The sequence below is a fragment of the Apodemus sylvaticus genome, chromosome 11 (assembly GCF_947179515.1).
Source record: "Apodemus sylvaticus chromosome 11, mApoSyl1.1, whole genome shotgun sequence".
NCBI lineage: Eukaryota > Metazoa > Chordata > Mammalia > Rodentia > Muridae > Apodemus > Apodemus sylvaticus.
In genome coordinates this window covers 4,539,013-5,059,349 of record NC_067482.1, presented here as the reverse complement: position 1 = coordinate 5,059,349, position 520,337 = coordinate 4,539,013, and the positions used below count along the sequence as shown (strand labels likewise).

At 40.8% G+C, this 520,337-nt stretch overlaps 7 protein-coding genes, 1 long non-coding RNA gene and 2 pseudogenes across 24 annotated transcripts; 3 read left to right on the top strand and 7 right to left on the bottom strand.

Moving 5' to 3' along the window:
* Positions 1-23,412: 23,412 nt before the first annotated feature.
* LOC127696255 (uncharacterized) lies at positions 23,413-27,456 on the top strand (annotated as a pseudogene).
* Positions 27,457-106,103: 78,647 nt separating this feature from the next.
* LOC127696628 (zinc finger protein 431-like) lies at positions 106,104-335,854 on the bottom strand. 2 transcript variants are annotated; one of them, XR_007980284.1, is made up of 5 exons: positions 335,732-335,854; positions 301,084-301,210; positions 300,787-300,847; positions 294,292-298,389; positions 106,104-107,146 (listed from the first exon to the last, which is right to left on the bottom strand). XR_007980284.1 is itself a non-coding variant. In XM_052199480.1 (4 exons), exons 1-4 carry the CDS (start codon positions 335,759-335,761, stop codon positions 297,033-297,035), a joined length of 1,575 nt encoding a protein of 524 aa, XP_052055440.1. In that variant the 5' UTR covers positions 335,762-335,854; the 3' UTR covers positions 292,900-297,032. The 2 variants fall into 2 exon arrangements, 1 of the variants encoding a protein (XP_052055440.1); XM_052199480.1 differs by lacking the exon at positions 106,104-107,146 and having other exon boundaries at positions 292,900-298,389.
* LOC127696627 (zinc finger protein 431-like) lies at positions 107,202-209,098 on the bottom strand. 12 transcript variants are annotated; one of them, XM_052199470.1, is made up of 5 exons: positions 145,820-145,945; positions 127,681-127,874; positions 112,823-112,949; positions 112,517-112,577; positions 107,202-111,353 (listed from the first exon to the last, which is right to left on the bottom strand). In XM_052199470.1, exons 3-5 carry the CDS (start codon positions 112,854-112,856, stop codon positions 109,757-109,759), a joined length of 1,692 nt encoding a protein of 563 aa, XP_052055430.1. In that variant the 5' UTR covers positions 112,857-112,949; positions 127,681-127,874; positions 145,820-145,945; the 3' UTR covers positions 107,202-109,756. The 12 variants fall into 12 exon arrangements, with proteins under 12 accessions (XP_052055430.1, XP_052055434.1, XP_052055429.1 ...); XM_052199474.1 differs by lacking the exon at positions 145,820-145,945 and adding an exon at positions 129,623-130,936; XM_052199469.1 differs by lacking the exons at positions 112,517-112,577; positions 112,823-112,949; positions 127,681-127,874; positions 145,820-145,945 and adding exons at positions 183,724-183,784; positions 184,031-184,157; positions 208,975-209,098.
* LOC127696252 (zinc finger and SCAN domain containing protein 4C-like) lies at positions 231,327-234,487 on the bottom strand. Its single transcript, XM_052198819.1, has 3 exons — positions 234,092-234,487; positions 232,388-232,547; positions 231,327-232,303 (listed from the first exon to the last, which is right to left on the bottom strand). The coding sequence occupies exons 1-3, from the start codon at positions 234,485-234,487 to the stop codon at positions 231,327-231,329; spliced, it is 1,533 nt and encodes a 510-aa protein (XP_052054779.1).
* On the bottom strand, positions 249,889-458,838 carry LOC127696630 (guanylate-binding protein 6-like). The gene is made up of 3 exons (XM_052199481.1): positions 458,439-458,838; positions 251,960-252,167; positions 249,889-250,401 (listed from the first exon to the last, which is right to left on the bottom strand). Exons 1-3 carry the CDS (start codon positions 458,457-458,459, stop codon positions 250,265-250,267), a joined length of 366 nt encoding a protein of 121 aa, XP_052055441.1. The 5' UTR covers positions 458,460-458,838; the 3' UTR covers positions 249,889-250,264.
* On the top strand, positions 286,474-287,313 carry LOC127696629 (proliferating cell nuclear antigen-like; annotated as a pseudogene).
* On the bottom strand, positions 343,886-392,362 carry LOC127696623 (ATP-binding cassette sub-family G member 3). 2 transcript variants are annotated; one of them, XM_052199459.1, is made up of 17 exons: positions 392,201-392,362; positions 382,450-382,670; positions 380,359-380,418; positions 379,618-379,732; positions 379,304-379,360; positions 378,976-379,128; positions 374,941-375,077; positions 373,710-373,861; positions 373,463-373,564; positions 370,983-371,230; positions 368,212-368,294; positions 360,697-360,786; positions 359,086-359,210; positions 355,607-355,761; positions 347,281-347,370; positions 346,370-346,455; positions 343,886-344,723 (listed from the first exon to the last, which is right to left on the bottom strand). In XM_052199459.1, exons 2-17 carry the CDS (start codon positions 382,650-382,652, stop codon positions 344,534-344,536), a joined length of 2,046 nt encoding a protein of 681 aa, XP_052055419.1. In that variant the 5' UTR covers positions 382,653-382,670; positions 392,201-392,362; the 3' UTR covers positions 343,886-344,533. The 2 variants fall into 2 exon arrangements, with proteins under 2 accessions (XP_052055419.1, XP_052055420.1); XM_052199460.1 differs by lacking the exon at positions 379,304-379,360 and having other exon boundaries at positions 343,887-344,723.
* On the top strand, positions 374,274-379,042 carry LOC127696631 (uncharacterized). Its single transcript, XR_007980285.1, has 3 exons — positions 374,274-374,521; positions 376,097-376,274; positions 376,913-379,042. It is a non-coding gene; the product is annotated as an uncharacterized LOC127696631 (long non-coding RNA).
* LOC127696625 (guanylate-binding protein 6-like) lies at positions 415,544-492,419 on the bottom strand. 3 transcript variants are annotated; one of them, XM_052199465.1, is made up of 12 exons: positions 438,912-439,010; positions 438,224-438,391; positions 432,582-432,789; positions 430,897-431,024; positions 423,735-423,844; positions 423,355-423,551; positions 420,896-421,141; positions 419,803-420,083; positions 418,929-419,135; positions 417,952-418,054; positions 417,431-417,624; positions 415,544-416,530 (listed from the first exon to the last, which is right to left on the bottom strand). In XM_052199465.1, exons 3-12 carry the CDS (start codon positions 432,763-432,765, stop codon positions 416,318-416,320), a joined length of 1,863 nt encoding a protein of 620 aa, XP_052055425.1. In that variant the 5' UTR covers positions 432,766-432,789; positions 438,224-438,391; positions 438,912-439,010; the 3' UTR covers positions 415,544-416,317. The 3 variants fall into 3 exon arrangements, with proteins under 3 accessions (XP_052055425.1, XP_052055424.1, XP_052055423.1); XM_052199464.1 differs by lacking the exons at positions 438,224-438,391; positions 438,912-439,010 and adding an exon at positions 492,332-492,419; XM_052199463.1 differs by lacking the exon at positions 438,224-438,391 and having other exon boundaries at positions 438,912-439,027.
* LOC127696624 (guanylate-binding protein 6-like) lies at positions 470,754-492,426 on the bottom strand. Of its 2 annotated transcripts, none has more exons than XM_052199462.1 (11): positions 492,332-492,426; positions 489,702-489,909; positions 487,990-488,117; positions 481,936-482,045; positions 481,553-481,749; positions 478,830-479,075; positions 477,114-477,394; positions 476,248-476,454; positions 475,242-475,344; positions 474,722-474,915; positions 470,754-473,821 (listed from the first exon to the last, which is right to left on the bottom strand). In XM_052199462.1, exons 2-11 carry the CDS (start codon positions 489,883-489,885, stop codon positions 473,624-473,626), a joined length of 1,848 nt encoding a protein of 615 aa, XP_052055422.1. In that variant the 5' UTR covers positions 489,886-489,909; positions 492,332-492,426; the 3' UTR covers positions 470,754-473,623. The 2 variants fall into 2 exon arrangements, with proteins under 2 accessions (XP_052055422.1, XP_052055421.1); XM_052199461.1 differs by lacking the exon at positions 492,332-492,426 and adding an exon at positions 492,184-492,256.
* Positions 492,427-520,337: the final 27,911 nt, after the last annotated feature.

The window sequence follows — 520,337 nt, the reverse complement described above, 5'->3', positions numbered from 1 at the left end:
TATTCCTTGTTTACAGTCCAAATGATTTCCCCTTTCCCAGATCCCCCCTCCCCATATGTTCCATAAACCTTCTTCTCTCCATCCATTCTCCAATTACCTCCCTCCTTTTTCTCTGTCCTTATATTCTCCTCCAATTCCAGATCAATCCTTTCCAGGATCAGGACCCTCTCCATATTTCTTCATGGGAGTCATTTGTTATGCGATTTGTGCCTTGGGTATTCCGAGCTTCTGGGCTAATTAATATCCACTTATCATTGATTGCATTCCATGTGTATTCTTTTGTGATTGGGTTACCTCACTTAGGATGATATTTTCTAGATCAAACCATTTGCCTAAAAATTTTGTGAATTCATTGTTTCTAATTGCTGAGTAGTATTCCATTGTGTAAATATACCACATTTTCTGTATTCATTCCTCCTTTGAGGGGCATCTGGGTTCTTTCCAGCTTCTGGCTATTATAAATAAGGCTGCTATGAACATAATGGAGCATGTGTCTTTATTGCATGCCAGGGAATCCTTTGGGTATATGCCCAGGAGAGGTATAGCAGGGTCCTCCGGAAGTGTCATGTCCAGTTTTCTGAGGAACCGCCAGACTGATTTCCAAAGTGGTTGTACCTTCTTACAGCCCCACCAGCAGTGGAGAAGTGTCCCTCTTTCTCCACATCTTCACCATACCTGCTGTCTCCTGAGTTTTTGACCTTAGCCAATCTGACTGGTGTAAGGTGAAATATCAGGGTTGTTTTGATCTGCATTTCCCTAATGACTAATGATGTTGAGCACTTCCTAAGGTGCCTCTCAGCCATCCGAATTTCTTCAGGTAAAAATTCTTTGTTTAGATCTGTACCCCATTTTTAATAGGGTTATTTGGTTCCCTGGGGTTTAACTTCTTGAATTCTTTGTATATATTGGATATTAGCCCTCTATCAGATGTTTGGTTGGTGAATATCCTTTCCCAATTTGATGGTTGTCGTTTTGTCCTTTTAACAGTGTCTTTTGCCTTACAGAAACTTTGTAATTTTATGAGGTCCCATTTGTCAATTCTTGATCTTAGAGCATAAGCTATTGGTGATCTGTTGAGGAACTTTCCCCCTGTGCCCATGTCCTCCTCAAGGGTCTTCCCCAGTTTCTTTTCTATTAGTTTCAGTGTGTCTGGTTTTACATGGAGGTCCTTGATCCATTTGGAGTGAAGTTTAGTACATGGAGATAAGAATGGATCAATTTGCATTCTTCTGCATGCTGACCTCCAATTGAACCAGCACCATTTGTTGAAAAGGCTATCTCTTTTCCACTGGATGTTTTCGGCTCCTTTGTCGAAGATCAGAGGTTTTCCGGTCACTTAAGTAGACTATCAATGTCATCTGCAAAGAGTGATAATTTGACTTCTTCCTTTCCAATTTGTATCCCCTTGACCGCCTTATGTTGTCTAATTGCTCTAGCTAGAACTTCAAGTACTATATTGAAATGATATGGAGAGAGAGGACAGCCTTGTCTAGTCCCTGATTTTAGTGGGATTGCTTCAAGTTTCTCTCCGTTTAGTTTTATGTTGGCTACCAGTTTGCTGTATATTGCTTTAACGATGTTTAGGTATGGGCCTTGAATTCATATTCTTTCCAAGACTTTTAGCATGAAAGGATGCTGAATTTTGTCAAATGCTTTTTCTGCATCTAATGAGATGATCATATGGTTTTTTTCTTTGAGTTTGTTTATGTAGTGGATTGCACTTCTTTAGGTATTTCTCAGCTATTTGAAATTCCTCAGTTGAGAATTTTCTGATTTGCTCTGTACCCCATTTTTAATGGTGTTATTTGGTTTCCTGAAGTTTAATTTCTTGAGTCCATTGCACATATTGGACATTAGCCCTCTATTTGTAGGTTTGGTAAAGATCTTTTCCCAGTCTGGTAAATGGTGGTGCACACCTTTAATCCCAGCACTAAGGAGGCAGAGGCCAGCGGATTTCTGAGTTCCAGGTTAGCCTGGTCTACTGAGTGAGTTCCAGGACAGCCAGGCCTATACAGAAAACCCTGCCTCGAAAAACAAACAAGAAAAAAATCTTTTCACAATTTGTAAGTTGCCCTTTTGTCTTATTAATAGTTTTCATTGCCTTATAGAAACTTTTCAATTTTATGAGATCCCATTTGTCAATAGTTGATCTTAGAGCCTGAGCCACTGGTGTTCAGAAAATTTTCCCCTGTGCCAATGTGTTCAAGGTTCTTTCCCAATTTCTCTTGTGTTAGATTCAGAGTATCTGGTTGTATATGGATGCGCTTGATCCACACTTGGTGTTGTGCTTTGTACAGGGAGATAAGAATGGATCAATTTGCACTCTTCTACCTGCTGACCACAGGTGAACTATTTGATGAAATGCTGTCTTTTTCCTACTAAATTGTTTTGGCTTCTTTTTCATCAAATATCAAGGGCCCATACTTGTGTGCACTGTATATGAACCAATTCCAAACTTTTTTTTTTTTAATCACTATACCTCTGTAGTACACCTTGAGGTCAGGGATAGTGATTCCCAAAGAACGTCTTTTATTATTTTTATAAAGATTTATTTATTTATTTATTATATGTAACTAAACTGTAGCTGTCTTCAGACACTCCTAAAGAGGGTATCAGATCTTTTTATGGGTGTTTGTGAGCTACCATATGGTTGCTGGGATTGGAACTCAAGACCTTCAGAAGAGCAGTCAAGTGCTCTTAACTGCTGAGCCATCTCTCCAAACCCTGAGTTCTTTCATTCTTGAAACTAGTTTTTCACTATTCTGTTTGTTTGTTATTTCAGATGAATAGAGAATTGGTCTTTCTAGCTCTGTGAAGAATTGAGTTAGAATTTTGGTGGGGATTTCATTAATTGCTTTTGGTAAAATGGCAATTTCACTATGTTCATCCTACCAAATCATGATCATTCAGTATCTTTCCTTCTTCCCAGGTCTTCTTCAATTTCTTTCTTCAGAGACTTGAAGCTTTTGTAATAAACATCTTTCTCTTGCTTGGTGAGAGTCACATGAAGAATTTTTATATAATTTGTGACTTTTATAAAGGGTATTGTTTCCATAATTTCTTTCTCAGCCCATTTATCCTTTGTGTATAGGAAGGCTACACATCTGTCTGAGTTAATTTTTTATCTAGCCACTTTATGAAGTTGATTATAAGCTACAGAAGTTCACTGAAATTGTTCATCAGCTGTAGGAGTTCTTTGGTTGAATTTTGGGGTCACTTATATATGCTGTCATGTCGTCAGCAAATAGTGATCTCTTCAATTCTCCCTTTCCATTTTGCATCCCCTTGACCTCCTGTTGTTGTCTAATTGTTCTGGCCAGAAATTGAAGAACTATATTTAATAAATAGGAAGAGAGTGGGCAGTCTTGTCTTGTCCCTGATTTTAATGAGATTCCTTCAAAGTTCTCCCTATTTAGATTGATGTGGGCTATTGGTGTACTGTCTATCTATTGCTTTTATTATGTTTAGGTATGGGCCTTGAATTTCTGATCATTCCTAGACTTTTAACATGAAAGGTTGTTGTATTTTGTCAAAGGCATTTTCATGATCTAATGACATAATCATGTGTTTTGGGGTTTTCGTGTATTGAACTATACTTGCATTCCTGGTGCAGCCTATTGATCATAGCAAATGATTGTTTTCATGTGTTCTTGGATTCAGTTTGCAAGAATATTTTAGTCTTTTTGCATCAATATTTATAAGGGAAATTGTTCTGAAGTACTCTTTCTTTGTTGGATCTTTGTGTGGTTCACATATCACCAAAACTGTGTCTTCAAAGAACAACAAATTAGGAATTACTCCTACTGTTTCTGTTTTGTGAAAGAGATTGAGAAGTACTGGTATTAGATATTTTTTGAAAGTCTGATAGAACTGTACACTAAAACAATCAGGTTCTGGGCTTTTTTTGGTTAGGAGACTTTTAATGATTGCTTCTACATCCTTAAGGTTTATGGGACTGTGTGGGTGGTTTATCTGATCCTAATTTAAATGGTACCTGGTATCTGTCTAGAAAATCGTACATTTTATCTAGATTTTTTAGTTTTGTTGGGTATAGGCTTTTGTAGTAGGATCTGATGATTGTTTGCATTTCAGTTTCTGTTGTTATGTCTCCCTTTTCATTTTTAATTTTGTTAATTTGGATATTGACCAAGCCAGTTCAGTCAGTCAACAAGTTCTACAGGGAAAGAGTGCATATTCAAAAGTAAAAAGACAATTAGACAACATTGCAGCATGATCCCAGTTGGATCTGACACGGAGGCAGTTTTATTTTTTCCCAATCTGCTTTTTTTTTTTTTTTTTTAATTTTTTTGGTTTTTAAAGACAGGGTTTCTCTCTATAGCCCTGGCTGTCCTGTAATTCACTTGGTAGACCAGGCTTGTCTCAAACACAGAAATCTGCCTGCCTCTGACTCCCAAGTTCTGGGATTAAAAGTGTGTGCCACCACTGCCCAGGTCAATCTGCTTTTACATAATTTTAATTACAATGCAAGTGATAAGGTCAGTTCTAAGTTAAGGAACAAGTAAGACAATAAACACAAATAGTCAAGGAACAAGTAAGACAATAAACAAAGTCCCTTGATCACTGTTTCTAAAGGTTTATCAGGATGACCAAGACATCTGAGCCTACATCTCTGTCCTAGCCCCAGATCAGACTCTTTCCTGAAGTCTACTTCTTTGTTCTAGCCTAAAATCAGAGTCCTGCCTGAGCTTATTTCCCTATCCTGGCCCCATGTCAAGTTCCTGCCAAATTTCTAGACATGGCCCCAAAAGCTCTACACAGGATACTGTCTCATCGCTCTCTGGTTAATCTGGTTAAGGATTTATCTATCTTGTTGGTTTTCTGAAAGAACCAGCTTCTGGTTTTGCCAATTCTTTATATAGTTGTCTTTTTTTCTACTTGGTAAATTTCAGTCCTGAGTTTGTTTAGTTCCTGCCATCTACTCCTCATTTATGTATTTGCCTCTTCCTGGTCCAAACCTTACAGATGTGCTGGTAAGCTGCTAGTGTATGCTCTCTCCAATTTCTCTATCAAGGCACTCTGATAGTGAAGGCACTCTGAGTTTTCCTCTTAGCACTGCTTTCATTGTATCTCCTAAGTTTATATATATTGTAACTTTATTTCATTAAATTCTAAAATGTCTTTAAAGTCTTTATTTCTTCCCTGACCAAGTTATCATCGAGTAGAAAGTTGTTCATCTTCCACATGTATGTGGCCTTTCTATTGTTTTTGTTGTTATTGAAGACTATCCTTAGTCCATGGTGATCTGATAGGATGAAAGGGATTATTTTAAACTTCTTGTATTGGTTGAGGCTCATTTTTTTGTCTGATTATGTGGTCAATTTTGGAGAAGGTGCCATGAGGCACTGATAATAAGGTATATTCTTTTGTTTTCAGGTGAAATGTACTGTAGATATCTGTTAAATCCATTTGTTTCATAAGTTCTGTTAGTTTTGCTGTGTCTCTGGCTAATCTGGCTACTTTGTAGTCTAAATAGTACTGATACTTACATTTTAGCACAGATCTGAATCTCTAGGCTAGAGGTGTTTCTCCTGATGCCTCCTTCAACTCTCTCCATAATGAATCCCCACTCCCATTTTCCTTCCTCATCCATGGCTGGGAGGGAGTTCTCCACAATTCTCTAACCAACTCAGTCATTTAATTTTGTAAATATGCATTCATTTTTAGTAAAATATTTCAAAATGTTATAACTTAAACTGTGTCACCCCAGATTACTTGAAGATGAATATAGAAATGGGGTAAATTTATAATTCTTTTTAAGGCTTACAATTAATACTGGGCCACCTCAGGATTCTGGAAGATGAATATGAAGTTGGGTGAATGTATAATTCTTTTAAGTACATAAGCAATAATCTCTGGTCCCTTCTTCTTTGTTGTTTTTTTTTTTTTGTCTTTAATTTTTGCACAGGATATGAGGTCTTTTTTTTTTTTTTTTTTTTTTTTTTTTTTTTTTTTTGGTTTATTTGAGACAGGGTTTCTCTGTATAGCCCTGGCTGTCCTGTAACTTACTCTGTAGACCAGGCTGGCCTCGAATTCTGAAATCCACCTGCATCTGCCTCCCTGAGTGCTGGGATTACAGGTGTGTGCTGCCACTACCCGGCTAGGATATGAGGTCTTAATATATATCTTTGTCTGTCCTAGAAGAGATTGCATAGACAAGGCTGGCATACAACTCAATGAGACTTTTCCTTTGTCTACCTATTCCTGGGATTAAGTGCATGAGCCAATCTAATCAGTTTGCTTATTGCTTGTTTTGTTTTTGTTTTGTTTTGTTTCACTTGAATTATGCATTTTTAAACTTACTACATCCTACTTTCTGCCACTTCCATAACGCTTCCTCTAAATCCATGTCCTCTAAACAGGTAGGAATCCCCTGGGTATTTCCCTTGCTTCCCACTCCCCAGCACTTAAAGTCTCTGCTAGGCTTCACATTTCCTCTTTCACTGAGGCTAGTCAAAGCACGCCAAGTAGAGGAAACTATCCCATCTACTGCTAGCGGCTTTAGAGATAGCCACTGTTTCATTTGTACAGCAGCCACATGAAGGCCCAGCTGCACAGCTTTTACATATGAGCAGGGAATCTTAGGTCCAACCCTTGTATGACTTTTGGTCTGTTCTTCAAAATCCGAGACCCCAAGGGGTCCAGGTCATTTGACTCTATTGGTCTTCCCTGTGAGGTCCACAATACTTCATCCTAATCTTTAATAACTGTACCCAAGTTTCACATCCTGATTTGCTGTGGATGTGTGTGTTGTCTGAGTAAGCTACTTGCTGAAGTCTCTCAGAGAACAATATTCTTTTGTCTGTATGCATAAGAGAGTATCATTAAAAGTGTTAAGGATTGGGACTTGCCCATGCAATGGGTCTCAATTTGATGTGGTTATTGGTTGGTATTTCCTCAGTCTCCCCTTCAATCCCCATGCATTCATTTGTTGTAAGCGGGATAAATTTTGAGTTGAAATTTTTGTGGGTAGATTACTGTTTCTATTGCTCCACTGGTGTGTCTGCCTGGCTTCAGGAGTTATATTCATTTCTTCACTGTAGTAAGTCACAGCTAAGGTCTCTGCTAACGGTTCTTGGTTGCATTCCTTATCCCACGTGTTTGTCTCTTCTTGGAGATGCCCTGCACCTACTCACCCCCATCAGTTGTAGATTTCCATTCATTTTCATGGCCTTTTAACTCTCTCTTCTCTCCATTCACACTAGACCCTGAAGTCCCCATTCCCTCTCCATCCCTGGTTCCTCCTCTCTTTGCTTCTTATGACTATTTAATTCCCCATTCTAAGAGAAATTCAAAGTTCCTCACTCAGGCCTTCTTTGTTTAGTTTCTTTAGGTCTGTGGAGTATAGCATGGTACTTATATTTTATGACTAATATTTACTTATAAGTGAGTTTATACCATGGATGTCTTTTTTGGACTGTGTTAACTGTATTACCATCACATAGACTGATATTCTTAAGTTCCATCTATTAGCCAGGAAAATTTATGATGTCTTTGTTTTTAATAGCTGAACAGTACACAATTTTGTATATATACTGTATTTTCTTTTCCATTCTTCAGTCAAGGGACATCTAGGTTGTTTTCAGTTTGTAGCTATACAAATAAAACTGCTAGAAACATAGTTCAAGAACGTTCTTTGTGGACTGTTGTAGCATCTTTTGGGTATCTGTCCAGGAGTGGTACACCTAGGTCTTGTATTAGAACTCTTCACAGATTTCTTAGGAATAATCAAATTGATTTTCACAATGGTTGTACATGTTTGTATTCCCACTAGGAATAAGGAGGTGGGCCAGGTTCTCCACTTCCTCTTGAGAATGTGCTATCTGTTAAGATTTTAAACTTAGTAATTTTGACAACATTAAGGTGAAACTAAGAATGGTTTTGCTTAGACACTTAAAAAGCCTTTGATAAAATCTGACACCCCAACATATTAAATGTATTAGAGAAATCAGAGATATATGGCATATACCTAAACATAATCAAAGAATTATAAATCAACCAACCAATATCAAGCTAAATGGAAAAAAGCTTAATTCAATTTCACTAAAATCATGAACAAGACAAAGCTGCCCACTATCTCCCTATTTAGTCAACATAGTATTTGAAAGTCTAGCTAGAGCAATAATTAACTCAAGAAAATATTAGCCCTTCCTTATACAAATGAAAACTGGTCAGGGAAAGTAATAAGGCAAACAACACCCTTTATAATACTCAATAATAATTTAAAAATATCTTGGTGTTACTCTAACAAGCAAGTGACAAGAACTTTAAACCTCTGAAGAAAAAAATTGAAGAAGATTTCCAAAGATGAAAAGGTCTTTCATGCTCATGGATAGAGAGGATCGTCACGGCAAAAATGGCCATATTTCCAAAAGGTCATTGTTTTCGTAGTTAGTAATTATTTCATACAATATCTATGATGTTTGCTTTTTATTGTTCATCTTTTTCCTTGTCACTTTATGTCTGTTAATTGGAATTTCTCTTGCAAGGGCATATCCTATTCCAAAGGTAAAGAAATGATAGATGTGAACCTTATTGTTCAGTTTCTTTTTAAAATAACTTCATGATTATATTATACCTTTTTGCCTGGAAATAAGTAGGGGAGACACCAAGATAATTTGCATATATTTGTGAATGAAATATACATGCCCAACATGTGAGCACAGGCTTTCTTTTATGCACATGTGTGGTATATTTTATCAGTCAGTGACATATAATGAAATACATGTGAACTTCACTCGAGAAGAATGGGCTTTGCTGGATCCTTCCCAGAAGAGTCTCTACACTGGAGCCCTACAGGTACCTTGCTGCTATAGGTAAGACTGTGAATGCTGTTTCCCTTTTTAAATAAGGTGTCAACTTTTTTCTGTTTGTTTCTTTGCTTGCTTGCTTCTTTTGTGTTTGTTGATATACTTCTATAATTTTCATTTAAAAACAGGAAGAATGAGATGAATGAATCAGGCATGGTTCTAAGGTTCACAGATGATAGTACCTTATGCTTTGCCTAAATCTGAAAAATATATCATATATTCTCTGGTAGTGTGTTTTATGCTATTATTGGGAAGACCACAAAAGTGAAGAAAATTATCAAAATCTTAGAAGACATTGAAGGTAATTTTTATGTGCATGCTGACCCAAATATGCCTCTGAAGATATCTTAAAGTTTTCCTGAAATTTTTGTTAAAAGCATAAGTGCAAATAAGCAGAGATTTAAGGATATTGAGCATTACATTCTCACAAATGCATGTACTTCAGTGTCAGGTATTCAATTTGTGTTTTCACGGCATTACATTAAGATAGAATATATGGAAGCAATGCCTTAACAAGTAGTCCCATTTATATTACAGCCCCATTAGCCCTATAGTGAAAACTGCCAGCCTGTTTAGTCTTATACCTCTGAGATATTACAGAAAGTACAGACTTTGAACTTGTCATGTGTTTAAATGTAAAACTCTCTATAAAGAAGTAGTGAATAATAAAGCAGATTTTGCTCATATACTTTCAGTAAGGTTGCTCAGTTTAATGAGAGGATACATTCATAATGGTTAAAAAGGTTTTAGGGAAATTTTAATGCCAATACCACATATCTATGAAGAAAAAAAAAGTCATACTGTATGAATACATTTTACTTTTTATTCATCCTTTCACAGGTGTATTATAAGGGACACAGATTTATATATTTCTTTATCAATGTATTTCTAGCTACCATTTATGCATCTATAATATATCTACTTCTCTGTCTGTCTGTCTGTCTCTCTCATATAGACATATCCCAATGTGTTCTTGATATTTTAGTTAAAGCAATCATTTAAATAAGCAGAGCTTTATGGATAGTGAATATCAAATTATCACAAATGTATATACCTCTGTGTGAGGTAATTGAAAGGTAATTTTGTGTTTGAAAGGCATTGCATTAAGATAGAATACATAGAAACAATGCCTTAACAAGTTGTACCATTTCAAGCACAGCCCCATTAGACCTATACTGCAGAGTTGCCAGTATTTTTATTCCCTCTATGCCTAAGGAATATTGATAGAAATACTGTACCTTCTCTATCCAAGGACAACTAAAGGATATATAGTTATCCTCACTTGGAGTGGATTGGTAGAACCTGATACAAATATACAGATGATTTTCCCACTTCATTGGGAATACATCAACAAACTGGACCTGAAGAAAATAGTTATGAGCATAAGTAATATGAAAATTTTCTGTTTTTTCTGGTTCACTTTGAAAATGTTGTATGGATCACACTATAAGAAAATTAATGAATTCAGACTTGTGGTAAAGCTTTGAGTCCTTGTGAATTTTGTTAAATATATAAAAAAAAATCCCACATAGGAAAATTATACTATGAATGTGATCCAGGTAATAAATGCTTGTACCATCATCGGTAGGCTTAGAGATGTAAAGTGACCCATAATGAAGGAGAACAACATAGGTGTAAACAAAGTGATAAACACTTATCATATAATATTACTCTACATGTAGAAAACACTGTGAGATCAATTCATAACAGTAAAAAGATTCATTAGTGTACTGAGTCAGGTAAGACTTTCACATGTACCAGCTACATACACGGACATGAAAGAATTCGTGCTGCTGAGAAATTCTGAATATATGCAATGACATAAAAATTTTTTATGTCACAGGCAGCTTCAAAGGGACAAAAATCCATCACACAGGAGAAAAACCTTCTGGATATATGTAATATAATGAAATGTTTTCAAGTTATACATGAAAGAACAGTTACAGGAGACTTTGTATATTATAGTGGTCTTCAAATATATAAAAGAAACATACAGTAGAGAAACCCTATGATTGTAACCATAGTGGTAAAGCTTTTGCATGCCATGGCCATCTGAACATCCATAAAACAATACATACTGGACAGAAGCCCTATGAATGTAACCAATGTGGTAAAGCCTTTGCCTATCACAGTGATCTTCAAAGTCATAAAAGGGATACAAATTGGAAAGGAATAAGTCAAACTATCACTATTTGCAGATGATATGATAGTCTACTTAAGCAACCCAAAACTCCACCAGAGAACTCCTACAACTGATAAACAACTTCAGCAAAGTGGCTGGTGATAAAATCAACTCAAGCAAATCAGTAGCCTTCCTATACTCAAAGGATAAGCAGACTGAGAAAGAAGTTAGGGAAATGACACCCTTCACAATAGCCACAAATAATATAAAATATCTTGGCCTGACTCTGACCAAACAAGTAAAAGATCTGTATGACAAGAACTTCAGGTCTCTGAAGAAGGAAATCCAAGAAGACCTCAGAAAATGGAAAAATCTTCCATGCTCGTGGATCGGCAGGATTAATATAGTTAAAATGGCCATTTTGCCAAAAGCAGTCTACAAAGTCAATGCAATCCCCATCAAAATCCCAACTCAGTTCTTCATAGAGCTAGAAAGAGCAATTCTCATATTCATCTAGAATAACAAAAAACTAGGATACCTAAAACTATTCTCAACAGTAAAAGAACTTCTGGGGGAATCAGTATCCCAGATCTCAAACATTACTACAGAGCAATAGTGATTAAAAAAAAAAAAAAAAAAAAACCAGAAACTGCATGGTATTGGTACAATGTCAGGCAAGCGGATCAGTGGAATAGGATTGAAGACCCAGAAATGAACCCACACACCTATGGCCACTTGATCCTTGACAAAGGGGCTGAAAACATCCAATGGAAAAAGATAGCCTTTTCAACAAATGGTGCTGGTTCAACTGGAGGTCAGCATGCAGAAGAATGTGAATTGATCCATCCTTATCTCCTTAGTTGTACTAAGTTCAACTCCAAATAGATCAAGGACCTCCACATAAGGCCAGACACTCTTAAGCTAATAGAAAAGAAACTGGAGAAGACCCTTGAGGGCATTAGTACAGGGGGAAAGTTCCTGAACAGATCACCAATAGCGTATGTTCTAAGATCAAGAATAGACAAATGGGACCTCATAAAATTACAAAGTTTCTGTAAGGCAAAGGACACCATCAAAAGGACAATAGCTAAAACTATTTTCAACAACAAAAGAAATTCTGGGGGAATCAGTATCCCTGACCTCAAGCAATATTACCGAGCAATAGTGTTAAAAACTGCATGGTGTTGGTACAGTGACAGGCAGGCAGATCAAAGGAACAGGATTGAAGATCCAGAAATGAACCCATACACCTATGGCCACTTGATCCTGGACAAAGGGGCTGAAAACATCCAATGGAAAAAAGATAGCCTTTTCAACAAATGGTGCTGGTTCAACTGGAGGGCAGCATGCAGAAGAATGCGAATTGATCCATCCTTGTCTCCTTGTACTAAGCTCAACTCCAAATGGATCAAGGACCTCCATATAAAGCCAGACACTCTGAAGCTAATAGAAAAGAAACTGGGGAGGACCCTTGAGGACATCGGTACAGGGGGAAAGTTCCTGAACAGAACACCAATAGCTTATGCTCTAAGATCAAGAATTGACAAATGGGACCTCATAAAATTACAAAGTTTCTGTAAAGCAAAGGACACCATCAAAAAGACAAATCGGCAACCAACAAATTGGGAAAAAATCTTCACCAACCCTACATCAGATAGAGGGCTAATATCCAATATATACAAAGAACTCAAGAAGTTATACCCCAGAAAACCAAATAACCCTATTAAAAATGGGGTACAGAGATAAACAAAGAATTCTCACCTGAAGAAATTCAGATGGTGGAGAAACATCTTAAAAAATGCTCAACTTCACTAGTCATCAGGGAAATGCAAATCAAAACAACCCTGAGATTTCACCTTACACCAGTCAGAATGGCTAAGATTAAAAACTCAGGAGACAGCAGATATTGGCGAGGATATGGAGAAAGAAGAACACTCCTCCACTGCTGGTGGGGTTGCAAATTAGTACAACCACTCTGGAAATCAGTCTGGCAGTCCCTCAGAAAACTGGGCATGTCACTTCCGAAGGATCCTGCTATACCACTCCTGGGCATATACCCAGAGGATTCTCCACCATGTAATAAGGATATGTTTCACTATGTTCATAGCAGCCCTATTTATAATAGCCAGAAGCTGGAAAGAACACAGGTATCCCTCAACAGAAGAATGGATGCAAAAAATGTGGTATATCTACACAATGGAGTACTATTCAGCCATTAGAAACAATGAATTCATGAAATTCTTAGGCAAATGGATGGAGCTGGAGAACATCACACTAAGTGAGGTAACCCAGTCTCAAAAGATCAATCATGGTATGCACTCACTAATAAGCGGATATTAGCTTGGAAAACTGGAATATTCAAAACATAATCCACACTTCAAATGAGGTACAAGAAGAATGGAGGAGTGGCCCCTAGTTCTGGAAAGACCCAGTGTAGCAGTATAAGGCAAAACCAGAACAGGGAAGTGGGAAGGGATGGCTGGGAGAACAGAGGGAGGGAAGGGGGCTTATGTGACTTTCGGGGAGTGGGGAACCAGAAAAGGGGAAATCATTTGAAATGTAAATAAAAAATATATCGAATAAAAAAAAAAAAAAGAACAAATTGGCGACCAACAAATTGGGAAAGATCTTCACCAACCCTACATCAGATAGAGGGCTAATATCCAATATATACAAAGAACTCAAGAAGTTAGACCCCAGAAAGCCAAATAACCCTATTAAAAATGGGGTACAGAGCTAAACAAAGAATTTTCACCCAAAGATCTTCGGATGGCTGAGAAGCATCTTAAAAAATGCTCAACTTCATTAGTCTTTAGGGAAATGAAATCAAAACAATCCTGAGATTTCACCTTACACTAGTCAGAATGGCTAAGATTAAAAATTCAGGAGACAGCAGGTGTTGGCGATGATGTGGAGAAAGAGGAACACTCCTCCACTGCTGGTGGGGTTGCAAATTGGTACAACCACTCTGGAAATCAGTCTGGCGGTTCCTCAGAAAACTGGGCACGTCACTTCTGGAGGATCCTGCTATACCACTCCTGGGCATATACTCAGAGGATTCCCCAGCATGTAATAAGGATATATGTTCCACTATGTTCATAGCAGCCCTATTTATAATAGCCAGAACCTGGAAAGAACCCAGGTATCCCTCAATGGAAGAATGGATGCAAAAAAATGTGGTATATATACACAATGGAGTACTATTCAGCCATTAGAAACAATGAATTCATGAAATTCTTAGACAAATGGATGGAGCTGGAGAACATCATACTAAGTGAGGTAACCCAGTCTCAAAAGATGAATCATGGTATGCACTCACTAATAAGTGGATATTCGCCTGGAAAACTGGAATACCCAAAACATAATCCACACATCAATAGAGGTACAAGAAGAACAGAGAAGTGGCCCCTGGTTCTGGAAATACTCAGTGTAGCAGTATAGGGCAAAACCAGAACAGGGAAGTGGGAAGGGGTGGGTGGGAGAACAGGGGGAAGGAAGAGGGCTTATGTGACTTTCGGGGAGTGGGGGACCAGAAAAGGGAAATCATTTGAAATGTAAATAAAAATATATCAAATAAAAAAAATAACCTCGAGAGAGAGAAAAAAACACATACTGGAGAGAACCCCCATGAATGTAGCAAATGTGGTAAAGCCTTTGCTAATTGTGGTTGTCTACAAAGTCATTAAAAAAACACACATTTGAGGGAACCCCTATGAATGTAATCAACTTAATTAAACCTTTGCATAACATAGTCACCTTGTGATGCATAAAAGGAATTATACTGGAGAGATATAGTAGTGTGTGTGTGTGTGTGTGTGTGTGTGTGTGTGTGTGTGTGTGTGTGTGTGAATGTGTATATGTCTGAGTCTTTGGTCTGATCTAGTCATCCTTCTCCTACTTAATGTACATGCATAACTTTTGTATGAGCAGTTGGGCCTATTGTTATCATCACATGTTATGGCCTATTCAGTTGATATCCCCAAGAGTTCTGTTCTGCTTTGTAGGGGAGTGGATCTGGGGAGGGGGGATTGATCAAACATTCAGAAGGTCTTGCATGAGTGGGAGTGGAACTTAACCCAAGAATAAACATGTTCCAGTATGCCTTCCTTGAAAGATTTTTGGGTGCAATTGTAGCACAGAACTTGTGCTGGACAAATATCGACTAGTTTAATTGTAGGTCCATGAGAAAAGGAGAAGTTTTTATCTCACACTGCCTAGTGGGCCAGAAACAAGAAGCAAGATACACCAGAGTCATCATTTAGAACCACACTTAAATACTCCCCCCAAAGCCCTCCCCCAAAAGATAAAACAACCTCCCTAATGATGTTCTGCTCTATGGTTTTTTTTTGCCTATTCCAAGTAAACTAGAAAAACTGCCTTCAGCAGGTGAATATTAAAAATGGCCACACCTAAACACTAGGCAGAGAGAACCCTGGTTTGTACACTTTTGCCTTCCTCATCTAGGAGATGAGGAAACCCCAGGGAAGAGGGACAGTAGGAATTGTGGAAACCAGAGGTGTCAGAGACACAAGGAGAGCACAGCCAAAAGAATGTTCTGAATTGACCTTGTGACTTTTCCTAGATGCTGAACCATGAACCTGAAGCCTGTATGGGTCTACAATAGGTACTCTGCATCTCTGCTATGGTTGTTGGCTGATGGTTTTCTTTGTGGGGATGGTTGAGGTACACTGACAGTGGAAGCAGTGTTGACATAGACACTTGTCTGCTCTTCAGACTCTTGCTCTCCTATTTGATGTCCTCTCCAAGTCTTGATATGAGAGGTGCCTGTTCTTGCTGTATCGATTGTTAATTTTCCTTAAATTCTCTGTTATACCTATTCTTTTCTGGGGAAGATGTAAGATATTAGTGTTTGGTGAGAGGTGAGTAAAGAAGGAACTGGAAGGCAAAGAGGGAGAGATGCCTCTAGTCAGAATGCATTTTGTTAGATAAAAATAAATAAGCAGAAAAAGACTGAAAAGTGACAAAACCTTAGAGAGAGGTTTCAAAATATAGAAAGGAGAAAGTTTAGATCTAAGAGATTTTTTTGTTGTTCTTGTTCATAGTTTTGTTTTTGCTTTGTTTTTCAAGACAGAGTTTCTTTGTATATCCCTGACTATCCTGGAACTCACTATGGAGACCAGGCTGGCCTTAAACTTAGAAATCTGCCTACCTCTGCCTCCTAAGTACTGGGATTAACGTCGTGCACCACCACTACCTGGCTTAGATCTAAGAGATTTGAGCATCATTTATTTAGGCATTTGTAGGATTGGATTCCATATGATAGAATTTAAAATCTTTTCTGGCAATCTTTGGGTGTTAATTGACTTGTAATTTGTCCATATATTTTGAAGGAACAATGAAGTTTTATGATGACCTGATTCCAAGTAGAAAGGGAGTGCCCTATCATGGCCCATAAGGACATAAAATGGGAGACACATAATTCAGCTGTGAGAAGTAGGTGAAGAAAGGATGGACATAAAAGTTCGGAATGATGTAAAGAATCTCTGAAGTTTTTACAAGGGAGATGAGAGGGAACAGGGTAGAAAAGTAAAGTACCTCCACCACAGGGAGGATTCCCACATCACAGAAGCCCAAGAGGACATTGAGAATTTGTAGCATGTAGCAGGCAATTGATAGTAACAGATTTGGAAGATAGGGTTGCAATAGTTCCATGAGCAAATGAAGATACATCAGGTAGCTCTTAGAGGAAGGAGGAGGGAAGAAAAGGGGCACTTCCCTAAGAGCTCAGAAGGAAGCTAAAGACTGCAGATCCCTGAAGGAACTATGAAAAGGTTCAGAAGGTGCTGAGGAAAAGGTGTCACAAAATAAATGTCAAGATGTCTACAATTTGTATCTGGGACAACCAAAGAAGAATAAGAGTCTTGTAAGAGAAGTCTCAGAGGAGAGTCATCTCTATTCCTGTAAAATGTGCAGGACTACAGGGGATGCTGGACCATCATTTTGGCCTTTGTAATACTTGTAGGTACAGTAGGAAGTTCCAAATTGACACTTAACACTAGAGGAGGAGGGGGTAGCAGTCAGAGAAGGTAGAGGAGAAATCTCTTGTAAAGATGGACTGGAAGGAGCTTCTATGAAAGAAGAGATTACCAACATATGGTGACAAGTAACTAATGGTCTTAGTTGTCCCTTTGTTGTTGCCCCCAGAGATTGTAGCAGGATCTAGAAGCCAGAAGACTCAGTTGCTCCATATGTTCCTGAGTGGTTGAGCTATGCAACCTACATAGCTACAGGTATGCAGAATACACTTGGTCTGTAGTTTAGGGATGGAGGAGTTAGAGATAATAGAAGAAAGAGAGAGAGAAGAGTATACATGGGAACTCAGATCCATGGTAACATGTATGTTTTACAGGAGCAGAGAAGCTGGGGATCCAGAAGAAAATCTCACTGGCCAAAAAAGTTTCCAGAAGTGGTGGGCAGGAGAAGTGCTCAGAAGAGCCAAGATTTTACTACAGGTACTAACAGCATCTGCTTCTGATATGTTAAGTTAGCCAGTTGTCCTGAGTTTCCTTGAGATTTCACAACATAGAAATTCTGAACAAGTGTTTGTGAACCATTGTGGTCTACTTCATGATATGCAAGTTAACCAACTCTATGGATTTTCCTCTGTAATTGCTTAAATGATTTCGTTGCTTTTAGTGACAATGATGTGCTTTTTTGGAAAATAAACAGAGTATTCTACTATATAGCATGAACCTAATTTATCACTGATATTATCATTTTATATATTACTTCTCCGCTCTTTTTCTCTAATTATTTCTTTATTTGTATTTTATTGTCTATTGATATTTTGCTTCCACGCAAGTACATCTGTGAACTCTATGACAGAGGAGATTGCAGATCAACTAGAACTAGTGTTGAAGAATGTCATGAGCTACCCTGTGAGTACAGTAACTGAGGCAGTGTCCTCTGCAGAAGTGGTCATTAGGATTAATCTCTGATCTATCACTTTGCTTAATAGAACATACATAGCATAGAAGAAGAAATCCCTTGAATAATGGGTCAGATCAATATTTTTAGATATGTGACCAAAAATTGCTTAGATTCACACTGTGCTCTGAGCCTTTGAAAGGTTTTTATTTTGTTATGAATTCTGGGTGAATGAGTACTCTCCAAATTCCTCATAGGCTTAAAAATCTCATTCAGGAGTTTGTTTTCATGATTTTTTTGGAAAAAGTGTCTTTTATTCATAAATAATGTAACTGTTTATGGCTTTTTCTTCAAGGAACAGTACTTATGTATGCTGTTCCCGACATACCTTTGGTAGAAATTTTAAAATAAGTCATTTGAGTATAGATTTCTTCTTGCAATACATCCATTATGTTAATAATGGCAACATTTCTCTCAATATTTGTTTTTCAATTGATTTCTCATTGTTTTTGTTGGTAACCTCATTAGTATACTTTAAAACTATTTATATCAGGATCAACTTTCTCATGCAGAACATGATTCTTGTTTTCTCCTGTTTACTTAACTTACTCTACAGGTCTATATTTTCTAAAGTTGTAAAGTCTACAGTACATTCATTTTTTTCAGTGCATTCTTTATTTTTTACATTTCATGCTTTCTTATAGTTTTTTTCTGTGCATTGTTCCAGTGTCTGTATACTGCAACATGTATAATTATACATATAATTTTGCTTATTGTGTGAGATTGCATGTTGCTATCGTGTGTGTGTGTGTGTGTGTGTGTGTGTGTGTGTGTGTGAAATATGATGTAGGAACTCTCTTTAACTTTCTAGAGGAGAAATATTTTCATTTAATTGTAAAGTTGTTGTCTTCTCAATGCTTTGATGAGAAGGGGAGCAATTTACAGTGTCATACATTCATGTATCAGTTTTTTTAGGCATACATACTGTTGTAAAGTCGTTCTTAGCCTGTGACATATAGGAAATTGTTTTTAAAGTATGAAATATTTGTGTTTTCTGAAGCTGGTCATGTAGAAGAACTAGCATACATCTAATACAAAAATCACATATATCCAAATTAAATATGTGATCACAGTGTATTATCAATCAGAATGTGTTAATAATGTTTTATGTTGCAATTATACACTTTGTAAACAATAAATTATTTAGAAACTCCCAGAGGACAAGGAAGCAAGAGTCTTCTAGGAGCCAACAGGGATGACATTAGCTAAAATACCCAACATGGGGGGAGAGAGACCCTGTAGAGACCATATCTAGAAGTTAGGAATAGCCCCTGTTAAGGGATGAGGCCACCCAACCTTTTCAAAAATTTTGACCAAGAATTGTTCCTATCTAAAGGAAATACAGGGACCAAGAGTGGAGCAGAGACTGAAGGAAAGGCCATTCAGAGACTGGCCGACGTGGGGATCCACCGCATATGCAGCCACCAGACCCAGTCACTATTGCCGATGCCAAGAAATGCTTGCTGACAGGAGCCTGATATGGATGTCTCCTGAGAGGCTCTGACAGAAACTTACCAACACAGATGAGGATACTTACAGCCAACTATCAGACTGAGCAGAGGGACCCCAATGGAGGAGTTAGGGGAAGAACTGAAGTAGCTGAATAGGTTTGCAATCCAGTTGGAAGAACACCAACAATATGAACCAACAGATGTCCGAGAGCTCCTAGAGATTGAATCACAAACCAAAGAATACACATGGAGAAACCCATGGCTTGAGTTCCATACGTAGTAGAGGTTGACCTTATATGGCATGAATGGAATGGGAGCCCATTGGTCCTGGGACGGCATTATGCCCCAGTGTGGGAGAATACTAGAATAGTGAGGCAGGAGTGGGTCAGTGGGTGGCGAAAACCTCATAGGGAGGGGGTTGGATATGGGGTTTGTGAAGGAGAAACTGGGAAGGGAAATAACATTTCAAATGTAAATATATAAAATAACCAGTAAGATTTTATTAAAAAATTTAGAAAGCATCTATTATAAATGTGGATTTCTTAAAAAGTATGAAGGTTGGGGAGAATAGAATTTCACAACATATTACACACATAACATACAACATGACAGAAGGTCACTAATCCCATAAATGTTTATAATTATGGCTCTTTTTTCTCTTCCCTTCCTACACACTAAATGTCACTGGACCTCAGAGTCTCAAATTTCAGAAACTTACTGGATCACTTAAATAATTTTGATACAGTGTTTCTCTACTTACTCCTCCTATACTGGCACTGAACTGATGTACTACTCATGCTCAGTCCTGACCTGCTATGAACATCCATGTGTTCAGATATTCCTGGTTCATTCAGCATTCATATTTCATAAAAAGCTCATAAGTCATATTTTGTAATTCTAGGAAATACTGGACTAAAGTAAGACCAAAATACATTTGCACAAACTCTAAGGTCTGCCTACTCATGTCTGATGTCAAAGGGCTACGCAAGTCTCCAAATCCTTTCTGCTTTGTTCAGTGTAGCACAATTCTCTCTAAATGGTAGGTTCTACTCTTTGATAACAGTGTGCCTCAACAGGTTTCTGATGACTCTGGATTCTCAAGTATCTTGGGGTCTCCAAAGTATTGTTAACGTTACAGCTTCTTGTTTAATATTTGGGAACCATGTGCTTGGCTCAGGGAATGACATTATTTGCAGGTGTGTCTGTTTTAGCAGCTGTATCACTGTGGGTGTGGGCTTGAAGATCCTCATTCTAGCTGCCTGGAAGTCAATTTTCTGCAAGTAGCCTTCACATGAAGAGATAGAACTCTAAGCTCCTCCTGCACTATGCCTGCCTGGATGTTCATGTTCCTGTCTTGATGATAATTGAGTGAACCTCTGAACCTATAAGCCAGACTGTTCACAGCTGTAAAACCCTTACTAAGACTGAACTTGGTACCAGGGACTGGGGTATTGTTGTTATAGATGCGACCATGCTTCTGCTTGGAAGCATCTGGAGACTTTGGTTATAGAAAGCAGTGGAATGTTTTAAATGGGGTTAATGGGCTATCCAACTATGAATATGAAAGGATATGCTACCGAGAGTTATTTGAATTGTGAAGACCTACTCCAAGAGATTTCAGTGGAGAAGAATTTCAGAATATGGCCTAGAAAGTGTTTTTGTGGTATTTTGGTAAAAATGTGAATAGTTTGGTCCTTGTCTGAAGAGTCTACTTGAGTTTAAGCTAAACAGATTTATGTTAATTGCATTGGCAAAGGAAGTTCCCCCCCCCCAAAAAAAAGAAAAACCCAGAAGAGACTTTGTTCTCTGGTTAATCTCATGAATAAGCATAGCCAGCTTAGAAAGGACAAATATATAATGTGTGGTTCAAGTATTAAAAGGGCACCAGGAAGTAAAATAGAACTGAATCCTACATTCTTGGAGATAACAGATTAAGAGATTTTTGGGCAAAATCCTACCTAAAATTTTAGATCCAGGCATGGTGGTATGCACTTTAATCCCAGGACACAAATCTAAATAGATCTAAGCTCAAGGCCAGCCTGAGACATATCAGGTTCTAGGTGAAGAAAAGCTTAAATCTAGACATATTGGTATACAACTTTAATCCCAGTATGACAGGAGCCATGAATATCTATGAATTTAAGGTCAATTTATAGAGCAAGTTCCCAGAAATCCAAGCTTAGGCAGAAAAGAGAAAGCTGTTAAGAGAATGAGTGGGGACCATGTTCCAGCTCCAGAAATCAGCAGAACATGACAGCTTCAGCCATGTGGCTGTTGCTTTAGAGTGAAAAAAGGGTCTTCTGGGACAATTAAAGCTGGTTAGCTGGAGCTAAAAAATTAATGGTGATTATGAAGAGACTACATCACTGAGGTAAAATCTGGGAAGTGTTTTCTGAGAGCACAAAGCTCTCTTCTGATGTGTCTGAAGACAGCTACATTGACTTACTCATAAAATATAAACAGAGAGAGAGAGAGAGAGAGAGAGAGAGAGAGAGAGAGAGAGAGAGAGAGAGAGAGAGAGAGAGAGAGAGAGAATTGGGCAAGCCCCATCCAAAACTAAAAGCAGAGAAACAATTGAATTATACAACATATTACACATAACACACAACATAACACAAGGTCACTAATCCCATAAAGCTTGTACATTTTGCTGCAGCTGTACTTGCTAATATGTAAGAGTTACCCAGGTGGTACTGATTTTGAAGGCATGAAGGTGTCATGTAAAGCAGCTGAGGCTTGACATTGTAAGAGGCCATGGGGAGGCCATTGGGGAAGGTACAGCCTCAGTTTCAGTTGATAGCCCAGAAAGGAAGGGGTCGTGCAAAGGATCTGAGGCTTAGCACCATGAAGAGTTCATATGAGAGGCTACTGGGGAAGCCTAGTTGCATCAGAAGAACTCATATTTTAGATGGCAGTATTTTTGGGTGATCACCAAGAAGAGCAACAGCAGTGGAATGGATCAACCTGAGGTTAGTTTGCTACAGAGGGGCGAGCTGATGAAGTGACATTGAAGGGACTTGGGACTTTTCAGAATCCATAGTTGAGGCAGCAAGCAGACTTATAGAAGGGTACAGAACTGTACAAGCCCGGGCATGCCATACAAGCTTGAAGCAAGGTTGTGGTTGAGTCATTCCACAAACAGACTGGCCATAAAGATAAGGGGCATGCCTGGGTAATCTCCTCTGGGTCTGTAGTAATCTCCTCTGGATAATCTCCTCTGGTAGTCTCCCTGTCTACCAGATGCAGTTTAATAATGTCAAAGTGACCTTCCTACTAACAAAAATAAACTGCCCTCCTACATTGCTGATGGCCCGATCTGCACGTATGCCAAAAAATGCCCACCTTTCGCACCAGAATTCCCCCACCAAAGTTCGAATCAGCAAATCAAAAAAATTTGGTTTTTGCGTGCCAAAACCCCCTGACTTTTCTTATATAAACCCCTAGCTTTTGCGCCTCAGGGTTGACTCTTCTGTCTCCTGTGTGAGATACATGTCGACCCGGAGCTCCGATAATAAACTGCATCTTGTGTTTGCACCAAGTCGGTCTCTTGCATTTCCTTGGGTGTACGCTATCCCAAGAGCCAAGTGGGGGTCTCCCCAAAAGGAGGTCCTACATTTGGTGGCCCGTACGGGGAATTGGTGGCACCCAGGAACCTCGAAGACCCCTTGGAGGTAAGTCTGTGTGAGTCTTGAGTGTCTGAGTGCGGTGCCGCTGTGTATGTGTCTTGGTTTCGGTTTGTTAACAGAAAGAAGTGGAAGCGGAATCCCACTCTGCAATTTGTTTGCAGCTTCTGCTGCTGGCCATAAGGACCCAGTGGCTGTGGAAGGAGATGTCCTAGGGCTGCAGGCTGCAACCCTGGAAGACGATCCAAGGGTGAGAGACAGTCAGGGGGACCTGACTGTGGTTTTTCGGAACGAAGGAGACGGAGTGCTCCTTCTACCTAGAAGGGAGTGGAAACGGTATCCCACCCCGTCAGAGGTCGCGTTTGGCTGTTTGTTTAAGTCCCGCTGCAGGGACAAGGAGTCGACAGGGAGCAACCCCCGAAGGACTGGCTGACTCCACTATGGCGCTTCCCCTTAGGGCTGTCGGGCCACCTCCAAATCCAGATGACCAGGATGGCTTACAACTTTTACAGTACTGGCCTTTCTCTTCCTCTGATCTTTATAACTGGAAAGCTAATCACCCTCCCTTTTCAGAAAACCCTGCAGGGCTTACAGGTCTAATAGAGTCCCTGATGTTCTCGAATCAGCCTACCTGGGATGACTGCTAACAACTTTTACAAACCTTGTTCACCACCGAGGAGAAAAAACGAATTCTCCTCGAAGCTCAGAAGAATGTCTGGGACAATGTCGGACGTCCTGTCCAGACCCCAGCTGGGATAGATGAAGGATTCCCCTTGACGCATCCTCAATGGGACTATAACACGGCACAAGGTAGGGAACAGCTGTCCAATTACCATCAGGCTCTAGTGGCGGGTCTCAGGGGTGCCACACAAAGGCCCATGAATCTGGCTAAGGTAAGAGAGGTCATGCAAGGGGCGACTGAAGCCCCTTCAGTCTTTCTGGAGAGGCTCCTGGAGGCTTACAGAAGGTACACCTCTTTTGACCCCACGTCTGAAGGACAGCGAGCCTCTGTAATTATGGCCTTTATTGGGCAGTCAGCTCCTGACATGAGAAAGAAATTGCAGCAGATTGAGGGATTGCAAGACTATACTATAAGGGATGTGGTTAGAGAGGCTGAGAAAGTGTACCACAAGAGGGAGACAGAGGAAGAGAAACAAGAAAGAGAAAAGAGAGAGAGGAGAGAAGACGAGGATAGGAGAGACAAGAAGCAAGAAAAGACTCTGACTAGAATACTGGCTGCAGTAGTAGAGAGAGATAAAAGAGACAGGATTAGGCAGCTAGGGGACCTGGGAGACGGAAAGTGGCAGGGGCCAAGGAGACCCAGAAGAGATAGACTGCACTTGCACACTGTAAAGGCAAAGGGCACTGGGCTCGCGAGTGCCCCAAGAAGAAGCAAGGGACAAAGGTGCTGTCCCTCTAGGATGATGAAGACTAGGGGAGAAGGAGCTCGGCTCCCCTCCCTGAGCCTAGGGTAACATTACAAGTCGAGGGGACCCCCATAAGCTTCTTGGTCGATACGGGTACAGAATACTCGGTGCTTAAAACTCCTTTGGGTAAGATAAGAAATTAAAAGATGGGCTGGAGAGATGGCTCAGTGGTTAAGAGCACTGACTGCTCTTCTGAATGTCATGAGTTCAAATCCCAGCAACCACATGGTGGCTCACAACCATCCATAAAGAGATCTGGTGCCCTCTTCTGGTGTCTGAAGACCACTACAGTGTACTTACATATAATAAATAAATAAAATAAATCTTAAAAAAAAAAAAGAAGAAGAAGAAGAAGTAGAAGCAGCTAGATTCTGGCTGTATTTAAAAAAAAAAAGAAAAGAAAAAAAATTAAAAGATGCTAGTGATTGGGGCCACAGGCAGAAGTCCTACCCATGGACCACTTCTCGGATGGTGGACCTCGGGTAGAACCTAGTAACTCACTCATTTTTGGTTATCCCAGAGTGCCCTATGCCTCTACTTGGAAGAGACTTATTAACCAAGTTAAAGGCACAATAATTTTCTACCCCCTTGAACCAGAACTGTCCTGGAGGACTGCGCCACCTCAGACCTTAGGGTTGTATTTACAGCTAGGAGAAGAATATTGGATTTACCAAAAAGAAATAACACCCCCTGAGGGGCTATAGGACTGGCTCACTCGATTTCCTCAGGCTGAGACAGGGGGGATGGGAATGGCGAAACAAGTTCCCCCAGTGGTGATTGAGCTTAAGTCTGGGGCCACTCCCATTAGGGTCCGACAGTACCCTATGGGCAGAGAAGCACAGGAAGGCATATGCCCTCACATCCTCAGACTGCTCCGAGAAGGGAATAGCCCCTCCTCCCGGTAAAGAAACCGGGAACAAATGACTATCACCCCGTACAAGACCTTAGAGAAGTCAATAAGAGAGTACAAGACAAACACCCCACTGTGCCAAATCCTTATACTCTGTTTAGCACGTTGCCACCTGAACGAGTTTGGTACACAGTGTTAGATCTTAAAGATGCCTTCTTTTGCCTGAGGCTACATCCCAACAGCCAGCCCTTGTTCGCCTTCTAATGGCAAGACCCTGAAAATGGGAGAACCGGACAGCTTACCTGGACTAGGTTGCCTCAATGATTCAAATATTAACCCACTCTGTTTGATGAGGCTCTACACCAAGATTTAGTCCCCTTTCGAGTCAATAATCCACAGGTGACCCTTCTACAGTATGTAAATGACCTTCTTGTATCCACAGAGACACTCGAGGAATCTGAGTGTGGGACTCAAAATCTCCTGGTTGAGTTAGGTGAGTTGGGGTACCGGGTCTCAGCTAAGAAGGCACAGCTATGCTGGACTGAAGTGACTTATCTGGGATATACCCTGAAGAATGGGCAATGATGGCTCACAGAAGCTAGGAAATGGACAGTGACATAGATGCCGACCCTAACCACCCCTCGCCAGGTAAAAGAATTCCTGGGGACGGCAGGATTCTGCAGACTCTGGATACCAGGGTATGCCACCTTGGCAGCCCCCTTATATCCTCTAACAAAAGAGAAAGGGGAATTCATTTGGACTAAAGAACACCAATTGGCTTTTGAGACTCTCAAAAAGGCGCTGCTACAGGCCCCAGCCCTAGCACTGCCTGACCTAAAAAAAACCTTTTACCCTATACATTTATGAGAGAAATGGAGTGGCCAGGGGGGTCCTCACTCAAACTTTAGGACCCTGGAGGCACCCTGTGGCCTACCTGTCAAAGATACTGGATCCTGTGGCCAGTGGATGGCCCTCCTGTCTCCGGGCAATAGCAGCTACTGCTGTGTTGGTGAAGGATGCTGACAAATTGACTATGAGCCAGAATGTGACCATGGTGGCCCCACATCCCCTTGAGAGTGTCATTCGACAGCCCCCAGACCGCCGGATGACTAATGCTCGAATGACCCACTACCAGAGTTTGTTATTGACTGAGCGGGTGGCCTTCGCTCCACCCACCCTTCTTAACCCTGCCACCTTATTGCCTGAAGCTGATGAAACCCCGTACATCACTGTGAAGAGATACTGGCAGAAGAAACTGGGACCAGCCAGACTAGACTGACCAACTTTGGCCCGGGGTGATAACCTGGTTCACTGACGGAAGCAGCTTCATGGTAGAAGGTAAGACCAGAGCCAGGGCAGTGGTAGTGGACGGGAAGTCTGTCATATGGGCCAGCAGCCTGCCTGAAGGGACATCAGCCCAGAAAGCAGAGCTAATTGCCCTAACTCAAGCTTTGAGACTAGCAAAAGGAAAGGCTGTTAATATTTATACTGACAGCCGGTATGCCTTTGCAACAGCTCATGTCCATGGCGCTATATACTGACAATGTGGACTACTGACTTCCCCTGGGAAAGATATCAAAAATAAAGAAGAAATCCTTAGCTTGCTAGAAGCTGTTCATTTGCCCCGCAAGATGGCGATCATCCATTGTCCAGGATGGGATCTGGACCAATAGAAAGGGATCTGGACCAATAGAAAGTGGAAATCAGATGGCAGACCAGGTGGCTAAAGAGGCAGCACAAGGGCCACTGACTTTGGTAATTAAATCCACACCCCAGCCAGTCAAAGAGATGCCAGAAAAACAGATTCTCACAAAAGAAGAGGAGCTGGAATACTTGACTAATATACACTGCCTCACTCACCTGGGAACTAAAAAGATGATAAAACTGGTCAATAGATCCCCTTACTATATTCCTCAACTACAGAAGGCAGTGGAGGACCTGGTAAAGAACTGTTAAGCATGTGCGCTCTCCAATGCCGGGTCCAACAAGACTCATGGTGGAAGACGTTTGCGAGGAGATAGACCAGGGACTTATTGGGAAGTTGACTTTACTGAGGTCAAGCCAGCCAGATATGGAAATAAATACCTTCTAGTTTTTGTAGATACCTTCTCAGGGTGGGCTGAAGCATTCCCTACTAAGAGAGAAATGGCTAAAGTGGTGACCAAGAAGATACTTGAAGAAATTTTTCCCTGTTTTGGGATACCTAAGATAATTGGATCAGACAACAGAACCTGCTTTCGTCGCCCAGGTAAGGGATTGGCCAGACAGTTGGGGATAAATTGGAAATTACATTGTGCCTATAGACCTCAGAGTTCAGGACAGGTAGAGAGGATGAATAGAACTCTAAAAGAGACCTTGACTAAATTGACCTTAGAGACCAGCGGGAATGATTGGACAGTCCTTCTCCCTTATGCCCTATTCCAGGTCCAAAATATCCCCAGAGCCTCGGGTCTAACTCCCCTTGAACTAATATTTGGGGTGCTCCCGAGCATCTATGTGACTGTAGAAAGTAAAACCTGTCCTGTTTTCCCCTCGCCCATTCCCCCATCTTGCCTCCTAGCTCGGCTGAAGGCGCTTGAGATGGTGAGGAAAGAAATCTGGGAACAGTTAAAAGAAACCTACATCACTGGTGACTTGATGGTACCACATCAGTTTGAAGTGGGAGACACAGTCCTGGTGAGAAGGCACCGAGCAGGGAATCTTGAACTACGGTGGAAAGTACCCTACCTGGTGCTGTTGACTACACCCACCGCTGTAAAGGTAGAGGGAATCTCCACCTGGGTTCATGCTTCACACGTCAAGAAGGTTCCCCCAGGGACTGATCTAGATGAATGGATTTTGGAAAAGACTGACAATCCTCTTAAACTGTGCCTGCATCACAAGGACAGCTCTGAACAGCGACTTCAACCCTCATACTCTGATTCAACAAACTTGGGAAATGCTCAATGAGGAGGGGAACATTGATTGGTCAACTACCGCAGCACACCGCCCTTGGACTTGGTGGCCTGACCTCAGGCCTGATATTTGTAACTTAGCAGCGGGATCACTTTCCTGGGATATCCCTGACCACACTGACCTCCTTAACCCACCATCTGAAAAGCAGTGTGTCTCGAGTGGGATTGGGAGCACATATGGGTGCTCAGGGCAATTTTACTGGGCCAATCTTCGAGCCGCAGAGTTTTACATTTGTCCTGCCCAAGGCCAGGTTAGAAAAAAGTGTGGAGGGATAACTGATTTCTATTGTGCTGTATGGGGTTGTGAAACCGCGGGAGAGATCTATTGGAACCCATCCTCTGTTTGGGACCTGATCACAGTAAAGAGGAATGGTAGCTATGATAAACCAAACCCGGGTGAGAGAAATAGTTATAAATATCTTGATAGCTGGTGTGCTTGGGGGCTCAATAGCCCCAGTGGAGTTTGCAAAGGAAAATACTGCAACCCGATACTTATAAAATTCACTAACAAAGGGAGGCAAGAGCTTCAGAGTTGGTTTCGGTGAAACAGTTGGGGATTGTGAGTGTATGCCTCGGGAAAAGACCCTGGATTGATTTTCAAAATCAAACTGACAGTAGAGAACCTACCCACCGTGCCCATCGGACCCAACCAGATCCTCCCAGAACAGGGTCCTCCTGCCAAGCCCAAGCCTCCAGCCCCTATAACTGTTCCATCTGTCCCTGTAAAATCCCTCAACACCATCATTCCTCACAGACCCTCGACTGTTATCCCTACATAATCCTATCCCTCGACAGGACAGAGATTATTCAACCTGGTTAGAGGAGCTTTCTATGCCCTTAACAGCACTGATCCAGGTGCTACTACTGACTGCTGGTTATGCTTATCCTCTGACACCCCCCTCCATTATGAAGGGGGGATTTATTATAATGGGGATTTTAATAAAACCAGCAATCATGCTTCCTGCTCGTGGGGTGCGGGGAAGAAATTAACTTTAACTGACGTAACAGAGTGAGGGGAGAGCCCCAGCCTTTGCATAGGGACCCCTCCCTCTTCCCACCGTCATCTATGCGGCCGGACTCACTCCATGAGCAGGACAGATACTGGCTACTACCTTGTGCCAACGCCAGTAGGATGGTGGGCCTGTAACACAGGGCTCACTCCCTGCATATCAACTAGTGTCTTTGACCCCTCTCATGATTTCTGTGTCATGGTTCAGCTTCTACCACAAGTGTATTATCACCCTGCTTCATGCCTAGAAGAGGAATACAACAGTAAGAGGTTAAAAAGAGAACCAGTTTCCCTAACTCTAGCTATGTTGTTGGGAGCCGGACTTGCAGTAGGAGTAGGAACGGGAGTAATAGCCCTAGTCTGAGGTAGACAGGGAGCTCAGTCTTTTCATTCTCTGAAGGATGCTATAAATGAAGAGTTAGAGATGCTAGAAAAGTCCACTGATGCTTTAGAAAAATCTTTGACCTCCTTATCTGAAGTAGTGTTGCAGAATAGAAGAGGTTTAGATTTGTTATTTTTGAAAGAAGGAGGGCTGTGTGCAGCATCAAAGGAAGAGTGCTGTTTTTATGCAGACCACACAGGAGTACTCAGAGACTATACAGAAATTAAGAGAGAGACTTGAAAAGAGAAAGCAAGAGTGAGGGGAACAACAGGGATGGTTCCAGTCACGGTACTCCAGGTCTCCATGGATGACCACTTTATTTTCACCTTTGCAGGACCTATTCTTATTATATGTTTGGTTTTAATCTTTGGCCCTTGCTTAATAAATAAAGGACTTGCTTTTGTTAAAAGTAGGTTAAATGCAGTGCAACTTACGGTTCTCCAATACCATCTGGTCCTGTGCTTTTTTTGATTGGATGACTTTCTATGACCCCTTCTACTTCTTTAGGGGATATGGGAGTGTTTAGATGATCTATTTGGTCCTGATTTAATTTTGGTATTTGGTATCTGTCTAGGAAATTATCCATTTCCTCCAGATTCCCCAGTTGTGTTGAGTATAGGCTTTTACAGTAGGATCTAATGATTTTTTGAATTTCCTCAGTTTCTGTTGTTATATCCCCCCTTTTCATTTCTAAATTTGTTAATCTGGATACTTTCTCTGTACCCTTTGGTCAGTCTGGCTAAAGGTTTATCTATCTTGTTGATTTTCTCAAAGAACCAGCTCCTGGTTTTGTTGATTCTTTGTATGGTTCTCTTTGTTTCCACTTGATTGATTTCAGCCCTGAGTTTGATGATTTCCTATCTTCTACTCCTCCTGGGGGAATTGGCTTCTTTTTGTTCCAGGGCTTTCAGGTGTGTGTCGTTAAGCTGCTAGTGTATACTCTCTCCATTTTCTTTTTTGGAGGCACTCAGGGCTATGAGTTTTCCTCTTAGCACTGCTTTCATTGTGTCCCAAAGATTTGGGTATGTTGTGCCTTCATTTTCATTAAATTCTAAAGGTCTCTGATTTCTTTCCTTATTTGTTCTTTGGCCAAGGTGTCATTGAGTAGAGTATTGTTCAGCCTCCATGTGTATGTGGGCTTTCTGTTGTTTTTGTTGCTATTGAAAATCACTCTTACACCATAGTGATCTGATAGGAGGCATGGGGTTAGTTCGATCTTCTTATATTTGTTGAGATCTGTCTTGTGACCAATTATATGGTCGATTTTGGAGAAGGTACCATGAGGTGCTGAGAAAAAGATATATTCTTTTGCTTTGGGATATATATATATGTTAAATCCAATTGGTCCAAAGCTTCAATTAGTTTTACTGTCTCCATGTTTAGTTTCTGTTTTCCTGATCAGTCCATTGAGGAGAGTGGAGTGTTGAAGTCACCCACGATTATTGTGTTAGGTGCAATGTGTGCTTTAAAACAAGAAGCTGACTTGGAGACCAAAATATTTTCCAGATTTGAAAGCCATAGTATATTTCCTGAGGAAGGCTGCTATCAGCGAGTGAAGGCAGTCCAGGAAAAGAAGTTTGTTGCAGTCAGCAAACACAAAAAGGGGGTCGGAGATCTGAAAACTCCTTGCGGATCTGAAAACTACTCGGCCCTGTAGGTGAAGGCTTCTTCATGGTTCCCCATGGTGGATCTTGAAAAAAAGAGATAGTCCCTGGTTCTAAACAGTTTATGGTCATGGTTTTTAGCATTTTGTCTAAGCTCTAACACAGAGTTACCTGACAATGGCCAGGTGTACCTGACTCACTGCAGTGGGGGTTGCCTGCCCCTGCCAGCTTGTTCTTCCATTCTTGCCCCCACTCCCCAGTCCCTTCCCAGCTCTGTCTTTCCAGGTGCTCATGGCCAGAATCTTCTCTCTCTCTCTCTCTCTCTCTCTCTCTCTCTCTCTCTCTCTCTCTCTCTCTCTCTCTCTCTCTCCACTTCTCAACTTTCCTCCCCATGCCCTGAATAAACTCTATTCTATAACATCATGTGACTGGTCCCTCAGGAAGAAAGGATGCCTCAGCATGGGCCCTTCAAAGCCCCAACCCTCACCAGAACATCCTCAGAGAGCTGGACCTTGACATAGGAGTGCAAAAATCTCACCCCACACATAGCCAGGTACAGTATTCGGAAGAGTAGCAGCTGAAATGTTGCAGAAGTTAGGGTTGAGCTGGTCTCAAGGGTATGAGCATGGGAGAGCTAGCTCTGCCACTCATCTTCTATGCAGTGGTGTAGATTAGGGAGAGCTACCCTCTGCTCCACTTGCCCCTCACCACTTGAGCAGGTGGGAGACCTGGCTCTGGTGCATTGGAGCAGGAGTGCTGCTTGTGCCCCTCAACCTGCAGCAGCAGTCAGGAGAGCTATGCACAGGTCCTGTGCTTATTTGGGGTAGCACCCTAGAGCTGACCCTGGTAGTAGGGACAGGTTAGCCTTCCCCCAGGGTGTGAGCATGTGAGCTCTGCAATTTGTGTAATATGTGGTGGCACAGATGAGGGAGACACGCCCCCTCCCTTCCCTGGCTCCAGGTCATGAGAGTGGGAGAACTACACCTGACCCTCACCAGATACAGCAGGTAGGACAGCAGATCATGTACCTCCCCTGAGCAGCAGTGTAGAGCTGGCCCTGGTTTCAGGGAAGGCTTTGTCAGTGAGCTGCTCCTGCAGACCTGAGAGCCAATGGGCTAACCCCATATCCAATGCTTCTCAGGCCCAGATCCAGGGCTTTGAATTGGTCCACAACAACATCTACTCCATCTATGATCTGTGGGAGTGCCAAAAGAGGCCAGTTCTAGCCAAAAATGCAGGATCCCTGTTACACAAAAATAGGGGAAAAGCAATATATCCAATGTGTATCCAAGTGAGGTTCTAGTGCTGATAGTGTAGCAGAACCCGGAGGCTTTGTACCAGACCTTGTACCAGTCTTCACAATGGCCATTTGCAAGCAATGTGGACCGAAGAGTATACTGTGGGACACATTTATGACATACTACCATTTCCATAATAAGATTTGTTATTCTGCTTGAGGGGCAGTTTGCAAATGTGGAAGACGAGTATGAAGGGAGGAGGCGGTGAGTGGAATTGCGTTGCATGTTGTGAAATTTATAGAGAAACAATAATAGTTTTCTATTGTTTTTAGGGGCATGCTAATTACATCACAGGAATGACATTAGAGAAATAGTTAAAAAGTCCAAGAGGAAAGACAAAACCACAAGCAATTTTATCATGACTTCAATTCCCAAATACTAATTTATCAAGCAGGTTACATGTCCAAGAATAAACACAAGGAAAATGTTTCTCTTAGAGAAACACAGTTTACACTCACCAGCATGAACATAAAGTCGATACTTATGAGTGTTGTTGGCAGAGCAGCTGTATACTTTCTGGCTTCTATAGACAGTGACAGGAACTGACAGAACTGGACAACATTATCACAGTAAATACTATAGTGAAGAAAGTCTTAACACCTGTTTTCATTCCTTAAAAAGAAAAAAGTGGGTCGGTTTAGCTACCTAAATGCAGACAATTTTGTATTTTTTTGCATCAAATTGTACATTTGACTGCTCATAGAAACTAATCAGAGTTTTACAGTTACATGGCTACTCTGGGTCTCCAATTTTATTGTTTTTTTCCATGTGACTACATAAATTTGTCACAATTTTTTATAAAGTTTTATTCAATTTTTATTTATGTATTTGTGTTTCTGTGTGAACATATGCCATACATGTAAAGTTGCTTTGGAAGCCAGAAGAGACCATCAGAGCTCCTACAGCTGTACTTGCAGGCAGCTGGATGATGATTAATGATGTGTGTGCTAGGGACCAAATATGGGGAACTTGGAAGAGCAACAACTGTGCTTAACCAATGAGCTATCTATGTCTCCAGTCCCATCATTTTGCTTTACTTGTAAGCTTGCCAGAAAGTAACTTTTCACATAATAGTTGTCTGTGTTTATACATCACTAAGAACAATTTATGAGATTCTGACCTGGAGAGCCACAGGTAACACAAGTAGCCAAAATTCTACTGCCTTTTCTCACGGGAGAGCACCAATAGAAAATGTGCCTGTACACATTCCTTTCTGTTAATCTTACTTGCATTAATAAAGAAATTGGGATCAGGATTGTGCTGGTTTGTTTTCATCAATTTAATGCAAGCTGAGGCAATAAATGAAGAGGGAACCTCATTAATAAAATTCTCAGATTAGATTGGCCTGTGGGAGCATTGCCTTGATGAATCACTAATGTGGGAGGTTTTAGACAACTGTGGATTTGATGACACCTCTGGGCAGTTGGTATTGAGTTCCATAAGAAAGAAGGCTGAGCAAGCCTTTAGGAGCAAGACAGGAAGCAGCACTCCCCTATGACCCCTGCTTCAGTTCCGACCTCCATTTTCCTGCTTGAGTTACTGCCCTGAATTCCTTGTTTGACATGCATTGAACAAGGATATGAGATAAACCCTTTTCTCCCGAGATGGTCCTGATCATGGCAAGCAATACAGAAATAGAAACCTAATGAAGGCCCAGATTAAACAAGCCTGCTGTTGTTTTAATATAAAGAGAAGGGAGCTGCTTCCAACTTGTTTTGTGTGTTTGTTTGGTTGGTTGTTTTTGTTGTTGTTGTTGTTTGGATTTGGTTTTTTCAAGACAGGGTTTCTCTGTATAGCCCTAGCTGTCTGGGAACTCACTCTGTAGACCAGGCTGGCCTTGAACTCAAAAATCTGCCTGCCTCTGCCTCCCAGAGTGCTGGGATTACAGGCATGTGCCACCACTGCCCGGCCCAACTAGATTTTTAACTAGGAACTCATGCAACAGCCATGGAGGAGGGCAACAAGCTTGTAAGCTGATTCAAAATTTTATGGATCTGATGCAGGAGTCATATATAGTCTTGTGCACACAATAGACATTTGTTGTGCCTTATACAGACTGAGAAATCCCCACACCCATCCTCTTGATGAGCCCAGAAGACATTACACCAATGGAGTCAAGTTAGCCAGAACAAACAAGAACCTCATCAGAACAACAACAAACCACAAATACTTTATACCTCGAATTCAGGATCCTACATTAGACATATTCAAAGGCAGAGAATACAATGGTGGTGGCCAGGAATTGGGAGTGATTCATATAGGTGGGGAGGTGTTCTCCCAGTGCTCTGGGACTCCATTTAAGAAGGTAAAAAATTGCCCAAAGTTTTGATTGTGGTGATAATCTGTATCAATGAAGCTGTTCCACACTCAGAAATCAATGAAAATGTGAGCTGAGTGGTGTGTATAGTTTCATTGTATCCTCACACAAACAAGTGAAAAGGTGAGTGCTTCTGCTCAGCTTTCCATGTACATCACACTTGATTGCGTTTGCTCTGTTCTTGTCATGAATTCCAGCTGTTATTGGATTTATGTATACTTAAACATTATGACAGTGTTTTCTCATTTGCTTACCTCATCTTGATTTTGGTACATATATTTTGTAGGAGACAGATACTGGTACCCATAACCATCACCAGAATAACTGTGATAACTGCTTTACAAAATATAAAATAACAGTGAAAAATGAAAATTTCTTGTAGGAGAAACTAGCATTTTCTACATTGTTCATTATATTATGATATGTGGTTTTCCAAGCAATATCTGCAGTAATATAAATACTAAATTTGGGTAGAGACCATGAAAGAACATAAACCCTCATTTTAGTAGACTGCTAGTATGTTAAATTAAATATTGAAGGCCCTGCCCTCTGAGGCCCTAACAGTATAAATCCTGAAAAGCTAAAATTACTCCCTGTATCCCTGTAGTAATGGCCAGTGAAAGTCCAATAATAAAATAAAATCCACAACTGATGCAGATCCTAAGAGTGGATTTGTGTTCTGAGAGGGGGTAAGCTTGTCCTCACCCCTGCAACATCTGGGACATCTGAGCTTGTGCAACAGAGAGCATTACTGTTGGCACCAAGTATTCACAAGGCTTGCTCTGTAGCACCAAGTGCTCCCATTATTCATCCCCTCTCTCAGTGCTGTTCAATCACCTCAGCAGAGGGGTCTGTGCTCAACAAGTCTCACCCAACTCTTCCGGACTCTCACCTTCCCATCTGCTCTGTGCAAACAGCTCACAAGGAGGCTGATCATCTTTGGTCTTAGAGTTAAATGGCTTAAAAACTAGCTTCACTTAGCTAAGGAGTAAGGTGACATGATGCTATGACTCACTTGAGATATTTATTCTGCTATTCATCTGCTTACTTTTTAAAAACATGATAATGAAAATGGTGGGGCTTAGAGAAATGGCTTAGCAGTTAGGAACATTTGCTGCTTTTTGCAGAGGACTGGGCTTAAGTGTCCTGCATCCAAAGGACCTCTCACAACCACCTGATACTCACATTCTGCAAGATCTGATGCCTTCTCACCTCCATTGCAATGCAAATGATACACAATTATACATGCAAAGAAAAACGCCATGCTTAAAAAGTGAGTCAATACAAATTTACAAATTTAGTCCTCAATTCCTACCATGTGTACACACTCGCACACTCACACACACACACACCAAACCAGAAATTAATCCCAGGGAACTATTGGTCAAATTCTCTATGGGATGCCACCTATACATACTATAAAAAAAAATTGGATGTATGATTTACTGTAAGAAAATATCTGACTTAAGATGAGTATATTATTTTATTCTACCAAAATGGAAATAGAAAACATGAAATTCTGCAGAAACAGCACTTCCATCATAGAGAGTATATTTCCTGTATATTAGCAGTTCTGTAGCTCATGATTCTAGAAATAAAAACAGATTGAGCCCATTATAGTAGGAACAAAGAAAAAAGGAATTACTGGCCGGGGCTGATACAGACATGTCCTGGCAATCACTGTAGGTACAATGCTAGTACATAAGGTCAGCACCTGAGTACAACCTTCAGAGTCTTCTTACACTGAACAAGTAATAATATACTAATGGGAAGTCATATGCCTCCCTGATACAACCTTTCTAATGAAACTTGAATAGGTACCAAACCATTAATCAGAACATCTTTAGGGAGATTGGTATTTTCCCCATAAGTTCTGTGCTACCCTTGCCCAAGCACAACAGATAATGAAGGCATGGTCTGTCATTATCAGGTATAGATCAATTCTTCTAATTTTGTTTTAAATGTGTATAGTATAAAATACAGTATAAAAACCCATGTTATTTATATTGTTAAAAATGAACAATGAATTTACTCTTATGGTGAAATCTTAATAGTGTTACTTGTGGGAGATGGGAAGATCAGGAAGTCAGATACATCCTCAGCTACATAGTATGCTTGAGGCTACCCTTGGCACAAAAGACACTGTTGGTTTAGATTCTTTTAAACCTAATTTTAATAAGGATTTACATACTCTTTGACCCTCCCTTCAAGTCAACCATTCAAAGGTAGGGAAGAAAAGACAGTAAATAAGACAATGGGAAGTAGACCTGTTGAGAAGTATTCCTTTGAGGTGAGAGAGGCAATCTCTATTTGTCAGAATACCAGGGTCTATTTCTATGGTGTCTGGATAGCAAAGCTGAATCAGCAGCAGTGGCATGGCCTAGCAGAAACCACCAGGCCATTGTAGAATGTGTATGATTCATCAAAGGTAACCAAGAGCACCAGGGATACCAGGAGAAGCTCTCTGCTCTGCCTCCCTCCCCAAAGTGAAGATCAGTGAAGATGAAAGCAGGAGACCAAGGAAGCATTGCAGAGCTAAAAGTGTGCTGTCATTGTTCATTGAGTTCCATTTGTACTCTCTCCAAACACTATGTGACCTTCTCCAGGTCCTGCTTGTGAGATGGCCTCACCATGTGAGTCTCTAGCAGTGTAACACCAGGAGTCTGTGTCACCTGACATATCTGGAAACGTCCACTTTAAGACTCAACCTCAAAAAAAAAAAAAAAAAAAGGAGTCACCATAAAAATGTCTTTCATCCCATTAGAGATGGTTGTGTGCCATCATGTGGTTGCTGGGAACCGAACTCGGGACCTCTGAAAGAACAGTCAGTGCTCTTAACCACTGAGCCATCTCTCCAGTGCCCTCCACCCCCAGAAAAAAAGTCTTCCATGAACTCACTAGGACAATAGGATTTATGAACAAGTTATCTGTGGTGATGTAAAAGTTTAGAGTCTTGACTGGGGTTTCTGGCTATAGCTGCAGTAAGAAGACAGGGTTCTTGTGATATGAAGAGGCTCTTGTGACATTGCAGGATAAACTGTGAATGTGAAAAGTCACGTCACCACCAGGATAACTCAGTGGTAGAGAATTTTACATGAGCCACTCCTGAGGAATGTTCCTGACAGGCAGGTGTTCAGCCTCTGCCTTACACCCTACCTTTTGGAATAATTGCTCATTTCCAGATCTGCTAGTTCCCTAGATTCTTTGTAGCCCTAGCGATTATAGGCTATAATTTACTAGCTGCTATATCTGCATCTGCCCAGGTTTTCCCCCTTGTATTTCTACAATTCATTTTCATAAATTCTTTCCTTTCCTTGTTTCTTATGGTTTTATTTAATTTTATTTGAGTGGAGAGCAGCTTTATTTATTTATACCAGAAACACCAGGGTAGAACATGAAAGCAGTCCCCCACTGGCACAAATTATACAGTTTCCCACTTTTGGGGTGTCAGGATACCCCAAGTTCAATGGGTGAACCTTGCCCTTGGAAAGCCACCTTGCTTTCATGGTATCTCCCCTGAAAAATAAGTATCACTTTATTAAGTTACATTTAAAATGATATAACTCTCCCTGGTTTCTCCTCTGTAACCCCATCCATCTTCTTTCCAGTTTGCCTCTATGAGGTTGTTTCTCCACCCACTTATCCACTCACACCTCACTGCTCTAGCATTCCCCTGTGCTGCAGCAACAAGCCTCCAAGGACCAAGGGCCTCCCCACCCACTGATGATAGATAAGACCATCCTCTACTATATACATTAAGCCATAGCCATTGATCCCTCCATCTATACTCTTTGATAGTTTAGTACCTGGGAGCTCTAGGTGCACAAGTTAGTTGATTTTGTGGTGCAGTCCCCTTCAGCTCCTTCAGTCCTTCCACTAGCTTATCCATTGGGGTCCCTAGGCTCAGTCCAATTGTTGGCTGTGAGTATCTGCATCTACATTGGTCCTGTACTGGTAGAATCTCTCAGGGGAAAGCCATATCATGCTCCTGTCAGCAAGTGCTTTATGGCATCAGCAATAGTGTTGGGGTTTGATGTCTGCAGACGGGATGGATGCTAAGGTGTGCAGGCCTCTGGATGATCTTTCCTTCAGTCTCTGCTTGATTATTTGCCTCTAAATTTATTTTAAGCAGGAACAAAACTGGGTTAAAAAATTTGATATGTGTGGATGGCACCATCCCTGAATTTGAGGCCTTGCCTATCTACTAGAGATGGACTCTACAGATTATATCTCTCCTTTGTTGGGTATTTCAGCTAATATCATCCCTGTTGAGTCCTGAAAGCCTCTCACTTCCCTGGCTTCTAAGATTTTCTAGATTCCCATTTCCACTGCCACATATGTATATTCAATTTCTGGACCTTCTGAACTTCTCTACTGTTCCTTTATATTCCTGATCCTGCACTTTTTCCCTTCCCTTCCTCTCTCCCTCTAAGATTCCCCCCTCTCTCTACCTCCTAGGATTATCTTGTTCTCTCCTTTTTGTAGGATTGAAGAACCCACACTTATATCTTTCTTTTTCTAAAGCTTCATGCACTTTGTGGGCTCTATCGTGAGTATTCTGAGCTTTGGGGCTAATATCCGCTTATCGATAAGTATATATTATGTGTGTCCTTTTGCATCTGCATTATCTCACTCAAGATGATATTTTCAAGTTCCATCCATTTGCCTGCCATTTCCATGAACTCATGGTCTTTGATAGCTGTTTAGTACCCAATTGTGTGAATATACCATATTTTCTGTAACCACTCTTCTATTGAGGGACATCTGGGATGTGTCAAGCTTCTGGCTATTTTAAGTGAAGCTACTGTCAACATAGTGGAGCATGCAAATACTCAATAAAATTGTTGCAAACCAAACCCAAGAACACATGAAATGGTCATTCACGATGATTAAGTAGACTTCATTCCAAGTATGCAGCAGTGGTTTCAATATATAGAAATACATCAAGTAATTCACTATATAAACTCAAAGAAAATAAAGCACATGATCATCTTTATGTATGCAAAAAAATCTTTGACAAAATACAATACCCCTTCATGTTAAAAGTCTAGGAAAGATTAGGAATTCAAGGCCCATACCTAAGCATAACAAAAGAAATATATAGGAAATCAATAGCCAACATCAAACTAAATGGAGAGAAACCTGAAGCAATCCCACTAAAATCAGGGACAACACAGGGTTGCCTACTTCTTCACTATTTATCCAATATCGTACTCAAATTCTAGACAGAGCAATTAGACAACAAAAGGAGATCAAAGAGATACAAATTAGAAAGGAAAATTCAAGATATCACAATTTGCAGACGATATGACTGTATATATAAGTGACCACAAAAATTCCACCAAAGAACTCCTACAACTGGCAAACAACTTCAGCAAAGTTTGTAGATATACAATTAACTCAAAAAAATTAGTGGTCTTTCTATAATCAAAGGATAAATGGGCTGACAAAGAACTTATGGAAATAACACTCTTCTCAGTAGTCACAAATAATATAAAATATATTGGTGTGACTCAAACCAAGGAAGTAAAAGATCTGTATGACAGGAACTTCAAGTCTCTGAAGAAAGAACTCAAAGAAGAACTCAGAAAATGGAAAGATCTCAAATGCTCATGGAATGGCAGGATTAACATAGTAAAAATGACCATCGTACCCAAAGCAAACTATAGATTCAATGCAATCCCTATCAAAATCCCAACTTGATTCTTCACAGAGCTAGACAGAGCAATTCTCAAATTCATCTGGAATGAAAAAGGACATAGGATAGTGAAAACTATTCTCAACAATAAAAAAAAATTTCTGGGGGAATCACCATCCTTGACCTCAAGGTGTACTACAGAGGAGTAGTGATAAAACCCACATGGTATTGGTACAGAGACAGGCAGATACATCAATGGAATAGAACTGATGACCCAGAAATAAGCACACACACACACACATCTCTGTCCACAGGATCTTGGACAAAGAAATCAAAACTATCCAGTTGAAAAAAGACAGCATTTTCAACAAATGGTGCTAATTCAACTGGTGAAGGGCTTGTAGAAGAGTGCAAACTGAGCCATACTTACCTGTAAAGCTCAAGTCTAAGTGGAACAAGGACCTCCACATCAAACCAGATATACTGAAACTAATAGAAGAGAAGGTGAGAGAACAGTGGCTGCTCTGCAGCAATTTTTCAATTTCATACTGGATTATGTCATTGTAATAATTTGCTGAATATGTAGTGAATATCATGGTGTCTTCATTGGGTTTTCTTTTTTACATTATTTTTATTTTTTATATATTGCTTCTTTTTATTTAATATTGTTTTAACCTCCAGATTTTATTCACCTCCCGGTACATCCTCTGACCTTTCCACATCCCATACCTCTTCCCCACACCCGTGTCTCCGTGATGATGTGTCCACCCCACTCTTACCCCACCAGAACTCTCCACTCCCTAGGGCTTCCAGCCCCTTGAGGGTTAGTTGCATCTTCTCTGACTGAACCCAGACCTGGCAGGCCTTTGCTATATATGTGTTCGGGGCCTCATATCAGATGGTGTATGTTACCTGGTTGGTTGTCTGAAGTCTGAGAGACCTCTAGGATCCAGGGTAATTGAGACTACTGATCCTTGTTTTGGGGAACTCTCCTCCTCACTTTCATTGAGCTATTCTCTAATTCAACCACAGGGATCAGCATCTTCTGTCCATTGGTTGGGTGCAATTATCTGCATGTGACTCTTTCAGCTACTTGCTGGCTGTTTTGGAGGGCAGTCATGATAAGTCCCTTTTAGTGAGTGCTCCATAGCCTCAGTAATATTGTCAGGCCTTGGGCCCTCCCCTTGAGCTGGATTCCACTTTAGGCCCTTTGCTGAACCTTCTTTTCTTTAGTCTCCTCTCCATTTTAATCCCTGTAGTTTTTTCAGACAGGACAACTATGGGTCAGAGTTTTGACTCCACAGTGTCAACCCCATTCCTGTCTTTCTCTTGGAGGTGGGCTCTACAAGATCTGTCTGCTCACTGTAGGGCATTTCATCCAAGGTCTCTCCCTTTGAATCCTGAGAGTCTCTCACCTCCTAGGTCTCTGGTATATTCCGGAGGGTTCCTCCAAACTCCTACCTCCTGAGGTTGCCTGTTTCCATTCAATCTGTTGACCCTCAAGTCTTCAGTCTTTTTTGACCACCCAATACCAGATCATGTTCCCCTCTTCTCCTCCAATCTACTTCCCTCCTTCAGGTCCTTCACTCCCTCCCAACATTTCTTCTGCCTCCTGAGTGGGTCTGAAGTGTCCATACTTGGGCCCTTCAGCATGTTGACCTTTTTGAGTTCTATGGGTATCCTGTAGTTTCTTTGGCTAATATCCACTTATTTAGTGAGTACCTGCCATGCACGTCCTTTTGGGTCTGAGTTACCTCACTCAGGATATTTTCTAGTTATGTCCATTTGACTGCAAAACTCAGGATGGCCTCATTCTTAATAGCTGAGTAGTATTCTATTGTGCAAATGAACCACGTTTTCTCTATCCATTTTTCTGTTCTGGGACATCTGGGTTGTCTCCAGATGCTAGTTATTACAAACAAGGGCACTTGGAACATAATGGAACATCTGTTTCCTATTTTACTGGGGAACCTACACATTGATTTCCAGAGTGGTTGTACAAGTTTGCAATCCTGCCAGCAGTATGAGTATTCTGATTTCTTCTATGTTCATAAAAACCACAATCCAAACCATTTTGGGGAAGGAAGGGTTCATTTCATATTAAAGCCAGTAAGTAGACTGTCATCCATATATGTCATGGCATGGACTCAAGGCAGCAACCTAGAAGTAGTAACTGATGTGTAAGCTATAATGGAATACTGCTTATTGGCTTGCACAGTCTTCTGTCTTAAAGTGCCCAGGGCCAACAGGTGTGCATTGGCTACCACACTGCTGGCATCTGTGGGTTCAGTTTCCAGCATAAACTGAGCATAGTGATACATGCCTACTACTTGAAAGCAGGTTTCAAAAAACAAATCAAGTTAAAACCAGAGAAAGGAAGAAACCATTATAGCTTTATTCTGCCTTGTATTTTGAATAGGTATTTTTGACCCTTGAAGGGCAGATAGCAGCCATATTTCTTAATCTGTTCATAGGCAGTGATATCAATATTATATTTTTCTACTAATTTCTAATGATTCCATATACTCTGGAAAATTACTGAAGACATCAGCCTAGGCATCAAAAGCATGCTATGACAAGTGAATATACATTAAACTGAAATATACAAAATATATAATAGTGCATTACATTACATTATAATATTATGAGTGGGTGATTGTTCTCAACTGTTCTATACCTTATTTCTTGAGTCAGGATCTCATGTTAAACTTGAAGCTGTATGATTCAGCCAGGTTGGCTTCCCACTGAGTTTCAAGGATCCTTCTTTGTCCCTCTACCATTACGAAAATGTGCCACCGTGCTGGATTTTATGTGGGTGCTAGGGAAAGTATAACAATGCTGTAGACATCATTGTACTGTATGAATATACAACTATAGTGTAAGTGAAGTAAACAGGAGAAAAATAGAAATCTCCACAATGAGAAAGATGACACTAATCAAAAAAACAACAAAAAACCAAAACCAAACAAAAATAAAAAATAATAATAAAAAACCCTGTGATATTCTGCTAATGAGATTTACCAACAAAAACCATGAGAAGCCTTTTGAAAAACAAATATTTGGAGAAATAATGCCATTATTAACATAATGAAAGTATTGCAAAAGGAAATCTATGTGAAAAGGGCTTATTTCAAGATTCATAGCAAAGGTATACTGATAACAATGCTTTAAAAACACTTTAAAAGTTAAAAAGTTTTAAAAGAACAAGGGATTAATAGTTTCATCATTTTCAAATGAAAGATCATTTTTCCAACTAAGTTATTAAGTACAAACAAACATACAAAACTCCAGCTTACCTTAAATTACTAATCCTTCACTGAAGTAATAGCAGTAATTTACACAGTGTTCATCACAAAATCGGAACATTGGAAGGCACAGAGTACTGTGTGAATCTGGGAAATTTTGGGATATGCATCTAAAAATTTTGACATTCTACATTGTTTTAAGGATATTCTTCTGTTCAACATATGATCTACTTTTCTGAAGTGGGAGCTCAGAGATTAAAAATAATGGCTGCTTCGATAAAGGACACTACTTCAGTTCTATTACTCTCATGGTGGCTCATGACAGTCTACAACAGGAGTTCTAGTTGATCTGTAATCTCCTCTGTCATGAACCTCACAGATCTATGTTCAAACAAAATACTCATAGACACAAAATACAAATAAATAATTTGAGACAAAATAGCTGAGAAATAGAATATCAGAAGGTAATATCTGTGATAAATTGGGGGCATATGTTATATTAGAGTCCTCTTATGATTTTCCTAAGAAACCCAGAACTGTCATTAAAAGAAGAGAAATTGGGGAACCAAGGAACAGCTACAGACAGGATCTTATGGGTTTTCATTAGCACCCTGTAGCTGACACAGTGACACAGCTCTCCACATCAAAATTCTTCCTGGAGAGAACTTCTCTCCCAAGAGAACAGACACACAGGCCTGCAGGAGATACAAGTCATAGTCAGAATCAGTAAGACCAGCTAACACCAGAGATAACCAGATGGTAAGGCAAGGGCAAGAAAATAAGCAACTTAAACCAAGTCTACTTGGCATCACCAGAATGCAGCTCTCCCACCACAGCAAGCCCTGGATACCCCAAAACACCACAAAAGAAAAACTCTGATTTAAAATCATATCATATGATAATGATAGAAGAGATTAAGAAGGACATAAATAACTCCCTTAAAGAAATAGAGGAGAACACAGGTAAACAGCTAGAAGCCCTTAAAAAGGACACACAAAAATCCATTAAAGAATTACAGGAAAACACAACCAAACAGGTGAAAGAATTGAACAAAAGCATCCAGGATCTAAAAATGGAAATATAGACAATAAAGAAATCACAAGGGGAGACTGGAGATAGAAAACCTAGGAAAGACATCAGGAGTCATAGATGTAAGCATTACCAACACAATACAAGAGGTAGAAGAGAGAATCTCATGTGCAGAAGATACCATAGAAAACACTGACACAACATTCCAAAAAATATAAAATGCAAATTGTCTTGACTTAAAACATCCAGAAAATTCAGGACACAATGAGAAGACCAAACCTAAGAATAATTGGTATGGAAAAGCTTGAAGATTTCCAACTTAAAGGGCCAGCAAAAATCATCAACAAAATTATGGAAGGAAACTTTCCTATCCTAATAAAAAAAACAGATGCCCATAAACATACAAGAAGCCTACAGGACTGCAAACAGAATGGACCAGAAATGAAATTCTTCCCATCCCATAATAGTCAAAACACCAAATGCACAAAACAAATATTAAAAGTGGTCTGGGGAAAAGGTCAAAGAACATATAAAGGCAGACCTATCAGAATTACACCAGACTTCTCACCAGAGACTATGAAAGTTAGAAGATCCTAGGAAGATGTTATACACACCCTAAGGGAACACAAATGCCAGCCCAGGCTGCTATTCCCAGCAAAACTCTCAATTACCATAGATGGAGAAACCAAGATATTTCATGACAAAAACAATTTTACACAATTTCTCTCCACAAATGCAGACTTACAAAGGACAAAAGTTGAAACACCAACAAAAGCAGGGAAACTAAACCCTAGAAAAAGCAAGAAAGTAATCTTTTTTCAACAAACCCAAAGGAAGATAGCCACACAAACATAAAACTAACATAAAAATAACAACAAGCAAGAATATCTATTCCTTAATACCTCTTAACATAAATGGAATAAATTCTCCAATAAAAAGACAGACTAACAGACTGGATACATAAACAGAATCCAGCGTTTTGCTGAATATAGGAAATGTACATCATTGTCAAAGCCAGACTCTACCTCATAGTAAATGGCTGGAAAACAATTTTCCATGCAAAACGTCACAAGAGAGAAGCAGGTGTGGCCATTCTAATATCGAATAAAGTCAACTTTCAAACAAAAGTTATCAAAGAGAATGAGGAAGGACTCTTCTTACTCATCAAAGGAAAAAATTACCAAGAACTCTCAATTCTGAACATCTAGGCTCCAAATGCAAGGGCACTCACATTCATAAAAGAAACTATTGAAGCTCAAAGAACACATTGCACCTCACACAATAATAGTGAGAGACTTCAACACCCCACCCTTATTAATGGACAGATCATGGAAACAGAAACTAAATAGAGACACATTGAAACTAACAGAGGTTATGGATCAAATGGATTTAACAGATATTTATAGAACAATTGATCCTAAAACAAAATATTATACTTTCTTACCAGAACCACATTGTATCCTCTCCAAAATTGACCATATGATATGTCACAAAACAGGCCTCAAGAGATATGAGAAGATTGAAATCATACCAGTGAGATTTATCAGTTATAGACTCCTTCTTCTACCATGGGCCTCAAATTAAACCATTCTATAGGAAGAAACTCCCAAAATGTTTGTGGTATCATTACCTCTGCATATCTTTCAAGTAGGAAAGATTATAGGCTAAAAGTTTTGTTCCTGAATAGATTATCCCTCTGTTCACTTCTCTATGACTCTCCCAAGATATCATCACCCCTAGATCCATTCCTCTGCCACTTTCTTTAAAAAAAAATGGGGCTCTTGGGGATATCAAGTGAACAACACATCACATGTGACAATAAGAATAGGAATAAATCCTCATATCAAAGTTAGGCAAAGTAATTAATTAGTTAGAAAAGCATTGCAAGACTAGGAAAATTGTCAGACATACCCACCCACTATATATTTGTTATATTCATAGGGCTTCTCTCCAGTATGTGTTCTTCTATGCCTTTGAAGATGGCTGTAACAGGCAAAGGTTTTGTCACATTGAATAAAATCATAGGGCTTCTCCACAGTATGTATTCTTTTATGCCTTTGGAGATTGCTGTGACAGGCACAGGCTTTACCACATTGGTTACATTCATAGGGCTTCTCTCCAGTATGTGTTCTTTTATGCCTTTGAAGATCACTGTAACATACAAATGTTTTACTACATTGGGTACATTCATAGGGCTTCTCTCCAGGATGTGTTCTTTTATGCCTTTGACGATGACTGTAACAGGCAAAGGCTTTACCACATTGGTCATATGCATAGTGTTTCTCTCCAGTGTGAAATCTCTTATAGCATTGCAGATGACTGTGGTATGCAAAGGCTTTACTACAGCAGTTACTATTATAAGGTTTCTCTCCTGTTTGTGTTCCTATATGTATTTCAAGACCACTATAGTATACAAAGTCTCCAGTAAGTGTTCTTCTGAAGATGGTTGTGTCTTGGAAATTCTTCATTATATTGCATCCCTTTGTAGGGTCTCTCTCCAGCATAAATGCTTTTATCCCAGTGAAGATGCCTGTGATATATAAAATGTTTGTCACTTTGCATACATTCAGAGTTTCTCTACACTATGAATTCTTTCATAGTTGTGTATGAAACTGACATATATGTATGCTTTCCTCCATTCAGTATACTAATGTATACTTTTGTCTGTATGAATTGATTTTACAGTGTTTCCTAAAAGAAAAGAAGAATCAGATATAATCAGAGTTTATAACTTTCTTTATATCCATGGCGTTCTCCTTCATTATTTTTCACTTTGTATCTTACCTGTGATGGTGAGAGCATTGATTACATGCCTCATACTTATAGCATTCTTTTCCTATGTGGGGTTTCACATGTTTGACAAAACTGCAAGAACTCAGAGTTTTACCACAAGATTGCATTCATAAATTCTCCTATAGTATGGGTTATTTCACATTTGCAACATGAAGCAGGATGCACAGAAAATTTTTACACTACTAATACTCATAGGTATATTCTGCAAGGTGAGGTTGTTGATATATTCATTGTGAAGCTGGAAAATCAATTAACTATAGTATGTTTTGTTCAACAAATCTATCCTAAGTGGGCAAACCTCTATATCTTCTAAATCTCCTGGGACAGAAAGAGGTAAAGTGTTTCTGTAAATACTGCTTAGGCCTATGAATATATATACATACATAGATAGACAGATATAGATAAAGGGCTGATAAATAGACAAAAAGATCTATATATAAATAAGTGGATAAATACATAGATTGATGGATAGATAAAAGACATAGAGATTGATTTACCTTGGTAAAGATATAGATATATCTCTCCCTTATAATACAACTATGAGGGATGGGAAAATGGCTCAGCAGTTAAGAGAACTGACTGTTCTTCCAAAGGTCCTGAGTTGAAATCCCAACAAACACATGGTGGCTCACAACCATCCAGAATGAGATCTGACACCCTCTTCTAGTGTGTCAGACAGCTACGGTGTACTTAGATAAAATAATAAATTGTTAGGTCAGAGAGAACAGGGTTAGAGTGACCAGAGGTCCTGATTTCAATGTGCAGCAACCACATAATGGCTCACAACAATCTGTACAGCTACAGTATACTCATATACATGAAATAAATGAATACATCTTTAAAAGAAATAATACACCTTTGAAAAAAAGAATAACAAATAAAATGTGTGCACTTTGCATTCACATATTTTGAGGTTTTGTTCTTCATAGGCATGTGGTATGTGGATTAAGTTTTCCTCACAACTTCTTAACTGTCTTAACCTCCCCTCTCATTAAAGTTAACCACCTTACTATGAGTATATGAGTATATGAGTAACATCTGCTTTACTATGTGCTATATGCTTATTCAAAGATTTTGGATATACATGTGCATCACATGTTCAAACTGTATTCTTTTATTGTATCTCAGGGATATAATACTAAACAGGCTTGCAATTCTGCAGATTAGCACTAATGGGGTTATGCTTGAAATAGTACTACCCTTTAAGGCATTCTGTTCATGTATTCTATCTGAATGGAATATCTTGCAAGCACAAATCCAATACCTGACACAGAGATACATACATTTAAAAGAATTTAATACTCGTAGGAGGATGGTTCAGACAGGGGGCTTTGAAAGGGAAACCTAGAAATGGCAAAACATTTGAAATGTAAATAAAGAAAATATCCAAACAACAAAAAAAGAAAATGATTTTTAAAAATGAAAATAAATAAATAAATAAATAAATAGAATTTAATACCCAATATCTTTAAATCTCTGCTGATTTGCACTGATGCTTTTAATGAAAACTTCAGAAAACATTAAGATTTCTTGTGAGGCATATTTGAATCAGCATATGCATAAAAATTACCTTCTATGTTTTTGAGAATTTGGACAATTTTCTTCAATACTGTGGCCTTCCCAGTAATAGCCTAAAAGACAGGACCATATTATATATTACCATATTACTATACCATAGCAACATATTATTAGAATTTAGAGAAAATTTAAGGCACTATCCTAAGTGAACCTCAGAACCAAGCCTGATGCATGCAACTCATTCTCCCACTTTCTCAAGTGAAATCATAGAAGAACATCAATAACAAAATTAAAAGCAATGAAGCAGACAAACAAAAACAGTTGCCCTCCTATTTTAAAAATGGAAACAACAGTCATACCTATAAGTGTGAGGTTCCTGTAGGTCTCCAGCATCACATCATTATAGAGACACTTCTGGGAAGGATCCAGCAAAGCCCATTCTTCCCAAGTAAAGTTCACATCCACATCATCATATGTAACTGCCTTCTTAAATATCACATTCATGTGTACAAAAGAAAGAATGGTGCACACATATTGAACATGTATATTCATTGACAATATAGTCACATTATTTTGGTGTTTCCCCCCACTTATTTACTGACACAGAGAAATAATAATGTAATCACTAAGTCATTGTAGAAGAAAACTGAATAATAAGGTTCAAATCTCTCATTTCTTCATCTTTAAAAAGATATACCCTTGCAAGAGAAGTGCCAACTAAAGGTCATAAAGAGACAAGTAAGAGAATAAACTATACTAAGCACATATCATAGATGTTGTATTAATAATTACTAGCTAGAGAAGCAATGAACGTTTGGTCAGATGGCCATTTATACTTTGAGTCCTATTGATTCACTGGCAAAGAAAATCTTTCCATCACTTGAAAGCTTCCTTAATTTCTCCAGTGACTTGAAGTTCTTGTCATATAGATCTTTCACTTGAGTGGTTGATCTAATACCCTCTTCTAGTGTATCTAAAGACAGCTACAGTATCCTTGTATATAATAAATTAATAAATCTTTAAAAACGGGCTTATCCTAGATTGCTTGGATAAGACTCCTTAAGTCAAAGTCACAAGATATTTGTGTTCCAGGCATATTATAAGCCTTACATATGAACAATTGGCCATACAATCATATTCTTTACATATTAAAATAGTAATGGCTTGAGAATAATTTTATATTTTTAGAAAATGTGCACATCAAATTGTAAAGAATTGTTCTTGGTGTCCTCAATTTCTACCTGTACCACATAATGGTGTTAATTTTAGAGGATTTAATCAATTGTTATAAATAAATGGTACTCCTAGTTCTCATTTTAGAAAATTAAAATATGTGCATGTGACTAATGATATGTTTTCAAGCTTTCTAGTTGCAACTGCTCTAACAGGAAAATCAACTAAAAATGCTACATTTATTTCCTATGCTTGCATAAGTCATTGCCTACATTGCTGTCTATGCTTGGTGTTCCAACTTAGATTAAAACAGATAATGGATCTGGCTATTTATTACAGTCAACCAACATTTGAGATGTCTTTGACATCAATTTAACAACAATTTAATTCTTTATAATCCTCAAGATGAGATAATATGGAAATTTTAAAACAATATCTTCTTAAAACCAAAAAGGAGAAAATTATATCCCCATGCAAATTATTTAAATTATGCTTGTATATTTTTAAGAAAAATTTAAAATTAGGACGCAAGAAACTCCTTGCTGAGTATCTATAGCATCCTATAACTAGACATGCTCATTCCTAGGTGAGATGGAAGGATCCACTTATTGGCATATGGCATGATCCTGATCAGGTATATAATATGGGGGAAAAGGCATGTTTGTGTCTTTTCCACAGAATTCTGCAGAAGCATGCTAGCTGCCAGAATGATTGGTGTGGCATGCTGAAGATAATGCTGACCTGGCTTGCTGAGTCCCCTGACAATGGTAACAGGAAATCTGTATTGGGTATATGTTCTTGACCCACCTTTACTTGTCAATATCCCAGATTAGATAAATTGCCTTGCTTCAACATTTTAGACCTTGTAGGACAGAACATGGAGACTGTTAAACTAACATAGAAAAAATAATCTAAAAGACTAGTTATAATGATTCCACTCTTTTCTTTAATGTGATCAGTTGACTCAATCATGGAGTGTTCTCGAATTAAATCCAATATTGGTGATTCCAATTATGAAGATAGCTAATAATCTTTTTCAGCCAGCTGAGTTAATATAAAATATAGTCTCTCTTCTTGCTGATATGTAACAGCTTATCTGTTGATTCATAAAGCTACATTCCCCACCCCAGAGGCTAGCTTTTGTGTCTGATAGCTGCTAATTTGCAAGTGATTCTCAAAGCCTCTTCCTCCATACTGGGAAGTCAGGCTTGGTGTCTGGAAGTTGTTAATTTGCAACTGAATTAGATACCTTGGGCCATCCAAAGACAAGTTAATTCTGTTTTACTTCTAACTCTTGACCTTCTATTTTAAGCAGACTGGTTGCTTCCACCCAGGTTCACCTGGATTGAAAATTGCCATGTCTGTTAAAGACACTTGTAGAGTGTTTGGCACAAATCAATTCTCTGGCATCAAAACCTTTACAAGTGGATCTTTCAGGAGCCACATAGAACTCAGATCTTTGTGTGTCTGCTTTCAAGCCAACATGGGCACCAGTGAGAGGTGCAAGCCAAAGCACTGCAAGGAGAGGACCATGTTTTCGGTCTGAGTCCCTTGTGAAGCAAACCTGATTACATAGAGGTTGGTATTAAGAGACACTCCTTAAAAAAAACAGCAAGGAAGCATAAAATCTCTCCTCTGTAAAAAGATATCTTAAAGTATACAGAAGGATCTGGTCAATAGTTCCACTCCCTGGTTAAGGCCCACTGTCTTTTGAAGGATGACTATCCACTTGGTTGTTAAAATTAATAAAAAGGGAGGAATTGTGCCCTCCCCCCCCCTCAGCCTTTTTGAGCTGGAGTTTCAAAATTCTGCTAGCCACTGCTTCCCACTTAAGGTGGAGCACTCAGACCAAGGTGAAGCCCACTGTTCTTCAAGGACACTAGCTGCCACCTGACACCAGCCTCCTGAGGAACAAGCAGAACCAGTTCTGCATATCTGTTTCCACCCTTTGTGGGAAGGTCTTCCCTCACCATATATATTTGGAGACCTCCATTAAACATTGGGCCTTGAGCAGGAAATCTTGTCTTAGTTCCATGTTTCTCATGTTACCCTGTTTTCATCCCTAGCTTTCCTTCCAGGGAATGCAGTAACCTGATCGAATGAAGCCACTGGCAGCTACAGATAGCCATGCAGGAACCCCAGTGTTGCAATAGAGACTAACCAATCCACAACAATGTCTACCCAAAATGTACCCTGTCTACAACAAATGCATGCATGGGAAATGGAGGAGAGACTCAGGGAATGGCCAAACAATAACCAGCCTAACATGAGACTCATCCCATTGACACACATCAAACCCTCACACAATTAATGACACTCTTCTATGCTTGCAAACAGGAGTGAGCATGTTGTCCTTCAAGTAGTTCAACCAAGCACCTGACTCAGACAGATACAGATACCTACAACCAAACAGTTCTTGGATCTTGGGGGCTCATATAGAAGGATAGGAAGGAGGATTGTAGGTCTCTTGGGGGAGAGGAACTCCACAGGAAGACCAATGGAATCAACCAACCTTGACCCGAGGGGTTTGCAGAGTTTTTACCAACAAGCAAAAAATATACACTGGCTGGACCTGTACCTTCTTGTTCCTATGTAGAAGATATGCAGCTGTGTCTTAATCATATTGCCTATATATGGGATGCGGATTTTTTAGCTGTGCTGCTTTGTCTACCCTCAGTGCTAGAGAAAGTGTCTACTCTAGCATGTAATTAATGTGACAGGGTGAGGGGTAATCCCAAAGAGGGGCTTCACACTCAGAAGAGAAGGACAAAGTAAGGGATAAGGGAAAGATTGTGGGAGGGGGGGTCAAAGAGAGGGCATTAAGTGGGATGAAAAGTGAATAAATTTAAAAAGTCATGTAATAAAAATAAGTAAGCTATGAACAAGCTGATTAGATAGGCTCATGCAATTAATCCCAACACTAGGTAGACAGAGGAAAATAGTCTAATTGAGGTAGATCTTAAAATGTCAAAATATTCAGAATATAGATGAGATTTTGTACTTCAAAAGCTATAATGAAACTAAAATTCCCACAGTACTGAACTCTCTGGGTGCAGTTAATTCCATATGTAGTCAACTTGACTCTCAAAAGAAACAATCAAACCAGTCTGTCTGGGCCAGGGCCCTGTGCAGACCTTTGGTGCAAACTCTGCAGCCAGTCCCACAAAACCCAGAGGAAGCTTCACTCTACTCTCAGGGGCTTTTACACACCCAGGATCACAGGATATAATGGTCCCAGAGGCAGCTCAACTCCCAGGAGCTTGGACACACCCAGGATCCCTGAATCACAGGATCACAGAGCCAGCCCTACTCTGAGTAGTACTCACACAGAGATATAGCAAGTACAGGTAGAACTAGAGATAACCAGATGGCAAGGGAAGCATGAGAACATAAGTTCAGAAACCAAGGTTATTTGGCACCATCAGAATGCAGTTCTTCCAACATAGTAAATCCTAGATACACCATCACACTGGAAAAGCAAGATTCAGCTATAAAATCACTTCTCAAGATGATGGTGAAGGACTTCAAGAAGGACATAAATAACTCCCTTAAAGAAATACAGGAGAACACAGGTAAACAGCTAGAAGCCCTTAAAGAGGAAACACACACACACACACACACACACACACACACACACAATATCCCTTAGAGGAGTATAGGAAAGCACAAACAGGCAACGGAAATGAACAAATCCATATAGGATCTAAAAATGGAAATAGAGCCAATAGAGAAATCACAAAGGGAGACAACACTGGACCTAGAAAACCTAGGAAAGAGATCAGGAGTCATAGTTGAAAGCATCACCAACAAAATACAAGAGATAGAAGAGAGAATCTAAGGTATAGAAGATACCATGGAATTCATTGGCATGATAGTCAAAGAAAATGCAAAAAGCAAAAGGCTCCTATCCTGGAAATACAGGGCACAATGATATCTAAGGATAACAGATATAGAAGAGATTGAAGATTCTCAACTTAAAGGGCCAGTAAATATCTTCAACAAAATTATAAAAGAAAACTTCCCTAACCCAAAGAAAGGGATGCCTATGATCATAGAAGAAGCCTACAGAATTTCAAATAAACTGGACCAGAAAAAATTCCTCTCATCACATAATAATCAAAACACCAAATGCACTAAACAAATAAAGAATATTAAAAGCTGTAAGGGGAAAAGGTCAAGGAACATATAAAGGCAGACCTATCAGAATTGCACCAGACTTCTCTCCAGAGACTTTGAAAGCTAGAAGATCCTGGGAAGATCTCATACAGACCTTAAGAGAACACAAATACCAGCCCACACTACTATACCCTGCAAAACTCTCAATTACCATAGATGGAGAAATCATAACAAAACCAAATTTACACAATATCTTTCCACATATACAGTCCTACAAATGGATAATGGATGGAAAACACAAACATAATTCCACATCTAACAGCAAAAATAACAGGAAATAACAGTCACTTTTTCTTTATATCTAATACAAAAATCAATATTACCAACATATCTAAGCGATTGAAATTCAGAAATATGAAGAAGCAGAAATTTGTTGGCTGTCCCCCAGTGGTCTCTCTAATTTGGTAATTGGAGAAATATGTCCAATATTGTCCAATCCATATATACTTTCTGTGTGTTTGTAAGTAACAGTATTTTGCATTGTACCACATAAGGCTATTGAAATCACGCTTCCCCCAGCTCAGCCTCTCTATAAGTAGGATTGTCTATTTGATGATTTTCCTTATATTATGCTTTTCAGAACTGCTTATGTATTTCAAAATTATTTATTCAGCCAAAATATATGTACACAAATAATTTGGGAGGTGACTTTTAAGAGAAAAAACAAAGAGTGAGTCTAAATGTTTTCCTTGATATTTAATAAGATGTCTATCTTTTTATGATTGGTATAAAAATATATACTATGCTGAATACAATAAAAATAAAAATTAAAAAGATCTGAAAGTCATGGATGTGAAAGGCTAAAAAATCTCGAAATGAAACAATCATTAAAGTCGCCGACTCATAGAAACAAAATACTTGACAATTTGTTTAAACAAAATTTCTGACAACAATCAGAAACTGGTAGATTATTTTAGCTCATGAGTTTAGAAGGGGTGAGGTCCATCATGGCATAGAAGTCATGTCTGTGAGCATGTGAAGCACATGGCTCATTATATCTGCAGCCAAGGGGCAAGGACAGAGAAAGTCAAACTCTGGTGCTCATAGTACTTTCTCTTTACTCCTTTTATGCATGCTGGAACAGTAGGCCATGGAAAGGTGCAATCCACATTCAGGATGGGTCTTCTGTCTTCAATTAAACCTCACTGGGAACAAGCATCCTCATAAACAAATTAAAATTGAATATCAGAATTTCTATGTTTTATTTAATAAATGTTTAAGATTTTAAGGTCTAGCCAATAATGTACTATTGATTTTATAATATTATTAACTTACTGTATTAAAATTGTTTATTAATGTATTTATGATTTTCTGTATTCCTAAATATCCACTGAACTAAATGGTTATAATAGTTTACTAAGTGTTAAACCATATTCTCCAATTAAAAACAAAACAACAACAAAACATCAAAACAGGTAGCAGAAAAGGGTTACCTGCTCCAACAAATGATTTTATCAACTAAAGAAAGCAATGACATTTTAAATAGGGATTCTGGTTATGTTCACCTAAAGGGTTGCTTCCTACTAGTCCTTGTCTGAACATGATCATGGTATAAAAGCAGAGATAAGGGCATTTTAGCTCAACATAATACAGATACATATTTAAATCATAAAAATGAAGGGCAGAAATGACCAAGGAATTTTCATCTTGTATCATAGTATGTTAACTGAAAATAAAGTAAATGATACAGAGAATGTAGATTGCTCACCAGGTGTCTTAGTTAGGGTTCTATTCCTGTACAAAAACATCATGACCAAGAAGCACATTGGGGAGGAAAGAGTTTATTCAACTTACTGTTTCCACATTGTTGTTCATGATCAAAGGTGGTCAGGACTGGAATTCAAGCAGGTCAGGAAGCAGGAGCTAATGCAGAGGCCATGGAGGTTTGTTACTTACTGGCTTGCTTCCCCTGACTTGTTCACCTTTAGAGCCCAAGACTACCAGCCCAAGGATGGCACCACCCACAATGGGCCCTCCCACCCTTGATAAGTAATTGAAAAGTGACTTACAGCTGGATCTCATAGAGACATTTCCTCAAGGGAGGCTCCTTTCTCTGTGATAACTCCAGCTTGAGTCAAACTGATACACAAAACAAGCCAATACACCAGACAATGATACATGATCATAAGTAAGATCTAACAGATGTATCATTGCAACAATTCTCATATAAGTACAGAGAACCAAAGTCAGACAACATCAAGGAAAAGTCACCTATCAGCACAGTGAACACTGTTCCTAGAGAAACAGCTTTGCTATGCTATTCTAACGTCAGAATAATGAGGCTTTTCCTCTGAGCAGGCTGGCTCAAAGGAGGGCCTTCACTGCTTCCATTCAGGACCCAAAATATTTCAGTTTAACTAGACTTGATGGCTGTCTGTCTCAGAAATTTGACATCCCTATACACAAATCAATTTCTTTTAAGGTTTCAAGGTTTACATTCACACACACACACACACACACACATGTATATACATATGTATGTATATTATATAAATATAAATGTTTCCCTGTGTGGGGCTGTGTGAATTAACAACAGAAGCCAGAAGGATGCAGCAGATGATGGGAATCCAGCTACAGCAAATATTTAAATAATATGTGATTTCTGAGGATGGAAACTGTGTCCTCTGTACCAAAAAAATTTAGTAACTTTTTATTTATTTTCAATTATATATTTTATTGTTTGGTAATTACACACTTTATTTAAAATATGTTAGGCCAGTTTTCCTGTTAGTCTTCTCTATATCCCTTCTAAAACTTTTTCCAACAGATTTGTTCCTAGTTGACTATGTTTGATTACGTATGCACAAATATATGAATAAAACGTATTCTGAGTACATTCTGTTGTGTGCCTGTATGACTTTAGGACTCGCCACGTTGAACTAAATTGTCAAATACAGAGGCCTATCAGCACAGTGAACTCAGACTAATTCTTCCAGTTGCTGGAAAGTTTCAATCCTTAATGAGCAACAGGATATTGGGGCAAACTTCTTTGTACCCACAGTCCACTAAGGAATCCAGGAATAATTAACACACATAGAAATGTTCTCAACAAAGAAAATAAAATACACTAATTCAATCCAAAAACCTCAGAGTGTATTTTTTCAATAGCCTGGTGAGATCTTTGATAGTTGAAGGACAAACTTACCTACCTTTAGCTCTAGAAGCAGATGTTGGCATAATTCTGCAGCAAAATTATCCCTCACTCTCTCTTCCCAGGCCTGTTTACCATCATTAGTGGAAAAGTCCCACTATGTTGTTTCCCTAAACTTTACTGGATTTTAAATATGTAGGCAAAAATTTGGCTGGCATTAGACTCTCCCATGTCTCTACCAGGATGACATAATCAATCTGCACCGGGTTTTCACTGTCATCTTTTAGCATGGTTTGCTTCCCTATTTGAAACATGAAAGTACCTCATGAACACAAGTTTTTGATTTGCAAGTGACATAGAATGCCTTGCACTGAAAACATCTGATATAGAAAATTTGAGGTGGAAAATATCTCAAAAGATAAGAAGAAAGAAGTTTCTTCAAGAGCATTCAGGTCTCATCCCCAGAACATAAAGCAGCTCACTATTTGTAACTCAAGATTCAGGAGTTTTAACACAACCTCCTCACCTTTCTGCCCCACAGGCATGAACAAGGTACAAATACATTAATATGAGAAAACATTTGCACAATCACCACAATAATTATAATTCTTTCAGTAGGAGAAAGATAGAGGAAGAGAGAGGGGCAGGAGAAAGAAAGAGAGGGAGGGGGAGGAACAGAGAGAGAGACAGAGACAGAGAGAAAACAAATGAAGTAGCATCATAAAACTTAGTGTTCAAGCTGGGAATCTTCATGTGTTTCCTCAATCCCAGCACTCAGAACAAAAAGAGAGTAAGATCACTGGAAATCTGAGGAAAAGGTTTCAGGATACAAGTGATATGAAGAAACATAATAAAGAAAATTTGCTATAAGCCTATACTTAAAGGGAGATGTATTCAAAAGAATTCCTTAAAATGAGGAACAAGGCAAGGTTGACCAGTCTCTCTATATTTATTCAACATACGGTGTGAAGTTCTACCTACAGCAATGAGATAATTAAAAATATCAAGGAGATATAATTTGGAGAGTAAGTAATCAAAATATCCTAATCGTTAAATGCGATGACAGTATATACTAGTGACTCTAAAATTCTATTACTAAATTTCAACACCTTATGAACACTTTCAAGAAAGTGGCAGGATATAAGATTAACTGAAAAACAAAAAACAAATCCATAAAGCTTCCAATATACCTCCTATATCAAAATGAGAAGTAGACTAAAAAAAAAAAAATAAGAGAAAGTAATATGAAACAAATAAAATAAAATAATAAATAAATTAGAAAAACTTTTTAAAAGGAAGTAAAAGACTCATATAATAAAAAATGGAATTATTGGGGTCTGAAGTGTTGGCTCAGTGACTAAGAGTACTACTGACTGCTCCTCTGAAGGTCCTGAGTTCAAATCCCAGCAACCACATGGTGGTTCACAACCATAATGAGTTCTGATGCCATCTTCTGGTGTGTCTGAAGACAGGTACAGTGTACTTATATACAATAAATAAGTAAATCTTTAAAAATTTGGAATTATTTGAAGAAATTGAATAGATATAAGAACATGGTAAAATCTTTCATCCTCATGGTTTGGTAGGACTAATATACTAATAATAACCATCATCCAAAAAGTAATCTACATATTCAGCACAATCCTCATCAATATTCCTAAGGAAGAGTTTACAGACCTTGAAAGGCCAAAACCCTGGGGAGCTAAACCAATCTGGAACAATAAAATAACTCCATGGTATTGGTGTACAAACACAGTTTGATCAATAGAATAGAGTTCAAGATTCAGGATAATTCAAACCACACATGGTCACCTGATGATTTGTAGTAACCCACACACTGGGAGGAAGGATGGCTCTGATTCCTTTGCTTCATTTTGATGCTCTTTTCTTTGGATTTGCTTGCCATGTCCAGGTTAAAATTGATGACTTTCAACATGACTTTTGTTTTTATTGGATATTTTCTTTATGTTTCAAATGCTATCCCCTTTCCTGTTTTCCCACCATGAGAATCCCTATCCCACCCCATCCCCCTGCTTCTATGAGGGGTTTTTTCCACCCACCCACCCACTCCCACCTCCCTGCCCTGTCATTCCTCTGTACTGGGGCATTGAGCCTTCACAGAACCAAGGACATTTCCTCCCATTGATGCCACACAAGGCTGTCCCTTCTACATATTCAGCTGGAGCAATGGTTTTCCTCCATGTGTACTCTTTGGTTGGTGGTTTAGTTCCTGGGAACTCTGGGTGTGTGGTTGGTTGATATTGTTGTTCTTTCTAAGGGCCTGAAAACCCCTTCATCACATTCAGTCCTTTCTCTAATTCCTCCATTCAGGATCCCGTGCTTAGTTCAATGACTGGCTATGAGGACTCAACTCTGTATTTGTCTGCAATACAGACAACCTCTAGCAGAGCCTCTCAGGAGACAACAATATCAGGCTCCTGTCCGTTACATAAAAACAGACATACTGAAACTGATAGAAAAGAAAGTGGGGAAGAGCCTAGAGCACATGGGCAAAGGGGAGAATTTCCTGAAAAGAACACCAATAGCTTAAAGAATAAGAATTGACAAATGGGAACTCATAAAATTACAAAGTTTCTGTGAGGCAAAGAACACTGTCAATGGGACAAAACAGCAACCAACAAATTGGGAAAAGATCTTTACCAACCCTACATCCTACAGAGGGCTAATGTGCAATATATACAAAGACCTAAAGAAGATAGACTCCAGAGAACCAAATAACCCTTTTAGAAATGGGTTACAGAGATAAATAAGAATTGTTAACTGAGGAATACCAAATAACTCAGAAGCCCCTAATGAAATGTTCAACATCCTTAGTCATCAGGGAAATGCAAATCAAAACAATCCTGAGATTCTACCTCACACCAGTCAGAATGGCTATGATTAAAAACTCAGGAGACAGCAGGTGTTGGCTAGGTTGTGGAGAAAGAGGAACACTCTTCCACTGCTGGTGGCAATGCAAGCTGGAACAATCACTCTGGAAATCAGTTTGATAGTTCCTCAGAAAATTGGACATAATACTAATACTATCGGGGAGCCTAACTATACCACTCCTGCACATATACCCAGAAGATTCTCCAACATGTAATAAGGACACATGCTCTGCTATGTTCATAGCACCCTTGTTTATAATAGTCAGATGCTGGAAAGTACCCAGATGTCCCTCAATAGAGGAATGGATACAGAAACTGTGGTACATTTACACAATGGAATACTACTCAGCTATTAAAAACAATGAATTCACAAAATCTTTAAGCAAATGGTTGAACTAGAAAATAACATCCTGAGTGAGGTTCCAATAACAAAAGAACACATATGGTATGAACTCACTGATAAGTGGATATTTGCCCAAAAGTTTGGAATACTCAAGATACTATTCACAGACAAGTTGAAGCTTAAGAAGAAAGAAGACCAAAGTATGGGTACTTTGGTCCTTCTTAGAAGGGGAAACAAAACAGCCATGGGAGGAGATATACAAAATGCCTTTTTATTTTCTTGTTCTGGTTGGCTCTCCTCTCTGAAACCTGTTCTCTTCTAAAGAGAAAAGAGAGGAGGTTGGAATCTTGGGGGAAGAAAATATGAGAGGAGGAGAGGTAAGTGGAAGGAATGGAGAGAGTAGAAACAGTGGTCCTGATATATCGTATGAGAGAAGAATCTACTTTCAATAAAAAAATTAATGCAATATTTCTTGAATGAAAATGCAAAGAGGTGAAAATAATGAAGAAAGAAAAGCAAAATAGTGAAGAAAAGGAATGCAAAATTTTGACAGATACAGTTCTCATGCTGCTTCTGAAGAGGGTAACCATCACAGAAGAGCTCATGCCAAGCTCAGTCCTAGGCCCAATGTAGATCTCTGAAATCAAAAATTTAACTCTCAGCAAGGTATTTATGAAAGTGTTACCATCTACATATGGTTATTTACTAAGAAGAAACGAAAGAGATGAGTTACTTGTCAAAAGCCATTACATTTTTCCAGTATACTGTTGTAGCCATTGATTCTCATTGATCTGACAACTCTGGGTAGAAAAAGCTTGATATTTACATTGTTTTCTCCACAAACCAACTAAGAGAACATTAAAACATCCCATTGAAAGTGAATGCTTCAGCTAGATTCTGCATTTTCTCACTCATTTTCTTTTGTTTTGGTTTTTTTTTTTGGTATAGTATTTTTTTTTATTTGATATATTTTTTATTTACATTTCAAATGATTTCCCCTTGTTTTGGTTTTTTGAGACAGGATTTCTCTGTGTGGCTTTGGCTGTCCTGGAACTCAATGTGTAGACCAGGCTGGCCTCAAACTCAAAAATCAGCCTGCTTCTGCCTCCCAAGTGCTGGGATTAAAGGCATGCACCACCACTGCCAGGTTTTTTTAAATAATTATTTATTTTATATATGTGAGTACACTGTTGATTATATTAAGACACACCAGAAGTGGGCATTAGATCTCATTACAGATAGTTATGAGCCACTCTGTGGTTGCTGGGAATTAAACTCAGGACCTCTGGCAGAGCAGGCAGTATTCTTAACCACTGAGTCATCTTTCCAGCCCCCACTCATTTTCTAATTAAACCTGTAATTTAGACAAGAGGGCTGAAGCTCTTACATCCATGTGACAAATGGCAGTGCAATTTGAGATTTAAATCAGATGGGAGAGTCAGCCTGACACTATGTAAGCTCTCATCTTGTGCTGTTTAATCAATAACAGGGCACTGACTGTAGGGATCCTTTGTAAGGGTATATAGTCCCTTAAATGTGAACTTGACCATGGTTACCTAACAGTGCATGTGTACAGAAATTTAAAACACACACACACAATGACACCATCTTCAGAATGCCTACAAAAATAACTAAAAGTTGATTTTAACTGTTATATTTCTCATTGTTAATCTACTACTGATGTTTCTTTTAAACAGTGAAGCCCCAGGCTCTACAGGTCTCTGTGAATGGAGGTGATCAGAATGGTGCCTATGGCTCTGCAGTCCCTCATGACTCTTTGTGACTTCAGGAAACCTATGTCCTCTGAAGCCCACACAGAAAACAATGTTGAAGAACATTTTAATGTCTGCTTTTTCCTAAGCATCATGAACACCTGAAAAATCTCTGAAACTCAGAACTCTTGCACCCTGGAAATTATTTTCAGTGATGCATGGGACTGTGGCTGGTGGTAGTAGAAATGTAAAGGATTCTGATAAAATACTGTGGAAGGATGATCCCCATTACCTTCTAACAGTTTCCAAATTCTTAGTAAAATTTATCACACAAAACTGAATATGGAATGCAATGTTAACCAGATACTCAATTTTCAATTCTGTCTTCTACTGCACATGAAATGTAATGTCTGTTATGTACAATGGACAGTTATATATGCACAATGGACAGTTGTATTATAAGCAGCAGTTTCCTATGGCCATAGTTGTAGACTTTCCTCCTCCCCACATTCTCAAAATAGAGTGAGTTTCAAAGGCCAAGGGCCTCTGCCCAGGCTATCACACACATACCAACAGAACAAGAGTCTGGCTAATAGTCCATTCCATTCATAGTAAATTGGACACTGATACCTTAGCCAACATGTTCTTCACATTGATTCACAGATCCCTCCCCCCACACACACCATGGCACAGCTTTAGGCCTCCCTCACACCTTCCTGGAATTGCATCAGAAGAGAATCCAAGAAAGAACCTGCCAGTCACCTCCCACTGGTGTTCCTAATTTGTAGGCCTGCCCAGACACCTCATTACTCTGACCAGCTTGTACACAAGATAGTATCAACTGCCCTACTGGAAGAATGCAGTGAAAATTAGTCAGACAGAGCAGGTCTTCCTTGACCTGCTGCTCCACACTATGGGGAGACAGAGCCCTAGTCTTTTAAATTTTTATTTTCATAGACTCTTTCACATTCTTGGGGCGACTGTGCATCATCCAAGTCGCAGGGTCCTTTGCATCTACATTTACTTACATACTCAATGTGCACTGCAGCATCTCTGCCTCATATCTTTGGATGCCCAGCAGCCAAACTTCAGTCAAATTAAAAAAGTAACAATAATTGAAGCAAGAAGTGGGCATGAATGTGAAAGCAAGGAGTTAATAGGAGGTGAATGGAAAAGAAAGAAAAAGGAAGGGACATGGATGCTCTTTGATATGGTGGAATTGAAAATTTATTTTGGATACAACAGAGAAGAGTTAAAGACATAGACATCTGAGAGAGTGCAGAGTGGACATGAACCTGAGGCATGTGAAGAGATGATGGAGAGGAGTGAAATGACAGAACGATAAATGATGTGGGTGAATAATAGATGAGAAAGACTGTGTAAAAAAATTGGGTGGAAGAAGGGCGGCCCGCCCACTGGGCTCCAGGACGGTTTTGCTAGTCATACCTGTAACAGGTACAGACTGAGGGATTCTGGGAGAACCTGAGAGCCAGGCCTGCTGTGATCTGTTACATAGGGAGTTCAGTCATTTATCCCAACGTTTGGGATTGAAAGGTAAGAAGAAAGTATAAGATTAAATGATTTAATTATAATCTTTGGAATTATTTTAAAAGGTGAAATAGGCTTTGTGGACAAAAATTCTCCATCTACTAGACAAATGTACTAAAACAAACCATATGAACTGAAACAAAACTCCCAAATTTTCTCTTGGGTTGTACACTTTAAAATTGTAATATTAAAATTCCTATTAGACACAGCCACACCAATTTGTCAAGACCTTTTTTTGTTGGTTGAGCTTGTATAAGTATGGAAATTTGGTTTCTAAAAAAATAGTTCATTTCTTTATTTAGATGCTTGATCACCTTGTTCTGTGAACCCCTAAGTTTTCCAGTTTGAACATTTATTAATCATTTAGTGTTAATAACATTTCTACCTAGTGATAATACAAACAATCGTCAAAGCAAGAAAGCTCTCTCACTGCTGCTCCCACCTCCCTTTCTTTGCTGTGACTATACCAGCTTCCATGTTGAACAGTCAACTCAATTCTTGCACAAGTCTCATCATATTTATATTTCCCATTCAAGTAAGGGAGGTAGGAGGACAGTCATTTTCATTCTCTCTCTCTCTCTCTCTCTCTCTCTCTCTCTCTCTCTCTCTCTCTGTCTCTCTCTCTCTCTTCTTTTCTCACGGACTATTCAGAGATCACTCTGAAAGAATTTCCAAGACTCTCTGCAGGCACTTGGCAGCAGAGGCAGGAATAAGTCTTCAAAGATATCACACAGTAAGAGGGGAACATCAGCTATAGAGGAAATTCCTGTAAAGAGAAACAAATAATCAAAGCACTTGGGAAAAAGGAATAAAAGTCTTAATTCTGAAGATACATTGGAGAATAGAAACAAACTGGTGAGCATAGCAGTGATGCTTTAAGAAAATGAAATTTAAGCCAGGCAGTGGTGGCACATGCTTTTAAATGCAGCACTTGGGTGGCAGAGGCAGGCCAATTTCTGAGTTTGAGACCAGTCTGGTCTAAACAGTCAGTTCCAGGAAAGCCCTGTCTCGAAAAACCAAAAAAGAAAAAAAGAAGAAGAAAATAAAATTTTAAAAGTGTTACTAACAACTCACTTCATAAAAAGATAGATAAACTGGGAACAATTCGTAGTTATAGCGACTTTCAAGAAGAGCAGGCTGTTCCTTGCTAGGGGAAAGGGACTCAGTAAGGTAACATAGGATCTTATCTTTATGTGTATATTAGCTGCTGAAATTTGTAATGACACACACAGCTATACCCAATAGCCTCTGATTAAAATTTTCCTGAGTGGATTTATCTAAATCAACAACATTTGGTTCAACAGTGCCTTCCCAAGTTGAATAAGCACCAATCTGGACACATTTTAGTCACATGTATGCAGTGAAAAGGTTGAGCAATTGCAAAAACCACTCGCTTTGCTTCATCAGGTCCTCCTTCCAAATCGGAACCCCTGACTCTTTAAACTTCAGTTTGTGAACTAGCTCTTGTCTACATTATTTCTCCCTACAGCACATACAGTAAACTGTTCCTCCTTATCTGGTCTGAAGAAAGAAGCCATGCTTTACATGCAAGCATTTTTTTTCTCTGCAAAGGCAAGTTCATTACATGACTGAGATGAATAATTTTAAAACTCTCTTGTGGTATAGGACTTTAGCTAAAGAATTTAGGAAGTTTCATAAAAAGGAAAGCAGGGTCATTGCTCTGGGGAGCAAGAGACTGGCATCCAGACGAAAATATAGTTTCAGTCAGAAACATTTTTGTATTTTTTTTTTTGATTTTTGTTTTTTTTTCGAGACAGGGTTTCTCTGTATAGCCCTGGCTGTCCTGGAACTCACTTGGTAGACCAGGCTGGCCTCGAACTCAGAAATCCGCCTGCCTCTGCCTCCCAGAGTGCTGGGATTACAGGTGTGCGCCACCACCGCCTGGCTCATTTTTGTATTCTTGTTCTGTTGGTCTCCTGCCTTCCCACTCTGTCCCATTGCCCCTTCACCCGTCTCACCCATTCCCTTCCCCCATTCTCTCCAAGTACTCATGACCTGCCTCTGCTCCCATACTTCTGTACTCTCTTTCTCTCCCTCTACTACCCTCTTTACTCCCTTCGCCATGCCTTTAAAAAATCTCTATTCTATACTAAAGCAACAACAGCAAAGACAAAAACAAACAAAAAAAAATCATTTTTTTCTAACAGGTGCTAAAGATGCACCTATTGTAAAATTACTTCACCTGTTTTGTCTTGTTAAAGAACAAGAAATATTGAAATAACATACTTTCAGTCACTCAACAACCTGGAGAAAATTAATTCAAAATGAATCGCAACTGAAATGTTAAATGGAAGAGAACAGCTTGTAGACTCTCCTAGAGAAACCAAGCCTGTCTGCCACTGGCATCCTGTCAAGGGGATTTCTATATAAAAGCCCCTGTTTCAAATGCTTTGGGCAGACTCAGCACAGATAGTGGAGTTGATACAGGTACCACTGCTGAGTCCAGAAGTGAATAATAGCACGAGGGACATTACAGATGGCTGCGTCTAAATTCTGGTTCCCACCCAGTCTTGGGTAGGACCCAGTATAACAGCTCTCACTCCTTACCATTGTGGAAAGTGACCTATAGAAACTTCAGTTTCTCTGAGCTTTCCTCACAGTGCCCAGAAGCAACATTCAGAGCAGGACACCCCAGAATCACTTAAGCAGACTTTGTTGCAGGGAACCTGAAGCTTGAATCCTGGAAGGACCCTTGCCCTCTTCTGTTACAGACCATGGGTCTGCTGCAGGATAACCAGGATTCTTTGGTCCAGGAAGACATAGGTCCAGCGGGAATTACAAACTGACATGACTACAGAGGTGGTTTGAAATCTGAATGTATTTTCGGGTATCTCCCAAAGTCCAGTCAAGTTAACATCTCGAATTAAGCATCATATACATCTGTAAAAGGCTAGCTAGGCTTTTTCAGGCAATACAGGGTGTTTACTCAAAGTCCAGGATGCATGTGGCTAAACTGCTTCTTCATCTTGGTCTCCATGTCGCACCGGCCGGAAGCTGAAGAAGGATGGTTCTCGTGCCTAGCCTCCTGGTGAAAATGGCGACATTGTAGAGCTTGGGAAGCCGCCTGGCTCACGCTGTCTTCAAGAGTACTTTTGCCTAGTCTGTCGGTTGCATTTTTCTCTGTGCCATGCCTGGGACCATCATAGGCCCAGGGCCATAGTAGGCCCCAGGCCATGAGCTCCAATGATTAGCTGCAGTAGCAGCCTCTAGCCTCTAGCCTGATAAAACTAATTGTCTGCAGCTTTTTGGGCCAGCCTGGTAAATTAACCGGCTGTTAGCCCTTAGGCCCAGCCTGAAATTAACTAACTCATTCTTCCTCTGAGTATCTCTCTGAGTAGAAAAACATCTATTGCCTCTCTGAGTAAAAAGTATCTATTATCTCTCTCTGAGTCTAAATTGAGTCTTCCTGAGTTTTTTTTTTTTTTTTTTTTTGGATTTGTTTTTTTTCCAGACAGGGTTTCTCTGTGTAGCCCTGGCTGTCCTGGAACTCACTCTGTAGACCAGGCTGGCCTTGAACTCAGAAACCCGCCTGCCTCTGCCTCCCAGAGTGCTGGAATTACAGGCATGAGCCACCACCCCCTGGCTTTTCTTTCTTTCTTTCTTTCTTTCTTTCTTTCTTTCTTTCTTTCTTTCTTTCTTTCTTTCTTTCTTTCTTTCTTTCTTTTTTTTTTTTTTGTTGTTGTTTTTGTTTGTTTGTTTTTTGGGTTTTGGTTTTTTTTTTTTTTTGGATTTGATTTTTTTCGAGACAGGGTTTCTCTGTATAGCCCTGGCTGTCCTGGAAATCACTCTGTAGACCAGGCTGGCCTCAAACTCAGAAATCCACCTGCCTCTGCCTCCCAGAGTGCTGGGATTACAGGCATGAGCCACCACCCCCTGGCTTTTCTTTCTTTCTTTCTTTCTTTCTTTCTTCTTCTTTTTTTTTTTTTTTGTTGTTGTTGTTTTTGTTTGTTTGTTTTTTGGGTTTTGGTTTTTTTTTTTTGGATTTGATTTTTTTCGAGACAGGGTTTCTCTGTATAGCCCTGGCTGTCCTGGAAATCACTCTGTAGACCAGGCTGGCCTCAAACTCAGAAATCCACCTGCCTCTGCCTCCCAGAGTGCTGGGATTACAGGCATGAGCCACCACCCCCTGGCTTTTCTTTCTTTCTTTCTTTCTTTCTTTTCTTTTTTTTTTTTTTTTTTTTTTTTTGTTGTTGTTGTTTTTGTTTGTTTGTTTTTTGGGTTTTGGTTTTTTTTTTTTGGATTTGATTTTTTTCGAGACAGGGTTTCTCTGTATAGCCCTGGCTGTCCTGGAAATCACTCTGTAGACCAGGCTGGCCTCAAACTCAGAAATCCACCTGCCTCTGCCTCCCAGAGTGCTGGGATTACAGGCATGAGCCACCACCCCCTGGCTTTTCTTTCTTTCTTTCTTTCTTTCTTTCTTTCTTTCTTTCTTTCTTTCTTTCTTTCTTTCTTTCTTTCTTTCTTTCTTTCTTTTTTTTTGTTGTTGTTTTTGTTTGTTTGTTTTTTGGGTTTTGGTTTTTTTTTTTTTTTGGATTTGATTTTTTTCGAGACAGGGTTTCTCTGTATAGCCCTGGCTGACCTGGAAATCACTCTGTAGACCAGGCTGGCCTCAAACTCAGAAATCCACCTGCCTCTGCCTCCCAGAGTGCTGGGATTACAGGCATGAGCCACCACCCCCTGGCTTTTCTTTCTTTCTTTCTTTCTTTCTTTCTTTCTTTCTTTCTTTCTTTCTTTCTTTCTTTCTTTCTTTCTTTTTTTTTTTTTTTGTTGTTGTTGTTTTTGTTTGTTTGTTTTTTGGGTTTTGGTTTTTTTTTTTTTTGGATTTGATTTTTTTCGAGACAGGGTTTCTCTGTATAGCCCTGGCTGTCCTGGAAATCACTCTGTAGACCAGGCTGGCCTCAAACTCAGAAATCCACCTGCCTCTGCCTCCCAGAGTGCTGGGATTACAGGCGTGCACCACCACCGCCCAACTCTTCCTGAGTATTAAGTATATATTGTATCCTGAATCACATTTGGATAAGCTAAGAAGGGTTGTTTTTTTCAAGGACTTCCTGTGTGAGGCCTGTAACACAAAAGGCCAGTTCCTCATAAACTTCCCTTGCTATTCAGGTGGGCCTGAGATAGCCTGTCTGCCATAAAAATCAAGAGTTAAAGGCAGAACTGGATTAACTTGTGGGGGAAGGTAGCTAGGGAACCAACTCAAATATAAATTCTTTCTACCTTGCCCAATACTCACTAGTATTGAGAGGTTCTTTAGATGTAAATCTCCTTAGTCTGGCCTATTGTTTGGAACCCACCTGGCCCTGAAAGGAAATGACTAAAAAGCAGAAAAGAACCTGTGACTAGAGTTTCTGGAATGCCTTTTTTTTTACATAACATAAATGGTTGGAGCAAAGGCTGGCCTTGAACTCAGAAATCCACCTGCCTCTGCCTCCCAAGTGCTGTGATTAAAGGCATGTGCCACCACTGCCTGGCAACACAAGACTTCTTATTGCAGTATTTTCTCCTCCATTATATGGTGACTCTATTTGAACTCCTTTCATGTAAGTATAAAATGTAGGGTGATACTATCCCAATGACTCTGGATATGTCTTTTCAAATGGAATTTTGAGGTTTGGAGTTTGGGGACTTTTTACTTGTTTGCTTGTGTGGTGGTTTGTTTGCTTGTGTGTGTCTGTGTGTGTGTCTGTATGCATGTAATCCCAACACTTGGGAGGCAGAGGCAGGCAGATTTCTTAGTTCGAGGCCAGCCTGGTCTACAGAGTGAGTTCCAGGACAGCCAGGGCTATACAGAGAAACCCTGTCTCGGAAAAACAAAAACAAAAACAAACAAATCCAAAAAACAAAAAAAAAAAAAAAAGAAAGGAAAAGAAAACAAATGAAAGGTGGTGAGTCTGTCACCTTCTCTCAGATGTCCTCAAGCCCTACCTGCTATATTCTACGATTGGCAAATCACCCAGGAGCCCAGGTGACAGGCTGAACTTCCCCCCAGCTGCCCTTCCTTAGGGGATCCACCAAAACATCCTACATGAGTTTTTTCATCTTTCACTTACCCACTTCTCTGTTAAACTCAGCACCCTGTGTTTTAACTGAAATATTTGAATTTAGAGCATCTAGTTTGAAATGGTCTCTCTCTATTTTACCTATATTACCAGTCTATCAGATGTGACTATGGTAAAAATACTTTTCTCTTTCCATTGGCTGCATATTTGTCCAATTCACTGAACTTTTTCCTTACAGAATTACTGCTTCATGAAGTCCGATTTATGAGTTGTTGCTCTTAGCGACTGCACGCTTAGTGTTCTGTTCTGAAGGCTGCCTCCTGTGACAGTGAATACAGTGAGCTTCTCCCCTTACCCTCCTGTCAGGTTCATGATGTCTGGTTTTATTGAATGCTATTAATCAACTTGGATATGAGTTTTGTGCAGGGTAAAGAATACAGGTCTATTTGCATTCTTTTCTGTATAGAGCTACAGTTTAACAAGCACCACTTTGCTAAGCTAAGTGGGACCCTGCCTGGTGGGGACAGAGTGATAAATTCCCTCTCCCTGAGAAAGGGCACTGTTGTGAGCCTCCAGGAATGTTGATGGCTGCTATGGCCATGAGCAAGGCTTGTTTGTATAATAATGTTAATACATTTCCTGACCCAATAGCACTGGAGGACTGTTTTCTGCAGAGGAATGTCCTCCCTGTTAATATTAAAGATTCCATGAGGTTTAAAAACAGCAGGAGTCCAGTAGGTAAGGTTGAGGCTATGTCCCAGCAAAAGGGTAATCACTGGGATCTTCAGACAGTCCTTAAGGCTATGGAAAGAATCTCTAAATACAGAAGTTTGAAAATATATAATTTCTCAACTATGTAAACAATAAGACTGCTATGTGAATTATATGAGGGGTTTCTTCAGGATTCTAAAAAACAAAGGCAGCTACACATGAGGCAGCTTGGGTGCAAGATACAAAGGCAGGGAATTGAAAGTCAGGCTCATTCCTGAGTTCAAGGTGACCCTGTGACACAGCAGGTCCAAGACCAGGAGAAGTTAAAATGGTAATTTCAAGGCAGGGTTTCATTCAACCAGCTTAGCAAGTAAGCTTAACAAAGACAGACAGAGCTCAGAATTCTTTTGCAATGTATGCTTGCTGTCACCTGTCACATAAGAATCTGAGGGCTTGGGTCAAGGGATGCTCAAATACTCAGAAGAAATCCTGAAGCAAATGTTAGAGGAAAAGAGAGAAAGCAGAGTATGGGCAGATCTCTTACAACAACAAGAAAGCAGGACTTGGACACAGAGATATTTTAGATTGGCAAGCAAGCAGAATATAAACAGAGATCTCTAGGGAGAAAGCAGAACACATAGAGCATCAGTCTGGAAAGGCTGTATCCAGCAGAACAAACTTCATTAACTTGAATTCCCAATTTGACTAAGGCATTCTCTTCATTGTTCCCAAGCACCCCCTTATCTCAAAAAGTCGCTGAGAGCCAAGGCTTTTTCTTAGCACCCCTTGTTTAAGGTGCTGTGTTTTTCTCAGTGTGACTAGATGGATTCCTTAGCAAACTCCAGGTGTCCCTATCTGTTTGGATGGATCTCTGAGTCTTCAACTCTATTCCATTGATCAACCTGTGTGTTTGTATTCCAATACCATTGAATTATTTTACTTATCCAGATTGGTTTAGTTCTCCCAGTTTTTTGTTCTGGGAGCTGGCAATTCTCCTTTCAAGGTTAATAAACTCTATCCCCTAAGGCTTTAACTAAATTCACAGTGGCCTTCCTCCCTTTGTGTTCTGAGTGCTGGGATTGAAATCAAATGCACTAAGATGTCTAGCTTGAACACTAACTTTGTTTTTAAAGATTTATTTATTTATTTTTTGTGCATGAGTACACTGTAGCTCTACTGATGTTTGCTCGCTCTGGTCTAAAGACTTATTTATAATTATTTCTAAGTAAACTGTAGCTGTCTTCAGATACACAACAAGAGGGAGTCAGAACTCATTAAAGATGGCTCAGTGGTTAAGAGCACCTACTCATCTTCTGAAGGACCTGGGTTCAAATCCCAGCAACCACATTGTAGCTCACAACCATCCATAGAGAGATCTTATGCCCTCTTCTGGTGTCTGAAGACAGCTACAGTGTACTTATATAAAATAACAAATCTTTAAAAAAAAAAAAAAGGAGTGAAACTCTGAAGTAATTGAAGAATTAGCCTGAGGGAAAATGCCTTCCCTATTTAACTCTTTACTCATCATGGCCAGTCCTGAATTCACTATACAAGTACACAACAAAAAGTACTCAGTGAAGGGGGATTAAAAAGGGGAGGATTGGGGGTTAAGGAGTGTGGCATGCTGGCGTGGGGGAGGGGGTGCCCAGACAGGCCCTTGCCTGGGCACCTCTGCCCCCTGAGGGACCACACACACAGGCATGGAATAGAATAGAGTTTATTCAGAGTAGGGGATGGGAGATAGTGATACAAAAAGGGAGAGAGAGAGTAGAGAAGTAGAGTGGAGGCCGGCCATGACCACATGGAGAGGGGGCAGAGAGCCCAAGGGGCAGAGAGGTGAGAGAGTGTGGGAGAGTGGAGAGCAATGAGAGAGAGGAGGAGCAAGCAGCCCCTCTTATAGTGGGCCAGATCTCTGGGGCGGGGCATACCTGGCTATTGCCAGGTAGGTGTGGGGTGGAGCTTAGACAGAACCCCAACACTCAGAACATTTTATTTATGATCAGAATAGTGGCTATGGCTCTGCAGTCCCTCATGCCTCTTTGTGACTTCAGGAAAACCCATGTCCCCTGAAGCCCACACAGAAAACAAAGTTGAAGAGCAATTCAATGTCTGCTTCCTGCCAAGCAACATCAACACCTGAAAAACCTCTGAAACTCAAAAGTACTTTTGAATCTGTCACCTGACACACACAGAGCTTCTGAGCTGCCCTAACTGGATCAAGTGTGATTCAACAGTACCTCCCCAACTTGCATACCCACCAATCTAGACAATTTCTATTCATATGCATGAACTAATAAATGCTGAGGAATTAAAAAAAAAACACTCACTTTGCCCTATCAGGGCATCTTTCATAATGACCCCAGCAAGAGACTCCTTATAAGAACATCAGTCTGTGAGCTAGCTCTTGTCTACATTGTTTCACCCTGCAGGGACCACAGACCTTTTCTGGTCTGAAGGCAGAGGCCATGCTCCACATGCAAGCTCTTTTCCTTTAACAGCAAAGAACAGTTCATTACATGACTGAGATGAGTAATTTTAAAATGCTCTTATCGTACATACTTTGTCAAATTTAAAAAGTTTATTAAAAAAGGAAAGCAGTTTCCTTTCCCTGGGAAGCATGAGACCAGGATCCAGGTGACAACATAGCTTGTCTCAGAAAAAGATTTCGATAAGGCTAAAGCTGCAGCTATAGAAAAGTTAATGCATCTATTTTTTGCTTCTTTAAAATACAGAAAAATATTGAAAAAAATGTGCTTTCAGTCACTCAGCACGTGAGATGCCTTTTACAATCTAGACAAAATTAACTCCAAATGAATCATAACCAAATGTTACATGGAAGAGAAGAGCTTTTAGACTCTAGAGAATGTACCAGAGAAGACTAAACCTGTCTTCCACTCGCTTCCTGTCAAATACATTTTTATACAGAAGACCCTGCTCCAAATGCTTCCTGCTGATTCAGCCCAGAGACTGAAGTTATTCAGATGCCACTGATAGGTATAGGAATGGCTAATACTAAGGAGGATCTCATGTGTGGATGCATCAAGATGCTGGTTCCCACCAATCCCTGAGTAGGACCCACCACAACAGCTTCTGTTCCTCACCTTTGTAGGCAGTGAGCATAAGGTCTCCATGTTGCAACTCAAGATCTTGCCTAAGCTACCCTCAGTACTCACCAGTGAGGTTAAAGAACAACACACCAAATCTCTGAAACTTGGTCAGTTGCACGGAACTTGCAATGTGATTTCCTGAAGAACCCTCCTCCTCTTGGCAGGCCCATATGGAGGCCCTGATTGGACAGTTATTCTGTCAATCTTTAACTGCACTTCAGCTGGGCACAGCACCTTGGAGCTTGGATCCTGGGAATATCCTGACTGTGTTTTCCCTTGCTGCTGCCTGGCTGGCACTGAGCTTCAGGGGAATATGAAGACACTGATCAGGGATGGGGAATGCAGTCAGAGATGAGGAGCGAGGCCAGAGCTGGTTGGGGAGTTCCTGGGTTACCACAAGGCACGGACCTGGGCTGGTGGGTGGGGGTGAGGTTGTGACTTGGACATCCAGGCACAGCTGGGTGTCCTGGAAGAACCAGGAACAGAGTGAAGTCCATTGGGGCACATAGCTGTGTCATATGATTTTAAATTATGTAATCATTATTGTATTGACAATATTTTAGCTTCTTAAAGAATAAAGACTGTTTTCAACCTCAAATCTATACTTTTTGGTCTCTGTACAAATAAATGTATTTTAATGCCTCTGATAATTTCTTGCTACCTTACCATAGTGAAGGTCTGTATTATATGAGGATGACATTGTAATGTTTATGTATTCCAATGAATGACCGTGCTAATTAAATGCATATCGAAAATACCAAACTGAATTGTATTAGAAAATTCCTATGGGCACCCATAGGATTTTATAAAACAATTCAGTCTAGTATTTTAGTTTTAGTATTTATCAAAGTGCCAATATAACTCAAAAAAGAAAACTGTATGTTGAATATTTAAAATAAATATGTTCCTATATTTCATTAAAGGCAAAAATTGTCAATGTTTCAGTATTAATAAGTTCCATAGTAGATTCAACACATTATAATATTTGAGAAAGAAAACAACATGAGAAAACATTGGCAAGATATAACTTATTATTATAGTCTTTTTTTATTTATTCGATATATTTTTTATTTACACTTCAAATAATTTCCCCTTTTCTGGCTTCCCACTCCCCAAAAGTCCCATAAGCCCTCTCCCCTCCGCCTATTCCACCATCCACCCCTTCCCACTTCCCTGTTCTGGCTTTCCCCTACACTGCTACACTGAGTCTTTCCAGAACCAGGGGCCACTCCTCCGTCCTTGTTGGACATCATTTGATATGTGGATTATGTTTTGGGTATTACAGTTTTCTAGGCTAATATCCACTTATCAGTGAGTGCATGCTATGATTAATCTTTTGAGACTGGGTTACCTCACTTAGTATGATGTTCTCCAGCTCCATCCATTTGTCTAAGAATTTCATGAATTCGTTGTTTCTAATGACTGAATAGTACTCCATTGTGTAAATATACCACATTTTTTGTATCCATTCCTCCATTGAGGGACACCTGGGTTCTTTCCAGCTTCTGGCTATTACAAATAGGGCTGCTATGAACATAGTGGAGCATGTGTCCTTATTGCATGCTGGGGAATCCTCTGGGTATATGCCCAGGAGTGGTATAGCAGGGTCCTACAGAAGAGTCATGCCCAGATTTCTGAGGAACCGCCAGACTGATTTCCAAAGTGGTTGTACCATCTTGCAATCCCACCAGCAGTGGAAGAGTGTTTCTCTTTCTCCACATCCTTGACAACACCTGCTGTCTCCTGAGTTTTCAACCTTAGCCATTCTGACTGGTGTAAGGTGAAATCTCAGGGTTGTTTTGATTTGCATTTCCCTAATGATTAATGATATTGAACATTTCTTAAGGTGCTTCTCAGTCATCCAAAGTTCTTCATGTGAAAATTCTTTGTTTAGCTCTGTACCCCACATTTTAATAGGGTTATTTGGTTCTCTGGGCTCTACCTTCTTGAGTTCTTTGTATATATTAGATATTAGCCCTCTGTCAGATTAGGGTTGGTGAAGATGCTTTCCCAATCTGTTGGTTGACGATTTGTCCTTTTGACAGTGTCCTTTGCCTTACAGAAACTTTGTAGTTTTATGAGGTCCCATTTTTCAATTCTTGATCTTAGAGCATAAGCTATTGGTGTTCTGTTCAGGAACTTTTCTCCTGTGCCCATGTGCTCAAGGGTCTTCCCCAGTTTCTTTTCTATTAGTTTCAGTGTGTCAGGTTTTATGTGGAGGTCCTTGATCCACTTGGAGTTGAGCTTAGTACAAGGAGATAAGAATGGATCATTTTGAATTCTTCTGCATGCTGACCCCCAGTTGAACCAGCACCATTTGTTGAAAAGGCTATCTTTTTTCCACTGGATGCTTTCAGCTCCTTTGTCAAAGATCAAATGACTATAGGTGTGTGGGCTCATTTCTGGGTCTTCAATCCTATTCCATTGATCTGCTTGCCTGACATTGTACCAACACCATGCAGTTTTTATCACTATTGCTCTGTAGTAATATTTGAGGTCTGGGATACTGATTCCCCCAAAAGTTCTTTTACTGTTGAGAATAGTTTTAGGTATCCTGGTTTTTTGGGTTTTTTTTTTGTTGTTGTTGTTGTTGTTGTTATTCCAGATGAATATGAGAATTGGTCTTTCTACCTCTATGAAGAACTGAGTTGGGATTTTGATGGGGATTGCATTGAATCTATAGACTGCTTTTGGCAAAATGGCCATTTTAACAATATTAATCCTGCCAATCCACGAGCATGGAAGATTTTTCCATTTTCTGAGGTCTTCTTCGATTTCCTTTTTCAGAGATCTAAAGTTGTTGTCATGTAGGTCTTTCACTTGTTTAGTTAGAGACACCCCAAGATACTTTATGCTGTTTGTGGCTATTGTGAAGGGTGTCATTTCCCTAATTTCTTTCTCAGTCTGCTTATCCTTTGAGTGTAGAAAGGCTACTGATTTGCTTGAGTTGATTTTGTAACCAGCTACTTTGCTGAAGTTGTTTATCAGCTGTAGGTGTTCTCTGGTAGAGTTTTTTTGGGGGGTCACTTAAGTATACTATCATATCATCTCCAAATAGTGATAGTTTAACTTCTTCCTTTCCGATTTGTATCCCTTTGACCTCCTTATATTGTCTAATTGATCTAGCTAGGACTTCAAGAACTATATTGAAAAGATATGGAGAGAGGGGGCAGCCTTGTCTAGTCCCTGATTTTAGTGGGATTGCTTCAAGTTTCTCTCCATTTAGTTTGATGTTGGCTACTGGTTTGCTGTATATTGCTTTTACTATGTTTAGATATGGGCCTTGAATTCCTGTCCTTTCCAAGACTTTTAGCATGAAAGGATGCTGAATTTTGTTGAATACATTTTCAGCATCTATTGAAATGATCATGTGGTTTTTTTCTTTGAGTTTGTTTATGTAGTGGATAGCATTGATGGATTTCTGTATATTGAACCATCCCTGCATCCCTGGGATAAAGCCTCCTTGATTGATCATGGTCGATGATCGTTTTGATGTGTTCTTGGATTCAGTGGGCAAGAATTTTATTGAGTATTTTTGCATTGATATTCATAAGGAATATTGGCCTGAAATTCTTTGTTGGTTCTTTGTGTGGTTTTGGTATCAGTGTAACTGTGGCTTTATAGAACGAGTTGGGTAGTGTTCCCTCTGTTTCTATTTGGTGGAATAATTTGAAGAGTATTGCTGTTAAGTCTTCTTTGAATGTCTGATAGAATTCTGCACTAAAACCATCTGGTCCTGTGCTTTTTTTGGTTGGAAGGCTTTCTATGACCCCTTCTATTTCTTTAGGGGTTATGGGTCTCTTTAGATAATGTATTTGATCCTGATTTAAATTTGGTATTTGGTATCTGTCTAAGAAATTGTCCATTTCCTCCAGATTCTCCAGTTGTGTTGAGTATAGGCTTTTGTAGTAGTATCTGATAATTTTTTTCAATTTCCTCAGTTTCTGTTGTTATATCTCCCTTTTCATTTCTAATTTTGTTAATTTGGATGCTGTCTCTGTGTCCTTTGGTTAGTCTGGCTAAGGGTTTATCTATCTTGTTGATTTTTTCAAAGAACCAGCTCCTGGTTTTGTTGGTTCTTTGTATGGTTCTCTTAGCTTCTACTTGATTGATTTCAGCCATGAGTTTGGTGATTTCCTGTCTTCTCCTCCTGGGTGAATTAGCTTCTATTTGTTCCAGGAGTTTCAATTGTGCCATTAAGCTTCTAGTGTATGCTCTCTCCAATTTCTTTTTGGAGGCACTCAAAGCTATGAGTTTTCCTCTTAGCACTGCTTTCATTGCGTCCCATAAATTTTGGTATGTTGTGCCTTCATCTTCATTAAATTCTAAAAAGTCTTTGATTTCTTTTCTTTATTTCTTCCTTGACCAAGGTATTATTGAGTAGAGTATTATTCATTTTCCATGTTCTGTTGTTTTTGTTGTTATTAAAGACCACTTTTACTCCATAGTGATCTGATAGGAGGCAGTGGATTAGTTCAATCTTATATTTGTTGAGGTCTGTCTTGAGACCAATTATATGATCGATTTTGGAGAAGGTACCATGAGGTGCTAAGAAAAAGGTATATTCTTTTGCTTTAGGATGAAACGTTCTATATATATCTGTTAAATACAATTGGTCCAAAGCTTCAATTAGTTTCACTGTCTCCCTGTTTAGCTTCTGTTTTCCTGATCGGGCCATTGAGGAGAGTGGGGTGTTGAAGACACCCACAATTATTGTGTTAGGTGCAATGTGTGCTTTGAGCTTTAGTAAAGTTTATTTTATGAATGAGGGTGCCCTTGCATTTGGAGCATCGATGTTCAGGACTGAGAGTTCTTCTTGGTGGATTTTTCCTTTGACCAGCAAGAAGTATCTTTCCGTGTCTCTTTTGATGACATTAGGTTGAAAGTCAATTTATCTGATATTAGAATGGCAACTCTGGCTTGTTTCCTGAGACCATTTGCTTGTAGAATTGTCTTCCAGCCTTTTACTCTAAGGTAGTTTTTGTCTTTGACACTGAAGTATGTTTCCTGTATGCAGCAAAATGTAGGGTCCTGTTTACATATCCAGTCTGTTAGTATATGTCTTTTTATTTGGGAATTGAGTCCATTGATGTTAAGAGATATTAAGGAGTAGTAGTTATTGCTTCCTATCATTTTTGATGTTAATTTTATACTTGTGTGTTTATCTTCTTTTGGGTTTGATGAAAGAAGCAGGTTATTATCCTGCTTTTTCCAGGGTATAGTTTCCCTCCTTGTATTTGTGTTTTCCCCCTATTATCCTTTGTAGGGCTGGGTTTGTGGAAAGATATTGTGTAAATTTGGTTTTGTCATGGAATATCTTGGTTTCTCCATCTATAGTGATTGAGAGTTTCACTGGGTATAGTAGTCTTGGCTGACATTTGTGTTCTCTTAGAGTCTGCATGAGATCTTCCCAGGGTCTTCTAGCTTTCATGGTCTCTGATGAGAAGTCTGGTATAATTCTGATAGGTCTTCCTTTATATGTTACTTGCCCTTTTTCTCTTACTGCCTTTAGGATTCTTTCTTTGTTTAGTACATTTGGGGTTTTGATTATTATGTGACGGGAGGTATTTCTGTTCTGGTTCAATCTGTATGGAGTTCTGTAGGCTTCTTGTATATTCATGAGCATCTCTCTCTTTAGGTTACAGAAGTTTTCTTCCATAATTTTGTTGAAGGTTTTTGCTGGCCCTTTAAGCTGTAAATCTTCACTCTCATCAATGCCTATAATCCTTAAGTTTGGTTTTCTCATTGTGTCCTGGATTTCCTGGATGTTTTAGGTTACAAGCTTTTTGCATTTTGCATTTTCTTTGACTGTTGAGTCCATGGTTTCTATGGTATCTTCGGCATCTGAGATTTTTTTCTTCTATCTCTTATATTCTGTTGTTGATATTTGCACCTAAGGCCCCTGATTTCTTCCCAAGGTTTTCTATCTCCAAAGTTGTCTCCCTTTGTGTTTTCTTAGTTTTTTTCTACTTGCTTTTAGATCCTCGATATTTTTCTCAGTTCCTTCACTTGCTTGTTTGTGTTTTCCTGTAATTCTTTGAAAGATTTTTGTGTCTCCTCTTTCATGACTTCTGCCTGTTGATCAAATTTCCCCTGTATTTCTTTAAGTGATGTTTGCATTTCCTCCTTATTTGCTACTGTCTTTTGACCCATATTCTCCTGAATTTCTTTTAGTGATTTTTGTGTTTCCCTTGTAAGGGCTCCTAACTTTTGATCATTTTTCTCCTGAATTTCTTTAAGATATTTATTTATGTCCTTCATGTTTTCCTTTAACAGCATCATGACAGTGATTTTAAATCCAACTCTTGTTTTTCTGGTGTGTTGGGGTATCCAGGACTTGCTGTTGTTGGAGAATTGGGTTCAGATGCTGCCATAATGCCTTGGTTACTGTTTGTAATATTCCTACATTTGCCTTTAGCCATCTAGTTCTCACTGGTGTCAGATGGTCTTATTGTCACTGGCTGGTGCTTCAACCTCCTGTGGACCTTTAAGGCTATTTCCAAGACACTGGATGTCTGGGTTTCCTCTGGCCCAGATTGCTGGTGTGCTGCCTTCTTGTTTTGTGCCCTTGGAACCCTGCTGAGTTTTGCCCCAAGCAATGTTATATTTGAGTTGTCTCAGTGAACCAGGTGTTCCCCAACTGCTCTGTCATGGAGCGAAGATAGCAGAGGAGAGTCACTCCCTGTGCTGATCCCCACATAGGACACAGGCCCCACGACAAGCTGGCTAGTAGAAGAACCGCCTATGTGCTCAGGTCCTGGGCACAGGCAGACCCCTGGCAGTTTGTGCCCCCAGAGATCTGAACCTCTGGATATCTCAGTACCTGGTGCTGCTTTTCTGCCCCAGCAGGCAGGGAAGATGGCAGCAGGGAGTCACCCCCCTCTGCTGATCTCCACGTAGGACACAGGCCCCATGACAGGCCTGGTGGCAGATGAACTGCCTATGTGCTCAGGTCCTGGGCACAGGCAGACCCCTGGTGGTTTGCGCCCCAAGAGATCTTAAACTCAGGATGTCTCAGTACCTGGGGATACTTTTATGCCCCAGCCCATTACAGACTTATAACACTGGGAAATGAATTTCAACAAATATGCCAGACAAGGTATAATTTGAGTAAATGAGTCTTCAATGTTATTAAAATGACACATTAGGCAACGTGGAAAATAATTTTTTTCTATTCTTACAAATTGCTTTATCCAAGTAAATGTAAATTTAATGTGTTTCTCTGCTCCAGGGAAATTTAATTTTTTGGAATCAATAAAAATTCATTATTCTTGATGTTGGAAGGTAAAACTATATATAACAGAAGGATCATTGATGTTATTTAACTCTCCTAGCTGTTATGTTTCTCACTGTCAATATACACATGAAGTATTGTGCTAGAAGTAGCCTTTCTGCAAAGCACAACGACTTTGTAAATAAAAATAAATAAATAAATAAATAAATAAATAAATAAATAAATAAAAAGGAATGCTACATAGGACAGAATGCTGATTTAAAGACAACTTCAGACAATTAAGTGTATGGGAGGATCTGTGTTTGTGTGCATGTATTAATTTTATGGCATGAGATAAAGAAATATGGAAGCAAATTATATAAATGGCTGAGAGATTGTCAGATCAACTACGAGGAAGAAAGGCTCATTTGGCCCACATGACTGGCAGTACTCTCCAAGGCGTGTTAGCTCCATTGCTATAGGTCTGCCTCAGTTCACAATTTTTGATTTTAGGTGCAGCAGTGGAGAGAGAAACTCAACCAATTGCTGAGCCTTCCTTTTCTTGGAAAGACTGACTGACACTTAGCTAGCTAACTCTAGTCCTTTGATTCAAATATTATAGAAGGATAATTGGATCTGGGAGGTTCCAACTCCTAAAGTTATATTGCCCTTGCTGCCTCTTCTGTGAGAGCACACAACCCACACAAAGCTCAACCCTGTTGATTATTGGCTAGCTGTAATCAAAGTAAAAACTGGATAGCCTAGGAGTGCATTAGGACTGAGTTCTATGCAGCTGGGCTGGCATCTAGTCTCTTAGAGACTGCATCATATCTGCCCAATTCTTTTTAAAGTCTCTGTTGAGAAGTAAGGTGTAATTCTGATAGATTTGCTTTTCCTCTAAGATTTTTTTTATTTATTTGAGTTATATGAGTACACTGTAGCTGTAGAGATGCTTGTGAGCCATCATGTGGCCACTGGGAATTGAACTTAGGACCTTCAGGAGAGCAGCCAGTGCTCTTACCTGCTGAGCCATCTCACTAGCCCAGATATATCTGCCTTTATATATCATTTGACATTTTCCCCTTGTTGGTTTTAATATTTTAATTAAATTTTAATTCAATATATTTCTCTGTTTTCTATACTTAGTGTTTTGATTATTATGTGGTGGGAGAATTTTCTTTTCTGGTTGAATTTACTTGATGTTGTGAAACCTTTTATATTTATAGGCATTTCTGTGTTTAAGTTAGAGAAATTACTTCTACAATTTTGTAGAAAATATTTTGGACCTATGTGCAGGGAACCTTCCTCTTCTATGCCTATTGCTCTGAAATTTTTTGTTTTCATTATATTCCATATTTCATGGATGTTTTGTGTTAGGAAATTTTTGGATTTAACATTTTCTTTGACATATACATATATGGAATGGTAATTTTTCAATAAAATTTTTTCAACAAAAAGAAGAGCATCCCTAACTGACCTGTCTACTGAGATGTTTCCATAAATAAAGCAAATGGAATGGCCCTCCCTTCTAGACTCTAATTTGTTATTGGTTATTTCATTTACTTATATTTCAAATGTTATCCCCTTTCCCAATTTTCCCTCTACAATTGCCCTATTCCCCTTCCCTTCACCCTGCTTCTATGAGGGTACTCTATCACCCGCCCACTCAATTCTGCCTCAGCACCCTGGCATTCCCATTCACTGGGTTATCAAGCCACCACATGACCAAGGAATTCTGCTCCCACTAGTGCTAGATAAGGCAATCCTCTGCGACATATTCAGATGGAGCCGTGGGTTTCTCCATGTGTACTCTTTGGTTGGTGGTTTAATCCCTGGGAGTTTTGAGGGATTTGGTTGGTTGATATTGTTTGTTGTTCTTCCTAAGGGGTTGGAAATCCCTTCAGCTCCTTCAGTTCTTGCCCTAACCCTTGCATTGGGGTCTCCTTGCTCAGTCCAATGTTTAGCCAAAAATTAGATTCTAATTTTTAACAAAAGCTTCTTTCCCATATAAATCTATACTTCTTAAAACAAAGGTCTGGTCCTTGCTTTATGTCACATTCAAAAGTATCAATTGCAAAATTTCATATATTTGAAATGTTATAAACAAAGCCAGGCATAGTGACACATTCCTGTAATACATGTCCTTGGGAACTAAGGTAGAAAGAGCACAGATGCAAGGTCACCCTGGCTACCTATGACAACCTTATCTGAAACAATACAAGAATAATATGACTAGCAATGAGTATATTTACTTTCTAACAGAAATTTCTATTACTACTTACAATATCATATAAGTGTTCTTTCATAAATTAAATGAAAAACAGCAATCACTGACAAATAGCAAAGTCGATCAGCTAATTTTAGATCACTCAATTAACATAAAATTGATATTCTAATGAACCATTTTTCTGCTTAAATAATGAGTTCAGCAAAAAATGTGTGAATCTAGAAGACACATATACGTTCTTGGTCATCTTCCTTTGAGTCAGAGAAGCCTCCATTAATGACATCTAGGAGGAAGTCTTCAGGATTGTTGTGGAACTCAAATTTGTAACTTACAAAGAATATAGCCCATTTAGAGTAATGTGAGGACAGTCTCTCAAAGAGTCGGGGAGAGGAAGGAAGACACATTCTAACTTCTTCCTCTTCTTGCTACTTCCCTTTAGTAATTTACCCTTTCCTTTTCTATCCACTCTTAATATTTCAGCAATCTCCGTTGCCAAGCCTGAACTGTTGTATGTGTTTATGCTGATACTATCTATACATATACACATATACAATAAATAGAAATAGACTAGATATAGACATACAATAGATGTAGACATGATTCAGACATGCGAACTCTTCCTGGGAAACAAACATTTGAACTCAGCCTAAATTTTTACTGGACTCCATAGATTCAACAAGATTGCACATTTTAAATGGCAATGAATAATCACTAACCAATAAAGAGTGCTGGAAACCAAAGAGTTAAGTCTATATTTGGAGTCAGAGAATTCTCCATAACAGTACCTGTATATTTCTAAAAGATGAAGCTGACTGCATGAAATTATGAAAAGCACAAATTATAAAATCTGGCTTTGAAAAAACCAGGCATACCAAAAATATAGCCCACAAGCAAGGACTGAATCTGAAATTAGAAAATACTCATAAATTATGTAACATCTCCACAACATCTTAGAGTCAGATCATATACTAGGAGAAAACTGAAAATCTTCTATTTGGTCTTTTCCCAAGATGTTTAAATGATGGGTAAGTGGGCCTTAAGTCAGCATGTTAACTAAGAGTGTCACCACAACTGGGAAGCACAACAAGGGTTTCAGTAATAATGCTAAAACATGGGCTGGAGAGAAGCCTCAGCAGTTAAGAACACTGACTGCTTTTCTGGAGGTCCTGTGTTCAAATACCAGCAACCCGATGGTGGCTCACAACCATCTGTAATGGGATCAGATGCCCTCTTCTGCGGTGTCTAAAGACAGGCAGAGTGTACTCAAATATTATACATAAAGAAATTAAAAAAAAACAAAAAACAAAAAACAGATGACTGAAACACAAGCATGAATGCAGGACAAGGAAACAAAAAGAAAACTTGAATAACAAACCAGTACTTTTTCTTTGGATTTGATTTTTTCAATACAGTGTTTCTTTGTATAGCCCTGGCTGTCCTGTAACTCACTCTGTAGACCAGGCTAGCCTCAAACTCAGAAATCTGCCTGTCTCTGCCTCCCAGAGTGCTGGGATTACAGGCATGTACCACCACAAACCAGTACTTTTAAAGAACCAAAATCCTACCATAAAATTAAAGACCAGTATTTAAAGTGGAGAAACTCACACAAGAGTCAAACAGCATCCCCCATATCCCCTGTCCCTTTTGCAGATCTTATGAATGAAGGAGCTCTCATAGCAATAGACAGCCATACCTGCAGATTTGAAGTACTCCAAAGCATCCTGTGCAGGTCCAGTAAACATAACTTTTCCTGAAGTCACTCAGGTGAGGCTATCAAGATGGAGTACTGAGGCTGATTGATGGAGAAGACAACCATCTTTGACATACTAACTTTAGAGGGGAAGACATGCTAAGTCGCTGGGCACTGGAACCTTGAATTCTCCACTGAACATTTGACTCCTGAAGGTATACTCTTTGCACCGATTTCAGGTTTTCCTTATAAACAACTCATCTCCCATGTGTTTTACACTTGAGAGGCAAACAAAGATCTATGCTTCTTTTTAAAAGTCTACAACTTCATAATGTAGTCTACAATATTCATATGTAGAATATTAGGTGTTGGCAGTCAATCAGAGTTTTATTGACACTGTAGAGCCCCAGGCAGTGTAGATATGGGACACTGAATTGGATCACTAACAGGCATACTAGTGATCTGTAGATTCATCAGAAATTGAGAGCTAGTGATATGGCAGCTATTATGTTTATGAGAGTAAACACAGTCCCTTTGATCACATACAGTTACAGACTGTTCAGTAATTGGTTTTTATTGTTCTAAAAATATGATCATGTTGCTAACCCCTTGCTCACTCAGCTACATGCTTCAGTGATAACCTCATTTCAATTTCAAAAATAGTGATAAAATAATAATATTAATGTACTTTTCCCATTTTGAGGAAAAGCATTAAAAGGCCAAGAACAGGTTAATGGAACACAGTTAGTGAGGAGCAAAGCTGGGGTTTGGTCATTGGGTCAATTCCATGACAGGGAAAAAATAAGCTGAACTACCATGTCACAGAGTTGTATCTTCTGGTAGGAAAAACAATAACCAAAATAGTGATTAAAACATTTCATAAAATCTGATTATGGTGGCATATCTGTATAATTCCAGCAACTAGGAAGTGCTCAGGAGTCCAATACCAGTTTAGAGTACATAAGAATCCAATTCAAAAAGACAGACACACAGTCACAGGAGAGGAATAGAGAGAAGAAAGAAAAGGAGCGAGGGATATAGGAAAGGATGGAGGGAGAGAGGGGGAAAGGGAAAGGAGAGTGGGAGAGCTGCTGTTGGCAGTGCGCACCTTGATTCCCAGCATTCTGAAGGTGGAGGCACAGAAGTTTGTTCAGCCTGACCCACACTGTAAAATAATGAAAACAGAAAATGTCCAGAAAAGCATCTTGTACACGTTGCTCAGGTGGTAATGGATCCAAAGAAGGAACACCTCCCTTCTATGATAAGCTGGAACATGAGGCAGATGGTGGCAGAGAGGTGCTTAAGACTCAAATCAAAGAGTAGATGTGACCAGATCCTTCCTCAACCATAAGCTAATCACTTTACCATTTCCTATTTATAACACAGACCTACAGGCTGTTGGTACTTTGTGGAAAATAAGAACACATTCCCCCTTGCACATCATCCACAGCACATAGGACCAGACTAGCTGTGATAACAACACTGAAATAACACCCATAAAGGTGACTGGATTTAAAGCACATGAACCAGGTGAGAAGGGCTTACGTATGCTTTCTGTAATACTCACAAAGATCTGCTCCCATCTTGACGTCCCATAATGGCATTGAGGCCAGGTTTCATGATCCCACTCTAAACACAAAATTACACTGGTATATTTTTTTTCTATTTTGCAGAAGTTATGTTAGCTTAGGGTCTACACTGAAAATGCTCATTGAATTTGGATGAAATTGTAGACAGAATATATGCACAAATGCATAAAATTAAATGTTAATAAAGGTCTTTTATTTATGAAAGATGTCGACTACAAGCTGGAACTTATGAGAGAAATGCCTCAGATATGACAAAATCCTTTTTTGTTTATTATTGAAGCTACTTGTCTGTTTTGAAAAGCAGTATATCTAAGTTTAGTGTTTAGAGGTCCTTGTTCTGTTGATAGGTATGGTAACATGATTACAGCTAGCTCTCCCCTAAGAATCAGCACTTTAAACAAATTCCAAATTCTTAAACTTGCTTCTTAGTAAGTCTTTGTAAGTCAGATTATTATTATTATTATTACTATTGTTTTTTTCTACACAGGGATTCTATGTATAGCCCTGGCTGTCCTGGAACTCACTCTGTAGACAAGGCTGGCCTCATACTCAGAAATTTCCCTGCCTCTTCCTCCCAAGTGCTAGAATTACAGGTATGCTCCACCACTGCTGTCTGTTAGATTATTTTTAATGGGATACATATGCATTGGTAGCAATTTTTAAAAAACATATGTATTTTGGACAATTATGTATGTAATGCTTTCACAATAAGATAAAAACATTTTATATGCAACAATATATTTGTTATAGGGTAAAAGTCCAGAAACACAAAAGATTGAAAGTTCTTTTTTTTAAGTCAAAGGAAAATAACTATTGATTTGTCTCCAAAGTGCTAAAATCATGAATTACTCATTTTTGCACCTAAACATTTTTTTATTTATTAAAAGATGGTTTAAAGATCCAAGAATGAAAATAAATTAGGGAGAATAATGTTCAAATCATAACAGTTTCATACTGTATTAAAGACTGCCAGGAGCCATCCTCACTTAGAACTCAATGCCAAGAACTCTCCCTACCAGGAGCCATCCCCACCTGGCTCTCAATGCCAGGAGACCTCGACACCAGGAGTCATTCTCACTTATATCTCCATGCCAGGAACTATTCCTACGTAAATCTTAAAACCCCCTCCTTTTGAAGTTCATTTGTAGATAGGTTACTATAGCAACCCCTTTCCACTTCACCGCCTCATGACCCCCCTTTTATCATGCCAGAATTCTAACAGCAATAACTAGCTTTACCAGAAATTATGAGAAACTGTTTCTTAGAAATTATGTCACCCCCCCCCCCGAGATTGCCCCCCCTTTACCCCTCCCAAACCTTGTATGCTTCCCTTTATATTGACTTGTGTGAAAATTAAAGTTTGACAGCTTGATCAGAACTAGACAGGCTATCCGGCCTCTCTCTTTTCTTGTCACCCCATCGCCTTTCTTCTAGGTGGCCTAAGGAACCCTGTTGACTGTCCTGCGGGTCAGGAAAAAAGACTTAGCTAAATGTTTATGTGTCCTGATATGATGTGTCAAGGGTGTACCGGTTAGATTGTTATAGTGTAACTAGTACTTTAAACTATTACCAAGACATTTATTGAAAGATAACTTATTTAAACCCAAAGTGTCAGCCATAAGATATTTATCTCTTTACAGTTTTATCTCACATAGTGATAGCACCTGGCATATGTTGGCATTTTACTTCTTATAAGGAAAATAATTGAGATAAAAAAATCAAAGCCCTAATCACTACAGTAAGTGATCTGTTTAATTTTAAGAACTGAGAGGCCCAAAGCTAGCATGATGAAATGAAGGCATACAGTGGTTGATCCAGTGACAGTGCTACATTGTTCTGTTGTCAATCATGATATCCAAAGTTCTGAAAGGCACTGACCACTGTTACTTTAGGCTCATTGACTTGAACATATATGAAACAAATGATAAGTTTGGAGCTTGGTGTTTAGAATTTCTTAAACATGTGAATATTTTCTGGGTAACACTGAAGACAGGATTACTGAAAACTATTGCACTGGATTGTTTAAGACTTCAATTTTTCTTTAATGATTAGTTGATTCAGGTTGTCAATTCCAAAATGTTTTTTCTCTGATCACAAAGAACAAATGTATCTCTTATGTTAGTGGGAAAAATGGAGTTAATTAATGCAAATAAACTTTTCACAGTATTTAAAAAAGATAAAGAAAAAGAAAAACAATACATCTAAATGTAGCATTTCTTGACGTGAGTAGCCAGTTCTCATGAAGACTCCATTGCACACACAGCCTTTCTGTGTCACATATGTAACACCTTCCTGGTAATGTGTGATCAGTGTCTTCATGACCCTGTTTGTTACTTAGTGAACCTCTTCATGAGAAATCAATGATTTATAGGGCATCAGAAGTTCAGTCATGGCTATTAAAATGGAATAGAACTGAAATTAATATACCTTCACTAGAAATCCAAGGAGTAGAAAGAAGCACTCCATAGGACAGGAAAACTTTGCCAGGAACAACACTCAAGAAAAACACTTGAATCAAAATAGGGAACAAAAATATACGTACCAAAAAAAAATGGTTTCCTTCACACATACATAAATTAGAATATGCTCAGTTTAGAATCAAAACACCTTACTCAGAGCAGGGACATTTTTTATTGATGTATAAATACAGCACAGAGTTCCCACCACATCTCACTTTAACTCTCCCATATGTCCAGTGCAGAAAACAGATGGATCATGGAGGATGACCCTTGACTATTGAAAATTAAATCAGGTAGTAACTCCAATTGCAGCTACAGTACCAGATGTAGTTTCGTTATTTGAGCAAATTAACATATCTCCTGGAACCTGGTATGCAGCTATTGAACTGGCAAATGCCTTCTTCTCAGTACCTGTCCATAAGGACAACCAGAAGCAATTTGCTTTCAGTTGGCAAGGCCAGCAGTATACCTTTACAGTTTTGCCTCAAGGATATATTAACTTGTCATGACCCCCCTCTTGACCAGCAAGAGATAACGCGACACCAGAGAGTTTTCTTCCCCAAGCAGTTTATTCGGGAACCTTGAACAAAGCTTCTTCTTCCGGGGAGTGCCCACCAACCCTTTTTATGCTGTCCCAAGATCAAATCAGGTTAAGCTCCATGGGACCTGCTGGTAGGCTGTCTCTATGCGGAAGGGGCAAGAAGCAGCAGGCTTTCTAAATAATGTGTTGTTCATCTCAGGGGCCTTCTGCCAGCAAGGGGGCAGAAGGCAGAAACTTTTAAGGTGCAGCACTTAGCAGCTTCCTACAGTTCCCCCCCTTTTTATTGTAAACACGCTATCAGGCAAGAGTAGAGGTCTGACCCCTGATGTTCTCAGCCCATCGAGTGGACTCAAGGACTTTGTTTCAACGCCCTTTTGAGCCACTGGCCCAATGGATTTCGTAAAACCCATCCGGTACCTTTTGCTCAGGGACGGGTTCTGGGGTACCAACCCGTATGCAGTCAAACGTGCTCCCCTCAAGGGCTCATCAATCATGGTCCCCTGAGTGCAGTGCTTAGCCTCACATCCTGAGCGTGGAAATTGTCTTATTAGGCCTTTAAGGCTGCCAGCCAGGCCTGGGGTTATAAATAAGATATCTAGCTCTTCCTTCAGAAGAGCCATCTATGAAAATCAAGAGTATTTTTATGCAGAGGCTATAAAGATCATATTATGAAATACAACCTCAGGCATATCTAAGAAACATTATTAATCTATCTTGAGGACAACAGCAATGCCAATAAGTGGATTCTTCCATCTCATCTAGGCATTGGCATGCCTAGTGATAGGAAGCCATATATATTTAGCAAGGCTTTCCTTGGCATCTAAATTTTAAAAATTTTAAATTTTCTTAAAAATATATATGCCTTAAAGATATAAATATAAAAATATATATGCATAATTTAAATTATATGCATGGGAATATCATTTCCCCTCTGTTTTTCTTTTTTAAGAAGATATTGTTTTGTTTTGTAAAAATGTTTTATATTACCTCATCTTTGAGGATAACAAAGAATCAAATTGTTAAAAATATCTCAAATGAATAGCCTTTATTTATTAAATGGCCAGTTTTATTGTTTGTTCCAATCTAAGTTGGAACACCAAGTATATATCATAACATATGCAATAACTATGTAACTATAGAAAATAAACATAGCATTCTCAGTTGCCCTTTGCTAGAGCGGTTGCAACTATAATGCCCCCAAATGAATCATAGTTATATGTACATATTTTGATTTTTTTAAATTAGAAATATGAGTATCAATTATCTGTAAAAGTTAATTAAGTCCTCTAGAATCAGCATCATTATGTGGTAGAAGTAGAAATTGAGGACATCAAGAACAAATCTTTATAATTTGATGTACATAAAAATATAAAATTATTTTTAAGGCATTACCTTTTTGATGATATAAATAATAAATATGCTTGTATATCTGAATGTTTCTATATACCCTCTTTGGGAATACAAACTTTATGTGCCTTGTCCCAAAGGGTCCTATCCAGGCACCTTTTTAAAGATTAAATTATAAATAAGTATATTGTAGTTGTCTTCAGACACACCAGAAGAGGGCGTTAGATCTCATCATAAGTGGTTGTGAGCCACCATGAGGTCATTGGGATAATAATAGTTTTCATAAATGTTAATAATATCATAATGTTTATATACATATGTTTTCATTTTGTATTGACAAGAACCCTGCATGCAAAGTGGCTTCAACACCTGTTCTTATCCTGTTTTGAAATGGAAAAACTGAGATTCACATCTTATAGAAATCTAGAAAGTGGGAGCACAACAGCTGAAGGTAACTCACATCCTGATGGATGCTTTGTAAGAAGGAGTTGGTGGAGTGCTTCTACCTAAGGTCTTTGCTCCACTTTGTTGTGGTGCTCCCTGTCGCGATATTGGTAGCCTCCTGTTCAGTAGCAGATTCCAGGACAAAAGCCCTCCACTCTAGATACTGTCCAGGAGATAAACAGGCTCGAACAAGCGAGTTCCAATCTCCAGGAGTTAAACACGGCCTTGCAAGCGATTCAACCTAAGCCACCATAAAGGCAGCGGAGGTCCCATAGTTTCTGACCGATTCAGCTACAGATTTGATAAATTTAAAATCTAGGGCTTCATAAACCCTCTCGCCCTGTGGATCCTGGAGCACTGGATAAGCCAAAGAGAGCTCCGTGCGCACCTGCCCCCAGACTTCCAGACAAAATGAACGCCCAGAAAGTACAGGGGTGGGGGGTGGGGTGGGGCGAGCACCAATGAAGAGCCCTCCTGATAAGAAGGTGGGGCTGACAGAGCAGAGTGGCAATCCGACACCCTACAGGGTGTCTGTCCTTTGTTCTTTTGTTTCTTTTTTCCTTTTAATGACCGCCCTCTCTAACTGACTCACGAGAGCCTGAAGCTCCCCTTCGCTATCAGAATCTTCCGATTCCGTTTCTCCTAAATCTCGGAGGCTAGGATATAGGGATGACCGTCCCCTATTCCCCTTTTCACTTTCAGCTTTATCTGACCTTTCTTCTTTGAGCATTTCTAGAGCACTTTGGCTGTTCTCGAGGGCCTTGCAACATCTTTGATCTTCTAAGCAACCTCTCACAAGCTTCCAGACAGGCTTCACCCCCAGTTTCAGGGTGCCTTGTTCCCAGGCAAAATCCAAGTCCCTGCCTAATTTATCCCAGCAGGCTACCATGAAGTTTCCTGACACAGCAAACCAAGGAGCCACCGTATCACATTCATTCAGGAATCTCTCCAGGGTGGATTTCTTAAGTTTTAAGTTTTTGGATAATAATAGCTCTTGAAGAGCCAAAAAAAATTGGATGCGACTGAGAAGTCCCCATCCTAATAAGTTTCTTTTATCACTGCTGTGCATATTGGTAGCAGAACCCAAAACTACTCCCCCAAAACCACACAGGCGAGCAGAAAGCACACTGCTATGAGAGCAGGGTTCATGAACTTTCTTTTATTTCCCACGGTTCTTTAACTCCCAGAGTTTACTTTCAGTTCATTACTGTGCAAATCCCCTTTCCTTTTGTTTCACCGTGAACTTCCCTCTCCTTTAATCTACAGGGCGGAGCTAACTAGCCGCACTCTCAGCAGTTTTTATTGTTCCACCTTATCTTGGGAACTAGTATGGCTCCAGACCGGAGACTTTATGGCCTCTTTACCAAGGACTTTTTCCTCTTTACCTGGGAACTTTATTGTCTCTTAATACTGAGAACTTTACCTCATCCCACTTACCCGGGAACTTACCAGTGTGCTACCCCGACTGCAGGAGGTTCTGAAAACGTATCCCCTGGTACAGGCCACCAATTGTCGCGACCCCCCTCTTGACCAGCAAGAGATAACGCGATACCAGAGAGCTTTCTTCCCCAAGCAGTTTATTCGGGAACCTTGAACAAAGCTTCTTCTTCCGGGGAGTGCCCACCAACCCTTTTTATGCTGTCCCGAGATCAAATCAGGTTAAGCCCCGTGGGACCTGCTGGTAGGCTGTCTCTATGCAGAAGGGGCAAGAAGCAGCAGGGTTTCTAAATAATGTGTTGTTCATCTCAGGGGCCTTCTGCCAGCGAGGGGACAGAAGGCGGAAACTTTAAGGTGCAGCACTTAGCAGCTTCCTACATTAGCTCTCCTGCCCTGTGTCATAACTTAGTTAGAAGGGACCTTGATCATTTGTCTCTTCCACAAAATATCACATTGGTGCACTATATTGATGATATTATGCTGATTGGTACCAGTGTAGTGGGGTATTCCTGTGACAACCTGACTATGTTTTGGGGAGGACTGTGGAAGGACTTTGGAACTTTGAGCGAGAAAAGCCATTAGAATATTAAGAGCTCGGTGGAAAGTTCTGTAGGAGCTTAGAAGACAATGTTAAGAACAGTGCAAAAGATGGAGGCCTGGTTTGTGAAATTTCAGAGGGAAGATTAAAGACTCTTACAGTGACCATGTTTTGATTGTGAAGATTCTGTGGTTTTGGTTAGCTGGGGCTGAAGAATCAGCTGTAAGTAACAAGATACCAGAACCACTAAAGCAAACCTTTGTGTTATTGGGACTATTGATGCTGGTTAGCTGGAGCTAAGAAATTAGCAGTGATTAAGAAGAGACCAGCATCACTGAGATGAAATCTTCTTGGAAGTGTTTTCTGAGAGCACAGAGAGTGTGTTCCAGTGATAGCCACAATTGTGTTTTGTGCTGTGGCTGGACTTGGTACTGTGTAAGAGTCACCCAGATGGTACTGGTTTTGAAGGCATGAAGGGGTCATGAAGAGCAGCTGAGGCTCTTGGCACAGTGAGAGGCCACAGAAGGCCATTGGTGAAGGTGCAGCCTCAATTGCAATTGATGGCCTAGGACTTGCATAGGAGGAGAGGCTTGTCACCATGAAGAGAACCTATGAGAGGCTATTGGTGAAGCCTAATTACAGTAGAAGTCAGCAGTGTTTTGGAGATGCCAGTGCCATGAGATGACCACCAAGAACAGCAGCAGCAGTGGAGTACAGGCAGCTGGAGCCTAGAAGACAAGCTGTGTGCTACAAAGGGCAGAGCTGGAGAAGTGACCCAAGCCCTTGGAGGAGCACGGAAGTTTGTGAGTTGGATTCCAGACATTGAACCATTGGAGTTTGAGGTTTGCTTTTGGCTGTGACTGTGCCCTGATATGTTTCCCTCTTGAAAGAAGAAAGTATTTTAGTGGAGCCCACAGTTAAAAGACTGAATTTTTAAAAGACTGAATTTTAAAGATATTGGACATTTTAAGGTGATTAAATTTTTAATATGTAAAGACTGTGGGACTTTTAAAGTAATTTATATCTTGGGGATGAATAAGAAAGTAAGGGTTGAGGCTTAATAGTGATGTGTTTGTATGTCAAGTTGACAAGGGGTCAATTGTACTGGCTAGTTTTGTGTGTCAACTTGACAGGCTGGAGTTATCACAGAGAAAGGAGCTTCAGTTGGGGAAATGCCTCCATGAGATCCAGCTGTGGGTCATTTTCTCAATTAGTGATCAAGTGGGGAGGGCCCCTTATGGGTGGTACCACCTTTGGTCTGGTGCTCTTGGGTTCTATAAGAGAGCAGGCTGAGCAAGCCAGGGGAAGCAAGCCAGTACGAAACATCCCTCCATGGCCTCTGCATCAGCTCCTGCTTCCTGACCTGCTTGAGTTCCAGTCCTGACTTCCTTTAGTGATGAACTGCAACATGGAAGTGTAAGCTGAATAAAGCCTGTCCTTCCCAACTTGCTTCTTGGTCATGATGTTTGGGTAGGAAGAGAAACCCTGACTAAGACACACTCCAGAGGACAGGAAAATTTTGCCAGGAACAACACTCAAGAAAAACACTTGAATCAAAAGAGGAAACAAAAATATACGTATCCCCCCCCCAAAAAAAAGGTGGTTTCCTTCACACATACATAAATTAGAATATGCTCAGTTTAGAATCAAAATGCCTTACTCAGAGCAGGGGCACTTTTATTGATGTATAAATACAGCACAGATTTGAATCAGTCTCAGAAAACTGATTGAATGCTTCAGAGTAGTGAACATTCAGACTGAAAGTATTCTTCATATTCTTATAGAAGCTGAGTTATCTTCTCATTCATCATTGCACATTCACATAACATGCCCATGCCCTTCTTAGTAAAAAATGGTGGAAGTTGTAGGTAGAGGAGCAGAAATGACGAGTGCCAAGAACAGAAGAAAGGGTTGGGCTTGGGAAAGAGTGAGTGTTCAGACTGAGCTGGGGAAATCTTGGTATGTGTGCTGTCCTTAGGATTTGTTGAGGCTATAGACAATGGGTGACTGCCAGGGGATGGGAAGTCAGTTTTCTTCAGGAGAGTGGTCCTTGGTGTGTTGACTACCCAGGGGAGGTTTTTTACACCAATGAGTGTATTGGCAGTGCAGACTGGACTCCATGAGTTATGAAAAGGGAGAAGAGAGGGAGAGGGATAATAGGGATGGACTGAGGAGTGAGAGTAAAAGGAGAAAATTGAAGCTAGGTGGCGACTCTGAGGGGAATCCTGTTGGAAGGCAGCAGCTAAGGCTGAGTGAGGCTGACTGTGATTAAAATCTATAAATCTTATGTATGAAATTCTCAAAGATAAACATTTTACAAATAAATGCTTTGTTAAAGTTACCTTTCATTGGAGTGCACTTACACACAAAGAAAGGAGAGGCCCAGCAGTGGACTGACTGCATAAGCCTGAGGTCCTGTGTTTACATCCACACTCCAGGGGAAAGCCTGATGATGGCAAGGGGGAGGCAGGAGGGTCCCTGGGGTTTGCTGGCCAGCATTCTGGCTGAGTAGGAGAAGCTCAGTTCATTCCTCAGGTTCAGTGAGGGAGCAAGGGAAACACCATTGTTGACTGCACAATGTGCACAGGACTGCAGATACACACACAGACATGCACCTACATACTAAGAGTATAGAAAATTTAAGAGCTTGAGGTATGTTTATAACGTGATACATTTGTAATCACGTTTTTATTTGTTTTGTTTTTTGTTAACAGAACATTAAGAACTTCAGAAGGGAGAGCAAAAATACCCACCTATAACCTCAAGACTCATAGCTTGAGGCCCAAGGATCCCAAGTTGAAGGACAGCCTCTGCTATACAGGAAGTTGTAGCCTGGGCTACAAAGTAAGACTGAGTGCAGTCTACTTGGAATCTAGAATTTAAGTTTCTAAGACATACTCTTATGAATTTCTGAGCTTTATTGGTATCTGTTGCAATAGCTCCTCTTTGTCTCTAATTATATTTGTGTGTGCTTTTCTTTGTTTAGGTTGCTAACAGTTCATTGATCTGGATTATGTTTTCAAACAACTCTTCATTTTATTGTTTGACTTTGTCATTGTATATTTTTCTGTTTCCCTTTCATTAAATTCTACCCTGTTCTTAGTTCTTCACTTCTGTTGCTGTTTGGTTTGACATGTTCTTGTGTTCCCATGGTAATGAGGTATATCATTTAACATTACTTTATAAACAAAGAGAGAGGGAAAAGTAAGGGAAGACAAAAGAGACTCAAAGTGTAGACTAGATGTCATGTCTGCAACATCTAATCATGGCTCTCATGGTTATCACGCAATAAATTACTATTAGGAGGTGTGGGCTTGTTGGAGTAGGTATGTCACTGTGGGTTGGGGTATTAAGACCTTCATCCTAGCTGCCTAGAATTCAGTATTCTGCTACAAGCCTTCAGATGAAGAAACATGACTCTCAATCCCTCTTATATCATGCCTGCTTGGATGCTGCCACGTTCATGCCTTGAACATATTGGACTGAACCTCTGCACCTGTAAGGCACCCCAATTAAATGTTGGCCTTATGAGATTAGCCTTGGCCTCTCTTCATAGCAGAAAAATCCTAGTAAGACAAATATATAAAGTATTTCATCCATTCCCTCTCCATCCTATGCCTCATCTCCCTTACAATCTCTTCAAATACTTTCTTTAAAAGTCTGGTTCTCACATTTACATTTTTTTGGGCTTATCTTGTGACCCAGTGCAGTTAAACAAGGCTGTCTGTGAGAACCTGGGTTTCAAGCTTTCCACTTGAAGCAAAATCAACGTTGGCCTCTCTTCCATGCTCTGCTAGTAGCCAAAAGTTCAATAGAATGGGGGATGAGCTCACTGAGTTCCTCTCTGTTCCTTCCTGAGCTGATGAGGAGTCCACTCTTGTGCTGTAGCTGTAGAGTTGGGAGACAGACCATGATGGCCTTGGCTGTGCATGAGTACAATATTGCGTTTCCATTGCTTCTTCTCAGCTGATGTGTCCTGCACTATTTCTTCCCATAATCCACAGTGCTCCGGGCTGTATAGGGGGTTCTATAAGTTGCCTGTTTGGAATGAAGAACGCGTGTGTTCCTTAGCCTTATACTGTGAGCATACTCTGTATTCATAGCCTTCCACAGCATAGGGAACCTCTCTGGCTAATGTCGGCTGAAGAATTTGTTCATGACAATAATTACAAATATTGAGAAGATAGTATAGAATCATATCTTTTGAAACAACTTTCAAAAATTCCTCCCCAGGAACTAAGAACCTCTTACATCTTAAGATATAATAACTGCACATACATAATCATTAAGAGGATAATCCTTATACAAGCTAAAGAAAGGTGACTCTCCCAGAAGCCTCACAATGAGAGAGTCCAATGACCTGGAAGGTCAAGAACTTTTGACCAGGGATGGAGAGATGGCTCAGCAGTTAAGAGCACTGACTACCCTTCCAAAGTTACTGAGTTAAAATCCCCACAACCACATACAGGCTCACAAGTATATGTAATGGTGCCGATGGCCTCTTTTGGTGCATCTGAAAACAACTACAGTGTATTCATACATAACATGAATAATTCTAGAACAATAATTAAAGAAAAAAACAGTACATCACTGTTTCAATAGACACAAAGCTTATGCCAAAATTTTTTCTTTTTTTTTTTAAGTTGAATTTGAAATGTTTTTTTTATTTTTATATAATTTATTTACATTTCAAACGATTTCCCCTTTTCTAGCCCCCCCACTCCCCGAAAGTCCCATAAGCCCCCTTCTCTTCCCCTGTCCTCCCTCCCACCCCTTCCCAGTTCCCCGTTCTGGTTTTGCCGGATACTGTTTCACTGAGTCTTTCCAGAACCAGGGACCACTCCTCCTTTCTTCTTGTATCTCATTTGATGTGTGGATTATGTTTTGGGTATTCCAGTTTTCTGGGTTAATAACCACTTATTAGTGAGTGCATACCATGATTCACCTTTTGAGTCTGGGTTACCTCACTTAGTATGATGTTCTCTAGCTCCATCCATTTGCCTAAGAATTTCATGAATTCATTGTTTCTAATGGCTGAATAGTACTCCATTGTGTAGATATACCACATTTTTTGCATCCACTCTTCTGTTGAGGGATACCTGGGTTCTTTCCAGCATCTGGCAATTATAAATAGGGCTGCTATGAACATAGTAGAGCATGTATCCTTATTACATGGTGGGGAATCCTCTGGATATATGCCCAGGAGTGGTATAGCAGGATCTTCTGGAAGTGAGGTGCCCAGTTTTCGGAGGAACCGCCAGACTGATTTCCAGAGTGGTTGTACCAATTTGCAACCCCACCAGCAGTGGAGGAGTGTTCCTCTTTCTCCACACCCTCTCCAACACCTGCTGTCTCCTGAATTTTTAATCTTAGCCATTCTGACTGGTGTAAGATGAAATCTTAGGGTTGTTTTGATTTGCATTTCCCTAATGACTAATGAAGTTGAGCATTTTTTAAGATGCTTCTCCGCCATCCGAAGTTCTTCAGGTGAGAATTCTTTGTTTAACTCTGTACCCCATTTTTTAATAGGGTTGTTCGGTTTTCTGGAGTCTAACTTCTTGAGTTCTTTATATATATTGGATATTAGCCCTCTATCTGATGTAGGATTGGTGAAGATCTTTTCCCAATTTGTTGGTTGCCGAGCTGTCCTCTTGATGGTGTCCTTTGCCTTACAGAAACTCTGTAACCTTATGAGGTCCCATTTGTCAATTCTTGCTCTTAGAGCATACACTATTGGTGTTCTGTTCAGAAACTTTCTCCCTGTACCGATGTCCTCGAGGGTCTTCCCCCGTTTCTTTTCTATTAGCTTCAGAGTGTCTGGCTTTATGTGGAGGTCCTTGATCCATTTGGATTTGAGCTTAGTACAAGGAGACAAGGATGAATCAATTCGCATTCTTCTGCATGCTGACCTCCAGTTGAACCAGCACCATTTATTGAAAAGGCTATCTTTTTTCCATTGGATGTTTTTAGCCTCTTTGTCGAAGATCAAGTGGCCATAGGTGTGTGGGTTCATTTCTGGATCTTCAATCCTGTTCCATTGATCCTCCTGCCTGTCACTGTACCAATACCATGCAGTTTTTAACACTATTGCTCTGTAGTATTGCTTGAGGTCAGGGATACTGATTCCCCCAGATTTTCTTTTGTTACTGAGAATAGTTTTAGCTATCATGGGTTTTTTGTTGTTCCACATGAATTTGAGAATTGCTCTTTCTAACTCTGTGAAGAATTGAGTTGGGATTTTGATGGGTATTGCATTGAATCTGTATATTGCTTTTGGCAAAATGGCCATTTTAACTATATTAATCCTGCCGATCCATGAGCATGGGAGGTTTTCCCATTTTTTGAGGTCTTCTTCCATTTCCTTCTTCAGAGTCTTGAAGTTCTTGTCATACAGATCTTTCACATGTTTGGTAAGAGTCACCCCAAGATACTTTATACTGTTTGTGGCTATTGTGAAGGGGGTCATTTCCCTAATTTCTTTCTCAGCCTGCTTATCCTTTGAGTATAGGAAGGCCACTGATTTGCTGGAGTTGATTTTATAACCTGCCACTTTGCTGAAGTTGTTTATCAGCTGTAGGAGCTCTCTAGTGGAGTTTTTTGGGTCACTTAGGTAGACTATCATGTCGTCTGCAAATAATGATAGTTTGACTTCCTCCTTTCCAATTTGTATCCCTTTGACCTCCTTATGTTGTCGAATTGCCCGAGCTAGTATCTCAAGTAGAATATTGAAAAGATAAGGAGAAAGGGGGCAGCCTTGTCTGGTCCCTGATTTCAGTGGGATTGCTTCAAGTTTCTCTCCATTTAGTTTGATGCTGGCTACCGGTTTGCTGTATATTGCTTTTACTATGTTTAGGTATGGGCCTTGAATTCCTGTTCTCTCCAAGACTTTAAGCATGAAAGGATGCTGAATTTTGTCAAATGCTTTTTCAGCATCCAATGAAATGACCATGTGGTTTTGTTCTTTGAGTTTGTTTATGTAGTGGATTGTATTGATGGATTTCCGTATATTGAACCAACCCTGCATTCCCGGGATAAAGCCTACTTGATCATGGTGGATGATCGTTTTGATGTGTTCTTGGATTCGGTTGGCAAGAATTTTATTGAGTATTTTTGCATCGATGTTCATAAGGGAAATTGGTCTGAAGTTCTCTTTCTTTGTTGGATCTTTGTGTGGCTTTGGTATCAGCGTAATTGTGGCTTCGTAGAAGGAATTGGGTAGTGTTCCTTCTGTTTCTATTTTGTGGAATAGTTTGAAGAGTATTGGTGTTAACTCTTCTTTGAAGGTCTGGTAGAATTCTGCACTGAAACCATCTGGTCCTGTGCTTTTTTTGGTTGGAAGACTTTCTATGACTCCTTCTATTTCTTTAGGCTTTATGGGACTGTTTAGATGGTCTAGTTGGTCCTGATTTAATTTTGGTATTTGGTATCTGTCAAGGAAATTGTCCATTTCCTCCAGATTCTCCAGTTGTGTTGAGTACAGGCTCTTGTAGTAGGATCTGATGATTTTTTGGATTTCCTCAGTTTCCGTTGTTATATCTCCCTTTTCATCTCTAAGTTTGTTAATTTGGATACTTTCTCTGTGCCCTTTGGTCAGTCTGGCTAAGGGTTTATCTATCTTGTTGATTTTCTCAAAGAACCAGCTCCTGGTTTTGTTGATTTTTTGTATGGTTCTCTTTGTTTCTACTTGATTGATTTCGGCCCTGAGTTTGATGATTTCCTGCCTTCTACTCCTCCTGGGTGAAATAGCTTCTTTTTGTTCTAGGGCTTTCAGGTGTGTCATTAAGCTGGTAATGTATGCTCTCTCCATTTTCTTTTTGGAGGCACTCAGGGCTATGAGTTTTCCTCTTAGCACTGCTTTCATTGTGTCCCATAGATTTGGGTATGTTGTGTTTTCATTTTCATTGTGTTCTAAAAAGTCTTTAATTTCTTTCTTTATTTCTTCCTTGACCAAGGTATCATTGAGTAGAGTATTGTTCAATTTCCACGTGTATGTGGGTTTTCTATTGTTTCTGTTGCTATTGAAGACCACTTTTACTCCATAGTGATCAGATAGGAGGCATGGGATTAGTTCTATCTTCTTATATTTGTTGAGGCCTGTCTTGTGACCAATTATATGGTCGATTTTGGAGAAGGTACCATGAGGTGCTGAAAAAAAGGTATATTCTTTTGTTTTAGGATAGAATGTTCTATATATATCTGTTAAATCTAATTGGTCCAAAGGTTCAATTAGTTTCATTGTGTCCTTGTTTAGTTTCTGTTTTCCTGATCGGTCCATTGAAGAAAGTGCAGTGTTGAAGTCACCCACAATTATTGTGTTAGGTGCAATGTGTGCTTTGAGTTTTAATAAAGTTTCTTTTATGAAAGAGGGTGCCCTTGCATTTGGAGCATAGATGTTCAGGATTGAGAGTTCTTCTTGCTGTATTTTTCCTTTGACCAGCAAGAAGTGTCCCTCAGAGTCTCTTTTGATGACTTTGGGTTGAAAGTCAATTTTATCTGATATTAAAATGGCTACTCCAGCTTGTTTCCTGAGACCATTTGCTTGTAAAATTGTCTTCCAGCCTTTTACTCTAAGGTAGTGTTTGTCTTTGACCCTGAGGTGTGTTTCCTGTAAGCAGCAAAATGTAGGGTCCTGTTTACGTATCCAGTCAGTTAGTCTGTGTCTTTTTATTGGGGCATTAAGTCCGTTGATGTTAAGAGATATTAAGGAATAGTGATTGTTACTTCCTATCATTTTTGACGTTATTTTTTAAATTTGATTGCTTAACTTCTTTTGGGTTTGATGAAAGGTTTCTATCTTGCTTTTTCCAGGGTGAAGTTTCCCTCCTTGTATTGGTGTGTCCTCCTATTATCCTTTTTAGGGCTGGGTTTGTGGATAGATATTGGGTAAACTTGGTTTTGTCGTGAAATATCTTAATTTCTCCATCTATGGTGATTGAGAGTTTTGCTGGATATAGTAGTTTTGGTTGGCATTTGTGTTCTCTTAGAGTCTGCATGAGATCTGCCCAGGACCTTCTAGCCTTCATAGTCTCAGGTGAAAAGTCTGCTGTGGTTCTGATAGGTCTTCCTTTATATGTTACTTGGCCTTTTTCTCTTACTGCCTTTAATATTCTTTCTTTGTTTAGAACATTTGGTGTTTTGATTATTATGTGACGGGAAGTATTTCTGTTCTGGTCCAGTCTGTTTGGAGTTCTGTAGGCTTCTTGTATATTCATGGGCATCTCTCTCTTTAGGTTAGGGAAGTTTTCTTCCATAATTTTATTGAAGATATTTGCTGGCCCTTTAAGTTGTAAATCTTCACTCTCATCTATTCCTATAATCCTTAGGTTTGGTCTTCTCATTGTGTCCTGGATTTCCTGGATATTTTGGGTTACAAGCTTTTTGCATTTTGCATTTTCTTTAACTGTTGAGTCCATGGTTTCTATGGAATCTTCAGCATCTGAGATTCTTTCTTCTATTTCTTGTATTCTGTTGTTGATATTTGCATCTCTGTCCCCTGATTTCTTCCCAAGGCTTTCTATCTCCAAAGTTGTCTCCTTTTGAGTTTTCTTAGTTGTTTCTACTTCTGATTTTAGATCCTGGATGGTTTTGCTTAGCTCCTTCACTTGCTTGTTTGTGCTTTCCTGTAATTCTTTAAGAGATTTTTGTGTTTTCTCTTTCATGACCTCAGCCTGTTGACCAAAGTTCTCCTGTATTTCTTTAATTGTTTTTTTCATTTCCTCCTTGTTGGCTTTTGTATTCTCCTGGATTTCTTTCAATGATTTTTGTGTTTCCCTTGCAAGGGCTTCTAACTTTTGATCCATTTTCTCCTGAATTTCTTTAAGTATGTCCTTCATGTGTTCCTGTACCAGCATCATGACCAGTGATTTTAAATCCAGATCTTGTTTTACTGGTGTGATGGGGTATCCAGGACATGCTGGTAGAGGAGAATTGGGTTCAGATGTTGCCATATTGCCTTGATTTCTGTTAGTGACGTTCTTGCGTTTGCCTTTTGCCATCTAGCTCTCACTGGTGTTACTTGGTCTTGTCAGTGCTGGACTCACCAGTGCAAGCTGCCCCTTCCCCGTTGGCCTCTGGTGCACAGCTTACACCCTGCACTGCCTGTAGACAGGGCGCTGCTGTCCAGGCTGTTTAGATCCTGAAGCAGGCACCTGAAGGCTCCTGCTGGGGCCCGCTGGATTCACTGGAGCACACTGACTTCTCCCAGCTGGCTGCCCGGAAGCCCCCGCTAGCCTCTTGAGGGACCTGGAGATGTGGTGTGGCCGCCCAGGCTGATCTTAAGCGGAGAGAGTTGAGCTGAGGGCTTCTGCCTGAGGCCTTGCCCCAGATTGTGTCTGTGGACCAGATGGGGCCCGTGTGCACCCCCAGGGAGCGCCGAAGGTATAGGCTGCTGTGACCTCCCCTGTATTCTGCTCACTCTGCTAGGCAGCCGATTCCCCAACCGGGCTGGCGCACACAAGGTTAGCCTGGTCGCCCAGGCCCTGAGTCCAGGCAAAAGCCTGGGAGGCCACGGTCCGAGCAAAGTTCCCCTAGGTCTATGACTGTTAATTGGGTCCGCCAGGTGACCCGGATGGCCGGCGTGCGCGTCCGCGCTCCCCGAAAGCACCGGGAGAGTCTGTTGTGCTAGCAACCTCCTGGGCGGGTTGACACACAGATGGCCCACCAAGCCGCCCAGTTCTTGGGGACAATCCTGTGCCTTTTGGGGCCTAGACCCCCATTTTGTTAGCCTCAGGCTACGCTTGTTAGCTGTCTCTGCCCTCCCGAGCACTCTGGGTCCTGTAGGCAAAATGGTGGCGCGTGCGCCAGCCAGGGCAAAAAAACCTCCTGGCTGGGTTGGCACCCCGATGGTCACCCGAACAGCCCAGGGCCTGGGTGCAGGCCAACGCCCGTCGGGCTCAGACCCCTGCGGTGTTGGCCTCAGATTATGTTTGTGTACCTCAGTCTGTCAGATCTCTGGAGTCCGCAATCAAGATGGAGGTGAGTCTCTCCTGACTGGCGGGAAGCCGAGTTCTGAAGTGGCTTCCGTGCAGCGAAAGGCTCCGCAGAACCGCAGCTGTTTGCCGCCCGGCTGGTCAGCGAAGGTCAGTGGTCGTGGGCGCAGGGCCTAACTGGACCCTGTGTCGCCTTGGTTCCACCGCTGATGGCCCTTCAGCTGGACCAGCCACTGCTGCCGCTGCCGCCGCCGCCGCCCCCCAAAATTTTTTTCTTTATGTACTGTTTCTTTCCATTTAAAACTCATAATTTCAACACATCATTAAAATTTTATTTTTATTTAAATCACGTGCTTTCAATTTTTTATATGTTCTACCAGTCAATTGAAAATATTTGAGTCTGGCACCTTAGCTAATATCAAAAGTGTTCCAGAGTTCTGAAGCTAGCACATCCACTTAAAAGCATACAGGATGAAGGTCTAATCAACTTGGAGAGTTTTCAGAGTCACACTATGATCCAACTCTGTAAACCTCATGGGATCATGCCTTTTTAAATCTATAATGCTGCTCTCTTTAAAAGGTAAAATTATAAATCAAGGATTGCTATTTCTAAAGTAGAAATCCCAGCTTCCAAATGACACACAGGTATTCCAAGGAGATAAATGTTTTGACAGCGTTTGCTGATGCAAAATGAGACAAGTGATGCACAAGACAGAAGAAACATGGAATTCTAGACCTGGGACCAGAGGAGATCAAGAGTTTCAGGAATCGGGCAGTGGTGGTGCACGCCTGTAATCCCAGCACTCTGGGAGGCAGAGGCAGGTGGATTTCTGAGTCCAAGGCCAGCCTGGTCTACAGAGTGAGTTCCAGGACAGCCAGGGCTATACAAAGAAACCCTGTCTTAAAAAAACCAAAAATCAAGAAAAACAAAACAAAACAAAATAAGTTTCAGGAAGGAGTCAGTGAATTCCTGTCTTTATCCTGTACTAAGACTGAAGAGATAGCCACAGAGGCTTAGGTACAGGACATCCGCAGCAGCACTGGTGACACACTGAGCCTGTGGTAGCAGTGGACTTGACACATGCTAAGACAGGAGCTGCTGCTAGAATTCTGCCTGAGCTATAATTAATTGCTGCCCTTGTCTCTTCATCCCTGTCACTCTCCATTCCTTTGTATCTCTTAAGATTTAGCAGTTCTTAAATCCACTGAAAGAGAAGATTTCTTGTTCTTGACGGGACAATCTGTGAGGAAGTCTGTGGATGGCCTTTCTCTTTACCATCCATGTCCTCCTGACCAGAAACTGGTAAGGAAGTCATCTAAGAGGGTATGTCACACCAAGAGAGAGAAGTACTCTCTCTCCATCCATGTTTTCTTATCAGTAATTCAAAGTAAAAACTTACATCATTATCATCATCATCATTATTATTATTTATATTTTTCTGAATATCCATAAAATATTTAACATATCAGCATATTTTCTTTTAAGATATACATCAAAATCATAACAATGAGCAGTAGTAGAAAGTGAAGGTATTGTAAGATTAAATCAATACACATTAATTTTATTAAAAATTGTGTTTTCACTAAAAAAGCATTAGACTAAAGGGAGATTTATTAAACATGATGGAATATGTTTCTTTCCTGGAAGAGCATATATCCTGATAGGACATTTTATACACACACACACACACACACACACACACACACATGAATACTTCTCATGGGTACTGTCTGCCTTCACTCAAATAATGATTTAATTATGTTCAAGTATAATTGGGAGAATCAATAGAAGAGTTAATTTGCAAAATGTAAAAAAATGTATTTCCATAATAAAGAAATCTGATACACAGGATGTTTTAATTTTCAATGAGTAGCAAAATGTACTGCAACTGTAAAAGAGATTATTTTATTTTCATGAAGATACACGGAGACCCTAATTTAACAGGTAAAAAAAGGAATACTTCCAATGGGAAAGTTGAACCCAATAAAAATAATTTGAAAACCAGATAATGAGGTTCACCAATCAAAACAATAAGACATCTTTTGACAAAAAATATTGAGAGAAATTGATGTTATTAACATAAAGAAAGTACTGCAAGAAATCTAAGTGCAAATGACTTACGCCAAAATTGATACCAAAGGCATATTAGTAACAGTATATTCAAGCACTGTTTCCTGAAGTACAAGAGATAAACAGTTTCCTCATTTATGAATGACAGATAATTTTTCCAACTAAATTATAAAAACAAACCTAGTAAGACTTTTAAGTCTGCAAAAATTTAATAGTACTCATTTACCTAGTCTTTATCACAAAATAAACAACTCTGGAGAGCCCAGAGCACAATGTGAATGTAGTCAATGTTAGGACATATGTCCACAAATCTCAATATTCTACATCATTTTAAGGGAATTCATCTTTGATCCAATGCATTTTCTATTTTTCTGGAGTTGTGGTACACAGATTAACAGCAATTACTGCTTCTCCAGAGAACACTGGCTCAGTTGCAGTACTTACTCAAAGCTCATAGGGTGGCTCATGATTCTGCAACACTAGTTCAAGTTGATCTGCAACCTCCTGTGTTCACAGATCTACAAGTAAGCAAAATTCCCATAGATACAAAATACACATAAATAAATGATGTAAGACAAAAGAATTGAGAGTAGTGTATAAGTAGGTAATATCATTGATTAGTTAGGTTCATACTATATACGCAAGGACTCTGATGATTTCACAAACAAGCCAAAAAAAGCAGAGAAATCATTTAAGCAATTACAGAGAAAGAAAGCATAGGGCTGATTAACAAACATAATGAAATAATACTCAGACACTCGTTTATTTGTATGTTGTGAAATGTCAAAATAAAGTAAGGACAGATGCCTAAGTTATTTAACATATAAAAGGCAGGAGCTGGCTGCTAACACCTATAATAAATTCCTGACTCTTCTCAGTACTTGTCATGCTCACCACTTCCCTAAATTTTTCTTTGGCAGTGAGTCTCTCTGGCTTCTGGCTCTTGCTACACTCTATACAGGCAGGAACAAAGGGACAACTGAGACAGTTAACTTGTCTCCCTGTGTTGGAAACCACTTCTTTCAAAAAAGCTTCTTCCAGTCCATCATTTTAATAGAGTTCTCTCACTGTTCTGACTGCTAGTGTCTCCTCCTCTAATGTTAAGTGTCAATTCAGAACTTCCTATTTTCCTAACTAGTATAACAAAAGCAACACATGTGTACCAGGACCCCTTGTAGTCCTTCCCATATAACATGAATACAGATGATTATCCTCTGTGACTTGTGACACTTCTCTCATACAAATCTCTTATTCTTCTGGGGAGCTGCCCTAAATAAAGTTTCTAGACATCATGGCACTGATATTTCTAAAATCTTTCTGTCAGATAATTCATGGGCTTTTGATTTACTTATTTTTAGGTGCTGCACTTCTAGCTCTTTCTTCTGCCCCCTTGGAAAAGTGAACATTCCCTTGCATCATTCTCAGAGCTACCTGATCTATCTTCATTAGCACCTCGGCCTAAGTATTATAGCCTTGTACTCCTCATCTCTTGTTACAAGAGATGCTTCTAGGATAAGGGAATTATCACTGCATGGGAGGTCTTTTGTTCTTCTACTCTGTTCATTCTAAGATCCATTCACAAGTCTCAGAGATTCCTTATATCATCCTCAACTTTTACTTTTACCCTTAACTCATGAACATCTCTCTGGTGTATTCTTTGTCTCTTCCTTTATTCCCTTGTGGACTTGGTATGACTATCTCAGATTCCTTGGGTTAAGAAGATCCTAAAACCTCACTTTTTCCCTACAAATCACTTGGCCGACTCACAGATCAATTAAAGGCTAAAGACACACACATACTAGATTTTCAAATTATCTCATACTGAAGCTAATCCTGTAACTGGACAAACAAATGATCCTCAAATATCTTATATCTAAATTTATCTGCTCAAAAATTTAAAGCATTTCATCTCTAAGGTTTTTACTATTTCCATTTTTGTATTATTATTTATTCCTATCTACTACATTCTAATCCAACTGGAGCTATCACTCATTCTAGCACTCCCAATTCCTCCCCAACTCACCTCTTCCCAAGCATGACTGTCTTATGTCTACCCCATGAAAAAGTAGGCCTACCAGACACATTAATGAAAGACAGGGTTACATAAAACTAGAACAGGCACAAACCCTTGTTTCAAGACTTAGAGAGGTCAACCAATAGGAGGGCATCAGTCCTTCACACCAACTCTCAGTATTCTTCAACACGCCACACAATAAACTACCAGCCAGGAACTGTAGCATATTTGCAGTGTACCTAGAGTAGGACTATACAGGCACCAAGAGTGTACTTCAACATCCGGGAAAATCCAGGAAGCCAGCTCAGAGAATTATGCTGCCTGTGATCTCCTCGTGACTTTGACACCTATGGTTTCCAGAAGTTTTTCTGTCCTTTTCTGAGGTTTACCTAGATCATAGGTAAAGAAAAAAAATAGAGACTGGAAACCTGGCTTCTCTATACCTTGTGTTTAGGTGTGGGTCATTCATACTACTCCATGCCCTGCTGAAGTAGTCTTTAGACTTTAATGACAGTTGGAATAGTCACCAAACTATGAACAGAACATCATTATGGATTTGTTGTTGTTGCTGCTGTTGTGAAAGGGGGTGGTTATGTTTGGTTCTAAGGTATGATTCTGGGTTATCTTGCTTCTATTTTCTGGTCACCCCGTCAGTGTCAGTTACAAGCTCCTTCTTTTATGTGCCTGCAATTAAATCACTGAATATTTGGCTACCACCACAATATTGCTCAGATTGACCAAGCACATTTTGCAATCAGGAAACATTATAGGCTGAAGGTTTTATTCCTGGGTTGTTTTCCCTTCCCTACACTTCTCCATGACTTTCCAACGCTACATGGCTCCAAGATCCAGTCCTTTCCTATCACCTTCAAAAAATAGCATGCCTCTTTTGGATATCAACTGAACAAGGCACAATAAAAATGGGAACAAATCCTCATATCAAACCTAGGCAAGGTAATTTAGTAGGAGGAAAAGCATGGCAAGATTAGCCAAAAGAAACACAGACACATGTGTGCGTGCACACACAAACACACACACACATACACACACACACAACCATATCCTCCAGTTTGATTCCTTTCATGCATTAGTAGGTGCCTCTAATATGCGAAGGTTTAATCAAGTTGATTGCATTCATAGAAGTTCACGCAAATTTATGCCTTTGGATACTACTGTACATCTCAAAGATTTACCATATTAGTCATATTCATAGTGTTTTCTAGAGTATGTGATTTTTATGCCTTTGAAGATTACAGTAGTATGCAAAGTCTTCCCAGCATTGGTGATCTTGCTAAAGGTTTCTCTACACTATGTCTTCTTCTATAACACTTAAGATTATTACTATGTGTAAATGCATTACTGTACTGGGATTCCCTCCAGTATGTGTTCAATCATGTCTCTGAAATGTACCATTTAGTGCAAAGACTTTATCACAGTGGTTACATGCCTAAGGTGTCTCTCCAGTATGTGTCCTTTTATGTTTTTGAAGATGGATGTTCTGTACAAAGCGTTTACCACATTGGTTACATTCATAGGGTTTTTCTCCAGTATGTGTCCTTTTATGTTTTTTAAGATTGCTGTGACTTGAAAAGGCTTTACTACATTGGTTACATTCATAGGGTCTCTCTCCAGTATGTGTTTTTTTATGGTTTTGAAGATGGCTATTCTGTACAAAGCGTTTACCACATTGGTTACATTCATAGGGTTTCTCACCAGTATGTGTTCTTTTATGTCTATAAAGTTTGCTGTGACATGCAAAGGCTTTACCACATTGGTTACACTCATAGGGTTTCTTTCCACTATGTGTCCTTTTATGGTTTTGAAGACATTTGTGACAAGCACAGCTGTTACCACATTGGTTACATTCATAGGGTTTTTCTCCAGTATGTGTCTTTTTATGGTTTTGAAGATGGCTGTTCCAAACAAAGTCTTTACCAGACTGGTTACATTCATAGGCTTTCTCTCCAGTATGTGTCTTTTTATGGTTTTGAAGATGGCTGTTCTGTACAAAGCCTTTACCACATTGGTTACACTCATAGGGTTTTTCTCCAGTATGTGTCCATTTATGGCTTTGAAGATGACTGTGAAGAGCAAAGGCTTTACCACATTGGTTACATGCATAGAGTTTCTCGACAGTATGTATCCACTTATGTCTTTGAAGATAGCTATTATATACAAATGCTTTGCCACATTGGTTACATTCATGGGACTTCTCTCCAGTATGTGTCCTTTTATGGTTTTGAAGATAGAGGTAACATGCAAAGGCTTTACCACATTGGTTACATTCATAGGGTTTCTCTCCAGTATGTGTCCTTTTATGTCTATGAAGTTTACTCTGAAGAGCAAAGGCTTTACCACATTGCTTACATTCATAGGGTTTCTTTCCAGTATGTGTCCTTTTATGGTTTTGAAAATCACTGTGACTTGCAAAGCCTTTACCACATTCGTTACATTCATAGGGCTTCTCTCCAGTATGTGTCGATATATGTCTTTGAAGATAGCTGTTATATGCAAAGGCTTTGCCACATTGGTTACATTCATGGGATTTCTCTCCATTATGTGTCCTTTTATGGTTTTTAAGATAGCTGTGACATGCAAAGGCTTTACCACATTGGTTACATTCATAGGGTTTCTCTCCAGTATGTGTTCTTTTATGGTTTTTAAGATAGCGGTGACATGCAAAGGCTTTACCACATTGGTTACATTCATAGGGTTTCTCTCCAGTATGTGTCCTTTTATGGTTTTTAAGATAACTGTGACATGCAAAGGCTTTACCACATTGGTTACATTCATAGGGTTTCTCTCCATTATGTGTTCTTTTATGTTTTTGAAGATGGCTGTTATGGGCAAAGGCTTTACCACAGTGATCATATTCACAGGGTTTCTCTACAGGATGTGTTCTTTTATAACTCCAATATACAAAGGCGCCAGTAAGAATTCTTTTATGTATCTGAGGATGACTGTGACTTGAAAACACCTCATTATGTTCCACAAATTCATGGTTTTTCTCTCCAGGGTAAATGATTTCTTCCCATTGCAGATGCCTGTGACATACAAAAATCTTTATTATTTTGTGTATATTAAGATATTTTCTCTACCATACAAAATCTTTCATGCCTGTGGATGCAATTTGCACTTCTGAATGGTTTAACCCCTGCATTATACTAATGAGTCTTTATATGTGCTTGAATTACTACTAAAACACTGTTTTATAAATGTAATGAGAAATCAGATATATTAAGGTTTCATCGCCTTGTTTATATCCATGGTGTTCTCCTTCATTAGCAGTTCAATTACATTATTAGAGAAACCTGCAGGTGTAAAAACTCCAATACAGTAAGCCATATAAAATTTGCAAAGTAATATAAAAATATAAAAAACAAAGGTAAATTTTGACATTACTTATATTAACAAGAACTTTATGCATTGTGAGTAGGATGATTTATTCCCAATGAAGCTGGAAACTGAATTAACCATAAAATTATATCAAGTTCAACAAAACAAAGTGGGGAAAACATAACAACATATCTTCTAAATTTCTTGGGAGAGTGTGAAGTACAATGTATCTGTCAGTATCTTTAGTAATTGATGCCTAAAGCTACTATATAGGATATAGATAGAGAGAGATAAAAATATAGATATAGATAGATATAAAAACATGCCTGTGCTATATAACTATGAAAGGTAAAATAACAAAGAAAATGTATCCAAATTGCATTCACACAGTTTGAATTTTTGTTTTCCAGATACATGTGTGATATTTTCATAAAGTTTCGATTCAAGTTTCTCAAACGTTATGAACATCCACTATGACGAAACTTAACCACCTTACTATAAGTACACAAGTAACATCTGATTTATTGTGAACTATTTGCTTATTAGTAAGTTTTAGATGCATATTCATTATATGTTCAAAGTGTATACTTTTTGTAATAACTCAGATGTATAAGATGCAGTGGCAGATCTGAATTTTAGTGCCAATAGTCCTGTGCTTGAAATAGTACTATTAGTTATGGAATTGTTTCTATGTATTCTATATTAAAGAATGCCCTGAAAACAGAAACAGAGGTGTAGGCATTGGTGGGAATTTAATACTCAATATCCTTAAAGCTCTACTTAATTACACTGTTGCTTTTAAAGAAATCTTTGAGAACACATGAAGATTTCTTCAGAAGAATATCTGGATCAGCATGTAAATAAAAATTACCTTCCATGTCTTCTAGAATTTTGAGAATGTTCTTCATCATTGTAGTCTTCCCAATAATAGCCTAAAACACAGTACCAGAAAATGTATATCATTGGAGTTTAGCCAAAATTTAAGGTACAATCTTCAGTGAACCTTAGAACAATGTCTGATTCATTCACCTAATTCTTCTTCTTTTTCAATAGAAATTATAGAAGAGCATCAACAAGAAAAAAAGAAGCAAGCAAAAAGACAAACAAACAAACATACAAATCAAACAAAATGGTTACCCTCTTATCTTAAAAAGGAAAACAATATTAGGAGTCTTACGTATAGCAGTGAGGTTGCTGTAGGTCTCCTGCATCACATCTTCATAGAGACTCTTCTGGGAGGGATCCAGCAAAGCCCATTCTTCCCGAGAAAAATTTACACGCACATCCTCATAGGTCACTGCATTCTAAAACATCCCATAAATGTGTGTAAAAGAAAGCATGGTGATCACATATTGAAGATATATTTCATTCACAGTGTATTCAAATTATTGCCCATTTTCATCCCCACATCCAACAGAGGGCTAATTTCTAAAATATATAAAGAACTCAAGAAACTAATCATCAAAAAAACCAAACGACCCAATCAAAAAATGGGGTACAGAACTAAACTAAGATTTCGCAACTGAGAACTCTCGAATGGCTGAGACACACCTAAAGCAATGATCAAAGTCCTTAGTGATCAGAGAACTGCAAACCAAAACAACCCTGAGATTCCACCTTACACCAATTAGAATGGCTAAGATCAAATCCTCAGGTGACAACACATGTTGGAGAGGATGGGGAGAAAGAGGACCACTCCTCCATTGCTGGGGAGATTGCAAACTCACAGAACCACTCTGGAAATCAATCTGGAGGATCCTCAGAAAATTGGAAATAGATCTACCTGAACACCCTTCTATATCACTCTTGGGTATATACCCAGAAGATGCCCCCACCATGGCACAGGAGCATGTATTCCACTATGTTCACAGTGGCCTTATTTGTGATAGCCAGAAGCTGGAAACAACCAAGATGTCCCATGACAGAAGAATGGATACAGCAAATGTGTATCCATTTACACAATGTATTCCATTTACACAATGGAATACTACTAGATTATTAAGAACGAGGACATCCTGAGTTTTGCAAACAAATGGATGGAACTAGAAAATATCCTAAGTGAGGTAACTAAGAAGAAAAAGGGACATTCAAGGTATGCTTTAACTAATAAGTAGATGCTGGCCAAAAAGAAAAAAAAAGTACAGAGTACCCAAAATACAGTCCATAGAACTCAAAAACGTAAACAAGTTTAAGTGCCCAAGTGAACATACCTCAGTCCCACTCTGGAGGGAGAAGAAAACAGGCACGAGAAGGGAGATAGAGAGGTGGCTGGGAAAGAAAATGGATGGGGAAAGAAATGGGAAGGGAGTGTGAGGGGAGAGGGAAACCTGATCTGGTGTTGAGTGAGTGAAAAGGACAGAAGCACTGACGGCCAGATGCAAGAATGTAAAGAGGCAACCTCGGGAGGTAGGAGGTTGGGGGGAACCTCCAGAATGCCTCCAGGTTAGGACCTTAAACCTAAACCTAACCCTAACCCAAAGACCTGGGACATGAGAGACTCTCAGGACTCAAAGGGAGGGACCTTGGATGAAATACCTAACAGTAGGGAGAGGACAGTTATAGAGACCACCTCCAACAGGAAGACAGGGCATAAACGAGGGAGAGGGGGGGCCATCCCGCAGTCAGAACTCTGACCCATAATTTTTCCTGTCTGAAAGAATTACAGGAAGGGAAATAGAGAGGAACCTGGGGCAAAGAAGGTTCAGTGACAGGCCCAAAGTGGGATACAGCTCAATGGGAGGTCCCAAGGCCGACACTATAACTGAGATTATGGAGAGCTCACAGAAAGGGACCAAGCATGACCATACCCTGGAAGACCCAACAAGCAGCTGAAAGAGTCAGATGCAGATATTCGCACCCAACCAATGGACAGGAGCATCTGAGCCATGTTGCTGAATTAGGGAAGGCTGAAAGAAGCTGAGGAGAAGAGCAATCTTGTAGGAGGACCAAGAGTCTCAATTAATAGGGAACCCCAAGATCTCTAAAACACAGGAACACCAAACAGGCAGCATTCACCAGCTGATGTGAGGCAGCCAACACACATAGAGGACCGCCTGGTCTGTGTCCATTGTTCATTCAGTGATGTACTTAACCCTCAAGAGACTGGAAGTCCCAGAGAGATTGTAGGTCAGGTTGGGTGGGGGCGGGGGTGGGGACATCCATGTGGAGTCTGGAGAGTGAGGAGGAGTATGGGATGTGGAATAGTAGGAGGGTGCAGGTGGGGATAAAATATGGAGTGGAAAAATTAATTAATACAAAAGGAAAAATATAAAAGAGACCAGCAAACAGATTAACAAAACAAAGCACAAACTGTAGATATACTATGGATGATTACTAACTACAAAAAGCAATGAACAAATGATAAGATGGCCATTTTTGCTATGGGAATCCAATCTAGACATGAGCTTCTTTTTAAATCTTCAATTTCTTTCTTCTGGATTTCAAGTTCGTTTCATAAAAATCTTAAACTTGCTTGGTTAGAGTCATACCAAGATATATTATATAGCCGGGCTATTGAAAAGGGTGTTGTTTCCCTTAATACATTCTCAGCCCAATTATCATTTGTATGAAGGAGGACTACTGACTTCTTTGAGTCATATTTATATTCAACCACTTGTCTGAAGGTTTATATCAATTACAGGAATTCTCTGGTACAAATTTGGAGTCACTTATTTATAGTCTCTTACCATTAAAAATAGTGATACTTTGACATCCTCCTTTCAAATTTGTATCCTCTTGATTTCCTTTAGTTGTTTTATTACTCTGGTTAGAATTTAAATGTCTATATTGAATACACAGGGAGAGGTGGGAAGCATTGTCTTGTCCCTGATTTTAGGAGAATTGCTTTAACGCTCATTTAGCTTGATGAGGAATATTGGCTTGCTTTATATTGCACTGATTTTGTTTAGGTTTTTGCCCTTTATCTCTGATTTCTCTAATATGCTTAACATGAAGGCATTTTGGATTATATCAAATGTTCTTACAGTATATAATACGATAAACAAGATAAACAAAACAATTCTGAGATTCCATTTTATACCAGCCAGAATGGGTAAGTTCATAAGCTAAAGAAATAGCACATTCTGGCAAGGAAGTGGAGAAACTGGACCAACTCTTGTATTCTGTAGCTGCCTGCAGCTCCTGTGAGCTGGGTTCCTGGAAGAGAAGCTGAAGGATGGATGGGGACAGAAGGAGGATGGAAACGGATGAGGGATGGAAGGAGGCCAGGATGATAGTTTACTGATAGAGGCATAAACTTTAAAGGTGGCCAGACCATTTAACAGTTTGGGAAAGCCCCTTCCTCGGACTCAGGGCTGAGTTCCAGGGAAGTCCTCAGGCGTCCTTGGCTTCACTGTTCAGGCAGTTGGGTGGGTCACCTGCTTAAATCAGGATTTCATAGTCCTGGAGGAGCAACGAACTTCACCTTCATTCTGAGCACTCACTCCACCCTAGGTGGAGCAGCATCCTGACTAGCAAGGGAATCTGTGCTCAACAAAGGCTGGGAGAAGTTCACCTTGACCAATGTACTCCTACCAAGTTCCAACAATATGGCTCTGTACACAAATCTTCATTGTTGGTTGGAATGCAAACTTAGAAAATCACTGTGAAAATCAATTTGTCACCTTCGTAGAAAACTGAGAAGAATACTACCTCAAGACCCAGCAATATTACTCTTTGGTACATATGGCAAAGATGCTCCAACATCCCACTAAGACCCTTGGAGAACTATGTTCATAGCAACTTTAAACATAAAAGCTAGGAACTGGAAACAACCCATATGTTCCTTGAGTGAATAATGAATAAAGGAAACATCTACAAAATGGAATACTATTTAGGTATGGAAAACAAAGATATCATGAGTTTTGCAGGCAAATGGGTGGAACTTGATAATATCTTCCTTAGGGAGACTACCCAGTCTCAAATTGCTGTGCATGGTACATACACATTTATAAGTAAATATTAGCCTAAAATAGATACCATATACTCCACAGATCCAAAAAGTTAATAACCAGAAAGAAGATCCAAGTGAGGATGTTTGAATCTCACCAAGAAGGGGAAATATAGTAGTCATAACAGCCAGATGGAGGTGAAAGGATAGAAAATAATACAGCCTAACTCTAATGACCCCAAGAAGTCAGAAGTTTAAAATGCTATCTTGCTTTGTTAGAAGCTAGATAAAAGGTCACATTCCAGAGCCCACCCTTTGTTTAGAGCTAGCAGAAAGGCCTTGAATAGGTGATCCTGGCTCTATAAGGTAACTGGAAATGTGCTAAGCTTATCTTGCTTCTGTAAACTTACGCCATTACCCCTATGCAGGAGCTCACACAGCTATAGACATTCAAGAAAATAGGAAACTAATTGGTCCACTGAGCGCAGGCTCTGATAATTTAAACTGATTGGCCTAAAAACTATGGAGTGGTACAAATCAATTGGCTCGCATTTCGCGGGCTCTCCATGCTAAGAAATGATTGGCTTGTGATTCGCGGGCTTTGTCATAAACTTATAAAAGCTGTAGCAATTCGGCACTTGGGGTCCACAGTCCTCCAGCCCTGTGCGGTGTACGGCTGTGGAACCCAGAATTCTCGAATAAAGAAACCCTCATGTTACTGCATCGAGACCGATTGTTGCGAGTGATTTGGGTGTCGCCTTCCAGAGCATGGGTTGCTGGGGCACCCTCGGTTTTTGGGGTCTTACATTTTTTTGGTGCATGGGCTGGGAAGTGTGACTTTCCTTCACATGCAAGAACCAACTCGGAGGTAAAGGGGATCCCCTCTGGAATATGTGTGTGCCAGCTGATGTCTGTGTCCTGAGTGTCTGTAATGCTCTGTTTTCTGTATCTGAGGAGACGCGCATTTTCAGTGGACAGCAGCTGTCCTCTTGGGTTCGTAAGAACCAGAGGACTGTGGTGAGGAGACGTGCTCTGTACCACAGGCTGCGACTCGGGGAGACGTTCCCGGGTGTTTTGGGGGAACTCCACAAACCCTGGAAGATTCCCGACTGTATGTCAGAAAGGACACGGTAGTTCTACTGAATTGGAGAACTTATATGCCCTCCCGGCCGTCTGGTTTTCTGATCTGGGTCTGTCCATCTCAGTGGAGGTGAATACTTGTCAGTTTTGTGTGTCTTTCTCTACAGTTTGACCACTAGACAGGTGCTGCGGTTTGTTTTCTGTCTGTCTTACTGTGTGTCAAAGTCTAAGCCTATAAGCCTTTCTGAAAATTTCAGTTTTGCTTGCAAGCTTCTGGTGTGGTACGTTCGACTGGCAGCTGCTAGAGTCAAGACCGTGAGGGTCTGGAGGAAGCTTGAGACCCGGGAGAGAGCTGAATAAGGCTCTCTTCCATCTGTAAACAGCAAGTCAGTAATGGTGGAAGCCATGCTTTGCTGAAATCTGTTTTACCTGATCCCTGCTATGTGTGCAGGGACGCCTGGTGTCGGAAACTAAGCCCCTCTAGGGGCAAATTGTGTGATTTTCCTAGCTCTGTGTTCTTGAATCTAGAGGTCTGAGGGTGGCAGGGTCAGGCTGTCTATGTGGTGTTGTTCTGTATTGTGTTTTGTGTTCTTGGACTTAGAAGGATGATATTATTTTGACTTTGACTAAAAAGCAACTCTGTGACACCAAAATCAGGTCACATGACATTCAATGTGGCAGGTGCGAGAATTTACCGATGGTTTATTTCTTTTATATTAAATTGTTTAAATTATTATAATCAATGTGATGTTAAACTTTGTGACTATATTGTTCCTCTGTGAGAGAGGGCAAAACAAGGGAGACCTCCAGAAGACTGGATTTTATAATATTAAATGAAAAATCTGTCTTTGTGATACTAAAATCCTGTTTTGAGATTTATATTACAGAAAATACCACTCCCGTTCATATCTCAACATCCATATTTAGCTTGAAGAAATTGTCTTTCTAGAGAACATAAAATGGTCAGATTTAAAATGGGGAGAAAATAAAATTAATTATATAGCGATAATTTCATTTGATAAAAATCTTTATAATTGTTATTAAGTTCAATGCATAAATTCTTATTTGATACAGATTTTATTTTGATACAAAATCAAGGTTTTCATTGGTATAAATACTAAAAATTTGACTGGATTTACACCCAGTTCTTTGCTGTTATTATTATAGATCTGAAATGTTTAAGCCTGTGAGTTTAGGGCCAAATAGAAATATAAGTCTCTGAGTTTATTGTTAGGGTGTTTTCTAGGTTTTAATCAGAAAGAGCTGAAGATAGTTTAACAGACAACAGTCCACATTACTTTACATAGATAGTTGGTTTTCAAAAACGTCAAAACCCCATGGAATATGATGTTTAAGTCTTAGAAGCTGTGTTAAGCTTTCTATATATTTTCAGTTAATAGTGGTCACTCTTAGATTTCTGATGGGGTTGAAGATTGGTAGTCTCATAGACAGCCCAAGCTGTTTAATCTTGAGAAAGCTGATATAGACATAAATAAATAATTTTCAGGTGACATAAAGTTTAAATCCAAGACATGAGTCAATTCTTCCAATGTTAATTCTGAAGTGTTAATTCTGACAGTCTTTTAAGATAATACAGATGAAAAGGTTCTGTTTAATTAACAGGGATGATAAACTAGGTGTTATGTCTATCTTATAGTTTATAATTTACAAAATGGTAATAATTATGCTCAATTGATATTTAGAAAGGACCACAGAGTGGAGCAGGAAAGGACCTGAGACCACCTATCCTGATACCATGGTAGCTCTCTCATTAAGGGCATATTTCCCAAGAGACTGATCAATCTCTTTGAAACTGTTTTATTTGTAATACAGGAAGCCAAAAAGAATACCCCCTCAGACAAAAGGTAAGAGGCACCTGAAGGACCAACACCAGACTCCACTGGCAGGTCTCAAGGGCATGGCAGCCCACAAATTTGACCAAGGTATGTAAGGTTAAGCAGGGACCAGATGAGTCACCTGCAGCTTTTCTAGAGCAGCTCATAGAGGCATTCTGCCAATATACATGCTATGAATCCAGGGGCTCAGAATATAAAGCTACTATGACAATGGCTCTTATAGACAGGGCTAGTAGAGATATCAGGAAAAAGCTTCAGAGGCTAGAGGGATTTGGTGCAGGTTGCTGAGAAGGTCTATAGAAAGATTTAATAGTGTAGGTTATTGAGAAAGTCTGTAGAGAGATTTAGTACAGTTTGCTAACACAGGGAGACAGAGGAGGAGAAGAAATGGAGAAAAAGAAAGAAAATGACAGAGAAGGAAGGAAGCTGCAGAGAATCCTGGCTATAATAGTTAGAAAAAGCAGAAAAGGGAGACAGAAAAGGACCAGTGTGCATACTATAAAGAAAGAGGCCACTGAGCCAGAGTGTGTCCTAAGAAATAGAAGCCGGGAGCAGGAATTCCCAGGTCTTGGGAAAAGTGCCCCCAAATGACAAACCCAGGTGTTAGCCCTGGGTGAAGACAGTGACTAGGGGAGATGGGTTTTCTGACCACCTCCCCGAACCCAAGATAACTATGGGAGTGAAAGAGAAACCCACTCAGTTCTTGGTAGACACAGGGGCTCAACACTTGGTCTTCTAAGCCAATGGCGCTGTTTCCAAGAAAAGATCTTGGATCCAAGAAGCCCCTGGCACCAAACTGTATTCATGGACTACCCGAAGAACAGCAGACCTAGGGATGGGATGAGTAGCCCATTCATTTAGGGTCACCCCAGACTGTTCCTACTCTCTGTTGGAGTAAGACATACTCTCCAAAATGGGAGGGGGCAGATATGCTTCCTGCCCAACGGGCTGCAGCTTACTGACCCAAAAAGAGAGACTGGCCCCTGCTGAAAGTTGCTACAGACTGGAGCAGTTTTCTCCATGATGGAAGCAGGTGCTGTTATGGTGGACGGCACAAATGTCATCTGGGTAGAAGAATCTTTACCTCCTGGCATGTCAACACAGAAAGTAGAGCTTGTTGCCCTCCCCAAGACCTTGAAACTTGGAACCAGCAAGAAAATCAACATCTACACGGATAACAGGTATGCCTTTGCCACAGCCCATGACCACAGGGATATATGCCAAGAGGACTGCTCACATCAGAGGAAACCAACAGGAAATCTTGGACCTCTTAGATGTCCTAATGAAGTCAGCCACTATGAGTATTCATTCCCCAGGATGTGCAAAGGGAAAAGACTCAATGGGCAATAGCCAGGCAGAGCAAGTGGCTCCAGGAAGGGATATGCAGGAGCCTATACTGATTATGGGTCTATAAGAGACACCCATTGGGAAATGGGACAAAATTAAGGAACAGCCTCACTTAAAAAAAGGACTGAGATTGCTAGCCTACCAACTATTACCAAGAGAGGGTGCACACAAGAAGGGAGAACTATACTCCCCAGAAAGTAAGTCAAGGACTCACTAGGCCAAATGCACAGATGGACTCATTTAGGGGACTTAAAAAAAACTGTCCAGGCAGATAAGGGACCAAACATATATTTATGACTCAGGTTTTAGGCTAGAGAGATAATTAATAGAACAGTGTAAGATATGCCAGCAAGTAAATGCATATGCAGTAAAGGGTAAACAGGGCAAAAGACCTAGAAGAAAACAGCCTAGAGTATATTAAGAGATTTTATAAAAGCTACGGCAGGAGAATATGGTTATAAAATATCTTATAGCATTTATAGATACTTTTATCTAGATGAGTTGAAGCAGGAAAAAGCTGCCAAGGTTAGAAGAAATTTTTCCAAGTTTCAAAGTGCCCAAGGTAATTAGATCAGACAATGGTTCTGTTTTTGTTTCTAAGGTAAGTCAAAAATTGACAGATATATTGGGGACTAATTGGAAACATTACTGGATGTACTGTCCCCAGGGCTCAAGGCAGGTAGAGAGAATAAACAAAACGCTATGAGAGACCTTAACTAAACTGACCTTGGAGACTGGCTCAAGCTGGGTGGTGCCTCTCCCCTTGTTTCTGAACAGCCCCTACCATTTTAACCTGACTCCCTAGAGATGCTCTTTGATACCCCAACCCCTTTGGTGTCCACTGGGCCCTCCCAGGAGGTGTCCCACAATATGAGATTTGCCTTAAATGCTCCAGGCATGCCAGAGACTCCTCACTGCTTCCAGATAGGTGACTGGATCTGTATAATCTGTACCCAAATTGACCACAGAGACTGGTGTTAATGATTAGATAGCTCTCCTCCCCTTTGTGCTCTTCAGGCTTTTGTTCTCTAGGCTCAAGGCCCTCAAGTGGGTGAGGCAGCAAGTGTAGAAGCAGCACCGGGAGGCCTACTCAAGAAAAAGAGACTTGTAAGTCCCACATCACTTCCAATTTGAAGATTCCGTCTATGTTAGATGCCACTGCGCAGACCCTTACCTTGTACTCTTGACCACCCTGCTTTCTGCTTTGATGAGACCCTTTGTAATTTTACTCCTTTTGCTTACAATTGGAACCTGTGTGATTAACGGGTTAATAGTTTTTATTAGGGAACGAATAAGTACTGTGCAGATTCTTATGCTATGCCAACAATATCAGAGATTTAGGGCAGGACAATCCAGAATAGATAGAGTCAGAGATTTAGCTCTATAGTTCTAAGATTAGAACTATTAACAAGAGAAGAACCGGGGAATGAAAGGATAGAAAATAATACAGCCTAAATCTAATGACCCCAAGAAGTCAGAGACTTAGAAAACAGCTCTAGCCTAGAGACATAGATCAGTACTAAAATGCAAGCATCAGTAGGATTTTCACAAGGAAATAGCCAAATTAGCTACTATATATTAATAGACAATGGAAATAAAGGAATACTGCTCAGTTGTTGTGGACTTATGCTTTGATAAATAAAAATAATAGTCCATCCAAGCACTCTGGGAGGCAGTGGCAGGCAGCTTTCTGAGTTCGAGGCCATCCTGGTCTACAGAGTGAGTTCCAGGACAGCCAGGGCTATAGTCTTGGAAAAAAACAAATCCAAACAACAACAACAAAAATCCAGTTTCATTTATTTAGAAGATAGCTATATTGAGGAAAAATACAACATTACTAAAAAATCAATAACATTTAGCATACCAATCAGTGGCAAGAACCTCCTTTAAATACCAACTTAGAAAGAAGCACTTAATGAGTAAGTTTCTCAGGCAGGAGCTTCTGGCTCCTTAAATAGACAGACCTTCAGAGGTTCAGCTAATCCAAAACCAACTGTAGAAGAAAGAAAAGAAAAGAAAGAAAAGAAAAGAAAAGAGAGAGAGAGAAGGAAAGAAAAAAAGAAAAGAAAAGAAAGAAAGAAAGAAGAGAAGAGAAGAGAAAAGAAAAGAAAAAAGAAAAGAAAAGAAATGAAGACAAAAAGAGAGGAAAAGCAGGGTCAGTTCTTTGAAGAAATCCCTGCTGCATCAAAAAGTGGCCCTTCAACACAAGCCAGATTCCCAGACTAGACATAGTTTCCTAGCTAGGCATGGGGATAAATTCTTTGGAGAAGGTGCTCAGGCTGGCCTAACTCATACTGGACAGAAAAGCAAATATCTGTGACACCAACAACTTCCCAGAGAATAGCAGGGTCAACATCTCTTGTAGCATCTAAGGGTTATACATCAAGGTGATGAAATGTAAAACAATATTCCATTGAAGTGAACCTTAATAAACAAGTTGATATGGCTATTTTACTATCTAGAAAAATAGACATCAAGTAAAAATTAATTAAAAGCAATGCAATTCATCAGGAAAAAACAAATCCAAAAGAAACGTATTTCAATATTTACAATACAACACCTCATGAATGATTCTCCAAAACTGATCAAATAATTGAACACATTTTCAGCCTATCTTTATAAAAGCAGCACATCAACAACAACAACAAAAAAAAACAACCAGTTTCCATCTCTGCCCAAAGTGGATCCTGTGCCAGAGTGCTATACAGACAAATACCACCAGGAGAGAGCTGGTCTCCCTGAAGTGACAACACACCTCTGAGCACAGGTAAGACCATTACTTCTGTTCAAATTCCTGGCCCAAGAGAAACCCTTCCAGAGCCATCAGGACACAGGAACCAAGGAGCAGCCAGGCACAGGATCCTTCTGGTTTCTGTCTACACCCCAGAGCTGACAATGTGCACATCTCTCCATATCAAATTCCTTCCTGAACAAACTGGTCTCCCAGGAGTACTCACACAGGCTGGAAGGAGGGACCAGCCATAGTTAGAGACAGAAAGACCAGCTAAGACCAGAGATAAAAGCAGATGGCAAAAGACAAGGGCAAGAACAGACACAACAGAAACCAAGGTAACTTGGCATCATCAGAACTCAGTTATCCCACTACAGTAAACACTGGATAGCCCAACACACCAGAAAAGCAAGGCTCTGACATCTCATGATGATGATAGAGGACTTTAAGAAGGACATAAATAACTCACTTAAAGAAATAAAGGAGAACAGAGACAAATGGATAGAAGCAATTAAAGAGGAAAAACAAAAATCCCTTAAAGAACCCAAGAAAAACACAAACAAACAGGTGAAGGAATTGAACAATGACATCCAGCATCTAAAAATGGAAACAGAAACAATAAAGAAAAAACAGAGAGACAACACTGAAGATAGAAGACCTAGGAAAGAGATCAGGAGTCATAGATACAAGAATCACCAACAGAATACAAGAGATAGAAGAGAGAATCTCAGGTGCAGAAGATAACCGTAGAAAACATAGACACAACAGTCTAAGAAAATGCAAAATATAAAAAGCTCACAAACCAAAACATGCAGGAAATCCAGAACACAATGAGAGGACCAAAACTAAGGATTATATGTAGAGAAGGGAGTGAAGATTCCCAAATTAAAGGGCCAGTGAGTATCTTCAACAAAATGATAAAAGAAAATTTCCTGAACCTAATGAAAAAGATGCCCATAAAAATACCAGAAGCCTACAAATCTCCAAATAGACTGCCAGAAAAGAAATTCCTCCTGACCCATAATAATAATTTAAAAAATTCACAAACTGAAGAGAGAATATTAAAAGGAGTAAGGGAAAATGGTCAAACACCACATAAAGGCAGGCCAATCACAATTACACCAGACTTCTCCAAAGACAGTAGGAAAGCTAGAAGATCCTGGGAAGATCTCTTACAGACTTTAGGAAAACACAAATGCCAGCTAAGACTATTACACCCAGTAAAACTCTCAATTACCCTAGATGGAGAAACCAAGATTGTCCATGACAAAATCAAATTTACACAGTATCTTTCCATAAATCCAGCCCTACACAGGATAATAGATGGAAAACACAAACAGAAGGAGGGAAACTACACCCTAGAAAAAGCAAGAAATTTTCTTTCAACAAACCAGAATAAAGAGAGCCACACACACTGAAAAAGAACAACAACAACAAAATAACAGGAAGCAACAATCCCTATTTCTTAATATCTCTTAGCAGCAATGGCCCCAATTCCAAAATAAAAAAACATAAAATAAGAGACTGGATTTGTACACAGGACCCAGGATTTTGTTGCATGCAGGAAACACACCTCAGTGTCAAAGATAAACAGTACCTACAGTAAAGGAGTGGAAAACAATTTTCAAAGCAAGTGGTCTCAAGAAACAAGCTGGTGTCACCATTTTAACATCGGATAAAATCGAATTTCAACCACCAGTTAACTAAAAGGATAAGGAAGGATGCATCATACTGATCAAAAGAAAAATCTGCCAAGAAGCACTCTGAATTCTAAACATATATGCTCCAAATGCAAGGGCAACAACATTCACAAAAGAAACTTTACTAAAGCTCAAAGCACACATTATACCTCACACAATAATAGTGGGAGACTTCAACATCCCACTCTACTAAACACAAATGCAGTTAGTGAAACAAAGAAAAGTTATAGACAGAATGGATTTAACAGATATCTGTAGAACATTCCATCCTAAATCAAAAGAATATACCTTCTTCTCAGCACCTCAAGGTACCTTCTCCAAAATTGATAACATAGTCACAAATCAGACCTCAACAGATATAAGAAGACTGAAATGATCCCAGGCACTCTATCAGATCTTGAAGGTTTAAGGCTGGTCGTCAATAGCAACAAAAACAACAGAAAGCCCATATACACATGAAAGCTAAACAATGCTCTACTCAATGATAACTGGGTCAAAGTAAAAAATAAAGAAATAAAAGACTATTTTAGAATTTAATGACAATGACAGTACAACATTCCCAAACTTATAGGACCAAATAGAAGTAGTACTTAGAGGAAAACCCATAGAGCTGAGTGTCTCCAAAAAGAAACCGGAGCAAGCATACATTAGCAGCTAAAAACTCTAGAACAAAAGAAAGCAAATACACCCAAGGGGAGTAGATGATGGGAAATAGTCAATCTCACAGCTGAAATCAGCCAAGTAGAAATAAAAAGAACCATACAAAGAATCAACAAAACCAGGAGCTTGTTCTTTGAGAAAATAAACCAGATAGATATAACTTTAGCCAGACAAACCCCTGGGAAACACACACAGAAATGAAAGGAATATATAACACCATAAACTGAGGAAATCAAAAAAAATCATATCTTAATACAAAGGCCTATGCTCAACAAAACTGGAAAAACTGGATGAAATAGACAATTTTCTAGACAGATACCAAACATCAAAGTTAAATGAGGATCAGATGAACCATCTAAACAGTCCCCAAACCCCTAAAGAAATGGAAACAGTCATTAAAAGTCTCCCAGGACTAGGTAAGTTTAGCGCAGAATTCTATCAGACCTTCAAAGAAGAACTAATACCAATACTCTTCAAACTACTCCACAAGAGAGAAACAGAAGGAACACTATTCAATTTGTTCTATGATCACAGTTGTACTTATACCAAAACCATGCAACCCTCCCTCCACCCACCACCCACCCACCCCACCCCCCCACCCCCCCACCCCCGCAAAAAAAAGAAATAGAACTTCAGACCAATTTCATGTATGGATATTGATGGAAAAATACTCAATATAATTCTCACAAACTAAATCCAAGAACACATCAAAAAGATCATTTACCATGATCAAGCAAAGGAATGCAGGGATGGTTCAATATATAGAAATCTATCAACATAATCCACTACATAAACAAAATCAAGGAGGGCGGGGACATGATCATTGCATTAGATTCAATCAGCTGAAAAAGCATTTGAGAAAATTCAGCATCACTTCATATTAAAAGTCTTGGAAAGATCAGAAATTCAAGGTCCATAAGTAAATATAGTAAAAGCAATATAGAGCAAACCAGTAGCCAACATCAAACTAAATGGAAAGAAACTTGAAGCATTCCCACTAAAATCAGGGACTAGACTAGGCTGTCCTCTATCTCTCTATCTATTCAATATAGTACTTGAAGTTCTAGCCAGAACAATTAGACAACAAAGGGGGGTTAAAGGGATACAAATTGTTAAGGAAGAAGTCAAAAATATCACCATTTGCAGAAGATATAATAGTATAATTAAGTGGCCCCAAAAACTCCACCAGAGAACTACAGCTGATAAATACCTTCAGTAAAGTGGCCAGACATAAAATTAAAACAATCAAACAAATCAGTAGCCTTACTCTACTCAAAGCATAAACAGGCTGAGAAAGAAATTAGGGAAACGGCACCCTTCACAATAGTGACAAACTGTATAAAATATGTTGGTGTGACTCTAACCAAACAAGTAAAAGATCTGTATGACAAGAAAGTTAAATCTCTAAAGAAAGAAACCAAAGAAGAACTCTAAAGATGGAAACATCTCCCAGGCTCGGGGACTGGCAGGATTAATATAGTAAAAATGGCCAGCTTGCTGAAAGCAATCTATAGATTCAATGCAATCCCCATCAAAATTCCAAATCAATTTATCATAGAGACAGAAAGAGCAATTTTCAAATTCATTTAGAATAAGAAAAAACCCAGGATACCAAAAACTATTCTCAACAATGGAAGAATTTTTGGGGGAAGCAGTATTCCTGATCTCAACCTGTACTACAGAAGAAGTGATGAAAATTGCATATTATTGATAAGGTGACAGGCATGTAGATCAATAGAATAGAATTGAAGACCCAGGACTGATCCCACATACCTATGGTCACTTGATCTTTGACAAAGGAGCTAAAACCATCCAGTAGAAAAAAATACAGCATTTTCAGCCAATGGAGCTGGTTCAACTGGCAGTCAACTTGTAGAGGAATGAAAACGGATCCATTCTTCTCTCCTTACTCAAAGCTCAAGACCAAGTGGATCAAGGACCTCCACATAAAACCAGATGCACTGAATCTAATAAAAGAGAGAGAATGGGGGAAAGTCTCAAGCACATGGGCACAGGGGAAAAGTTCCTAAACAAAACACCAATGGCTTATGCTCTAAGATCAAGAATGAACAAATGGGACCTCATTAATTGCAAAGCTTCCTTAAGGTGAAGGACACTGTCAATAGGACAAAATGGCAACAAACAGATTGGGAAAAGATCAATACCAATCTCACATCTGATAGAGGCCTAATATCCAATATATACAAAAAACTCAAGAAGGTGGACCGAAGAGAAACAAATAACCCTATTAAAAATGGTGTTCAGAGCTAAACAGAGAATTCTCAATTGAGGAAACTCAAGGGCTGAGAAGCACCTAAAGAAATGTTCAACATCCTTAGACATCAAGGAAATGCAAATGAAAACAACCCTGAGATTCCACCTCACACCAGTCAGAATGGCTAAAATAAAATACTCAGTTGACCGTAGATGCTGGTGATGATGTGGAGAATATGGAATACTCCTCCACTGCTGGTGGAATTGCAAGCAGATACAACTCCTCTGGAAATAAGTCTTCAGAAAATTGGACATAGTACTTCCTCAGGACCCAGCTATCCATCATGGAAATATACCCAGAAGATACTTTAACATGTAATAAGTACACAGGCTCCACTATGTTCATAGCCACCATATTTATAATAGCCAGAAGCTGGAACCAACCAAGATGTCCCTCAACAGAGGAAGGGATCCAGAAAATGTGATACATTTCCACAATGGAATACTACTCAGCTATTAAAAATAATGCCTTTATGAAACTCACAGGCACAAATGGGTGGAAATGAAAAATATCCTAAGTGAAGTAACCCAGTCATAAAAGAACACACATGGTATGCACTCACTGATAAGTGGATATTGGCTTAGAAGCTTGGAATATCCAAGACATAATTCACATATCAAATGATGCTCAAGAAGAAGGACGAACAAAATATGGATACTCTGGGCCTTCATAGGAGGGGGAATAAAATACTCATAGGAGGAAATATGAAGAAAAAGTGTGGAACAGAGACTGAAGGAAAGGCCATCTAGAGACTGGCCCACCTGGGGGAGTGGGAGGGTGGGTGGTGGAGCACCCTCATAGATGCAGGGTGAACAGGGATAGGATAGCAGTTTTCTGAAGAGAAGAACTGGAAAGGGGAAAACATTTGAAATGTAAATAAATAAAGTATACAAAAAGAAAAACATGAAAACAACAACAACAAAAAAGGAATAGAAACAAATGAAGGCTTATGGACCCTGTGAAACTGAACAACTGTCTACTATAAATAAGTCAATATAGAAATAAAGAAATTAAAAACTTTCTACAATTCAATCAAATAGAATGCATAGCACACAAGCTTACATGACAGAAGTCACAAGTGGTGATAAGAGGATAGTTTATTCCAGTAACTGTCATATTAAAAAGGACAAAAAAAAAAAAATGAAATCTCATGCTAGAATAACAGCACACCTAAACGTGCTAGAAGAAAAAGGACTAAGCACAGAAAAAGGACAAGACAGCAAGAAACTATCCAAGTGAAAGGAGAGAGACAGAGACAGGAACAAAAAGCTGTTCTTTCAGAAAAATCAAGCCCTAAAGACATGGAAAGATTATCTAAAATAATCAACTCAAAGTGAGAAAGGACACGTAACAAAAAGCAAATGGAAAAATCCCCAAAACCAGAAAGACATGATTAAAATCCTGTACTCCGAGTTAGGCCCTGCGCCCACGACCACTGACCTTCGCTGACCAGCCGGGTGGCAAGCAGCTGCAGTTGTGCTGCGCCTTTCCTGCACGGAGGCCACTTCAGAACTCGGCCTCCCACCAGTCAGGAGAGGTGCATCCATCTTGGTTCCGAACTCCGGGGATCGGACAGACTGAGGTACACAAACATAATCCGAGGCCAACACCGCGGTGGTCTGAGCCCGACGGGCGTTGGCCTGCACCCAGGCCCTGGGCGGGTCGGGGGGCCATCGGGGTGCCAACCCAGCCAGGGGGTTTTTTTTTTTTTGGCCAGGCCTGCGCGCGCGCCGCCGCCATTTTGCCTGCAGGACGACAGAGAGCTCTGGCGGGCAGACCTGTAACAGGCATAGCCTGAGGCTAACAAAGCGAGGGTCTAGGCCCCAAAAGGCACAGGACTGACCCCAAGGACTGGGCGGCTTGGTGGGCCATCTGTGAGTCAACCAGCCCAGGGGATTGTTAGCACAGCAGACTCTCCCGGCGCTTTCAGGGAGCGCGGGCACGCACGCCCGCCATCCTAGTCACCTGGCAGACCCAATTAACAGTCATAGCCCTAGGGGAACTTTGCTCGGACCTTGGCCTCCCAGGCTTTTGCCTGGACTCAGGGACTGGGTGGCCAGGCTAACCTTGTATGCGACAGCCCGGTTGGCGGATCGGCTGCCCAGCGGAGTGAGCGGAACACAGGGGAGATCACAGCAGCATACACCATCGGCACTCCCTGGGGGTGCACACAGGCTCCATCTGGTCCACAGACACAATCTGGGGCAAGGCCTCAGGCGGAAGCCCTCAGCCCTACTCCCTCCGCTTCCGGATCCAGATCAGCCTGGGCGGCAGCACCACATCCCCAAGTCCTGCAAGTGGCTAGCTGGGCTTCCGGGAAGCCAGCTGGGAGAAGTCAGTGTGCTCCAGTGAATCCAGCGGGCCCCAGCGGGAGCCTTCGGGGGCCTGCTTTGGGATCTGAACAGCCTGGGCAGCAGCACCCTGTCTACAAGCAGTGCAGGAGGTAAGCTGTGCACCAGAGGCCAACTGGGAAGGGGCAGCTTACACTGGTGAGTCCAGCACTGACAAGACAAACTAACACCAGTGAGAACTAGATGGCAAAAGGCAAACGGAGGAACGTCACTAACAGAAATCAAGGCAATATGGCAACATCTGAACCCAATTCTCCTCTACCAACATGTCCTGGATACCCCATCACACCAGTAAAACAAGATCTGGATTTAAAATCACTGGTCATGATGCTGGTACAGGAACACATGAAGGACATACTTAAAGAAATTCAGGAGAAAATGGATCAAAAGTTAGAAGCCCTTGCAAGGGAAACACAAAAATCATTGAAAGAAATCCAGGAGAATACAAAAGCCAACAAGGAGGAAATGCAAAAAACACTTAAAGAAATACAGGAGAACTTTGGTCAACAGGCTGGGGTCATGAAAGACGAAACACAAAAATCTCTTAAAGAAATACAGGAGAACTTTGGTCAACAGGCTGAGGTCATGAAAAAGAAAACACAAAAATCTCTTAAAGAATTCCAGGAAAACACAAACATGCAAGTGAAGGAGCTAAGCAAAACCATCCAGGATCTAAAATCAGAAGTAGAAACAACTAAGAAAACTCAAAGGGAGACAACTTTGGAGATAGAAAGCCTTGGGAAGAAATCAGGGGACAGAGATGCAAATATCAACAACAGAATACAAGAGATAGAAGAAAGAATCTCAGATGCTGAAGATTCCATAGAAACCATGGACTCAACAGTTAAAGAAAATGCAAAATGCAAAAAGCTTGTAACCCAAAATATCCAGGAAATCCAGGACACAATGAGAAGACCAAACCTAAGGATTATAGGCATAGATGAGAGTGAAGATTTACAACTTAAAGGGCCAGCAAATATCTTCAATAAAATTATGGAAGAAAACTTCCCTAACCTAAAGAAAGAGATGCCCATGAATATACAAGAAGCCTACAGAACTCCAAACAGACTGGACCAGAACAGAAATACTTCCCGTCACATAATAATCAAAACACCAAATGTTCTAAACAAAGAAAGAATACTAAAGGCAGTAAGAGAAAAAGGCCAAGTAACATATAAAGGAAGACCTATCAGAATCACAGCAGACTTTTCACCTGAGACTATGAAGGCTAGAAGGTCCTGGGCAGATCTCATGCAGACTCTAAGAGAACACAAATGCCAACCAAAACTACTATATCCAGCAAAACTCTCAATCACCATAGATGGAGAAATTAAGATATTTCATGACAAAACCAAGTTTACCCAATATCTATCCACAAACCCGGCCCTAAAAAGGATAATAGGAGGACAACACCAATACAAGGAGGGAAACTTCACCCTGGAAAAAGGAAGATAGTAACCTTTCATCAAACCCAAAAGAAGATAAGCATTCAAATTTAAAAAATAACGTCAAAAATGATAGGAAGTAACAATCACTATTCCTTAATATCTCTTAACATCAATGGACTTAATGCCCCAATAAAAAGACACAGACTAACTGACTGGATACGTAAACAGGACCCTACATTTTGCTGCTTACAGGAAACACACCTCAGGGTCAAAGACAAACACCACCTTAGAGTAAAAGGCTGGAAGACAATTTTACAAGCAAATGGTCTCAGGAAACAAGCTGGAGTAGCCATTTTAATATCAGATAAAATTGACTTTCAACCCAAAGTCATCAAAAGGGACCCTGAGGGACACTTCTTGCTGGTCAAAGGAAAAATACAAAAAGAAGAACTGTCAATCCTGAACATCTATGCCCCAAATGCAAGGGCACCCTCTTTCGTAAAAGAAACTTTATTAAAACTAAAAGCACACATTGCACCTAACACAATAATTGTGGGTGACTTCAACACTGCACTTTCCTCAATGGACCGATCAGGAAAACAGAAACTAAACAGGGACACAATGAAACTAATTGAAGCTTTGGACCAATTAGATTTAACAGATATATATAGAACATTCTATCCTAAGACAAAAGAATATACCTTTTTCTCAGCACCTCATGGTACCTTCTCCAAAATCGACCATATAATTGGTCACAAGACAGACCTCAACAAATATAAGAAGATAGAACTAATCCCATGCCTCCTATCTGATCACTATGGAGTAAAAGTGGTCTTCAATAGCAACAGAAACAACAGAAAACCCACATACACGTGGAAACTGAACAATACTCTGCTCAATGATACCTTGGTCAAGGAAGAAATAAAGAAAGAAATTAAAGACTTTTTAGAACATAATGAAAATGAAAACACAATATACCCAAATCTATGGGACACAATGAAAGCAGTGCTAAGAGGAAAACTCATAGCCCTGAGTGCCTCCAAAAAGAAAATGGAGAGAGCATACATTACCAGCTTAATGACACACCTGAAAGCCCTAGAACAAAAAGAAGCTATTTCGCCCAGGAGGAGTAGAAGACAGGAAATCATCAAACTCAGGGCCGAAATCAATCAAGTAGAAACAAAGAAAACCATACAAAAAAATCAACAAAACCAGGAGCTGGTTCTTTGAGAAAATCAACAAGATAGATAAACCCTTAGCCAGACTGACCAAAGGGCACAGAGAAAGTATCCAAATTAACAAACTTAGAAATGAAAAGGGAGATATAACAACGGAAACTGAGGAAATCCAAAAAATCATCAGATCCTACTACAAGAGCCTGTACTCAACACAACTGGAGAATCTGGAGGAAATGGACAATTTCCTTGACAGATACCAAATACCAAAATTAAATCAGGACCAACTAGACCATCTAAACAGTCCCATAATGCCTAAAGAAATAGAAGGAGTCATAGAAAGTCTTCCAACCAAAAAAAGCACAGGACCAGATGGCTTCAGTGCAGAATTCTACCAGACCTTCAAAGAAGAGTTAACACCAATACTCCTCAAACTATTCCACAAAATAGAACCAGAAGGAACACTACCCAAATCCTTCTACGAAGCCACAATTATGCTGATACCAAAGCCACAAAAAGATCCAACAAAGAAAGAGAACTGCAGACCAATTTCCCTTATGAACATAGATGCAAAAATATTCAATAAAATTCTTGCCAACCGAATCCAAGAACACATCAAAACGATCATCCACCATGATCAAGTAGGCTTTATCCCGGGAATGCAGGGTTGGTTCAATATACGGAAATCCATCAATACAATCCACTACATAAACAAACTCAAAGAACAAAACCACATGGTCATTTCATTGGATGCTGAAAAAGCATTTGACAAAATTCAGCATCTCTTCATGATTAAAGTCTTGGAGAGAACAGGAATTCAAGGCCAATACCTAAACATAGTAAGAGCAATATACAGCAAACCGGTAGCCAGCATCAAACTAAATGGAAAGAAACTTGAAGCAATCCCACTGAAATCAGGGACCAGACAAGGCTGCCCCCTTTCTCCTTATCTTTTCAATATTGTACCTGAGGTACTAGCTCGGGCAATTCGACAACATAAAGAGGTCAAAGGGATACAAATTGGAAAGGAAGAAGTCAAACTATCATTATTTGCAGACGACATGATCGTCTACCTAAGTGACCCAAAGAACTCCACTAGAGAGCTCCTACAGCTGATAAACAACTTCAGCAAAGTGGCAGGTTATAAAATTAACTCCAGCAAATCAGTGGCCTTCCTATACTCAAAGGATAAGCAGGCTGAGAAAGAAATTAGGGAAATGACCCCCTTCACAATAGCCACAAACAGTATAAAGTATCTTGGGGTGACTCTTACCAAACATGTGAACGATCTGTATGACAAGAACTTCAAGACTCTGAAGAAGGAAATGGAAGAAGACCTCAAAAAATGGGAAAACCTCCCATGCTCATGGATCGGTAGAATCAATATAGTTAAAATGGCCATTTTGCCTAAAGCACTATACAGATTCAATGCAATACCCATCAAAATCCCAACTCAATTCTTCACAGAGTTAGAAAGAGCAATTATCAAATTCATCTGGAACAACAAAAAACCCAGGATAGCTAAAACTATTCTCAGCAACAAAAGAAAATCTGGGGGAATCAGTATCCCTGACCTCAAGCAATACTACAGAGCAATAGTGTTAAAAACTGCATGGTATTGGTACAGTGACAGGCAGGAGGATCAATGGAACAGGATTGAAGATCCAGAAATGAACCCACACACCTATGGCCACTTGATCCTTGACAAAGAGGCTGAAAACATCCAATGGAAAAAAGATAGCCTTTTCAACAAATGGTGCTGGTTCAACTGGAGGTCAGCATGCAGAAGAATGCGAATTGATCCATCCTTGTCTCCTTGTACTAAGCTCAAATCCAAATGGATCAAGGACCTCCACATAAAGCCAGACACTCTGAAGCTAATAGAAAAGAAACTGGGGAAGACCCTTGAGGACATCGGTACAGGGAGAAAGTTTCTGAACAGAACACCAATAGCGTATGCTCTAAGAGCAAGAATTGACAAATGGGACCTCATAAGGTTACAGAGTTTCTGTAAGGCAAAGGACACCATCAAGAGGACAGATCGGCAACCAACAAATTGGGAAAAGATCTTCACCAACCCTACATCAGATAGAGGGCTAATATCCAATATATATAAAGAACTCAAGAAGTTAGACTCCAGAAAACCGAACAACCCTATTAAAAAATGGGGTACAGAGTTAAACAAAGAATTCTCACTTGAAGAACTTCGGATGGCAGAGAAGCATCTTAAAAAATGCTCAACTTCATTAGTCATTAGGGAAATGCAAATCAAAACAACCCTAAGATTTCATCTTACACCAGTCAGAATGGCTAAGATTAAAAATTCAGGAGACAGCAGGTGTTGGAGAGGGTGTGGAGAAAGAGGAACACTCCTCCACTGCTGGTGGGGTTGCAAATTGGTACAACCACTCTGGAAATCAGTCTGGCGGTTCCTCTGAAAACTGGGCACCTCACTTCCAGAAGATCCTGCTATACCACTCCTGGGCATATATCCAGAGGATTCCCCACCATGTAATAAGGATACATGCTCTACTATGTTCATAGCAGCCCTATTTATAATTGCCAGATGCTGGAAAGAACCCAGGTATCCCTCAACAGAAGAGTGGGTGCAAAAAATGTGGTATATCTACACAATGGAGTACTATTCAGCCATTAGAAACAATGAATTCATGAAATTCTTAGGCAAATGGATGGAGCTAGAGAACATCATACTAAGTGAGGTAACCCAGACTCAAAAGGTGAATCATGGTATGCGCTCACTAATAAGTGGTTATTAACCTAGAAAACTGGAATACCCAAAACATAATTCACACATCAAATGAGATACAAGAAGAAAGGAGGAGTGGCCCCTGGTTCTGGAAAGACTCAGTGAAACAGTATTCGGCAAAACCAGAACGGGGAAGTGGGAAGGGGTGGGAGGGAGGACAGGGGAAGAGAAGGGGGCTTACGGGACTATCGGGGAGTGGGGGGGGCTAGAAAAGGGGAAATCATTTGAAATGTAAATAAATTATATCGAATTAAAAAAAATAAAAAATAAAAATTAAAAAAAATAATCCTGTACTCCATCAAATCTGAAAAGAGAAAGAAATAAATGGAATGATGAAATATTTGTTTCAATCAGATTCATTATTATATATTAAATTGACACAATATACACAGTTTAATTAGCAAAATAACTCTAGTAAAACAGAAGCTATCATTACAGAATTTGAACTAAAAATGACACAGCTGGAGAGCTGAGTTGGCAGAAGTCAACAGGATTTTAAAAGGAGATTTAAGGCCAATACTTAACAGTAGTCTACAAAGGAGAAACAGGAGGAATATTATTCAATTCCTTTTATGAAACCACAGTTACGCTTACACCAAAGCATATACAGACTCAAGAAGGAAAGACCAAATCCTTCATGAACAAATATGCAAAATATTTGATAAAATACTTGCAAACAGCCATCATGAACACATCAATAATACCATGCACCCTGATCAACTAGGATTCATCCAGAGATGCAGTGATGACTCAACACAGGAAAATCAGGAAATGTGATCCACCATAGAAAGAAACTCACAGAAAGAAACCACAGCACCATCTCACTGGACAACAAACAAGTCCTCCAAAATACAAAACCACTTCATGAAGAGGCTTGGGTAGATTAGGGATAAAACTGACGTACTGCAATATAACACAGGGAGTTTATGGAAATTCTACAGCCAACATCAAATTAAATGAGCAGAAGCTAAAAGAAATACCACTGGTTCTACAACCAAAACAAGGCTGTCTACTTTCTGCATATCTATTAATATAGAACTTGAAATTGTACTGAGAAACACGATAACAGAAGAACAAGAGTATATAATTTGGAAATGAAAAATTCAAAGTATACAAACTGGCTGATTATAGGATAGTGTATATAAGTGAACTGAAAAATTCCATAAGAAAACTTTTTTAGCTCATAAACACATTCAAGACAACGACTGGATCTTAGACTATATCAAACAAAACTGATAGCCCTCTTACATTCCTCTTATATGAAAAGGCAAACGGTGTGAGAAAGAGATCAGAGAAACAACACCCTTTCTAATAACCATAAATAATATGAAATATGTTAGAAGGGTTTGAGGTGTGGCTAAGATTCTTAGACTAACCAAACCTCTGACCTGGCTGTAATTACAAAATAGTAGAACAAGCTAATACGGAACAAAAGAAAACCCAGTAAAGTAAGAATGTCCTACACCGTCCAGGCAAGCCTGGGTAGTCTGGTCTGACTGGAGTGTGCATGGCCAGCAGCCAGTGGTGCTGTTTGTTGCCTTACACCTCTCTATTCTAGACTCGTATGGTGACACTATCTCCATCCATGGCAGCCTTCCATTTCACACGGGAAGAGTTTGAACTCAGACACACAGAGGGTATTCAGGTATTTGAGAGGAGAGGCTGGATGTGATCATGGGCCTGGGCCTCCAGCAGGCCGCCCTGGGCTGTACAGTGACACCCTGTCTAACAGGTAAACAAACATAACAACAGGTGGGAGCAACACATTGGTAATTCAAATGAGGAACAGGAAAAGGCTGACTTGTTTCTATATCTGTGCTCCATAGGAGGCTTGAAGTTCTACCTAGAAGAATTAGACAATTCTTGCCAAGAGATCAAGGGGATATAATTTGGAGAATAAAAATTCAAATTACACTAAATAGGAGGTGATATGACCTTAGTGACCAAAAAAATTCTACTACCAAGTTTCTAACTCTTTCAGGAAAGTGGCTAGATGCAAGATTAACTGAAAACTGTAAAATGAATCTATAGCCCTCCTGTATGCCACCTATATCAAGATGAGAAATGGACTGAGAAAAAACTCAGAGCAACAACATAATAACAAATGAAAGATGTCAGAGTAACATTTAAAAAGTAAGTCACGTTAAAAAAGCAAATGAAAGATTTGCATGAGAAGTTCAATTATTTAAAGAAATTTAAGTAGATATAAGAAGATGGAAATTTTCTCATGCTCTTGAATTGGTAGGCTTAAAGCCATAAAAATATGAATCTTCACAAACTAATCTGCAAATTCAACACAATCCCTGACAAATGCCAAAGAAAACGTTAAAATCCTCGAAAGGGCAAGTTCCAGGTCCATGACAAAACCAAGGAGAGCTACAACAATCTGGAACAGGAAAATAACTACATGGTACTGGTATATGAACACACAGCTTGATCCATCGACTAGGGTTGAAGATCCAGAGACAATTCACATATGGACACCTGGAGTTTTTTTTAAGGAATCCACCTAGAAACACTGAGAAAAACAGCACCTTAAACAAGGGGTTCCAATGACAAGCCTTGGCTCTGAGCGGGATTCAAAGACAAGGGATGCCTGAGAACAGCAAAGCAAAGCAAAGCAAAACAAAACAAAACAAAACAAAACAAAACAAAACAAAACAAAACAAAACAAAATTAAACAAAAAGACTAGAAGCCAAACTGTGGGTTCTAGCTGATGTCCCTAGTTCTGCTTGAGAAAGATTTCCAGTTTGCTGCCCTCTATGCTCAGCTTCTTGACTGTTCATGTCCTGCTTTCTTGTTTCTCTAAGAGATATCTGTCCATGCTATGCTTTGTATATGTGTGTGTGTGCACATGTGAGTGCTTACACATATGACAGAGAGACAGAGACAGAGAGAGACAGAGAGAGAGGCGGGGGAGAGGCGGGGGGGGGGGGGGGGGGAGGGGAGAGTTTTCTCCAAGCAGTTCTCTCTCTTTATCCTAAAAAAATGTCTCGACAGGTTGCTCTGGTGGGTCGGCACCACAGAGCTTAGGTTCCATTCCTGAGGCCTCTGGCTGGAGCCTTCAGATCTCTGCTTTGGGATCCAGAACAGCCTGGGGTACAACACCACATCTCCAGGTCCTGCAAGAGGCCAGCTGGGAGGAGTCAGTGTGCTCTGGTGAGTCCAGCAGGCCCCAGCGGGAGCCTTCAGGTTTCTGCTTCGGGATCTGAACAGCCTGGGCCACAGCACTTGGTCTCCAGTAAGTGCAAGAGGCCTGGTGTACACCCAGGGGCAGACTGGGAACACACAGCTTGCTCTGGAGGGTCTGAACCCTGGAATGTGCCTGCATTTGCATCTTTCTCACTTGCTGGCTCCAAGAGTAGCTGCCTTGCTTCCTTTAGATTCCTTAAGGAGCCTTCAAATATGTCATATGGCATCCTTATTTTCAAACTCATGTATTAGGAGCTTTTTCCCATAACCTTAAAGGCCGTCCAGAAATCCCACTTTGCCACTTTGCTATGACATAGCCACACCCTCAACTCCAGGATGCCTGCAGTTTCTAAGCAAATGGAGTCGTTAACATTCACAAGGAAGATATTCTCTGAAGGAAAGAGTTGTCCTGGGCAAGTGGGTCCAGAAACTATGTACATGATTACACAAACAAGAGATCAACACTCTGGAAGGCTCACACCAGTGCCCTGTCCCAGGGTCAGGAAACATGCCAACCTGTCCCCACTGGGGCCACATGTGGTTAGCAAAATGGTGCTTCTTACACTGTAGCTCTACAGGGAGATGTATGCAAAGAGATCTATATTCTTTACCCTGCAGAAAACTCACTTCCGAATAGATTAAAGAATTAAAATAAAACCAAACACATTGAGCCTGACAGAAGAGCAAGGAGAGAACTTTCCTGAATCCACTGTCACAGGAGGCAGCCTTCTGAACAGAAAATGGAATATGACAGGCAACTGAAATCAACATTTCATACATCGGAACTCATGAAATAGTGATGTTTTCTGTAAGGAAAAAGGACAGGCAATTGGACAAACAGACAGTCTAAGGAATGAGAAAAGTATTTGTACCATATCCACATCTGATAAAGTTGAACTGTACAAAAAATATAGATACACCTCACAAAACTAGATGGTCCAAAATCAAAAACTACAGATAAAAAATAGGGTACAGATCTAAACCAGGAATTCTCAACAGGCAATCTCAAATGGCTGAGAAACTCTTAAAGAAATGTTCACCATCCTTAGTCATTATGGAATGGCATATGAAAACTATTTTGTGATTCTATATGACAAATGTCAGAATGCTTAAGATCAATAATACAAGAGACTTTTCAAACTAGTGAAAATATAGAGCAAGTGTGTCACTTTCTACTGCTTGTAGGAGTGCAAACAAATATAGCAAATATGGAAATCACTGTCATGATTCCTCAGGAAACTGGGAATCCATCTACCTCAAGACGCAGCTATGTCAGTCTTGGGCATATATGAAAAATGTACTCCATCCAGCAACCCAGGACACATGGTCACCTATGTACACAGCAGGTTTATTTGTATAAGCAAGAAGATAAAAACAACATAGATGGCCCACAGCTGAAAAATGGATAAACAAAATGTTGTATGTTTGCACAATGGAGTATCACTCAGCTACTAAAAATATGACAACATATTAAATGCATGACAATAGGATGATGATTGCAACTACAGTAAAATCAGCATACATGAGGTAACCAAGACCTAGAATGATAGAAACTATATACATTCCCTGATAAGTGGATATTAGCTCTTGGGTAAACTTTAATGAAGCTATCCTCCTCAGACCCAGAGAGATTACGTAAAGAGAAGAGATGTAGAGAGGACACAGACACCTTTGTGCAAAGCAGAAATAGAATAGACACTCTGGGTAGACTGAGGGAAATGGGCAAAAAATGGTAGAGATCATTTGGGGGAGGATGTTGGGAGAGAGAGCTGGAATTAGGGTGCATTTGTTGATTAGTAAAGGAGCAAAGTGCCCTGGAAATTTTCAGGGAACTCTGAAGGTGAAAAAAGTGACCACTCCTACTAATGGAGGGCAGAGTCTTAACTGGCCATCCTTTATAGACAGCATGGATTCAGGGTTTGGGACAGGTTACATTTTATTGAGTTGTTAGCTAAGGAAGTCCCAAAATATTGTTCTGATTCCATGAAAAAACACATTTCTCTCTGCAAACTTACCACAGTGCCACATTGTTTTGGATATCTTCCACACAACTCACTAAATGGGAAAATCAAGTTTGTACTGGTTTTGAGCCTTTATCCCTATGTTCTAGTCTCTATGTGGAGAAAAGGTAGTCCACAGGACACAGAAAAAAAAATCTTGAAAACAATACAAGGTATAAAATCTCCATGTAAACATTCCGGTCTGTGAAGTGTGCTGAGGTAAACAGATCATGAACCTTTTTGAGTGGCCAAACAATATTTGGTTTAACTTGAAGAGCTGGACATCAGAGGAAACCCAATTCTTACATGGCCAGGGGTTTCAGAAACCCCACAGAGAATTAAATAGCAAAGATGGGAATTGCATGGTCTCAGCCAGGTCCTCTGGTTATGCCTTATGGGGATTAGCTTGGGGATTTGTAGAAACCCTGACACAAGGAGGAAGGATGGGGAATCCTTTGCTTTATCTTGAAACTCTTTTGTTTCGATGGGCTTGCCCTGTACAGCAGCCTCAAAATGAGGGCTTTGAACATGCCTTTTCTGTCTCCTTTTGTTCCACTTGGCTCTCCTCTCTTTGCAACCTGCTCTCTTCCAAAGAAAAACAGAATGAGAGGGAACGTGTGGGAAAGGAGGATAGAAGAGATGGCAGGGTAACTGGAAGGAGTGAAGGGAGGAGAAAGTGTAGTCCTGATCTACTGTACAAGAGAGGAATCTAGTTCCAATGAAAACTTAATTCAATATTCCTAGAATGAAAATGTAAAGAAGGGAATCAATAACGAAGAAAGAAAAGCAAAATAGTGAAGACAAGGAAAGCATGATTTTGAAACATACAGTTCTCATGCTGTTTCTGAAGAGGTTGATCATCACTGAAGAAATCATGCCGAGACAACTCCTAGGCACTGTGCAGACCTCTAAGATATGATTTTCACTCCATAACGTGAAATACTCCCCCTCAGTTTCTTTCTCTTTTTTTGGTTTTGGTTTTGGTTTTTTCAAGACAGGTTTTTTTCTCTGTGTAGCCCTGACTGTCCTGGAACACTCTGTAGACCAGGCTGGCCTCGAACTCAGAAATCCGCCTGCCTCTGCCTTCCAAATGCCGGGCGTGCACCACCATGCCCGGCTATTATTTATTTATTTATTTATTTATTTATTTATTTATTTATTTTGGTATCCCCTCAGTTTCTATTTCAACCTGTAATAAAGACAAGATGGCTGAAGCTCTCACATGCATCTGACAAATGACAGTGTTATAAGAGATTAAAAGCAGATGGGAGAAAGAGTCAGCCAGACATTGCTTAAGCTGTCATTGGGTGCTGTTTCATGACATATAGGGCACTGACTGTAGGAATCCTTTATAAGTGTATAGTCCCTTAATTGTAATCTTTAACAATGTAACCTATGAGCACATGTGTAAAAATTAAAGCATACACACACACACACACACACACACACACACTCATACAAACTTTAGGACTGCCAGAAAATTAACTCAAAGTGACCTTCAACTGTTATATCTCTTACTGTCAATCTCCTACTGTCTTTCTTCCAAATCCAGAGGCCCGTGCTCTACTGATCTCTCTGCATGGAGATAATCAGAATAGGGGCTATGACTCTGAAGTCCCTCATGCCTCTTTGTGACTTCAGGAAAACCCATGTCCCCTGAAGCCCACACAAAAAACAATGTTGAAGAACAATTTAATGTCTGCTTCCTGCCAAGCACCATGAACACCTGAAAATCCACTGAAACTCAAAACTGCTTTTGAACCCTGGAATTAACGTCCATGAAACATGCATTGTGGTTGGCAGGAGTAGACCAAGGGAACGATGCATAACTACAGTGACTTTCAAGACGAGCAGGCCATTCCCTGCTGGGGAAAGGACATCAAGGAGATGATGTATGATTTTGTCATTATGTGTAATATTACCTGCTGACATATGTCAGCCGACACAGACACAGGTGATATACTAGATCAACAAAGTTTGATTCAACAGTTTGTATACCCACAATTTGTATACCCACAAATCTGGACAATTTCTATTCACATCCATGACTTAACAAAGGCTGAGGAATTAAAAAAAAAAAAATCACTCAGTTTGCCCCATCAGGTCCTCCTTCCCAATGGTGACCCCTGCAGATGACTACTTAAACTTTAGTCTGTGAACTAGCTATTGCCTCATTATTTTACCCTACAGTGTACACAGCAAACTGTTCCTCCTGTTCTGGTCTGAAGAAAGAAGCCATGCTTCACATGAAAGCACTTTTCCTTTCACTGCAAAGGAAAGTTCATTACATGACTGACATGAGTAATTTTAAAACGCTCTTGTTTTACATGCTTTTAATTATTGAATTTAGGAAGTTTAATAAAAAGAAAAGCAGAGTCATTGACATGGGGAGCATGAGACTGGGATTCAGGTAACTAAATAGCTTTTCTCAAAAACTTTTTTAAAAAGAGTACAGGTACAGCTGTACAAAAAAGTCATGGACCTATTTTTTGATTCTGTAAAAACCATAAATATTGAAAGAATGTGCTTTCAGTCACCCAACACGTGAGATGCGTTTTACAACCTACACAAAATGAACCCAAAATGAATCACAACGAAAAGGTAAAATGGAAGAGTTTGTAGACTGTACCAGAAAAACCAAGCCTGTCTTCTATTGGCATCCAGCCAAAGGTGTTTCTATACACAAGAGAGAGGGAGGGATGCAGAAAGAGAGACACACACACGCATAGATAGAGAGAGAGAGACAGAGACAGAGAGGGAGAGAGAGAGACAGAGAAGCACCATAAAACTTAGAGGGGGGGGTCAGGATGGGCATGTTAGTGCATTTCTTCAGTCCCAGCACTCAGGACACAAAGAGAAGAAGACCACTGTAAATTTGAAAAAAGCTTTAGAAATACAGAAATATGAAAAAAACATACTAAGGAACATCAACTGTCAAAATACAGTCAACATCAAATTAAATGAAGATAAACTCAGAATTCCTTGAAATGAAAAACAAGAAAGTGCTGACCTGTCTCTATATCTGACCTAAATATGTGGCTTGAAGTTCTACCTACAAGAACAGGACAATTGAAAGAGATCAAGGGGAAATAAACTGGACAGTAAAAATTCAAATTATACTAATTAGCAGATGACATGATTTTAGTGACCCAAAAATTCTACCAACTTTCTATTGCTTATAAACACTTTCAGGACAGTGGCTGGATACAAGATTAACTGAAAACTGTAAAATAAATCTATAGCCATCCTGTATGCTGCCTATATCAAAATGAGAAATGGACTTAGAATAAAATCAGACAAATGACAGTGTTATAAGAGATTAAAAGCAGATGGGAGAAAGAGTCAGCAGGACACTGCTTAAGCTGTCATTGTGTGCTGTTTCATGACCAACAGTGCACTGACTGTGGGGATCCTTTGTAAGTGTATAGACCCTTAATGTGAACTTGAACAATGTAACCTATGAGCACATGTGTATAGATTAAAACACACACACACACATACACACACACACACTCAAACTTCAGAACTCCCACAAAAATAACTCAAAGTGACTTTCAACTGTTATATTTCTCAGTCAATCTCTTACTGATCTTTCTTCCAAATCAGGAAGCCCTGTGCTCTACTGATTTTTCTGCATGGAGATGATCAGAATGGTGGTTATGGCTCTGCAGTGTCTCATGCCTCTTTGTGACTTCAGGAAAACCCATGTCCTCTGAAGCCCACACAGAAAACAAAGTTGAAGAGCAATTCAATGTCTGCTTCCTGCCAAGCACCATCAACACCTGAAAAACCTCTTAAACTCAAAAGTACTTTTGAATCTGTCATCCGACACACACAGAGCTTCTGAGCTGCCCTAACTGGATCAAGTGTGATTCAACAGTACCTCCCCAACTTGCATACCCACCAATCTGGACAATTTCCATTCATATGCATGAATTAATAAATGCTCAGGAATCAAAAAAAACAAAAAAAACAAACAAAAAAAAAAACCACTCACTTTGCCCTATCAGGGCCTCTTTCATAATGACCCAGCAAGAGACTCCTTATAAGAACGTCAGTCTGTGAGCTAGCTCTTGTCTACATTGTTTCACCCTGCAGGGACCACAGACAAGTGTTCCTCCTTTTCTGCTCTCAAGGCAGAGGCCATGCTCCACATGCAAGCTCTTTTCCTTTAACAGCAAAGAACAGTTCATTACATGACTGAGATGAGTAATTTTAAGACGCTCCTGTACATCCTTTAACTATCAAATTTAGGAAGTTTAATCCAAAGGAAAGCAGGTTCACTTCCCTGGAGAGCACGAGACCAGGATCCAGGTGACAACATAGCTTGTCTCAGAAACAGTTTTTTATACGGCTAAAGGTGCAGCTGTACAAAATTAATGCATCTATTTTTTGCTTCTTTAAAAAACAGAGAAATATTGAAGGAATGTTCTTTCAGTCACTCAGCACTTGAGATGCGTTTTACAACCTAGACAAAATTAACTCGAAATGAATCACAACAAAAATGTTAAATGGAATAGAAGAGTTTGTAGCAGAGAAACTAAGCCTGTCTTACATTCGCATCCTGTCAAGGATGTTTGTATACAGAAGCCTCTGCTCCAAATGCTTCGTGCAGATTCAGCCCAGAGAGTGGAGTTATTCAGATGCCACTGACGGTTCCGGGAATGGCTAATACTAAGAGGGACCTCACGCGTGCCTGCATCAAGCTGCTGGTTCCCACCCAGCCCTGAGTCGGACCCGACACAACAGCTCCCGCTCCTCACCGTCGTATGCGGTGTGCATATCCGCGCCATGTCGCACCTTAAGATTTGGCCTAAGCTTCCCTCAGTACTCAGCAGTGAGGTCAGAACGCAACACACCAAGTCTCTGAAACTTCCTCAGTCGCAGGGAACTTGCACTGTGATTTCCGGAAGAACCCGCCCCCTCTTCTGACTGGCAGTCCTTTTGTAGCCCCTGATTGGACAGCGAATCTGTCAATCTAAACCGCACTTCTGCTGGGCTCAGCCCCTTGGAGCTTGGATCCTGGGAATATCCGGACTGAGTTTTCCCTTGCTGCTGCCTGGCTGGTGCTGGGCTGCAGGGGAATGGAAGACACTGATCAGGGATGAGGAGCGAGGCCAGAGCTGGTTGGGGAGTTCCTGGGCGGCCACAAGGCACGGACCTGGGCTCGAGGGTGGAAGTACAGTAGGGTGACCTGGAAGAACCAAGAACAGAGTCTGGTCCCTTTGGGCACACAGATGTGTCATATGATTTTCAATTACGTAACCATTATTGAATTGACAACATTTTAGCTTCGTAAAGAGTAAATGCTAAAGACTGTTTACAGCCTAGAGTCCATTCTTTTTGGACTCTGTCCAACTAAATGTATTTTAATGCCTCTGTACATTTCTTGGTACCTTCCCATAGTGAATGAAGGTCTGTTTTATATAAGGATGGCATTATAATGTTTATGTATTCCAATGAATGACCATGCTAATTAAATGCATATCGACTATACTAAACTGAATTGTTTTATAAAAGTCCTATGGGACAGCCTGGCATGGTGGTGCACGCCTGTAATCCCAGCATTTGGGAGGCAGACGCAGGCAGATTTCTGAGTTCGAGGCCAGCCTGGTCTACAGAGTGAGTTCCAAGACAGCCAGGACCACACAGAGAAACCTTGTCTCAAAAAACCAAAACAAAACAAAGTTCTACGGGTGCCCACAGCTTTAGTATTTATCAAAAAGTCAATATAACTCAAGCAAGAAAACTGTACTTTGAATATTTGAAGTAAATTATGTTCCTATGTTTCCTTAAAGGTAAAAATTGGCAGTGTTTAAGTATTAATAAATTCCACAGTAGATCTCCCTCAATATAATATTTTAGAAAGAAACAACACGAGAAAACATCAGCAAGATGTAACTTATTGTTGGAATCTTAGAACACTGGGAAATGAATTTCAATATATTCACCTGACAGGTTATAACTTTGAGTAAATGAGTCTTCAATGCTGTTAAAACGACACATTAGGCAACCTGGAAAATACATTTTTTTTTCTGTTCTTAAAAACTGTTTTATCCAACTAAATGTTGTTTTATCCAATGTAATATGTTTCACTGTTCCAGGGAAATTAAATTTGTTGAAATCAATAAAAATTCATTATTCTTAATGTTAGAAGGTAAAACTATATATAACAACAGGATTATTAATATTTTTTAATTCTCTCAACTGTTATATTTCTCACTGTAAATATGCATGTGAAGTAGTGTGCTAGAAGTAGGATTTCTGCTAATGACAATGATTTTGTAATTCAAAAGGGAATGCTACATAATACAAAATGCTGATTTAAAGACTTCAGACAATTACGTGTATGGGGGGATCTGTGTTTGTGTCCATGTGTTTTTTTATAGCATGAGATAAACCTGGAAGCAAATCATAAAAATGGCTGAGAGGCTGTCAGATCAGCTACAAGGAAGAAAGGCTCATTGGTGCTCATGACTGGCAGTACTCTCCAAGGCACGTTCGCTCCATTGCTATAGGTCTGCTTGGTTCACCAAATTGTTGATTTTAGGTGCAGCAGTGGAGAGAGAAGCTCGACCAATTGCTAAGCCTTCGTTTTCTTGGAAAGACTGAGTGACACTGAACTAGCAACTCTAGGCCTTTGATTCAAATATTATAGAAGGTTAATTGGAGCTGGGAGGTTCCAACTCCTAAAGTTATATTGCCCTTGTGCCTCTACTGTGAGAGCACACAACCCACACGAAGCTCAACCCTGTTGATTATTGGCTAGCTATAATCAAAGTAAAAACTGCGTGGCCCAGGAGTGCATTAGGACTGAGTTCTATGCAGCGGGGCTGGCATCTAGTCTCTTAGAGACTGCATCATATCTGCCCAAAGCCTTTAGAGTCTCTGTTGAGAAGTAAGGTGTAGTTCTGATAGATGTGCTTTTTTTAAAATTATGTTTTATCTATTTTATGTATATGATTACACTGCAGCTGTACAGATGATCATGAGTCATCATGTGGCCACTGGGAATTGAACTCAGGACCTTGAGAGCAGTCAGTGCTCTTACCTGCCGAGTCATTTTGCTAGCCCGGATCTGCTTTTATATACTATTTGACATTTTCCCCTTGTACGTTTTAATATATTAGTTGAAATTTAATTCAATATTTTCCTCTGTTTTCTATACTTAGTGTTTTGAATATTATGTGGTGGAAGAATTTTCTTTTCTGGTTGAATTTACTTGATGTTCTGAAAGCTTCTATATTTATACGAATTTTCTTTGTTTAAGTTAGAGAAATTTTCTTCTATCATTTTGTAGAAAATATTTTTGGGCTTATGTGGAGGAATCTAACTCTTCTATTCCCATTGTTCTGAGATTTTTTTGTTTTGTTTTATTTTCATACTGTTCCAGATTTCCTGGATATTTTGTGTCAGGAAATTTTTGGACTTAACATTTTCTTTGACATATACACATATGAAATGGTAATTTATTTCAATAAAATTTTTTCAATATACAGAAGAGCATCCCTAACTGACCTGTCCGCTGTGATGTTTCCATGGATAAAGGAAACGGAATGGCCTTCCATTCTAGACTCTAACTCTTTTTTAATTCGTTACTTTATTTATATTTCAAATGTTCTACTCTTTCCCAATTTTCCCTCTACAAACCCCCTATTCTCCCTCACCCCACCCTGCTTCTATGAGTGTGCTCTCCCTCCCGCCCACCCACATTGGCCTCAGCACCCTGGCATTCCCCTTCACTGGGTTAACAAGCCAAGACATGACCAAGGAGTTCTGCTCCCATTGGGGCTAGATAAAGATCCTCTGCTACATATTCAGATGGAGCCATGGGTTCCTCCACATTTACTCTTTGGTTGGTGGTTTAATCCCTGGGAGTTGTAGGGGGGTCTGTTTGGTTGTCAGAGTTAGCTCTAACACTAGGAGAAAACTGAAAATCACTGTCTGCAACTTGGGCTCTTCCCAAGATGTACAAATGAAGGATACGTGGGCCTGAAGCCAGTGTGTTAGCTAAGAGTGTCACCACAACTGGGAAGCAGAACAAGGGGTTCAGTAAGAATGCTCAAACATGAGCTGCAGAGATGGCTCACAAGTTAAGAGCACTGACTGCTTGTCCCGAGGATTGAGTTCAAATACCAGCAAACACTTGGTGGCTCACAACCATCTGTAATGGGATTGGATCCTCTCTTTGGGGGGTGTAATAATACAGCTTCAGTGTACTTTAATATAATAAATTAAAAAAATCTTAAAAAATAAAAAAAGAAAGAAAGAAGACTCAAACATAAGCATGCATGCAGGACAAGAAAAAGAAGAAAACCTGAATAACAAACCAGTACTTTTAAAGAACCAAAATCCTGCCATCAAATTAACCACCAGTATTTAAAATGGAGAAACCCAAACAGGAAGATTACAGGAGAGTCAAACAGCATCCGTGATATCCCCTGTTCTCTTTGCAGATCCTATAAATGAATGAGCTATCATGGCAACAGACAAACATACCTGCAGATTTGAAGTACTCCAAAGCATCCTGTGCAGGTCCATTAAACATAACTTTTCCTAAAGCCACTCAGGTGAGGCTATCAAGAAATCTGAAGATGGAGTACTGAGGTTGACTGATGGAGAAGATGACCATCTGTCCCCTCTTTGACATCCTAACTTTAGAAAGGAAGACATGCTAAGTCGCTGGACACTGGAACCTTGAATTCTCCACAGAATAGTTCACTCCTGAAGGTATACTCTTCGCACCTATTTCAGATTGAATTTTCCTTATAAACAACTCATCTCCCTTGTGTTTTACATCTGAGAGGCAAAACAAGATCTATGCTTCTTTTTTAAAGTCTACAACTTGTTAACATGTGGAATATCAGGTGTTGACTGTCTACCAGAGTTTTGTTGACACTGTAGATCCCCAGGCAGTGTAGATATGGGACACTGAATTGGATCACTAACAGGCATACTAGGTGATCCGTAGATTCATCAGAGATTGAGAACTAGTGATATGGCAGCTATTACGTTTATGAGAGTAAACACAGTCCCTTTGATCACATACAGTTACAGACTCTTCAGTAATCGTTTTCAGTGTTGTAAAAATATGATTCAGATTGCTAACTACTTGCTTACTTAGCTACATGCTTCAGTGACAACATCATTTTAATTATGATAAAACTGTCATAATATTAATTTTAATGTACAATTTCCATTCTGAGGAAAGCGGCCAAGTAACAGGTTAATGGAACACAGTTAGTGAGGAGCAAAGCTGGGGTTTGGTCATTGGTTTAATTCCATGACAGGGAAAAAGGAACCTGAACTACCATGTCACAGAGTTGTATCTTCTGGTAGGAAAAACAATAGCCAAGATAGTGATTAAAACATTTCATAAAATCTGGGTATAGTGGCATATTAGTATAATTCCAGCAACTGGGATGTGCTTGAGAGTCCAATACTAGCTTAGATTACATAAGAATCCAATTCAAAAAGATAGAGAGACAGATGAAGGAAAGAAAGAGAGAGAAGAGAAAAAGGAGGGAGGGAGATAGGAAAGGAGGGAGAGAGGGAGGGGCAGAGGGAGAGAGGGGGAAGGGAAAGGAGAGTGGGAGAGCTGCTGTTGGCACTGAATTCCCAGCATTCTGTAGGTAGATGCACAGAAGTTTGTTCAGCCTGACCCACACTGTAAAATAATGAAAACAGAAAATTTCCAGGAAAGCATCTTATACACGTTGCTTGGGTGATGAAGCATCCAAAGGAAGAACACCTCCCATCTGTCATAAGCTGAAACAGGAGGCAGATGGTGGCAGAGAGGTGGGAAAGACTCAAATCAAAGAGCAGATGTGACCAGATCCTTCCACAAACTAAGTTCATGATTCAGGCTTTAGCAGCATCAGCAGCTCTTCAGATAGCCCAGTTAGGAATCCTGTCCCTGCCACACAATAAAGGGAAAGGTGATTTTATTTTATTTTATTTTATTTTATTTTATTTTATTTTATTTTATTTTATTTTATTTTAATTTTGGCCTTATGTGTATTACTGCTTTGCCTGAATGCCTGTGAGCACATGTGTCCCTGGATCATATGAGAAGTAAGGACAGAACCCTTGCCACACAAAAAGCCTGTGAAGTAATTAAAGCAAGTGGGAAGTTACAAGTTCACAGGGTGACTGGTTGGCAGAGACCAGATAAAGTGCAGAGTAATGGAAAAACAGGAGACTGTCTGACCTGACAGACTATTAATAAATCACAAAAGGAACAAATGTAATTCATATCATAGAATCTAGCAACCACAGGCATGATTAGATGAGAAAGATTCATATAGGAAAGCAAGATGCCTCAATGGATAAGGCACATGCTGCCGAGTATGAAGATCCTGAACCAAGTCACAGAACCCTCGAGGTAGCCAGAGAAAAACAGCTTCCTTGAGTGGTCCCATAACCTCTATGCATATGTTACACACATTCAGACAGAGACATGTACATCTACATGCGCACAAAACTACACTGGTGTATTTTTCTATTTTGAAGAAGTTATGTTAGCTTAGGGTCTACACTGAAAATGCTCATTGAATTTGGATGAAATTGTAGACAGAATGTATGCACAAATGCATAAAAATTTTTAAATGTTAATAAAGGTTTTTTATTTATGAAAGATGTCAACTACAAGTTGGAACTTATCAGAGAAATGCCTCAGATATGACAAAATCCTTTTTGTTTATTATTGAAGCTATTTGTATGTTTTGAAAAGCGGTGCATCTAAGTTTAGTGTTTAGAGGTCCTTGTTCTGTTGATAGGTATGGTAACATGATTACAGCTAGCCCTCCCCTAAGGATCAGCACTTTGCACAAATTCCAAATTTTTAAACTTGCTTCTTAGTGAGTGCACGTAAGTTAGATTTATTATTATTATTATTATTATTATTATTAATTTTTTTCTAGACAGGGTTTCTCAGTATAGCTCTGGTTATCCTGGAACTCACTATGTAGATCAGGTTGGCCTCATACTCAGAAATTCACCTGCCTCTTCCTCCCAAGTGCTGGGATTACAGGGGTGCACTACCACTGCCTGTCAGACAGATCATTTTTAATGTGATATGTATGGATTGGTACCAATTTCTTAAAACCATATGTATTTTGAACAATTATGAATATTATGTTTCCAAAATAAGATATAAACATCTTATATGCAGCAGTATATTTGTTAAAGGTTAAAAGTCCAGAAACACAAAAGATCGAAAGTTCTTTTTTTTAAGTCAAAGGAAAATAACTATTGATTTGTCTTCAGAGTGCTAAAATCGTGCAGTACTCATTTTTGCACCTTAACATTTTTATATTTATTAAAAGACATTTTCAAGACCCAAGAATGAAAATAAATTAGGGAGAATAATATTCAAATCATAACAGTTTCATGTTGTATTAAAGATTTAGCTAAATGTTTATGTGTCCTGATATGATGTGTCAAGGGTGCACCAGTCAGATTGTTATAGCGTGACTAGTACTTTAAACTACTACCAAGACATTTATTGAAAAATAACTTATTTAAAAATCCAAAGTGTCAGCCATAAGATAGTTATCTCTTTACAGTTGTATCTCACATAGTGATAGCACCTGGCATGTGTTGGCATTTTACTTCTTGTAAGAAAAATAATTGAGATAAAAAAATTAAAGCCCTAATCACTCCATTAAGTGATCTGTTTGATTTTAAGAAATTAGAAGCCCAAGCTAGCAAGATGAAATGAAGGCAGACAGTGGCTGATCAGTGACACAGCTACCTAGTTCTGTTGTCAATCATGATATCCAAAGTTCTGAAAGGCACTGACCACTGTTACTTTAGACTCGTTGGCTTGAACATATAGGAAACAAATTATAAATTTGCAGCTTGGGATTTAGAATTCCTTAAACATGTGAATATTTTTCTTGGTAACACTGAAGACAGGACTATTGAAAATTGTTGCACTGGACTGTACTACTGAAATTTGTTGCACTGGATTGTTTTAAGACTTCAATTTTTCTTTAATGATTAGTAGAATCAGATTGCCCATTCCAAAATGTTTTTTCTCTGATCACAAAGAACAAGCGTATCTCTTCTGATAGTGGAAAAATGGAGTTAATTAATGCAAATACACTTTTCACAATATTAAGAAAAAGGAAAAGAAAAAACAGAAAAGCAATGCATCTCAGTTCCTTAAAGTGAGTAGTCAGTTCTCGTGAAGACTCCATTGCACAGACAGCCTTTCTGTGTCACGTGTTTAACACATTCCTGGTATTGTGTGATCAGTGTCTTCATAATCCTGTTTGCTACTTAGTGAACAACTACATGAGAAACCAATAATTCACAGGGTATCAGAAGCTCTGTCATGGCTATTAAAATGGAATAGAACTGAAATTAATATACCTTCAATAGAAATCCAAAGACTAGAAAGAAGCACTCTAGAGGACAGGAAAGCTTTGCCAGAATCAACATTCAAGAAAAACACTTGAATCAAAATAGGGAACAAAGCTGGGCGGTGGTGGCACGTGACTACAATCTCAGCACTTTGCGAGGCAGAGGTAGTTGGATTTCTGAGTTTGAAGCAAGGCTGGTCTGCAGAGTCAGTTCCAGAACTGCCAGGGCTATACAGAGAAATCCTGTCTCGGAAAAAGAAAAAAAAAATTCAAAAAAAAAAAAAATCCAAAAAGAAACAAACAAAAATATACATACTAAAAAAGGATGGTTTCCTTCACACAAACATAAATTAGGATATGCTCAGTTTAGAATCAAAACACCTTACTCAGAGCAGGGACATTCCTTATTGATGTACAAATACAGCACAGAGTTGAATCAGTCTCAGAAAATCGATTGAATGCTTCAGAGTAGTGAACATTCAGACTGAAAGGCACATATTCTTATAGATGCCGAGTCATCTTCCCATTCTCATTTCACATTCAGATAACGTGTCAACTCTTTGCCCTGCCCATGCCCTTCTTAGTAAGAAATGGTGGAAGTTGTAGTTAGAGGAGCAGAACTGACCAGTGCCAAGAACAGAGCAAACGGTTGGGCTTGAGAGAGAGCGAGTGTTTAGACTGAGCTGGGGAAATCTTGGTACCTCTGCTCTCCTTAGGATTTGTTGAGGCCTTCTCTCTCTACTTTGTGGAAAACTGTGTTTACACATTGCTTTCACTCTGTTTAGCTATCAATGAACCTTGAGCAGATACACCAGACTCTGACTGTCTGCTGTTGAGACTTTCCTCATTGCCCCCATCTCATCCCCTGTGATTTACCCACGTTGTCAAGTTGGTTTCTATTTCCAAAGAAACAGCTTTTTCTGTCATTAATCCATTTCTGTTGCTTCTTGGTCTCTGCATCTTTAATTTCACTGTGATCATGAACCTATCTGGAGGTAGAGCAAGGTGAGGTTGGATGGATAGAGAAGCACTCGATGGGGAAGGACCTAAATTAACCCCCAGAACTAATAGAAAGTTGGGTGCAGTAGTGGGCATCTCTAACTCTAGTCCTCTGTTCACAGAGGAGACAGACACAGAAGCATCCCCAGAATCTTGCAAGCTGCTTGCCTCACATTCACAGAAGTGAAGAATCAGAGACTCTGTCTCCAAAAAGGTAAAGATGAAGACCAGTGAACATGGTTTTCATCTGAGAGCCTTAGGTCAGGCATGTGATAGCATCTATACATTTGTACATGTGTGCATGCACATACACTTACATACACATATACATCTACACATGCATAGACATACATTTATACACATACATAAACACACAAAACACACAAAGTTATACCCACACACTTGCACATACATACACAAACACAGACACATACCTTATATCTAAAAAGAAAGTCTGATTTTTTAAAAAGTTATTCATTACAATGTTGTCTTTACCTCTTGGACATGCTCAACATTCGATGGTCTTTCTATTACATGTGTCTTATATGAAGTGGAAAGTCACTCTCCACTGTTTCTCTGTAGCTGATGTGAAAACTTAACACAGCATCTTCAGTCTGTTGCATCTGGTCACTGGTGTTTGTTTCTGGAACGTCACAACGATGTTTTCTATCATTGGATTATAGCAAGGTTGTTATTGGAAGCCATCTAGAGAGAGAAGTTCCTCCTTCCTGTGGAAGGAAAAGCAACAGGAAGTTGAAGATCCAGACAAACACAGCGATAACACAGATCATCACAATCACAGATGGTTTTAAACAGGGCTGCCACAGGTAGACTCCTTCCCAATGAACAGAACATGTCTCTGTGATCACCTGAGGATGTAAAGTAGAAACAGACTTGACAGGGTACAGAGACCCTTTAGACACCACACTCCTAAGACACTAATGAGCACATTGAGGATAAATTTTACCTGTAATTAATAAAGAAAGGGACAGTTGAAGGAACAGATTTGTCGTAGTCAAAAGCATATTAAGATGCATTACAAGTTTATAGGAAGAATACATGACGGTCCTTACCACATCTTCTGTCTGTCGGTCTGTCTCTGTGTGTATGTGTGTGTGTGTGTGTGTGTGTGTGTGTGTCTGTCTGTCTGTCTGGGTGTGTGTGTGAGTGTGTGTGTGTGTGTGTGTGTGTGTATGTATGTATGTGTATGTTTAATTTGACATAATCAGTGGAATTAAACAGCTATTAAGAAAAGTTTTGTAACAAATTGACCTCTGGTCAATAGTATTCTATAGCCAGCCAAGAAGATAAACTGCAAAGCTGCAGACGACGGGGAGTGAACTTATGGAACAGTTGAATGCCCACGCCCTTCATTAAAGCTGGTCTTCCTTTCTAAAAGCTGATGTTGTAGGTGCTGAACTCCCTGCATGTGATGGACCAGCCTCTCAGGCAAGCCTCCTCCAAGAGCAGCCTTAGAGCACACAGGGTGGGAAGCAGCTGCATGAAGAACTCTGACAGCAACACCCAAAGCAGCCAGGGCCTGAGAAGCAGAGGAGAAGCCAACCCTGCCCTTCAGCCTGCTACATACACAAAGAACCACATAAGCTCCAGAAAAGGCAAGAAAACATAACCTGCTGAGCACATCTTCCAAGGGCTCTGTTATTTCTGAGAAAGACTATTAGCAGTCTGTCAACAGGCAAAAGTGGAACCACATAACTGTGGCATGCTCTGAAAACCCCAGTTCTGACAAGGCAAACTAAGGTGCTAAGCCTCTGCCACACCCTGTGCTCTCCTCAGACACTGAGGGAAGAATGATGAACCATGCCCGCTCAAGAAAATGTCATCCACAATTTCAATTATACTTTTCTAGGCATATCAGTAAATGTGGTCGAATATTCCAACACTGACAACATAGATGTCGATGAGTAATAAAGATCCTGGTTAGCAATCAATAATATGGCAATTGATAGCCATATGCAAAGAAAGAAAACACAAATTTCTTATCACAATAAAAACTTATTTTGAAAACAATCATGAAGAAGATTTCAATTTAGCAACCATTGAAACATTGATAAATTAAGAGGAAGAAATGGAGAATCATAGGACTGATACTGAACTCCATCCTGAGTGGGAATTATCTTACGAAAATGAAGCTTCATGTTGAAAAGAAAAGGCAGTTCACAGGAGCATAAGAAGTGTGCAGGGCTTGACAAAAGGCTCTGTAGCTCCTGCACAAGAAAGACCATGAAGGGGAAATGCAACACACAGCTAAACCACAGGGAAACTGTGACCTGGGCCTGAGAGCATAGGATAGTGGACTAGGGTGGCTTTAGCATGTGTGAGGCCAGGGCTGCAACTCCAGGGTAAAACAGGTTGCCCTGGTGACATCAGGCTGGCAGGAGACACTGTCAGGAAGTCTCCTGAGCCTTCAGTCTGCATGTCAGAGCAGTACTGAAAATAGCTCATGGAGTCAATCACTGTCCGTACATGGATACACTTACTTCACTCCACAGGTCAGAATTATTGGAGAGCAGTACATTCATAAGATGTATCAATTTTATTTCCGTTAACTTTCCAGGAACTCTACCTTTCTCTGAGGCCTGTAGCTTTGGCAAATAAAAAAAAATGTAAAATTTTTATTTCAACCCTAATTACCAACATTGTCTCTCAGACCAGAAACTGCATTTAACACAGTAGCAAACAGTATGCCCAAGAAAGTGTTACAGTGATACAAAGTTCAAAGCAGATTATGGAAGGCAAAGGCAGAGCTGATTCACAGGCAGAGATCTGTTCTGGAACAAGGAGGACAATAAATCCACAATGGGTCCAAGGCACAGTTTCTGTTCACGGTTCAGAATGGTTCAAAGCACAAATTGATTCAAAGCACAGAGCTAAAGCAGAGGTTAAGCCTGACACCAGGCCTAAGGGGTCTGAACATAAGGGAGCTCACGTGGGCCATTTCAAGTGGGGCTGATTGTGGTCAGAGAAATCCTGAGGATGGATTTGAGAGTGTGGTGCCTGTGTATGTGGAGATGCACACCTCAGGAAGCCTGGTAATGTGTCAGTGGGGACCCAAGAGAGAGCATTGCAGCACTCTAGGCTCTGGCGATTTGGATAAGGGAACAAGCTCTGACAAGCCCTTCAAACATCCATGTGTTTAGGTGTTCTGGACTTGATGTGTTAACAGGTAGGAAGAGGTAACATATGTTTGTATTAATAAGTTATTTATCAATCAATTTTTTGCTGTGTTCAAGACTTGCACATATAAGACACAGACACAGCTTGCCTTAGTTTCCAAAATAAAGCAAACCACTGCTTTACAAACCGGAGTCACTCATGGCAAGGCTTACTCTGATAATTACTGTCACATACAATACAAGGAAACACAGAGATGGGCAGAGGCTGAGTTCTACACTCTCTGTTTCTCAGATGTCTAGAATGAGGAGCTTTTTTTTTTTTTTAATTTTTTTATTCGATATAATTTATTTACATTTCAAATGATTTCCCCTTTTCTAGCCCCCCCACTCCCCGAAAGTCCCGTAAGCCCCCTTCTCTTCCCCTGTCCTCCCACCCACCCCTTCCCACTTCCCCGTTCTGGTTTTGCTGAATACTGTTTCACTGAGTCTTTCCAGAACCAGGGGCCACTCGAATGAGGAGCTTTTAGGTTCTGAGTTTAACTGTGGAGGGGATCCAAAATCATCCAGCAGAAGTCAGGGTGCCCTGGATACACTGGAGGGTAGGCGGCCATGAGTGACAGTAGCAGAAGTGGGGATCACTGACAGACACCCTGGTGGCTCAGGCTGTGCAGGAATGAGGACAGGCAGCCCTGCCTCCTGCAATCAGGAACAGCATAGCTCCTGTGGATGACTGCTGAACCTGAGAGGTCTGAGCAGGAGGCTGGCAGACCCTGGCTTTCTGAAACTGCCTCACACTGCATGTTGTGTGTGACAGACAGTGGTTAAGAGCTCTGACCCCTGTCAATGATTACTCGGTTTCCACAGCTTCGTCCTCACTGTGTGTAGTTAGCTGCTGCATAGGATCTGAAAATCTTAAGCAGGCTGAGAGCACAGGTCCCAGGATTCCTCCTCCTCTTTGTAGAGCTCCAAGCTCTCTTTCCCATCTCCACTTCCACAAAGTGTCTGTGAGACACTGCTTTGTTTAGACAAGAAGTTTCCACATAGACCACAGGCCACAGAGACCTCTGGGCAGAAGGAAAGTGGTACGCAAAGGAGGGAAGTCGGCAAGGTGAACAATGCTGTTATTCTAGCACGTGAGTACTATGTACAGCACCTGAGGACTGTGTGCAGCACCTGAGTACTATGTACAGCACCTGACTACTGTGTGCAGCACCTGAGGACTGTGTGCAGCACCTGAGGACTGTGTGCAGCACCTGAGAACTGTGTACTGCACTAACCTGTAAGATGGCAACACAGAGCAAGAAGGCACACCAACTGTGATTCTGATGCCCCCAGTCCTGGAAAATTCTCTGAGAGGAACAAGAGAGAAACTCTTATAGTTCCCTGCCTCCCAGATATTAAAAACGTTGTGTTATTTTTATATGTTACATTATTTTTAATGTTTTTATAAAAATATTTTTAATATTGAAAATCGATGTTCCTGTTTACTTAATCTTGATGCTGTTAAAGTTGAGACATGTTCTCCTTGGATGGCTCAGACTTGCCTCAAACTTGCAATCCTCCTCCCTCAACTTCCAAGTGTCTAGATACAGGCCTGGAATTTATCTGTTTTATTTACAGTTTAATCTACTATAAATATAATATTTTTAATCCCTTGTTCTTTTCCTTTCCTCTCCTATTTTCTAATATTTCTATGTACTTTTATTTAATCACTTTATTTCTATTTTTTACCTTTATCGATTTCTAGCTTTCTGTGTTCTTCGAAATTACATTTGCCCAGTACTTTGTTGTTATACTTGTTTGGTGGGTGTGATTTGTTAGTTTTGAGACAAGGTTTCTCTTTCTTGACCTGGTTGTCCTGGAACTCACTGTGTAGACTCAGATTGGCCCCCTTATGCATCCCAAATGCTGGGATTAAAGGTGTGAGTCCACTTATGCCCATTCTGAATGATGTGGAGAAGTAGGCTCAGGTACTGTTGTTACTGTGGTTTATTTTTTCCACTCTGAGGAGGGCTGGGAATTAAGTGTTCAGGACAAGGATGCTTGATTTAGAAATCCACACATCAGTGTGTAAAACACATTCACACTAACAATTGCACAAAACACAATAAAGAAACAAAAGAATGGGTGTAAACAAGGTAATACAACTTCCCCAAGAGGTCATAATGTGTCAGCAACTAAATATAAACATATTTACTTAAGTAAGATACTGCACAAATCATTCAAGAATTTAAGGGAAAGTGGATTTCAATTTACAAAAGATAAACAAGTGAAGGCAATAAGCCAAAGATAACAACCTATAGTATATGGGTAAGAAAAATAGATTTTTTCCAAGATAGACAATTTACAAAAGATTGCACACAACTTTTTAGAAATTCAGGAGAAAGCAATCACAAAAGTCTAAATGAACTGAAATGTAAAATACCAGGCCTTCAAATTCAAGTTGCTGAGATATTGCTCTCAGAGAAGAATCAAAAAATTTATGATGACCTCATCTTGCATGACCCCTAGGATATGACTGAGAGATCAAAGAGGAATGATTTTATTAGAATAGAATGCTGAAATACAGACTAAAGACATAGAAAACCTATTCAGTCAGACATTATCACAAAGTGTCCTGCATCTATTCAAAGATGAGGTCATCCATATTCAGAAATAATTTCTATCACATTGAAATGACCATGAAATAACCTTGTCTTATCATATTCTTGGCAAAACTCTGAGCTTGTAAGCCACACAAAGAACGCTGAAGGTTACTACAGAAAGGAGCCTAGTTACTTACAAAGCACCTGACTGGCAAAGCAGTCAGAACAACTGCAAATTGCTTATAGAAATCCCCAAGACCACAGCATGGAATGATGCACTTAGAGCACTCAGAAAATAACTGACAGTCAACATGACTAAACACAAAAGTGTCCTTTATATAAACCTTCAGGATGAGATTAACTAATGTAGTGTATGACTACTTGGCAAGCACTGAAGAAGATAGTTACAGGAAAATTCTAAACACAAGGAAGAAGACACAAAGCTACAACCAAGAGCATAGAAGAAATAAATCCTGTAGTTCTAAAAAATCAAAAGTATTAACTCTTTAAGTGCTGGTTATCTTTTTATCAACTTGGCAAGTGCTGGAGTCACCTGGGAAAAAGGAACCTCAGCTGAGCAACTGCCCCCATCATGTTGGCAAGTCTGCTGGGGCATTTCTCATGGATGATTGAGTGGGAAGGTCTAGCCCACTCAGGATTCTTGGATGTTTAAGAACCAGGCTGTGCAAGCCATGAGGAGCAGCTAGTAAGTAATGTTTTTCCATGGTCTCTGATTCAGTTCCTGCCTGAGTTTCTGCCTTTGCTTCTTTCAGTGATGGATTGTGATGTGGAAGTGTTAAGCCAAATAAATTTTCTCTTCCCCAGAATGCTTTTAATCAGGATGTTTTATCACAGCAATAGAAAACAAACTGACATTGAGACAGCAACTTCCAAGATGAGAGAAGAAAAAAAAAAAAAAAAACAATAGCAACTGAAGTCAAGGCAGAGAATCCAAGGAAGCCCCATCTATTTATAGGATTTTATTCATTCCACACATTTTATCCCTGACTCAAACATCAACTGAATTCAAAAGCAAAAATCAGTGACCAGGTGTTTACTGCAGCAGGAACTCACTGAGCTGGCAAAGACATATCAAGACTGAGTGAAAGGTGGAAATGGGAGTTTTAAGAAATCAGCATCAGAAAGAAAGCAGGAGAAGCTAGGGTCATGCCCACCATAGCTGATATCCAGCCAGAGCTAGGAGAAACACAGGTGACTACATATTAATAATGAGAACACTTCATCTGTACTGGCTGGTTTTATGTATCAATTTGACACAGGCTGGAGTTATCACAGAGAAAGGTGCCACCTTTTAAAGAAATACCTCCATGAGATGAAGCTGTAAGACATTTTCTCAATTAGTGATCAAGTGGGAAGGGCCCATTTTGGGTGGTACCATCCCAAGGCTGGTAGTATTGTGTTCTATAAGAAAGCAAGTTAACAAGGCAGTGGAAGCAAGCCAATAAGGAACATCCCTCCATGGCCTCTGCATCACCTCCTGCATCCTGACCTGCTTTGTAAATGAGAGGCTAAGACAGGAGGATTGGGTTTGCATGCCCTGGCTGTATATTCAACTCTTATCTCCCAGAAAACAAAAGTGGGCTGAGTGATTACACATGGACTGTTAACCTGGGTCAGATGGTGCTGTGTGTACAGCAATGGATGCATCATACACCACTTAACGTTAAAAGTTGAAGAAAATATTTCATGCCTCAACCAGTTTTGACATTCTAGCATGGATTTGGGAGGGACACACAAGTCACCCCTGCCCTAAATTCCACACAGTCTTCCCCTCCTCAGCAACACACACGCATAGCTGAGGAGCTATAGACAATGGGTGACTGCCAGGGGATGGGAAGTCAGTTTTCGTCAGGAGAGTGATCCTTGCTGTGTTGACTACCCAGGGGAGGTTTTTACACCCATGAGTGTATTGGCAGTGCAGACTGGACTCCATGAGTTATGAAAAGACAGAAGAAAGGGGGAGGGGCAATAGGGACGGAGGGAGAGAGGAAGGAGAGAGAAACAGGAGAAAGTTGAAGCTAGGTGGCAACTCTGAGGGGAATCCTGTTGGAAGGCAGCAGCTAAGACTGAGTGAGGCTGACTGTGATTAAAATCTATAAATCTTATGTATGAAATTCTCAAAGATAAACATTTTATAAATAAATGCTTTGTTAAAGTTACCTTTCATTGGAGTGCACTTACACACAAAGAAAGGAGAGGCCCAGCAGTGGACTGACTGCATAAGCCTGAGGTCCTGTGTTTACATCCACACTCCAGGGGAAAGCCTGATGATGGCAAGGGGGAGGCAGGAGGGTCCCTGGGGTTTGCTGGCCAGCATTCTGGCTGAGTCAGAGAAGCTCAGTTCATTCCTCAGGTTCAGTGAGGGAGCAAGGGAAACGCCATTGTTGACTGCACAATGTGCACAGGACTGCAGATACACACACAGACATGCACCTACATACTAAGAATATAGAAAATTTAATAGCTTGAGGTACGTTTATAACGGGATACATTTGTAATACTGAAACTAAGAGTTTTTATTTGTTTTGTTTTGTTTTTTGTTAACAGAACATTAACAGAACTTCAGAAGGGAGAGGACAAATACCCACCTATAATCTCAAGGCTCATAGCTTGAGGCTTAAGGATTCCAAGTTGAAGGACAGCCTCTGCTATACAGGAAGTTGTAGCCTGGGCTACAAAGTAAGACTGAGTGCAGTCTACTTGGAATCTAGAATTTAAGTTTGTAAGACATACTCGTATGAATTTCTGAGCTTTATTGGCATCTGTTGCAATAGCTCCTCTTTGTCTCTAATTATATTTGTGTGTACTTTTCTTTGTTTAGGTTGCTAACAGTTCATTGATCTGGATTATGTTTTCAAACAACTCTTCATTTTATTGTTTGACTTTGTCATTGTATATTTTTTCTGTTTCCCTTTCATTAAATTCTACCCTGTTCTTAGTTCTTCACTTCGGTTGCTGTTTGGCTTGGCATGTTCTTGTGTTCCCATGGTAATGAGGTATATCATTAAACATTACTTTATAAACAAAGAGAGCAGGAAATGTATGGGAAGACAAAAGAGACTCAAAGTGTAGACTAAATGTCATGTCTGCAACATCTAATCATGGCTCTCATGGTTATCATGCAATAAATTCCCCACCCCCCAAAAAAACAAAGGCATTTTTCAAAATATTTGCATTTCTTCATAACTGGGAGAATTATGATCAACTCTGACATAAGATTCAGCTGTGTTTTCCCAGTTCTTGAGCTTAACAGCTATGAGTGCAAAAAAAAATCACATTTTATTAAATAGACATTAATACAGAAAAAATGAATGACAATCTACGGCATTCTCAGTGACATTTTCTACTGATGCCAGGGAGGAGTGGAAGGGAATAGTAGCAGGCAGGGAACCCTTAACACACACGCACACATGGGTAGAGCTTCTGGAGTGTGTCTTCCACTTCCTGCACTGGCTGTAAGGAGAAAAGCTATCAAGGAGTTTACTCCATTTCTTTATTCTGTGGTAATGGACTCTGGGAGTGATGGACAAGGTCAGGACTGCAAAAGGCCTCAGAGTCAGGACCTGAAACACAGTGACCACTTCTGTTCCTTCTGAGTTCATGCTGAGGCTGTGGGAAGGGTCTGTTTCAGTGTGGCTTTCCTGGGGTTTGGCTCTCTCACAACACCTGGACTAAGCATTGCTCCAGGAAAACAGACCAGGATCTGTGAGGACAGAGTGGGGGGCTAGAGAGAGAGAGAGGACAGAGAGAGAGAGAGAGAGAGGAGAGAGAGAGAGAAAGAGAGAGATTCAGTCAGTGCAGTGTTTGCTGAACATGCATGTTCACCTACTCATCACCAACATGCAGACAGCCACACTGTAACTGCAATGCAGTGATGGGGCAGACTCCTGGAACTCAGTGTTCTATCATCCTGGACAACCACTGAGTACAAGCCAAGAGAGGGTCTTGGTCTCACAAATAGTTACATGTTCTTAGTTAAGGCTTTACTGCTATATAGAGCCACTATGACCTAGAACTCGTAAGAGGACAAACTCTTAAGAGGACAATAAGAGGCTTACAGGTTCACAAGCTCAGTCCATTATCAATTAGCAGGAGCATGGCAGAGTCCAGGCAGACATGGCTCAGGAGGAGCTGAAAGTTGTAAGTCTTGATCTGAAGTCTGCTAAAAGAAATCTGGCTCTTCTGCACTGAGCAGAAATTCAAAGACCACCTGAACAATGATGCGCATCCTCCAACAAGGCCACACCTCCTAATACTGCAACTCCCTGTCTCAACCATATTCAAACCACAACATTCTTCCTAAAATTTCTAAATACACAATTTTTTTGAATGTGAAGCCAAATGTAGTGGTATCCTGGTTTAACTCCAGTGGGTTGGGAGGCAGTCAGGAGAACATGGATTTCAGGCAAGTTTTTCCCAAAGGAATATGATCCTATCCCACTAAATGAGGACCAGATAATCTGAGAAGTTGTTGGGAATAAGGCCCAGATATAGAATATACTTATGTGGCAGGAATGAGATAGGACATCTCTGTATCATTGCCCAAAGCATGAATCCCTAGGAAGTGGAGAATAGGATTGGGGCTAGAGCGGCTCCTGTGGGCAGGAAGCAGCAGGACTGAAGGTGGGTTTAGAAAGACCAAAATGGAAGAGAGGAAGGAGGATGAAAGTTACCTAGCTGAGTGCTCGCCTACTGTGGCAGCTGTGGGTCCCTGCTACATAGAGATCCTGTGATCAGCAGAGTCACAAAGGACTGGGGAGTGGTTAGAAGGAATGACTGAACAGGGACAACAGGAAGAGCTATGGGGAAACTGAGTCTGTACCAAGAATATTTTGTTACATTTCTTATCAATGTTTAACTTGTTTTAAAACACTCATATCCTTAATAAGTACATCCCTTTTGTGGAAAAAGATTTAATGAATTAGTTTGGACAAGAACATGTAGAAACTCAAAGGGCAGACCTGCGAAGGTACAGATACAGCGGCTAGGAACCAGCAGCCTGTAATCCCTAGTGCTACAAAGGATCTTGGGAACTAGCAGATCTGGGAGTGGGCAATTGTTCCAAGAAGTAGTTTGTACAGATAAAACTGTACAAGACAAAGCACAAACATCTTTGTCTCAGCAATGTTCCCTCAGGAGAGCCTCTTGGCAAATTCTATATCACTGAGTTAATGCTGGAGGTGACGTGACTTTTCACATCCAGAGTTTACCCTGAAATGTCCCAAGAGCCATTTCACATCACAATAACCCTGCCTTTTTATTGTAACTGTAGCCAAAGCCCCAAGCTAAGACTCCAGACCCATCACCAGAGACCCATCATCCCACTGTCCTGGCTAGTTTTATGGTAACTAGATACAATGGAGGGTCATCAGAAAAGAAGGAACCTCATTTGAGAAAATGCCTCCATAAAATAGCTGCAGGGCACTTTCTAACTAGTGGTTGATGTGGAGGTCCCAGCTCATTGTGGTGGTGCCATCCCTGAGCTGTGGTCCTGGCCTCTGTTAGAAAGCAGGCTGAGAAAAACCACATGAAGCAAGCGAGCATCTAGCACCCTCCATGGCCTTCCCATCAGATGCTGCCCCAGGTACCTCCCCTGCATTAGATCTGTCCTGACTTCCGTATGTGATGAACAGAGCAATGCTTAAGTGTGATCCCAATAAACCATTTTCTTCCCTAAATTGCCTTTTGTTCATGGATTTTGTTCAATCATCAGAAACTCTTGAGACACTCTTGAGACCCACCCAGCCAACAGAGCAGCAGAGCCAACACCCAACCAGTTCCATGAACACACCCTGGAATTTGGGGGAAGGGTTTTCCCTACACCTTTATATTTGAAATCCCAATACACTTCCAGGCTTGATCAGAAAACTTGTCTTGGCTCCTTTTTCTCTCTCGCAAACCCATTCAATTTCATCCCCAGCTTTGCTTGCAGGTACCCTGTTTAATGTAACTGTGGGCAGTTACAGATTGGTGCCTGAATATGGGACTTGGAAACAGAGAGACCAACTCAGGGAAGGTGTCTTGGGTGGAGCTTCATAGGAAAGGAAAGGGTTATGTATCTGGCTGTCATGCCCACCCCCGCCGGAAAGGAAGATGCAACACCAGGGAGTTTCTTCCTTCTTAAGGTTTACTTCGGGAACCTTGAATTAAGCTTATTTCTTCTTTTGGTGGCCCCCAACTCTCTCCCTGCCTGACCTTATATAGCCTAGTCAGCCCCATCTGCCAAGAGAGATAGCCAGCCGCTTCCTCATTGGTGAACTAAGTGAGTTCTTCATTAGCATGTAAGTGTGATAATGAATACAGCACACTGTGCATGTACTAAAGTAATTTACTGTCAGGGAGCTGCATTTGGCCAGTGCCATCTTGTAATGGGGATGAACAAAAGGTGGCTTACTACAACTGGCAAGGTAAGCAATAGAGAGCATTAAAGTTAGAGCTACAAATGTCATTTATTGAAGGCTGTTGTTGCCGGGCTGCAAAGGGGATACAGGCTAGACTGAATTAGTATAGCCCTGACACTGAGATCAACTAGGGTGAGACAGCAAATTGGGACAGTGAATTTTATTAGGCAAATTGCCTGCAGTCAAGTACTGCATCAGATGAGCTGAAGAGGGCATAAAATAAGTAAAATGAGTAAAAACCAAAAAACAAACAAAAAAAAAGATTTGAGAAACATGAGAGAAAAAGAGAAAGACAGAAGGAATATGGATTTCAGAACACTCCAAGGGATAAGGAGAAATCTGGAGAGGTCCTGTTTCTTCTATGGACCCTGCTGGAGATATACTTAGTTCTATACAAGTAAGTGCTCTTCCCTCTCTGTCTTGTTTGTCTTTGGTGCACCAATTTGACCATGTGTCAATTTGTGTCTATCTTTGTTTTGTTGTTTCAATGACTGTTGTCCTTTGTTTCATGTTGAAAAGAAAAATAAAAATCAGGAAAAACTTTTATCTGTGGTGGTCCATCTCTTAATCCAGTCTAATTTACACAATTGATTAACGGTTACCCTAAGCTAAATTGAGACCAGCATCACCGAGGAGAAATCTTCTGGGTAGTATTTTCTGAGAGCACAAAGAAACTGTGTTCCAGAGATTGCCAAGGTTGTACCATGTGCTGCCAAGCACAAACAAACTTGCTAATGTGTAAGAGTCACCCATGTGGTACTGCTTTGTAAGGCTTGAAGGCATCATGAAGAACAACTGAGGCTTAGTACTGTGGAAGGCCATGGAAGGTCATTGGGGAAAAGTGCAGCCTCAGTTGTACTTGATAGCCCAGGACTGAAGGGGTCATGCAAAGGAGTTGAGGCTTGCCACCATGAAGAGAGGCTATAGGTGAAGCCAAGTTATAGCAGAAGATCCCAGTGTACCATGAAGATGATTAGGAAGATCAGAAGCAGCAGTGGGTCAACCTGAGTTTAGAGGGCTACAGAGGGCACCTATGGTGATGGGATGCCAGCCCCCTGGAGGAACCTAGAAAATCATCTCTAGGTCTCAGATACTAGAACATGAAGTTGAGAACTTGAAGGTGTCTTGGAGGCCCAAAGTTGTTAAAAATGTCATAGCAATGGGATGCCAGCCAAGGAAACCTGCTAACAGGGAGTAGGACCAGCCCAGGAGAAAGAAGTTTCTTATAGTCAACAGAGAAAAAAATAGTGTTGGAAATATGAATATAGCTTTGACATCAGACATGGAGATGCAGAGTATATACTTTGTCCAACTCATTTCCTGTCTTGCTTTGGAAATTACAGTTAAGTGATTGGATAACTCTCAGAAGAGTCCTTGAAATATAAACATTGTTGATATTACCATGTCGATACAATATAGTTAAGATCTGGGGGCTTTGGAAGTTGGACTAAATGTATATTTTTATTATGTTATGTGTAGGTATGGCCCACATGGACTCATATGTTTGAAAAAGCCTATGGGAGTCAGGAAATGGAATGTGATGGTTGTGTATGCTTGGTCCAGTGATTGGCACTATTAGGAGGTATGGGCTTGTTGGAGTAGGTCACTGTGGGTTGGGGTATTAATACCTTCATCCTAGCTGCCTAGAATTCAGTATTCTGCTACCAGCCTTCAGATGAAGAAATGACTCTCAACCCCTCTTCTATCATGCCTGCTTGGATGCTGCCACGTTCCTGCCTTGAACATATAGGCTGCCCTGTAAGCCACCACTATTAAATGTTGGCCTTATGAGATTAGCCTTGGCCTCTCTTCATAGCAGTAAAATTCTAGTAAGACAAATATATAATGTATTTTAGCTATTCCCTCTCCATCCTATGCCTCATCTCCCTTACAATCTCTACAAATACTTTTTTAAAAGTCTGGTTCTCACATTCACATTTTGGGGGGCTTATCTTGTGACCCAGTGTAGTTAAACAAGGCTGTCTGTGGGAACCTGGGTTTCAAGCTTTCCACTGGAGCAAAATCAACGTTGGCCTCTCTTCCGTGCTCTGCTAGTAGCCAAAAGTTCAATAGAATGGGGGATGAGCTCACAGAGTTCCCCTCTGTTCCTTCCTGAGCTGATGAGGAGTCCACTCTTGTGCTGTAACTGTAGAGTTGGGAGACAGACCATGATGGCCTTGGCTGTGCATGAGTACAATATTGCGTTTCCATTGCTTCTTCTCAGCTGATGTGTCTTGCACTATTTCTTCCCACAGCCCACAATGCTCGGGGCTGTATAGGGGATTCCAAAAGTTTCCTCTCTGGAATTAAGAACGCGTGTGTTCCTTAGCCTTATATTGTGAGCTTACTCTGTATTCGTGGCCTTCCACAGCATAGGGAACTTCTCTGGCTAATGCTGGCTGAACAATTTGTTCATGACAATAACTACAAACATTGAGAAGATAGTTTAGAATTATAATTTTTTAAACAACTTTCAAAAATTCCTCCCCAGGAACTAAGAACCTCTTATATCTTAAGATATAATAACTGCACATACATAATCCTTAAGAGGATAATCCTTATATAAGCTAAAGAAAGGTGAATCTCACAGAAGCCTCACAATGAGAGTCCAATGATGTGGAAGGTCAAGAACTTTTTGCCAGGGATGGAGAGATGACTCGGCACTTAAGAGCACTGACTATTCTTCCAAAGATAATGACTTAAAATCCCCACAACCACATAGAGGCTCACAACTAAATGTAAAGATACCAATGGCCTCTTTTGGTGGGTCTGAAAACAACTACAGTATATTTATACATAACAAATAATTCTAGAACAATAATTAAAGAAAAAAACAGTACATCACTGTTTCTTTTTTTAATTCGAAATATTTTTTATTTACATTTCAAAAGATTTCCCCTTTTCTAGCCCCCCACTCCCCGATAGTCCCGCAAGCCCTCTTCTCTCCCCCTGTCCTCCCACCCAGCCCTTCCCACTTCCCCGTTCTGATTTTGCCGAATACTGCTTCACTGAGTCTTTCCAGAACAAGGGGCCACTCTTCCTTTCTTCTTGTACCTCATTTGATGTGTGGATTATGTTTTGGGTATTCCAGTTTTCTAGGTTAATATCCACTTATTAGTGAGTGCATACCATGAGTCACCTTTCGAGTCAGGGTTACCTCACTTAGTATGATGTTCTCTAGCTCCATCCATTTGCCTAAGAATTTCATGAATTCATTGCTTCTAATGGCAGAATAGTACACCATTGTGTAGATATACCACATTTTTTGCATCCACTCTTCTGTTGAGGGATACCTGGGTTCTTTCCAGCATCTGACTATTATAAATAGGGCCGCTATGAACATAGTAGAGCATGTATCCTTATTACATGGTGGGGAATCCTCTGGGTATATGCCCAGGAGTGGTATAGCAGGATCTTCTGGAAGTGAGGTGCCCAGTTTTCGGAGGAACCGCCAGACTGATTTCCAGAGTGGTTGTAGCAATTTGCAACCCCACCAGCAGTGGAGGAGTGTTCCTCTTTCTCCACACCCTCTCCAACACCTGCTGTCTCCTGAATTTTTAATCTTAGCCATTCTGACTGGTGTAAGGTGAAATCTCAGGGTTGTTTTGATTTGCATTTCCCTAATGACTAATAAAGTTGAGCATTTTTTAAGATGCTTCTCCTCCATCCGAAGTTCTTCAGTGGAGAATTCTTTGTTTAACTCTGTACCCCATTTTTTAATAGGGTTGTTTGGTTTTCTGGAGTCTAACTTCTTGAGTTCTTTATATATATTGGATATTAGCCCTCTATCTGATGTAGGATTGGTGAAGATCCTTTCCCAATTTGTTGGCTGCCGATTTGTCCTCTTGTTGGTGTCCTTTGCCTTACAGAAACTTTGTAATTTTATGAGGTCCCATTTGTCAATTCTTGATCTTAGAGCATACGCTATTGGTGTTCTGTTAAGAAACTTTCTCCCTGTACCGATGTCCTCAACGGTCTTCCCCAGTTTCTTTTCTATTAGCTTCAGAGTGTCTGGCTTTATGTGGAGGTCCTTGATCCATTTGGATTTGAGCTTAGTACAGGGAGACAAGGATGGATCAATTTGCATTCTTCTGCAGGCTGACCTCCAGTTGAACCAGCACCATTTGTTGAAAAGGCTATCTTTTTTCCATTGCATGATTTCAGCCTCTTTGTCAAGGATCAAGTGGCCATAGGTGTGTGGGTTCATTTCTGGATCTTCAATCCTGTTCCATTGATCCTCCTGCCTGTCACTGTACCAATACCATGCAGTTTTTAACACTATTGCTCTGTAGTATTGCTTGAGGTCAGGGATACTGATTCCCCCAGACTTTCTTTTGTTGCTGAGAATAGTTTTAGCTATCCTGGGTTTTTTGCTATTCCAGATGAATTTGATAATTGCTCTTTCTAACTCTGTGAAGAATTGAGTTGGGATTTTGATGGGTATTGCATTGAATCTGTATATTGCTATTGGCAAAATGGCCATTTTAACTATATTGATTCTACCGATCCATGAGCATGGGAGGTTTTCCCATTTTTTGAGGTCTTCTTCCATTTCCTTCTTCAGAGTCTTGAAGTTCTTGTCATACAGATCTTTCACATGTTTGGTAAGAGTCACCCCAAGATACTTTATGCTGTTTGTGGCTATTGTGAAGGGGGTCATTTCCCTAATTTCTTTCTCAGCCTGCTTATCCTTTGAGTATAGGAAGGCCACTGATTTGCTTGAGTTGATTTTATAACCTGCCACTTTGCTGAAGTTGTTTATCAGCTGTAGGAGTTCTCTAGTGGAGTTTTTTGGGTCACTTAGGTAGACTATCATGTCATCTGCAAATAATGATAGTTTGACTTCTTCCTTTCCAATTTGTATCCCTTTGACCTCCTTATGTTGTCGAATTGCCCGAGCTAGTACCTCAAGTACAATATTGAAAAGATAAGGAGAAAGGGGGCAGCCCTGTCTAGTCCCTGATTTTAGTGGGATTGCTTCAAGTTTCTCTCCATTTAGTTTGATGCTGGCTACAGGTTTGCTGTATATTGCTTTTACTATGTTTAGGTATGGGCCTTGAATTCCTGTTCTCTCCAAGACTTTAAGCATGAAAGGATGCTGAATTTTGTCAAATGCTTTTTCAGCATCCAATGAAATGACCATGTGGTTTTTTTTTTCTTTGAGTTTGTTTATGTACTGGATTGCATTGATGGATTTCCGTATATTGAACCAACCCTGCATTCCCGGGATAAAGCCTACTTGATCATGGTGGATGATCATTTTGATGTGTTCTTGGATTTGGTTGGCAAGAATTTTATTGAGTATTTTTGCATCGATCTTCATAAGGGAAATTGGTCTGAAGTTCTCTTTCTTTGTTGGATCTTTGCGTGGTTTTGGTATCAGCGTAATTGTGGATTCGTAGAAGAAATTGGGTAGGGTTCCTTCTGTTTCTATTTTGTGGAATAGTTTGAAGAGTATTGGTGTTAATTCTTCTTTGAAGGTCTGATAGAATTCTGCACTGAAACCATCTGCTCCTGTGCTTTTTTTGGTTGGAAGACTTTCTATGACTCCTTCTATTTCTTTAGGCATTATGGGACTGTTTAGATGATCTATTTGGTCCTGATTTAATTTTGGTATTTGGTATCTGTCAAGGAAATTGTCCATTTCCTCCAGATTCTCCAGTTGTGTTGAGTACAGGCTCTTGTAGTAGGATCTGATGATTTTTTGGATTTCCTCAGTTTCCATTGCTATATCTCCCTTTTCATTTCTAAGTTTGTTACTTTGGATACATTCTCTGTGCCCTTTGGTCAGTCTGGCTAAGGGTTTATCTATCTTGTTGATTTTCTCAAAGAACCAGCTCCAGGTTTTGTTGATTCTTTGTATGGTTCTCTTTGTTTCTACTTGATTGATTTCGGCCCTGAGTTTGATGATTTCCTGCCTTCTACTCCTCCTGGGCGAAATAGCTTCTTTTTGTTCCAGGGCTTTCAGGTGTGTCATTAAGCTGGTAATGTATGCTCTCTCCATTTTCTTTTTGGAGGCACTCCAGGGCTATGAGTTTTCCTCTTAGCACTGCTTTCATTGTGTCCCATAGATTTGGGTATGTTGTGTCTTCATTTTCATTGTGTTCTAAAAAGTCTTTAATTTCTCTCTTTATTTCTTCCTTGACCAAGGTATCATTGAGTAGAATATTGTTCAGTTTCCACGTGTATGTGGGTTTTCTGTTGTTTTTGTTGCTATTGAAGACCACTTTTACTCCATAGTGATCAGATAGGAGGCATGGGATTAGTTCGATCTTCTTATATTTGTTGAGGTCTGTCTTGTGACCAATTATATGGTCGATTTTGGAGAAGGTACCATGAGGTGCTGAGAAAAAGGTATATTCTTTTGCTTTAGGATAGAATGCTCTATATATATCTGTTAAATCTAATTGGTCCAAAGCTTCAATTAGTTTCATTGTGTCCCTGTTTACTTTCTGTTTTCCTGATCGGTCCATTGAGGAAAGTGCAGTGTTGAAGTCACCCACAATTATTGTGTTAGGTGCAATGTGTGCTTTGAGTTTTAATAATGTTTCTTTTACAAAACATGGTACCCTTGCATTTGGAGCATAGATGTTCAGGATTGAGAGTTCTTCTTGTTGTATTTTTCCTTTGATCAGCAAGAAGTGTCCCTCGGAGTCTCCTTTGATGACTTTGGGTTGAAAGTCAATTTTATCTGATATTAAAATGGCTAGCTACTCCAGCTTGTTTCCTGAGACCATTTGCTTGTAAAATTGTCTTCCAGTCTTTTACTCTAAGGTAGTGTTTGTCTTTGACCCTTAGGTGTGTTTCCTGTAAGCAGCAAAATGTAGGGTCCTGTTTACGTATCCAGTCAGTTAGTCTATGTCTTTTTATTGGGGCATTGAGTCCATTGATGTTGAGATATTAAGGAATAGTGATTGTTACTTCCTGTCATTTTTGACGTTATTTTTTAAATTTGATTGTTTAACTTCTTTTGGGTTTGATGAAAGGTTACTATCTTGCTTTTTCCAGGGTGAAGTTTCCCTCCTTGTATTGGTGTTTTCCTCCTATTATCATTTGTAGGGCTGGGTTTGTGGATAGATATTGGGCAAACTTGGTTTTGTCATGGAATATCTTAGTTTCTCCATCTATGGTGATTGAGAGTTTTGCTGGATATAGTAGTTTCGGCTGGCATTTGTGTTCTCTTAGAGTCTGCATTAGATCTGCCCAGGATCTCCTAGCCTTCATAGTCTCAGGTGAAAAGTCTGCTGTGATTCCGATATGTCTTCCTTTATATGTTACTTGGCCTTTTTCTCTTACTGCCTTTAATATTCTTTCTTTGTTTAGTACATTTGGTGTTTTGATTATTATGTCACGGGAAGTATTTCTGTTCTGGTCCAGTCTGTTTGGAGTTTTGTAGGCTTCTTGTATATTCATGGGCATCTCTCTCTTTAGGTTAGGGAAGTTTTCTTCCATAATTTTATTAAAGATGTTTGCTGGCCCTTTAAGTTGTAAATCTTCACTCTCATCTATGCCTATAATCCTTAGGTTTGGTCTTCTCATTGTGTCCTGGATTTCCTGGATATTTTGGGTTACAAGCTTTTTGCATTTTCCACTTTCTTTAACTGTTGAGTCCATGGTTTCTATGGTATCTTCAGCATCTGAGATTCTTTCTTCTATCTCTTGTATTCTGTTGTTGATATTTGCATCTATGTCCCCTGATTTCTTCCCAAGGCTTTCTATCTCCAAAGTTGTCTCCCATTGAGTTTTTCTAGTTGTTTCTACTTCTGATTTTAGATCCTGGATGGTTTTGCTTAGCTCCTTCACTTGATTGTTTGTGCTTTCCTGTAATTCTTTAAGAGATTTTTGTGTTTCCTCTTTCATGACCTCAGCCTGTTGACCAAAGTTCTCCTGTATTTCTTTAAGTGTTTTTTGCGTTTCCTCATTATTGGCTTTTGTATTCTCCTGGATTTCTTTCAATGATTTTTGTGTTTCCCTTGCAAGGGCTTCTAACTTTTGATCCATTTTCTCCTGAATTTCTTTAAGTATGTCCTTCATGTGTTCCTGTACCAGCATCATGACCAGTGATTTTAAATCCAAATCTTGTTTTACTGGTGTGATGGGGTATCCAGGACATGCTGGTAAAGGAGAATTGGGTTCAGATGTTACCATATTGCCTTGATTTCTGTTAGTGAGGTTCCTGCGTTTGCCTTTTGCCATCTAGTTCTCTCTGTTGTTAGTTGGTCTTGTCAATGCTGGACTCACCAGTGCAAGCTGCCCCTTCCCAGGTGGCCTCTGGTGCACAGCTTACCTCCTGCACTGCCTGGAGACAGGGTGTTGTTGCCCAGGCTGTTCAGATCCCGAAGCAGGCACCTGAAGGCTTCTGCTGGGGTCCGCTGGATTCACTGGAGCACACTGACTTCTCCCCGCTGGCCGCCCGGAAGCCCCTCTTGCCTCTTGCAGGACCTGGAGATGTGGTGCTGCCGCCCAGGCTGATCTGGATCTGGAAGCAGAGAGGTCTGCAGGCTACCGCCAGAGGCCTCCAGACTGGAGCCTAAGCTCTGTGCCACAGGAGCAAGCTGTGCTGTGAGCTCCCAGACTGCCTCTGGGTGCACACCAGGTCTCCCGCACTTCCTGGAGACCAAGTGCTGTGGCCCAGGCTGTTCAGATCCCAAAGCAGGCACCTGAAGGCCCCTGCTGGGGCCCGCTGGAATCACCGGAGCACACCGACTTCTCCCCGCTGGCCACCCAGAAGCCCCTCTTGCCTCTTGCAGGACCTGGAGATGTGGTGTTGCCGCCCAGGCTGATCGGGATCCGGAAGTGGAGAGATCTGAGGGCTACCTCCAGAGGCCTCCGGACTGGAGCCGAAGCTCTGTGCCACAGGAGCAAGCTGTGCTGTGAGTTCCCAGACTGCCTCCGGATGCACACCAGGTTTCCCGCACTTCCTGGAGAGCTAGTGCTGTGGCCCAGGCTGTTCAGATCCCAAAGCAGGCACCTGAAGGCTCCTGCTAGGGCCCGCTGGACTCACCAGAGCACACTGACTTCTCCCCGCTGGCTGCCCGGAAGACCCCTTGCCTCTTGCAGGACCTGGAGATGTGGTGTTGCCGCCCAGGCTTACATCACTGTTTCAATAGACACAAAACTCATGCCAAAGTTTTTTTGTTTATGTACTGTTTCTTCCCATTTAAAACTCATAATTTCAACACATCATTAAAATTTTATTTTTATTTAAATGACAGTGTTCATAATGTGCTTTCAATATTTTATATGTTCTACCAGTCAACTGAAAATATTTGAGTCTGGCACCTTAGCTAATATCAAAAGCGTTCCAGAGTTCTGAAGCCAGCATATTCACTTAAAAGCATACAGGATGAAGGCCTAATAAACTTGGAGAGTTTACAGAGTCACACTATGATCCAAGTCTGTAAACCTCATGGTATCATGCCTTTTTAAATCTATAATGCTGCTCTCTTTAAAAGGTAAAAGCATAAATCAAGGATTGTTATTTCTAAAGTAGAAATCTCAACTTCCAAATGACACACTCCAAGGACATAAAAGTTTTGACAGTGTTTGCTGATGCAAAATGAGACAAGTGATGCACAAGAACAGAAGAAACATGGAATTCTAGACCTGGGAACAAGAGATTAAGAGTTTCAGGAAGCTGGGCAGTGGTGGTGCACACCTGTAATCCCAGAACTCTGGAAGGCAGAGGCAGGTGGATTTCTGAGTCCAAGGACAGCCTGGTCTACAGAGTGAGTTCCAGGACAGCCAGGGCTATACAGAGAAACCCTGTGTTGAAAAAAACCAAAAATCAAGAAAAACAAAAAACAAAAAAAGAGTTTCAGGAAGGAGTCAGTGAATTCCTGTCTTTATCCTGTACTAAGACTGAAGAGATAGCCACAGTGGCTTAGCTACAGGACATCCCCAGCAGCACTGGTGACACACTGAGCCTGTGGTAGCAGTGGACTTGACACATGCTAAGACAGGAGCTGCTGCTAGAATTCTGCCTGAGCTATAATTAATTGCTGCCCTTGTCGCTTCATCCCCGTGACTCTCCATTCCTTGGTATCTCTTAAGATTTTGCAGTAGGTAAAACCATTGAAAGAGAAGATTTCTTGTTCTTGACGGGACAATCTGTGAGGAAATCTGTGGATGGCCTCCTCTGCTTTCCCTTTACCATCCATGTCCTCCTGACCAGAAACTGGTAAGGAAGTCGTTTAAGAGGGTATGTCACACCAAGAGAGAGAAGTACTCTCTCTCTATGCAGGTTTTCTTAGAAGCAATTCAAAGTAAAAACTTATGTTATTATTATTCATTTATATTTTTCTGAATATCCATAAAATATTTAATGTATCAGCATATTTTCTTCTAAGATATACGTCAAAGTCATAACAATGAAAACAGTAGTAGAAAGTGAAATTATTGTAAGATTAAATCAATACACATTAATTTTATTAAAAATTGTGTTTTAATTAAAAAAGCATTAGACTAAAGGTAGATTTATTAAACATGATGGAATATGTGTTTCTTTCCTGGAAGGGCATATATCCTGATAGGACATTTTATACACACACACATACACACACACACACACACACACACACCACCCCCAAAAAATACTTCTCATGGACACTGTCTGCCTTCAATCAAATAGTGATTTAATTATGTTCCAGTATAATTGGGAAGAATCAATAGAAGAGTTAAAATGTAAAACATGTATTTCCATAGTCAAGAAATCTGATACATGGGCTGTTTTAATTTCCAATGAATGGCAAAATATACTACAATTGTAAAAGAGATCATTTTATTTTCCTGAAGATACATGGAGACACTAATTTAACAGGAAAAAAAAAAAGGAATACTCCCAATGGGAAAGTTAAATCTAATAAAAATAATTTGAAAATGAGCTAATGAGGTTCACCAACAAAAACAATAAGACATCTTTTAACAAAAAATATTGAGAGAAATTGATATTAACATAATAAAAGTACTCCAAGAAGAAATCTACGTGTAAATTACTTATGTCAAACTTGATACCAAAGGCATGTTAGTAACAGTGTATTTAAGCACTGTTTCCTGAAGTACAAGAGATAAACAGTTTCATCATTCATGAATGACAGATAATTTTTCCATCTAAATTATCAAAACAAACCTAGAAAGATTTCTAAGTCTGCAACAATTTAATAGGACTCATTTACCTAGTCTTTATCACAAAATAAACAACTCTGGAGGGCCCAGAGCAAACTTGGAATGTAGTCAATGTTGGGCCATGTGTCCACAAATCTCAATATTCTACATCATTTTAAGGGAATTCGTCTTTGATCCAATGCATTTTCTATTTTTCTGGAGTTGTGGTACACAGATTAACAGTAATTACTGCTTCTCCAGAGAACACTGGCTCAGTTGCAGTACTTACTCAAAGCTCATAGGGTGGCTCATGTCATTCTGCAACACTAGTTCAAGTTGATCTGCAACCTCCTGTGTTCACAGATCTACAAGTAAGCAAAATTCCCATAGATACAAAATACACATAAATAAATTATTTAAGACGAAAGAATTGAGAGTAGTGTATAAGTAGGTAATATCATTGATTAGTTAGGTTCATACTATATACGCAAGGGCTCTGATGATTTCATAAACAAGCCACAAGAAGCAGAGAAATCATTTAAGCAATTACAGAGAAAACAAGCATAGGGCTGGTTAACATACATATAACAAAATAATACTCAGACACTCGTTTATTTGTATGTTGTGAAGTGTCAAAAAAAAAAGTAAGGACAGATGCCTAAGTTATTTAACATATAAAAGGCAGGAGCTGGCTGCTAACACCTATAATAAATTCCTGACTCTTCTCAGCACTTGTCATGCTCACCACTTCCCTAAATTTTTTTTTTGGCAGTGAGTCTCTCTGGCTTCTGGCTCTTGGTACACTCTATACAGGCAGAAACAAAGGGACAACTGAGACAGTTAACTTGTCTCCCTGTGTTGGAAACCTCTTCTTTCACAAAAGCTTCTTCCAGTCCATCATTTTAATAGAGTTCTCCTCTCACTGTTCTGACTGCTAGTGTCTCCTCCTCTAGTGTTAAGTGTCAATTCAGAACTTCCTATTTTCCTAACTAGTATAAGAAAAGCAATACATGTGTACCAGGACCACTTGTAGTCCATCCCATATAACATGAATACAGATGATTATCCTCTGTGACTTGTGACACTTCTGACAAGTTTCTTATTGTTCTGGGGAGCTGCCCTAAATATAGATTCTAGACATCATGGCACTTATATTTCTGAAAACTTTCTCTCAGATAATTCATAGGCTTTTGACTTAATTATTTTTAGGTGCTGCAGGTCTAGTTTATTCTTCTGCCCCCTTGGAAAAGTGAACATTCCCTTGCATCATTCTCAGAGCTACCTGATCTATCTTCATTAGCACCTGGGCCTAAGTATTATAGCCTTGTGTTCCTCATCTCTTGTTACAAGATATGCTTTTAGGATAAGGGAATGATCGCTGCATGGGAGGTCTTTTGTTCTTCTATTCTGTTCATTCTAAGATCCATTCACAAGTCTCAGAGATTCCTTATATCATCCTCAACTTTTACTTTTACCCTTACCTCATGTACTTCTCTCTGGTGTATTCTTTGTCTCTTCCTTCATTCCCTTGTGGACTTGGTATGACTATCTCAGCCTCCTTGGGTTCAGAAGATCCTAAAACCTCACTTTATTCCTACAAATCACTTGGCTGACTCACAGATCAATTAAAGGCAAAAGACACATACACTCTAGATTTTCAAATTATCTCATACTGAAGCTAATCCTGTAACTGGACAAACAAATGATCCTCAAATATCTTATAACTAAATTTTATCTGCTCCAAATTTTAAAGCCTTTCATCTGTAAGGTTTTGCCTATTTCCATTTTTGTATTATTATTTATTCCTATCTACTACATTTGATTCCAACTGGAGCTATCACTCATTCTAGCACTCCCAATTCCTCCCCAACTTACCTCTTCCCAAGCATGACTGCATTATGTCTACCCCAAGAAAAAGTAGGCCTACCAGACACATTAATGAAACACAAGGTTACATAAAACTAGAACAGGCTCAAACCCTTGTTTCAAGACTTAGAGAGGTCAACCAATAGGAGGGCATCAGCCCTTCACACCAACTCTCAGTATTCTTCAACACACCCCACAATAAACCATCAGCCAGGAACCATAGATTATTTGCAGTATACCTAGAGTAGGACTATACAGGCTCCAAGAGTGTACTTTAATATCTGGGAAAATCCAGGAATCCTCCTCAGATAATTATGCTGCCTGTGGTCCCCTTGTGTCTTTGACACCTATGGTTTCCAGAATTCTTTCTGTCCCTCTTCTCTGGGGTTCTCCAAGGTCATAGGTAAAGAAAAAAATAGAGACTGGAAACTGGCTTCTCTATACCTTGTGTTTAGGTGTGGGTCATTCATATTATTCTCATACCCTGCTGAAGGCAGACTTTAATGACAGTTGGAATAGTCACCAAACTATGAACAGAACATCATTATGGTTTTTCTTGTTGTTGTTGTTGGGAAAGGGGGCAGTTATGTTTGGTTCTAAGGTATGATTCTCGGTTATCTTGCTTCTATTTTCTGATCACCCTGTCAGTATCAGTTACAAGTTCCTTCTTTTATGTCCCTGCAATTAAACCAGTCAATATTTGGCTACCACCACAATATTGGTAATATTGACCAAGCACATCTTGCAAACAGGAAACATTATAGGCTTAAGGTTTTATTCCTGGGTTGTTTTCCCTTCACTACACTTCTCCATGATTTTCCAAAGCTACCATGGCTCCAAGATCCAGTCCTTTCCTAACACCTTCAAAAAATAGCAGGCCTCTTTTATATGTCAAATGAACAAGGCATAATGTGACAATAAAAACAAGAACAAAACCCCATGTTAAACCTAGGCAAGGTACTTTAGTAGGAGGAAAGCATGGGAAGATTAGCCAAAGGAAACACAGACATGTGCACACACACTCACACCAGATCCTACAGTTTGATACCTTTCATGCATTAGTTGGTGCCTCTAATATGTGAAGGTTTAATCAAGTTGACTACATTCATAAGCGTTCACTCAAATTTATCCCTTTGGATACCACTGCACATCTCAAAGATTTACCATATTTGTTATATTCATAGCATTTTTTCGAGTTTGTGATTTGTATGCCTTTGAAGATGACAGTAGTATGCAAAGTCTGCCCAGCATTGGTGATCTTGCTAAAGGTTTCTCAGCAGTATGTGTTCTTTTATAGCACTGAAGATTATTACTATGTGTAAATGCATCACTGTACTGGGATTCCCTCCAGTATGTGTTCAATCATGTCTCTGAAATGTACCATTTGATGCAAAGACTTTATCACAGTGGTTACATGCCTAAGGTTTCTCTCCAGTATGTGTCCTTTTATGTTTTTTAAGATGGGTGTTCTGTACAAAGCATTTACCACATTGGTTACATTCATAGGGTCTCTCTCCTGTATGCGTTCTTTTATGGTTTTGAAGATGGCTGTTCTGTACAAAGCTTTTACCACATTGGTTACATTCATAGGATTTCTCACCAGTATGTGTTCTTCTATGTGTATAAAGCTTGCTGGGACATGCAAAGGCTTTACCACACTGATTACATTCATAGGGTTTCTTTCCACTATGTGTCCTTTTATGGTTTTGAAGATAGCTGTGATGAGCAAAGCTGTTATCACATTGGTTACATTCATAGGGTTTTTCTCCATTATGTTTCTTTTTATGGTTTTGAAGATACCTGTTCTGTATAAAGCCTTTACCACATTGGTTACATTCATAGGGTTTCTCTCTAGTATGTGTATTTTTATGGTTTTGAAGATGGCTGTTCTGTATAAAGCCTTTACCACATTGGTTACATACATAGAGTCTCTCTCCTGTATGTGTTCTTTTATGTCTATAAAGATTGCTGGGACATGTAAAGGCTTTACCACATTGATTACATTCATAGGGTTTCTTTCCACTATGCATCCTTTTATGGTTTTGAAGATAGCTGTGACGAACAAAGCCTTTACCACATTGGTTACATTCATAGGGTTTCTCTCCAGTATGTGTCTTTTTATGGGTTTGAAGATGGCTGTTCCTTACAAAGCCTTTACCACATTGGTTACATTCATAGGGTTTCTCTCCAATATGTGTCTTTTTATGGCTTAGAAGATGACCTTGAAGAGCAAAGGCTTTACCACATTGGTTACATTCATAGAGTTTCTCCACAGTATGTATCCATTTATGTCTTTGAAGATAGCAGTTATAATCAAAGGCTTTGCCACACTGGTTACATTCATAGGGTTTCTCTACAGTATGTGTCCTTTTATGGTTTTGAAGATATCGGTGACATGCAAAGGCTTTACCACATTGGTTACATTCATAGCGTTTCTCTCCAGTATGTGTACTTTTATGTCTATGAAGTTTACTGTGAGATGCAAAGGCTTTACCACATTGGTTACATTTATAGGGTTTCTTTCCAGTATGTGCCCTTTTATGGTTTTGAAAATCGATGTGATTTGCAAAGCCTTTACCACATTGGTTACAATCATAGGGTTTTTCTCCAGTATGTGTCGATTAATGTCTTTGAAGATGGCTGTTACATGCAAAGGCTTTGCCACACTGGTTACATTCATGGCGTTTCTCTCCAGTATGTGCTCTTTTATGTCTTTGAAGATGGCTGATATGGGCAAAGACTTTACCACAGTGATCATATTCACAGGGCTTCTCTACAGGATGTGTTCTTTTATGACTCCAATATACAAAGGCTCCAGTAAGAATTCTTTTATGTATCTGAGGATGATTGTGACTTGAAAACACTTCATTATGTTGCAAAAATTCATGGTTTTTCTCTCCAGTGTAAATACTTTCTTCCCATTGAAGAGGCCTGTGACATACAAAAATCTTTATTATTTTGTATATAATAGGATATTTTCTCTACTGTACAAATTCTTTCATGCCTGTGGATGCAATTTGCATTTTTGAACGGCTTAACCCCTGCATTATACTAATGAGTCTTTATATGTGCTTGAATTACATTTACACTGTTTTATAAATGTAACAAGAAATCAGATATATTAAGGTTTCATCACTTTGTTTATATCCATGGTGCTCTCCTTCATTAGCGGTTCAATTACATTTTTAGAGAAACCTTCAGTTGTAAAAACATTTATTTCACAGGATACACTCATCACACTCTTTTCATATATGGGGATTTTTTTCACTTATTTAATAAATCTTGAAATAACTCAGTTTTACTACAACACCTGCCTATACTGTAAGCCATATAACATTTGCAAAAGGAACAAAAACAAAGAGAAATTTTGACATTACTTATATTAACAAGAAATTTATGCAGTGTGAGTAGGTTGATTTATTCCCAAAGAAGTTGGAAAATGAATTAACTGTAAAATAATAACAAAGTGGGAATAACATAGCAACATATCTTCTAAATTTCCTGGGAGAGAGTGAAGTACAGTATTCTGACAGTATCTTTAGTAATTGAAGCCTAAAACCACTATATACAATATAGATAGAGATAAAAATATAGATATAGATAGATATATAGATAGAAACAAAAACCTGCCTGTACTGTATAACTATGAAAGGTAAAATAGCAAAGGAAATGTATCCAAATTGCATTCAAACATTTTGAATTTTTATTTTCCAGATACATGTGTGATATTTTCATAAAGATTCCATTCAAGTTTCCCAAACATTATGAACATCCACTATGACTAAACTTAACAACCTTACGACAAGTACACAAGTAACATCTAATTTATTGTGAACTATATACTTATTAGTAGGTTTTGGATGCATATGCATTATATGTTCAAAGTGTATACTTTTTGTAAAATCTCAAAGGTATAAGACAGAGGACAGATCTGAATTTTAGTGCCAATAGGCCTGTGATTGAAACAGTACTAATAGTTATGGAATTTTTTTATGTATTCTATATTAAAGAATGCCCGGAAAACAGAAATTGAGTATCTGAAACAGAGGTGTAGGCATTGGTGAGAATTTAATACTCAATATCCTTAAAGCTCTACTTAACTACACTGTTGCTTTTAACCAAATCTTCAAGAACACATGAAGATTTCTTCAGAAGAATATCTGGATCAGCATGTAAATAAAAATTACCTTCCATGTCTTCTAGAATTTTGAGAATGTTCTTCATTATTGTGATCTTCCCAATAGTAGCCTAAAACACAGTACCAGAAACTATATATCATTGGAGTTTAGCCAAAATTTAAGGTACTATCTTCAGTGAACCTTAGAACAATGTCTGATTCATTTTCCTCATTCTTCTTCTTTCTCAATAGAAATTATAGAAGAACATCAACAACAAAAAAGGAAGCAAGAAGAAAAAGACAAGCAAACAAACATACAAATCAAAAAAGTAATTACCCTCTTATCGTAAAAAGGAAAACAATATTAGGAGTTTTACCAAGAGTAATGAGGTTGCTGTAGGTCTCCTGCATTACATCTTCATAGAGACTCTTCTGGGAGGGATCCAGCAAAGCCCATTCTTCCCGAGAAAAGTTTACATGCACATCCTCATAGGTCACTGCATTCTAAATAATCCCATACAAGTGTGTAAAAGAGAGCATACGGATCATATATTGAACATATAGTTCATTGACAGTGAATTCAAATTATTCCCCCTTTTCCTCCCCATATCCAACAGAGGGCTAATATCCAAAATATACAAAGAAATCAAGAAACTTATCATCAAAAAACTAAAAAACCCAATTAAAAAATGGGGTACAGAACTAAACTGATTTCAAAACTGAGGACTCTCGAATGGCTGACACGCACCTAAAGCAATGTTCAAAGTCCTTAGTGATCTGAGAACTGCAAGTCAAAATGACCCTGAGATTCCACCTTACACCAATTAGAATGTTTATGAGCAAATCCTCGGGTGACAACCCATGTTGGAGAGGATGGGGAGAATGAGGACCACTCCTCCATTGCTGAGGAGATTGCAAACTCACAGATCCACTCTGGAAATCAATCTGGAGAATCCACAGAAAATTAGAAATAGATCTACCTGAACACCCTCCTATACCACTTTTGGGTATATACCCAAAAGAAGACCCTAACATGGCACAGGAGCATGTGTTCCACTATGTTCACAGTGGCCTTATTTGTGGTAGCCTGAAGCTGGAAACAACCAAGATGTCCCATGACAGAAGAATGGATACAGCAAATGTGGTTCATTTACAAAATGGAATATTACTAGATTATTAGGAACAAGGACATCCTGAGTTTTGCAAAAAAAAAAAAAATGGATGGAACTAGAAACTATCCTAAGTGAGATAACTAAGAAGAAAAAAGGACATTAAAGGTATGCATTAACTAATAAGTAGTTGCTGGCCAAAAAGAAAAAAAAAAAGGACAGAGTACCGAAGAAACAGTCCATAGAACTCAAAAACAAAAACAAGTTCAAGTGCCCAAGTGAGCACACCTCACATCCACTCAGGAGGGAGAACAAAACAGGCACAAGAAGGGAGATAGAGAGGTTGCTGGGAAAGAAAGTGGATGGGGAAAGAAATGGGAAGGGAGTGTGAGGGGGAGAGGGAAACCTGATCTGGTGTTGAGTGAGTGAAGAGGACAGAAGCACTGATGGCCAGATGCAAGAATGTAAAGAGACAACCTCGGGAGATAGGAGGTTGGGGGGAACCTCCAGAATGCCTCCAGGTTAGGACCCTAAACCTAAACCTAACCCTAACCCAAAGACCTGGGACATGAGAGACTCTCAGGACTCAAAGGGAGGGACCTTGGATGAAATTCCTAACAGTAGGGACAGGATAGTTATAGAGAGCACCTCCAACAGGAAGACAGGGCATAAAGGAGGGAGGGGGGCCATTCCCCAGTCAGAACTCTGATCCATAATTTTTCCTGTCTGAAAGAATTACAGGAAGGGAAATGGAGAGGAACCTGGGGCAAAGAAGATTCAGTGACAGGCCCAAAGTGGGATACAGCTTAATGGGAGGTCCCAAGCATGACCATACTCTGGAAGACCCAACAAGCAGCTGAAAGAGTCAGATGCAGATATTTGCACTCAACCAATGGACAGGAGCAGCTGACCCCTGTTGTTGAATTAGGGAAGGATGAAAGAAGCTGAGGAGAAGAGCAATCTTGTAGGAGGACCAAGAGTCTCAATTAATAGGGAACCCCAAGATCTCTAAAACACAGGAACACCAAACAGGCAGCATATACCAGCTGATTTGAGGCAGCCAACACACATAGAGAACCTCCTGGTCTGTGTCCATTGTTCATTCAGTGATGATGCACTTAACCCTCAAGAGACTGGAAGTCCCAGAGAGATTAGAGTTCACGTTGGGTGGGGGCGGGGGTGGGGACATCCATGTGGAGTCTGAGGAGTGGGGAGGAGTATGGGATATGGAACAGTAGGAGGGTGCAGGTGGGGATAAAATATGGAGTGGAAAAAATTAAATAATACAAAAGAAAAATATAAAAGACAAAAGCAAACAGATTAACAAGACAAAGCACAAATTGTAGATATAGTAAGAATAATTACTAACTACAAAAAGCAATGAACAAATGGTAAGATGGCCATTTTTGCTATGGGAATCCTATCTAGACATGAGCACCTTTTTAAATCTTCAATTTCTTTCTTCTGGATTTGAAGTTCTTTTCATACAAATCCCAAACTTGCTTGGTTAGAGTCATACCAAGATATATTACATAGTGTGGCTATAGAAAAGGGTGTGGTTTCCCTTATTATATTCTCAGCACAATTATCATTTGTATGAAGGAGGACTACTGATTTCTTTGAGTCATATTTTTATAAAGCCACTTGTCTGAAGGTTTATATTAATTACAGGAATTCTCTGGTAGAAATTTGGAGTTACTTCTTTATATCTCTTATCATCAAAAATAGTGATACTTTGACATCCTCCTTTCCAATTTGTATCCTCTTCATCTCCTTTAGTTGTTTTACTATTCTGGCTAGAATTTAAATGTCTATACTGAATACACAGGGAGAGGTGGGAAGCATTGTCTTGTCCCTGATTTTAGGAGAATTGCTTTAACGTTCATTTAGCTTGATGAGGAATATTGGCTTGCTTTATATTGCACTGATTTTGTTTAGGTTTTTGCCCTTTATCTCTGATTTCTCTAATACCTTTAACATGAAGGCATGTTGGATTATATCAAATGTTCTTACTGTATATACGATAAACAAAACAATTCTGAGATTCCATTTTATACCAGCCAGAATGGGTAAGTTCATAAGCTAAAGAAATAGCACATGGTAGCAAGGAAGTGGAGAAACTGGACCAACTCTGTTGTATTCTGTAGGTGCCTGCAGCTCCTGTGAACTGGGTTCCTGGAAGAGTAGCTGAGGGATGGATGGGGAAGGGGCAAAAAGGAGGCCAGGAAGATAATTTACTGATCAAGGCCGAAACTTTAATGGCAGCCAGACCATTTAACAGTTTGGGAAAGCCCCTTCCTCAGACTCCAGGCTGAGTTCCAGGGAAGTCCTCAGGTGTCCTTGGCTTCACTGTTCAGGCAGCTGGGTGGGTCACCTGCTTAAATCAGGATTTCATAAACCTGCAGGAACAATGAACTTCACCTTCACTCTGAGCTCTCACTCTACCCTAGGTGAAGCAGGATCCTGACTAGCAGGGGAATCCCTACTCAACAAAGGCTGGGAGAAGTTCACCTTGACCAATGTCAAGTACACTCAGAGCACTCTACCCTAGGATAAAAATTCCTGCAGTAACCTACTTCCCTATCATGCTCTAATGTCAGATTTCTGCCTAAAACCCTTGTCTTTGGCCAATGTCAAGTTCCTACCATGTGGCATGACACCCCAATATGGCTCTGTACACAACTCTTCATTGTTGGTTGGAATGCAAACTTAGAAAACCACTGTGAAAAATCAATTTGTCACCTTCGTAGAAAACCGAGAAGAGTACTAGCAATACCACTTTTTGGTATATATGCAAAAGATGCTCCAACATCCCTTGGAGAACTATGTTCATAGCAACTTTAACCGTAAAAGCTAGGAACTGGAAACAACCCATATGTTCCTTGAGTGAATAATGAATAAAGGAAATGTGGTACAGCTACAAAATGGAATACTATTTAGCTATGGAAAGCAAAGATATCATGAGTTTCGCAGGCAAATGTATGAAATTTGAGAATATCCCTAGGGAGATAACCCAGTCTCAAATTGCCATGCATGGTACATACACATTTATAAGTAAATATTAGCCGAAAATAGTTACCATATACTCCACAGCTCCAAAAAGTTATTAACCAGAAAGAACACCCAAATGAGGATGTTTGAATCTCACTTAGAAGGGGGAATATAGTAGTCATAACAACCAGATGGAGGGAAGGACATTGGATAGACAGAGGATGAAAAGGGAACTGTCTGTACAGGATCAGGTTTGGGGAAGGACAGCAGAGAATGGCCAGATGGCCATGACTATGAACAGAAATCTGTAACTGATAGGGCTGATGAAGTTGAGGGTGGTTATTTCCAGCAAGAGAAAAAACGGGGTGTTAGAGAAGCTCTCAAGATTCAATGGGGATGACCTTAGCTGTGACTCACTACAATGGGGATACTGATCCTTAGAGGACACCTGCTGCTGCCAGGCAGGAACTCCAGTGGAGCAGTAGAGGCACCAACCAACCCACAAAAATTTCAACCCAAAAATTTACCATCTCTACAACAAAAGTATGCGGAGGAATAGAGGAGAGCCTGAGGGAATAGCTTAACAATTACTGGCCCAAATTGAAACCTACCCCACGGCCAACCACCAGTTCCTAAGACTGTTAATAGTGCTCTGTTATGCATACACACAGAAGCATGCTGTCCTATGAGAGGCTCCACTCAGGGGTTGACTCATACAGATAGCCACAACCAAACAGTGGATGGAATTTGGGGATTCTGTTGGAGGAATAGGAGCCAGTATTGTGGTCCTACCAGGGGATAGGAACTCTACGGGAAGACCAACAAAAGCAACTAACTTGGACTCTTACATTTCTAAGGGTCTGATCCCCCAACTAAAAAATGTTGACATCTCGATTAGAACACTGTCTTGCTGTTCCTGTCTTGCGTCTCTTGTCTCTAGCCTTTTTCTAGGTGTTCCGGGGACCCTGTTGACTGTCCTGTGGGTCGGGACATCTATATTCATAAACCAGAAACCTGAAGCTGTCCAGTTTTAATTATAGTACTCTAAAAGAATTACACATTCACCCTATTTCTATATTCAACCTCAGAAAACCTGAGGTGACACGGTTTTAGTTATAACATTGATATTTAACTAAAAGTGAATTCATGTTTACAGAATTAAAAATATTAGTAATGGGAATGTTGATCATAAATAAATGACATAGGCTGAAGAGCTGGCACAGCACAGTAGAGCACTTTATGTTCTGGCCAATAAGTGTCCCGAAATGCCAGTACATACATGTTGGCTCATAAATGTCCATTACTCTAAGTTCAAAAGTTCAAAGGCCATTTTCTCACTTCTTTCTGAGAGGACCAGGCACACATGAGATTCATATTCATGCATAAAGGCAAATTACTCACAATTATTCCAACATGAATTCTAAACCAACACAACAGATAGGAAGAATGCCATGCACCTATAATCTAATGACTCAGAAGGCTTTGGCAGTAACAATGCCATCAATACATGACACTCTCTGACATATTTAAAATTTGAAGATATGGGTGAATCTCGGCATAACAGCATATGCTTGACATATACAAAAACTTATAGGCCATCAGTACATAATATAAAATCAACAACAGCAACAACAACCAAAAAGTAAAAAGTCAGGGAAGTTGGTTTACACGTAATATTACATCTTTGGAGCCAGACTCGGATGGATCTCTAATTTGGAGGCTTGTTGGTATCCACCCTATTTGTAGGACAGTCGAAGCCACTTTTAAAGCAAACACAAAAAGGCAAAAACTAAAAACAGAAAATAAAATTAACTAGCAAAATTTTAGCCATAATTTTATTGTACTCTGTGCTAAGGTTGCCATTGTGTTATTCAAACACTGATTTCTGTGCTTCCATTTCAGGTTGTCATCATTAAGTATCTCCTGCCTCAATGGTTCATAAGCATTGCTCCCTATTTATTCTCTAACTTATCAATTAAAGCTAATACGCCACTGACTGAATAGTTGAGAGGATAAGGCAGAACTCCCTACCAGAATAGGGATGGGGAAAGATAATTAGAGTGGGGATTCAGTATAAAGAGTGTTCATGAGCCCTAGAAAACAGTTCTAGCCTAGAGACTTAGATCAGTACTAAAATACAAGCATCAGTAGGATTTTCACAAGGAAGTAGCCAAATTAGCTACTACAGATTAATAGAAAATAGAAATAAAGGAATACTGCTCAGTTGTTGTGGACTTATTCCTTGATAAATAAAAATAATATTCCATCCCAGCAATCTGGGAGGCAGATGCAGGCTGCTTTCTCAGTTCGAGGCCACCCTGGTCTACCGAGTGAGTTCCAGGACAGCTAGGGCTATAGTCTCGGGACAAAAACAAATCCAAAAAACAACAACAACAAAAATCCAGTTTCATTTATTTAGGAGATAGCTGTATTGAGGAAAAAATACAGCATTACTAAAAAGTAAATAACATTTGGCATACCAATCAGTGGCAAGAACCTCCTTTGAATACCAACTTAGAAACAAGCAATTAATGAGTAAGTTTCTCAGGCAGGAGCTCCTAGCTCCTTAAATAGACAGACATTTACAGGTTCAGCTAATCAAAAACCAGCTGCAGTAAAAAACAAAAACAAAAACAAAAAAAAAAAAAACAAAACAAAAAAAAAACCCAGAAAGACAGAAACGAAATGAAGAGAAAAAGAGAAGAAATACAGGGTCAGTTCTTTTAAGATATCCTTGCTGCATCAAAAAGTGGCCCGTCAACACAAGCCAGATCCCCAGACTGGACACAGTTTCCTAGCTAGGCATGGGGATAAATTCTTTGGAGAAGGTTCTCAGGCTGGCCTAACTCACACTGGACAGAAAAATCAAATACCTGTGACACCAACAACTTCCGAGAGAACAGCAGGGTCAGAATCTCTTGTAGCATCTAAGGGTTATACATCAAGGTGAAATGCAAAACAATATTTCATTGAAGCGAACATTAATAAACAAGTTGATATGGCTATTTTCCTATCCAGAAAAATAGACATGAAGTAAAAATTAATTAAAAGCAATGCAGGACATCACATGTTCATCAGGAAACAAAAAAATCCAAAAGAAACGTGTTTCAATACAACACAACACCTTATGAATGATTCTCCAAAACTGATCAAATAATTGAACACAAAGGCTCAACAGATACAGGAAAATCTAAATAAATACCTTGCATATCAGGGTGCTTGTTTCTAAGTTTCTAAGTTGTTTCAGCCTATCTTTATAAAACCAGCACATCAACAAAAGAAACAACCAGTTTCCATCTGATCCCAGAGTGGATCCTGTGCTAGAGTGCTACAGAGCCAAATACCACCAGGAGAGAGCTGGTCTCCCAGAAGTGAAAACACACCTCTGAGCACAGGTAAGACCACCACTTGTCTTCAAATTGCTGGCCCATGAGAAACCCTTCCAGAGCCATCAGGACACAGAAACTAAGGAGCAGCCAGGCACAGGATCCTTCTGGTTTCTGTCTATACCCCAGACCTGACACTGTGCCACATCTCTCCATATCAAATTCCTTCCTGAAAGAACTGGTCTCCCAGGAGTATGCACACAGACTGGAAGGAGGGACCAGTCACAGTTAGAGACAGGAAGACCAGCTAACACCAGAGATAAGCAGACGGCAAAAGACAAGGGCAAGAACAGATGCAACAGAAACAAAGGCAACTTGGCATCATCAGAACTCAGTTCTCCCACCACAGCAAACCCTGGATACCCCGACACACCAGAAAAGCAAGGCTCTGATTTAAAATCACATCTCATGATGATTATAGAGGACTTTAAGAAGGACATAGATAACTCACTTAAAGAAATACAGGAGAATACAGACAAATGGATAGAAGCCATTAAAGAGGAAAAACAAAAATCTCTTAAAGAATTCCAGGAAAACACAACCAAACAGGTGAAGGACCTGAACAATGACATCCAATGTCTAAAAATGAAAATAGAAATAATAAAGAAAAAAACAAAGAGAGACAACACTGAAGATAGAAAACCTAGGAAAGAGATCAGGAGTCATAGATACAAGAATCACCAACAGAATACAAGAGATAGAAGAGAGAATCTCAGGTGCAGTAGATACCATAGAAAAGAATGACACAACAGTCAAACAAAATGCAAAATATTAAAAGCTCACAAAACAAAACATGCAGGAAACTCAGAACACAATGAGAGGACCAAAACTAAGGATTATATGTAGAGAAGAGAGTGAAGATTCCCAAATTAAAGGGTCAGTGAGTATCTTTGACAAAATGATAAAAGAAAATTTCCTGAAACTAATGAAAAAGATGCCCATAAAAATACCAGAAGCCGGGCGGCGGCAGTGCAGCAGTAGCTGGTCCAGCTGAAGGGCCATCAGCAGTGGAACCAAGGCAACACAGGGACCAGTTAGGCCCTGCGCCCACGACCACTGACCTTCGCTGACCAGCCGGGCGGCAAGCAACTGCAGTTGTGCGGCACCTTTCCTGCACGGAAGCCACTTCAGAACTCGGCCTCCCACCAGTCAGGAGAGGTGCATCCATCTTGGTTCCGTACTCCAGGGATCGGACAGACTGAGATCAGCCTGGGCTGCAGCACCACATCTCCAAGTCCTGCAACTGGCCAGCTGGGCTTCCGGGCGGCCAGCGGGGAGAAGTCAGTGTGCTCCAGTGAATCCAGCGGGCCCCAGCGGGAGCCTTCGGGTGCCTGCTTTGGGATCTGAACAGCCTGGGCAGCAGCACCCTGTCTACAAGCAGTGCAGGAGGTAAGCTGTGCACCAGAGGCCAACTGGGAAGGGGCAGCTTGCACTGGTGAGTCCAGCACTGACAAGACAAACTAACACCAGTGAGAACTAGATGGCAAAAGGCAAACGCAGGAACGTCACTAACAGAAATCAAGGCAATATGGAAACATCTGAACCCAATTCCCCTCTACCAACATGTCCTGAATACCCCATCACACCAGTAAAACAAGATTTGGATTTAAAATCACTGGTCATGATGCTGGTACAGGAACACATGAAAGACATACTTAAAGAAATTCAGGAGAAAATGGATCAAAAGTTAGAAGCCCTTGCAAGGGAAACACAAAAATCATTGAAAGAAATCCAGGAGAATACAAAAGCCAACAAGGAGGAAATGCAAAAAACACTTAAAGAAATACAGGAGAACTTTGGTCAACAGGCTGAGGTCATGAAAGACGAAACACAAAAATCTCTTAAAGAAATACAAGAGAACTTTGGTCAACAGGCTGAGGTCATGAAAGAGGAAACACAAAAATCTCTTAAAGAATTACAGGAAAACACAAACATGCAAGTGAAGGAGCTAAGCAAAACCATCCAGGATCTAAAATCAGAAGTAGAAACAACTAAGAAAACTCAAAGGGAGACAACTTTGGAGATAGAAAGCCTTGGGAAGAAATCAGGGGACAGAGATGCAAATATCAACAACAGAATACAAGAGATAGAAGAAAGAATCTCAGATGCTGAAGATTCCATAGAAACCATGGACTCAACAGTTAAAGAAAATGCAATATCCAGGAAATCCAGGACACAATGAGAAGACCAAACCTAAGGATTATAGGCATAGATGAGAGTGAAGATTTACAACTTAAAGGGCCAGCAAACATCTTTAATAAAATTATGGAAGAAAACTTCCCTAACCTAAAGAGAGAGATGCCCATGAATGTACAAGAAGCCTACAGAACTCCAAACAGACTGGACCAGAACAGAAATACTTCCCGTCACATAATAATCAAAACACCAAATGTTCTAAACAAAGAAAGAATACTAAAGGCAGTAAGAGAAAAAGGCCAAGTAACATATAAAGGAAGACCTATCAGAATCACAGCAGACTTTTCACCTGAGACTATGAAGGCTAGAAGGTCCTGGGCAGATCTCATGCGGACTCTAAGAGAACACAAATGCCAACCAAAACTACTATATCCAGCAAAACTCTCAATCACCATAGATGGAGAAACTAAGATATTTCATGACAAAACCAAGTTTACCCAATATCCACAAACCCGGCCCTAAAAAGGATAATAGGAGGACAACACCAATACAAGGAGGGAAACCTCACCCTGGAAAAAGCAAGATAGTAACCTTTCATCAAACCCAAAAGAAGATAAGCATTCAAATTTAAAAAATAACGTCAAAAATGATAGGAAGTAACAATCACTATTCCTTAATATCTCTTAACATCAATGGACTTAATGCCCCAATAAAAAGACACAGACTAACTGAATGGATACGTAAACAGGACCCTACATTTTGCTGCTTACAGGAAACACACCTCAGGGTCAAAGACAAAAACTACCTTAGAGTAAAAGGCTGGAAGACTATTTTACAAGCAAATGGTCTCAGGAAACAAGCTGGAGTAGCCATTTTAATATCAGATAAAATTGACTTTCAACCCAAAGTCATCAAAAGAGACCCTGAGGGACACTTCTTGCTGGTCAAAGGAAAAATACAAAAAGAAGACCTGTCAATCCTGAACATCTATGCCCCAAATGCAAGGGCACTCTCTTTCGTAAAAGAAACTTTATTAAAACTCAAAGCACACATTGCACCTAACACAATAATTGTGGGTGACTTCAACACTGCACTTTCCTCAATGGACCGATCAGGAAAACAGAAACTAAACAGGGACACAATGAAACTAATTGAAGCTTTGGACCAATTAGATTTAACAGACATATATAGAACATTCTATCCTAAAACAAAAGAATATACCTTTTTCTCAGCACCGCATGGTACCTTCTCCAAAATCGACCATATAATTGGTCACAAGACAGACCTCAACAAATATAAGAAGATAGAACTAATCCCATGCCTCCTATCTGATCACTATGGAGTAAAAGTGGTCTTCAATAGCAACAAAAACAACAGAAAACCCACATACACGTGGAAATTGAACAATACTCTACTCAATGATACCTTGGTCAAGGAAGAAATAAAGAAAGAAATTAAAGACTTTTTAGAACACAATGAAAATGAAAACACAACATACCCAAATCTATGGGACACAATGAAAGCAGTGCTAAGAGGAAAACTCATAGCCCTGAGTGCCTCCAAAAAGAAAATGGAGAGAGCATACATTACCAGCTTAATGACACACCTGAAAGCCCTAGAACAAAAAGAAGCTATTTCGCCCAGGAGGAGTAGAAGGCAGGAAATCATCAAACTCAGGGCCGAAATCAATCAAGTAGAAACAAAGAGAACCATACAAAAAATCAACAAAACCAGGAGCTGGTTCTTTGAGAAAATCAACAAGATAGATAAACCCTTAGCCAGACTGACCAAAGGGCACAGAGAAAGTATCCAAATTAACAAACTTAGAAATGAAAAGGGAGATATAACAACGGAAACTGAGGAAATCCAAAAAATCATCAGATCCTACTACAAGAGCCTGTACTCAACACAACTGGAGAATCTGGAGGAAATGGACAATTTCCTTGACAGATACCAAATACCAAAATTAAATCAGGACCAACTAGACCATCTAAACAGTCCCATAATGCCTAAAGAAATAGAAGGAGTCATAGAAAGTCTTCCAACCAAAAAAAGCACAGGACCAGATGGCTTCAGTGCAGAATTCTACCAGACCTTCAAAGAAGAGTTAACACCAATACTCTTCAAACTATTCCACAAAATAGAAACAGAAGGAACACTACCCAATTCCTTCTACGAAGCCACAATTACGCTGATACCAAAGCCACAAAAAGATCCAACAAAGAAAGAGAACTTCAGACCAATTTCCCTTATGAACATCGATGCAAAAATACTCAATAAAATTCTTGCCAACCGAATCCAAGAACACATCAAAACGATCATCCACCACGATCAAGTAGGCTTTATCCCGGGAATGCAGGGTTGGTTCAATATACGGAAATTCATCAATACAATCCACTACATAAACAAACTCAAAGAACAAAACCACATGGTCATTTCATTGGATGCTGAAAAAGCATTTGACAAAATTCAGCATCCTTTCATGCTTAAAGTCTTGGAGAGAACAGGAATTCAAGGCCCATACCTAAACATAGTAAAAGCAATATACAGCAAACCGGTAGCCAGCATCAAACTAAATGGAGAGAAACTAGAAGCAATCCCACTGAAATCAGGGACCAGACAAGGCTGCCCCCTTTCTCCTTATCTTTTCAATATTGTACTTGAGGTACTAGCTCGGGCAATTCGACAACATAAGGAGGTCAAAGGGATACAAATTGGAAAGGAAGAAATCAAACTATCATTCTTTGCAGACGACATGATCGTCTACCTAAGTGACCCAAAGAACTCCACTAGAGAGCTCCTACAGCTGATAAACAACTTCAGCAAAGTGGCAGGTTATAAAATCAACTCAAGCAAATCAGTGGCCTTCCTATACTCAAAGGATAAGCAGGCTGAGAAAGAAATTAGGGAAATGACCCCCTTCACAATAGCCACAAACAGTATAAAGTATCTTGGGGTGACTCTTACCAAACATGTGAAAGATCTGTATGACAAGAACTTCAAGACTCTGAAGAAGGAAATGGAAGAATACCTCAAAAAATGGGAAAACCTCCCATGCTCATGGATCGGTAGAATCAATATAGTTAAAATGGCCATTTTGCCTAAAGCACTATACAGATTCAATGCAATACCCATCAAAATCCCAACCCAATTCTTCACAGAGTTAGAAAGAGCAATTATCAAATTCATCTGGAATAGCAAAAAACCCAGGATAGCTAAAACTATTCTCAGCAACAAAAGAAAATCTGGGGGAATCAGTATCCCTGACCTCAAGCAATACTACAGAGAAATAGTGTTAAAAACTGCATGGTATTGGTACAGTGACAGGCAGGAGGATCAATGGAACAGGATTGAAGATCCAGAAATGAACCCACACACCTATGGCCACTTGATCCTCGACAAAGAGGCTGAAAACATCCAATGGAAAAAAGATAGCCTTTTCAACAAATGGTGCTGGTTCAACTGGAGGGCAGCATGCAGAAGAATGCGAATTGATCCATCCTTGTCTCCTTGTACTAAGCTCAAATCCAAATGGATCAAGGACCTCCACATAAAGCCAGACACTCTGAAGCTAATAGAAAAGAAACTGGGGAAGACCCTTGAGGACATCGGTACAGGGAGAAAGTTTCTGAACAGAACACCAATAGCGTATGCTCTAAGAGCAAGAATTGACAAATGGGACCTCATAAAATTACAAAGTTTCTGTAAGGCAAAGGACACCATCAAGAGGACAAATCAGCAACCAAAAAATTGGGAAAAGATCTTCACCAATCCTACATCAGATAGAGGGCTAATATCCAATATATATAAAGAACTCAAGAAGTTAGACTCCAGAAAACCAAACAACCCTATTAAAAAATGGGGTACAGAGTTAAACAAAGAATTCTCACCTGAAGAACTTCGGATGGCGGAGAAGCATCTTAAAAAATGCTCAACTTCATTAGTCATTAGGGAAATGCAAATCAAAACAACCCTAAGATTTCATCTTACACCAGTCAGAATGGCTAAGATTAAAAATTCAGGAGACAGCAGGTGTTGGAGAGGGTATGGGGAAAGAGGAACACTCCTCCACTGCTGGTGGGGTTGCAAATTGGTACAACCACTCTGGAAATCAGTCTGGCGGTTCCTCCGAAAACTGGGCACCTCACTTCCAGAAGATCCTGCTATACCACTCCTGGGCATATACCCAGAAGACTCCCCACCATGTAATAAGGATACATGTTCTACTATGTTCATAGCAGCCCTATTTATAATTGCCAGATGCTGGAAAGAACCCAGGTATCCCTCAACAGAAGAGTGGATGCAAAAAATGTGGTATATCTACACAATGGAGTACTATGCAGCCATTAGAAACAATGAATTCATGAAATTCTTAGGCAAATGGATGGAGCTAGAGAATATCATACTAAGTGAGGTAACCCAGACTCAAAAGGTGAATCATGGTATGCACTCACTAATAAGTGGATATTAACCTAGAAAACTGGAATACCCAAAACATAATCCACACATCAAATGAGGTACAAGAAGAAAGGAGGAGTGGCCCCTGGTTCTGGAAAAACTCAGTGAAACAGTATTCAGCAAAACCAGAACGGGGAAGTGGGAAGGGGTGGGTGGGAGGACAGGGGAAGAGAAGGGGGCTTACGGGACTTTCGGGGAGTGGGGGGGCTAGAAAAGGGGAAATCATTTGAAATGTAAATAAATTATATCGAATAAAAAAAAAATACCAGAAGCATACAAGTCTCCAAATAGATTGCCAGAAAAGAAATTACTCCTGACCCATTTTAAAAATAATAATTTTTAAAATGCACAAAATGAAGAAAGAATATTAAAAGGAGTAAGGGGGAAAGGCCAAATACCACATAAAAGCAGGGCAATCACAATTACACCAGACTTCTCCACAGAGAGTAGGAAAGCTAGAAGATCCTGGGCAGATCTCTTACAGACTCTAGGAAAACACAAATGCCAGCTAAGACTACTAGACCCAGTAAAACTCTCAATTACCATAGATGGAGAAACCAAGATAGTTCATGACAAAATCAAATTTACACAGTATCTTTCCATAAATCCAGCCATACACAGGATAATAGATGTAAAACACAAACAGAAGAAGGGAAACTACACCTTAGGAAAAGGAAGAAATTTTCTTTCAACAAACCAAAATAAAGATAGTCACACACAGTGAAAATGAACAACAGAAATAACAGGAAGCAACAATCCCTATTTCTTAATCTCTTAAGAGCAATGGCCCCAATTCCAAAATAAAAAGACATAAAATAATGGACTGGATTTGTACACAGGACCCAGAATTTTGTTGCATGCAGGAAACACACCTCAGTGTCAAAGACAAACAGTATCTACAGTAAAGGACTGGAAAACAATTTTCAAAGCAAGTAGTCCCAAGAAACAAGCTGGAGTCACCATTCTAACATCGGATAAAATCTAATTTCAACCACAAGTTATCAAAAAGGATAAGGAAGGATGCATCATACTGATCAAAGGAAAAATCTGCCAAGATACACTCTGAATTCTAAACATATATGCTCGGGCACCAACATTCACAAAAGAAACTTTACTAAAGCTCAAAGCACACATTGTACCTCACACAATAATAGTGGGAGATTTCAACATCCCACTCTCAGTAATGGACACATCATAGAAACACAAACTAAACACAAATGCAGTGAAACAAAGAGAAGTTATGGGCCAAATAGATTTAACAGATATCTACAGAACATTCCATCCTAAATCAAAAGAATATACCTTCTTTTCAGCACCTCAAGGTACCTTCTCCAAAATTGACAACATAGTCACAAATCAGACCTCAACAGATATAAGAAGATTGAAATGATTCCAGGCACTCTATCAGATCTTGAAGGTTTAAGGCTGGTCGTCAATGGCAACAAAAACAACAGAAAGCCCACATACACATGAAAGCTGAACAATGCTCTACTCAATGATAACTGGGTCAAAGTAAAAAATAAAGAAATAAAAGACTATTTTAGAATTTAATGACAATGACAGTACAACATACCCAAACTTATAGGACAAAATAAAAGTAGTACTTAGAGGAAAACCCATAGAGCCAAGTATCTCCAAAAAGAAACCAGAGCTAGCATACAATAGCAGCTAAAAACTCTAGAACAAAAGAAAGCAAATACACCCAAGGAGAGTAGATGAAGGGAAATAGTCAATCTCACAACTGAAATCAGCCAAGTAGAAATAAAAAGAACCATACAAAGAATCAACAAAACCAGGAGCTTGTTCTTCGAGAAAATAAACCAGATAGATATAGTTTTAGCCAGACAAATCCCTGGGAACACACACAGAAATGAAAGGAAGATATAAACAACATAAACTGAGGAAATTAAAAAAAATCATATCCTACTACAAAGGCCTATGCTCAACAAAACTGGAAAAACTGGATGAAATAGACAATTTTCTAGACAGATACCAAACATCAAAGTTAAATGAGGATCAGATGAACCATCTAAACAGTCCCCAAACCCCTAAAGAAATGGAAGCAGTCATTAAAAGTCTCCCAGGACTAGATAGGTTTAGTGCAGAATTCTATCAGACCTTCAAAGAAGACCTAATACCAATACTCTTCAAACTACTCCACAAGACAGAAACAGAAGGAACACTACTCAATTTGTTCTATGATCAGAGTTGTACTTATACCAAAACCATGCAAAGAGCCAAAAAAAGAAATAGAACTTCAGACCAATTACATATATGGATATTGATGGAAAAATACTCAATAAAATTCTCACAAACCAAATCCAAGAACACATCCAAAAGATCATTTACCATGATCAAGTAGGCTTCAGCAAAGGAATGCGGGGATGGTTCAATATACAGAAATCTATCAACATAATCCACTACATAAACAAAACCGCTGGCAGGGAGAGGGGAACATGATCATTTCATTAGGTGCTGAAAAAGCTTTTGAGAAAATTCAGCATCACTTCCTATTAAAAGTCTTGGAAAGATCAGAAATTCAAGGTCCATAAGTAAATATAGTAAAAGCAATATACAGCAAACCAGTAGCCAACATCAAACTAAATGGAAAGAAACTTGAAGCAACCCCACTAAAATCAGGGACTAGACTAGGCTGTCCTCTATCTCTCTATCTATTCAATATAGTACTTGACGTTCTAGCCAGAGCAATTAGACAACAAAAGGGGGTTAAAGGGATACAAATTGTTAAGGAAGAAGTCAAAAATATCACTATTTTTCAGAAGATATAATAGTATAATTAAGTAGCCCCAAAAACTCCACCAGAGTTCTACAGCTGATAAATACCTTCAGTAAAGTGGCCAGACATAAAATTAAAACAATCAAACAAATCAGTAGCCTTACTCTACTCAAAGCATAAACAGGCTGAGAAAGAAATTAGGGAAACGGCACCCTTCACAATAGTGACAAACTGTATAAAATATGTTGGTGTGACTCTAACCAAACAAGTAAAAGATCTGTATGACAAGAAAGTTAAATCTCTAAAGAAAGAAACCAAAGAAGACCTCTGAAGACGGAAACATCTCCCAGGCTCGGGGACTGGCAGGATTAATATAGTAAAAATGACCAGCTTGCTGAAAGCAATCTATAGATTCAATGGAATCCCCATCAAATGTCCAAATCAATTTATCATAGAGATAGAAAGAGCAATTTTCAAATTCATTTGGAATAAGAAAAAACCCAGGATACCAAAAACTATTCTCAACAATGGAAGAAATTCTGGGGGAAGCAGCATTCCTGATCTCAACCTGTACTACAGAAGAAGTGATAAAAATTGCATATTATTGATAAGGTGACAGGCGTGTAGATCAATAGAATAGAACTGAAGACCCACGAATGATCCTACATACCTATGGTCACTTGATCTTTGACAAAGGAGCTAAAACCATCCAGTGGAAAAAAGATAGCATTTTCAGCCAATGGAGCTGGTTCAACTGGCAGTCAACCTGTAGAGGAATGAAAACTGATCCATTCTTCTCTCCTTACTCAAAGCTCAAGACCAAGTGGATCAAAGACCTCTACATAAAACCAGATGCACTGAATCTAATAAAAGAGAGAGAATAGGGAAAAGTCTCAAGCACATGGGCACAGGGGAAAAATTCCTAAACAAAACACCAATGGCTTATGCTCTAAGATCAAGAATGAACAAATGGGACCTCATAAATTGCAAAGCTTCCTTAAGGCGGAAGGGCACTGTCAATAGGACAAAATGGCAACCAACGGATTGGGAAAAGATCTATACCAATCTCACATTAGATAGAGGACTAAAATTCCAATAAATACAAAGAACTCAAGAAGGTGGACCGAAGAGAAACAAATAACTCTATTAAAAAATGGTTTTCAAAGCTAAGCAGAGAATTCTCAATTGAGGAAACTCAAGGGCTGAGAAATACCTAAACAAATGTTCAACATCCTTGGTCATCAAGGAAATGCAAATGAAAACAACCCTGAGATTTCACCTCTCACCAGTCAAAATGACTAAAATCAAAAACTCAGGTGACAGCAGATGCTGGTGAGGATGCAGAGAACGTGGAACACTCCTCCACTGCTGGAATTGCAAGCAGATACAACTCCTCTGGAAATAAGTCTTCAGAAAATTGGACATAGTACTCCCTGAGGACCTAGCTATCCAGTCATGGAAATATGCCCAGAAGATACTTCAACATGTAATAAGTACACAGGCTCTACTATGTTCATAGCCACCATATTTATAATAGCCAGAACTGGAACCAACCAAGATGTCCCTCAACAGAGGAAGGGATCCAGAAAATGTGATAGATTTCCACAATGGAATACTACTCAGCTATTAAAAGTCATGCCTTTATGGAATTCACAGGCAAATTGGTGGAACTGAAAAATACCATCCAAAATGAGGTAACCCAATCATAAAAGAACACACATGGTATGCACTCACTGATAATTAGATATTGGCTCAGAAGCTTGGAATATCCAAGGCATAATTCAAAAAAATCAAGCCTTAAAGACATGGAAAGATTATCTAAAATAATCAACTCAATTGAGAAAAGACATGTAACAAAAAGCAAATGGAAAAATCCCCAAAACCAGAAAGACATGATTAAAATCCTGTACTCCATCAAATCTGAAAAGAGAAAAAAATAAATTGAAAGATGAAATATGTGTTTCAATCAGATTCATTATTAAATAATAAATCAAGACAATATACACAGTTTAATTAGCGAAATAATTCTAATAAAACAGAAGCTATCATTACAGAATTTAAACTAAACATGATACAGCTGGAGAGCTGAGTTGGCAGAAGTCAACAGGATTTTGAAAGGAGATTTAACGCCAATACTTAACAGTAGTCTACAAAAGAGAAACAGGAGGAATATTATTCAATTCCTTTTATGAAGCCACAGTTACGCTTACACCAAAGCATATACAGACTCAAGAAAGGAAGACCAATATCCTTCATGAACAAATATGCAAAAATATTTGATAAAATACTTGCAAACAGCCTTCACAAACACATCAATAATACCATGCACACTGATCAACTAGGATTCATCCAGAGATGCAGTGATGACTCAACACAGGAAAACCAGGAAATGTAATCCACCATAGAAAGAAACTCACAAAAAGAAACCACAGCACCATCTCACTGGACAACAAACAAGTCCTCCAAAATACAAAACCACTTCATGAAGAGGCTTGGGTAGATTAGGGATAAAACTGACGTACTTCATTCAGTATAACATAGAAAGTTTACGGAAATTCTACAGCCAACATCAAATTAAATGAGCAGAAACTAAAAGAAATACCACTGCATCTACAACCAAAACAAGGCTGTCTACTTTCTCCATATCTATTAATATAGAACTTGAAATCGTACTGAGAAACACGATAACAGAAGAAGAACAAGAGGATATAATTTGGAAATGAAAAATTCAAAGTATACAAACTGGCTGATTATATGATAGTGTATATAAGTGAACTGAAAAATACCATAAGAAAACTTTTTTAGCTCATAAACACATTCAAGATAGCGGCTGGATCTTAGACTATATCAAACAAAATTGATAGCCCTGTTATATTCCTCTTATATGAAAGGGCAAATGGTGTGAGAAAGAGATCAGAGAAACAACACCCTTTGTATTAACCACAAATAATATGAAATATGTTAGAAGAGTTTGAGGTGTGGCTAAGATTCTTAGACTAACTAAACCTCTGACCTGGCTGTAATTACAAAATAGTGGAACAAGCTAATACGGAACAAAAGAAAACCCAGTAAAGTAAGAATGTCCTACACCATCCAGGCAAGCCTGGGTAGTCTGGTCGGACTGGAGTGTGCATGGCCAGCAGCCAGTGGTGCTGTTTGTTGCCTTACACCTCTCTATTTTAGACTTGTATGGTGACAATATCTCCATCCATGGCAGCCTTCCATTTCACACTGGAAGAGTTTGTGAAAAGATAGAAAATAATACAGCCTAACTTTAATGAACCCAAGAAATCAGGAGTTTAAAATGCTATCTCGCTTTGTTAGAAACTAGGTAAAAGATCACATTCCAGAGCCCGCCCTTCGTTTAGACCTAGCAGACAGGCCTTGAATAGGTGATTCTGGCCCCAAAAGATAACTGGAAATGGGCTAAGATTATCTTGCTTCTGTAAACTGAACGCCATTACCCCTATTCAGGAGTTCATGCAGCTGTAGACATTATAGGAAACTAATTGGTCCACTGAGCACAGGCTCCAATAATTTAAACTGATTGGCCTAAAAACTATGGAGTGGTACAAATCAATTGGCTCACATTTCACAGGCTCTCCATACTAAGAAATAATTGGTTTGTGATTTGCGGGCTCTGTCGTAAACTTATAAAAGCTGTGCCCCAGCACCCCACGCCTTGGAAGGTGACACTCAAATCACTCGGGAGAAAAGGTCTCGATGCAATAACATGAGGATTTCTTTATTCCAGAATTCTGGGTTCCATAGCCGTACACCTCGCAGGGCTAGAGGACTGTGGACCACAAGTTTGTACTGGTTTTGAGCCTTTACCCCTATGTTCTAGTCTCTATGTGGAGAAAAGGTAGTCCACAGGACACAGAAAAAAAAATCTTGAAAACAATACAAGGTATAAAATCTCCATGTAAACATTCTGGTCTGTAAAGTGTGCTGAGGTAAACTGATCATGAACCTTTTTGGGTGGCCAAACAATATTTGGTTTAACTTGAAGAGCTGGACATCAGAGGGAACCCAATCATTACATGGCCAGGGGTTTCAGAAACCCCACAGAGAATTAAATAGCAAAGATGGGAATTGCATGGTCTCAGCCAGGTCCTCTGGTTATGTGTTATGGGCATTAGCTTGGGGATTTGTAGAAAGCCTGACACTAGGAGGAAGTATTGCTTGATCTTGAAACTCTTGTTTCGATGGGCCTCAAAATGAGGGCTTTGAACATGCCTTTTCTGTCTCGTTTTGTTCCACTTGGCTCTCCTCTCTTTGCAACCTGCTCTCTTCTAAAGGAAAAACAGAATGAGAGGGAACGTGTGGGAGAAGATAGAAGAGATGGCAGGGTAACTGGAAGGAGTGGAGGGAGGAGAAAGTGTAGTCCTGATCTACTGTACAAGAGAGGAATCTAGTTCCAATGAAAACTTAATTCAATATTCCTAGAATGAAAATGTAAAGAAGGGAATCAATAACGAAGAAAGAAAAGCAAAATAGTGAAGACAAGGAAAGCATGATTTTGAAACATACAGTTCTCATGCTGTTTCTGAAGAGGTTGACCATCACTGAAGAAATCATGCCAAGCCAACTCCTAGGCACTGTGTAGACCTCTAAGATACTATTTTTACTCCACAACATGAAATACTCCCCCTCAGTTTCTTTCTTTCCTTTTTTTTTTTGTTTTTGTTTTTGTTTTTGTTTTTGTTTTTTTGAAACAGGGTTTCTCTGTGTAGCCTTGGCTGTCCTGGAACGCACTCTGTAGACCAGGCTGGTCTTAACTCAGAAATCCGCCTGCCTCTGCCTCCCAAGTGCTGTGCATGTGCCACCATGCCCAGCTATTTTTTTTTTTTTGGTATCCCCCTCAGTTTCTATTTCAACCTGTAATAAAGACAAGATGGCTGAAGCTCTCACATGCATCTGACAAATGACAGTGTTATAAGAGATTAAAAGCAGATGGAAGAAAGAGTCAGCAGGACATTGCTTAAGCTGTCATTGGGTGCTGTTTCATGACATATAGGGCACTGACAGTAGGAATCCTTAATAAGTGTATAATCCCTTAAATGTAAACTTTAACAATGTGACCTGTGAGCACATGTGTAAAATTTAACACACACACACACACACACACACACACACACACACAAACTTCAGGACTGCCAGAAAATTAACTCAAAGTGACCTTCAACTGTTACATCTCTTACTGTCAATCTCCTACTGATCTTTCTTCCAAGCTCTGTGCTCTACAGATCTCTCTGCATGGAGATGATCAGAATGGGGGTGATGGCTCTGAGGTCCCTCATGCCTCTTTGTGACTTCAGGAAAACCCATGTTCTCTGAAGCCCAGACAGAAAACAATGTTGAAGAACAATTTAATGTCTGCTTCCTGCCAAGCACTATGAACACCTGAGAATCCTCTGAAACTCAAAAGTAGATGTGAACCCTGGAATTATTGTCCATGAAACACGCATTGTGACTGGTGGTGGCAGAGCAAGGGAACGATGCATAACTACAGTGACTTTCAAGGAGAGCAGGCCATTCCCTGTGGGGAAAGGACATCAAGGAGATGATGTATGATTTTGTCATTATGTGTAATATTAGCTGCTGACATATGTCAACTGACACAGACACACAGCTGATATACTAGATCAACAAAGTTTGATTCAACAGTTTGTATACCCACAATTTGTATACCCACAAATCTGGACAATTTCTATTCACATCCATGAATTAACAAAGGCTGAAAAATTAAAAAAAAAAAATCACTCAGTTTGCCCCATCAGGTCCTCCTTCCCAATCGTGACCCCTGCAGATGACTCCTTAAACTTTAGTCTGTGAACTAGCTATTGTCTCATTATTTTACCCTACAGTGTACACAGCAAACTGTTCCTCCTGTTCTGGTCTGAAGAAAGAAGCCATGCTTCACATGGAAGCACTTTTCCTTTCACTGCAAAGGAAAGTTCATTACATGACTGACAGGAGTAATTTTAAAACACTCTTGTTTCACATGCTTTTAATTATTGAATTTAGGAAGTTTTATAAAAAGAAAAGCACAGTCATTGATCTGGGGAGCATGAAACTTGGATTCAGGTAACTGAATAGCTATTCTCAAAAACTTTTTAAAAGAGAGTTCAGGTAGAGCTGTACAAAAATTAATCCATCCATTTCTTTAATTCTGTAAAAAACAGAAATATTGAAAGAATGTGCTTTCAGTCAACCAACGCGTGAGATACTTTTTACAACCTACACAAAATGAACCCTACATAAATCACAATGAAAACGTTAAATTGAAGAGCTTGTAGACTGTACCAGAGAAACTAAGCCTGTCATCTATTGGGATCCAGCCAAGGATATTTCTATACACAAGAGAGAGGGAGGGATGCAGAAAGAGAGAGTCACACACACACATACACATACACACACTCACACACACACACACACAGAGAGAGAGAGACAGAGACAGAGAGACAGAGAGAGAGAGAGAGAGAGAGAGAGAGAAAGAAGCACCATAAAACTTAGAGGGTGGTCAAGATGGGCATGTTAGTGCATTTCTTCAGTCCCAGCACTCAGGACACAAAGAGAAGACCACTGTAATTTGAAAAAAGCTTTAGAAATACAGAAATATGAAAAAAACATACTAAGGAACATCAACTGTCAAAATACAGTCAACATCAAATTAAATGAAGATAAACTCAGAAGAATTCCTTGAAATGAAAAAGAAGAAAGTGCTGACCTGTCTCTATATCTGACCTAAATATGTGGCTTGAAGTTCTACCTACAAGAATAAGACAATTGAAAGAGATCAAGGGGATATAAATTGGACAGTAAAAATTCAAACTATACTAATTAGGAGATGATATGATTTTAGTGACCCAAAAAATTCTACTACCAACTTTCTATTGCTTATAAACACTTTCAGGACAGTGGCTAGCTACAAGATTAACTGAAAACTGGAAAATAAATCTATAGCCCTCCTGTATGCCGCCTATATCAAAATGAGAAATGGACTTAGAAAAAAAAAATCAGACAAATGACAGTGTTATAAGAGATTAAAATCAGATGGGAGAAAGAGTCAGCAGGACACTGCTTAAGCTGTCATTGTGTGCTGTTTCATGACCAACAGTGCACTGACTGTGGGGATCCTTTGTAAGTGTATAGACCCTTAATGTGAACTTAAACAATGTAACCTATGAGCACATGTGTATACATTAAAACACACACACACACACACACACACACACACACACTTCAGAACTCCCACAAAAATAACTCAAAGCGACTTTCAACTGTTATATTTCTCACTGTCAATCTCTTACTGATCTTTCTTCCAAACCAGGAGGCCCTGTGCTCTACTGATCTTTCTGCATGGAGATGATCAGAATGGTGGTTATGGCTCTGCAGTGTCTCATGCCTCTTTGTGACTTCAGGAAAACCCATGTCCTCTGAAGTCCACACAGAAAACAATGTTGAAGAACAATTCAATGTCTGCTTCCAGCCAAGCACCATCAACACCTGAAAAACCTCTAAACTCAAAAGTACTTTTGAATCTGTCACCTGATACACACACACACACACACACACACACACACACACACACAGAGCTTCTGAGCTGCCCTAACTGGATCAAGTGTGATTCAACAGTACCTCCCCAACTTGCATACCCACCAATCTGGACAATTTCTATTCATATGCATGAATTAATACATGCTGAGGAATTTAAAAAAAAAAAACACTCACTTTGCCCTATCAGGGCCTCTTTCATAATGACCCCAGCAAGAGACTCCTTATAAGAACGTCAGTCTGTGAGCTAGCTCTTGTCTACATTGTTTCACCCTGCAGGGACCACAGACAACTGTTCCTCCTTTTCTGCTCTGAAGGCAGAGGCCATGCTCCACATGCAAGCTCTTTTCCTTTAACAGCAAAGAACAGTTCACTACATGACTGAGATGAGTAATTTTAAGACGCTCCTGTACATCCTTTAACTATCAAATTTAGGAAGTTTAATCCAAAGGAAAGCAGGTTCACTTTCCTGGAAAGCACGAGACCAGGATCCAGGTGACAACATAGCTTGTCTCAGAAACAGTTTTCGATAAGGCTAAAGGTGCAGCTGTACAAAATTAATGCATCTATTTTTTGCTTCTTTAAAAAACAGTGAAATATTGAAAGAATGTTCTTTCAGTCACTCAGCACTTGAGATGCGTTTTATAACCTAGACAAAATTAACTCGAAATGAATCACAACAAAAATGTTAAATGGAATAGAAGAGTTTGTACCAGAGAAACTAAGCCTGTCTTACATTCGCATCCTGTCAAGGATGTTTGTATACAGAAGCCTCTGCTCCAAATGCTTCGTGCAGATTCAGCCCAGAGAGTGGAGTTATTCAGATGCCACTGATGGTTCCGGGAATGGCTAATACTAAGAGGGACCTCACGCGTGCCTGCATCAAGCTGCTGGTTCCCACCCAGCCCTGAGTCGGACCCGACACAACAGCTCCCGCTCCTCACCTTCGTATGCGGTGTGCATATCCGCGCCATGTCGCACCTTAAGATTTGGCCTAAGCTTCCCTCAGTACTCAGCAGTGAGGTCAGAACGCAACACACCAAGTCTCTGAAACTTCCTCAGTTGCACGGAATTTGCACTGTGATTTCCGGAAGAACCTAACTCTGCTTCTGATTGACAGGCCCTTATCTAGACCCTGATTGGACAGTGAATCTGTCAATCTAAACCGCACTTCTGCTGGGCTCAGCCCCTTGGAGCTTGGATCCTGGGAATATCCAGACTGAGTTTTCCCTTGCTGCTGCCTGGCTGGTGCTGGGCTGCAGGGGAATGGAAGACACTGATCAGGGATAAGGAGCCAGGCCAGAGCTACTTGGGGAGTTCCTGGGCGGCCACAAGGCACGGACCTGGGCTGGAGGGTGGGGGTGAGGTTGTGACTTGGACATCCAGGCACAGCTGGGTGTCCTGGAAGAACCAAGAACAGAGTCAGGGCCATTGGGGCACATCGCTGTGTCATAGGATTTTAAATTACATAATCATTATTGTATTGACAATATTTTAGCTTCTTAAAGAGTAAATGCTAAAGACTGTTTTCAACCTCAAATCAATTCTTTTTCAACCTCAAGTCTATTCTTTTTGGTCTCTGTCCAAATAAATGTAATTTAATGCCTCTGTAAATTTCTTGCTACCTTCCCGTAGTGAAGGTCTGTATTAAATGAGGATGGCATTATAATGTTTATGTATTCCAATGAATGACAGTGCTAATTAAATGCATATCGAAAGTACTAAACTGAATTGTTTTATAAAAGTCCTATGGGTGCCCATAGTTTTAGTATTTATTAAAACATAAATATAACTCAAACAAGAAAACTGTACTTTGAATATTTGAAGTAAGTTGTGTTCCTATATTTCATTAAAGGTAAAAATTGGCTGGGTCAAGCAGAGACAAACCACCATAGCAATCCTCCTAAAATTTCTACATACATAGAATTTTTGGACCGTGAAGCCCAATGTAGTGGTATCCGGGTTTAACTCCAGTGGCTTGGGAGGCAGTCAGGAAAACATGGATTTCAGGCAAGTGTGCCCTGAGGGAATAAGATCCTATCCCAGTCAATTAAGAAAAGACAAACTGACTGAGAAATGGGTGGGAATAAGGCCTAGATAGAGAATATACTTAGGCGGCAGGAATGAGCTAAGATATCTCTGTTTCATAGCCCGAAACCTGAGTTCCTAGGAAGTAGAGAATAGGACTGGAGGTGGGCAGTTTCAGTGGGCAGGCAGCAACAGGACTGAGGTAGGTCTAGATAGACAGAAATGGAGAGGAGGAAGGAGGAGGAAGGTTCCCTAGCTGAATACTAGCCTACTGTGGCAGCTGTGAGTCCCTGCTAGATAGAGATCCTGTGGTCAACAGAGTCACAAAGGACTGGAGAGGGGCTAGAAGGAATGACTGAACAGGGCAACAGGAATAACTATGGGGAAACTGAGTCTGTACCAAGAGCCAAGCTGCATATTTCGTTACATTATTCATCAATGTTTAAGATGTTTAAAAACATTCCTATTACTGATGAGTACTTTCCTTTAATGGGAAAAGATTGACTGGAGAAGTTATGACATTAAATTATAGAAACACAAGGGGCAGACATGTGAAGGTACAGATACAGCAGTTATTAAACAATAGCCTGTAATATCTAGTGCTACACAGTATCTTGGGAACTAGCAGATCTGGGAGTGGGCAATTGTTCCAAGAGACAGTTTGTTCAGATAATAATGTACAAGACAAAGCCCAAACATCTTTATCCCTGCAATGTCCCTCAGGAGAGCCTCTTGCCAAAGTCTATACCACTGAGTTAATGCTGGAGGTGACATAACTTTTCACATCCAGAGTTTATACTGAAATATCACAAGAGCCATTTCATATCGCAAGAACCCTGTCTTTTTATTGTAACTAAGCCAAAGACCCCCCCCTGTTAATACTCCTGGCCCATTACATCACCACAGATAAGTATCCCTCTGTATTGGTTAGTTTTATGACAACTTGACACAAGCTAGGGTCATCAGAGAGGAAGGAACCTCAATTAAGAAAATGCCTTCATAAAATAGCTGTAGGGCATTTCCTTAACTAGTGATTGATGGAGGAGGTCCCAGCTCATGGTGGTGGTGCTATCCCTGGGCTGTGGTCCTGAGTTCTGTTAGAAAGCAGGATGAGAAGGCCTGGTGAAGCAAGCCAGCATGCAGCACCCTCTATGGCCTCATCACCAGATGCTGCCGCCAGGTTCCTGCCCTGCAGTAGAAGCTGTTCTGACTTACTTATGTGATGAGCACCAATGCAGAAATATAGTATGAGTAAACCCTTTCCTCCTCAACCTGCTTTTTGGTCATGGTCTTTTGTTGCAGCAATGGAAACTTTGAGACACTTTCCATAAATCTTACCTACATAATGAGCTGAACAAGGATGTTTTTATAGTCACTCATTATGTATGGGGTTTTGTTTCTTTGTTTTTCTTTTGAGATATTGTCTTCTGAAGCCCAGGTTAACCTCAAACATAGTGTCTGCTGAGAATGATCTTGAACCTAATCTTCCCACCACAATTCATGGATTCATTAGCTATTACATGTGGAGGATGATTCTTTATGCTCACACTGTAAAGATGACGAAACTGATACCAAGGAATGTAAGATTTTCCAGGACAAATTCTCCTTTTCTGGGTAAAAATATTTTGATTAATTATCTTTCATGATTATTATGGATGAGATGAACTAGCATGCACTACTTAATAACACTAGTTTGGGGCTTGGACTCTACAATTTAGTTTGTTGTTATTTTGTGATTTTTTTTTAAGAAAAATCATGGCTGATTTATAGTATGACAGATACCAAATACAATAAAAAACTTCATTACTTTCCAAAAAAGTTTCTGATTCACATTTATAATTTTTATTTTTAAAAATATACAATTCTGAGTGAGACTGGGCAGCGGCGACAGTGGCAGCAGCGGCTGCAGCAGTGGCTGGTCCAGCTGAAGGGCCATCTGCAGTGGAACCAAGGTGACAGGGTCCAGGCAGGCCCTGTGCCCATGACCACTGACCTTCGCTGGCCAACCGGGCTGCAAGCAGTGGCAGATTTATGGTGCCTTTCACCACACAGAAGCCACTTCAGAACTCTGACTCCAGTCACGAGAGACTTGCCTCCATCTTGGTTCTCAGACTCCAGAGAGATCAGACAGACTGAGGTACACAAACATAACCCGAGGCCAACCTCTCAGGGGTCCAAGCCCAAGGGGCGTTGGCCTGCACCCAGGTCCTGGGCTGTTGGGGGGGGTCATCGGGGTGCCAACCCAGCCAGGAGTTTTTTTGCCCGGGCCCAGCGCATGCGCTGCCATTTTGCCTACAGGACGCCAGACAGCTCTAGCAGGCAAAGCCTGCTAACAGGCATAGCCCAAGGGTAACATAGCGGGGGGTGGGGGGGATGGATCTAGGCCCCAACAGGCCCTGGACTGACCCCAAGAACTGGGGGGCTTGGTGGGCCATCTGTGTGTCAACCCAGCCAGGAAGTTGTTAGCCCAGCAGATTCTCCCAGCAATTTCAGGGAGTACTCACACACGCCCGCCATCCTAGCCACCTGACAGACCCGATTAACAGTCATAGCCCGAGAGGAACTTTGCTCAGACCTTGGCCTCCCATGCTTTTGCCTAGATTCAGGGCCTGAGCAGCTAGGCTAGCCTTGTGTGCACCAACCTGGTTGGGAGATCGGCGGCCCATCAGAGTGATCAGCAAGCAGAAAAGGTCCTCGCAGCATACATGCTTCAGCACTCCCTGAAGGAGCAAACGGGCACCATCTGGTTCACAGACACAATCTGGGGCAAAGCACACTAGGGCTGCAAGGGTTCCCAAGAGGAGGACAGACCTATCAGAATCACACCAGACTTCTCACCAGAGACCATGAAAGCTAGAAGATCCTGGGCAGATCTCATGCAGACTCTAAGCAAACACAAATGTCAGCCAAGACTACTATACCCAGCAAAACTCTCAATCACAATAGATGAAGAAACCAAGACATTCCATAACAAAACCAAATTTACACAATATCTTTCCACAAACCCAGCTCTGCAAAGAATAATAGGAGGAAAATTCCAATACAAGGAGGGAAACTACACCCTGGAAAAAGCAAGATACTAACCTTCCTTCATCAAACCCAAAAGAAGATAACCACTCAAATATAAAAATAACATCAAAAATGACAGGAAGTATCTGTCTAAGAAAATGTCCATTTCCTCCAGGTTCTCCAGTTGTGTTGAGTACAGGTTTTTGTAGTAGGATCTGATGACTTTTTGAATTTCCTCGGTTTCTGTTGTGATATCTCCATTTTCATTCCTAATTTTGTTAATTTGGATACTTTCTCTGTGCCCTTTGGTTAGTCTGGCTAAGGGTTTATCTATCTTGTTGATTTTTTCAAAGAACCAGCTTTTGGTCTTGTTGATTCTTTGCATGGTTCTCTTGGTTTCTACTTGATTGATTTCAGCCCTGAGTTTGATGATTTCCTGTCTTCTCCTCCTCCTGGGTGAATTAGCTTCTTCTTGTTCCAGGGTTTTCAGTTGTTCCGTTAATCTTCTAGTGTAAGCTCTCTCGAATTTCTTTTTGAAGGCACTCAAAGCTATGAGTTTTCCTCTTAGCACTGATTTCAATGTGTCCCATAGATTTGTGTATGTTGTGCCTTCATTTTCATTAAATTCTAAGAAATCTTTGATTTCTTTCTTTATTTCTTCCATGACCAAGGTATCATTGAGTAGAGTATTATTCAGTTTCCATGTGTATGTGGGCTTTCTGTTGTTTTTACTGTTACTAAAGACCACTTTTACTCCATAGTGATCTGATAGGAGGCATGGGATTACATCAATCTTCTTATATTTGTTGAGGTCTGTCTTGTGACCAACTATATGATCTATTTTGGAGAAGGTACCATGAGGTGCTGAGAAAAAGGTATATTCTTTTGCTTTGGGATAAAAAGTTCTATATATATCTGTTAACTCCAATTGGTTCAAAGCTTCAATTAGTTTCATTGTCTCCCTGTTTAGTTTCTGTTTTCCTGATCGGTCCATTGGTGAAAGTGGAGTGTTGAAGTCACCCACAATTATTGTGTTAGGTGCAATGTGTACTTTGAGCTTTAGTAAAGTTTCTTTTATGAATGAGGACGCCCTTGTATTTGGGGCATAGATGTTCAGGATTGAGAGTTCTTCTTGTTGGATTTTTCCTTTGACCAGCAAGTAGTGACCTTCCATGTCTCTTTTGATGACTGTAGGTTGAAAGTCAATTTTATCTGAAATTAGAATGGCAACTCCGGCTTGTTTCCTGGGACCATTTGCTTGTAGAATTGTCTTCCAGCCTTTTACTCTAAGGTAGATTTTGTCTTTGACATTGAGGTGTGTTTCCTGTAAGCAGCAAAATGTAGGGTACTGTTTACGTAACCAGTCTGTTAGTCTATGTCTTTTTATTGGGGAATTGAGTCCATTGATGTTAAGAGATATTAAGGAATAGTGATTATTACTTCCTGTCATTTTTGACGTTATTTTTTAAATTTGATTGGTTACCTTCTTTTGGGTTTGATGAAAGAAGCTTAATATCCTGCTCCTGCCAGGGTATAGTTTCCCTCGTTGTACTGGTGCTTTCCCCCTATTAACCTTTGTAGGGCTGGGTTTGTAGAAAGATATTGTGTAAATTTGGTTTTGTCGTGGAATATCTTGGTTTCTCCATCTATAGTGATTGAGAGTTTCGCTGGGTATAGTAGTCTTGGCTGGCATTTGTGTTCTCTTAGAGTCTGCATGAGCTCCTCCCAGGATCTTCTAGCTTTCATGGTCTCTGGTGAGAAATCTGGTGTAATTCTGATAGGTCTTCCTTTATATGTTACTTGCCCTTTTTCTCTTACTGCCCTAAGTATTCTTTCTTTGTTTAGTACATTTGGGGTTTTGATTATTATGTGACGGGAGGTATTTCTGTTCTGGTCCAGTCTGTTTGGAGTTCTGTAGGCTTCTTGTATATTCATGGGCATCTCTCTCTTTAGGTTAGGGAAGTTTTCTTCCATAATTTTGTTGAAGATATTTGCTGGCCCTTTAAGTTGTAAATCTTCACTCTCATCAATACCTATGATCCTTAGATTTGGCTTTCTCATTGTGTCCTGGATTTCCTGGATATTTTGGGTTGCAAGTTTTTTGCATTTTGCATTTTCTTTAACTGTTGAGTCCATGGTTTCTATGGTATCTTCGACATCTGAGATTCTTTCTTCTATCTCTTGCATTCTGTTGTTGATATTTGCATCTATGGTCCCTGATTTCTTCCCAAGGTTTTCTATCTCCAAAGTTGTCTCCCTTTGTGCTTTCTTAGTTGTTTCTACTTCTGTTTTTAGATCCTGAAAATTTTTGCTCAGTTCTGTCATTTGCTTGTTTGTGTTTTCCTCTAATTCTTTAAGCGATTTTTGTGTTTCCTCTTTCATGACTTCTGCCTGTTGATCAAGGTTCTCCTGTATTTCTTTAAGTGATTTTTGCGTTTCCTCCTTATTGGCTTTTGTATTCTCCTGAATTTCTTTCAATGATTTTTGTGTTTCCCTTGTAAGGGCTTCTAATTTTTGATCCATTTTCTCCTGAATTTCTTTAAGTATGTCCTTCATGTGTTCCTGTACTAGCATCATGACCAGTGATTTTAAATCCAAATCTTGTTTTTCTGGTGTGTTGGGGGTATCCAGGACTTGCTAATATTGGAGAATTGGGTTCAGATGCTGCCATAATGCCTTGGTTTCTGTTAGTAAAGTTCCTACGTTTGCCTTTAGCCATCTGGTTCTCCCAGGAGTTAGATGGTCTTATTGTCACTGGCTGGAGCTTCAACCTACTGTGGATCTTTAAGGTTATTTCGGCAAAACTGGATGACTGGGTTTCTTCTGTTGCAGATTACTGATATGCTGGCTTCCTCTTTTGTGCCTTTGGAGCCCTTCTCTGTCTTGCCTCAAGCAATGCTATACTTAGGTTGTCAAGGTCAACCAGGTGTTCTCTGTCTGCTCTATTATGGAGGGAAGAAGTTGTGGTGGGGGTCACTCCCTCTGTTGATTTTCACATAGGACACAGGTGCTACGATGGACTGGCTTGCAGATGAACCGCCTATGTGCTCAGTTCCTGAGGGCAGGCAGACCCCTGGTGGTTTGCACCACCAAAAATCTAAAGCTCAGGGTGTTACAGTACCTAGTGAACCTTTTGTGTCCCTGCAGACAGAGAGTTTGGCCGCAGGGCTTCTCTCCTTCCACAGCTTCCTGGGCGGGACACTGGCCCTGAGCCCGGTGGGCTGGCAGACAAAAGCCACCTAGGTGCTCAGTTCCTGAGTGCAGGCAGACCCCTGGCGGTTTGCACCACCAGAAATCTAAGGCTCAGGGTGTTACAGTACCTAGTGATCCTTTTGTGTCCCTGCAGACAGCAAATATGGCTGCGGGGCTTCTCTCCTTCCACAGCTTTCCGAGCCCGGCCGCCCTTGGTTAGTCTTAAGTGGACCAGACATCCACCCGCTAAGTTGGAATAGGGTTGGTAAAGAAATTAACAAGATGTTAAGAATGGGCGAGCCTGTGTCCGACGCATTTTTCAGCTATTGGGGCCTTATACGAGATATAATAAAAGATGCTGAAAATGAAGGAGAAAGTGCCCATCTACTGGCCATTGCCAGTGACTTTCTCCTAGCCTCGAGACCGCCGTCGGTTAGGAGTGGCAGTGAAACCCCCAGACCGCCTTCGGTTAGGAGTGGCAGTAGCGATGCCCGCCCGTGCTCTCCGTGTCACTCTGTAATTGTTGACATGCCCGCAGACATGGAGGACCCTCATCCGAAAATTATACAGTCCCTAGAGGACCCCAAGATTCCTAAGAGTATATACCCGTCTCTTAAGGATTTTTCAAAAAACCACAATGAACCTAATAACAGGCATGGCCCGCACCACTCTTTAGATTTAAAATTAGACCTAGCTTCTGAGGCTGAACTGGAGGAGGAGGCTGATGGGTACGAGGAAGGGAGGTATGGTCATGGACTCAGAGAATCCCGAATCTTCTTTACTCAAAGGCCCGGATTCACTAGGCCCCCACCGTACTTACCTCCAATGCCGGTGGCCCGCTCTGCGCCTCTACCAACGTCAGTAATAGAAGGACTAACCCAAACAAAAGCCGCACTTCAAGCGCAAATCACCGGGCTTAAACAGGTCTTACATTTGCAACATGAATTAGGAGACCTTTCCCTAGAGATTCAGAACTTACAGGAAACTATGAGAAAGGGACAAAGTCCCCCCAACAAAAGATCGTTCGGCTCCTTACAGAAACACTAGCCTAAGCTAACTTTCCCAGTCATGACCAGGCCGCACACTAGGCGAGTCAGAAATGAATCCGAACCAGACAGCACTAGTCCTGATCAACAGGAAGATAGCGATGAGGACCAAGAAACTGAGGGAGAACAAGATTATAATGAGGTCGCTGAGGACTCTGAGGGAGAAGGGTATGATCAAGGAGACCATGAGGCCTCACACCCCGTGTATAAAAAACTCAAATTTAAGAGCATTAAAGAATTACATTCAGCAGTGAAAAACTATGGTATGAATGCTCCCTTTACTCAGTCCATCTTAGAGGGGCTCGCGGGGTCCAGATATTTAATACCTGGAGAATGGATTAAAGTAGTGCAATCTGTCCTTAACAGAGGACAGTATTTAACTTGGAAATCAGAATTCATTGACAGAGCAGAAAGTCTTGCCTCCAGAAACAGGAAAAACCCTTTGAGTAAAACTGCCTCCTGGACAGCAGATAAGCTGTGTGGAAGGGGTGCATTCACCTCCGAGGAAAAGCAAAGGGGACTATCCCCTGGTATCCTCGCTCAGACAGTGCAAGCCGCTTTGTCTGCTTGGAGAGCGGTCCATGCTGCAGGGGCAGTCACCAACCCCTTGACCAAAATAATTCAGGGAGCCCAAGAGCCCTATGCTCAATTTGTAGGAAGACTGCAAGAAGCAGCAGAAAGGATCCTAGGTCAAAATGAGAGTGAGGAGCTTCTGTTTAAGCAGCTCGCCCTTGAGAATGCCAACTCAGCATGCAGAGCTGCGCTATGGGGCAAAACTAAAGACCTAGATATCTCTGGGATGATTAAACTCTGTAATGAAGTGGACCCTTTTACACAGCAGGTATCTAAATCCATTAGTTTGGCTATTAGGGCAGTCTTTCAAAAAGCAGGAGACCCCAATCGCCCCAAGAGCAAGACTTGCTATTGATGTAGACAGCCCAGTCATTTTGCAAGACAATGCAGCGCTCCTAGGCAGACACCCAATACTGCTCTAGGTCAGGGGACCATAAAACCAGCCCCGCCGGGAACCTGTACCCACTGTAAAAGAGGCAGGCACTGGGCTAATGAATGCCGTTCTAGGACCAATGTCCATGGGCAAGCCCTTACTGCGGTCCTGGGAAACGGGCCGAGGGCCCCATATCGGGGCCCTTACTCTCAGGCCACAGCACACCTCCAAGTGCAGGAGCAGACACCAGTGCCAATGCCTTATCTAAGGCAACAGCAGGGAGCGTGGGACTCGACCTGTGTTCCTCTGCCACCCGAATATTAACCCCAGAGGAAGGGACTGTTATTATAGAATCTGGGAAGTTTGGGCCTCCTCCTCCTGGTATGTTTTTCTTGATAATTGGGTGAGCCTCCATCTCCCCCCAGGACCACTTGCTCTCTTCAAAAATATTTGAGGGGGAGATGTGGGAAACCTAATTATACTCCCCTCTATAATAGATGCTGACTATTCAGGGGAGATCAATTTCCTTGCCACTGCCACCAGGGGCCCACTGAAACTCCGGGCCGCAAAGCATTTCACAAGCCTTGCCTATTCCTTTGATAGGACACTTCCCCCATGCGAGGAAAGGATGCGGCTCCTCCTCCCCTGGTTCTTCTGACATCTACTGGGTTCAGAAACTGAATGATGAGAGACCCATGATGACATTATGGCTAGATGGCAAGCAGTTTCAGGGCCTATTAGATACTGGGACTGACGCAACGGTGCTTTCCTTCAAGCACTGGCCCCCAGCCTGGCCTCTTGAGGCCACAGCTACACATTTAAAGGGAATAGGACAATCACAGGATACATTACAAAGTTCAAAGCTTCTAATTTGGAAAGATAAGGAAAATAACACAGGAACAGTCAGGCCGTTTGTAGTGCCTGGACTCCCTGTCAACCTGTGGGGGAGAGATATTCTATCCCAAATGGGGATGATGATGTGCAGCCCTAATGAGACTGTTACTAATCAAATGCTGAAGACAGGGTTTCTCCCTGGAAAAGGATTGGGTAAATATGAACAAGGAATAGTGAAACCTTTGGCTCCCACCCCTAATACGGATAGGAAGGGCTTGGGTGCGGACCTTTTTTCTAAGGACTGCTGATCCCCCTGCACTCCAGGCTGATAAAATATCTTGGAAATCAAATGACCCAGTCTGGATTGATCAGTGGTCCATGCCTAAAGAAAAGGTTCAGGCTGCCCTAAGGTTGGTGCAGGAACAATTATCACTGGGGCACCTTGAACCCTCCACCTCCCCGTGGAATACTCCCATATTCGCTATAAAAAAGAAAAATGGCAACTGGAGGTTATTACAAGACCTCCGAGAGGTCAACAAAACTATGAACCCCATGGGGGCGCTACAACCTGGGCTGCCCTCCCCAATAGCTATCCCAAAAGATTTTCATAAAATAGTGATTGATATAAAAGTCTGCTTTTTCTCCATCCCCCTTCATCCTGAGGATTGCGCTCGTTTTGCCTTTTCTATCCCTATTACTAATCATGCAGGTCCCAATCCCCGCTTTCAATGGTGTGTATTACCACAAGGGATGGCTAACAGTCCTACCTTGTGCCAACGTTATGTGGCACAGACTATAGATCCAGTAAGGGTACGCCATCCAAAGGCCTATGTTATTCATTTTATGGATGACGTACTGATTTCATCAGCTAATCTATCAGAAACCCAGCAGATAGCCCAAGAATTGGTTTTTGCCTTACAACAGAGGGGCTTTGTTATAGCTCCCGAGAAAATTCAAACACAGTTTCCCTTCTTGTTTCTGGGATTTCAATTGGGACCAACCTCTGTCCGCTCTCAAAAGCTAACAATTAGAAGATAGCAATTACAGACCTTAAATGATTTTCAAAAACTTTTGGGCGATATTAATTGGCTCAGACCTTACCTAAAATTGACCACTGGTGATCTTAAACCCCTCTTTGATATCCTAAAAGGCAGTGCTGATCCCTCCTCCCCTAGAGCTTTGACCTCAGAGGCTGAAAGTTCCTTGCAATTAGTAGAACAGGCCATTGGTCAACAATTTATAGGATATTTTGACCCATCCAAAAATCTTTTTTTAATCATCTTTGCAACAAGGTTTACACCAACAGGCCTTTTATGGCAAAATGGGCAGCCACTTATGTGGGTGCACCTATCAGCCACCCACCCTAAGATACTCCCTACCTATCCTTCCCTAGTTTGCCAAGCCATAACTCTTGGACTCAAAACAGCTATCCGCTATTTTGGCCATGATCAAGAGATAATTATCTCACCCTATTCACAAGAGCAGCTTGCCTGGCTACAACAGAGAGATGATGACTGGACTGTTCTATTATCCGGCTATCAGGGGAAGTTTGATACCCACCTACCAGGAGACAAACTAATACAATTTCTTCATAACACCCCTTTTGTCTTCCTGAAAGTTACGCGATTAAAACCTATAAGAGATGCCCTAACTGTCTTTATAGATGGGTCCAAAAATGGAAGGGCTTCCTTTGTCATTGGAAATCAGGCCTCTTATATTAACACTCCCTATGCCTCTGCTCAATTAGTGGAATTGCAAGGCACCCTTGAGGTATTTAAAACTATCGATGAGAGTTTTAATCTTTATTCGGATAGCCATTATGTAGTCAGAGCCCTCCAAGTTCTGGAAGTTGTCCCCACCATACAGCCTTCATCACCAGCCTTTTCATTGTTCCTCGAGATACAACAGTATATAAGGACTAGAACGAGCCCATTCTTTGTAGGGCACATAAGGGCCCATACAAACCTACCTGGTCCGCTGGCTAAGGGAAATGATTTGGCTGATAAAGCCACACGCTTAGTAGCAGCAGCCTCCCTCACAGATCCGCTTCAGGAGGCTCAGATGGCTCATTCCCTTCATCACCTAAATGCTCATACATTAAGACTTAGATATAAAATAACTCGGGAACAGGCTAGGCAAATTGTAAAAGGCTGTAGAAACTGTCTGACATTACTTCCTGAGCCACATCTGGGAGTCAATCCCAGGGGCCTTGTCCCTGGAGAACTTTGGCAAATGGATGTTACTCATGTCCCCTCTTTTGGAAAACTTAAATTTGTGCATGTGACTGTTGATACTTTTAGTGGATTTTTATGTGCCTCTGCACAGACGGGAGAGGCCACAAAGAATGTTATTTCCCATATGTTGCTTACCTTCTCTGTGATGGGCCAACCCAAAATACTTAAAACAGACAATGGGCCTGGATATACCAGTCAAACCTTTAAACAATTTTGCTCTCAAATGCAGATAAAACATAATTCGGGTATCCCCTACAACCCTCAGGGTCAAGGGATTGTTGAACGTGCCAACCAAACGCTTAAAAATACCCTTTTAAAACTCATGGCTCAAGAAACCCTTTATTCCTTTAAAGGCAATGCTAAGCTCCTATTATCCCATGCCCTGTTCATTTTAAATTTCCTAACTCTAGATAAACAAGGGCGCTCTGCCACTGATCGCCTATGGCATCCCACAACAAACATGGATTATGCCCAAGCCCTTTGGAAAGACCCCCTATCCGGGAAATGGCAAGGGCCAGACTCTGTTATCATCTGGGGAAAAGGGTCTGCCTGCATTTATAATTCTAAAGAAGGGGGAGCCAGATGGCTCCCTGAAAGGTTGATAAAGCCTTATAACAAATTCCAGGGTGGCGCCTGAGAAAGGCTATGTCTTCCCTTTCAGAATGATGCTGAGACACTCCTTCCTCCTGCTCATGGTGATCCTCGGAAGGGTGAGCCCCCAATTGAGCACCTATCGAGCCTTTAATTACACATGGCTCATCATAAATCAGGCTGGGGATATTGCTAATTCCACCTCCAAGGTTGCAGCCCAAATACCCTGGATCCCGTTAGAGGTAGACCTTTGCAAATTGGCCCTCGGAGCCCACCCTGATTGGGGGGTGCCTAGCCACTATTTACCAGAGGCTGAACCGCCAAATACAGATGATAGAACCCGGGGCCAAAATCCTGCATGCCTCAATGCAGTTACCCGCTCATGGCTACAATATGCCCCTATTTATGTATGCCCTGGGGCTACTCATAGAGATCGTTCTCTGGGCGATAAATGTGGCTATGATGAGTCTTATTTTTGTGCAAACTGGGGCTGTGAGACCACAGGCGATACTTACTGGAAGCCCTCCTCCTCTTGGGACCTTATTACAGTAAAAAGGAAAAACCCTCCTCAGGGAGAGTAAGATTCTGGCCCTAAGCCTTTCAACAAGAATTGTCAAAACTGGTGCAATACCATCGTAATATCTTTCACAACCCCTGGGAAAATTATGATTGGCAACATTCTCGTGGGGCCGAATGGGGATTGCACCTTTTTAAGAGTGGGGAAGATATTGGATTGACCTTCACAATAAAACTGACAAAGAATATCCCCAATATACATCGAGCTTCCATAGGACCTAACCCTCAATTACATGATCTGGCCCCTCTGCCACCTAAGGAAGCCTCAAGGCCTAAGAGTCTCTCAGCCACACAAGCCCCAGTAAAGGCCCCGTCAATTACCTTGTTTCAGCCCACCATACCCTGGGCCCTATGCCCACTTCCAAGCTGATTCTTTCCCTCCTTAATGCCTCTGCCTCTGCTCTGCTTCTTAAGGAACAAGAGCTTAACTCGACCAGATATACAGAATGCTGGATGTGTTTTTCAGCCTCCCCACCCTTTTATGAGGTTATCGCCCTCTTTGGAAATTTTACCTATAGCAATGACTCAAAGGAGCTCATTGGCACCCCTCTAGAGATTACTCTTACCGAAGTTTTGGGGATTGGAAGCTGTGTAATAGGAAAGAGCATGATTCCACCTCGGCAATTGTTAGAAATCTGCAACCACACACTTGCCATTGACGAACATTCTGATTACCTATTAGCCCCAAATTATACTCATCTGGCCTGTTCCACTGGCCTGACTACCTTTCTTGTTACCTCTCAGTTTATAAGCAAAAGAGACTATTGTGTGTTATATTGGGTACAATTAGTACCCAAATTTAGCATTCATGAACCAGAAGATCTTTTGAAATTTTGGGAACGGGGAAGCGAGACACCCCATAGAGCCAAGAGAGAGCCTATATCAGCTATCACCCTTGCCGTCATTCTAGGGATAGGGGCAGCTGGGACAGGCACAGGCATTGCCTCCCTTGTTCTCAACACAATCGACAGCACTATCACACGCTCAGTGCTGCCATTGATAAGGATCTGGCCGAACTCAGAGATGGCTTAGCCAACTTAAAAGATTCTGTGGCCTCCTTGTCAGAGGTAGTTTTACAGAATAGAAGGGGTCTTGATCTGCTCTTCCTTCAACAGGGAGGTCTCTGCGCAGCCCTCAGAGAAGAATGCTGTGTTTATGTTGATAAAACAGGACTGGTAGATGACAGTCTGAGGAGAGTAAAAGAAAGTTTAGAAAAACGCAAAAAGGAACAGGAACAACATGAGTCCTGGTATAAGAACTGGTTCTCCACGTCCCCGTGGCTCTCCATCCTATTACCCTCTACCTTGGGCCTTTTATAGGCCTAATACTATTGGTTTCCTTTGGCCCCTGGGCCTTTCAACGACTAAGCCACTTCATTAAATCACAAATAGATTCTACCCTGCCTAAGAATTATCTTTCAGTACAATACCATCGGCTGGAGACTGGAGAGGCCGGGGATCCGAAGGCACCGAGCTACCAGAAAGAAGTCTCCTCTACCCCGACCTCAGAGAGGCTCGATTTTCATAATCTTCTAAAATAAGCATTCTTTCATCCCTGGACTTGCCTGGAGGTCAGTTGATTCCACCCAAGGTAGCCTTCTCAAAGACCGGCCACTTCCTCTGTCCCCTGACCAACCTAAGACATGGAGCCTTGAGGATGACAAGGTAACTCTATGACGGGTAAGGCTGGGGACCTAGAGGTTGATCGTAAGACGGAGTGGGATACATATTTACGGCCAGGACACCCTCCGCCCAGCCATCTCCCCCCAGGACCACTTGGTCTCTTAAAAAAGATTTGAGGGGGAGATGTGGGAAACCGTTGCGAGTTATTCGGGCTTATGCTTACTCACAGCCCTAAGGTGATGGCTGCCAATAAGGAAGAGCAATTAACTAGAGCCTCTCCATGAGCGATCGGTGTGAAAAGTTTCCGAGAATACCACAAGATGTTCCTGCCCTAACCACGCAATGTACCTGCCGGCGTTAACTCCGGGTGTCCTCTCCAGATGACCAGATGACCTCCTCGCTTGCTTCCTGCTTCAACCCCTAGGGGTGTCTCTGCCCCTCCCTCCTTTGTCTGGTGTGAAGGTTATTTCCTTCTCTGTAAACCTTAAAACCCACTTACCTCCCCGACATTAAACGAAGCCTTGACATAACCCAGACTGACTTGTCTTTCTTTGGGTGCTTGGCCTCCTTCCTTCTCTCCCCTCCTTTTGACCCTCAGGTAGTGCCTCTTCGGGACCCTGGAATAACTGGACCTGCTGGACGGGTCAATTTCCCACTTTTCAGTCTATGAAATTTAATGTATCCATTTTTATCTTCTGGTACTTGATCCATTAGGACTTGAGCTCTGTGCAGGGTGAGGAATAGGGATCTATTTTCATTCCTCTATGTGTAGACATCCAGTAAATACATTCTGTGAAGATGCTTTCTTCCCTCCCCCCCACCCCCCAGTATATAGTTTTGGATTCTTTGTCAAAAAATCAAGTGTCCATAGGTGTATGAGTTTATTTATGGGATTTTTATTTGATTCCCTTGATCAAAGTGTGTGCTTCTATACAAATACAATGCGGTTTTTTTTTAAAAAGATTTATTTATTTATTATATGTAATACACTGTAGCTGCGTTCAGACACCCCAGAAGAGGGCATCCGATCTCATTACAGATGGTTGAGAGCCACCATGTGGTTGCTGGGATTTGAACTCAGGACCTGTAGAAGAGCAGGCAAGTGCTCTTACCCACTGAGCCACCTCTCCAGCCCTACAATGCAGTTTTATAAAATCACTATTGCTATGTAGTGCAGCTTGAGGTCAGGGATGGTGTGTGTGGGTTCTGAGGCCTCCTATGCCCCACCTGGCTGCAGAAGACAGTCTTCTTCTCACTTCCTGTGAATTAAGATGTAGAACTCTTGGCTCCTCCACCACCATGTCTGCCTGGACACTACCTTGCTTCCCCCATGGTGATAATCGACTGAAGTTCTGAAAGTGTGAGGCAGCTCCTATTAAACCTTGTTCTTTTAAAAAGATTGCATTCACCATTGTGTCTCTTCACAGCAATGGAAACCATAACTAAGACATTTCTACCCAGATCAACATCAATTTACTTCTAGGCTCTCTGTCCTGTAGAAGATTGTCACAGTGTGAATGATGCTCCAAAGGCACAGGATTAATTCAATATGTGTTATACATTTTAGTGTACTTAATAGATCAAGGAAATCTAGAGCTCTCAAGGAGACCCAATAAAGGGAATTATAGATGTTAAGGGCTAGGTGACACTTTTTATGTCTTTTCCTGTTAAAACTATTAAACTTCTGTCTATCCATAGATAGTTCCCTATGGCGTTTTTCATTTCTTGTGTTCCAAGTTAAAAGTCAACCATAATAGACTTGTTCATTCTCAGTAATCTTGTGATTTACACATCATACTTTCTCGCCACTGTTTCATGGTATGTTCTGTAAACTGGTTGATAGTTAACTCAATTATTAAATGCAAAAATGTCTGTTTTTGTAATCATTTGCTCCGTACTTCAGTCTTGAGTTAGAATATAAACAGGCTCCCCTGCATTTAATCAGGAATATTTCTTCATTCTAATTCAGAAGAGACTGAAAGTTTGGCCAGGTTGTAAAATAAAATTTGATAGTATACTTCAATGGTTGCTCCTGGTTTTAGGTACTGGAACAATATTTACTTAAATAACTTAATTCCATTTGAGATGGATTTGTACTATGGAAGGGACTATGTAGGCCAGCATGGCCTCAAATTCAAGGATATGAATTTGCTTCCAAAGTCCTGGAATTAATAGCATGTGCTACCATCCTTAGCAATATTCATTTTTGAAATTGATTTCATGGGCATGGATGGCAAACACATGAAATGACCTTTAGATGGAATGTGTAGTTGCATTTCTTCAATGCTCCTTTTTTTTTCTATGTGGTTTACATTTGTTCTTCTTTCCATAGTGTGTGTGTGTGTGTGTCTGTGTGTGTGTGTGTGTGTGTGTTTGTGTGTGTGTACTATGGAACACCTTTCTCAAACTCACAGTTATCTTTCTGCCTCTTGGCCCTCAGTGCTGGGATTATAGAAATACTCTACCAAACCCAGTTTGAGAAATAAGTTTTATGGTGTAAGTTGTCTATATATTTTTTTTACAAAAATAAATTTACTTATTATATTTTGTGTATGAGTGTTTGCCTACATGGGTGTCTTTGTACTCCACTCATGACTGTTGGCCAGGAAGACCAGGCGATGTTGTAAGAATTCCTGAAGCTGGAGCTACACATAGTAATATGTGGCCTTATATACTGGGAATGAAGAAACCTGGGTGCTCTAGAAGAAATTTCAATTCTCTAAACCTTTGAGGTATTTTCCACCACAAGTTTTCTCTTCTTGATAATGTTTCTCATCCAAGGTGCTCTAGGTCACCGGGGCCAGAGTTGGGTTAAGTAGGCCCTGCAGATATGAGACAGGAAAGTGAACCACACTAAGACATGAGAATGAAATGTAGGTGCAGACTGACTTTGTCAACCTGGATCAGAATTCAAGGAGTGAAATATCACGTGGTTCATTGTCAGCATATTTAGAACATAATACAATTTGGAAAAAAGTACTATGGCAAAACTCAGTTCAATCAGTTCAATTCCAAAACCACAATAAAGCTTAATATGTGGCTATATAGAAACCCTTTTACAAAGTACATGAATACATGTGACTATGATGGTAGGTTCTGTAGATAAAATGCCTGGAATCTAATGTGGTTTCTGACTAATACCAGAGATGTCAGCAGGCCATAAAGGACATGTGACATCTCCCCTAATGATTGGTAACAGTTTAGGGAGGAAAGAGTTTTAAGACAGTCATTTTGGAGAATTTGGGTAAGGTATGCCTCTGTCGCAAAAGTTATGTGAGGTCTGACTACACAGAGAACAAAAAGGTCACTGGGTCATTAAGAAAATCCTCTTCGAGCCTTTTAGGTTGAATGCAGGTATTTTACTTTCTTCATTGAGTGCAGGCCTCTGTACATACAAGCGTCCTAGTTTCCCCGGTGATCTGAGGGTGCAAGGACCTTTGTGCCCCAACATCCTTTTCCTCATTAAAAGAGTGAAGCTCTCTTGCAAATGGGAGAAGTAGCTGAAGAGCCCAAGTGTGGATGCCTCAATCCCACTAGGGAGGGAAAAGAAAGCAATCATGGTGGGGGAGGGGTCGGAGGGAAGGAGTGACCTGTGTGGGAGAGGGGACAAGGAGGGAAAGTAGAGCACATGATCAGGTATGGGGGGAGGGGAAACAGGACTGAAGTACTGAGGACCACTAGATGGTGCTGGCCTAAGTGGCAGTCTGTATGTAGAAAAATGAAAATAGATCCGTATTTATTTCTTACATTGCACAAAGCTCAAGTCCAAGTGGATCAATGACCACTATATAAAACCAGATACACTGAATCGAATAGAAGAGAAAGTGAGAAAGAGCCTCAAATTTGTTGGCACAGAGGGGAATTTCCTAAACAGAAGTCCAATGACTCATGCTCCAAGATCAAGAATTGATAAATGAAACCTGACGAAACTGGAAAAAGGACACAGTTAGTAGGACAAACCAGCAATCTACAGATTGGGAGAAAATCTTCACTACCCCCACATCTGGTAGAAGGCTACTATCCAAAATATGTAAATAACTCAAGGAGCTAGACACCAAAGAATCAAACAAGCCAATCAAAAAACTGGACTATAGAACTAAACAGAAAATTCACAACAGAGGAATCTCAAATGGCCAAGAAGCACTTAAAAAAATATTCATAGTCCTTAGTAATCAGGGAAATGCAAACTAAAAAAACCCTGAGATTCGATCTTTCACCAGTCAGAATGGCTAAGATGAAAACCTCAGGTGACAGCACATGCTGGCAAGGATGTAGAGAAAGAGGAACACTACGCTATTGCTGGTGGGATTGCAAACTGGTACAACCACTCTGGAAATCAATCTGGAGTTTCCACAGAAAATTGGAAAATCTATATGAAGACCCATCTATACCACCCTTGGGCTTATACCCAAAAGATGCCCCACCATACAACAGGGAGGGACACATGTTCCACTGTATTCATGGTGGTCTTATTTCTGATAGCCAGAAACTGGAATCAACCCAAATGACCCACAAGGGAAGAATGGATACAGAAAATGTGGTTCATTTATATAATGAAATACTACTCAGCTGTTAAGAATGAAGAGGACATCATGGGTTTTGCAGGCAAATGGATGGAACTAGAAAATATCATCCAGATGAGGTAACTCATATCCAAAAGGACATGCATGGTATGTTCTCACTAATAAGTGGATATTAGCCAAACATGCAGAGTTCCCAGAATACAACCCACAGGACTCAGGAAGATTAACAAGCTTAAGGACCCAAGTGTGGATGCCTCAAACCCACATGGGAGGGAAAAGAACACAATCATGGGGTCAGAGGGAGGGAGGGACCTAGTTGGGAGAGGGCACAGTGAGGGCAAGTGGGGCATGGGATTAGATATTTGGGGGAGGGGAAACAGAAAGAAGGGAAAAAAGCAACCCCAGGAGTTAGGGGGACCCTCTAGGATGTACTGGAGATGTGGGAGTTGAAAGACTCTCCAGATTCAAATGGAGGGACCTTGAATAAAGTACTCTACAGTGGGGAGGGGGAACTTGTAGAGTCCATCTTCAGTGGAGGGGCAGGACATCAGGTGGAAGGATGGGGTTGCCATCCCACAGTCAAAAGAAAAGCTATATCTTCCATCCAAATTATTAAAATAATAAGACTTGACCATGGAAGATCCCCAGAAGAACTTAGCTACAAACAAAAAGAGGAGATTGGCAAGTAAAAAAGCAGGTAACATAGGTGCTGATCCTTTAACATGCAAACAACTCTCAGAGTGGATAAGACATTAAAATACATGTGTTTGCATAGGCAATAGTTTGTTGGCTACAATATCATCAAGACTTTTAATGCCACTCTTTTAGGTCCTATAAATAAAAATTGATATTATAATCTGAAATACTTCACACTTAGTTTACAAGAAAGTAAACACCTTTCATCTGTTCAGACCAAAAGTATAAAATCACAGTTAATTGATCTGTGCATGTGGCATATTTCATGCAAATGTCTTATAGAATTATGTACTTCATGGAAGGTTTGTACAGTGCAGAATTGAGGACTAGCAAGCCATTCCTGACAGGGGTCACCCTTGAGGATGCTGGGAGGACCTGCTCTTCCAGCTCCCTGCCTGATCATTCCTATTTGATCCTGGCTCCAGAGACTAGCTTCAAAAACAACTTCAGAAATGGATGATAATTCCTAGTGACATTGGTTCATATAGAATCTCAGAAGGAAAAAAAAAAACCACTGTTAAATGTTCTCTTAATGCAACATGAACATCATGACTGAAGAGTTCAGTCAAGACTTTAGTTATGTATTGTCACATCAAATTCCTTTTTTTTTTTTGGTAACACCAAATTCTACATGCAAAGGCATAACCTGCCAGTGACTTCTCATGTTTACAAACTTTTGCTGTGCAAATCTTGCTCCCTAATTTAAAACTATTGGTTAAATAAAATTGGCTAGAACCTATTACTAGGGGGATTAGAGGTAGGTAGGTTTGGAGTGACCTGGTTGGAGGAAGAGAAATCAGAGGGAGAAGAAGGAAGAAGAATGAGAGAGGAGGCATCAGTGAGGGGAGAAGAACCATAAGCATGGGGTCAGGAGAAACAGCGAGTTACTGGCTTACAACACCTGAGAAGTAGCAAACCCAGCAGCTAAAAGAATAGGTTAAGGGTTACCCTCAATGATTGTCAATGTCAAATAAACTAGCCGTAGCCTGAGTGTCATTTATTTGTAAGATAGTCTCAGATAAGCTTGCATTGCATGTATTACAGTGTGTGTACACTTGCACTGTGGTATGCATGTTGCATTAAGAGGACACCTCACAGGGGTCTATTGTCTCCTTCCTCTATGTGAGTTCCAGAGATTAGACCCAGGTAGCCAAGTTCAGCTGCAAGTGCCTTCACTGCAACTCATCTGGGTTTAAAAATATCTCTGTATGTGCTATTGTGTGAATGTAAATATGCAAAATTAACAAGTGCAATAATCAGAAAAAAAGAAAATGTAGTTTGAAGAATGTATGATGCCCATAGAAAGAACTCAGGTCATGAGGTTTAGAAACAATACTATTTCACCACTAACACAATTCTCTACCATTCATTTGTAGTTCTGAGGAAGGGTTAGGAACAAATGTTTGGTGCTCAGAATAAATTAACATAATCCAAAAGTGAAAATATAATTGTAGTGTTTCATTTTCAAATTTATTATTTAAGTTGTTCGTACTTCCTCTATCCTTGCATGAAAATATGCTTACAATCTGAAAAACAGACAATAGTTAACGTATGTAATGTGTCAACTAATATTTTTAACAGCATTGATATAGCACAGTGTGATATGCTGTTATGTGCAAGATCGATAACCTGACCTTGATTAAAATACAATGATGACCAAATGTGATCCAGCAAAGTTGTCCTCTGGTTTCCATGAATGTGCAATGCTTATGAATCCAAAATCCTCATTAAGTACTCTCCCTCTCTCTCTCTCTCTCTCTCTCTCTCTGTCAAACACACACACACACACACACACAAACACACACACACACACACATACAGAGAGAGAGAGAGAGAGAGAGAGAAAGTAACTAAAAACAAATATAAAAAGTGACAATCCACAAGTTGCATGTTGTATCTTCATTGGGTAAGTACAATTTAGTTGCTCTATTCTTTTCTGTTTGCAGATGACACACTGAGGCTGAACCCCTACCAGTCTCTGTTGAGGATATTATATAGTTCAGTCAGATTTGTGGTAATTTCTCATGTGACGGTGGTATGTGGATGATTGGCGGAAGCTACGGCTACAAAGGGAACAGGCATAAGGCTTTTCTCCTGTGTGAATCCTCTCATGAGCCTTCAGGTTCGTCTTGTGGCTGAAGGACCTTTTGCATGTGCTGCATATGAAAGGCTTCTCTGGCTTGTGTATGACCTCATGAATTCGGAGGTCAGAGACTCGTTTGAATATTTTCCCACAGATGTCACAGGACAATGCCCTCTTATTCAGGTGAGTTCTCTGGTGGGATGAAAGGTAACAGGCATATTTGAAACTTCTAGGACATTCTTTACACTTGTAGGGTTTGCAATCTCTATGGTATATCTCTTGATGACTTCCACATGGTGAGTTTGGCTCATGATTCTGAGAAAGGACAGGCTCTGAGGTAGGAGACTCTGGTCTGGAGAGGAACCCAGGTAAGTCCCTAGGACCTTCTTCAGGAAAAGATTCTCCAAGTGACTCTTGCAGGCATGTGGAGTTTCCTTGATTTGTTCTTGTATAATCCTGAATTACCTCACAAGAAGCATCTCCTATATCAGGCTCAGAAGGATAAACTCTTTGGTTACTGAAAAAGGAGTCCATCTTGTTCCTGGGAATATTATCGCCATTATTTTCTTGGCTAGCATTACTGGAAGTATTATTCCAATCTTTCCTGTCTACAGAGTTGGCTGTTCTGAATAAATCCATTGATTCTGGCTCCATGGAGACATCAACAGTAGTAGGAGCACCCAGGAACGTTACATGATGACTGGAGTTGCCTTGACTTGCTCTTCCTCTACCCTGAGAGAATTGTAAAAACACACATCTCTCTTCCTGCTCAGGGTCCTGTTCTTTCTGGATAATAAGAAGGGAGTTCATCTCACTTCCAGTACAGTTATCACCAGTGTTTACTTCAGGAAAATTCCAAGAAGAATCACATTCATTTTCACTGCTTTCTTGTCCTTTGGAGAGAAGACAATCTCTGAAAATATAAAGAAAAACCGATCCCCCAGACCATTCCTCTTCTGTCCAGTTCACCTACTAACCTCTGGTCAACAATATATCTTGTGTAATGTCAACTGGCATCCTTGCATTACTTGGTGTTGGCCTTGTGGCTGATTGCTGCTGTTTTAAAAGCTTGATGACTTCTTTTAATGACACGTTTTCAGAAAAGAGGGCTTCCTGTCCTTGCATGGAGACATGGACCTGTAAAGAAAACCAGGTTCCCTTATCCATGATTTTGTGGATTGCAGACCTTTACCCACAACCTGCTAGTACAGGAAGACTGGGCTAACAATCAGCTCATTTGCCTTCCCCTTATGTCTAATGATGCTTTCTTGGCACTCACAAATTCTGATTTCTAAAGTCAGTATAGATACTGTCTTTTCAAATGTTGAGTCACTGTCCTTAGAGAAACACAAAGATATGTTCCTGTGAGCTCGGCCCATCTTTAACAGGTCAACACATTGAAGGAGGATAAGCCTTCCTTAAAGCATCCGTCAGTGTTTCCAGATTGCACTAACTTTTACTTGAGCTTTTTTAAGTGTTTTATCTCAAAGAGGCACAAACACATGCTCTCAGGAACATGACTGGATATTATGGGAGCAGTGTACTTGGTATTTTCAATCATGAAATTGTAAACTTAGAATAAAACTCAAAGGGTAAATACAGTATAATTATTAACTTGCAAGATGTGGTCAAAATGTTTAACACAGTGCTTGAGAAACAGATGGAGGGTAATTCCTCTGCTTCCAAGACCAAGGAGGATTACATAAGGAAAGCACTGCAAATCACAAATACAGGCAAGCAAGTAACAAAGAAATGAACCAAACAGCTAAACCAATAGAAATCTAAACAGCATACATAATTAAATCTCTAGTAAGTCTATCCAAATTTGAATAATTGGACTGAAGCACCCTTATTAATTGAGGAAAAATTTTTTTGCCTTTTTTCTTCTGATTTTTTTTGAGACAGGGTTTCTCTGTGTCGCATTGGGGGTCTTGGAACTCATTCTGTAGACCAGGCTAGCCTCAAACACATAAATCCACCTGTCTCTGTCTCAAAAGTACTGAGATTAAAGGCATGTCTCCCAATTACTGGGATTAAAGGCATGACTCCCAATAACTGGGATTAAAGGCATGTCCTCCACGTGCTGGGATTAAAGGCTCACCATTGCCCAGCTCATGGAGGAAATTCTTCTGGGTATCATATTGTTCTGTATATATGTAACAGCTATATGTAAATATTATACCTTTGCCATTTTGAAAACTCAGTTATCTAGACAGAGTATTGTTTGATACACAGTAGCCAATTTGGGAATCCATCTAGTCAAGTTGATTCCAAGGTTTGACACTGTTCCAGGGACTACAGACTAGTGCCGTAAATGTTCTTTTAAGTGTGGGGGACAGAATCAAACACAATCCTCATGAATACAAAGTAAGTACCTCCACGAACAAGGTGTGTCTTACACAATTTATCTCCTCTACATCGGTAATGTCTTCCCCAGGTCAATTCTTTAGTCTGTCTGCTCACATGTAAATAGACTAGATTTAATTATGCCCATCAAACCTGATTGATAGACTCCTTTCTGCTGTACTCATGGTAATTTGTGGCAATAATATTTCTTCAGTGTATTTTTGTTTGGGAATATTATCTCATTTGTAAAAACAAGACAAACCAAAAACACCTCGTTTTCACCAAACCCTAATGATACTGTCTTTCCTTCCCAGCTAAGCCACCCAGAAGCTCACCATGACAGGAGGTTTCAAGCACTCATCAGTCAGACTCTCCATGAATTGTCTCATGTCTCTGCCACTGGATTTCCACTTCTCTGCCAAAGAAAACTTGTCCTTACAAAGCCCAGTAAGGAGAAACTGCTTCAAGACCAGTTGAGAAATCATCTGCTCCTTGCTCTGCTTTTCTGGCTGCAGCCATGAGGTGAACATCTCCCAGAGACATTGTAGCTCCTGCTTTGCCCAGCAGTAATTGTTGTTTGGGGAAATGTTGAGTGGAGCACTTGGTGAGTTATAGATGTCTTCAGCCCACTGCACACCAGAACTATGAGTTGGAATAAACTCTAAATTGTCTGTCTGAAGGTCCTTTGCTGGTGTCCCATGCTGAGAGGGTCCTCCCAACAGTGAAGCCATTGTGGTGAAAATGATCAGAAAAGTTCAACTATGGCATGTCCTGCGCTTTCGTCTCGCCAGCAAGAACACACACAGGACACTAGGATCCTTCTGCAGCCAAGCTTTTATTGAAGCTTTTCGTGGAGGAAGACCCCGAGCCCAAAAATGGACGTCGTTATATACCCCTTGGTGTGGCGTGTACATACTTAATTGGCTGTTCACTCATCACCCCATATCTACGTCACGGGATGGGCAGAGACTAGGCGTGATTTATACTCTAGCACATGCGTACCTAACTTGTTTACCAAGAATGCTGAGCTGGCACAACGGAAGCCAGCGCCATCTTGTAATGGCGAATACTGTCACGGCTTTCCACAATGGCAGTGTAGTATCTGCTGTGTGACTTTAGAAATAATGCTAACAGTCGATGGATATAGTGTAAAAGCTCTGAATTTAAAAAAAAATGAAGAAAGAAACAATTAATGTTAAGAATAAAAAACAATACCAGTTGAGATTTTTGTCACAGATGGTTTTATCAGTTCCAGACAGTAAATATTTCATTATACTCCTGCAAACATGCTGGCTGTAAAGAGGAAATGGACAAAATGGATTTGGATTTAAAATCACTGGTCATGATGCTAGTACAGGAACACATGAAGGACACACTTAAAGACATTCAGGAGAAAATGGATCAAAAATTAGAAGCCCTTACAAGGGAAACACAAAAATCATTGAAAGAAATTCAGGAGAACACAAAAGCCAATAAGGAGGAAATGCAAAAATCACTTAAAGAAATACAGGAGAACCTTGATCAACAGGCAGAAGTCATGAAAGAGGAAACACAAAAATCGCTTAAAGAATTAGAGGAAAACACAAACAAGCAAATGACAGAACTGATCAAAAATCTTCAGGATCTGATAACTGAAGTAGAAACAACTAAGAAAGCACAAAGGGAGACAACTTTGGAGATAGAAAGCCTTGGGAAGAAATCAGGGACCGTAGATGCAAATATCAACAACAGAATACAAGAGATAGAAGAAAGAATCTCAGATGCCGAAGATACCATAGAAACCATGGACTCAACAGTTAAAGAAAATGCAAAATGCAAAAAACTTGTAACCCAAAATATCCAGGAAATCCAGGACACAATGAGAAAGCCAAATCTAAGGATCATAGGTATTGATAAGAGTGAAGATTTACAACTTAAAGGGCCAGCAAATATCTTCAACAAAATTATGGAAGAAAACTTCCCTAACCTAAAGGGAGAGATACCCATGAATATACAAGAAGCCTACAGAACTCCAAACAGACTGGACCAGAACAGAAATACCTCCCGTCACATAATAATCAAAGCCCCAAATGTAGTAAACAAAGAAAGAATACTTAGGGCAGTAAGAGAAAAAGGGCAAGTAACATATAAAGGAAGACCTATCAGAATTACACCAGATTTCTCACCAGAGACCGTGAAAGCTAGAAGATCCTGGGCAGAGCTCATGCAGACTCTAAGAGAACACAAATGCCAGCCAAGACTACTATACCCAGCGAAACTCTCAATTACTATAGATGGAGAAACCAAGATATTCCACGACAAAACCAAATTTACACAATATCTTTCTACAAACCCAGCCCTACAAAGGTTAATAGGGGGAAAGCACCAGTACAATGAGGGAAACTATACCCTGGCAAGAGCAGGATATTAAGCTTCTTTCAACAAACCCAAAGAGGATAACCACACACATATAAAATTAAAATAAAAAATGTTAGGAAGCAATAACCACTACTCATTGATATCTGTTAACATCAATGGACTCAATTCCCCAATAAAAAGACATAGACTAACAGACTGGTTACGTAAACAGGACCCTACATTTTGCTGCTTACAGGAAACACACCTCAATGTCAAAGACAAAAACTACCTTAGAGTAAAAGGCTGGAAGACAATTCTACAAGCAAATGGTCCTAGGAAACAAACCGGAGTTGCCATTCTAATTTCAGATAAAATTGACTTTCAACCTAAAGTCATCAAAAGAGACATGGAAGATCACTACTTGCTGGTCAAAGGAAAAATCCAACAAGAAGAACTCTCAATCCTGAACATCTATGCCCCAAATACAAGGGCACCCTCATTCATAAAAGAAACTTTACTAAAGCTCAAAGTACACATTGCACCTAACACAATAACTGTGGGTGACTTCAACACTCCACTTTCACCAATGTACCGATCAGGAAAACAGAAACTAAACAGGGAGACAATGAAACTAATTGAAGCTTTGAACCAATTGGAGTTAACAGATATATATAGAACTTTTTATCCCAAAGCAAAGGAATATACCTTTTTCTCAGCACCTCATGGGACCTTCTCCAAAATAGATCATATAGTTGGTCAGAAGACAGACCTCAGCAAATAAAAGAAGATTGAAGTAATCCCATGCCTCCTATCAGATCACTATGGAGTAAAAGTGGTCTTTAGTAACAGTAAAAACAACAGAAAGCCCACATACACATGGAAACTGAATAATACTCTACTCAATGATACCTTGGTCAAGGAAGAAATAAAGAAAGAAATCAAAGATTTCTTAGAATTTAATGAAAATGAAGGCACAACATACACAAATCTATGGGACACATTGAAAGCAGTGCTAAGAGGAAAACTCATAGCTTTGAGTGCCTTCAAAAAGAAATTCGAGAGAGCTTACACTAGAAGATTAACGGAACAACTGAAAACCCTGGAACAAGAAGAAGCTAATTCACCCAGGAGGAGAAGACAGGAAATCATCAAACTCAGGGCTGAAATCAATCAAGTAGAAACCAAGAGAACCATACAAAGAATCAACAAGACCAAAAGCTGGTTCTTTGAAAAAATCAACAAGACAGATAAACCCTTAGCCAGACTAATCAAAGGGCACAGAGAAAGTATCCAAATTAACAAAATTAGAAATGAAAATGGAGATATCACAACAATAACCGAGGAAATTCAAAAAATCATCAAATCCTACTACAAAAACCTGTACTCAACACAACTGGAGAATCTGGAGGAAATGGACATTTTCTTAGACAGATACCAATTACCAAAATTAAATCAGGATCAAATAGACCATCTAAACAGACCTATAACCCCTAAAGAAATAGAATGGGTCATAGATAGGCTTCCAACCAAAAAAAAACACAGGACCAGATGGTTTCAGTGCAGAATTCTATCAGACCTTCAAAGAAGACTTAACACCAATACTCTTCAAACTCTTCCACCAAATAGAAACAGAAGGAACACTACCCAACTCCTTCTTCGAAGCCACTATTACGCTGATACCAAAACCACACAAAGACCCAACTAAGAAAGAGAATTTCCCTTATGAATATAGATGCAAAAAATACTAATAAAATTCTTGCCCACCGAATCCAAGAACACATCAAAACGATCATCCACCATGATCAAGTAGGCTTCATCCCAGGGATGCAGGGATAGTTCAATATACGGAAATCCATAAATGCTATCCACTACATAAACAAACTCAAAGAAAAAACCACATGATCATTTCATTAGATGCTGAAAAAGCAATTGACAAAATTCAGCATCCTTTCATGCTAAAAGTCTTGGAAGGACAGGAATTCAAGGCCCATATCTAAACATAGTAAAAGCAATATACAGCAAACCGGTAGCCAACATCAAACTAAATGGAGAGAAACTTGAAGCAATCCCACTAAAATCAGGGACTAGACAAGGCTGCCCCCTCTCTCCATATCTTTTCAATATAGTTCTTGAAGTCCTAGCTAGAGCAATTAGACAACAGAAGGAAGTCAAAGGGATTCAAATTGGAAAGGAAGAAGTCAAATTATCACTATTTGCAGATGATATGATCGTATACTTAAGTGACCCTAAAAACTCTACTAGAGAACTCCTACAGCTGATAAACAACTTCAGCAAAGTGGCTGGCTACAAAATCAACGCAAGCAAATCAGTAGCCTTTATATATTCAAAGGATAAGCAGACTGAGAAAGAAATTAGGGAAATGACCCCCTTCACAATAGCTACAAACAACATAAAGTATCTTGGGGTGACTCTAACCAAACAAGTGAAAGACCTATATGACAAGAACTTCAGATCTCTGAAGAAGGAAATCGAAGAAGATCTCAGAAAATGGAAAAACCTTCCATGCTCGTGGATTGGCAGGATTAATATAGTTAAAATGGCCATCTTGCCAAAGGCAATCTACAGATTCAGTGCTATTCCCATAAAAATCCCAACCCAGTTCTTCATAGAGCTAGAAAGAGCAATTCTCAAATTCATCTGGAATAACAAAAAACCCAGGATAGCGAAAACTATTCTCAACAGTAAAAGAACTTCAGGGGGATTCAATATCCCAGACTTTAAACTCTACTACAGAGCAATAGTGATAAAAACTGTATGGTATTGGTACAATATCAGGCAAGCAGATCAATGGAATAGGATTGAAGACCCAGAAATGAACCAATACACCTATGGTCACTTGGTCTTTGACAAAGGGGCTGAAAGCATCCAGTGGAAAAAAGATAGTCTTTTCAACAAATGGTGCTGGTTCAATTGGAGGTCAGCATGCAGAAGAATGCGCATCGATCCATTCTTATCTCCTTGTACCAAGCTCAACTCCAAATGGATCAAGGACCTCCACATAAAACCTGACACACTGAAACTAATTGAAAAAAAAACTGGGGAAGACCCTGGAGGACATGGGCACAGGGGAAAAGTTCCTGAATAGAACACCAATAGCTTATGCTCTAAGATCAAGAATTGACAAATGGGACCTCATAAAACTACAAAGTTTCTGTAAAGCAAAGGACACCGTCAAAAGGACAAAACGTCAACCAACAGACTGGGAAAGAATCTTCACCAACCCTAAATCCGACAGAGGGCTAATATCTAATATATACAAAGAACTCAAGAAAGTAGAACCCAGAGATCCAAATAACCCCATTAAAAAGTGGGCTACGAGATAAACAAAGAATTTTCACATGAAGAACTTCGGAGAGCTGAGAAACACCTTAAGAAATGTTCAACATCATTAATCATTAGGGAAATGCAAATCAAAACAACCCTGAGATTTCACCTCACACCAGTCAGAATGGCTAAGGTCAAAAAATCAGGAGACAGCAGGTGTTGGCGAGGATGTGGAGAAAGAGGAGCACTCCTCCACTGCTGGTGGGATTGCAAGATGGTGCAACCACTTTGGAAATCAGTCTGGCGGTTCCTCAGAAAACTGGGCATGTCACTTCCTGAGGACCCTGTTATACCACTACTGGGCATATATCCAGAGGATTCTTCAGCATGCAATAAGGACACATGCTCCACTATGTTCATAGCAGCCCTATTTGTAGTAGCCAGAAGCTGGAAAGAACCTAGATGTCCTTCAACGGAGGAATGGATACAAAAAATGTGGTATACTTATACAATGGAGTACTATTCAGCCATTAGAAACAATGAATTCATGAAATTCTTAGACAAATGGATGGAGCTGGAGAACATCATACTAAGTGAGGTAACCCAGTCTCAAAAGATCAATCATGGTATGCACTCACTGATAAGTGGATATTAGCCTAGAAACTTTGAATACCCAGAACATAATCCACAAATTAAATGATGTCCAAAAAGAATGGAGGAGTGGGCCCTGGTTCTGGAAAGACTCAGTGCAAGAGTATAGGGGAATTCCAGAACAGGGAAGTGGGAAGGGGTGGCTGGAAGAACAGGGGGACAGAAGAGGGCTTATGGGACTTGCGGGGAGTGGGGACCCAGAAAAGGGGAAATCATTTGCAATGTAAATAAAAATAAATTAAATAAAAAAAATGGCAAAAAAAATGACAGGAAGTAATAATCACTATTCCTTAATATCTCTTAATATCAATGGACTCAATTCCCCAATAAAAAGTCATAGACTAACAGACTGGATAAGGAAACAGGACCCTACATTTTGCTGCATACAGGAAACACACCTAAATGTCAAAGATAAAAACTACCTTAGAGTAAAAGGCTGGAAGACAATTTTACAAGCCAATGGTCTCGGTAAATGACCGGTCTAGCCATTCTAATATCAGATAAAATTGACTTTCAACCTAAAGTCATCAAAAGAGACACTGAGGGACACTTCTTGCTGGTCAAAGGAAAAATCCACCAAGAAGAACTTTCAATTCTGAACATCTATGCGCTAAATGCAAGGGCACCCTCATTCGTAAAAGAAACTTTACTAAAGCTCAAAGCACACATTTCACCTAACACAATAATTGTGGGGGACTTCAACACTCCACTCTCCTCAATAGACCGATCAGGAAAACAGAAACTAAACAGGGACACAGTAAAACTAATTGAAGATTTGGACCAATTGGATTTGACTGATATTTATAGAACATTTCACCCTAAAGCAAAAGAATATACCTTTTTCTCAGCACCTCATGGTTCCTTCTCCAAAATCGACCATATAATTGGTCACAAGACAGACCTCAACAAATATAAGAAGATCGAACTAATCCCATGCCTCCTATCAGATCACTATGGAGTAAGGATGGTTTACAATAGCAACAAAAAACAACAGAAAGCCCACATACACATGGAGGCTGAACAATACTCTACTCAATGATACCTTGGCCAAAGAAGAAATAAAGAAAGAAATCAGAGGCTTTTTAGAATTTAATGAAAATGAAGGCACGACATACCCAAATCTTTGGGACACAATGAAAGCAGTGCTAAGAGGAAAACTCATAGCCCTGAGTGCCTCCAAAAAGAAAATGGAGAGAGCATACACTAGCAGCTTAATGACACACCTGAATGCCCTGGAACAAAAAGAAGCCAATTCCCCCAGGAGGAGTAGAAGACAGGAAATCATCAAACTCAGGGCTGAAATCAATCAAGTGGAAATAAAGAGAACCATACAAAGAATCAATGAATCCAGGAGCTGGTTCTTTGAGAAAATCAACAAGATACATAAACCCTTAGCCAGACTGACCAAAGGGCACAGAGAAAGTATCCAAATTAACAAAATTAGAAATGAAAAGGGGGATATAACAACATAAACTGAGGAAATTTAAAAAAATCATCAGATCCTACTACAAAAGCCTATACTCAACACAACTGGAGAATCTGGAGGAAATGGACAATTTCCTTGACAGGTACCAAATACCAAAATTGAATCAGGACCAAATAAATCATCTAAACAGTCCCATAACCCCTAAAGAAATAGAAGGGGTCATAGAAAGTCTTCCAACCAAAAAAAGCACAGGACCAGATGGTTTCAGTGCAGAATTTTATTAGACCTTCAAAGAAGACCTAACACCAATACTATTCAAACGATTCCACAAAATAGAAACAGAAGGAACACTACCCAATTCCTTCTACGAAGCCACAATTACACTGATACCAAAACCATAAAAAGATCCAACAAAGAAAGAGAACTTCAGACCAATTTCCGTTATGAACATCAATGCAAAAATACTCAATAAAATTCTTGCCAATCAAATAGAAGAACACATCAAAACGATCATCCACCATGATCAAGTAGGCTTTATCCCAGGGATACAGGGTTGGTTCAATATATGGAAATCCATCAATGCAATCCACTACATAAACAAACTCAAAGAAAAAAATCACATGGTCATTTCATTGGATGCTGAAAAAGCATTTGACAAAATTCAGCATCCTTTCATGCTTCAAGTCTTGGAAAGAACAGGAATTCAAGGCCCATACCTAAACATAGTAAAAGCAATATACAGCAAACCGGTAGCCAGAATCAAACTAAATGGAGAGAAACTTGAAGCAATCCCACTAAAATCAAGGACTAGACAGGGCTGCCCCCTTTCTCCTTATTTTTTCAATATTGTACTTGAGGTACTAGCTTGAGCAATTCGACAACATAAGGAGGTCAAAGGGATACAAATTGGAAAGGAAGAAGTCAAACTATCATTATTTGCAGATGATATGATAGTCTAACTAAGTGACCCAAAAAACTCCACTAGAGAACTCCTACAGCTGATAAACAACTTTAGCAATGTGGCAGGTTATAAAATCAACTCAAGCAATTCAGTAGCCTTCCTATACTCAAAGGATAAGCAGGCTGAGAAAGAAATTAGGGAAATGACTCCCTTCACAACAGCCACAAACAGTATAAAGTACCTTGGGGTGACTCTTACCAAACATGTGAAAGATCTGTATGATAAGAACTTCAAGACTATGAAGAAGGAAATGGAAGAAGACCTCAAAAAATGGAAAAACCTCCCATGCTCATGGATCTGCAGGATTAATATAGTTAAACTGGCCATTTTGCCAAAAGCAATATACAGATTCAATGGAATACCCATCAAAATCCCAACTCAATTCTTCACAGAGTTAGAAAGAGCAATCCTCAAATTCATCTGGAATAACAAAAAACCCAGGATAGCTAAAACTATTCTCAAAAATAAAAGAAATTCTGGGGGTATCAGTATCCCTGACCTCAAGCAAAACTACAGAGCAATAGTGTTAAAAACTGCATGGTATTGGTACAGTGACTGGCAGGCAGATCAATGGAACAGGATTGAAGATCCAGAAATGAACCCACACACCTATGGCCACTTGATCCTTGACAAAGGGGCTAAAAACATCCAATGGAAAAAAGATAGCCTTTTCAACAAATGGTGCTGGTTCAACATGCAGAAGAATGGGAATTGATCCATCCTTGTCTCCTTGTACTAAGCTCAACTCCAAATGGATCAAGGACCTCCACATAAAGCCAGACACTCTGAAGCTAATAGAAAAGGAACTGGGGAAGACCCTTGAGGACATCGGTACAGGGGGAAAGTTCCTGAACAGAACACCAATAGCTTATGCTCTAAGATCAAGAATTGACAAATGGGACCTCATAACATTACAAAGTTTCTGTAAGGCAAAGGACACCATCAAAGGGCAAATCGGCAACCAACAAATTGGGAAAAGATCTTCACCAACCCTACATCAGATAGAGGGCTAATATCCAATATATATAAAGAACTCAAGAAGTTAGACTCCAGAAAACCAAATAACCCTATTAAAAAATGGGGTACAGAGTTAAACAAAGACTTTTCACCTGAAGAACTTCGGATGGCAGAAAAGCATCTTAAAAAATGCTCAACTTCATTAGTCATTAGGGAAATGCAAATCAAAACAACCCTGAGATTTCACCTTACACCAGCCAGAATGGCTAAGATTAAAAATTCAGGAGACAGCAGATGTTGGCGAGGATGTGGAGAAAGAGGAACTCTCCTCCACTGCTGGTGGGGTTGCAAATTGGTACAACCACTCTGGAAATCAGTCTGGCGGTTCCTCAGAAAACTAGGCACCTCACTTCAAGAAGATCCTACTATACAACTCCTGGGCATATTCCCAGAAGATTCCCCAGCATGTAATAAGGATACATGTTCCACTATGTTCATAGCAGCCCTATTTATAATTGCCAGAAGCTGGAAAGAACCCAGGTATCCCTCAACAGAAGAGTGGATGCAAAAAATGTGGTATATATACACAATAGAGTACTATTCAGCCATTAGAAACAATGAATTCATGAAATTCTTAGGCAAATGGATGGCGCTGGAGAACATCATACTAAGTGAGGTAACCCAGACTCAAAAGATGAATCATGGTATGCACTCACTAATAAGTGGATATTAACCTAGACAACTGGAATACCAAAAACATAATCCACACATCAAACGAGGTACAAGCAGAACAGAGGAGTGGCCCCTTGTTCTGGAAAGACACAGTGAAGCAGTATAGGGCAAAACCAGAACAAAGAAGTGGGAAGGATTCGGTGGGAAAACAGGGGGAAGGAAGGAGGCTGATGGGACTTTCGGGAGTGGGGCCATCAATTTCCCTGAGCACTGTTATGTGTGATGTGTTCCCCTCCATACCTTTCTGAACGGTGGTTTCAGTTCACATCTCTGGAAAGGGGCCCTCCCAGGTCAGTTTCACTTGTTTCTGTTTTGTTCTGTTTATTGGTGTTTTGTCCCCAAGGAGGAAATGATGGGCTGGCAATGTTTAGCAGAGGAGTCTGGGTGAAACTGTAACCTAAGAAGAGCATTGGGGAGGAGAGATCCAGGACATCATTTATGAGAAACCAATTGTCGTTTTCCTGGGGGAGGCCTGTAGATCTGCTGAGATGCAGGAGGCCATGTAACTAACATTCATCTGGAGAGAGGACCCCTCTACTCGAGAGCTATTTTACCCTTAATTAAATCTGTTTAGTCATGAGTTACTCTAAGACCCTTCATCCTACTAGCAGCAGCAGTGGAGGGAAGGGTGGAGGCCTGTGTCCATCCAAGGAGGCGGCACATCCTATCAGGACACAGTTATGCTTGTCTGTTGATTTGTTCCCTTGATATCTGTGAAAGTCCATCTGGATACCTCCATAGAATTTCAGTTCAGATCTCACATGTGTTTGTAATTATCTCTAGCCCTCTTTTTCTGTTTTGGCAAGTTACAAATCATTAACATGAACACTTGGCAAACACCTGTGTAGACTCTTACCTAAGTCTGGTTTGTGTTGATTCTTACCTAAGTTTGTTTTCTATTGCTGTAAAAAAAAAGTCATCATGAGCAAAATTATGTGGAAAAGAGGTTTATTTAGCTGACCATTCTGACCATATTCTATCATTAACAGCAGCTAAGATAGAAACTCACAGGAGGAAGGAACTTGGAGGCAGGAGCTGAAGCAGAGACCATGAAGGATGCTGGTCACTGGCAAACACCCAGGACTTCCTCAGTCTACTTTTTATATAACCCAGGATGACCTTCCCAGAATGGTACTGTCCACAGTGGGCTGGGCCGTCCCACATCAATTAATCGGGAAACTACCTTCAAAGGTTTGTCTATAAGTAAATCTGGTGGAATCATTTTCTCAATGCTGGTACTGAGGCTGGTTCTCTCTCTCTCTCTCTCTCTCTCTCTCTCTCTCTCTTTCTCTCTCTCTCTCTCTCTCTCTGTCTCTCTCTCTCTGGGGAACCGTCCCGAGCTATTTGGACTTATACTTACTCACATCCCTAAGGTGGTGGCTGCTAAAATATGAGAACAATTAACTACAGCCTTCCCCTTGAGCTGTGGGTGCCAGATTATGAGAAAAACCACAGAATGGCCCTGCCAGCAGGTGTCTCTGCCAGATGACCTTTTCGCTTCCTGCCAGCAGTCGTCAAAAATTTCCCTACCCTTCCCCTTTTCTTGACTGTGTAAAGGTCACTTCCTTCTCTGGAAGCCTTAAAACTGTTTCCCTCCCGGACATTAAATAAAACCTTGACACAACCCAGACTGACTTTGTCTTTCTTAGCATGCTTGGCCTCCTTTCTCTCTTCCCCCCATTTTTGACCCTCAGGTAGTGCCACTTCGGGACCCTGGAATAACTGGACCTGCTGGACGGGTCATATCTCTCTCTCTCTCTCTCTCTCTCTCTCTCTCTCTCTCTCTTTCCTTTGTGTGTCCCTGATTGTTCAGAACTTACTATGTAAAACTTGGGCAAGCCCCACAACTTTTTGACAATGTTTCCTCTTCAAAATGACCAGAGCTTCTTTTAAGTTGACAAAAGAACCAATCAGCAAACCCCCCACACATTGGAACCCCTGTATCGCATCACTCATAGCTTGGGGTCCCCGGTAGATTTATTGTAAGATGTAGGCTAGTTAGAGTTTGGTTTCTCAGCACTCCATGGCCTCTCTGAAACAGACCATTTACCAGAGGGGTCTCATTGTCCTGCATCCTGTCTGACCTAAGAAGACAATCACCAAAATACTGCATGTCCTGTCTGACCACCATTATTTCCTTGGCGGTAGCTTTCAAGATTTGTTGAAAATAGAACAGATTTCCCAGCCTTGTCACTTTAACTCTGTGCACCATGTAGCTAAATCTCAGACAGTTGAAAATGAATTTGGTTTTATCTTGTCAAGTAGTTAAGTCACAAGTAACCATGTTGATTACATGTAATTTTGTTTTGTATCTGTGATAATTGAAATTGGTTGTGTAAAGCTTTAGAAGTCAGTTTTTATAACTGTTACCATGGGTTGGTAACACTTATATCAACTCTGTTGATCTAAGTAAAGGTTTTGACATCAATGTACTTACCATTCACTTACAAATTGAAATACCCTGTCTATCATCTCTAAGGTTTATTGCTTACATATCGTAAATAACTAACTTGTTTGGTAGCAACCTACATAAACTTTTTCTTTCTGTTCTAGAAATATTTAGTTTAATCTTCATACATAAATTGTTCTTTATTAAAAATCTACCTTTACCGCTTCCTCCTCTTCCACCCTTCTTCTTTTTATTTGTTTGTTTTTCATTCTTTTGAGACAGAGTCTTTCTGTTTAGCCTGCTGCCCTGAATCCATTCTATAGACTAGGCTGCTCCTCAGACTCACAAAGATTTACCTGCCTCTGCTTCCCAAGTGCTTGGATTAAAGGCATGTTCCAACATAAAAGAATCATTTTTACGTTCTTATTACATTTTGTAAACTGACGTTTAAAAAAAATCCATGGGACATGGGTGTTTGACTGTCTACACTATACATTTAAAAAGCAACTATATATTTTTCATCAGTATACAGAAGAGTAAAACACAATCATTGAAAACAATAACAATATGGTATTTTAAAGTTTGTCTTTGTTGTTGCTGTTGAAATCTACAGCTGAGTTTCACTATCCTAGTAAAAAGCCTGTCAGCTTCAGCAGGGTGTCCATATTTGTTCACATCTGAAACATGTTAGGGGTAGAGTGGAAACATAAAGGTTCTTTGGAAAGTCAGTTGTGTTGGAAAGTGTTTTGCTGGGGCAAGCACATGAGGGAGCGTTTTCCTCAAGTGGACACAGGTGAAGGACTAAGGCACACCCGTGAAGGAATGATTTGTTAAAGGGGGGTTACAGCACAGAGGATATTCTGCTAAAGCAAGCAAGTGAAGGACATGTGATGAAGGATGCTTTGCTGACCACATGCACATATTGGTCTGCCTTACAATGAGTAGTTGAGCTGCATTTGTCAGGACTCCACAGAGAGAAACACACCAAAAAACTTCTGGTGGTGTGCTCCCAACAGGAGCACACAAGTATGTTACAGGCTTTTAGCTCTAAGAACCAAAATGCCAAGGCTCCTTTATAGACACTTGTTGATTGGCAGGCCAGCAGGCTAGGTAGGCAGAGTACTGTGAGTCCAAGTCCTGATGTAATTAATGGGAAGAATGTTTCATTACTTTGTCTTTCTCTCCTGTGTGTGGTGACTTAACATTTTGATTGGGTGATGTAAATTATGAGCAGTGATCCAAAAGTGCTGAAATCTGGGGGGGGGGGGGGGGGGTTCCAGGAGACATCTGGTGAAATTGGAAGTACGCTCAAGGACAGTGACCCTTCTGCCTGCCTCTTTTCTGCTTCTCTTTCCCTTGGATGAAAAGAAAACACATGGGGGACAGTGGACAGACTACTACAATGGCAGTAACCAAGCACTCATTGTCTGATTGCATTATGGCCTGTTCTACAAGATACAAAATCAGTGACACTGTGGAAAGTGAGGCCATAATTATCAGGGGAGACTCTGCTATTATTCTTTTAAATGGATATGGTATTAAACTGACTTCTAATGAGTTACCCATAGATTAGTACATCTCAGAGATTAATTCAGAGCAGTTTATTTTTGCAGCTGATGGTGATAGAGATCTATGACCTCAGTAGATGGTGAATGAAAAAGACCACAATGTCAGTAGATGGTGATTGACAGAGACCCAAAACTTCAGTAGATGGTGGTTAACAGAGACCCACAACTTCAGTAGATGGTGATTGACAGAGACCCACAATGTCAGTAGATGGTGATTGACAGAGACACACAACTTCAGTGGTGGTGACTGTCAGTGATCCATAACATCAGAAGATGGTAATTGACAGAGACCCACAACCTCAGTAGATGGTGAATGACAAAGACCCACAACATTCAGAGAGAAGAGACTGCAAAGGATCCAGCCCTGAACAAAGTCTGTATTACACCTCTCCCTGCAAGGCTCAAGGATTGTGATGAAACAGGTTAGAAAAATGTGTAAAAGCCAGAAGCAGTGGGTAACTACAGTGAAGCAGTGTCACCCAGTCACAATTTTACAGTGACAGATATGAATGTAAAACAGTGTGACAACATGAGAAACACTTGAACAAGATTAAGTCATACACATGTCAGCATGGAGGAGAGAGGTGGAGCTGAAGTCCCACCCTTAGCTGAGGTGCTATTGGCAGCTGCTGGGAATGTGGCACTGGGTTTCTTTAAGGATGGAGCCTCTGAAAGCCAGCCTTTGCTCCAGGATATGACCCTATACACAGGCACAGGCAAACAGTCTAAGACATCCAGTGTGCTTATAAAAAGTGAAGCAAAACTTGAGGTAGGATGGGAGGACTAGTGAGTGAAACACAACAGGTAGCAGCTACTTCTCAGATGCTCATATAGCGCCATGGCCAAGGTAACTTGTAGAAGAGAGAGTTTGTTCAGCCTTCAGGTTCCAGAGTGATGAGTCCATCTTGGCAGGGGTCATGTCAGCAGGCAGCAGGCATGGATGTGTGGTCAGGAAGCTGGATGCTCACAGGTTCTCTTGAATTCACAAAGCAGGGAGGGAACAGCAAGTGGGGAGGACCACAACCACTCAGAACCTGCCCCCAGAGACAGACTTGCCCCATCACGTCTCTACCTCACATGCCCAAGTTATTCCACTAGTTAGGACTTAGTAACAGGGGAATTTCCTTAGAATAGATCATTGGAGCCTGGTGCAAAATGGAGGACTTCTTTTTCCAGCAGGGCTTCCTCTTCTCTCATATTGTCTGGTGATCCCTACTCCCCACACCCTCTACCTGAGGAAGGCTAAGTAGACCTTAGAAGACGTACTAAATTTCTCCCCCAAACTCCCATTAGAACCCTCCCAGCAAGCACCTTGGATTCCTGGGATGCATCTCCATGCAAATTGGGTACTCAAAGAACTTTAAACCCTAACCAATGATTTTCATTTGTTCTAAAAACTCCTTCTCACTCTCCAAGGTCCATATATATGCCTGGTTCATCCTGACTAAAGTGTATGCTTTCAAACCCATCCCCAACTCCAAATAAAGGTATGTGTTCAAGCTGAAATTGCCTAAGAGGTATTTCATCCAAAATCATCACAGAAGGCCTTCACCCAAAAGAGCTGTAACACTAAGATCCTTGGAGAACTTCACACCCCCTCACTCCCAGTTAGACCAGAGTCCTGCAGAACCCCACCCATTCTTGACTCCCCTTGATTTTTCCAGTCTAGTGTGCAGGTGTGGACACCATGAGGACAAGGAGCAATTGGAGGATGTGGAACCAAAGCTGGTGCCCTAGAACACACACCACATTTAGCAAAATTAAGCTTTACCATGTACAGCTACACACATCATGATTTAAAATAAATTAGTAATAAATAATAAAATAAATCAGGCTCTAGTAATCAGAACAGCATGGTTTAAATGAAAACCTTTTTCAAAGTGCTATTAACAGGTAATACAAGAGGAGCAAATGGAGATTGCAGTGGACACTGTCTGTCTTGGAATATCATGGTGACTCCCATTCACTTATACAATTAACATGTATCAATGAGTATTCTTAAAGTATGATCACAACAAAAACAAGGTTATACACTAATGGGGCAGAATAGGAGGCCCCAATGTTTTGCCTATTAGGATACATGTAACCTTCTCAGACTGAAGTCTAAACAGAGCACTCTTTATCTCAGCTGTTGCAGTTCAGTGAGAATTCACAGATGGATCATAGGTAGATGACAAGGCGTCAGAAGGGCTAGCCTGAGCCTCATCCAACCTTTTCCACATCCCCCAGGCCCTCAGTGTCCAGGAGGACCAGGGTATGCTCTGGCTTGGTGGGGTGTGGCACACACCACATCCTGATGCCCTTGGTCTGAGACTGCACAGTGGAGCCCAGAGGGAAGCCTGAAGGGAAGAGAAGAGGATTAAAGTCAGGATGTGAATGTCTTGCTCAGGTAGCCTTGTGTGCTCAACCCTCAGTGCCCAGCTGCCAGCATTACTGTGAGGGATTCTGAAGGCCTTGGGAGTTGAAGCCTAGTGGAGGATGCAGGTAAATAGAGTTGGGTTTTGAAAGTTATAACTTGGCCTCCAGTCCCTTCCTCAGTCTCTGCATCCCTCTTCCATGCAGCCGGTCCCAAGATCAATGAACCCAGAACTGTGGAGTAAAATCTAAGTCAAGATAACTTCTTCCTCATTAAGGTTTCTTCTAGGGTGTTTTGGTCATAGCCTTGGATAAGTACAGAGAGGGGCTATGCTGGTTAAGAGCTGATGTAAGCTGCGGAATGGACAGAGTGTTGTGAGTCCCTCAGCAAACCAGAAATGGTGCCCATCTCCCCATAGAAGGTCTTCTCTTATAGGTCATCCATTTCAAGCTCTAGGGAACATTTAATACAAGAACAAACCCACACAAGGGCTCCAGATGGAAACAAAGAGGCGTCCACAAGGTAGAAAACATAGTGCTCTCTGGAATGGCACTGAGAGCATTTGGAGCAGCCATGGTTGTGCACACTTGCAACCACTATAGGCAGCAGACACACACGGGAGGATTGCCAGTTTGAGAGCCACTAGGACCCCATAGCTAGAACCAGGCCAACCAACAAGACAGTCTCAAACAAACAAACAATACAAAAAAACAGTAACAAAAAAAGAAAATAAAACACACACACAAACAAACAAACAACAACAACCACAAAGGCATTTTTTGCAAAATGGTGGGGAATGGCATGGGCTCCAAACAGAGACACATGAAAACAAGAAAATGAAAAACGAAATAGTTAAGATACTTTTTAAAATCACAATGATTAAAGATAGAAGTGTGCAGATATAAAAGGATATAACATCCTCTTTAAATTTTATCAAGACTTATTTATTTCTAAATAAACAATTCTTGATTTACATATTTCTTTTTGTGAATATGAGAATTCTGCCTGCATGGATGTAAGCACACTGTGTGCATGCCTGGTGTCCACTGAAGCCAAAATATGAGCATCAGATCCTCTCAGGCTTGAGTTACTACAAAGTTTCGCTCATCATGTGGGTGTGCAGACCAAAACCTTGCCTGCATGACCAACCAGAACTCTTACCCACTGGACTGTCTCTCTAGCTTTACCTATCACAGATTTTTAAAGTTTTAAGTATTCGAAGTCTTTTCTATCCTGATAGAAATATATCGAGAAAAGAGAACCTGCTATATGAGACAGGGGAATGAGGCACAAGGATTCCATTGCTTAGGGCATCACAAAAGGCCCCATCTTGAGCACTCATGGGAGACTTTCCTTAACAGAATGGAAGGGAAGAACGCAGGAAAGATTATTGGAGAGCAGTAATTAAGGGGTGCAATTTAGCGTGAGAGAGCAGCTTTGCTGAAAGGAGTTTCATTGTCCTTTGTCATAATTGGGAATAAGAATTAAAGAAATGTGACAGATACAGTCAAATGTTTGGCTGGTAACCAGGTGTCACTCACCACAATTCTGTCCCGCCAGACAGTTCATCAAATAGGACTTCCCTGTACGGTACAATCCAACAATAGCCACAACCACCACTGGCTGAGAAATCCTGTCCAGAATCTCTATGGCTTTCTGGTTCACTGTCAGCTGTTCATTGTGGTTTTCCACAAGACAAATGGGAACCGTTTGTGGTTGGGTCATTGCAACCTGCCAACCTAGGCGAATCTACAAAAAGAGAAAGAGTGTGAAGTCATTCTCTGCCTCACAGACACCCAACAGCTCAGTGGCTAGGACTGGTCGGTGACCTTTCTAGGTTTCCTGTTGGCAGTGTGTAGCCTCATCTGGCAGGGTATAACCTCGCAGCTACAGTATAGAGGGCCTCCTTCTCTTCATTATTCTTCAAAGTTCTAAAGAAGCTTTGCTAGCACATGAGCTGCTCTCATGTATAAAGTTTTAATTCAATGAAATAAAATTCATATACTGACCTTAATCAAGGTCACTACATGCTCTATGCTAAGGCTTGTGATGAACATCTTTAGTATATGACCTTCAAAAATCTGGAAGTACTTACACGTTACAGATCATTGCACCCATGCTGCAAATGAGAAAAGAAAGTTTACAAAGCCATAACAACCCACCAAAATGGCAGACTAGTGGGCTCTAAGCCCTTGGTCTCTCCATGAAGAGATTTTAAAATGGGTCAGTGCCCTGAGCAGACCTTGGCCACAAACTCCGCAGCCAGTCCCACAACACCCAGAGGAAGCTCCACTTCCAGGATTCAAACACACCCAGGATCACAGAATCAGAGGTGAAGAGGACACAACATCGGTCCCAGCACTGGGAGTTACTGAGACCAGCAGGAACCAGGCAGGCAGGAACTCCACCAGACCAGTGGCATGGATTCCTTCCTGTCTGCGGCGGTGCCCTGAGGAGACCTTGGGCACAAATTCCACAGCCAGACACACAACATCCAGAAGAAGCCCCACTCACAGGTGCTCTAACATGCCCAGAGTCAAAGGATCCCAGGATCCCAGGAGCTTGGTCACACCAGGATCTCACAGTTCTAGATTCCCAGGAGCTCAGATACACCTTGGATCTCAGGATCACAGGATCATAGGATCATAGGATCACAGAAACTGAGTGGAGTTCTGACACCAACAGGATCACAGGAAGGGCAGGGTCCAGTCAGATAGAGTGAGGGCAGGAAGCACTAGAGATAACCAGATGGCAGGAGTCAAGCATAAAAACATAAGCAATAAAAACCTAGGTTATATAGTATCATCAGAAACCAATTCTCCCACCATAGCAAGTCATGGATACACCATCACACTGGAAAAGCAAGATTCATATCTAAAAATCACTTCTCATGATGATGATAGAGGACTTTAAGAAGGACATAAATAACTCCCTTAAAGAAATATAGGAGAACACAAGTATACATCTAGAAGTCCTTAAAGAGGAAACACAAAAATCCCCTTAAGAATTACAAGAAAACACAATCAAACAGATGAAGGAAATGAACAAAACTATCCAAGATCTAAAATTGGAACTAGTAACAATAACGAAATCACAAAGGGTTACAATCCGGGTGTTAGAAAACCTACGAAAGAGATCAGGAGTCACAGAGGCAAGTATCACCAACAGAATACAAGAGATAGAGGAGAGAATCTCAGGTGCAGAAGATACCATAGAAAACAATGACCCACTGTCAAAGAAAAAGCAAAAATCTCCTAACTCAAAACACCCAGGAAACCTAGGACATAATGAGAAGTCCAAACCTAAGGATAAGAGGTATAGAAGAGAGTGAAGATTCCCAACTTAAAGGGCCAGTAAATATCTTCAACAAAATTATAGAAGAAAACTTCCTTAACCTAAAGAAAGAGATGTCCATGAACATACAAGAAGCCTACAAAACTCCAAATAGAATGGGCCAGCACAGAAATTCCTCCCATCACATAACAATCAAAACACCAAATGCACTAGACAAAGATAAAATTTTAAAAGCAGTAAGGGAAAATGATCAAGTAACATATAGAGAACCTCTCAGAATCACAGCAGACTTCTCTCTAGAGACTGTGAAAGCTAGATCCTGGGCAAGGCTGTGAGGGAATAATTTTAGGAAATATTCCTGCTATTAATATGCTTTCCTGTTATTGTTAAACATATATAATAATCAATAAGTAATAACACTCTCCTTTGGAGCAGATCTCTGCAGATCCACGAAGATGTACTATCTTATAGTGATGCTATGTAGACAAATAGATGACTTAAGTTTTAATGATTATCCTATAAGAATTCCTATAATTACAAGAGTATTACAAGTGTGCTCTCTCAGGAGAAATTCCTGGTACTTCCTGAGCAATGAGCTTTAATGTTTTAAATATGTATTTTCTAAAACAGGAACCATCAGTGCTAGCATTTCTTCTGGGCTCTGCCCTGTGGGGAGCAGGCACTGCAGCCAGTCTACAATGGTGCCTGGGCTGGTTGCCAAGTCACATCACTTAGCAACGCCCCCCCACATTCCCCTTTAAGAGTCATGTACACACTGGAGAAGGGCACATGTGCCCTTTGACATGATATTAGGCCACACCTGAGCCATTGTCTCGATCCTATCATGAGCCTCCACGTGGCGGTCACTGATTGGTGCAGGCTGGGATATATAACTGGGCCAACAGGCTAGGATCGGAGGCTTCCAGAAGTAACGTTCCTGAATAAACTGTGTCGAGAAGAGTCTCCCATGTAGTCTCCCTTATTCTGCTGGACGGATTTGGTAGCTACACTGCCACACAGTTACCTGGCAACAGCCATGTATGCCACACTCACTATATAAAAGGGGCTGCTTGCCCCTCCTCTTTCCCTCTATCTTCCTGAGATTCTCTCTCTCTTCCTTTCTTGCCCTCTCTCTTCTCTGTCCCTCCTCCCTCTCACCCCCCCCCCCGTCTCTCTCTGTCTCTCTGTCTCCCTTTCTCTGTCTCTACTCTCCCCTCAACTCCCCTCCCCATGTCTTAAATAAACTCTATACAATTGTGTGGCTGGGACCTAAGGAAGACAGGAGGCCTCAGCAGGACCCACAGAGGCGCCCCTTCCACCTCACCACACCACAACTCCACCAAACATAGCCCTGGCTTCCTTTTTTCATTTTATAAAACACAATAGTCCATCTAAAAACTGTTTTTAAAAGAAGTAATTAGAGAGTAGTAAGTAGGAGTTGCGTTCAGAGTGGAAGCTAAGAAAACCCACTTCAGATATGGAAGCTGAAAAATGAAAGCTTTATTTTCTGAGCGCTTAGCGGGAAGGCCAGTTTGGGATCTGAACTTTGTCCCCCATGGGAGGTTAAACAACATTTGTAAAGGACGAAACACAAAGTGAGGGGGGAGCTGCAGTGTTATCCACTGTGTTTGACATGAAGGATTAAGCACAGGAGTGAGTGCCCACTGCAGACTGGGCCATATCCAGGCACCTGCCTTCAAGGCCTTTAATTCATTCTCCTAGAGCTTAGGTCCTGAGCTCAGAATGATAAGGGGACAAAGGAGCTGGTCAGCTGCATGTGGTTAATTAGGGCATAACAGACAATTGGCTATATAGTTTTTACAGCTTATGTGTGTTGGCTCAGATAGGAAATTTCTATAGTCTTTACCAGTTACAAACAATTAAGAAAACGTTTGGAGAAGTTCCTAGGCCTGGGAACATGAACCTGTTTGACCCTGCCAGCAAGATGGAGAAGCTGTCTCTGAGATGGCTAGATTCAGACAACTGTTTCCAACAGAAGTTGTTCAGTTAAATACTTGTTTTCTAAAACAGGATCCATCAATGTTAGCATTTCTTCTAACTCCCCAGCTAACCCTAGGGCTTGAGACCTTGAGTTTAGTTTCTCTCTTTGAAGAAATGGGGTCTGATAACAAAATGGTATTTCTTAGAATAAGTTTCCTTTGCTTGTTCCCGACATGGGGTCAGTGAGGCAGCTCAGTGGGGAGATGCTTTAGAGGCTCCAAGTGCACAAACCTGGGCCCCCAGCTGCATCTCCTGAACCCACACAAATGTGGAGGATACAAATGACTCTACAGTTGTCTCCCCAACTCCACATGGTTGTCCTGGCATGTGGACACACAATAATAAATACATTTAAAAAAAAGAGAGAAAGAGAGAGAGAAAAAATGGAGCTGGATGGTGACTGCACGTGCCTCTAATCCCAGCACTGGGGAGGTAGGTGGATCTCTGTAGGTAAGGCGTTCCTAGAAACAGTGTTTTTTCTAGAGAAAATCTAAAAAAGAAGGCCTCATCCTTCTAGAATATGCAGGTGTGACAAAGTCTGGCACTGGACTAGTGAATGTAGATCAACAGGAGACAGACAAGGTAACCCCTTCTCAAGAAATGGCCCAAGGAGCCCCAACATCAAATTCAAATCAGCCATCTCAAGTCAATGGTGGAAAAAGTCATTCTCAGATATAGAGATAGATACATACATAGATATGTAGATATGCAGACAGACAGACAGACAGACAGACAGAAAGGCTGCTTCCACAAACCAGCATATAAAAAGGTATCTCTGTGTTGTCGTGGCTTAGAAAGCTTTGAGGTTTATACCTAAGAAAACAGCTGGCTGCTATCCAATAGTCTTGCTATCTGTTTTTCAGGAACCTCTCTGCTGATTCCTATAGTTACTGACTAGAGGAGTCCACTCAGTGTACACGCACTCCCCTGTGCCCATCAGCCACATTTACTGCTGCTTGTTTTCATCACCAGGCCTTCATTCTGTCACCACCGGCTCACTGCTGCAGTCACTGCTGTCATCATCTAGGTTGACACAGTATTCTGAAAACATCTCTGACAGCCAGAGTTAATAACATACACTGGCATCACTTAATACTGCTGTCCTACTGTGAACTCAGTCAGGGGTTCTGTCACTGTGATGAAACAATATGACCAAAGCAACGTGGGGAGGAAAGAGTTCACTTGGCTTCTGCTTCCCCATCACTATTCATTGCTGAAGGAAGTCAGAACAGGAACTCTAACAGGGCAGGAGCCTGTAGGCAGGAGTGGGTGCAGAGGTCATGGAGGGGCGCTGCTTACTGACTTGCTCACCATGCCTTCCTCAACCTCCTTTCTTGTGGTTCCAGGGACCACCAGCTCAGGGAGGGCACCACCCACAATGAACTGGGCTCTCCCCCATCAATCACTAATAAAAAAAATACCCTACAGGCTTGCCTGCAGCCCAATCCTATGGAGACAGATTTTTTTTTTTTTTTTGGTGCTCCCTCCTTTGGATCTTGTGTCAAGTTGTATCAAATTGATATAAAACCAGTGTTTTAACAGAGCAGTGTAACGACCAGCCTAACTTGCCTTGGATTTCCCATGGAATCAACTCCACCTAACCTAACACACACCTGCAGTCTTACCTCGCTCTTCCATGCCCCTGACCCAGAGGAATGCATACGACTCACTTGTTGAAAGTAGCCAATACAGAAGTGGAAAGCAACTTCCTAAAACCTACCATAAAGGTTGAAAGCATCTACTTATGTATACTGATTGATAAACAGTGATGTTTGCTATCTGGGTCAGGTGGAGCCAGTGACCTAATAATCCCTTGTAAAGATGTTCAAGTTTTCAAAACATAATCCACACATCAAATGAGGTACAAGAAGAAAGGAGGAGTGGCCCCTGGTTCTGGAAAGACTCAGTGAAACAGTATTCGGCAAAACCAGAATGGGGAAGTGGGAAGGGGTGGGTGGGAGGACAGGGGAAGAGAAGGGGACTTACTGGACTTTCGGGAAGTGGGGGGGGCTAGAAAAGGGGAAATCATTTGAAATGTAAATAAATTATATCGAATAAAAAAAAAAGAAAGAAGGATTTCTGAAAATAAGACAAAACTAAATAAAATAGTGACAAAGACAAAATTAATGGAGCCAGCAAGGCCTGAACCATCATTGATCACACTGACAGCCACAATAGAGAAACTTCAAAAGGACAGTGGGGACCAGGGAAATCCATGCTCTATATTTCTTTTTAAAGATGGAAAGCAGGCTGTACCATAGCCAGGAGATAGAGATAAGTTCTTCCCAGTATAGTAACCTGTAGAGATGACTAAAGATGATATCACGTTCCTGAAGGTAATTTTTTTCATGACTATTTTCTTGCATATGAAAACAAAATCCTATGGGCTGGAGATATGGCTCAGTGTTTAAGAGCACTGACATTCTTCCAGAGGTCCTGAGTTCAATTCCCAGCAACTACATGGTGGCTCACAATCATCTGTAATGGGATCTGATGCCTTATTCTGAAGTGTCTGAAGACAGCGACAATGTACTCACATACATAAAATAAATAAATAAATCTTGAAAATGCAGTCCTTCTAGAATATCTGCCCTATTGACGTAGCTAAAAATCCAGCAAATGAAGAGAAACACAGCAAGCGTACAGTGGGCTCCAGAATATCACATCTCAGTGACTGTCCAGCAGGGCTCTCCCTGTTGCTGGCCTTAAAGGATGGATCACATTCTTGCAGGCAGAGCCATCCTTGCAACTTCATAGTGACAAACTCTTCATTTGTTCACATTGCTTCTGTTTCTGGTTTTCCTCTCAGGAAGCCAATTACTCCATTCCCATTGCAGCCTCCTCTCCAGCCCTGGTTTGGGCATGAACGAACCCTTGAAGGCATAGCTTGGATGGTACCTTACACTTAGCACACACTATTATTCAACCATAATCATCTTGGCATTGTTATGTTTGCTGATTTGCCCCTAAATGCTCTGAAAATTAGTATCTAGTATGTTAATGCTTTAATGATTTTTAAATCTCTTTTTTAATTTGCCAAGCAGAAATATTTTGTTTTTAAAGCCAACTCACTGGTATTAAAATCTTAATTTTTCCCCTTAGAAAACAGAGCAGAGAGGGATGAGAAGGTAAATGGGGAAATTGCTAAATCATGCAGGTATTATGAAGCCATCAGCATACTAATCCTGAGGATTACCCATGTATCAAGAAATGGCTTCGGTGTGAGACTATGAAGAAAGCTTTGAATTAAAAAGCAGAGAGACGCGAATGCAATAAGGTACTCGTGTAGCAATAAGGTAGGTCCTGCCTTCTAATTGCTGCCAAAAGAAATATCCCTTTAAGTAAGAAGACAGGAATGAAAAATTGTTTTAATTTAAACCTAAGAATTAAGCACAGACTACAAAGATGCAACACTATAACCACTCACTGAATTATTAGCCCAGAAAGTAAGAAAAGTGGGTGGGAAGTCACTTGGGTTATTTTTGTTGTTGTTGTTGTTGTTGTTGTTGTTGTTGTTTTAACTCTCCTGATAAACCAAAGAAACTCCAGGCTTCTGCTTTTCTTTTGCATGTGTGTATACATTTATGGCATGTTTGTCTGGATGGACAAGTGTGGAAGCCAGCAGATAAGGTCAAGTGTCTCCCTCCATCACTGTCTTATTTTTTTGGACAGTGATATTCTAGCTCACCAATTTGGCTAGACTGGCTGACTCACAAGCCCAGCAATATTCCTGTCTCTTCCTTCCTGACTCTGGGGTCCCAGACTCTCACTACCATTTCAAGTTTAGCTGCAATGCTGAGATTTGAACTCATGTCTTCATACTTGTGAAATAAACACTGGATGACTGAAAAAAAAAAAGATGTTCAAGTTTTCTTTAAATTAACTCTTTCATTCCTCTAGGTGATACGTTATATCAATAAAGACAAAGCAAAGTCCTTTGCTAGAGACAGACACAACCACACACACACACACACACACACACACACACACACCTCATACAACAGAAACAGAGAGCAGACAGAGACCGGCACACACAGTGACAGACACAGGGACAAACAGATTCACATGACAGCCTTCAGGTAGGCACAAATTCAGACTCACACCACAGACATCCAAAGGCAGATGGGATAGCCAGGAAACACCTTGAATCATTTATATTCATTCTGAATGCAGTTAGCTTTACAAACAACAGGGTAAACCAATCTAAATCATTTTCCTGCACAAAAGTTTTATTTCCTGTTGTGGTAAGAATAAAGTCCTTATTGTGTCTCCGATCACACAAAGGCTCAGCGTGCAAGCCTGCCTCCTCATCTCACTTTATCTCAGCATCAACACTTAATCCCTCCCAATAAACAGCAAAAACATCAAACTTGCTCCAAACAAAAGTGCCACATAGCAATTGGTGGGATGGTTCAGTGGATAAAGTCCCTTGTCACCAAGCCTGACCACCTGAGTCCTATGCCTGGGAGGAAAGAGCCAGTTCCCAAATGTTTCCTCAGTCCTCCAAATGTGTGGAAGAAGAAAACAACTATTAAAAAAATGCAGCCTGGCATGGTGGTGCATGCCTGTAATTCCAGCACTTGGAAGGCAGAGACAGGCAGATTTCTGAGTTCGAGGCCAGCCTGGTCTACAGAGTGTGTTCCAGGATGGCCAGGGCTACACAGAGAAACCCTGTCTTGAAAAAACAAAAAACAAACAAACAAAAAACAAAAAAAAAACAAAAACCTACATTTTATATTCTGAGGGTTATTACACAATGTTCACACTTGAAATTCCTAACTACAGTCCTAAGCCTGTAGTCATGATGCTACTAAACAGTGTATAAACAGTCTAAAAATAATGCTTTGTTTTGTACGTTTGAAAATTTGCCACCTTGATTTACCCAGCAACTGGAGAGTGTTTTTGTTGTGTCTTTGTTTTGTTTGGTTGGTTGGTTGGTGGGTTTTGCTTTTTTGTTCTTTGTTGTTTAGGATTTTAACCCTTAAATTAAAGACTTGTTACAAACTGGATTTGACCTTTAGCTAAGGTGCATTGCTAAGATCTAGTGAGTGCCTGTGCTACTCAAGACTCCTCACCTGTATGACATATTTTAGCTAAAGCTCAGGTCCAGTGTTTACCACAGTCTGGTTTGAGGGGTAGGATCCAGGGGAGACTCTCCAGATACAGGGAAGATCAAGGTGTGGGTCTCTCCAGATGTGCAGAGAAGATGTGTCATGGGGCTCTAGATAGGCCTGTGTCTGGAACAGTTCTGTGTGATATCACTGAGTTCTGGCTGTCAGGTGCAGCCTTGAGTATAGTAGGGATCCTGACTAAGCTATTTTCACATGTCTAAAAGGCATGTTTTTCTACACTCATTGCAAGAAGATAGATACACGTAGTTAGTATAACCAGATATATTTTATTATGGTAAGAATTATTACAGTTTTTATACTTTAAATTTTTAACTACAAAACTAAGTCTATCTCTTCAAGGCTGCTTGCCTATCTGTGCAGTACATCTTACCTAAAGGACAAATACAGTTTTTACCAAAAGACTTTAAGGTTTAAAATCCAAAAACAAAACAAAAGAAAATTAAAAACAAAAATAAAATCTCCGAAGTTGCAGGGTAAATCAAAAAGGGATCTTTTCAAATGTGCAAAGCAAAGCATTGTTTCAGTCTCTGTTTATATACTGACCAGTAGGAGTCATGGGGTTCTGTCTGGTTACCTTCAGTAAGGAATTGCCAGAAGGGGTGTGGGGGAGCGGGAGGGGGAGGGGGAGAGGGAGTGTGGGGGAGGGGTCATCCCTGGTCCTGGGAAGGCCCTGCAGAGGAGGTAAGGACTTGGCTAAGGAGGAGTGAGTCAGGCATGGTGGTCAGGGGAAGCCTGCAGCCCAACTGACTGGCAGTCAGCATGCTTCCTTTATTTATTAAAAAACCTCAGTTGACAGGGATAGAGTCATGTTGCTTCAAAACACGGATCTTATTATTTTTGTCCCAGGACACACATTTTTACTTCCTCTTGGTCATAAATTTAGTCGTCATTGGTAAACTATGACAGAACAGAATTATCTTTCACAATCATTTTCCCTCATCAAACCCATGACCCAACATTTAAGAATCTTGCACTTCCAAGGGCACTACACAGAAAGAAACTCTCCAAGCCAACCTGGGCAGACTTGCAAGCATTGTACTATATTATTAACTCTTGTGGTCAAAGTGCTAATTGTCATTGAACCCAAGAAAAATGTTCAGGCCAAAGCTGCCACAGTTCTTATTCAATTTCTGCCATAACATTTTTTTTTATATCTTTGTAGGATTTCTTCCTGTGTCGAATCTTGGTAATCTTTTGATACTTGGTCATATGTCACAGCAGTGGGCCTGCACAAGCTAACTTTTCTAAGGGAAGGACTTAATAATTCATTCTTTTGTCCATTCTTTTGATACTTGGTCACATGTCACAGCAGTGGGCCTTCACAACCTAACTTTTCTAAGGGAAGGACTTAATACTTCATTCTTTTGTCAATTATCCACTCCATTCCTTCTCTATCAATATAAGCCCCTCTGCAGAGCAGAGATAACTTTGGCCAATGTAATTTTATTGCTATATATTTTCCTTGAGGTGCATACCATAAAAGCCCCCAATCTTACAGGCCACATAATCACCCAATCATATAATGGGAAGAGACTTTTTATTTAATCTGCTACCTACTCCTCTAACCCACTGCGTCTTATTGACCTTTGTAAGTTGACTTTGTTCTGATTATCTTGTTCCTGAGTAAGAACAGGGGTCCAAGAGTATCTTGGAGTCAGCCTCAAAAGGAGACCTCTGCTGTCTTTGAGTCACAACCTTCAGGACACAAGGAAGACCTTCAGGTAGAGCCAGAGAAGGATTACTCCCCTAAAAGTAGGAATGGTAATATACTCAGGACTTTCCTGGGGAAGCTCAGAAGCTGTACTCCTGGGAGAAGGCATAAATGATTCCTAATAAATTTCCCATCGGCCCAATATCTCCAATTGGTCTGAATATTGTCCCCCAAACTCGCAACACATGGAGATGGAGAGCAGCATCCCTGGGCTCAGCTTGGCTGGATCTTTGTCAAGCATCTGTGCTGGCTTTATAACTTTTGCTGTCCCCATTAGATATGGCGGGGCCAAGAAACGCCACTAAGTTCTGGTTCTCAGGTGCAGCCTTGGGTGTAGAAGTCCTAGAACTTAGCTATTTTTACATGTCTAAAAGGCTTTCTTTTTTAACCAGGCTCTTCACCCTGTGACTCTTCTCTCTGTCACCTTAGGGCATCAAATCAAGTCTAAATTGCTTGTTAAATGAATGTGTGGTCCCGCAGGTCCAAGTGCAGTTCTCAGCTGCCTGGTTCTCATCCCTGTTCTTGCTCATTCTCCTCCATCTGCTCTTTGCCCTCCTTTTATATAAACTGATTGGGCCCCCAAATCATGCACTGCAGCAAAATTGAAGCAAAATCATCTAAATGCTGTTAACAACGCAGTGTGATGATTCCATAACCTTCCTGCCTGTTGAAGAGTCTTCCTCGCACATCCCCATATCAGGTTAGAGTTTCCTAGACACACAAGACAAGTAGAAATCCATGCACAGGCCGAGAGTTAACACTATAACAAGAATCTTTTCCTGAGTGGAAATGCCTGAAGGTTTCCTTTGTGAAGAGCTTTGAGTATTTTGAATGTGTGTTTTCTAAAACATGAGAAGATTCATCAAGAAAACATTTGTAAATAAAATAATCAGATCTGGGAGTGGATGCATACACCTTTAGTCTAAGTGCTCTGGAAGCAGAGCAGGAAGAGAACCAAAGGCATATAATAGCCCCTGGCTAAAGAAAACAAACCAACAACAGGGTATTTACCAATAGTTCCCCAGACTGAGAACTGCCTGGTGTTGGGGGGTGGTCTGTAAATGTGTCTTGCTTTCAGGCCGGGGATGTTAAGATGGCCACGCTGTCACAATTTGTAGAGAAGTCTGACCAAGAAGAGGAGAGTGCTCTAGGCACACATGGCAAGTCATGGAACCCAGCATCAACTTGACATCTCTGTACAGTGGTTAGAGAACAGAGACAGTTCTTCACAGTGGTTAGAGAACGGAGGAGAGTGGTGGTATCAGGGACAGCACGCAAGCCGGAAGCCTGTGAGCAAGAAGCTGAGCGCTGGGAAATGGACCCAAGAATCTGTTCAGAGTGAAGGGTCTGCCCTACAGGCCCACTTGGAGCCAGCCCTGCTGTCTACGGGATTTATTAAGTACAATGGGTGACTCCTGGTATGCAGAGTGTGGCCTCATTTAGGAGATGTTGATTCTCAGGTTGTCCTAGTTGAAGTGCGAGGCATCTAACATCTCTCTTTAAATTGTATGTCAAAGAAAGAATGCAGAAAGTGTCAGGTCCGAAAGATATTCACTTGGCTAACTGTGGTGCCTATTAGCAGACAGTGTGCCCTGGCTTCCAGACCCACTCAGCACCTGTGCCTCTTCTCACCTCACAATCCAAACGTCTCCAGCTCACAGTGTCTCCCAGTTTCAATGGTGGATCCAACAGGATTAGCCACCCCCCCCCCCCCCGCTGCAGATTTAGATTTATATGGCTTACAAGATTAGCATTCTAGTTGTTGCACTCGGAGATTGAGTTTCCACTGTTTCTGAACTAAGTTCATGTAGTGTTTTCCCTCATGAGGCAGTTTCACTGGGTTCCAGAGAGAAAGGTACTGCACCAAGCGTGGGTTTGCCAAATGTGCACCACAAAAGGCTGTGGAGGTTTTGAAGTATGGAGCTGGTGTGGTAGCGATCCACCAGTGGGAACGTAGTGAACTGGGTGAACAGCATGTAATAAGACACATGCTCCACTATGTTCATAGTAGCCTTATTTATAATGGCCAGAAGCTGGAAAGAACCCAGATATCCCTCAACAGAGGAATGGATACAGAAAATGTGGTCTATTTACACAATGGAATACTACTCAGCTATTAAAAACAATGAATTCATGAAATTCTTAGACAAATGGGTAGAACTGGAAAATATCATACTAAGTGAGGTAACCCTATCACAAAAGAATGCACATGGTATATACTCACTAATAAGTGGATATTAGCCCAGAAGCTCGGAATACCCAAGATACAATTCACATATCAAGTGATGTCCAAGAAGAAGGAAGGAGAGGCCTGTAGTCCTGCAAAGGCTTGATGCAGCAGTGTAGGGGAATACCAGGACAGGGAAGCGGGAGGGGATTGATTGGGGAACAGAGGGAGGGGAGAGAGCTTATGGGACTTTCAGGGAGGGGGGAACCAGAAAAGGGGAAATCATTTGAAATGTAAATTAAAATAAAAATAATAAAAATAAAAATAAAAATAAAGCGAGCTGGGAGATTTTAGAGACTGAGTCAGAGAGTCTCTGTGAAATAAGAACATGCCGGCCATTGCCTGCCAGTACATAGCCGGACAGCCTGCCAAGACTGATGGTAGCTGGGGGTAGCCCAGTGACTTGCTACTTAGTTTAATATTTCATGCAACAAGACAGGCTTCCTTCTCCTGGTTCTTATTCCTGTATAACCTGCTGTTTCAGCCATGTGCCCCCTCTTGTCTTCCCCTCCTCTCTTCCTCTCTAGCTCTCTCCCTCTCCCTCTCTCATGGACCAGTTCAGTCTGGCTATAGTCAGTGCACTGCTTTCTCTCCCTGCTCTGGAATCTTCCAGATGCTTCTGACAATGCTCTCCCTCATCTCTACAATGAAACCCTCCTCAACCACACCTGGAGCAGTCATGTCCTCACTTCATACAGGAAGTAAGCATTTGCCACACAGACATAGATATACACATAGATTTTGATATAGATATATTAGACAGATATAAATATGTATGTAAACACATATGCATATGTGTGTGTGTGTGTGTCTGTATTTTCTCTACATTTCTGTGTGTTAAAAGAATTTTTATTTAAGATGTAGAGAAGTAGCCGGGCGGTGGTGGTGCACGCCTGTAATCCCAACACTCTGGGAGGCAGAGGCAGGCGGATTTCTGAATTCAAGGTCAGCCTGGTCTACAGAGTGAGTTCCAGGACAGCCAGGGATATACAGAGAAACCCTGTCTCCAAAAAACCAAATCCAAAAAACCAAAAAAAAAAAAAAAAAAAAAAAAAAAGATGTAGAGAAGGTAAAGAACTCTTCAAGTATGCAAAACCCTTTTATGTAATGGTGTTAAAAATAGGAAATGGCCAGGCCTGGTTGTACTTGCCTTTATTCCCAGCACTGGGGATGCAGAGGCCAATTTTATGAGTTTGAGGTCAGCCTGGTCTACATAGTGAGATCTAGGCATGGCTACAGAGTAAAACTGTCGAAGAAGGAGGAGGAGGAGGAGGAAGAAGAGGAGGAGGAGGGGGGGGGAGGAGGAGAAGGAGGGAAGAAAGGAAGGAAGGATGAAAGAAAGAAAAAAAGAAAGAAGGAAAGAAAGGAAGGAAGAAAGGAAGGAAGGAAGGAAGGAAGGAAGCAAGCAAGCAAGCAAGCAAGCAAGCATGGAGTTGACTGCCTGTATAGGGAGATTCAGCTCTTCAGCGCTTTCATGGTAGGTTGCCCCGCCCTAGTGGATGGCTTTAATCTCACAACTCAGGAGTCAGAGGCAGATGGATTTCTGTGAGTTTAAGTCCAGCCTAGTCTACAGAGAATGTTCCAAGATAGCCAGAACAACACAGTGAAATCCTGTCTAGAAAAACAAAAATAAATAAATCTTAAATATATATGTATATATACACATACATATATCTACATGTATGGGTAAACATATGTGTATGCATGTGTGTATACATATATAAGTGTGTGTGTGTGTGTGTGTGTGTATGTGTGTGTGTGTGTGTGTGACAAGTAAGAGTTTAATACATAATCATTTGAACAGTTGGTACATAAGCTAAGTCATGAATGAATCCAGTCAACAATTAGGCAACTGTCTATATCAAATTCTATTCCAAACCTTCAAGGGTAGCATGGCAAAGATGAGAAAGCACCAAAGATTTGGGCTCTGGAGATCTTTTTAGAGAAGAGCCAAAAGCAAACAAAACAATGAAGATTAATTTGAGAGAGTCACTTGAGGCATGACAGAAATGACAAACAGCAGTATCCTTTGGATTGAGGGGTTGTGGACACCAATCTCAACATGACGTCGTGTCAGACATGGCTAAAAACAGTCTCCGAGGGAAGGACTCTTGAATCTCCATGTCCTCAGAGGGACACCAGAGAGCAAAGGTCCTAAGGGAGCCACACAGCAAAAAAGGATATCGTAAGTTAAACATTGTAGTCAGAGAAAGCTTCCACATGTGCAGGTGTGTGAAGCTGGTACCCAACTCCTCTTCTGGGGACACAGATCTAGATGGAATGATGTCATGGAAACCATTACCTATGTGACTTCATGCCAAGGTGCCCACATGGCTTCCTTGTCCTTCACCACTTGCTTCTCTGACAGAATCTCTAAAGAAGATTATTTATTTATTTATTTATTTATTTATTTATTTATTTATTTTTACTGATGCCACCCAACTTGGGGCATAGAATCCAAACTTACTTAAGTCCCTGTTTAGAGGCAGTGCTGTTATATTTGGCACTGAGAGTCACACAAGAACTTAGTCAGAAATCCAAACTTGAACAGAGCAAACAAGGCTTCTAAGTTTCAGAGCATCTCCTATTCCTGTTCCTTTAAACAGGTGCTTAGCAATGGAGGCCACCTGCAGGAGTAGAGGGAAAAAATGGCACTTTCAAAAAAGAATAGAAAACTGGTGCTTTTAAGAAGCCTTTACTGAGTAGAAAGAGAACCAGTAAGCACTTTGCAAAGCTGTTTCCTCATCAGGTGGGAGGGTAAGAGAGAAGGAAGGAGGACTGAGCTGAGGGGTTGGTGCTGGCCTGACACCTGCTGGCTTGTCACAGCTGGAGCCTGAGGAGCCCTGTGGAGGATCCAAGACAGCATCCCAGGGGGAGGGGAGGAGTGGAACCAGGGAAAACCACTCCCAGTGAATGAAGACAAAGGGGCAGGCCAGTGACCACAGGAGGTGTGAACTAAACAAAGAGACACAGAGAGATCCCAACTGAATGAAGTCATGGAAACCATTAACCTTTGTGTTGGGGTAAAGAATATGTTTTTGTTTCCACAAGAAAAGAAAAAAACTATGAATTCCATACAATTTAATAAATATCAGATTTGACAGGGGAAGACCCCATGAAGATCTTAGCTATAGAAAGGAAGGAAGGAAGGAAAGGAAGGAAGGAAGGAAGGAAGGAAGGAAGGAAGGAAGGAAGGAAGGAAGGAAGGAAGGAAGGAAGGAAGGAAGATATGAGAACCCTGTCAGTAACAGCAGGCCAGCTCCCCATGACCAAGGATAGGGGTCACAGTTGGACTGAAACTTTCCATTCCGCCCAGGACTGCCTGGGAGAGGACAGGAAAAGAAATGGCCTAAACAGAGAACCACCCTGCCTAGGGTGAGGACAAAGAGAGTCCTCACTCAACAAAAAGACAATGCTAGAAAATACCACAAGGTGGGCAGGACAGGGCCAAATGGCAGAGACAACCTCCCCATTTAAGTTGACCAATAATTTTAAATGTTGCTCAGGGTAACCAATCACAGTCGTCCAACTCAGGTGACCGCTGACTCCCTGCCAAAATGTTCATAAAAAGGGTATGCTTTGTGAGCACAGGGTCTCCTCTTGCCTGCGTGCTGGGGGGCCCTAAAGTGCAACAACAATCTTCTTGCAGATTGCAGTGATTCCAGTCTCTGTGGCCTTATTGAGTGGGGGGAGGGGGGTCTCCCGACAGACTCAATAGGAAGGAGAGGAGGAACAAAAAGATAAAGTACACACTGACCCCTACATGAGAATAGCTTTGAGACTGCCTGAGACATGAAAACATCTCCAGTCCAGAACTTCAGCTATGCGTAGCCAACAAGTCTTGTTGGCTACAGAATCCTCAAGACTTACATTGCTATCCTTTCAATTGACATAAATAGAAATTTATGTTACAGTTCAGTTATATAATCCAAACTATCTTGTAAAGAAAGATGCCTTACCTGTTCAGACAGAGAACAGAAAGTCATCTTTAGCTCAATTGTGCACGCTGCATTCCATACATATGGTAACACAGAATGTGTATTACCTCTGAAAGCTTGTGTGTGTGTGTGTGTGTGTGTGTGTGTGTGTGTGTGTGTGAGTGAGTGAGAGAGAGAGAGAGAGACAGAGACAGAGACAGAGACAGACAGAGAAAGACAGAGAAAGACAGAGACAGAGACCCAGATAAGCAGCTCTGACAAGATTCACCCTTGGGATGCTGAGACGCTGAGACATATTCTTCCAGCGTCCTGCCTAATGCTACTCAGACTGCCTTAATAGCTGTTTCATAAGAACTTGCTTCCAGGACAGCTTCAAAGAAAGCTGCTGACCTTAGACAGCCTTCATCTGTCCAGTTTTTACAGACTGACCCAGTCAGGACTCGACTTAAGCCTGAACTTTCTCAGCGTTCAGAGACTGAACAATAACTGTTACAGCTAGCTTTCTTAACACTTGACCTTTTATATTATTTTATTTCATTTTATTTTGGTTTTTTCAAGACAGGGTTTCCCTGTGTAGCCCTGGCTGTCCTGGAACTCACTCTGTAGACCAGGCTGGCCTCGAACTCAGAAATCCACCTGACTCTGCCTCCCAAGTGTTGGGATTAAATGTGTGTGCCACCACCACACAGCTATTTTCCCAATTTTTAGGGCCCCCAACAAAGAAAAATGTTGCCCCAAATCAGCAGGAAACAATTTTAAGAGGACTCTGCCCCATTCCTCAGAGGTGAGGTGGATGGTTTTTAGGTTATTCTATGGATGTTGAATGTTTGTAGTCACTTAAGAGGGTGGTAAAAATTGTAACAGTCTTGAATCATAAAGGAAACAAAGTAAAGGAAGTTAGACTCAGGGATTTCTCTCTTTCTTTTTCTTTCCTCTGTCCTTCTCTCTCTCTCATATCTAATGTTAGGGAGAAAGCAGGGAGAAGAGATGAAAAGAATATGGGAAGATATAGGGGTAATATAGAAAAATAGGAAAAAAAGAGTATATCACTAAATCTACTCTTACACCAAAGAGTATTAACAAGCCCAAAGTCTTACACTAGATTTTTGTATATTGATATAAAAATAAGGTTATATTTGGCTACAACACACTAAATACTAGGTCTGTTTAAGGTATTGTACCTATGCAGTTCCTAAAAATGCAGTGTTAAGTTCTATTCCATTTAAAATCTGCTATCACCAACTGTTGAGGATAAATAAGAAATGAAGGGCTGGAGAGATGACTCAGTGCTTAAGAGCACTGACTGCTCTTCCAACGGTCCTGAGTTCAAATCCCAGCAACCACATGGTGGCTCACACCCATCTGTAATGAGATCTGATGCCCTCTTCTGGTGTGTCTGAAGACAGCTACAGTGTACTTACATATAATAATTAAATAAATCTTAAAAATAAAAAAGAAATGAAAGTTAGCAGTCAGACAATCAAACTCATGATCATATTAGATACTAGTCTAGGATTTTTTTTTACTAGACATAGTAATATGTTTTGAAATGTGTAATATGAAAACAGACATATGTTTCAAAGTTGAGCAGATAGTAAATAGCTAAAAATAAACAATTCATATGTATTATAGATAGACAGCCTCAGAGATCCACAGAATATGGCACTTAGAGATGCTTTATCATTAAAAGCCCTTTTGGACAAGAGACAGAGCTGTTCCTGGCAGTACCCAGGTTCTACAACAAAGAAGATGGTAAGCATCTGAGGCTTCTGCCGTAGTAGTGGTGGTGCTGGTGGTGGTGCTGGTGGTGGTGGTGGTGGTGGTGGTTTGGTTGTGGGTTTTGTCGTTTCTTCTTTGGTTGGAGGTTCTATTCGTTTGGTTTGGTTTTGAAGCAGAGTCTCATTATGTAGCCCTGACTGGCCTGGAACTCACTCTATAGACCAGGATAACCTTGAATTCACAGAGCTCCATCTGCATCTGCCTCCTGAGTGCTGGGATTAAAGGTGTGTGCTACCCTAACTTTTTTTTTTTAATTCGAGAAGGAATAAGCTCAAATTCTAATGCTATAGAATGTACCGTATCCTAGAAAAGTTCTGTATCTCAGAAGAGCAATGGTAATTAAAGTTTCTCATACAGTCATAATCCTCCAGTCATATCAGATGTTTTGATAAGCATTGACAAGAAAACACGCCTAGGTATTAAGAAGCATGCAGGTTCTCAGGGGCTAGAGAAATGGTTTGGTGGTCAAGAGTACGTGCTGCTCTTGCAGAGAACTCAAGTACAATCCCCAGCCCCAGCATTAGGCAATGCACAATGGGCTGTGACTGCAACTCTAGGGCATCAGACAGGAAACCACAAGTCAGGACGCCTAGGCAGCTAGGAGATTTACACTGCAAGGATATTGCCAGAGGTGTTTCAAACACACCAGCATTGCTGTTTTGCAAGTAGTCGTTACTCAAAACCCACTGGAATTTAGACCTTAGCGGATAGACTGGAAACTGATTTGGATCCGTCAGCATCTGCAGAAGGAAGGCCGTATTCCAGCCATAAGGGAGAGATATGAGCCGTAGTGTGGGCCTGTTCTAAGGCTTTCAGTGGGAAGTCTCTCACTGGTTTCATCACTAACTGTGTCTGTATTCTAAACAGCCTTTTGTCTGGGATCAAAATGGGTAAATTGGGAAATTTTCCAATTATTGACATTTTTCCCCTATTGGTTGACTCTAATCAATAAATTGTGGGACTCATAGTTTTAACCTACAAAGAATCCAGCCCAAGTACTGGAATGTGAGAGCAGTCTCCCAGAGAGTGGTGGAGAGGAAGGAAGACATTCTAACTTCTTTTCTTGCTCCTTATCTTTCTATTTCACTTCACTAACTTACCCTTCCCTTTTGTATCCACTCTTTATAGTTCAGCAATCTCAGTTCCCAAGCCTGAACTGTGTATTTGCTTATGCTAATACTATCAACACATATTCACATATACAATAAATAGAAATAGACTAGACACAAAAATAGATGTGGACTTGATACAAACATGTGAACATTTCCCGGGAAACAAACATTTGAACTCAGCCTAAATTTTTATTGGACTCCATAGATTCAACAAGATTGCATATTTGAAATGTCAATGACTATCACTAACTATCATAGAGTGCTGGAAAACAAAGAGTCAAGCCAATATTTGGAGTCAGAAAATTCTCTATAATAGTGCTGTACTTCTAAAAGATGAAGCTGGCTGCATGAACTTATGAAAAATATACAATCTGACTCTAAACAAACCAGGCATACAAAAAATATAGTCAGACTTAAGTCTGTGAAGCCCTAAGCAAGGCCTGAACCTAAAATTAAAAAAATACTCATAAATTAAGTAACATCTCCACAAGAGCTTAGAGTTAGCTCTAACACTAGGAGAAAACTGAAAATCACGGTCTGCTACTTGGGTTCTTTCCAAGCTGTACAATTGAGGGATAATTGGGCCTGAAGCCAGTGTGTTAGCTAAGAGTGTCACCACAACTGGGAAGCAGAACAAGGGGTTCAGTAAGAATGCTCAAACATGGGCTGCAGAGATGGCTCACAAGTTAAGAGCACTGACTGCTTGTCCCAAGGATTGAGTTCAAATACCAGCAAACACATGGTGGCTCACAACCATCTGTAATGGGATAGGATCCCGTCTTTGGGAGTGTCCTAAGACAGCTTCAGTGTACATATATAATAAATAGAAAAATCTTAAAAAATGAAAAAAAGAAAGAAAGAAGACTCAAACATAAGCATGCATGCAGGACAAGAAAAAGAAGAAAACCTGAATAGCAAACCAGTACTTTTAAAGAACCAAAATCCTGCCATCAAATTAACCACCAGTATTTAAAGTAGAGAAACCCAAATGGGAAGATTACAGGAGAGTCAAACAGCATCTGTGATATCCCCTGTTCTCTTTGCAGATCCTATAAATGAATGAGCTGTCATGGCAACAGACAAACATTCCTGCAGATTTGAAGTACTCCAAAGCATCCCGTGCAGGTCCATGAAACATAACTTTTCCTGAAGCCACTCAGGTGAGGCTATCAAGAAATCTGAAGATGGAGTACTGAGGTTGACTGATGGAGAAGATGACCATCTGTCCCCTCTTTGACATCCTAACTTTAGAGAGGAAGACATGCACACTGACTCATTCACACAGAAAGCAGCCATCTTTGACCAAGCAAACTACAAGAAAGAGCTTGTGAAGGGTCCTGTCATCCACACACATACGTCTCTCAGAGTCTGACTCAATCATGTTCCTGTCCCTTCCATTTCCTTTCCAAGAAGAGGACAGGAATTTTGGTGACTGCTGCCTGCAATTATTTGCAGAAGACATTGCCTAAGGAGACAGATGCAGGAAGGACAAAGGTGAACAGTGCTCCATTGTAGAATTAAGTCACAGCTGAAATTACTAATACTGTGCCACAGGTGACAGACTAGGTTAATGAGTGACTATGAATGTTGGCATAGAAAAAGTGGGAACTATGAGTGTGTCATATAGTTAAGTGGAAAGACACAAGTCTACAAACTGAGTATCTGTCCCACAAAAGCAAAGCAAATTTAAAATACAACCCTCTAACATGTACCTGTGGGACATAACCAGACGTGTACATTTGAAATTAGCAAGTTGAGGCTTAACATTTATCAAAATATCTCCTGGTAATTCACATGGAACACTCCTTAGAGCTAAGACATCTAATAACCTACAAAGTGTTAATTATATTGTATAGTTTATTTTTTCCCTTCAAAGAAAACTATCAGCTGTAGCTACTCACTGCAAATAATTTTACAATTAAATTAAACAGAAACATAATGTAGTGAATAAATCAACTGTTTAACTGAAATCACACACACATGCACTAACACATATACCCAAGCACACACATACTCACACATGCACACACACACACAGTTCTCTGTGTTTGTCATGTGCTTTAAAACAGCCCAGAATTATGAACGTGTGACATGAGCTACATAAAAGCTCCTCCCTGTTATCTCACCTTGGGGACCCAAACCAGGTAATGTGCTGCTGTATTTGGAGAATTAGGCCTGCTGCTGCTTTCTTACCCTCAGAAAATTTCTGCTACTTCTTCCTATTTCAATATTATCTCCCTACTTCATTAAATAATAATAATATGCTTCAATACCATATGCCAATCACTTTACCATTTCCTATTCATAACACAGACCTAGAGACTTTCTGTACCTTGTGGAAAATGAGAACACATCCCTCCTGCACATCATCCACAGCACATAGGACCAGACTAGCTGTGATAACAACACTGAAATAACACCCATAAAGGTGACTGGATTTAAAGCACATAAACCAGGTGAGAAGGGCTTACGTATGCTTTCTGTAAAGAAAGATCACAAAGATCTGCTCCCATCTTGACGTCCCATAATGGCATTGAGGCCAGGTTTCATGATCCCACTGTAAACACAAAACTACACTGGTGTATTTTTCTATTTTGAAGAACTTAGGTTATCTTAGAGTCTACACTGAAAATGCTCATTGAATTTGGATGAAATTGTAGACAGAATATATGCACAAATACATAAAAAATTTTAAATGTAAATAAAGGTCTTTTATTTATGAAAGATGTCAACTACAAGTTGGAACTTATCAGAGAAATGTCTCAGATATGACAAAATCCTTTTTGTTTATTATTGAAGCTATTTGTATGTTTTGAAAAGCGGTGCATCTAAGTTTAGTGTTTAGAGGTCCTTGTTCTGCTGATAGGTATGGTAACATGATTACAGCTAGCCCTCCCCTAAGGATCAGCACTTTACACAAATTCCACATTTTTAAACTTGCCTCTTAGTAAGTGCATGTAAGTCAAATTATCATTATTATTTTTTAATTTTTTTTCTAGACAGGGTTTCTCTGAATAGCCTTGGCTGTCCTGGAACTCACTCTGTAGATGAGGTTGCCCTCATACTCAGAAATTCGCATGCCTCTCCCTCCCAAATGCTGGGATTTCAGGTGTGTACCACCACTGCCTGTCAGACAAATTATTTTTAATGGCATATGTATGCATTGGTACCAATTTCTTACAAACATAGGTATTTTGGACAATTATGTATAAAATGCTTTCAAAATAAGATAAAAATATTTTATATGCAACAATATATTTGTTATAGGGTAAAAGTCTAGAAACACAAAAGATCGAAAGTTCTTTTCTTTAAAGTCAACAGAAAATAACTATTGATTTGTCTCCAAAGTGCTAAAATCATGCATTACTCATTTTTTCACCTTAACATTTTCATATTTATTAAAAGATGATTTATAGATCCAAGAATGAAAATAAATTAGGGAGAATAATGTTCAAATCATAACAGTTTCATGTTGTATTAAAGACATAGCTAAATGTTTATGTATCCTGATATGATGTGCCAAGGGTGCACCAGTCAGATTGTAATAGCGTGACTAGTACTTTAAACTATTACCAAGACATTTATTGAAAGATAACTTATTTAAAAATCCAAAGTGTCAGCCATAAGATAGTTCTCTCTTTACAGTTGCATCTAACATAGTGACAGCACCTGGCATATGTTGGCATTTTACTTCTTATAAGAAAAATAATTGAGATTAAAAAAAAATCATATCCCTAATCACTCCAGTAAGTGATCTGTTTGATCAGAATGGTTCAAAGCACAAATTGATTCAAAGCAAAGAGCTGACACCAGGCTTAAGGAGTCTGAACCTAAGGGAGCTCACGTGGGCCATTTCAAGTGGGGCTGATTGTGGTCAGAGAAATCCTGAGGATGGATTTGAGAGTGTGGTGCCTGTGTATGTGGTGATGCACACCTCAGGAAGCCTGGTGATGTGTCAGTGGGGACCCAAGAGAGAGCATTGCAGCGCTCATGGTGCTGGCAATTTGGATAAGGGAACAAGCTCTGACAAGCCCTTCAAACATCCATGTGTTTAGGTGTTCTGGACTTGATGTGTTAACAGGTAGGAAGAGGTAACATATGTTTGTATTAATAAGTTATTTACCAATCAATTTTTTGCTGTGTTCAACACTTGCACATATAAGACACAGACACAGCTTGCCTTAGTTTCCAAAATAAAGCAAACCACTGCTTTATAAACCGGAGTCACTCATGGCAAGGCTTACTCTGATAATTACTGTCACATACAATACAAGGAAACACAGAGATGGGCAGAGGCTGAGTTCTACACTCCCCGTTCCTCAGATGTCTAGAATGAGGAGCTTTTAGGTTCTGAGTTTAACTGTGGAGGGGATCCAAAATCATCCAGCAGAAGTCAGGGTGCCCTGGATACACTGGAGGGTAGGCAGCCATGAGGGACAGTAGCAGAAGTGGGGGTGACTGACAGACACCCTGGTGGCTCAGGCTGTGCAGGAATGAGGACAGGCAGCCCTGCCTCCTGCAATCAGGAACAGCATGGCTCCTGTGGATGACTGCTGAGCCTGAGAGGTCTGAGCAGGAGGCTGGCAGACCCTGGCTTTCTGAAACTGCTTCACACTGCATGTTGCGTGTGACAGACAGGGGCTGAGAGCTCTGATGCCTGGTTGCAAGGATGACTCAGTCTCCACGGTTTCCTCCTCACTGTGTGTAGTTAGCTGCTGCATAGGATCTGAAAATCTTAAGCCGTCTGAGAGCACAGGTCCCAGGATTCCTCCTCCTCTTTGTAGAGCTCCAAGCTCTCTTTCCCATCTCCACTTCCACAAAGTGTCTGTGAGACACTGCTTTGTTTAGACAAGAAGTTTCCACAAAGACCACAAGCCACAGAGACCTCTGGACAGAAGGAAAGTGGTACGCAAAGGAGGGAAGTTGGCAATGTGAACAATGCTGTTATTCTAGCACCTGAGTACTATGTACAGCACCTGAGTACTATGTACAGCACCTGAGGACTGTGTGCAGCACCTGAGGACTGTGTGCAGCATCTGAGGACTGTGTGCAACACCTGAGTAATATGTACAGCACCTGAGGACTGTGTGCAGCACCTAAGGACTGTGTGCAGCACCTGAGGACTGTGTGCAGCACCTGAGTACTGTGTACAGCACCTGAGTACTGTATGCAGCACCTGAGTACTATGTACAGCACCTGAGTACTGTGTGCAGCACCTGAGGACTGTGTGCAGCACCTGAGGACTGTGTACAGCACCTGAGGACTGTGTGCAGCACCTGAGGACTGTATACAGCACCTGAGGACTGTGTGCAGCACCTGAAGACTGTGTGCAGCACCCGAGGACTGTGTGCAGCACCTGAGGACTGTGTGCTGCAGTAACCTGTAAGATGGCAACACAGAGCAAGAAGGCACACCAACTGTGATTCTGATGCCCCCAGTCCTGGAAAATTCTCTGAGAGGAACAAGAGAGAAACTCTTATAGTTCCCTGCCTCCCAGATATTAAAAACTTTGTGTTATTTTTATATGTTACATTATTTTTAATATTTTTATAAAAATATCTTTAATATTGAAAATCAATGTTCCTGTTTACTTAATCTTGATGCTGTTAAAGTTGAGACAGGTTCTCCTTGGATGGCTCAGACTTGCCTCAAACTTGCAATCCTCCTCCCTCAACTTCCAAGTGTCTAGATACAGGCCTGGAATTTATCTGTTTTACTTACAGTTCAATCTTCTGTAAATATAATATTTTTAATCTCTTGTTCTTTTCCCTTCCTCTCCTATTTTCTAATATTTCTATGTACTTTTATTTAATCACTTTATTATTGTTTTTTACCTTTATCAATTTCTAGCTTTCTGTGTTCTTCTAAATTACATTTGCCCAGAACTTTGTTATTATACTTGTTTGGTGGGTTTGGTTTGTTTCTTTTGAGACAAGGTTTCTCTTTCTTGACCTGGTTGTCCTGGAACTCACTGTGTAGACTCAGATTGGCCCACTGATGCATCCCAAATGCTGGGATTAAAGGTGTGAGTCCACTTATGCCCATCCTGAATGATGTGTGGAAGTAGGCTCTGGTACTGTTGTTACTGTGGTTTATTTTCTCCACTCTGAGGAGGACTGGGAATTAAGTGTTCAGGACAAGGATGCTTGATTTAGAAATCCACACATCAGTGTGTAAAACACATTCACACTAACAATTGCACAAAACACAATAAAGAAACAAAAGAATGGGTGCAAACAAGGTAATACAACTTCCCCAAGAGGTCATAGTATGTCAGCAACTAAATATAAACATATTTAGTTAGGGAAAATACTGAACAAATCATTCAAGAATTTAAGGGAAAGTGGATTGCAATTTATAAAACATAAACAAGTGAAAGCAATAAGCCAAAGATAACAGCCTATAGTATATGAGTAATAAAAACAGATTTTCCAAGATAGACATTTTAGAAAAGATTGCACACAACTTTTTAGAAATTCAGAAGAAAGCAATCACAAAAGTCTAAATGAACTGAAATGTAAAATACCAGGCCTTCTAATTCAAGTTGCTGAGATATTGCTCTCAGAGAAGAATCAAAAAATTTATGATGCCCTCATCTTGCATGACCCCTAGGATATGACTGACAGATCAAATAGGAATGTTTTTATTAGAATATAATGCTGAAATACAGACTAAAGTCATAGAAAACCTATTCACTCAGACAATATCACAAAGTGTCCTGCATCTATTCAAAGATGAGGCCATCCATATTCAGAAATAATTTCTATCACATTGAAATGACCACGAAATAACCTTGTCTTATCACATTCTTGGCAAAATCCTGAGCTTGCAAGCCACACAAAGAACGCTGAAGGTTACTACAGAAAGGAGCCTAGTTACTTACAAAGCACCTGACTGACAAAGTAGTCAGAACAACAGCATAGTGCTTATAAAAATCCCCAAGACCACAGCATAGAATGATGCACTTAGAGCACTCAGAAAATAACTGACAGTCAACATGACTACACAAAAAATTGTACTTTATATAAACCTTCAGGATGAGATTAACTAATGTAGTGTATGACTACTTGGCAAGCACTGAAGAAGATAGTTACAGGAAAATTCTAAACACAAGGAAGAAGACACAAAGCTACAACCAAGAGCATAGAAGAAATAAATCCTGTAGTTCTAAGGAATCAAAAGTATTAACTCTTTAAGTGCTGGTTATCTTTTCATCAACTTGGCAAGTGCTGGAGTCACCTGGGAAAAAGGAACCTCAGCTGAGCAACTGCCCCCATCATGTTGGCAAGTCTATTGGGGCATACCAAACATGTGAAAGATCTGTATGACAAGAACTTCAAGACTCTGAAGAAGGAAATGGAAGAAGACCTCAAAAAATAGGAAAACCTCCCATGCTCATGGATCGGTAGAATCAATATAGTTAAAATGGCCATTTTGCCAAAAGCATTATACAGATTCAATGCAATACCCATCAAAATCCCAACTCAATTCTTCACAGAGTTAGAAAGAGCAATTATCAAATTCATCTGGAACAACAAAAAACCCAGGATAGCTAAAACTATTCTCAGCAACAAAAGAAAATATGGGGGAATCAGTATCCCTGACCTCAAGCAATACTACAGAGCAATAGTGTTAAAAACTGCATGGTATTGGTACAGTGACAGGCAGGAGGATCAATGGAACAGGATTGAAGATCCAGAAATGAACCCACACACCTATGGCCACTTGATCCTCGACAAAGAGGCTGAAAACATCCAATGGAAAAAAGATAGCCTTTTCAACAAATGGTGCTGGTTCAACTGGAGGTCAGCATGCAGAAAAATGTGAATTGATCCATCCTTGTCTCCTTGTACTAAGCTCAAATCCAAATGGATCAAGGACCTCCACATAAAGCCAGACACTCTGAAGCTAATAGAAAAGAAACTGCGGAAGACCCTTGAGGACATCGGTACAGGGAGAAAGTTTCTGAACAGAACACCAATAGCATATGTTCTAAGAGCAAGAATTGACAAATGGGACCTCATAAAATTACAAAGTTTCTGTAAGGCAAAGGACACCATCAAGAGGACAAATCAGCAACCAACAAATTGGGAAAAGATCTTCACCAATCCTACATCAGCTAGAGGGCTAATATCCAATATATATAAAGAACTCAAGAAGTTAGACTCCAGAAAACCGAACAACCCTATTAAAAAATGGGGTACAGAGTTAAACAAAGAATTCTCACCTGAAGAACTTCGGATGGCGGAGAAGCATCTTAAAAAATGCTCAACTTCATTAGTAATTAGGGGAATGCAAATCAAAACAACCCTAAGATTTCATCTTACACCAGTCAGAATGGCTAAGATTAAAAATTCAGGAGACAGCAGGTGTTGGAGAGGGTGTGGAGAAAGAGGAACACTCCTCCACTGCTGGTGGGGTTGTAAATTGGTACAACTACTCTGGAAATCGTCTGGCGGTTCCTCCGAAAACTGGGCACCTCACTTCCAGAAGATCCTGCTATACCACTCCTGGGCATATATCCAGAGGATTCCCCACCATGTAATAAGGTTACATGTTCTACTATGTTCATAGCAGCCCTATTTATAATTGCCAGATGCTGGAAAGAACCCAGGTATCCCTCAACAGAAGAGTGGATGCAAAAAATGTGGTATATCTACACAATGGAGTACTATTCAGCCATTAGAAACAATGAATTCATGAAATTCTTAGGTAAATGGATGGAGCTAGAGAACATCATACTAAGTGAGGTAACCCAGACTCAAAAGGTGAATTATGGTATGCACTCACTAATAAGTGGTTATTAACCTAGAAAACTGGAATACCCAAAACATAATCCACACATCAAATGAGGTACAAGAAGAAAGGAGGAGTGGCCCCTGGTTCTGGAAAGACTCAGTGAAACAGTATTCGGCAAAACCAGAACGGGGAAGTGGGAAGGGGTGGGTGGGAGGACAGGGGAAGAGAAGGGGACTTACGGGACTTTCGGGGAGTGGGGGGCTAGAAAAGGGGAAATCATTTGAAATGTAAATAAATTATATCAAATAAAAAAATTAAAAAGAAAAAAGAAAAGAAAGCAGGCTGTGCAAGCCATGAGGAGCAGCTAGTAAGTAATGTTTTTCCATGGTCTCTGATTCAGTTCCTGCCTGAGTTTCTGCCTTTGCTTCTTTCAGTGATGGATTGTGATATGGAACTGTTGAGCCAAATAAATTTTCTCCTCCCCAAGATCCTTTTAATCAGGATGTTTTATCACAGCAATAGAAAACAAACTGACATTGAGACAGCAACTTCCAAGATGAGAGAAGAAAAAAAAAAAAAAAACCAATAGCAACTGAAGTCAAGGCAGAGAATCCAAGGAAGCCCCATCTATTTATAGGATTTTATTCATTCCACACATTTTATCCCTGACTCAAACATCAACTGAATTCAAAAGCAAAAATCAGTGACCAGGTGTTTCCAGCTCAGCAGGAACTCACTGAGCTGGCAAAGACATATCAAGACTGAGTGAAAGGTGGAAATGGGAGTTTTAAGCATTCAGCATCAGAAAGAAAGCAGGAGAAGCTAGGGTCATGCCCAACATAGCTGATATCCAGCCAGAGCTAGGAGAAACACAGGTGACTACATATTAATAATGTGAACACTTCATCTAGGTGGCTGGTTTTATGTATCAATTTGACACAGGCTGGAGTTATCAGAGAGAAAGGTGCCACCTTTTAAGGAAATGCCTCCATGAGATGAAGCTGTAAGACATTTTCTCAATTAGTGATCAAGTGGGAAGGGCCCATTTTGGGTGGTACCATCCCAAGGCTGGTAGTATTGTGTTCTATAAGAAAGCAAGTTAACAAGGCAGTGGAAGCAAGCCCAGAAGGAACATCCCTCCATGGCCTCTGCATCACCTCCTGCATCCTGACCTGCTTTAGTTCCAGTCCTTGTAAATGAGAGACCAAGACAGGAGGATTGGGTTTGGATGTCCTGGCTATGTATTCAACTCTTATCTCCCAGAAAACAAAAGTGGGCTGAGTGATTGCACATGGCCTGTTAACCTGGATCAGATGGTGCTGTGTGTACAGCAATGGACACATCATACACCACTTAAAGTTAAAAGTTGAAGAAAATATTTCATGCCTCAACCAGTTTTGACATTCTAGCATGGATTAGTGAGGGGCACACAAGTCACCCCTGCCCTAAATTCCACACAGTCTTCCCCTCCTCAGCAACACACACGCATAGCTGAGGAGCTATAGACAATGGGTGACTGCCAGGGGATGGGAAGTCAGTTTTTTCAGGAGAGTGATCCTTGCTGTGTTGACTACCCAGGGGAGGTTTTTACACCCATGAGTGTATTGGCAGTGCAGACTGGACTCCATGAGTTATGAAAAGGGAGAGAAAGGGGTAATAGGGAAGGAGGAGTGAGAGAAACAGGAGAAAGTTGAAGCTAGGTGGTGGTGGAGACTCTGAGGGGAATCCTGTTGGAAGGCAGCAGCTAAGGGTGAGTGAGGCTGACTGCGATTAAAATCTATAAATCTTATGTATGAAATTCTCAAAGAATAAACATTTTATAAATAAATGTTTTGTAATTGGAGTGCACACACACACAAAGAAAGGAGAGGCCCAGCAGTGGACTGACTGCATAAGCCTGAGGTCCTGTGTTTACATCCACACTCCAGGGGAAAGCCTGATGATGGCAAGGGGGAGGCAGGAGGGTATCATTGCACAAAGCATGAATCCCTAGGAAGTGGAGAATAGAATTGGAGCTGGACCGGCTCCTATGGGCTGGCAGCAGCAGGATTACTTTTTGTTAACAGAACATTAACAGAACTTTAGAAGGGAGATGACAAATACCCACCTATAATCTCAAGGCTCATAGCTTGAGGCCCAAGGATTCCAAGTTGAAGGACAGCCTCTGCTATACAGGAAGTTGTAGCCTGGGCTACAAAGTAAGACTGAGTGCAGTCTACTTGGAATCTAGAATTTAAGTTTGTAAGACATACTCTTATGAATTTCTGAACTTTATTGGCATCTGTTGCAATAGCTCCTCTTTGTCTCTAATTATATTTGTGTGTACTTTTCTTTGTTTAGGTTGCTAACAGTTCATTGATCTGGATTATGTTTTCAAACAACTCTTCATTTTATTGTTTGATTTTGTCATTGTATATTTTTTCTGTTTCCCTTTCATTAAATTCTACCCTGTTCTTAGTTCTTCACTTCAGTTGCTGTTTGGCTTGGAATGTTCTTGTGTTCCCATGGTAATGAGGTATATCATTTAACATTACTTTATAAACAAAGAGAGAGGGAAAAGTAAGGGAAGACAAAAGAGACTCAAAGTGTAGACTAGATGTCATGTCTGCAACATCTAATCATGGCTCTCATGGTTATCATGCAATAAATTCCGCTCCCCCCAAAAAAACAAAGGCATTTTTCAAAATATTTGCATTTCTTCATAATTGGGAGAATTATGATCAACTCTGACATAAGATTCAGCTGTGTTTTCCCAGTTCTTGTACTTAACAGCTATGAGTGTAAAAAAAAAAAATCACATTTTATAAAATAGACATTAATACAGAAAAAAATGAATGACAATCTACTGCATTCTCAGAGACATTTTCTACTGATGCAGGGAGGAGTGGAAGGGAATAGTAGCAGGCAAGGAACACTAAACACACACGCACACATGGGTAGAGCTTCTGGAGTGTGTCTTCCACTTCCTGCACTGGCTGTAAGGAGAAAAGCTATCAAGGTGATTACTCCATTTCTTTATTCTGTGGTAATGGACTCTGGGAGTGATGGACAAGGTCGGGACTGCAAAAGGCCTCAGAGTCAGGACCTGAAACACAGTGACCACTTCTGTTCCTTCTGAGTTCATGCTGAGGCTGTGGGAAGGGTTTGTTTCAGTGTGGCTTTCCTGGGGTTTGACTCTCTCACAACACCTGGACTAAGCATTGCTCCAGGAAAACAGACCAGGATCTGTGAGGACAGAGTGGGGGGCTAGAGAGAGAGAGAGAGAGAGAGAGAGAGAGAGAGAGAGAGAGAGGAGACAGAGAGAGAAAGAGAGAGATTCAGTCAGTGCAGTGTTTGCTGAACATGCATGTTCACCTACTCATCACCAACATGCAGGCAGCCACACTGTAACTGCAATGCAGTGATGGGGCAGACTCCTGGAACTCAGTGTTCTATCATCCTGGACAACCACTGAGTACAAGCCAAGAAAGGGTCTTGGTCTCACAAATAGTTACATGTTCTTTGTTAAAGTTTTACTGCTATATAGAGCCACTATGACCTAGAACTCGTAAGAGGACAAACTCTTAAGAGGACAATAAGAGGCTTACAGGTTCACAAGCTCAGTCCATTATCAATTAACAGGAGCATGGCAGAGTCCAGGCAGACATGGCTCAGGAGGAGCTGAAAGTTGTAAGTCTTGATCTGAAGTCTGCTAAAAGAAATCTGGCTCTTCTGCACTGAGCAGAAATTCAAAGACCACCTGAACAATGATGTGCATCCTCCAACAAGGCCACACCTCCTAATGCTGCAACTCCCTCTCTCAACCATATTCAAGCCACACCATTCTTCCTAATATTTCTAAATACACAATTTTTTTGAATGTGAAGCCAAATGTAGTGGTATCCTGGTTTAACTCCAGTGGGTTGGGAGGCAGTCAGGAGAACATGGATTTCAGGCAAGTTTTTCCCAAAGGAATATGATCCTATCCCACTAAATGAGGACCAGATAATCTGAGAAGTGGTTGGGATTAAGGTCCAGATATAGAATATACTTATGTGGCAGGAACGAGATAGGACATCTCTGTATCATTGCCCAAAGCATGAATCCCTAGGAAGTGGAGAATAGGATTGGGGCTAGAGCGGCTCCTGTGGGCAGGCAGCAGCAGGACTGAAGGTGGGTTTAGAAAGACCAAAATGGAAGAGAAGAAGGAGGATGAAAGTTCCCTAGCTGAGTGCTCGCCTACTGTGGCAGCTGTGGGTCCCTGCTACATAGAGATCCTGTGATCAGCAGAGTCACAAAGGACTGGGGAGTGGTTAGAAGGAATGACTGAACAGGGACAACAGGAAGAGCTATGGGGAAACTGAGTCTGTACCAAGAGCCAAACTGGTTATATTGTTACATTTCTTATCAATGTTTAACTTGTTTAAAAACACTCATATCATTAATAAGTACGTCCCTTTTGTGGAAAAAGATTTAATGAATTAGTTTGGACAAGAACATGTAGAAACACAAGGGGCAGACCTGCGAAGGTACAGATACAGCGGCTAGGAACCAGCAGCCTGTAATCCCTAGTGCTACAAAGGATCTTGGGAACTAGCAGATCTGGGAGTGGGCAATTGTTCCAAGAAGTAGTTTGTACAGATAAAACTGTACAAGACAAAACACAAACATCTTTGTCTCAGCAATGTTCCCTCAGGAGAGCCTCGTGGCAAATTCTATACCACTGAGTTAATGCTGGAGGTGACGTGACTTTTCACATCCAGAGTTTACCCTGAAATGTCCCAAGAGCCATTTCACATCACAATAACCCTGCCTTTTTATTGTAACTGTAGCCAAAGCCCCAAGCTAAGACTCCAGACCCATCACCAGAGACCCATCATCCCACTATCCTGGCTAGTTTTATGGCAACTAGATACAATGGAGGGTCATCAGAAAAGAAGGAACCTCATTTGAGAAAATGCCTCCATAAAATAGCTGCAGGGCACTTTCTAACTAGTGGTTGATGTGGAGGTCCCAGCTCATTGTGGTGGTGCCAACCCTGAGCTGTGGTCCTGGCTTCTGTTAGAAAGCAGGCTGAGAAAAACCACATGAAGCAAGCGAGCAACTAGCACCCTCCATGGCCTTCCCATCAGATGCTGCCCCAGGTACCTCCCCTGCATTAGATCTGTCCTGACTTCCTTATGTGATGAACAGAGCAATGCTTAAGTGTGATCCCAATAAGCCATTTTCTTCCCTAAATTGCTTTTTGTTCATGGATTTTGCTCAATCATCAAAAACTCTTGAGACCCTCTCCATAAATCCTACTCACTTAAGGAGCTGATTGAGGATGTTTTTATAGACGACTATTATGTATGTGATTTGGGTTGCTTTTGTTTTGACATAGTGCCTTTCATAGCCCAGGTTAGCCTCAAACATAGTATCTAGGGGAGAATGACTTTAAATCTGATCTTCTCAACACCAGTCAAGGATGTTAACTAGTGTATTCATTTGGAGCATGATGGTTAATCTTCTCACTGTAATGATGAAGAAATTGATACCAATGAATGTAAGATTTTCTAGGATAAATTCTATTTTCACTGGCCCAAAAATGGATTAATTTTCTTTTCTCATTATTATGGATGAGATGAACTAACATGCAATACTTGCTAACTTTAGTTTGTGGCTTGGTATCTATAATACAGCTTGTTGAACCTTTATACCTGTAAGCCAGCTCCAAATAAACATTGGCTTTATTAGAGGGGCCTTGGTCATGGTATACGTTCACAGAAGCAAAACCCTAAGACAGACATTGGTAACAGGGACTAGTGTATTGCTGTGATAGGCTGGACCATGCTTTCATCTGGAAGAATATGGATCTGGGGACTTTGTGTTTGTATAGTAGCAGAAAGCTTTAGATTTGGATTAATGGGCTATCCTCATTAGAATATGAATGATTTTGTTGCTGGTTATCCTTTGAAATGTTCAAAGCTGACCCAAGATCCCATTCATCCAAATTAAGATCCAGGCATGGGATTAGACGGTTGCGGGCACATGGGGCTGGTAGTGGTTGCTCTGGGCCTTCGCTGCCACTGCTTCTGCACCATGAATAGGGGAAGCTTGGCAGCCAGACCTTGTTCCTCTGACATTAGCTCTCGTCTAGTTGTTGCAACTCCGCCACCATGTTTGTGGCTTGCTTCATCCGAGGCTGGATCCTGAAGAAGGTGCTGGAGGCTCTCAAAGACCTTATCAATGAGGCCTGCTGGGACATCAGCTCGGGCGGCGAGAACCTACAGAGCATGGACTCATCTCATGTCTCCTTGGCGCAGCTTTCTCTGCAGTCCGAAGGCTTCGACACATACTGCTGTGATTGCAACCTGGTCATGGGCATGAACCTCACCAGCATGTCCAAAATTCTAAAATGTTCTGGTAATGAAGATATCATTACATTAAGGGCTGAAGATAATGCTGATACCTTCACACTAGTATTTGAAGCACCAAATCAAAAGAAAGTTTCAGACTATGAAATGAAGTTAATGGACTTAGATGTTGAGCAACTTGGAATCCCGAACAGGAGTACACCTGTGTAATAAAGATGCCATCTGGTGAATTTGCACGTATATGCCGAGACCTTAGCCATATTGGAGATGCTGTTGTGATATCCTGTGCAAAGGTTGGGGTGAAGTTTTCTGCAAGAGGAGAACTTGGCAATGGGAACATTAAGTTGTCACAGACGAGTAATGTTGGCAAAGAAGAGGAAGTGCTAACCATAGAGACGAGCCAGTTCAGCTAACTTTTGCTCTGAGGTACCTGAACTTTTTCACAAAAGCCACCCCACTGTCTCCTACATTAAGACTCAGTATGTCTGCAGATGTGCCTCTTGTTGTAGAGTATAAAATTGCTGACATGGGACACTTAAAGTATTATTTGGCTCCCACGATCGAAGATGAAGAAGGATCTTAGGCATTGCTAGAAATTGAGAAAACTAAACCTTTGAAGATTGCTTCTGAGATGTCAGTGTGTTCTGAGGTCTTTACTGTCACCAAGGGTGTACCTGAGTATTCTTAAATATCAAAAAAAGAATATGTAGATATCTTCTGTAAATAACCTGCTTTTTTTCCTCTCCATTCTCTACAATTTGCTTAAAGTATAAGCTCCAAAGTAAAAACTAGTTTTGTTAATGTGAATATTTCTGTCTTATAAATACTGGTGATTTTCACCAATGATCTTGACGCTAAATGCAATTGTAAGAAATACTTTTCAATTTAAATAAAGTTAACAATTTGAAAAGTCAAAAAAAAAAAAAAAAAAGATCTAGGCATGTTGGTACACTATGCCCTTCCCCCAGTCTTTGGGTAGGAATTCCTGTTTTAGCCATAATCCCCTCCACCTAGGGTGTAGTGCTCAGACCAAGGTGAAGTTCCTCATTCTTCCAGATCTACAAATTCCTGAATTAAGCAGGTGACCCACCCAGCCAACACAGCAGTGTAGCCAACACCCAGGGATCAGTGAGACCAGTTCCATGAACACACCCTGAAATTTGGGGGAAGGGTTCTCCCTACACCTTTATATTTGAAGTCCCCCCCCAATAAACTTTGAGCCTTGATCAGAAAACTTGTCTTGGCTCCTTATTCTCTCTCGCAAGCCCATTCAATTCCATCCCCAGCTTTACTTCCAGGTACACTGTTTAATGTAACTGTGGGCAGTTACAGATTGGTGCCCGAATATGGGACTTGGAAACAGAGAGATCAACTGAGGGAAGCTGTCTTGGGTAGAGGTCCACAGGAAAGAAAAGGGTTAGGTATCTGGCAAGGTAAGAAATATAGAGCATTAAAGTTAGAGCTATAAATGTCATTTTTTGAAGGCTGTTGTTGCAGGGCTGCAAAAGGGATACAGGCTAGACTGAATCAGTGTAGACCTGACGCTGAGATCAACTAGGGGAGACAGCAAATTGGGACAGTGAATTTTATTAGGCAAATTGCCTGCATTCAAGTACTGCATCAGATGAGCTGAAGAGGGCATAAAATAAAATAAAATAAAATAAAATAAAATAAAATAAAATAAAATAAAATAAAATGAGTAAAAAAGAAAAAAAACAAAAAACAGATTTGAGAAACATGAGAGAAAAAGAAAAACACAGAAGAAAAATGGATTTCAAAACACTCCTAGGGACAAGAAGAAATCTGGAGAGGTCCTGTTTCTTCTATGGACCCTACTGGAGATATACTTAGTTCTATACAAGTAAGTGCTCTTCCCTCTCTATGTCTTGTGTGTCTTTGGTGCACCAATTTGTCCATGTGTCAATTTGTGTCTATCTTTGTTTTGTTGTTTCAATGACTGTTGTCCTGTTTCATATTAAAAAGAAAAACTGGTAAAAACTTTATCTGCTGGTGGTGCATCTCTTAATCCAGTCTAGTTTACACAATTGATTGTGGTTACCTAGAGCTAAATTGAGACCAGCATCACCCAGGAGAAATCTTCTGGGTAGTATTTTCTGAGAGCACAAAGAAACTGTGTTCCAGAGATTGCCAAGGTTGTACCATGTGCTGCCAAGCATAAACAAACTTGGTAATGTGTAAGAGTCACCCATGTGGTACTGCTCTGTAAGGCTTGAAGGCATCATGAAGAACAACTGAGGCTTAGCACCGTGGAAGGCCATGGAAGGTCATTGGGGAAAAGTGCAGCCTCAGTTGCACTTGATAGCCCAGGACTGAAGGGGTCATGCAAAGGAGTTGAGGCTTGCCACCATGAAGAGAGGCTATAGGTGAAGCCAAGTTATAGCAGAAGATCCCAGTGTATTGGCGATGCCAGTACCGTGGAGATGATCACCAAGATCAGCAGCAGCAGTGGGTCAACCTGAGATTAGAGGGCTACAGAGGGCACCTATGGAGATGGGATGCCAGCCCCCTGAAGGAACCTAGAAAATCATCTCTAGGTCTCAGATACTGGAACATGAAGTTGAGAACTTGAAGGTGCCTTAGAGGCCCAACGATGTTAAAAGCAATGTCATAGCAATGGGATGCCAGCCAAGGAAATCTGCTAACAGGGAGTAAAACTGAAAGGATAGAAAATAATACAGCCTAACTCTAATGACCCCAAGAAGTCAGAAGTTTAAAATGTTATTTCACTTTGTTAGAAAGTAGGAAAAAGGTCACATTCCAGAGCCTGCCCTTTGTTTAGACCTAGCAGAAAGGCCTTGAATAGGTGATCCTGGCCCCACAAGGTAACTGGAAATGGGCTAAGCTTATCTTGCTTCTGTAAACTGCTTATGCCATTACCCCTATGCAGAAGTTCACGCAGCTATAGACATTCAAGAAACTAGGAAACTAATTGGTCCACTGAGCGCAGGCTCTGAGAATTTAAACTGATTGGCCTAAAAACTATGGAGTGGTACAAATCAATTGGCTCGCATTTGGCGGGCTCTCCATGCTAAGAAATGGTTGGTTTGTGAGTCGTGGACTTTGTGGTAAACTTATAAAAGCTGTCGCGACTGGCTTGCATTTCACGGGCTCTCCATGCTGAGAAATGATTGTGAATTTGTGATTCACAGGCTTTGTCGTAAACTTTTAAAAGCTGTGGCAATTTGGTACTCTTGGTCCTCAGTCCTCGACCCCTGCACGGTGTATGACTGTGGAACCCAGAATTCTGGAATAAAGAAATCCTCATGTTATTGCATTGAGACTGTTTCTTGTGAGTGATTTGGGTGTCGCCTTCTGGGGTGTGGGGTGCTGGGGCACTGTCGGTTTTTGGGGGTCTTACAGAACCAGCCCAGGAGAAAGAAGTTTTAGTCAAGAAAGAAAAATTAGTATTGGAGATATGAATATAGCTTTGACATCAGACATGGAGATGCAGAGTATATACTTTGTCCAACTCATTTCCTATATTTCTCTGGAAATTACAGTCAAGTGATTGGATAAATCTCAGAAGAGACCTTGAACTTTAAACATTGTTGATACTATCTTGTTGATAAAACATAGTTAAGATTTGGGGGCTTTGGAAGTTGGACTAAATGTATATTTTTATTATGTTCTGTGTAAGTATGGCCCACATGGACTCATGTGTTTGAAAAAGCCTATGGGAATCAGGAAATGGAATGTGATGGTTTGTGTATGCTTGGTCCAGTGATTGGCACTATTAGGAGGTATGGGCTTGTTGGAATAGGTCACTGTGGGTTGGGGTATTAATACCTTCATCCTAGCTGCCTAGAATTCAGTATTCTGCTACCAGCCTTCAGATGAAGAAATGACTCTCAACCCCTCTTATATCATGCCTGCTTGGATGCTGCCACGTTCCTGCCTTGAACATATTGGACTGAACCTCTGCCCCGGTAAGCCACCACTATTAAATGTTGGCCTTATGAGATTAGCCTTGGCCTCTCTTCATAGCAGTAAAATCCTAGTAAGACAAATATATAATGTATTTTAGCCATTCCCTCTCCATCCTATGCCTCATCTCCCTTACAATCTCTACAAATACTTTTTTAAAAGTCTGGTTCTCACATTCACATTTTTGGGGCTTATCTTGTGACCCAGAGTAGTTAAGCAAGGCTGTCTGTGGGATCCTGGGTTTCAAGCTTTCCACTGGAGCAAAATCAACGCTGGCCTCTCTTCCGTGCTCTGCTAGTAGCCAAAAGTTCAATAGAATGGGGGATGAGCTCACTGAGTTCCCCTCTGTTCCTTCCTGAGCTGATGAGGAGTCCACTCTTGTGCTGTAGCTGTAGAGTTGGGAGACAGACCATGATGGCCTTGGCTGTGCATGAGTACAATATTGCATTTCTTCTCAGCTGATGTGTCTTGCACTATTTCTCCCCATATTCCACAAAGTTCGGGGATGTATGGGGGTTCTATAAGTTTCCTGTTTGGAATTAAGAACGCAGGTGTTCCTTAGTCTTATACTGTAAGCATACCTGAGTCTCTGTATTCATGGCCTTCCAAAGCATAGGGAACCTCTCTGGCTAATGCTGGCTGGCTGCAGAATTTGTTCATGACAATAATTACAAACATTGAGAGGATAGTTTAGAATCACATCTTTTTAAACAACTTTCAAAAATTCCTCCCCAGGAAATAAGAACCTCTTATATCTTAGGATATAATAACTGCACATACATAACCATTAAGAGGATAATCCTTATACAAGCTAAAGAAAGGTGACTCTCCCAGAAGCCTCACAATGAGAGTCCTATGACCTGGAAGGTCAAGAATTTTTGACCAGGGCTGGAGAGATGGCTCAGCAGTTAAGAGCACTGACTACTCTTCTAAAGGTCATGAGTTAAAATCCCCGCAACCACATAGAGGCTCACAACTAACTGTAATGGTACCGATGGCCTCTTTTGGGGTGTCTGAAAACAACTACAGTGTATTTATACATAAGATAAATAACTCGAGAACAATAATTAAAGAAAAATAACAGTACATCACTATTTCAATGGACACAAAGCTTATGCCAAACTCTTTTTGTTTATGTACTGTTTCTTTCCATTTAAAACTCATAATTTCAACACATCATTAAAATTTTATTTTTGACAGCGTTTGCTGATGCAAAATGAGACAAGTGATGCACAAGAACAGAAGAAACATGGAATTCTAGACCTGGGACCAGAGGAGATCAAGAGTTTCAGGAAGCCGGGCAGTGGTGGCATACGCCTGTAATCCCAGCACTCTGGAACGCAGAGGCAGGCGGATTTCTGAGTCCAAGGACAGCCTGGTCTACAGAGTGAGTTTCAGGACAGCCAGGGCTATACAGAGAAACCTTGTCTTGAAAAAACCAAAAATCAAGAAAAACAAAAAACAAAAAACAAAAAAAGAGTTTCAGGAAGGAGTCAGTGAATTTCTGTCTTTATCCTGTACTAAGACTGAAGAGATAGCCACAGTGGCTTAGCTACAGGACATCCCCAGCAACACTGGTGACACACTGAGCCTGTGGTAGCACTGGACTTGACACATGCTAAGATAGGAGCTGCTGCTAGAATTCTGCCTGAGCTATAATTAATTGCTGCCCTTGTCTCTTCATCCCTGTGACTCTCCATTCCTTTGTATCTCTTAAGATTTTGCAGTTCTTTTATTTATTTGTTTGTTTGTTTAGGTTTTTGGATTTGGTTTTTAGCCCTGGCTGTCCTGGAACTCACTCGGTAGACCAGGCTGGCCTTGAACACAGAAATCTGCCTGCCTTTGCCTCCCAGAGTGTTGGGATTACAGGCGTGCACCACCACTGCCCAGCAGATTTTACAGTAGTTAAATCCATTGAAAGAGCAGATTTCTTGTTCTTGACAGGACAATCTGTGAGGAAGTCTGTGGATGGCCTCCTCTGCTTTCCCTTTACCATCCATGTCCTCCTGACCAGAAACTGGTAAGGAAGTCGTCTAAGAGGGTATGTCACACCAAGAGAGAGAAGTACTCTCTCTCCATGCATGTTTTCTTAGCAGCAATTCAAAATAAAAACTTACATTATTATTATTAATCATTTATATTTTTCTGAATATCCATAAAATATTTAACATATCAGCATATTTTCTTCTAAGATATACGTCAAAATCATAACAATGAAAACAGTAGTATAAAGTGAAGTTATTGTAAGATTAAATCAACACACATTAATTTTATTAAAAATTGTGTTTTAATTAAAAAAGCATTAGACTAAAGAGAGATTTATTAAACATGATGGAATATGTGTTTCTTTCCTGGAAGGGCATATATCCTGATAGGACATTTTACACACACACACAAACACACACACACACACACATACACACACGCCAAAAAATACTTCTCATGGGTACTGTCTACCTTCATTCAAATAGTGATTTAATTATGTTCCAGTATAATTGGGAGAATCAATAGAAGAGTTAATTTGCAAAATATAAAACATGTATTTCAATGGTAAAGGAATTTGATAAACGGGCTGTTTTAATTTTCAATGAATGGCAAATTGTACTACAATTGTAAAAGAGATTATTTTATTTTCATGAAGATATGTGGAGATACTAATTTAACAGGAAAAAAAGTAATACTTCCAATGGGAAAGCTGAACCTAATAAAAATAATTTGAAAACCAGCTAATGAGGTTCACCAGCAAAAACAATAAGACATCTTTTGACAAAACAATATTGAGAGAAATTGATATTATTAACATAATGAAAGTACTGCAAGAAATCTACGTGCAAATGACTTATGCCAAACTTGATACCAAAGGCATATTAGTAACAGTATATTCAAGCACAGTTTCCTGAAGTACAAGAGATAAACAGTTTCCTCATTTATGAATGACATATAATTTTTCCAACTAAATTATAAAAACAAACCTAGTAAGACTTTTAAGTCTGCAAAAATTTAAAAGTACTCATTTACCTAGTCTTTATCACAAAATAAACAACTCTGGAGGGCCCAGAGCACAATGTGAATGTAGTCAATGTTGGGCCATGTGTCCACAAATCTCAATATTCTACATCATTTTAAGGGAATTCGTCTTTGATCCAATGCATTTTCTATTTTTCTGGAGTTGTGGTACACAGATTAACAGCAATTACTGCTTCTCCAGAGAACACTGGCTCAGTTGCAGTACTTACTCAAGGCTCATAGGGTGGCTCATGTCATTCTGCAACACTAGTTCAAGTTGATCTGCAACCTCCTGTGTTCACAGATCTACAAGTAAGCAAAATTCCCATAGATACAAAATACATATAAATGAATGATTTAAGACGAAAGAATTGAGAGTAGTGTATAAGTAGGTAATATCATTGATTAGTTAGGTTCATACTATATACTCAAGGGCTCTGATGATTTCACAAACAAGCCACAAAAAAAAAAAAAAAAAAAAAGCAGAAAAATCATTGAAGCAATTACAGAGAAAACAAGCATAGGGCTGGTTAACAAACATAACGAACTAATACTCAGACACTCATTTATTTGTATGTTGTGAAGTGTCAAAAAAAGTAAGGACAGATGCCTAAGTTATTTAACATATAAAAGGCAGGAGCTGGCTGCTAATACCTATAATAAATTCCTGACTCTTCTCAGCACTTGTCATGCTCACCACTTCCCTAAATGTTTTTTTGGCAGCGAGACTCTGGCTTCTGGCTCTTGGTACACTCTATACAGGCAGAAACAAAGGGACAACTGAGACAGTTAACTTGTCTCCCTGTGTTGGAAACCTCTTCTTTCACAAAAGCTTCTTCTAGTCCATCATTTTAATAGAGTTCTCCTCTACTAGTTCTGACTGTTAGTGTCTCCTCCTCCAGTGTTAAGTGTTAAATCAGAACTTCCTATTTTCCTAACTACTATAACAAAAGCAACACATGTGTACCAGGACCCCTTATAGTCCTTCCCATTTAACATGAATACAGATGATTATCCTCTGTGACCTGTGACGCTTCTCTCATATAAATCTCTTATTATTCTGGGGAGCTGCCCTAAATATAGATTCTAGACATCATGGCACTCATATTTCTGAAATCTTTCTCTCAGATAATTCATGGGCATTTGGGTTGCTTATTTTTAGGTGCTACAGGTCTAGCTCTTTCTTCTGCCCCCTTGGAAAAGTGTACATTCCCTTGCATAATTCTCAGAGCTACCTGATCTATCTTCATTAGCACCTGGGCCTAAGTATTTTAGCCTTGTGCTCCTCATCTCTAGCTATAAGAGATGCTTCTAGGATAAGGGAATTATGACTGCATGGGAGGTCTTTTTTTCCACTCTGTTCATTCTAAGATCCATTCACAAGACTCAGAGATTCCTTATATCATCCTCAACTTTTACTTTTACCCTTACCTCATGAACATCTCTCTGGTGTATTTTTGTCTCTTCCTTCATTCCCTTGTGGACTTGGTATGACTATCTCATCCTCATTGGGTTCAGAAGATCCTAAAACCTCACTTTCTTCCTACAAATCACTTGGCCGACTCACAGATCAATTAAAGGATAAAGACACACACTCTAGATTTTCAAATTATCTCATACTGAAGCTAATCCTGTAACTTAACAAACAAATGATGCTCAAATATCTTATATGTAAATTTTATCCACTGCAAATTTTAAAGCCTTTCATCTCTAAGGTTTTGCATATTTCCATTTTTTATTATTATTTATTCTTATCTACTACATTCGATTCCAACTGGAGCTATCACTCATTCTACCACTTCCAATTCTTCCCCCAACTCACCTCTTCCCAAGCATAACTGTCTTATGTCTACCCAAGAAAAAGTAGGCCTACCAGACACCTTAATGAAACACAAGGTTACATAAAACTAGAAGAGGCAAAAACCCTTGTTTCAAGACTTAGAGAAGTCAACCAATAGGAGGGCATCAGTCCTTCACACCAACTCTCAGTATTCCACACACCACACAATAATCCACCAGCCAGGAACCATAGTATATTTGCAGTTTACCTAGTGTAGGACTATACAGGCTCCAAGAGTGTACTGCAACATCTGGGAAAATCCAGGAATCCAGCTCAGATAATTATGCTGCCTGTGGTCTCCTTATGTCTTTTACACCTATGGTTTCCAGAATTCTTTCTGTCTCTCTTCTCTGGGGTTCGCTAAGCTCATAGTTAAGAAAAAATAGAGACTGGAAACCTGGCTTCTCTATACCTTGTGTTTAGGTGTGGGTCATTCATACTACTCCATGCCCTGCTGAAGTAGTCTTTAGACTTTAATGACAGTTGGAATAGTCACCAAACTATGAACAGAACATCATTATGGTTTTTGTTGTTGTTGTGAAAGGGGGTGGTTATATTTGGTTCTAAGGTATGATGCTGGGTTATCTTGCTTCTATTTTCTGGTCATCCAGTCAGTGTCAGTTACAAGCACCTTCTTTTATGTTCCTGAAATTAAACCAGTCAATATTTGGCTACCACCACAATATTGGTAGCATTGACCAAGCACATCTTGCAAGCAGAAAACATTATAGCCTGAAGGTTTTATTCCTGGGTTGTTTTCCCTTCCCTACACTTCTCCATGACTTTCCAAAGCTACCATGGCTCCAAGATCCAGTCCTTTCCTATCACCTTCAAAAAATAGCAGGCCTCTTTTGGATATCAACTGAACAAGGCATAATGTGACAATAAAAACGGGAACAAATCCTCATATCAAACCTAGGCAAGGTAATTTAGTAGGAGGAAAAGCATGGCAAGATTAGCCAAAAGAAAGACATACATGTGCACACACAAACACACACAAACACACTGACATACACATACACCATATCCTCCAGATTGATTCCTCTCATGCATTAGAAGGTGCCTCTAATATGCAAAGGTTTAATCAAGTTGACTACATTCATAGCAGTTCACTCAAATTGATACCACTCTACATCTAAAGGATTTACCATATTAGGTACATTCAGTGTTTTCCCCAGTATGTGATTGTTATGCCTTTGAAGATGACAGTAGTATGCAAAGTCTTCCCAGCATTGGTGATATTGCTAAAGGTTTCTCTCCAGTATGTGTTCTTTTATACCACTTAAGATTATTAATATGTGTAAATGTATTACTGTACTGGGATTCCCTCCTGTATGTGTTCAATCATGTCTCTGAAATGTACCATTCTGTGCAAAGACTTTATCACAGTGGTTACGTGCCTAAGGTTTCTCCCCAGTATCTGCCCTTTTATGGTTTTGAAGATTGCTGTGACTTGCAAAGCCTTTATCACATTGGTTACATTCATAGGGTTTCTCTCCAGTATGTGTCCTTTACGGTTGTTAAGATTGCTGTGACTTGAAAAGGCTTTACCACACTAGTTACATTCATAGGGTCTCTCTCTAGTATGTGTTCTTTCATGGTTTTGAAGATTGCTGTGACTTGCAAAGCCTTTACCACATTGGTTACATTCATAGGGTCTCTCTCCAGTATGTGTTTTTTTATGGTTTTGAAGATGGCTGTTCTGTACAAAGCCTTTACCACATTGGTTACATTCATAGGGTTTCTCACCAGTATGTGTTCTTTTATGTCTATAAAGATAGCTGTGACATGCAAAGGCTTTACCACATTGGTTACATTCATAGGGTTTCTTTCCACTGTGTGTCCTTTTATGCTTTTGAAGATAGCTGTGGCGAGCAAAGCCGTTACCACATTGGTTACATTCATATGGTTTTTCTCCAGTATGTATTGTTTTATGGTTTTGAAGATTGCTGTTCCTTACAAAGCCTTTACCACATTGATTACATTCATAGGGTTTCTCTCCAGTATGTGTCCTTTTATGGTTTTGAAGATTGCTGTTCTGTACAAAGCTCTTACCACATTGGTTACATTCATAGGGTTTCTCTCCAGTATGTGTCCTTTTATGTCTATGAAGTTTACTGTGACATGCAAAAGCTTTACCACAGTGGTTACATTCATAGGGTTTCTTCCCACTATGTGTCCATTTATGGTTTTGAAGATCGTTGTGACTTGCAAAGCCTTTACCACATTGGTTACATTCATAGGGTTTCTCTCCAGTATGTGTCTTTCTATGCTTTTGAAGATTGCTATTCTGCACAAAGCCTTTACCACATTGGTTACATACATAGGGTTTTTCTCCAGTATGTGTCCATTTATGCTTTTGAAGATAGCTGTTCTGTACAAAGCCTTTACCACATTGGTTACACTCATAAGGTTTTTCTTCAGTATGTGTCCATTTATGGCTTTGAAGATGACCGAGAAGAGCAAAGGCTTTATCACATTGGTTACATACATAGGGTTTCTCTCCAGTATGTGTCGATTTATGTCTTTGAAGATAGCTGTTATATACAAAGGCTTTGCCACATTGGTTACATTCATAGGGTTTCTTTCCAGTATGTGTCCTTTTATGGTTTTTAAGATAGCGGTGACATGCAAAGGCTTTATCACATTGGTTACATTCATAGGGTTTCTCTCCAGTATATGTTTTTTTATGTCTTTGAAGACGGGTGTTATGGGCAAAGGCGTTACCACAGTGATCATATTCACAGGACTTCTCTACAGGATGTGTTCTTTTATGGCTCCAATATACAAAGGCTCCAGTAAGAATTCTTTTATGTATCTGAGAATGATTGTGACTTGAAAACACTTCATTATGTTGCACTAATTCATGGTTTTTCTCTCCAGTGTAAATGATTTCTTCCCATTGAAGATGCCTGAGACATACAAAAATCTTTATTATTTTGTGTATATTAAGATATTTTCTCTACCATACAAATTATTTCATGCCTGTGGATGCAAATTGCATTTTTGAACGGTTTAACCCCTGCATTATACAAATGAGTCTTTATATGTGCTTGAATTACTACTTTTACACTGTTTTATAAATGTATCAAGAAACCAGATATATTAAGTTTAGACTCCAGGGAACCAAATAACTCTATTTAAAAATGGGGTACAGAGTTAAACAAAGAAATTTCACCTGAAGAACTTCGGATGGCAGAGAAGCAACTTAAAAAATGCTCAACTTCATTAGTCATTACGGAAATGCAAATCAAAACAACCCTGAGATTTCACCTTTCACTAGTGAGGATGGCTAAGATTAAAATCTCAGGAGACTGCAGGTGCTGGCAAGGATGTGGAGAAAGAAGAACACTCCTCCACTGCTGGTGGAGTTGCAAATTGGTACAACCACTCTGGAAATCAGTCTGAAGGTTCCTCAGAAAAGTGGGCACATCACTTCTGGAAGATCCGGCTATACCACTCCTGGGCATATACCCAGAGGATTCCCCAGCAGGTAATAAGGATATGTGCTCCACTATGTACAGAGCAGTCCTATTTATAATAGCCAGAAGCTGGAAAGAACCCAGGTATCCCTCAACAGAAGAATGGATGCAAAAAATGTGGTATATATACACAATGGAGTACTATTCAGCCATTAGAAACAATCAATTCATGAAATTCTTAGGCAAATGGATGGAGCTGGAGAACATCATACTAAGTGAGGTAACCCAGTCGCAAAAGATCAATCATGGTATGCACTCACTAATAAGTGGATATTAACCTAGAAAACTGGAATACCCAAAACATAATCCACACATCAAATTATATACAAGAAGAACAGAGGAGTGGCCCCTTGTTCTGGAAACACTCAGCGTATTGGTATAGGGCAAAACCAGAACAGGGAAATGGGAAGGGGTGTGTGGGAGAACAGGGGGAGGGAGGGGGCTTATGGGACTTTCAGGGAGTGGGGGGCCAGAAAAGGGGAAATCATTTGAAATGTAAATAAAAATATCGAATAAAAAAAGATGCCTGTAACATACAAAAATCTTTATTATTTTGTATATATAAAGATATTTTTTCTACTGTATAAATTCTTTCATGCCTGTGGATGCAATTTGCACTTTCGAATAGTTTAACCCATGCATTATACTAATGACTCTTTATATGTGCTAGAATTACTACATTTGCACTGTTTTATAAATGTAACGAGAAATCAGATATATTAAGGTTTCATCACTTTGTTTATATCCATGGTATTCTCCTTCATTAGTGGCTCAATTACATTTTTACAGATACCTGCAGTTGTAAAAGGATATATTTCATGGGACACACTAATCATACTCTTTTCATATATGGGTTTCTTTTCACTTATTTAACAAATCTTGAAAGAATTCAGAGTTTTTCGACAATGACTCCAATATAGTAAGTCATATAGCATTTGCAAACTGAACAAAAACAAAGAGAAATTTTGACATTACTTATATTAACAAGAACTTTACGCAGTGTGAGTAGGTTGATTTATTTCCAACGAAGTTGGAAAGTGAATTAACTGTAAAATCATATCAAGTTCAACAAAACAAAGTGGGGATAATATAACAACATATCTTGTAAATTTCCTGGGAGAGTGTGAAGTACAATGATTCTGTATCTTTTGTAATTGCTGCCTAAAGCCACTATATAGGATATAGATAGAGAGAGATATAAATATATATATATATAAATATAGATCAATAGATGGATAGGTAGATAGAGAGCTAAATATAAAAACATGCCTGTGCTGTATAACTATGAAAGTTAAAATAACAAAGAAAATGTATCCAAATTGTATTCACACAGTTTGAGTTTTTGTTTTCCAGATACATGTGTGATAGTTTCAAAAAGTTTCGATTCAAGTTTCTCAAACATTATGAACATCCACTATGACTAAACTTAACCACCTTACTATAAGTACACAAGTAACATCTGATTTGTTGTGAACTATTTGCCTATTAGTAGGTTTTGGATGCATACGTATTATATGTTGAAAGTGTATACTTTTGTAATAACTCAGAGGTATAAGATGTAGTGGCAGATCTGAATTTTAGTGCCAATAGGCCTGTGCTTGAAACAGTACTACTAGTTATGGAATTGTTTCTATGTATTCTTTATTAAAGAATGCCCTGAAAACAGAAATAGAGTATCTGAAACAGTGGTGTAGGCATGGGTGAGAATTTAATACTCAATATCCTTAAAGTTCTACTTAATTACACAGTTGCTTTTAACCAAATCTTCAAGGACACATGAAGATTTCATCAGAAGAATATCTGGATCAGCATGTAAATAAAAATTACCTTCCTTGTCTTCGAGAATTTTGAGAACATTCTTCATTATTGTGGTCTTCCCAATAATAGCCTAAAACACAGTACCAGAAAATGTATGATATATCATTGGAGTTTAGCATTTACCTCATTCTTCTTCTTTTTACCTCATTCTGATGCATTTACCTCATTCTTCTTTTTCAATAGAAATTATAGAAAAGCATCAACAACAAAAAAGAAGCAAACAAAAAGACAAGCAAACAAACATACAAATCAAAAAAATTAGTTACCCTCTTATCTTAAAAAGGAAAACAATATTAGGAGTCTTACCTATAGCAGTGAGGTTGCTATAGGTCTCCTGCATCACATCTTCATAGAGACTCTTCTGGGAGGGATCCAGCAAAGCCCATTCTTCCTGAGAAAAGTTTACACGCACATCCTCATAGGTCACTGCATTCTAAAACATCCCGTATATGTGTGTAAAAGAAAGCACGGTGATCACATATTGAATATATATTTCATTGACAGTGTATCCCCCCTTTTCCTCCCCACATCCAACAGAGGGCTACTATCCAAAATATATAAAGAAATCAAGAAACTAATCATCAAAAAATCAAAAAACCCAACTAAAAAATGGGGCACAAAACTAAACTAAGATTTCACAACTGAGGACTCTCGAATGGCTGAGAAGCATCTAAAGCAACGGTCAAAGTCCTTAGTGATCAGAGAACTGCAAACCAAAACGACCCTGAGATTCTACCTTACTCCAATTAGAATGGCTAAAATCAAATCCTCAGGTGACAACACATGTTGGAGAGGATGTGGAGAAAGAGGAACACTCCTTCATTGCTGGGGAGATTGCAAACTCATAGAACCACTCTGGAAAACAATCTAGAGGATCCTCAGAAAATTGGAAATAGATGTACCTGAACATCTTCCTATACCACTCTTGTGAATATACCCAAAAGATGCCCCACCATGGCACAGGAGCATGTGTTCCACTATGTTCACAGTGGCCTTATTTGTGATAGCCAGAAGCTGGAAACAACCAAGATGTCCCATGACAGAAGAATGGATACAGCAAATGTGGTTAATTTACACAATGGAATACTACTAGATTATTAAGAATGAGGACATCTTGAGTTTTGCAAACAAATGGATGGAACTAGAAACTATTCTAAGTGAGGTAAATAAGAAGAAAAAAAGACATTCAAGGTATGTATTAACTAATAAGTAGATGCTGACCAAAAAGAAAAAAAAAAAGGATACAGTCCATAGAATTCAAAAACGTAAACAAGTTCAAGTGCCCAAGTGAGCACACCTCAGTCTCACTCTGGAGGGAGAACAAAACAGGCACAAGAAGGGAGATAGAGAGGTTGCTGAGAAAGAAAGTGGATGGGGAAAGAAATGGGAAGGGAGTGTGAGGGGGAGAGGGAAACCTGATCTGGTGTTGAGTGAGTGATGAGGACAGAAGCACTGATGGCCAGATGCAAGAATGTAAAGAGGCAACCTCGGGAGATAGGAGGTTGGGGGGAACCTCCAGAATGCCTCCAGGTTAGGACCCTAAACCTAAACCTAACCCTAACCCAAAGACCTGGGACATGAGAGACTCTCAGGACTCAAAGGGAGGGACCTTAGATGAAATACGTAACAGTAGGGAGAGGATAGTTATAGAGACCACCCCCAACAGGAAGACAGGGCATAAACGAGGGAGAGGGGGAGAGGATAATTATAGAGACCACCTCCAACAGGAAGACAGGGCATAAACGAGGGAGGGGGGCCGTTCCACAGTCAGAACTCTGACCCATAATTTTTCCTGTCTGAAAGAATTACAGGAAGGGAAATGGAGAGGAAGCAGGGCAAAGAAGGTTCAGTGACACCCAAAGTGGGATCCAGCTCAATGGGAGGTCCCAAGGCCAGACATGATAATTGAGGTTATGGAGAGCTCACAGAAAGGGACCAAGCATGACCACACTCTGGAAGACCCAACAAGCAGCTGAAAGAGTCAGATGCAGATATTTGCACCTCATCAATGGACAGGAGCAGCTGAGCCCTGTTGTTGAATTAAGGAAGGATGAAAGAAGCTGAGGAGAAGAGCAATCTTGTAGGAGGACCAAGAGTCTCAATTAATAGGGAACCCCAAGATCTCTAAAACACAGGAACAGCAAACAGGCAGCATATACCAGCTGATTTGAGGCAGCCAACACACATAGAAGACCACCTGGTCTGTGTTCATTGTTCATTCAGTGATGATGCACTTAACCCTCAAGAGACTGGAAATCCCAGAGAGATTAGAGGTCAGGTTGAGTGGGGGGTGGGGGTGGGGACATCCATGAGGAGTCTGGGGAGTGAGGAGGAGTATGGGATGTGGAACAGTAGGAGGGTGCAGGTGGGGATAAAATATGGAGTGGAAAAATTAATTAATACAAAAGAAAAATATAAAAGAGACTAGCAAAGAGATTAACAAGACAAAGCACAAATTGTAGATATAGTATGAATAATTACTAACTACAAAAAGCAATGAACAAATGGTAAGATAGCCATTTTTGCTATGGGAATCCTATCTAGACATGAGCATTTTTTTAAATCTTCAATTATTTTCTTCAGGATTTGAAGTTCTTTTCATACAAATCCCAAACTTGCTTGGTTAGTCATACCAAGATATATTATATAGTGTGGCTATTAAAAAGGTGTGGTTTCCCTTATTACATTCTCAGCCCAATTATCATTTGTATGAAGGAGGACTACTGACTTCTTTGAGTCATTTTTTTATTCAGCCACTTGTCTGAAGGTTTATATCAATTACAGGATTGATATAATCTGGTAGAAATTTGGAGTCACTTATTTACAGTCTCTTATCATCAAAAATAGTGATACTTTGACATCCTCCTTTCAAATTTGTATCCTCTTCATCTCCGTTAGTTGTTTCATTACTCTGACTAGAATTTAAATGTCTATATTGAATACACAGGGAGAGGTGGGAAGCATTCTCTTGTTCCTGATTTTAGGAGAATTGCTTTAAGGTTCATTTAGCTTGATGAGGAATATTGTCTTGCTTTATATTGCACTGATTTTGTTTAGGTTTTTGCCATTTATCTCTGATTTCTCTAATACCTTTAACATGAAGGCATGTTGGATTATATCAAATGTTTTTACAATATTTAATACGATAAACAAAACAATTCTGAGATTCCATTTTATAACAGCCAGAATGGGTAAGTTCATAAGCTAAAGAAATAGCACATGCTGGCAAAAAAGTGGAAAAACTGGACCAACTCTGTTGTATTCTGTAGCTGCCTGCAGCTCCTGCGAACTGGGTTCCTGGAAGAGTAGCTGAGGGATGGATGGGGAAGGGGCAAAATGAAGGAGGCCAGGATGATAGTTTACTGATCAAGGCTGAAACTTTAATGGCAGTAGACCAATTAACAGTTTGGGAAAGCCCCTCCCTCAGACTCCAGGCTGAGTTCCAGGGAAGTGCTCAGGAGTCCTTGGCTTCAACGTTCAGGCAGTTGGGTGGGTCACCTGCTTAAATCAGGAATTCCTAGGCCTGGAGGAACAATGAACTTCACCTTCACTCTGAGCACTCCACCCTAGGTGGAGCAGGATCCTGACTACCAGGGAAATCCCTGCTCAACAAAGGCTGGGAGAAATCCACATTGACCAATGTCAAGTACACTCTGAGCACTCCACCCTAGTATAAAAATTCCTGCTGTAACCTACTTCCCTATTATGCCCTAATTTCAGATTCCTGCCCAAAGCCCCTTGTCCTTGGCCAGTGTGAAGTTCCTACCATGTGGCATGACACCCCAATAAGGCTATGTACACAACTCTTCATTGTTAGTTGGAAAGCAAATTTAGAAAACCACTGTGAAAGTCAATTTGTTACCTTCATAGAAAACCTAGAAGAATACTACCTCAAGACCCAGCAATAGCACTCTTTGGTATATATGCAAAAGATGCTCCAACATCCCACTAAGATCCTTGGAGAACTATGCTCTTAGCAACTTTAACCTAGCAACTTTAACCGTAAAAGCTAGGAACTGGAAACAACCCATATGTTCCTTGAGTGAATAATGAATAAAGGAAATGGGGTACAGCTACAAAATGGAATACTATTTAGCTATGGAAAACAAAGATATCATGAGTTTTGCAGCAAATGGATGGAACTTGAGAATATCATCCTTAGGGAGATAACCCAGTCTCAAATTGCCATGCATGGTACATACACATTTATAAGTAAATATTAGCCTAAAACAGTTACCATATACTCCACAGATCCAAAACGTTTATAACCAGAAAGAACACCCAAGTGAGGATGTTTGAATCTCACTTAGAAGGGGGAATATAGTAGTCATAACAGTCAGATGGAGGGAAGGACATTGGATAGACAGAGGATGAAAAGGGAACTGTCTGTACAGGATCAGGTTTGGGGAAGGACAGCAGAGAATGGCCAGATGGCCATGACTATGAACGGAAATCTGTAACTGATAGGGCTGAGGAAGTTGGGGGTGGTTATTTCCAGGAAGAGAAAAAAACGGGGTGTTAGAAAAGCTCTCAAGATTCAATGGGGATGACCTTAGCTGTGACTTACTACAATGGGGATACTGATACTCAGAGGACACCTGCTGCTGCCAGGCAGGAATCCCAGTGGAGCAGTAGAGATACCAACCAACCCACAAAAATTTCAACCCAAAAATTTACCTTCTCTACAACAAATGTATGAGGAGGAATAGAGGAGAGCCTGAGGGAATAGCTTAACAATTACTGGCCGAAATTGAAACCCACCCCATGGCCAACCACCAGTTCCTAACACTGTTAATAGTGCTCTGTTATGCATACGTACAGAAGCATGCTGTCCTCCGAGAGGCTCCACTCAGGGTTGACTCATACAGATACCCACAACCAAACAGTGGATGGAATTTGGGGATACTGTTGAAAGAATAGGAGCCAGTATTGTGGTCCTACCAGGGGATAGAAACTCTACGGGAAGACCAAGAGAAGCAACTAACTTGGACTCTCACATTTCTAAGGGTCTGATCCCCCAACTAAAAAACATACATGGGCTGGACCTAGGGTTTCCTGCTCATATGTAGGAGCTGAGCAGCATGGACATCATGAGGGTCCTGAACAACTGGAAAAGAGGATACCCAAAAACATGTTGCCTATACATAGGATTGGTTTTTCTAGCTGTACTGCATTATCTGGCTTCAGAGCAAGAGAAAGTGCAAATCCTAGCAGCAGCATTAGGTGACAGAACTGAGGCATACCCAGAAGGGCCTCGACCACTTCAGAAGAGAACTGGATGAGGACATGCATAGGGGAATGACAGTAGTAGAAGGTGACAGGAGTGGGCAGTAAGCAGGATGTAAAGTGAATATGATAAAAAAGATAAAATTGAAGTAAAAAAAAAATACCACAATGAGCAAGCTGGTAAGATTGAATCAGGCATTTAATCCCAGCACTGAACAGACAGAAGCAACATATCTCAGTGAGTTGGATGTTAGCCTGGTCTTTCCCATCACTTCTAGGGCAGCCAGAGATACATATTAGGAACTTTATCCCATGCAAAGTCAAACAAACAAACCACAAAGAAGGAGAAAACTCAAGAGATTATTATTAAATGCTCAAAAAGAATTGTACATTCATCCCATTTCTTTTTTTTTTTAATTTTTTATTATATATAATTTATTTACATTTCAAATGATTTCCCCTTTTCTAGCCTCCCCCCCACTCCCCGAAAGTCCCCTAAGCACCCTTATCTTCCCCTGTCCTCCCACCCACCCCTTCCCACTTCCCCATTCTGGTTTTGTCGAATACTGCTTCACTCAGTCTTTCCAGAACCAGGGGCCACTCCTCCTTTCTTCTTGTACCTCATTTGATGTGTGGATTATGTTTTGGGTATTCCAGTTTTCTAGGTTAATAACCACTTATTAGTGAGTGCATACCATGATTGATCTTTTGAGACTGGGTTACCTCACTTAGTATGATGTTCTCTAGCTCCATCCATTTGCCTAAGAATTTCATGAATTCATTGTTTCTAATGGCTGAATAGTACTCCATTGTGTAGATATACCACATTTTTTGCATCCACTCTTCTGTTGAGGGATACCTGGGTTCTTTCCAGCATCTGGCAATTATAAATAGGGCTGCTATGAACATAGTAGAACATGTATCCTTATTACATGGTGGGGAATCCTCTGGGTATATGCCCAGGAGTGGTATAGCAGGATCTTCTGGAAGTGAGGTGCCCAGTTTTCGGAGGAACCGCCAGACTGATTTCCAGAGTGGTTGTACCAATTTGCAACCCCACCAGCAGTGGAGGAGTGTTCCTCTTTCTCCACACCCTCTCCAACACCTGCTTTCTCCTGAATTTTTAATCTTAGCCATTCTGACTGGTGTAAGGTGAAATCTCAGGGTTGTTTTGATTTGCATTTCCCTAATGACTAATGAAGTTGAGCATTTTTTAAGATGCTTCTCCGCCATCCGAAGTTCTTCAGGTGAGAATTCTTTGTTTAACTCTGTACCCCATTTTTTAATAGGGTTGTTTGGTTTTCTGGAGTCTAACTTCTTGAGTTCTTTATATATATTGGATATTAGCCCTCTATCTGATATAGGATTGGTGAAGATCTTTTCCCAATTTGTTGGTTGCCGATTTGTCCTCTTGATGGTGTCCTTTGCCTTACAGAAACTTTGTAATTTTATGAGGTCCCATTTGTCAATTCTTGCTCTTAGAGCATACGCTATTGGTGCTCTGTTCAGAAACTTTCTCCCTGTACCGATGTCCTCAAGGGTCTTCCCCAGTTTCTTTTCTATTAGCTTCAGAGTGTCTGGCTTTATGTGGAGGTCCTTGATCCATTTGGATTTGAGCTTAGTACAAGGAGACAAGAATGGATCAATTTGCATTCTTCTGCATGCTGCCCTCCAGTTGAACCAGCACCATTTGTTGAAAAGGCTATCTTTTTTCCATTGGATGTTTTCAGCCTCTTTGTCGAGGATCAAGTGGCCATAGGTGTGTGGGTTCATTTCTGGATCTTCAATCCTGTTCCATTGATCCTCCTGCCTGTCACTGTACCAATACCATGCAGTTTTTAACACTGTTGCTCTGTAGTATTGCTTGAGGTCTGGGATACTGATTGCCCCAGATTTTCTTTTGTTGTTGAGAATAGTTTTAGCTATCCTGGGTTTTTTGTTGTTCCAGATGAATTTGATAATTGCTCTTTCTAACTCTGTGAAGAATTGAGTTGGGATTTTGATGGGTATTGCATTGAATCTGTATATTGCTTTTGGCAAAATGGCCATTTTAACTATATTGATTCTATCTATCCATGAGCATGGAAGGTTTTCCCATTTTTTGAGGTCTTCTTCCATTTCCTTCTTCAGAGTCTTAAAGTTCTTGTCATATAGATCTTTCACATGTTTGGTAAGAGTCACCCCAAGATACTTTATACTGTTTGTGGCTATTGTGAAGGGGGTCATTTCCCTAATTTCTTTCTCAGCCTGCTTATCCTTTGAGTATAGGAAGGCCACTGATTTGCTTGTGTTGATTTTATAACCTGCCACTTTGCTGAAGTTGTTTATCAGCTGTAGGAGCTCTCTAGTGGAGTTTTTTGGGTCACTTAGGTAGACTATCATGTCGTCTGCAAATAATGATAGTTTGATTTCTTCCTTTCCAATTTGTATCCCTTTGACCTCCTTATGTTGTTGAATTGCCCGAGCTAGTACCTCAAGTACAATATTGAAAAGATAAGGAGAAAGGGGGCAGCCTTGTCTGGTCCCTGATTTCAGTGGGATTGCTTCAAGTTTCTCTCCATTTAGTTTGATGCTGGCTACCGGTTTGCTGTATATTGCTTTTACTATGTTTAGGTATGGGTCTTGAATTCCTGTTCTCTCCAAGACTTTAAGCATGAAAGGATGCTGAAATTTGTCTAATGCTTTTTTAGCATCCAATGAAATGACCATGTGGTTTTGTTCTTTGAGTTTGTTTATGTAGTGGATTGCACTGATGGATTTCCGTATATTGAACCAACCCTGCATTCCAGGGATAAAGCCTACTTGATCATGGTGGATGATCGTTTTGATGTGTTCTTGGATTCGGTTGGCAAGAATTTTATTGAGTATTTTTGCATCGATGTTCATAAGGGAAATTGGTCTGAAGTTCTCTTTCTTTGTTGGATCTTTGTGTGGCTTTGGTATCAGCCTAATTGTGGCTTCGTAGAAGGAATTGGGTAGTATTCCTTCTGTTTCTATTTTGTGGAATAGTTTGAAGAGTATTGGTGTTAAGTCTTCTTTGAAGGTCTGATAGAATTCTGCACTGAAACCATCTGGTCCTGTGCTCTTTTTGGTTGGAAGACTTTCTATGACTCCTTCTATTTCTTTAGGCATTATGGGACTGTTTAAATGGTCTAGTTGGTCCTGATTTAATTTTGGTATTTGGTATCTGTCAAGGAAATTGTCCATTTCCTCCAGATTCTCCAGTTGTGTTGAGTACAGGCTCTTGTAGTAGGATCTGATGATTTTTTGGATTTCCTCAGTTTCCGTTGTTATATCTCCCTTTTCATTTCTAATTTTGTTAATTTGGATACTTTCTCTGTGCCCTTTGGTCAGTCTGGCTAAGGGTTTATCTATCTTGTTGATTTTCTCAAAGAACCAGCTCCTGGTTTTGTTGATTTTTTGTTTGGTTCTCTTTGTTTCTACTTGATTGATTTCGGCCCTGAGTTTGATGATATCCTGCCTTCTACTCCTCCTGGGTGAAATAGCTTCTTTTTGTTCCAGGGCTTTCAGGTGTGTCATTAAGCTGGTAATGTATGCTCTCTCCATTTTCTTTTTGGAGGCACTCAGGGCTATGAGTTTTCCTCTTAGCACTGCTTTCATTGTGTCCCATAGATTTGGGTATGTTGTGTTTTCATTTTCATTGTGTTCTAAAAAGTCTTTAATTTCTTTCTTTATTTCTTCCTTGACCAAGGTATCATTGAGTAGAATATTGTTCAGTTTCCACGTGTATGTGGGTTTTCTGTTGTTTTTGTCGCTATTGAAGATCACTTTTACTCCATAGTGATCTGATAGGAGGAATGGGATTAGTTCGATCTTCTTATATTTGTTGAGGTCTGCCTTGTGTCCAATTATATGGTCGATTTTGGAGAAGGTACCATGAGGTGCTGAGAAAAAGGTATATTCTTTTGCTTTAGGGTGAAATGTTCTATAAATATCAGTCAAATCCAATTGGTCCAAAGCTTCAATTAGTTTTACTGTGTCCCTGTTTAGTTTCTGTTTTCCCGATCGGCCCATTGAGGAAAGTGGAGTGTTGAAGTCCCCCACAATTATTGTGTTAGGTGCAATGTGTGCTTTGAGCTTTAGTAAAGTTTCTTTTACGAATGAGGGTGCCCTTGCATTTGGCGCATAGATGTTCAGAATTGAAAGTTCTTCTTGGTGGATTTTTCCTTTGACCAGCAAGAAATGTCCTTCTGTGTCTCTTTTGATGACTTTAGGTTGAAAGTCAATTTTATCTGATATTAGAATGGCTACTCCTGCTCGTTTCCTGTGACCACTGGCTTGTAAGATTGTCTTCCAGCCTTTTACTCTAAGGTAGTTTTTATCTTTGACACTGAGGTGTGTCTCCTGTATACAGCAAATTGTAGGGTCCTGTTTCCTTATCCAGTCTGTTAGTCTATGACTTTTTATTGGGGAATTGAGACCATTGATGTTAAGAGATATTAGGGAATAGTGATTATTACTTCCTGTCATTTTTGATGTTCTTTTTATATTTGAGTGGTTATCTTCTTTTGGGTTTGATGAAGGAAGGTAACTATCTTGCTTTTTCCAGGGTGTAGTTTCCCTCCTTGTATTGGAGTTTTCCTCCTATTATTCTTTGCAGAGCTGGGTTTGTGGAAAGATATTGTGTAAATTTGGTTTTGTCATGGAATATCTTGGTTTCTCCATCTATGGTGAATGAGAGTTTTGCTGGGTATAGTAGTCTTGGCTGACATTTGTGTTCTCTTAGAGTCTGCATGAGATCTGCCCAGGATCTTCTCGCTTTCATGGTCTCTGGTGAGAAGTTTGATGTGATTCTGATAGGCTTTCCTTTATATGTTACTTGGCCTTTCTCTCTTGCTGCCTTTAATATTCTTTCTTTGTTTAGTACATTTGGGGTTTTGATTATTATGTGACGAGAGGTATTTCTGCTCATGTCCAGTCTGTTTGGAGTTCTGTAGGCTTCTTGTATATTCAGAGGCATCTCTCTCTTTAAGTTAGGAAAGTTTTCTTCCATAATTTTGTTGAAGATATTTGCTGGCCCTTTCTGTTGTAAATCTTCACTCTCATCTATACCTATAATCCTTAGGTTTGGTCTTCTCATTGTATCCTGGATTTCCTGGATGTTCTGGGATACAAGCTTTTTGCATTTTGCATTTTCTTTGACAGTTGAGTCAATGGTTTCTATGGTATCTTCGGCATCTGAGATTCTTTCTTCCATCTCTTGTATTCTGTTGTTTATATTTGCATCTATGGCCCCTGATTTCTTCTCAAGGTTTTCTATCTCCAAAGTTGTCTCCCTTTGTGATTTCTTAGTTGTTTCTACTTCTGTTTTTAGGTCCAGGATGGTTTTGCTCAGTTCCATCATTTGTTTGTCTGTGTTGTCCTGTAATTCTTTAAGAGATTTTTGTGTTTCCTCTTTCATGACTTCTACCTGTTGACTCAAGTTCTCCTGCATTTCTTTAAGTTTTTTTTGCCTTTCTTCTTTATTGGCTTCTATCTCTTGGGCCTTATTCTCCTGCATTTCTTTAAGTGTTTTTTGTGTTTCCATTATACGGGTTTCTAGCTTATTCATGTTCCCCTGTATTTCTTTAAGAGATTCACTCATGTCCTTTTTGTGTTCTTCTAGCAGCATCATAAACAGTGATTTTAAATCCAAATCTTGTTTCTCTGGTGTGTTGGCATAACCAGGACTTGCTGATGTTGGAGAGTTTGGTTCAGATGCTGCCATATTGCCTAGATTTCTGTTAGTAGCGTTCCTGCGTTTGCCCTTTGCCATCTTGTTCTCTGGAGCTAATTGGTCTTGTCTCCGGCTGGTGTTTCAGCCTCCTGAGAGGCTCTAGGGCTATTTCTGCAACACTGGAGGGCAGGGTTTCCCCTGTTGCAGATTGCTGATGTGCTTTCCTCCTCTTGGGTGCCCTTGCAGCCCTAGTGTTCTTTGCCCCAGATTGTGTCTGTGAGCCAGAAGGTGCCCGTTTGCTCCTTCAGGGAGTGCTGAGGCTGTATGCTGCAGGACCTTTTCTGCATGCTGATCTCTCTGCTGGGCAGCAGAACTCCCAACTGGGTTGGTGCACACAAGGCTAGCCTAGCTGCTCAGGCCCTGAGTCTAGGCAAAAGCCTGGAAGGCCAATGTAGGAGCAAAGTTCCCCTCAGCTGTGAGTGTTAATTGGGTCTGTCAGGTGGCTAGGATGGTGGCGTGCGCGCGCTCCCTGAGAGTGCTGGGAGAGTTTGCTGGGCTAACAACCTCCTGGCCGGGTCAGCACACAGATGGCCCACCGAGCAGCCCAGGGCCTGGAGGCAGTCCAGGGCCTGACCGTCTGAGACCCCTGCTATGTCCGCCTTGGGCTATGCCTGTTAGCTGGCTTGGTTTTGCCTGCTAGGTCTCTCTGACTTCCCGTAGGCAAAATGGCGGTGGTGCGCAAACCGGCCTGGATAAACAACCTCCTGGCCGGGTCGGCACACAGATGGCCCACCGAGTAGCCCAGGGCCTGGGGGCAGTCCAGGGCCTGACCGTCTGAGACCCGTGCTATGTCCGCCTTGGGCTATGCCTGTTAGCTGGTTTGGTTTTGTCTGCTAGTCTCTCTGGCTTCCCGTAGGCAAAATGGCGGTGGTGCGCACGCCGGCCCAGGGGGAAAAAAACCTCTTGGCCGGGTTTGCACCCCGGTGGCCCCCCGATCAGCCCAGGGCCTGGGTGCAGGCCAACGCCTGTCGGGCTTAGACCCCCCCGCGATGTTGGTCTCGGGTTATATTTGCGTACCTCAGTCTGATTTCTCTAGTGACCGAGAACCAATATGGAGGCCTCGTAACTGACTGGCGGGAGGCAGCGTTCTGATGTGGCTTCCTTGTGGTGAAAGGCACCGTAAATCCGCCCCTGCTTGCAGCCTGGCTGGCCAGCGATGGCCAGTGGTCGTGGGCGCAGGGTCTGCCTGGACCCTGTCCGCTTGGTTCTACTGCTGATGGCCCTTCCTCTGGACCAGCCGCTGCTGCTGCTGCTGCCGCTGCCCCGCCTTCCATTCACCCCATTTCTATTGCCTGGAGCCATTCTCACTTAGATCTCGATGCCAAGAGATGTCAGTACCAGAAGACATCCTCACTTTGATCTCAATTCCAAGAGCTCTCGATACCAGGAGACATCCTCACCTATATCTCCATGCCAAGAGCTCTTGATACTAGGAGCCATTTATACTTCAATCTCAAAACCCCCTCCTATCGAAGCTCACCTGTGGATAGGTTACTATAGCAACTCCCTTCCACTTTACCTCCTCATGACCCCCTTTTACTATGCCAAAATTCCAGCAGCAATAACTAGTTTTCCCCAGAAACTGATAAACTGTTTCTAAGAAGTGATACTAGCCCCTGTAATTCTTCCCCTTCACCCCTCCCTACAGCTTGCTTCCCTTTATATTGCCTTGTATGAAAAATAAAATTTGACAGCTTGATCAGAGCACTGTCTTGCTGTTCATCTCTCGCGTCTCTTCTCTCTCCCCTTTTCCTAGGTGTTCCGGGCACCCTGTTGTCTGTCCTGCAGGTCGGGAAATCTATATTCATAAACCAGAAACCTAAAGCTGTCCAGTTTTAATTGTAGTACTCTAAAAGAATTACACATTCACCCGGTTTTCTATATTCAACCTCAGAAAACCTGAGATGACACAGTTTTAGTTATAACATTGATATTTAACTAAAAGTGAATTCATGTTTACAGAATTAAAAATATTAGTAATGGGAATGTTGATCATAAATAAATGACATAGGCTGAAGAGCTGGCACAGCACAGTAGAACACTTTATGTTCTGGCCAATAAGTGTCCCGAAATGCCAGTACATACATGTTGGCTCATAAATGTCCATTACTCTAAGTTCAAAAGTTCAAAGGCCATTTTCTCACTTCTGGGAGGACCAGGCACACATGAGATTCATAGTCATGCATACAGGCAAATTACTCACATTTATTCCAACATGAATTCTAAACTAACACAGCAGACAGGAAGAATGCCATGCACCTATAATCTAATGACTCAGAAGGCTTTGGCAATATCAATGCCATCAATACATGACACTCTCTGATAAATTTAAAATTTGAAGATATGGGTGAATCTTGGCATAACAGCATATGCTTGACATATACAAAAACTTATAGGCTACCAGTAAATACTATAAAAACAACAGCAGCAACAACAACCAAAAAGTAAAAAGTCAGGGAAATTAGTTTACACGTAATATTACATCTTTGGAGCCAGACTCGGATGGATCTCTAATTTGGAGGCTTGTTGGTATCCACCCTATTTGTAGGACAGTCGAAACCACTTTTAAAGCAAACACAAAAAGGCAAAAACTAAAAACAGAAAATAAAATTAACTAGCAAAATTTTAGCCATAATTTTATTGTACTCTGTGCTAAGGTTGTCATTGTGTTATTCAAACACTGACTTCTGTACTTCCATTTCAGGTTGTAATCATTAAGTATCTCCTGCCTCAATGTTTCATAAGCATTGCTCCCCATTTTTTCTCTAATTTGTCAATTAAAGCTAATACGCCACTGACTGAGTAGGTGAGAGATTAAGGCAGAACTCCCTACCAGAATAAGGATGGGGAAAGATAATTAGAGTGGGGATTCAGTATAAAGAGAGTTCATGAGGCCTAGAAAACAGGTCTAGCCTACAGACTTAGCTACTACAGATTAATAGAGGATGAAAATAAAGGATGACTGCTCAGTTATTGTGGACTTATTCCTTGATAAATAAAAATAATATTGCATACCAGCACTCTGGGAGGCAGAGGCAGGCGGTTTTCTGAGTTCAAGGCCACCCTGGTCTTCAGAGCGAGTTCCAGGACAGCCAGGGTTATAGTCTCGGAAAAAACCAAATCCAAAAAACAACAAAAACAAAATCCAGTTTCATTTATTTAGGAAATAGCTATATTGAGGAAAAATACAGCATTACTAAAAAGTCAATAACATTTGGCATACCAATCAGTGGCAAGAACCTCCTTTGAATACCAACTTAGAAACAAGCACTTAATGAGTAAGTTTCTCAGGCAGGAGCTCCTGGCTCCTTAAATAGACCTTCAGAGGTTCACCTAATCCAAAACCAGCTGAAGGAAGGAAGGAAGGAAGGAAGGAAGGAAGGAAGGAAGGAAGGAAGGAAGGAAGGAAGGAAAGGAAAGGAAAGGAAAGGAAAGGAAGGAAGGAAGGAAGAGAAGAGAAGAGAAGAGAAGAGAAGAGAAGAGAAGAGAAGAGAAGAGAAGAGAAGAGAAGAGAAGAGAAGAGAAGAGAAGAGAAGAGAAGAGAAAAGAAAAAGATAGGAAATGCAGGGTCAGTTCTTTTAAGAAATCTCTGCTGCATCAAAAAGTGGCCCTTCAACACAAGCCAGATTCCCAGACTGGACACAGCTAGGCATGGGAATAAATTCTTTGGAGAAGGTGTTCAGGCTGGCCTAACTCATACTGGACAGAAAGGCAAATATCTGTGACACCAACAAATTCCCAGAGAATAGCAAGGTCAGCCTTGTAGCATCTAAGGGTTAAACATCAAGGTGATGAAATGCAAAACAATATTCCATTGAAGTGAACCTTAATAAGCAAGTTGATATGGCTATTTTCCTATCTAGAATAATAGACATCGAGTATAAATTAATTAAAAACAATGCAGGACATTACATGTTCATCAGGGAAAAAAAAATCCAAAAGAAACGTGTTTCAATATTTACAATACAACACCTCATGAATGATTCTCCAAAACTGGTCAAATAATTGAACTCAAAACAAGTCTCAACAGATACAGGAAAATCTAAATAAAACCCTACATTTTCTGCCTCTCTTTAAAAAAGCAGCACATCAACAAAAGAAACAACCAGTTTCCATCTGATCCCAGAGTAGATCCTGTGCCAAATACTACCAGGAGAGAGCTGGTCTCCCTGAAGTGACAACACACCTCTAAGCACAGGTAAGACCACCACTTCTGTTCAAATTCCTGGCCCAAGAGAAACCCTTCCAGAGCCATCAGGACACATGAACTAAGGAGCAGCCAGGCACAGGATCCTTCTGCTTTCTGTCTATACCCCAGACCTGACACTGTGCAACATCTCTCCATATCAAATTCCTTCCTGAAAGACCTGGTCTCCCAGGAGTACTCACACAGACTGGAAGGAGGGACCAGCCATAGTTAGAGACAGCAAGACCAGCTAACACCAGAGATAAGCAGACAGCAAAAGACAAGGGCAAGAATAGACGCAACAAAAACCAAGGCAAATTGGCATCATCAGAACTCAGTTCTCCTACCACAGCAAACCCTGGATACCCCAACACACCAGAAAAGCAAGGCTCTGATTTAAAATTACATCTCATGATGATGATAGAGGACTTTAAGAAGGACATAAATAACTCACTTAAAGAAATACAGGAGAACACAGACAAATGGATAGAAGCCATAAAAGAGGAAAAACAAAAATCTCTTAAAGAATTCCAGGAAAATACAACCAAATGGGTGAAGGAAGTGAACAATGGCATCCAGCATCTAAAAATGGAAATAGAAACAATAAAGAAAAAAACAAAGAGAGACAACACTGAAGGTAGAAAACCTAGGAAAGAGATCAGGAGTCATAGATACAAGAATCACCAACAGAATAAACGAGATAAAAGAGAGAATCTCAGGTGCAGAAGATACCATAGAAAACATTAACACAATAGTCAAAGAAAATGAAAAATATAAAAAGCTCACAAACCAAAACATGCAAGAAAACCAGAACACAATGAGAGGACCAAGATTAAGGATTATATGTAGAAAAGAGAGTGAAGATTCCCAAATTAAAGGGCCAGAGAGTATCTTCAACAAAATTATAAAAGAAATTTTCCTGAATCTAATGAAAAAGATGCTCATAAAAATACCAGAAGCCTACAAATCTCTAAATAGATTGGACCAGAAAAGAACTTCCTCCTGACCCATAATTATAATTTTAAAAATGCACAAACTGAAGAAAGAATATTAAAAGGAGTAAGGGAAAAAGGTCAAACACCAGATAAAGGCAGGCCAATAACAATTACACCAGACTTCTCCACAGAGAGTAGGAAAGCTAGAAGAGCCTGGACAGATCTCTTACAGACCTTAAGAAAACACAAATGCCAGCTAAGACTACTATACCCAGTAAAACTCTCAATTATCATAGATGGAGAAACTGAGATATTCCATGACAAAATCAAATTTACACACTATCTTTCGATAAATCCAACCCTACACAGGATAATAGATGGAAAACACAAACAGAAAGAGGGAAACTACACCCTAGAAAAAGCAAGAAATTTTCTTTCAACAAACCAAAATGAAGATAGCCACACACACTGAAAAAGAACAACAGAAATAACAGGAAGCAATTTCTTAATATCTCTTAACAGCAATTCCAAAATAAAAAGACATAAAATAACTGACTGGATTTGTACACAGGACCCAGAATTTTGTTGCATGCAGGAAACGCACCTCAGTGTCAAAGACAAACAGTACCTACAGTAAAGGACTGGAAAATAATTTTCAAAGCAAGTGGTCCCAAGAAACAAGCTGGAGTCACCATTCTAACATCGGATAAAATCTAATTTCAACCACAAGTTATCAAAAAGGATAAGGAAGAATACATCATACTGATCAAAGGAAAAATCTGCCAAGACGCACTCTGAATTATAAACATCTATGCTCCAAATGCAAGGGCACCAACATTCAAAAAAGAAACCTTACTAAAGCTCAAAGTACACGTTGTACATCACACAATAATAGTGGGAGACTTCAACATCCCACTCTCAGTATGGACACATCATGGAAACACAAACTAAACACAAATGCAGTGAAACAAAGAGAAGTTATGGACCAAATGGATTTAACAGATTTCTACAGAATATTCTGTCCTACATTAAAAGAATATACCTTCTTCTCAGCACCTCAAGGTACCTTCTCCAAAAGTGACCACATAATCAGTCATAAAACAGACCTTAACAGATATAAGAAGACTGAAATGATCCCAGGCACCCTATCATATCTTGAAGGATTAAGGCTGGTCGTCAATAGCAACAAAAACAACAGAAAGCCCACATAACACATGAAAGCTGAACAATGCTCTACTCAATGATGACTGGGTCAAAGTAAAAAATAAAGAAATAAAAGACTGTTTTAGAATTTAAAGACAATGACAGTACAACATACCCAAACTTATAGGGCTAAATAAAAGCAGAGGAAAACCCATTGAGCTGAGTATCTCCAAAAAGAAACCAGAGCAAGCATACATTAGCAGCTTAAAACTCCAGAATAAAAGAAAGCAAATACACCCAAGGGGAGTAGATGATGGGAAATAGTCAATCTCACAGCTGAAATTAGCCAAGTAGAAATAAAAAGAACCATGCAAAGAATCAACAAAACCAGGAGCTGTTCTTTGAGGAAATAAACCAGATAGATAAACCTTTAGCCAGACAAAGCAGAGGGAACGCAGACAGAAAAGAAAGGAAGATATAACAACATAAAATGAGGAAATTAAAAAAAAAATCATATCCTACTACAAAGGCCTATGCTCAACAAAACTGGAAAAACTGGATGAAATAGACAATTTTCTAGACAGATACCAAATATCAAAATTAAATGAGGATCAGATGAACCATCTAAACAGTCCCATAACCCCTAAAGACACAGAAGCAGTGATCAAAAGTCTCCCAGGACCAGATGGGTTTAGTGCAGAATTCTATCAGACCTTCAAAGAAGACCTAATACCAACACTCTTCAAACTACTCCACAAGACAGAAACAGAAGTCACACTACTCAATTTGTTCTATGATCACAGTTGTATACCAAAACCATGCAAAGACCCAAACAAAGAAATAGAACTTCAGACCAATTTCATGTACGGATATTGGTGGAAAAATGCTCAATAAAATTCTCACAAACCAAATCCAAGAACACATCAAAAAGATCACTTACCATGATCAAGTAGACTTCAGCAAAGGAATGCAGGGATGGATCAATATACAGAAATCTATCAATATAATCCACTACATAAACAAAATCGGGGGGTGGGGAGGACATGATCATTTCATTAGATGCTGAAAAAGCATTTGACAAAATTCAGCATCATTTCATATTAAAAGTCTTGGAAAGATCAGAAATTCAAGGTCCATAAGTAAATACAGTAAAAGCAATACACAGCAAACCAGTACACAACATCAAACTAAATGGAAAGAAACATTAAGCAATCTCACTAAAATCAGGGACTAGACAAGGCTGCCCTCAATCTCCCTATGTATTCAATATAGTACTTGAAGTTCTAGTTAGAGCAATTAGACAACAAAAGGAAGTTAAAGGGATACAAATTGTTAAGGAAGAAGTCAAAAATATCACTATTTGTAGAAGATATAATAATATAATTGAGTGGCCCCAAAAACTCCACCAGAAAACAACAGCTGATAAATACCTTCAGTAAATTGGCCAGACATAAATTAACTCAAACAAATCAGTAGCCTTACTCTACTCAAAGGATAAACAGGCTGAGAAAAAAATTAGGGAAACGGCACCCTTCACAATAGTGACAAACTGTATAAAATATGTTGGTGTGACTCTAACCAAACGAGTAAAAGATCTGTATGACAAGAAAGTTAAATCTCTGAAGAAAGAAACCAAAGAAGACCTCTGAAGATGGAAACATCTCCCATGCTCGGGGACTGGCAGGATTAATATAGTAAAAATGGCCAGCTTGCTTAAAGCAATCTATAGATTCAATGCAATCCCCATCAAAATTCCAAATCAATTTATCATAGAGATAGAAAGAGCAATTCTCAAATTCATCTGGAATAAGAAACAACCCAGGATACTAAAAACTATTCTCAACAATGGAAGAATTTCTGGGGGAAGCAGCATTCCTGACCTCAACCTCTACTACAGAGGAAAGGATAAAACTTGCATATTATTGATAAGGTGACAGGCATGTAGATCAATAGAATAGAACTGAAGACCCACGAATGATCCCACATACCCATGGTCACTTGATCTTTGACAAAGGAGCTAAAACCATCCAGTGGAAAAAAGACAACATTTTCAGTCAATGGAGCTGGTTCAACTGGCAGTCAACCTGTAGAGGAATGAAAACGGATCCATTCTTCTCTCCTTATTCAAAGCTCAAGACCAAATGGATCAAGGACCTCCACATAAAACCAGATGCACTGAATCTAATAAAAGAGAGAGAATGGGGAAAAGTCTCAAGCACATGGACACAGGGGGAAAGTTCCTAAACAAAACACCAATGGCTTATGCTCTAAGGTCAAGAATGAACAAATGGGACCTCATAAATTGCAAAGCTTCGTTAAGGCAGAAGGGCACTGTCAATAGGACAAGATGGCAACCAACAGATTGGGAAAAGATCTATACCAATCTCACATCTGATAGAGGACTAAATTCTAATATATACAAAGAATTCAAGAAGGTGGACTCAAGAGAACCAAATAACCCTATTAAAAAATGGTGTTCAGAGCTAAACAGAGAATTCTCAATTGAGGAAACTCAAGGGCTGAGAAATACCTAAAGAAATGTTCAACATCCTTAGTCATCAAGGAAATGCAAATGAAAACAACCCCGAGATTCAACCTCTCACCAGTCAAAATGGCTAAAATCAAAAACTCAGGTGACAGCAGATGCTGGTGAAGATGTGGAGAACGTGGAACACTCCTCCACTGCTGGTGGAATTGCAAGCAGATACAACTCCTCTGGAAATAAGTCTTCAGAAAATTGGACCCTGAGGACCCAGCTATCCACTCATGGAAATATACCCAGAAGATACTTCAACATGTAATAAGTACACAGGCTCTACTATGTTCATAGCCACCATATTTATAATAGCCAGAACTGGAACCAACCAAGATGTCCCTCAACAGAGGAAGGGATCCAGAAAATGTGATACATTTCCACAATGGAATACTACTCAGCTATTAAATGTAATACCTTCATGAAATTCGCAGGAAAATGGGTGGAACTGAAAAATATCATCCTAAGTGAGGTAGCCCAATCATGAAAGAACACACATGGTATGCACTCACTGATAAGTGGATATTGGCTCAGAAGCTTGGAATACCCAAGACATAATTCACATATCAAATGATGCTCAAGAAGAAGGAAGAACAAAATATGGATACTCTGGGCCTTCTTAGAAGGGGGAACAAAATACTCATAGGAGGAAATATGAAGAAAAAGTGTGGAACAGAGACTGAAGGAAAGGCCATCTAGAGACTGGCCCACCTGGGGATCTATCCCATATAGCCACCAAACCAGGACACTATTGTGGATGCACAGAAGTGCTTGCTAATGGATGCCTGATATGGCTGTCTCCTGAGAAACTCTGACAGAAGCTGACAAATACAGAGGTGGAGGCTCACAGCCAACCATTGGACTGATCGTGGGTTCCAAGATGGAGAAGTTGGAGAAAGGACCAAAGGAGCGGAACTGTTTTGCAGCCACATGGGAGAAGCAACAGTATCAACAGGCTGGAACCTCCAGCGCCCTCGGGACTGAACCTCCAACACATGGAGGAACCCATGGTGCTAGACACGCATGTCAGAAAGGATGGCCTTGTTGGACATCAGTGGGAGGTGAGGCCCTTGGTCCTGATGGTGTTGGAACTCACAGTATAATGGAATTTCACAGAAGGAAGATGGGAATGGGAGGGTAGGTGGTGGAGCACCCTCATAGAGGCAGGGTGAAGGGAGATAGGACAGCAGTTTTCTGAAGAGGAGACCTGGTAAGGGGAAAACATTTGAAATGCAAATAAACAAAATATACAAAAAGAAAAACAAACAAAAGAATAGAAATAAATGAAGGTTTATGGACCCTGTGAAACTGAACAACTTTCTACTATAAATAATGTCAATACAGAAATAAAGAAATTAAAAACATTCTTCAACTCAAATCAAATAGAATACATAGCACACAAACTTACACGACACAAGTCACAAGTGGTGATAAGAGGATAGTTTATTCCACTAAATATCACATTAAAAAAAAAAAACTAACAAAATCTCATGCTACAATAACAGTACACCTAAACGTGCTAAAAGAAAAAATAGTAAGCACAGAAAAAAGGACAAGAGAGCAAGAAATGATCCAACTGAAGGGAGAGAGAGACAGAGAGAGAAACAAAAAGTTGTTCTTTTCAGAAAAATCAAGCCCTAAAGACATGGAAAGATTATCTAAAATAATCAACTCAAAGTGAGAAGAGACATGTAACAAAAAGCAAATGGAAAAATCCACAAAACCAGAAAGACATGATTAAAATCCTGTACTCCATCAAATCTGAAAAGAGAAAGAAATAAATGTTAAGATGAAATATTTGTTTCAATCATATTCATTATTAAATATTAAATTGAGACAATATACAGAGTTTAATTAGCGAAATAACTCTAGTAAAACAGAAGCTATTATTACAGAATTTGAACTAAACATGACACAGCTGGAGAGCTGAGTTGGCAGAAGTAAACAGGATTTCGAAAGGAGATTTAACGCCAATACTTAACAGTAGTCTACAAAAGAGAAACAGGAAGAATATTATTTAATTCTATTCATGAAGCCAGTTATGCTTACACCAAAGCATATACAGACTCAAGAAGGAAAGGCCAATATCCTTCATGAAAAAATATGCAAAAATATTTGATAAAATACTTGCAAACAGCCTTCACGAACACATCAATAATTCCATGCACCCTGATCAACTAGGATTCATCCAGAGATGCAGTGATGACTCAACACAGGAAAATCAGGAAATGTGATCCACCATAGAAAGAAACTCACAGAAAGAAACCACAGCACCATCTTACTGGACAACAAACAAATCCTCAAAAATACAAAACCACTTCATGAAGAGGCTTGGGTAGATTAGGGATAAAACTGACATACTTCAATATAACACAGGTAGTTTACGGAAATTCTACAGCCAACATCAAATTAAATGAGCAGAAAATAAAAGAAATTCCACTGGTTCTACAACCAAAACAAGGCTGTCTACTTTCTCCATATCTATTAATATAGAACTTGAAGTCGTACCGAGAAACACGATAACAGAAGAACAAGAGGATATAATTTGGAAATGAAAAATTCAAAGTATACAAACTGGCTGATTATAGGATAGTGTATATAAGTGAACTGAAAAATTCCATAAGAAAACTTTTTTAGCTCATAAACACATTCAAGACAACGACTGGATCTTAGACTATATCAAAGAAAACTGATAGCCCTCTTACATTCCTCTTATATGAAAAGGCAAACGGTGTGAGAAAGAGATCAGAGAAACAACACCCTTTGTATTAACCACAAATAATATGAAATATGTTAGAAGAGTTTGAGGTGTGGCTAAGATTCTTAGACTAACTAAACCTCTGACCTGGCTGTAATTACAAAATAGTGGAACAAGCTAATACGGAACAAAAGAAAACCCAGTAAAGTAAGAATGTCCTACACCGTCCAGGCAAGCCTGGGTAGTCGGGTCTGACTGGAGTGTGCATGGCCAGCAGCCAGTGGTGCTGTTTGTTGCCTTACACCTCTCTATTCTAGACTTGTATGGTGACAATATCTCCATCCATGGCAGCCTTCCATTTCACACGGGAAGAGTTTGAACTCAGACACACAGAGGGTATTCAGGTATTTGAGAGGAGAGGCTGGATGTGATCATGGGCCTGGGCCTCCAGCAGGCCGCCCTGGGCTGTACAGTGACACCCTGTCTAACAGGTAAACAAACATAACAGGTGGGAGCAACACATTGGTAATTCAAATGAGGAACAGGAAAAGGCTGACTTGTTTCTATATCTGTGCTCCATAGGAGGCTTGAAGTTCTACCTAGAAGAATAAGACAATTCTTGCCAAGAGGTCAAGGGGATATAATTTGGAGAATAAAAATTCAAATTATACTAATTAGGAGGTGATATGACCTTAGTGACCCAAAAAATTCTACTACCAAGTTTCTAACTCTTTCAGGAAAGTGGTTAGATGCAAGATTAACTGAAAACTGTAAAATGAATCTATAGCCCTCCTGTATGCCACCTATATCAAGATGAGAAATGGACTGAGAAAAAACTCAGAGCAACAACATAATAACAAATGAAAGATGTCAGAGTAACATTTAAAAATTAAGTCATGTTAAAAAAGCAAATGAAAGATTTGCATGAGAAGTTCAATTATTTAAAGAAGTTTAAGTAGATATAAGAAGATGGAAATTTTCTCATGCTCTTGAATTGGTAGGCTTAAAGCCATAAAAATATGAATCTTCACAAACTAATCTGCAGATTCAACACAATCCCTGACAAATGCCACACAGTCCTCGAAAGGGCAAGTTCCAGCTCCTATGACAAAAAACAAAGAGAGCTACAACAATCTGGAACAGGAAAATAACTACATGGTACTGGTATATGAACACACAGCTTGATCCATGGACTAGAGTTGAAGACCCAGAGACAATTCACATAAGGACACCTGGAGTTTTTTAAGGATTCCACCTAGAAACACTGAGAAAAACAGCACCTTAAACAAGGGGTTCCAATGACAAGCCTTGGCTCTGAGCCAAGGTTAGGGTTAGGGTTAGGGTTAGGGTTAGGGTTAGGGTTAGGGGTTAGGGTCAAAGACAAGGGGTGCCGGGAACAGCAAAACAAAACAAAACAAAAAGACTAGAAGCCAAACTGTGGGTTCTAGCTGATGTCCCGAGTTCTGCTTGATAAAGATTTCCAGTTTGCTGCACTCTATGCTCAGCTTCTTGCCTATTGATGTCCTGCTTTCTTGTTTCTCTAAGAGATCTCTGTCCATGCTATGCTTTGTGTATGTGTGTGTGCGTGCACATGCGAACACTTACACATATGACAGAGAGAGAGAGAGCCAGAGCCAGAGAGAGAGAGAGAGAGAGTTTTCTCCAAGCAGTTCTCTCTATTCTAAAAAAATTTCTGGATACCTCACCTGAGGTAACACTGATCCAATCTTTATTTTCCATATCAATCCAATCACTTCCCTCAATCTTCCTCAGGAGTAACTCAGGAGACACCATCCAGAGATCCTTGTCCTTAGATCCTTAAGAGTCAGCAAGCATATCTTCTTAACAATGCAAAAGAATTCAGGGATCTGTCACCCTTTGTTAAGCATACAACATAAACCAGTAGGATTGGGCCCTGCCATGAAATTAGCATGTTTACCACTCCAGGGTCTGGACTTGCAGTTTCCAAAACTGACCTTGAACTCTAGAAAGTGCCTGCATTTGCATCTTTCTCACTTGCTGGCTCAAAGAGTAGCAGCCTTGCTTCCTTTAGATTCCTTAAGGAGCCCTTCAAATATTTCATATGGCATCTTTATTTTCAAACTCATGTCTTGGGAGCTTTTTCCCATAACCTTAAAGGCGGGCCAGAAATCCCAGTTGTTGCCACTTTGCTATGACATAGCCACACCCTCAACTCCAGGATGCCAGCAGTTTCTAAGTAAAATGGAGTCATTAACATTCACAGGGAAGATATTCTCTGAAGGAAAGAGTTGTCCTGGGCAAGTGGGTCCAGAAAATATGTACATGATTACACAAACAAGCCATCAACACTCTGGAAGGCTCACACCAGTGCCCTGTCCCAGGGTCAGGAAACATGTCAACCTGTCCCCACCTGGGGGGAGTTAATAAAACTCTCTCTTAAACTGTAGCTCTACAGGGAGATGTATGCAAATAGATCCATATTCTTTGCCCTGCACAAAACTCACTTCCAAATAGCCTAAAGAATTAAAATAAAACCAAACACATTGAACCTGACAGAACAGTAAGGGGAGAACCTCCCTAAATTCACTGTCACTGGAGGCAGCCTTCTGAACAGATATGGAATAGGACAGGCACTGACATCAACAGTTCATAAATTGGAACTCATGAAACAGTGATGTTTTCTGTAAGGAAAAAGGCCAGGCAATTGGACAAACAGACAGTCTAAGGAATGAGAAAAGTTTCTGTACTATATCCACTTCTCATAAAGTTCAAATATACAAAAATGTAGACATACCTCACAAAACTAGATGTTCAAAAATCCAAAACTCCAGATAAAAAATAGGGTACAGATTTAAAACAGGAATTTTCAACAGGCAATCTCAAATGGCTAAGAAACTCTTAAAGAAATGTTCACCATCCTTTGTATATGAAATTCAGGAGAATACAGATGCCAATAAGGAAGAAACGCAAAAATTACTTAAAAAAATACAGGATAACTTTGGTCAACAGGCTGAGGTCATGAAAGAGGAAATACAAAAATCTCTTAAAGGATTACAGGAAAACACAAACAAGCAAGTGAAGGAGCTAAGCAAAACCATCCAGGATCTAAAATCAGAAGTAGAAACAACTAAGAAATCTCAAAGGGAGACAACTTTTGGAGACAACTTTGGAACTTGGGAAGAAATCAGGGGCCATAGATAGTAATATCAACAACAGAATACAAGAGATAGAAGAAAGAATCTCAGATGCTGAAGATACCATAGAAACCATGGACTCAACAGTTAAAGAAAATGCAAAATGCAAAAAGCTTGTAACCCAAAACATCCAGGAAATCCAGGACACATTAAAAGGCCAAACCTAAGGATTATATGCAAAGATGAGAGTGAAGATTTACAATTAAAGGGCCAGCAAATATCTTCAATAAAATTATGGAAGAAAACTTCCCTAACCTAAAGAGAGAGATGCCCATGAATATACGAGAAGCCTACAGAACTCCAAACAGACTGGACCAGAAAAGAAAATACCTCTCATCACATAATAATCAAAACCCCAAATGTACTAAACAAAGAAAGAATACTAAAGGCAGTAAGAGAAAAAGGCCAAGTAACATATAAAGGAAGACCTATCAGAATCACAGCAGACTTTTCACCTGAGACTATGAAAGCTAGAAGATCCTGGGCAGATCTCATGCAGACTCTAAGAGAACACAAATGCCAGCCAAAACTACTATATCCAGCAAAACTCTCAATCAACATAGATGGAAAAACTAAGATATTCCGTGACAAAATCAAGTTTATTCAATATCTTTCCACAAACCCAGCACTACAAAGGATAATAGGAGGAAAACACCAATACAAGGAGGGAAACTTCACCCTGGAAAAAGCAAGATAGTAACCTTCTTTCATCAAACCCAAAAGAAAATAACCAATCAAATTTGAAAAACTAAATAAAAAAATGACAGGAAGTAATAATCACTATTCCTTAATATCTCTTAACATCAATGGGCTCAATGCCCCAATAAAAAAACATAGACTAACCGACTGGATTCGTAAACAGGATCCTACATTTTGCTGCATACAGGAAACACACCCCAGTGTCAAAGACAAACACTACCTTAGAGTAAAAGGCTGGAAGACAATTTTACAAGCAAATGGTCTCAGGAAACAAGCTGGAGTAGCCATTCTAATATCAGATAAAACTGACTTTCAACCCAACGTCATCAAAAAAAGACTCTGAGGGACACTTCTTGCTGGTCAAAGGAAAAACACCAAGAAGAACTCTCAATCCTGAACATCTATGCTCCAAATACAAGGGCGCCCTCGTTCATAAAAGAAACTTTATTAAAGCTCAAAGCACACATTGTACCTAACACAATAATTGTGGGTGACTTCAACACTCCACTTTCCTCAATGGATCAGGAAAACAGAAACTGAACAGGGACACAGTGGAACTAATTGAAGCTTTGGACCAATTAGATTTAAAAGATATATCTAGAGAGAGAACATTTTATCCTAAAACAAAAGAATATACCTTTTTCTCAGCACCTCATGGTACCTTCTCCAAAATCAATCATATAATTGGTTACAAGACAGACCTCAACAAATATAAAAAGATCGAAATAATCCCATGCCTCCTATCAGATCACTATGGAGTAAAAGTGGTCTTCAATAGGAACAAAAACAACAGAAAGCCCACATACATGTGGAAACTGAAAAATATTCTATTCAATGATACCTTAGTCAAAGAAGAAATTAAAGACTTTTTAGAATTTAATGAAAATGAAGGCACAACATACCCAAATCTAAGGGACACAACGAAAGCAGTGCTGAGAGGAAAACTCATAGCCTTGAGTGCCTCCAAAAAGAAAATGGAGAGAGCATACACTAGCAGTAAGCTTAATGACACACCTGATAGCCCTGGAACAAAAAGAAGCTATTTCACCCAGGAAGAGTAGAAGGCAGGAAATCATGAAACTCGGGGCTGAAATCAATCAAGTAGAAACAAAGAGAACCATACAAAAAAATCAACTAAACCAGGAGCTGGTTCTTTGAGAAAATCAACAAGATAGATAAACCTTAGCCAGACTAACCAAAGGGCACAGAGACAGTATACAGATTAACAAAATTAGATATGAAAAGGGAGATATAACAACAGAAACTGAGGAAATTCAAAAAATCATCAGATCCTACTACAAAAGCCTATACCCAACACAACTGAAGAATCTGGAGGAAATGGACAGTTTCCTAGACAGATACCAAATACCAAAATTAAATAAGGATCAAATAGATCATCTAAACAGTCCCATAACCCCTAAAGAAATAAAAAGGGTCATATAAAGTCTCCCAACCAAAAAAGCACAGGCTTCAGTGCAGAATTCTATCAGACCTTCATAGAAGACCTAACACCAATACTCTTCAAACTATACCACAAAATAGAAACAGAAGGAACACTACCCAACTCGTTCTATGAAGCCACAATTATGCTGATACCAAAACCAAACAAAGATCCAACAAAGAAAGAGAACTTCAGGCCAATTTCCCTTATGAATATTGATGCAAAAATACTTAATAAAATTCTTGCCAATGGAATCCAAGAACACATCAAAATGATCATCTACCATGATCAAGTAGGCTTCATCCCAGGGATGCAGGAATGGTTCAATATAAGGAAATCCATCAATGCAATCTACTACATAAACAAACTCAAAGAAAAAAATCATATGATCATCTCATTAGATGCAGAAAAAGCATTTGACAAAATTCAGCATCCTTTCATGCTAAAAGTCTTGCAAAGAACAGCAATTCAAGGCCCATACCTAAACATAGTTAAAGCAATGTAATGTACAGCAAACCGGTAGCCAACATCAAACTAAATGGAGAGAAACTTGAAGCAATCCCACTAAAATCAGGGACTAGACAAGGCTGTCCTCTCTCTCCATATCTTTTCAATATAGTACTTGAAGTTCTAGCTAGAGCAACTAGACAACATAAGGAGGTCAAGGGTATACAAATTGGAAAGGAAGAAGTCAAATTATCACTATTTGCAGATGACATGATAGTGTACTTAAGTGACCCAAAAACCTCCACCAGAGAACTCCTACAGCTGATAAACAACTTCAGCAAAGTGCCTGGTTATAAAAACAACTCAAGCAAATCAGTTGCATTCCTATACTCAAAGGATAAGCAGGCTGAGAAAGAAGTTAAGGAAATGACACCCTTCACAATAGCCACAAACAATATAAAGTATCTTGGTGTGACTCTAACCAAACAAGTGAAAAAGATCTATAGGACAAGAACTTCAGGTCTCTGAAGAAGGAAATCGAAGAAGACCTCAGAAAATGGAAAAATCTTCCATGCTCGTGGATTGGCAGGATTAATATAGTTAAAATGGCCATCTTGCCAAAAGCAATCTACAGATTCAACGCAATCCCCATCAAAATCCAAACTCAGTTCTTCACAGAGTTAGAAAGAGCAATTCTCAAATTCATCTCGAATAACAAAAATCCCAGGATAGCTAAAACTATTCTCAACAGTAAAAGAACTTTTGGGGGAATTAGTATCCCAGACCTCAAGCAATACTACAAAACAATAGTGTTAAAAACTGCATGGTATTGGTATAGTGACAGGCAAGTGGACCAATGAAATAGAATTGAAGACCCAGAAATGAATCCACACACCTATGGTCACTTGATCTTTGACAAAGAAGCCGAAAACATCAAGTGGAAAAAAGATAGCCTTTTCAACAAATGGTGCTGGTTCAACTGGAGGTCAGCATGTAGAAGAATGTGAATTGATCCATTCTTATCTCCTTGTACTAAACTCAACTCCAAGTGGACCAAGGACCTCCATGTAAAACCAGACGCACTGAAACTAATAGAAAAGAAACTGGGAAAAACCCTTGAGGACATGGGCACAGGGGAAAAGTTCCTGAACAGAACACTATTAGTTTATGCTCTAAGATCAAGAATTGACAAATGGGACCTCATAAAATTACAAAGTTTCTGTAATGCAAAGGACACTGTCAAAATGACAAAACAGCAACCAACAAATTGGGAAAAGATTTTCATCAACCCTACATCTGATAGAGGGCTAATATCCAATATATACAAAAAACTCAAGAAGTTAGACCCCAGGGAACCAAATAACCCTATTAAAAAATGGAGTACAGATCTAAACAAAGAATTTTCACCTGAAGAAATTCGAATGGCCGAGAGGCACCTTAAGAAGTGCTCAACATCATTAGTCATTAGGGAAATGCAAATCAAAACAACTCAGATTTCACCTCACACCAGTCAGAATGGCTAAGGTTAAAAACTCAGGAGATAGCAGGTGTTGGCGAGGATGTGGAGAAAGAGGAACACTCCTCCACTGCTGGTGGGATTTTAAGATGGTACAACCACTTTGGAAATCAGTCTGGTGGTTCCTCAGAAAACTGGACATGACACTTCCAGAGGACCCTGCTATACCTCTCCTGGGCATATACCCAAAGGATTCCCCTGCATGCAATAACACATGCTCCACTATGTTCATAAGCAGCCTTATGTACAATAGTCAGAAGCTGGAAAGAACCCAGATGTCCTTCAATGGAGGAATGGATACACAAAATGTGGTATATTTACACAATAGAATGCTACTCAGCAATTAAAAAAAAATGAATTCATGAAATTTTTAGGCAAATGGTTTGATCTGGAAAATATCATCCGAAGTGAGGTAACCCAATCACAAAAGAATACACATGGAATGCAATCTCTGATAAGTGGATATTAATTAGCCCAGAAGCTCTGAATACCAAAGGCACAATTAGCATAACAAACGACTCCCATGAAGAAGTAAAAAGGTCCTGATCCTGGAAAGGGTTGATCTAGCATTGGAGGGGAGTATCAGGACAGAGAAAAAGGAGAGAGGTGATTGGAGGATGGGTGGAGAGAAGAAGGTTTATGGGACATATGGGCAGGGGGGATCTGGGAAAGGGGAAATTATTTGGAATGCAAACAAAGAATATAGAAAATAAAAATATATAATAAAAAAATCTTGAAAACAATCTTTGAAAAAAATCTTGAAAACAATACAAGGTATAAAATCTCCACATACACATTCCTGTTTGTGAAGTGTACTGAGGCAAATCAATACTGAACCTTTTTGAGTGGCCAAACAATATTTGGTTTAACTTGAAGAGCTGGATATCAGAGGGAACCCAATCCTTACATGGCCAGGGGTTTCAGAAACCCCACAGAGAATTAAATAGCAAAGATGGGAATTGCATGTTCTCAGCCAGGTCCTCTGGTTATGCCTTATGGGGATTAGTTTGGGGATTTGTAGAAACCCTGACACTAGGAGGAAGCCTTTGCTTGATCTTGAAACTCTTTTGTTTCGATGGGCTTGCCCTGTACAGCAGCCTCAAAATGAGGGCTTTGAACATGCCTTTTCTGTCTCGTTTTGTTCCTCTTGGCTCTCCTCTCTTTGCAACCTGCTCTCTTCTAACAAGAAAACAGAATGAGAGGGAACGTGTGGGAGAGGATAAAAGAGGTGGCAGGGTAACTGGAAGGAGTGGAGGGAGGAGAAAGTGTAGTCCTGATCTACTGTACAAGAGAGGAATCTAGTTCCAATGAAAACTTAATTCAATATTCCTAGAATAAAAATGTAAAGAAGGGAATCAATAACGAAGAAAGAAAAGCAAAATAGTGAAGACAAGGAAAGCATGATTTTGAAACATACAGTTCTCATGCTGTTTCTGAAGAGGTTGACCATCACAGAAGAAATCATGCCAAGCCAACTCCTAGGCACCGTGTAGACCTCTAAGATACTATTTTTACTCCATAACATGAAATACTCCCCCTCAGTTTTTTTTTCTTTTCTTTGGCTTTGGTTTTGGTTTTTTCAAGAAAGGGTTTCTCTGTGTAACCCTGTCTGTTCTGGAACTCAGAAATCTGCCTGCCTCTGTCTCCCAAGTGCTGGGTGTGCTCCACCATGCCAGGCTATCTTTTTTTATTTTTTTTGGTATCCTCTCAGGTTCTATTTCAACCTGTAATAAATACAAGATGGCTGAAGCTCTCACATGCACCTGACAAATGACAGTGTTATAAGAGATTAAAAGCAGATGGAAGAAAGAGTTAGCAGGACATTGCTTAAGCTGTCATTGGGTGCTGTTTCATGACATATAGGGCACTGACTGTAGGAATCTTTTATAAGTGTATAGTCCCTTAAATGTGAACTTTAAGAATGTGACCTGTGAGTGCATGTGTAAAAATTAAAACACACACACACAAAAAAAAACTTCAGGATTGCCAGAAAATTAACTCAAAGTGACCTTCAACTGTTATATTTCTTACTGTCAATCTCCTACTGTCTTTCTTCCAAATCCAGAAGCTCTGTGCTCTACAGATCTCTCTGCATGGAGATGATCAGAATGGTGGCGATGGCTCTGAGGTCCCTCATGCCTCTTTGTGACTTCAGGAAAACCCATGTTCTCTGAAGCCCAGACAGAAAACAATGTGGAAGAACAATTTAATGTCGGCTTCCTGCCAAGCACTATGAACACCTGAGAAACCTCTGAAACTCAAAAGTACATTTGAACCCTGGAATTAACGTCCATGAAACACGCATTGTGACTGGTGGTGGCAGAGCAAGGGAACAATGCATAACTACAGTGACTTTCAAGAAGAGCAGGCCATTCCCTGCTGGGGAAAGGACATCAAGGAGATGATGTATGATTTTGTCATTATGTGTAATATTAGCTGCTGACATATGTCAGTCGACACAGACACAGGTGATATACTAGATCAACAAAGTTTGATTCAACAGTACCCTCCCCCCCCAATTTGTATACCCACAAATCTGGACAATTTCTATTCACATCCATGACTTAACAAAGGCTGAGGAATTAAAAAAAAATCACTCAGTTTGCCCCATCAGGTCCTCCTTCCCAATCGTGACCCCTGCAGATGACTCCTTAAACTTTAGTCTGTGAACTAGCTATTGCCTCATTATTTTACCCTACAGTGTACACAGCAAGCTGTTACTCCTGTTCTGGTCTGAAGAAAGAAGCCATGCTTCACATGGAAGCACTTTTCCTTTCACTGCAAAGGAAAGTTCATTACATGACTGACATGAGTAATTTTAAAATGCTCTTGTTTTACATGCTTTTAATTATCGAATTTAGGAAGTTTAGTAAAAAGAATAGCAGAGTCATTGACCTAGGGAGCATGAGACTGGGATTCGGGTAACTAAATATCTATTCTCAAAAACTTTTTTAAAATGAGTACAGGTGGAGCTGTACAAAAATTAATGCATCTATTTTTTGATTCTGTAAAAAACAGAAATATTGAAAGAATGTGCTCACATTTCAGTCACCCAACACGTGAGATGCCTTTTACAACCTACACAAAATGAACCCCAAATGAATCACAACCAAAGGGTTAAATGGAAGAGCTTGTAGACTGTACCAGAGAAACTGAGCCTGTCATCTCTTGGCATTCAGCCAAGGATATTTCTATACACAAGAGAGAGGGAGGGATGCAGAAAGATAGAGGCACACACACACACACACACACACACACAGAGAGAGAGAGAGAGAGAGAGAGAGAGAGAGAGAGAGAGAGAGAGAGAGAGAGAAGCAACATAAAACTTAGAGGGGGGGTCAAGATGGGCATATTAGTGCATTTCTTCAGTCCCAACACTGAGGAGACAAAGAGAGGAAGACCACTGTAAATTTGAAAAAAGGTTTAGAAATGCAGGAATATGAAAAAATACTAAGGAACATCAACTGTCAAAATACAGTCAACATCAAATTAAATGAAGATAAACTCAGACGAATTCCTTGAAATAAAAAACAAGAAAGTGCTGACCTGTCTCTATATCTGACCAAAATATGTGGCTTGAAGTTCTACCTACAAGAATAAGACAATTGAAAGAGATCAAGGGGATATAAATTGGACAGTAAAAATTCAAATTATACTAATTAGGAGATGACATCATTTTAGTGATCCAAAAAATTCTACTACCAACTTTCTATTGCTTATAAACACTTTCAGGACAGTGGCTGGATACAAGATTAACTGAAAACTGTAAAATAAATCTATAGCCATCCTGTATGCTGCCTATATCAAAATGAGAAATGGACTTAGAATAAAATCAGACAAATGACAGTGTTATAAGAGATTAAAATCAGATGGGAGAAAGAGTCAGCAGGACACTGCTTAAGCTGTCATTGTGTGCTGTTTCATGACCAACAGTGCACTGACTGTGGGGATCCTTTGTAAGTGTATAGTCCCTTAATGTGAACTTAAACAATGTAACCTATGAGCACATGTGTATACATTAAAACACACACACACACACACACACACACACACACACACTCAAACTTCAGAACTCCCACAAAAATAACTCAAAGTGACTTTAAACTGTTTTATTTCTCAGTCAGTCTCTTACTGATCTTTCTTCAAAATCAGGAGGCCCTGTGCTCTACTGACTTTTTTGCATGGAGATGATCAGAATGGTGGTTATGGCTCTGCAGTGTCTCATGCCTCTTTGTGACTTCAGCAAAACCCATGTCCTTTGAAGCCAACACAGAAAACAATGTTGAAGAACAATTCAATGTCTTCTTCCTGCCAACCACCATTAACACCTGGAAAACCTCTGTAACTCAAAAATACTTTTGAATCTGTCACCTGATACACACACACACACAGCTTCTGAGCTGCCCTAACCGGATCAAGTGTGATTCAACAGTACCTCCCCAACTTGCATACCCACCAATCTGGACAATTTCCATTCATATGCATGAACTAATAAATGCTGAGGAATCAAAAAGAAATCACTCACTTTGCCCTATCAGGGCCTCTTTCATAATGACCCAGCAAGAGACTCCTTATAAGAAAGGCAGTCTGTGAGCTAGCTCTTGTCTACATTGTTTCACCCTGCAGGGACCACAGACAACTGTTCATTACATGACTGAGATGAGTAATTTTAAGACGCTCCTGTACATCCTTTAGCTATCAAATTTAGGAAGTTTAATCCAAAGGAAAGCAGGTTCATTTCCCTGGAGAGCACGAGACCAGGATCCAGGTGACAACATAGCTTGTCTCAGAAACAGTTTTTTATAAGGCTAAAGGTGCAGCTGTACAAAATTAATGCATCTATTTTTTGCTTCTTTAGAAAACAGAGAAATATTGAAAGAATGTTCTTTCAGTCACTCAGCACTTGAGATGCGTTTTATAACCTAGACAAAATTAACTCGAAATGAATCACAACAAAAATGTTAAATGGAATAGAAGAGTTTGTACCAGAGAAACTAAGCCTGTCTTACATTCGCATCCTGTCAAGGATGTTTGTATACAGAAGCCTCTGCTCCAAATGCTTCGTGCAGATTCAGCCCAGAGAGTGGAGTTATTCAGATGCCACTGATGGTTCCGGGAATGGCTAATACTAAGAGGGACCTCACGCGTGCCTGCATCAAGCTGCTGGTTCCCACCCAGCCCTGAGTCGGACCCGACACAACAGCTCCCGCTCCTCACCTTCGTATGCGGTGTGCATATCCGCGCCATGTCGCACCTTAAGATTTGGCCTAAGCTTCCCTCAGTACTCAGCAGTGAGGTCAGAAAGCAACACACCAAGTCTCTGAAACTTCCTCAGTTGCACGGAACTTGCACTGTGATTTCCGGAAGAACCCAACTCTTCTTCTGATTGACAGGCCCTTATCTAGACCCTGATTGGACAGTGAATCTGTCAATCTAAACCGCACTTCCGCTGGGCTCAGCCCCTTGGAGCTTGGATCCTGGGAATATCCGGACTGAGTTTTCCCTTGCTGCTGCCTGGCTGGTGCTGGGCTGCAGGGGAAGGGAAGACACTGATCAGGGATGAGGAGCCAGGCCAGAGCTACTTGGGGAGTTCCTGGGCGGCCACAAGGCACGGACCTGGGCTGGAGGGTGGGGGTGAGGTTGTGACTTGGACATCCAGGCACAGCTGGGTGTCCTGGAAGAACCAAGAACAGAGTCAGGTCCATTGGGGCACATAGCTATGTCATATGATTTTAAATTACGTAATCATTATTGTATTGACAATATTTTAGCTTCTTAAGAAGTAAATGCTAAAGACTTTTCAACTCAAGTCTATTCTATTTGGTCTCTGTCCAAATAAATGTATTTTAATGCCTCTGTAAATTTCTTGCTACCTTCCCATAGTGAAGGTCTGTATTATAAGAAGATGGCATTATAATGTTTATATATTCCAATGAATGACAGTGCTAATTAAATGCATATCGAAAATACTAAACTGAATTGTTTTATAAAAGTCCTATGGGTGCCCATAGTTTTAGTATTTATCAAAAAGTCAATATAACTCCAGCAAGAAAACTGTACTTTGAATATTTGAAGTAAATTATGTTTCTATGTTTCATTAAAGGTAAAAATTGCCACTGTTTAAGTAATAATAAATTCCACGGTTGATCCCCCTCAATATAATATTTTAGAAAGAAAACAACATGAGAAAACAACAGTAAGATGTAACTTATTGTTGGAGTCTTATAACACTGGGAAATGAATTTCAGTATGTACACCAGACAGGTTATAACTTTGAGTAAATGAGTCTTCAATGTTGTTAAAACGATACATTAAGCAACCTGGAAAATACTTTTTTTTTTCTGTTCTTACAAACTGTTTTATCCAAGTAAATGTGAATTTAATGTGTTTCACTGTTCCAGGGAAATTAAATTTGTGGGAATCAATAAAAATTCATTATTCTTAATGTTAGAAGGTAAAACTATATGTAACAGCAGGATCATTGCTATTTTTTAACTCTCCCAATTGTTATATTTCTCACTGTAAATATACATGTAAAGTAGTGTGCTAGAAGTGAGATTGCTGCTAATGACAATGGCTTTGTAAATCAAAAGGAAATTCTACATAGTATAGAATGCTTATTTAAAGACAACTTCCAACAGTTATGTGTATGGAGGGATCTGTGTTTGTGTCCATGTGTTATTTTTATAGCATGAGATAAAGAAACCTGGAAGCAAATCATAAAAATGGCTGAGAGGCTGTCAGATCAACTGAGGAAGAAAGGCTCATTGGTACTCATGACTGGCAGTACTCTCCAAGGCACGTTCGATCCATTGCTATAGGTCTGCTTGGTTCACCAAATTGTTGGTTTTAGGTGCAGCAGTGGAGAGAGAAGCTCGACCAATTGCTAAGCCTTCTTTTTCTTGGAAAGACTGAGTGACACTGAACTAGCAACTCTAGGCCTTTGATTCAAATATTATAGAAGGTTAATTGTATCTGGGAGGTTCCAACTCCTAAAGTTATATTGCCCTTGCTGCCTCTACTGTGAGAGTACACAACCCACACGAAGCTCAACCCTGTTGATTATTGGCTAGCTATAATCAAAGTAAAAACTGCGTGGCCCAGGAGTGTATTAGGACTGAGTTCTATGCAGCGGGGCTGGCATCTAGTCTCTTAGAGACTGCATCATATCTGCCCAAAGCCTTTAGAGTCTCTGTTGAGAAGTAAGGTGTAGTTCTGATAGATGTGCTTTTTTTTAAAATTATGTTTTATTTATTTTAGTATATGATTACACTGCAGCTGTACAGATGATCATGAGCCATCATGTGGCCACTGGGAATTGAACTCAGGACCTTGAGAGCAGTCAGTGCTCTTACCTGCTGAGTCATTTCACTAGCCCGGATTTGCTTTCATATATTACTTGGCATTTTCCCCTTGTAGGTTTTAATATTTTAGTTGAATTTTAATTCAATATTTTCCTCTGTTTTCTATACTTAGTATTTGTATTATTATGTGGTGTTAGAATTTTCTTTTCTGGTTGAATTTACTTGATGTTCTGAAAGCTATATTTACGGGAATTTCTGTGTTTACGTTAGAAAAATTTTCTTCTATGATTTTGTAGAATATGTCTTTGGACCTATGATAGAAAATCTTCCTCTTCTATTCCTATTGTTCTGAGATTTTGTGTCTTCATGGTATTCCAGATTTCCTGGATGTTCTGTGTCAGGAACTTTTTGGACTTAACATTTTTTTGACATGTACATATATGGAATTGTAAATTTTTACAATACAAATTTTTCAATTAAAAAAAAGAGGAAGAGCATCCCTAACTGACCTGTCTACTGTGGCGTTTCCATGGATAAAGCAAATGCTTGGCCCTTTCACTTCTAGACTCTAATGCTTTTTTAAAAAATTGGCCATTTTATTTATTTACATTTCAAATGTTATCTCTCTTCCAATTTCCCCTCTCTAATCCCTCTATTCACTCACCCCTCCCCCTACTTCCTCACCAACCCCCCCCCCCCCATTTCTCAGCATCCTGGCCTTCCCCTACTCTGGGTAATCAAGCCTCCATAGGACCAAGGAACCCCATTCCCATTGATGCCACATAAGGTTACATATGCAGCTGAGACCCATGTGTCCTCTTTGGTTGGTGTTTTAATCCCTGGGAGTTTCAGTGGTCTGGTTGGTTGATAGTGTTGTTCTTTCTGTGGGGTTTCAAATTCCTTCAGCTCCTTCAGTCCTTGCCCTAACTCCTCCTCCATCAGGATCCCAGTGCTCAGTCCAATGTTTGGACAAACATTGAACTCTAATTCCTTTTTTATGTAATTTTTAAGACTTATTTATTTATTATATGTAGGTACACTATAGCTGTCTGTCTTCAAACACCAGAAGAGAGTGTCAGATCTCTTTATGGATGGTTGTGAGCCACCATGTGGGTGCTGGGATTTGAAGTCATGACCTCTGGAAGAGCAGTCGGTGCTTTTAAAATCGCTGAGCCATCTTTCCAGCCCCTGAACTCTAATTCTTAACAAAAACTTCTTTCCCATATAAATCTATACTTCTTAATAGAAAGGTCTGATCCTTGCTTTCTGCCCCATGCTAATATATGAACTGCAAAATTTCTTATTTTTGAAATGTTATAAACAAAAGCAGGCATAGTGACACATTCCTGTAACACATGTCCTAGGGAGCTGAGGTAGAGAGCACACGGACGCAAGGATAGCCTGGCTACCTATGCCAACCTTGTCTGAAACAATGCAAGAATAATATGACAAACAAAAGAGTGCATTTGCTTTCTAACAGAAATTTCCACAACTACTAATAAAGTAGAAAAGCCACTCTGCACTGTTTCTCGGTAGCTAATGTAAAAACTTCACATAGCCTCTATAGTCAGTGTCTTCTGGTCACTGGTGTTTGTTTCAGGAAGGACACAGCAATGTCTTTCTATACTTGGGATTACAGTGGGGACATTATTGGAAGACATCTCTAGAGGTTGGTCCTTCCTCTGGAAGGAAAAGCAATTACAAATTTGAAGGTCAAGACAAACACAACCATAACACAGATCATCTCACTCACAGATGGTTTTAAACTGGGCTGCCACAGGTAGACTCCTTCCCGATGAACAGTGGTGTGACTGCTAGGAGATGGAAGGTCAGTTTTCTTCAGGAGAGTGGTCCTTGTGGTGACTACCCAGGGGAGGATTTTATACCCATGAGTGTATGGGCAGTACAGCTGGACTCCATGGGTTATTCAGAAAGGAGAGGAAAGAGGAAGGGAGACTATGGAGGGATAAAGGAGAGAGGGAGAAAGAAGGCAGAAGAAGTTGCAGCTAGGTGGGAACTCTGAGGGGAATCCTGTTGAAAGACAGCAGTGGAGGCTGAGGGAGGCTGACTGTGATTAAAATCTATCCATCTTATGTATGAAATTCTCAAATTCACAAAGAATAAACATTTTAAAAGGCTTTTGTTAAAGTTACCTTTCATTGGAGTCCAAATACACACAAAGAAAGGAGAGGCCCAGCAGTGGACTGACTGTATATGCATGAGGTCCTGAGTTCAAATCCCAGAACCCAGGGAAAAGTCTGAAGGGGGAGGCAGGAGGGTCCCTGGGGCTTGCTGGCCAGCATTCTGCCTGAGTAAGAAAGGTTCAGTTCTTTCCTCAGGTTCAGCGAGGGAGCGAAGGAAACACCATTGTTTGCCCCACAGTATGCATAGGACTCCAGACACACAGACACACATGCACCTACATACAAAAAGTATAGAAAAATCTAATAGCTTGAGGTATATTTACAATGTGACACATTTGAAATTGTGAAATTCAGAGTTTAACAGAACATTTGCAGAACTTCAGAAGGGAGAGTATGAATACATACCTATAATCTCAAGACTCATAACCTGGGGCCAAGGCTTCCAAGTTGAAGGACAGCCTGTGCTTCATAGGCTACTAAGTAAGACTGACGCTGCCCTCTACTTGGAATCTAGAACATAGGCTCATATTGTTCATAAGCTTTATTGTTTTATGTTGTCACTGTATATATTTTTCTGTTTCCCTTTCATTAAATTCTACCCTGTTCTTACTCATTCACTTCTGTTGCTGTTTGGTTTGGCATGTTCTTGTGTTCTCAAGGCAATGAGGTGTATCATTAAACATTACTTTAAAACAGAGAAGGAAAGGTATAGGAAGACAAGTGAGACTCAGAGTGTAGACTAAATGTCATGTCAGCAACACCTAACCACATCTCTATTGGATACCATGCAATAAATTCCAAGACAAAATAAGGACATTTTTCATAATGTCTATATTTCCTCATAATTTGGAGCATTAAACTCAACTCCAACCTAGTAGTGTATTATCTCACTCCTTGTACTTAACAGCTATGAGCAAAAATAACATCTCATTTTATTAAATAGTCATTATTATAAAAAATGAATGAAAATCTACTGCATTCTCAGTGATATTTTCTACTTATAGCAGTGAGGAGTGGAAGGGAATAGTAACAGGCAGGGAACTCTTGAAACACATGCACACACACACACACACACACACACTCATGGGTAGAGTTTCTGGAGCTTGTCTTCCACTTCCTGCACTGACTTTGAGGAGAAAAGCTGTCAAAGTGATCACTTCATTTCTCTACTCTGTGGAACTGGACTCTGGAAGTGATTGACAGGGTCAGGACAGCAGAAGGCCACAGAGTCAGGACCTGACACACAGTGACCACCTCTGTTCCTTCTGAGTTCATGAATGAGTCTCTTGGAAGGGTCTGTTTCAGTATGGCTCTCCTAGGATTTGGCTCTCACACCAGGTCTAACCATTACCCCAAGAAAACAGACCAGGACAAGTAAGAAGAAACAGAACTCAGTCAGTGAAGGCTCTGCTGCACATGCATGTAAACCTACCCAGCACTAGCACAGGTGGGTCAGGCAGCCATACTGTAACTATAATACTGGGATGGTGGAGATAGGCAGACTGCCGGAACTCACTGGCCTATCATCCTGGACAATCACGGAACACAAGCCAAGAGAGACACTTGGTCTCACAAATAACTATATTGTCTTAGTTTTGGGTTTTACCATTGTGAAGAGTCACTATGTCGCTTCACATTAAGAAGACAATACTTTAAGAGAACAATATTTAATTGGGGATGGCTTACAGATTCACAGGTTCAGTCCATTATCAATTAGCAGGAGCATGGCAGAGGCCAGGCAGGCATGGTTCTGGAGGAGTTGATATTTCTACATCTTGATCTGAAGTCTACTAGTAGAAATCTGGCTCTTCTGCATAGGGCAGAGCTTCAAAGCCCACCCCCACATTGATGCACTTGCCCCCAACAAGGCCACATCTCCTAATAGTGCTACTGCCTATTAGGCAAACAACCATGACAATCTTCCTAAAATTTCTACATACATAGAATTTTTGGACCGTGAAGCCCAATGTAGTGGTATCCGGGTTTAACTCCAGTACCTTGGGAGGCAGTCAGGAAAACATGGATTTCAGGCAAGTGTGCCCTGAGGGAATAAGATCCTATCCCAGTCAATTAAGAAAAGACAAACTGACTGAGAAATGGGTGGGAATAAGGCCTAGATAGAGAATATACTTAGGCGGCAGGAATGAGCTAAGATATCTCTGTTTCATAGCCCAAAACCTGGGTCCCTAGGAAGTAGAGAATAGGACTGGGGGTGGGTGGTTTCAGTGGGCAGGCAGCAACAGGACTGAGGTAGGTCTAGATACACAGAAATGGAGAGGAGGAAGGAGGAGGAAGGTTCCCTAGCTGAATACTAGCCTACTGTGGCAGCTGTGAGTCCCTGCTAGATAGAGATCCTGTGGTCAACAGAGTCACAAAAGACTGGAGAGGGGCTAGAAGGAATGACTGAACAGGGCAACAGGAATAACTATGGGGAAACTGAGTCTGTACCAAGAGCCAAGCTGGATATTTTGTTACATTATTCATCAATGTTTAAGATGTTTTAAAACATTCCTATTACTGATGAGTACTTTCCTTTAATGGGAAAAGATTGCCTGGAGAAGTTATGACAGTAAATTGTAGAAACACAAGGGGCACACCTGTGAAGGTGGAGATACAGCAGTTATTAAACAATAGCCTGTAATCTCTAGTGCTACACAGTATCTTGGGAACTAGCAGATCTGGGAGTGGGCAATTGTTCCAAGAGACTGTTTGTTCAGATAATAATGTACAAGACAAAGCCCAAACATCTTTATCCCTGCAATGTCCCTCAGGAGAGCCTCTTGCCAAAGTCTATACCACTGAGTTAATGCTGGAGGTGACGTGACTTTTCACATCCAGAGTTTATCCTGAAATGTCACAAGAGCCATTTCATATCGCAAGAACCCTGTCTTTTTATTGTAACTAAGCCAAAGACCCCCCTGTTGAGACTCCTGACCCATTACATCACCACAGAGAAGTATCCCTCTGTATTGGTTAGTTTTATGACAACTTGACACAAGCTAGGGTCATCAGAGAGGAAGGAACCTCAAATAAGAAGATGCCTTCATAAAATAGCTGTAGGGCATTTCCTTAACTAGTGATTGATGGAGGAGGTCCCAGCTCATGGTGGTGGTGCTATCCCTGGGCTGTGGTCCTGAGTTCTGTTAGAAAGCAGGATGAGAAGGCCTGGTGAAGCAAGCCAGCATGCAGCACCCTCTATGGCCTCATCACCAGATGCTGCCACCAGGTTCCTGCCCTGCAGTAGAAGCTGTTCTGACTTACTTATGTGATGAGCACCAATGCAGAAATATAGTATGAGTAAACCCTTTCCTCCTCAACCTGCTTTTTGGTCGTGATCTTTTGTTGCAGCAATGGAAACTTTGAGACACTCTCCATAAATCTTACCTACATAATGAGCTGAACAAGGATGTTTTTATAGTCACTCATTATGTATGGGGTTTTGTTTGTTTGTTTTTATTTTGAGATATTGTCTTCTGAAGCCCAGGTTACCCTCAAACATAGTGTCTGCTGAGAATGACCGTAAACCTAATCTTCCCACCACAATTCATGGATTCATTATCTATTACATGTGGAGGATAATAGTTTATGTTCACACTGTAAAGATGAAGAAACTGATACCAATGACTGTAAGATTTTCCAGGACAAATTCTCCTTTTCCGGGTGAATTTTTTTTGATTAATTATCTTTCATGATTATTATGAATGAGATGAACTAGCATGCACTACTTAATAACACTAGTTTGGGGCTTGGACTCTATAATTTAGTTTGTTGTTATTTTGTTATTTTTTTAAGAAAAATCATTGCTGATTTATAGTATGACAGATACCAAATACCAAAAAAAAAAAAAAAAAAACTACATTAGATACTTTCCATAAAAAGTTTCTGATGCATATTTATAATTTTTATTTTTAAAAACATACAATTCCATATATAATGCATTTCAGCCATGCCCCCTCCATCCCACCCCTCTCATCTCCCTTACACTCCCTTTACAGTCTCCTCTTTACAAGTCTCTTTCTCACCTTCACATCTTTGGGTTTGTCTTGTGACACAGAGTTTCAACAGGGCCGTCCTTGGGACCCAGGGTTTCAGACTTTCCACTGTAGTCCTGAGGGCTCAAATATGAGTATACATGTGAAATCAATGACTGCCTCTCTCCCATAATCTGCCAGTAGCCAATAGTTGAACAGAACAGGGGATGGGCCCATTGAGTTCCCTTCTGTTCCTTCTGGTGCTGGTGCGGGATCCAGTCTTGTGCAGGTAGCTGGAGAGTTAGGACACAGACCATGGTTGTTGCCATGGCTGTGCATGACCACAATATTGCATTTCCAATCCTTCTTCTCATATTCTAGCTCCTGCCCTCTTTCTACTCCTAGTCCACAATGTTCTGATCTATAGAGGACATGCTATAGGTGTCTGGTTTGTGGTTAAGTACTTGGGTGTCCCTTGCCTTGAACTGTGAGCAGCTGTGAGTCTCTGAATTCACCACAGTTCACGGTAGCGAGACCCTCTCTGTGGCATTTGTCCATGAGTATAATTATAAACATTTAGAAGGCAGTTTGGAATCACATCTATTTAAACAACTGTAGAAAATTCCTCCCACAGGAAGTAAGAACTTCTAATATCTTAACCTGTAATAACTGCACATAGGTAATTGTTAAGAGGATAATCATTATACAAGCCAATGCCAGGTGATTCTCCCAGAAGCCCCACGATGAGAGATCAATGCCCTGGATCATCAAGAATTCTTCACCAGTACATCTGTAATTCAACACACACAAAGGTAATGTCAAAATTTATTCAGCGTATTTACTGTTGCTTCCTTTAAAAACTCATAATCTCAACACATCATTAAGAATTTCTCCCTTTTATTTAAATGACAATAGTCATGATGTGCTTACAGTTTTGTTATATATTATGCCAATAAACTGAAACTATTTGAGTCAGGTACCTTAGTTAATTTCAAAAACCATACAGAAAAGTGTAGTTAAAGGCATACAGAATGAAGACCTAATAACTGTGGCAAGTTTACACAGTCATATGATGGTCCAACTCTGTAGACTTCATGGTGTCAATCCTTTCCAAATCTACGATGCTGCTCTCTTCAACAGCCAAAAGCAAGTATCAAGTACTGTTACTCCTGAAGTAGAAAACCCCAGCATCCTAATGGCATAGTCATTTCAAGGAGAGCTAAGCTCTGTCTGCATTTTGCTGACCCAAAAGACAGTCAGGCACAAAAAGAGAAGCATGGAATTCTAGACCAGGGACCAGAGGAGACCAAGAGTTTCAAAGAAGAGTCAGTGAATTCTTGTCTGATCCTGTACTAAGACTGAAGTGACAACCACAGCTTCTTAGCTACAGGACATCCCCAATAGCACAGGTGACAGACTGAGCCTGTGGTAGCAGTGGAAGCACAGCAGCATGCAATGGGCCTGACACACGTTAGGCCAGGAGCTGCTGCTAAGACTTCTGTGCACAGCTACAAGAGCTGCCTGTGTCTCTCCATCCCTGTGACCCAACATTCCTTTGTATCTTGTAGGATTTAGCAGTTAACAAATCTGCCAGAAACTGGTCAGGAAGTTGTATTAGAAAGAAGCCAGGACAGACCGGTGGGGTTGGAAGGGGTGGGGGGGTAGAAGATGTGAGAAATAAGATCTCTCTCCACACAGGTTTTCTTATCAGCAATTCAGAACACAAATTTGAATTGTCATTATTTATTATTTTTGAATATTTCTGAAAGATAAGAGAATATTCTTCTGTCATTTTTACATCAAAATCAAATCAGAAAATGAAAGTATTCTAACTTTAAAACAAAAGAGTTTAATTTTATCAGAAATCTCTGTTTGTATTTTAATAATATTAGACAAAAAAGATTTTTCTCAACATGCTGAAATATTTGTTTCTTTCATTGCAGGGCATATTCTCTGATAGGACATTTTACACACATACACACACACACACACACACACACACACACACAGCCTTTATTTCTTGAAGCCTTTCAAAGTGTGAGGCAGAGGAAATTCCCTGAATTCTGGCAGGTAAAGCTCAAGCTTGCTTCCCTGACATTATCAGGGTCAGCTCATAGGTCCCATACCCTATACATTTAGAAAATATATTGTGCTAACTTATCAAAGCAGCTTATGTCAAACTCATATGTTCTGAAACAAGCAACTCAAATCCACAATCAAAACACCAAAACTCTTTTCCACAATGACCCAAATAACCCTTTCTGAACATTATCTACACCACAAAGAAGTAGAGTCAAAACTCATCCATATGTCATCTGGTACACAGGGATTCACTCCGGGGAACAGGCAAAGGACAGACTATTAACCCTGGAAGGGCAGGTGCCTCTAAGTCTACTAGCATTCTATGCTCCATTATGACATTGAACTCAAACTTACATTACATAGTTATGGCATCTACTGACTTCTTCTGTGTTGTGTTCTGGACAGAAGTTTTGTCCCAGGAATTCATTGTGCAGCAAAGCCTATAATAAAATCAAGAACAGGGAAAGGCCAATAGTTTCATATTTCCATGTTTCCAAAGAATAAACACAGCTATAACTTCAAATTCAGTTTTTACCTCTATTTGCAAAATATTTTTTAAAAAAACAAAAAAAAAACCCTACCAAGTTCACAGACTGTTCAACACACCAGTGTCCCTGCCTGGACTCCCCCAGAATCTGGAGGCTTAAGATTGAAATAATGATGTTCCCCATTGACTAAAATGTGAAATCTCTAACTAAATTAACCCACATAATCCTCCTTCATTGCACTCCAATTTTGCAACCCCATAAAACCTATAATTACAACAATACTACTGAATTATACTAACAATATTTTCTTGCTTCTTTTCATCAAAACCAGCTGTAATTGTCGGAGGAAAAATATATTAAGATACACTCCACTGCAGAGAAAGTTCGTGAAGTCAGTATGGTTGTATTACATAGTTTCTGTTTCTGTTAATTTCCTGATATGAACTATATGTTGTAGCCTCTGATCCTGTCATCAATTCCTCATTGCTCAGAAACACTGATTTGTTAATATTTCATCCTATCATCTACCTTTCCTCTTAGCTCTGAGCTTTCTCTCACACTTCAATTCTCTCAAATAACACACGCCAGTGGAAAGGCACAGGCGACTTACTGACTTTAGGCTAAGTAAAACTAACAGGACATTGTTCATCTTTTCCTCCTGTAAGGACATTCCTGGGCAGGAGCTAGTTAGAGATTATAGCTGACAAAAGGACCCAGATAGGATACATTTTAGTTACTACAATCAGAAAACCCAAGTACATTGACAGGACATCTTACCCTAAATCCATAATGAGGGATGCTAAAGTACTGAATCCATGAAAGCTTAGGCAAGAAGCTTCCAGAATATAGTGATAGACCTGAAAAAAACTACAAAGAGCAGAACCACAAGTTAGTGCCAGTCCGGTGACTAAGAATCTAGACAAGCTCCTCCCTCTTCAAGACCCCCTACATCCTACTGACCACTTCTGCTCTTGTCTTTCAGACCAGATCTTTCAAAACACTCTTTCAGTTAACTCTAAACCAAAGTCTTCACTCTTGGCAAAGCCAGGGTTCTTTGTGGTTTTTAAAAGAAGGACCTGTCACCGCACTCTGCAGAAGATGGTATGCAGTCTGCACACATCCTTTAAGCTTTAAATACATCTATTCTACATAGTTACAATCATTCCAGATTCCTTATTATATCTCATTTATGTAGCTACACAGTTTATATTGTGTAATTCAGGGAGTGGCAATATTCAGAACAGAAACATTATTGGTTTCATATATGGTTAATATATGATTGGTTGAATCTCTGACAATATGACAGGCCAAGTGTAGTTACTATTCGAATAAAACTAGTGCCATTTAGGTTCACATACTGAAAGAATGCTTTCCTGGCTCATTTTATGTCAACTTGGCACAAACTAAATTCACTGGAATGGAGGGAACCTGAATTAAGAAAATGCCTCTATAAAATCACCTGTAGTTGAGTCAGTGGAACTTTTTTATTAGTGATTCATAGGGCAGGACCCAGCCCATTAGGGAGGTGGTTCCATCCCTAGGCTGTGCTTCTGTTTTCTATAAGAAAGTAGGGTGAGCAAGCCATAGGGAGCAATCCCATGAGCAGCACCCGCCATTGCCTCCACATCAGCGCCTGCCTCCATGTTCCTGCCAAGCATGAGTGTCTGCCCTGACCTCCTCTGCTGATGAACAAGTAGAAGAATACGCTCAATAAACCCTTTCTTCTCTAAGATATTTGGGGCATAATTGTTTCCACACAGTAGTAGACACCTTCACTAGGATAAACACTGAACATCATATATCCACTTCTACTTCCAAGGATCAATAACACTTGTTATTTATAAGAGTGTTGACTCTCTCTCTATTCATGACTAGGAGTATTTTGGGATTTAATTAAAATACAGCCTTAAGACAATTTCAAGCCTAGAACTGATAAACTACACAGTATTGATGAAGAACAGCAGAAAAGGTGCCCAACCCGCCATTTTATAAAGCTAACATCAGATTCATAATGAGTTTCCAGAAAGGATTGATGGGGATGAGCAGGACACAGTTCACATAATACTTGCCCCGTCTCATCTTAAGTGTCCTAGAATAGTCAAAGCAATGACAGTGTGTGTGCCTCCAGATTTGACATGAACAGATGCTTATGCATAAAATACAACATTCAGCTTCAGAACTGGCTTTTAAGGTCACATATAGACAATTTACACAATACACAATTTATGAAGTCTTAGTAACTTTCCGGTTGCTGTTATAAAACCCCATGACAACACACATAAAAGTCAGAGGCTTTTCTAAATACAAATTATAAACATAATGGGAAAGAAACAAGGGAAAGATTTTCATTCACAATAACTTCAAAAATGGGAAAGTGGGGTAAATATCTTGGAATAAATCCAACCAAGAGAAATATTTCTACAATAAAAACTTTAAAGAAACAGAAAATAAAGAAACTGAAGAAGAAACTAAAAGACAGAAAGACCTCCTATACTTATATTCCATAGGATAAATATTGTGAAATATATATCCTACCAAAAGTAAGCATCAGATTCAATGCAGTCACCATCAAAATCCCAACATAAATCAGAGAAATTGAAAAAAAACTCTCAATTTCACATGGAAATACAAGACTCAGATTAGCCAAAACAATCCTGAGTAACAACAGCAAAACTGCTGGAAATATTGCCACCCATTGGAGGGATCACCATTCACTGAAGGGATCACCATTCACTGAAGGAATAATCACCCACGGGAGGTATCACCACCCACTGAAGGGATCACCACCCACTGAAGGGATCACCACCCACTGGAGGGATCACCACCCACTGGAGGAATCACCACCCACTGGAGGGACCACCACCCACTGGAGGAATCACCACCCACTAGCGGGATCACCACCCACTGGAGGAATTACCACCCATTGGAGGGTTAACCACTCACTGCAGGGTTTACCACCCATTGGAGGGTTAACCACTCACTGCAGGGTTCACCACCCACTGGAGGGATCACCACCCACTGGAGGGGTAACCACTCACTGCAGGGATCACCACCCACTGAAGGGATCACCACCCACTGGAGGGATCACCACCCACTGGAAGGATTACAACCGTTTGGTGAGAGAATCCATCACCATCTTATATGAGGAATAATTCATCTTCTCAACTGATAGGGTTTCTAGAGGCTTGTCTGGACATCTGGGAACAAGAGCAGCAACTTTGGCAAGCTTTGTCACCCCATGTTTCCTCTTATAAAGAGACTACATTCCGTTTGCTCTGTAGGATTAGTGTCCCATTCAAATCAAAGGATACATGGGCCCAGATATTTCCTTCCTCAAAGCTTAGCAAGCACTCCTTGGATGCATACACTGTATAGTGACATCATCCACCCAAATATTCAGTTCTCTACATCAATTTTTATAAGCGCCTCTATCAAAAGTGAAAACAATGTGAACTCTAGCAACACTGTGTCCTTTAGGGAATGAGGTGGTGTTATGAAGCGTTTGAGAATTAACTTTAATGGCTGTCTGCAGGATCCAAAGGGGGAAACTTGGGACACATGAATTTATACCAAGAAATCTTTCTGTTTTTTTTTTAAATAAGTCTAAAACTAGATACTCATAATGGATCTCTTAGTAGAAAAGCTGCTTTTGTTCTATTGACAAATTTTTATCATCATTTTTAAAAATCATAAACAAGATTTTTAAATTATTAAGGTTTTTACCTTAATAATTTAAGGTAAAATCGAGGCCATCCATTTCCCTGAGCACTGTTCTGGGTTATGTGTTCCCCTCCATAACTTTCTGAACGGTGGTTTCAGTTCACATCTCAGGAAAGGGTCCCTCCCAGGTCAGTTTCACTTGTTTCTGTTTGTTCTGTTTATTGGTGTTTTGTTCCCAAGGAGGAAATGATTGGCTGGCAATGTTTACCAGAGGAGTCTGGGTGAAACTGTAACCTAAGAGGAGCATTGGGGAGGAGAGATCCAGGACATCATTTATGAGAAACCAATTGTAGTTTTCCTGGGGGAGGCCTGTAGATCTGCTGAGATGCAGGAGGCCATGTAACTAACATTCATCTGGAGAGAGGACCCCTCTACTCGAGAGCTATTTTACCCTTAATTAAATCTGTTTAGTCATGAGTTACTCTAAGACCCTTCATCCTACTAGTAGCAGCAGTGGAGAGAAGGGTGGAGGCCTGTGTCCATCCAAGGAGGCGGCACATCCTATCAGGACACAGTTATGCTTGTCTGTTGATTTGTTCCCTTGATATCTGTGAAAGTCCATCTGGATACCTCCATAGAATTTCAGTTCAGATCTCACATGTGTTTGTAATTGTCTCCAACCCTCCTTTTCTGTTTTCGCAAGTTACAAATCATTAACAGGAACATTTGGCAAACACCTGCGTAGACTCTTACCCAAGTCGGACTTGTGTAGATTCTTACCTAAGTTTGTTTTCTATTGCTGTAAAAAAGCCATCATGAGCAAAAGTACATGGGAAAGGGGGTTTATTTAGCTGACAACCCTGACCATATTCTATCATTAACAGCAGCTAAGACAGAAACTCACAGGAGGAAGGAACCTGGAGGCAGGAGCTGAAGCAGAGACCATGAAGGATGCTGATCACTGGCAAACACCCAGGACTTCCTCAGTCTACTTTTTTATACAACACAAGATGACCTTCCCAGAATGGTACTGTCCACAGTGGGCTGGGCCGTCCCACATCAATTAATCGAGAAACTACCTTCAAAGGTTTGTCTATAAGTGAATCTGGTGGAATCATTTTCTCAATGCAGGTACTGAGGCTTGTTCTCTCTCTCTCTCTCTCTCTCTCTCTCTCTCTCTCTCTCTCTCTCTCTCTCTCTCTCTCTCTCTCTCTCTCTCATTTATGTATCCCTGGTTGTTCAGAACTTACTCTGAAAACTTGGGCAAGCCCCACAACCTTTTGACAATGCTCCCTCTTCAAAATGACCAAGAGCTTGGTTTAAGTTGACAAAAGAACCAACCAGCAACCCCCACACACATTTGTAACCCCTATATTGCATCACTCATAGCTTGGGGTCCCCAGTGGATCTATTGTAAGATGTAGGCTGGTTAGAGTTTGGTCCATGGCCTCTCTGAAACAGACATTTACCAGAGGGGTCTCATTGTCCTGCATCCTGTCTGACCTAAGAAGACAATCACCAAAATACTGCATGTCCTGTCTGATCAACATTGTTTTCTTGGCTGTAGCTTTCAAGATTTGTTGAAAATAGAACAGATTTCCCAGCCTTGTCACTTTAACTCTGTGCACCATGTAGCTAAATCTCACACAGTTTAAAATGAATTTGGTTTTATCTTGTCAAGTAGTTAAGTCACAAGTAACCATGTTGATTACATGTAATTTTGTTTTGTATCTGTGATAATTGAAATTGGTTGTGTAAAGCTTTAGAAGTCAGTTTTTATAACTGTTACCATGGGTTGGTAACACTTATATCAACTCTGTTGATCTAAGTAAAGGTTTGTCATCAATGTACTTACCATTCACTTACAAATTGAAAATACCCTGTCTATCATCTCTAAGGTTTATTGCTTACATATCGTAATAACAAACTTGTTTGGTAGAAACCTACATCAAATTTTTTCTTTCTGTTCTAGAAATATTTAGTTTAATCTTCATACATAAATTGTTCTTTATTAAAAATCTATCTTTACCACTTCCTCCTCTTCCTTTCTTCTTCTTCTTTTTATTGGTTTGTTTTTCATTCTTTTGACACAGAGTCTCTCTGTTTAGCCTGCTGCCCTGAATCCATTCTATAGACTAGGCTGCTCCTCAGACTCACAAAGATTGACCTGCCTCTGCTTCCCAAGTGCCGTGATTAAAGGCATGTTCCAACATAAAAGAATCATTTTTACATTCTTATTACATTTTGTAAACTGACTTTAAAAAAAAGTCCATGGGACATGGGTGTTTGACTGTCTACACTATACATTTAAAAAGCAACTATTTATTTATCATCAGTATACAGAAGAGTAAAACACAATCATTGAAACCAATAACAATATGGTATTTTAAAGTTTGTCTTTGTTGTTGCTGTTGAAATCTACAGCTGAGTTTCACTATCTCAGTAAGAACCCTGTCAGCTTCAGCAGGGTGTCCATATTTGTTCACATCTGAAACATGTTAGGGGTGGAGTGGAAACATAAAGGTTCTTTGGAAAGTCAGTTGTGTTGGAAAGTGTTTTGCTGGGGCAAGCACATGAGGGAGCGTTTTCCTCAAGTGGACACAGGTGAAGGACTAAGGCACACTCGTGAAGGAATGATTTGTTAAAGGGGGGTTACAGCACAGAGGATATTCTGCTAAAGCAAGCAAGTGAAGGACATGTGATGAAGGATGCTTTGCTGACGACATGTGCATATTGGTCTGCCTTAAATGAGTAGTTGAGCTGCATTTGTCAGGACTCCACAGAGAGAAACACACCAAAAAACTTGTGGTGGTGTGCTCCCAACAGGAGCACCCAAGTATGTTACAGGCTTTTAGCTCTAAGAACCAAAATGCCAAGGCTCCTTTATAGACACTTGTTGATTGGCAGGCCAGCAGGCTAGGTAGAGTACTGTGAGTACAAGTCCTGATGTAATTAATGGGAAGAATGTTTCATTACTTTGTCTTTGTCTCCTGTGTGTGGTGACTTAACATTTTGATTGGGTGATGTAAATTATGAGCAGTGATCCAAAAGTGCTGAAATCTGGGGGAGGGGGTTCCAAGAGTCATCTGGTGAAATTGGAAGTACGCTCAAGGACAGTGACCATTCCCCCTGCCTCTTTTCTGCTTCTCTTTCCCTTGGGTGAAAAGGATGCACATGGGGGACAGTGGACAGACTACTACAATGGCAGTAACCAAACACTCACTGTCTGATTGCATTATGGCCTGTTCTACAAGATACAAAATCTGTGACACTTTGGCTAGTGAGGTCATAATTATCAGGGGAGACTCTGCTATTATTCTTCTAAATGGATATGGTATTAAACTGACTTCTAATGAGTTACCCATAGATTAGTACATCTCAGACAGTAATTCAGAGAAGCTTATTTTTGCAGCTGATGGTGATAGAGATCCACAACCTCAGTAGATGGTGACTGACAGAGACCCACAACTTCAGTAGATGGTGATTGACAGAGACCCACAACAGTCAATAGATGGTGGTTGACAGAGACACACAACTTCAGTGATGGTGACTGTCAGAGACCCACAACTTCAGTAGATGGTGATTGACAGAGACCCACAATGTCAGTAGATGGTGATTGACAGAGACACACAACTTCAGTGATGGTGACTGTCAGCGATCCATAGCATCAGAAGATGGTAATTGACAGAGACCCCAAACCTCAGTAGATGGTGATTGACAAAGACCAATAACATTAGAGAGAAGAGACTGCAAAGGATCCAGCCCTGAACAAAGTCTGTATTACACCTCTCCCTGCAAGGCTTAAGGATCGTGATGAAACAGGTTAGAAAAATTTGTAAAAGCCAGAAGCAGTGGGTAACTACAGTGAAGCGGTGTCACCCAGTCACAATTTTACAGTGACAGATATGAATGTAAAACAGTGCGACAACATGAGAAACACTTGAACAAGATTAAGTCATACACATGTCAGCATGGAGGAGAGAGGTGGACCTGAAGTCCCACCCTTAGCTGAGGTGCTATTGGCAGCTGCTGGGAATGTGGCACCAGTTTTCTTTAAGGATGGAGCCTCTGAAAGCCAGCCTTTGCTCCAGGATATGACCCTATACACAGGCACAGGCAAACAGTCTAAGACATCCAGTGTGCTTATAAAAAGTGAAGCAAAACCTGAGGTAGGATGGGAGGACTAGTAAGTGAAACACAACAGGTAGCAGCTACTTCTCAGATGCTCAGATAGTGCCATGGCCAAGGTAACTTGTAGAAGGGAGAGTTTGTTCAGCCTTCAGGTTCCAGAGTGATGAGTCCATCTTGGCAAGGGGCATGGCAGCAGGCATCAGGCAGCAGGCATGGATGTGGGATCAGGAAGCTGGATGCTCACAGGTTCACATGAATTCACAAAGCAGGGAGGGCACAGCAAGTGGGGAGGACCACAACCACTTAGTATCTGCCCCCAGAGACATGCTTTCCCCATCACATCTCTACCTCACACAGCAATTATGAACTGAGTGACCCCTAAGGCTCAGGGACATTTCTCATTCAATTTGGTTTGGAGAAAATAGGGGTAGACTTGATCAAAACATCTTATAGGCATTTATATAGTTCAAAAAAATTAACTGAAAACATTTGTTGAAGATTTGCATTCCTGGATGGCCATATGCATATGACTATATAAATAGGAAATATAAACAAAACTGACCACTTTCTCAAAGCCATGCATCTCCCATTGCTAAGCCACAGAATGCTCTTGCACCAGAAGAAATGATGTAAATAGCAGCACACTTAATAGTTCTATTCACCTGATCTGCTTGGTGGGAAAGTGTTGAATCTGGTTCTGTTTATCCATTGATTCATATACATTAAGTGTATAACTTATGGGTGTGTAAGACTGAGTAACCGATTTTTACAAAGATAAGCATAAGTGTGCTAACACAGGAGACTAACTTAGTACTAAGGACTCTAGAATCTCCCACCATTTCTAATGCTTTTCATAACACAAGGGAGCCCTGAGATAAGAGTCCTCCTGACAAACACATTCTCATGACTTTTGCTTTCTCATTAGAGACTAGTGAGTAAACCAATTCATTTCTGCTGTGGCTAAAATGGCAGCAAATCTCTTACACCAGTATGAAAGCAAGGCAGCAAAATGGTCCCATTGTGAGGGAATCAGCCAACCACAGCACTTTCCTGAACTCCAATTTATTATGGTTTCTAATATGATTCTGAGAAATGTCTTTTAAGAACCCACTAGAAATGGTCTGTTAATTACAACCTAGTACTGACATTAGAGCAATAGTCACAAAAGAGGAAGGAAGACAGTGCCTTTTCTACTACACACCATAATAAGCTTTTAGCATATGGCCTCATGTCCCAAGTACTGACCTATCGAGTAGGTTACATGCCAAGACGGAAGAGAGGAATTTTTTTTCTCTTAGAAAACCACACTCACCAGCATGAACACAAAGTAGATGGTCACGAGCAGTGTCGGAACAGCCACTGCATTCTCCCCGGCTCCTATGGACAATGGCAGGGAACTGGCAGAATAAGCCAGCATCATGACAGTATATATCATAATGAAGAAACAGTTCATACTCGTTTTTACTCCTTAGAGAAAAAAAATGAATTAATCCAGCTACCTAAGTCAAGAGAATTGTGTATTTTTCAAATAATACTTTAAGAATCACAGGGACTGGAAACTGTTTCAAAGCCACCCAACTACTCTGGATCTCCTGTTTCCTTATTTCCTTCCATGTGACCACACACAGCTGTTAGACAGGGTCTTTTTATTATTCTATTTTAAAATATGTATATATGTGTGTCTGTGTGAAAGTATGCCACATGTGTGCAGTTTCCCTATGGAGGCCAGAAGAGAGCATCAGATCTTCTACAGCCACAGTTTCAAGCACATGAAAGCTAACCAATGTTGGGAACCAAACATACAGTCCTGGAAAAGCAGCAAGTGCTCTCAACTGGTGAGCCGTCTCCCCAGCCCCAACACACCCAGCCCCATCATACCCAGCCCCATCATATGGCTTCTTGTTTAGACCTGTCAGAAAAATACCTTTCCATATAACACGTGTTTTCATTTATACATAATTAAGAACAACTTATGAGATCCTGACGTGAAGAGCTACAAGCAATACAACCGGCCAAAATTCTATGCCTTCTCTCACCGGAGACTCACCAAGAGAAACCGCCCCTGTCCGCCTTCCCCTGTGTTTATTATAATTGCATTACTAAGGAAATTGAGATCAGGATTGTGCTGGTTAGTTTTTACCAATCTATTACAAGCTAGGGCTGTATGGGAAGAGGAAACCTCAGTGAAGAAATGCCTCTGGCCTTTATCCCAAGTACTTGAGAGGCTGAGGCAGGTAGATCTCTGTGTGTTCAAGGCCACCCTGATCTGCAAAGAGAGTTCAGACAGCCAGGGTTTGTTATATTGAGAAACCATATGTTGAAAGGAAAACAAAAAACAAAAAAGAGAAAGAGAAGAAAGGAGAGGAGAAAAGAAAGGAAGGGAAGGGAAGGGAAGGGAAGGGAAGGGAAGGGAAGGGAAGGGAAGGGAAGGGAAGGGAAAGAAAATGCTTCTGATGATTGGGAAGAGTTAGATTGTGGATGACGCCATCCTGGGCAGGTGGCCCTGGGTTTCATAAGAAACTACATTGGGTCTCCAGTTTCATCATTTTCTTCCAGGTGACCACACAGAGTTGTTATACGTGGTTTTTCATTCTCGTTTAAAATATGGTGTGCTCCTGTCTTTAGGAATAAGCCAGTTGGTAGGAAGCAATATTCCATGGCCTCAGCTTCAGCTCCTGCCTCCAGGTTCCTGCTTGATTTCCTACCCTGACTTCCCTTCTTGTAAGTTGTCTAAGGCAACGATTTAAACAACCTTGCAGCTAGTAGTTTTAATACCTAGAGGATGGGAGGTCATCTCAAACTTTATTTTTCCCTAGGAAATCATGCAACAGCTATGGAGAAAGGCAGTGAGTTTTATAAGCTGATTCATAAGCTTTATGGAGCTGATGCATAAGTCGTACATGGTCTTGTGTTTTTAACTCCACCCCTAATTGTTTAGAAATTATTCTTATTATTATCATTATTGTGAATGTAGGTGCATATGTATCATGGTGTGTTTTGTGCATGTTTCACGGTGTTCATGTGCCATGGTGTACATACAGGACTGTGTGCATGTGTAATGGTGTGCATGTGTCATGGTGTGAATGTGTGATGCTGTGCATGTGTCAAGGGTGTGCATACGGCATGCTGTGCATGTGCAATTGTGTGAGTGTGTCATGGTGTGCATGTTTCATCGTGCAAATGGGTCATGGTGTGCATGTCATTATTCTCATGTATCATGGTGTACATGTGTCATGGTGTACATGTGTTGTGGTGTGCATGTTTCATTGTGTGCATGTGTCATGGTGCACATGTGGCATGGTGTGCATGTGGCATGGTATGCATGTGGCATGATGTGCAAGTGGCATGGTGTGCATGTGGCATGGTGTACATGTGTCATGGTGTACATGTGTTGTGGTGTGCATGTTTCATTGTGTGCATGTGTCATGGTGCACATGTGGCATGGTGTGCATGTGTCATGGTGTACATGTGTCATGGTGTACATGTGTTGTGGTGTACATGTTTCATTGTGTGCATGTGGCATGATGCGCATGTGGCATGGTGTGCATGTGGCATGATATATATGTGGCATGGTTTTCATGGGTCATGGTGTTCATGTGGTATGGTATACATGTGTTATGATATATATGTGTCATGGTGTACATGTATCTCGGAGAAGAACAACTTTCTGGAGTGATTCTCTCTTCTTTTTTGGATTCTGGGAATCAAATTTAGGTTGTCAGGTTTGCAGGACAAGAACATTTACCCATAAGCCAGCCCATGACCTAAAGGACTCATTCTAGATAATAAATCTCTTGTTAAATGAATTCTAAGCTTTATCTGTACTCATTTTGGAACAATGCATGTGTACATTGAAATTTTGGAAACTCTAGAGAGTCTAGGATGAAATCTAACCATAAAATACAAAAAATCTACATAAAATACAAAAAAATATTATTTCTTTTCAACACACCCCAGATTCAGTGTCCTCTCTCTTTGTAAGCTGGTACCATAAGACACTGTACACATTTAGAGTTTTTACATACATACATACATATGCCATATTATCCACTTTTCAATATTTCACTTACATAAGGGCACTTATACAAAAACACAAAGAAAATGCATGGCTCATCTAGAGACATGTCTCAGTGACTCAGAGCATGTGCTGTTCTTGAAGAAGCCCTGGATTCACTTGTCCACACCCACGTGGTTGCTCACATTCTACTGTAACTCTAGTTCTAGGGATCTGGCATCTTCTTCTGGCCTCCCAGGCACTGGGTTCAGTTAGTACACACAGACACACACACACACACACACAGAGAGAGAGAGAGAGAGAGAGAGAGAGAGGAGGGAAAGTCACACAAATAAAATAAAAATAAATCTTTTAAAATACATATGGAAGCCGGGCGGTGGTGGCACACGCCTTTAATCCCAGCACTTGGGAGGCAGAGGCAGGCAGATTTCTGAGTTCGAGGCCAGCCTGGTCTACAGAGTGAGTTCCAGGATAGCCAGGGCTACACAGAGAAACCCTGTCTCTAAAAACAAAACAAACAAAAAAGAGATATCTAATAATAAATGTTCTTGTACCATTAGCTCTGCCTCAGGCTTGAAAACTATTTCTACATTCTTCATAAACAGCTTTTGGAGTTCTTTTTAAAGGAAGTTTGGAGGTGGCTGTACTCACATCAGTCACCTGTTTTAGATCACACACAGTAGAGACATACTTTTCTACTTTAAGGCTTGTCACAGTTGTACAAACCAAAACATGCTCCCAAGACTAAAGACACATTCTCTGGTTTTGTTACTTACCGGCTATGACATATGTTATAAGTGTAAATATAATACTTGGCAACAGCCTCCTGGGTATTAGCTCAGCCAGCAATTTCCCGAAGAAATAGGATGACACTGTGTAGTATCCACTGCTATGCTCATGTCTACAGAAACAAAAGGCTTCATTACACATCCTTAGGTTAGCCCAGCAAGCACAGGTGGGATGCTGGCTACCCTGACTGCTGACACCACAGGGAGCTATGAGGACAGTGTCCCTGTGCTCCCGGCTGACTCCCATACACCTCCCCATCTTAGAACCAGCATTCCTAGGCCACCATCCTTATGGCATCCTCACTGTGATCCCATCAGAGAAATCCCCTGTTTGGCCCACTAGGCCACAGAACAGCCCTGCAGGGAAACCGTCCAATGTCCCCACTCTCCTCAGAGACTCTGCTCCTCTGAGCCTTGATCTCTGAGGTACCTAAGCCCTCAGTACCTCAACTTAGACAGTGGTCATGGAGACTCCTGTTATCCCCTTCTTATGAAGAAGGTGACACTGGTCCTCTGAGGTCACCCTGCAGCCACTACCTGTTCCTCTTCTGTATCTCTCATTTTTGGAAAGACTTCTTCAATAATCTCACTTTACAACCACAAATCCTTACCAGCTGCTATACCTAGTCCTTCTCCTTCCTGACACCTATCCTTAAGCCATTCTATAATCCAAGTTGTTCCCCTGCCAGTATCTTCATTGGATCTCTGATTTGATTTGATTTGGTTTGATTTGATTTGATTTGATTTGATTTGATTTGATTTGATTTGATTTGATTTGATTTTTGAGAAAGGACCACTAGTGCAGCCTGGCCTCAAACTTCATACATAGCAAAACTGACCATTCTCCTACCCCACCCACAAGTGCTATCATTACATGAATATCTCCCTGCTGAAGTTTATGTGGTGCTGTGAACCTACCCCAGGGCTTCATACTTGCTAAGCAAGCACTCTACCAACTGAGCTATGCCCTCGGCTCCTCTCTAATGATTCTGTCCTCGGCATTCACTTGTAGGCAAATCTTTCCCAACTTTGAAACCATGAAACCTAAGCATAGGACACCAGGGAAGTCTTCCTCCACATTTGAAAAGCTCAAGAGATCAGATAGCTATTCCCTATAGACCGCCTCTCTGGCTCTTTCCAGCCCTTCATCAAAGGGGGCTGCACACCCTCACTATTGTGCAGCTTTACCTCTCTGATTCCAATTTGCTACTTAACCCACTACACTTAAGCTCTATCAAAGCCCTGACATCATTTTAGGGGTTCATGAATGAACTATGACTTTCAACCCCCTACTGCTGCTTTGTCTACAACACCGAGACATGGTGACCACACCCCAACTTTGAAACATCCACTGAGCTGCAGATATCTTTGCTCTTGAATTCCCACACATTTCTTCAGTTAATATTGGTAATTTCTATACATACTTCAAAACACCTGATGCACATGACAAACATAAAATTTCATAATTTATTAATTTTTTCAACTAAAACAAACAAGGAAAAATACTGGTAACTCATGAGATAAAGCTCTAGGTCCAACTATGAATGTAATGGCTTTGATCATCAGCTGCTGATACCTGGTGCAGCAGGGGCTACTTACAGAAAGCGAACCCTGTCAATCACAAAGAGCTCCCCTGCAGACACACTTGTGATACACTGGAAGACCGTGAGCAGGTAAAGCAGGCCGGCTCTGTTGGGAGAGAATGGAGGAAAACCAAACAGCAAATTTAACATTAGGACGACTTCCTTCCAATATAGCTTACTCTGTAGATTAAATGACATTGAACAGACATTTCTTTTAGACAGACAGATAGATGACTGATATCAATAGATAGATGATAGATAGATAGATAGATAGATGATAGATGGATAGATAGATAGATGATTGACAGAGATGATAAACAGATGATTGAGATAGATGATAGTTGATTGAGATAGATATAGATGATTGAGATAGATAGAAGAATGAGATGATGAATAGATAGATAGATAGATAGATAGATGATAGATGGATAGATAGATGATTGACAGAGATGATAAATAGATGATTGAGATAGATGATAGTTGATGATTGAGATAGAAGAATGAGATGATGGATAGATAGATAGATAGATAGATAGATGATAGATGGATAGATAGATGATTGACAGAGATGATAAATAGATGGTTGAGATAGATGATAGTTGATTGAGATAGAAGAATGAGATGATGGATAGATAGATAGATAGATAGATAGATAGATAGATAGATAGATGATAGATGGATAGATAGATGATTGACAGAGATGATAAATAGATGATTGAGATAGATGATAGATAGATGATTGAGATAGATAGATGATTGAGATGATAAATAGATAGATAGATGCGATAGAAAGAAAGAAAAAAGAAAGAAAAAGAGAAAGAGAGAAAAAGAAAGAAAGCAAGAAAGAAAATCGATGGATAGATAAATAGATAGATAGACAGATAGACAGACAGACCGATAGATGATAGATAGATAGGTAGATAGCCTGGGGAGATGACATCACAGTAAAGAATACCTACAAAAGACTCAGGCTTGGTTGTCAGCACCCCGGTGGTACATCATAACAATCTGTCATTAGACTTGCAGAGAATCCTGTGCCACCTAGTTGTATGTTAATTTGACTCAAGCTAGAATTATCTGAGAGAAGAGAACTTCACCTGAGAAAATGCCTCCAAAAGTTACAGTTGTAGGCAAGTCTGTAGAGCATTTTCCTGGTTGGTCATTAATATAGGAGAACCTAGTCCATTGTGTTTGGTGGCTGGTTTCTATAGAACCCTGGGCTTTGGTCCTGGGTTCTATAGAAAAGCAGGCTGAGCAAGCCATGGAGAACACGTCAGTGAATAGCACCTTCCATGATCTCTGCATCAGCTCCTGCTTCCAGGTTGCCAACCCTGTGTGAAAGATTCTCTTGACTTAATTCAGTGATGGACTACCATGTGGAAATAAAAGGTGATCAAACCCTTTCCTCCCCAACTTGGCTTTAGGTCATTGTGTTTCAATGCAGTAATAACAACCCTAGCTAAGACAGGATCTGATGCCTTCATCTGATCATCACAGGCACCAAGACACACACATGGTACACAGAGATATATGCAAGCAAACACTCATACATGTAAAAATTAAATATTTTTTAAAAGATAGAAAGGAAAAATGTAGAAGTGTTCTGATTTTTAAAAAAAACCTTCAGAAAGTGTGAATTCCATGAGGAATTTACCCACTCTGTTTCTACAACAGTTATCTATGGATTGGTGTGTGTCCTCTAAAAATTCAACAATTTGAAAATGGTCCCTAATATACTGATCTTAGAGTGTGTCTTTGGGGAGTTAATTAGCTTTAGATGAAATGATGAGAGTGGAGCCCCACGGTGTGGCCTGTGTCCTCATAGGGGAAGACTCAGCAATGTAAACTCTGCCGTGAGGGGCCCCGAGAGAAGGGGCCCAGACAGGAAGCGCCCATGACAGAACGCTCCCCTTAGACTCTCACACTGCAGTGTGGAGACACATCTACTTTTAAATCCACTGAGCCTGCAATAGTTAGTTATGGCAACCCAACCCACCACTTCAGTTTAACTAACAAAATTGGCTAAGGATCATTCTTAATGCAGAGATAAAGAATGATAAATGAAACTCCCAGGGGTTTTCACATGCAGTTAGGCACCTTGCTTTCACAGATGAGTAAGAATGATAAAAAAATGAAGCAGTGAGTGGAATCCCCCTCAACAGCTTGCCACAGACATCACCACAGAGTCACCCTTCAAGATGATGATTCCGAAAGTGGGACAACTACATCCTGAAGAGTTTCAAAGTCTCCAAAGAGTGGAAATAAATGAATTCGGGCATGCATATTTATGAAGAAATAATTCGTGTTCATGCGATACAAGACGGTAAGCAGGAGGAAGGGGATAAAAGCCCCTGCAGTCCTGTGTCTCCTGGTCAGGCTCCTCTAAGACACATGGCATGTCTGGGGTCCCTAACATCCTGGCACACATGACAGTCAGGGGTCAGGGGCTCTCCTTATATAGGTACATAGTGGACAGCTATCCAGATCAGATGAGGAGATCTTACTGGAGACAAGTTTCCTCCTATGTAAAGAATCCCATTCTTTTTACCACCTACCAAAGGCCAGATTAACCTAAAATGTCGAAAAAGAAAGAGTGGGACTGACACTCGGCGAAGAGCAGGAAGCCTGGCCTCCAGGTCTCCCAGAACTTGGGAGGCAGAGGCAGGAAGACTGCTACAGACTGAGGATATCCTGGGCTATAGGTCAATTCTGGGCCAGTCAGGTTATAACTTTGGCCTTGCTTCAAAGGATCAAATAAAAGCAGAGGTACCCAGGCACCCCATGACAGAACACAGCAGCAGGCCCGGGCCCTTCCCCCTCTCCTGAGGCACCAGGGCTGCTTTTCAACTCACCTGCTTTCCTCAACTAAACGCACAACTCCCTCTCTCCATCTTCCCCTCCCCCACACACCGGATCTCAGAGGGCAGGGATGCTCTCTCTCCACCCCACCCCTCAATAAATTGTTCTCTAGTTCCCATCTGTGTTTTGTTTTTATTGACAGTTTACAAAGGGAGCCTTGTGGCCGTGGCTACAGTTAACTATATGCCACATCTACTTACTTATCTGATTTTAAAAAATATTTTAGCTAAAGATTAACATATTATAGTTAAATGTGTAAGGCATAAAAGAAATATAATTCATGAAAGCTCCTTGAAATAATTTAAGCAAACTAAATGAAGCGATACCCATTTCTGCATCATTTTTGTGGTATCTCATTTGAAATATATGCTCAGAAACTTTGAAGTACGTATCATATTTACTGGAAGGAATGTGCCGTACAACTTATCTCAGTAGAAGAGAATGTTACTTGTCCAGTTTAAAGGGTTTTATACTCTTAACCCACATGTATCTCTTCGATGCACACCACCTCTGGCAGTCGCCAAAGTTAACCACACTGCCTGGGAGTAAATTGCTTTACAATCCATAAGTAAGTGAAACATTTTTGTCTCTCTGTCCTTAGATTCTTTTACTTTGTTTGATCTTCTTCAAGTCCTCAACTATATCCATAATCTTCAATTCTACCCATATTGTTGCACATTCCCATTTTCAAGATAAGCACTTTATAATCCTCATTTTCTTTGCCAGTTTTCTGATGGTAGACACTTAAATTCCTGAACTTGGTTACTGTGTGTAATGCTCCAATGAACAGCAGACTACAGACTCATTTTGGGAAAACTATATCAGATATGTTTGTTAGTATGCTGTGGTTGTTTGTATATGCTTGGGCCAAGGAGTGGCATTATTAGGAGGTGTGGCCTTGTTGGAGTAGGTATGTGACTGTGGGTGTGGGCTTTAATATCCTAGCCCTAGCTCCCTGGAAGAGAGTATTCTGCTAGCAGCCTTCACTCCCAGCTCCTCCTGCACCATACCTGCCTGGATGCTGCCATGTTCCTGCCTTGATACTGGACTGAACCTCTGAACCTGTAAGCCAGCCCCAATTAAATGTTGTCCTTTATAAGAGTTGCCTTGGCCATGATATCTGTTCACAGCAGTAAAACCCTAACTAAGACATATGCACAGGATGAATTTCTGGGTCTAATGATTTCTTTTAATGCCAGTTCCTTCCTATTCTGTTGCCATCTCAACCCTATAAAGCTATTAAGCCAAAGGAGCTCATATGCTACGAAATTTAAATCCAGTTTCCAGTCACAATGCTTGGACAAGGTGCAAAGGCAACGCTGAATCCAAACATGAGAAGTGACGTCTGGCCTTCTAAACCTTAGAGATGGTTTAATAGTAAATATTGACTCTGAAAATAATTTAATAGATGATGTTGAAGAAGCATTTCTAACTGTCCTGCTTAGGTTTCTGTTGCTGCGGTGAACACTGTAGCCAGAAGCCACCTTGGGAGAATGGGGTTTATTTGCCTTACATATCCCAAGTCATGGCCCATCCCTGAGGGAAGTTGGAGCAGGGATTCAAGGCAGGAACTCGGGGGCAGGAATGGAGGCCATGGGGGGATGCTCCTACTGCCTTGCTCCTCATGGCTTGCTCATCCTGCTTTCTCATATAACTCAGAACCACCTGCCCAGGGGTAGCACTGCACCCAGTGGGCTGGCCTCAGCCACATCAATCCTTAATCGAGAAAATGCCCCACAGACTTGCCGACAGCCAATCTGACAGAGGCATTTTTTCAATTGTGGTTCCTTTCCCCCACATGACTCTAGCTTGTGCCAAGTAGACAAACAAGCAACAAGTCCACCAACCAAAAGAAACAAACACTACTCGGGCAGCATTCAACCACACCCAAAGGCCATTTTCACACACTCCAAGTTCTCCTAAAACACTGTAAGAGAGGAAGTGAAAAATAAAAATTGAGAGTATTTCACAATTTCTAAAACCCAATGTAGAAACAGCTAATAAAGCTCTTCTTTATTTCTGCATTCTCCAAGAACATTTCCACGTCGGGCTTTTCAGGGTTTATTTCTGAATGCTTCCTGTGACAATGTCTACCCCTTCTATCCTGTGACCTAAGCTGTGCTGGATTGAGATGCGCCCTCTACACAGGCACAAGCCAAGTCCTAGCAGGACTGCAAAGTGTTCAGACTTCAGAGAGACGCCTGGAAACAGCTGTAACCACTGTCTCTCAGGCCGATGGTCAATCCACACAGGAGGAAACTCATTGAAGAGCTGGTTTTATTCTTCTTTCTTTCAAAACTAATTTTTTTTCCACACATCAAATAGATTTGGGGGGCTGGGCAGGTGGCCTGTTCAGCGCAGTGTCTACCATGCAACTACGAGGACCTGAGCTACAACCCGTGTAAAAGCCAGGCACATACTTCACACCTGCACTATAGAGATGGAGGATACAGAGCTGGATCTGAGAGCTCACTGGCCAGCCAGTCCAGCTAATCATTGAACTCTAGGTTGAGTGAGAAACCTGTCTTGAAAGAGACCATGGAGAGTCATCAAAGACTCAACCTCCGGCCTCCATATGGAGACACATGCATGTATACAAACATACATAAACATGGATGAAGCCCACACAAGAGTGTATATAAAGCATACAATATGGCACAATTACACCTGAACACACACTCATGTACACTAACACACAAGTCTTTCTCACACATTTATATAGTCACATACACACACACTCACAAACATTCTCACACATACATAAACACTCACACTGACACACACCTCACATACACATGCTCACACAGACACACTCTCCATCACACATCACATACCTCACATACATACAAGAGAAGCTTCCTGAAATTTCATTAGTTGTCAAAACTCTCTAGCCATTGTGAGGTGCCCTGCTCTGTGGATATGTAGCAGGGAGCACAGTTTTGAGAAAAGCATTTGCCATACATAAATTTAGGTGAGAATTCTGACAATGGTGATGTTGCTGAAAAACTATGCCTGGAACATGCTTTAGTTTAACATGAATGGATAACTTTAAGGCCACATTATAACTCAAACTAGACAACAACCACAAAAGTGACATCTATATGAGGAGTCAGAATAACTGAATCTCATCCTGTTATCCAACACTCACATTTAAACAAACCAAATATATTTAAGAAAATTGACCCCAAAGCAACACATGTAGAATAAATAGGTAAGCTAAAACCATTCATGCACCAAGGGCATTATGAACAGAATAAAATGTCATCACACAGAAGGGGAGAAAATGTATGTGAATCGTGTATCTGGTGAGGAGATCATACTTCAGAAACAAAATTAACTATAACTCAACAGCAAGGAAGAATCCAAGGCCGGTGAGATGATTAGGCAGGAAGATGACTATGCTAAGCTTGTTGACCTGCAAGCAATCCCTGAGACTCATGTGGTAGAGAGATAGGCTCTTGCAAATTGTCCTCTGTCCTCCCCATGCAGGCTGTAGGACATACATGCCCACACACATACACACACTAAGTAAATAAATAAGTAATTTTGGAATGAAAAGAAAATATTCCAATTTAAAATGGGAAAGGGGTTCTACAAAGAATTCATAAAGCATCCAATGTGTACTGGTTTACTTTCTTCTAAGATCCCTTGTTCAAAGCAAGAAAGAATATGCTTGGGTGAGAATGTGGAATACGTGAGCCTGTGTATTCTGCTGGTAAGAATATAAAACAGTACAGTGGAGTTGGAGTCTCGATGGCAGGGCCTCAAATGGCCTTATGGTATGTCAACTCTAGCCCTCTATCTTAAGGACAAATTCCAGGGCCCAAACACATGTATTGCACACTCAACAGCATCGGTCACAGCAGCCAAAGGTGCATTTTCAGGCTCAGATGACTGAGAAGCAACATGTGCACACAATGGACAATTATTCTGCCATATAGAGTCAGAGAAATCTCCACACCCACCCTTTTGATGAGCCCTGAAGACATTACACTAATGGAGTCCAGTCAGCCAGAACAAACAAGAACCTAATTAAACTAACAACAAACCACAAATACTTTATGACTCTAATTCAGGGTCCAACATTAGTCATATTTGAAGGCAGAGAGTAGAACAGTGGATGCTAGGAATTGGGAGTGATTCGTATGGAGGGGGAGTCTTTTCCCAGAGCTATGGGACTCCATGTAGGAAGTTGAAAATTACCCTTCCTTTAGACTGTGGTTAGAGTCATATACACCAAAACTTGTTAAAACCATTTCCTCCTCCTGGGCTGCCTTATCTAGCCTTGGTATGAGGGTTTGTGTCTAGCCTGCTTGAAGCTTTTTATACCATATTTGGTTGGTGTCACTGGGAGGTCTGCTCTTTTCTCAGGGGAAGAGATGGGGGTGAATCTGGGAAAGAGGGGAGGTAGGGAGAGAAACTGAGGAAGAGAGGAGAAATATGGTAGGGATGTAATATAAGAATTTTAAACTGTGAACTGTGTGGTATGTATAGTATCATACTATCTACACAGAGACACATGAAAAGTGAGCGCTTCCTCTCAGCTTCCCGTGTACAACACACTCAATCACATAATAAACGCTTACTCATCACAAATCCAAGTCTCCACGGACTTGTATAAGGTTGAGAAAATGACAGTGTTGTCTCAAAATCAGGTCCCACATTTGCTTACCTTGTCTGGACTTCAATGCAATCATTTTTTAGGACACGGAAAGCAGTGCCTACGACTGTAGCCAGTATGACTGTGATAACGGCCTATCGAACAGAAAATGAGAAAAAGGGGAAATTTCCATTAGGAGTAAAAAGTGCTCAACACATTGTCTATTATCTTAAGATATGTGGTTTCATAACCGTAGCTCCACAATGAGATGAACACCATATTTTGACCAGAATCCTGGGAGAAGAGAAAGCACACAGGTTTATAGAATTGATAGCATGTTAAATTAAAATCTGAAGGCCCTGCAATCTTGAGGCCCTAACAGTACAGATCCTGAAAAGCTAAGGTCTCTCCCTGCACCTCTGTAGTAATGACCAGTGAAGGTCCGATAATAAAATTAAAATCCACAACGGATGCAGATCGTAACAGTGGATTTGTGTGCTGAGAGGGGTAGGCTTGTCCTCACCCCTGCAACCTCTGGGACATCTGAGCGTGTGCAGCAGAGCGCATGACTGCTGCCAGCATGTGTTCACACGGCTAGCTCTGCAGCACCCGGGGCTCCTGGTGGCCATCATCTCTGTCAGTGCTGTTCTGTCACCTCAGCAGAGGGGCCTGTGCTCAACAAGTCTCACCCAACTCCTCCAGTCTCTCAGCTCCCCATCTAAGCTGTGCAGACAGCTCACAAGGCAGCTGCATTGCTTCTGGTCTTAGGGGTTAAATGGCTTAAAACAGGCTTCACTTAGCTAAGGAGTAAGGTGACATGACGCTGTGACTCTTTTGAGATACTCATTCTATTACTCATCTGGTAATTTTTTAAAAATAGGAAATTACGATCTAAGGGAAAATAGTTTTTCATATAGCATGATAACTTAAATTAAAAACCCCAAACCCAGGGCTTAGAGAAAAGGCCCAGCAGTTAAGAAACTTTGCTGCTCTTGCAGAGAAGTAGGGTTTAGTTCCCAGCACCCGAAAGACCTCTCACAAGCACCTGAAGATCTGTTGCCTTCTCTCACCTCCACCGGCACGCGCATGGTGCACAGTTTATGCATGCAGACAAAATGCCATGTATAATAAATGAGTCAATACAAATTCAGAATTTTAGTCAATTCCTACCCTTGATAACATGTGTGCACATACACACTTACACTCACAGACTCATTCACACATACTCTTTCACACTCACATATACTCACACTTACTTACACTTACATACACACTCACACACACTCACTATTACACTCACATACACACTCAGCCACTCACACTCACTCATCTATATTCTTACACACACTCACACACTTACTAATACAATCTCACTCACACTTTCACATAAACCCTCACACTCTCACACTCACATACACTCATACATACACATTCACACTCACACACACATACACACACACTTCTTACATCATACCATTGCCTCACTGTTCAACAATGGATGACACAATTTGATGAATATAAGTACTCAGTTGTTTTCAAATCATATCAAATCCTTTTTTCCCCAATGAGATATGAGATAAAAATGCCCCTTTTATGACATAAAAGCCCAAGAATAAAGGCCAATTTGTTTGAGGCAACTGACAGTGTAATCCAGATGATAACAATACTCACATACACACAGAGAAGGCGGCAACCTTGAAATATGAAAACGGCTGTTCATGTGTTAAGAACTAGGCAGGTTTTCATCGCCGCAACAACTGGCCATCTTTCTGTATTCAACAGAAACTACATGTCTGATAATAAAGAAATGACCCACAATATAACCAGGTAAACTGACTATAAAGATTGCACAGGAATGGGGATGCAAATCCACAGCAGAGTACTTGCCCTCTAATGGCTAGGACCCTGAGACCAATAGATAACACAGCAGAATCATCAAAATCATCATCAAATGAAAACACAAATTATGTTTTGGCCCAAGTAAGCTGGGAGAACTACATTTCTGTAACATTTGTGTTAAAATAAGAAAAAATTAAAGACAGGATGACCATTGTTACAGAGACAGTTTAAAGAACAGTAGAGAATCTGGTTAAGTCTGGACGCACTGCATGTGAACTGCTCTCTTTGAGTAACTATGACTTTCAAACAGCAGCCTCTAAATGAGGAAACAGCACCCACAGCAAGCTTATGTTCAGGCACCAGATGCACAGGCTCCCCTCAGAGGGGTTCAATGGCATCCTTTCCTCACAGCCTGATTTCAGCTACAGACCAACCCTTCTTTCCCTCCCTTTCTCCAGCCATCACCACCCCTTCTCCACTTAAACTTTCTCCAAAGTCTGTTCTTTCATCTGACAAGCTACAGATTTGATCTGTTTGTGCAGTTGCTTTCCATATCATATACCTATAGCGACTATTGCATCTTGAAAAAGCCTTTGTGCTCACTTAACTCAGGTCTGTGCTTGGCCTTGAAGATGTGCTGGTGAATTAAACAATACAGCTGACAGGAACCTTGAAGATGTGCTGGTGAATTAAACAATACAGCTGACAGGAACTCCCAAGTGTGCCTCTCATTACCTTACGCAACTGCTGAATTAAATTTCCTACATGGATTAGTCATTACAGTTCCTCTAAGTAAAAAGCAACCACTAAACACGTTTTCTGTAAGTATGAAGTTAATCATGTTCTAGTGGCTGTGGTGAACATTTCTACATGACAAGTACAGAGGGGCCACAAACACACAGACAGTAGGAGAAGGCAAGTGTGACCTGGAAGTCACCAACACAGACACAAATCGTCCCCACTTGAGTTTTTCACAATTCATTTAAGATAATTCATCAGATTACCTGAATCACAGTGACCCATGGAAAACCCTTGTAATTTTTGAATGATCGCCAGGTAATCCAACCTAGCTGATGCCAGAAGGGGGTGACGCATGTGGTCTCCAAGGCTGAGCTCCTCTCCAGGTTCTGTTCCCCCAAGAGTTGATCCAGTTGGATTCTTGTGTCACTGTGTAACGGGGACTGGGTATACATATTGGCCAATTTTCCTGTGACTTGATACTGTCTTTCAAAAAGCTCTTCATATTTGTCAGCTTTGTGATGAAGTGGATAAAGGCAAGAAACAGCAGAAAACAATTTAACTGATTTTTTTCTGTTGCACAGCATGCTGAATTCCTGAATGTAATATATGTTGGTTTTTCACATGTGTTATGTATTGACTTTTCTTTGAGACAGTCTTATGTACCCTAGACTTTCCTCAAAGTTGCTATGTAGCCACAGGTGACATCAACCTTCTCCTGGTTCTCCTGAATCTGTGACTCAAGTGCTGTGATCACTGGTATCCACCTTCACAGCCAGTAATGCAGGGCGAGGAACCAAACTCAAGGCTATGTGCTTGCTAGGTCACATTCAACTGGCTAACCTATATCCTCAGCCCACAAAATTTGAGACTAAAACAATTGCTGCTGTGTAATTCTTTCACCTACTAGAAGAGCATCCCTAACTGTGGTGGCTACTCCTGTCAACTTGACCACATCTAGAATGAACTACAATCCAGAAATGAAAGGCACACCTGTGATCCTCATCTTGAGGCTGGAAGACACAGGTTTCTGACCTGGATCTTGGTATGGAGATCTTGAGGTATAGTGGCCATGAAAAGCTTAGGGCCAGGCAAGGTAGTATATTCCTTTAATCCCAGGAGACTAAGGCAAGCAGATCTCTGAGTTCAAGGTCAGCCTGGCACAAAGAAAGTTTTAGATCCAGGCATGGGGGTACACCTTATAATCCAGGCTACACCTGTTGCTGGAGGCCTACATAAGGACATTGGAAGAAGGAAGACTCATTCTTCTTCAACTGCTTGCACTTACTTGCCAGCACACCTGTTGAAACCTACTTCTACAAAAGACCAGCTGAAACATCTAGCCTCAGGGGACTGAGCAACTACTAAATTCATAGACTTCCCATTCACAGCTGACCATTGTTGGGACAGTTGGACTACAGACTATAAGCCATTGCAATAATTTCCCTTAATATATAGAAACATTCTATAAGTCCTGTGACTCTAGAAAACCCTGACTAATACACTAGCTGACCTGACTACTGTTATTACCCCATGGATTCTGCAGACTAAACAGCCTTTTCCCTTCTGGACCCTAATTCTTAACAAAGGTTTCTTTCTCATACAGATCCACATTTCTTAATATAAAGGTCTGGTCCGTGCTTTCTATTGCATGCAAATGTACATTCAAATGTATAAAATGCCAACTTTCTTAAGTTACAGAGCATCACAGTTTGCCGCACAGAATAACCTTCTGCAAATGTTCGTTGCAGTGAGTCATTGGTCTGTTTTGAGACCTCTGGCTTCTGCTGCACTATCAATACTGGATTCTTATGGGGAGTTTTCTCAGATATCCTGTTGTTGCCCTGTGTCACGGAGATCCTGAAGCTTTGGATCTATAGGACCAGTCCTTTCACAAGCTCCAGCAGATCAAAGATGGAGTAGATGTTTGGGTGGGCTAACTCAAAGTCCTGAGTATGAGTCTCACCCAGTGCTGCAGCCAGGAAGGGACAGGGACAGTTCTCCCATGCTCATGTCCTTAAAACCAGCTCACCAGCCCCCATGCCACCAAAGTCAGCTCTACTGTGGTGCTCAGGTGAGGAACAGGGCCCACTCTCTAGAGGGCTGCAGCCAGAGGGGGCAAGGCCAGGGCTCCTGCTCCCACACCCTCAGGGCAGGCTTACCTGCGCTCTCTTAACCCTGGCCAGATCTACTGTACTGCCCAGGCCAGGGGCAGGGCCAGGGCCAGCTTTCCCACTCTCTTGCCCTAGGGCTGGCTTACCTGCTCCAGTGCCAGCAGGGTCAGCTCACAGGGTCAGTCCCTCCTCCATCAATCACTAATTACAAAAATACTCTACAGATTTGTCTATAGCCCAATCTTATGGGGGCATTTTCTTAACAGAGTTTTCTTCCTCTCAGGTGACTTTCTGTGATAAGTTGACATAGCCCTATAATGCCTGTACTTGGGAGCTGAGGTAGAAAGAGCACAGATGGGAGGCCAGCCTAGCTACCTGTGCCAACCTTGTCTAAAACAATACAAAGAATAAGATGACAAGCAATGAGTGCATTTACTTTCTAACAGAAATTTCCATTACTACTGACAATATCATTTAAATGTTCTTTCATAAATTAAATTTAAAGCACCAAGCACTGACCAACAGCAAAGTCTATCAGCTAATTTCAGGACACTTAATTAACATAAAAGCTATTGTTGTGTTTAAATGAAATCACTTAGGCAAAAATGTGGGACTCTAAAATACTTACATACCTTCAAGGCTGTCTCTCTTTGTGTCTAATATATCAGAGAAACCTCCACTAATGACATCCAGGAAGAAGTCTGCAGGGTTGTTGTGGTCCTCATAATTGTAACCTACAAAGAATGCAGCCCAAGAATACAAACCTGAGGACACACACACAGTAAGTCTGCCCAAGAGTCTAACAGCATCCCTGATATCCCCTGTTCTCTTGGCAGATTCTATGAATAAAGGAGCTCTCATAGCAAGAGACAACCATACCTGCAGATGTGAAGTACTCCAAAGCATCCCGTGCAGGTCCATGAAACATAACTTTTCCTGAAGCCACTAAGGTGAGGCTATCAAAAAATTTGAAGATGGAGTACTGAGGCTGATTGATGGAGAAGATGATTGTCCGTCCCTTTTTCGACATCCTAAGTTCGGAGAGGGAGACATGCTAAGTCACCAGAACCTTGAATCCTGGACAGAATATTTCATTCCTGAAGTTATACTTTTTGTGCCCATTTCAGGTTGAATTTCCCTTATAAACACCTCATCTCATTTGTATGATACACCCGAAAGACAAACCAAGTTCCATGTTTCTATTTAAAAGTCTAGAACTTAACATGTGGAATATCAGGGGTTCACAGTCCACCAGAGTTTTATTGACACTGTAGATCCCCAGGCAGTGAGTTTCATCTGAAACAATGAATTGGACCAGTGTGATATTTTATATATGCTCAGCCCAGGGGATGGCACTATTAGAAGGTGTGGCCCTGTTGGAGTAGGTGTGATCTTGTTGGAGTAGGTGTGTCACTGTGGGTGTGGGCATTAAGACTTCATCCTAGCTGCCTGGAAGCATGTCTTCCACTAGCAGCCTTCAGTTGAAGATGTAGAACTCTCAGCTCCTCCTGCACCATATCTGCCTGGATGCTGCCATGCTCCTGCCTTGATGATAATGGACGGAACCTCTCCTAAATGACAGATCGGGGCATAGACACAAAGAGGAGGATACATGATCTACAGCTCAATGAGACATGCTCAGCAGATACAACCTATGGATACCTTCATATTTGGCTTCCAGGATCCAGACGGTAAGAAATTTAACTTCTGTCAACTTACCCAGTCTGGGATTTCTCTAACAGTGCCCTAGCACTGGGTTCTAGTCTACCCTGTCTCTTGAATGTTCCAGACACACAAAACATGCTTTGCCTCAGAGAAAAGCCGGTTCCTCTGCAGCTGTCACTCTGTTCGGATCTCTCCACTCAGCCCAGGCTCACTTGTCACACCCTTGAGGATCTAGAGACAAGCAATTTAAAGCAGTGCCCCACTGTCACCACAGTCACCCATCGGATGCTCTTGGCTAAGATCTTGATGCCTCTTCTCTGTTCATCGAAGTTTCCCTCTAGTAAACAAGAGTTCCGTTGCTTACTTCTGAATCTCTCCCACTGAAAATGTACACAAACGACCAGACATTAAATAAATTAAACCTTAATGTCCCTTTAGCACTTACCTTCTCAGGACTGAGATGATATCAGTCATAGGTCTCAAGTCTAAGCCAGTGGTGGGATCATCCAAGAACACAATGGGATGCTCGGTGATCAGCTCCATTGCTATACTGGTCCTTTTCCTGACTTCTTTACATCTAGGCTAAAGCACCAATGAACATTGTTATTAACAAGAACATAGTAACTGTCATTTGGTGAATGAGCTTGTTCCAGCAGTAAAAGATTGTGTTATATCATTATTCCAAAGAACCAAAATATGGACACCTGAGAGAAGAAGAAAGTTTCTTTTCTAACTAGAGAGTAGAATGAGTCTCAGGTCAGACTTCACATGAAAATATGTTAATAAGAGTTACTGTTTGTTCATTATCAAGTCACATATTCTAGGGGATGTATTATTATATGTAAAAACCTGCGTAGTGAGATCACTAAAGAAATGAGGAAGTTGGGAGAGGAGAAAATAAAATATGTCTAGTAATTTAGTAATCATTTAACAACACACACACACACACACACACACACACACATTGCTTTTAGCAAACATTCCTAAGAGAAAAATTTGCATTGCCTTCTTAGGACATTTTTAACTTCCTTAAGACTCTGTGAATTGACATCACTTACACTGGACAGCAAGAATTCATGTCTCACCCTTGTAGGCAAATCCAAAAGGTGCAACATTCTTCAGGTCACATTGAAATGGTCTTTTTACCAGACAGTGTCAATGTATAAGGTGAGAGATCATAGGAAGGTTGAGGGGACACAGAAATAGGGAACAATTGTGAAGCTTAAACTCTGTAAATATAATAAACATGACCATGATCAAGCCTTAGTGATAACACAACAAAGAATGCTGAGGGATGTGGAAGAACATGGACATGACAAACCTGAAGATAAAAGGAATTGTTCATCCTTATAGTTTAGAATTTATAGGTATGCCTATGTCCTTGCTTTGATGAATGAAATGCAATTAAGTTCTCAGGAGTAAGATACTACCTAGTGTTCATTTAAAATGCTCTGGCGAAAATAACTATAGCAAGTGTGTGGAAAAATACTACCAACTCAGAAGCCCAAAGGTTGGAATTAACAAGTATACTCCTGTGCTGACTACATAACAATCACACTGCTATGCTAACTACATTTCCTCTACATTTCTTATATCGACAGCTGAAGAGGTTCAGCAAGGAAGAGCCACCCAAGCCTGGGTTCAATCCCTGAAACTCACAACAAATCTCCACACAGTGGCACGTCTGTATCCTGCCAGAATGTAGTTGCAGTGAGAAGACAGGAGCGTGAGCCTCGCAGGCAGGGCAGCAGCTGAAGACACTGCCTGCCTACATACAAGGTGGGAATGAAGCCCTGAGGACCATGTCCTGTGACATTCCTGTGTGTGCAGTGGCACTCCCACACGCCCCCACACACTTACATCTATACACACACTCACACACATAACCCTCACACACACACTCACACACTCACACATTCACACATATAACCCTCACACACATACACACACTCACACCCATGCGTACACACACATTCACACATATAACCCTCACACACTCACATACACACACTCACACCCATGTGTACACACATGTGCTCACACACACTTAAATATACACACATCCACACTCACAATCACACACATAACCCTCATACACACATACTTACACATACACACACACATAGGCTCACACACACTCACACCTACATGTACACACAAATGCACACAGTAACACACACCTTTTTTCTAAGTTATCATTAAAAAGTATTTTATTAAGATTCTTGAAATCTTTTATATTTCATGACCTTCAAGGAGTTAATAAATATCTTTATGTGTTGTCAGTAAAAAAAAACTCAAGTAAGCAACTTAGGGCAATGACTACTTATTGTTTAACACACAGCAAAATAAAGCACTTCGTTGTAAATATAAAACCAAGTTACAAAAAGGGCCAAAGCAAACCAGTTTCTATCACTCAGGAAGAGAGAAACCGTGGTGAATGGCGGCTTTTGTGATATTCTTCCCACCAAGACAAGCGTCTCATAAAAGACTGGAGAGAAGACTCCTGGAATCACCCGCCAGTGCCATGCCAGTCCTCATTGTTCTAAGAAAGGACCAGTGGAGGAGGTAAACCATGAGAATCACATTCTAGGAAGCCATTTTCATCCACAGCACCAAATGTCCGCTCACCAAACATCTATATATATAATCTTCTCGCTGAATCAATGTCATGGTGAGAGGCAGGAAGGTTTTAGGGACTCAAAAGGAGGGAAACAACCTGATATGTAAAAACTCAAAACATATAATAAAGTTCCTGATCAGGTTCTATTAGCAATGAAATAATAAAGGACATCTGGGGACTGTGAAGGGTTATAGACCTGACAGGGCTGAAGATGTCAAGAATGTGTTCATTTTGATAGTTAAGAACGGAATTGTTAAGGTAAGCAAATGTCCTTTTAAAGGGATGAAAAATAACTCATCATCCAGGAATGAAATGCTATATAATATTCCTTTTAATATATCAGTAAAAAAGTGCTTGTTGGGAGATAGCTCAGTAGTTAAGAGCACTGACTGTTCTTCCAGAGATCCTGAGCTCAATTCCCAGCAACCACATGGTGGCTCACAACCATCTGTAATGTGATCCAATGCCCTCCTCTGATGTGTCTGAAGACAGCTACAGTGTACACATATACATTAAATAAATATTTTTAAAGGAAAAGAAAGGAAACCAGTTATCCATTACATGGTCAGCTGTGAAGCTCACCACGCACCTATTGCCCTTCCTGGTCCTGCATGAGCATCCACAGGAGGCACTTGGTCCATTTGCTGTTGCTCTTGACCAAGCCTATATCTATGGAAATTGACACAGGACCTCCTGGGAATAAATGTGGTCAGAAAATAGGGAATCAGGGAGCAGGGGCAAAAGAATATCCTAGCTTTCTGTCCGGTTGCTGAGATGAAATGTTCTGATGAGAAGCACACATGGAGATAAAGGTTTATTTCAGAGCACAGTTCAGAGGTTCAGTCAATCATTGCAGGGAAGTCAAGGCAGGAACCTGATGCAGCTGGTTACATGCAGTCCAGAGCACAGAGAGAATGCACACCTGCCGGCCAGTGCTCAGCTCACCTCCATTCTCCTGCCACCCAGGTCCCAGGCCCAAGGAACAGTGCTGCCTGCAGTGGGCTGAGTCTCTACTCGTGGATTAACGTAAGGAAAACAATGCCCACAAGCCACACGACTAGACTATTCCTCATTTTCTAGATGATTCCAAATGATTGTAGATTTTGTCAAGTTAGCAGTCAAAACTAACCACCCCACACAGGATGAGATAAAAACACAATATACGAGGCCCCACAAAATAACAAGCACTAAACAAGGTAGAAGAAGATGCTAGAGACAACCTGGAAGGAAAATTAAGTTAGGGTGAAGCACAGAGCAACAGTTCTCAGTCTCACAGCATAGGTCAGTTACAGAAATGTATTTGAAAGATCAAGGGAACAAAGTCCTCTGGATCAGGGCTTGTCAACCTGTGGGCAGTGATCCCCTTAGGGGTCACATATCAGATACTTACATTGAGATTCACAACAGTAGCAAAAATACAGTTATGAGGTACTAACAAAATAATTTTATGCTTGTGGGTTGCCAGGAATGAGGAACTGTATTAAAGGGTCACAGCATTAGGAAGGGAAGATAAAGAATAGAAAGAACTCATCAAATTCTCAAATGAGTCATGAGTTTAACACTAACGGCAGAGGACGTCACGTGAGGGAGACTTGAAATGGCTGTGTGAGCAGCGCTCTTCCCTGCTGGATCGCTCTCCATTCCCAGGCTCGACCATTGTTAAGATGGTTTCACAGTTTAATGTCCACCTTCACATCATGCACTTAGTCACTTACTCATTAACAGAGAAAGCAGCCACCTTTGACCACACAAACTACAGGAAAGAGGTTGTGGAGGGTCATGTCATCCACACCAGATATCTCTGTCTCTGTCTCTCTCTGTCTCTTTCTCTGAGTCTTTCAAGATTTTTCCTCACATTACCTTGGTATTTTGATCTTTATCCAGATGCAGAAGCTCCAGCACCTCATCAATCCGTCTTCTTTTTTCATCTCTTGTTATAGTCAATGGGAGACGAAGAGCTGCCGAGAACTCTAAATTGTCTCTCACAGTCACTGTGCCCAACACCACATCATTCTTAAGGGCAAATAGAATTTTAATTAGGTATAGTTATCACTAAGACTCTAACAAATGTAACCTAGTCCACACAAATAACACACCCAGTGTAATGCTCCACTTAAAATAAGCTCTCAATGTCACTAATCCCAAGCATAGAGACTGATCCAAAGGTTTTCATCCCACTCCCACTCGCCTGCGAGGACAGGAATTGTGGTGACTGCTGTCTGCAGTTATTTGCAGAAGACGTCTCCTAAGGAGTGGAGACAGATGCAGGAAGGTCAAAGGTGAACAACAGTGGTCCTGTAGAGTTAAGTCACAGTTGCAATTGCTAATACTGGGCCACAGATGTCAGACTCCAGGTAACGAGTCACTATGAAATGTTGGCATAGAAACAGTGGGGCCTATGTATGTGTCATAAACTCAACTGGAAAGACCCAAGTCTATAAGCTGAGCACCTGCCCATACCCAAGCAGGAGAAGTGTAAAATTGCAATCTGCTAACACTTACCTGTGGGACATAACCAGACGTACATTTGAAATTAACAGGTCGAGGTTTACCATTTACCAAAATATCTCCTGATAATCCACATGGATCTCTCCTTGCAGCTAAGACATCTAATAACCTACAAAGCGTTAATTATATTGTGTAGTTTATTTTCTCCCTTGAATGAAAACTATCATCCTTTAGTGACTCACAACAAAAATTCTGCACATTAAATAATACAGAAACATAATATAGTGAACAAATCAACAGTTTAACAAAAATAACACACACATGCACTAACACACAAACACAAGCATACACATAAACACACATACTTTTATCCTCATTATGTGCTGTAATTCAGCCCAGAATTAGGAATGTGAGACATTATTTACATAAATGCCCCCCCATGTTATCTGAACTTGGGGACCTAGGAAATGTGCTGCTGTATTTTGAGAATGAAGCCTACTTTCTTGCTCTCAGACAACTTCTACTTCATCTTCCTATTTCAATATCTCTCTGCTTCATTATCAATGTATCAATACCATATGCCAATCACTTTACCATTTCCTATTCATAAAGTGGACCTGGAGACTTCCTGTTCTTTGTGGAACATTAGAACACATCCCTCCTGCACATCATCCACAGCACATAGGACCAGACTAGCTGTAATAACAATACTTAAATAACACCCATAAAGGTGACTGGATTTAAAGCACATGAACTGGATGCAAAGGGCTTACGTATGCTTTCTGTAATACTCACAAAGATCTGCTCCCATCTTCAGGTCCCATAATGGCATTGAGGCCAGGTTTCATGATCCCACTGTAAACACAAAATCATACTGGTTTATTTTCTATTTTGAAGAAGTTACATTAGTTTAGGGTTTATACTGAAAATGCTTATTGAATTTGGATGAAATTGTAGACAGAATATAAACACAAGCTCAGAACAAATTAATGTTAACAGGGGTCTATTATTTATGAAAGATGTCAACTACAAGTGGGGACTCATCAGAAAAAAAAGTCTCAGATATCACAAAATCCCTTTTGTTTATTATTGAAACCATTTGTCTATTTTGAAAAGCAATGCATTTAAGTTTAGTGTTCCTTGATGTGAGTAGCCAGTTCTCACGAAGGCTCCATTACACACACAGTTTTTTTTTCTGCCTCACATCTGTAACAGCTTCCTGCTAATGTGTGATCAGTGTTTTCATAACCCTGTTTGCTTCTTAGTGAACCTCTACATGAGAAATCATTATTTCATAGGGCATCAGAAGCTCTGCCATTGCTATTAAAATGGAATGGAACCAAAATCAATATGCCTTTAGTAGAAATCCAAAGACTAGAAAGAAGCACTCCAGAGGACAGGAAAGCTTTGCCAGGATCAACACTCAAGAAAAACACTTGAATCAAAATAAGAAACAACAATATACATCCCGTAATGTGGTAGTTTCCTTCTCTGATACACAAATTAGAATACGCTCAGTTCAGAATCAAATTACATCATTCAGAGCAGGGACATTCCTTATTGATGTACAGAGGCAGCACAGACTCAAATCAGTCTCAGAAATCTTGTTGAATGCTTCAGAGTAGTGACCATTCAGACTGAAAGGCACATGTTCTTATAGAAGCTGAGTCACCTTCCCATTCTCATTTCACATTCAGATAACGTGTCAACCCTTTGCCCTGCCCATGCCCTTCTTAGTAAGAAATGGTGGAAGTTGTAGGTAGAGGAGCAGAAATGACCACTGCCTAGAACAGAGCAAAGGCTTGGGCTTGGGGGAAAGAGGGTGGTCAGACTGAGCTGGGGAAGCTGGGTGTGTGCTCTCTTCAGGATTTGTTACAGGCTTCGCTCTCTACTTTGGGGAACTCTGTGTTCCCACAATGATCTGTTTACTGTCAAACTTTGAGCAGATACACCAGGCCCTGACTGTCTGCTGTGGGGACTTTCCTTGCTCACATCTCATCCCCTGTGACTGACCCGGTCCGTCTGCTGGAAAGGCTCAATTCAGTTTTGGGAGGGGTGTGTGCATAGAAATGTGCACAATTCTCTTACACATTCAAATTTCTAGAATTTAAATTTTCAATACTCCTTTATCATCTCTTGATTTTAATAGTATGCTTTCAATATTACTTTTTTGTCCCTTATTTTACTGAATTAAAGTCATTTATCATGTTCTTTTTTGGTACTGTGTCAAAGGGTTTCTCAAGCTTCTTTGTATTTCCAAAGACCCAACTTTTAGTGTCATTAATGCATTCTGCTGTTCTTTAGTCACCACCCCATTAAATTCACTGTGGTCGTGAACCTATCTGTAGGTAGAACAAGGTGAGTGTGGATCGATGGGGAAGCACTTGGTGGTTAAGGGCCTAAGTTAATCCCCAGAACTAACATAAAGTTGGGTGCAGTAGTGGACATCTCTAAAGCCAGTGAAGAAAGGAGACAGAGACAGGAGAATGTCCAGCAGCTGGCAGGCTGCTAGCCGGCCATACACACCATGGAACAATCAGAGACTCTGTCTCCCAACAAGGTAAAGGTGAAGACCAAGGTTGCTCAAGGTTGCTCAAGGTTGTCCTCTGAGACCCTTGTGCCATGTGTGTAATGGCATGCACACATATGCAGACATGCATGTGCCATATACACACAAACATGCACAGACATACACACATATAAACACATGTATACACAGATACACGTATATACACTCATAAACACAAACATACACATGCAGGTATACTTATACACACACATATCCACAAATATTACATACACACACACAGCTCATTTATAAAGAGAAATTCTGTGTTTCTTCAGAGCGTTAATCCATATGGCATTGTCTTTAGCTCACGGACATACTTGATGTTCGATAGTCTTTCTATCACTTGTGTCTTTTTCCGAAGTGGAAAGCCACTCTGCACTGTTTCTCGGTAGCTGATGTTGTGAAAACTCAGCACAGCTTCTTCAGTCAGTGTCTCCGCGTCACTGGTGTTTGTTTCAGGAAGGTCACATCGATGCCTTTCTATCATTGGGATTACAGTGGGGTCATTATTGGTCGCCATCTCAGGAGGTTCTTCCTTCTGTGGGAGGAAAACCAATAGGAAGTTGAATGTCATTCGTAACTCGGATCACACTCACAGATGGTTTTAAACTGGGCTGCCATAGGTAGACTCCTTCCTGATGAGCAGAACTCATCTCTGTGATCACCTGAGGACCCAGATGAGCACAGACATGACTGAGTACATAGACCTTAGACACCACATTCCTAACAGACTAATGAGCACATTGAGCAGAAGATGAATGTTCTCTATAATTAATAAAGAAAGAGACAGATGAGGGGGCAGATTTTACTTACTTCAAAAGAACAGTATGATATAGTATGAGTTCAGAGGCAAAATACCTGACCACCAATGACAACCATTAACACTTCCCCATCCCCGTGTGTGTGTGTGTGTGTGTGTGTGTGTGTGTGTGTGTGATGTTCACACAGGCTGGCATATGTGGGAACTTGTGGGAGGCAACAAAACAGATACACATCCCGATTGAGCTATTCTACAACAGGGCAGCAAAACTACGGTTGGTTCAAGGCACACTGTCAGTAAGGTACAGATTGCTTCCGAGCACAGAGCTGATACTTAAGGGAGCCCAAGTGGGCCATTTCAATAGGGGCTGATTGTGGTCAGCAGAAATCCTAAGGATGGCCTTGAGAGTTTGTTGCCTGTGGATGTGGTGATGCACACCTCAAGCGCTCTGGTGATGGATCAGTGGGAACCCAAGAGAGGGCACTGCAGGACTCATGGCTCTGGTGTTTTAGACAAGCACACAAGCTTGGTTTCTCTGACAAGGTCTTCAAGAAACCATGTGTCTAGGTGTTCCAGGCTTAGTATGTTCACAGGCTTATATATTTGTATTAATACATTATTTAACAACTTATTTTTCAAAGTGCTAGATATTTACACACATAAGTCACAAAGTCATTTTGCTTTAACATTTGCTTCTAAAACAAAGCAAACCACTGCTTTATGAACTGGAGCCACTCATGGCAAGGCTTACTGTGATAATTACTGCCCCATAAAATACAAAGAAACACAGAGCTGGGCAGAGCCTGAGTTCTACACTCTCCATTTCTCAGATTGCTAGAACCAGGAGCTTCTAGGTTCTGAGTTTGACTGTGGAGGGAATTCAAAATCATCCATCAGAGGTCATGGTGCCCTGGATACACTGGAGGGTAGGCAGCCATGAGGGACAGTAGCAGAAGTGGGGGTGACTGACAGACACCCTGGTGGCTCAGGCTGTGCAGGAATGAGGACAGGCAGCCCTGCCTCCTGCAATCAGGAACAGCATGGCTCCTGTGGATGACTGCTGAGTCTGAGAGGTCTGAGCAGGAGGCTGGCAGACCCTGGCTTTCTGAAACTGCCTCACACTGCATGTTGCGTGTGACAGACAGGGGCTGAGAGCTCTGACGCCTGGTTTCAAGGATGACTCAGTGTCCACGGTTTCCTCCTCACTGTGTGGAGTTAACTGCCAGGTAGGATCTGAAAATCCTAGGCAGGCAGAGAGCTCGGGTCCCAGGATTCCTCCTCCTCATTGCAGAAACCCAAGCTCTGTTTGCCATCTCCACTTCCCCCAAAGCAAAACCCACAAACTGAAGTTTCCACGTAGACCACGGGCCACAGAGTCCTCTGGGCAGAAGGAAAGCGATATGCAAGGGAGGGAAGTCAGCAGCGTGAACGATGGATGCCATGTTATTTTAGCTTCAGGGTACTGTGTGCAGCACCTGAGTACTGTGCACAGCACCTGAGTACTATGTGCAGCACCTGAGTACTGTGTGCAACACCTGAGTACTGTGTGCAGCACCTGAGTACTGTGCACAGCACCAACCTGTAAGTTGGCAAGAGAGAACAAGGAGACAGACCAACTATGACCTGATGCCCCCAGACCTGAAGGCCACCATGAAAATTCTCTGAGAGCCACAAGAGAGAGGCTCTTCTCATTCCCTGCCTTCCAGACATAAAAAATGTTATGTGTTATTTTGATATTACATTGGTTTTAATATTTTAAAATGCTTTAATGGCTTTAAAAAATCTATGTCTTATGTTTACTTAATCTTGCTGTTGTTAGCTTTGAGACAGGTTGTCCTTGTATGGCTCAGACTTGTCTCAAATTTGCAATCCTTCTCCCTCAACCTCCAAGTTGGGTTACAGGCCAGCTATTTATTTGTTTTATTTACACATTTTAAACTTTTGTAACTATATTGTTTTTAATCCCCTGTTCTTTTCTCTTCCTCTCCTCTCCTTTTCCTTTTCTCTTTACTGTTGCTTTTTTACCTTTATCAATTTCTAACTTCATGTTTTATTATAAATTAGTTTTGTCCATTACTTTGATTATGCCCATTATGATTATTGTTTTTGTATTATTATTATTATTATTATTATTATTATTATTATCATTATAAGTTGGCTCTGGTATTTTTACTGTGGTTTATTTCCTCCACTTTGACCAGTGCTGGGAATTAAGTGCTCAGTAGGAGGAAGCTTGCTTAACAAATCATTACATCGCTGTGTAAAACCTACTGGTGCACAACAAAGAAACAAAAGAATGTGTGGAAACAAGGTAACACGACTTCCTCAAAATATCATAATGTGTCAGTGACTGAATATAAATGTATTTAATTAGGTAAAATGTTGAACAAATCATCAAATAGGTTAACTGAAAGTGGATCTCAACTTCAGAAAGACAGACAACTGAAAGAAATAAGCCAAATATAACAGCATATAGTATATGAGTAATAAATACTGATTTTTTGCAAGATAGACATTTTAGAAAAGTTTGCACACAAATCTTTAAAAATTCAGGAGAAAACATCCCCAATAGACTAAATGAACTGAAACGTAAAATGCCAGGGCTTCAAAGTGAAAGTAATGAGAAATTGCTCTCAGAGAGGAAAAAAGAAAAAAAAAAAATATGCCCAGAGACCTGGGCGGGGAAAGACTCCCAGGACTCAATAAGTGTGGTCTGAGCCAAAATGCCCCACAGTGGGAAGATACCACTCCCAGTAGATAGCCTGGGCCCCAAGTGGAGGGATGGAGTTCCCAACCCATCTTCAGAATTTCTGACCCAGAACTGTTGCTGTCTGAAAGAACTGCAGGGATAAAAAGAGACTGTAGGAAAGGCAGTCCAGTGACTGGCCCATCTTGGGATCTATGCCATGGGCAGGCATCAGAGCCTGACACCATCACTGATGCTCTGCTGTGTTTGCTGGCAGGAGACATAGATTTTCTATGTCTTCATAGAAAAAATTTTAATTAATTATTTTGTTCATTTATACCCAAATGTTGCCCCTTCCTGGTCTCCCCTCCCAGAGTTCTTCACCCCATGCCTGCACTCCCACACACATGGCTGTCCTTGGAGAGGCTCTACGAGCATCCGACTGAGACAGGTGTGGATACTTACAGCCAACCATTGCACTAAGGTTGGGACCCCTGTGAAAGAGTTAAGGGAAGGACTGAAAAAGCTGGAGGGGATGGCATCCCCCTAGGAAGACTAACCCAGCCTCCTGGCAGCTCAGGGATCTAACTACCAACCAAGCAGCACAAACATGTGCATCAAAGGGCTGTTTACTCTGGCCTCAGTGGGAGAGGACACACCTAATCCTGTGGGACTTGATGCCCCAGGGTGGGGATGCCTGGGAAGTGGGGCTGGCACCCTCTTGGAGGGTTGGCCTCCTGCACTTTCCTCCGTGCAGTTGACATGTTCACTGGTTGTTCCTTGATGTGCTGCTGACTCTGCTCACGTGTGGCCAGTCAGGCTGATGAGACCTGGAGGGTGCAGCTTCTCACGGTACTGGAGACACACTCTCACTGCAAACCCCCTCATCCTCTGGCTCTTACAATCTGTTTGCTCCCTCTGCTATAGTGTTTCCTGAGCCGCAGGCATGAGAGCGCTTCGTACACACAGCCACTGTGTGTACCGGTCTCCAAAGCCAGTTTATCTGTTGTGGTTTGCTGGGAGCCAGCCCCAGCAGAGGTGTTCTTTTCATCTTGGTTCTTCTTGAGGCAGCGGAGGTGGGAAGAGCGTTAGTGGGGGCAAGACTTTGTCTTATGAACTTCCGGGGTAAGACTTTCTCTTACAGAAAATTTAGGGTTACTGTATAATAAAAAGTTTACTTATCTAAATCTAAGTTACTAGGCTAAGGTAGCTGACCTGCCTTCTGTGTTCCTCTGAAGCCAGAGACTGCAGTCTCTGGCATTTAACACCTCATCTTAAAACAGCAGGAGATTAAGTAAAGGATTAGTTGCTAGAGCCTTTTCCCTATTGTCCAGATGCCTCTTGCTTGTCAGTCTAGGGGGAAGTTAGGAGCAATAAACTTCTATTGAACCAGGAGAAGAGAATAACACATGCAGAAAGAAAAACTTCTACATAAGTGAATATGCATAATCTCACATAAATTCATACATACAGCTTCATATATATTTTCACGCAGTCAGCTGGGCCCAGCTTGCATGCATTCTCGCAATTTCATACTTAACACACATACATATGCATATTCTCACAATTACACACATACACACACGTCCATACTTACATATGCATATGGAGCAAAAGATTAAGCACAGGTGCAGAAAGAACTCACTCATTCTGGATGAAAAATGGACTCCAATATTTATTGCATCGAGGAAAAAAAAGTTTCTATCCTTTCAATGCTAAATGAATTAAATCCATATTTGTAAGAAAAAGACTTTGTTTCTCTTAATAAGACTAAGCCTGCCTTGTCCTTACCCTGGGACCTGTCCTGTCCGTGGTGAGGAGAAGCCGCCTGCTCCTTCTGCTCTCGCCAACAGCTTTGTTCCTCTTTCCCCCTGCATCCTGTGCATTGTTCTCTTAGTTATTTTGTTACCTATAGCTTCTAAGTCATTCCACTCTGCATTCTCCTTCTAATCTTCTCTTCTGGCTAAAAACTTCTCCTCAGTTCAGTTCTTCTCTCAGCTCTGTTCCTCTCACTAAATTCTTCTGGTCTGACTTCTCTTGTCCTCAGCCCTTAAACATCTTTCAGAATACATGATCACGTGTTACAAAGTTCATCATAAGTTCACAAGTCAGAAATTGAAACAGAAGTTTACAACAGAAAATGTTTACATGCATTTCCATTAGGAGTAATTATCTAGCTATCATTTGTCTTCTCTACAGGTTCGTAGAAAGTTTAAAAGCATAACTAAGTTATAAGAGAAGTTTTGTATACATAAAGTGAGTCAATATTTTATCTTCTGTCCTAGCACCTACAATAAATCATTAGTTCCCTTTTTATGACCTTTGGTTAATCATTTTACAACCTCTTGGAATGTGATCTGAGTAGGAGAAAGTCTGGTTGCCATCTAAGAGCAATAAACTTGTGACTCTTGGGAGACTGCAGAGTTCTCATTGCAGTTTGACTACAGAAAAGGACCATTATAAAAGAGTTTAATAATCATAAATATAATTTTAATAATCCTTTAGGATCATCACTAAAACTTAAGTCATCAATTTGTCTACATAGCATCACTACAAGACAGTATATCTTCGTGGATCTACAGAGATCTGCTCCAAAGGGGCGTTTGATTACTTATTGATTATTATAAATGTATAATAATGACAGGAAAAGCATATAAATAGCAGGAATCTTTCCTAAAATTAGTCCCCCACAGCCTTGCTGAATGAGGGCTCACCTGTCACAGAATATATAATAATCCGAGGCAGGCATTTCAGGATGATCATCTGCTAGTATATTAGCTTGTCCCATTATGGCTCCTGACAGTGGCTTTCTGTAGCAGTCTATCTGTTACCAAAAGAAGTTTCCTTGATGAAGGGTAAAGACCACTCTCATCTATGAGTATATGGAGCGTGTGAGTGCATAGAATTGTTAAGGACTATGCTTGTTTAGTAAGTTAGTGGTTATAGATTCTTCTCCCAGTAATTAGCACAGGTTACTTACCTAGTGTAGTGGCTATTCCTGGTTGTCAATTTGACTATATGTGGAATGAACTACAATCAAGAATTGTAAGGCTCACCTATGACCCTAATCTGGAGGCTCAGAGATATAAGTTTCTGACCTGGATCTTGGCATGGAGATCTTGAAGCACAGAGGCTATGAATTCCAGAAGATTAAGACAAGGAGATCTCCACGTTCAAGGTCATCTGGGATTAAAGGCGTGGTGGCACACACCTTTAATCTGGGCCACACCCTCTGCTGGAGACCTACAGCCTTTAATCTGGGCCACACCCTCTGCTGGAGACCTATATAAAGACATTGGAAGAAGGAAGACTTCCTTGCCTGCTTGCCTCATGGGACTGAACAACTGCTAGATCCTTGGACTTCCATCCACAGCTGCTGCTGACCATTGTTGGAGAGTTGGACTACAGACTGTAAGTCATTGACAAATTCCCTAACTATATAGAGACTGCCCATACGTTCTGTGATACCTAGGTTTCCAGTACCAGGCATTATAGTATGCCTATTGCTGAGTAGGTCTTAAGCCCAAAGAGACTTGTTGGTTCCTGCCGAGGTTTGTATGCCACTACTGCACCCACGGGGCTACGGTTCAGGACATTATCAGTCATTGATACGCTTCAGGAGTGGCCTCTCTTGGTAGGACTGTTGGTTCTCTTCCTCCTTTGGAAGCATGCATGGTACCTTCTAGTACCATAAAAGCTAGTCCTCAGGGAGAGAGCGTTCAAGTCAATTCCAGCACAGGCGCCCTGGAAATGCAAGTATTTCAGCAATAGCATCTAGAAGATGATGCGCCAGCTAGTACTCAGCATGGCAAAACACAGGAGAGACTGTACCTCAACAAGGCCTTACAAGTTATCCTATGATCTCCCTCCACACACAGTGTCCCCCCTTCCCTCTCCCACACACTGAAAGGAGCAAGAGAAGCTGTGGAAATGCATCTCTAGGTTTAAATAAGCAGAGCAGGTGCTGGAAACGTGCTTGTGTACTTCTGAATGTGCCCAGAGCCACAGACTGTGCATAGTAAATCGACGGGGTGTCTAATGTTAATTCTGGACTAACAAAGCCAGTACTAAAGAGAAAAACTGTGATGCCACAGTCATCTACACTATCAATTTTTGGTTCTGAAGCAATGTGGGCAAAACAATCTCTTGGAGAAGAAATTTTAGCTTCATGTGTATCAATGTAGCCTGTGTGTGTGTATAGGTGTGTGTGTGTGTACATGTGTGTGTACATATGTGTATGTACATGGGTGTGCGTGTGTGTATGGGTATATGTGTGTGTATATGTCTGTGTGTATATATATATGTGTGTATGTGTATGTTTGTATGTGTAAGTGTGTGTTCGTGTGCATATGTGTCAGTATGTATGTGCGCATGTGTGTATGAATATGTGTATATTTGTATGAGTTTATCTGTATGTGTGTATATATGTGCAGTTTCTATATGTGTATAGGTGTGTATGTGGTATATGTTTGTATGTGTGTATGTGTGTGAGTATGCATGTTTATATGTAGGTATGTGTGTGTATGCATGTCTGAGAGTGTGTATATGTGTATACATTTGTATGTGTATATTTGTGTATGTATGTATGTATGCATATGTGTGTGAGTGTATGTGTATATTGTATATGTGTGTATGTTTCTATGTGTGTATATGTATGAGTGTGTATATGTGCATATGTGTGCATATGTGCATGTTTGTATGTGTTTATATGTGTATGAGTGTGTGTATGCGTGTATATGTGTGTATGTGTGTATGTGTATGTGTGTGTGTAAGAGATGCACAAGGTAGGATTTTTAAGTTCTTTAATTTTTGTAATCCACTTTAATTCTAATTAATTTCCTCAAGCAACTGATTCAAAGACTTCCTACTTCAAACAGTTTTCAACTACAAACAAACTTAAATAAAAAATAGTCAACAAAATGTCCGTGATGACAGGAAACTGTGCTGCACTGATCCTGGTTCTCATGCACTGAATGTTACATGGTGTCCCCAAAATATATGCAATGTGGCACAAGGTAGGATTTTTAAGTTCTTTAATTTTTGTAATCCACTTTAATTCTAATTAATTTCCTCAAGCAACTGATTCAAAGACTTCCTACTTCAAACAGTTTTCAACTACAAACAAACTTAAATAAAAAATAGTCAACAAAATGTCCGTGATGACAGGAAACTGTGCTGCACTGATCCTGGTTCTCATGCACTGAATGTTACATGGTGTCCCCAAAATATATGCAATGTGGCCACAAGGTAAGTACTTACCAAATACTTACAGAACATGAGACTCACACACCCACATATGAAATCTTAGTGCATCTCTAAGTAAGACCTGCTCATCCAGGGTGTCTGTACCTCACAGGGTAAGGAAAATGACAGCCACAGTTGACCCTGGCGTGGGCACTGCTGCTGGCATTATGGGATGGTTCAAAGCACAGTCTTCCTTTGAGTCTCCTCTACACCCAAATTAACACACGCAAGAAACCTTCCCTCAAAACCAAACAGGCAAGAGCCTCTCTGCAAACAGCGCGCTTCCCTTATTGTTCCTGAGCTGTGGGGCTGAGCAACCCCTTCTAGTCATGGTCACAGTAACGCACCTTAAGGGGCTGGAGCTAGGGCTCAGCAACTAAGAGCACATACCCTTCCTATTCCAGCCCCTGCCCAATGCAGGGACTCACAACATCTACAACTCCAGATCAGGGGACGCAGTGCCCTCTCTGGCCTCTACGGCCCCAGACAAGCACACAGAGCATGCAAGCACACACACATGCAAGCAAAACACTCAGACACACAAAACAAAAAATGAATCAATCACTTGAAAATGCAACTTTCACCTTCGAGGGTCCCTCAGTGCACCTGTGTCCCTTCTGATTTCTCCACGTCCATGGCTTCCGCATGCCCTCCATTCTAGTTTACATTTTATTTCTGTTTATTTCTCCCCTTCTCAAATGCTTCAAGGATGCTCAGCCACAGTATGTGCAGAAATAAGTTCTGCGTGTGTTTGTGTCTTAATGCACATTGATGCAGGAGAGGCACGTGTTACACCATAAGGAGATCTCACGTGTAAATGCACAGGCTGGACACACTGTGCTTAGGAAAGAGGTGTTCCTATGAATCTTTCTGTCTTTCTAGAACTAATGAGTGACTACATTTCTTGTGCTACAGAAGAAAATAAAACAAAATAGCATCATGGATACACAATCCACTAAAAGATTTGCAATCTAATGATTTTGGCCTTTAATTTTTCTGTCTGTTGAAACCTTTTCAGCACTATCTGAGGAAGACTCATAAGAAGTTGATGAATGTCTGTATATCAAACTAGAGATTGCTGGACAATTTTTATATCATGGGACAAATAATAAACTGCCCAGCTCCCTTAAAATAACAGTGTTAACAAGTTTCTTATGAACTTCTGGTATCTCTGCTGCTCAGTAAAACTTTTACCTGCCCAACACCAGCTTCATACATTTGGAAATCAAAAGTTGTACATTTCCAACCTGCCCCAAACAGGACTCTCAGGACTGCAGGATGTGACCAAGTTTCTTTGCATTTCACGCTGTCAAATGAAGCTGCAGGGGTCTCCCAGCCCTCTACTGCACTCTTCTGCATCCTGCTCTCCCACACTCACCGCTGACAGAAAATGCGGGGGCCCAGGTTGCTACTTGCACAGGACTTGTTGCAGCTCTGCTCTTCTGAAGACAAAACGCAAGAGGCTCTGGCTTCTGCTCTGCAGCACGCTTGGAGCCTCTGTGGTCAGGAGTAGCGGTCTGGGAAACTGAAGAGGAGAGGAAGTAGAGGGCAGTAGGGCGGAAGTGGGGCGGGTCGCGCTGTAGGGAAGATGCCCTGAGGCGGGGGTGGGGGGGGTGGGGCGGGGAGGCCTTGGGGCAGGGGCGGGACGCGGAGCCGTAGGGAAGGGGCGAGCCATAGGGAAGGGGCGGGACAGGGGAGTCTCCGTGGGGCGGGGATTGGCGTGGTGCCTTGGGGTGAGAGCTCACCTTGGTTGGGGTCCAGCCAGATCTGGAGACCTGGGCAGACATTATATATGCCCTAAATCCGGCTCACATCAGGGATGGACCCCCGAGAAGCCAGCATCCAGGAAGAAACAAAGCCAAAGATAACAGGTCCTGTGGTGCATTTTGAGTTGTTTTGTTTTGTTTAACAAATGGGAGAAAGAAAACAGGAGAATATATGTTTATCGCAGAACAGGACAAACATGGGTCAGGACGACAAAGGATATATTTTGTTAAGCGACCATGTTATTAGTATAATTTGATTTATAGCTTTTTTTATATATATATATCTGAAGAGACCAATTAAGAAATAATTCAGTGTTCACGATTGTAATCCCTATAATTGAGGGACTGAGGCAGGAGGTTGGGAGTTTGGGTGCCAGTCCTAAACATCGAACTCTATCTCGAAAAGAGCGAAAAGAGGACACAGTGACTGAGCTTGGACTGTTAACCTGGGTCAGACTGTGCAGTGTGTGTACAGCATCGGACGCAATGCTGAAGTCATCCAAGTAAAATTCCAGTACTCAAGACGTTTTTAACATTCAAGCATGGATTAGGAAGGGAAGTACAAGTCGCACCCCCACCCCTAACCCCCACTCCCCACCCAGCACTCCTCATCCCCATTCTACAGTTTTAGCTTCTAGATGTGGCCTCCTGTCCTGGAATGAAGGAGATGGTTTTACCTCAAAGCAGACTAAAACCTCTTAATTATTTTACTTATTTTTATATGTGTGGACATTATTGCCCACGTGTATGTCTGTGCCTGACACAGACGCTCCGGTGCCTGCGGAGGCCAGGGAGGGCTCAGGAGTCCCTGGAACTAGAGTCACAGATGTTGTGACCACCCATGTGGGTGCTGGGAATAGAACCCAGGTCCTCAGGAAGAACAGCAAGTGCTCTGTACCATGGAGCCATCTCTCCAGCCGTGACTGAGTGCTTTGAAAATCGATTACGTGCCTGCAGTTTCTGGTTTGGTACGAGGACAGAACCATTAAGCGAATCCTCTCACTTTCTTGGAATAACTCCTAAACGGAAGTTTGTCAAGTGACTCCTCAGTTGTGACAGTGAGGTACTAAGGATCCGTGCCATGAGCTTGCAAATAAAAGCTATGAGATTGCTGCAGAACTGACATTCAGTTTTTAAAATTATTATTATTATCGTCATCATTGTTATTATTTCATACGTGTGTACACGTGTGATGTCGGTGTGTACACATGCTGCAACGTGTCTTTTCTGGTCTGGTCTCTTTGGTGTTCTGTGCACTTCTTGTGTCTTTCCTTAGTCTGGGGAAGTTCTCATCTATGACCCTGCTGGTCTGCTCTGCTCTATGCCACTGACTCGGGCTTCTTCTCCTCCCCGGGCCTGTAATTCCAAGGTTTGGTTTGTCCATGGTGTCCCTCATTTCCTGGGTGTTCCGTTCCCGTGTTATTTTCTTCTCCGTATTCCTTGATTATTTACTCTAGATCTCTGCTTTAACTTTGAGTCCTGATCTTCTATTTGTCAGGGTTTCCTGCGGGTTCTAGCTGAGTTACTAGACTCCCCCTCTCAGCTTGAGTCCTCCTCAGTGTTTCTGTCTCCCCATGGAGTCCTGATATCAAGCCCAGGCCTGTCTTCATCATTTCCTTCAGCCTGGTTTGTGTTTTCTCTGACACCACTCAGGCACTTAGACTCCTTCTCCTCAGACTCCTTCTCCTCGATTCACTGAGCTGTTTCTTTGCATCCTATTTAAACACCTTGAACTCTGATGTAATTAAAGAAGTTCTTTTGAAACTGGAGAGATGCCTTAGAAGTTAAAAGCACTGGCTGTTCTTCCAGATGGCCCTGAGTTCAATTCCCAGCAACCACGTGCTGACTCACACCATCTATAATGAGATCTGATTCCCTCTTATGGCCTGCAAGTGTACATGCAGACAGGGCACTCACTTATATAAAATACATACATGAATAAATCTTTTTAAAAACCATTAAAGAAGCTCTGTAAAAAGTATTTCCCTGAAATGGCAACTATCACTAATAGGTGTGTTATAGTCTGTGGATTTTCCAGAAAACAGTGGTTTTCCTTACTTAGACACAAATAACAATATTTACTAAGTTAGAGAATATCAGAGTCTAACCAGAGTCACTATGCTAAATACCTGAGGTTCCCAAAGCTCTCACTGAAAATATGTGAGCTCTGAAGTGAGTCTTTTTTTTTTATTAGATATTTGCTTTATTTACATTTCAAATGGTATCCCCTTTTCACATTACCCCTTCATCCCCTCCCCCAATTTCCTGACTTGCATTCCCCTATTCTGGGGAATCAAGCCTTCACAGCACCTATGGTCTCTCCTCTCATTGATGTATGAAATGGTCATCTTCTGCTACATACGTAGCTGGAGTCATGGGTCCTCTGAGGTGAATCTTTATAAGGTCATTTGATGGTTTAAGTTTGAACCCTGGGGTTCCTACCCAAAGAATAAAATCACAGCCCCCATCTCTCTTCTCTCCAGCCACTAATTGTAAAGTAAACAGCTCTCCCCACAGCAAGACATCCTACTACAGTGGGCCAGAGGTCAGAGGTCGGGCTGCCCTATTTTTAGGACCGATTTGGAAATCTTGTGTCCTTAGAACCGATCTAGCTCATAATAGAAGATATCCATTTTGCCACAGCATTCACTGGAGTCTTCCTCACAGAACCTTTATCCCAACCAGCACTGGCTTCAGACCCTTCCCAGGAAAGCATCACCCTTAGTGAACTGCTCTGAAGACTGTTTGCCTTCCCTTGGCAGCCCTGTCTTCACAGCATGTTCACATTCCCTTTGTTTAAAGGTTCTCACTCTCTTCACTTTTAGGTATTTGCATGTTTGCCCACACACATGTAAGTGCACACCATGTGGGTGCAGCACGCACTGATCCCAGGAGAAGGTGTCAAATCCCCTAGAACTTAAGTTAAAGAAAGCTGTGAGTCACCATATTGGTGCTGGGACTCAAACCCAGGTCCTCAGGAAGAGCAACCAGTGATCTTAACCACTGATCGTCTTCCAGACCAATCAGGTATGTTTTTATGGACAGACAATCGTCACATTATAATGAACTTAAATCCATTTTTATAAACAGACAGTAAACTGAAAATGATGGAAGTCAAAACCATACCTGACCTATGGTCCATCTTCCTCATTTTATCCCTTTTTTATTAAATCACTTCTCATATGTTGGGAATGAACATACACACCTTGAACCGCAGCACTGTGGAAGCAGATGCTTTCCTCATGGCCTTGAAGATAAATGATTTGCCATAAATTTTATGATTGTACGTGCCATCTCCCATGTTAGAAAAGCCTTTTAGGAGTAAGAACAATTTTACTGGCATTTTGTTTGTTTCCCGACCTTTCTTTTTTTTTCATTGTATACTTTCTTTATTTACATTTCAAATGTTATTCCCTCTCCTTGTTTCCCCTCCAAAAACTCCCTAACCCTTGCCCCCTTCCCCCTGCTTCCTAACCCACTCATTCCCGCTTCCCTGTCCTGGTATTCCCCTACACTGGGGCATTGAGCCTTCTCAGGACCAAGGGCCTCTCTTCTCATTGATGTCCAACAAGGCCAGCCTCTGCTACATATGCGGCTGGAGTCATGGGTTCTCCATGTGTAGTCTTTGGTTGGTAGTTTAGTCCCTGGGAGCTCTGGGGGTACTGGTTGGTTCAAATTATTGTTCACTGGCTTTCATACTTTGTGGAAAATGCATCCTTATGATAGAAGCAAACACAGTCTGGCTTGTGATGGTTGGCACAGCTGGTTCCCAATTTTAAGATGATGTGGTAGCCATGTATACTTTTTAGAAACTGTACTCTCATTTTTAAGTGTGTTGTTGTTCCTTGTTTGTATGTTTGAGCCGGATCGTCATGGACCAGAAACAGTGAGTTGCTCTGTAGTTCAGGTTGTCCTCGAACTTGTGGTCCTTACTCCTTATTCCTTACCCCTTACCCCTACCCCCTACCCCTTACCCTTTACCCCTTACGCCTTACCCCCTACCCCCTACCCCTCACCCCTTAGCTCCTCCAGGCTTGCATCACCACACCAGGCTACACCCTGAACTGTGAATTTTGATATTGGCTGTACTGAGCGGCTGCAATAAGCTGTGGCTCCCAGTCTGTCACGTGATCAGAAAGACACTCCAGTGACACAACCCGCTGCTCTGCAAGCTCTTGCCTTCAGACGTCCAGTGCTTAGGTATGGTAAAGGCATTTGTAAACTGTCAACATTTTCAACTTACAGTGGATTTATAAGGGTGGGTGTAATATCCCTATAGGTATCTGTATATAAAAACACAGAGTACAAACCTTTACATATAGGGGAAGGAAGCCCATGATGTGAAGATAGGACTGGAAACTTCAACAAAGTGACAGGACTTAACATTAACTCACAAAAATCAGGAGCCTTCCCGTACACATATGGCAAACAGTCTGGGAAGGGAATCAGGGAAACTGTGCCTTACTTCCCACAACAGCCTCAGATAGATGGCAGACTTGTTTAAGGAGGAACCTTCTCAGGGAAATGGCTAAAGCAGAGCAGGAGAAGGCAACACTAAAGGGGGCAGTATGCTCCTTCCTTACAGTAAATACTTTCACTTCTGCCAAATTTCCCAGAACTACAGTAGTTTTTAAATATTTCTCCCCAGGAATAACTTCTCAAACAGAAAATATCCGTTGTCTTTTTCATTACCGTTGAATACCCAGTAATTTAGATATGTAGCTCCTGAGTGAGCTTGATTGGACATCTAGAATTTATTATACTTCTATTGGTTGTCAAGTAATTAGAGTAGTATGACACCTGGGACTTGTAAGAGGAATTATTTCTTACACAGAGTACCACGTTTGCAAGTAAAATTGAGCATGTCTAACTGAGTGTGTGGGCTGGCATGTCAGTGTTCTCCAAGTGTGCTTTATGCAGTGAGAGCCCCTTTGCCCAAAATAGCTCTCCCAGCTTGTCTCCCTACCTAAAATCTGTCAGGGAAGTTGTTGGTAACCTTTTCAGAGTGAGAGCTCCTATAAACACAGTTTCACAGTCCCCTCTCTGAAAATTCTTGAATTCTGAAGATAATAGATAGATGATTCATTGGTAGAATAGAATGGAACAGAAATTCCAGGATCTATACCAATCAGTATACACTGAAAAGCAGCAGAAAATGTGCAAATTTGTTTTTACTCAGTAGCAAGGTTCTTTGCTTGAGCAGGACTGTGAGCCCCTGATGTACATACATAGTTTAATCGTGTCAGACAATGAAAGTTCTGCGGTCTGCACAAAAGGAATCGCTGGCCCACCTTACAAATTACAACACACATTCCACTTTTGAGATGGAAATATCCTGCTTTTTTTGTTGGACTTCTCCTGAAAGCTCAGGAACTCTCAGAAATTGAAATTTGTTTACCTTTCTGCCTATAAGAAAGACCACCCTTCCTGTCATTCATTAATCACCAGCACCTGATGTGATTTGTTTGTAGCCTACACATGGTTTCCACCGAACACATACCGAGGGTAAAGACCTTTCAAATAAATATCAGAGAGAAGGTGATTTCTCAAAAATATGATTTCTAAGTACAGGCTCTGTTTGACCTGAGTATCTACCCTCTCTTATGTACAACAAAGTATATAATATTCATTCTTAGCTCAGGTTCCTGACAAGTTCCGGCGTCATAGATGAACCACCACCTGTCACTATATAAAAGGGTGCCTGGCATCACACAGGAACGAAGAAAGCCAAGATTTTATAACTTGTATTAGCTGAAACTCCACCTCTCAATTTCAAGACAAAAGTAACTCACCATATGCTCTCAGTAAAGATGGACTGCTGAAGGATATTTCACAACACTGTGAACCCCGAGATTGTGTTATTTACTGAAAAAAAATTGTTTCTAGTTGCAGTGAGCTTCAGCCCTTAGCACACAACTTTAATCCCTCTGGAATACAGATATGCCCTTAGTAAACACCATTAATCCTAAACAGTGAAGGTAGAGTCAGTTTATAAAAGGAAGCACCCGTGTTTGAAAATGATGTGTAACTGAGTGGCAGACAAAGTGATGAATGAAAGAAAAATTCGATAGGACAGAATATGCCTAACTGGCACAAGAAGAGAAAGGAAAAAGAGGCTACTACGAGAACACGGAGAGAGAAAAAGAAGGAGGCAGTCTTATTGAGAGAGTTTTACAGAGACAAGTTAAAAAGAGAACAATCTGGACACGGGTGAAGACAGGCTAAGCGAGAGAATGAGAAGAAGCCAGGATATTAGAACAGATTGCTAGAGTTAGTTTGAGGCCAAGAAGAGCAAAAAGTTAGAGGCTGAGAGAGAAGCCAGATTGAATCACTCAGCTTGGAGAGGAGTTTGAGCCAAAGCAACTAAGTTGACCAGCCAATCAGAGCTCAGAAAGAACGAGAAAGGGTGGACATATTCAGCAGTAAGTCTTAGAGACTGAAAATACTCTACAATTAGATTGTACAGAGGCTAGAAGTTCCAGGACGAGGCCTAGTTTAGCAGACAGAGGCAGCAGGCCTTGGAGACAACAATTATTACAGGAGAATAAAAGCAACTTTTACAGTGGACCTCAGGGGCCATCCTCCCAGCCTGCAAGCATCTGTTCACTGGGGGAGACTGAAACTGCAGCAGCATTTCTGCCCAAACAGGAGGATAGAACACAGTGTGTGTGTGTGTGTGTGTGTGTGTGTGTGTGTGTGTGTGTGTGTGTGTGAGTGTGTGGATAAATGTAGCATATTGGATAGACAAATCCTGTGTGGACATCTTAATTACCCGGCACCTTGCAGCCCATGGGCCATGCTCTCTGCACCTAAACTCTCTCTAGCTCTCTCTTCTCTCACACACTCTCGCTCTCAGTTTCTCTCTCTGTCTTGCTCTCCAGCTCTTGCTTCTCTCGCTCTTCCTATCAAGGTGCTCTCTCACTCTTGCTCTCTCTTGCTCTTTTCCCCTCCCCCTTCCCCTCTCTCACTCTAGAACTCCCTCAAGCCCTCCCACTCTTGCTCTCTCCTTACCTCATTCTCTCTGATCTGTCTCTCTGTCTCTGACTCTCTCTCTCTCTCTCTCACTCTCTCTCTCTCTCTCTCTCTCCACTCCCACTGCATTTATTTAGTCCTTAGATTTTCATCTGCTGTACCATTCTCCCTACTGTGGATAACAAAACCTCAAATCCAGTTTTGCAAACATGTCTTCTTCCCAGGTGGAAAGAGAAACCTGGCTGCCTTCCAGCAGAGCAGAGATGTTTGTCAGGTCTCCGTGATAGTTTGGGGTCTCAGACCTGCAAAGTTCTTCGGGATTTTGTCTTTACTTCTTTATCTCTATTTCATTGTTGTTCTTATTCTTTCTGGTGGCAAGGGAGTTAGGTGGAACCTCGCACCCGCTAAGTGAATTGTGTCCCCAGCCTGGGATTCTCTTTTTTTCTTTAGTTTTCTTTGTTTCTTACTTTCCTTGGTTTTCTCTTGATGGCAGACACATTCAGGAGGTGTAAGACTGTTTGTAGGTCAATAATGGAGACTTAAGATATATGTGTTAAAAAGTTCTAGAATCACCCGTTCTTGGGGAACAAGAAGGCAGTGAATCTGTGGCCAGCTCAGGACTATACATCAAGTTCCAGGCAAACCAGGGGACGCACTCCTCAAAAGAATCTATGCCAACGAATTTCACGTCAGCTAATGACTCTACAGCACACACCCATTTCTGGCCCTGTTATGTCTGCAGGTGAAGAACAAAGCAGCAGAGATGCCTGTGTGCCAAGCCCATCCTAGTTTCCATCCAGGCTAGACCCCCGTTCAGGAAACAGCCTTGCCCACATTCAGGTTGGTCTTCCTACTGCAGTTAGCTTAGTTAAGAAAACATCAGAAGTACACCCAGCTAATCTAGACAGTTCCTCACTGAAACCCTTCCCATGTGGGATAGATTGTGTCCTGTTGACATGTATAACTGACCACCACAATGAACAGAGCCACTTGGGTCCATCTCTGTGAAGAACCCAAACAAGCGTATGTCACCTTCATATGTCATGGAGGGTAAAGGCTCGTCACTGAAGATCGTGGAGTTGTTCCAAGGGTCAGTGAGCCAGTTTCACTATTATCATTTTGGACTGTAAAGTCAGCCTATCACCTTGTGTTATGACATGCAATTCTATTAGGTTTTTTTTAGGTGTTCACATAAAAACTTGGTTTGAAATTTAATTTTCAAATGACCAACTTAAATGCTAAGATTTTAGCAGCTGCTATACACATCTCAATTTCATGATGCAAAAGAAGAGAAATTTGTTCAAGAGCTGAAGACTGATGGAATTCAATATTAAATCTATGTTACTGATATTCACTGGTCACTTTGTAGAAAAGTTGGATGGGGGGGTATGGAAAACAGTATTCTTATCCACCTATAAAAAGATAATTTCCTGAGTCCTTTTCTTTCTTTTTCCCAAGCTGAAGCAGTTACCTTGTTGCATCTTTCGTGAACTCTGTGGTTATTCATCTGATATGTCAGCCTGGTCACTTACCTCCCAGGCCCAGGGAGAACTCTCACAGAGTCCACACCAGGACTGGGGAGAAGTTCATGTCAGCAGGTTCTTTGACTCCACTAAGCCCAGGGGAGTCTCTGGTCTGGAGCACAGCAGGGATCTGTCCAACTCTTGTCCGTTCTGTGGCCCTGCTGAGACAGGATTGAGGGGAACAGCAGGAGCGAGCAGGGCTGCCTCTCGCACTCTCTTAAGCCTTTTATTCCCCACAGCACTTAACTGAGTCTACAAAACATCAGGATAAACATGAGTGTTCTTTTCCCTCTGTTTCTCCTCTGTATTATGCAGAGAGAGAGAGAGAGAGAGAGAGAGAGAGAGAGAGAGAGAGAGACAGAGAGACAGAGACAGAGACAGAGACAGAGAGACAGAGAGCTGTGTGTGTCTTTGTGTGTGTGTCTTTGTGTGTGTGTGTGTTTGTGTGTGTGTGTGTGTGTGTGTGTGTGTGTGCCCAAGCACAGGCATGCAAATGCACATTATTTGCTGAGGTTTTGAGACAGTGTCTCATACAGAATCAGGACCTCACTGCTTTGCTATGCTAGCTGACTAGTGAGCCTCAGGAGCCTTCCTGTCTCTGACCCCACCTCAGTCTTGGGATTAGAGACAAGCAGCGCCATGCCCAGCTTTTTACTGCAGATTCAAATTGATGTCCCCACGCCTGCGTAACTAACACTTCACTGAATACAGCATCTCCTTAGGCCCTGAATTTTATTTGTTGTGAATCCACAAGGTGAGCACAGGCAGCTTGCTCTCTCTAGTGAGCTGCTTTGGAGAGGCCTTGCCAAGAATGCTAACCGTTATTCCCTAGTGTTTGTTTCTGATAAACACTGGAAACTCCCTTCTCCTCCCTTTCCAGGGAGTGCTTTGGCTCTCTTTGAAAATTGTTCCACGTCTGTTTCTGAACATATGCCTCCAGTGCACTGCATTGTCTTGGGAACAAGACCCTGGAGCGGGGTCCCTCTGAACCCAGATCCATGACAAAGCACTAAACTGATTTTCCTCACCCTCCTCCTCATCCTCTTCCTCCTCCTCCTTCTCTCTCTCTCTCTCACTTTCTCTCTCCTGTGTGTATGCCTCTGTCTCTGTCTCTGTATCTTTCTGTATCTCTCTGTGTCTCTGTCTCTGTCTGTCTTTCTCTGTGTGTCTCTCTGTATCTCTCTATGTCTCTCTGTGTGTCTCTGTGTGTGTGCTTCTGTCTCTGTTTCTGTCTCTCTCTGTGTGTGTGTCTATCTCTAGCTTTCTCCCTCTGTGTGTGTCTCTGTCACTCTGTCTCTTTGTCTCTCTGACTCTGTCTCTCTGTGTCTCTCTGTGTGTGTCTCTCTCTGTTTCTTCCTCTCTCTCCCCCCACCCCCTCATCATTTTACTTTTGTAGGTCTTTAATTCAGTTCCTTCCCTTTCTGGGCTACATGACTGATGTATAACTCCCACGGACACCGTCCTTCCCTTGGAGCACTAACTCCCAGCTGAGAAGTAGGACGGCACACACTCAGCACTCGGCACACACTCAGCACTCGGCACACACTCAGCACTCGGCACACACTCAGCACTCGGCACATCACTAGGTTTTTCTGTGTCTGTGTTGAGTCAATATCAACCATGATTACAATACTGTGGGTTGTGCACTGAGGAGTAACCACTTACTTTTTCATTGGATTTAAGGCCTACTCCATGAGATGGCCTTACTCAATGAACATGGCATTACTAAAGGACCAAGAACCTGAATAGTTGCCACAGGCCTAGAGGAAAGCCAAATACTGATGTTCTGACAGAAGAAAATAGCCATAAAGTGACTCCTTATGACATACTACTTTACCCATGAAGTAAAGTACCCATGGAGTACTCTTTACTTTGTTCAGTCCACATCAGAGATGCTTCCTCTTGCAGTAGATGGAAATCAACACAGAGACCTACAACTGGTCAATGTGCAGACAGTGCCTTTGGAACTCTCAGTCTTAAATGGAACATCTTTATCAAATGGCTCTCCTCGGGGTTCAGGGAACTACATGGAAGAGGAAGCAGAAAGATTGTGAGATCCAGAGGTGATGGAAGATACCAGGAGACAAATGTCTTTCAGACACAAGACTGACACACATATAAACTCACATAGACAGGAAGCGTGCACATGACCTGCACAGGTGTAAGTCAGAGGGGATCCCAGTGCTCCATGCCTAACCAAGACTGCATCTCCAACTGGCAGCTGTTTACAAGGGAAAAATCTGTTTTCTCCAAAGGAGTCAGTGGCTAATAAACCACACTTATGGGTAGAACCCATGCCCAGCATATGGTAGTCAACACAAAAGGAGATCAATGGTATTTGTATAGACATTTTGCCTCATGTTGTTTTGTTTGTTTGTTTGTTTGTTTGTTTTTGTTTTTATGGTGTGTGTGTATGTTTGTGTGTGTTTGTTGCTTTTTCTTTTCTTCTCTTTTATTTATTTTTCTTTTTTATTCTGGTTTGTCTCCAAAGACTTCTATGAGAACACAAGGAGACTAGCAAAGCACTTTTTTCCCAACAGGCAACTTCACCCCGCATATAGAGCCAGTTCCAAGCAGAATCCAGCATCCCTGTGATGGGGGTGCCTTCCCCTTCCTGGGATATTGCTCTTAGAAGTCCACTAACACATTTGTTTCCCATGGATTCATTCATTGACTGAGACCAAGTCGGTTCTAACTTAAACATGCAGTCTCAAAGTACATGCCCACCAAAGAAAAGGCAAATCAAAGGCTTCCTCATTGTCCTGTGATGCTTGAGTAAGCTCAAAGGTAGACTCAGAAGCTGCTGGGTTCCAATCTGAGATCTGAATCCTACTGCAGCCGGAACCTTGCTATGCTCAGGAGTGTGGCCCTGGGCTTGGGAACAGTGATTTCACCTGACACAGAACTGGGTTCATTACTATGTGAGAACCCCACTTCCAAATGGGAGACCCCAAAGCTCAAAGACGAGTATGGGAATCTCAATGAAGGTCAGGAATGCCACTCTTTGTAAATCTCTGACGGTCACAACCCACAGGCTTGAGGGAACCCACAGGCTCTCACCCTTACACCAGGCTGCACCCTCTCCTTTACCTTATTCTTCCAGTCTTGGTGACCATGAAAACATTCTCTAATGGGACTTTGGTGTCACCCTTTCATTGTTCAGGTCTCTTCTGGTATTTATATTCTTATTTACACCCCTGCGCTGCTCCGAAGAGATTTTATGTCGAGAGACTTTATAAATCTCTTTTCCCTTTTTATCAAGAATTTTCACTGTGTCTTAAAATAATAAGCTTCTGGTTTTGCCTTTTTACTATGATTCCAAGGAGCTATTCTATGACAGATGTCAGGGAGACTGTGCGAGGACATGGACAGCTGAAATCCACACAGCCACACTGACTTTGGAAGCCCTGTGGGAGGCTTCCACTATGGAGGGCAGGGAGACAGCAGACACTGAAGAGTCATGCTGACCGTTGTAAGACTTCGGTAAAGTTTTCAGTCAAAACCAGCACCCATGCCAGGAAGCCTTTCTAGACTGTGACAGACACATAGGTATGACAGTGGGAAAATGCAGTGTCTACACGCACTCTGCAGAAGCACGCAGGGTGTGGACACATGGCTCAGTTTGTAGATTCCTGGTCATTCAAGCCTGAGGACCTGAGTTTAGATCCCCATGTGAAAGCCGTGTGCTGTAGTGTGCATGTGCAGTCTCAGTGCTAGAGTGGCAAGGCACGTGACAGAGGCAGAAAACACCGAGAGACAAAAGAGGTACCCTGCCTCAGACAGCATGGAGCGCAAGGACCTCCACCACAGTGTGGCACACATGAGCATGCACCTGCTCATGAAACATGTCTGCACACAGCATGCACACACACATGGGAACAGAGTCAGAGAGGAGGAAACTGAGAGAAGAGCAAAAGAGAGAGAGAGACTTTTAAAAAAAATAGGAAAAATACCACAGGTCTAAGTAATTTAACTGCCTTTGTACTTTAATTTTGTAATCGGTTACCTCATTGGAATCTTTGAAAAATCATTTCCTATTTTGCTGACACAAAAAACAACTGAGTTCCTAGAAATGCCTCTGTTTCAGAAGAGCTGGGCTGCTTTCAGTTTCCATCAGAATCAGGTTCCAGGAAATGCCTTTCAGGGCTGGGCTGTGTCGGGGTTGTCTCTCTGGGTGCACAGCAACCCTGCGAAGCCAGAAGTGCATTCAGTGTGGAGGGTGAGTCCTCATAGGTCAAACCCCAGACGCATGATTTCATGACAGGTTTACATGTAGGTCAGTCTTACAGTCTTTCCATACTTCAGCTCCATGTAGACAGGTTTGCTGCATGCACAAGCATGAATATATGCATGCACACATAGGCATGCATGCACATGCACACACATACACACAGTACAATGCACAGACATGCACACCCACAGATGCACATAAATGTACAAACACGCACATACATGACCTGGGGGGGTGTAATAGGCCATCATGCATGTCTCTGAGTTTAGTTCCCAACACTGAAAAGAGGCTAAGGCACCTTATTTCCTTGGGGTTTGCAAGTGCTGCAGTGTGCCAACACCATCAGACACCTTCTCATGCTCACCTCAGAAGTTCAGTGCTCCCTCCTTTCCACCCTCTCCTCTCCAGTGCTCCCTGATCCTCACTCACTCTTCTCCCATCATCCCTGCTCCTCACCTTCTCCTCTCCCATGCTCCCTGCTCCTCACACTCTCCTCTCCCGTGCTCCCCGCTCCTCACCTCTCCTCTCCCGTGCTCCCTGCTCCTCACCCTCTCCTCTCCCGTGCTCCCTGCTCCTCACCCTCTCCTCTCCCGTGCTCCCTGCTCCTCACCCTCACCCATGCTCCCAGCTCTTTACCCTCAGTCCTTCCTTGAACACCCTCCAACAGTCATGCTCAGTCTTTCTTCTCCCTCATGACCTCCAGACACTGAAACCATGGGGCTGGACACTTTCTGTTAGAGACCCTGAAGCTGATCCACCTCTCCCTCGGTGTTCACAGGTGTCTCTTCATTCTTCTGTACAAAGCCCCTCCTTATTGGTTACTGATTCCTACAAGGAAAATGTACAGAGATGTGACCAAATGGAAGAAAAACAGAAAGGAACTTTCAAAGAACCCAGTAGAAAAGTCAGTTTGACTACCTCTCACGAGAAGCAGATTCTGGTGTATTAAGACGTGGAATAGACTCTCTCTTCTTCGCCTGCCTGCCTGTGGGACTGAGCAACTGCTAGATCCTTGGACTTTCATTCACAGCTGCTGCTGACCATTGTTGGGGAATTGGACTAAAGACTGTCTCAACTTGTTCACTCATTCAAAGGCAACTAACTAACTGAAGTGATGATGCACAGCCTTGAGGAAACATCTACAACACTATCACAACTGTATACTTCTCCACTCTTTTCCTGAAGAAGTTCTTGATCCTATACCCACAGGACAGCTTTCTACTAAGATGAAGATGTCTGACAGTCAAATAGGAAGAAACATCTTTCATAAATGGAGTCTCGGCTCTAGACCATCTTACAGAGGAGTCAATTAATCCTTAGATCAGTTTGTAGTTATTTTTTCTTTATCCCAACTATATAATTAAAATAAGTATTATTGATACAGAGGCACCTTTTTAAAAAATTAAACATTAGACATGCAAGGAAAATAGAAAAAATGCTAATGACTGCCATGGGAAACTCCTTGAAGCTACCACCACTCTTTGCCAAGATAGTAAATCCAATGTAATACAACTCCAGAGAAATTGTAAACATTACTGCAAAAGGCCCCAACAATTCAGGGGTGATGATCCCCAGTCTATTACAATTTAATTCTTGGTCTGGGAAAACATACAAATACTGTAGGAAAAATTGAAATGCTGTGTAAATTGGTGGTATACACAGACCGACATTCAACTGATTTTTGATGAAAGTACTAAGAGGACACATTAGAAAAATATCCTTTCCGTAAATGCTGCTAAGAGATAGCAAAATTGCATATACGCGTGCAGACAAATGGAAGTACCAGTCAGTCAGTGGTTAAAGAAAAAGATGAAAAGCTTACATGTAACCCTTAAACTCTGACTGTACTAAAAGGAAATATGGTAGGAATATGTCAAGACCATACGACAGACAAGGGCTTTTTAAATAAGTCTCCGAATCACAAGAGGTAAGCCCCAGAGCAGATGAGCAGCAGCATCTTCAACTAAAAAGGACACAGCAAAAGAGCAGCCAACAATGAAAAGAGGAATGTACAGAACAGGGGAAAGTACGTACACAGTATACACCTGACAAGAACGTACCATACACAGTGTATGAAGGATTGAAAGGCAATAGTAAAACTTAAGGGGTCTGTTTTAACAACTGGTAATAGACACAAGTTGACATTTTGACAAGAGAAGATGCAGAAATTATTATTAGTTCCAGAGCTAAGAAACACTTTTCTGTTGTTTTTACGTTTTTCCTGTTTGTTTGTGGGATTTTAAATCCCAGAACCAAAAGACATGAAGACATGCATGGCTGTACTTACTCTGCCTGACAGAGCCTACACGCTCCTGTCTACACTTCATCCTGCCATTCCCTGGGCGCTAACATGAAACATGCATACATAATCACCTCTGTTGGTCCAGGCCAGAAGGAATTCCAGCGTGGAGTTGAAATCGGGACACACACTTCACCCCTAGCTAAGGAGTCATAGTTACTGGGGAAAGAGTCAGGTTTTTATTCTTTAATAAAAACAGCAGCCTCTGGTGGGATGACCACTCTCTAGAGAAAGCTACACACCTGGAGGATATGGGCAACACAAACTGTCCTTAATGGGTTTGAGAGAAAAGTTCTGAAGTTTTCTTTTCTTCAAGAAAAGGGTGGGTAGGGAAAGAGGGAAGGTCGGTGGGATCAAAATCAATTGTATGAAATTCTCAGAGAACTAATAAACTGATAGAAAATAAATGATCAACTTTCAAAAATCATCAAAGTTATCCACAAAAAAATATTTCCATGTTATCATAAAATTTGAGGTCCAAAGACAGAGTTGGCAGGCTGAGCCACACTGTATTCATTTAAAATCATGAAGCATATGAAAGTTTTCAGGACCTTATCAGTTGGCACTTCCTTTGGCATGGTTAGAACTCCCAAAGGTCTTCTTAAGAAATAACTTCTCTATTAGAGGTACAGAGATGGTCAAAGGTTAAGAGCACTTGCTCTTGCAGAGTACATGGGTTCTGTCCCCAGCACACACAAGGATGCCTACAACCATCCATCTATAATTCCAATTACAGGACATCTGATGCCCTCTACTGGATTCCAAAGGCACTATCCGTATATATATATGTGTATGTTTATATGTATATGTATGTATATATAGGAAAAGCACTCATATACATAAAATAAAAAGCAAATCTAAATAGTGTTTTAAAAAGAAATCACTTAGGTGACTTCACTGAAGGAAAAATATGTTCTGATATTATTTTGAGTTAACGTTATTTCATCAAAGATGATGACTTACATACACGTGGAGACACATGATGCCACCAACAAATCTGAGAAGTTGTAAGCCTGAACACACACATTTCAATATGGTATATGAATTGTGGTGATTTAAATGAAAATGCCCCCCTTAGGCTAATGGATTTGAATGTTTAGTCCTCAGTTGGTAGAACTGTTTGGGGAGGATTAGGGAGGTTGTTGGAGGAGGTATGTCACCAGGGTGGTCTTTGAGGTTTTAGAGGACTCACATTCCCATATAGCTCCTTCTCTCTTCCTTGTGCTTGTGGCTCAGAGGTAAGATCTCAGCTACTGTTCCAGTGCATGCCTGCTCGCCTGTGTGCATGCTCCCTGTCATCATGGTCATGGACCCTCTGAAACCATAGCCCTCCAATAAGTTCTTTCTTCTGTATATTGTCTTGTTCATGGAGCCTTAGTACAGTACTAGAAATGTAACTAAGACATGAATATTACCAAAAACCTGTTTCTTTATAGAATGAAACCAAAGTATTGAAAAACAGGCTACAATGAAATACTCGATGCATATAGTACCACACAGAAATACGATTTAAAAAGGAGGCTCACAAATCTCTGAGACCTTGACTCCTGGTCCTGAGCCTTGCGTTAGTGAAGATGTAAGAACAGAAAACTTTGGATTACTCTAGAATGTTTGTATCATGATTGTTTTCAGACAACTATGCCATAGAATATTTTCTTTATGATACTGGGTAGTCAAAGACAGAACACTTCCATTTGGAGAGTAAAAATTTATACTCTGTGGACATTTTGAAGCTTTCAGCTCTGGGGTTGCCTCCTGAGAATGAGGGAAAGAGAATTACACTGAACAGTCTTGCAGTATTATAGGCCTCCTTTTCATCATTCCTAACCAGGTAAACACTGCCTCTGCCAGTGTGATGGTTTGTATATGCTAGGCCCAGGGAGTGGTACTGTTAGGAGGTGTTGCCTTGGAGTACGTGTGGCCTTGTTGGAGCAGGTGTGTCACTGTGGATGTGGCCTTGTTGGAGTAGGTGTAGCATTCTTGGAGTGAGTATGGCCTTTTTGGGGATGTGGGTGTCCTTGTTGGAGTAGGTGTGGCCTTGGAGGAAGTATGACCTTGTTAGAGGATGTGGTCCCATTTGTCAATTCTTCATCTTAGAGCATAGCTATTGGTGTTCTATTTAGGAAATTTTCCCTTGTGCCCATGTGATCCAGGTTCTTTCCCACTTTCTCTTCTATTACATTCAGTGCATCTGGTTTTATGTAGCAGTCCTTGATCCACTTGGAATTGAGCTTTGTACAGGGATATAATAATGGATAAATTTGCATCCATGTTGACTGCCAGTTGACCCAGCATCACTTGTTGAAAAGGCTATCTTTTTTCCACTGGATGGTTTTAGCTCTTTTGTCAAATATCAAGTGACCATAGGTGTGTGGGTCATTTCTGGGTCTTCAATTCTATTCCATTGATCTTCCTGCTGGTCTCTGTACCAATACTATACAGTTTTTATCACGATTGCTCTGTAATAGAGCTTGAGGTCAGGGATGGTGATTCTGCCAGAAGTTCTTTTATTGCTGAGAATAGTTTTTGCTATCCTGGGATTTTGGTTATTAAGGATAAATTTGGAAATTGCTCTTTCTAACTCTATGTAGAATTGAGTTGGAATTTTAATGGGGATTGCATTGAATCTGTAGATTGTTTTAGGCAAGAAGGCCATTTTTACTACATTAATCCTGCCAATCCATGACCATGGGAGATCTTTCCATCTTCTGAGATCTTCTTCAATTTCTTTCATCAGAGACTTGAACTTCTTGTCATACAGATCTTACACTTACTTGGTTAGAGTCACAGCAACACATTTTATAGTATTTGTGACTATTGTGAAGGGTGTAATTTCCCTAATTTCTTTCTTAGCCACTATATCTTTTGAGTTAATTTTATATCCAGCCACTTTGCTGAAGTTGTTTATCAGCTTTAGGACTGGGTACAGTAGCCTGGGTTGCCATTTGTGTTCCTTTAGGTTCTGTATGATATCTTCCCAGGATCTTCTGGCTTTCATAGTCTCTGGTGAGAAGTCTAGTGTAATTCTGATAGGTCTGTCTTTATATGTTACTTGACCTTTTGCCCTTACTGTTTTTAATATTTTTTCTGTTTAGTGCATTTGTTGTTTTAATTATTATGTGAAGAGAGGAATTTCTTTTCTAGTCAAATCTATTTGGAGTTCTGTAGGCTTCTTGTATGTTCATGGACATCTCTTTCTTTGGGTTAAGGAAGTTTTCTTCTATAATTTTGTTGAAGACATTTACTGGCCCTTTAAGTTGGAGATCTTCACTCTCTTGTATACCTATACTTTTGGTCTTCTCATTTTGTCCTGAATTTCCTGGATGTTTTGGGTCGAGAACTTTTTGCCCTTTGCTTTTACTGCATTTTTTTTTACTGCCTTTTACTGCTGTGCTAATGCTTTCTATGGTATCTTCTGCATCTGAGATTCTCTCTACTCTTTCTTGTATTCTGTTGTTGATGCTTGTATCCATGACTACTGACTTCTTTCCTAGGTTTTCTATGTCCACAGTTGTTTCCCTTGGTGATTTCTTTATTGTTTCTACCTCCATTCTTAGATCCTGGATGGTTTTGTTCAATTCCTTCACCTGTTTGGTTGTGCTTTCCTGTAATTCTTAAAGGGCTTCTACCTGTTTACCTGTGTTCTCCTGTATTTCTTTAAGGGAGTTATTTATGTCCTTCTTGAAGCCGTCTATCAGCATCATGAGCTGAGCTTTTAAATCCAAATCTTGCTTTTCCAGTGTGTTGTGATATCCAGGACTTGCTGTTGTGGGAGAAATGGGTTCAGATGGTGTCATGTTGCCTTGATTTCTGTCGGTAGTGTTCTTTGAAAGTCTGATGGAACTCTGCATTGAACCCATCTAGTCCTGAGCTTTTTTGGTTGGTTTGTTTCGATATTGTGGAAAGGTTTGAAGAGTATTAGTATTGGGTCTTCTTTGAAGGTCTGATAGAACTCTGACAGGATGTCTTTCTCTGAAGGGATGTAAAGACACATCTGTATTCATGAGCACATGCCTACATGATCTATCAGGACTATTTGGTATTGCTGTATGCATGTGTATTTAGGGCTGACCACATATGATGGGATAATCTAACAGGGGCCTCCTATGGAGAACACTGATTCTCCCTCTCAACAGCATTGATTGTCAATCACTTCATCTAAGTGGAGGCCTTGTGAAATTCCCCTAACCAGGCAGCCTCCCCATGAGGATTTCCTCCCATAGTGCACTGCCAGGAACAAAAGCAGGCAGTAGTCCTACCCAGAGCTTTCTAACACCTTTCTGTCAGCTGGGAGGCAGGCTGGAGCTCCTCAAACCAACCACAGAGCACCATAGCTACAACAGCAGCAGCCACATCAGAAGAAACAAAAGCTCTGGCCAAGGAAAATCCTGCTTTACAGAAGGAATCAGCAGGCAGAGGGCTGCAAGGACCACAGCAGCACCCAGAACTGCTGGAAACCTTTGACAAGTATCTGCAGAGCGCTGAGGCTTGGACAGTCTTCCCTGCTTGTTTGTTCACATTCAACCTGGGCCCAGCTGATCATGAAGCTGCTGTCTGACTGGAACGTCATACACTGTGGCATGTGTATACACATGCATGCACATACATGAATGAATGAATGAATGAATGAATACATATAATTTTTCCAGAAAAATAAAAAAGACTGACAAGACACTGACTAAACCTGAGAACAAGTACCCCTGAACCTACGGCTTCTGCCTCTAGCTAAAGCTCACTGGAGCCAACATTCAGGACATGTCCTACAATTGCAGCCCAGGGAGCAGGCTCCTGCCTCAGCCTCTGCTGCTATTACTTTTGTCTACAGATCAGAACTCATTTAAAGATCCAGTCCTCCTGCATCAGAGACCAGGGATGCCATCACACTTCTGAGAGTGGTACTAGATCTCTTCTTATGGCCACGACTCCCAAGAGTTCAAATACACTCCAAATGAATTGTTGAATCTGTGTGACAATCAGTTTTATTTTTAAATTAACATTTAAAGTTGTTAATCCTGAGTTAGTAATCAAACACCTTTGTTAGACTGGCATTATCATCCCATGTAACATAACTCAGTTTAATATATACACCTATCCCATGATCACAGTAATGACTGGCCAGGTAGGATATCCTCAAGTGCAATAAGTAGCACTTATGTCTTGAGGTGGCCACAAATGTTTAATTGGACTTAATATCCACTGAATAGTAACAAAATGAAGTAAAACTTGCTTTGCTATCTACCTACCTCATTCTTAGAGAAGGCTGCTGAGAACCCAGTTGGAGATACTCTCAGCTTCCCACCTCAGCAGGTCAGGGAAGACGTGTGTGTATGTGTGTGTGTGTGTGTGTGTGTGTGTGTGTGTGTGTGTGTGTGTGTGTGTGCATGATGGAGATGTGGAGAGTATATATTTAAGAACTGGTCACATCTCAGAGGATACACTGGGTTTAACAATGTTTCTACCTCCCGCATTTTAAAAGACTGACCTGTTTGACTCAGGATAGATCTTTCACCATTGCCTTCTCTGTGCCTTTGGGAAAATACTCATCACCAGCACACTTCTGTCTTGTAGACTTGGGCACAATAGAAACTTCTTGTCCTTTGATGGTTTTGCTTTCTGAACATTATCTAAAACAGACCCTGGAAATTCTACCTTCCTTCCACTGGTAGGAGCCCCCTCTTCTGCTTCCTCAGTTCACAGCTCTTCTCCTCTCCCCCTTGAAGTATCTCGGTCATCGTAGATATCCATTCTCCTTCCTCACATTATCCTCACTACAGCCACTGGTCTTTGGTTCCTCATTGGTGAATGACATTATGCGTCTTCCATTTTTCTTCCCATAACTATTATTCTCATTTACAGAAACTTCAATATCCACATCAACCAAAGCAGCACACTGCCTTCTTAGCTCTTATAGTTTTCCTCTTCCAAACCATGTTTAGGCAACAGACTGAAATTCCAAAATATTAATAGGAACTGATGCCTAATTTTATGTACTAAATTGTCAGGACCCCATCTGACATTATACTTAGTCAGACAACATTTTTCTTTTTTCCAAATGTTCCTGCAACTGTCATTCCCTTTCAAGGGATCTAATTCTGAACAGACATGTTTCTGCCCAACTCAACACAGTCACTACCTAAATTAAAGACTGTGTTGGTCCCACTGGCACAAAGTCGAGCAGTCTCTGAAGGCGGAGTGAGGATGATTAGAGAGAATGATTAGATTTGGGAAGGCTGCAGGTGAATACCACTTCAGCCTCAAGTTTATTTTTCTTAGCCTTCCTATATCCACCGTACCATGGGAAACAAAGTCACAAGGTCGCAGAAACAATGGCTAAAGTACACACAGGATATCTGTTCCCATCCAGACGCCTCTCTGTTCCTTCCACCAAGATTAATAGAACATTCAGCCCCTTGCCTTGAGCCTCAGGTGCATTTTCTCTTATTGTTCGATGAGTCAGCAGGCCAGGAAATCTGACAGCAGACCCTGACTGCCTTGACTTGTCTGGCAGGCAGGCTTTCACAGAGCAAACAAAATGGCTCCCAATAAAACAGCACCAAGACCTCTCCTTTCCACAGTTCATTCCTTTGAACATGACATCTTACAAGCTATTAAGAGAGAGGAAGTAAACTTCTCCAAGACTCCAGAAATTATAGGAATGCCAACACTTTAATTTTGAAATAATAAATGTAAGTATTTTAAAAATAAGATCACATTGTTCTAAAGTTATATTTTCTGGATATGATGGAGGTGTGACAGTAGGTACGGTTGTCAGCACAAGATAAATGCACAATCAAGCCAGTCAGTATCCAACATGGAGAGGCGATGAGCTCATGAGGCCCCTCCCCTGGCTGAGGAACTACTAGCAGTTGATATTTGGTCAGTGGGAGAGGGAGAGTGTGTTTTCTATGGGGGTGTGAGTCATGATAAATTGTCCATGGTCTGGCAGATGCTGTCTAATACCCAGGGATGTGAGTCCACCATCAATTTATTCAGAGTAAGTAGGAAGAGGAAGAGGTAGAGGAGGAGGGGAAGACATGAAGGAGGGAGGGGAATGTGAGGAGGTCTTAGAGGAGCTGGGGGTGGGTGGGTACTCTAAATACCTTATGTTCATGGGTGCACTAATAAGGGTCCTTGAGTCTCTTTACTCATATGGCTCATTATCAATGTTAACAGTATATTCCCTTAGATCTTGTTTTTAACTAGGTGTATGTGTAAGTTGGAGCTATATGCTGGAAGTACCATTGTCCCGTGGGGGACAGAAAAGAAAGTCAGATCCATTGAAGTTAGATTTACATGTAGCTGTTACCTGCCCCAGGAATGGAGCTTCCCTGGATGAGCACTGTGTATTCTTGACCACTGAGCCATCTCTATCTGTTCAACTCCCATGTGCCCCATGGATTCTCTCATACTCTACCCTATCATTTCTCTTTTAATCCAGTTTCCCTGTTAATTTGAAAATAACTAAATATGATGTATAAACAGCAGGCATAAATTGTGTTGACTCTCCGTGGAAATAATACATTGATATATTTGTTTACATAAAATATATTATTTAAATTGCTTTTTAAAAGAGCAAAGCTACAAAGGAAAACGTTATTAAGCTGCAAATGTTATGCTTCCTAGTACTCAAGTCTTGGTCTTGGATACTTCTAAAGGCTTCTCCCATTTCTAGAAGCAGAAATTTCATTGTGCACTAGTGAGTTTTAACTTATTGTTACTATCTTTAAATATAAATATACTTTCCCAGCATTGTTCATGAAATGTGTAAGAATGAGAATGGCATGGAATGCATGCATCGCTTCAACTTTTGACTCCAACATACTCTCCGGAGATGAAGCCAGTAGATCACGCCTTTTATTAATCTTCAAAGGACACTTCGTTTGTGTTCTTGTTTGTTTGCATGGGATAGAAACATTTCTAATAATAATCACACAGTTGTATGGTGTTTTGATTTTATTTTTAAAATATAGTTTAGCTCAGTTTAGATCAATATACAGATAGCTTAACTGACATTTGTTTCTTGACTATATAGTACTACAAGATCAAGCCATATTAAAATTTATTGCCAATCTAACTCAGTGACCTTTAAATAGTTTCTAGGCTTCTCACCATTATGATATCAATGACTTTTCCTCTTGTTGTGATAAAATACCCTCACAAAAGCACTTAATAAAGGGTTTGTTGCAGTCCATGTATCATGATGATCCATTCTGTCAAGGATGGAGAATCCATTCTGGGAGAAGTCGAGCCTGGCTTGTTGCATGGCATCCACAGCCAGGAAGACACAAGTGGTAGGGCCGGTTTCCTTTCATCTTTCTACTGTGACTTCAGTCCACAGGAATGGTGTTGCCCACACATAGGATGGGTTACCTACCATATTAACCTGAGATAATCCCCTACAAGCTAACCTGGGCTACATGGTCCTCATAGTAGTGCAGAAAACCCTGTCTCCTAGCTGATTCTATATCCAGTCAAATTGGCCAACAGTAATCACATGTAATTACTAATTACATAGCTTCCATTGGAATGGTTTCAAAAATGTTTTCTCTAAAGACAAACACTGTCTGTGCAGACATATATGAGGATGTTCTATCTGATGTGGGCAGGGCACAGATGACCTCTAATCACTTTTATGTTTAAACTTCACTGAGTAAAAAGGAAAAGAGACAGCTTTAAAATAAAACAAAGTGCATATCACATTTTATCACTTCCTGAAAAGTGAAGCAATACCTTGTATAGCCCCTGCAACCAGTAAAACGGGAGCAGATAAAACTGTAGCAAATCCTCTTACGATATGGTCCACAACTGAACCAGTGTTTTGTTTCATATCCTCGATGTTATGTCTCAGTCGTTTTATCTCTCCATTCATTTCATCAGCTTTCTTCTTAAACCCTTCCTCAAGGAAAGCCTTTTGATCCTAAAACAGTGAACATGGCAGAGAAGTATTGTCCAGTTCCAACATTGCACGAATTATAGTTGCAAAACTTTAGCAAGTGGTCCTTAATGTATTCCTAAAAACTTTCCTTAATCATGAAGAAGATGCACCAAAGTTAGACCTACACATTATGAGGAAGCAGAGTTGAAACTTTAATCTTGATCCACCATGTTTGTTTTGGCTGTGATGCTAGCAGAGTTGTGAAGATGTGCTTACGCTCATGCCCACAAAAAATGTCACCAGCCTGATCACACAGAGCTCAACCCATGGAGACAGTGTGACAACTCTAACATGCAGATGGTGGCAACTCATTAGATGATTAAGAAGTCAATTACCAATTCGCAATGGGAATTGCTCCAATGTCATGTGCTTCTTCAAGCAGGCTGTCTACCCTGGGGACAGGTGCAGAACCTGCAGAAGCTGCTACTTCACTGTGCCTTTCAGATTGGACATTTCCAATCTGAAATGTCAATGTCATTTAATGTCAGTGTAGATCATCCTGGGGAGGCTGGAGTGGGGCGGATGGAATTGTGGGGGGCAGTAAGGTTCCTAATGATCTGGACAACCCAGACCAGTTGCAGGCATTAGTGCACTGCTTGGTTGGGATGTTAGTTTAGTGAACCCTAATAAGATCATTATTAAATATCCCAAGTCTGTAAGCCAAATCACTACAGTCATTAATACCCCAAAGGAGCAAAAGAAAACCAGATGTCTCCAGAGTCTACATAAAGAGCAAAATTCAAAGACTACATCAAAAATAACACATGGGAAGAGAAACTCCTTAGCAATAATATACTCTGATCATGTTTCTCTCCTGACCTGGCTGACAACTTTCTCCCGCTGCCTGGGTACGAGAACCACCAGGAGGATGAGGAGCCCTACCTGCAGCTGCTTCTCCAGCATCATATTTTGGTCTTTGATGAGCTGCTCTCTCTCCTGCACCAGCTTCTTTCTCAGTTGCTCTAGGTTTTCCTTGTGACTTTTCTCCTGAGCCTCCATCAACTCCTGCTGCTCCTTCTGCTTCTGTCTTAGCAGCTCCTGCTCCTTCTCAGCTGCCTCCTTCTGGGCTCGCTCCTCTGCCCAGGACGATTCAGGGAGAGAAGAAAGTGATGGGTCAAGTAAAATGTCAACATTCCAGAACCCAGAGAGCAATTCTAATCTGAAAGGAAGCATAGGAATCCAGACTCCACCCTGGTCCGCACCTGGAGCATATTTCTGAGGCTGATGGAGAAGACCCTGCCCATGTGACTGAAGCAGAGCCAGGACTGTCTGTGGCTTCCAGAGTGGACGTCTACAGAAACATGGAAAGCTGCTGATCTTGCCATGGGTTTACTATGGCTACTATCAGGAAGCCACAGTAGGAATCTGACCTCTTCTGAGAGCCAAGAGGCATGTTCCTGTACCTGCAATGGCCTTCTCTCCAGCAGTGAGGGCTGTATCTGCCTGCAGGATGGAACTCTCAATGATGGCCTGTGACTGCAGAAAGCTCTGGAAGACTTCGCTTGCCTGCAGGAGCAAGAGGGAGCAAAGAACCCTGGTAAATCCTGAGAGAATATCCGTGAGACTCAACAGAGTCCTGTCTGTGTCTCATTGTTAAAGGACATAGTGAAGTCTGTAGATGGCCCAGGCTCTTCAGTGGTCTGGGATACTCCCTGACCTGTGGCTCCCTCCAGTGACCTCTGCTAGAGACTCCTGCCTCTGCTCAGATGCAGCCTGACTGTGTCATGTGTAGCTGTGCATGCTGCAACCTATGGTGCCTTCTGATATTGTATCTCACTGTAAAATACTGCATGATTGCATGGGAGCTGCTTCCTTCTGCTCTTGCTAGGTATATTCACAGGCAAGTCACTTTAGCTGACTGGACCTTGTGGTAGAGATGTGTAACTGTCTACAGTTGAGGGGGCATTGCTCAGAGTGTTTAAATAACTAAAGAAAGGTCTAAAGAAAGTACTTACAATGGTATCACTGGCAATAACAGAGTAATATTTTAGCTGTGTTATTACACTTACTACTCCATAAGTAGACCATCCTGACAGACTTAGAAAGTTATCACTCAGAATGCTTTATATGAATATTTCTAAATATAGTATGAATTTAGAATTCATAATAAATAGCCAGTTTGCACCAAGCATAGTTCTAGTAAAGCACTTGCCTTGCATCGCAAAACCCTGATCTTGGTCACCAATGCCAACATAAAGCTAAAGGTGCCAGGCTATCTTCATGTTATCCTATTCCTCTTAAGCAGTGTTGTGTGTTCATGTTTTATGACATGCCCTTCCCTCTGTGATATGCTCCTGTGCTCCCTGCTCCTCACCTTCACCCCATCCCCGTGCTCCCTGCTCCTCACCTTCACCCCATCCCCGTGCTCCCTGCTCCTCACCTTCACCCCTTTCCGGGGAATCTGCCAGTAGTCATGCTCAATCTTCTCCCTCATGTCCATGTAGAGCCTGTGTCCTCCAGGAACAGAATATGTTGAGATATTTTCCATAAAATCCTTTGAAAGATTATCCAGTTCTTCCTTGCAGTATCTATCAGATACCTCTTCATTCTTCAAAAGGAAAAGCACTTTCTTCTCACCTAATAATTCCTACAAGGGAAGTGTACAGAGATTTGACTCAATTGAAGGAACATAAGGGATAAAATTCCAAGAAATGTCATAGAAGAGTCAACCTATTTCCCATGAGAAAGCATTACAGTGTAATAAGATCTCAAGGGAGTGTGAGCAGCTAAAACATGAACTCAGATGCTCAAAAGGCGGTGGAAGACCACACTAAATGTTCTTGAGGTTCCTGGTCCTTAAGGCCGTCTGTAAAGAGATGGGGCTGCATCCTAACATCGCAGGTTCCTTGGGGGTATCACATCCTGGAATTCTATCTTCAAGGATACAATGATATAGCAAGTAACAATAGAAGAATGGTGGGCTATAGTGAGACTCCCCTGAAAAACACTGTCTTAGGAACAGAAGAATATAGCAAGTTGAAAGATGCACTATAGATGTCCTGGGCAGGATCACAATCCACAAACATTAACTGGGTGAAGGATTTAGAACACTGTATACTCATTATTGCATCTGTTAGACATTACTAGACTGAAATTTTGGGAAGGGGACATGCAATTTTTCATAACTATAGTCATCATGATACTCTGAAGCACATATCTCTGAATAATAAATACACCTATGGCCAATGGAGGCTCATCAACACTACAGTGTTGAAGGGGTAGAGCCATGACAATTAATGACATCAGCAGATTACCACCAGCTCCTTCAGGAACTGCTGATTTTCGTCCTTGAAGGAGTGCTCCATGAAGACAGCAATGGCTTCCTTCTCACAGGCTGTGTGCACATCCAGCAGCTCCTGGAGCGTGTCTGTGGGAAGCCTCAGTCGCTGGGCCATCTGCTCACTGTAGTGGTCGGCTGCCTTCTGCACAGCTGCTGAGTTCTCACGCTGGGCCAGAGTTGTCACTGCATCATCCAGACAAGGCACCGCTCCACTGTTGATGGCATCCACATAGGTTGTCACCAGAGTCCCCAGACCTTTGTGAAGCAGGAGTTTTAAGGAACAAATAAAAGGTTATAACTGAATGGGATCTAAGATTTTAAGACTGTATTTCTAAATCTCTTACAACCTCACATGCATACTCATACACACACACACACACACACATACATACACGCACGCACACTTGCACACATGCACACACACAATCTCCTTCAGCAAGCTTTTCTTTTTCCTGTTGGCACTTTCTTTTGTTTTCTAGTTTAGAATGTTTAAAAAAATCGTATCTGTCTTCACCTAATAAATTCAACTGTCCATGAAAACATAATTTTACATTTAAAACTTTGAAGGAAAGCAAATACATAAACTAACAAGGAAAGGCATATCTTATTATTTCTGTGGCTAATTCTAAAAAGTATAGGTTTGTTTAATACTAGTATTTATATTGGAAATATTTCAATTTCCAAATAACATTTCATATTGTCATTCCAAAATGTAATATACAAGACATCACCTTTGAAAATACAAGATATCAGCTTTAGTGATTTAAAAATTATTTCTGTAACAGATTAAGTACCTTTTCTCTGGTGTTTTACTATCAGTTGAGAATTTTATACAGGTATGTTGCAACTGTAGAAACTAATGATGTAGTCTGCATTTTTAAAGAAGAATTTCTAATCTACAGTTGTAAAATATATACATTTTAGAGTAGGGATACATGAATACTAACATTTTATATGTAATTTTTAAAAACATACATGCTAAGAACCTCAACATATACCAGTCTTTACAGAAGTGTGATTTAGAAACAAAAACAAAAACCAACCAAACAAACAAACCAAAAACTCACGATTCCCAGTGACTTTAATTCCTTCTCTGAGGGTCTTGATCTTGGCATAAGTGAAGATGTAAGAAACAAAAGCCTTTGTTCCTTCCCTAAACTTAGGATCCAGTTGGTCTTCTGAGATAGTGTCAAGTTTTTGTAAGAGTTCTTTGTCATTCGTTGGCCAGTCAAAGACAAAACATTTCCGCTTAGGAAAGAAACATCTGATGCATTCCCTGGACAAATTGGAAGCTTGGATTCTGGGACGGTCGCCTAGTGTCAGAGCAAACACAAAACAACAGGAGTCAGCACAGAGGACAGTGAAGGAGGCCCTGGTCTATGTGAAATGTTCTGCACTATGGACTCTCCCATAGCATCAACACTTCTTTGCATGTCAAAAGTATAGCAAGTTTGTACTTGGTGAAGTCTGATGAAATATTTCAGGAGTCATTTGACTTCAGTGAAGAAGCATATGGCTGAAACCCACAGATCTGAACATGATGTCAAGCATACTGTAGCTGTGTATCCTGTTGACTGAATGACAAGAGTCTAAAGGTGATTTCTGGCCTAGTCACTCCTTGTAGAAAAATAGTTGTGGGACCAAAAACCAGAGGCACGAATAAAGGGTAATGAATTATTAAAAACAGCAACATTAGCAAACCTAAGATCAATTCCATGGTTACTAAGGAAAACTACTTTAAGGCTAACAGAACTCATTTTTGTAAAAGTCAAATATACATTCATAGAAAGTAAAAGTAAGGACGGAAGGGGGGCTATGGACACAGGTAGGGTACATAAGTCTCATGAGTAACATTAAGATAGAACTTCATGAAACTGTGCATGTATGTGTTGTATATGTGTGTGTTGTGTATGTATGTCTGCTTGTGTGTGGGTGCATGTGGAAACAGTACTCTCCAGTCACTCTCCACCTTACTGATGAAGGGTCTCTCAAGTGAAGTTGAACTTTCCACTGCTGCCAGTCTTGCTACCCAGCATGCTCCAGGGCTTTCCTGTGTCCTTGGCCTATACACTGGATTGAAGGTAGACTATCATACCAACCCAGCTATGAAGTAATTCTGAAGATCTCACCTCTAGTCCTCACACGTCTGTGACACTGCTTTAAGTAGGGAGTCACCTCCTGACCCATATATTGTGGATTTTTCCTGAATCAATTTTAGCTGTTCACAAAAGTTAGCAATGTGAGGTGATAGATGTATCATCTGCTCCACTGAGTAACTGCTGCCTTAGTGCCTACATGTGTTCTATAGTATCTTACAAAGCTCAAGTTCAACAAGGAAGTGTTTTGTCAAAATTGTATACAGTGCTGTTAACACTTTTGATCAAAAATTATAAGAGGATCTCTAGGAGTTTGAGACTGCCATGGTCTACATAGGGTATTCCAAGCTAGCAGAATCTATAATGTGATACCTTGTCTTCCAGAGACCAAAGAAAGAGAGAGGGAGGAAGGAAGACAAAAGGGGAGGAGGGAGAGAGCAAAGAAGGAAGGTAGGGAAGGCTAGTAGGTTATGGCACACATCTTTAATCCGGATACACAGGAGGCAGAGGCAGGAGATATGCTGTGAGCTCCAAGCCAGCCCATCTGGTCTACACAGCAATAACCAACCAGCTAGGGATACCCGTGACAACTTGTTTACAATTAAACAATAGTTGAAGATCATATGTAAATTGTAAGACTGCATACTCCTGAAATACCCCAAGATGAATGAGTGTGCTGGTTTCATGGGCTGCCCTCTCCTTACTACATGTCCAGTGTGAAGAGAAAGCAGACAGAAAATGAGATCAGTGAGCGTTTCAGAACTGGTGAAACTCACAAGGCTCCATCAGCTTCACACTTGGCTGACAGTGCCAATGCAAATGGTTTCCAGACCATGAATATAACTGACCCCGACACTGTAGCATGAATAAAAATGGATAGCTATGACAGTCAAATAGACAGGGAAAACTATGATGACTATGGAGAAGGCATAACCTGAGAAGACACATCTATAGCTGCTGGTTTTGCAGACAACATAATCAAACCAGCATTTAAAATCCTATGTTCCTCCAAAAGGAGAATGATACATAACTCCATGAAATATTTTTTAAGATGGGCTACATACAATATATTCATGAATAAAAATTAGGCAGTCAATGGTTTTTTAATGGAAGGCAGACACAAAAACAACAATACAAACATATGGACTTTGGTAAGTTATGTGCATTGACTCTAGATGCTAAAGTACAAAATGAAAAGAATGTTGCCTTGAATAACTTTGCTGTGCTCTAGGATCTATTCTTCCCAAATGAAATTAAACTTCCCAGACATTATCAGTCAATGACCTATCAGCAGTTCTGCAGACCTCCATCCCTTTGGGAATTCAGAAGGACTCCACAGAGAATGGGAGCCACACAGCAGATGAAACTCCTCCCCAGCCTCCCCATGCAAGCACGCCCTCCCCAGCCATCCCACCCCAGTCTTCATGTACCTGGGATCAGCTTCAGGGCATTCTCCAGGTACCCATCACTTGTGATTTCTTCCCCATTTAACTTCAGCTCCAGTGTAAAATCCCGAACAGCCCAGACAAAGTCTGGAAAGAAACTCACAAACTCTGTGGAATTCTTTATTCCATCAGGATTTGGGGAAGACTTTGCTCTGATCAGCTCAGTGAGTTCTGTGACATAACTGGCATTTGGCTAAGGAATAGAGACTTCACACACACACTCAGGATTATTTTGCTAAAATAAATCATTCTGAACACTCAGCTCTACCCCAACAAATGCCATATAGTGACAGGGCAGGGCAGGGACTCCATATTCATTCCAGAGCACTCAGTGACACATGGTGGCTCAGTTCCCGGAAGGATACCTCAGCTGCTCCAGGGCCTGGTGGTTGATGGTGTGCATGCTGTTGTAGACAAAGGTGCTACTCAGTAGCACACCAAGGGCGAAGATCCAGGAGTCATTCTTAGGATCACCCTGGAAGATACATGAAGGCAAAGGGCTGAAGAGAGCACTCCTCAGAAGGGATATGGGATGGTCTTGTAGCCTTGTTACTCTGGGGGCCAAAGCAGGAGGAGCAAAAGCCCTTTACCTGTCTAAAGAAAGAATTTAAGCCTGAGAAACTTGGTAGAATCTATATTACCCTGCACAGAACAATAACTACAAGTTGAGCAAGGACTTCAATGTAAGATCAGGCATGACGCAAGATATTTCCTATCATTCACATTGAGGCAGTGAGAGGCCAGTGATTGGAGGGGAGAGAGAAGCAAGAGCTAAGAGAAGGAGGGGCTGAGGAGAAAGGAGATTGGGAGCTGCTCGAGGGAGCGGAAGAGGAGACCTGTAGATCCAGACGGTGTCAGATGTGCTTCTGGTGTGCTGAGAAGTTAGAAATATTGGTATAAAACTTGATCATTGTAAATTAGCATTATGTAATTGGGAGTTTCATATACATAAATATATTTGATTAATTATTCAAGTTTTAAGAGTCATGCTTTGCCAGATACTTGGAAAAAGTGGGTGCTGGGCAGGAGAGAGAGACCTGCCAGGACATGGAGTAGAGGCCTGGTGGGGCAGTACTATATTTTAATCTTTTCCCACTACATAGGCACCCTAAATTTCATTGGCGAGAGGGCAGGGGAGAATAATCTTAAACTCATTTGCACCGAAAGACTTTCTTGACAGTATTCAGATCTGTTATCACACAGACTCTAAGAACAACAATTTATAGATAGTGCTTTGTGAATAGGAAATGAATACAACTGTTCAAGACCTGGAAATGAAAATAGAAGTAGTAAAGGAAACACAAACTGAAGGAAATCTGTAGATGGAAAACCCAGGGAAGAGAACAGGAACAGATGAAAACATCACCAACAGACTACAAGAGATTGAAGAGGGAATCTCATGTATAGAAAATACAATAGAAGAAATATTGTATTTGTATTGATATACTGACGGGACAGATGGTTTTAGTGCAGAATTCAAACAAAATTTCAAAGATGAGCTAATACCAACACTCCTCAAACTATTCCACAAAATGAAAACAGAAAGAAAATTGCCAAACTCATTCTAAAGGTCACCATCACCCTGATACCTAATCCACACAAAGACTCAACAAAGTAAGAATTTCAGACCAATTTCCCTTAGTAAAGTTGATGGGGAAATAATCAATAAAATACATGCAAACCTAATCCAAGAACACATCAAAAATATTATCCAGCATGATCAAATAGGCTTCATCCCAGAGATGCAGGGATGGTTCAACATACAAAAATCAATCAAGGTGATATATCATATAAACATACTGAAAGAAAAAACCTATCACCACATCATTAGATGCTGAAATAGCTTTTGACAAAATCTAACATCACTTCAAGATAAAAGTCTTGAAGATATCAGGGGTACAAGGCCCATACCAAAACACAATATAAATAATATGCAACAAGACAATAGACAACATCAAATTAAATGGAGACAAACTTAAAGCAATTCTACCAAGGAACAAGACAAGGCTCTTCACTCTCTCCATATCTATTAAATATAGAGCCTGTAGTTCTACCTAAACCAATAAGAAAACTAAATGAGATCAAGGGGATACAAATTGAAAAGGAAGATGTCAAAATACTGTTATTTGTAGATGATATAGCAGTACATGTAAGGGGCCCAAAAAATCCCACTAGGGAATGTAAACGGATGATAAACACTTTCCGTGAAGTGAATGGGAGCAAGGTTAACCACAGTAAATCAGTAGCCCTCTTTTACAAATGACAGCCTGAGAAAATAAATAGGAAAACACTACCTTTCACAATATCCTTTCATAATACAAAATATCTTGGTGTGACTCTAACAAAGCAAGTGAAAGACATGTATGACAAAAATGTTAAGTCTTTGAAGAAAAAAACTGAGGAAAGTATCAGAAGATGGAAAGATTTCCCATGCTCATGGTTTGGTAAGACTTAACGTAGTGAAAATGGCCATCTTACCAAAAGCAATCTACAGATTCACTGAAGTTCCCATCAAAATTACAACACTGTTCTTTCCAAACCTTTAAATGATTCTCAAATTCATATGAAAAATAAAAAACCCAAGATAGCAAAAACAGTTCTGTTGAATCAAATAACTTATGGAAGTATCACCACTCCTGATTTCTACTTGTACTACAGAGAAATAGTATTAAACCCCGTGTGATATTGCCATAAAAACAGTCAGACTGATCAGTAGAATAGAATCAAAGACAAAGAAATAAATCCACACACCTACAGACACTTGGTCTTATACAAGGAAACCAAAACCATACAATGGAAAAAAATAAAGCATCTTCAACAAATGGTGCATTAAGAAGAACACAAATAGTGCACAAAACTCATGTTCAAATGGATCAAAGACCTTAACATAAAATTGGATACACTAAATCTAAGAGAAGAGAAAGTAGGGAATATCCTTGAACAAGTTTTTCAGGAGACAATTTTCTAAACAAAATACCAACAGCTCAGGCACTAAGACCAACAATCAATAAATGTGATCTCATGAAACTCAAAGCTTCTGTAAGGCAAAGGGTACAAAATGGCAACCTACAGAATAGGAAAAAAGCTTTACAAGCCATACATCTGACAGAAGGATAATGTATCAAATATATAAAGAACTCAAGAAATTCAACATGAACAAACCAAATAACCTAATTTGAAAATGGAGTACAGACTGAAATAATGAATTCTCAACAGAGGAATCTCTAATGGCCAATAAGCAATTAAAGAAATGGTCAATGTCCATAGTCATAAAGAAAGGTAAATCAAAATGACTCTGAGATTCCATCTTATACCTTTCAGAATGGCTAAGATAAAAAATTCAAGGGACAGTACATGCTGGTGAGGATGCGGAGCAAGGGAAACACTCCTCCATTGCCGGTGGGGGTATAAACATGCACAACCATTTTGGAAACCAATATGGGGGTTGATCAGAAAACTGGGAATAGTTCTACCTCAAGGCTCAGCTATACCACTCCACAGCATATACCCAAAAGATGCTCCACCATACCAAAACGACCTTTGTTCAACTATGTTCATAGCAGATTTATTCATAATAGTCAGAGACTGGAAACCACCAACATGTTCCTCAAACAAAGAATGGATAAAGAAAATATGGTTTGTTTACACAATGGAATATTACTCAGCTATTAATAACAAGGGTATAATGAAATTGAAGTCAAATGGACAGAACATAAAAATGTTGGTGTCCATGGAGTCATCTCAGAAACCAGCATGAACATTGGTCTCAATCAGACAGGGATAGTTTATTAAGCATATAGCCCAGGAGGACTGATCAACCAAGGTATTATTCCAGATATGCAAACTGAACCATGGCCCCAAGTTAGAGTCCTACAGTACTTTTTAAGACCAAGGCCTAAGAGCATCTGTGCCCAAGTTATTCCACTAATTAGGATTTAGTAACAGGGTAATTTCCTTAGAATAGATCATTGGAGCCTGGTGCAAAATGGAGGACTTCTTTTACCAGCAGGGTTTCCCCTTCTCTGACCTTGTCTGGTGATCCCTACTCCCCACACCCTCTACCTGAGGGAGGCTGAGTAGTCCTAAGAAGACCTACTAAATTTCTCCCCCAAACTCCTATCAGAACCCACCCAGCAAGCACCTTGGGTTCCTGAAATGCATCTCCATGCAAATGGGGTACTCAAAGAACTTTAAACCCTAACCAATGATTTTCATTTGCCCTAAAAACTCCTTCCCACTCTCCAAGGTCCATATATACGCCTGGTTCATCTTGACTAAAGTGTATGCTTTCAAGCCCATCCCCAACTCCAAATAAAGGTATGTGTTCAAGCTGAAATTGCCTAAGAGGTATTTGATCCAAAATCATCAGAGAAGGCCTTCACCCAAAAGAGCTGTAACACCAAGATCCTTGGAGAACTTTACACCCCCTCACTCCCAGTTAGACCAGAGTCCTGCAGAACCCAACCAATTCTGGACTCCCCTTGATTTTTCCAGTCCAGTGTGCAGATCTGGACATCATGAGGAGGAGAAGGAATTGGAGGATGTAGAACCACAGCTGGTGCCCTAGAACACACACCACATTTAACAAAATTAAGCTTTACCAAGTACAGCAACACACATCATGATTTAAAAATAAATTAGTAATAAATAATAAAATAAATCAGGCTCTAGTAATCAGAACAGCATGGTTTAAATGAAAACCTTTTTCAAAGTGCTATTAACAGATAATACAAGAGGAGCAAATGGAGATTGCAGTGGACACTGTCTGTCTTGGATTATCATGGTGACTCCCATTCACTTATACAATTAACATGTATCAATGAGTATTTTTAAAGTATGATAACAACAAAAACAAGGTTATACACTAATGGGACAGAATAGGAGGCCCCAGTGTAGACCCATGAGTTACCTGTCAACTGATCTTGGCCAGGGTTGTCAAGTACACACAAAGCAGGAAGACACTGTCTTCAACAACAAATGCTGGGGAAAGGGCATCCACATGCAGAAAGCGAAATTAGATCCTATGCACACTATACCCAAGTCAGCAAAAATAGAGATAAAATAAAAGATGTGAAACTAAGTACAGCAACTCCAGCCGTGTGTAGATGGAAGGCAGTGAGAACAGCATCCAACAGAACAGCTGCAGCTCTCAACAGCAGAGACCTGGACTCATCATGACATAGATGTGGATAAAGAAAACATAGCAAACATGTGCAATGCACTCTGAAACAGACAGGAAGGAAGAAAGGAAGGAAGGAAGGAAGAAAGGAAGGAAGGAAGGAAGGAAGGAAGGGAGGGAGGGAGGGAGGGAGGGAGGGAGGGAAGGAGGGAGGGAGGGAGGGGAAAAGAGGGAGGGAGAGGGAGGGGGAAAGAGGGAGGGAGAGAGAGAGGGAGAGAGGGAGAGAGAAGGAGGAAGAGAGAGAAATGAAAAGGAATGGAGATAGAAATGCAAGATGGGAAGGAAAGAAGGAAAATGACAGAGACAGGAAGGAAGAAGAGAAGGAAGGACAGACAGGAAGGAAGGAAGGAAGGAAAGAAGGAAAGAAGGAAAGAAGGAAAGAAGGAAAGAAGGAAAGAAGGAAAGAAGGAAAGAAGGAAAAGACAGACAGGAAGAAAGGAAGGAAATAAAAACAGACAAGAAGGAAGGACAGACAGACAAGAAAGAATGGAAGGAAGGAAGGAAAAAGGGAAGGAAAGAATCGTGTGGTAGAAATGTGTGAATGAGTATAGCATGCATCTAGGAAAACAGAATGACCGAGGACAGAAAGACAAACACCACAAGATCCAACTCACATGTGAATCTTAAAAAGTTGAATAGAAATAACACAGTGCTGGTTACTAATGTCCCGAGAAGGGCGGCACTTCAGAAGATATGGGACAAAAATCTATAACATTTCAGTTACATAATAAATTTAACAAAAAGCATGAAAAACTAAAAAGAAAAATTGGGTTCCCAGTTATTAATATGGAAAATAACATTGTTAGCTATGACACAAAAAGTACTGGAAATAAAACCAAAATTAGACAAGTAGGGCAGAACCTTACTAAAAAGCTTCTTGCTGGAAACCAAAATAACCAATCAAAAGTACAAAACAGAATGGGAGAGCAATGTTTGCAAACCACATGTCTGCCAGGGGACATTCAAAACATATAAAGCTAGCATGCAACCCAACAGCAAAACAAATCCAATACTCCCAATAAATATGAGAAAGAACTTGAACATATGTTTCTGAAATGAAAGCACTGAGTGGTTGTTAAGTTTGTGAACAGACAGTGAACAGCATTGGCCCTCAGAGAAGTGGGGTCAGACTGAGATGAGGCATCTTCACCATCTAAGGGCGGCTGCCACTAAAAGGATAACAGATAACAAGTTTTGATGAAGGTTGTTTAAAAACAGATTCTGCGTGCTATTGGACAGACACATGAATTATAACAAAACACTCTGGGATGAGTTACGAAATTTCCTAAAATAATAAAAGTAAAAGTCTACATGATCTGGAGGTCCTATTTCTATGTATAACCAATGGTTAATCTTCATTGTTGACTTGATGGAATTTAACATAAATCTCTGGGCATTTCTGTGAGTGGTTATCTAGATGACGTAGCACGGGGAGACCTATCCTAAAGATGAGTGGTGCTGTTCCATTGGCTGCGTCTCAAGCTGAGGGGAAAGGAGGAAGAGAACTGAACACATATTTTGTTCCTCTGCTTCACAGTTGTGGAGGAGATGTGACCAAATGCCTCATGTTCCTGCTGGTTGCCTTGAAGGGCTGTGGTAGAATTTCTTAATAAGCATCACCTGTCAATAAAAAAGCCTACAGCCAATGAGCTGAGGCAGGAAATAGGAGGTGGGACATCCAGCAGTGAGAGAGAGATTCTGGGGAATAGTCAAGGGATTTGCCTGGAAATCTGAGGAGGAAATGAACATTTACCAGTCACTTAGCTGAACTCAAGTTAGAATAAGGGGAGATTCGTCCCAGAATGCTGAGGAGACAGATGGAGACAAGCAGAGGTAAGACCACCCATGTAGCTGATGCAGGTTATAATAAGGATAATAAATTAAGAGCAACTTGGAGAACAAGCTTCAGCTTGTGACGCAAGCATTTATTAATAAATAATTAGTCTCAGACTTGTTATTTCTGGGAATTAAGTGGCCAGGAAAAAAAGAAAACTTGGATTATTATATATAGGCTCTATCTCTAGAATACAACTCAAGCCCTTTCTCCTGTAGATTGTTGTTGTTGTTTCTTGGAAGGAAGAATCTTTATTTTGTTCACTAAAATCTAACTACTATGCCTAGAACCCAGGAATTTTAACTGTTGAATAAATGTCTATCAAACTATCAAATCATTTGCCCAAATGGGAAGAAATAAAATCCTGTTTTGCCTATTAGGATACACCTAACCTTCTCAGAGTGAAGTCTAAACAGAGCACTCTTTATCTCAGCTGTTGCAGTTCAGTGAGAATTCACAGATAGCATAGTTAGATGACAAGGGGTCAGAAGGGCTAGCCTGAGCCTCATCCTACCTTTTCCACATCCCCCAGGCCTTCGGTGTCCAGGAGGACCAGGGTGTGCTCTGGCTTGGTGGGTTGTGGCACACACCACATCCAGATGCCCTTGGTCTGAGACTGCACAGTGGAGCCCAGAGGGAAGCCTGAAGGGAAGAGAAGAGGATTACAGTCAGGATGTGAATGTCTTGCTCAGGTAGCCTTGTGTGCTAAACCCTCAGTGCCCAGCTGCCAGCATTACTGTGAGGGATTCTGAAGACCTTGGGAGTTGAACCCTAGTGGAGGATGCAGGTAACTAGAGTTGGGTTTTGAAGGTTATAACTCGGCCTCCAGTCCCTTCCTCTGTCTCTGCCTCCCTCTTCCCCGCAGCCGGTCCCAAGATCAATGAACTGAGAACTGTGGAGTTAAATCTAAGTCAAGATAACTTCTTCCTCATTAAGGTTTCTTCTAGGGTGTTTTGGTCATAGCCTCGGATAAGTACAGAGAGGGGCTATGCTGGTTAAGAGCTGATGTAAGCTGCGGAATGGACGGAGTGTTGTGAGTCCCTCAGCAAACCAGAAATGGTGCCCATCTCCCCTCAGAAGGTCTTCTCTTATAGGTCATCCATTTCAAGCTCTAGGGAACATTTAATACAAGAACAAACCCACACAAGGGCTCCAGATGGAAACAAAGAGGCATCCACAAGGTAGAAAACATGGTGCTCTCTGGAACGCGGCACTGAGAGCATTTGGAGCAACCGTGGTTGTGCACACTTGCAACCACTATAGGCAGGAGACATACACGGGAGGATTGCCAGTTTGAGAGCCACTAGGACCCCGTAGTCAACCAACAAGACAGTCTCAAAAAAACAAACAATACAAAAAACAGTAACAAAACACAAAAGAAAATAAAACACACACATAAACAAACAAACAACAACAACCACAAAGGTATTTTTTTGCAAAATGGTGGGGAAATGGCATGGGCTCCAAGACAGAGACACATGAAAAAAAGAAAATGAAAAACGAAATAGTTAAGATACTTTTTAAAATCACAATGATTAAAGTCAGAACTGTGCAGATATGAAAGGATATAACATTCTCTTTAAATTTTATCAAGGCTTATTTATTTCTAAATAAACAATTCTTAGATTCACATATTTCATTTTATGAATATGAGAATTCTGCCTGCATGGATGTAAGCACACTGTGCACATGCCTGGTGCCCACTGAAGCCAAAATACGAGCATCAGATCCTCTCAGGCTTGAGTTACTACAAAATTTCACTCACCATGTGGGTGTGCAGACCAAAACCTTGCCTGCATGACCAACCAGAACTCTTACCCACTGGACCGTCTCTCTAGCTTTACCTATCAGAGATTTTTAAAGTTTTAAGTATTCGAAGTCTTTTCTATCCTGATAGAAATATATCGAGAAAAGAGAACCTGCTATATGAGACAGGGGAATGAGGCACAAGGATTCCATTGTTTAGGGCATCACAAAAGGCCCCATCTTGAGCACTCATGGGAGACTTTCCTTAACAGAATGGAAGGGAAGAGCACAGGAAAGATTACTGGAAAGCAGTAATTAAGGGGTGCAATTTAGCGTGAGAGAGCATCTTTGCTGAAAGGAGTTTCATTGTCCTTTGTCATAATTGGGAATAAGAATAAAGGAAATGTGACAGAGACAGTCAAACCTTCGGCTGGTTCCCAGCTTGCAACTCACCTTGATTCTGTCCTGCCAAACAGTTCATCAAATAGGACTTCCCTGTACGGTACAATCCAACAATAGCCACGACCACCACTGGCTGAGAAATCCTGTCCAGAATCTCTATGGCTTTCGGGTTCACTGTCAGCTGTTCATTGTGGTTTTCCACAAGACAAATGGGAGCCGTTTGTGGTTGGGTCATTGCAACCTGCCAACCTAGGCGAATCTACAAAAGGAGAAAGAGTGTGAAGTCATTCTCTGCTTCACAGACACCCAACAGCTCAGTGGCTAGAACTGGTCGGTCACCTTTCTAGGTTTCCTGTTGGCAGTGTGTAGCCTCATCTGGCAGGGTATAACCTCGTAGCTACAGTATAGAGGGCCTCCTTCTCTTCATTATTCTTCAAAGTTCTAAAGAAGCTTTGCTAACACATGGGCTGCTCTCATGTATAAAGTTTTAATTCAATGAAATAAATGTCATATACTTACCTTAATCAAGGTCACTACATGCTCTATGCTAAGGCTTGTGATGAACATCTTTAGTATATGACCTTGAAAAATCTGGAAGTACTTATATGTTACAAATTATTGCACCCATGCTGCAAATGAGAAAAGAAAGTTTACAAAGCCATAACAACCCACCAAAATGGCAGACTAGTGGTCTCTAAGCCCTTGGTATCTCCATGAATAGATTTTAAAATGGGTCAGTGCCCTGAGCAGACCTTGGCCACAAACTCCGCAGCCAGTCCCACAACACCCAGAGGAAGCTCCACTTCCAGCATTCAAACACACCCAGGATCACAGGATCAGAGGTGAAGAGGACACAACATCGGTCCCAGCACTGGGAGTTACTGAGACCAGTGGGAAGCAGGCAGGCAGGAACTCCACCAGACCAGTGGCATGGATTCCTTCCTGTCTGGGACGGTGCCCTGAGGAGACCTTGGCACAAATTCCACAGCCAGTCACACAACATCCAGAAGAAGCCCCACTCCCAGGTGCTCTAACATGCCCAGAATCAAAGGATCCCAGGATCCCAGGAGCTTGGTCACACCAGGATCTCACAGTTCTAGATTCCCAGGAGCTCAGATACACCTTGGATCTCAGGATCACAGGATCACAGGATCACAGGATCACAGAAACTGAGTGGAGTTCTGACACCACCAGGATCACAGGAAGGACAGGGTCCAGTCAGAGAGAGTGAGGGCAGGAAGCACTAGAGATAACCAGATGGCAGGAGGCAAGCATAAGAACATAAGCAATAAAAACCTAGGTTATATAGCATCATCAGAACCCAATTCTCCCACCATAGCAAGTCATGGATACACCATCACACCGGAAAAGCAGGATTCATACCTAATATCACTTCTCATGATGATGATGATAGAGGACTTTAAGAAGGACATAAATAACTCCCTTAAAGAAATACAGGAGAACACAGGTATACATCTAGAAGCCCTTAAAGAGGGATTTACACAAAAATCCCTTTAAGAATTACAAGAAAACACAATCAAACAGATGAAGGAAATGAGCAAAACTATCCAAGATCTAAAATTGGATCTAGTAACAATAAAGAAATCACAAAGGGTTACAACCCGGGTGTTAGAAAACCTATGAAAGTGATCAGGAGTCATAGAGGCAAGTATCACCAACAGAATACAAGAGATAGAGGAGAGAATCTCAGGAGCAGAAGATACCATAGAAAACAATGACCCACTGTCAAAGAAAAAGCAAAAAGCAAAAATCTCCTAACCCAAAACATCCATGAAATCCAGGACATAATGAGAAGTCCAAACCTAAGGATTAGAGGTATAGAAGAGAGTGAAGATTCCCAAGTGAAAGGACCAGTAAATATCTTCAACAAAATTATAGAAGAAAACTTCCCTAACCTAAAGAAAGAGATGCCCATGAACATACAAGAAGCCTACAAAACTCCAAATAGGCTGGACCAGAACAGAAATTCCTCCCATCACATAACAATTAAAACACCAAATGCACTAGACAAAGATAGAATTTTAAAAGCAGTAAGGGAAAATAGTCAAGTAACATATAGAGAACCTATCAGAATTACACCAGACTTCTCACCAGAGACTATGAAAGCTAGATCCTGGGCAGATGTCATACAGACCCTAAGAGAACACAAATGCCAGCCCAGGCTACTATAACCAATAAGACTCTCAATTACCATAGACAGAGAAACAAGATATTCCATGACAAAATCAAATTTACACAATATCTTTCCCCAAATCCAACCCTACAAAGAATAATAGATGGAAAACACCAACACAAGGAGGGAAACTACACCCTAGAAAAAGCAAGAAAGTAATCTTTCAACAAACCCACACAAACATAATTCCACCTCTAACAACAAAAATAACAGGAAGTAACAATAACTTTTCCTTAACATCTCTTAATGTTACCAACTGTCAGGAGCCATAATGGGACAAGCTAATATACTAGCAGGTGATCATCCTGAAATGGCCTGCTTCAGATTATTATATATTCTGTGACAGGTGAGCCCTCATTCAGCAAGGCTGTGAGGGAATAATTTTAGGAAATATTCCTGCTATTAATATGCTTTTCCTGTTATGGTTAAACATATATAATAATCAATAAGCAATAGCACACTCCTTTGGAGCAGATCTCTGCAGATACACGAAGATGTACTATCTTATAGTGATGCTATGCAGACAAAGAGATGACGTAAGTTTTAATGATAATCCTATAAGAATTCCTAAAATTACGTATGTGATTATTAAGCTCTTTTATAACGGGACTGCTACTAGATCCTTTTCTGATAATCAAAATTGCAATGAGAACACTGCCAGTCTCCCAAGTATCTCACGTTATTTGCTCTTAGATGGCAACCAGACTTTCTCCTACTCAGAGCACATTCCAAGAGGTTGTAACACAATTGACCAAAGGTCATAAAAAGGGAACTATCAATTTGTTATAAGTGCTATGACAGAAGATAAAATATTCCCTGGGCTTATCTATACAAAACTTCACTTATAAGTTAGCTATGGTTTTAAACTGTCTATGAACCTGTAAAGAAGGCAAGTGATAGATGTTTGGCTAGATGATTACTCCTAATGGATATGCATATAAACATTCTCTGTTGTAAACTTCTATTTCAATTCATGAATTGGTATTTTGTGTGAACTTGTGATGAATCTTGTAACATGTGATCATGTATTCTGAAAGATGTAGAAGTACTGAGGACAAAGAGCTGAGGAAAAAAATAGAGTAGAAATTTCCCCCTTTTCCAATTAGAGTGGAATTTTTGCCTTTCCCCTCTTAGAAGAATTTTTCCCTTTCTCCACTTAGGGTCATTCTGCTTTTCCCTCTTAGATAGCTTTTATAGGAAACTTTTAACAACTTAGTAGGAAACTCATTAACTACTTCTCTAAGTGTCCCTTTTTCCCCCTGTGAATTCTGACTATCAGGCTGAAAGTTAGAGCCCAGCAGTTCCTGCAGAGACAGTACAAAGGCAATTTACCTAATCTTTAGCAGTTTGTGGAAGGGGTACTAAAGGCCAGCAAGTGCAGTTTCTGGCCTCAGAGGATTATAGAAGACAGATCAGCTATAATAGAATAGTAGCCTAGATTTAGATAAGTAATTCTTTTTTTACTATACAGCAACCTTAAATTTTCCGTAAGACAAAATGTTACCCCAGAATATTGTAAGACAGAGTCTTGCCCCTGGCCAATGCTCTTTACCCTACACTGCCTCAAGAAGAACCGACAAGAAGACCTCCCAGCTGGGGCTGGTTCCCAGCAACCAACATATCCTAATCAAGTGAAATTCAAAAACATAAGGAATTAGAAATCTGTTGGCTGTCATCCAGTGGTCTCTCTAATTCGTTAATTGGAGAAACAGGTCCAATATTGTACAATCCATATACACTTTCTGCTTTTTGGTACGTGACAGTGTCTTGCTGTGTTCCACATAAGGATCTTGAAATCATGCTTCTCTCATCTCAGTCTCTCTATTAGTAGTACAATTTATTTGATATTTTTACACTGTACTATGGTTTTCAGAACAGATTACATATTTCAAAATTATTTATACAGCCAAAACAAACATAGACAATTAATTTGGGAGGTGGCTTGCAAGAGAACAACAAAGAGTGAGACTAAATGTTTTGCTTGATATTTATAATTATTGTATCAATTTTGAAGAAGAGGACTTTATAAGTTACTCTTTCTCTGAGATGAATGCCTTTCAAAATCATCACAGCCAATGAACCAGACTCCTTCCCTCACCTAATGTCTGTGCCACCCTCCAAGCAGAACCATTGTTCATTGAAACAGTTGATGGATGACCTCATGGACAGACCATCTTAATACACACACCATTTCTTAAATGAATGTAACCTGTTCCCTGTGGGCTGAGAACTATGACAATCACTCAAGTCAAATAGCTTTGACTGTAGCAGGAAATATGTATCCAAATAATCATGCCTTCAATTCATCCCTTGGTGCAGCAGAACTGTCAACTTTTAGCTTAGCTCCTATGGAGGTAAAATCCTTTGGTGATGTGAGGGATATTGAAGTACAGCCTTATTACAATGAACTCCAGTGTCTAAAAATTGTTCTTATTTTGGGTTTGAACCACAGTAAGAGCCAAGATTTTAAGCTCAACTAAAAACAAAACAAAGCAAGCAAACAAACAAACAAAAAGATTTTATCTATCAAAGTTCATTTAATAACATGCCCATTATTTTTATGATTAGTATAAAAATAAATATTGTGTTGAATATAATTAAAAAACTTTTAGCCAATTAAAATAAATTAAAAAATAATGTAAAATGGCTGAAAATATGTAGAAACTTTGAACAATACCCATGAATTGCATGACCGCTAATTGTGCAGCTGAATAAAAGGTGGGAATTACATGTGTATTTGTCTGACTTTTTACTGCCTACCTCTACCCACACCTGACACAGGTTCTGTCTACAGGAAGCAACACAGAGGTTAATTGCAACAGGCTAACCTGGGGCTAACCTGGTCTCAGTTTTACCTAACTTGGATTTCAAGTAGGGATAATTTCTTGATCATGAAAATAAAATCTTGACATGAGCAAATAGATAAAATCCACTTTGTAAAATTAAGAACTTTTGTGCACCAAATAATTCTATAAAGAGTGTAAAAAGACAACCCAAGAATTGGTGAAGACTACCTCTAAATCACATATGTGATAAATGGTTATTATCTTAAACAAAGTAGCTCTACAATTCATCACAGACAACGTAGCTTTAAATGGAGAAAAGTACTAGGTTGATATTTCTGCAGAGGTTTACAAATGTTCATAAGCACACAAGATAACATTCAGTATTGCTAATAACCTTGTAGAAGAGAAGTATAAAATGTAAAAAAAAAAAAAAAAAAGTATTTGAAAAAGACGCAATGTACAAACTGGGAAGTGCCAGAGTGAAAGGTGAAGTGTCTGTGTTCCCAGGACGGAGTGTCAATCAGGCTGTATGAGGGAAACATGGAAGTAAAACGAAGAAACTTTTCATTACACGGTTTCTGTTTTCCCAGGCTGGGGGACCTGGTGTAAAAGCCTATAGTCTCATGATCATGTGTCATTTGGCTCCTTACAGCTCACTGAGGCTGAGACTTGCTTTGGACTAACATACATATTATTTGAAATTGCTTGCTTACTTTTGCTGATGTTTGCAGTTGAAACACGAATGAGGTTTTTTAAGAGCTACTTGGCTTTGGTGCACAATAATTCTTCGGACCCAGTGTTGATTATAACGTGGCTTTGACAAACATCGAGGAAGTGCCAATCAAAATACAAGGCATCACTTCTACCCACCAGGACAGTTACTGCACAAAACAACAACAAATAAATGTAACCCAGGGTTCAAACAACTCAGGTGTCTATACTCTACAGCTGAGAACATAGATTATAACCTCATGGGACCCGGTTCTGGCTTCTGATAAAATGAATAGTGACATATGATCTAACAGCTCTTCTTTGAATACATACAACACACAAACAAAATTGCAAACAAGGACTTGGATGGACCTTTGAGCTGTAAAGATCATGACAGTTGTACTCACAATACCCACAGTGTGGAAACAGACCCAGTCTCCCACCAACAGATCACAAGCAGATGCTTACATTAACACAGTGTGATAGCACGCACAAATAGTATTCAGCCAGAGAAAGGAATTAAATTAACTGTTGTACACTACCTCATAGACGTCAGGCCAGCCACAGACCCTGGAGCCCAGAGAGCACATAACCTGCCTCCCTGCCCTGCCCTCAGTTGCCACTTTGAATTGGGAATCAAGCTGAGGTCCACACTAAGCTGCTTCTTGAAGAAAGGGAAAGGAAACATACCAGGTCCCCACAGCACAGGTCCACTTGCAGTTCTCTGCTGCTGCTGCTGCTGCTGCCACTGCCTCAGGCTCACCTCTGCTCTCCTCCCTCCTGCTCTCTTTGCTCTTCTTTTATGTGAGCTGACCACACCCACCCACCCCCACCAACCCCCCACCGACCCCCCCCTACACACACACACTGAAAGAAATCACAGGCTGCAGCAAAAACAAAACTGAAAGTAAAGTAAGCCAAGGCCTTGTTAACTTGGCCAAGGCTGGAGTGGGAGGTCAGAGGATGCTGCCTTCAGAAAAGCCAGTGAGATACTCTGTCTCAGCCAAGGGACCGCAGGCCTCCACTGTGGAAAGTGTATACTTTCTCTTTCCTTGGAACCGATCTGCAGCTTCCTCCCGCCCTCTTGGCACAGAAAACACACAGTAAAAACAGACACCCATCAGTGGAAATTACACAATCCGAGACTACAAGTGTGCTTCTGTCAGGAGAAATTCCTGGTACTTCCTGAGCAATGAGCTTTAATGTTTTCAATATGTGTTTTCTAAAACAGGAACCATCAGTGCTAGCATCTCTTCTGGGCTCTGCAATAGCCATGTATGCCAGACTCACTATAGAAGGGGCTGTTTGCCCCTCCTCTTTCCCTCTATCTTCCTGAGATTCTCCTCTCTCTTCCTTTCTTGCCCTCTCTCTTCTCTGTCCCTCCTCCCTCTCACACCCCCCCCCCCCCCCCGTCTCTCTCTGTCTCTCTCTCCCTTTCTCTGTCTCTACTCTCCCCTCAACTCCCCTCCCCATGTCTTAAATAAACTCTATACAATTGTGTGGCTGGGACCTAAGGAAGACAGGAGGCCTCAGCAGGGCCCACAGAGGCGCCCCTTCCACCTCACCACACCACAACTCCACCAAACATAGGGGCTTAAAAGGAGAGGATTGGTGGTTAAGGGAGTGTGGAACGGCGGCGTGGGGAAGGGGATGCCCAGGCGGGCCCTTGCCTGGGCACCTCTGCCCCCTGAGGGACCACACACACAGAAACATGGTATAGAATAGAGTTTATTCAGAGTGGGGGATGGGAGTTAGTGGGAGAGAGAGGCAGACAGAGAGAGAGAGAGAGAGAGAGAGAGAGAGAGAATTGGAGTGGAGACAGTCAATGACCACGTGGAGGGAAGGGAGAGAGCCCCAGGGGCAGAGAGGTAAGAGTATGTGGGAGAGCAGAGAGCAAAGAGGGAGAGGAGGGGCAAGTAGCCCCTCTTATAGTGGGCCAGATCTCTGGGGCGGGGCATACCTGGCTATTGCCAGGTAGGTGTGGGGTGGAGCTTAGACAAAACACTAACACATATCCCTGGCTTCTTTTTCTTTTTTATAAAACACCTCCACCGCAGTGGTACACATTAGCATGCACTCACTCATGCAAACATGTCTGCACACAGCATGCATGCAAACATGTCTGCACACAGCATGCATGCAAACATGTCTGCACACAGCATGCACACACACATGGGAACAGAGTCAGAGAGGAGGAAACTGAGAGAAGAGCAAAAGAGAGAGAGAGACTTTTAAAAAAAATAGGAAAAATACCACAGGTCTAAGTAATTTAACTGCCTTTGTACTTTAATTTTGTAATCGGTTACCTCATTGGAATCTTTGAAAAATCATTTCCTATTTTGCTGACACAAAAAACAACTGAGTTCCTAGAAATGCCTCTGTTTCAGAAGAGCTCGGTTGCTTTCAGTTTCCATCAGAATCAGGTTCCAGGAAATGCCTTTCAGGGCTGAGCTTTGTCGGGGTTGTCTCTCTGGCTGCACAGCAACCCTGCGAAGCCAGAAGTGCATTCAGTGTGGAGGGTGAGTCCTCATAGGTCAAACCCCAGACGCATGATTTCATGGCAGGTGTATGTAGGACACTCTTACAGTCTTTCCATACATCAACTGCATGTAGACAGGTTTGCTGCATGCACAAGCATGAATATATGCATGCACACATAGGCATGCATGCATATGCACACACATACACACAGTACAATGCACAGACATGCACACCCACAGATGCACATAAATGTACAAACACACACATACATGACCTGGGGTGGTGTAATAGGCCATCATGCATGTCTCTGAGTTTAGTTCCCAACACTGAAAAGAGGCTAAGGAACCTTATTTCCTTGGAATTTTCAAGTGCTGCAGTGTGCCAACACCATCAGACACCTTCTCATGCTCACCTCAGAAGTTCAGTGCTCCCTCCTTTCCACCCTCTCCTCTCCCATGCACCGTGCTCCTCACTCCTCTCCCGTGCTCCCTTCTCTTCTTCCTTACTCCTTGCCTGTGCTCCCTGTTCCTCTCCCTCACTCCTCTCCTGTGATCCCTGTTTCTCACCCTCACTGCCCTCCCGTGCTCCCTGCTCCTCACCGTCTCCTCTCCCGTACTCCCTGCTCCTCCCCTTACTCCTCTCCAGTGCTCCCTGATCCTCACTCACTCTTCTCCCATCATCCCTGCTCCTCACCCTCTCCCATGCTCCCTGCTCCTCACCCTCTCCTCTCCCGTGCTCCCTGCTCCTCACCCTCACCCTCACCCATGCTCCCAGCTCTTTACCCTCAGTCCTTCCTTGAACACCCTCCAACAGTCATGCTCAGTCTTTCTTCTCCCTCATGACCTCCAGACACTGAAACCATGGGGCTGGACACTTTCTGTTAGAGACCCTGAAGCTGATCCACCTCTCCCTCAGTGTTCACAGGTGTCTCTTCATTCTTCTGTACAAAGCCCCTCCTTATTGGTTACTGATTCCTACAAGGAAAATGTACAGAGATGTGACCAAATGGAAGAAAAACAGAAAGGAACTTTCAAAGAACCCAGTAGAAAAGTCAGTTTGACTACCTCTCATGAGAAGCAGATTCTGGTGTATTAAGACGTGGAATAGACTCTCTCTTCTTCGCCTGCCTGCCTTGTGGGACTGAGCAACTGCTAGATCCTTGGACTTCCATTCATAGCTGCTGCTGACCATTGTTGGGGAATTGGACTACAGACTGTCTCAACTTGTTCACTCACTCAAAGGCAGCTAACTGAAGTGATGATGCACAGCCTTGAGGAAACATCTACAACACTATCACAACTGTATACTTCTCCACTCCTTTCCTGGAGAAGCTCTTTTTTTTTTATTCGATATAATTTATTTACATTTCAAATGATTTCCCTTTTCTAGCCCCCCCACTCCCCGAAAGTCCCGTAAGCCCCCTTCTCTTCCCCTGTCCTCCCACCCACCCCTTCCCACTTCCCCGTTCTGGTTTTGCCGAATACTGTTTCACTGAGTCTTTCCAGAACCAGGGGCCACTCCTCCTTTCTTCTTGTACCTCATTTGATGTATGGATTATGTTTTGGGTATTCCAGTTTTCTAGGTTAATATCCACTTATTAGTGAGTACATACCATGATTCACCTTTTGAGTCTGGGTTACCTCACTTAGTATGATGTTCTCTAGCTCCATCCATTTGCCTAAGAATTTCATGAATTCATTGTTTCTAATGGCTGAATAGTACTCCATTGTGTAGATATACCACATTTTTTGCATCCACTCTTCTGTTGAGGGATACCTGGGTTCTTTCCAGCATCTGGCAATTATAAATAGGGCTGCTATGAACATAGTAGAACATGTATCCTTATTACATGGTGGGGAGTCTTCTGAGTATATGCCCAGGAGTGGTATAGCAGGATCTTCTGGAAGTGAGGTGCCCAGTTTTCGGAGGAACCGCCAGACTGATTTCCAGAGTGGTTGTACCAATTTGCAACCCCACCAGCAGTGGAGGAGTGTTCCTCTTTCTCCACACCCTCTCCAACACCTGCTGTCTCCTGAATTTTTAATCTTAGCCATTCTGACTGGTGTAAGATGAAATCTTAGGGTTGTTTTGATTTGCATTTCCCTAATGACTAATGAAGTTGAGCATTTTTTAAGATGCTTCTCCGCCATCCGAAGTTCTTCAGGTGAGAATTCTTTGTTTAACTCTATACCCCATTTTTAATAGGGTTGTTTGGTTTTCTGGAGTCTAACTTCTTGAGTTCTTTATATATATTGGATATTAGCCCTCTATCTGATGCTGGAGAAGCTCTTGATCCTATACCCACAGGACAGCTTTCTACTAAGATGGAGATGTCTGACAGTCAGCTAGGAAGAAACATCTTTCATAAATGGAGTCTCGGCTCTAGACCATCTTACAGAGGAGTCAATTAATCCTTAGATCAGTTTGTACTTATTTTTTCTTTATCCCAACTATATAATTAAAATAAGTATTATTGATACAGAGGCACCTTTTTTAAAAATTAAACATTAGACATGCAAGGAAAATAGAAAAAATGCTAATGACTGCCATGGGAAACTCCTTGAAGCTCCCACCACTCTTTGCCAAGATAGTAAATCCAATGTAATACAACTCCAGAGAAATTGTAAACATTACTGCAAAAGGCCCCAACAATTCAGGGGTGATGATCCCCAGTCTGTTACAATTTAATTCTTGGTCTGGGAAAACATACAAATACTGTAGGAAAAATTGAAATGCTGTGTAAATTGGTGGTATACACAGACCGACATTCAACTGATCTTTGATGAAAGTACTAAGAGGACACATTAGAAAAATATCCTTTCCGTAAATGCTGCTAAGAGATAGCAAAATTGCATATATGCGTGCAGACAAATGGAAGTACCAGTCAGTCAATGGTTAAAGAAAAAGATGAAAAGCTTACATGTAACCCTTAAACTCTGACTGTAATAAAAGGAAATATGGTGGGACTATGTCAAGACCATAGGACAGGCAAGGGCTTTTTAAATAAGTCTCCAAATCACAAGAGGTAAGCCCCAGAGCAGACGAGCAGCAGCATCTTCAACTAAAAAGGACACAGCAAAAGAGCAGCCAACAATGAAAAGAGGAATGTACAGAACAAGGGAAAGTACGTACACAGTATACACCTGACAAGAACGTACCATACACAGTGTATGAAGGATTGAAAGGCAATAGTAAAACTTAAGGGATCTGTTTTAACAATTGGTAATAGATAAAAGTTGGCATTTTGACAAGAGAAGATGCAGAAATTATTATTAGTTCCAGAGCTAAGAAACACTTTTCTGTTCTTTTTACATTTATTCTGTTTGTTTGTGGGATTTTAAATCCCAGAACCAAAAGACATGAAGACATGCATGGCTGTACTTACTCTGCCTGGCAGAGCCTGCACGCTCCTGTTTACATGTCATCCCGCCATTCCCTGGGCGCTAACATGAAACTTGCATACATAATCACCTCTGTTGGTCCAGGCCAGAAGGAATTCCAGCGTGCAGCTGAAATTGGGACACACATTTCACCCCTAGCTAAGGAGTCATAGTTACTGGGGAAAGAGTCAGGTTTTTATTCTTTAATAAAAACAGCAGCCTCTGGTGGGATGACCGCCCTCTAGAGAATGCTACACACCTGGAGGATATGGGCAACACAAACTGTCCTTAATGGGTTTGAGAGAAAAGTTCTGAAGTTTTCTTTTCTTCAAGAAAAGAGTGGGTGGGGAAAGAGAGAAGGTTGGTGGGATCAAAATCAATTGTATGAAATTCTCAGAGAACTAATAAACTGATAGAAAATAAATGATCAACTTTCAAAAATCATCAAAGTTACCCACAAAAAAATATTTCCATGTTATCATAAAATTTGAGGTCCAAGGACAGGGTTGGCAGGCTGAGCCACACTGGATTCATTTAAAATCATGAAGCATATGAAAGTTTTCAGGACCTTATCAGTTGGCACTTCCTTTGGCATGGTTAGAATTCCCAAAGGTCTTTTTAAGAAATAACTTCTCTATTAGAGGTACAGAGATGGTCAAAGGTTAAGAGCACTTGCTCTTGCAGGAGACATGGGTTCTGTCCCCAGCACACACAAGGATGCCTACAACCATCCATCTATATTTCCAATTACAGGACATCTCACGCCCTCTACTGGATTCCAAAGGCACTATCCGTATATGTACATGTGTATGTTTATATGTATGTGTATGTATATATAGGAAAAGCACTCATATACATAAAAATTAGCAAATCTAAATAGTGTTTTAAAAAGAAATCACTTAGGTGACTTCAATGAAGGAAAAATGTGTTATGATATTATTTTGAGTTAAAACTATTTCATCAAAGATGGCGACTTACATACATGTGGAGACACATGATGCTACCAACAAATCTGAGAAGTTGTAAGCCTGAACACACACATTTCAATATGGTATATGAATTGTGGTGATTTAAATGAAAATGCCCCCCTTAGGCTAATGGATTTGAATGTTTAGTCCTCAGTTGGTAGAACCGTTTGGGGAGGATTAGGGAGGTTGTTGGAGGAGGCATGTCACCAGGGTGGGCTTTGAGGTTTTAGAGGACTCACATTCCCATATAGCTCCTTCTCTCTGCCTTGTGCTTGTGGCTCAGAGGTAAGATCTCAGCTACTGCTCCAGTGTATGCCTGCTCGCCTGTGTGCATGCTCCCTGTCATCATGGTCATGGACCCTCTGAAACCATAGCCCTCCAATAAGTTCTTTCTTCTGTACATTGTCTTGCTCATGGAGCCTTAGTACAGTACTAGAAATGTGACTAAGACATGAATATTACCAAAAACCTGTTTCTTTATAGAATGAAACCAAAGTACTGAAAAATAGGCTACAATGAAATGCTCTACGCATATAGCACCACACAGAAATACGATTTAAAAAGGAGGCTCACAAATCTCTGAGACCTTGACTCCTGGTCCTGAGCCTTGCGTTAGTGAAGATGTAAGAACAGAAAACTTTGGATTACTCTAGAATGTTTGTATCATGATTGTTTTCAGACAACTATGCCATAGAATATTTTCTTTATGATACTGGGTAGTCAAAGACAGAACACTTTCATTTGGAGAGTAAAAATTTATACTCTGTGGACATTTTGAAGCTTTCAGCTCTGGAGTTGCCTCCTGAGGATGATGGAAAGAGAATTATATTGAACAGTCTTGCAGTGTTATAGGCCTCCTCTTCATCATTCCTAACCAGGTAAACACTGCCTCTGCCAGTGTGATGGTTTGTATATGCTAGGCCCAGGGAGTGGTACTGTTAGGAGGTGTGACCTTGTTGGAGTGGGTGTGACCTTGTTGGAGTAGGTGTGTCACTGTGGATGTGGCCTTGTTGGAGTAGGTGTAGCATTCTTGGAATAAGTATGGCCTTTTTGGGGATGGGGGTGTCCTTGTTGGAGTAGGTGTGGCCTTGGACGAAGTATGGCCTTGTTGGAGGATGTGGTCCCATTTGTCAATTCTTCATCTTAGAGCATAGCTCTTGGTGTTCTATTCAGGAAATTTTCCCCTGTACCCATGTGATTCAGGTTCTTCCCCATTTTTTTTTTTTTGTCTATTAGATTCAGTGTATCTGGTTTTATGTATCAGTCCTTGAGCCCCTTGGAATTGAGCTTTGTACAGGGAGATAATAATGGATAAATTTGCATCCTTCTACATTTGACTGCCAGTTAGCCCAGCAACACTTGTTGAAAAGGCTAGCTTTTTTCCACTTGATGCTTTTATCTCCTTTGTCAAAGATCAAGTGGCCATAGGTGTGCAGGTTCATTTCTGGGTCTTCAGTTCTAGTCCATTGATATTCCTGCCTGTCTCTGTACCAGTACCATATAGTTTTTAATCACTATTGCTCTATAGTAGAGCTTGAGGTCAGGGATCGTGATTCTGCCAGAAATTCCTTTATTGTTGAGAATAGTTTTTGCTATCCTGGGATTTTGGTTATTAAGGATAAATTTGGAAATTGCTCTTTCTAACTCTATGAAGAATTGAGTTTGAATGTTGATGGGGATTGCATTGAATCTGTAGATTGTTTTAGGCAAGAAGGCCATTTTTACTATATTAATCCTGCCAATCCATGACCATGGGAGATCTTTCCATCTTCTGAGATCTTCTTCAATTTCTTTCTTCAGAGACTTGAAGTTCTTGTCATAGAGATCTTTCACTTGCTTGGTTAGAGTCACACCAACACATTTTATACTATTTGTGACTATTGTGAAGGGTGTAATTTCCCTAATTTCTTTCTCAGCTGCTTTATCCTTTGAGTATAGGAAGGCTGATTTGTTTTAGTTAATTTTATATCCAGCCATATTGTTGAAGTTGTTTATCTTTAGGAGTTCTCCGGTGGAATTTTGGAGGTCACTTAGGTGTTCTATCAAATCATCTGCAAATAGTGATACTTTGACTTCTTCCTTTCCAATTCCAATTCCTTTGACCTCCTTTGTTGTCTAATTGCTCTAACTAGGACTTCGAGTACTATATTGAACAGGTAGGTAGATAGTTACAGCCTTATCTAGTCCCTGATTTCAGTAGGATTGCTTCAAGTTTCTCTTCATTTAGTTTAATGTTAGCTACTGGTTTGCTGTATATTGCTTTTACTATGTTTAGGTATGGGCCTTGAATTTCTGATCTTTCCAAGACTTTTATCATGAAGAGGTGTTAGATTTTACCAAATGCTTTCTCAGCATCTAGTGCAATTATCATGTGTTTTTTCCTTTGAGTTTGTTTATGTAGTGGACTACATTGATGGATTTCTGTATATTGAACCATCCCTGCATCCCTGGGATGAAGCCTACTTGATCATGGTGGATGATTGTTTTGATGTGTTCTTGGATTCAGTTGGCAGGGATTTTATTGAGTATTTTTGCATCGATATTCATAAGGGAAATTGATCTAAAGTTCTCTTTGTTGGGTCTTTGTGTGGTTTAGGTATAAGAATAACTGTGACTTCATAAAACGAATTGGGTAGTGTTCCATCTGTTTCTATTTTGTGGAAAAGTTTGAAGAGTATTGGTATTAGGTCTTCTTTGAAGGTCTGATGGAACTCTGCATTGAACCTATCTGGTCCTGGGCTTTTTTGGTTGGTTTGTTTCTATATTGTGGAAAGGTTTGAAGAGTATTAGTATTGGGTCTTCTCTGAAGGTCTGATAGAACTCTGCATTGCACCCATCTGGCCCTGGGCTCTTTTTGGTTAGGAGACTATTAATGTCAGCTTCTAGTTCTTTAGTGGTTATGGGATGGTTTAGATCATTTATCTGATCCTGATTTGACTTTGGTACCTGGTATCTGTCTAGAAAATTGTCCATTTCATCTAGATTTTCCACTTTTGGGGACTATAGGCTTTTGTAGTAAGATCTGATGATTTTTTTTGGATTTCTTCAGTATCTGTTGTTATGCCTCCCTTTTCATTTCTGATTTTGCTGATTTTGGATACTGTCTCTGTGCCCTCTGGTTAGTTTGGCTAAGGGTTTATCTATCTTGTTGTTTTTTTCAAAGAACTAGCTCCTGGTTTGGTTGATTCTTTGTATACTTCTTTTGTGTCTACTTGGTTGATTTCAACCCGAAGTTTTATTATTTCCTGCTGTCTATTCATCTTGGATGTATTTGCTTCTTTTTGTTCTAGAGTCTTTAGCTGTGCTGTTAAGCTGTTAGTGTATGATCTTTCCAGTTTCTTTTTGGAGGCACTCAAAGATAAAAGTTTTCCTTTTAGCACTACTTTCATTGTGTTCCATAAGTCTAGGTATGTTGAGCCTTTATCTTCATTAAATTCTAAAAAGTCTATAAATTCTTTTTTTTTCCTTAACCAAGTTACTGTTGAATAGAGTGTTGTTCTGTTTTCATGTGTGTGTGGGCTTTCTGTTGTTTCTGTTGTTATTGAAGACCAGCTTTAGTCCATAGTGATCTGATAGGGTGCATGAAATTATTTCAATCTTCTTACATCTGCTGAGGTCTGTTTTGTGACCGAGTATATGGTCAGTTTTGGAGAAGGTACCATGGGGTGCTGAGCAGAAGGTATATTCTTTTGTTTTAGAATAAAATGTTCTACAGATATCTGTTAAATCAATTTGGTTCATAACTTCGGTTAGTTTCACTGTTTCTCTGTTTAGTTTGTATTTCCCTGATCTGTCCATTGATGAGAGTAGAGTATTGAAGTCTTCCACTATTATTATGTGAGGTACAATGTGTGCATTGAGCTCTAGTAAAGTTTCTTTTATAAATGTGGATGCCCTTGTATTTGGAGAATACATGTTCAGAATTGAGAGTTCATCTTGGTAGATTTTTCCTTTGACGAGCATGAAGTGTCCTTCCTTATCTTTTTTGATTACTTTATGTTGAAAGTTGGTATTAATCAATATTAGGATGGCCACACAAGCTTGTTTCTTGGGATCATTTGCTTGGAAAATTGTTTTCCAGACTTTTACTCTGAGGTAGTGTCTGTCTTTGTGCCTTAGGAGGGTTTCCTGTATGCAGCAAAATGTTGGGCCCTCCTTGTGTATCAGGTCTGTTAGTCTATGTCTTTTTATTGGAGAATTGAGTCCATTAATATTAAAAGATATTAAGGAGAAGTGTTTGTTGCTTCCTGTTATTTTTGTTATTAGAGGTGGACTTATGTTTGTGTGGCTCTCTTCTTTTTGGTTTGCTTTTTCTAGTGTGTAGTTTCTCTCCTTTTGTTGGTGTTTCCCATTCATTATTCTTTGAAGGGCTGGATTTGTGGAAAGATACTTTATAAATTTGTTTTTGTCATGGAATACCTTGGTTTCTCCATCTATGGTAATTGAGATATTTGCTGGGTACAGTGGCCTGGGTTGCTATTTGGGTTCCCTTCAGATCTGTGTGACATCTTCCAAGGATCTTCTAGTTTTCATAATCTCTGGTGAGAAGTCTGGTATAATTCTGATAGATCTGTCTTTATATGTTACTTGACCTTTTTCCCTTACTACTTTTAATATTCTTTCGCTGGTTAGTGCATTTGGTGTTTTAATTATTATGTGACTGGAGGAATTTCTTTTCTGGTCAAATCTATTTAGAGTTCTATAGGCCTCTTGTATGTTCATGGACATCTCTTTTTTTTAGGTTATGGAAGTTTCCTTCTATAATTTTGTTGAAGACATTTACTGGCACTTTAGGTTGGAAATCTTCACTCTCTTCTATACCTGTACTCCTTAGATTTGGTCTTCTCATTTTGTCCTGAATTTCCTGAATGTTTTGGGTCTGGAACTTTTTGCATTTTGCATTTCCTTTTACTGCTCTGCCAATGCTTTCTATGGTATCTTCTGCATCTGAGATCCTCTCTACTCTCTCTTGTATTCTGTTGTTGATGCTTGTATCCATGACTACTGACTTCTTTCCTAGGTTTTCTATGTCCACAGTTGTTTCTCTTTGTGATTTCTTTATTGTTTCTACCTCCATTCTTAGATCGTGGATGGTTTTGTTCAATTCCTTCACCTGTTTGGTTGTGCTTTCCTGTAATTCTTTAAGGGCTTCTACCTGTTTACCTGTGTTCTCCTGTATTTCTTTAAGGGAGTTATTTATGCATCATGAGCTGAGATTTTTTAAATCCAAATCTTGCTTTTCCAGTGTGTTGGGGTATCCAGGACTTGCTATTGTGGGAGAATTGGGTTCAGATGGTGCCATGTTGGCTTGATCTCTATTGGTGACGTTCCTACATTTGCCTTTTGCTATCTGGTTATCTCTGGTGTTAGTTGGTCCTACTGTCTCTGGCTAGTGCTTGTCCCTCCTGTGGGCCTGCAAGCCTGTCTCAGTACCCCTGGATGACCAGTTCTCCCCTAGCACAGAGTGCAGGTGGAGCCCAGACTGACCCTGTCCCAGCTACTCTGCCACTCCTGTGTTCCCTTGTGCTCCTGGCTGTACCAGCCTGCTCAGTCACCAGAGAGAAGATGGCTGCCTCACTTTTAAACCAGGAGTCAAATCACTCCCTGCACAGCAGGTGTACCCTGGCAGGATCAGGTGCACAGACAGCTGTGGTGCTGCCCAGCTCCAGGGTGCAGGTGGGGCCATGGCAGACCCTGTCCCAGCTGTTCTGGCACTCTGGTGTTCCCTGGGATTCTGGCTGTATCCACCCCCATGTGCTATTTCTAATGACCTGAAAAGTTGCCCATTCTTGTTGCTAAGAAATTACTTGTTTATCTTCAGGACTAACCCACTGTGTTCAAAACTTCAGTCCAAGGGAAGTCTCATTAGCTGATAAACACCAACAAGTAAGGGAGAAAGAAATAATCTGGTTAGGCCATACTTCGATCACTAAGGCATGCTATAAGGGGGGGGGGCGTTACAGTGTTTCACAGTTCCTCAGAAATTTGCAAGAAATGGCTAGAAGTAGTTTTCACAGATACTCGACAGGATGTCTTTCTCTGAAGGGATGTAAAGACACATCTGTGTGCATGAGCACATAGGAATTTGTTCTCTTTGGTATTGCTGTATGCATGTGTATTTAGAGCTGACCACATATGATGGGATAATCTAACAGGGGCCTCCTAAGAGAACACCGATTCTCCCTCTCAACAGCATTGATTGTCAATCACTTCATCTAAGTGGAGGCCTTGTGAAATTCCCCTAACCAGGCAGCCTCCCCGTGAGGATTTCCTCCCATAGTGCACTGCCAGGAACAAAAGCAGGCAGTAGTCCTACCCAGAGCTTTCTAACACCTTTCTGTCAGCTGGGAGGCAGGCTGGAGCTCTCAAACCAACCACAGAGCACCATAGCTACAACAGCAGCAGCCACATCAGAAGAAACAAAGGCTCGGGCCAAGGAAAATCCTGCTTTACAGAAGGAATCAGCAGGCAGAGGGCTGCAAGGACCACAGCAGCACCCAGAACTGCTGGAAACCTTTGACAAGTATCTGCAGACCACTGAGGCTTGGACAGTCTTCCCTGCTTGTATGTTCACATTCAACCTGGGCCCAGCTGATCATGAAGCTGCTGTCTGACTGGAACGTCATACACTGTGGCATGTGTATACACATGCATGCACATACATGAATGAATGAATGAATGAATGAATGAATGAATACATATAATTTTTTTCAAGAAAAATAAAAAAGACTGACAAGACACTGACTAAACCTGAGAAAAAGTACCCCTGAACCTACAGCTTCTGCCTCTAGCTAAAGCTCACTGGAGCCAACGTTCAGGACATGTCCTACAATTGCAGCCCAGGGGACAGGCTCCTGCCTCAGCCTCTGCTGCTACTCCTGTTGTCTACAGATAAGAACTAATTTAAAGATCCAGATCTCCTGCATCAGAGACCAGGGATGCCATCACACTTCTCAGAGTGGTACTGGATCTCTGCTTATGGCCACGACCCCCAAGAATTCAAATCCACACCAAATGAATTGTTGAATCCCCGTGGCAATCAGTTTTATTCTAATTAAAGTTGTTACACACGAGTTAGTTATCACATACCTTTGCTAGGCTCTCTATGAGTCTTGAAGTTGGGGCATTATCATCCTGTGTAGCATAACTTAGTTTAGCATATACATATATCCCATGATCATGGTAATGACTGGCAAGGTAGGATATCCTCAACTCCAATAAGTAGCACTGATGTCTTAAGGTGGCAACAGATGTTTACTTGGACTTAATGCCAACTGAATATTAACAAAATAAAGTAAACTCTGCTTTGCTATCTGCCTACCTCATTCTGCTGAGAATCCAGTAGGAGATACTCTCTGTTTACCACCCCAGCAGTTAAGGGAAGATGTGTGTTTGTGTGTGTGTGTGTGTGTGTGTGTGTGTGTGTGTGTGTGTGCATGACTGAGATGTGGAGAGTATATGTTTAAGAACTGGTGACATTTCAGTGGATTCACTGGGGCTCACAATGTGTCTGCCTCCCGCATTTTTAAAGACTGACCTGTTTGACTCAGGATAGATCTTTCACCATTGCCTTCTCTGTGCCTTTGGGAAAATACTCATCACCAGCACACTTCTGTCTTGGAGATTTGGGCACAATAGAAACTTCTTGTCCTTTGATGGTTTTGCTTTCTGAACATTATCTAAAACAGACCCTGGAAATTCTAACTTCCTTCCACTGGTAGGAGCCCCCTCTTCTGCTTTCTCAGTTCACAGCTCTTCTCCTCTCCCCCTTGAAGTATCTTGGTCATCGTAGATATCCATTCTCCTTCCTCACATTATCCTCACTACAGCCACTGTTCTTCCATTCCTCACTAGTGATTGACATTAGACTTGTCCAATTTTCCTTCCCATGACTATTATTCTCATTTACAGTGGTTTCAACGTCCACACATTGATTAACCTAGCACATGAACGTCTCAGCTCTTTTAGTTTCACTCTTCCAAAACCATTTTTAGACACCAGATTAAAATCCCAAAATGAACAAGGCCTGATGTTTAATTTTATGAATTAAATTGTTAGGAGAACATCTGACATTATACTTGGTCAAACTTTTTTTCTCTGAATGTTCCTGTGTCTGCAAGTCTCATTCTCCGTCAAGGGATCTAGTTTTGAAAAGACATGTTTCTGGCCACCTCAACACAGGCACTACCTAAATTAAAGACTGTGCTGGTCCCATCAACACAAAATCGAGCAGCCTCTGAAGGGGGAGTGAGGATGATTATAGGAAAGACAGGAAGAAGACTCAGAGACAAGAATTAGAATTGGGAAGGCTGCAGGTGAATACCACATCAGCCTCGAGTTTACTTTTCTTAGCCTTCTTATATCCACAGTACCATGGGAAACAAAGGCACAAGGTAGCAGAAACAATGGCTGATGTACACACAGGGTATCTGTTCCCATCCACCAAGATTAATAGAACATTCAGCCCCTTGCCTTGAGCCTCAAGCGCATTTCCTTTTATTGTTCGATGAGTCAGCAGGCCAGGAAATCTGCCCGCAGACCCTGACTGCCTTGACTTGCCTGGCAAACAGGCTTTCACAGAGCAAACAAAATGGCTCCCAATAAAACAGCACCAAGACCTCTCCTTTACACAGTTCATTTATTTGAACATGACATCTTACAAGGCATTAAGAGAGAGGAAGTAAGCTTCTCCAAAATTCCAAAAGTCATAGGAATGTCTACACTTTAATTTTAAAATAATAAAAGTAACTATTTTAAAAATAAGATCATAATTGTTCTAAAATAATATTTTCTGAATTTGATGGGCCTATGAAAGTAAGTATGGTTGTTGGTACAAGATACACACTATCAAGCTAGTCCACATCCAGCATGGAGAGGCAATGTGCTCAGCAGTTGATATATGGTCACTGGGAGAGGGAGAGTGTGTTTTCTATAGGGGTATGGGTCATAGTAAATTGTCTGGTAGATGGTCTGGTAGATGGTATCTAGTACCTAGGGACATGAGGCCAGCATTAATTTATTCAGAATAAGAAGAAAGAGGAAGAGGTACAGAAGGAGAAGAAGACATGAAGGTAGGAGGGTAATTTGAAGATGTCTTAGAGGAGCTGGTTTGGGTATACTCTAAATACATTATATCCATAAATGCACTAATAAGGGTCCTTTTTACTCATATGGTCCATTATCAATATTAAAAGTATATTCCTTTAAATCTTATTTGAAGTATGTATATGTGTAAGTTGGGGATATATAATGGAAGTACCACCAGAGAACTCCTATGGCTGATAAACAACTTTAGCAAAGTGGCTGGTTATAAAATCAACTCAAGCAAATCAGTAGCCTTCCTATACTCAAAGGATAAGCAGGCTGAGAAAGAAGTTAGGCAAACGACACCCTTCCCAATAGCCACAAACAATATAAAGTATCTTGGTGTGATTCTAACCAAACAAGTGAAAGATCTGTATGACAAGAACTTCAGGTCTCTGAAGAAGGAAATTGAAGAAGACCTCAGAAAATGGAAAAATCGTCCGTGCTTGTGGATTGGCAGGATTAATATAGTTAAAATGGCCATCTTACCAAAAGCAATATACAGATTCAATGCAATCCCCATCAAAATCCCAACTCAGTTCTTCATAGACTTAGAAAGAGCAATTCTCAAATTCATCTGGAATAACAAAAAACCCAGGATATCTAAAACTATTCTCAACAGTAAAATAACTTCTGGGGGAATCAGTATCCCAGATCTCAAGCAATATTACAGAGCAATAGTGTTAAAAAAAAAAAACTGCATGGTATTGGTACAGTGACAGGCAGGTGGATCAATGAAATAGGATTGAAGACCCAGAAATGAACCCACACACCTATGGTTACTTGATCTTCAACAAAGGAGCTGAAAACATCCAGTGGAAAAAAGATAGCCTTTTCAACAAATGATACTGGTTCAACTGGAGGACAGCATGCAGAAGAATGCGAATTGATCCATTCTTATCTCCTTGTACTAAGCTTAACTCTAAGTGGATCAAGGGCCTCCATATAAAGAGCCAGACACACTGAAGCTAATAGAAAAGAAACCGGGGAAGACCCTTGAGGACATGGGCACAGGGGGAAAGTTCCTGAACAGAATACCAATAGCTTATGCTATAAGATCAAGAATTGACAAATGGGACCTCATAAAATTACAAAGTTTCTGTAAGGCAAAGGGCATGTCAAAAGGACAAATTGGCAACCAACAAATTGGGAAAAGATCTTCACCAATCCTACATCCAACATGGAGATAATATCCAATATATACAAAGAACAATATAACAAAGAAGTTAGACCCCAGAAAACCAAATAACCCTATTAAAAATGGAGTACAGAGCTAAACAAAGAATTTTCACCTGAAGAATTTCAGATGGCTGAAAAGCACCTTAAGAAATGTTCAACATCATTAGTCATTAGGGAAATGCAAATCAAAACAACCCTGAGATTTCACCTCACACCAGTCAGAATGGCTAAGATTAAGAACTCAGGAGAAAATAGGAGCTGGCGAAGATGTGGAGAAAGAGGAACACTCCTCCACTGCTGGTGGGATTGCAAGCGGGTACAACCACTCTGGAAATCAGTCTGGCGGTTCTTCAGAAAACTGGGCATGATGCTCCCGAAGGACCCTGCTATACCATTCCTGGGCATATACCCAGAGGATTCCCCAGCATGTAATAAAGATACATGCTCCACTATGTTCATAGTTGCCCTATTTATAATAGCCAGAAGCTGGAAAGAACCCAGATGTCCCTCAATGGAGGAATGGATGCAAAAAAAAAATGTGGTATATATACACAATGGAGTACTATTCAGCCATTAAAAACAATGAATTCATGAAATTCTTAGACAAATGGATGGAGCTGGAGAACATCATACTAAGTAAGGTACCCAGTCTCAAAAGAACACTCATGATTTGCACTCACTAATAAGCAGATATTAGCCTAGAAGATTGAAATACCCAAGATACAATCCATATATTGAATGATGTCCAAGAAGAAGGAATGAGTGGACCCTGGTTCTGTAAAGGCTCAGTGCAACAGTGTAGGGGAATACCAGAACAGGGTAGTTGGAAGGGGTAGATGGGGGAAGAGGGGGATGGAAGAGGGCTTATGGAACTTTTGGGGACGGGGGATCCAGGAAAGGGGAAATCATTTGAAATGTAAATAAAGAATATATTGAATTTAAAAAAAAAGAAATCTGTTGGCTGTCATCCAGTGGTCTAATTTGGTAATTGGAAATATAGGTCCAATATTGTACAATCCATATACACTTTCATGTTGGTACGAGGCAGTGTCTTGCTGTGTATCACATAAGGATCTTGAAATCATGCTTCTCCTATCTCAGCCTCCCTATTAGTAGGATTAATTATTTGATGATTTTACACTGTACTATGGTTTTCAGAAGAGATTACATATTTCAAAATTATTTTACAGCCAAAAAATGTAGACAATTAATTTGGGAGGAAGCTTGCAAGAGAACAACAAAGAGTGACACTAAATGTTTTGCTTGATATTTAGTGATATGATATGATAATTATCATATCAATTTTGAAGAAGAGGACTTTATAAGTTACTCTTTCTCTGAGATGAATGCCTTTCAAAATTATCAAAGCCAATGAACCAGACTCCTTCCCTCACCTAATGTCTGTGCCACCCTCCAAGCAGAACCATTGCTCTTTCAAACAGTTGATGAATGACCTCATGGATAGACCATCTTAATACACACACCATTTCTTAAATGAATGTAACCTGTTCCCTGTGGGCTGAGAACTATGACAATCACTCAAGTCAAATAGCTTTGACTGTAGCAGGAAATATGTATCCAAATAATCCTGCCTTCAATTCATCCCTTGGCAGAGTAGAACTGACAACTCTTAGCTTAGCTCCTATGGAGGTAAAATCCTTTGGTGTTGTGAGGGACATTGAAGTACAGCCTTATTACAATGAACTCCAGTGTCTAAAAATTGTTCTCATTTTGGGTTTGAACTACAGTAAGAGCCAAGATTTAAGCTTTACTAAAAACAAAATAAAGCAAGCAAGCAAACAAATAAAAAAAGATTTTATCTATGTTCATTTAATAACATGTCCATTATTTTTATGATTGGTATAAAAACATATATTGTGTTTAATATAATTAAAAACTTTTAGCCAATTAAAATAAATTAAAAAATAATGTAAAATGGCTGAAAATATGTAGAAACTTTGACCAACACCCATGAATTGCACAAATATTGATTGTGAAGCTGAATAAAGGGTGGGAATTACATGTGTATTTGTCAAACTTTTTACTGCCTCCCTCCACCCACATCTGACACAGGTTCTGTCTGCAGGAAGCAACACAGAGCTTAATTGCAACAGGCTAGCCTGGGACTATTCTGGTCTCAGTTTTACCTAACTTGGATTTCAAGTAGGGCTAATTTCTTGAACATGAAAACAAAGTCCTGACATGAGCAAATAGATACTTTTAATCCCAGCCCTCAGGAGGTAGATGGTTCTCTGCGAGTTCAAGGTCAGAATGGTCTACAGAGTGAGTTCCAGGTACTCATGTACACCAAGGGACCAAATCAAAGAGAAATCAACACACATAGCGATGATCCCTGACTTTAGTGTACACGAGGACAAACTGTATCTTTCTCAAATGGTGCTGGGGAAACTTCATGTTTACCCACAGGACAATTCCTGTCACTTCCTGCATACAAAAGTCATTTCAAAATAAACCAAGGACATTGGTGTAAGATCTGACACCATGAACCTGCTAAAGGGAGACAAAGCACTTCCATATACAGTAATAAGGAAGACTTTTGAAAGAGCTCCAACAGGGCGCGTGTGCACGCGCGCACACACACACACACACACACATTAGCAAGACTGATGCAGAAAATGAAACAATTATCAAAGTGAAGAGAAAACCCACCTACAGAATTGTAGTTATCATGGGAAACAGAATGGAAGTTCCTGGAAAATGAAAAGCAGGGCCATCGTGTGATTGGGTTAGAATTAGGATTTGGGTCAGGTCTAGGTGAGGTGAAAAGACCAATCGTAAATGTAAGTGGAAACATTTCATGAGCTGGAGCGCCAGACAAGCTAGACCTTGGAGGAGGTGGTGGGAGGTCTGGCTGGGATGAAAGGTTGAAGGGCCTTTATTTTTTACATACAAATACATATATAAAAATAAATATACATATATTAATTATCTTTTACAAATTAATATATGCTTTATATTAATATATAATATTTTATACAATTTACAAAGAGATTAGATAAACAAACAGACAGATAGATGGACAGTGTCTTAGTCAGGGTTTCTATTCCTGCACAAACATCCTGACCAAGAAGCAAGTTGGTGAGGAAAGGGTTTATTCAGCTTACATTTTCCACATTGCTGTTCATCACCAAAGGAAGTCAGGACTGGAACTCAAGCAGGTCAGGAAGCAGGAGCTGATGCAAAGGCCATGGAGGGATGGCTTGCTTAGCCTGGTTTCCTCCAATTGCTTTCTTATAGAACCCAATACTACCAGCCCACGGATGGTACCACCCACAAGGGGCGTGGTCACTAATTGAGAAAATGCATTTCAGATGGATCTCATGGAGGCATTTTTTCACCTGAAGCTTCTTTCTCTGTGGTAACTCCAGCTTGTATCACGTTGACACACAGAACCAGCCAGTACAATTGAATCCTTGTCGACTTGACACAAAAACACATCACTATTAAACCTCAAACCTTACTTTCTTATTCATCCCCAAGATCTAAATAACTTTAAGAGTCCCACAGTCTTCACATATGAAAAGTTCTATCCTTTTAAAATAGCCAATACATTTTAAAACTCAAAGTCATTTTCAATTTTAAAGTCTCTTAACTGTGGGTTCCACTTAAATACCTTCTTACTTCAAAAGGGAAAAATATCAGGGCACAGTCGCAATCAAAAGCAAAAGCAGACTCCAATCGTTCAATGTCTGGGATCCAACTCAGCATCTTCTGGGCTCCTCCAAGGGCTTGGGTCACTTTTCCAGCTCTGCCATTCATAGCACACACCTTGTCTTCTAGGCTCCAGATGCCTGTACTCCACTGCTGCTGCTGTTCTTGGTGGTCATCTCGTGGTACTGGCATCTTCAAAACACTGCTGTCTTCTGCTGTAACTAGGCTTCACCAATAGCCTCTCTTAGGTTCTCTTCATGGTGCCAAGCCTCAGTTGCTCTTCATGACCCCTTCATGCCTTCAAAACCAGTACCACCTGAGTGACTCTCACACATTACCAAGTCCAGCCACAGCACAAGGTACAACCTTGGCTATCTCTAGAACACACCCTCTGTGTGCTCTTAAAAAACACTTCCCAAAAGATTTCGCCTCAGTGATGCTGCTCTCTTCTTAATCACTCCTAATTTTTTAGCTCCAGCTAACCAGCACCCAGGCCAGGAAGCCTTTCTAGACTGTGACACACACATAGGTATGACAGTGGGGAAATGCAGTGTCTACACGCACTCTGCAGAAGCACGCAGGGTGTGGACACATGGCTCAGTTTGTAGATTCCTGGTCATTCAAGCCTGAGGACCTGAGTTTAGATCCCCATGTGAAAGCCGTGTGCTGTAGTGTGCATGTGCAGTCTCAGTGCTAGAGTGGCAAGGCACGTGACAGAGGCAGAAAACACCGAGAGACAAAAGAGGTACCCTGCCTCAGACAGCATGGAGCGCAAGGACCTCCACCACAGTGTGGCACACATGAGCATGCACCTGCTCATGAAACATGTCTGCACACAGCATGCACACACACTTCAGAGAGTAAGAGACTGGGGGGTGGGGAGGGACTTTTAAAAAATAAGAAAAATACCACAGGACTAAGTAGTTTAATTGCCTTTGTATTTTGTTTTATAGTTGGATACCTCATTGGAGCGTTTAAAAAATCACTTTCCTATTTTGCTGACACAAAAAACAACTGAGTTCCTAGAAATGCCTCTGTTTCAGAAGAGCTCGGTTGCTTTCAGTTTCCATCAGAATCAGGTTCCAGGAAATGCCGTTCAGGGGCTGGGCTGTGTCGGGGTTGTCTCTCTGGCTGCACAGCAACCCTGCGAAGCCAGAAGTGCATTCAGTTTGGAGGGTGAGTCCTCATAGGTCAAACCCCAGACGCATGATTTCATGACAGGTTTACATGTAGGTCAGTCTTACAGTCTTTCTATACTTCAGCTCCATGTAGACAGGTTTGCTGCATGCACAAGCATGAATATATGCATGCACACATAGGCATGCATGCACATGCACACACATACACACAGTACAATGCACAGACATGCACACCCACAGATGCACATAAATGTACAAACACACACATACATGACCTGGGGTGGTGTAATAGGCCATCATGCATGTCTCTGAGTTTAGTTCCCAACACTGAATAGAGGCTAAGGCACCTTATTTCCTTGGGGTTTTCAAGTGCTACAGTGTGCCAACACCATCAGACACCTTCTCATGCTCACCCCAGAAGTTCAGTGCTCCCTGCTTTCCACCCTCACTCCTCTCCCATGCTCCCTGCTCCTCACCCTCTCCTCTCCTGTGCTCCCTGCTCCTCACCCTCTCCTCTCCCGTGCTCCCTGCTCCTCACCCTCACCCTCACCCATGCTCACAGCTCTTTACCCTCAGTCCTTCCTTGAACACCCTCCAACAGTCATGCTCAGTCTTTCTTCTCCCTCATGACCTCCAGACACTGAAACCATGGGGCTGGACACTTTCTGTTAGAGACCCTGAAGCTGATCCACCTCTCCCTCGGTGTTCACAGATGTCTCTTCATTCTTCTGTACAAAGCGCCTCCTTATTGGTTACTGATTCCTACAAGGAAAATGTACAGAGATGTGACCAAATGGAAGAAAAACAGAAAGGAATTTTCAAAGAACCCAGTAGAAAAGTCAGTTTGACTACCTCTCACGAGAAGCAGATTCTGGTGTATTAAGACGTGGAATAATTCAAGAATCAAAAATGTGGTTTATTCACAACTAAGAAGACAGTAATGGCTTCTGTCTCACAGGCTGTGTGGGCATCAGCAGCTGCTGGAGCGTGTCTGTGGGAAGCCTCAGTCGCTGGGCCTTCTGCTCACTGAGTGGTCGGCTGCCTTCTGCACAGCTAAGTTCTCACGCTGGGACAGAGTTGTCACCAGACAAGGCACTAAGAACAGTGTGTGCTGCCCATACACTCTTGGGTGTATAACACTCACTGGAGGGTGCTCATTCCAGCAGGGGCTGCTATATTAAAAAATAAAAACTTGACTCCCCCAACCCCCACCAGCAGCTATGAGTCCTTAGCTAGAAATGGAACTTTGTGTACCCTTCCATCTTACCTGGACCAACAATAGTGATAGTAATTCTATAGAATTACTATAAAGATATATAATACATATAAAATAGGTATATATAACTATATAGATATATAATAGAAATAAATTTTCCAGCCGGGCGGTGGTGGCACATGCCTTTAATCCCAGCGCTTGGGAGGCAGAGGCAGGAAGATTTCTGAGTTCGAGGCTGGCCTGGTCTACAGAGTGAGTTCCAGGACAGCCAGGAGTTCCAGAACAGCCAGGGCTACACAGAGAAACCCTGTCTTGAAAAAACCAAAAAAAAAAAAAAAAAAAAAAAAGAAAGAAAGAAAGAAAGAGAGAGAGAGAGAGAGAGGAAGAAAGAAAGAACTTTTCCATCACAACTGTTGATGGCATCCACCTAGCTTGTCACCTGGTTCCCCAGTCCCTTGTGAACTATGTAAAAAGATATATAAATATCAAGTCTCCACCTCAGTAAGGTCCATGGCTCTGAGTGAGTCTAAGATCACAGTTACTGAAATGGAGTCAATGTTTGCCTTCCTCAAACATTCCGTCCTCGGATTCTACTCCACAGGATGTGGCACCTATCATGAGAGGTCTTGTGACTCGAACTGCTGTTCTTACAAAATGCTCCCCAGACAACTCACTGGGCCTTCCATGCTATGAGGAGACACCATAAGCCAGTGATCACGAACCTAGGAGACACCTGAACAGACACCAGCGTGCTGGCCCTCTGCTGTTGAAGTCCCAGAATCTAAAGCTCTGTTACTTTAACTTTTATCCTGTTTGTTTGTGGGATTTTAAATGTTGCAGCCTCTGGTGGGATGACCGCCCTCTACAGAATGTTATACACCTGGAGGATATGGGCAGCGCAAACTCTCCTTAATGGATTTGAGAGAAAAGATCTGAAGTTGAGTGGGTGGGGAAAAGTGGGAAGGTCGGTGGAGATGGGATCAAAACCAATTGTATGAAATTCTCAGAGAACCAATAAACTGATAGAAAATAAATGATCAACTTTCTAAAATCATTAAACTTGTCCACAAAAAATACTTCCGTGTTAACATAAAATTTGAGGGTCAAAGACAGAGTTGGCAGGCTAAGCCACACTGTATTCATTTAAAATCATGAAGTATGTGAATATTTTCAGGACCTTTTAAGTTGGCACTTCCCTTGGCATGGTTAGAACTCCCAAAGGTCTTCTTAAGAAATAACTTCGGTCAAAGGTTAAGAGCACTTGCTCTTGCAGAGGACGTGGATTCTGTCTCCATGGAGGCTTACAACCATCTATAATTCCAGTTCTAGGACATCTGAAGCCCTCTACTGAACTTCAGAGGAGAATATATATATATATTTATTTGTGTTTGTATACAGGAAAACTGCATAAATAAAAAGCATACATAAATATTTAAATATATACATATAATAAAATATATACATAAAATAAAAAGCAAATCTCAATAATGTTCTTAATGGAAATCTCTTTTGTGACTTCACTGAAGAAAAAATGTTTTGATTTTTTTTTGAGTTAATGCTATTTCATCAAAGATGGGAACACAATATACATGTAGAGACACATGATGTCACCAACATATCTGAGAAGTTATAAGCATCAACACACACATTTCAATATGGTGTGTGACCTGTGATGACTTAGATGAGAATGACTCATTTAGGCTAATGGATTTGAATGTGAGGTTCCCAGTTGGTAGAACTGTTTGGGGAGGATACTGACTGGTTTTATGTGTGAACTTGACACAGGCTGGAGTTATCACAGAGAAAGGAGCTTCAGTTGGGGAAGTGCTTCCTTGAGATCCAGCTGTGGGGCATTTTCTCAATAAGTGGTCAAGTGTAGAGGGCCCATTAGAGGTGGTACCATCCCTGGGCTGGTAGTCTTGGGTTCTATAAGAGAGCAGAGTGAGCAAGCCAGGAGAAGCCATCCAGTAAGTTACATCCCTCCATGGCCTCTGCATCAGCTCCTGCTTCCTGACCTGCTTGAGTTCCAGTCCTGACTTCCTTTGGTGATCAACAGCTTGTGGAAGTATAAGCTGAATAAACATTTTCCTCCCCAACTTGCTTCTTGGTCATGATGTTTAGTCAGGAATATAAACCCTGACTAAGACAGGGAGGATTAGGGAGGTTGTTGGAGGAGGTATGTCACCAGAGTGGTCTTTGAAGTTTTAGAGGACTCACATTCCCATATAGCTCCTTCTCTCTGCCTTGTGCTTGTGGCTCAGAGGTAAGATCTGAGCTACTCATCCAGCGCATGCCTGCTCACCTGTGTGCATGCTCCCTGTCACCATGGTCATGGACTCACCCTCTGAAACCATAGCCCTCCAATAAATTCTTTCTTCTGTACATTGTCTTGCTCATGGTACATTAGTACAGTACTAAATATGTTACTAAGATGTGAATATGATGGAATACCTATTTCTGTATAGAAAGAAACCAAAGTACTGAATAATGTGCTACAATGAAATACTCAACAGAGTACCACACAGAAACATGAGTTAAAAAGGAGGCTCACAAATCCCTGTGACCTTGACTCCTGGTCCTGAGCCTTGCATTAGTGAAGATGTAAGAACAGAAAACTTTGGATTGCTCTAGAATGTTTGTATCATGATTGTTTTCAAATAACTATGCCATTTAATATTTTTCAAAGTACTGGGTGGTCAAAGACTGATTGCTTCCATCAGGAGAGTAGGAAATTTATACTCTGTGAACATGGTGAAGCTTTCAGCTCTGTGGTTGCCTCCTGAGGAGGAGGAAAAGGGAGTTACACTGAGCAGGCTTGCAGTGTTCTAGGCCTCCTTTTCATCATTCCTAACCAAGTAAACACTGTTCTGCCAGTGTGATGGTTTGTGTATGCTAGACCAAGGAGTGGTACAATTAGGAGGTGTGGCATTGTTGGAGTGGGCGTGGCCTTGGAGGAGGTGTGGCCTTGGAGGAGGTATAGCCTTGTTGGAATAGGTGTGGCCTTGTTGGAGTGGGTGTGTTACTGTGGGTGTGAGCTTTAAGACCCTCACCCTAGCAACCTAGAAGTCAGTATTCTGCTAGCAGGCTTCAGATGAAGATGTAGAACTCTCAGCTCCTCCTGCACCATGCCTGCCTGGATTGCCATGTTCCCACCTTGATGATAGCAGACTGAACCTCTGAACCTGTAATCCACCCCCAAATATATGTTGTCCTTTATAAGACTTGCCTTGGTCATGGTGTCTGCTCACAGCAGTAAAACCCTAAGACAGCCAGAAATCATTTATGGTCCATGAGGTACTGAAAGGTCCCCAATGGTGACTGTGATCCAACAGCACCCACAGAAGTGATTTCAGGCCATTGGTTTCATCATATGAAAGGGTTTTACACAATGCACTATGGACTTTAGTTTTTTTGGGCAGAACAAATATCAGCATAGAAGTTGGCCTCTTGGGCAAACGGCTCTTGACATTTTCAGTTTGTCTGAGCTGGATTTGCATGCTCTTCCATTTCAGGTACCTTCATATTTTCACATGGAAAGTCAGCAGAATCCACTGAAGATAAAACGGGAAATCTGGAGTAACTATGCCAGAGAAAATGGATGTAGATTCAGGCATTCAAACCCTTAATGGCACATAGTAAGGGATAGCTGTGTGTGGCTGTATATAGGATGCAGAAGGTGACTATGTGCCCTGCCCATTGTTGGACATGAGTAGAATTAGCTGCTATTGGAGTTTGGCTTGACCTCGGAAAGCATTGAGTTGATGCTTTGGTACAGTGATTATAAAGAAACTCAGTGGTTGAAATATAATTGACATCATGTGGTGCTATTTCTAATGACTTTATACCTCAAACATTCTTGTTGCTAAGATATTACTGATTTATCTTGAAGACTAACCCACTGTATTCCAGACTTCAGTTCAAAGGAAGTCACCACAGCTGCTAAACACCAACAAATAAGGGAGAAAGTTATAATCTGTTTAGGCCATGCTTTGATCACTGAGGCAGGCTCTTTAAAAAAAAAAGTGTCACATAGTTCAGGACCTTAAGCAAACTGTTTCACACTTTCCCAGAAATTTACAAGTAATGACAAGAAGTAGTTTCCATAGCTACTCGACTGACAGATGTCTTTCTCTGAAGGGATGTAAAGACACATCTGTGTGCATGAGCACATGCCTACATGATCTATCAGGACTATTTGGTATTGCTGTATGCATGTGTATTTAGGGCTGACCACATATGATGGGATAATCTAACAGGGGCCTCCTATGGAGAACACTGATTCTCCCTCTCAACAGCATTGATTGTCTATAGTTCTTCATCTAAGTGGAGGCCTTGTGAAATTCCCCTAACCAGGCAGCCTCCCCATGAGGATTTCCTCCCATAGTGCACTGCCAGGAACAAAAGCAGGCAGTAGTCCTACCCAGAGCTTTCTAACACCTTTCTGTCAGCTGGGAGGCAGGCTGGAGCTCCTCAAACCAACCACAGAGCACCATAGCTACAACAGCAGCAGCCACATCAGACGAAACAAAAGCTCTGGCCGAGGAAAATCCTGCTTTACAGAAGTAATCAGCAGGCAGAGGGCTGCAAGGACCACAGCAGCACCCAGAACTGCTGGAAACCTTTGACAAGTATCTGCAGAGTGCTGAGGCTTGGACAGTCTTCCCTGCTTGGTCTTACTTCTTTTATATGTTCACATTCAACGTGGACCCAGCTGATCATGAAAGGTGTCGTCTGACTGGCACCTCTTACATGGTGGTATGTGTATGCACATGCATGCACATAAATGAACAAATACATATACGTTTTTTTAAGAAAAAAATGCAGACTGAGAAAAAGTACCCCTGAGCCTAAGGCTAGAGATCTAGCTAGAACTCACTGGAGCCACATTCAGGACTTGTCCTACAATTGCAGGCCAGAGGACAGGCTCCTGCCTCAGCCTCTGCTGCTACTCCTGTTGTCTACAAACAAGAACTCATTTAAAGATCTAGATCTCCTGCATCAGTGACCAGAGATGCCATCACACTTCTCATAGTACTGGACCTCTGCTTACAGCCATACCTCCCAAGAGTTCAAATCCACTCCAAGTCAATTGTTGAATCCCTGTGGCAATCAGTTTTATTCCATTTAAAGTTGTTAAACCTGAGTTAGTAATCAAACGCCTTTGTTATATTGTCTATGAAACTTGTAATATGGGCATTATCATCCCACGTAGCATAACATATATCATATATCATTCATATATATATATATATATATATATATATATATATATATATATATACACATATACCATGATCACAGTAATGACTGGACAGATAGTGCCACGGTTGCCCAGTGAAGTTTGTAAAAATGATATTTTACAGACAGAGGTAAGAAAATGTCTCCTGGGAAGAATGGAAATATATATATATCAGAAGTCAGGCAGCATCCCAAACTCAACAATGCCTTCATTTTTGCCAGGAGGCTAGGCACCAGAACCGTCCTTCTTCAGCTCCCTGGCCGTCGCGACAGCAGGACTACGATGGAGAAACCGTTTAGCCACATGCTCCCTGGACTTTGGGTAAACACCCTGTATTGCCCAAGAAAACCTAGCCTTTTAGAGATGAATGTGATGCTTAATTTGAGATGTTAACTTGCTGGACTAGGAGATATCCAAAAAATACATTCAGATTTCAAACCGCCTCTGTGGTCATGTCAGTTTTTCATCCCGCTGGACCTGAACTTTTCTGGACCAAAGACTCCTGGTTATCCTGTGGCAGACTTCGGCCTGTAACAGATAGGATATCCTCAACTGCAATAAGTAGCACTTACGTCTCGAGACAGCAACAAATGTTTAATTAGACTTAATGTCCACTGAATAATTACAAAATAAAGTAAAATTTGCTTTGCTATCTACCTACCTCATTCTTAGAGAAGGCTGCTGAGAACCCAGGTGGAGATACTCTCAGCTTCCCACCTCAGCAGTTCAGGGAAGATGTGTGTGTGTGTGTGTGTGTGTGTGTGTGTGTGTGTGTGTCTGTGTGTGTGTGTGTGTCTGTGTGTCTGTGTGTCTGTGTGTGTCTGTGTGTGTCTGTGTGTGTATGACTGAGATGTGTGGAGAATATATGTTTAAGAACTGGTCACATCTCAGCACTAGGGAGCCGGGAAACTCCACAACCTTCTATGCATAGCCTACCAGGAGAGAGAGAGAGATCTCCCAGTAGTGCTTTCACTTTTGAGATCAGAGGAGTAAGGACACAGGCTTACAGGCCCACAGGAGGAATAAACTCCAGCCAGAGACAACAATACCAACTAGCACCAGATGGCAAAAGGCAAGCACAAGAACCCTACCAACAAAACCAAGGCCACATGACAACATCAGAACCCAGGTCTCCTACCACAGCAAGTCCCGGATACCCCAACACACCAGAAAAACAAGAGTTGGATCTAAAATTATATCTCATGATGCTGATAGAGGGCTTCAAGAAAGACTTAAATAACTCCCTTAAAGAAATACAGGAGAAGCTGGGTGATGGTGGTGCACGCCTGTAATCCCAGCAATCTGGGAGGCAGAGGCAGGCAGATTTCTAAGTTCAAAGCCAGCCTGGTCTACAGAGTGAGTTCCAGGACAGCCAGGGCTATACAGAGAAACCTTGTCTCAACAAAACCAAAAATCATAAAAACAAACAAACAAACAAAAGAAATACAGAAGAACATCAGTCAACAGGTAAAAGCCCTTAAAGAGGAAACACAAAAATTCCTTAAAGAAATACAGGAGATCATGGGTCAACAGGCAGAAGCCCTTAAAGAAGAAACACAAAAATCCCTTAAAGAATTACAGGAAAACACAAATAATCAAGTGAAGGAACTGAACAAAACCATCCAGGATCTAAAATTGGAAGTAGAAACAATAAGAATATTACACAGGTGAGACGTCTCTGGAGATAGAAAACCTTGGAAAGAATTCAGGAGTCATAGATGCAAGCATCAACAGCAGAATACAAGAGATAGAAGAAAGAACCTCAGGTGCTGAAGATACCATAGAAAACATTGACTCAGCAGTTAAAGAAAATGCAAAATGCATAAAGCTGGTAACCCAAAACATCCTGGAATTCCAGGACACAATGAGAAGACCAAACCTAAGGGCTATAGGTATAGAAAAGAGTGAGGATTTACATATTAAATGCCCAGTAAAATATCGTCAACAAAATTGTAGAAGAAAACTTCCCTAACCTAGAGAAAGAGATGTCCATGAACATACAAGAAGCCTTCAGAACTCCAAACAGACTGGACCAGAACAGAAAGTCCTCCTGGCACATAATAATCAAAACACATAAGTCACTAAACAAAGAAAGAATATTAAAAGCAGTAAGGGAAAAAGGGCAAGTAACTTATAGAGTCATACCTATCAGAATCACACCAGACTTCTCACCAGAGAAGATGAAAGCTAGAAGATCCTGGGCAGACCTTATACAGACACTAAGAGAACACAAATGCCAGCTCAGGCTACTATACCCAGCAAAACTCTCAATCATCATAGATGGAGAAGCCAAGATATTCCATATTAAAAACAAATTTACACAATATCTGTTCACAAATTCAGCCCTACAAAGAATAATTGATGGAAAATGCCAACACAAGGAGGGAAACTGCACCCTAGAAAAAGCAAGAAAGTAATCTTCTTCCAACAAACCCAAAAGAAGATACCCACACAAACATAAAAATAACATCAAAAATAACAGGAAGCAACAATCACTATTCCTTAACATCTCTTAACAACAATGTACTAAACTCCCCAATAAAAAGACTAATGAAATATTTCTGATGCAAATCTTCAATTTTACCAGAAAATGTTTGTAATTCCCCTTTAAGTTAATTTAGTAATATTTTTATGTCTACCATTTTATCTGCATTATTTTTCATGATAATCTTCAATTTTAATGTCTTTCTATATACTTCCTCTATTTTATTAGAAATGAATTCAATGTAAATCTTTGATTTTATCACAAATGTTTCTAATTGCACCTTTAATTAATTTAAAAAGAGTTTTTATATCTACCATTTTATATGTAAAATTTTCCATGAAATAGTCAATTTTAACATGTTTGCCTATATATTTCTTGAATTTTACCAGGAATATTTTCCAGGTAAATCTTCAATGTTACCTGAAAATGTTTATAATTCCACCTTCAATCAATTTAGAATTATCTTTATGCCTATCATTTGATCTATATAATTTCCATAATAATCTTTAGTTTTAACATGTTTTTCTATATATTCAATTTTATCAGAAATATTTTCCATGTAAATCTTCAAGTTTATCAGAAAATGGTTATAATTCCACTTTCAATCAACTTAGGAATATTTTTATGCCTACCATTATTATATCTATATAAAATTTTGCATGATAATCTTTAATTCTAACATGTTTTTCTACATTTTTCTACAATTTTATCAGAAATATTTTCCACGTAAATTTTCAATTCTATCATAAAATGTTTCTATCCCATATTTCAATTAATTTAGCAATGTTTTACATGTCTACCACTTTATTCTTTAATTTTCCATGAAAATTGTCAATTTTTAATAAATAGAAAAAAAGAAACTGGTGACATCTCAATGGATACACTGGGGTTCACAATGTATCCACCTCCCTCATTTTAAAAGACTGACCTGTTTGAAGTCAGGATAGATCTTTCACCATTGCCTTCTCTGTACCTTTGGTAAAATACTCATCAACAGCACCCTCTGTCTTGTTGACTTGAGCACAATAGAAACTTCTTGGTCCTTTGATGGTTATGCTTTCTGAAAATTATCTAAAACAGATCCTGGAAATTCCACCTTCCTTCCATCTAAATACATGGTAGGAGCCCCTCTCTTCTGTTTTTTCAATTCACAACTCTTCTACTCTCCCCCATGAAGTATTTTAGTCATCGTAGATATCCATTCTTCTTCCTCACATTATCCTCACTACAGCCACTGTTCTTCCATTCCTCACTGGTGACTGATTATAGACTTGTCCCATTTTTCTTCCCATAACTATTATTGCTATTTACGTCCACACATTGATCAATCCAGCACATGAACGTCTCAGCTCCTGTAGTTTCACTCTTCCAAAACCATTTTTAGGTGCCAGGCTAAAATCCCAAATATTAACAAGGCCTGATGTTTAATTTTATGCATTAAATTGTCAGGACCACATCTGACATTATACTTGGTCAATTATACTTTCTTTTTCTGAATGTTCCTGTGTCTCCAACTCTCATTCCCCATCAAGTGGTCTAGTTTTGAAAAAACATGTTTCTGCCCACCTCAACACAGTCACTACCTAAATTAAAGACTGTGCTGGTCCCACTGGCACAAAGTCGAGCAGCCTCTGAAGGGGGAGTGAGGATGATTATAGGAAAAACAGGAAGAAGACTCAGAGACAATGATTAGATTTGGGAAGGCTGCAGGTGAATACCACTTCAGCCTCAAGTTTATTTTTCTTAGCCTTCCTATATCCACAGTACCATGGGAAACAAAGTCACAAGGTCGCAGTAACAATGGCTAAAGTACACACAGGATATCTGTTCCCATCCAGACGCCTCTCTGTTCCTTCCACCAAGATTAATAGAACATTCAGCCCCTTGCCTTGAGCCTCAAGTGCATTTTCTCTTATTGTTCGATGAGTCAGCAGGCCAGGAAATCTGACAGCAGACCCTGACTGCCTTGACTTGCCTGGCAGGCAGGCTTTCACAGAGCAAACAAAATGGCCCCCAATAAAACAGCACCAAGACCTCTCCTTTCCACAGTTCATTCCTTTGAACATGACATCTTACAAGCTATTAAGAGAGAGGAAGTAAACTTCTCCAAGACTCCAGAAATTATAGGAATGCCAACACTTTAATTTTGAAATAATAAATGTAAGTATTTTAAAAATAAGATCACGGGGGCTGGAGAGATGGCTCAGTGGGTAAGAGCACCGACTGCTCTTCCAAAGGTTATGAGTTCAAATCCCAGCACCCACATGGTGGCTCACAACCATCCTTAAAGAGATCTGATGCCCTCTTCTGGTGTGTCTGAAGACAGCTACAGTGTACTTACATATAATAAATAAATCTTTAAAAAAAATAAGATCACATTGTTCTAAAGTTATATTTTCTGGATATGATGGAGGTGTGACAGTAGGTACGGTTGTCGGCACAAGATACACACACAATCAAGCCAGTCAGTATCCAACATGGAGAGGCGATGAGCTCATGAGGCCCCTCCCCTGGCTGAGGAACTACTAGCAGTTGATATTTGGTCAGTGGGAGAGGGAGAGTGTGTGTGAGTCATGATAAATTGTCCATGGTCTGGCAGATGCTGTCTAATACCCAGGGATGTGAGTCCACCATTAATTTATTCAGAGTAAGCAGGAAGAGGAAGAGGTAGAGGAGGAGGGGAAGACATGAAGGAGGGAGGGGAATGTGAGGAGGTCTTAGAGGAGCTGGGGGTGGGTAGGTACTCTAAATACCTTATGTTCATGAGTGCACTAATAAGGGTCCTTGAGTCTCTACTCATATGGCTCATTATCAGTGTTAACAGTATATTCCCATGGATCTTATTTTTAACTAGGTGTATGTGTAAGTTAGGGATATATGCTGGAAGTACCATTGGCCCATGGGGGACAGAAAAGAAAGTCAGATCCATTGAAGTTAGATTTACATGTAGCTGTTACCTGCCCCAGGAATGGAGCTTCCCTGGATGAGCACTGTGTATTCTTGACCACTGAGCCATCTCTATCTGTTCAACTCCCATGTGCCCCATGGATTCTCTCATACTCTACCCTATCATTTCTCTTTTAATCCAGTTTCCCTGTTAATTTGAAAATAAATAAATATGATGTAAAATTGGAACGAATAAATTATATTGACTCTCTGTGGAAATCATATATTGATATATTGGTTTACATAAAATGTATTTAAATTGCTTTTAAAAAAGCAAAGCCACGCCAGGCGGTGGTGGCGCACACCTGTAATCCCAGCACTCTGGGAGGCAGAGGCAGGCAGATTTCTGAGTTCAAGACCAGCCTGGTTTACAGAGCGAGTTCCAGGACAGCCAGGGCTATACAGAGAAACCCTGTCTCAAAAAAAACCAAACCAAATCCAAAAAGCCAAAATTAATTAATTAATTAATTTTAAAAAGCCACAAAGGAAAACATCATTAAGCTGCAAATGTTATGGTTCCTGGTACTCAAGTATTGGTCTTAGGTGCCTTATAGTGGCTTTTCCCATTTCTAGAAGCAGAAATTTCATCCTGCACTAGTGAGTTCTAACTTATTGTCACTATCTTAAAATGAAACTATGCTTTCCCAGCATTCTTCATGAAACATGTAAGACTGAGCACGTCATGGAATGAATGCACCCCTTCAACTTTTGGCTCCAACTTATTCTCCCTAGATGAAGTCAGTGGATCAGGCTTTTTATTAGTCTTCCAGAGGGCAGTTCATTTGTGTTCTTGTGTGTTTGCATGGGATAATAGCATTCCTAATAGTAATCACATGGTTGTATGGTGTTTTGACTTTATTTTTAAAGATATCTTTAAGCTCAATTTAGATCATCATACAATATCCTGACTGTCATTTGTTTCTTCACTATATACTACTCCAGGATCAAGTCATATTTGTTGCCAATCTAACTCAATGATGTTTAAGTAGTTTCCAGGCTTCTCACCATTATGATATCAATGACTTACTCTTGCTGTGATAAAATACCCTCACAAAAGCAACTTAATAAAGGGTTTGTTGCAGTCCATGTATCATGATGATCCATTCTGTCAAGGATGGAGAATCCATTCTGAGAGAAGTCGAGCCTGGCTGGTTGCATGGCATCCACAGTCAGGAAGACACAAACGGTAGGGTGGTTTGTTTCATCTTTCTGCTGTGACTTCAGTCCACAGGAATGGTGCTGCCCACACATAGGAAGGGTTCCCTACCATATTAACCTGAGATAATCCCCTACAAGCTAACCTGGACTACATGGTCCTCATAGGAATGCAGAAAACCTTGTCTCCTAGCTGATTATATATCCAGTCAAATTGGCTAACAGTAATCACATATAATGACTGACTAATTGCATCGCTTCCATAGAAATGGTTTCAAAATTTGTTCTCTAAAGGCAAGCATTATCTGTGCAGACATGTATGAGCTGTTCTATATCAGGTAGACAGGGCACAGATGCCCTCTTTTATGTTAAACTTTGCTGCAGAGTGAAAATGGAAAACAGGCAGCTTCAAAATGAATCAAAGAGTATATCACAGTCTATCATTTCCTATTTTAAAATTAATCAATGCCTCTTGCAACCCTTTCAATCAGTGAAATGGGAGAAAAAAAAAGTGAGGCACACTCTCTCGCGATGAGGTCCACAAAGGAAACCTTTTTTTGTTTCATATCCTCGATGTTACGTCTCAGGCGCTGTATCTCTTCATTCATTTCTTCAGCTTTCTTATTAAACCCTTCCTCAAGGAAAGCCTTTTGATCCTAAAACAGTGAACATGACAGAGAAGTAAATATTGTCCAGTTCCAACATTGCATGAATTATAGTTGCAAAACTTTAGCAAGTGGTCCTTAATGTATTCCTAAAAACTTTCCTTAATCATGAAGAAGATGCACCAAAGTTAGACCTACACATTATGAGGATGCAGAGTTGAAACTTTGCTAATCTTGATCCACCATGTTTGTTTTTGCTGTGATGCTAGCAGAGTTGTGAAGATGTGCTTACGCTCATGCCCACAAAAAAGCCACCAGCCTGATCACACAGAGCTCAAGCCACAGAGACAGTGTGACAACTCTATCATGCAGATGGTGGCAAATCACTGGATGATTAAGAAGCCAATTACCATTTCACTTGCAGAAGGACAATGGGGATCCCTCCAATGTCATGTGCTTCTTCACGCAGGCTGTCTACCGTGGGGATAGCTAAGGAACCTACAGAAGCTTCTGGTTCACTGTGCTTCCAGACTGGACATTTCCTTCAGTTTAATGTCTGCATAGATCTTCCTGGGGAGGTTTGGGTGGGGAAGGCAGCGTTTTGAGGGGCAGTCAGGTGCCTGATGATGTGGACAATCCAGACTAGTTGCAGGCATTATTACACTGCCTGGTTGGGAAGTTTGTTTAGGGAACCCTCATAAGATCATTTTTAAATATCCCAAGTCTGTAAGCCAAATCACTACAGTCATTAAAAGCCTGAAGGAGGAACAGAGAACCTGATGTCTCCAGAGTCTACATAAAGAGCAAAACCCAAAGCCTACATGAAAAATAACCCATGGGGGGAGGGACTCCTTAGCAATGATATGTTATGATGGCATTTCTCCTGACCTGGCTAAAGACCTCCTACCACTGCCTGGGTACGAGAACCACCAGGAGGATGAGGAGCCCCACCTGCAGCTGCTTCTCCAGCGTCATGTTAAGGTCTTCGATGAGCTGCTCTCTCTCCTGCTCCAGCTTCTTTCTCAGTTGCTCTAGGTTTTCCTTGTGACTTTTCTCCTGAGCCTCCATCAACTCCTGCTGCTCCTTCTGCTTCTGTATTAGCAGCTCCTGCTCCTTCTCAGCTGCCTCCTTCTGGGCTCGCTCCTCTGCCCAGGATGATTCAGGGAGAGAAGAAAGTGAGGGTCAAGTAAAATGTCAACATTCCAGAACCCAGAGAGCAATTCTAATCTGAAAGGAAGCATAGGAATCCAGACTCCACCCTGGTCCGCACCTGGAGCATGTTTCTGAGGCCGACAGAGAAGACCCTGCCCATGTGACTGAAGCAGAGCCAGGACTGCCTGTGGCTTCCAGAGTGGACATCCACAGAAACATGGAAAGCTGCTGATCTTGCCATGGGTTTACTATGGCTACTATCAGGAAGCCACGGTAGGAATCTGACCTCTTCTGAGAGCCAAGAGGCATGTTCCTGTACCTGCAATGGCCTTCTCCCCAGCAGTGAGGGCTGTATCTGCCTGCAGGATGGAACTCTCAATGATGGCCTGTGACTGCAGAAAGCTCTGGAAGACTTCGCTTGCCTGCAGGAGCAAGAGGGAGCAAAGAACCCTGGTGAATCCTGAGAGAATATCCGTGAGACTCAACAGAGTCCTCACTGTGCCTCACTGTTAAAGGCCATAGTGAAGCCTGCAGATGGCCCCAGCTCTTCAGTAAACCTGGATGCTTCCAGCTCTGTGGCTCCCTCCAGTGACCTCGGCTAGAGACTCCTGCCTCCGCTCAGATGCAGCCTGTCTGTGTCATGTGTAGCTGTGCATGCTGCAACCTATGGTGCCTTCTGATATTGTATCTCACTGTAAAATACCGCATGATTGCATGGGAGCCGCTTCTTTCTGCTCTTGCCGGGTGTGTTCATAGGCAAGGCACTTTAGCTGCCCAGGCCTTGTGGGAGAGATGTGTGAGTGTCCACAGTTGAGGGGGCATTGCTCAGAGCATTTAAATAACTAAAGAAGGGTCTAAAGAATTTACTTACAATGGTATCAATGACAATAACAGAGTAATATTTTAGCTGTGTTATTACACTTACTACTCCATAACTAGACCATCCTGACAGACTTATAAAGTTATCACTCAGAATGCTTTATATGAATATTTCTAAATATAGTATGAATTTAGAATTCATAATAAATAGCCAGTTTGCACCAAGCATAGTCCTGATAAAGCACTTGCCTTGCATTGTAAAGGCCTGGTTTTTGTCACCAACAACAACATAAGGTTAAATGTGCCAGGCTATCTTCATGTTTTCCTATTCCTCTTAAGCACTGTTGTGTGTTCATGCTTTATGACATGCCCTTCTCTCTGCACTAAGCTCCTGAGCTCCCTGCTCCCCATCTTCACTGTGTTCCCATGTTCCTGCTCATCTTCACCCCATCCCCGTGCTCCCTGCTCCTCACCTTCACCCCATCCCCGTGCTCCCTGCTCCTCACCTTCACCCCTTTCCGGGGAAGCTGCCAGTAGTCATGCTCAATCTTCTCCCTCATGTCCATGTAGAGCCTGTGTCCCCCAGGAACAGAAAATGCTGAGATATTTTCCATAAAATCCTTTGAAAGCCGATCCAGTTCTTCCTTGCAGTATTTATCCGAAGCCTCTTCATTCTTCAACAAGGAAAGCTCTTTCTTCTCGGCTATTAAATCCTACAAGGGAAGTGTATGGAGAACTGACACAATTGAAGGAACAGAAAGGATAAAATTCCAAGAAATGTCACTGAAGAGACAACCCATGAGAAAGCATTACAGTGTAATAAGACCTCAAGGGAGTGTGACCAGCTAAAACATGAACTCAGATGCTCAAAAGGCTGTGGAAGGCCACACTAAAAGTTCCTGAGGTCCCTGGTCCTCTAGACCTTCTGTAAAGAGATAGGGCTGCATCCTACTGTCTCTGGTTCCTTGTGGATTTCATATACTGAAATTCTATGTACAAGGACACAATGATATAGCAAGGACAATAGAAGAATTGTAGGCTGTAGTGAGACTTCAGTGAGAAACAGTGTCTTAGGAACAGAAGAATATAGCAAGTTCAAGGATGCACTATAGATGTCCTGGGCAGGATCACAATCCACAAACATTAACTGGGTGAAGGATTTAGAACACTGTATACTCTTTATTCCATCTGTTAGACATTACTAGACTGAAATTTTGGGAAGTGAACATGCAATTTTTCATAACTATAGTCATCATGATACTCTGAAGCACATATCTCTGAATAATAAATGCACCTATGGCCAATGGAGGCTCATCAACTCTACAGTCTTGAAGGGGAAGAGCCATGACAATTAATGACATCAGCAGATTACCACCAGCTCCTTCAGGAACTGCTGATTTTCGTCCTTGAAGGAGTGCTCCAGGAAGACAGCAATGGCTTCCTTCTCACAGGCTGTGTGCACATCCAGCAGCTCCTGGAGCGTGTCTGTGGGAAGCCTCAGTCGCTGGGCCATCTGCTCACTGTAGTGGTCAGCTGCCTTCTGCACAGCTGCTGAGTTCTCATGCTGGGCCAGAGTTGTCACTGCATCATCCAGACAAGGCACCGCTCCACTGTTGATGGCATCCACATAGGTAGTCACCAGAGTCCCCAGACCTTTGTGAAGCAGGAGTTTTAAGGAACAAATAAGAGGTTATAAGTGAATGGGATCCAAGATTTAAGACTATATTTCTAAATCTCTCACAACTATGCATATGCATTCATTAACTCATACACACACACACACACACACACACACACACGCACACACTCACATGCACAACCTCCTCCAGCAAGCTATCAGTTTCTTTTTCCTATTGTCACTTTATTTCTTTGGTTTTCTAGTTCAGAATGTGAAAAAAAATTAATATCCTTATCAGAAATATTTCCATGTAAATCTTCAACTTTATCAGGAAAATGTTTATAATTCCACTTTCAACCAACTTAGAAATACTTTTATGCCTACCATTATTATATCTATATAGAATTTTCCATGATAATCTTCCATTTTAACATGTTTTCTACATTTTTCTACAATTTTATCAGAAATACTTCCCATGTTAATCTTCAGTTTTAACATAAAATATTTTTACTTCCTTTTTCAATTAATTTAGCAAAGTTTTTTATGTCTACCATTTTACTGTTTAATTTTCCATGAAAATTGTCAATTTTTTTGTTTTGTTTTGTTTTTTGGATTTGGTTTTTTTGAGACAGGGTTTCTCTGTATAGCCCTGGCTGTCCTGGAACTCACTTTGTAGACCAGGCTGGCCTCAAACTCAGAAATCTGCCTGCCTCTGCCTCCCAGAGTGCTGGGATTACAGGCATGTGCCACCAGTGCATGTCTCAGAAAATTGTCAATTTTAACATGTTTTTTTCTATATATCTCTTCCATTTTATCAGAAATATTTTCTATGTAAATCTTAAATTTTATCATAAAACATTTTTACTTCCTTTTTCAATAAAAGAACATCGTTTTCTGTTTCTATTGAAAAAAATTAATATCTATCTTCACCTAATAAATTCAACTGTCTATGACAATATAATTTTGCTTTTAAAACTTTTAATGAAAACAACTGCATGAACTAACAAGGAATGGTATATCACATTGTTTCTGTGGCTTATTTTAAAATGTATACGTTTGTTTAAATACTAGTATTTATATTGGAACTATTTAAATTTTCAAATTACATTCACATTTGTCATTCCAAAATATAACATACGAGACATCCCTTTGGAAATTGAAGGTATCAGCTTTAGTGGTTTAAACACTAATTCTATAATAGATTAAGTACCTTTTCACTGGTGATTTCATTATCAGCTGAGAATTTTATACAGGTATATTGCAGCTGTAGATATTAATGATATGATCTATATTTTTATGGAAGAATTTCTAATCTAGTTATAAAATATATACATTTTAGAGTAGGGATACATGCATAATACCATGATATGTATAATTTTTAAAAAACATATATGCTAATAAGTTCAACATATACTATTCTATTCAGAAGTGTGATTTAGGAAAAAAAAAACCAAAAACCAAAAAACTCACGATTTCCCGTGACCTTAATTCCCTCTCTGAGGGTCTTGATCTTGGCATAAGTGAGGATGTAAGAAACAAAAGCCTTTGTTCCTTCCCTAAATTTAGGATCCAGTTGGTCTTCTGAGACAGTCTCAAGTTTCTGTAAGAGTTCTTTGTCATGTGTTGGCCAGTCAAAGACAAAACACTTCCGGTTAGGAAAGAAACATCTGATGCATTCCCTGGACAAATTGGAAGCTTGGATTTTGGGATGGTTGCCTAGTATCAGAGGAAACACAAAACAACAGGAGTCAGCACGGAGGACAGTGAAGGAGGCCCTCGTCTATGTGAAATGTTCTGCACTTAGAGGACTCTCTCCCATAGCATCAACACTTCTTTGCATGTCAAAAGTATAGCAAGTTTGTACTTGGTAGAAGTCTGATGAAATATTTCAGGAGTCATTTGAAATCAGTAGAGAAGCATATGGCTGAAACCCACAGACCTGAACATGGCGTCAAGCATACTGTAGCTGTGTGTCCTGGTGACTGAATGACAAGAGGCTAAAGGTGATTCCTGGCCTAATCACTCCTTGTGGGAGAAAAAGAGTTGTGGGACCAAAGTCAAAAGACCCACAAATAAAGAGTTATGAATTATTAAAAATAGCAACCTTGGCAATTCTAAGATCGATTCCATGGTTACTGAGGGAGAACTACTTTAAGGCTAAACAGAACTCATTTTTGTAAAAGTCAAATACAGACTCACAGAAAGTAAAAGTGAGGAGGGAGGGGGGCTATGGACACATGTAGGATACATATGTTTGGAGAGCTAATGAGTAACATTAAGACAGAACTTCATGAAACTGTGCATGTATGTGTTGTATTGTGTATGTGTTGGGTATATATGCATATCAGCTTGTGAGTGCATGCATGTGGAAAGAGTACTCTCCAGTCACTCTCCACCTTATTAGCAAAGGGTCTCTCAGGTGAAGTGGAACTCTCCAGTACATCCAGTGTGGTTATCCATCATGTTCCTGAGCTTTCCAGTGTCCTCAGCCTATGCACTGGACTGAAGGTAGACTATCATCTCCTCCACCTAGTATTGAAGTAATTCTGGAGATCTCACCTCCAGTCCTCACACTTGGGTGACAGTACTTTAAGTACAAAGTCACCTCCTGGCCTATATATTTGGGATTTTTCCTGAATCAATTTTAGCTGTTCACAAAAGTTAGCAATGTGAGATGATAGATGTACCATGGACTCTACTGAGTAACTGTTGCCTTAGTACCTACATGTGTTCTATAGTCTCCAGTTACAAAGCTCGAGCTCAACAAGGAAGTGTTTTCTGAAAATTGCATACAGTGCTGTTAACCCTTTTGATCAAAAATTATAAGAGGATCTCTAGGAGTTTGAGGCTACCATGGTCTACATAGGGCATTCCAAGCTAGCAGAGTCTACACAGTGAGATCTTGTCTTCCAAGATAAAAGAAAGAAAGAAAGAAAGAAAGAAAGAAAGAAAGAAAGAAAGAAAGAAAGAAAGAAAGAAAGAAAGAAAGAAAGAAAGAAAGGAAGGAAGGAAGGAAGGAAGGAAGGAAGGAAGGAAGGAAGGAAGGAAGGAAGAAAGAAAGAAAGAAAGAAAGGAAGGAAGGAAGGAAGGAAGGAAGGAAGGAAGGAAGGAAGGAAGGAAGGAAGGAAGGAAGGAAGGAAGGAAGGAAGGAGGAAGGAAGGAAGGAAGGAAGGAAGGAAGGAAGGAAGGAAGGAAGGAAGGAAGGAAGGAAGAGGAAGGGAAAGCTAGTAGGTTGCAGCACGCATCTTTATGATACACAGGAGGGAGAGGCAGGAGATATGCTGTGAGCTCCAAGCCAGCCCATCTGGTCTACATAGCAATAGCCAACCAGCTAGGGATACACAGTGACAACTTGTTTACAACTAAACAATAGTTGAAGATCATATGTAAATTGTAAGACTGCCTACTCCAGATATACCCCAAGATGAATGAGTGTGCTGGTTTCATGGGCTGCCCTCTCCCTACTACATGTCCAGTGTGTAGAGAAAGCAGACAGAAAATGAGATCAGTGAGCGTTTCAGAACTGGTGAGACTCACAAGGCTCCATCAGCTTCACACTTGGCTGACAGTGCCCATGCAAATGGTTTCCAGACCATGAATATAACTGACCCTGACACTGTAGCATGAATAAAAATGGATAGCTATGACAGTTAAATAGACTCAGGGAAAACTATGATGACTATGGAGAAGGCATAACCTGAGAAGACACATCTATAGCTGCTGGTTTTGCAAACAACATAATCAAGCCAGCATTTAAAATCCTATGTTCCTCCAAAAGGAGAATGATACATAACTCCATGAAATATTTTTTAAGATGGGCTACATACAATAAATTCATGAATAAAAATTAGGTAGTCAATGGTTTCTTAACTGAAGGCAGACACAAAAACAACAATACAAACATATGGACGTTGGTAAGTTATATGCATTGACTCTAGATGCTAAAGTACAAAATGAAAAGAATGTTGCCTTGAATAACTTTGCTGTGCTCTAGGATCTATTCTTCCCAAATGAAATTAAACTTCCCAGACATTATCAGTCAATGGCCTATCAGCAGTTCTGCAGACCTCCATCCCTTTGGGAATTCAGAAGGACTCCACAGAGAATGGGAGCCACACAGCAGATGACACTCCTCCCCAGCCTCCCCATGCAAGCACGCCCTCCCCAGCCATCCCACCCCAGTCTTCATGTACCTGGGATCAGCTTCAGGGCATTCTCCAGGTACCCATCACTTGTGATTTCTTCCCCATTTAACTTCAGCTCCAGTGTAAAATCCCGAACAGCCCAGACAAAGTCTGGAAAGAAACTCACAAACTCTGTGGAATTCTTTATTCCATCAGGATTTGGGGAAGACTTTGCTCTGATCAGCTCAGTGAGTTCTGTGACATAACTGGCACTTGGCTAAGGAATAGAGACTTCATGCACACACTCTCATGATTATCTTGCTAAAATAAATCATTCTGAACACTCAGCTCTGCCCCCAACAAATACCACATAGTGACAGGGCAGGGCAGGGACTCCATATTCATTCCAGAGCCCTCAATGAAACATGGTGACTCAGTTCCCGGAAGGATACTACAGCTGCTCCAGGGCCTGGTGGTTGATGGTGTGCATGCTGTTGTAGATGAAGGTGCTGCTCAGAAGCACGCTGAGGGCAAAGATCCAGGAGTCACTCTTAGTATTACCCTGGAAGACACATGAAGGCAGAGGGCTGAGGAGAACACTCCTCAGAAGGGATTTGGGCTGGTCCTGTGGCCTTGTTACTCTGAGGCCCAAAGCAGGAGGAGCACAAGCCCTTTACCTGGTTAAAGAAAGAATTTAAGGTCAACCTGAGAAACTTGGTGGAATCTATATCACCCTTCACAGAACGAAAACCTGCAAGGGGAGCAAGGACCTCAGTGTATGATCAAGCACCCTGAATTTCATTCGTCAGAGGGCAGGGGAGAATAAACTTAAATTCATTCTCACAGGAAGACTTTCTTAACAGTACTCAGATCACACAGACTCAAAGAACAACAACTAATAAATAGTGCTTCATGAATAGAAAAATGTCTTTAACAATTATATGTCTGATAAGATGGTTAGTATCCAGAAAATATACAGAACTTTAAAAAAAAACCGTGATTATCAAGAAAATAAATGGCCTAATTTAAAATTTTGGATGGAACTAAACATAGGAGAGTTCTCAAATGAAGAGACACAAATGACCGAGGAACACATAAAAGGTGAGCCACTCCTGTGTCCACCAGGAGCACAGGCAGCAGAGGTGAGCTGCGTGCTGTTCCCTGAGCTCCGTTGTCAGGACAAAGGCTCTGAGAGACCTGTGAGCAGTAGGAACATCCAGCTAACACCAGGAGCAACCAGATGGCTAAAGGACATCGTAAGAACATAACCAAAAAGAGCCAGGGCAATATGGCACCACCAGAGCCCTGGATATCCTAACACACCCAAAGCACAAGAAGATGACTATAAACCCAATCTCATAAAGATGATAGAGGCTGTTAAAGAGGAAATTAATAAATCCCTTAAAGAAATACAGGGAAATACAATCAAACAGGAAATGAATAAAACAGTTCAAGACCTGGAAATGGAAATAGAAGTAATAAAAAAAACACAAACTGAGGGAATCCTATAGATGGAAAACCTAGGGAAGAGAACAGGAACAACAGATTGAAACATCACCAACAGAATACAAGAGATGGAAGAGGGAATCTCAAGTATAGAAGATACAGTAGAAGAAACTGATATATCAACAGGCCAGAGAGTTTTAGTGTAGAATTCTACCAAAATTTCAACGATGAGCTAATACCAATACTCCTCAAACTATTCACAAACCGCATGAACACTGGTCTCAGTCAGACAGGGATATTTATTAAGCCATATGGCCCAGGACTGATCAACCAAGGCCTTGGTCCAGATTCAGAAACTGAACCATGGCCCTGAGTTAGGGTCCTACAGGACTTTGTAAACCCAAGACCTATGAACATCTGTTCCCAAGTCCTTCCACCAGTCGTGATTTAGAAACACATGAATTTCTTTAAAATAGGTCATTGGAGCCTGGTGCAAAATGGAGGACTTATTTTTCCAGCAGGGCTTCCCCTTCTCTCATCTTGTCTGGGAGTCCCTACTCCCCACACCCTCTACCTGAGGGAGGCTGAGTAGTCCTTAGAAGACCTACTAAATTCCTCCCCCAAACTCCAAATAGAACCCTCCCAGCAAGGACCTTGGATTCCTGGAATGCATCTCCATGCAAATGGGGTACTCACAGAACTTTAAACCCTAACCAATGATTTTCATTTACCCTAAAAACTCCTTCCCACTCTCCAAGGTCCATATACACCCCGTTCATCCTGACTAAAGTGTATGCTTTCAAGCCCATCCCCAACTCCAAATAAAGGTATGTATATAAGCTAAAATTGCCTAAATCCAAAATCATCAGAGAAGGCCTTCACCTAAAAGAGCTGTAACACCAAGATCCTTGGAGAACTTCACACCCCCTCACTCCCAGTTAGACCAGAGTCCTGCAGAACCCCACCCATTCTGGACTCCCCTTGATTTTTCCAGTCTAGTGTGCAGGTCTGGACACCATGAGGAGGAGGAGGAATTGGGGGATGTGGAACCACAGCTGGTGCCCTAGAACACACACTACATTTAACAAAATTAAGCTTTACCAAGTACAGCAACACACATCCTGATTTAAAATAAATTATAATAACAAATAATATGAGAAGAGCAAAAGGATATGGCAGTGGACATGTAGGACAATAGAATGATCAGGGACAGAAAGACAAATGCCACAAGATCCAAGTCACAGAAAAAAATTATCAGGCTATAATAACCAGAATATTATGGTTTATATGTAAACCTTTTTCAAAGTGCTATTAACAAATAATATGAGAAGAGCAAAAGGATATGGCAGTGGACACTGTCTGTCTTGGAATATCATGGTGAATCCCATTTGTTCATGCAATTAACGTGTATCAATAAGTATTCTTAAAGTATGATAATAACAAAAATAAGGATATACATTAATGGGGCAGAATAGGAGGCCCCAATGTAGATCCATGTGTTAACTGTCAACTGATTTTTGCTAGGGTGTCAGGAACACACAAAGCAGGAAGACACTGTCTTCAACAAAGAATACTGGGAAAGAGGGCATCCACGTGCAGAAAGCAAAATTGGATCCTATGCACACTATACCCAAGTCAGCAAAAAATATAGAGATAGAAGGCAAGATGTGAAACTAAGTTCAGCAACTCCAGCAGTGTGTAGATGCAACGGCAGTGAGAACAGCACCCAACAGAACAGCTGCAGCATTCACGGACTCATCATGAAGTAGATGTGGATAAAGAAAACATAGCACACATGTGCAATGGACTCGGACACAGACATAGGAAGGAAGGAAGGAAGGAAGGAAGGAAGGAAGGAAGGAAGGAAGGAAGGAAGGAAGGCAAACAGAAAGGAAGGAAAGAAAAAAGGACAGACAGAAAGGAAAGAAAGAAGGACAGACAGGAAGGAAGAAAAACAGTCAGGAAGAAAGGAAGGAAGGAAAGACAGACAGAAAGAAAGGACAAACAGGAAGAAAGGAAGGAAGGACAAAGTGAAGGAAAGAATCCTGTGGTGGAAATGTGTGGATGAGTATAGCATGCCTCTAGGATAATAGAATGACCAGGAACAGAAAGGCAAATGCCACAAGATCCAACTCACAGGCAAATCTTAAAAAGTTGAATAAAAATAACACAGTGCTGGTTACCAGTGTCCCGAGAAGGACGGCACTTCTGAAGATATGGGACAAAAGTCTATAACATTTCGGTTACAGACTAAAGTTAACAGAAAGCATGAAACACTGAGGAGAAAAATTGTGTCTCTAGTCATTAATATGGATAATGGCATTGGAAGCTATGAAACAAAAAGTACAAGAAACAAAATCATAATTAGACAAGTACAGCAGAACCAGACATACAAGCTTCTTATCAGAAAACAAAATAACCAATCAAAAGTACAAAACAGAACAGGAGAGCAATGTTTCCAAACCACATGTCTTCCAGGGGACATTCAAAACATATAAAGCTAACATACAACCCAACAGCAAAGCAAATCCAATACCCCAATAAATATGAGAAAGAACTTGACCATATATTTCTTTTTTTTATGTTGAAATTCTTATTTTAATTAAATATTTGCTTTATTTACATTTCAAATGTTATCCCCTTTCCTTCGTACCCCTCTATTTTTTGACCATATATTTCTAAAATGTAAGCACAGAAGTGGTTGATAAGTTTACGAGCAGTGAAAAGCATTGACCCTCAGAAAACTGGAGTCAAACTATGAGGCATCATTACCATATTAGGGCAGCTGCTACTGAAAAGATAATAGATAGCAAGTTCTGATGGAGGTAGATGGATGGGGATAACAGACTCTGTGTGCCATTGGACAGAGCATGAATTGCTATCAACACTCTGGGTGTGTTAGATTGTTTCCTAAAATGATAAAAAGTAAAAGTCTCTATGATTCAGAGATCCTATTTCTATACATAATTAATGGTAATCTTCATTGTTGACTTGATGGAATTTTACATAAATCTCTGGGCATTTCTATGAGTGGTTATCTAGATGACGTAGCATGGGGATGAATGGTGCTGTTCCATTGGCTGGGTCTCAAGCTGCGGGGAAACGAGGAAGAAAACTGAACACATCTTTCGTTCCTCTGCTTCACAGTTGCAGAGGAGATGTGGCCAACTGCCTCATGTTCCTGCTGGTTGCCTTGAAGGGCTTTGGTAAAATCTCTTAACAAGCATCACCTGTCAATAAAAAAGCCTACAGCCAATGAGCTGAGGCAGGAAATAGGAGGTGGGACATCTGGCAGTGAGAGAGAGAATTCTGGACAATAGTCAAGGAATTCACCTGGAAATCTGATGAAGAGATGTATGTTAACCAGCTACTTAGCTGAACTCAAGTTAGAATAAGAGGAGATTCGTCCCAGAATGCTGAGGAGACAGGCGGAGACAAGCAGAGGTAAGGCCACCCATGTAGCTGAATGCAGGTTATAATAAGGATAATAAATTAAGAGCAAGTTGGAAAACAAGCTTCAGCTTGTGACACAGCATTTATTAATGAATAATTAGTCTCAGACTTGTTATTTCTGGGAATTAAGTGGCCAGGAGAAAAATAACTTGGATTATTATATAAAGGCTCTATCTCTAGACCACAACACAAGCCCTTTTTCTCCTGTAGATTGTTGTTGTTGTTGTTGTTCGTGGTGGTGGTGGTTTTCTTGCAGCTCTCAAGGCCTAAACCACCAACCAAAGAGTACACATGGAGGGACCCATGGCTCCAGACACATATGTAGCAGAGGATGGCCTTATCTGACATCAGTGAGAGGAGAGGCCCTTACTCCTGTGAAGGCTTGATGCCCCAGCGTAGGGGAATGCCAGGGTGGTGAGGTGGGAGTGGGTGGGTTGGCGAGCTCCCTCAGAGAAGGGGGGAGGGAGGATGAGATGGGAGTTTTCAGGGGGGCAACTGGGAAGGGGGATAACATTTGAAATGTCAGTAAATAAAATAATCAATAATAAATAAATGATAAATAAATAAATAAGAATTTCTGGCACGCCCTCCCTATGGACTGTTGATAAGTTTAACTATTTTAAAAAAATGTAAATCTGAGGGTCGTTTAGATGTCTCAGTGGTAAGAATACTTGCTGCTCTTCCAAAGGACTGGAGTTTGGATCCCAGCATCCATGTCAGGCAGCTTCTTTCTATAACTCTAGCTGTGGCCTCTGACCCCCAAGGACACCTGTAATCACATGCATAAACCACAGGCAGACACACATACTGCCCATAATAAAAACAAAAAGTAATATATCTTTCAAAACTATAAACATAACTCCTTAACCCCAACCCCAAAATGTGCCCTTGATATCTCAGGAGACAGGCCAGAAGCCATTCTTCCTTCACTGAGATGGGCAGATGCCTCCTGACTTCTCAGCAAAGTGCCCGTACACCTACCTGCTCTGAGTAGGAGTGACACTGTGTTGCCTGGGTCACCTTTCAAAACAGAAGACCTTGATCCTCTAGCTTTGAGTACTGGCAGGTTACTGCACCCACAAGCCAGCCCTGTGAATGACAAAGGCTTCCAGGGAAGACTTGCAGGAATAGAGAGGCACCAGTGATGGAGACCTTGACCAAGCACAGAAGCTCAGAAGTTCCAGCCCCAGCTCTCCTTCTGGAGACTGACAGATCAGAGGCTGGCCCATGATAGCTCCTGCCTGTCTCTGCACTGATTCTTTGCAGTTACTGGACTATATCAGAGTACACACAGGTAGGATTCTCAACAAAACTAGGAAGGATCTTGGAAGGAAGAACCTTTATTTTGTTCACTAAAATCTAACTATTATGCCTGGAACCCAGGAATTTTAACTGTTGAGTAAACTTCTATCAAACTCAATCAAACCACTGGCCCAAATGACAAGGAATAGAAGCATGTATTGCCTATTAGGATACACGTAACCTTCTCAGAGTGAAGTCTAAATAGAGCACTCTTTATCTCAGCTGTTGCAGTTCAGTGAGAATTCACATATAGATCATAGTTAGATGACAAGGGGTCAGAAGGGCTAGCCTGAGCCTCATCCTACCTTTTCCACATCCCCCAGGCCCTCAGTGTCCAGGAGGACCAGGGTGTGCTCTGGCTTGGTGGGGTGTGGCAAACACCACATCCAGATGCCCTTGGTCTGAGACTGCACAGTGGAGCCCAGAGGGAAGCCTGAAGGGAAGAGAAGAGGATTAAAGTCAGGATGTGAATGTCTTGCTCAGGTAGCCTTGTGTGCTAAACCCTCAGTGCCCAGCTGCCAGCATTACTGTGAGGGATTCTGAAGGCCTTGGGAGTTGAAGCCTAGTGGAGGATGCAGGTAACTAGAGTCGGGTTTTGAAGGTTATAACTTGGCCTCCAGTCCCTTCCTCAGTCTCTGCATCCCTCTTCCATGCAGCCGGTCCCAAGATCAATGAACCCAGAACTGTGGAGTAAAATCTAAGTCAAGATAAGTTCTTCCTCATTAAGGTTTCTTCTAGGGTGTTTTGGTCACAGCCTCAAAACAAAAAAAAAAAAAAAAAAGTAAAAAGGGGCTATGGCCTAGAAGAGTGGATGGAAGCAACAGAATGGAGAGGGTGTTTGAGTCACTCAGCACTTGAAATGGTGCCCATCTCCCCCTCAAGAAAGCCTTTCTTTATAGGTCATCCATTTCAAGCTATAGGGAACATTTAATATGAGAACGGAGCCACACAAAGGCTCCAGATGGAAACAAAGAGGCGTCCACAAGGCAGAAAACAAGGAACTCTCTGGAAACTGCACTGAGCGTGTTTGGAGCAGCTATGGTTGTACACACCTGCAATCCCTATAGGCAGGAGACACACACCGGAGGATTGTGGGTAGTTTGAGAGCCACTAGGACCCCATAGCTAGAGCCAGGCCAACCAACAAGACAGTCTCAAACAAACAAACAATACAAAAAAAACAGTAACAAAAGACAAATGAAAATAAAACACACAAACAAACAACAACAACAAAACCACAAAGGCATTTTTTACAAATGGTGGGGAAATGGCATGGGCTCCAAGACAGACACATGACAAAAAGAAAAAGAAAAAGAAAATAGTTAAGATAGTTTTTGCATTCACAATGATTAAAGATAGAAGTGTGCAGCTATAAGAGGACATAAAGTCCTTTTTAAAGATTTTTCAAGACTTATTTATTTCTAAATAAATGATCCTTAAGATTTACATATTTCATTTTATGAATATGAGAATTCTGCCTGCATGGATGTAAGCACACTGTGCGCATGCCTGGTGCCCATTGAAGCCAAAAAACAAGCATCAGATCCTCTCAGGCTTGAGTTAATAAAAAGTTTCACTCACCATGTGGGTGTGCAGACCGAAACCTTGCCTGCATGACCAACCAGAACTCTTAGCCACTGGACCATCTCTCCAGCTCTGCCTATCAGAGATTTTTTAAAGTCTTAAGTATTCAAAGGCTTTTCTATCCTGACGGAAATATCATATCGAGAAAGGAGAACCTACTATATGAGACAGGGGACTGAGGCGCAGGATTCCATTGTTTAGGGCGTCAGAAAAGACCCCATCTTAAGCACTCATCGGGGAGACTTTCTTTAACAGAATGGAAAGGAAGAGCACAGGAAAGATTATTGGGGAGGAGTAACTAAGGGATGTAATTTAGCATGAGAGGGCAGCTTTGCTGACAGGAGTTTCACTGTCCTTTGCCGTAATTGGGAATAAGAATTAAGGAAATGTCAGAGACAGCAAAACCTTTGACTAGTACCCAGGGTGCCACTCACCGTTATTCTGTCCCGCCAGACAGTTCATCAAATAGGACTTCCCTGTACGGTACAATCCAACAATAGCCACGACCACCACTGGCTGAGAAATCCTGTCCAGAATCTCTATGGCTTTCTGGTTCACTGTCAGCTGTTCATTGTGGTTTTCCACAAGACAAATGGGAGCCGTTTGTGATTGGGCCATAGCAACCTGCCAACCTAGGCGAATCTACAAAAGGAGAAAGAGTGTGAAGTCATTCTCTGCCTCACAGACACCGAACAGCTAGCTCAGTGGCTAGGACCAGTCGGTAACCTTTCTAGGTTTCCTGTTGGCACTGTGTAGCCTCATCTGGCAGGGTATAACCTCGCGGCTACAGTATAGAGGGCCTCCTTCTCTTTCTTCATTATTCTTCAAAGTTCTAAAGAAGCTTTGCTAACACATGGGCTGCTCTCATCTATAAAGTTTTAATTTAATGTATTAAAATCCAAACAATAGTGGACTTCATCAAGGTCACTATATGCAATATGCTAAGCCCTGTGATGAACATCTTTAGTATGTGACCTCGAAAAATTTGGAAGTACTTACATGTTACAGATGATTGCACCCATGCTGCAGATGAGAAAAGCAAGTTTACAAAACCTTAACAACCCAGCAAAATGGCAGACTGGTGGGCTCTAAGCCCTTGGTATCTCCATGAATAGATTTTAAAATGGCTGAAAATATGTAGAAACTTTGGACAAGAACCCTGAGATGTGCAGCTCAGTAACAGGTGGGAATTACATGTGTATATGTCTGACTTTTTACTGCCTACCTCCACCCTACCTGACACAGGTTCTGTCTTCAGGAAGCAATGCAGAGCTTAATTGCAACAGGCAAAACTGGGGCTAACCTGATCTCAGTTTTACCTAACTTGGATTTTAAGTAGGGATAATTTCTTGAACATGAAAACAAAATCTTGACATGAGCAAATAGATAAATCCACTTTGTAAAATTAAGAACTTTTGTGCACCAAAGGACTATAAAGAGCGTAAAAAGGCAACCCAAGAATGGGTGAAGACTACATCTAAATCACATTTATGATAAAGGGTTACTATCTTAAACAAAGTATCTCTACAATTCATCACAGACAACTCAGTTTTAAACGGAGAAAAGCACTAGGCTGATATTTCAGCAGAGAAGGTAGGTTTACACCTGTCCGTAAGCACACAGGGTAATATTCAATATTGCTGTTCATCATGTAGAAGAAAACTATAAAATTTAAAAAAAAAAAACATTTGTTTGAAAAAGATGCAATGTACAAACTGGGAAGTGCCAGGGTGAAAGGTGAAGTGTCTGTGTTCCCAGGGCGGAGTGTCAATCAGGCTGTATGAGGGAAACGTGGAAGCAAACTGAAATGTTTCATCACATGATACTTGTTTTCCCAGGCTGGGGGACCTGGTGTAAAAGTCTATAGTCTCATTGTCATGTGTCATTTGGCTTCTTACAGCTCAGTGAGGCTGAGGCTTGCTTTGGGCTAACATACATATTATTTGAAATTGCTTGCTTAGTTTTGCTGATGTTTTGCAGTTGAATCACAAATGAGGTTATTTTAAGAGCTACTTGGCTCAGCCATTAGAAACAATGAATTCATGAAATTCTTAGGCAAATGGGTGGAACTGGAGAACATCATACTAAGTGAGGTAACCCAGACTCAAAAGATGAATCATGGTATGCACTCACTAATAAGTGGATATTAACCTAGAAAACTGGAATACCCAAAACATAATCCACACATCAAATGAGGTACAAGAAGAACAGTGGAGTGGCCCCTTGTTCTGGAAAGACTCAGTGAAGCGGTATAGGGCAAAACCAGAACAGGGAAGTGGGAAGGGGTAGGTGGGAGAACAGGGGGAGGGAAGAGGGCTTATAGGACTTTCAGGGAGTGGGGGGCTAGAAAAGGGGAAATCATTTGAAATGTAAATAAAAAATATATCGAATAAAAAAAGATAAAATAAATAAAAAAAAAGAGCTACTTGGCTTTGTTGCCCAATAATTCTTCATGCCCAGTGTTCATTATAACGTGGCTTTGCCAAACACTGAGGAAGTGCTGATCAAACCACAAGGCAACACTTCTACCCACCAGGACAGCTACTGCACAAAGCAAAAACACATAAATGTAACCCAGGGCTTAAACAACTCAGGTGTCTATACTCTACAGCTGAGAACATAGAATATAACCTCATGGGAACCGGTCCTGGCTTCTGATCAAATGAATAGTGACATATGATCTAAAAGTTCTTCTTTGAATACATACAACACACAAACAAAATTGCAAACAAGGACTTGGATGGACCTTTGAGCTGTAATGATCATGACAGCTGTACTCACAATACCCATAGTGTGGAAACAGACCCAGTCGCCCACCAACAGATCACAAGCAGATGCATACATTAACACAGTCTGATAGCACACACAAATAGTATTCAGCCAGAGAAAGGAATTAAATTAACTGTTGTACACTACCTCATAGACGTCAGGCCAGCCACAGACCCTGCAGCCCAGAGAGCACATAACCTGCCTCCCTGCCCTGCCCTCAGTTGCCACTTTGAATTGGAAATCAAGTGGAGGTCCAGACTAAGCTGCTTCTTGAAGAAAGGGAAAGGAAACATACCAGGTCCTCACAGCACAGGTCCACGTGCAGTTCTCTGCTGTTGCCGACACCGCCTTGGGATCACTTCTGCTCTCCTCCCTCCTGCTCTCTTATATATGAGCTGAACACACACACACACACACACACACACACACACACACACACACACGCTACAGCAAAACCAAAACTGAAAGTAAAGTAAGCCAAGGCCTTGTAGACTTGGCCAAGGCTGGAGTGGGAGGTCAGAGGATGCTGCCTTCAGAAAAGCCAGTGAGATACTCTGTCGCAGCCAAGGGACAGCAGGCCTCCACTGTGGAAAGCCTTTACTTCTCTTTCCTTGGAATCAGTCTCCAGCTTCCTCCAGCCTTCATGACACAGAAAAAAGCACAGTAAACCCATGCGCCCATCAGTACACAGTCCAGGACTATGACAAGTGTGCTCTCTCAGGAGAAATTCCTGGTGCTTATGGAAGAGCTTTAATGTTTTAAATACGTGTTTTCTAAAACAGGAACCATCAATGTTAGCTTTTCTTCTAGGCTCTGCCCCACAGTTACCTGGAAACAGCCAGGTGTGCCAGACTCACTATAAAGGGGGCTGCTTGCCCCTCCTCTCTCTTCCTCTCTCACACTCTTTCTTCTCTGTCCTTCCTCCTTCTTCCTCCCTCTCTCTGCCTCTGTCTGTCTCTCTGTCTCTCTCTCTCTTCTTTCTCTTCCTTTATCACCCTCTCTCTTCTCTGTCCCTCCTTCTTCTCCCCCATCTCTCTCTGTCTCTATCTCTCTGTCTCTCTTTCTCTGTCTCTACTACCCCACCTCAACTCCCCTCCCCATGTCTTAAATAAACTCTATACAATTGTGTGGCTGGGACCTAAGGAACACAGGAGGCCTCAGCAGGGCCCACAGAGGCGCCCCTTCCACCTCACCACACCACTACTCCACCAAACATAGCCCTGGCTTCCTTTTTTCATTTTATAAAACACAATAGTCCATCTAAAAACTGTTTTTAAAAGAAGTAATTAGAGAGTAGTAAGTAGGAGTTGCGTTCAGAGTGGAAGCTAAGAAAACTCACTTCAGATATGGAAGCTGAAAAATGAAAGCTTTATTTTCTGAGCGCTTAGCAGGAAGGCCAGTTTGGGATCTGAACTTTGTCCCCCATGGGAGGTTAAACAACATTTGTAAAGGATGAAACACAAAGTGAGGGGGGAGCTGCAGTGTTATCCACTGTGTTTGACATGAAGGATTAAGCACAGGAGTGAGTACCCACTGCAGACTGGGCCATATCCAGGCACCTGCCTTCAAGGCCCTTAATTCCTTCTCCTAGAGCTTAGGTCCTGAGCTCAGAATGATAAGGGGACAAAGGAGCTGGTCAGCTGCATGTGGTTAATTAGGGCATAACAGACAAATGGCTCTATAGATTTTACAGCTTATGCGTGTTGGCTCAGATAAGAAATTTCTATAGTCTTTACCAGTTAGCAGACAATTAAGAAAACGTTTGGAGAAGTTCCTAGGCCTGGGAACATGAACCTGTTTGACCCTGCCAGCAAGATGAAGAAGCTGTCTCTGAGATGGCTGGACTCAGACAACTGTTTCCAACAGAAGATGTTCAGTTAAAGGGACTCCCCAGCTAACTCTAGGGCCTGGACCTTGACTTTAGTTTCTCCCTTTGATGAAATGGAGTCTGATAACAAAATGGTATTTCTTAGAATAAGTTTCTTTTGCTTATCCCTGACATGGGGTCAGCAAGCTGGCTCAGTGGGGAGATGATGGGATGTGCACAAACCTGGGCCCCCAGCTGCATCTCCTGAACCCATACAAATGTGGAGGACACAAATGACTCTACAGTTGTCCCCCCAGCTCCGCATGGTTGTCCTGGCACGTGGACACACAATAATAAATACATTTAAAAAAAAAAGAGAGAGAGAAAATGGAACTGGGTGGTGACCGCAGGACTGGGGAGGTAGGTGGATCTCTGAAGATAAGGCGTTCCTAGATACAGTGTTTTTTCTAGAGAAAATCTAAAAAAGAAGGCTTCATTCTTCTAGAATATGCATGTGTGGCAAAGTCTGGCACTGGACTAGTGAATGTAGATCAACAGGAGACAGACAAGGTAACCCCTTCTCAAGAAATGGCCCAAGGAGCCCCAACATCAAATTCAAATCAGCCATCTCAAGTCAATGGTGGAAAAAGTCATTCTCAGATATAGAGACAGATACATACATAGATATGTAGATATGCAGACAGACAGACAGACAGACAGAAAGGCTGGTTCCATAAACCAGCTTATAAAAAGGTGTCTCTGTGTTGTCGAGGCTTAGAAAGCTTTGAGGTTTATAGCAAAGAAAACAGCTGGCTGCTATCCAATAGTCTTGCTATCTGTTTTTCAGGAACCTCTCTGCTGACTCCTGCTGTTACTGACTAGAGGAGTCCACTCAGTGTACACGCACTCCCCTCTGCCCATCAGCCACATTCACTGCTGCTTGTTTTCATCACCAGGCCTTCATTCTGTCACCACCGGGTCACTGCTGCAGTCACTGCTGTCATCATCTAGGTTGACGCAGTATTCTGAAAACATCTCTGACAGCCAGAGTTAATAACAGACACTGGCATCACTTAATACTGCTGTCCTACTGTGAACTTAGTCAGGGGTTCTGTCACTGTGATGAAACAATATGACCAAAGCAACGTGGGGAGGAAAGAGTTCACTTGGCTTCTGCTTCCCCATCACTATTCATTGCTGAAGGAAGTCAGAACAGGAACTCTAACAGGGCAGGAGCCTGGAGGCAGGAGTGGGTGCAGAGGTCATGGAGGGGTGCTGCTTACTGACTTGCTCACCATGCCTTCCTCAACCTCCTTTCTTGTGGTTCCAGGGACCCCCAGCTCAGGGAGGGCACCACCCACAATGAACTGGGCTCTCCCCATCAGTCACTAATGAAGAAAATGCCCTACAGGCTTGCCATAGCCCAATCCTATGGAGACAGATTTTTCACTCCCTCCTTTGGATCTTGTGTCAAGTTATATCAAGTTGATATAAAACCAGTGTTTTAACAGAACAGTGTAACGACCAGCCTAACTTGCCTTGGATTTCCCATGGAACCAACTCCACCGAAGCTAACACACACCTGCAGTCTTACCTCTCTCTTCCATGCCCTTGACCCAGAGGAATGCATAGACTCAATTGTTGAAAGCAGCCAACACTTCTGTATTGACAGAAGTGGAAAGCAACTTCCTAAAACCTACCATAAAGGTTGAGAGCATCCACTCATGTATACTGATTGATAAACAGTGATGTTTGCTACCTGGGTCAGGTGGAGCCAGTGACCTAATAATCCCTTGTAAAGATGTTCAAAGTTTCTTTAAATTACCTCTTTCACTCCTCAGGTGATACTTTGTATGGTATTCAATAAAGACAAAGCAAAGTATTTTGCTAGAGATAGACACAATCACACACACACACACACACACCTCATAAAACAGAAACAGAGAGCAGACAGAGACCGGCACACACAGTGACAGACACAGGGACAAACAGATTCACATGACAGCCTTCAGTTAGGCACAAATTCAGACTCATACCACAGACATCCAAAGGCAGATGGGATAGCCAGGAAACACCTTGAATCATTTATATTCATTCTGAATGCAGTTAGCTTTACAAACAACAGGGTAAACCAATCTAAATCATTTTCCTGCACAAAAGTTTTATTTCCTGTTGTGGTAAGAATAAAGTCCTTATTGTGTCTCCGATCACACAAAGGCTCAGCGTGCAAGCCTGCCTCCTCATCTCACTTTATCTCAGCATCAACACTTAATCCCTCCCAATAAACAGCAAAACCATCAAACTTGCTCCAAACAAAAGTGCCACATAGCGATTGGTGGGATGGTTCAGTGGATAAAGTCACTTGTCACCAAGCCTGACCACCTGAGTTCTATGCCTGGGAGGAAAGAGCCAGTTCCCAAATGTTTCCTCAGTCCTCCAAATGTGTGAAAGAAGAAAACAAATATTAAGAAAAAAAATGCTATGTGCTGTGGAGAGTGAAGAAAGGCCTGAGGAGGAAGTCCTGAGGGGATACATATTTTTGGCATGAAACAGCCATGTCGAGGACCAAAGTCTCAGGCTCATGAGAAAGCTTTCCTCCAGTCTGACTGCCGTTGATCGTGTGTGCAGAAAATGCCCACCATAGCTGTATCCCTTGCCCTCCCCTGGATGCTTACTATCTGGAGACTCCTCCCCTGCAGAGTGATGACCTAAACCTCTCTATGTTCAACCATTTTTAATAACCCCCAACTCTGCTTTCAGCTGTATATAATAACCCCAACTCCTAGTTTATCTGTATGTAGTAGCCCTGTCTCCTTGTTTATCTGCATATAGTAATAACTGCCTGTTTTCAGCTATATATAACAGCTCAAACTCTGTGTTCACCCGTTTGTAATAACCCCAATCCTATTTCAGCTGTGTATAATAACCCTGCCTCCTTGCTTATCTGTATGTAATAACTCAACTCCTTGTTTATTTGTATGTAATAACCTTACCTCCATACTAAATTGTATGTAATAACCCCTTGTTTATCTGTAATAATACGACCTCCTTGTACAGCTATAAGCAATAAGCCTACCTATTCTATATTGCGAGTTGTATTACAAATGCTAATTATATCCCTCCCCCAAAAAAACTGTTTACATGTAAGTGTCTGCACATAGCTTTTGCGAACCTGCCTCCAGTTGGTTCTGACTGGTAAATAAAGAGACCAACAACCAATGACTGGGGAGGACAGACGAGGCTGGATTTCAGGATTCCCACGACTACCTCATCTCTGTCCCGTTACTGTAGCTATAGTACACAGAAGTCACCATCGGTGTGACTGACCAACCAATCATGCTGATCTCTCAGCTCCAGAAGCCCTGCTCTTCCAGAAACACTTCAGCCAAACAGAAATCCCAAATGTTCACAAAGTCTGGTGTTTACTTTTACATGTTAAATTTCCAAGACCACAGAAGTACACGTATTTAGTGACCAATTTTTCCTGGTGTACCTGTGATGGCCGTCTTGTTCCCCATCAAGGGTCCAGTTCTAAAATAGGAGCCTTCACACAGACCATATTCCTGATGTGTGGCAATTGAGCTTCTGATACCTTTATAGGGAATTTTGGAAAGAGAAAGTAGAAGATCCCCTTGCTGAAATTTCAAAACTCACCATAAAATTGAGCCCTCAGTTTTGAAACATATATAGGGATTTGATTTTAAAGGCATTAGGATGGAAAGACAACAGTCTAGGAGTATAAATTCTATGCTTCTAGTACTCAAGTCTTGGGATCAGTTGCCTCGCATGGCAGCCTTCTGCCATTTTTAGAAACAGTGAGATATGTTGGCATGTTATCAAGAACATCACCCTCACTATCTTTATCAACATCAAACTGTGATAGCGTTTATTTCAAGCATTGTTTGTGAGATTTAAAAGACTGCATCAGAGAAATACGTTCATCACTATAAACCCATTGCATTTTGCCCTCTCCAGGTGAAGCCACCATCCATATAGTCATGTACCTTTCATGCACTGGTGAGTTTGCTTGTGATTGTTTTAATATACTTCATTTGGTAAAGTATCTTTAAGATCACTTCATAAGAGAGCACAAGAAGCTCCACTGAGATTGAGTTTCCTGACTACATAGTATTCAAGTGTTGGCATATATTAAAGTTTTATATTATCCACACTAATCAATGGCATTTAAGTCATTATAAATTTGTCACCAAAACGAGTAGTAACTCAGTGGAGCTCTTCCATGTGATGTTGCAAAACCTTATCTGTGGAGACACACATGCATTTGTTCAATCTCCTTGGCAAGGATGGTGTTCTTCTGTCTTCTGTAGACCAGATCTACAGAAGGGCCGGGCAAGGCAGGCAGGCTCCCACCCGGGGCTCTCCCTACTACACTGCGGCTGCCCTGAGTTGATAATGCCAGAGCACCATATCCAGAGACCTCAGCATGCCTGGATGACGCTTTGTTCCTGTCACAGGCTGAAGGGTTCAAACATCTTTCCTGCAGACCAGACAACAGGCAACCTGCCTACAGTGCACAAGAAGATAGATGTATGTAGTCAGTATAAAAAAAAAAAAAAGCTATAGGTCGGGCAGTGGTGGTGCACGCCTTTAATCCCAGCACTTGGGAGGCAGAGGCAGGAGGATTTGTGAGTTTGAGGCCAGCATGGTCTACAGAGTGAGTTCCAGGATGGCCAGGGCTACACAGAGAAACCCTGTCTTGAAAAACAAAGCAAAAAAAAACAAAAAAAAAACAAAAAACAACAACAACAAAAAAAAGCTACCTTTTATATTCTGAGGGTTATTACACAATGTTCACACTTGAAATTCCTAACTACAGTCCTAAACCTGTAGTCATGATGCTACTGAACAGTATATAAACAGTCTAAAAATAATGCTTTGTTTTGTACGTTTGAAAACATGCCACCTTGATTTGCCCAGCAGCTGGAGAGTGTTTTTGATATGTTTTTGTTTTGTTTGTTTGTTTGGTTGGTTGGTTTTGGTTTTTTGTTCTTTGTTTCTTAGGATTTTAACCCTTAAATTAAAGACTTTTGTTACAAACTGGATTTGACCTTTAGCTAAGGTGTATTGCTAAGATCTAGTGAGTGCCTGTGCTACTCAAGACTACTCACCTGTATGACATATTTTAGCTAAAGCTCAGGTCCAGTGTTTACCACAGTCTGGTTTGAGGGTTAGGATCCAGGGGAGACTCTCCAGATACAGGGAAGATCAAGGTGTGGGTCTCTCCAGATGTGCAGAGAAGATGTGTCATGGGGCTCTAGATAGGCCTGTGTCTGGAACAGTTCTGTGTGATATCACTGAGTTCTGGCTATCAGGTGCAGCCTTGAGTGTAGTAGGGATCGTGACTAAGCTATTTTCACATGTCTAAAAGGCATGTTTTTCTACACTCATTGCAAGAAGATACATACACGTAGTTAGTATAACCAGATATATTTTATTATGGTAAGAATTATTACACAGTTTTTATACTTTAAATTTTTAACTACGGGACTAAGCCTATCTCTTCAAGGCTGCTCGCCTATCTGTGCAGTACATCTTAGCTAAAGGACAAATACAGTTTTTAACAAAACTCTTATTTAAGAGTTAAAATCCAAAAACCAAAAAAATAAAAAATAAAACAAAATTAAAAACAAAAATAAAATCTCCCAAGATGCAGGGTAAATCAAGAAGGCATCTTTTCAAATGTGCAAAGCAAAGCATTGTTTTAGTCTCTGTTTATATACAGAGTAGTAGGAGTCATGGGGTTCTGTCTGGTTACCTTCAGTAAGGAATTGCCAGAGAGGGTGTGGGAGAGCAGAAGTGAGAGGGGGAGAGGGAGTGTGGGGGAGGGGTCATCCCTGGTCCTGGGAAGGCCCTGCAGAGGAGGTAAGGAGTTAACTAAGGAGGAGTGAGTCAGGCATGGTGGTCAGGGGAAGCCTGCAGCCCGACTGACTGGCAGTCAGCATGCTTCATTATTGATTAAAAACCTCAGTTGACAGGGATAGAGTCATGTTGTTTCAAAACACAGATCTTATTATTTTTGTCCCAGGACACACATTTTAACTTCCTGTTGGTCATAAATTTAGTCGTCATTGGTAAACTATGACAGAACAGAGTTGTCTTTCACAATCATTTTCCCTCATCAAACCCATGACCCAACATTTAAGAATCTTGCACTTCCAAGGGCACTAGACAGAAAGAAACTCTCCAAGCCAACCTGGGCAGACTTGCAAGCATTGTACTATATTATTAACTCTTGTGGTCAAAGTGCTAATTGTCATTGAACCCAAGAAAAATGTTCAGGCCAAAGCTGCCACAGTTATTATTCAATTTCTGCCATAACAAATTTTTGTATATCTTTGTAGGATTTCTTCCTGTGTCTAATCTTGATATTCTTTTGATACTTGGTCATATGTCACAGCAGTGGGCCTGCACAAGCTAACTTTTCTAAGGGAAGGACTTAACACTTCATTCTTTTATCAATTATCCACTCCATTCCTTCTCTATCAATATAAGCCCCTGTGCAGAGCAGAGATAACTTTGGCCAATGTAATTTTGTTGCTATATATTTTCCTTGAGGTGCATACCATAAAAGACCCCAATCTTACAGGCCACATAATCACCCAAGCATAAAATGGGAAGAGACTTTTTATTTAATCTGCTACCTACTCCTCTAGCCTACTGCATCTTGTTGACCTTTGTAAATCGACTTTGTTCTGATTATCTTGTTCCTGAGTAAGAACAGGGGTCCACGAGTATCTTGGAGTCAGCCTCCAAAGGAGATCTCTGGCGTCTTTGAGTCACAACCTTCAGGACACAAGGAAGACCTTCAGGTAGAGCCAGAGAAGGATTACTCCCCTAAAAGTAGGAATGGTAATATACTCAGGACTTTCCTGGGAAAGCTCAGAAGCTGTACTCCCGGGAGAAGGCATAAATAACTCCTAATAAATTTCCCATCAGCCCAATATCCCCAAGTGGTCTGAATATTGTCCCCCAAACACGCAACACATGGAGATGGAGAGCAGCATCCCTGGGCTCAGCTTGGCTGGATCTTTGTCAAGCATCTGTGCTGGCTTTATGACTTTTGCTGTCCCCATTAGATATGGCTGGGCCAAGTAAGGCCACTAAGTTCTGGTTCTCAGGTGCAGCCTTGGGTGTAGAAGTCCTAGAACTTAGCTATTTTTACATGTCTAAAAGGCTTTCTTTTTAACCAGGCTCTTCACCCTGCGACTCTTCTCTCTGTCACCACAGGGCATCAAATCAAGTCTAAATAGCTTGTTAAATGAATGTGTGGTCCCGCAGGTCCAAGTGCAGTTCTCAGCTGCCTGGTTCTCATCCCTGTTCTTGCTCATTCTCCTCCCTCTGCTCTTTGCCCTCCTTTTCTATAAACGGACTGGGCCCCCAAATCATGCACTGCAGCAAAATTGAAGTAAAGTCATCTAAATGCTGTTCACGATGCAGTGTGATGATTCCATAACCTTCCTGCCTGTTGAAGAGTCTTCCTCGCACATCCCCATATCAGGCTAGAGTTTCCTAGACACACAAGACAAGTAGAAATCCATGCACAGGCCTAGAGTTAACACTAAAATAAGAATCTTTTCCTGAGTGGAAATGCCTGAAGGTTTTCTTTGCGAAGAGCTTTGAGTATTTTGAATGTGTGTTTTCTAAAACATGAGAAAATTCATCTAGAAAACATTTGTAAATAAAATAATCAGATCTGGGAGTGGATGCATACACCTTTAGTCTAAACACTCTGGAGGCAGAGCAGGAAGAGAACCAAAGGTATATAATAGCCCCTGGCTAAAGAAAACAAACCAACAACATGGTATTTCCCCAATACCCCATAGTTCCCCAGACTAAGAACTGCCTCGGGGGTCTGTAAATGTGTCTTGCTTTCAGGCCGGGCATGTGAAGATGGCCATGCTGTCACAATTTGTAGAGAAGTCTGACCAAGAAGAGGAGAGTGCTCTAGGCACACATGGCAAGTCATGGAACCCACCATCAACTTGACATCTCTGTTAGAGAACAGAGACAGTTCTTCACAGTGGTTAGAGAACGGAGGAGAGTGGTGGTATCAGGGACAGCACGCAAGCCAGAAGCCTGTGAGCAAGAAGCTGAGCGCTGGGAAATGGACCCAAGAATCTGTTCTGAGTGAAGGGTCTGCCCTACAGGCCCACTTGGAGCCAGCCCTGCTGTCTACAGGATTTATTAACTACAATGGGCGACTCCTGGTATGCAGAGTGTGGCCTCATTTAGGAGATGTTGATTCTCAGGTTGTCCTGGTTGAAGTGCGAGGCATCTTAACATCTCTCTTTAAATTGTATGTCAAAGAAAGAATGCAGAAAGTGTCAGGTCCAAAAGATATTCACTTGGCTAACTGTGGTGCCTATTAGCAGACAAAGTGTGCCCTGGCTTCCAGACCCACTCAGCACCTGTGCCTCTTCTCACCCCACAACCCAAAGGTCTCCAGCTCACAGTGTCTCCCAGTTTCAATGGTGGATCCAACAGGATTAGCCACCCCACCTGCAGATTTAGATTTATATGGCTTACAAGATTAGCATTCTAGTTGTTACACCCAGAGATTGAGTTTCCACTGTTTCTGAACTAAATTCATATAGTGTCTCGACCACCCTCGCCAGCAAGGAATGACGCAACACAGGAAGATCTTCAAGCAGTTTACTCAGAATCCCTGTACTTCTTCTTCTGACCCCGGAGAGAATCAGCCCAGCCCTTAAACACTAATAGCCAGCCAATCAGGCTTAGCCACGTGAGCATTGCTGATAGGCTGTATCCACCGCGGAAGGCGCAAGACTCAACAGGCTCCACCCAAATAAGGACTTGTTTACAACAGGGAGCCCACCAGCGGGAAGGCAGAAAGCGAAAACCCGCGCCATTTTAAGGGCACGGGAGCAAGTAGCTCCCTACAATGTAGTGTTTTCCTTCATGAGGCAGTTTCACTGGGTTCCAGAGAGAAAGGTACTGCACCAAGCATGGGTTTGCCAAATGTGCACCACAAAAGGCTGTGGAGGTTTTGAAGTATGGAGCTGGTGTGGTAGCGATCGACCAATGGGAACGTAGTGAACTGGGTGAACAGCATGTAATAAGGACACATGCTCCACTATGTTCATAGCAGCCTTATTTATAATGTCCAGAAGCTGGAAAGAACCAAGATATCCCTCAACAGAGGAATGGATACAGAAAATGCGGTCTATTTACACAATGGAATACTACTCAGCTATTAAAAACAATGAATTCATGAGGCAATAAATTCTTAGGCAAATGGGTGGAACTGGAAAATATCCTCCGTGAGGTAACCCTATCACAAAAGAACACACATGGTATGCACTCACAAATAAGTGGATATTAGCCCAGAAGTTCAGAATACACAAGATACAATTCACATATCAAATGATGTCCAAGAAGAAGGAAGGAGAGGCCTGTGGTCCTGGAAAGGCTTGATGCAGCAGTGTAGGGGAATACCAGGACAGGGAAGGGGGAGGGGATTGATTGGGGGACAGGGGGAGGGGAGAGGGCTTATGGGATTTTCAGGGAGGGGGGAACCAGGAAAGGGGAAATCATTTGAAATGTAAATAAAAATAAAAAAATAAAAATAAAGTGAGCTGTGAGATTTTACAGAATGAGTCAGAGAGTCTCTACGAGATAAGAACAGGCCAGCCATTGCCTGCCAGTACATAGCCAGCCAGCCTGCCAAGACTGAGGGTAGCTGGGGGTAGCCCAGTGACTTGCTACTCAGTTTAATATTTCATGCAACAAGACAGGCTTCCTTCTCCTGGTTCTTATTCCTGTATAACCTGCTGTTTCAGCCATGTGCCCCCTCTTGTCTTCCCCTCCTCTCTTCCTCTCTCTCTCTCTCTCTCTCCCTCTCTCCCTCTCTCATGGACCAGTTCAGTCTGGCTATAGTCAGTGCACTGCTTTCTCTCCCTGCTATGGAATCTTCCAGATGCTTCTGACAATGCTCTCCCTCATCTCTACAATGAAACCCTCCTCAACCACCCCCGGAGCAGTCATGACCTCACTTCATACAGAAAGTAAGCATTTGCCACACAGACATAGATATACATATAGATTTTGATATAGATATATTAGATAGATAAACAGATATAAATATGTATGTAAAACACATATGCATATATATGTGTGTGTGTATTTCTCTACATTTCTGTATGTTAAAAGAATTTGTATTTAAGATGTACATAGAAGGAAAAGAACTCTTCAAGTATGCAAAAACCTTTTATGTAATGGTGTTAAAAATAGGAAATGGCCAGGCCTGGTTGTACTTGCCTTTATTCCCAGCACTGGGGATGCAGAGGCCAATTTTATGAGTTTGAGGTCAGCCTGGTCTACATAGTGAAATCTAGGCATGGCTACATAGTAAAATTGTCGAAGAAGAAGAAGGAGGAGGAGGGGGAAGAAGAGGAGGAGGAGGAGGAGGAGGGGAAGAAGAGGAGGAGGAGTGAGGGAGGGAAAAGAGGAAGGAAGGATGAAAGAAAGAAAGAAAGAAAGAAAGAAAGAAAGAAAGAAAGAAAGAAAGAAAGAAAGAAAGAAAGAAAGAAAGAAAGAGAGAGAGAGAGAGAGAGAGAGGGAGGGAGGGAGGGAGGGAGGGAGGGAGGGAGGGAGGGAGGGAGGGAGGGAGGGAGGAAGGAAGGAAGGAAGGAAGAAAGAAAGAAAGAAAGAAAGAAAGAAAGAAAGAAAGAAAGAAAGAAAGAAAGAAAGAAAGAAAGAAAGAAAGAAAGAAAGAAAGCATGGAGTTGACTGCCTGTATAGGTAGATCTAGCTCTTCAGCGCTTTCATGGTAGGTGCCCCGCCCTAGTGGATGGCTCTCATGGCCATGCACATAAGGGCAAGCAGCCTTCAGTGGACTTAAAGGGTCATGAAAAAGGAAAGGCTGGAGAGATATTCAGTGGTTAGCACTCACATGGTGGTGTCCAACCATCCATAACTCCAGTTCCAGAGAATCCAGTGTCCTTTCCTGACCTCTGTAGGACCAGGCATGCACATGGTGCATAGACATACATTCAGGAAAAACCCTCTTGCACATAAAATACAGATAAATATATAGCCAGGTGGTGGTGGCACATACCTTTAATCTCACAAGTCAGGAGGCAGAGGCAGATGGATTTCTGTGAGATTAAGGCCAGCCTGGTCTACAGAGAATGTTCCAAGATAGCCAGACCAACACAGTGAAATCCTGTCTAGGAAAACAAAAATAAATAAATAAATAAATAAATAAATAAATAAATAAATCTTAAATATATATGTATATATATACACACATATATACATATATCTACAAGTATACGTATACATATGTGTGTATACATATATATGTACACACACACACATGTATGTAGCTTTGTCTACTGAGAAGCCTCCTCAAATTCATTCTACTAGGGTAGTTCCAATGTATGGGATTGCTGAAAGTAGATTTGTAATTACTGTTGCTCCTCAGAAAGATATTTGTCCTCATGGAAGTACGTAGCCTATAAATGCTGTGGCTATTACTGCAAATAAAAGAATTACCCCAATGGTTCATGTTTCTATAAAGGTGTAGGATCCGTAATACATTCCTCATCCTACATGTAGGAATAAGCAAATGAAAAATATTGAAGCTCCATTTGCATGTATATGTACGGATTAGTCACCCGTAATTTACGTCTCGGCAAATGTGAGTTACTGATGAAAATGCTGTTATTGTAGCTGATGTGTAGTGTATGGCTAGAAATAGGCCTGTAAGAATTTGGATAATAAGGCAAATGCCTAGTAGAGAACCAAAGTTTCATCATGATGAGATGTTAGATGGAGCTGGAAGGTCGGTGAAGGACTAGTTGATAATTTTGAGTAATGGGTGTGTTTTTTGAATATTTGTCATCAGGTTTCTATAGTTGAATTACAACGATGATTTTTCATGTCATTGGTCGCAGTTAAGTGCTGTGTGGAAATAATGATTAATTATATTTTTGTTTTAAGTTTATTATTTTTGACTGGTTGTCTTGGGTTGGCTTTAAAACCTTCTCCTATTTATGGTGGTCTTGGTTTGATTGTTAGTGGATTTATAGGGTGTTTAATGGTTTTAGGATTTGGTGGTTCATTTTTGGGATTGATGGTGTTTTTAATTTATTTGGGAGGTATAATAGTACTATTTGGGTATACTACTGCTATGGCTACTGAGGAGTATCCTGAGAGTTGAGAATCTAATTGAATGATTTTTAGTATTTTGGTTGTAGGGGTATTTATGGAGTTGTTTGCTATGTGTTTGTTAAATTATTATAGTGAGGTAGAGTTAGTAAATTTTGATAGTTTAAGTGATTGGTTAATGTATGAGATTGATGATGTAGGTATAATGTTGGAGGGTGGAATTGGGGTTGCGGCTATGTATAGTTGTGCTACTTGAATAATGGTAGTGGCTGGATGGTCTTTGTTTGCTGGGATTTTTATTATTATTGAAATTACTCGAGACTAGTTATATAAATTAAGGTAACTAATAGTAGGGAGATTATAAATGGTAAAAAGTATAGTTTTACTAATCCTTTTTGATTAGTTAGTAGTTTTGATACATGGGAGTGGATTGTTGAGGTAGATTTTGGGATTGATTTTTCTAGTCAGGATAGATCTAGGAGATTAAGGGATACTTTAAAACTTGACATAAAAGTATTGGCAGGGATTACTCGGTGAATAATTAGTGGGAAGTATCCTAGTGATGTAGAGAATGATGAGAATGGATTTTTTTTTGTTTATAGAGAAGTTTAGTGTTAGGTTATTAATTTCTAGGGCTAATTGGAATCCTAAAATTGAGATTACCAGAGCTGTAGTTTTTAGATATCATGGTATTGTGAGGATTGGGATGTTGGTTGGTGGAATATTATAAGAGATAAAAAATCCGGCTAGAATGCTTCCAAATGCCAGACGTTTAATTGGGTTGATAAGGTCTGGGTTGTTTTCGTTAATTGAGATTAGTGGGAGGAATCGTGGTTTTGATATTACTACAAAGTAAATAATTCGTATGCTATATATGGCTGCTATTGATGTTGTGATTAGTGTAATTAGTAGGGCTCAGGTGTTGGTATTGCAGGTATTAATAGTTTCGATAATCAGGTCTTTTGAGTAAAAGCCTGTAAGGAATGGTATGCCTGTTAGGGCTAGACTGCCAATTGTTAAGCAGGATGATGTGAATGGGATAGTTTTTATTATGTTTCCTATTTTTGGGATATCTTGTTCATCGTTTAGACTGTGAATAACTGATCCGGAGCACATAAAAAGTATAGCTTTGCTGGAGAGACAGCTCAGCGGTTAAGAGCACTGACTGCACTTCCGAAGTTCCTGAGTTCAAATCCCAGCAACTACATGGTGACTCACAACCATCCGCAATGAGATCTGATGTCCTCTTCTGTGGTGTACTCACATATAATAAATAAATCTTTTTAAAAAAGTATAACTTTAAAGAATGCGTGTGTGCAAATGTGTAGGAAGGCTAGATATGGTTGGTTGATTCCTAGGGTGACTATTATTAGTCCTAGTTGACTGGATGTGGAAAATGCTACAATATTTTTGATGTCATTTTGGTTAAGGGCACAGATGGCAGTGAAGAAAGTGGTTAGGGCTCCTAGACATAGCATTATTGTTAAAATAGTAGGATTATTTGATGTTAATGGGTGAAATCAAACTAGTAGAAAACTGCCTGCTACTGCTATAGTGCTTGAGTGTAGAAGGGCTGATACTGGTGTTGGTCCTTCTATGGCGGATGGAAGTCATGGGTGAAGGCCGAATTGAGTTGATTTTCCTGTTGTTGCAATTAGTAGACCAAGAAGAGGGGTTAGATTATTATTAATAGTAAGTATGATTTGTTGGAGTTCTCAGGAGTTTATATTTAGGCAGAATCATGTTATGGCTAGAATAAATCCTATATCTCCAATTCGATTATATAAAATTGCTTGTAGAGCTGCTGTATATGCATCTGCTCGTCCAAATCATCATCCAATAAGTAAAAATGACATGATTCCCACTCCTTCTCATCCAATAAATAGTTGAAATAGGTCATTAGCTGAGGTTAAAATTAGTATAATAATAAGCAATAACAGTAAATATTTAATAAATTGATTAATATGAGGGTCTGAGTGTATATATCATGAAGAGAATTGAATAATAGATCAGGTAACGAATAGCGCTACAGACAAAAATATGATTGATAAATAGTCTATTTTGAAGCTTATAGATAGTTCAATAGAGTTTATTGTTGTTCAATGTCATGTAGTAATTATGTATTCTGCATTATAGTAAAATAGCATAATTAGTGGTAGGAGACTTAAAAAGAATGAGAATTTAATTGATAGTGTTGCGTGTAATGGGAAGTCAATGTATTTGGATAAATTAGTTATAGACATAATGATTGGTATAATTAGTGTTAGAAAAATTGATTAGATAGAGGATGTTATAGTGTTTATTACTTTCATTTGGATTTGCACCAAGGTTTTTGGTTCCTAAGACCAATGGATTACTTCTATCCTATAAAAGTAAGAAAGCCATGAATTTAAGCATGGAGGCATGAATTAGCAGTTCTTGCATACTTTCTTGGTAAATAAAGAGGGTTAGCTCCTATTTTTAGATTCATAGTCTAATGTTTTTTTTAAACTATATTTACATATTGTTAGGCCTGTGATAAGTTTTGGGTTAATTGTTAATAAAATAAGGGGAATAATATGGAGATTTATGAGTGCTAGCTCTCGTGTGTGTGTGAGGGTTGAAGGTTATTTATATGGTTGGTTAGTTTTCCTCGTTGAGTTGTAATAATTATATATATTGAGTATATACCTGTAATAATGATATTAATTCCTATAAGGATAATAGAGAAGTTCGATCAAGAGAAAAGTGATATTGTGATAAATAGTTCTTCCATCATCAATAGATTGATTGGTGGTGGAAGAGCAAGGTTGGCTAGTCTTGCAATTGGTCCTGAGGTTGCTGTAAGTGGGAAGATTATTTGTAGGCCTCGAGCTATAATTATAGTTTGGCTATGGATGCGTTCGTAGTTTGAGTTTGCTAGGCAGAATAGTAATGATGAGGTTAATTGTGGGCAATTATTAATATTGTGGCTCCTACAAAGCTTCAGGGAGTTTGGATTATAACAGATGCAATAACTAGTGCTATATGGCTGACTGAGGAATATGCAATTAGTGATTTTAGTGTTTGGCGTAGGCAGATTGAACTTGTTATAATTATGCCTCATAAAGATAATGGAATAAATGGATAAGCTATATATTTAGTGAGAGGGTCTAGGATAATGGAAATTCATATTATCCCATAGCTTCCTAGTTTTAGTAGAATAGCTGCTAGAATTATGGACCCTGTGGTTGGAGCTTCAATGTGGGCCTTTGGGAGTCATAGGTGTACCCCATATAATGAACGGTATTTTAATAAGAAATGCTATTATGCATGCTAACCATATAATGTTATTTGATCATGAAGGGTTTAGGGAGTTTGTAGTTAATGATAAAATTATGAAATTGAGTATACCTGGGAAATTTTGATTGAAATTAGAGCAATTAGAAGAGGGATAGAGCCAATTAATGTGTAGAATAAAAAATAAAGTCCTGCATTTAATCGTTCTGTTTGTTTCCCCATCATGTGATAAGAATTAATGTAGGAATTAGGGTGGCTTCAAATCGAATATAAAATATGATGAGTTCAGTCGCTGAAAGGGTAATAATTAATAGAATTTGTAGGCTAGCAAGTATAGAAATATAGAGTTTTTGGTATATAGTTTTTTCTTTTTTAGGTGGTTTTGGCTGGCTATTAGTATTAATGGTAAGAGTCAGGTTGTCAGAATAATTCATGGTGTAAATAGAGGATCTGAGGAGAATATAAGTGAAAAACTTAAATAATTTTCATTGGTTTGTCATAGAACTGACACGCTGGTTAGACTAATTAAAAAGCTGTAGGAGGTTACGTTTATTCATACTTTTTTTGAACTAGATAGTCAAGTTAATGGGAGTAATATTAATGATGGAAAAATAATTTTTAGCATTGTAATAAGTTGAGGTTTTGTATGTAATCAGTTCCATATGTATTTGATACTTTAACTAGTAGAGCTAATCCTACTGCTGCTTCGCATGCAGCAAATACTAGAATTGTAATTGGGATTGGCATAGATGCTATTGAATTAGAGTTTAAAGTAGCTATGGAGGTCATGATAAATAGGGATATATTATGGCTTCTAAGCGTAGGAGTGTAGATATAAGGTGAGAGCGGAATGTGAGTGTGCCCAGAAGTGAGAGAGTAAAGGCTAGTGTAAGGTTAAGGAAGGCAGATATCATTTTGGTAATTATGAATGTAGTCATAATCTAATGAGTCAAAAACATTAATTTTGTTTAAACTGATTACCCGTTACTCCGTTCATTCTAGTCCTTTTTCGAGTTCATTCGTAAGTTAATCCTAATAATAGAATAGTTACTAAAATCAAAGCTGAAACTATTATTGTTGTTGTTTTGGTTGTTTGGATCGCTCATGGAAGGGGAAGTAGTAGGCAATCTCTAGGTCAAAATGTAGAAATGTAGTAGCTACCAGGAAAAAATTTATTGAAAATGGTAGGCGGGTGGAGCTAGTTGGGTCAAATCTGCATTCGTATTGATTTGCTTTTTCTGTGTATAAATTTATCTGAGGAAGCCAGAATGAAATTAGAATAAGAACTAAAGATAATATGATGTTAATAGAGATAACAATAAATAAATTGATTACTCTCTTCTGAGGTTTTTCAGAATTTACTAATTGGAAGTCAGTTGTATTGTTTATACTAAGAGAGTAAGATCATCATCAATAGATGGATACGTATAGGAATAATCATACTCTGTCTATGAAGCGTCAGTATCATGCTGCTGCTTCAAATCTGAAGCGGTGTTTAGATGTAAAGTGAAATTCTAGTTGTTGAAGGAGGCAGACGATGAGGAATGTAGATCCAATGATTACGTGAAGTCCGTGAAATTCTGCTGCTATAAAGAATGTAGAGCCGTAAATTCCATCTGAGATGGAGAATGGGGTCTCAAAGCATTCTGAAGCTTGAAGAACGATGAAATAAAGTCCTAGAATAATAGTGATTAGAAGAGCTTGGATTATGTGGTTGGTTTTCCTTCTATTAAGCTGTGATGGGCTCATGTAATTGAAACTCCTGATGCTAGAAGAACTGATGTATTTAGTAGTGGAACTTCTAAGGGATTAAGTGGGGTAATTCCTGTTGGTGGTCAGCAGCCTCCAAGTACGTGTGTAGGGGCTAAGCTCGAGTGGTAGAATGCTCAGAAGGAACCGGCGAAGAAAAATACTTCAGATACAATGAACAAAATTATACCATATCGTAAGCCTTTTTGTACAATAGGAGTGTGATGGCCTTGGTATGTTCCTTCACAAATGTGAAGTGTGTGTGTGTGTGTGTGTGTGTGTGTGTGTGTATGACAAGTGAGAGTTTAATACATAATCATTTGAACACAGTTGGTACATAAGCTAAGTCATGAATGAATCCAGTCAACAACTAGGCAATTGTCTATATCAAATTCTATTCCAAACCTTCAAGGGTAGCATGGCAAAGATGAGAAAGCACCAACAATTTGGGCTCTGGAGATCTTTTTAGAGAAGAACCAAAAGCAAACAAAACAATGAAGATTAATTTGAGAGAGTCACTTGAGGCATGACAGAAATGACAAATAGCAGTATCCTTTGGATTGAGGGGTTGTGGACACCAATCCCAAGATGACGTTGTGTCAGACATGGCTGAAAACAGAGTCTCCAAGGGAAGGACTCTCGAATCTCCATGTCCTCAGAGGGACACCAGAGAGCAAAGGTCCTAAGGGAGCCACACAGCAAAAAAGGATATCGTAAGTTAAACATTGTAGTCAGAGAAAGCTTCCACATGTGCTAGTGTGTGAGGCTGGTACCCAACTCTTCTTCCTGGGACGCAGATCCAGATGGAATGATGTCATGGAAACCATTACCTATGTGACTTCATGCCAAGGTGCCCACATGGCTTCCTTGTCCTTCACCACTTGCTTCTCTGACAGAATCTCTAAAGAAGATTATTTATTTATTTATTTATTCATTTATTTATTTATTTATTTTTACTGATGCCACCCAACTTGGGGCATAGAATCCAAACTTACTTAAGTCCCTGTTTAGAGGCAGTGCTGTTATATTTGGCACTGAGAGTCACACAAGAACTTTGTCAGAAATCCAAACTTGAACAGAGCAAACAAGGCTTCTAAGTTTCAGAGCATCTCCTATTCCTGTTCCTTTAAACAGGTGCTTAGCAATGGAGGCCACCTGCAGGAGTAGAGGAAAAATGGCACTTTCAAAAAAGAATAGAAAACTGGTGCTTTTAAGAAGCCTTTACTGAGTAGAAAGAGAACCAGTAAGCACTTTGCAAAGCTGTTTCCTCATCAGGTGGGAGGGTAAGAGAGAAGGAAGGAGGACTGAGCTGAGGGGTTGGTGCTGGCCTGACACCTGCTGGCTTGTCACAGCTGGAGCCTGAGGAGCCCTGTGGAGGATCCAAGACAGCATCCCAGGGGGAGGGGAGGAGTGGAACCAGGGAAAAACCACTCCCAGTGAATGAAGACAAAGGGGCAGGCCAGTGACCACAGGAGGTGTGAGCTAAACAAAGAGACACAGAGAGATCGACTGAATGAAGTCATGGAAACCATTAACCATTGTGTTGGGGTAAAGAATATGTTTTTGTTTCCACAAGAAAAGAAAAAACTATGAATTCCATACAATTTAATAAATATCAGATTTGACAGGGGAAGACCCCATGAAGATCTTAGCTATAGAAAGGAAGGAAGGAAGGAAGGAAAGGAAGGAAGGAAGGAAGGAAGGAAGGAAGGAAGGAAGGAAGGAAGGAAGGAAGGAAGGAAGGAAGGAAGGAAGGAAGGAAGATATGAGAACCCTGTCAGTAACAGCAGGCCACCTCCCCATGACCAAGGATAGGGGTCACAGTTGGACTGAAACTTTCCATTCCGCCCAGGACTGCCTGGGAGAGGACAGGAAAGGAAATGGCCTAAACAGAGAACCACCCTGCCTAGGGTGAGGACAAAGAGAGTCCTCACTCAACAAAAAGACAATGCCAGAAAATACCACAAGGTGGGCAGGACAGGGACAAATGGCAGAGACAACCTCCCCATTTAAGTTGACCAATAATTTTAAATGTTGCTCAGGGTAACCAATCACAGTCGTCCAACTCAGGTGACCGCTGACTCCCTGCCAAAATGTTCATAAAAAGGGTATGCTTTGTGAGCGCAGGGTCTCCTCTTGCCCGCGTGCTGGGGGGAGAGGGGGGGGCAAAGTGCAACAACTATCCTCTTGCAGATTGCAGTGATTCCAGTCTCTGTGGCCTTATTGAGTGTGTGTGTGTGTGGGGGGGGGTCTCCCGACAGACTCAATAGGAAGGAGAGGAGGAACAAAAAGATAAAGTACACACTGATCCCTACATGAGAATAGCTTTGAGACTGCCTGAGACATGAAAACATCTCCAGTCCAGAACTTCAGCTATGCGTAGCCAACAAGTCTTGTTGGCTACAGAATCCTCAAGACTTACATTGCTATCCTTTCAACTGGCATAGATAGAAATTTATGTTACAGTTCAGTTATATAATCCAAACTAACTTGTAAAGAAAGATGCCTTACCTGTTCAGACAGACAACAGAAAGTCATCTTTAGCTCAATTGTGCACGCTGCATTCCATACAGATGGTAACACAGAATGTGTATTACCTCTGAAAGCTTGTGTGTGTGTGTGTGTGTGTGTGTGTGTGTGTGTGTGTGTATGTGTGTGTGAGAGAGAGAGAGACAGAGACAGAGACAGAGAAAGACAGAGAAAGACAGAGAAAGACAGAGAAAGACAGAGACAGACAGAGAGAGACAGAGAGAGACAGACAGACAGAGACAGAGACCCAGATAAGCAGCTCTGACAAGATTCACCCTTGGGATGCTGAGACGCTGAGACATATTCTTCCAGCGTCCTGCCTAATGCTACTCAGACTGCCTTAATAGCTGTTTCATAAGAACTTGCTTCCAGGACAGCTTCAAAGAAAGCTGCTGACCTTAGACAGCCTTCATCTGTCCAGTTTTTACAGACTGACCCAGTCAGGACTCAACTTAAGCCTGAACTTTCTCAGCGTTCAGAGACTGAACAATAACTGTTACAGCTAGCGTTCTTAACACTTGACCTTTTATTTTATTTTATTTCATTTTATTTTATTTTGGTTTTTTCGAGACAGGGTTTCTCTGTGTAGCCCTGGCAGTCCTGGAACTCACTCTGTAGACCAGGCTGGCCTCGAACTCAGAAATCCACCTGCCTCTGCCTCCCAAGTGCTGGGATTAAAGGTGTGTGCCACCACCACACAGCCATTTTCCCAATTTTTAGGGCCCCCAACAAAGAAAAATGATGCCCCAAATCAGCAGGAAACAATTTTAAGAGAACTACGTCGCATTCCTCAGAGGTGAGGTAGATGGCTTTTAGGTTATTCTATGGATGTTGAATGTTAGTCGTCACTTAAGAGGGTGGTAAAAATTGTAACAGTCTTGGATCATGAAGGAAACAAAGTAAAGGAAGTTAGACTCAGGGATTTCTCTCTTTCTTTTTCTTTCCTCTGTCCTTCTCTCTCTCCTATCTAATGTTAGGGAGAAAGCAGGGAGAAGAGATGAAAAGAATATGGGAAGATATAGGGGTAATATAGAAAAATAGAAAAAAAGTATATCACTAAATCTACTCTTACACCAAAGAGTATTAACAAGCCCAAAGTCTTACACTGGATAGATTTTTGTATATTGATATAAAAATAAGGTTATATTTGGCTACAACACACTAAATACTAGGTCTGTTTAAGGTATTGTACCTATGCAGTTCCTAAAAATGCAGTGTTAAGTTCTATTCCATTTAAAATCTGCTATCACCAACTGTTGAGGATAAATAAGAAATGAAGGGCTGGAGAGATGGCTCAGTGCTTAAGAGCACTGACTGCTCTTCCAACGGTCCTGAGTTCAAATCCCAGCAAACATATGGTGGCTCACAACCATCTGTAATGAGATCTGATGCCCTCTTCTGGTGTGTCTGAAGACAGCTACAGTGTACTTACATATAATAAATAAATAAATCTTTAAAAAAAAGAGAAAGAAATGCAAGTTAGCAGTCAAACAATCAAACTCATGATCATGTTAGATACTAGTCTAGGGGTTTTTTACTAGACATAGTAATATGTTTTAAACTATGTAATATGAAAACAGAAATTATTTCAAAGTTGAGCAGATAGTAAATAGCTAAAAATAAACAATTCATATGTATTATAGATAGACAGCCTCAGAGATCCACAGAATATGGCACTTAGAGATGCTTTATCATTAAAAGCCCTTTTGGACAAGAGACAGAGCTGTTCCTGGCAGTACCCAGGTTCTACATCAAAGAAGATGGTAAACATCTGAGGCTTCTGTGGTAGTGGTGGTGGTGATGTTGGTGGTGGTGGTGGTGATGGTGGTGGTGGTGGTGGTGGTGGTGGTGGTTTGGTTGTGGGTTTTGTCATTGCTTCTTTGTTTGGAGGTTCTATTCGTTTGGTTTGGTTTTGAAGCAGAGTCTCATTATGTAGCCCTGACTGGCCTGAAACTCATTTTATAGACCAGGATAACCTTGAATTCACACAGCTCTGTCTGCATCTGCCACCTGAGTGCTGGGATTAAAGGTGTGTGCTACCCTAACTTTTTTTTTTAATTCAAGAAGGAATAAGCTCAAATTCTAATGCTATAAAATGTACGGTATCCTAGAAAAGTTCTGTATCTCAGAAGAGCAATGGTAATTAAAGTTTCTTATACAGTCATAATCCTCCAGTCATATCAGATGTTCTGATAAGCATTGACAAGGAAACATGCCTAGGTATTAAGAAACATGCAGGTTCTCAGGGGCTAGAGAAATGGTTTGGTGGTCAAGAGTACGTGCTGCTCTTGCAGAGAATTCAAATACAATCCCCAGCACCAGCATTAAGCAACTCACAATGACCTGTGACTGCAACTCTAGGGCATCAGACAGGAAACCACAAGTCAGGACGCCTAGGCAGCTAGGAGATTTACACTGCAAGGATATTGCCAGAGGTGTTTCAAACACACCAGCATTGCTGTTTTGCAAGTAGTCGTTACTCAGAACCCATTGGAATTTAGACCTTAGCGGATAGACTGGAAACTGATTTGGATCCGTCAGCATCTGCAGAAGGAAGGCCGTATTCCAGCCATAAGGGAGAGATATGAGCCGTAGAGTGGGCCTGTTCTAAGGCTTTCAATGGGAAGTCTCTTGCTGGCTTCATCACTAACTGTGTCTGTACTCTAAACAGCCTTTTGCCTGGGAACACAGGGGGTAAATTGGGAAATTTTCCAATTATTGACATTTTTCTCCCTATTGGTTGACTCTACTCAATAAATCGATCAGTTTTGTTTGTTAAGAATACTAATAAAGTATTCTTTTGATTGATGTTGAATATTTGATTCTAATTAATGTGGATATATTAGGGAAAGCCAAAATGAGCTCTGTCCTATCTCCAGTTATTTAGATGAACTCTGAGTCCTATTAGAAAATGTATAACAGAAGAATTTTTTCTAGAACCATTCCAACCTTTTATAATCATTTACTACTACCTACACTTATTAGATAATGCCATATTATGATGGAATCCATTCTGCACAAAAGAAAATTAAATTAAATCTTCAGACTTTTTAAGTGGAAATTATGCCTGGCAGATGTCTTAGTTAGGGGTTCTATTGCTGTGATGAAACACCAGGACCAGAAGCCGTGTGGGGAGGAGAGGGTTTATTTGGTTTATGCTTTTATGGCACTGTCTGTCATAGAAGGAAGTCAGGACAGGAACTCAAACATGGCAGGAACCTGAAGGCAGGAGCTGATGCAGAGGCTGTGGAGGAGGGTTGCCTTTTGGCTTGCTCCATGACTTCCTCAGCCTGCTTTCTTACAGAGCCCAGGACCACAGCCTAAGATGGCACCCCCCACAATGGGCTGGCCCTTCAATCTCTAAGTAAGAAAATGCTCTACAGGCTTGCCTATGGCCCAATGTTACAGAGGCATTTTTTCAAATGGGGTTCCCTCCCCTCCGATGACTCTAGCCTGGGTCAAGGTGACATAAAAGTAGCCAGCACATCAAAGTTTTAAAATAATTATGTATATTGTGGATAGGTAATTACTTCTAATTGTGGAGTTTATATCATTATATATCTTCCCTTTAGAACTCATACATTTTCTCTAGGAAAGAGTTAGTTTTAAATAGCTCAGACTGCTCGCAATTAACAGAAGCCAGAAAAGAGGAAGTATCTGTAACAAGGTATGTGACAAAAACCTTGTGACCACATATGATTTGACCACAAATCTGAAAAAGCCACAAGGTGAACCATCTACAGAGAATTCTGTCTTCCCTGTTAATGCAAGCATGCAGGCTCACGTCTGTTGACCATTTGTAACATAGCTACAGATACAAGAGTTCCTCTGGCCTCTCTGCTCAGCCAGGTGATGTTGTAAATGTAGTTAATGTTGCCCAAGCCTCCCCTTGTGGGAGAGCAGAGCTACTTTTATCTATATGTATAGCATACAGGTCTACAACGTGTCTGTAATAATACTTAAATTACTTCAAGTTGCACAGGTCGAAAGAAAACTGTCTTCCACGGGCAGCATGTTACCTGCGGACAGTCTGGAAGAACGCCCACAAGGTCTTTGCCTTTCCTTCCTTCAGGAAAAAAAGCTTAGTACTTCACCCAGTGAGTGTAAGTTTTTAATCATCTATTTTAATGATTTGGGTACAGTGGATGCAAGAAAATTCACCTCTGAGGTGAGAAATCACACCAGTCTTCTGCCCTGAGAACATGCTGACTTCGTCCCATACCCCTGCTCTGGAGAAAGCAGCCCCCTTAGTGGCCTGCGGAGGTGCCCTAAAGAGGGAGCAGAGCCTCCAGTCTTAGCCACCCAGCAGCGGCTCTGGAGACTCCAGCCTTCGCCAGACACCTCTCAACTGAAGCCGCAAGAGCAAGCTTCAGCCACAGCCACCCGGCTAAGCATGTTCTAGCCTCCTAGCCCATGGACGATGTGAAACAGTGAAAGCTTGTAAGTCTTAAGATGCTCACACACAGCCCCGGGTGAGCGGTACACTGACGGGTGCTCACGCACAGTCCCCCTGACTGAGCAAACACTGATGGGTGCTCACCCACAGTCCCCCTGACTGAGCAGAACACTGACCGGTGCTCACCCACAGTCCCCCTGACTGAGCAAACACTGATGGGTGCTCACGCACAGTCCCCCTGACTGAGCAGAACACTGACCGGTGCTCACCCACAGTCCCCGTGACTGAGCAAACACTGATGGGTGCTCACGCACAGTCCCCCTGACTGAGCAAACACTGATGGGTGCTCACGCACAGTCCCCCTGACTGAGCAGAACACTGACCGGTGCTCACACACAGCCCCGGGTGAGCGGTACACTGATATGCGTGGAAGTAAATAGGCATGTTTATAGGTGCGTGAAGGAACAAGACACTGGCCACTTGCCTCATCAAGAGTTAAGAGAAAGCTGTCACCAAAACAGACCGGACTACCAGCTTGGCTTTTTTCCAACACCGTTGCCAGCACACTATGACTTTTTAAGTTAACAAAACAAAAGGAGTAATTCAAAAGTTCTCTTAGTGGAGGCTTGAGACAGGCTCAGTAGTTGAGAGCACTTGCATTCTTCCAGAAGACCCTGGTTCAATTCCCAGCACCCCACGTGGTCCACAAACATTTCTAACTCCAGTTCCAGGGGATCTGAAACCCTCCTCTGGCTTCCGTGAGTGCCAGGCACACCTGTGGTATACACGTAGCCGAAACACCCATACACGTAAGAAAATAACGTTTAAAGTTTTTTTGAGTTCCCCCTCGGCCTGACATTTTTCTTTGTTAATTCTGAATCCATATCCCACTATGTAAGTCAGGCTGGCGATGAGCTAATAATCCTCCTGCCTCCACCTCCAAATCCTAGGATGAAGGGCAGGTATGTGTGTCCAACTGTTTTACTTTGTGTATGCGTATATTAAATGAAGACCTTTGAAGAGCTACAGTGTGGGCAAATCCTACACAGGAGCACAGGTGTCACCCCCTGAGCATTATGGGGACAAATACGTCCCTAGGTCATTCTGACCTCCGTGGACAGTATTCCCAGAGACTGGTGTGACAAGATAGAGAACTCATGCTACTTGGTTTCCTGAGTGGTTCCTAAATCACAGTCACTAGTTTTTGGCTTTTTAAATAGTTATAATAACATTTTATCACTTAGTGATAACAAGCCAGGAAAAAGACCATATTCCTAAGCCCTTACAGAGTCCAAGAACTCTCTATCTATATTAGTTCAGTTTGGCAAACATTTGTTCGACTGCCACAGAATTCAACACACTAAGTTAGTTAAACACAAGAAATACAAAGAAAATTGCGCATGTGTGCTTATCCTTCAAAACTAACGATCCAGTAAGTGTTTTACTTTTTTATGTGCATCTGTGTGCACACAAGAGAACAGGGTGGCAAAGCTGGTTGTCCCCATCCACTGTGTAGTTGTTCGTTTCCTCCGCTTGTGGTCCCATGGATTCAACTCAGGTTGTCAGACTCAGCAGGAAGGGCCTTTATCCACTGAGCCTTTTGAACCAGCCCCAGATCCAGTAAATCTAAAAGTAAAATGGTTGCCAAGCATAGTGGTGTACACCAGTGATCCCAGCACCCAGGAAGATGAGTCAGGAGGATCACAAGTCTGGGACTAGCGTGGGCTACATAGAGAGACCATGCCAATAGATGGATGGATGGGTAGATAGATAGATGATAGATAGATAGATAGATAGATAGATAGATAGATAGATAGATAATGATAGATAGATAGATGATAGATAGATAATGATAGATAGATGATAGATAATGATAGATAGATGATAGATAGATAGATGATAGATAGATAGATAGATAGATAGATAGATAGATAGATAGATGTATGATAGATGTAGAAAGACAGATTAGAGAGAGAGAGAGAGAGAGAGAGAGAGAGAGAGAGATGGTAGATGGATAGACTGTTGTGCCTGGGGGTTGGAGAGATGGCTCAGTAGTCAAAAGCCCTGACTGCTCTTCCAGAAGACCTGAGTTCAATTCCCAGCAACCACATGGTGGCTCACAGCCATCTTCTGTAATGGCATGTGATGCCCCCTTCTGGTGTGTCTGAAGACAGCAACGGTGTGCTCATATACATATAAATAAATAAATAAATCTTTAAAAAGGAAAAAAAATCTGGGCAGTGGTGGTGCACGACTTTGATCCCAGCACTTGGGAGACAGAGGCAGGTGGGTTTCTGAGTTCGAGGCCAGTCTGGTCTACAGAGTGAGTTCCAGGACATTTAGGAATCTAAATTCCTGGATGCCTGGATGACATGCAGAGATCCTTTGAGATCAACTAAGGCTTTGGGT

What these genes read in the sequence shown, in the direction of transcription:
- LOC127696627 (XM_052199469.1), bottom strand. Translation starts at nt 209,004, where the DNA reads ATGGCGCGGATATGCACACCGCATACGAAG. An exon ending in CAGCAACCTCATTACTCTTG is followed by an intron (nt 183,785 to 184,030) that starts GTAAAACTCCTA and finishes ACTGTGTTTTAG; the next exon opens with GCTACTATTGGGAAGATCAC. An exon ending in AATTCTAGAAGACATGGAAG is followed by an intron (nt 111,354 to 183,723) that starts GTAATTTTTATT and finishes TGTATGTCACAG; the next exon opens with GCATCTGCAATGGGAAGAAA.
- LOC127696625 (XM_052199464.1), bottom strand. Translation starts at nt 432,765, where the DNA reads ATGACCCAACCACAAACGGCTCCCATTTGTCTTGTGGAAAACCACAAT. An exon ending in CAGGCCCTGGAGCAGCTGAG is followed by an intron (nt 423,552 to 423,734) that starts GTATCCTTCCGG and finishes GCCAAATGCCAG; the next exon opens with TTATGTCACAGAACTCACTG. An exon ending in TGGAGAGAAGGCCATTGCAG is followed by an intron (nt 417,625 to 417,951) that starts GTACAGGAACAT and finishes CGTCCTGGGCAG; the next exon opens with AGGAGCGAGCCCAGAAGGAG.
- LOC127696628 (XM_052199480.1), bottom strand. Translation starts at nt 335,761, where the DNA reads ATGGCGCGGATATGCACACCGCATACGAAG. An exon ending in TATGCACACCGCATACGAAG is followed by an intron (nt 301,211 to 335,731) that starts GTGAGGAGCGGG and finishes GGGATGTTTTAG; the next exon opens with AATGCAGTGACCTATGAGGA. An exon ending in TAGCAACCTCACTGCTATAG is followed by an intron (nt 300,848 to 301,083) that starts GTAAGACTCCTA and finishes ACTGTGTTTTAG; the next exon opens with GCTATTATTGGGAAGACCAC.
- LOC127696624 (XM_052199461.1), bottom strand. Translation starts at nt 492,231, where the DNA reads ATGTGCTCTCTGGGCTGCAGGGTCTGTGGCTGGCCTGACGTCTATGAG. An exon ending in AATTAAGGTCACGGGAAATC is followed by an intron (nt 477,395 to 478,829) that starts GTGAGTTTTTTG and finishes TGCTTCACAAAG; the next exon opens with GTCTGGGGACTCTGGTGACT. An exon ending in CGCTGGAGAAGCAGCTGCAG is followed by an intron (nt 473,822 to 474,721) that starts GTGGGGCTCCTC and finishes TCACTGTTTTAG; the next exon opens with GATCAAAAGGCTTTCCTTGA.
- LOC127696623 (XM_052199459.1), bottom strand. Translation starts at nt 382,652, where the DNA reads ATGGCGACCAATAATGACCCCACTGTAATCCCAATGATAGAAAGGCAT. An exon ending in GAAAGACTATCGAACATCAA is followed by an intron (nt 380,419 to 382,449) that starts GTATGTCCGTGA and finishes TTGTGTTTACAG; the next exon opens with TGGGATCATGAAACCTGGCC. An exon ending in AAAGAGAGACAGCCTTGAAG is followed by an intron (nt 371,231 to 373,462) that starts GTATGTAAGTAT and finishes TTCATCACAAAG; the next exon opens with CTGACAAATATGAAGAGCTT.
- LOC127696630 (XM_052199481.1), bottom strand. Translation starts at nt 458,459, where the DNA reads ATGAACAGCAATGTGGAAAAT. An exon ending in TGAACAGCAATGTGGAAAAT is followed by an intron (nt 252,168 to 458,438) that starts GTAAGCTGAATA and finishes CTCTTTTTGTAG; the next exon opens with ATTCGCCTAGGTTGGCAGGT. An exon ending in TCTGGCGGGACAGAATTGTG is followed by an intron (nt 250,402 to 251,959) that starts GTGAGTGACACC and finishes TCTTCCCTTCAG; the next exon opens with GCTTCCCTCTGGGCTCCACT.
- LOC127696252 (XM_052198819.1), bottom strand. Translation starts at nt 234,487, where the DNA reads ATGGCTTCACTGTTGGGAGGACCCTCTCAGCATGGGACACCAGCAAAG. An exon ending in GCTTGAAACCTCCTGTCATG is followed by an intron (nt 232,548 to 234,091) that starts GTGAGCTTCTGG and finishes TTTTCTTTACAG; the next exon opens with GTCCATGTCTCCATGCAAGG. An exon ending in AGATATATTGTTGACCAGAG is followed by an intron (nt 232,304 to 232,387) that starts GTTAGTAGGTGA and finishes TTCTCTCCAAAG; the next exon opens with GACAAGAAAGCAGTGAAAAT.